Source organism: Bubalus kerabau, chromosome 22 (assembly GCF_029407905.1).
Source record: "Bubalus kerabau isolate K-KA32 ecotype Philippines breed swamp buffalo chromosome 22, PCC_UOA_SB_1v2, whole genome shotgun sequence".
Lineage (NCBI taxonomy): Eukaryota > Metazoa > Chordata > Mammalia > Artiodactyla > Bovidae > Bubalus > Bubalus kerabau.
Window position 1 is genome coordinate 21,966,263 of NC_073645.1, and position 576,716 is coordinate 22,542,978.

Consider the following 576,716-nt stretch of genomic DNA (forward strand, 5'->3'; position numbering starts at 1 on the left):
GAGAGAATAAATTTCTGCTGTTTTAAGGCCCCAAGTACATGGTAATTTGTTGTGGGACCCTTAGGAAACCAACACAGTGGGTACAGAAAGAAGTGGTGGAAACATTGGTTGAAGACTGGAACCTGTGAAGACTGTGGGTTCAAATAGGTAGGATCTTTTGAGGTAGTAGGACCAGGCAGGGTTGTTATAGGAAACAAGGGACTAGAGATGAAGAACCTCTTGTCCTCTTCCTCGGGCAGCACAAGCTCAGGCCAAAGGTGAGAGCTCCTGTATTACGTGGGTAGGGCCTCTCTGGGGCAACATGGGTGGTTAGATGGTGACTTACATTTGACTCCTGCTTTCTCCATCCTTCTACCTATATCTACCTGCCTTGTTGTGCTCATGAGGAAGAGATTTGCCCAACAGATTTAAGGATGCTGGAGAATATAGAGTAGCAGTGATGTCATCTCCGTGGGAGCTGACTCACGCCAGAATCTAGTGCTTCAACCAGATATGTCAGTACCTGTAGGGCTTCTGGACAGTGCTGGGGGCTGCCTGAGTTCCTGGAGACTGCTGAGATCAGAGCCCCATGTCTGGGCAGCTGGAAGGGGCTTTCTGACCTTCATGGCCCAGATTGCTGTTCACAAATGCTCAGTATTCTCATCCAGATTCTTGGTTTTTTTTTCCTTAAAGCTTTGGTACCTACTGCTCCTTGACTGCTGGGCAGCTTCAGGAGACAACAGCATGAATGAACAAGCAGCAAACAAATACAAAAGATAAATCACACACACAGCCAATCTCAGCTTGACAGCCTTTTTCTTCTTCTTCTAGGACACGTGTGTTTGTGGTTGCATATTATACTGCACAAATTAATATAGTCATATTTTCTGCTAGTAAAATTGCTGCTGGCTCATATAATGGGATTAAATATGTCAGTATTTCATGGTGTTCCGCAAAGAGCCCCATAACTTCCAGGTGCTCAGCCACAGGGACAAGTTTGAGAACCACTGATCTATAATAAAGGGTAAAATCATTGAACACACAAGCAAGCGGGTTGTTCGAAAGAAGCCATTTGTCACTAACCCATCAGCATTCTGGGAGGTGGAAACTGAATATGGGTACAGGAAAACTAATAAATTTAAATTATTTAAATATTTCAAAGAGTATTTGATTACACTTCTTGTCTAATAGAATTGATGTGAAACCCTCTCAAAGCCCTCTTTTGGCCTTCAGAGCTAAGCCAGAAATCAGTCTCATTATTTCACGAGCCAAGCATAGCCTCATGACTTCCTAGCCACACTCTGATGTGTCCTTGTCAGCCCGTCCATGCAAATATGCTGCATGTGTAAAATCTACACACAGATGCTGATCCCCAGCCCCACAGTCCATACACACGCCACTTCTCATCCTTGATTCAGGAAGCACCATCCAGAGAAGTGACTCTCCTGGGATTAGGGCTGTTGTCTCCTGGACCTGAGTTGTATTCTACTGAGCTATTATGACCAACCTAGACAGCATATTAAAAAGCAGAGACATTACTTTGTCAACAAAGGTCCATCTAGTCAAGGCTATGGTTTTTCCAGTGGTCATGTATGGATGTGAGAGTTGGACTATAAAGAAAGCTGAGTGCTGAAGAATTGATGCTTTTGAACTGTGGTGTTGGAGAAGACTCTTGTGAGTCCCTTGGACTGCAAGGAGATCCAACCAGTCCATCCTAAAGGAATCAGTCCTGGGTGTTCATTGGAAGGACTGATGTTGAAGCTGAAACTCCAATACTTTGGCCACCTGATGTGAAGCGCTGACTCCTTGGAAAAGACCCTGATGCTGGGAAAGATTGAAGGCAGGAGGAGAAGGGGATGACAGAGGATGAGATGGTTGGATGGCATCACCAACTCAATGGACATGGATTTGGGTGGACTCCGGGAGTTGGTGATGGACAGGGAGGCCTGGCGTGCTGCAGTTCATGGGGTCGCAAAGAGTTGGACACGATTGAGAGACTGAACTGAACTGAGCTATCAGATGAAACCCTGGAAAAGGACATAGAGGCCTTTCAGTTATTGTTAAGAAGACATTCTGTAAAGGCCAAGAAACCTGAACATTGATTGATCGTCTGCCAGAAAAACATTATTCTCCTTCTGAACCTAGCAGTGGACCAGCCACAGGGGAGTATGGCATGCAACTCGGTCATGGGACATCCCCACATCAGAGTCAGTTCAAACAGGAAGTTTCCAGAGGACAAATGGGGTGGTGATTTGGGATGCAAACGGCAGAAAAATCAATAGAATAATTAGACCATACAAATAATTAAATTCTTATTTGATTAATATCAGACGATGATGAGAAAGAAGAAGATGGTTTAGAAAAAGCAAGTAAGAGATCCACTTTTGACCTGGAAAGGATGACTTGAAATCAAACAAACAAAAAAGTACTCTTGCAACTTGGAGTAGATTACAAGAAAGCCTACACAGCAAACAGCTAAAGGAAAAAAAAGATTCAGCAAAACCCATCTTCAACGGATCCACAATCAGCTCTTAAAGAAAATTATGAGTTTGGGGCCTGTTGTTCATTCAGTAATGGTGTCGTCCATCCCTACCATGTGTCAGACCATGTGCTGGGTCCTGGGAAAGACAGACACGATCCTCCCTTTAAGAAACGAGCTCCTTGGTGGGCAGCCAGGAAGGAGGTGGTGATTATAGCATCAGGTGCATGGATGGGAAGGGTCCTGATGGGAAACCCAGCATCTGCACAAGGGAGGGGCCTCTCCCAGGCGGGGGGATAAGGTTAGAGGGGCACATCTCCATGGTCACATGGTGGCATACCTTGTACAGGGCCACGCCATGCCTCTCGGAGAGGAGCTACCAAGCACATATGGTTTTGAAAGCATTTTAATGACCGAGCCCATCATGCTGTAGCGGCCGCAGCCCCAGAGGCTGAGACAACGGGTAGTCATAATGGAGTCTACTCTATTATAAATATTTGATCTTCTAAAATGGTATTACCGTAAATATTCTTGGCTGCCCTGAAAAGCTTCAAGCTCACAGTTTTAATTTCCCACATTAGGAGTCTAATGAAGAGGATTTCAAAGTGCGCTCTTCAGGGATGAGGGTTTCCTGGCAGGTCCAGTCTAGTCCCTGGCAGGGAGGTTAAATTCAGATTGGATGGTGACTTCTTTAGGTGAGGGAGTGTGAAACCAGGGGACTGAGGAGACAGAGACCTGTCCTGGGGTCCTGGGAAGATGGGGGAGGCTGTATTTCATCCGGGCTCCCAGAGAGGCAGTAAATAAAGCATCTTGGCAGAGTCAGCACTGCTTCTGACTCACTGAGTGCCCTCAGGCAAAATACAAGGTCGCTTCATGGGCAAAACCCAGTTAATCACTACCCTCCCTTCCAGGTGAGTTTGCAGGGGAAGGTGAGCCTGTGGCACAGCATTGTGCAGAGTAAGTGCTCAGGAGGGAGCGCTGCAGCTCCCTCCTGGTGAGCACAAGATAGACTCCACAAGAACAGCTGCTGCAGCTGCTAATGGACACCTGTGACCTTCAGGTTAGACTCCAGCCCCCTCAGCGTGGCCCGCAAGGCCCTCTATGAGCTCGCCCTCTCCTCTCCCACCCTGACCTCCTCACTGCTGATGAGGTCCCAGCCACACAGCTTGCAGTTGCCCATCACGTCCCCATCAGCCATGCTGTCACCTCCCCTCTTTGTCCTTCCCCACTGCTCTCTCTGGGGGAATACTCGCCTCTGGGCTGACTTCCCCCTTTGGGTCATCACATTTGAACTGCTCTTGCCTCCCCTGTGAAGCCTCTCTGACACCCAGGCTCATCAGCTACCTCTCCTCCAGCTCCCCTAGACCCTGTGCCTGTGAGGAGCCTGGGGACTGCCTGTTTCCCCACATGGCTGTGAGCATCTGCTGGGAGGGAGGCTCACTCATCTTTCTATCCCTGGGGCCTGCCAGAGTGCTTGGTGCATAGTGTTCAGTAAGTTTGTTGACCAAATGAATAAATTACACAGAGATTTACAAGTGCTGAAGGGTTTTCATTCCTGATGCACTGTTTGGTCCACCAAAGCCCTAGGGAGCATTATGATACCTCTTAGAGGCTCAGAGAGGTTAAGCAATTAACCAGAGTTACCCAGCAATTCTGAGTGACAATATTCCAGAATTGGGGTCATCTAAATTTGGAGGAGAGCATCTCTTTCTGACTCTGGCTGATTAAGAGTTGACGGTTCCTATGGAAACATGAGTTCCAGGCCTCTCGTAGCTCCAAGTCATTGCAGGGTGAGCTGGGAGTGGAGGGGCTCTTCCTGAAGCTGGGAGCCACCAAGAGCCCTCAGAGTCATTGGATTCTGAAGTAGCATACTTGAACTTCAAGAAGCATTCTCTTTCAAGTGCTTACAGCCCCACTTATAGAAGAGGATATTGAGGCACAGAGATGTTCTGTCATTTGCTCAATATCACACAGCTGGTAAGCGGCAGAACTTGGCCAGGAACCCAAGCTCTTATCCACTGCTCCTTCCCCTTGGTCCTGGACACAGAGATCATGCCAGGGCCTAAAGCAAATCTAGCCCCCAGGATGGCTGGTGCTGATGATTTAAAGGGCCCAGCCGTGCTTAATCTTCCTGCCTGGCTCCCTCATTTTAGTAAATGTTGAGATTTAAGAGCTCATAAAACTGAGCTATAACAGTACGCTGCCAACAGCTCTGCACGGGGCTCTCCATCCTGTGCTGCACCCGACCTGGCGGTCCCAGCCTTGTCCCCAGTCACTCGGGGGGAGTTCTGTGGCCGATGAAAGCTGCCAAGCTTCTCGAGTCCTCAAGAGACCCATCAGGTTGTTTATATCCTCACTGGGGCTGGATTGACACGTGGCGTGGCAGGGTGCATAGTGACTGGCTGATTTCATAAGTTGTTCAGGATTCTGCCAGGAGCAGCAGCAGCAATGCTGGGCGGGTGTCGGAGTTCAGCCTGGTCACAGATGCAAATGCACACGGACTAGTCAGGTGCCCAGGGACCATCTTGCTGTGACCCCAACAGTATGGAGGCTACTCATGCTTGTTGGAAGCAATTCTGTGGCTACCAGTTGTCCTCCTCTTAATCTGAGACAGCGGTGGTTTTCTTCCAAAGTCTAGAGTTTGGAAGAAACATTCTCCAGCCACGCTTCCAAAACACGCATGGTCCTGTCCTGTAGTAGGTGTCCAGTCAGTGTGTATTTGATGGATGGAGAGAGGGAGGGAGGGGAAGAATGGATTGAAGCAGGGAAAGAAGTGAGGATGAGATTAACTGATGATTTAAATGCCCCCAGTTCTTCATACTCTTCTACATTCACTCTTTTTGCTGTGTGACTTTCAGCTCCTCATATGAGAGGTGGAGGCTTTTCTTCCTTCTTCCCTCAAACCTGGGCTGGTTTTGTTACTGGCTTTGGTCAATGGAATGCAGTGGAAGTAACAAGTCAAGACCTCAAGACATCTGGTGCATTTCTGCTTTTTCTCTTGGAACTCTGTTGAAACGCTGAGTGAATAAGCATGATATGGCTTTCTGGGTGATGCGAGACACATGGTCCAGTCACCCCATCACAGCCTACAGCCAACCACCCACCAGTATGTGTGTCAGGGGCCTCCGGCTGACCCACCAGCTGGTCACAGATGCAAGATTGAGCCCAGTCAAGGTCAGCTAAGCCTGGTTTAGATCTGCCCAGCTGACCCAAGGTCTCACAATCAGTTATAAATGCTTGTTGTTTTTAAGCCATTTGCCATGGAGTGGCTAGTTACGGAGGCATAGCTGATGTAGTGTAGATACCCAGGGAAATGATGCCCTTTAGGTTCAGCATAGCCCTCACTTCCCATCTTTCTTTCTCCTTTTGTGCCATGAAGTCATCTCTGGTTGCAGCCTAGCCAGAGCCTTCTATTCCACACTTGGTCTTTCTAAGTCGGTGTCTGAGATGCTGGGCCAACTCCTTCAATTCAGTTCAGCCAACAGCTTTTGTGGAGCACACACTGTATAAAAGAAATCGTCCCAGCTACTACGGAAATGGTGAAAAACAATCCATACCTCTTGCCTTCAATAAACTTCTAACAGCCATATGAATTAGAGTAGGAAATGGCAACCCACTCCAGTATTCCTGCGTGGAAAATTCCATGGACAGAGGAGCCTGGTGGGCTACAGTCCACTGGGTCCCAAAGAGTTGGACATGACAGCGACCAAGCACACAGACATATGAATAGCAATATTTACGATAAATGACATCTGCATAGTATCTGAGGATATTCAAAGCACTTTCACAGGCAGCACGTACGTGAGCTTATGCTGTGAGGCGTGACACAGCAGGATGGATGCTGATTCAACTGTTATTGAGTGCCTACTGTGTACATAGCACCACGAGAGACACTGGTGAAAGAGAAACAAATGGCCCAGGGTCACTGTAAAGATTCAAGCTTCTTGAAGTGCTAGAGTGGTTGAGTCCACCCGCTTTTTGCATGCAGTCCTGGTTGCTTGAAGAAATGGAGACGCTGAGCTAAAGATCACAAGGAAAAAATGTAAAGTTCCACTTTTACCGTCAGAAAAAAAATCAGTGTTGCAAGCACAGGTTAGGGGAGTCATGACTGGGTATCGGGTACCAGCAAGAAAGCTCTGAAGAGGCTTTAGTTGTCAAAGCTACAACTGAAAAGCCAACTCAAATGTTGGATTACAGAAGGATTCTAAATTCATGATGGTATCACGGGGGAGGGGAGCACCACTGGGCTGGTCAGACCACAAGTAGAAGAAGGCATCCCAGGCTGGTCTCTCCACTGTAAGGAGCATATTAATACACCAGGGTGTGGCCCGAGGAAAATGACCACGATGGAGAAGAGGCAGGAAGCCACACCTGGAATGTGTGAGGGACTGTGGGCTAAAGCCTGGAGAAAAGAAGGCTAAGGAAAGATGGGATGGCAGAGTCAAATGGTTGAAATGCCTGTTGTGCTTAAAAGGTCAGATATTTTCCATTGTTGTCCAAGAGGTGCAGGGTGAGGAATGGTGAAGGGACATTTCGGTTCAACTTGAAAAATAACTAACATCTTGACCTGCCCTCCCATCGATGGAACAGGCTCTTCCTCTGTAGATTTATAATATCACTTGACTAATGGTTGACTTGACTAACTGGAAAAGCGTTTCTAGGTGTGGTAGGAGTTTGGATTCAATGCCCACTCAGGTTTCTTTCACCTCTGAATGTCCATGAAGGGCTCTGCAAAAGTAGAGACTTCTAAGGCCCTCAAGGTTCTGCAAAGTGTTGAAAGTGAAAGTGTTAGTCAGTCAGTCGTGTCTGGCTCTTCATGACCGCATGGACCCTCCAGGCTCCTCTGTACATGGAATTCTCCAGGCAAGAATACTGGGGTGGGTAACCATTTCCTCCCTAGGGGAACTTCCAGACCCAGGGGTTGAACCAGGGTCTCCTGCATTGCAGGCAAATTCTTTACCCACTGCGTCACCAGGGAAGCCCAGCTTCTAAAAGCTCTTTGATAAAGAGGTAAGAGAAAGGTCAATGGGGAACAATGCTTTCATCTGCGCATTGGCCCCTGGTGACTGCTGAGAACATTTGAGAAATGGTCTATGTCAGGAGAAGGTATATTAACCTTTCTATAGGGACGCACATAAATATTTTATCTATATAAAGGTTCATATGTGTATGTTTTAAGAGCATTGCCTATAATTTACATAACTATATGGCATCTATAGAAATGTGATGTGTAATTTACAGTCCTGCTCTAAAGAGGTGGGAGTAAAAGCCTGGGCCCCTCTTTTTGTTATGATGAGTGACTTGCCTCTCCCAATTAAAGGGTGCAAAGAAATATGAAGAAACTGTGTTAACCAGAGGGAGGGGGAGAGAAAGACGGACAAGGGAGAGAAGTAACAAGCAACACCAAGCCAAAGGAGCAGTCAGAATAATAGTGCTGACACAGGGAGATGGATCAGCTGGGTGAAGGGCTGCAGAGGGTGCGGTGTTCACTGGCTTCACGCATGCTACTTTGGGATGATGATGTTGACGATGATCATTGTAAAAATAGTTAACATTTACTGAGCACGTAGTTTATGCCCGATCTCATTTAACCCTCACAACAATCCAGGTGCTCTTGTTACTTCTATTTTGTAGAATAGCAACTGAAGCACAGAGAGCTTAGGTAAATTCTCCAAGATCACACAGCCAGGAAGTGGGAGAGTTTGCATTTGAACCGAGATCGTCTGACTAGAACTTGCACTTTTCACCTCTTCTTTTTCACAATTTGCATCTTCCCTATCTGTCTTTGTAGTGCAAGAGGAGGACCATCTATCTGTCTTTCAGTTACCTGCAGTCCCCAGGGTGTGATGGGGTGGTGTCAAGAAACATTTTGAGTGCACTGAGTGATTCCACTACCTCAATATATTGATTCCTCCTCCAGAATGAGACAGGCAAGAAAGATGAGTTCTGCCTGGTGGCATAAATTAGCTCTGTGCCCTTGGGGCTTTGTCCACCGTGCAGACTCTGTGCTGTGCAGGTGGGGGACCTGCCGGCAGCAGAGCCGTTGCTTTAGAGCGATTCATGGCCAGCACACGGCAAATGCCAGGACCACGGCTTCCACGTCGAGTCTGGACGAATGGCAGCGCAGAGCAGAGGGCAACGCAATTTACAAGGAATCTTAGCAACCAGGCAATGGGCAATAAACCAGAAAATCGCCGAGGAAACTCAGTGGAGCATGAGCTAAAAGAATTGCAGGATTTGTGAACAAATTTACACCCATCAGAGGAGACTGAGAAAGGCAAGGGGCGACTCTGAAAGACAGAGGACCTCTGGGAGGCTGTCACCTCCTGAGACCTGTCAAAAGGCAATGAGGACACAGATTCCTGCTGAGGGACAGCTGGGCAGTGACCTCTGGGGACTTTCCTGAGCAGATTTCAGCCTTCCTCTCTGAGAGACCTGGAACTTTCTCAACCAGAAACAGAGCTTACCTTTGGTCTCCACTGTGGGAAGGAAGTCTCTTAGGCAGCGAACACCATCTCTCAGGTGAGACACCTCATCACCAGGTAGGCGGCAGACTTGTGAGGACGAGGGAAATGAAGAAAGAGGAGGAGCTCCTTCTCTTCGGGATGACATTGGCCCGTGTCTGCTAAGAAACACAGTCCCTGGGAGGAGCAGTCATCTGGGCCCCTGGTTTTCACAAAACACCAGCTCCATCAGAGCCTCTAAAGGAACACGTGCCGCCTTCAGTGGCCAGAGAGGGACTGACACACTCAGTCTCAGTTGGATGAATTAGTGCATTGACAGTAATGAGTGCTTCCTGGTGGCTCAGATGGTAAAGAATCTGTCTGCAATGAAGAAGACCTGGGTTCCATCCCTGGGTCGAGAAGATCCCCTGGAAAAGGGATTTGCTATCCACTCCAGTGTTTCTTGCCTGGAGAATTCCATGGACAGAGGAGCCTAGCAGGTCCATGGGGCTGCAAATAGTCAGATACGAACGAGCGACTAACACTTTCATTTTCAGTAAGGAGTGCACAAGATGCGGCATTAGGATTAAGGAATATAATCTCAAGTTAAAGACAAAGGCTGGTAAAAGCCTCAGTAAGGGGACCAGTGTGCTGCCTCAGCAGTGTAATTCTTCCTGACCTTGCTGAGAAGTGAAGCCTGGGACCCTGCATGTAGAGAAACGGGCTTCGGTTTCCCCATCTGCCACTGAAGTTCTCGAGGGCCATATCCAGTGGTGCCTTGCTGTTTTTCCGTGGGTTTTGGCAGTAGCGGGGGGCTCAGGCATTGCCCTGGAAGAGGAAGTATGATACAAACTTTCCATAAGCCACACGAAACTCCTCCCCGAAGCTTCTGGAAGGCCTTCCTGACTATCTATCATTCTTCACCTCCGATTCTTCAGTCTCCACTGGCCACAGGGTGGCTCCCCAAGGCCTCACTACTACTCAGCAGGATGCGGCACAGGGGGTGGGAGGGGGCTAGATGAGACCTATACAGGCTCCTGTCACAATTTGTGTCTAGGAGGCTGCCTGCAATTGGGGGGGTGGGGGGAGAGAAGGGGGATTGGAGTGGGGGAAGGAGCCACACAGGGACGGCCACTTATCAGACCCAGGACCTGGGCCCTCACCAGGCTTTCTGGCCCAGGGCACAGAGATGGGTAGAGAGCCCAGCATGACGGGGATTGCTTTGTCTGCCAATCTAGTTGCTGGGGCACAGAGTGAGACACACAGTCTAGGTAAATAAAAGGGCGGCAGCGTGGTGTTGGTGTGGACTCTGGAGCTAGACATCAGTGAGTTCAAGTCCTCCCTCCATATGACTGTGAGTCATGGGCCATTACTTACTTTTAAGTGCATCAGTCTCCTTGTGAGTACAGCAAAGATGTAATAAACCACAAAACTCTAGGGGAGTAACTAGAATAATATACCCAGGCCCTTAGTGCAGGGCTGGCATGTTACGGTATGTAATTGTATGTTCAGTAAGTGTTAACTGTCTGGTGGCAGGAGCCCAAATTCCAGAGATGAAGATGCACGCATTCTACTCCTGCTTGTAATTAGGATGTCTGAGAGGTTCCAGCCCCCAGGGGACAAGCAGAAGGCCCAGGACTCTGATCTGAGCTGGGGTCCTAGGGATAGGCTGGGACACTGCGCATAGGAGTGCTACAACATCTCAGTGGCATACAACAATAAGCATTTAATTTGCTCATGGATCTACAAGTCATCTGGGGAAGCTCTGCCCATGCTCATCTCATGGCACAGGGAGCTAGTGGAAACTCACCAGGCCTCTTAAGGCCTAGGCTTAAAACTGGTCCGCTGTTACTTCTGCCCCATTCTGCTGACTAAAGCAAATCATGGAGCCAAGCTTAAAGTCAAGGAGAGGGAAAAATCCACTCTGTTCTATGTTGAGACCATGGCAGGGGTTGCAGAGAGGGGTGAGGAACTGTGGTCTCTAATTTAATCTACCATGTAAACAGTGGGCCCTGATGGGGCTAGGGGAGTGGATATGAGAGCCAGAGAGATCATCGAAGTAGAGAGACACACACCAAAGATAGTCAAGGCTTTACGAGAGAGGAAATATAAATGACAGGTCAGGCTCAGGGAGAGACAATAGTGGTCCCTCTCATGGTTCCTGGGTACTGCCAAGAGGCCCCTCTCTCCATTCCACTTCATCAGTTGTCAAGTGGGCTGGCATGGAAGTCGTGTGGCTATCATCCTTGCAGGGAAGTAATCTACTGTTACATCAGTAAGAAGGGGCTTCCCTGGTGGCTCAGTGATAAAGAATCCAACTGCCAAGCAGGAGACACAGGTTTATCCCTAGGTCTGGAAGATCTCTTGAAGGAGGAAATGGCAACCTACTCCAGTACTCTTGCCTGGGAAATCCCATAGACAGAGGAGTCTGGGGTCTGTAGTTCATGACACAAAGAGTCGGACATGACTTAGCAATTAAACAACAACAGTATCAGTAAGAGGTGTTTTCCACCAGAGGGATTTACTAGGACTTTAGTTATATAGGAAAAAGACTAAGTGACACAAACATAGAGTAATTCATTCCTAAAAAATTCCACTCTTCTCATTCAGGCTTAACATGCTCAATTGCATCTTATAATAGCTCTCTGGGCACAGTTGCCTGGAAATGCCAGGAAAGGAACTTGGCAATTATTAGTTACTAATGAAGGCAATTATTAGTTACTAAGGCAGCTATGACTCTAAAGAGATGGCCTAGGGGTCAAGATTGCTGTTTATTTATTTCTAATTTGCATTGTCGCTAACTTCCAAACAAATTTGAGATGATTGACACCTAAAAATCGAGGCCCTAGGACAGTGAGATTAAAGATGAAATTTCCAAAGTCATCTGGATGAAGGGAAGAAATGATTAAACCAGAAACCCGGCAGAGGATAGTTACTGCAATTGTGCATTAAATTGAGCTAAAGCGAAAGGGGAAATGTGATGAGTTATTGGATAAAAGGAAGCATAGCCATTCATCAGGAGAGGCAAACTTTTCCCTGACATTCAACGTGAGCACAAATTTATCGTGAGAATCTCAATATAAGGACGGTGAGGCACATAATAGACGTTCCCTCCAGAGACTTCTGCAGAAGATGCAAAAATGTTCTTCGGCTGGTCGTTTATTATATCGGCCCTGGATAAAAGCTGAGGTCTTAGGGATGAACCCTTCTGGATTTAATATAGCCCCAGCTAATGGCTTATAGATTGTTGTAGAGGCAGGATCAGTTAGGAGTGTTTCAAAGGCTGGAGCCAGAGGTCAGAGGCTTGGAGAGAAGTGTGGCTTTCCTCTTGGAGGCCAGGCTAAGAATGCATTCCTCTTGCCCAGGGCCCCATCTTGCCCATGTCCCCCAAAGGCATTGGAGATAAGCAAGGCAGGGGAAGATCAAGAAAGCCCTTGGACAAAGCGATACAAATCAGGACAGAATGGAATGTATTAGTCATTTATACAAACAAAACATGTATGTAAAGAAAAAATGACTGAAAGGAAATCTGCCAAGATGTTCATAGTGCTAACCTTTGGGTTGTGGACCTTTGGAGGATGTTTAGTGGTTTTCTTTACTTTTCAAATCTTCTAGATTGACCTTGTGTAACTTAAAAAAAAAAAAAGATTTCTAAATGCTGGTTTTTGATATTTCTAAGTGGTGGAGAGCTATCACCAGCAACAGCCCATGTTTTCTTGTACAGATGCTTAAAGCACTCTCTCCTTTCTTTTTCTGCTTCTCCACAAGCGACGAAACCTAACCCACTTTTCCAAATTGTGTAAATAAGTCACATGTGTTAGTTTCACAGTGGGATAAAGAAAATAACGGAAGAACTTGGCAGCTGTGATCTCCTGAAAATAAGAACGTGTTATTTCATTGGGACAACTTCTCTGGCAGGAGAGCTGGCAGTATGTGGCAGGAGTCTCAAAAATGTGCATACTGTTGTTTACCTGTGGGTACTTAATTCTCAGCTTCCCTGGTGGCTCAGTGGTAAAGAATTCTCCTGCTAATGCAGGAGACATGGGTTCGATCTTTGGGTCAGGAAGATCTCCTGGAAAAGGAATGGCAACCCACCCCAGTATTCTTGTCTGAGAAATCTCATGGACAGAGAAAACAGGTGGGCTACAGCCCCTGGGGTTGCAGCGTCAGACACAACTTAACGACTAAACAACAAACAACTTAATTCTCAGGAAATAATCATGACCACATGTGAAGATTGTGCTGTAAAAATAACCCTTACAACATTATCACAATAGTAAAATATGGGGAACAACCTAAATCCTCACCATTAGAGATTTAATTAATTCAACTCTGGTCCTAAGGAACACAAAGAATAGCTTGGAAGGATTCTTAATGACAAGGAACAATACTCTGCAGTTCTTTGTTAAATGAAAACTAGTATGACTATGCATTTCTTTGGTAAGAAGAAAGAAGTGGAAGAAAGCTTCTTTTTTTTCCAAAGCAGCACTATTTCATAGTTCTGTCTTCTGAAAACCTAAGGAACATCTCTCGTGTTGAGATGCTCTGTAAGAAGCATATTTGGAACAGGCTTGCAGGCTTCAGGACAGGAAGTTGGAGCTGAATAGAATCAGAGGATCTTGGCCATTTATCTCCTCTGCTGTTTCCTTTTTGTCCTCCCTGGGCTTGAAGCAATTCGTATGAGAGCCTAAAAGCCCAGCAAATCCATCCTTCTCTCCTCCCTTCTCATTCCAATGGACATGATGGTAAAGGATTCGGTAGGAGTTGATTCTGAAGCTTGTCCTGAAACAGCAGCTTCTGGGTGACTGTGCATGAGAAATGATGGGAAGAAAGACCAAGAACAATTTCTGACCCTGACATCAGGCTGGCTTTTAAAAGATGACATGTTCTTCTCAGGATCAACTGGCTTCTAAGAGACGAGGACCCAAAGCAGTGCTCTGGTGTCTTGTGTATACACTCCTTGAGATTTACTTGACTTTTTGCTATTAAGTTCAGCCTTTCGAAAATTCGTCTCAGTCCAATTTCTTGCCGTGTGGCTCCTCTTTGCAGACCAGCTGAGACAGACAAACATTTTTCCTTTTGGTTTCCCTAGCTTATAAGCCATGAGGAGTGAAAGGAAATGTCGTCAAGGGAAAATAATAAATTTGGCCATGTCAAAAGTGTTGTCTGGAGTTGGGGCCATGAGATGAAGGGATGGGTTGGTTGAAATAAAGACAGGCAAGAAAAATGTCATTGGGGGAAAAGCAAGAAATCACAGACTACAGGAGTTTTGGGCTTGGCAAGACACAAATGAAGCCGGCCAAGTGCCTCATTGCTGAGATGGTTCTTAAAGTATGATCCAGGGATCCGTCTGGGCCTTAAAGCTTTCTCATGAAACAAGGAAACAGGTATTATTGAGAGTCTCCCAAATGCAGGATGTTTTGCATATGATATTTCATCAAGCCTCACCCCCAACCAGAGGAAGGAACTGTTATTACCCACACCTGATAGATGCAGCGATTAAAGTTCAGAATAGTTAAGTAACTTGCCTAAAGACACACAGCTAGAAAGCAGAGGAGTCAGAATTTTAACCCACATGTGTCTGACTCCCAAGCATGAGTCTTTATGCTCTGCCATGAAATCTCCTTCGGTGCCAGTATTTATAATATGACAAAAGTAGATGAAAATATTTAGGGCAATGCCTTTGTCTTGGCACTGATCAGCTCCAATTGTTTGCTAGAAGCACTTGTTTTTAAAACTTTAAAGGCTTTCTATTTCTGCAATGAATCAGTTGTTTGCTTTTGATATTGTAAACAAAGGGTCATTTCAGAGTATCTTACCAAAGCAGGACGAGTTTCTGATTTCTATTTACTCTCGTGAGAGATTTAAAATTTATTCTATTTTGCTTTGGCATTTTGCACTGGTCAGCAGAAGAGAGGGCTGGACTTGCTTCACTGGAGTGGATAATGGCTAGACCTTTTTAAGAGGCTCTGCTTCATCATGGTGAAGCCCTCCCTTCCCTTTATCAAAGGTTTGGGGGTGTGGATGGCAATCGCAGCTCTTGGTAATTTAATAAACAGATTTTTATAATTGATTTTGAAGTACATTCAGACAGACAGGGATATTGCAAGAACAGTACCAAGAATTCCCATCACCCTCTCACGCCGATTCCCCATTTGTTAACACGTTATTTCACTTGCTCCATTCTTTTCTCTCTGTGTGTGTGTATCTACCCATTATCATTATTCTTTTTTCGAGGTATTTGAGAACAAGTTACAGATGTGATCCCCCACACACTCAAATACTTCAGTGTGTGACTTCCCAAGTCAAGGCCACTCTCCTACATAACAGCCACAAGTCCTCCAAACCAGGAGATGATGTCGCTACGACAGGACCTTCCAATTCACATATCTCACTCAGAATTTGCCAAATGTCCCAGCAATGTTTCTTCTTCTTTTCTGGTTCAAGACCAGTCCAGAAGCACATGTTCCTTCTGGCTGTCACGTGTCTTCATTTCCTTTCCATATGAATCAGTTCCTCCATCTTTCCCTATTTTTCTTGACCATGGCAATTTATAAGGAGTACAGATCTCTCATTGGGTTTTTCCAGCATTTCCTCATGTGTAGACTCAGGCCATGCATTTTGACAGGAAAGACACAAAAATGAGGCTGAGCTCTTCTCGGTGCATTTCTTCAGGGGCTCATAATGTTGACCCTTTGCTCCACTGGGATGGACTCTCCATCGTCTGGTCAAGGTGGTGTCTGCCAGACTCCTCTGCTGTAAGCTCACCAATCCCCATTTGTGGTTGACATGTTTTTTGTAGGGAGACAGTCTAAGCCTATGCCATATCTTATTCCTCATCAAATGTCTACTCAGCCTTAGCACCTGCGGATGCCTGTACCAACGACCTCTAAGACGGTTGCCAAACCATTATCAAACCAAACCATTATCACTATCATTATAGTGATCATCAATTTCCATCATTCCTTCCACATTTACTTGTTGACATCTTATGGTAAAGAAGAATTAACTTTTCTGGTTTACTTGTCTATGCATGTCTATCATCTATCTATCTATCATCTATTGATTTATCTATCCATCCATCATCTATCTAATTATCTATCTATCTCTATCTATCTATAGCATAGCGTTAGTTGCTCAGTTGTGTCCAACTCTTTGCGACCCTGTAGGCTATAGCCTTGCCAGGCTCCTCTGTCCATGGGATTTCCAAGGCAAGAATACTGGAGTGCATTGCTGTTCTCTTCTCTGGGGGATCTTTCTGACTCAGGGATCAAACCAGGGTCTTCTGCATTGCAGGCAGATTCTTTACTGTCTGAGCCACTGGGGAAGCCCAATCTATCAATTCACTCATCTAATCACCTATCTATCTATCCATCTGTCTAATCATCTATCTGTCTACATCTACTACTATCCACCCATCTAGTCATCTATCCATCCAGTTGTTTATCTGACCACAAGTTTACATCATCACCTCCACTATAGCCTATCACCTTTTTCCTATCCTTCCCTTTGTCCATGTTTGTAAATCTCTTCTTCCACAGTGAAAAACTTGGTCCCAATTAGCCTCAAGATATTTGCTTCTTTACTCCCTCCCCCTTCTGTACCCTGCAGTCTCTGAGTTTCCATCCCAGCCACAACCATCTCAGCCCATGACAGCTCCTTGGGTCTAGGGCCTTACATCACCTCCTTGGCCCTGCTGCCTCTCAGCCCTCAGCTAGACTGCCACCTCCAAGGGAAGGAAAGAGAAAGGCAGATGAAGAAGAGGAGAAACAGGACTTTAAGAACTTGGTCATTTTCTTCAGGATCATTCTATCTTGCTTCCCTCTGTAGTTATCCAAATCTGAGGCCATGCTCTTTGGATATCACCCTCACTCCTAGACTGTGCTAAAGGGATGGGCTTATTTTTATACTAAAGGACTCCCACCCCCTCCACTTTTCCAAGTGATAGGTGGGGGGGGGGATGGGGGGAGTCAAGGCACTGGTTGGCCATCAACTGGTGGACATTGTTGAGTTCTTTCTATCAAAGAATTGAGCTGAAGGTGGTAGACTCTAGGCGACAAACCTGGGGCTTGTGCTGAATGACGTGGCAGCCACTACACATGGGTGGGTGGGCCAGCAGAGGAGGGCAGTCTGCAGAGAGAGCTGAAGAGCACAGGAATGGCTTGTGTGGAGCCTGAGGCTCTTACAACTTGGGAGTCCTCTTTAAGAAAAAGGATATGGATGTGAGTATATAAACTTGTGGCCTTTAGATATTCCTTGCTCTTTCCATTACTGTTTAAATTAAATTACCCAAATGGCTTTCTGCTTCTTGCACCCAGAAGCCAGAACCCTGAGTATGAAAGCATTGACAACGAGCAGACACAGTTTTTTTTTTTTTCCTTTCAATTTTGAAGGCCAACTCAGCTCACCACTTTTGTCCCTGAAAAATGTTCCTCTTCACTAGACCACTGAATTACCAGATAAGGTTTGGGATTTTGCGGCAGTAAATAAAGAAGAATCAGAAGTTATAGTTCTGGCATTACTACTCTCAATTTGTACTCTGCTTCATGAAGATGCCTTCTAAATCAAGGGTCTGAGTGTCCTTCGGGATTACTGTTGATTCAAGATTACCAGGGGTGCCTTACATCCAGTTCCAAATAACTTCAGAGTTCACATGAGAAAAAGTTTGCAAACTCACTAGCAGAAGATAATGTCAGAGGTAAAAATTAATCCCCTTTACAGGAAGCAGTGGACTCCAAGCAAGCAGAAGCCGACTGCTAACTAAGGAAACTCCTCAGGGTTAGCTGACTTGCCAACAGATGCCAGTGGGCCCCTGCTCACTCTCCTCTTCCTCCATCCCACCCTCTCCCATACCATCCAAGAACCGTTAGTTACTTGGGATACCACTTAGGAAGGATATCGCAAAGTTAACATCACTGATGTCAAAAAAAGAAGAAAAACCACCCAGCACTAGAGCAGGAGGGAACTTTCTCACTATCTAGGCAATTCCTGGCTCAAATTCTAACTGTACTCACTCACTAACTTTCCTGACCATTAGGGTCCCTTTTCTATAAAGTGGGTGTAAAATCAAGACTGAAAGCTCTCTGCAAAAGGCAAAGTAAACAGCATTTCAACCACGATGAACAGTTACGTGTTCTGCTCTGTTCTGAGCACTTCCATTATTTAATTTAATCTTTACAACAATCACATGTCTAACCATATGAGGGCAAATATTTTTATTCCCATTTACAGATGAGGAAAATAAGACACAAAGAGGTTAGAAGATTTTCCCAAGGTCATTTCCTTAGTTAGTTCTTATTTTTATTATATCTGAAGACACTGGTCCAGCATTAGTCTGAGGAAGGGATAGTTTTTTAGTTTTGAAGGAAAATTATCAGTAGGCTCTTTTCCCAATAAATGGAGAAAGCGGTGACTTGGAGAGCACTGGAGATTTATAAGTGTGGGCAAAACAAGTGTGAGACCCAATAGGAGAGAAAGAAAAGTTTTGAATCCCTTCTCCAACAGGTTGGAGCACTAGGGTGTAGAGAAGGGCCAAAGGGCTCTGAGATTCTTGTTCTTCCTCCCCTAGTGAGGAGGGGAGCAGCCCTTCCGTCTGTGGGGCTCCCCCAGAAACACGGCCCTCATGGACTCCCACTGGATGGCTGGGCTGCCCAGGCATGAGGAACCCACCATGCTTTAAAAGGATCGAACTGCATGTAAGATGCACTTTTACATTTCAAACGTATAGTGTCTCCTACATTCAGACGGCCACATTATAGTAAAATGGCATCAGCTAGTTTTTTACTTAAGACCTACAGGCTTTGACTAACTTGGAGGACAAGTGGGGACCCCACCAAGAAAGGAAAATCTTTATTATAAAGAGATATCTCTTGGAGGATGTTCAGGCCCCCCAAAGGATACTTGCCAGGGACCCTCTCAGCTCAGTCCCATGGCTGTTTATTGGCAGAGCCAGGACTAAGTACTTCTTTGGACTTTGGGGTTTGGGCTGTGGAATTGTTGGATGTGGGTCCAATCCCAACTCTATCACTCACTCACTGGGGGAGTTTGAGCAAACAACTCATTGTTTCTACACCTCCCTTTCCTCTTGGGTCTGTTATGAGGATTAAATGAGATAATGCATGTGAAGGCTTAGCACTGGTCTGGAGTGGTATTAGAGATGAAATGTTACTGTAGTCTAATGCACTTCCTATGGCTCAGGAAAAGCACTCCCAATCTCATTCTTTTGAAGCAGTCTTTTATTTTTCCTTCAATTTTTTGAAGTATAATTGCACATACTTGAACGTGTACAATTTGACAAGTTTTGACATATGTATATGTCCATGGAACCATCAACACAATCAAGACAATGAACATACCCGTCACCCCAAAAGTTTCCTTGTGCCCTTTTATAATCCACCCCTCCTCCTCCTTCCTTGTTGCCCAGCAAACGCTGATCACTGTCACTAGAGATGAGCTTGCATTTTCTAGAATTCTTATAAATGGAATCCTGTCATATGCACTTGCTTTTTTCGGTCTGGCTTCTTTTACTCAGCATAATTATTTTGAGATTCATCCATCCTGTTTATTATTGACTTGTTTGGGGTGTTTCATCCCTTTCTCCACACACGATGGACAAAGTATTTCCAGGTGAGAGATGTGGGCCAGTGGAGTGCCTCCTTGATGTCTGGGCTGGGTTTCTAAGTGTACACTCACAACTGCTGGGGTTTCTAACGCTTGCATTCTGAGCACTCAGATGCTCCCTGTGTCACAGTAGCGTACAAGTACAGATGGCTCAAAAGCAGCAGGATTTCAAGGGCACAAACCAGGCAGGCTTTTCACATGACAAGTACCTAGACCTCATTCCCAGGGGCTCATAGGTCTGAGGTGTGGTGTGGTTGAAGATCACTGTTCTCAAGGAATGCCATGATTTTCCAAAAGTCACCTGGGCAGTGAACACTAAAGCAAAATGGAAGGAATTCAGCAGAACTTGGTGGTGAGAATCATATTTCATACAAAAAAATGAGATGCTCTGCAGTGTCTGAACCACATTGTAAGACATCCATGGAGCATCACAAATGTGGTACCTACGTTATGACCACCCATGGAAATAAGTCTGCTCCCTGGGTTTATTTCAGCATTCTAAACATTCAAACCAGAGAGCCCCGGAGTGTTGTGTGGACCAGGAAATAAACAAGGGTGGTGCCATCACCTGCCTTCACATGCGATTCCAAAAAACCACACTGGAGAGGGCACGGAAATCAGTATCGAAAATGAGACACTCAAGTGACCACAAAGAGCTATTTTTGCTCATTCCAAATTGCTCTGTTTCTCTAAGCAGCTATTTTCATGGCTAAGCCAGCCTCTTCCTTAGCTATGTATAGGGACGACTCAGCAACTTGAAAACAAGTGGGAAGACAAAAAGAAATCTGCAAATAGGCTCATACGCCAGGGATAACCCTGGGGTGGGGGGTGGGGGTGGGGGGTGGGCGGGCAATTCGAAAGGTGGCGTGAGTTGGTTATTTCCCCAAATATCTGACCTCTTCAAATTCCGCTCTTGGGTCAGAAACTGTCATGAACCAAATATATGTGCACATTAGAGGGTCGCTTTCTAGTAAGCATTCAGTGTTTATAAAAATAGAGATTTAGACGGAAAGTTTCCTCCATGTCCAGCGGTGACAGTTCCCTGTGCTGTGTTTACCCCGCTATCCAGGGATCTGGTTTAGATGGCAGGTGAGGGGAAACTCAGGTCTATTTTTAAAGATCTCTGGTTTTTTGACTGTTGCCAGGGAGAAGGTGGACAAAAGAGGAGCACAGCAAAAGAAGGTCACCTCAAACATTTGTTCAGTGAGTCACTCAACAATTATTTACTGGTTCTAAAATACGTTGCATCTGCCCACTTGACTCCATCTCCTTTGCTGCCATATTTGTTTAGGAAGTCATTATTTTTCACCTCCTCTACGTGGACTTCCTGTTTCACTGGAGGCTCCTCCAGTTATCCGTTTTCCATCCTGCAGCCAGAGAGAGCTTTTCAAAAGTAGAAACTGGACCAAGTCACACTCTTGGTGAATAGAAACGCTAACAAAAGTCTGGAAGCATACCTATCAAACTGCTTATAGTGGGTATTTCTGGGGAAGGGGTACGGGGAGACCTGAATGTTTTTTACTGTGTGGTTGGAATTTTCTACAATGAGCTGTATTTCTTTCATGATTTTGAAAGGATCTCAAATGTTTAATTTGGTACCTACACACTAGGGGCCCTTCATCTTGTGTTAGAGTCCTAGACACTGAAAAGTTGAGCAATTATGCTTGTTCGTTATGGCCTTGAGGGGCAGAAGCTGTGATCACAGAGTGGAAGTGATTGAGGAAGTGAGTTGCAAGAGGGAGTTTGCATAAGCAGAGCTGACGGAGGATTGTCTGGTGGACCAGCAAGGGTGTTGTTGGCCAGGGCAGGTGTTTGGATTGAGGCTGGGGGCCCTCTTCTGGAAGTGATGTCAGGGACTTGAGTCACATGCCCTCGATGTCCCTGCAGTTCTGTGATTCCACGTGGTGCATCAGAAGGCAGGATTTTGTGGGGGTTTTTTGGTTGTTTTTTTTTTTTTTAAGGCTGACTGCTAAGAGGATATTCTCCAGGGGTCTTAGTCACCGTCTGCTTTCTTTTATTTCTACTTCCAATTTCTATTAGTCAAACACATTCCTAGAAGCCTTGAATTAATCTCTTAGTTTCATGTGCCAAGAAGTTTATGGATGATGATCCCTCTGCAAGGAAAAAAAGGATGTATAAGATGCACATAGAGCCAAATTGAGTACTAAATTGGAAAGAAGGGAAGATTCTGGAAAAGTGGCTAAAAAAAAAAAGTGGAAGTCGCTCAGCTGTGTCCAGCTTTTTGCAACACCATGGACTATAGTCTGCCAGGCTCCTCCATCCATGGAATTCTCCAGGCAAGAATTCTGAAGTGGGTAGCCATTCCCTTCTCCAGGGGATCTTCCCAACCCAGGGATCAAACCTGGGTCTCCTGTGCTGCAGGCAGATTCTTTACTCTCTGAGGCACCAGGGATGCTGGGAAAGTGGGTAAGGAGATGCAAACAGTACAACATTCCCTGTTAATATTTAATATTGCCTTCAACACTAGAAGCCACTTGGTTATAACTCCACTCCCTTTGCCTTCGGGCCCCTCGTGTTTTGAACCCCCACTCATCTCAGGCACAGAACACTCCCTGATGTAGCTCCTTGTTTGGTGTCTGGAACAGAAGTCATACTGCCAGCCAAAGGAATGACATATCCTTCAAGATGTCATTATTCGTATTCTGGAACAAATCGAGATATCAGCCTGATTGGACAAGCACTTTATAGAGCCACCCTTGCTCCCTGTATTGTCCCAGACATTTACAAATTAGTTGAACCCTGTTTTTATTTTTCCCACCACCTCAAGGCCATACCATTTTTCTTTTTAATATACAGACTGTGCCTTGCACAGAGTAAGTGCTCAATAAATATTTGTTGAATTGATTTTCTTGTTCAGAGATGTGGCAGAAAGACCCTCTTGCTTTATGCAGGTAACCAGGGTAAGCCTCAGGGTCTGAACTGAGGATTGCCTGGATCGACAACAACAAATGCACCCCAAGGACGGGAATGGACGGCAGGGAGCGGGCAGGAATATGAGCTGTAGGCAGGAGTCAGGGTAAGAATCTGAGAGTGTATAAGATGAAGAACAGATGACGGCATGGAGAGCAAAGTAGGATCATTTGATGGGTTCACTGAACAAGGGCGACCAAGTCAGACTCCCTGGGTTTGTGTGTGCACTGGTCTGTGACGCACGCTCCTTTGGGTAACTGAGTTACTTCCACCCACTGAGCGATCATCATCAGTGAAACAAGGAGGCCTCCAGTCAATGTGAGGATTTAATGAGGGAGTTAATATATGTGAAAACACTGTACACGGTGAAATGCGACGATGCAGAGAGAAGGCAAATTAGCAAGATTTGAATGCATCTGGTGTCCTTGAAGAATTCTTTATGAGTTTTCTTCTGCCCCCCTCATTTATCCTGCAGTTTTATTCCCAAGAATCCAGTATCTCTGAGATGGAGGGATCTTGGAGTTCCTCTGACTCCCTCCTGTACTGTTCTAGGCTAAGAAGTGGGCTCAAGAGACTCCCGCAGCTAATTAAACAACTTATCAAATGGCATCAAACTGATCAAAGGTTGTCAGCGCTAGACTCTCCTAAATTAACGGTTTGCTTTGTTCTTTACTCCCTTAGTTTACATTTTACTTTCATGCCACGTGTCAGTTTCGGGACATCCTGATTGCTTTAGAAAAGCAGGGTCTAACCATTTGCTGAATGCATGGCTGAAAGCTCACTCAGCAGCTTCCTAGCTCACTCCTATCTTCCTGCTGCTGCTGTGCATGCTCAGGTGTATCCAACTTTTTTGTGATCCCACGGACTGTAGCCTGCTACTCCTCTGTCCATGGGATTCCCCAGATGAGACTACTGAAGTGGGCAGCCATGCCCTTCTCCAAGTGATCTTCCCAATCCATGCTTTGCAGGCAGAGTCTTTACCACTAAGACACCAGGAGAGCCCTGCTGCTGCTGCTGCTAAGTCGCTTCAGTTGTGTCCGACTCTGTGCGACCCCATAGAGCTCTGCGGCAGCCCACCAGCCTCCCCCATCCCTGGGATTCTCCAGGCAAGAACACTGGAGTGGGTTGCCATTTCCTTCTCCAATGCATGAAAGTAAAAAGTGAAAGTGAAGTCGCTCAGTCGTGTCTGACTCTTAGTGACCCCATGGACTACAGCCTTCCAGGCTCCTCCGTCCATGGGATTTTCCAGGCAAGAGTACTGGAGTGGGGTGCCATTGCCTTAGTATAATGCTAATTACTGTAGCTCAGACACCTTGACTCTCTGATGCTCTGACCCGGCTACTTTGGCAAAGATGATCTTCTGCAGGGTCTGCATCCAACTGGCCAAGTCAGCAGGGAAAAAATGAAAAGTCTCTGTTCCCCCATTTCTGCAGCATCACCTTGCTCTCCCTTGCCCAAGGGCAAGTCTCTTTCCATTCTGTCTGGTTTCCTTCGTGGAGCATGCTTCCTGTCTTTGACAGAGCTTGGCCCCATCTTAATGGCAAATCTACCTAAGTTTCCCCATTGGGTACTGGCTCAGCTAACTGATCTGTACCTGCAAATACGAGGGACTGATAAATAGCTCTGTGTGTGTGTATGTCATGGAGAGGCTACATGGCAAAATGATTACAGAACCAATCTGAGAATGAATAAAACATGTCCTGTGTGTTGTTTTTTTTTTTCCAAATGAGAAAACCAAATAAAGATGGGCACATTGTTTTGGGTTGTCCTTTTTTGAGCAAGCAAAAGGAAGGAGGAAATGCTAGGTCCCAGAAAAGCCGAGCACTTAGAATGGGAGCCAGAGTGCTTTTTACCACCTCATTTAACAGACTTCCAAAGGCAGCCACCTCCTCAGTGTTGGGAGACGCTCATCCCCATGGCCCCAGCAATCTGCAGACCCAGTTCGTCTATTCCCCTGCAGCTCTGACCTGCCTGCCTGGGGCTCTCCACCTGCCCCAGAGTCCTGGCTATTGAACGAGTGGCTGCTTGACCTCCCCACATGTCTCAGGCTGCACTTCCTGACTCAGAAACCAGCCTCCTTGCTCTGTGGTGGTCTCTTGATCCTGGCAAGTCTGTTTCCAGCTCTCTACATCAGGGTCCTCCCTACAAAGGCTGATTATGACAGGGAGATGCAAGATACATTTTCAAACCATGAAAGGCACTACACAAGTATATGAATGCATACGTTTGTCAAGAACTGGCACACAATACTGCTAATGACTGAATCAGAGCTGGCTGGGGAAATCCAGGGAAGCTACCAGCAAACTTGTTACTTTGTGGCAGACAGACACCATGCAGAGAGGGCTAGTGTTGTTGCAGTGACAAGTAAAAGAGAGGAATGAGTTTTTCTTTCCTTTTTCCTGAGAACAAAGAAGATAAAGAGAACAGTGAGCAGGCCTGAACATTTCTAGTTTTTTTTTTTTTTTTTTTTTTCCACTTTAACTGCTCCTAACCCTTGAGAGTCCCTTGGACTGTAAGGAGATCCAATCAGTCCATTTTAAAGGAGATCAGTCCTGGGTGTTCTTTGGAAGGAATGATGCTAAAGCTGAAACTCCAGTACTTTGGCCACCTCATGCGAAGAGTTGACTCATTGGAAAAGACTCCGATGCTGGGGGAATTGGGGGCAGGAGGAGAAGGGGATGACAGAGGATGAGATGGCTGGATGGCATCACTGACTCGATGGACGTGAGTTTGAGTGAACTCTGGGAGTTGGTGATGGACAGGGAGGCCTGACGTGCTGTGATTCATGGGGTCGCAAAGAGTCGGACACGACTGACCGACTGAACTGAACTCTGCATGTCTGTTACTAAGTTTGCTTTTCTGCCCCCTAACTCTCCAGGAGCTACAGTTCACAATTTCTCCTTTGACTCTATGCTAAATATGACCCCATCTGGTGTTTTCCCTTACAACACCCTTCTGCTTGTAGTTACATATCTAACTAGGCTGCAGAGCCACCGCCACCGAACTGCCAGACTCAATTACTGGGTTACTGATGCCAGTTTATGATGATCTGAAACAATGCAAGAGGAAGAAATCAAGATCCTATCACCTTTGTTCCTCATCACCAACTCCTGACTTGGAGCCCTTGTGCATGTAAGTCCCTAGACTACTCATGGGAGAAGGCAATGGCACCCCAGTCCAGTACTCTTGCCTGGAGAATCCCATGGACAGAGGAGCCTGGTGGGCTGCAGTCCATGGGGCTGCTAAGAGTCGGACACGACTGAGCGACTTCACTTTCACTTTTCACTTTCCACTTTCATGCATTGGAGAAGGAAATGGCAACCCACTCCAGTGTTCTTGCTTGGAGAATCCCAGGGACAGGGGAGCCTGGTGGGCTGCTGTCTATGGGGTCGCACAGAGTCAGACACGACTGAAGCAACTTAGCAGCATCAGCAGCAACAGCAGACTACTCATGGAGGCGGGGAACAGTTCTTGAGGCATAAGCCTCCTGTGTTCCCCTCTCTGCCAGCTGAGAATTAAAGCCACCTTTCTATTTCCTCCAAACTCTGCTTCCATATTTTTTTTTTTTTTGCTTCTGTGGGCAGATAAGGCCAAGATTTTGGCCAGCAACAGTGTCAAGGCCTTCGAGTTTTCATGTACCCCACTGACTGAGTTGTTGCTGGAATAAGTCTGTTTCCTTGTCTGCAAAATTGCTTAATAATAAAAAACAATACCCATTCTACTTACCTTATGAGATTCTTGTGAGGATCGAAGAGTGTAAAATTCTATGAAGCTTATTTTTAAAAAATCCTTGCATACAAGATTATTAGCTCTATAATGAGCAAAGTACCTTGCTTAAAATAAGTGCTCACTAGACTTTAGAACTGCAGTTTGATTGCAAAAGGAAATGCTATTATTTCATGGCATTTTGTACCTGACATTCTTGTTTGCCTGTTTATTACCTCTTTCCTCCATTAGCCTCAAAGCTCAATGAAAGCAGGAATTCTGACCATTGTATCTCAGAGCTGTAGCTCTCACGCCTTGGGTGGTCTTGGTACATCGATAATGTCATTAAGTAGTCTTGGAGTGGCAGAATGACAGCTTTCTGGCTCAAGGGGACGCAGTGCAGGGAGTAGTTAAAATGGGCTTAATTCCTGTGAATGCATGCTGATCTAACTAGAGACTGCTGCTGGTGTAGAAGCAAAAATATATCTTAGAAAGTGACCAGATCATCTTAGAGACGGAAAAATGGGTGGACACACTGAGCCTGAGGAAAAGGTGAATTTTGAGACGGGAAAGATTTGTACTAAATGTCTCCTAGAGGACTGACCCTTTCTGGGGCACTCCAGAATGTAGATGGGGACCTGCAGAGAGATGGAGCATGTTTTAGTTAAGGTATTTGAAAATGGGCTGGCCCAGGAGGCATGAGTTTCTCGCCAGAGGAGATATTTAAGAAGCAGCTGGATGAATCTGTGGCACTAATGTTGTAGGTGGATTACTATGATACTGGATAGGATATAAAATGGCATCCATGGCCCTATTTAATTCTGCCTATAAGGCTCCAGAGGCAAAGCCCAATATAAATAATATAAAATCATAGGGAAAGAAAAGGGACTCAGGGGAAGAAGGGGAAGATATGGGGACCTCTGTGATTTTGCTTTATTGAGAATCATTTTTTATCCACAATCCTTGGTCCCCCTTGGGGAACCTCAGACACCACCCACACCCAACTCATAACTCCTTCTCCAGGCAGATCTGTGCCTCTCGCTGGGTCACACAGCCTAAGTCTAGTCTTCCACTCTGGTCATCCCAATCCTCAGTCACTCCCTCCCATCAGACCTTTCTAGGTGCAGCTCCCCACTTGGTCTCCTTTAGTATAAGCAAGAAAGCTGTTTACTTCATAAGAAGGCTTTTCGTGCATTTAACTTCAAAATATTCATACCAAGTGGGATATGGTATTCCTCATGGATTACATGTTTGTACTCCACCAAAATTCATGTGTTGAAACCTTAACTTCCAGTGTGGCTATATGTGGAGATGGGACCTCTTAAAAAACAGTGGTTAAGGTTAAATGAGGTCATTAGTGTGGAGCCCTGATCCAAGAGTATTAGTGTCCTTATGAGAAGAGACACTTAAGTTTGCTCTTTCTCTCTTCCATGTGAAGACACAGTAGCAAGAAGGCAGGTATCTGCAAGCCAGGAAGATAGCCCTCACTAGCAACTGAATCAGATAAGAACCTTGATCTTGCACTTCCCACCTTCTAGAATTCTGAGAAAGTTTGTGTTGTTTAAGCCACAGTGGTATTTTGCTACAGCAGACCAAGCAGATGAATACACCCTCTTAGAGGTAAAGTAACTTCAAGAATAAAGCATTGTTTGAACCTCAGTTCTGCCACTTGCTACTGGGAGGACCTTGGGCGCATTGTTTTTTTTCTCTCTGACTCTCAGTGATCTCAACACCTACCATGGAAATCTCTTGTGAGGAGGGAGAAGTCATACATAGGGTATGTGGGACACAGTAAAACTTTACCTTAGAAAATGTTAGATTTAAAGGAAAATACCTTCATCTTGAGGCAAGAGCATCTCTTGGTGAGATTACTTAGAAGAAAAAACAACAGCCGTGATATAAACCACCTGCCCCTATCAAGACCACTCCCTCTGGACATTGAACTTGAAGTTCCCACTTGTTTATCAGCTACCCTTTGGGTTGGAGGAAGAGTGTGCATTGTCTCCCAATGCCAGCCTCTCCTGACATCCACGTCCAAGAAGCCTTTGTGTGCACCTCTCCGTAGAATTTTGGAATCACAGCTAAGTCAATCAACCTGTCTGCCGAGAACGTTCACATTCTCCGGCCCTCCTGAGACCTGCAGACATAGGTCATGATTCCATGTGCACAATTTCCAGGTAATGCTCATGGCCCGGGGGCTATAATTCATTCCCTGAGGCCACCCCCTGAAGGACAGCTGGAGGTCCCCCACTGTGGAGCCAACCTACCCGCTCGACCCATAAGCATCAGCAGCTTGTTAGATCAAATCAGAGGCAGGGAGAGATTTACTGTTTATTTCAAAACATAATGAACGGCAATGTCAATTCCAGACAAACGGCAGGAGAGTGTGCCTGGTGCCAAATTGTAGACCTCGCTTCTGAAGAGCAGCTGCCTGGAGTGCTGGCCTTGAGCATTTCTCAGCAGGCTGTCTCATCAGAGTGTGCACATCTGGACGTGCTAGTAAGAGCGAGAGCTGTACATTTTTCTTGCTGTTGAAGTATGGCTCCCCAGGGACCCAGCAGGTCTGGCCAACACAGACACTTCCCGCATCCTGACCTCAAACAAGCCCACATTCTCCAAGATAACAGAGGGAAAGCGTCCAAGTCTACAAACTGCTGTCAACCAAGAATTCAGGCATCCTTGCTTCATGCTGAGAGGAAGCTTTTAAACAGATCACTGCCTGGGCTGAGCTTAGTGGAGAAGGAAGTAGAAAATGTGATTAACATGTAACTATAAAATGTTGCAGCCATAAAAAGAGAAGGGAAAAAAATTATGTGGAAGTAATGGCTGTGTGAACGGCCACATCGAGCCACTTCCACAAGCTCTGTCTCACCAAACAGCATCATCCTGTTTGTGCTGTGCTTAGTCGCTCAGTCATGTCCAACTCTTTGCTACCCCGTGGGCTGTAGCCTGCCAGACTCCTCTGTCCATGGGGATTCTCCAGGCAAGAATACTGAAGTGGGTTGCCATGCCCTCCTCCAGGGGATCTTCCTAACCCAGGAATTGAATCCATGTCCCCCACATTGCAGGCAGATTCTTTACCATCTGAGCCACCAGGGAAGCGTAAGGTAGAAACTGCCTTAAAGGCACCTCAAAATTAGTGATGTTCTGCCAGCAGCCACGCTAACTACACAGAGATTCTGATCATGGTCAGCGTAGTAGAGTCTCTGATACCCTTACATTTGATGTTAGAAAATAGTGACTCATACTGCAGGAAAAATAATGGAGGTTGGTTTGTTCTCAAACTGCATTGTCATAATTAGGTGTGACATGTTACAACTCATTTGTTTCAAAAGTAAAGAATTCATGCTGGGAAGAAAAAGAGAAAATATATCTGAGATTTCTCATCATTTCACTTATGTTTTGTACTGATTTCCTGGAGGGAGAGAGAAAGAAGTTATTAAAGGGGGAATGAAGGCCACAACAGGGATCAACTGAAATGAGAGAAAATCTGCTTGCCTTGTGAGGGAACTCACACAAGGGAGGAAGTTCATCAAATGGGTCTAGGATGGCTAATGGCCTGGGGATTTTATGTTCTAGAAAAAGGAGTTGCATTCTGGTTGTGCTAATTAAGGACTAAAGCTTATAACTTGGGTTGTGGTTATTGTTTTAGTTGCTAAGTCATGTCTGACTCTTTCCCAACCCCTGGACTGTAGCCCACCAAGCTCCTCTGTCCATGGGATTTCCCAGGCAAGAATACTGGAGTGGATTGCCATTTCCCTTTTCTAGGGGATCTTCCTGAGCCAGGATTGAACCCATGTCTCCTGCATTGCAGATGGATTCTTCACCCTGAGACACCTGGGAAGCCCTGCAGCTTGGGTAGGGTGGAATAAATCCATAAGTCCATATGAGTGAATCCATATCCATGTTATTATATGAACCCACGAGTATATACTATGAAATATATGATGAATCCATAAATCCATACAGGATGACTTAAATCCCACTTTTTACCATTCAGGAGAGTCTTCCTTTAGGCTGAGCACACTGGAATTGCTCACAGCTCCTGGTCCTTTGTCTGTTTCGCCTGGCTAGACCCAGTAGTGGTGAAATGTGGCATCAAGTGTTGATACCTCCAAGTCAGTTGATGATGCAAGTGGAAAAGTCCTTCTTTTACAAAATAAAGTTGTTGAGGCAGAAACTGGGGCAAGTACTCCAAGAGTCTGCTCTGAGCAGGACCACTGCTGCCATGGTAGGAAAGAGATTGAGATTTGCAGGAACTTGTGTGTCAATGGCTCCTGCCTGAACAAGCGTTATAGGAGCTCCAGCTCTCCTGTCCCGCCCCTAGAGACTTCTGGCAATGCCCCCTCCCAACCTCAATGCTGCTAGGCCCATCCTTCTCTCATTACAGCCTCTGGCTCACACCTCTTCCAATGCTTGCCCTTCCTTATTCTCCAGGAGAAATTCAGTCCCTTACAAATTCATTCTCTGATTTAGAGTTGATAGTACAGACTTCTTAAATTGTATAGTTCTTCCACTATCTTCCACCAGTCACGTTCCTCACTGAAGTTTTGTTAACGTGAACCAGAAGAACGTCAAGTTCTGGGGATGAATCGTAGACAAGGCAGACCCAGATGATGTTCTGCTTCGTCTCTGAGTTCCAAGTCAAGTCCAAGCTCACTCGACTCCCAGCTGACTTAGACTAAAGGGGCCTCGTGACCTGTGCCCAGAGATACGACCACATGGTTGGCCACATGATGGGGACACAGAGACCCCACTCGAGTTCTCTGTCTTTGCTGCTTGCTCCTGGGTGAGCAACCTGACCATCTTGAACCTCAGTCTTCTGATGTGAGAAATGGAGATAATTATTGTCCCTGTCTGGTAGGGTGGGTGTTATAGAAAGTAAAGGAGATGATACTTAGCACAGCATTTGGAACAAAAGAGAAGCTACATTCTTTGTAATGATGGGATAGTTTTGTATCTTGATTGCGGTGGTGGTTACATAAATCTACACATGTGAGAAAATGGCACAGACTGTAGACACTAATTGTCTCAGTGTCAGTTTCCTGATTTCAATATTGTCCTATAGTTGCACAGCCACTGGGGGAAACTGGGTGACATTTTGCACTATCTTTTGGTATGTAATCTACAAAATGAAGCTTGATACATCTTTGTACTATCTTTGAAACTTCCTCTGCATCTGTAGTTAATTCAAGATAAACAGCGCCAGACCAGAAAGGAAAAAAAAGGGGATAGGTGGGAAAAGCTATGAATAGGATGGCTATTGTTTGGAGATTTCATTTCCTTAACTGCCCTGCTTTTAAATCCAAAGCTGTCTGCTGACCCTTCTGGCAGTTCCCCTTTGCCCTTCACCACAGCCCTTTAAGACAGGTCACTACCTCTCAGACCCACAGCTTCAGCCTCCACCCCGGCTCTGTTGGAGACTGTCTTGGAGCCACATTCCCCTGGGCTACTTCCTGGGTGTGTCGCACTCTCCCAGTCCTGCCCTTCCCCCAACAAGACACATACTTCGTGTGTTCCAACAGCTCAGGCAAGTTCGAGGACAAGAGGACAGACTGTGCTGGGGGAATCTCGCTCCAGGGAGGGATAACTGGCTGTGGGAACTGGGCTCTCCCAGGTCTTACTAGTTTGACCCTGAAGGGTCGCCTCTTCCTACAGCTGTGCAACCTTCCATGGTCACTGAAGCTCAGTTTCCCTTCTGTGAAACAGTCATGGGGTTACAGGGAGGATTACCTGGGACAATGGCAGGTGGCATTGCTATTAGGACACATGAAGAAGCCGCGGTTTTGGAGTTTGGGGCCATTTTCCAGGGAGAAGGACCAGGTACAGAGGCTAGAAAGGTGGGCTCTGCTCCAGATGTTGGAATTGCTATAGAAGAGTTAAAATTGCAACAAAGGAAATCATAGAAAATACACACAGGACGAGCTCTGGGCGGAACAGGCTCAGGAGACTTGGGAAGTGACCATGAAAGTCTTCAAAGAGAAAAGAAAAAAAAAAAGGTAAGTATGCATGTCAAGCTACGGAGATCTATGATTAAAGAAAAAATGTGAGAATGAATAACGAGAATTAAAGTTCTGCAGACAAGAACAGGAGGGCAGGAAACGACCCCAGCCCTCCTCCTGAGTACATTCTTCATTACATCCTTTCTTGCGCCCTGGGAAGGAGGGCGGGGCGGTGCACAGCTTTGAAGGACAAAATGGGGCAAGTTGAGACCACATGGCTGATGAGATAATGAGAGATTAATAAGAGCAATTTCCAGATCTGTCAGAGAATGTGAGTGTGACTAAGACTGGAACACAATTTGGGTGTCCCTCCTAAGACGCTAGTGACAGAAGGGGAAGGGAGGGATTTGGGGATCAGAAACCTTACCTAGGGACTGAGAGGCCCTGGAGGGGAAGATCCACTTCTGGAACAGATATCAAAGAACTGCCTCCTAGCAATTCTCGCCTCATTGCTCAGAGAGAGCAAACCCTGGCCAAGCCTGTAGTGGTAAGCGTGACCCCACTCAGCTCCTGGGGTCAGCTTCCCTGTTGGCTCCTCTTTAGCTTGGATGGACAGTTCCCTATCCGTACTAAGCTACATTTGTGAGAATTGGTATTTAATACCAGCTGGTGTTTGAGCTACATTACTGTGGTGAAAGCTGAGGGAGTGATTCTCAAGGCATAGAAAGTTCCCTGAAGAAGGTTGGAGTCGCGTTGCCTGAAAGGCAAAAACCACATTTAGAAAATGATGGTGTGACTGGCCCTGGGTGTCTAAGCATGTCAGACCTGACTTCTGATCCTGGTGCCTCTACCTGCTAACCTTGTCTCCTTGGAAAGGGACTTAACTACTTAGTTTACTCGCTGAGATTCAGTATTCTCAGCCATAAAGGGAGAATGACATTGTGTCCCCCAGAGGATGATCAAGAAGATTTCCAAAGATAATAGGTGCAGCTCCCAGGGCTACGCCTCAGTACTGTGCTCAAGAAAACAGTTCCCTTTCCAGTGCATTCAGGGAAACCAAGGTTAAGGGAATCTTTGTTTGCAGTAGCCCAGACTGTACCTAACACTGTGAGTTAGCCATTGAGACAAGCTCAGAGAAGTCACCGTATTTTCCTTTGGCCCACTCCCATCTTTTTCAAGCCTAGATGTACCTTTGAAAATCAGAAAAGGTAAACTGTTTAAAAGAAATACCAAGTGCCAGGCAAATGCCATAATGGGTGGGTGGGGGATCTGAGCCCCTGAGATCCACCTTTAGGCCCTGTCATCGGCCGGGTCTCTTTCTGATGGAGCCCTGTGCTCACTTCCCTGGAGCCTGGTGGCTTCTTTCTGAGTTTCAGCCACTCTGTCTGCCCTAGATGAAACCTTCCTCAGTTCTCTGAACTCTTCTTTGACATCCTGCTTCTGCAGTCCCAGAAGCCTTGGGTCTCAAGCTGTCTCCTGAATGTGCATCATTCAGTCCTCCATCTCACCTCAGCCCAGTAAATTGCACTGATTTACACGGAGGGGCAAATGAGGCTGAGCTCATGCATGTATTTGTAGCTCAGGAGGACGGGAGGGGTGAGAGCTGTGGGAGTGGGTGTGCACGACTTGGTGTGTGCTCGCCAGGTTTGCAGGCCAGCACACACCTTAAGGAGCAGCGTGACTGCCCCCTGCCCAAGGACCCCTTCCTCATCCACAGACACATTCTCCCTGGACTCAAGGGGGAGAATGAAGCACCGGCCATGGGACTTGAATTGGCTCCCAGACTTAGACAGCCATCACCTTTTGGCTGGGTTGGGAAGATCCCCTGGAGAAGAGAATGGCAACCCACTCCAGTATTCTTGCCTGGAGAAATCCATGGACAGAGGAACCTGGCAGGCTATAGTCTGTGGAGTCACAAAGAGTTGTCCATGACTGAGTAAATCTCTTTCTGTCTTCACCTTTTGGCTGAGGTCAAGAGCAGAATCCCTGTAGGCTGAGGCCTTGCCGGTCCCCACCTCCACCCCTGCTACCCTGGGACACAGACTTCGCACTTGACAAATGCCACTGAGACTGGCTCACCAGCTCTCAGTGGGCTCAGCGTTTTATTCTCCTTCTCTGACAAGTAGTATTTGAGCTGTGAGATCTCATTAGCTCTCCCCTGACCCTGGGGCTTTACATTTTCCACTGAATTCATTTTAACCAACATTTATTGGCTCTGTGCAAAGCTCTGGGCTCAGCACAGAAAAGCAAACAGTGAATTGGCCCTGGGAGAGCTTGTGGGATAACAGGAACAAACCTGCTAGCCCAGGCTTCTAGTCCAGGGCTGGTGGGAAATAGGGAATGAGCCACCCACGGGAGGGCAGGGTGCTGGAGAATTCTGGGCACGTAGTGGGTGGCTGCTGGTGAAAGAGAACCACAGAAAGGAGGGCGATTTGACGAGGGCCTTCTTAGGAGAGTTTTCAGACAGAGGAAGTGTGCAGGAGCAGGTGTGGGTAGCCTGCGGCAGGTGGTGAAGAGAAGCTGGAGAAGTAGTTAGGACCACCGCAAAGAGCAGTGGTTAATACTCAAACTTGACATTCAGAGTAGGGGAAACAAGAATCTGATCTCCCAGATTGTATGGAAATAGCTGATTGTACACACATTGTTTTAAAGGGAGACTCCCTATATTTTAATCAGAGTCTCAGTGAGATCCCTCACTGCTGATCTAGACCAAAAGGGACACATCATGTCATTAAAAAATTTATTTATTATAGAGATTTTCCAAATATACCAAAAATAATGGACACAATGTAACAGACTCAAAATGCCGTCCTTCAGTGATGACCAACTCATGGCCAGTCTTATTTCAGCTCTTCCTCTATCCCTTCCCACTCTCCTGAGTTAATTTGACACAAATTCCAGACATTAAATTGTTTCAATTGTAAACATTCAGTATGTGTCTCTAAAAGATAAGGATTCTTGGGGAAAAAAAAAAACAAACTCACAAACTTAAGTCCTCTAAAATGTTTAACAATATTTCCTTAATATCAACTATACAGTTAAGTGCTCACATTTGCCTACATTTATTAACAGTTTGCTTCTTTGATTAGGGGTCTATATACAGTTCATAAATTGGTCTTTATAGTCTCTTTTAAATCATAGGCTCCCCTTTCATTTCTTTCTCTTTTTTCATTCTCTCCCAATTTTTGTTGAAGAAACCTGGTGTCAACTAAAAAATTAGCCACAATCTAAAATTAGAGAGTTATTTCATTTGGTGGGAATGTTAAGGACGCCAGGCCTGGGAGACAGCATCTCAGTAGCCCTGAGATACTGTTCCAAGGAGGTGGGAAAGGGAGTCAGGCTATAAACAAGGGAGCAGGCAGTCTGAACATCAAAGATTATTGCTAATTAAGGAAAACCAGATATCAAGTTAAAGAATTTAGTGTTCTTTTATGCACAGGAACATACAAGAGTCTGGGATTATTGAAGTTTTCCCTTTCATATGTATCTCAGCTCTTTGGGGCTAGCATCTTGCATATTTAAAGAGATAGTTTTCTCTTTCTTGAATTTCCTTAGAGCCTTCTGGCTCACACTGAAGGGCTGTAATTGCTGATGATTGTGACATCCTTAAGTTCCTCATGCAGGAAGCGGCCCTGCTTGCTGGCATGGCTCAGAAATTCACATTTGAAGGGCTAGAATCATGGTTAGCTGTGACATATTTTTGCCCACCAACATGGCAGGAAGTATTTCATTTCACACTGGTCATTTTCCCTATAGAGTTTCTACGGTCTGAATTTTGCGTGTCCCCGTGTCATTTAACGCGTGCTTCTATTTGTGTCTCCTGTAAACTAGGAGCTGGAGCTAGAATTGTCATCAGATTCGGGCTTGATTCCCCCCTGACCCGAAGACTACTTCAGGAGGGCCATAATGATAGGGACAGAATAAAGAGACTAAATAGGTGATTAAATAGTTAATCCCACTAGGGGATTTAAAGTAGAAATATATGAAAGACCCTTGTAAGTTAATAATTACTTGAGAAAGCAGGTTTGCTTAACCACAAAACCAAACAGGCTTTGCTTAACAACAAAACCATGCAACAGAAACACAGGCCATGCCCCAAAACAATAAAACAATGGTAACATGAGATAGACTGGTTCCAAATAGGAAAAGGAGTATGTCAAGGCTGTATATTGTCACCTTGCTTATTTAACTTATATGCAGAGTACATCATGAGAAACGCTGGAATGGATGAAGCACAAGCTGGAATCAAGATTGCCGGGAGAAATAGCAATAACCTCAGATATGCAGATGACACCACCCTTATGGCAGAAAGTGAAGAAGAACTAAAGAGCCTCTTGATGAAAGTGAAAGAAGAGAGTGTAAAAGTTGGCTTAAAGCTCAACATTCAGAAAACTAAGATCATGGCATCCAGCCCCATCACTTCATAGTAAATAGATGGGGAAACAATGGAAACAGTGGCTGACTTTATTTTTTTGGGCTTCAAAATCACTGCAGATGGTGACTGTAGCCATGAAATTAAAAGACGCTTACTCCTTGGAAGGAAAGTTATGACCAACCTAGACAGATTATTAAAAAGCAGAGACATTACTTTGCCAACAAATGTCTGTCTAGTCAAGGCTATGGTTTTTCCAGTGGTCATGTATGGATGTGAGAGTGGACTATAAAAAAAGCTGAGCGCCAAAGAATTGATGCTTTTGAACTGTAGTGTTGGAGAAGACTCTTGCAAGTCCCCTGGACTGTAAGGAGATCCAACCAGTCCATCCTAAAGGAGATCAGTCCTGGGTGTTTGTTGGAAGGACTGATATTGAAGCTGAAACTCCAATACTTTGGCCTCCTGATGCAAAGAGCTGACTCATTTGAAAAGACCCTGATTCTGGGAAAGATTTAGGGTAGGAGGAGAAGGGGATAACAGGATGAGATGGTTGGATGGATTCACCAACTCAATGGACATGAGTTTGGGTAAACTCTGGGAATTGGTGATGGACAGGAGGCCTGGCGTGCTGCAGTCTATGGGGTTGCAAAGAGTTGGACACGACTAAGTGACTGAACTGAACTGAACATGAGACCTACATCCCGCCCAGTGAGTTAGTAACCCCCAAAACATGTTGTTTATCCCCTAAGACATGTTCTTTGCACAATGCCCCCAAACAATAAAACAGTTGGAGAAAAGAATACAACCTGCCCAATGATGTCATCAGGGTAATGACCATCAAAACAGGCTCTGTGCACACAAAAAACAATCATTTATGGGAAGGTAACTTTTCAGAATTAAAGACTCTCATTGTACTGAGACTTAAAAATATTTTTCCAAAGTGTTACGACAGCCCTGGCCTGACCATATAGGGAGGGACAAATAAACTTCCCTGCTCTATATGGGGGAGGAACTGGTGATGGAAACACGACGTCTTCTCAAGAAAGACAAAGAAGGTCTTCTCCCCTTCCCCATTTTTCCTTTGATTATAAAAGTGTAGCCACTAAGTTCTTGGGGGTGCAACATTTCTCACTCGCTTGCTTGTAAACCTCCCAAGTGTCTTATTCTAATAAATCACTTCTTATCTACCACTTTGCTCTTGCTGAATTCTTCTCTGCATAAAGAACTATGGTGCCAGAGCTCTTCAGAGCCCTGGAAATGACACCAATCAGTTTCAGTAATGCTCGATTGTCTCCCTTCTTGGCATCAGTATGATTTTGTGCAGGGAAGAGAAACACTGGGGTTTTCCCAAAGGGCTCTCTGTAAAGTGGAATCTGGGCAGAGTTAGGGAGATTGGGAAGCAGGAAGGCCAGCTGGGAGGCTTCTGCAGTGATCTCAGCAAGCTGCTGCCCTCCAGCCTCATCGAGGATCTCTTGTAAAGGGGGCAGCAGAGGATGAGATGGTTGGATGGCATCACCAACTCAACGGACATGAGTCTGAGCAAGCTCTAGGAGATGGTGAAGGACAGGGAAGCCTGGCGTGCTGCAGTCCATGGGGTCACAAAGAGCAGGACACAACTGAGCGACTGAACAACAACAACAGGACAAACGAGGGGTGCCTTCGTTCAGAACGCCCTCTGCAGCTGCAGGCATCCCTCTGAAACCACAAGCTTGTTTTTGTGACCTGGAGGGACTTGACAGTCACCTGAGGGCCATGAAGCAACTAAATACAGCAAAATGAATGAGCCATTTTATGGCTATTAAAAAACCCACTTTTGTTTTTTTTCTGAAGTTTGTTGGGTGAATCAGATCTGCAATATGCTGCCCCTCCCTGGAAACATAAAATCCCCAGGGGTTAGAAGGTAAGCTGGGAAGGACTGGAGCACAACGAGAATCCCTGCCTGTGTGATTTGCTGTGTGTGTTTTAAAGGAGAGAAACATCAGCCAGTTTTTTTGTTTGTTTGTTTTTTATTGGCAAATACTTACAGTGAAAAAGATCCAGATTGCGATGTCTCATCTTTTCAAAAAGGTACAAGGAATTTAATGTTTGAAAATGGCTTTCAGTTTCTTTGGGAGTCAAAAATAGTCCTGTAGTCTGTATGTCCATCGGCTAGTCTCTGACCCTCCCAGAAATGAAGGAGAGAAAGCGGGGAGCATATCACACCCACTACACACAGAAATATCCAGTAATGTAATTTTTGAATGTGTAACTCAGCTTATTTTCCCATAGTCTTGAGTCATAAAATCAGACATTAGTTTTAGAAAACACTTTGATTCTAAGATGTAATAAAATTGTATTTGATGCTGTGAAACATTTTAAAGTGTGCTTTTAAAGGAAAATAATACACTTTGGATAACTATTAAGGAGCTTGGCTATTCAAAATAAACTATAAAATGCAAATAAAAATGTACTTGGATTCTGTTTGAGCTTTGGCACACACCTTAGAAATCTGCTGTGCCAACAAGAATGGCAGCTGAACTGAGCAGGCCCCCCGGGACCCAGCACCGGCACTGCACCCACTCTCCAGACCTTGCAGCTTGATCTAATGCAAACTAATGCCGAGGACCTCAGCATCTACGTCTGAGCATTTTGAGGATGCTGATTGTAAGAATGAGCAGCTTGAAGTGGCATGGAGGGAGCAGAGAAGCAGACAGAAGCAGACCTGATATGCCCTCAGAGGAACATTTTGGGCAGCAGCTGGGGAAGGTGGAAGGAAAGACTCTGAAGCCTCTTAAATCAAGGTTTTAGAACTTGACTACCACTTCCTGAATGGGTGGGTGATCTTGGACAAGTCATTTAATTCCTTCTTCATTTCCTTTCTCAATTAATGGATATAAAAGACATTCCTGGTGGTACAGTGGATAAGAATCCACCTGCTAATGCAGGGGACATGGGTTTGATCCCTGGTCTTGGAAGTTTCCACCTGCCACAGGGCAACGAAGCCTGTGCCACCACTCCTTAAGCCTGCGCTCTGCAATAAGAGAATTCACCACAATGAGAAGCCCTCACAACACAATTAGAGAGTAGCTCCTTTCTCTACAACTAGAGCAACCTGCATGCAGCAATGAAGACCCAGCACAGCCAAAAATAAGATTAATTATTTTAAAAGTCTGTTTTAAAAAATTCTTTACTTGTAGTAACCAGTAATAGGTGGGGACTAGAAATAATGATTAGGAATATTGACTGGAACTAAATAGTTGACCAAGAAATGATAAATGTTAATATTACCAGGATACACAAGAAAGTAAATCAATAATAAAGGAAGAGGTTAGCTATCATTTATAGCTGAGGGCTTCCCTGGTGGCTCAGACGGTAAAGTGTCTGCCTGCAATGCGGGAGACCCGGGTTCGATTCCTGGGTCGGGAAGATCCCCTGGAGAAGGAAATGGCAATCCACTCCAGCACTCTTGCCTGGAAAATCCCACGGACGGAGGAGCCTAATAGGCTACAGTCCATGGGATCGCAAAGAGTCGGACACGACTGAGCGACTTCACTTTCACTTTTCATAGCTGAGGGAGTATTCTGTAATCTCGTTTTTGTTATTCAGTAAAGGTAATATCAGTGGAGAAGGCAATGGTACCCCAATCCAGTACTCTTGCTTAGAAAATCCCGTGGTCGGAGGAGCCTGGTAGGCTGCAGTCCATGGGGTCAGGAAGAATCGGATACGACTGAGTGACTTCACTTTCACTTTCATGCATTGGAGAAGGAAATGGCAACCCACTCCAGTGTTCTTGCCTGGAGAATCCCAGGGACGGGGGAGCCTGGTGGGCTGCCGTCTATGGGGTCACACAGAGTCGGACACGACTGAAGTGACTTAGCAACAGCAGCAGCAACAAAAGTAATATCAAGGGATTTCTCTAATTTATGAATATTGAAAGTCTGTGGTATGGTAACCAGCTTCCAAGATTATGTCCTGTGACTCATAGTCTTCATGACTAGAGGGGGATGTGTAGTCTCTCCATATTGTAAGAGGACAGGCCTGTGTGGTTTATAGAACATGGCAGAAATAATGGAAGTCACTTTTGAGATTAGGTCATAAATACATTGTATTCATATGCAAATGAATGAGGTTGGATCTTTATCTCATACCATATGCAAAGAATTTAGTAAAAAATGGATCAAGTACCTGAGTGTAAGAACTAGAACTACAAAACTCTCAGGAAAAACACAGGAAAATCTTTATGAACTTGGATTAGGCAATGGTTTCTTAAAAACACACACACACACACACACAAAAAGTGGATAAACTGGATGCCATCAAAACCAAAAATTTTTGTGTTTCAAGACCAAAGTCTTGGGATTTCCCTGGTGGTCCGGTGGCTAAGACTCCAAGATTCCAATGCAGGGTGCCCAGGTTCAACCCCTGGTCAGGGAACTAGGTCCCGTATGCCACAACTTAAAAAAGAAAAAAGATCCCTCATGCCGCAATGAAGGTTGACAATCCCGTGTGCCTCAACTAAGACTCAGCGTATTCAAATAAATAAATAAATACATTTTTTTTTAAAAAAGACCAAAGTCTTGATCAAGAAATGGAAAAGAAAAAAATTTTCCCCCACAAAATGGGAGAAAAATTTTGCAAATTGTATTTGAAAAGGGTCTTGTATCTAGAATATATAAAGAACACATATAGCTCAATAATAAAAAGACAAAAAAATGTACAAAGGCTCTGAACAGGCCTTTCTCCAAAGAAGATACACACACAGCCACTAAACACATACAAAGATGATAAGTATCACTGGCCATGAGGGAAATGCAAATCAAAAACACAATGAAATACCACTCTATCCTGACTAGCATGGCTGTATTAAAAAAGACAATAACAAGTGTTGCCATGGATGTGAAGAAATACAACCCTTTATCCGTTGTTGTATACATTGAGAATGTAAAACAGTACAGTTACTTTGAGAAGCAGTTTAGCAGTTTCTCAAAATGTTAAACACTGACTTATCATATAATAGCAATTCCATTCCTAGGTATATGCCCAAGAGAAGTAAAAACACATGTGGACACAAATACTTGTACATGAATATTCATAGTGGTATTATTCATAACAGCCAGAAAGTGGAAACAACCCAAATGTCTATCAATTGATAAACAGATAAATAAAATGTGGTCTGTCCACATAATGGAATATTATTCAGCACTAGAAAGAAGTGAAGTACTAATATATGCTACCAAAAGGAGGATCTTTGAAAACGTGCTAAGAGAAAGAAGCCAACCATGAAATATCACACTGTATGACCACAGTTATATGAAAAGTTCAGAATAGGTAAATTCCTACAGAGAGAAAGTAGATTACTTGTTGTTTAGAGCTGGGAGGCTTAGAGAGAAATGGTTACGGGGTTTCTTCTGGGGGTGACGGAAATTTTCTAAAATTGATCGTGGTGATGGTTGCACAACTTTGTGAATATCCCCAAAATATGCACATACTACACACCCAAGTACTTAATAGCCAGCTTAAAAAAATAGAATATTACCAAGAATATTACTCACCCCAGTGGAATTGCCTTCTCTCCTCCCAAAGGAAACTGAATTTTATGTTAATCCTTCGTCCACTTTTCTTTCCATCTATTGTTTTCTAAGGTTTCTGGTTGTTTGCTTGTTTGGGCCATAGTGGCCAACATGTTTGCAGTGGGCAGGACTTTAGACCAGACTAACAAATTTTCAGTTTTCTGGGTGAAAAACCCAGACAAGAAAAATTTAATACCCATCTTCCTTCTCCCAAGACCACCCTAAGTAACTTGGACTCTGGGTGGCATGGCTGTGTCTTAAAACAAATGCCGTTAGTCATGGACCATTAAAAACCGAAGAGACTTTGTTATCTAGCCTGAAGATGGTGGGCTTCCTCGATGGCTCAGTGGTAAAGAATCCACCTGTCATGCAGGAGTCACAGGAGATGTGGGTTCGATTTCTGGGTTGGAAAGATTGCCTGGAGGAAGAAATGTCAACCCACTCCACTCTTCTTGCCTGGAAAAAATGGACAGAGGAGCCTGGCAGGCTGCAGTCCTTGGGGTCACTAAGAGTTGGACATGATTAAACACAGCACAGCAGCAGTAGCAGCCCAGAGATGATAAATACCTGCAGGAGGCTGCAACTCCAATACTCATGCAGACCTCACTAATCAATCAGGGTGTTCTTTCATACTGACCTGTCTTGACCCCAGGGAACAGATGGTGGCCATTACTACCATCAAGCAACCACAGAAAGGGAACTAACATTTACAGACCCTTACTATATGGCAGGGACTGTGCCAAATGCTTCCCACTTTATCTTATTTAATCACCACCGTTCTCTAAGCACTAGTATCTCCATTTAGGGATGAGGAAGCCTAGTTCCCATAGCCCTCATCTGATAGGAACCCCCAGGAGGTCCAAGGCGGGGGGGGGGGTGGGGGGGGGCCCACCCTGGAGCGCTTACTTGGGCATGATCGTCCAACAGGCACACACATCACTTGAGGGAACTGAACTGAATTCTGGCTCCGAACAAAGGAGGGGCCAGTGGGTAGCCCAGAGGGACTTTTGCTGTTCCTGCAGGAAATGCTTCAGCCTCCAGGGCTGGTGGAACCAAATTTAAACAAACACACACCCAAAAATGCTGCTTTTAAGTTGGACAGAAAGAGACTCAGAGTGATGAGTACAGAGCAGGAATGGCTCATGGCAACTAAAACGGGACGGACAGAAGCACAGTAGCCCTGGACTTTGCTCCACATTTCAAAGTCGTGAGTCAGACCCTGATGTTTTAGCTGTCTGTTGACTTCCTGAAGCCTAATTACAGCCTGGGGACCCACATGTTCCTCTGGGTAATGCACGCAGCCCCAGTGACACCCCCTCCCCACCCCACCTTGCCACATGTGGCATGAAACAGGAGACCAGGCACAACAGGAAAGGGTTGTCCAGGCCCCCAGACACGCCTCCTGAGCCGGTGCCAGCCTGACGTCGCCACACACAATTTCCGACTCTCACTGGCGCCATCCCCGGCTCAGTGCCCTCTTTATCCCAAGTGAAAGGGACAGTTGTGTCGCTTGGTGCCCTGGCTCCCCGGCATATTTACTCTTCTTTGTAGAGGATATTTCAAGCCTGTCCTCTTTCCCACAGTATCTAGGACAAAGCTCCCCTCACAGATGGAGAGAGACCTGTGGATACTGTTCTGGTTCCGTGCCTTGTCCCAGGATAAACAGCTCTCCCCTCAGCTTTATGAATTACTTCCTTAGTCTTACTTATCTTAGAAACTGTTTTGAATTGACCTGATGTCTCATGATCTATTGATAAAAGCACCACTAAAAGTGTCCCAGGCGCATGTAAATCACTTATATCTAGGCCTTGGCAGAGATTAGATTCAAACTCAGATTTTTACTTAGATTCTATGGCTCTTTCCTTTATGCTATTCTGCTTCCCCTAAGAGGGAGATAGAGGAGAAGAAGGATGTGGGGAAGGGAAGGGAGGTAGAGGTGGTCTCTGGTTGCAAGTGACAGAAACTGACATCCAAGGGAATTTTTTAGAGGGGCACCAGGTGGCTTTCAGAATCCAGTGACATGTCCAGGAACAGGGCTTTGAAAGGGACATGAACTAGAGTCTGTTTGGGGTCTGTGCAGGAGAAACTAATTAATAACTGCCTTGGGGCACTGCCCTGGGATAAATTTGCTCTATCAATTTCTGTCTCACTTTGAGGAATTGTCAAAGTCCCAGGATACAGCCTGACTGGTTGTATCAGGACCATTTGTGTGTCCTAAGCCAGGATTGAAGCAGAGGAACCAGAGATCAAATTGCCAACATCCCCTGGATCATGGAAAAAGCAAGAGAGTTCCAAAAAAACATCTATTTCTGCTTCATTGACTATGCCAAAGCCTTTGACTGTGTGGATCACAATAAACTGTGGAAAATTCTTTAAGAGATGGGCATACCAGACCACCTGACCTGCCTCTTGAGAAATGTGTATGTAGGTCAGGAAGCAACAGTTAGAACTGGACATGGAATAACAGACTGGTTCCAAATAGGAAAAGGAGTACATCAAGGCTGTATATTGTCACCCTGCTTATTTAACTTACATGCAGAGTACATCATGAGAAACGCTGGACTGGAAGAAACACAAGCTGGAATCAAGATTGCCGGGAGAAATATCAATAACCTCAGATATGCAGATGACACCACCCTTATGGCAGAAAGTGAAGAGGAACTAAAAAGCCTCTTGATGAAAGTGAAAGTGGAGAGTGAAAAAGTTGGCTTAAAGCTCAACATTCAGAAAACAAAGATCATGGCATCTGGTCCCATCACTTCATGGGAAATAGATGGGGAAACAGTGGAAACAGTGTCAGACTTTATCTTTCTGGGCTCCAAAATCACTGCAGATGGTGACTGCAGCCATGAAATTAAAAGACGCTTACTCCTTGGAAGGAAAGTTATGACCAACCTAGATAGCATATTCAAAAGCAGAGACATTACTTTACCAGCAAAGGTCCGTCTAGTCAAAGCTATGGTTTTTCCTGTGGTCATGTATGGATGTGAGAGTTGGACTGTGAAGAAGGCTGAGCACCGAAGAATTGATGCTTTTGAACTGTGGTGTTGGAGAAGACTCTTGAGAGTCCCTTGGACTGCAAGGAGATCCAACCAGTCCATTCTGAAGGAGATCAGCCCTGGGATCTCTTTGGAAGGAATGATGCTAAAGCTGAAACTCCAGTACTTTGGCCACCTCATGCAAAGAGTTGACTCATTGGAAAAGACTCTGATGCTGGGAGGGATTGGGGGCAGGAGGAGAAGGGGACGACAGAGGATGAGATGGCTGGATGGCATCACTGACTCGATGGACATGAGTCTGGGTGAACTCTGGGAGTTGGTGATGGACAGGGAGACCTGGCGTGCTTTGATTCATGGGGTTGCAAAGAGTCGGACACGACTGAGCAACTGAACTGAACTGAACTGAACTGAAGCCAGGATTGAGAAGAGCCCCAAGATGGTACGAGTGGAGGGGCTGTGGCGGGGCGGGGCACAGATAAACATCTAGCTCTCTATGTGCTGTTAGCAAATGAAGTCAAATGGATGCTGAGTGCCCAAACAACAAATAAACTACTATGCCAAAATTTCCAGGTGTTGGGGACTAAGATCCTGGCCACTCCAAACTGGATTAGGGCTGGGGCAGGGCCCTGCCCATTTAGTCTTACTCTTGCCATTGGGGTGGCCACCGTGATTACCACCATCTCCTTTCTATCCTCCAAACCTGGCTGCTGGGAGGGAGTGTTTCTTCTCTCAGGAATTAGTCCTCATTCGAAAACTTAAGATCCAGAGCTAAGACTGAAGACCAATCAGCTGCTCACAGTCGACGGTGTAGACACAACTGTCTTATAAATACCACTCAGTCACAATGCAGTGGTCTTTATCGTCAAACAACTTGAGTTGGACGTCTAACACCACTTACCAGCTATGATACTCTGAGAAAATACCCATCTACTCTCTGAGCCTCAGTTTGTTCAGCTGTAAAATGGGGAGATATAACATGTACTCTGCTTCAGTCTACATGTTGTTCTAGCAAATGAAGTAAAAACTGTTGGAATTTGTAAGCTGTGAGCTATATACAGATACAGAGGCATTTCTATAATTTTCATTATTATCAAGAGAAGCCAGGCCATTCGGATAAGTGGACAGAGGCAGGAAATGCAGCTAGAAACCACAATAACTGAGGGGAGGTTTTGAGGAGTGGAGGGTGGGAGCCTGGAAAGCAGTCCTCTAGACTGCCAGATTCTTCTCAAGGTCAAGTGCTGCAAATAGGTGAGGTTTCGCTAGACTCCATCACGCATCCCAAGGCCAAATGGCCTGAGGGCAGACTTACAAATTCCAACAGTCATTTTAGAAGCTCTGATTTAAGCTCTCTCTCCTTTGTTGAGAACCCAAGTGCTAAAGCCTTCACAGCAATTAAACTTCTTGAGGTTGAGCATTAACAAAGCTGGGTTGCCTCCAGACTCCCTTCCTTGCCTCTTATCATCCCTTCCTCCCCTTGGCATTGGGCAAGGCTGGAACCTGATAAAATGCTCCCTTTCCCATCGCCTGCCTGGATCTCGCTGGCCAGGCTTCCTGCAGCTGTGCTCCAAGATCAGCATTTCAGTCATCGCTCCCTAATCGCTTCAGCTCTCCCTACTCCAGGGGCACGTGAATTCCTCCCCTCGCTCACATGCCCCACTTCAAGCCATCTGCACACACTACAGGATACTTGCCACCTGACATCTTGATGTTCAAAGCTCTCCAAATCCTTCAAAATCTCACTGCTTGTGCTGTGTATGCCCTCAGAGCATGAGACAGAAAGCAGCCCTCTCATCTCATCTTAAATGTTCCATACAGATTCTAGGGACCTGGTCTGTCACAAGATTGGCTTGGTCAAACATCAGACTTTTTTTTTTTTTTTTTTTTTTTTTTTACTATTTTCTCATTGATTTCCAAATCCTTGTCCCTTAGTGAGTATTCCAGATCCCTTCTTAAAATCCTATTCTCATTCATGTCTTTATTGCTTACTTAATTCCCAGAGGCTTCCTGAGGTTTACGGACTGTTTTATTTTTGGCTGTATCCCTAACACCCAGCGCAGTACCTGCCCCATCAGAAGTGCTCAATACATGCTTGTGAAGTGAGGGCCCGCCTACATGGATAAGCCCTCTGACACTGCTGTGACAAGCAGTATCTCCGGTAGAAACTAAGCATCGTGAAAGCAGAATTCTGATAAGGGTTCTCTTGTTTGGACGTCACTGCTGCAGCTGCTGCTAAGTCGCTTCAGTCGTGTCCGACTCTGTGCGACCCCATAGATGGCAGCCCACCAGGCTCCCCCGTCCCTGGGATTCTCCAGGCAAGAACACTGGAGTGGGTTGCCATTTCCTTCTCCAGTGCAGGAAAGTGAAAAGTGAAGTCGCTCAGTCGCTCAGTCGTGTCCGACTCGCAGTGACCCCATGGACTGCAGCCCACCAGGCTCCTCTGTCCATGGGATTTTCCAGGCAAGAGTATTGGAGTGGGGTGCCATTGCCTTCTCCCTTGGATGTCACTAGGGGACCCTCTATTACAGATTTATAATTATAATGGCATCCAATAGCATTTTTACTGTAGAACTTCTAAAGAGGGCAAAGGAATTGAGACCATCTGAAACCTCACTCTGAAATGAGAATCACTGACAGGTCACTAAAGTAAACTTAAGCCTAATTACATATTGTGAGCCATACAGCGATACTGTGGGGTTCTGACGTTAATTTCCAATCACTCCTCACCAAGGACTGGGGGAAAACCGTTAAGGAAATGTCCCTGTTTTCAGCTGGTCTGGGTTTATTGTCTGTGTACCACTCACGGAGCCTCTCCCTTCAGCTTCCAGCCTGCTTCTGCCCCTCACTGTGTGGTCTAGGGAAGTTCCACTCCCTGCAGCAGGATCAGGACTTGTGTCACTGCAGAGACTTCTTATATTCTGCTTGAAATCCTACACAATCCAGATTTTAAATGAAAAAGGGGAAAGTGGAAAGATTTGGATAGAGGTTCACAGAATACCATCACTGAAAGAGACACGCAGCACCACTGAGTCCAAGGATCATACGGTTTTCTTCCTCAGGTGTCCTGCCAACTAGTGCTGTGTCCAGGCTTTGCCAGAAAGAACGCAGTGACCATTTGGTGATCTGACCACAGGCACAGGATGAGAGTGACATTGTCACATATCTGGCTCCTTGCAGAAAGTGAGGGGAGTCATGTGGGTGAAGGGAGGGCGGGATTCAAAAATAGCCCTGGTGTTTCAGGAAAGTGGAGACACGGTGGCAGAAATAGTATCCTTTTATTCAGTATCAATTGACATTCAAATCACTCTCATTCCAGCAAGACTAGTAGCACAGTGAAAAATAGTGGCATGAATGCCACCTGGCTGGTATGGAGCAAAACAGTCTCAAATCCAAACTTCCGTCAAACAGCTACAGCAGCAGCTCGGCTGGTTTTCAGCTCATGAGTGTTGGCGAGAGCATGAGGCAATGGCGGAGCAGCGAAGACCCTCGTCCCTTGGACCAGGTGCATCCAACTTCATGGAGCAGACATGTCAGGAGAATCTCAGCTCTAAACTGATTTCTGCAGGCCTTCTCTCAGCTTCAGGAGAAGGCAAGTTGCCATCCCATGAGGGAGAGCAAGTCAACTTGCATCTGGGGACACAAAATGCTGTGAAGTTGAAAAAAAAAGTTGTAATTTAAAGAAAAGGGGATAACACTTTGATGAGATAGTAACAAACACATGCATATGAGCCACAGAGAGTTATAAATGAGCCTGGTGGGCTGCAGTCCATGGAGTCGCTAAGAGTCGGACACGGCTGAGCGACTTCACTTTCACTTTTCACTTTCCTGCATTGGAGAAGGAAATGGCAACCCACTCCAGTACTCTTGCCTGGAAAATCCCATGGACGGAGGAGCCTGGTGGGCTGCAGTCCATGGGGTTGCTAAGAGTCAGGCACGACTGAGCAACTTCATTTTCACTTTTCACTTTCACACATTGGGGAAGGAAATGGCAACCCACTCCAGTGTTCTTGCCTGGAGAATCCCAGGGACGGGGAGCCTGGTGGGCTGCCATCTATGGGGTCGCACAGAGTCAGACACGACTGATGTGACTTAGCAGCAGCAGCAGCAGCAGCAGCAGTAAAAATAAACCAATGGGATTACAAAGGGGATACAAATGGGATTACAAATTGTCTGGTGGTCTGAATTTTTGATGCTAGAAGTGAAACACAAAATTCATAAGTTTAAAATTCCAAACCTAAAATTAGAATGTTCAACTATAGAGACTGGGTAAATGAAGGATTGTGTACTTAATGACTGTTAGGCACCTGTTAAATATCATGATTATTAAGAATGAAGAACCACAGGAAATGCTTGTGATGACTTCAAGTGAAACTACAAATTTTTAAACTTGGGAAATGTGTTTACAACTAGGAAGAAAAGTGCTTCACTGGAAAAAGTCCTCTTTATTCCTTTACAGAGTAGAAAGGGTTAATGTTACATATTATGTGTAGATGTATACATTATTATAGCTCTCTCCTGTTTTCATCTGTCCATCAAGCATCAAAATAATTACAATATTTGTGCTCAAGAGCTGTAACCATGGGAGGTTTTCCTTTTGTTAGTTTTATTACATCATTCCTCCTAGTTTATTGCAGCAATATTAGAAAAGTGATAAAAGTAAAATAAAAACATTTATAATTCTACCCTGGAGAGAGAACACTTTGGTGTTTCCTTTCTAGGCATTTTCATATACAGATAGATTCAAAAGTACATTTATTGTATAAAATTAGAGTCACACTCTACATCTGGTGAACATCTATAACCACTGACCTCACACTGGCTGGTACGCTTGTCGCAGTGGGGAAGCCTCCTCCCTCCTCTGGGTGGAAGTTCATGGGCAGTCAGATCACAGAGTAGTTTGTAACCCAATCAAGTCCTGCATGGTGCTTTGCAAAATGTTAAACCTGAAATTGAAATAATGTGTAATCTTCTCATTTTCCACAGACGTAGCCCCTCCCCTGATAATCTGATGTGCAATTTGCTTTGTCCTAGAAAAAAACAGCAAAGGGCAGAATGGCTCATCGAATCCCATGCCCTTGCCAAATGGTGTGTGGACAAGAAAATGTCAAGTGGTCCTGCTAGAGGCACCCGACCAAGAACGGCACCCCCGGGGAGGAGGAGAGGGTGCCTGCCAGGTCCCCCAACCTCCTGGTGCCCAGACATCATCCACCCTCTCCATGTCTGGGCTGTGCCCCTGCAGAGGGGAGGGAGGCTCCAAAGCTCTTGGATGCTGCTATCACAGAAACGGGAAAGACGCAGAGAAGACACTGGTGAGGAGCTGCCGCTCCCCCTGTGTTTGCAAGGCATCCAGTCTCTGGGGCCGTGAGCTACTAGAGGCCTCTTCCTGTTCATGTTGTTTACTTGCTAAATCAGGTCCTACTCTTTCGCGACACCATGAACTATAGCTCACCAGGCTCCTCTGTTCATGGGATTTCCCAGGCAAGACTACTGGAGTGGGTTGCCATTTCCTTCTCCAGAGGATCTTCCTGACTCAGGGATCGAACCCCTGTCTCTTGCATTGTAGGCAGATTCTTTTCCACTGAGCCACCTGGGAAGCCATTAGTTTCCTGGAGCAGCCGCAAGTTAAGTACCACAAACCAACAAAAACGGGAATTTCTTGTCTCACTCTTCTGGAGACTAGAAGTTGGAAATCCAGGTGTGAAGCTTCTAGGGGAGGATCCTTCCTTGCCTCCTGCTTCTGGAAGCCCCAGCTGTCCCTTGGCTTATGGCAGCATAACTCAGAGCTCTGCCTCTGTCTTCACGTGGCTGTCTTTCCTCTGTCTATGTCTTCACAGGATGTTCTCCAGAGTGTGCCTCTCAGTCTCTCTCTTGCTGTAAGGACATCTGTCATACTGCATCAGGACCCACCCTAATGACTGCATCTTAACCTATTTATGTCTGCACAGACCCTATTTCCCAATGTTAGAGTCCAAGCTCGCTCTACTTGCCGCAAGACACCGAGGGACGAGGCGTTGGTGCAAAGAATACGACCAAGGGCAGTCTAATGTCTCAAAATAACCGTATGATCAGGGTCTGGGTGCCAGGTTCTTTTATAGATCAGAGATGGGGGGAGGTGAGGAAACAATGTAAAAAGGCCATTAGTCTTGAATATATCTCCTAGAATGGTCAGTCTAAGGCAGGGGATGTTTTAACTTCTTCCTGTCAGCTACAGGTGGACAGGGTTCTGAACAAAGTCTCTTTAGTTTAACAGTCAGGCAGAGGGGCAAGATTCTCTGAGGCAGGCCATTATGTGCTGACAAAGGTCGTATTGTCAAAGGTATTGTTTTTTCGGTAGTTATGTACGGACGTAAAGAAGGCTGAGCGCCAAAGAATTGATGCTTTCAAACTGTGGTGCTGGAGAAGACTCTTGAGGGTCCCTTGGACTGCAAGGAGATCAAACCAGTCAATCCTAAAGGTTACCAAAACTGAATATTCATTAGAAGGTCTGATGCTGAAGCTAAAGTTCCAATACTTTGGCTACCTGATGTGAAGAGTTGATTCACTGGAAAAGACCCTGATGCTGGGAAAGATTGCAGGCAGAAGGAGAAGGAGGTGACAGGATGAGATGGTTGAATGGCATCGTTGACTCAATGGACATGAGTTTGAGCAAACTCCCAGAGATAGTGAAGGATAGGGAAGCCTGGTGTGCTGCAGTCCACGGGGTCACAAAGAGTCAGACATAACTGAGCAATTGAACAGTAGAACACCAACAATATAACAAAAGCCATAAAAAGTAAGTCAAAGAAACAGTTTCAACATGAAGTCAGAATTGACTTTTTCCTGCAACACCAATAAGGAGACTGGGGTTTAGAACCATGACATTTCTTTTTTAGGGACCACCGTCCTCTTTCACTTTTTAGGTATACCTGGAGTGAGTTATTAAATAAAGAGGACAGGTTGAGTAACTAACATTCCTACAACTCTGCTTCCTAACACACTTCTTACTCAAAATCTTTTTGGTGTCTTTATGGCAATTGTAGCTTTAGAAAGGTCATTCAACTTCTCTGGGCCTTGTGCTGTGCTTAGTCCCTCAGTCGTGTCTGATTCTTTGCGATCCCATGGACTGTAGCCCTCCAGGCTCCTCTGTCCCTGGGGATTCTCCGGGCAAGAATACTGGAGTGGGTAGCTTATCCCTTCTCCAGGGGAACTTCCCAACCCAGGAATTGAACTGGGGTCTCCTGCATTGCAGGCAGATTCTTTGCCAGCTGCTGCTGCTAAGTCACTTCAGTTGTGTCCGACTCTGCGCGACCCCATAGACCACAGCCCACCAGGCTCCCCTGTCTCTGGGATTCTCCAGACAAGAACACTGGAGTGGGTTGCCATTTCCTTCTCCAAAGCATGAAAGTGAAAAGTGAAAGTGAAGTCGCTCAGTCGTGTCCGACTCTTAGCGACCCCATGGTCTGCAGCCTACCAGGCCCCTCCATACATGGGATTTTCCAGGCAAGAGTACTGGAGTGGGGTGCCATTGCCTTCTCTGCTTTGCCAGCTGAGCTACCATTTAATGAGTCTTTGAAGGTGTCAGCCCTTGACACTGGTGGGAACTAAGTGTTGTTTTGATGACTATGAATGACCCAGGAATGCCAGTGTTTCTCCTAACTTCTGCAGGTGACTCACACGTGTTGCTTCTCAGGCACAGTTAAAGGGTACTTGCCAGGAATTCTAAAAAAATTTGGTATTCATAAGCCAAAATTAGTGTCCACAGGGTTCACCAAGGATTCATATTTGTTATTCCATGCTATATACAGGCAGAATTCCTCCAGATTTTGGAAGGAGACTTTTTAGTTAGTTGCTTGGCATTTGTTTTGAGTTGTTGTGGTTTCCAATAGCTGTTATTCATATGTTATATTTATAAATTGCTATTGGTTTTATGCCTTCATCATCCATTTTAGTCTGATAAAAGGCTTTGGGTTTGTCCTGTGGTGAGTATTTTGGTCCTATAAACTGTTCATCATTCAGATGTGGGTATAAATGAATGTAATAAAGGAAGTAATCCCATACAGATCCCAATTGCTTGAAGAGATGGACGTACAGTCCCTTACAGCTTGCTTGGATTGTAGAGTGATGAGCCATTCCAGTCAGCCCAGGACTGAAAGAGTTGCCAGGATGTGGAACTTCCAATGCTAACATTGGGAAAATCTGGGCAACCTGGCACCATTGGTCACACTCTCATGTAGGGACACTGGCTTAGTGGCTTGCTTGCCTGTGGTTTTATGCTACTCTAGTAACTTGCATCTCACAGTTGAGGTTAGTGGAATAAAATGAAGTGGGGTTATTTTTGAGACTGGAGAGCACTCACCATGTGAAGCCCAGTGTGCGCCAGGCTCTTCTCCTTTAACACAGATGGGAAGTGAGCCCAATGTCCCATGTTCAGCAAGTTCAGTGCAGCAAATTCAGTGGGCTCCTCTGACTCTCACTGCCCTCCCTAGAAGCTCATTGCCCCAATTATGCAAAAGAGGCATGGAACAAATAGGCGTGAACTGGGTGTTCTTTGGAGTCGCCCAAGGGCGTATAGTCAAAAAAGTTTAGGACCCCCTGGGTAAGGGACGCAGAGTAATGCTCCTCCTGCTGCCACTCCACCGCAGCCTTGGGTTGCAGATCCACCTTGACTTAGCTCAAGGTCAGTTCAGTTCAGTTCAGTCGCTCAGTCATGTCCGACTGTTTGTGACCCCATGAATTGCAGCATGCCAGGCCTCCCTGTCCATCACCAACTCCTGGAGTTCACTCAGACTCACGTCCATCGAGTCAGTGATGCCATCCAGCCATCTCATCCTCTGTCGTCCCCTTCTCCTCCTGCCCCCAATTCCTCCCAGCATCAGAGTCTTTTCCAATGAGTCAACTCTTCGCATGAGGTGGCCAAAGGACTGGAGTTTCAGCTTTAGCATCATTCCTTCCAAAGAGATCCCAGGGCTGATCTCCTTCAGAATGGACTGGTTGGATCTCCTTGCAGTCCAGGGGACTCTCAAGAGTCTTCTCCAACATCACAGTTCAAAAGCATCAATTCTTTGGCGCTCAGCCTTCTTCACAGTCCAACTCTCACATCCATACATGACCACAGGAAAAACCATAGCCTTGACTAGACGGACCTTTGTTGGCAAGGTAATGTCTCTGCTTTTGAAAATGCTATCTAGGACTTAGCTCAAGGTTCTCGACAGATGCAGAGGGAGGACCACGGCCTTGTGAAGCTTCCCTAAAGGTGTGACAGAGAATTACCCAAAGCAACGGTAATTCTTGCCACCTTAGGAAGATTTTAATGCTTAGCCTCCTTGGAGAGTATCCAGTACAGATCCTCTGTTTTATGGGAAGCGGGGCATGGGGAGAGAGCTGCTATTTATTGATAGGTCACCTTCAGCATGGCAGAGCTCAGATAAGGGGCTTTTTGCTTCTGACTTAATTTACGTTCATCCTCACAGCAGCTCTATGAAGTGTGATTGACCTGACTTTGTAGATGAGGAATCTACATTCTTGGCCCAATGTACCTCAAACCCTGGGGTCACAAAGAACCCAGGGATCCACTCGCTTGAGCAGAGATTGCTCTCAAACTGTGAAAGGAGCAGAAGACTTAAAAAGCCCTAACAAACAGGTTGACAATATGATATAAAACCAACACGTACTCTGCCTGGCATGAAAGCTGCTGAGGGGCCATTCTTATAACTCACTGCCTATGCTCGCTTCACCCCAAGCACTGGGCAGCTCCTCTCCTATTGTTTCGGTTGCATTTAGGGCTCCCTTGGCTCCTGGGGCATCGTGGCCACCATAAAAGGTGGCTGCTTCCCCACCCTGCAACATACATCTCTTCTCAGTTTGGAATGTCTTTTCAAATACAAATATTTCTCTGCCCTACATTTCTGGAGGACGTGTCCTTAAGTGTGGGTAGGTGACCGTGTTGTGACCTGATTCCTGCTCAGCTGTAAGGTTTTTCTGTCTCCTGCCAGGGGGCAGATATTCAGCATTCCAGACAGGGCTAGTGGTGGGACTGCTATTTATTTAACTGCTAATCCCACTTATGTGAAATTAATTTACTCTACCATTATAACTCACCTTGCTTCCTGCCTTGAAGGGCTCCTGTAATTTATACCTGACTGCTTCTCTGTGCCCTGCTTCCTGGGCTGAGGCTTTGGGAGCTGAGTCTTGGGGTGACTCATATTAGGAGGTGGTTTATACAGGAGAGAGGTTTTCTCATTATAGACTGAGGAGGGTTAGTGGTGTTGGTTTTTTTTTCTCCTAATAAATGGTTCCCCTTTAGGCCACCCCTTTCCAAGGAAGTTTGTTTACTATTATTAAACTTCCCAACTCCAAATACAGGCTGCTCCAGTTTAGACAGTGTGCCGATGACTCTCCACGTTCTCTAGGACAAACCCAGCCCCTGGGTTCTTACCCACCTCCATCCTTGAAATGCAAGTCGGTTGCACCGTCCCAAAACAGGTGCTCAACGACTGATGCATCTGGGCTGCTTCTGGAATAAAGGGCTTATGGGCCCACTACTTACCAGGTTTTACAAACATCTCTACAAAGTAGGGGATTCCCACAAAGGCCAGGGTCTCTCCCTTTTCTTGTGGCAGGGGTGAGCAAGGAAGCATTGGCATTGAGGCTGCTGGTGACAGGTCTCTTCTATTGAGACCAGAAGGATCCCTGCTGGCCTCCTGTGGACACCCCCACATTGAGCTCCTGCTCTGAGCAGACAGCGGGGGTAGTGGTCTGAAGATCTGATTCTAACCTTCTGGAGACACTCTCCTATTCCTAACTCACTTCCATTTCAGTTGGGTGGCTTTGAAGAAGCCAAGAGAAGGCAGCCTATAAGCTAGCCTTGGAGGGTTTCTGCCAACACTGTGAATGTGGTCCCTTAAACAAATGAAGAGACTGGTGAACTTCCAACTCGTATACAATCCCCAGTGTTCTCTTGGATAAACTCTATGTTGGCTGTGGAATGAAGCCAGCCTTCAGCCAGGTTTGAGCCTTTTGTCCTGCCTATTTGCCATCCTTGTGTGTACGTGTGTGTGTGGGTTCTCAGTTCCTCAGTTGTGTCCAACTTTTTGTGACCCCATGGACTGTAGCCCACCAGGCTCCCTCTGTCCATGGGATTTCCCAGGCAAGAATACAGGAGTGGGTTGCCATTTCCGATTCCAGGTGATTTTCCCAACCCAGGGATTGAACCCACGTCTCTTGCATCTCCTGCAAGCAGATTCTTTGCCGCTGAGCCATCAGGAAAGCCATATATTTTAATACACACACCAATTTAAAAGGACATACAAAATTATCCTGAGCTCTCTGCCCATTGCTAACTCCCTGCCTTTTGTAGCATGGTGCCCTGGAGGAACTAGAAAGCCCTCTTCATCCTTTTCACCCAGCAAGTCTGGAGTGATCTCACTCTAGCTCAGAGAGCCTCTGCTGGAAGAAATACTCTGTGACCCTATGTGCTCACAGGCAGTTCATCTCTCCATCAGGTTCCACGAGTATGCTCTGTACAGGTTCATCTGGCCCTGGAGGTGTTAATCCTGACATATGTGTTCTCTGCCTCCCCTAACTATCCTGTGGATGCTGTGAGACGAGGGACTTCACATTCATGCAGAACCCTTCAGAGCAGAAGGCCAGTAATGAGTGGGACTTGATGATAACACAACCAGTTATCTACTAGTTGGATCCAGAGTATAGCTTCTTGTTTTGAAAGTGAGTTTTGGTGTCTGAAAGACCTCGCTTCTAATCTTGAGTGTGTCAACTCTTGAGCTTTATGACCTTCGGCAAGCTATTTAACTTCATTGGGCTATTTCTCATCTGTGAAAACAGACACCCAGGGTAATTGGCTTCTTGGTTTGTTGTGAATTTAAACAAAGTAACACATGTGAACGGAGAAGGCAATGGCACCCTACTCCAGTACTTTTGCCTAGAAAATCCCATGGACGGAGGAGCTGGTAGGCTGCAGACCATGGGGTCGATAGAGTCGGATACGACTGAGCGACTTCACTTTCACTTTTCACTTTCATGCATTGGAGAAGGAAATGGCAACCCACTCCAGTGTTCTTGCCTGGAGAATCCCAGGGACAGGGGAGCCTGGTGGGCTGCCATCTCTGGGGTCGCACAGAGTTGGACATGACTGAAGTGACTTAGTAGCAGCAGCAACACATGTGAAAGGCATGGCAGGTGCATTGGCTGGCACCGAATCAGGTCTCAATAAACAGCAGCCATTATTATTACCTGATTCTTTTTTGGTCTGGTGCCCAGGTATCCCTGCTACAGTAAGACTCAACAAATAGTGAATTAATGGCGATCTTGGTTTTAGGGGAGGCATTGTAGAGGCAACATTGAAGTGAGGCTTGGAGATCCAATAAGGAGAGAAATTAGAGGTAAACCTATTTCTGAACTGCCTGCAGTCAGACTAGTTCTTAGCTGATTCTCCAGATATTGCAGTGTTTTTCCAGAGGCAGGTGAGGAGTGACTGTATGTGACTCTGAAGATCTGTATTTGTCACCTAACCTTGAAAGTAACAAACAGACCCTGAGGAAGGTAGCTCTGATTACAGTCATGGACTTGGAAGAGCTCTTTCAAGGCAGATTGATTCATTGGACCTGAAATACAGCTCAACAGCCCACACAGAGACTCCATCTTTGGCAAACTGCCCTGCCTACTTCTTTCTCTCTTGCCCTGATAAATCGATCTGTGTGTGTGAGTTGGTGCTTTATTGTTGAGGGGTGTGTGTGTGTGTGTGCACGCGCTGCTGTCCCAGGATGGAAGCTCCTGGCTTGGGGGCCCTCCGTCTGGGCGATTTTCAAACCTGACACTCGAAGTTCTCCTACTCCATTTCTTCATGTAGTGGCTTTAATTTCATTCCTCTTGTGGGCCCAGAATGTTCCAGAGTGCCTCTCAGTCTGTCTGAACCTTCTGAGTGCAGTAACATGTCATCTTGCAAGGCAGGAAGAAATCTAGTCGCTGCTGTGTGCCTTACACCAGGGAAAAGATCATTATCCCCATTAGTCAAAAGAAACTGAGACTCAGAGGAGTTGAGGAGTTTTCCCAAGGTCAACTGGTAGTAGAACCAGGGTCCGTAACCTGGTGTTTCTGAGAAATGACCTCAGTGACGGCAGACTCCAGGCTTAGCCCTGCGGCACACAGATGACCGGTTGTTAGTGCTTTAGTGTTGTGGCATGCGGCTCTAGATTGTTCATTCTCAGTGCTGAACAGGATTCCCTTGAATGAATATGCTATAACTTGCTTACATGTTGATGGGCACTGAGTTGCCACCAGTTTGCAGGTATCACAAATAGTGCTGCTATGAGCAGTGTATTACGTATCTTTCGGTGAACGCTTGTAAGCACTTTTGTCTGATGTATACTTGGGAGTGTCACTGTTGGGTTGTAGGGTGGGTGTGTTTCTATGGGCTGTGTTTATATATAGAATCTTCACATCCCCTCTGTGAGGAAGGCATTGTCAGTCCCTTTATGCATGCCAGCCTTTGAGCCAGACCTGCACTTCCTCCAGAGCTCCTGAGAGATCAGGCAGAAGCAAAGGCCCAGTGGAGGAAGTGTAGGTCTGGTTCTAATGCTTTTTCACTATTGACAACCCTCATTATTACTTTTTCTTAAGAGACTTGTTATTTTGGAAGATTTCTACACAGCAAGCTACCAAGTGAATGTCACTTGCTCACTATCTGATCTGGAACCAGAGGTCAAATTGCCAACATCCACTGGATCATCAAAAAAGCAAGAGAGTTCCAGAAAAACATCTGTTTCTGCTTTATTGACTATACCAAAGCCTTTGACTGTGTGGATTACAATAAACTGTGGAAAATTCTTTAAGAGATGGGAATACCAGACCACCTGACCTGCCTCTTGAGAAACCTGTATGCAGGTCAGGAAGCAACAGTTAGAACAGGACATGAAACAACAGACTGGTTCCAAATTGAGAAAGGAGTACATCAAGGCTGTATATTGTCACCCTGCTTATTTAACTTAGCAGAGTACATCATGAGAAAGGCTGGGCTCAAGGAAGCACAAGCTGGAATCAAGATTGCCAGGAGAACTATCAATAACCTCAGATATGCAGATGACACCGCCCTTATGGCAGAAAGTGAAGAACTAAAGAGCCTCTTGATGAAAGTGAAAGAGGAGAGTGAAAAAGTTGGGTTAAAGCTCAACATTCAGAAAACTAAGATCATGGCATCCAACCTCATCACTTCATGGCAAATAGATGGGGAAACAGTGGAAACAGTGTCAGACTTTATTTTTTTTGGGCACCAAAATCACTGCAGATGGTGACTGCAGCCATGAAATTAAAAGATGCTTACTCTTTGGAAGGAAAGTTATGACCAACCTAGACAGCATATTAAAAAGCACAGACATTACTTTGCCAAAAAGGGTCCATCTAGTCAAGGCTATGGTTTTTCCAGTAGTCAGGTATGGATGTGAGAGTTGGACTATAAAGAAAGCTGAGCGCCAAAGAACTGATGCTTTTGAACTGTGGTGTTGGAGAAGACTCTTGAGAGTCCCTTGGACTGCAAGGAGATCCAACCAGTCCATCCTAAAGGAGATCAGTCCTAGGTGTTCATTGGAAGCACTGATGTTGAAGCTGAAACTCCAATACTTTGGTCATCTGATGCAAAGAACTGGTTCATTTGAAGACCCTGATGCTGGGAAAGATTGAAGGCAGGAGGAGAAGGGGATGACAGAGGATGAGATGGTTGGATGGATTCACCGACTCAATGGACATGAGTTTGGGTAGACTCTGGGAGTTGGTGATGGACAGGGAGGCCTGGTGTGCTGCAGTCCATGGGGTCACAAAGAGTCGGACACGACTGAATGACTGAACTGAACTGAACTGAAGATAGGTCACGTGTAAGTAGAAAGGAACACTTTCTAAGCTGCTACCATGTGGCCAGAAAGACTTCAGGCTATTGCTGACATATGAGTGTCTCAGGTCTTTCCCCTTTGTCTGCTTCTGTTCTTCTCCATCTCTGTCTCTCTTTCTCTATCTCTCTATCTATATGTGTATGTATGATATACATATCATTCATACATCTCCCATATACATATATCTCATGGATAAATATATGGTGGCTTAGAATGTAAAGAATCTGCCTGCAATGCAGGAGACTCTGGTTTGATACCTGGGTGGGGAAGACCCCTTGGAGAAGGGATTGGCTACCCACTCCAGTATTCTTGCCTGAAGAATTCCATGGACAGAGTAGCCTGGTGGGCTATAGTGTGCAAAGAGTCGGATACAACTCAGCAACTAACACTTTCACTTTCCTATATATTAGAGAGTGACAGAAAGATGTCTATCTTTATATCTCTATAATATGAAAAAATTGGGATTCCACTGTATCTTACTTTTTAAAAAATTATTTTCATTTATTTGGCTGTGCTGGGTATTAGTTGCAGCATGTGGGATCTGGTTACCTGACCAGGGATTTAACCTAGGCCCCTGCACTGGGGGCACAGAGCCTTAGCCACTAGACCACCAGGGAAGTAGCATTTTTTCCATGTGATTAAAAAAGTTACTTCAAAAGCATGATTTTTAAAATATTACTGTTTGGGATTCCCTGGTGGTCAAGTGGTTAAGAATCTGCCTGCTAATGCAGGGAACATGGGTTTGATCCTTGGTCCAGGAAGACCCCATGTGCCACGAGGTTCAAAACCTGTGAGCCACAACTACTGAGGCCCATGTGCCCAAGAGCCCATGTTCTGGAACAAGAGAAGCCACTGCAACGCGAAGCCTGTGTAAAGCGACTAGAGAGTAGCCCATGAGCAGCAGTGAAGAACCAGTGCAGCCAAAAATAAACAAATAAATGAAAATATTGCACTTTGATGTTCCATCAATGCAGTTACCATGATTAATTTAATTAATTCTGCATTTCAGGATAGTTAAACTCTTCCCAATATTTTGCCATTTGTCAATAACACTGCATGAATATGATTGTACCTAACTCCTGGGGGGACATCTCCGATATTTTCGTCAGGCTAAATGACAAGATGCTGAATAACCTACCACATGGGTTGGCTTTTGAATGTTGGCTTTTGAATCTCATTATCAAAATCAAATTTATGCTGCTGCCAGTGCATAAAAGAGTGTCTTTTCTGAACACCCTGGTAATTTTCTATTATAAATGATCTTTCTCAATTTTATAGGTAAAACACAGTTGCTTGACTTTGATTCCTGGTGAGGTTATACATTTTGTCAGACTTGCTGTCCATTCACGTTTCTCACTCTTTTGCATTTTGGGCTCTGCCATGTGTCCCCCACTCTCTCAGAATGCCACTGTGTGCTCGGGCCAGCCTCTTCCCTGCTGTGCTCCTGCCTTGACCACGGGAGTCTCCTCAGTGTCCCACAGAACTCAGCACAGTCAAGCACTGTGCAAACAGAACGTGTGTCAGAAAAATGCACACTCACAAGGGCCGCAGGTGGCTTGGCCAGCCACATCTGTCATTCCTCCAGCTAGGATGCCCGGATCCCTCCCAGAGCTGCAAACCTTCCATCTCACTCAGACTCTGGATCATCACCCAGGGACCGTCAGAGCAGGAGGGGCCGCCCACGGCACCTGATGACTTAACCAGGTGAGGTTCACATGTGCTCGGCTGTGCCTCAGAGGAAGTGTTTCCTACTGCTTGGGGGAAATAGGCAACTGTAAATCAGGGAATAGCGTGGCACTGACTTATTTATCCTTATAAGAGTTTTATATTCTGAAGTCAGCAAGGGACCCATCGGCTGATCCATGGCCAATTTGCAGTCATTATCTTGGGAAAGCGCGATCCCCTTTGCTCAGCTGGCGGCATGCTGGGGCCTGCAGAAATCCAGGCACCCCACAGGGCCGGGCCCTGATCACATATCTCAGTGGAAACCAAATGTTATCTTCCAGAGATGTGAGACAGAGACAGGAAGTCACTGAACAGTGGGAAATTCTTCCTCTCTCTGCTAATACTGCTCTTTGGCTTACCCCGGCCCCTCCTCCAAGTTCTTTCTCCTTCAGATGAAATGTTTGCCAGGACAGCAGCAGCACCCTCTTAGGGGTGAGAGCGAGTCATGTAAGTCAGAGTGGACATGATAAAAGGGAGGTTAATTAGCAGTCAAGGCCAAGGCTACCCTCAATGTCCTAAAATAAGTCCTGCATAATCCTTACAAGAGAATATCAAGCAGCCATTAAAAATAATGTTTTCCAAAAATTTTTATGAGACTGAAAAATGCTCATGACATGAAGTAAAATGAAGGAAAGAACGGTGCAAAACCCACCTATAGAATATAAAATATGATCCCAGTTATGTAAAATTGCTGGAAATTACCATTGTAAAATGGTGACTGATGATTTCTGCAGGTAAGATTAGGTTTGAGTTTTATGTTCTTTCTTATTATATTTAAAAATTTTCCTACAATAAGCATCTGTAACTTTTATTTACAAGAAAATAGTATTTTGGAAGACCAAATCTGATGTGATCTGCCCCAGGCCCCTGGGATCTGACAAGTTCCTATTTGTTATTCAGTTCTGCTCTCTTTACCTAAGTGTTAATAGGAAGTGCTTACCCTGACCCCGAGGCCTCCCTCCCTCCCTTCCTTCTTTCTTTCTTCCTTCTCCCTCCCCCTTGCACCCTGGTAAGTCTTTTGAGGAAAGCAAATCTTGGAACCCAGGCTAAAACCAAATTTTTAACAAGCTCAAAATTGTAGCTATTCCGATACTGCATGGAGCAAGGGACAGGACAAGGTTGACAGCCCTTCTTGTGGGAAAAGCTCTGTGGACCCAAAGATTGCTCTGCTCTTCTCTGGTCACACTGCTTCTAGCAGGCTGGCTTCAATCTGGTGCCAGGTTTAAAAAGGATGTCAAAAAGACTGCCTTCTGCAGAATCTAGAAATGACAATAGTATCTCCAGCCACAATATTAGCAGCAAGAGCGCCACCGTGAACCAAATACTTATCCTATGACAGATAGTGATCTATTGTTTTATTTGATCTTTAAAATAACTCTTTACAGGTGAGAAATCTGGGTTTATTGAAGTTATGTAATAAGGCTTGTTGTTGTTCAGTTGCTAAGTTGTGTCTGACACTTTGCCACCCGTAGACTGCTGCATGACAGGCTTCTTTGTCCTCCACTGTATCCTGGAGTTTGCTTAAATTCATGTTCACTGAGTTGGTGATGCTATCTAACCATCTCATCCTCTGCCATGCTCTTCTTTTGCCTTCAATCTTTCCCAGCATCATGGTCTTTTCCAATGAGTTGGCTCTTCACATCACACGGTCAAAATACTGGCGCTTCAGCTTCAGGATCAGTCCTTTCAATGAATATTCAGGGTTGATTTCCTTTAGGATTGACTGGTTTGATCTCCTTGCAGTCCAGGGGACTCTCAAGAGTCTTCTCCAGCACCATGATTCAAAAGCATCAATTCTTTGGTGTTCAGCCTTTTTTATGGTCCAACTCTCGTGTATGTACACGGCTACTGGAAAAATCATAGCTTTGCTTATACGAACTTTTGCCAGCAAAGTGATGTCTCTGTTTTTTAATACACTGTCTAGGTTTGTCATAGCTTTCCTTCAATGGATCAGGCATTTTTAAAATTTCATGGCTGCAATCACCATCTGCAGTAATTTTGGAGCCCAAGAAAATAAAGTCTGTCCCTGCTTCCACTTTTCCCCTTATATTTGCCATGAAGTGATGGGACCAGATACCATGATCTTATTTTTTTTGAATGTTGAGTTTCAAGTCAGCTTTTTCACTCTCTTCTTCCATTCCCATCAAGAGGCTCTTTAGTTCCTCTTCCCTTTCTGCCATTTGAGTGGTATCATCTGCATATCTGAGGTTGTTGATATTTCTCCTGGTAGTAAGGCAGGTCTATGTTACTCTGTATAAATTTCATGGTGGGAAGCGATGCCCCAGGGAATCTTCCACCTGCTCTGCTCTGGGGCCTCTGCATCACGGCCTTGGCTGTTAGGTTGGAAGGGGCTGGCTAGGAGAGGTGCGTTTCTATGGGGACATCTGCGGGACTCTTTCAGACCAAGAGTGACAACCCAACTCACTTTAGAATAATGCAAGTTTGTAAGGAAAGATTTCAGTAATGTGACAGGCATGGTTTGCTCATGAAAAGTGAGAGGCTGAGTCTCTAGAGTGGGAGCGTGGGCCCCCAGATGACCCTCAGTTGCACCCACTTTGCACTCACCCCACCTGCTGTTTGCCTGATTCTGGAGGTTTTGATGGCCGGAGAGGCAGTGGCTCCTGTGTAACTTTGTGGGGCACTGGGGAATTGGGTCCTTTCTTATACAGTTCGCCAGAAGTGCGACAGCAGTAGACTGGGCCTCCCCAGGGCAGGCCTCTGATCAGCTGGTAGTGGGGCCCTGGCAGCGAGAAGAGGAGGCTTGTTGGTCAAATGGATTGTTTGGAGCTGATGCTGTGAGATTACTGAGTATCCCAGACAAGTCTACCCCATGTGGTTATTACATATTACCTATTCCACTAATACACAGAAAAAATGCAAGCTATCTATATAAAGCAAAACCAGTTTATTCATGAAGCTGTGGATGAGAGGTTAACCAGGACTCCGTGTGACTTGTACGCTTCTTCCAGAACAGTGGCCTGGGCCTTGAGGACTTGCTTGCCTCAGGCCATATCCTGGGAAACTGACATCTCAAGGGTGAATTCATCTTCCTGGGTCAGAGTTAGTTCGAGGTCACATGCTCCTGAGGTCCCTGAAGACCACGTGGGCTGCATTGCGTCCAGCGGCTCCCATGACACCTCCTCCTGGAAGGGAGCCTCCCATGAGCCAAAGCTATGCTCACCCCCCTCCCACCCCTCTATCCCCTCTGCGGGATTGCCAAGGCACCAGCCACAAAGCAGAACAGGGAGGACTGAAGGGTGGTATTGGGGTATGGGTAACAGAACCACCTGGGACAATTATCAAAACAGATCCTGGACGCCCCTCCAGGCTTCCTGAATCCATGCAGGAAGGGCCAGTGTCTGGTCCAAGCAAGTGTCCCCCTTGCCTTCCCAGCCTGAGAGCTGAGGGGCAAGACTCCCAGCACATGAAGTAGAATGTGGGACTAGGGGTTGAGGGGAAGACCTGGCGGAACAGGCCTGTCTGGGAGGTCGAGGCCCAGTAGCTCAGAGGAAGCACCCATATGAGATGAGCCTCCATGGGGTCAGTTAGGCCTGGGATGGGAGCAGGGAAGAATTTTAAAATTGAGAAACTGCACTGTGTCGATCCTTACTGGTCTCAAATATGGACACAGAATTTAGAGACATGGGTCCCTCACAACCCCCAGTGGGAACTGGAGAGATGCCTCCACTAGGATGTGTCCCCAGGCCTCACGAAGAGGGCTGAGCAAACCCGAGGGTTCTGGCTGGAGAATTCTCAATGCAGGGGAGGGCTTGTTCTCCTGGGAATTCCCCGCTCCCCTCCCCCTCATCTCCCGCCTTATTCACCCTGTCCCTCTGTCTGCGAGCTTCTGATGTCTAGCCAGCCCTCGCCAGCCACCAGGGGTAGTGGGACCGAGGCTCACTCACCAGGATGGGCCCCGCTTCCACAGAGATACAGGCCCCGGAGCGGGCTGCGGTAGCTGGAGTGGAGGGGCACAGGACGCGCGAAGTACAGCTGGTCCAGGCTCATGGCGCAGTGGAATATGTTCTGCAGAGGCAGGGCAGTAGTCATTAACATAGGAGTCTTACAGTCTCCACCGCCTTCCCCACCCCTGTTCTCCAAGGAAGGTTCTTCTCCTTCCAGGGTGTTTTTGGGCTCTCATGATGCAGAATGAGAAGAGGAAGAGAGGGAACAGGCACATGTCCCAGGGCTGGGGGTGAATTTTCCTAGAGGCATTTTTCAAGAAGGAGGAAGGGTTGGGTGCATCTTCAGAGGGTGAGGAAACTGAATGGGAGAGAAAAGGGAGACTTGAAAGATTGCGTTGTGGACTATGAACCCCCCTCACTCTGTTTGAAAAGTAGGGGAATTTGATTTATTTTGACTGCAGATGTGTGTTTCTTTGGCCAAGACACCCATCTGAGCCTGGGCCCTGGGGTCCAAGGTCACAGTGAGTGGCAGACAAGGGTGCTGGGACCAAGTGTGGTTCTACTCCAGTGGCCTGGGTCAGACCAGACGAGGAGGGGGGTGTGGGGCAGGGGAAGGTCACGCCCGAGGGGTAGGTCTGACAAGACCAACATCTGTTGGACATCATGGTGGGGGTGACCGTCACCTCCCCTTCAGTGTGTCCCCAGCTGAGCTCGTTCTCTTCCCTGGAGTTTCCTCCTCGACGGATGGATGGACGGCATCACCGCCCCCTCCTCGGCCTCCAGGTGGACCCTTTACGTCCCCTCCAGCCCCCTCTCTACACATGTGTTTATCAAGATGTCTCAATCCACCTGCACCAAGCCTTCCACCTCAACCCTTTCCCTTCCCTCTCCACTGCCTGGCCTCCTTCACTCTCTAGCCAGCCTATGCTGTCTGATAAAAATATAACTGGAGCTACACATGTACTTTTAGATTTTCCATTAGCCACATGAACACTTAAAAAGAAACTGGTGAAATTAATGTTAATAATACATTTAATTTAACCCAATTAAATAATACGTTTAATTTAACCCCACAGATCCAAAATATCATTTCAACATGTAGTCGATATTAAAATTATTGATGAGACTTGCTGCATTTTTTTTGTCTTTGCCATCTGGGGTGCATTTTATATTGAAACACATCTCACGTTGGCCTGGCCACGTCTACATACGCAATAGCCAATCGGAGCTAGTCGCTGCCATACTGGCCCTGGTGGCCTACCCACTCCCTGCCTCCAGGCTCAGTGAGTTGTTGGTAAATTGAAGAGAAGTGTGAGATCAAGCTGCCCGGGGGAGGGGAGGCCCCTCTGAAGAAAGGCAGATGGGAGATGCTGATGGACGTCTGGGCAGAAATCCCACAGTTCTGGTGATCTCTCCAGTGGGCACTGTCTCTCCCGTCTACATCTCTTCTCTCCTCCCCCACTGCCTGCAACTGACCCTGTCTCTGTCCTCTCTCTGCTGTGGTCTCTGCCCCTGTCCTCCCTTCCTGCCTAAGGCTGGGTGTGGAGGGCCAAGATAAAGCCAAGTGGGCATGTCAGGGAGTGGAGGTGCAAAGAGAGTGAAGGCAGAGTGTGATGAGAGCCTCCTGTCCTATACGAACTCACCCCTCCAGGAAGCCCAAAGACTCTCTCCAAGTCAGGGGGTGTGAGGATGTCTCTGCCCACCACGGAGCCCTTGAAGCCGGGTGCGTAGGCCTCGATGCAATCAAACACTAGGTGCCAAACACAGGGGAATGAGACAGTGTTACGGAAAAGAAGAGGCTTATGATTATACAATTTGGCAAACTTACTAAATTCGTTAAACGTTACACTTAAAATGAATATTTTCATATGCAAATTATACCTCAATAAGCAAAACAACAACAACAAAACAACAGAGTCCACCAGCAAATAAACAATTCTTTACGAAGGCCTGTGGGTCTCAGATCACCCCAGCCTCCCACTCCTTCCCACCTTTACACTCCAACCCTAAACTCTGTCTCCCCTTGAATATGCAAAGATTTCCTCACCTCATGGCTCCACTCAAGTTATTTCCTTTGCTTGGAATGCCCTTTGCTGCCTGGTCAACTCCTATTCACCCTTTAAAACCCAGCTCAAATGTCCCTTTCTCTGGAAGGCTTTCCTGTCACTCTGGCTCGTGGCTCCTCCTTTGGTTCACACAGTCTGTTGACTGTAAGGTTGGTTTATTATTCTCCCCCATTGGACTGCGAGCAACCTGAGGGCAAGAACCATGTCTTTTTGCCTTTCTTAGCCCACAGCCTGACCTCAGCAGGCACTCACTGTGTTGATTTTGGTTTCCCTGGGTATTCCTCTCTCCTTGGCACAGGCCTTGCAGGTGTTAATCTGGAGTGGGGCCATCAGGAGGAGAGGGGTCCATTCGGTCCACTGAGCCAGCTGTCACTGTGGAGACCTGATGGTCTAGCTCTCCTTACCTCTGTCTGCGTATGCGTTTCTCTGCTGCTCATCCCAGGCCTTGCCTCCAGCCAGTGTGTAGGGCGTGTACTGAGTGAAGAGGGAGATGACGTGGCAGCCGGGGGGAGCCAGGGTGGGGTCCAGCGAGGAAGGGATGCAGAGTTCAATCAGGGGTCTGTTTACGACAGGGGAGGAGAGAGGGCAGGGCCTGAAGAGCAACGCCTGCCTGAGGGAAGGGGCCGTGGAGCCATCCTGAGATGACGGGACAAAATGAAGACCTGAGCTGGGGATGCTGGGGCCGGATGGATCATCTCAGTAAGGTTATGGTGGTGTTTGTCTGCACAGGCTTGGTGACCAGTAGGACAGTCCAGACTATCCACGGGGAGCTCTCTCATCCCCAAATCCCTGACTCAGCCAGACCTCCAGGCTCCAGGCTCTCGGGTCCCAGCCGGCCCAGGGAGGTAAATGTGCAGGGGGCTCTGCCCACCCCCCTCCCCTGCCACACACACCCTGTGCCCTAACCAGGGGCTCAAGCATCTCCAGGTCCCCCACCTCTTGGAAGGCAGGCCATCCAGGGCATCTTCAAAGGCCTGGTGGACAAGGAGGGTGTCCTCACAGTTCAGGTGGATGGAGCACTGGTGATGGGGCAATGGCTGGCCCCTGGGAGTGTTGGGGGCTGCCAGGAAGTCAGGCAGCCTGTTGACAGCCACTGAGAGACCAAAGGGGAGGGTCAGGGCCCAGGGTCCTGGGTCCTCAGCCCCTCCAGGGCCCTCCTTCTCTACCCATCACCTGCTCCCCGACATGGTGGGCTGGAAACAAGAAGCATGAAAAAGTGTTTCACCTTCAAACAGGGGGCAGGCTGGGGGGCAGGGAATAGAGACAGGTCAGTCTTTCCCAGACATGGAAATTTCTCACTCAGAAAACCTCAGAAAAGACAGTTCTGCAGTCCACTGTGCCTCTTACCATTGATCTTGGTAACAGGCGACTTGGTGTCCAGCTGGGCGATTCTCGCCAAGAACTCCTCAGGAAGCCACTCCTGAAAAGAGAAGGTTCCACCCTAGGGGGGGCTGAGGCCCCAAGGGGGCTGCCTTCCTCCTTTACTCAGACTGGTGTCTCAACCTCTACTGCAGGAGATCCTCTCCCTCCCTCAGAGTTAGCCAAAATACCTCCTCTGTGAAGCCCTCCTGGACTCCTCCCACCCAGTGTTAACCACTTTTTCCTGTGTACTTTGCCAGCGTCCTGGCGGTAAGTGGCCCAGACCAGCTCCTGGTATGGATATGGCCCAAGAGCTGCAGCCTCTTTCTCCTCTGGCCTTTAAGCTCTTGGAAGTCTTGATGCTCTCAAAATTGTCTTAAGATGCTTTTGAAACTGGTGTTTGTTGAATTTTATTAGTGGAATCACTCAGAAAAATGATGCCTTGTCCCCAAGAATAAACCCCACGTTATTGGGAGCTCCATGTTCATACACATATTAGCACATCTTTGGGGGACAGGGCACATGTGGTCAATTGCAAAAGCTGTTCCAAGTCCCCACCCCTCCCTATACGGACACCCCTTTCTATTGCCCTCCACTATGATTCCAGTACTCTTGCCTGGAAAAGCCCATGGACGGAGGAGCCTGGTAGGTTGCAGTCCATGGGGTCGCTAAGAGTCGGACACGGCTGAGCGACTTCACTTTCACTTTTCACTTTCATGCATTGGAGAAGGAAATGGCAACCCACTCGTGTTCTTGCCTGGAGAGTCCCAGGGATGGGGGAGCCTCGTAGCCTGCCATCTCTGGGGTCGCACAGAGTCAGACACAACTGAAGCGACTTAGCAGCAGCAGCAGCATGACTCTGAGCTTGGTCCTGAGACAAGGCTAATGTTAAATAGAGAGCAAACAGAAGCACTTGCGTGATTGAGTTTGCTCCATTTTGCCTTGTGCCAGACCCTGAGGACATGTCTGGACTATTGCGCTAGGGGATAAGAAACACATGGAGCAGAGCTGAGTCATCCCGGACATTCTGACTGAGACCACTGGACTAGCCACAGCCGTCAGCAGGGCCCACGAGCGCCCCTCAGCTGCTGGAAGATGTGTGGGTGAGCCCAGATCAGCTGAACTCAGTCAATATCAACTGATTCCTCCTGCTCCGTGTACTAATCCGTAACTCTTGTGATACGCCCAGCAGTTGTGTGGTTGTTATGCAACGTTCATGTGATGATGGGTTATTGACATAAACAGTGGAATCAGAGCTGGTTAGAGGGGAAAAATCAGGACAGCAGGAAAGCTGTAGAAACAGCTCTGGGTTGAAAGTCAGACTTGGGTTCTAGCTGTGGCTCTGCCGATCGCCAAATGCCTGGGCTTGGTCACCTCACCTCCCTGGACCTTTCCCTCACCTGTGAGGCTTGCTGCTACCTGCCTGTTAGGTAAGCGGAGAAGGACGGGCTTCCCCAAATGTGGGGAGACTTGGCATTCACATCTCCCACCCTGATGCAGCCCCCTGAAGCCCCCAGGTTCCAACCCGCCTTCCCGTGCTGGGAGACGCCTCACCTCCCCAGCCTCACCTGTGGCGTTAACTTCAGGAAGGTGATCTGTGGCGACGCGTTGGACAGCACCACTTTGCTCCTCACCTCCGAGCCATCTTGCAGCACGACTCCTTGAACGCGCCCTCCACTGCTCACCTGTACTTTAGCCACCGTCTACGGCCACCAGTAGGAGCCCCGGGAGGAGAAACAAGGGTTGGCTTTTGGGGGATTTCCGCTGTTTGTGCTGCTCCTAGGCACCTACAGCTTTCTCATCCCCTGCCGATTTCCTGCAGATCCTGGTGAGGCGTCAGCCCACTCCCCAGTGCAAAGGCTCACCCCAAATGTGCGATGGTAGTACAAATTCAAAGCGGACAGGCCTGGGTCACAGCTGCTCAGCCAGCGATAGTCTGCAGAGCCCAAACCCAGCCTTGTCCACCAGTAAACTAAGGACCCTCCGAATCTGCGACTGTGTTCTATTCTAAGATACTTGCCAAAAATCGGGGTGGGCGTCAAGGGGCTGTTCACCTTTTCAGTGAAGATGCTGACTCCGTGAGCGGTGGCAGAGCTTGCGATGGCATCAGAGAGGGCACCCATGCCACCCTGGACATAGCCCCAGGCCCCCCGAATCCCCTCCAGACTCCCCATCACGTGATGGAGTAGCACATACCTGAGGACAGATAATCGGAATCAGCGGCTGGAGATGGGGTATAATCTCCCCAGAATTCTAGGTGCAATATTCTTTCTCTCTCAGTGCCTTGAATGGACCACATAATCCACTCACAGTTCTACATCTGCACATGCTGCTCTGGAATCTAGAACCCGCTTCCTCCCTCTTCTTTCGTTTGGCTAATTCCTCCTGTCCCTAGAGTTTCAGATGAAATATCTCTTCTTCATGGGGGCTTCTCTGAGCCTGGACCACATTGCCCCTCAGCCTCGTTTTCCCATCACAACGCCCACAGTAAATAGTCCTCCACTCCTCATTCTGTATCTGCCTCCCATGGGGATTTCAGCTCCATTCACTACGGTGTCCTCAGCACCTAGTGTAGGCAACTGCTCCATCCATATTTATTGAAAGAATTAATGGGAAAAAAAATGTCTTAAAGGCCTATTTCACAAACTGGGCAGTGGCGAAGCCTCCTGGACACCCACAGACAAAAGGACTTGCAGGCCCCAGCTGGAAAATCCTAATTGGCTGGTTGATCTTGGTCAAGGTGTTGCAAGCACTTGCCAACGCACACCCCCCTTTTCCATGGCCCTGGGAAATTTGGGGCTGGCTTAGTGTGTGTTGAAAAACCACCTCTGAGGGGTGCTCTTATCCCTTGAGAGATAAGCCACACTGACAGCTTCTAGCTCATCTTCTGGTGCCCTGGAAATGGCCCAAGACTTGGCAGCATCCTCTATCCCTACACACACACACACACACACACACACACACCCTCCATTCCTGCTCCTACAGGGCTCATTAAGGCATACCACAACTGCACACTTCATTGTGTCTGACTGCCCCCTCTCGGATGAGGCTGTCAGCACACCTCCCACTCACAAAGGGAAAGGCAGCTTCCCATCCATGTGAAGGTGTCTGTGTGTGTGCGCGTGCATCCTGGAACCCAGGGAAAGGGCCTGCGGGAGAGGGGCAGGCAACGGGGCTTCGTGGGAAAGGAAGAGAGACTAGATAGATATGTAGATGGATAGATGATGCATAGATAGACAGAGAAGATACTCATGTTGAGACATCACAGCAGGAGGCAGGACCAAGGCTCTTCTACTGCAGCAGTGGGGAGCAGTGGCTAAGAAGGAAGACTTGGCAGGGATGCGGGGTTCGGACAAGTTGGGCTGGGAACCAGCTCTGCCCTTACTAGCTGGGTGACTTTGGGAAGGTCATCTCCCTTCTCTGAACCACAGTTCCCCAGTGTTGCCTTGAGGGTTAAATGAATCCTGTGTGAAGTAGTTGGCACCTGCATGGTTCATCGGGTGAGTTCAAAGAGTGATAGTTTTCGCTCTTGGGGGGTATTTGCGCCCTTCCCGCTGCCCCACCTCACCTGCCACACTCACCCACTTCCTGGAATGTAGGGATTTGTCATGGCTCCAATCACTGCATCCGTTGCTAGAGTGGCTTTTAGAGGCTCAGACTCAAACCACTGATCCAGCACCTGGGAAAGCAGAGCGGCATGGAGAAAGGCTTACCTGGGGAGCAGAGGCCCTGTCATGGCGAGGTCCAGCCTGAGGCTGGGGCACCGCTCACCTTGGTGGCTGGAGCTGTGAGGACCTGGTAATACTGGGGCAGCTGGGCTCCCAGGATGCAACCTGAAGACGAGATTCATAAAATGCAAACCGAGACAGGCAAGAAGGGAACACTTTGATCCTAATGGCTCTGCACCTGCTTCTTTATCTATAAAATGGGAGTCATATTTTCTACCCTTAAAAGCTATTGTGAGGATTAAATGAGGTAGGTAAAGCATTTCTAAATCTATAAGCATTTCTAAATCTAATTAATACATTTTAACTGTTAGAATTATTTGGGGGCCATTTTTAATTCGTATCTTACTCTCTTTGAAGTCTCTAAGGCTGTACCCTGGGAGGCAGTGGTTTGGCTAACCCATTTCTCTGACACTGATTTAAACTAGCTCAGAGAGTAACTGGGCACTAGAACCTTGAAGGTAGAGGTCATGAACTCTAGGCATTTTGCCCCAGTGCTGAGCTTGCTGTCTGGCACAGAGCAGTTGCTCAATAAATGTTTACTACGTGAATGCTTAATGCATGTTTATTGCATGAGGTTCCTTGGACTGGTGATGTGGGAGGCAATGTCTGCTCTTGACATTTGTGATAGATTCTACCAGCTTGACTCCGTCACCCTCTCCGGGTCCACACACTTTGCCCTGTAACTGCACTGCCTCCCACCCTGCCTGAGTGGACCTGCCTTACTTCTTGATTCTGGGCTCACATGATTTGCTTGGCCGTTGGAGTGTTTGCCAACATGATGCAACCAGGGGCTTGGAACTGGCCTGCACATCGGGGCTTGCCCTCTGCACTTTTGTCATGGATATAAGAAGGTCATGCCTGGACGAGCCTGCATTTTCGAAGAAGAGGATGAGAGGCACCTGGAGCAGGGCTGCCCCAGCCACAGATGCACGCATGAGACCAGCTCAGACCAGCTCAGCCCAGTTGGGACCAGCTGAACCATGCAGACACGTGAGAAATAAATGTTCATTTTTACATGCCACTTGAAGGTTGTAGTTTGTTATGTGGCAACTTTGTGACCACAGCTAACTGGTTCAGTATTTTTGCAGAATGTAGACGCTTAACTGGTCTTTGTATCCTTGTTTGTTGTTCAGTTGCTCAGTCGTAGCCAACCCTTTGTGACCCCATGAACTGCAGCACGCCAGGCCTCCCTGTCTTTCACTATCTCCCAGAGTCTGCTCAAACTCATGTCCATTGAGTTGGTGATGCCATCCAACCATCTCATCCTCTGTCATCCCCTTCTCCTGCCTTCAATCTTTCCCAGCATCAGGGTCTTTTCCAGTGAGTCGGCTCTTCACATCAGGTGGCCAAAGTATTGGAGCTTTAGCTTCAGCATCAGTCTTTCCAATGAATATTCAGGGTTGATTTCCTTTAGGATTGACTCCTTTATCTCCTTGCTGTCCAAGGGACTCTCAAGAGTCTTCTCCAGCACCACAGTTTGGGTACACTTTGTACCCTAGAGGAGTGGTAGAAAATAATAGCAGGCTTGGTGAGACTTCCCTTCTCATACCCACGGCAGACATCACTAATTGGCCACAGATATTTTTCTTGCTGAGTCCTGTCATCCAGCATCCTTCTTGTATGGGGGCATCTCTTCAAACTCTTTTGACCCCATCTCTCTCAGCCTCCCCCAGTCATGGCTATGGTGCCGAGCTCCATGCAGGCTCCAGCCAGCTGCACGCAGTGCAACCTGACCGCATCTCACCTCAGGCCTGTAAGATGAGCTTCTTCTTCATGTCGTCCCTGGGGCCTCTCTGACACCAGGACAGGGTACCCATGGGGCTCACTTGGCACCCATGGATGCACAACCCAGAAGTTAGTGCCTCATGTGGGAGTTAATACCCATGGGGACAACCTCTGAACGCTGGGGAATAGAACCCAGTGGGCAAATGTTTCCCCTCTCTTCCCCTGGGCGCGTTGTCACGTGCATTCCCTAAGGCTCCTCAGTAGGTCCAGGCAGGACATTATCATGCACAGTTGTGGCCAGTTCTGTAACGCACCCTGGTGCTGACTCTCCCTCTTTCCCGTTCCTCCTCCTTTCCCTAGGATCCCCCTTCAAAATGAACTACTTGAACATAAGCCCTTGGTTCAGGATCCATTTTTAGAGCATGCCAGCCTAAGAAAAGACCGTCTCACTTACAGTGCTCCAGGCGGCCCCTATTAATTGACAGCAGTTGGCAGGCTGCCTCGGAGGTTCAGGCTTATGGCCAATCATGGAGAAACTGGGCTCAGCCACATGAAGGCATTCATCATGCCCTGATACCTGCCCTTGGACTTACCTGCCTGCCACAGGGGCTTGAGGGTGGACAGCGACTTGAGCCTTTGTAGCAGGGAACCCCTCTGGAAAGCCTCCAGGTCCACCGGGGCTGAGTCCAGCAGAGGGTCAATGGCTAATGCCAAGCGATCCATGAATGCCTCATATTTGGGAAAGGCCTGGAACAGAGCTCTGAGTCAAGGTCCCACTGCCTAGAATTCCACAGGACCCTGTCCCCATGGTCTGCCCTCCAGACCACCCGGCCTGTGCCTCCCAGCCAAGCCTTGACGATTCCTCAGGCCCCACGCCCTGCCAAGCATGACTCCGCTTGGCTGTGCAGTTACTCCCAGTTCTAGGTCTGCACACTGGTGTCAGCACCAGGGCAGGTGACAGAGGGTCTGCATAGTAATAGAAGGAGGTCACCAGGGGTGGCAAGCACAAGAGCCTAAGGCTGGCCAGCTGTTGGCCATGGAAAACTCAAGTACCCTAGGACATGGTCTCTGTGATAAACCAAAGACCACTTAAAAGTTTCTTCTCTCTCTCCTGTCTTTCTATAGCTTACTGGTAGAAGTAAGATCTCTTGCTCTGTACCCCAGCATGTTGACTATTCCTTCCTGGTCTGCAAACCCCACCCACCACATCCTTTCATCATCAGCAGGAACAGAACCCTGCCTCCCTTCACCCCGCAATCTCCTACAACAGAATGCATATGACAGCCTGGTTATGACCCCCCTTCCCTGGATGGGTGACAGGAGCAGGGATGGACATCTTTGCTACCCGAGGCCCTATCTTACTTCTTAGCCCAGAGCTTTTAATTTTTCATTCTAGAACTCTTGGATATACCCATGGAATTTTAACACCTGTTACATTAAGAAAAGCTCTGTGTTGAATTGCACTGGAGACTCTTGATTAAAATGAAGGTAAACAGCTTCCTCTGCAACAGGTCTTCAATCTGACAATGTGCAAAGACAAAACCAGAATTCTGCTCCTGACTTTCCACACTGAGATGTGGCCTCTGCCTCCTGTTCCTGTGGTCACCAGCCATGGCCACGGCCACTGTCCTCTAGCTCAGGGACCCAGTCTTGTCCTGAATCCTCTCCAGTGTATCTGAGATGGGTAGGACTTGGAGGAGAGTGTAGGGAGTGCAACCTACAGAGTGAAACTGTACAAAAGAATCATGTGCAAAGCACTTAAAAAAAAAAAAAAGCAAAGCTCCCTTAGTGCCCTGATTGCCTAGTGCCCTGATTGTCCACCAGGTTAGGAAACCACTGGTTAAAGAGGGAGGCTGGATCTGTGGTTTTCTTGGTTTTACCCGATAGTAGATTAACAGAACAAAAATCATTCCCCATGGATTGCTTAACCCAGGTTCTTCTTAGAAAAATGTCTCCACCAAGATATGAGTTAATGCTATGCTGTCAGCTTGTATCTAGGTTGGTACAACAAATGGCCACTCAGAGAATCTTTTTCTGTCTGTAAAACCAATCACACCAGGCCCATTACATTCAATGACTCATCTAGACAAAGCTACCCAACAAACTCCTCACAGTTCAGTCCCAAGGGAAAACTGTGCTTTCTCCATCAGACCTGCTCATTGTCATGGGCACATTCTTGCTTTCGGCTGCCAGGGAATGATGCCAAAATAGATGAATACTTATTATAACTCTCTTCTCCTAAATTCCTGATCCAGTTTGTTCTATCTTTAACTGTCTCTGATCCCCCCCTTTTCTTTTTGACCTTCATGTGCTTTAATATGGAAAACCACTTGGAATTCTGTCTGAAAGGAGAGATAGAAAGCACATACAATATAAGGACATATCAGTGGACTCCCTTTTGAAACTTGAACAGTGGCTTCACGCTGAACACACACGGGTTTAAGGGTCTCCCGTGTCCACTGGTCTTAGCCACTGTTCTCCACCCCTTCTCTTTGCAGTGCCCAAGATCAAAGGCTGGCACAGACTGGAGCCCTCGTAGGGCAGATGGGGTGGCCTGTCCACACCCCTGTGGCCTTGGACAACTTGCTCTGGGAGAATTTCAACTAGGCCCATTTCCTTTCATCAGCAGCCTCCAAAGGACTCCCCTGGGGGTCCAGTGGCTAAGTTTCTGCACTTCCAATGCAGGGGGCCCAGGTTCAATCCCTGGTCAGGGATCTAGTTTTCACATGTTGCAACTAAATATCCCACATACTACAACTATACGACCTGGGGCAGTCAAATAATTTTTTTTTTTTAAGAGCCCATCTCTCGGAAAATAATGTTTCAAAAGAAAAAAGAGCAGCCTCCAGGCTGAGATGGAGGAGAAGATCCATCGCTGGTCACTTTCCCTACCTGGGCATCCTTCTTTGAGAACTGGGCGATCTGCTTCTGATTTTCCACCATGTCTGTGCCCAGCAGAAGAGACCGGGGCACCTTGCCCCCTGCACCCTCTTCCAGCATGGGGGTGAAGGAGTAGGGGTTTCGAAGATGAAGCCTCAGCCCATGTTTCTGCAGAACACAGACAGCACAGGTAACATTTGAAGGGCTCTGCCCATGACCCTTCTCTGATTGTGCTTAGGTGACCTGTATTTTTTTGGGCTCCAAAATCACTGCAGATGGTGACTGTAGCCATGAAATTAAAAGACGCTTACTCCTTGGAAGGAAAGTTATGACCTAATGAGACAGCATATTGAAAATCAGAGACTTTGCCAACAAAAGTCTCGTCAAGGCTATGGTTTTTCCAGTAGTCATGTATGGATGTGAGAGTTGGACTATAAAGAAAGCTGAGTGCTGAAGAATCGATGCTTTTGAACTGTGGTGTTGGAGAAGACTCTTGAGAGTCCCTTGGACTGCAAGGAGATCCAACCAGTCCATTCTAAAGGAGATCAGCCCTGGGTGTTCTTTGGAAGGAATGATGCTAAAGCTGAAACTCCAGTACTTTGGCCACCTGATGCGAAGAGCTGACTCATTTGAAAAGACCCTGATGCTGGGAAAGACTGAAGGCAGGAGGAGAAGGTGATGACAGAAGATGAGATGGTTGGATGGCATCACCAACTCGATGGAGATGAGTTTGAGTAGACTCTGGGAGTTGGTGATGGACAGGGAAGCCTGGCATGCTGTGGTCCATGGGGTCACGAAGAGTCGGACTCGACTGAGCGACTGAACTGAACTGAACTGAACTGACCTGTATGTATTTAGGTACCTGTATGCAGGTTCCCAGGGGATTCCCAGGTGGCGCTAGTAGTAAAGAACCCGCCTGCCAATGCAGGAGAAATGAAACGCGGGTTCAATCCTTGGGTCAGGAAGATCCCCTGGAGAAGGGAATGGCAACCTATTCCATTATTCTTGCCTGGCGAATCCCATGTACCAAGGAGCCTGGCAGGCTACACAGTCCATGGGCTAACAGAGAGCTGGACATGACTGAAGCAACTTAGCACGATCATACACATGTAGTTTCCCAAGGCATGTGGCCCTGGTTCCTATCTTTGATATAAGTGTATAAAAATCCCTCTTGCCCAGGCACACTGTGGCAGACCATACCACACCATGCGATGCCACACGTACATGCCATACTATGCCCCATCACACCATGCCACACTACCCAGTGCCAGGGACTGTACCGGGGCTTACAATGGCTACAGAACCATCACGATGGTTCTGTAAGTATATCATCCTCATTGTAAAATGCAATAGCAGAGGCTCAGAGAAGTGAAAAACGTGTTCAAGGTCACACAGGGAGGTGGATCCAGGTTTCAACCCACATCCCTGTGATTCCAAAGCCCTGGCTCTCAGCAGTAGTCTTTAAATGCTCCCATTTCAGTAATAATTAAGACTGAGAAAGACACAATAAAGCCACAGTTATGTGAAAATCCATACTTACAAGGTAGATAAATTATTCACATAAAAAAACCCTTTTATTTACTTTGCAGACTCATTTACTCCATGGTCACTTTAAATGGAAGTTCCCTTGATGCATTTAAAATATTTGATTTACAAATATTTGATTAGCACACAGAACTTTCCAAGAGCACATTTACTTCTTCAAAGAAGGTGGAGATAAAACAAAAGGGGCCTGTGCGACCCCTACAAATAAAAGACATCCTGTTCCTTCTAGAGACTTTTTTCCTAAACCACTTTTTGGATGCGTGATTGACATACAAGGAGCTGTATGTATTTAAAGTATGCAACTTGATAGATTTGGCCTCTAGAGACTTCTTCCCCCAGATACACTTTGGTCTGCTCCCACCTCTTTAAGGTCTTTGCTCAGATGTTATTGGAGTAGCATGCTCAGCTCCCCCTGACTCTTTGGCTCTGATCACCATCTGGTCAATGACATGCTTAGTTTTCCTCTGTCTACACAGGTAGAATGTGAGCTCTCTGAACTCAGGGGCTGAGTCTCTTTTTCTCAGTGCCATATCTGCAGCATCTAGACACCATGTGATCAATACATAGTCTATTGACTAACTAAATGCACTGCTGCAGACAGGGCACCACCCGAGAGGACAGAAACGAGATCTGTGAGCAGAAGTTTTAGGAAAACACACAGAAACCCAAAGAGACCTTTCTAGTATTACAGCAGAAGTCTCCCCCCAACCACGGGCATTCCAGATGGCAGGATCTCCATGACTGAGCATTGTGGAGGTGCATCCAAGTGTTGGAAGGGGTGGGGCTGGGAGACCCACAGGATCCTTCCTAATGCTGAGATGGGAAATTTCTTTGATTACAAACTGGAGGAATTTCCAGCTTGGTTCCTCTTGATACAGTGAACCCTCTACCATGCAGGAGGCACCCTCAGTTCCTCTGAGTCTCTCACCCTTGGCCTCCCATCCATCACCAAGTCTCAGAGCTCAGCCTCCAGACCTCATCCACATCTCCCCAACTCCCTGCCCTGCCTCAGCCCAGCTGCCACCTTCTGAGCTGCCCTGCAACTGCTTCCACCACAATCCATGCCATCCACCAAGAGGACTGATCTTTCATAGAGTCATAAATCCCATCACCTCACTTCCCGATTCAGCACCTCTACTGTCTCCCTGCTGTGCTCAGATAAAATGCGGGCCCTTCGTCCCAGCCCACAAGGCCCAGTCTCCTCTGGCCCTGCCCACCTCCCATACTGTCTGCTGCCCCTCTGCCTGGCACTTCTGCTCTGGCCACTTGACCTTGCTTTCCCTTAGGCCTGTCCACTTCCACTTCCTTCTGCCTGGAATATCCTCCCCTCAGATGTCCACAGTGCTGGTGACTGCTTGGCGTTTGCATGTCAGCTCAGATGTTCCCCCCGCCTCCAAGGGAGGGTTTCCTGGTCACCAGTCCAGGCTGGGCCTCCAGGCCCTCGCTGTCATGCTGCCTTAGCTTCCTTTCTGTAGGTGTGCTTACCTCGACCTGAGGTTCTCTCACTAAGCGCTCAGCCTTGCCACCCTCCCTCACCACCTTCAGTCCACATGTCTCTCCCAGGGCCTGGCACAGGACAGATGCTCAGCAACATTTGCTGAATGAATGAATCAATAACCCCCCCAAAAGGGATCCAAGAAGAACCCAGAGTTTGCTTTAGGTCTAAGTAATTGAACATGATTCATTTATTTGTCTGATTCCAAGACTTTTTCCCATAAAGACAGTGACTGTCCTGTCCGACTCCTTGTGAACCCATGGACTGCAGCATGCCAAGCTTCCCTGTCCTTCACTATCTCCTGCTCAAACTCATGTCCATTGAGTCGATGATACCATCCAACCATCTCATCCTCTGCCGCCCTCTTCTCCTCCTGCCCTCACTCTTTCCCAGCATTAGGGTCTTTTCCAATGAGTCGGCTCTTCACATCAGGTGGCCAAAGTACTGGAGCCCCAGCCGGCTGCCCCAGACACTGTGCTAATGATGAGCAAACACCAACTACTACAAAAGCCTTCTGAGGCTGGTAAGATTACATCCCCATCTTACAGATAAGGAAGTCAAGGCACCGCAAGGCGAAGTCACACAGCTGCTAACGGCAGAGCAGAGATTCAAAATTGAGCAGTTAGGTTCCAGAGGCTGAAACCGCAGCCTTGTGCTCTACCCAGGACAGAGGTCCGTCCTGAGAGCTCACATCTGAGACCTGGCCCGTGGCCACCGGCAAAGTGCACGAGGCTGAGCAGGGTGGCCATCAAGACGCCCTTGGCGGTGGCACATCAGAGCTCAGAACAAAGGGGAAGAGTCGGTTAGACTTGGCTCCCCGGTCATTTCCTTGTGTGTGAGCTTAACCCCCTGAGTTCCCTCATAAAATGGGGACTCCTACCCATGCACTTGCCACCGTGCATAGCTAGTGTGTCTGAAAATTGCCTTCAGTGAGAGGCTGGTTTGTCTGGGGACAGAGACCCGTCCCCAGGCCTCGGCAGGATTCCACCTGATCCTGGCTGGCGACAGGTGTGCTAGCGGTCTCAGGGACTCAAAGAGTAATTCTCTCATGGTGACCATGGCTCGATGTCTTATTAATTTCAAACTCAGCGCAGAGCTGGTGCTGAAGTGCTGTCAGCAGCATATGCAGATGGCGCCAGGACCCGCTCTGCGTGGTGGGTGACAGAGGCACCAAGCAGCCAAGTGGCTCCAGGAATGCATGACCGTGTTTGTCAAAAAGGCAGCTAGGGGTAAAAGGAAACTGAAAGGGCGGGGGCAAGACTGTGGACTAAGGCAAGGCAAAGAGGAGTCTACAGGGGCAGACTGGGAGTTCCCAGGATGCCCTACAACGGCTCAGGAGCCTGAAGAGCTGAAAGTCTGATTGCTCAAGTTGCCGAGGATGGTGACTGGCTCTCAAGTGTAAGGAGGGCAGCAGGTGGGTCCAGGACCTAAGGCAGCTTTGCAAACTCAGGTGCCCGGGTGCCCAAGGGTTCCTATGGGGGCTGGACATGGCCCTGGGGAGTGATGGACAAAGCACAGCCAGGATGGCATTCACATAAGGGGTCAGCTGGTGTGGCATCTAGGTACATGGGCTTTGAGACGTTTGATTTGTGTATGAGGTTTCTCGATCTTTAAGACACCAGGTGGGCCAGACAAAGCCCATGTGTGGGCAGGCATCAAGGAGAGCATGGGAGATAGACGTACCCTCAGAGGGAAGAGTAGCAGCTGCCCACTTCCCCAGCCCCCAGGCCATGGAGCAGGTGGGTGGACACGCACATGTACACACACACACACTCTACCTTCAGCTCCAATTCGGAGTAAATCTGCGGTCGTAGCAGGCTGAGGAGGTAGGATGCTCGGGAGAACTTAAACCCTGAAGATGAATTGGATGAAGACAGTCACAGGGATCACCAGTGGTCACCCCCATGCCCCTCACCCACCTCTTTGGCTCACCTGGGACTATCTCCTCTGTGACAGCTGCACCCCCGATCACGTGGCGTCTCTCGAAGACCGCCGTGTTCACTCCAAATCTCTGCAGGTATGCCGCCTGGGACGAGGCACACAGGCCTTCCCTTTATTCCTGGGGTCCGCCCACAGTCTCAGGGACCTCACCATAGGGCTGGCTCGAGCTGTCCCTGCCTCTGAGATGCCCTTTCCCTGCCCTTCCATAAATGCCCACCTCCTCAGATGTCCTCTGAGGCCTGACATGACTGCTTGTGCCCCTCCACTTCCCAGCCCCAGGTGACCTTCCTTCCTGCAAGGTCTGGAGCCTCTGTGAGCTCCTGCCCATCTCCTGGGCAGGGTGGCGGCAAGCCTCGCCCTCCTCCCTAGCCTGCAGCAGGTAGCATGGGGGGCGTGTCGTGTGAGCACAGAGGACACCTTTCCACTCCGCTCTTTTCCTGCTGGGGCAACCTCAGTACCTGATCCATCTGGCCTCAATTTCCTCCTGTGCAAAAATGGGGCTGATGATAGGAACACCCACTTTTCCTGCTTCACAGGGCTGCTGTGAGAATTCTCTGACCTGGTCCCTAGAAGGAACTTAGACATGGGTCCCTGGCACATGGGGATGTGTTCGGTCAATGAAGCTATGATTATAATATGGCGTCATTTTGGGGAACAAATGTTTCAGGGGAGAGTATTCATCTTTCTCTAGCACTTGGTGGAAAATCAATAAATATTTGTTGAACCAAACTAGTCCTCCATCTACTGACCTCAAATGCTGGCCCTCCCACCATCACCACAACCAAGGTGACCACATGGATGGTGTAGCTCAGAAGGTAGACTTTTGGTGACTACTATGCCAGATGCTGTGTGAGCATCGTCTCATACGATCCATCTTAGAGGTAGGCACCGTGATTCTCCCGATTTCGCAGAGGAGGAAGTGAGGCTCAGTGAGGCTAACAGCTCAAGTTCACAGAACTGATGAGTAGAGGTGCGGAAACTGCACCCGGTCTGTACACAGAATCTACACTCCTGACATATCCTAACGAGAAAGGAGAAAGAGGAGCCTCGGTGTCACATCTGGAAACTGGCCTCAGAGGTGAGCCGTGTTTCTCTCGTTAGATGTCAACAGTCCCACAGTGATGACGGCAGACAGAGGTGGTCTGAGACCACAATACAGGTGACAGGGCAGGGCCACTTCACAGCCGTGTCTTAGCAAAGACGAGACGAGGTCTGTGGGTCACCTTAAGATCCCAATCACTGGCTCTCATGGCCAAGATGTGTGATGCTGTGTGTGTGTGGCGACCACTCTGCATGCTAGCCTCCCCTCCCTGCAGACACGGTTCGGAGATGCCCCTGCTCTCCAACAGTAATCAATCTAGGGCCAACTGCCTACTTTCTCAGGCTGGCCCCAAATCATCCAGCGAAGTGCATGACCTAGAGTTAAGTTCTTCCTATATCCTCTCATCCTGGGATGCCCCAAGGTTACCTTTTGAGCAAGGCTTCTTGAGCCAAGGCCTCAGGGCACACCATCTATTTCCCTTCCCCTCAATTCAGTGAGGGTGGGCATTTTAATTCTCATTTTATCATGGGTCAGAGAGATTAGCTGACTGGCCTTAACCTTCACAGGTGGAAAGTGGCTGAGCTGGGAGACAAACCCATGTTCATATTAATATAAAAATCAGTGTTTCAAATTACTGATCAGTTGAGTTAAATAGGGGGCTTCCCTGATAGCCCAGTTAGTAAAGAATCTGCCTGCAATGCAGGACTCCCTGGTTTGATTCCTGGGTCAGGAAGATAAGCTGGTGAAGGGATAGTCTACCTACTCCAGTATCCTTAGGCTTCCCTTGCAGCTCAGCTGGTAAAGAATCCACCTGCAATGTGGGAGACCTGGGTTTGATCCTGGGGTTGGGACAATCCCCTGGAGAAGGGAAAGGCTACCCACTCCAGTATTCTGGCCTGGAGAATTCCATGGACTATACAGTCCATGGGGTCACAAAGAGTTGGACACAACTGGGCGACTTTCACTTTCACTTGAGTTAAATAATGTCTGCTGCAACATGTTTGAATAAAACTGCTATACTGGGGAAAGTATTAAGACGTAACACAGGTCTCCTGGCTCCCCACATTGCTGACTCCCCTGCACTGATATTCTGGAGCAGACGCTGCTCAGAAGAATGCTCTGTGTGAATCTGGAGGCCTGAACCTCGATCACACACTATGGCCTCCTAGGGGTACACAGACTCTGGTTTGAGAAGCACAGCCTCAGGGTCACCCTGGCCTGCGGTCAGCCTGGGACCCAGAGGCCGGCTGTGCTGGGGCAGGGCCCTGCCTTCTCTGCTGGATTGGCTCCCTCACTGCCTCCAGGGTGGACCTTGGACCATGTGCAGCTGCATGTTCCTCAAGGTGGTGCCTGGCCTAGACCTAGCTGGGGAACACTGGCTCTGTATACAAGGACAGCCCACCATCTGGAGTCAAAGGGCCCCCAGCCCCAGTTACTTGCTCCCTAAAGTTCCAATCTGCCTCCTGTGTTACGTCCATTACACACTTTCCCAGCCGTTTATCACCTTGCTTTTGAAAGGTCAAGGGGGAAACCTATGAGCATTAAGGAGAGGCCAGCAATCCTATATCGTCTTTAAGGGCTGTGGATGTCCTCTTGAGCCAGTCACTGGTCAGCACCGGGGTGAGAGGACCAGCCGGCCTTTGCTTCCCCCCAGCGACCCTCATCCTGCTGGCTTCCTTACACTCCTGCTGGGAGCCACACACCCAGGGGCCAGTGAAGTGGGGCGGAGGGGGAGGGACTCACAGCCACCAGCCCGTTGTGTCCTGCAACGAGACAGAGGAGAGGGGAGCAAAGTGACAGTGGTCAGAGGGCAGATACATTCCTTGAGGAGTGTGGCCACCCACCCCTGTCCCCATGCCCATGAAGATCCTGGCGAGGTAGCAGAACTTGGGGGACCCCCTCACCTGAACCTGGATGTTGGAACAGCAATCTAGCTTGATACTGTAAGACACCTGGTCTTTGGGGAATCACAAAACCCTGGTTCTTGCCCCAAATTGAAAAAAGTCCTGTCACCTTGGCTTGGCCAATAGCTCATGCTGGAGTGGGGACAAGGGGAACCCGCAGGCATCAGATGAAAGTGACCCCACAAAGCCTTGCTGGGCTTCCAGCAAGGGAGGTTGAGCAGATGACTGTTGGAGGAAGTGTCAGAGTTGACTTAGAGGAAGAGAGGGAGGCATGATTGTGCTCTGATGCTGGTGTCCCTGGTCACCCAGGTGAGTGCTGGTCATGTGGACAGTTGCTGCCAAGCAGGGCTTGCTTTGCCCAAGCATGCCGCACAACAGTGCTCCAGAAGGGGAATCTTTGTCAGTTTCCAGTGTTCCTGAGATAGAACAGCTCAAAATGAACTCAACACATACAGCGTCAACGTTTGCTAGATTGCTGAGTGTGCTTCAGGGTGCTAGACGATTGGGCAGATTTGTCTGGTATAAAGTTTCTTTCCAAAAATTTTAGGCAGGCAGCCCCTGGGGTGCAAGCCCTGAACTTGGTTTGGGGTCCCATATCCCACACCAGGTCCATGGCTAGCAAGTGCTTCTCCAGCTCTGAGAAGCTTCAGGATCACTTAAGAACGTGCGTCATCACCGATTCCCGGAGCCCTCCCCAGAATCTACTGGGCAGGCTGGGGGCAGGGACTAGGATGGACTTCATAGAAGCTCCCTGGTCATTCAGATGCAGGTGGTCTCAGACCCACAGGCCTAGCGCGTGTTTCATGAACTAATATCGAATCATCATGTGATAAGCATGTCATGATCTATTTGATTATATTTCATTTAAAAATGCTAGTTGATAGAGTACTGTTTTTACCTGCTTTTGATAATTTTCTTAAGAAAGTTAAAAAAGTGTGATGGATGAGAATTATGAATGAATTGCAACCTGACGTCTGAAAAGCCGTGCTCTCAAACACATACAACAGATTAAAGGCAGACTGTCCTGGGCTCGCCCTGCTGTCTGGCGTCTTTTTCACGTGTAAACAGAGGGCCTGCTGGACTTGCAGTGTTGCAGGGAGGATGACCAGTAATATACCTAAAGCACTTGTGCCTTAGCAGACCCATAATTAGTGCTGATCATAAATCCTGGAAAACCAATAAAGGCTTCCAGGCAACAGGGTCCAGTTCAGTCATCACGTGTAAGCCCACAAATGCACAAACAGACCTCAAATGGCAAAGGGCAGGGATCCAAGAGCCCAAGTTCCTCCTCCCTCCACCACTCCCCCACTCTAGTTGTGGCTGAAACTTTGTCCTGCGGCTTCTGGTGACCTCTCCCTTCCCCTGGAAGGAGTCTTAAGCTGCGGGCTCAGCTAATCTCCGGGCCTGACTGCAGGGTTCCTTAGGCAGCAGGCACAGAGGGATGCGGGGGGAGGAGTGTGCTGAACGTGGGTTCCCGAATGTGTGGGCTGCAGGTGCCACATCAGATCCACTCCAAGAGCTGGTTAGGTGTGATGATCCCCTCAGAACCCTAATCACCAGGTAGGGAGCCCTTGAACTGCATTTTAACAAGCTCCTTGGGTCATCCTTTAGGCAAATTTGGTCAAATAACTGAATCAGGATGATGCCCAGGTTACTGGTGTGACTTCAGGGAGCAGAGATGATCTGTATCTCAGAAGATACCGCTGTGCTCCTCACTCAGGTTGGATAAGCCTTCAACCCAGGTTTCCTGCCTTGCTTGGCAATCAGAGAAGCAACGTTGAAGAAAAATTCACACCTGAGAAACACACTTGTGAGCCATTCACCCAGGTACCTGGGGACCTAGGATCAACCCTCTCTGCCAAGAGACAGCAGGGGTGGGGTGTCTCCAAGGGCAGAAAAGGTGGGAGGAACTTCCGTTTACTGAGCCCAGTGGGCGCTGGAGCTGGAGTCCCCCAGCCCTGGAAGTTGGTGAGACAGTTGTCAAACAGCCCCTGATAAAAATTATATAAACTTACAATGAAATAATGATATTAAAGACAAAGGTAGTAAATACTCAAAGCTTGTCACTTCCTAATCGTTTTACTATATTTTCCTGTTGTCTATGTCTTCACAGTTACTTACATCCATGGACACATACAGGGGCCATGCTGCCTGATGATGCCTGGCTGCATCTCTCTCCCAAATTCGCAGAGACATCACGTTGGTAACTTAGAAAAAGGCTGCAGTGGGTGTATTCACACCATGGAAATCACGAACACTACACACCAGGGCCTGGGTTATTATTTTGTTGGTTGTTAGTACTCTTGCCTGGGAAATCCCATGGACGGAGGAGCCTGGTGGGCTGCAGTCCATGGGGTCGCGAAGAGTCGGACACGACTGAGCGACTTCATTTTCACTTTTCACTTTCATGCACTAAGAAGGAAATGGCAACCCACTCCAGTATTCTTGCCTGGAGAATCCCAGGGACGGGAAGCCCGGTGGGCTGCCGTCTGTGGGGTCACACAAAGTCGGACACGACTGAAGTGACTTAGCAGCAGCAGCAGCAGCAGCCGCAGACTTAAGAAAGTGATGGAGAAAATGCTAATAATGCAAATTAAACTTAACTGGCAGTTGTGCCCACAGCAGTTACCTCGTGAAACAGAGCAAACAATTGAGGAACTGTTCTGTTCGCAAAATATTATTTGACTGAGCAAGATCATTCCAATTGTTGAAGGAGGAGAGAAGTTCTGACATAAATCTTTGTTGCACTATCTTTCTGCTCTTTAAAGAAAATAAAAATATCATACAATGTTTCCTTCGGAACTATTTTCATTTGTCAAATTGCAGCCGTAGGTTGGTTACTGAGTTCGGCAAAAGTCATGAGCACTTGCTGAGTGGACTGGCCACCTGGAATTTCGAGTATTGTATATTTCACCTGCAAAACTGTGCTACACTTCTTTGACTTCAGTATTTACAATAAACTTATGTATGGATATATATGCACACATTCTCCCCTGGAGAGGTTACTGGTAAGCACTCACCAGCACAGGACAGCTCTCCGTAGGGATGAAAATGAAGAAAGGCCCAAATAGGGATGCAGCTTTAAAGCCGTGTGATGAGCAGGTCTTTCCAGGCCTGTCATCCCCTTTCTGTATAAACCCAGCTGGAAATAATGTCAGAAGTAGAATTTGAGGCTGAGTGGAAGGCCCCGAGAAAAGGAGCCTGGTCCTGGCCTGGTGCCTCATAGGCTCAAGGTGGAACCAGTGCCCTGCACCCTGGGGCTCAGCAAAGCACAGCGGGGTCACCGCAGCAGGTCCTGTACAGCCCAGGCGGGCAAGGCAGTGGGGGCTGTCACTTCTGCAGACAGGCGGGAGGACCTCTGGGACTCGTGCCTATTTTCCTCTAACTCCCCTTGACGGAATGACTGTAGTGTCCTCAGGATGGTCTCAGTGGTCAGGTACTGGTGACCAGAACTCAGGTCACTTGTGTTAATTGCTCACACTAGTTAGTCGTGTCTGACTCTTTGTGACCCCGTGGACTGTAGCCTGCCAGGTTCCTCCATCCATGGGATTCTCTAGGCAAGAACACTGGACTGGGTTGCCATTTCCTTCTCCAGGGGATCTTCCCAACCCAGGGATTAAATCCAGGTCTGCACTGCAGGCAGATTCTTTACCATTTGAGCCACCAGGGAAGCCCCAGAACACTTGGGGCGGCAGGATTTCACAGGTCTGTTGTACCAGGGCTCCTTCCTTGCAACCCTTATCTACCATATGCTTTTCAAAGATGTGGCAGCAACTAGCTAATTTCACAGGAGATTCATGGAAACTCCTGAACTCACTTAGTCCTCCCTGGTCATTTTAGATGGGAAGACTCAAGCCCAGAGAGGGCAAAAATCTGCTCCAGGCCATACAGCAAGTCAACGGCAGAGCCAGCTCCAGAATCCTGGCATCTGCTCGCAGACGGGTAGAGTTTTCACCCTAGCAACTTGCTCTCACCCCAAATCCTGACCAGCCTGTGCCCAAGCAGTGAGAGGGCAGGGGCGTGGATGGGCACCCCCCCCCGCCCCCTCCACCCCAGGATTCTGGGCAGGCTGCCGTCTCGCCCCTCAACTCCAGCCCAGCCTACTTTACCTGCGCCTACCACCACTGCATCGTACTCAGGCTTCAGGCGTCCCCTGGTGTCCGAGAGAGCTCGTCTCCATGTGGGGCAGGGAGAGGCACCCATGGCCCTCCTGAGCCCTCGGCCACATGTGGTCATTTCTGCCCAGGACCAGGCTGGGAATTTGCTTGCAAGCAGCCTTTTGTGCCTCTCCAGGCAGGGGGAGGAGCAGGGAGAAGGAGGAAGAGGAGGAGCTGCAGCCCAGCTGCCGTACTTGGCCCTGGGCCACGACTAAATGGGGACACTGAGTTGCCCACAGCCCAGCCTTCCACCCGGGACAGAGTCATGGGCGGTCACCTGTTAACTTGGCAGAGGTCCTGCGCCTGCAGACCTCCAGAGTGGTCACTGTGCTGCTCATTCTCTAGGGCTCCGCTGTGCCAGGCGCTGTGCCGACCAGTCGTGCAACCCCTCATGTGGGCCCCAGACGGGGAGCACTGAGGCTCAGACAAATGTGTGTGTGAGTGCGTGTGTGTGCATGTGTGTTCCAAAGGGCTGTCCCCTCCCCTGTGCTGTCCTGCTTCTCATTAAGGAATTCAATGTCCAGGATGAGCTGGGGCTGGGAATCCAAGTAAAGAGAGGGACTCAGGTCCAACTTCCCGTCCTTGCGGCTTGTAACAGGGTAGCTGCTCTATGCCTGCGGCAGGCTCAGGGATCCGCTACCTGCAGGACCAGGGCCTCGGCGACACTGCAGGGGGAGGGGGCAATCTGCCCCGGGACATCCAGAGAGCCCCGCGTCCTTGCCCAAATGCTTTAACACCATCCGCTTCACAGGCTTTCACAAAGCTGGCAAGGTTTGGGGGGCTAGTTCAGTTCTCTGTGATTCTGGGGTTTGCCTTTTTCTTTTGAAGGTCTGAACATTTCTCTTGCGTGTTTTGGTACCTTTCTCATTTCCCAAGAATCCTCAAGGATTTAAAGAGCACATCTGTAAAAAGGTTCAGCTAAGTGCTCACTCTCCTGTGGCCTGTCCTGAATTAGGGGCCCCTCTGTTCCCTGCCCACTGGTTAGACCATTCCCCATGCAGGATAAAAGCACCCTAGGGGCTGGGAGTCTCTGTACACCTCTGACATCTGTCAGCCTTCCAGACACCCGCTATTAGAAGTGCATTTCACAATTAGGAGAAAATGTGGAAAGTTGCCTCTGGGTAAGAGGGACTTCTGGGGACATTTCTACTCTCAACTCAGACACCCCTCCACATGCCATGGAAAATTTACACTCTGTGTGTCTCTGCTAAAATACAAGTCAGGACCTTCTCCTCAGTGTTATTTATAATACCGAAAAACTAAGAAGACTGGTTAAACTGGACATGCCACATCACACAGCGGTTAAAAGGTAAGGGAAAACAGCAGGTGACAAGACGGAGGATCCTAAACAGCGGTGGGATCTAGGCTTTAGTCCTTCCCCTTTTGCTCTTGTATTGTCCACAATCACGTGGTAATCCCCATCGGTGAAGTCGGGACATTGAGGAGGAAGGCAGTCCCCGTCACCTCCTGACTGTCCCTCATGGCCACCTTCTGAGGCCTTTAGCCCAAGGTGCGGTTCCAGGTTTTCCAGTACCCATGACCCCGCACACTGCTCACTTACAGGGAAAGAACAGTCCTTGCATGAGTTTCAGCTCTCACGTCATTTCAGCTCTGGCGTCATACCTGAGCCCTCGGCTCAACCGCGTCATGCTCGCTTTTGGCTAGCTTCCCTCCGTCCCAGCTGTGGCCTCTCAGCCCGAGCAGCAGGCGCGCCCAGGTCCCAGGCTCTGCCGGCCCCTTGTCCTTGGGCCTGTTTTCTGGTGGGGGGCGGGGGGACTTTAGAGCAGGGGCTGTACCCAGGGCAGTGCTCTCAATCCAGGGCACACCAGGACCACCCCCGACCCGCCCGCCCCCTCCCCAGGAGGCTCTGAGAAACCTCACAGCCTGGGATCCGTGGGACTGAGTGACATGAACCTCTGGGGCAGGGCTGGGGCAGGAGCCTAGAACCAAGAAGGGAACAAAGAGGCCACCGAGAAGGGCCAGGGGCTGGAACCACAATAATCGTGACCAGGATTTATTCGTGCGGGCCGCCGACCTGCAGCCCCATGACTGTCCTGACGGGGGCGCAGTCACACTGACTGTGGGGAGACAGGCTCAGAGGTGGGGGAGAGGGCCACAGCGTCCAGAGCCACAGGGAGGACACGGCAGAGCCAGAGCTCAACCCAGCCAGGGGAGCACCTTTCACGCGGGGAGGAGACGGCTTCCTGAGGTGCTCTCCTCACTCCAAGAAGAGCTGGGCACTTCCTGTCGGTCTCCTGGGGTAAACGGAGAGGCAGTTCCCAAAGCGGGGTGGCCCTGGGTCTAAGGTCACATCCACAGCTGCTCTAGCTAAGGAGACTGGCCTTCTTCTTTCTCCAGAAGGAAGGGTTTGGGGGTTTGCTTGTTACCCGCAACGGAGGTGGCTCTAAAAGAGTTTCTTTAAGAAATCCTGGGGCTGCCCTGGAGACAGTGCCATCCCCAGGGCCACTGTGGACAAGAGGAGGCTCTTGCCGTGGTGGTGTCTGTGAGCCAGGTAGGCCTGGAGAACCAGGGGCACAGGCCGATGCACGGGGCAGCCTCCTGGTCCTAGAGCAGGTGGACCCGGGAAGCCTCGCCCAGGCGCTGGGCCAGCTCGCCGGCCTGCTGCACCAGCACGTCCGTGGGCACAACCGACAGGTGGAGGGCCAGCAGCTCGTGGCACCTGACAGCCTCGGCCGGGTGGCCCTTGCTGTAATACCGCAGGAGCTTCCTGGGGGAGAGGGGGAGGACAGGATTCACGAGGGAGACATGGGCAAGAGGTCACCTCACTGGACTCTAGCACCAGGCTGGAAAGGCCTTCCTTGCTCCTTGCTGACTCCCCATTTTTGAGGCTCAGCCCCAGGCCGTCAGGGCCCATCCTCTGGAATCTCAACCCTGGATGGCAAGGCCCCAGCTATGGGGCCACAGAGCCAGCTAGGGAAGGTCCCAGGAGCCCAGCAGAGACAGCTGCAAATGCTGTCTCAGTGTGCAACAGGAGGGGCGGAACCCCAAGAGCACCCCACTCTCTTCCTCTGAGTGCCCGGCCGTGAGGAGCTCTAACAAGGGGGGCTGGGCTCAGGGCGGGGGGCCAAGGAAACACTCCTGAAGGAGGGGCTGCTGCCTCTGCTGAGACGGGCACTTATCATCTGTCATCTGTCCCCCTCTGTTCCCAGTGGCCCTCTGGGTCAGCGTCACCTGTAGTAGTCTCCTCCCAGCATGCCGACGGGAGCTGAGTCATCAGACAGCACAGGCACCTCCATGATCTGGAGTTTGTGACCCTGGGGGAGGAGGAGAGCTTCTTGAGTGGGGAGGCGGTGGGCACGGCGGGAAGACCATGGGTCTGAGTCAGACACAGCGGGTCCGAGGCCCAGCTCAGCCCTGTTTAGCAAGTGCTTAGCGCTGGGAAAATGCACTGACCTCTTTCTACCCTGTCTTCTCACCTGTGAACTGGGGATAAGAATAAACTCCCAAGAACATTAGATGTGATGAACATAAAGTTCCTGGGGTCACGCCAGGCACCATGGTGGTAGCTCTCATTCCCACCAACCAGTGGACCTGGCTCAGTGTGAAGGATGGTGATTGGGGAGGTGTCAGTAAGAGCAAAGTGTGACCAAAGGCCAAGTCTCTCTCTGAAAGGACTGGGAATCCCAGGGAAGGACATGCCGGGGAAGCGACTCAGGCTCTGCTGGGCTCCCACCATGTGCCAGGTGTCGTCATGGGGTTCCTGCAGTCCTGTGCCCACTGGGATGGTGAGGCCCGCCCATTACCCCATGGAGCCAACCACACACACAGAGAGCCTGTCTCTCCCTAGAGGCTGAGGTGATGCTCAGCTCCACGTCCTGGGCACCTCTGAGGAGGGCACAGGGCAAAGATGGGAGCCTGCAGGCCAGGAAGCCAAGCCTGGGTTCTGACGTCATCATTTAGGACCTCGGTGCCCTGGCCGTGGTGTTTGATCTCAGGGCATCAGTTCCTCCACCTGCAAAATGGGATCAGTGACACTCGTCCCAACCAACACATGGGCTGTGCAGGTGTGTGAGGCTGTGAGAGCGGCGAGATCCCAACAGCCACACTGCACCAGGGAAAGGTTCGCCACGACCTCAGGCTGAGGGGAAGGAGGGCGTGCTGCCAGGAGCAGAGACAGGGCACGCAAGGTGCGAGCAGCTTTGCTCGGGGCAGGTTGGTTAACTGCTCTCAGCCTCCAATTATCTGTCTCAGCAATGGGAGCAGGAAGCGAGGCCTTGTATCACAGAAAGTGTGGGCTGAGCATCCTTGCTTGCGCGGGGCATGGCGGTCTGTTCATGTGTCACCAGGATGACTCTTGAACAACAGTGTGAGTTTTTCAGAGAACTGGGGGCAGGGGTCACAGAGCCTGAGCGCAAAGGCGGACCTGAGCTCTGGGTCCCAGCCAGCTGGGCTTCACTGTCAGTCCCACTGGTGACAAGAAGAGGTGGAGAGACAGACTGAACAGAATCCAGGAGAAAGGGAGAATTTCAGGACTGCCCTGCCCGGGCCAGCCACACCCACCATGTCGTTCTCGAACCACAGGAAGTAGGAGCAGCAGAAGTCCCCCTCGCGGAACAGCAGCGTGGTGTAGCCCTTCTGCAGGTATCTGCGCGCCAGCTGGATGAGAGACCAGACCTGGGGAGAGGGGACAGTGCTTGTCTCTGCAGCCCGAGGGTGGCCCTTACCCCACGGCGGGGGCTGGGCTCGGGCTCTCAAATCCCAGTGAAGAAAAGCACTCGGAGGAGGAGCTCCTGGAGGGCCAGGGGCCTCTCCTGCTTCTCTTCTTCTTTGGTGCCTGGGCCCAGCTTTGGCTCAGAGCAGGAGCTTAGTAATAAACAGATGATGGATGGATGGATGGACTACCTATCCCTCTCATTACTGCAAGGACAAAATATACATATCAACACTTTATGAATCTTCACTATATACACAAGCTATAAAGTAGCAAATTCATCTTTCAGGCCAGAACAGAGCCAGGGACACAAGCAGAGATGAGAGGGTGGCCACCTGGAACTCTCCTATTTCGAGGGCTCACACGGACCCCTCAGGGCTGAGGATCTCTGGCATGGCTCTATGCCAGGAAGGTGCTAGAAAAGTGTTTGAATGCACAGTGCCCTGGCCCTGACACATCCTCTGCTCTGAGGTGAAGTCTGAACGAGGGCTCACCAAGGGCACCGATGGGAACACAGTGACTGAGGGTCAACATGCCTCAGGTCCTCTCTGCGAGGCTCTCCTCCCTGATTCAAGGACTTCCGCCGCTGCCTGTGAGCTGCCCGAGGGGAGCTGGCAGCAAGGGGCACCTCTGCCCCCACCCCCCACCTCCCAGGGCTGGCAAAGGCCTTCTGCACTCCAACCAAGACACTTAGTGACAGGTGTACATGAGCCCCTCCCAACCTGATCACACACAGCATCTAATTAAATGCAAACAAATAACATGGACTTGCTCTGTTTTTCAGGAAAGCAATTAGACAACGTATATCGGTAACCTTAAAAACAATTCCTCCCACTTGACTTCATAATTCCATTTCTGGGAATCCATATTGAGAAAAAATCTGAGATGAGGACAAGGATAAATACCTAGAGGTGTGTGCACCAGCATTATTTATGACAGAGTCTGCGAACAGTCTCAGTGTTCAACACTGGGGAAACGGCTAAGTACATGGTGCTGCGTTCCCATGATGGACTGCCGTGGAGCCGGTGAGAATCATGTTGATAAAGAATTAATGACATGAGGAAATGCACCAGATACACAGTGAAGTAAAAATGCGGGAAACACATGCATATGCAGGATGACCTCAACTACAACAAACCGCACAGGAAAACGGCGGAGAGAAAGGCACCAAGACGAGCCCAACTACCCCGGACGGAGACAAAGATGCTGGTGTGGACGGTCCCAGGAAATGCTCGACCAGCCCCAGCTACATCCAGGGCCACTGCTGTGCGTCACCGTGTGTGTGCATCTGTAATCTACGCGGTAACTCCACGACGTTACTGGTGTTACCGTTCTCCTTTATAGACGAGGCAACTGACACTTAAGACTCCCTACCGCCCCAGGCCACACAACTAGTGAGGGGCAGAGCTGGGTCTCCAGCGGGCTGTCAGTGACCTTGTTTTCACCATTATGATACACTTTACTTAGATATATAAAATATACATATATAATAATGTAAAATACATGTAACATGTATAATATATAGTGACATAATATGTATAATATATGTATAAAATACAGTTTTTTATAAACTGGCAGAGGCCTCTCCACCAAAAATACTAGTTTGCCATGAAGATGAATCAAAGAAAATAAAAGGAGCCCTGGAGACTGTTTCCTCTGTAGAAACCTCCTACTTTTACATTCTGATACTCAAATCCATTAACCCGTGTGTCTCCTTTCTGTCTTAGTGAACTCAACAAACCCTTACTGGGCCCCGGCCATTCCCTCCCTGGCCTCACTAGCCAGTGCTGCTCCAGGAACTTTAACACAGCTGGGGAGGTGGTCCCACGTGCTGGCCGGGGCCCTAGGGCGACAAAGGCAGGACCGTTCTCTTGGAGCCTACAAAGCCGGGTGCGGAGGTAGGCAGAATGCAGTAAGAGTTCCCATGGGGGTGCTCGGAGTCTCCCGGGGCCCAAGCGCGGGGACTAGCCCTCCCAGGCAGGGTCCAGGCACGTCTTGTCTGACACGCAGGGAGCGTGCCCGGGCTGGGCCAGGTTACCTTGGTTTTGACGAAGGTGGCCAGGGGCCCCCGGCCCAGCTCCGATGAAGTCCTCTCACTGCTGCTGAGGGAAGGGGCCACCATCTGACCAGTGGTACGGTCCACGTAGATGAAATGCACCAGGCCTGGGAAGTCTTCCAGGAAGGTGAGGGGCTGAGTTAAGGTGCTTTTGAAGCCAGAACCAGGGAAGGAGGTCCTCCATCCACCGAGGCTTCCTTCAAGCGTCCCCCTCCCCCGCCCCCCGCCCCATAGGTTTCCTTTTCAGCCACCCTACCCTCCCAGGACATCCTCTTTCCCAGGTCTCGCTTTCCCTTTGAACTCCCAACCCCGAGAAGGTCTAAGGTGCAAGTACAATGGATCTCTGGCTCTGGCACATTTAACGCCGGGAGTTCTGCTCCCAAGGAACACAGTATGTTTATGTTTTACCATCTTCATGCAGGATGAGTTTAAATGACACACGTGGTGGGGCCAGGGTGGGAGCAGAGCTACGGAGCTGCGGAGTGAGCCTCACTGGCCGCCACCCACACGCCTCTCCATAATCCTCTTCATCTCTACGCCTCATCTTGGGCTGGAAGGTTCCATTTGAGAGGATGGGCAGCAGCAGGCGGCTGGCAAGGCCCTCTGTCACCCCTTCCACCTGCACGCTGAGGACTGAAGTCTCAGGAAATTTTAATACTGAAAAAACTGCTTCATATAAAGTTTCAGGGAAGATCAGTAATTGATAAAACTAGTTCTCTAATAAAACGATACGTCTTAGAGATGGCTTTTTAAACAGGGACCAATAAACACCCTTACCGCAGGCCTTCTCCAAGCCTTCATATTCCTCTGTACTGTAGCATCTAAGGAGGGGGACACGGCCCCTCAAACCTACCTGACCCCAGGCCCCTGCCCCTCCTGGAGACCCACAGCCACTTTGCTGGCTGGACATCTACACAGATGATCTCTATGAAGTAATCCTGGGACACCAGGGATTTCTCAAACTCCAGCCTCGGAGCACTCCTACAGATAGGACACCAACAGGACACTAAAGTCGCCTCACTTTCTTCAGCAAAAGGAAGCTGAGGTGCAAACTACGTGCTCTTCCCCTAAAGCCGCTGTCCTTCAAGTGAGGGGCAGAGGAGGCAGCAGCCCGAGGGGCCTTCACGGCTAGCCCAGGGCCGGGCATCAGGATATGACACCATGGTGACGTTCCTCCTGCTCTTCACCAGCAGGAAGTCCTTCCAGTCCGCCAGCTTTTCTCTGTCGAGGGAGCAGGGGAGCAGGAGGGTGAGGCGTGCCCGGCTCCCGCCCCGGCCGCCAAGGGGTCGCACCACCACTTACTGCATGAGTGTCTGGACTTGGTCCTGCAGGTGCTGGGGCAGGTGGGGGCCCCCCCGGCCCGGGGCCATGGTCAGGAAGCTGAACCGATAGATGGCGCATAGCTGCCGCTTTACCTTCCTGCATGCCTGGAGCAGCCTGGGGGCCAGAGATGAACTGTGACAGAGGGAAGGCTCCTGGAGGGCATACCCAGGATGGCACCCCATCCCTGTGGTCACCCTCCTCCTGGACTGATAGACGTGGCTGATGAACTACACCCTGGCCCTCACTGAGCTGGGAGTCAGCTTCCACGTTCCCCCGACATGGGGCTCTGAGAAACTCAAATCTCCTCCAACCTCCTGGTTTATTTTATGGAAAAACAAGGCGCAGTGACTTGCCCAAGGTCACGCTGGGTCTGTGTGGAAGCTGGGTCTCTGCTGGTGGTGTCCGGTCCTCAGGCCCTGCTCCTCAACCTCTGTCTTCTCTGTCCCCAGCCTCCCCTCAGCATTGTGGGGGTTGGACCCGCCCTCCCAGGACCCCCTCTGTCCTCAGAAGCGCCTCCCCGAGCATCTTCTCCTCCTGGGCCTGGAGGAAACCTGCCCCCTTGTCCAAACGATGCCCTCCTTGACCTCAGGGCCCACCACTCACTCCCAGGATGAGCCGGGCTCACTTTTGGAGAAGGCCTTGGTCTTGAACTCCAGCCAGGTTTTCTGTAAGCAGACAAGTGACAGGCGGCTTCCTGACAATGTTCCCACAGTGAGGTCCAGGGGGGCTCTGACGTCGGGCTCTAGAAGGCTCCCCATCTCCATGCACAGCACACAGCTGCTGTCCACAGCCAGGCTGGGTCTCTGGCAGGGCCCCCAGCACACTGTAGCCCACTGTATGCCATGGTCTAGTCACTCAGCAGGCTTTTACTTAAAAAGCAGCTTCTGGGTGTGAGCCCCAGGCTCTCGGCCTCGCTGGCAGACACGTAGACCAGTGCTGTCCGAGCGGCAGGTCAGTGCTTCGAGGGCGGGGTGGACGCAGGCAAGGGCGGGGGTGCTGATCCCCTTCAGGGATCTTTGCCTCCTGATACCTCACTGGGGCATGCCGGGCACCAAGAGACATGGGGCGCTGTGGACTAACTGGGCTTCAGTCACCTGCTCTGCCTCATCTGATCCCCTGCTTATTTTCAAACCAGTGCAAACTTCAGCCACAATGAATCTCAGTTCCTCAAACAGACCCAAGCCCTGCCAGCTTCCTGAACGGCCTCAGATCTCAGCCCAGGGTTCTCGTCTGGCGAGTTCCCTCCTAGGCTCCTGCGTGGATTGCGCCTGGTCTCCTCCTCTGTTCATGTACTGTCCCTGTGTCTGGGCCTCACGACCCTATCTGGGCTCTAAGCCCCCCGTGGGTGGGACGGCCTCCTTGTGTCCTGCAGCCTGTGAGACCAGCCACGTGGTGAGGGGCATAGTGGGCAGGCCACTGGCCATTCCTGAGCCCTCGAGTTGGGCTCTGCCTCCACTGCTCACCCATTCAGTAACTGGCCAAATCACCATCTATCTGAGTCCCGCTCTGGTTTCCTTATCTGAAACATGGGAGCTGGAACCTGTGTTCTGCCGAAGTCACACAAGAACGTTTAGGAAATATAAAGTGCACTGCCGAGCTGCGGGGGATCAGAGCACAGTCCTCTGGTGGGGTGGGGCAGAGGCTGGCCCCCTCCCCTTGAGCCTTGGCCCCTCAGCTGTGATGAGAACAGGCCTCCCCTCCCCAAGGTGGGGCGTCCAGGGCCTGCGTCTCACCTGAAGTTCTTGCCCACCTCGATTCTTGACAAACTTGTCCATCCTCTGGCGGAGGTCCACCATGATGGGGTGGGAACGCAAGGCACTCCCAGCCTCTTGCCCCTCCTTCAGCTTCTTCTCCAATTGAGAAAACCCATCCAGCAGCTGGTACAGGGCCAGGGCCAGGGCCGTGCTGGGGCACTGAGGGGAGAAGAGCAGGGCGGGGTGGACAGGGGTGGCCGGGGGGCAGGTGTCCAGGCCGGGATGGCCCCAGGGCAGGCGGGGGCGCTGATACCTTGGTCAGGAGCACCATGCTGATGCCCGGCCACAGGGGCAGGCAGTACATGGTGTGGGGCACCAGGGGGCAGTAGCTGTCTTTCACGCTGGCATCCAGGAAAATCCTTCTGGGGCCAGAGGGTCCTGGGGAGTGAGGGATCAGCGTCTGGAGGGTGTCTTCAGCCATCTGAGGAGGAAGAGGAGCTGTCAGGGGGAGGGGAGCGGCAGTTGTTGGGGGTCCTTCCCAGGCTGGGTTCCCCCGCAGCTGCCCACTTGCTGTCTCCCTCAGAACCTCGAGGGACAAACTCTTCTAGCCCCCAAAGTCCCAGTTCCTAAATGCTGGCCCTTTGCTGAGGCTCCCCTGGCAGCTCCCATCCTGCTGTCTGTCTCTCTCTCTCAGGATCCTCGGGGCCCTTCTGCACAGCATCAGGACTGGATGCCACACAGGGGTGGTGGGTAGTAAGAAAGGGGAAAAGGAAGAAAGGAAAGTGGGAAAAGCAGACGGGGTGGCATAAGCTGGGGGGAGGCTCCTCCCCAACTTCATGTACACAAAGGGTTTAAAGCCTGTTAACAATTGATCATTTGACCACCTTCCGGACCTCCAAAAGTCATTCTAAGGGTGCAAGTGAGGGCTTCCAGGACTAAATGAGAAAACTCCAGCCTCATGAGGGCTCTGGGTAAGAGTCTTCAGTGGGCAAAAGTGGAAAATTAAGGGAATCATTAGGGATGCCACAAAAGCTTCTTTGTAAGGAAGTCAGGGTAGTCTTATAACAACAGCAAAGGACTGGATGCAACACACTGGTTGTTCCAAGATCTTGCTAAATAAATAATAACATAATGCAGGCGATGCACTCTGAACAGTCTCGTTAAAAACCACATTGCCAAGGAGTGCCTCATCAATGGGAAAATGCTCAATACAAAAAATAATGAAGAGCATTAGGATTCAAATTGGGTAAAAGAAAAAATATATATGTTGTGTGTGTGTATATAAATACGTTTATAAAGTCATAGGAAAGCCTAGAAGGAAACACTCCAAATGTGTTTAACAGTAGCTAACATCTGGGGTTGGGACTGAGTGATTTTTATTCCTTTTCCATATTTTAATTCTGTTTTCCCCAATTTTTCTACAGTGAACATATTTACTCTCTTATTAAAAAAAAATTAAAAATTAAGTTAGACTTTCACTCCCAAGAACAGTGAGAGTGGGGATTTCTCAGGAGTGGAGGCTGTGTGTCTGGGGGAGGGGGAGGAGGGAGGGAGAAGGCCACCCTCACTCACCACGCCTCCCCTACCCCCGGCCCCCACCTCTGGGCTGAGCTCCGTTCCCTGCACTGGCCGGACAGCCGTGAGACAGCACCAGGAAGACCGGCATGGCTGGAGCGTCACCCCAGGGGAAGCCCTCAGAGTGCCCAGGGCCCACTGCAGCATCTCAGATCAGCTGGTACCCTGGCCAAGCACCCTAGGCCCCCAGGAAAAACTCACCTGAATGTGGGGCGAGTCAGTAGGTGGGGTGCCCCCATCCAGCCAGATGGTGCTACCTGCAGACAGACCGTAGGTAATAACAGGACGACAGAGACAGTGGGAAAATGTGAACACTGGCCCAACAGCCTGTCAGCAGGGGACGATGGAAAAGAGGCCCTTCCCCACTGGCAGCTCAAAGCACCTCGCTGGGCAGAGCACCTCAGTGTGAACTGGAGAGCCTTCCCCTTTTCATTCTACCCCAAGCTGGCGAGTGCAGGGCAAGCTCCCTCTGTGGTACCACAGCTAGGGCAGCCTGGGCTGGGGAAGAGAGGCACCCCTGCCCACTCCCCCCTGCCCAAGCTGGCTGCTAGGCACGAGTTCCCCTCCCTGTACCTCGCAGTGGGGGGGGCAGGTCCCTCAGACCCCTCCTCAGCCCCCCAATCCCCTCCTTGCTTTTGTCTTCTCTACCCCTTCGAGCCCCTCTCTGGCTATAACAGTGCCTTTTCACTCTTTGCTCGGAGGCAACACAAACTGTCAACAGTTCCCCGTTCATTTAGTCAATCAGCAAACTTTTACTGAAGCACCTACTGTGTGCTGGGAAATGAACTAGACTTCTTTTCCTAGGACAGCTCACAAAAACTACTGAACCAAGTGCATATTTGAAATATTATAGCTTTGTACTAACAATGTTCTCTTGTATATTTCACTGCAAATAACCATCATTTATAATCACGTTTCTTGGGGAAAGCTGTATCTATGTTTCAAAGACCTGTCTTAAAATGGATGAAAGCAACTCAAGCTGTTTGTAAGCTGTGAGTTCTGTGTGCTGTGGAACAGGAATTATTTACAGCTTTGAGGCATGAAAAAACTAACCACTGAGAGAAAGGGGTCAGGAGGAGGAACAAGGGGAGGAAGCAGTGAGAAGAAAACCACTTCAGCCGTCACCCCAAAGTAGCACTTTCTGATGTGCTTGGGCTCGTGGCAAGCTTACAGAACCTAGGAGAGCTGCGACCTTGGCCCTGGAGAAGTGGACAAGAGATGAGCTGCCACGTGGTCTCAGAAGTCCCAGGCTCCTTTTTTGTTTTGTTAATAATATTTCAAACATTTTGGTTTTTTTTTTAATTGTTTATCCACTTACTTTGGAAGTAAAGTATAAACTATACAGATTCAATATTGATATTTTAAACCACTGTGCTGGAAATAAACTTACTTAATTAGCTGATTACTTATTAACTACAAAAAAGAAACAGAAGGCAGAAGAGTACACACATGCGAGCTGAACTTTTAAATAAAATCAACTTTCATAAAAAGTTTTATGGATCACTGAAGTGGTCTCAATAGTCCTTGAATTCAAGCTGGAGCTGGCAAGACAGACAGAGGGGCTGCAGCAGACAGTGTCCTGGGCTCTAGGAATGTGGGTGTCTGTGCCTGGGCTCTTACAGGGCATTGGGATCCACTGACCCCTAAGACAGATTCCCAGGGCTACCAGTTGGCACCCAGCTCCTCCCCCTCACCATCCAGGGTCCCTCCTCCACTCTAGGTCTCACCTGAACTCTGCTCTCCGGGGGAAGGAGCTGGTGTGAAGTACTCTTCAGTCGGGGAGAAGCTGTCTGTCTCCTGGGAGGGAGAAGGGGCACCTGGGCTGAGGGCTCAGGGAGGTTCTCCTGGGGGCTCAGCCCTGGACCCTGCTCTCCCAGGAGAGGCAGACCTTCCCCTCCTCTTCCCTCCTGGCCCCTCCCCATGGTACAAAGCACATACGGTCCCCGCAGAATTCCTGGTTGGGTCTGCAGAACAGGAGCTCCAGGCCTGCTGCACGGGGATGCTCTGGCTGCGGTGGAGCCTCCGTGGGGAAGGCTGTGACAGGACAGGCCCGCGGATGCTGGTTAAAGCTGCTGACTGGCTTCTCTTCCTCCCAGCGCTTCATGGCACAGCCCTCGGGGGGCTTGCCGGCCCCTGCGCCCACTCCACTGCACAGCCCTGCGTGTGCGCCATTGCTTCCCAGGGATGTTTCAGTTCTAGTCTTTCTCCAGAACCACAGAAATTCTACAAAGTCCAACAAACTGGCATCCAAATCACTGCCACACTGCCACTGATGAGGAGGGTGGTGTGGTCAGGCTGGCCAGCACTTTCTAAGTGTTTCACTATGCCCCAGGCACCGCTGGGCTCCAAGTAACCCTGAGAAGTAGATGCCATGGTTGTCCCATTGAACAGATGAGGGAATTGAGGCTCCCATGGGGTGAGTACTTGCACAGCAAACAGCTAAGTGGCGGAGCTGGGACTACGTGACTCCAGAAACCTGTACTTTTAACCCACTAATCCACCTGCCTTCTAGAATTCCCCTTACACCTGAAAGCAGCTAGAAAAGTCATGCCTAACCACACATTCAGGACTGAGACTCAGAAGCCAGTCTCCCCAGCTGCCTGCCCAGCGCTCTTCAGACTGGCCATCCGAGTCACCTTTCTGGTGGCCTCCCACTGCCCAGAGAGCTGCCCCGAGAGAGACCTGGGGGTCGCTGTCCTCTGCTGTGCTCTCGCTGGGGTAGAGATCCTGCACCAGGAGGATGAGGGCCAGGAGGTCGGCTGGGCGCAGGGAGCTGGCGTTGTGGCTGTGGAGAGGACAGGAAGCCGGTCAGCATGTCTCCATTGCCCCTGCCCGCAGGTGGCAGTGGATGGGAGCAGGCAAGTAAGGGGGTCTGGAGCAGGGTCCCTGCCCTCCATAGTTTATAAAGGGGCCAGCTGACTTTATCTGCTTCTGAGAAAGACATGGAATATACAAAATTAATGAACTCATTCATTTTTAAAAATAAAACTTGGTTGTGCTAAAAAAAAAAAAAAAAAACAATGACCAGCGGAAAACCACCAGGGACCAGGAATGGCATATCAGGAAACCCTAAGTTCAGACTCTGAGACAGTATTCCAGGAAGGAATAATTCAGAGAAGGGAGTCAACCGAGGGGGATGAAGAACTGATAATCTAAGAATCAACACTTCCTGGAACTGATGGGTCTGGAAGGTTTCCCTGGCCCAGGAGGTGGTGCTTTTCAGGAAGGGGTCGCAAGAAAGGGTGAATGTGAGGGGTCCTGGGGCTCACCTGGAGTAGAAAGCCAGCAACTTGGAGTGCACGAGCAGGAAGGCGTGCAGGGCCTCCTCGCCAGCCCGCCCGGGGCTGGAGTTGACGGCCTGGACGACGTGCCGCTCCAGTGCCTCGATGCACAGCTCACAGAGCTGAGGGTGGATCAGCCGCTCCACAGCCTGGGCATGCGGGCAGGGGGATGGAAGCCATGTCACCCCAATTCCTCCCGTCCCAGCCAAAGTCTAGTGATACATTCACTCGGGCCACGGTGAGCGCACACCATGTGCCAGACGCTTGGGAGCAGGAAAGCTCAGACCAACACAGGCTGTGCTCTTGAGGGGCTCAGTCTGTACCGGTGTATCAAGCTCCTGCGGGGTGTACATCTGCCGGGGGCGGATTCCCCTGACACACTCACGGCTCACTCTCCTGTGCACCTGACTATTAATGGTGAGCTCATACTTGTTTGCTCTTCATTTGTCCTCTAACTCAGCGACTTTCAACTTGTAGTTCCCAAACCAGCATAACCAGCGTCACCTGGGAACTTGTTCAAAATGCAAATTATAGAGCCTCCCACCCTCAGTGCCTACAGTGACTGAGAAAAGTGAAGCCCAGGAACTCGAGATGATTCTGATGCATACAAAGAGGAGAACCACTGATCTACAGAGACTCTGTCTACAACAGGGAGCAAGGTGGGTGCTACCGACGACCAGCCTACCCCTCAGATCTGCGCTTAGGTAGGAGTTGAGGCTCAGCTCCCCTGACACTGCTGGCCGGAGACGTAGCTCACTGGTTGTAGCTGGTACCATCATTTGCACTCAGGCAATCTTTAGTGCTGCTCACTTTTTACTATTTTCTGCTCTAGTTTCTGCTCAGTATAATTTGGGGGAAGGGATCAGAGGCGAGGGAGCTAACTTCAGAAATTTCCATAATTTACTGAGAGCCCAAAAACTGCACTAAGAAGTCTGTTTTACCCAAAGTCTAGCTGCATTAGTATAGGGAGGCCCATCAGAGTGCCTAACGCACCACGAAGCCAGAAAGAGCAACCCTCTGAAATGCATGAGCTTGGGGGCTGCCGGTGCCCTCACTCACTGGGGTGGGGGACGGACGTCAAAGCGTGGTCTCAACGCTGCCCAGCCCCCGTGGCCTGACACTTCCGTGGCCCGAGGACTCCCGCACCCAGCGTCACCTCTACGGCGAAGCACTGCTCCTGGTCCCGCAGGCGGCTGTAGGTCCACAGCAGGCTCTGGAAGCGCTCCCACACCTGCACACGCTGCTCCAAGTCTGGGGGCCGCAGCCTGGGGCAGAGAAGGGAGACCCACAGAAAAGTGGCATCCCCAGCTTCAACCAAAGGAGCAGTCTGAGCTCACCGTCAGAGCTGGGCAAGCTCCTGTGGCAAACACCTGGGGGAAGCCCCACAACACAGCTGGGGGAGCCCCACAGCACACCTGGGGGGGCCACACAGCACACCTAGGGGGGCCACACAGCACCCCTGGGGGGCCACACAGAACACCTGGGGGAGTCACACAGCACACCCGGGGGAGTCACACTGCACACCTGGGGAGTCACACAGTACCCCTGGGGGGCCACACAGCACACCCGGGGGAGTCACACAGCACACCCGGGGGGGCCACACAGCACACCCGGGGGTAAGCCACACAGCACACCCAGGGGAGTCACACAGAACACCCGGGGGAGTCACACAGAACACCCGGGGGAGTCACACAGCACACCCGGGGGGAGTCACACAGCACACCCGGGGGAGTCACACAGCACACCCGGGGGGGGCCACACAGCACACCTGGGGGGGCCACACAGCACACCTGGGGGGGCACACAGCACACCTGGGGGGCCACACAGCACACCTGGGGGGGCCACACAGCACACCTGGGGGGGGCCACACAGCACCTGGGGGAGTCACACAGCACCCCTGGGGAGTCACACAGCACACCTGGGGGAGTCACACAGCACACCTGGGGGGGGGCCACACAGCACACCTGGGGGGGCCACACAGCACACCTGGGGGGGCCACACAGCACACCTGGGGGGGCCACACAGCACCTGGGGGAGTCACACAGCACACCTGGGGAGTCACACAGCACACCTGGGGGAGTCACACAGCACACCTGGGGGGAGCCACACAGCACACCTGGGGGGAGCCACACAGCACACCTGGGGGAGTCACACAGCACACCTGGGGGAGTCACACAGCACACCTGGGGGGGGCCACACAGCACACCTGGGGGGCCACACAGCACCTGGGGGAGTCACACAGCACACCTGGGGGAGTCACACAGCACCTGGGGGGCCACACAGCACACCTGGGGAGTCACACAGCACACTTGGGGAGCCACACAGCACACCTGGGGGGCCACACAGCACCTGGGGGAGTCACACAGCACACCTGGGGAGTCACACAGCACCCCTGGGGAGTCACACAGCACACATGGGGGAGCCACACCACAACCGGGGGACCCACACATAGTTGGGGTGCATCTGGCTGTGCTCTTGCCATGGAGCAGAGCGGGACGGGGGTGGAACCGGGAGGCAGGTGCCTGAGCAACTCACCTCACTTCTCAGCCTCTCGCTCACACATATATGACAAACGCCAGTGAGAGAGACCCAGGGAGGTGCCAGGAAGCAGCAGGGGCAGAGTGGGACCAGCAGCTTCACTGAGGCCTCGAGAGGGGTTCAGCACAGTACCCCAGGACTCACTCCTTTCGGATGAGCTGTCCATCCACAGTCACCAGCCCGAAGTGCACCTCGAACAGGTACTTGAGCACGCACAGCTTCTGCCGAAGGTCCCCTTCACCCTCTGTGTGGTCTCCGTTGATGGCGATGAATAGGCATTCTCCAAACTGCAGGCAAAGAAATCAGCTGATGTCAGCCAGCACCAGGGACAGAGGTGGGAGAGTGGGTGGGGGGCGGTCAGATCCCAGGGGATTTTGCTAAGATGCAGTATCTGCCTTCTAAAGGAGTCTGAGGTTCAAGATGAGGAAGAGGCATGTGGACCATCCGAGGAGCCAAGGGGTAGAGGAACATGGGCCCCAGGGAGGCACACTCACCAGGTGAAGGACATACAGGTAGCTGCCATTTTCCGTTGAGAAGCAGGTATATGTGTCTGAGAGCTTCTCCAGCATGGTCATAGAGGAGATGATGACAGGGGCCAGGAGGGTGCTAAGCTGGTCCTCCAGGGCGGGAGGCTGCAAGCGGGGGCAGAGAACAACACTGCTCAGGGGGTGGGCCGAAGAAACGGACAAGACCCAGAACTTGGCGTTAAGGGCTCCACAGTTCTAGGCACACCCAGGAGGCTGTCACTGTCCTGACAGGGAGACCCCAAATCTTGGGTCAGGAAGACTGGGAAAGGTCAGGCACCTAATTGCATTGTTCAGGCCTGAATTCTGGAAGGAAAGGTAAGGAATTAGGCCATGCCTCCACAGAGGAAGCTGACTCTAAGAAAATTTGACCAAAGTCCAGGCCCCTTGTTGCAGTAAGTCTCCTTTAGGGAAAGTATCCTAAGGAAAACAATCAGAAATGGGGCAGCGATACAGGCGCAAAAATGCTCCCCGCAGCATCATTTATAGCAGAAGAAACTGGAGAGAATGACAATGTCCAGTACCAGGTAAAGAGTTAAATATACAACAATACATCTAAACGAAGGGAAGATACAAAGCACTTAAGATATCAGAGCACTTCAGTGACGTGGAGAATTCCTATGATACAGTGTAATGTTTTTAAAAAAAGGTTGTGAATGCTTTGTACTTTCAACTGCACAGAAAAAACTAATTATTGAAAAACATTTAAAGATTCAACGTCATTAAAGTGATTGCTTCTGAACAGGAGGATCAGGAATGATTTCTCCCCCTAGTTTTTATATCTTTCTGTACTTTCCTAGTTTGGTGACAAGCATGCCTTTCCTTTTATAATCTCTTCCCTCATCCATTCTCCCTGCCTTCCAAATAAAGAACAGAACAAACAGACAAAACCAAAAAGAAACTGGACGAATGTGCTGAAGATCTGTGAGTGAAAATGGGATAAGGTCAGGGCGAATGGTAATAAGTCAAGTTCCTGACACAAGAATGAAGAGGTACAAGGGCACAGCTGACTTTCCCCATGCTGATCTCAGGAGCCTTGACTGAAACAGGGAGGAAGCAGAGTCCTAGTTTTAACTTGGATACAAGGAGCTGAGTAAGACCTGGCCTTGAAAAGAAAAACAGGCAAGCGGCCAGGGGTACTGTGCGGCACTTGAAATATGAGGGGGCTATGGCACGTGGGGCGTAATTCCTCCCACAGACTTGACATTCAGGAACCCAGGCCTGTGTCCACCATTGTAGGGGCTGCCAGTCACCTTCAGTAGGTCCCAGCTCAGGTGGCTCCTCTCCTGACCATCCCCAAGCCCACCCCACCCCAGCCTGCCCCATCCCACACTCTGGTTAAAAAAAAAACCCATGGTGTTTTTTTGCCATCTGGTTCATCTTTATCCTCTAAATTCTGCGAGTGCAGGGTCATGTTGCTACATTCACTGCTTTGGCCCTGAGAGGCTGGCAAATAGTGGATTTTCGATTAGTATTTGTTGAATAAATATCCCTTCACATAGGCAAATGCTGGTTGAATTATTCATGTACCATAATTTTCTGGAACTGTCATGAATCAATTACATTAATAGAAATGTGACTTAAAAACCTAGATGGTGTACAGAAACTCATTTTAAAAGCAGTAGCTTTCACTAGGTGTACAGGTGTGACAAGAATTCTTTTGTTTTGGTGGGGTGGCGGGGGGAATGATAATCTTTGGTGTAGCTCGAGTGTAAAGAGAATTCTCCTGTATTTTTGATATGTGGTGTGGTTATAAAGTGGTACAATATCTTTGAATGGCTTTTGAATCAATGATTCTTTTTTAGGAATTTATCCTAAGGAAATAATGAGATGTGGGATAAAATTCAAGCACAAATGTTCCCAACAGTAATAGCTATAGCAAACTAGAAGCAATATACATGTCAAGTACTGGGGAAATGGCTAAATAAATGATGCTATATTTACTCATATACTGAATATAATGTTTCCATTAAGATTTATGCTTTTGACAATATTTAACAAAATGGAATAATGCTTTTGCTATAATGGCAAGTGAAAAAAACCCAGGAATTAAAACTGTAACTGTGGTATGAGCTCAACTATTTGTAAAAGATAGAGACCCAAAGAAAATATATTGAAGAGCTAATAGCTAGAGGTAGAAGAATTATGGGTCATTTAAAAACTATTTCTCTGTTACTTCCCAAATTTCCTACAATTAAGTCACATTATTTACAGGACCAAGGGAAAAAGTGTTGTATCCAACAGAAATAAAACTCTGAAGACTTTTTTCTTTATGCCAGTCATTTAGGAACTGAAAAATCAGGAATCTGTTCCTTTCTGAGGTTTTTAATAAAGAGGAAGAGAAACACTATCAAATCGTTTGCCTCTTAAATTTTTCAGTTCAGTTCAGTTCAGTTGCTCAGTTGTGTCTGACTCTTTGTGACCCCGTGAGTCACAGCATGCCAGGCCTCCCTGTCCATCACCAACTCCCAGAGTTCACCCAAGCTCACGTCCATCGAGTCGGTGATGCCATTTTTAGACTATACTGATGCAATGGTTTAAGAACTAAAATACTTAAAAATTCTTAATTTAAAAATTATGTATATTGACTATTAAAAAATAAAGGAGCCTAACAGATATACCTGTTTTTAGCTTAAACAAAATCACTTAAATGTCTATGATCTCTGATACGCTGTATTATTCCTAAAGAGCATCAGTGATGTTGAGGCCAATTAACTTGCTGACATGGCACTAGTTCAGCTGATGACCAGGCCCACTGGACCAGGAAGGACACTGAGAGGCAACCAGCCTGTGTGGCTGCAGAAATGCAAGGACTCTCTACTGGATCCTCAACAAAAAAGTGTTCAATCCAAAATTAATCTGGAAAAAATTTTCAAAATAAATTATTCCTTTAGAATGTACAGTTGAACTTATCTAAGTGAAAAGGACACCTATCTTCAAGTCATCACATTAAAGTGTTAAACTAGATATCTATATGCAAAGAAATAAACTTCAATCTATACACTACATAGAAAAATTCAAAGTGCATCGTCAGACCTAATATAAAACCTAAAACTAAAAAAAAAAAAACAAACCTAAAACTAGAAAACTTCCAGGAGAAAATATGGGGAAAATTCTTTGTGATCTTGGGTCGGGCAAAGGCTTCTTAGATATGACACCAAAAGTATGATCCATAAAAGCAACAAGTGGATAACATGGAGTTATCATATTAAAAATATTTGTTTTCAAAGATATTGTGCAGTAGATATGAAGACAAGACACAGACTGGAAGAAAATATCTGCACAACGCGTATCTACTAAAGGACACATCCATAATACCTAGGGAACTTTCAAAACTTGGTAAGAATAATAAGAAACAATAAACGCAATAAAAAATAGGCCAAAGACCCGAGGAGACACTTCATTGATAAAGATATAAAGATGGAAAATAAGCACATGACAAGGTTCTAAAATCTCATGGGGTGAGGGTGGGGCACAGCCCTCCAGAGCACCCAGGGCTAACCTCTGAGGACGTGTGGGTGCGAGAGGTGCAGACACACGCAGCCTTGTTCGCCGCTCCGGCCGCCAGGGCGGGTGGGCAGGCTCCCCGCCTCCTGACAGTGCTGCGCTAGCCCCCCCGTCAGACCCTCCTGCCCTGCACTCACCTTCTCTCCCTCATTCTCTGTCTGTCCAAACTTCAGGCGCAGACTCTCTTCAAACTCCTCATCTGTCCAGTAGAAGAGGACCTCCGCACTCTCTGTGGCCACCAAGACGCACTTCATCTGCCAAGGAGAAGCGAGGTCAGTTACCTTCAGCCCCACACCCACAGACTCAGCCTGAGGAACGAAAAAAATTATAATCCCGGCAAATACCTACTGGACTTTACTGTGTGCAGGCACTACCACGAGGGCCTTCCTGGTGTTACTTCGCAGCACCCTCACAGCAAAGCAGGAATCTTCAGTTACTCCTATTTTTAACTCAGCAGTGGCCACAGGACTAGAAAAGGTCAGTTTTCATTCCAATTCCAAAGAAAGGCAATGCCAAAGAGTGCTCAAACTACTGCACAATTGCACTCATCTCACACGCTAGTAAAGTAATGCTCAAAATTCTCCAAGCTGGGCTTCAGCAATACGTGAACCATGAACTTCCAGATGTTCAAGCTGGTTTTAGAAAAGGCAGAGGAACCAGAGATCCAGGATCCAACATCCGCTGGATGATCAAAAAAGCAAGAGAGTTCCAGAAAAACATCTATTTCTGCTTTATTGACTATGCCAAAGCCTTTGACTGTGTGGATCACAATAAACTGTGGGAAATTCTGAAAGAGATGGGAATACCAGACTACCTGACCTGCCTCTTGAGAAACCTGTATGCAGGTCAGGAAGCAATGGTTAGAAATGGACATGGAACAACAGACTGGCTCCAAATAGGAAAAGGAGTACGTCAAGGCTGCATCTTGTCACCCTGCTTATTTAACTTATACGCAGAATACATCATGAGAAACGCTGGGCTGGAAGAAGCACAAGCTGGAATCAAGATTGCTAGAAGAAACATCAATAACCTCAGATATGCAGATGACACCACCCTTATGGCAGAAAGTGAAGAACTAAGGAGCCTCTTGATGAAAGTGAAAGAGGAGAGTGAAAAAGTTGGCTTAAAGCTCAACATTTAATCAGAAACTAAGATCATGGCATCTGGTCGCATCACTTCATGGCAAATAGATGGGGAAACAGTGGAAACAGTGGCTGACTTTATTTTTTGGGGCTCCAAATTCACTGCAGATGGTCAATGCAGCCATGAAATTAAAAGACGCTTACTCCTTGGAAGGAAAGTTATGACCAACCTAGACAGCATATTAAAAAGCAGAGACATTACTTTGTCAGCAAATCTCAGTCTAGTCAAGGCTATGGTTTTTCCAGTAGTCATGTATGGATGTGAGAACTGGACTATAAAGAAAGCTGAGTGCCAAAGAACTGATGCTTTTGAACTGTGGTGTTGGAGAAGACTCTTGAGAGTCCCTTGGACTGCAAGGAGATCCAACCGGTCCATCCTAAAGGAGATCAGTCCTGGGTGTTCATTGGAAGGACTGATGTTGAAGCTGAAACTCCAATACTTTGGCCACCTGATGCGAAGAGCTGACTCATTTGAAAAGACCCTGGTGCTGGGAAAGATTGAAGACAGGAGGAGAAGGGGACAACAGAGGATGAGATGGTTGGATGGCATCACCAACTCAATGGACATGAGTTTGGGTAGACTCTGGGAGTTGGTGATGGACAGGGAGGCCTGGCATACTGAGGTTGATGGGGTCACAAAGAGTGGGACACGACTGAGTGACTGAACTGAACTGAAAGCCAAGGCTGAGCTCTTTCCTGTGTTATCCCGCCTGTCTAAACACAGCATCAGACACACTACCAGCCTACTGGGATCAAGCGTAAAGAAGGACCCAGCTTGTGATCTGGACATGGGGTCGACTGCACGAGGGAGGCAGGCAGTCAAGGCCTGGTCTGGAACACTGGGCAGCTAGTGTACCTCGCTCTGGGCGGTCCAGTACTTCTACTCAAGTCAAGAACAGCTCCAGAGTACCAGCTCCAAAGCCCACAGACAGTGGGCTCAGCATTATGGGAGTTTCAGTCACAAGTTCCTCCTGCCCTGGGGGACACAGAGGCTGTGTGACCTTGGCCACAGTTCTTCTCACCCCTGCTTAGCTGCTGCTTCCTCAGCCACCTCCACCAGTATCCTCTGCCCTTTCAGACCTCCTTCCCCATCACCCACACATGTTCCCTCTCTGCAACACACAATGCTTGATTATGTAAAATGTGTTTTCTTATTCACCATGGTAGATTTTTAATCCACAGCTTCCTACTCTGGGCCTTGGCCCCCTGAGGTACAGCAAGACATTGACCTTCTCAACTCCTGGGGCAGCCTGACCACATCTGGTGAAGCCAGAGCTCTCCGGCCAGCTGCTTGCCCCAGGCAGGGGCTTCAGACCTTCTCCTGTACCTCAGCATGTCACACGGACACGAGCACATTACACATGTGGTAAGACATGACAGTGATGAGGAAGCCCCGCTCTTAACTCTTCCATGGGTGGACATCCCGTTTCCTCAGAAGGACCATTATATCTCGAGGTCTCAGACTCAGTTACACTCTTCAGGATCCCCTAGGTGACCAGCTTGGTGGTACTTGCTTCTGCTGCTGCTAAGTCACTTCAGTCATGTCCGACTCTGTGCGACTCCATAGACGGCAGCCCACCAGGCTCCCCTGTCCCTGGGATTCTCCAGGCAAGAACAATGGAGTGGGTTGCCATTTCCTTCTCCGATGCATGAAAGTGAAAAGTGAAAGTGAAGTCGTTCAGTCATGTCCGACTCTTAGTGACCACATGGACTGCAGCCTACCAGGCTCCTCCACCCATGGGATTTTCCAGGCAAGAGTATTGGAGTGGGTTGCCAATGCCTTTCTCCAGGTTCTTACTGAGTACCTCCCTAATCTCCAGTTGGATTATCAACTTTAACTCAGAGCACCTAGCTTTATAGTGTTTCTAGCACAGTGAAAAAAAAAGAATGTAGCCTACTCCCACGGAATTGCTACACACAAAGCAGAGACCAGGACAACAATGGAGCGTGAAAGGGAAGGTTGCTGCATGAGGGCAGGTGGGCCTGGAAGAGGCTGCCCTGGGGCTCCCAGGTGAGCCTGGCAAGGTTCAGGACTTGAGGGGCTGGCCTGGTGGGAAGGGAGTATGTGCGTTGGAGAACAGTGGGCTGTAGAATGAAGTCTATGAACAACAGAGAGTCCTTGTAGGCTGGTAAGGGTATGTGTCGTGGATGGGTGGGGCCAAGGTTATGGAGGCCAGTTGTCCTGGTGTGGGCTAATGTGGGTCCACTCTTTGCTGAAGGCCAAAGCAGGAAGCTGGGAGGGATTGGGGGCAGGAGGAGAAGGGGACAACAGAGGATGAGATGGCTGGATGGCATCACTGACTTGATGGACGTGAGTCTGAGTGAACTCCGGGAGTTGGTGATGGACAGGGAGGCCTGGTGTGCTTCGATTCATGGGGTCGCAAAGAGTCGGACACGACTGAGTGACTGAACTGAACTGAACTGAGAGGAGGAAGGGGCTGATTCAGGAGGTGTAGCTTAGAGGTTTGGTAGGCAGGGATGGGGTTTCCCAGGTGGAATAGTGGTAAAGAATCCACCTGCCAATGGAGGAGAGGTGGGTTCGATCCCTGGGTCAGGAAGATCCCCTGGAGATAGAAAAGGCAACCCATGCCAGTATTCTTGCCTGGGAAATCCCATGGACAGAGGAGCCTGGTGAGCTACAGTCCATGAGGTCGCAAAAGAGTTGGACATGACTTAGCAACTAAACAACAGCAACGGCCTGTGATGATCACCTAGATGCCAGGGAGGGAGAACAGAACAGGCAAAGGTGACATGAGGATGCAGGGCTGGGGCAGGCAGGGGGCGGGGCTGACAGCTCTGCAGAGCCTGAGAGAGCTCAGTCCTCTGCCTGCCTCACCCTGTCCACCTCCCATAGTCCGAGGAACCCCAGGGCGGGTGCCGCCTGCCTGCATCTCAGGCAGGATCACATACCGTGGCAAGGAGCACAGCAGAGCTTCCTGACAGCCGAAGGCTCAGAAAGGGCTGCAGGAGACAGCCTTGGTGACCAGCTCATGGAGAGCAGCACAGCATTCCACGACCTGGTTAAAACGGGTGGAGGGGGAGGGGAGCTAAGAGTAAGCAGAGGATCTCATTTCAACTGCTGCCCGTTCCGGGGAGTGGACAAGATGGTGGAGGGCTGAGTGGTCAAAGGTCTCTCTCTGGCTCTTGGGCAGTATGCTCAGAACACACTCCCCACTGCCAGGTGTTCCAGTGCTCCGCATACTGCTCACCCCTGCCTTCCCACAATGGAGAACATGGACCCAGCAAGCACAGTCCTTTGGACATAGCCGGTGGCCACAAACAGTAATTCTCACCTACTGTTTCTTCCTGAGCACTCTCACTTCCCTGTGGGTCACTCTGAACCATGGTATGGTCAGCAAGCCTACCCTGAGCATCCCCAGGGAGCCTGCTATGAGTGACTAATATTAGGCAATAGCACAGCACATCCCAGGGAGACAGATGCAGTCCTGGAAGACAGGAGATATCCCAGGATGATGCAGTGAATGGCAGTAAACCAACACAACAGGCACGGGAGACCTGGTTCTAGTTCTGGCTTTGCCAAGGCACTTACACCTCTCTGGGCTCAACCTCTGGCTCCATCTCCCTCCAGGGTTCTAGTGAGTCAGGGAGCAACCAGGCAGTCACATCCTTAGCAAACTACTTTCTTACAGAAGTGTGTGCTCAATCATGTCCTACTCTTTGCAACCCTATGGATTGTAGCCCACCAGGCTCCTCTGCCCATGGTATTTCCCATTCAGGAATACTGGAATGGGTTGCCATTTCCTTCTCCAAGGGATCTTTCCCACCCAGGGATTGAACCCACATCTCCTGTGTCTCCTGCACTGGCAGGCCGAGTCTTAACCACTGTGCCACCGGGAAAGCTCTTCTTACACAGAGGGTGAGGTGGGGGGTGTCACTATTCTTATTTCCCAGCTCCCCTCCTCAAAAACAGGGTGAACTAAACTAGTTCCAGAACCACTCATATTTTGATGATAAAAAGCAGGAACAATATAAAGCTTTAGCTTAATCAGGAAGCCAAACATTGTAAGCAAACAAAAGGCAAGAAAGGGCTGTTAAGGGCTCAGCATCTTGTGCAACTTGAGATTTCACTACTACGTCACTGGCATGACCGACCCTAACGCCATCTTCCCATTAACATGGAAATCCTCTTTAGTGGACATTAAGTTCTACTTTTATTTCAAAAGTTCTGTTGGAAAGAGAACCTCACTGGTGTTATTTTGTGGTTTCCCTGCTCTCTGCTCTAAGGAGGGAACACAGGACTCAGTGGAGCTTTAGATGGAGCCGGGGCAACTTGGGGAACCTCTCTGCCCCTTCTCTCCGCCCGCCCCCCGACTCATTTTCACCATTCTCCCCGTAAACTGCCCCTATGACCGCCGCCCCTGAAGGGCCGGAGGACGCAGGAGTAGGGTCTGCCCACTGGCAGCCTTCTTGTTTGCCCTGCACTTTACAGTTTATGCAGCAGTTTCACCCCCCATTCCCCGAACCTCAGAGTGGCAACCGCCCCACTTCGTAGCTGCAGAAACTTTGGCTACCAGAAGTGAAGCGACCCGCCACGTCCCCACGCCGGGTGGGTGAGGCTGGCGGTGGGGACCCCTCTACTTCCGGGAGGGCCGTGCCGGGGTCCCGGAGGAGGCCCCGCCGCCTACCGAGGCCCTCGGACTGTGCGTACCGAGCCTTAGCCAAACACCTACCAGTCTGCCTGGAGTCCGAGCCGCGCTTCCGGGTGTGGTCACGTGGTCGCCCACGTGACAGCCTGGGGCCGCATTGGCAGCTCGCTCCGCCTCTGCCTGGTTTAGGCTTCTGCCCGCCGCCGTGCAGTTTGCTCCGGCTAGGTAACAGGGACCGTCGAGCCCTGGCTGCGACCCTCACTTCCTGCGGGACAGTGGCTACGGCCCTCCGGTCAACGAGGAGGGCGCCGAGGCCCACAGTGTGCGGGCTTCCCCGGCAGCCGTCAGAGGCCCCTGCTGCATCGGCCACTGCGCTGGGCTCCGCCCCCTGCCTAAGCGCAGGCCACTCCCCACCTAGGTTCTGGGAACGTCCCTATTTTACAGAAGCGAAAACTGAGGCCCAGAGAGAAGAAATCACTTGTTGAGGACAGAGTTAGCATCAGAACGCAGGTCTCCTGGCTCCCCGTCTTTTCCTCACCCTCTGACTTTTTTTTTTTTTTTTTTTTGCTGAACCACAGTTCTAGGGTGAGAGCTGCTTTTCTGTGATTGCTTTCCTGGGTTCCTTGGAAAAGACACAATCTGCAGAAGGACCCAGTTATCCCCAGAGTTCCAACACTAGACTTTCTTTATAAGGGTTCTCAATTCATTTTGGGGGTGGGGTGCACATTAGGGTCTTTGTTTTGAACCTGTGTTTGCTAGAGTCTCTTACAATTGTGTATGTTTTTAATGGCTGAAGGTTGGGAAGAGTGATGAAGATCACGGCAGGGTCGAAATTCCCACCCAAATCACCTGTTAATGCCCCGGTGCCCCCTGGGAGCTTTAAGCACAGCCCAGCAAGCCATGAGTTGTGAGGACTGGCTGGGGTACAGCAGCTTGAGCACCACTTGGGACAAAGCCGGGGCCAAGAATTAATGCCTCCACCGCCTGCACGCAAAGGGAGTATCGCTCTCCACTCCACGGCGCCCGCCCCTCCCAGCCCACCGTAAGCCCCAGACCTTGCAGCTCTCCGTTTACAGCACGTAGCCCCGCTGCAGGCATCGCTCTCTGCAGCCCACAGTTGGGGTCGTTCTGGCTGCGCCCTCTATATCCTGCTCTTTTCACTCGTGTTTCTCTGTCAGACGTTTCCTGAGCATGAATTTCAATGGCTGAATAAATTCCATCAAATGAATGCGCTGCTGTTTACTTACTTCTGCTACGAGTAGTTTTCATTCCCCCCAGCCACATACAAGCATCCTAGTTTGTCCACATCTTCACCAACACCTGTTATTGTCTATTTTAATTTAGCCGTCTCTGGTAGCTCAGCTGGTAAAGAATCCGCCTGCAATGCAGGAGATCCCTGTTTGATTCCTGGGTTCGATCCCCTGGAGAAGGGAGCAGCTACCTGCTCCTGTATTCTGGCCTGGAGAATTCCATGGAGCCTGGCAGGCTACAGTCCATGGGGTCCCAAAGAGTCAGACACAGGACTGAGTGACTTTTGCTTTAACTTTTCAGTGGGTGTGAAGTTATAGCTCATTGTGATTGAGATTTGATGCTGAGACTAATGATGTTTAGCATATTTTCATTCGATTTTTGGCTATTTTCTTGGGGAAATGTTTATGCAAATTCTTTGCCTGTTTTGATATTGTTCTTCTATTATCTAGTCCTAATTGTCCTTTATATATTCTGCATTCAAGTACCTTTTTTTAGATATAAGATTTGCAAAAATGTCCTCTCGTTATGTGGTATGTCTTTTTCACTTTCTTAATGTTATCACTTGTGGCACAAAAGTTTTCAATTTTGTTGTAATTCAGTTTATCTACTAATATTTGTATTTTGTCGAGGTTTTGGTGTCAACATAAATTTCTATTCTACATGGGTAAATACCTAGGAGTGCGGCGGCTGGGCTATATAGTAAGTGTATATTATCCTGCTGAACTGTTTCCAAAAGTGCGTGCACCATTTTACATTCCCTCTAGCAAGACTAACATTTTAGTTGCTCTGTAGCCTCCTTAGCACTTGATATTGCCCATTTCTAACTTTAGTCATTCAAGTAGGTATACAGTGGTATCTCATTGCAGTTTTGATTTCCATTTTCCTAGAAAATGGACTAATGACATTGACCTTTTTGTGTGCTTATATGCCATCTGTATATCTTCTCTGGTGAAGCATTCAATCATTTGCTCATTTTTAAATTGGATTGTTTTTGTTATTATTTCTATGACTTCTATTTTTAGATACAAACTATCAGGTATCTGTTTTGCATTATCATTATTTATTTACTTGTTTTAGCCAATCTGTGACTTTGTCTTTTTGTTCTCTTTATGGTGACTTTTGAAGAACAGAAATCTGTGTGCTTTTTTGAGTCCTATTTAAAAAGTCTTCACCTAAGCTAGGGTCCAGAAAAGCATCTACTGCTTTATTAACTATGCCAAAGCCTTTGACTGTGTGGATCACAACAAACTGTGGAAAATTCTTAAAGAGATGGGCATACCAGACCACCTGACCTGCCTCCTGAGAAATCTGTATTCAGGTTAAGAAGCAACAGTTAGAACTGGACATGGAACAACAGACTGGTTCCAAATCGGGAAAGGAGTATGTCAAAGCTGTATATTGTCACCCTACTTATTCAACTTATATGCAGAATACATCATGAGAGATGCTGGATGGGATGAAGCACAAGCTGGAATCAAGATTGCCGGGAGAAATATCAATAACCTCAGATATGCAGATGACACCACCCTTATGGCAGAAAGTGAAGACAAACTGAAGAGCCTCTTGATGAAAGTGAAAGAAAAGAGTGGAAAAAGTTGGCTTAAAGCTCAACATTCAGAAAACTAAGATCATGGCATCTGGTTCCATCACTTCATGGCAAATAGATGGGGAAACAATGGAAACAGTGACAGATTTTATTTTGGGGGGCTCCAAAATCACTGCAGGTGGTGAACTTCAGCCATGATATTAAAAGACGCTAGATCCTTGGAAGAAAAATTATGACCAAGCTAGACAGACTATTAAAAAGCAGAGACATTACTTTGCCAACAAAGGTCCGTCTAGTCAAGGTTATGGTTTTTCCAGTAGTCATGTATGGATGTGAGAGTTGGACTATAAAGAAAGCTGAGCACCGACGAATTGATGCTTTTGAACTGTGGTGTTGGAGAAGACTCTTGAGAGTTCCTTGGACTGCAAGGAGATCCAAACAGTCCATCCTAAAGGAGATCAGTCCTGGGTGTTCATTGGAAGAACTGATGTTGAAGTTGAAACTCCAATCCTTTGGCCACCTGATGCGAAGAGCTGACTCATTGGAAAGACCCTGATGCTGGGAAAGATTGAAGGCAGGAGGAGAAGGGGACGACAGAGGATGAGATGGTTGGATGGCACCACTGACTCAATGGACATGAATTTGAGTAGACTCTGGGAGCTGGTGATGGACAGGGAGGCCTGGTGTGCTGCAATTCATGAGGTCGCAGAGTCGGACACGATTGAGTGACTGAACTGAAGCTAGGGTCACAGAGATTTTATCCTGTGTTTTCTTCCAGAAGTTTTTTAGTTTTAGGATTTGCATTTAGGTCAGTGATCCGTTTTGAATTGATTTTTGTAGGTGGTGTAAAGGAAGGGTTTGGTTTTTGTTTTTGCAAATGTGCAGTTTTTCTAGCATCATTTGCTGAAAAATATCTTTTCATCACTGAATTAACTTTGACACATTTGTCTCAAATCAGATGACCGTACATGTGTGGATATATTTGTGGACTCTACTCTGTTCAATAAATTTAGAAGGTTCAGGTCACACTAAGGATTTGACTGATTTTTCTCGAAGAAAACAGCTATTGGTTTCATCAGCTTTCATTGGTTGTCTGGTTTTATTTCACCAATTTCTGTGCTGATATTTACTCTTTCTTCTGTTTAATTTGGATTTAATTTGCTATTAAAAAAAATAGTTTCTTAAGGTAGAAACTGACCCAATGATCTGAGAAGTTTTATTTTTTATAAGTAAAGAGTTTACTGCTATAAATTTCCCCCGATGTACTGCTTTCTCAGCATCCACAACTTTTGATATGTTGTCTTTTCATTTCTCATTAGTTCAAAATGCTTTCTAATTTTTGTTTTGATTTTTTCACCCATGAGTTATTTAAAAGTGTTATTAATTTCCAAATATTGGGAGATTTTCCACGTAGCTTTCTGTTATTGGTTTCTATTTCATTTCCTTTTCGTCAAATAATATGCTCTGTGTGATTTGAATACTTTTATCAAGACATTTATTGTCACCCTGTTTATTTAACTTATATGCAGAGTACATCATGAGAAATGCTGGACTGGAAGAAACACAAACTGGAATCAAGATTGCCGGGAGAAATATCAATAACCTCAGATATGCAGATGACACCACCCTTATGGCAGAAAGTGAAGAGGAACTAAAAAAGCCTCTTGATGAAAGTGAAAGTGGAGAGTGAAAAAGTTGGCTTAAAGCTCAACATTCAGAAAACGAAGATCATGGCATCTGGTCCCACCACTTCATGGGAAATAGATGGGGAAACAGTGTCAGACTTTATTTTTCTGGGCTCCAAAATCACTGCAGATGGTGACTGCAGCCATGAAATTAAAAGACGCTTACTCCTTGGAAGGAAAGTTATGACCAACCTAGATAGCATATTCAAAAGCAGAGACATTACTTTGCCAACAAAGGTCCGTCTAGTCAAGGCTATGGTTTTTCCTGTGGTCATGTATGGATGTGAGAGTTGGACTGTGAAGAAGGCTGAGTGCCGAAGAATTGATGCTTTTGAACTGTGGTGTTGGAGAAGACTCTTGAGAGTCCCTTGGACTGCAAGGAGATCCAACCAGTCCATTCTGAAGGAGATCAGCCCTGGGATTTCTTTGGAAGGAATGATGCTAAAGCTGAAACTCCAGTCCTTTGGCCACCTCATGTGAAGAGTTGACTCATTGGAAAAGACTCTGATGCTGGGAGGGATTGGAGGCAGTAGGAGAAGGGGATGACAGAGGATGAGATGGCTGGATGGCATCACTGACTCGATGGACGTGAGTCTCAGTGAACTCCAGGAGTTGGTGATGGACAGGGAGGCCTGGCGTGCTGCGATTCATGGGGTAGCAAAGAGTCGGACACGACTGAGTGGCTGATCTGATTTGATCTGATCAAGATGTTTATTGATGGTCTAGCATATGGTCTGTCTTGGTGAATGTTCCATGTATACTTGAAAAGTGTATGGGTTTCTTGTTTTGCTGGGTTGAGGGATCTATAAATGTTAAATAGGTTAAGTTGACTGATAGCAGTATTTAAGGTTTCTATATCCTTGATGGTGTTCTGTGATCTTACTCTATCAAATATTGAGTGAGTTTTGAACTCTAATCGTAATTGTGGATTTGTCTATTTCTCCCTGTAGTCATGTCATTTTTGTTTCATATTGTTTTGAAACTCTGTTATTTGATGCATACGCATTTATGATTATTATTATTATATTTATGAGAGCATTATGATGGCTTAGTTGGTAAAGAATCCACCTGCAATGCAGGAGACCCTGGTTCAATTCCTGGGTCAGGAAGATCCACTGGAGAAGGGATAGGCTATCCACTCCAGTATTCTTGGGCTTCCCTTGTGGCTCAGCTGGTAAAGAATCTGCCTGAAAGGGAAAAGCTACCCATTCCAGTATTTTGGTCTAGAGAATTCCATGGACTGTACAGACCATGGGGTCACAAAGAGTCAGACACGACTGAACAACTTTCACTTTATAATTATTATGTTATAATAATTATAATAATTATGTTAGTACATTATTATCAATGTACTAACTCCTATAGTATTATGAAATTATCTTTTAATCTCTGGCAATATTTGTTGCACTAAATCTACTTTGTCTGAGAATAGTATAGCTATCACAGCTTTCTTTTGATTAGTGTTACCATGGCATGTGAAGAAGTTCAGGACATGTCACTTTGGTATATTGATTATTTTGAGCTAAAGGCACTCGAAAAAAACAGCAGATGCACTTCACTTTTCTTCCTGAAAGCAGGGCACGAAACTAAATTCCTGTGTGAAAGACACGCTCCTCATATCAGGAGAAAAGAGACATCCTTGTCTCCAGGAATGAGGAGTCCAGGCGGAGAGAAATCTGTACAAACAGACTTTGTTAAAAAAAATTCTTAGCTTTCTTTAGTCTCCCCAAATAGTTTAGTTACTTTTCCACAATTGCCACACTTTGTTGAACCCAGTATATAAGCACGTCGACCCTGCCTGAAGACTCTGGGTCTTCATTTTCCTTGTGGGAGCTTCCATGTGCGTGTGAAAAAATTACTAAATAAAAGCAGTATGCCTTTCTCCTGTTAATCTGCTTGTGTCAGTTCCAGCCAGAAATCTTCAGAGGGTTGAGGAGAAATTTCACCTCCCCTGTGCTCTGCTCAGTTGCTTCAGTTGCGACTCTGTGTGACCCTGTGGACTGCAGCCCATCAGGCTCTGTTCTTGGGATTCTCCAGGCGAGAATACTGGAGTGAGTTGCCATGCCCTCCTCCAGGGGATCTTCCCGATTCAGGGATCAAACCTGGGTCTCCTGCTTTGCAGGCAGATTTTTTACTGCTGAGCCACCAGGGAAGCCCCTTTACCTCTCCTACATATGTAATTTTGCATCCCTTCACATTTAACATACTTCTGTTTTCATATCTTAAGTGTGTATTTTGGTAGCCAGCATATAGTTAGATCTAATTTTTTATCCAGACTGACAATCTCTGCCAGACTAAATTGTCAGATTATATGTTAAGCCAATCTAGTTTGATTACTAACATGGTTTAAGTCTATGAGTCTGTTATCTTGTTATTTGTTTTCTACTTGTCCTGTCTGTTCTTTGTTTCTTCTTTCATCTTTTTATGCCTTTTTCAAGAAATCTATTGGTATTTTTATGGTTCTGTATTCTCTCCTTTGTTGGCTTCAGGACTAGGACTGAGGTGAGAATGTGATACTCATCATGAATGCAAAATTTAACGGGATGTCAAAAAATTGGTAATCAAGATACATACTATATGAATTAATGTTTTTAAAAGTCAAAATTAATAGAAAATACATGATGAATAAAATCTCAAAATTTCAAACATAAACATGATCATTATTTATGGTTTTTCCTGTTGCCTCAGTCTCCAATATAGCTCAACACAACACTATTACTGACTGTGAGTCACATATTCCTGCTTCTTTGTGTGTCTATTAATTTTTTCTTTTATACCAGACATTGTAAGGGATGCATTGAAAAGACTCTGAATTCTATCTTCCACTGAAGTGTTGAGTTTTGTTCTACGAGGCAGTTGAATTAATGGCAGTTCATTTTGAATGTACAGGCTTGATCTTAGGCTTTGTTAGAATGGTGTATTTCATTTTCTTCCTTAATCCTAAGAGGGTGTGATCCTTACTCTTAAGGTGTGGCCTTTTGGGGGTTTCAGTGGGAAGTCTGAAGTGTTTACCAAGCTCCTCTAACTTGGTAGGACTTGAACTCAAGCCCTCTCCCCAGCACTGAGCAGCAATTTCTGTCTCTGCTGCTCTCTCAGTCTTCTGGCTCTTTTTCTGCTAGAGTTTTGAGTCTCACTCTGCACATACACAGTTCAGAAGTCAGTCAAATATTTGAGGGCACTTGACACCAGCTTTTCTGGGCTTCTCCCATTGCTTCTCCAGGACTTCCCTGGTAGCTCAGCTGGTAAAGAATCCACCTGCAATGTAGGAGATCCTGGTTCGACTCCTGGTTTGGGAAGATCCACTGAAGAAGGGGTAGGCTACCCACTCCAGTATTCTTGGGCTTCCCTGGTGGCTCAGCTGGTAAAGAATCTGTCTGCAGTGTCAGACTGGGTTTGATCCCTGGGTTGGGAAGATCCCCTGGAGAAGGGAAAGGCTACCCACTCCAGTATTCTGGACTGGAGAATTCCTACAGTCCATGGGGTCGCAAAGAGTCAGACATGGCTGAGGGACTTTGATTTTCATTGTTTTTCCTTTTTCTACTCCCTTCCATTTTCAGCTGCTCAGTCATTCCTGAAAACCAGTTTCTTACTTCACAGTCTGATACACAGCTGCTTTCTGCTTAACCTCAATTCCCTTTTTGTTGTGAAGTGGGGGAATTCCTTTAGGGGAAAAGCCAGATGAATGCGGTTCTTACTCTGTGTGATTTCTGTCATTCAGGGGTCTTGGCTCCTGCAGTTTATGCCTGCTTTTAGACGTTCAGCTGTTCCCTATTGCCTTCAAAGAGCTGTGTGTGTGTGTGTGTGTGTGTGTGTGTGTGTGTGTGTGTGTGTGTTTGTGTGGTTTTCTGTTTTTTGTTTTTTTGTTTTTTGTTTTTTTTTTTTGTATCTTGTCAAGAATTTAGAATTGCTGTTGGCAAAAGGATCAGTCTGATAAAATGTTAATGTTAATACCAGAAGTTGGAACTTCTCGCAAAGTTCAATATGTAGTATTTTCCATTGAGTTTGAAATATTTTCTTTTTTATTGTGATTTCTGATTTTTTTTGATTCATGGATTATTTATAGATTTGCTTCTTAAATCACCAACAGAGGTAGGTATTCCAGTTATCTTTTAAAAAGTTTTCCACCTGTAATTCACTGTTATCAGAGAAATACTTTATATGTTACCATTCTCTGAATTTTTTTGAAACTTTATGTCACAGCATGTAGTTAAAGTTTTGTAAATGTTTCCATGTACTCTTAAAAAAATATTTTGTATTCATTTGTTAGCTCCACTGTTCTATATATATTACTTAGGTGAAATTTGTTCATTGTATTTTCTGAGAGGTATAATATGTAAAAGAATCTATCATAATTGTGGTTTTGTCTATTTCTCCTGTTATTTCTGTGAGGTTTTACTTTACATAGAGTACTTCACTGTGCTTAGTTGCTCGATTGTGTCTGACTCTTTGCAACCCTAATGGGCTGTAGCCCGTCAGCCTCCTCTGTCCATGGGATTTTCCAGGCAAGAATACTGGAGTGGGTTGCCATTTCCTTCTCCAGGGGGTTAGGTGCATGCAAATTTAGAATTTTTACTGTTAAATCAAATTTCTTTCTTTATAAAATGTCCCTTTCTATTATTAGCACTGCTTTTTGTTTTCCAAAAGCATTTGTTGCTTCATATTAATGTAGCCAATACCTTTCGTTGCATGATATAGCTTTTCCTTAATTCTTTTACCTTTTTATATTTTAGATTTTTCTTCAAACAGCATTTAGTTGAACTTCATTTCTTCTTATCTGAAAATTTTTGTCTTTTATTGGAGCATTTGTTCTATTGACAATAACAGTACAAATAATTTTGTGTTTAAATTAATCATTTTACAGCTTGCTTTCTATTAGTTCCACCAGTTCTTTGTTGTCTTTTTCTTCTTTCTTGATTTTAGATCAAGTATTTTTAATTATGATTCCACTTCCCCAACCATTCACTTAGAAGTAATTCCTCTTTTAATATTCTTTTAGTGGTTACCCTGGAGATTAAAATATGCATCCTTGACTTATCAAAGTTTAATATAAATTGGTACTTTTACCTCTTCCTCAAAAATGGAAAAAATATTAGAGTACTTTCCATTTACCTGCTTTCAATATGTACGCTACTACTGTAATGCATTTTTAATTCTCTACATTAAATCTCATGAGACATTGCTACTGTTTTATATTTAGATTTCCCCACATATTTGCCCTTTATGTTGCTCTTCATTCTTTCCTGCATCTCCCTTAGCATTTTTGTGATTATTCATTCTTTTGCTTCCCCGGAATCTTTCCTTTCATTGTCCCTCCAATTTCCCACCTCCTGCCTGCACCATCTGTAATTAGTTGAATTTCAGGACATGAGGCTCACACCATGATAAAAGTCTACTATACTACATTAGGTGTTGCTGTAGTAATTCCATGCGTGTGTCTTAAAGTTTAACTAATTTCTAAAAGTGGGGTCAATCTTTTTCTTTTAAAAACGAGTAACAAGGTGAGTGTACCTTGGGGCATGCTTCATCTACATTAAATTTGCAGTAAATCACTGCTTGGAAGAAACTGGTTGGAAGAAGTCACATAATTAACTCAAAGAAAAATCATGACAATATCTCCAGAAAAAAAGAAACCACCATCAAAATGTGTTGTGTTGAACTTCACATGCACTTTGCATATATGTAGAAATAGTGTCAAAAGTTTTAAGGCTAGTTTTGAAAACTCTCAAAGAGACATAGTTCATATATGAATTGAGTGTATATATATGTATGTATGTATATTTTACTGTTTTCTTCGCATATGCAGTATGTATGAAATTATACAGGAAGACAATAGCAGCTGGAACAGGGACCATCTGACATAGGCTTGGAAACGGGGAGTTTCAGGTGACCCTAGGGTTCACTTAATCCAAAGTCCTTATTTTACAGAGAAGGACACTTGAGTTCAGAGAGGCTGAGTCACTTGTCTGACATCCCACCGTCAGTTGCTAGAGAGCTGGGACTAGAATCAAGGTCTCTGTCGGAGCAGCCTTCTTCGAGTTCCTGCTCGCCTCAGATGGATTCAATCAGTGGGATCTCCAGGTATGGGTACCCATCTTGGCTACAGCTGAGGCCTCTATGACTTGCCAGTGAACCATTAACCACTTTGCTACTTGAGGCTTTAAAGGGTATTTTTGATGTGTCTAGTAAATACTGGCGGAGAAGGCAATGGCACCCCACTCCAGTACTTTTGCCTGGAGAATTCCATGGATAGAGGAGCCTGATAGGCTGCAGTCGATGGGGCCGCGAAGAGTTGGACACGACTGAGCAACTTCACTTTCACTTTTCACTTTCATGCATTGGAGAAGGAAATGGCAACCCACTCCAGTGTTCTTGCCTGGAGAATCCCAGGGACAGTGGAGCCTGTTGGGCTGCCATCTATGGAGTTGCACAGAGTTGGACACGACTGACGTGACTTAGCAGCAGCAGCAGCGGTAGTAGTAGATACTGGGCACAGTATCCAGTAGCCTAACTGGGTGGCAGTGGGACAACACAAGGCATTTTCTGCTAAAAATCAGCCAAATACTGATGTTGCTGCTGCTGCTGCTAAGTTGCTTCAGTCGTGTCCGACTCTGTGCAACCCCATAGACGGCAGCCCACCAGGTTCCTCTGTCCCTGGGAGTCTCCAGGCAAGAACACTGGAGTGGGTTGCCATTTCCTTCTCCAATGCATGAAAGTGAAAAGTGAAAGTGAAGTTGCTCAGTTGTGTCCGACTCTTCCCAATCCCGTGGACTGTAGCCTACCAGGCTCCTCCGTCCATGGGATTTTCCTGGCAAGAGTACTGGAGTGGGGTTCCATTTCCTTCTCCAAGCCAAATACTAGAAGAGGGATTTAAGGAATGGGGGAGATGGAAAAGAAAGCTCCTTGAGGTCATTATGAAGTATGTTAAAAAAAAGTCCTTTGAATTTAGATAGCACTGCACAGTGTATGACACTCACTCGATGGCAAATCACCTGGAAGGACCCAGTATCGTTGATTCATTCTCTGGCCGCCTAGCTGTCCATCAAAGTTTTGTGCTCTTTTTTCACGAATGTTTTAGTCCATTCAGAATGCTATGACAAAAATACCATAGGCTGGGTGGCTTGTAAACAACAAAAGTTTATTCCTCATAATTCTGGAGGCTGGGAAGTCCAAGCCCAAGGTTCTGGCAGATTCAGTGTCTGTGAGAGCCTACTTCCTGGTTCATAGGCTGTGTTCTTTGGATATGTCCTCACATGGTGGAAGGGGCAGAGGGGCCCTCTGGGGTCTCTTTTATTCATGAGGGCTCCATCCTTATGAGCTAATCACTTCCCAGAGGCCCTTCCTCCAAGTACTATCATGTTGGGGATTAGATTTCAGCCTGTGAATTCTAGAGGGACATAGACATTCAACCAGTCTATAGGAACAAAACGTAATTGTTGTGGGGAAGTGGCTGCCCAGCCAGGGACTTCATTTTCTAGACCCCCATTCAGTGGGACTATGTGACTGACTTATGACCTAAAGAACCGAGGGGGAGGAATTTATGCCAGGTGAGACCCCCCATAATGCTCTCATATGATCTGCATACTCTCTTTCCCTGACTTCCAACTGCATTACTGATGCCACAGTGAACTTGGAGGCCAAGTGCTGAAGATGACAGACAGCCTACATCGATCTGGATCCCTAAAGGACTACAGAGAAGAGAAACACTGTCCACTTTATCCATCACCACCAACTAAACTTTATGTGATCTATTAGCAAGAAATAAACTTTAATTGTGTTAGGCCTCTGACAGGTTAGGGTTTACCTGTGTGCAGCTAACAGTTACTTTAACATAGTCAATGACATCTAATTTGAATAATAAAATTGAATTTCCACTTGGAGTGCTTGAAGCAATACTTATAGGGAAGAAAGTAGAGGAAGAAGGTAGCACGCCATGAAACCAAAGATCCCCAGCATATCTGAGTTCATCAGCAATCAGTCTTCAGGTCAAGGTGTAGTGTGAACAATAGTGGCCTCCCTTTCCCCACGGAACACCCTGTGAAGAAAGTTAGAGTAGTCACATTTTATTACTTACAAACATTCCCTCAAAATATAAACTACCTTGTGGAATCAAGCTCTCTGCCATTACTAGGCTCATATAAACCTTAATATAATGTTCCCTGGAAGAAAATATTAACCCCTCTTCACACCCCCTGCACAGAGAACATTTCCTTGGGAGGTGTTCCTGCACTTATTTTGTTACTTCCAGATGAATAAAACTAAGACTTCTTTTTGCTTCTTCCAAAAGTATAATTTACTATATAACATTTACAAGTAGAAAAGCATCTGAGAATATTTTCAGGACTAGTAATTGGAAAATAACGAGCATGACATGGTCTGTACAGAAGGCCCTTTTCTCTGCTGGATGCGCAGGACAGTGGGACGTACTCTCGAGCCAGTCCTGTGGAACTTGGTCAGCTCCTCCCTAATGCTTCCTGGGCTCCTGGGGCTACTCTGATGTTTAGAAGAAAGTGGATGCCAAAGCAGCTGGTTTGGTGTATTTTGGCTTTTTTTTTTTGTTTTACAGTGATATTTGCAAATACTACCCCGAGGGCCATAGTTATTGGATTTATTATTTAGTCTGGGAAGGTGAAGAGATATTCCAAAGCTCTCGGTGGTAGGAGAGGAGGAGCAGTGCTCAGAGGCAGTACCTGTGTAGGTGCTGACTAGCTCTGCCACTTACCTCCACGACTTCAGAATACCAAGTCATCACCTGCCGTGGGTAGCAGTGGCAGAAGTGGCCCTTTAAATTGCTCTCCAGAAAAGACAGAGAGGAGCGCATCGGGAGGGCAAAGGTGAGCCTGGATTCAAAATTCTACATCCAAGGTTGGTCACACCTCAACTCACCACTCAGCAGAGCTGCTGGTCAGGTCCTCCAGGCCCCGAGATCGCCTCTCCTGGGTGAAGGCAGCACCAGTGTTCTGTGTGGACACACAAAGAACCTTAAGAGAGCTAGCTGTGGGCAGCAGAGAAAAAAAAAACAACTTCCTTTCGCGAGGAAGCTGGCCACAGCCAGTCCAGCAAGAGTAAGCAGAGTACTATGAGAGCAGAATTGGGGCTCTGACTGATCTGGGTTCAAGTCCTAGTTACGCCACTCTGGTCCTTCCAAACACCCTAACTAGTCACCACCACCAGGAGTGGGCATAGCAGTTACAGAAACTGCTAGTGGAACTCAGAGGAGGGGTTTTAACTCTCTTGGGCTTTATAATAACTGTCTCTCTTTGAGTATTCCTTACCATCTTGTAATTCTGGTACTTCTTAAGACTGTGTGAACTATTCTACAATCAAAATGTAATTCCCTTTCAGTACAATGGATTTCCCTGGGCTCTGGACAGGGGATAGAGTGGCTGGCAGAGGTGAGGCTGTGGAACTGGATAGAAGGTAGTGGGAAAAGAGCAGTGGGCAGTGGTGCTGAGGTTGGAGAAAGGGACGTGTTTATGCCTCTTCTTCCCTTACCTTCTCCAAGACACAGTTCTATTATTTTTGTTTGCTCTGTTGATGACTCAAAATTTTAGAGTCTTTCTGTGTCCCAATGTATCTATGGTCCGAGTGACCCACCTGGTTCGCCTTGGCTTTTGCGGAGATGAAACACTTTCCGTTTTGTTTTCAGATGTGAAGCTGCTCTCACTGTGTCTCCAAAGTGAATCCTGCAGAGGCATCCACCCCACATACAGGGGCCTTGGGTGCAGGTAGCAGGGTGACCGTGCAGGTGCAGGTGCTGGGCTGGCCCGGCCCCCGTGGCTGCTCAGCAGTTCACAGGCCTGCGGGGTCCTCCCCACTGCTGAGGGTCCTTACTATTGAGAGCCAGAGTGGGGGAGGCCTCTCAGGCAGAACCTGCTGACACCCTCTGCCATGTTGGAGGGTGCAGGGCTGGGGCTCATCTGCCCAGGGACTGCTTACACTGGGGAGGGGCTAGGGCTACAGATGGCGAGTGTGCCTCGGGAATGGCGGTTCTGGGGGTCCCAGGCACATGCTTACTGGAGCGCAGGTCTGGTGTTCTCCAGCTTGTCTCTAGCTGGAGATAACATTAATATCGCACACTTGCAGCTTTTTCAGGGCACTAGAAGAATTGAGACTTTCTCTTCAAGGAACAATGAGAATTTGTTCTGAGCCTTTGTGATAAGAAAGGAGAAAGAAAATCATTCCTAGAGGCACCGGAGAGGGGTGGAAAATCATCTCAGCAAAAGGCACAAACTTCTCATTATACATTATTATGCTTTCAAATAAGCATTTGTGCAAGCCCATTCTTTGGTTTAAAATAAAATGGGTCTTAAGTCTTAAAAGACTATCTTAGCCATGTCTTGTTTGGGGAGGAAAAAAATGATGGGAGGAAGCTGGTAGATGAGCTCTTTTGTCCTCGGGCCCAGCCTGGCAAGCTGGGTGCAAGCTGTCACGTGTAGGGTGATGCTGAGTTCTGCCACAATCCATCTTTTGCAGTGAGCGCAGTAGGAAAATCCCTTATTAGGAGGATCCCCAGTGATTTAGTAATTACCCCTTACTCCTAAATAAGAAAGCCAGGACAGATGCCCTGCACTAAAATCCCTATGGAATGTGATGTTATAGTGAGTTTCTTGGTATATTTTGAACTATGCAAATACTTCTTCCAGGAGGCAGTTGCAAAGTTAGAATTGCAGGACTCCAAAGATAAACTCTGTTGATTCCCTCCTCCCTTTTTATTAATTAAAAAAGAAGAAAAAAAACACCAAACCAAAATTTAGGAGCAATATTTAATATATAAAGACAAAAGAAGCAGAGACTGCCTATATCCTGCAACATTTAGAGTCTTAGTGAAAAGTCAACACTTATTTACAGAAAGTGTGTCTGAGTGGAGCTTCAGAGGTCCTGGCTGTACTGATTTAGTGGAACCTATGAAAAAGGAAAGAGGTAAGTCTGTGAATCAGGCAGCCACTGAGCTGGGTGCTTAAATGAACAGGCTCTGGACTGTTCTGAGCTCAGCAACCCATTCCCTGGGTGACCCTGGGCAGGTACAGGCCCACTCCAGGCCTCACAGGAAAAATGGAGATATGAATAGTATCTCCCTGAAGGGCTGCTATGTTAGGAAAGCAAACGAGCTCAGGGCTGGCCCGCAGGGACCTCTGGTCTCTGCTGTTATCATGAGGGCTTGCAGCTGCACCTGCGCAAGTATGTATTACAGAAAAGACTTTGATATTTGCACCGAGTTTTTTAAATTGGGGGAAACAACCTCTTTGTCTCTTACTCCTCTTTTCCTTTTTCTTCTTCGCTTTTCTTGGCTGCTTCTTCCCTGCCTTTCTACCCCCAGTGTTGGCACTTCTCTCTCTCCTGCTCCCACATCTGAAGCCTCAGTGGGCTGCACTGAGCCACAACTGACCGGGTACAGCCTGGCCCTCGGTCTCCCCTTTCCCACTTCACACCTCCGGGTGCTGTTGCTCCTTACCTAATAATAAGCTTGTTGAAACTGACTCCACTCCTTCTCCCAATTTCCAGCTCTCCATGCTGAGAGTCTGCTCCCTCCTTTCTTGTCTAATCTTCCTTATCATTCACTCTGAAGGCTTGGCCCTGCTCCTTAACTCTTCTTCAGGCAGTCTCTGCGGCCTCTGGCCTCAGCCACCTTGCCCCCTCCTTAATTTCTATCCTTCCACATCAGCAGAAGTTGTGTCTCTCTCTATTGGAATCCTATGACATTGTCTAATACCTCATCCTTAAAAACAAATCCTTTGTGTCATTTATCCTGCAAAAGAAAATCACATCCACAGAAAAGAAAGTCATTTCAGTTGTAACTTGTTTGCAAAGACCCACACAAACTTCTTGAATCATACAGAAGGTCTTCATTGTGAAATTTAAACCACTCCACTCCCCACTGCCCAACCCAGAGGGTCTTCCAACTCCTGTTTTTCCACAGTTTCCCCACGAGACCTCAGCGTCCAGATCTCCCTTCCCCAAAGTGGTGAACTGAAAGTATTTTTCTGTGCTCAAATAAGCTGGTCTGGGAGAGCATGGACCTGGTCATCTTTTATGAGCACATTAGTCTTCTACCTAATATAAGCTATTGAGAGCACTCAGCTACTTGGGAAGCAGCAGAAAGTTGTTAGATTCAGTTGTGTCTTACAGCTCTGATGACCTTTGATTTGTACCTTTTTTAAAGATGGTTTTGGTCAACCAAACCATTAAGGGCTTACCCTATCAAGCCCTTACTATTCTCTCAAAGTTGAGATAGGTCTATTTTCTTGGTTCAGTTGGGGTGTGTGTGTGTGTGTGTGTGTGTGTGTGTGTCTGCATCTGTGTGTCTGTGTTTGGTGGTTGGGTGTGCTTTCTCTAAAACTCTCCCTTGCAGCCACATGACAGATGATGATTGCTTTCTATGGTGCCTAATACATTGCTCTCCACTCAATGAATACTGTTACCTGACTCCCGTCCCAACCCTGGGGGAATCTGGATTCACAAAGGAATAGAACCTTCTTACAAAATCTGGAGTATGATTGCAATTTTACTTTAGAAGCACCCGCTTCCCAGAGGAATAGCTAGTGATTGATGCCACTGTCAGAAACCCAGATGCACACACTCATACATCAGCCAGGAAATTACATAAACAGCTCGCCCAGCAGGCCAGCACTGAGTCACCCACTTGCTCCCCTATGGGAGGAGAGGCGATATGAAACCCAAGGCAACAGCAGGGACAGACAAAGGAAAGGGGTTAGGTGGGGCTGGGCGCTCAGAGGCCCACAGGGTTTTTTCCTTCCTCATCTTCTGCCGAGGGCAGCAGCCACAGGCCAAGGTCTGTATTACTCCGCTACGTGAGCAGGACTGTGGGGAGTGGTTGTATCTGTCCTGGGCACGCACCGTCAGCTTGTTCTCATGGTGCGTGGACAAGGCTGCAGACAGCTTCACACACATGCGTTCGTGCTAACACAGGTACCGGGGATGTCCACCTCTTCCCTTGGGGTGGGAGTGACCTATTAGGCTAAGCTCATGCTAGGGTATTTGTCTCTTTGGAGAGCATGTCAGTGTTGATTCCAGCATGATGGGCTGGCAGAGACTGGTTGGTTGCTCAGAAGATGCCTGAAAAAATACTGATACCATTAGGGCGGAAGAGTGGAAAGTCGTCTGGCAGGCCTGCTGGCGACTCGTGAGTGTAAGGGGATTTATCGGTAGCGGCAGGCCAAAGCGTTGACGTTCTTGACCACATAAAAGCCCATGGTGACTGGAGGGATGACCAATGTCCGGCCGGCCCGCAGGGGGCGGGGCTTCAGTTCTGGGAGGGTCCCATCGTCCACCATCACTAGGGGCTGGCCGTTCAGCTGCACTGACCTACAGTGAGAAGAAACAGCATGGGACTTGTTATTGCCTTGAAAGGAAGCCATGGCAGCAGAGCCTGGGCAGCCTCAGCTTGCCCCTGTCCGCTGACCGTGCCCAGACAGTGACCACTCACTGACACCAGCTCTGCCCAGACTTTCAGCTGGTGCTTCACTCAAACCGCACGTGAACATCCCAGCAATGCTCTGAGGAAGAAATGGTCCTGGTCCCATTCTCCCTAGTGTGGTTAAGTGACTTGCCCAAGCCTATACATCTTGTAGTCCTGGGAGCCAGGATTTAAACATAGGTAAATGGTAACCCACTCCAGTGTTCTTGCCTGGAGAATCCCAGGGATGGGGGAGCCTGGTGGGCTGCAGTCCATGGGGTCGCTGAGGGTCAGACACGACTGAGCGACTTCACTTTCACTTTTCACTTTCATGCATTGGAGAAGGAAATGGCAACCCACTCCAGTGTTCTTGCCCGGAGAATCCCAGGGACGGGGGAGCCTGGTGGGCTGCTGTCTCTGGGGTTGCACAGAGTCGGACACGACTGAAGTGACTTAGCAGCAGCGGCAGCAGTCTAGTTCCAGAGATGCATCATTTATTCAGACAAATAAAAAGTCTCTGAGGCAGAAGCAGAAGTGTCTGATGTCTATTGTTTTAAAACCATAATAGCAGTCCAGTTGGTGGTGTTGAAGAAGACTCTTGAGAGTTCCTTGGACTGCAAGGAGATCCATCCAGTCTATCCTAAAAGAAATCAGTCCTGAATATTCATTGGAAGGACTGATGCTGAAGCTGAAACTCCAATACTTTGGCCACCTGATGCAAAGAGCTGACTCATTTGAAGTAACCCTGATGCTGGGAAAGATTGAAGGCGGGAGGAGAAGGGGACGACAGAGTATGAGATGGTTGGATGGCATCACCGACTCAATGGACATGAGTTTGAATAAACTCCGGGAGTTAGTGATGGACAGGGAAGCCTGGCGTGCTGCATGCAGTCCACGGGGTCATAAAGAGTCAGACACGACTGAGCAACTGAACTGAACTGAACTGGACTCTTGTACCTGAAGAGTGGAATAACACACAGGCTGAAGACGGCTCCAGAAGTTCCTATATAACTGCATCTTCATTAGTTTATTTGAGAGATGAGAGAACTGACATTGTGTCACTTGTCCCTGGCAGTTCTAAAGGAGGACAGTGACTACGTAACCACGTGCCTTCCTCTAATCTCAGCACGAGTTTCCACGTCTAATATTTGAAGGATGTTTCCATTTTAGGGACACCATGAAGTAAGTGATAAAGCAGGCACCTGTGACCCCAGTTCACCCATCCTGTTTGCTTTTATCCCTCCTGTGATCAGCCATCTTCAGCCCTGAGAAGGACTTAGAGAGCAAAGGGAAATGGCTCATCACCCGTCTGGGGTCTGTGGTACAGAATCCAGACAAGCTCCCAGCTGTTTCTGATGTGACTTGGGAAGCCATGCACCCAGACTGAAGCTCAGCTCTTTGGGTAAGTAGAAAAGGCCAGAACCAGGCCACTAGCTATAAATACGGCTGCAAGTGACTTTTGGAAAATCAGCATGACAGTGTCGACTGTCTTTGGGCCTCGCCCAGCCTCCAGTGGGGTGATACTGCAGTGGAAACCTCTGAGCTGCCAAGAGAATAAAACTGTTAGAAACTGACAAGAGGTCTTGGCTTCGCATTCCTTCTGTGCTCTGAATGACAGATGGGTTTAGAGATTCATGATTAGACCCCCTGCTCAGCAAGCCGTGAACTCCTTGAGGTACGTGAAATATAAATTGCTCCAGGGAGAGCGGGGCAGAGTGGCCACTCCAGGCCCAGCCCGACATGGACCAGTTCCGGCCTGGTCCAGACCTGAAGGGCCAGGGGCAGCCGCCTCTCTTGTTGGTCCAGACCTGAAGGGCCAGGGGCAGCCGCCTCTCTTGTTGGTCCAGACCTGAAGGGCCAGGGGCAGCCCCCTCTCTTGTTGGTATGACTGAGGAATGTATGAACAAGCAAGGGTCTCCTGCATGGAGAGCCAGGCCTGCCTCTGGAAGATGCAGAGGCATAGGAATCGGGATCTAAAGGGCAGTGTTGACCTCCTCAGAACGCGAGAACTTTTTATAACCATCTCTGGTGGAGACAGCATATTCTTCACTGTCTGAGCCACCAGGGATATTGGTCGGTTAAAAAGGTGACTCAGGTGTGAGCAGAACCAGGGAGCATGACCAAGATTCTGGACTGATCTCTAACTCCAGGAGCCGGCCACTGACTTCCTAGATGGCGGTGGTAAAGCTCTTCATCACACTTCCTGCGGTTTTGCATCTGTGAGAAGACAGGCGATATGGGCTGTAGAACGAATTGAAATGAAATATAAATGTCAAAGTGCTTTGAAAGCAGTGAGCCATTATGTGGGAGACAGTGTTTTCTGTTGTTATTCATGGTCATGCCGGGTAGGTGAACTTTTTGGTCCTTGTACTGTGACACGGCGAGTTTCACGGCTCCCCTCCTAAAACTCTCTTCCCTTTGGCTCTCATGGTAGCAGTCTGTCTGTCTGCGTGTCTCCCTCTTCTTGTTTCTCTCCCTCATTTTTGCATGTCATTTCCTTCTCAGGGGGACTGTTCCCTTACACCTGCCTCTCAGATGCTGGGACTCCTGGCGCTTGGTCCTGGGACCTCTCTGCTTTCCATACTATACACTCCCACTGGATGCTGTTACCCACACACAGGACTTGGATTACTATCTGCATGCGGATGCTCCCCAAATCCGTATCTGAAGCCTGCATCTTTCTTCTGATTTACATACCTCTGCTTAACTGTCCCAAAGGAACTTCAAAAGTCATTGTGTCCAAAATCAAGGTCTCTTCGAATCTCTGAGTTTTTAATCTCTGGGCTGGTTCTACCATCTATTGGATTACCTAAGCCAGAAAGCTGGGAGTCATCTGGGTCTTCTCCTCCAGGTCCCAGGTCTGGAGTTGCTGTATGCATGCTCAGTTGTTAAGTTGTGTTTGACTCTTTGCAGCCTTATGAACTATAACCCACCAGGTTCCTCTGTCCATGGAATTTTCCTGGCAAGAACACTGGAGCTGGTTGCCATCTCCTCCTCCAGGGGATCTTCCCAACCCAGGGATCAAACCCATGTCACCTGTGTCTCTAGCATTGCAGGAGGATTCTTTACCACTGAGCCACCTGGGAAGTTGCTAAATCCAACCAATTCTACCTTTTAATATTTTTCATATCTGCTTCTTTCTCTTTCTTCATTGCTATTATTTAGTTCAGAACGTCCCTGTGACCTGTCTCTGGCCCCTGGCCTCGCCTTCATCCCCCATGCCAGCCACATTGCTGAGAGAGCCATCTGTGGCTGTCCATGCTTCAAACTCTCCAACCGTCAAACTCACCATCCCTTCCCTTAATCTGGATGATGAAGCCAAGCTCTAGCCACCTCCCCAGTCTCAGATGCTGCCCCTGCTCCTTACTCCAGGGCTAATGGTAGATCACAGACCTCTGGGGGTGGGTTTGGGGTGAGCTGGCAGTTACTGTAAGGACATCATCAGTGTATGCATGAACTGACTGTTCCTGATGAAAAACAGTTAAGCTTTGTACATAAATGAGGTAGATCTTTCTCAAATGAAAATGTCAGTAGATCCTGTTGGGAATAAAATACATGAGTTCATTTAAAAGAACAGTAAATATTTTTCAAATGCAAATACCTGTAGACACTGCTGGGATAAGAGATGAAACTGTTGTAAAATTCCTAATAGGTATTTTGGGAAGAAGGGGGCACCGTGTGCTTTTATCAAGCTAGAGATTTTTAAAGGGACAATTACTATAATGTGGGAGGGCCATTGACATCTGTTGACATCACAAAGGATTCCCAGAACTCAAGGATGCCTTTTGCCCCTGCGTGATCCGGGTCATCGTGTGCGGTACTCCCTCCACCCAGAGAACCGTCAACCTTCCTCCTCCATGGGACAACTGTTCTGGGTCCCTGCCGAGCCTGCTCTTTTGTTGTCTCCTCTGGGGAACCTTCTCTGAGCCCTGGAGGCTCTTCTGTTGTCCCCTCTGGGGAACCTTCCCTGAGCCCTGGGTCAGCAGCCCCGACTATGGGCTCTCTTGTTCCCCAAACTTCCCTCTAACCACCTCACTAAATGGTAGGACTTGCCCCCGTGCCCCTCACTGGGCTGTGAGCTTGGTGAGGAAAGGAATGGTGCCTTTCACCCTGAATACTCAGGTTCTTGGCATAGAATTGGAGTGAAATATTTTCTGAACGAGTGAATGGACTTTTGAGGCCCTTTCACATTATTTCTGGTATTCCTGGGCTGAGTTTCTCCAACTCTAAGGAGGCTCCCTGGACGTTGGCTGAGTGTCTTTACAGATTTCATTAACGTACCAATTACTCTTGCTCTCAGTGGCCCTGGAGATGTTAGATAAGACCTGAATTATCGCTGATTTTCACAGTCACTCACTAGGTACCTTATCCCAATCAGACACAGACCATTAATCATCGCTAGAGTTTTTCATCTTAAAAAAGATCTATATGACCATCTCTTAGCTAAGCCAACATGAGCTGATTTTGTGAGACTTTAAGTCCTCACATGTCCTTATCTACAAAGTTCCTTCATTATAATGATGGACAGTATGCTATACCACCTCCATTCTATTTTTCCTGTTTATGTTTTTATTGTAATATTTATCCCATTACCCAATTAAGTCATATCACACTAAATATCACAATTATCTTTCACTTTTATGCACTGAACAATTTGCAAACATATCATGTAAATGATAAAAATCACTGATTATTGAGCACCGTCTATGCCAGAGGCGAGATGCTGTGATTTACTCTATTGCATGAAGTCCTCACAACTGCCAGCCGAGGCAGGTGTTAGCACCCCTGCAGATGAAGACATGGACGTTTAGAGGGATCTAAGATTCACCCGAGTCATGCAGCCATTCCGTGGTGGAGCTGAGATGTGCCTGAAGCCTTATACCACAGTCCTATCTGGCCTCCTTGCGACTGCTCAAGAGCCCAGTGAGGTACATAGGCAAGTATTATTATTATTATTTTAACTTCACTATTGAGATGAGGTCAGACAGGTTAGGTGGCCTGGGCAAGGTCACACAGCTAATAGGTGGCTAAGCTTAGTCTTGGGTTCAGGCCTCTTGACACCTGTTTCTATTATTTGTGTTGTTCCCCAATTCCACATGGCACTCACTAGGATCATGTTTCTTTCTTTTAAAACCTTTCTTATCATATTTTCATCACATTCTGGGACCTCTTTCCCGGCCTGTGACTTTTCAAACCAGATGCTAAATGATCCAGCCTACGTGGAGCTATTTTTCTTAATTCCCTAGCTGCTGAGGGCTTTTAAATTATCCAAATATTAGGACAACTGTGCTGTTTTTTTTTCTTAAATCACCATCTGTTTTTTCAAAGTCTGAGTTGCTTTGCAATTCCTAAACTTGTTTTCTTTACACTGCATGCTATTTGAAATGGGATTCCAGGTCTCAATTTGGAGTCAAGCCCTCTGCTCCCTGGGTCTCTGTGGGATCCCCCTGGCTGGGTCACCATCCACCCCCCACCACCTGTCTACAATCTCTGGTCTCATTAAGGTTCTTGCTAGCTGTGGACACTGAAGTAAGCTTTCAGCTCTTCTGATGTCTCAGGGAAGCAACTCTAGTGAGCATGCTCTTTGCCAGTCTTGAAGATAATTTGTTGGTCTGGCCCTGGGTGGATTTTTTGCGGGGACAGAGGCAAGGGAAGCCTGTATATTATTGGGAGCAGCCTGGGGAGCTAGTGACAGGTTTCTGCTGGCATATCTGGGGCCTTGAATGGGAGGTGAAAGGTCTCAGAGATAACTAGTTCCATCTCCACCACTTTGAGAAAGTGATCTGCCTTCTGTGAACTTAGGTTTCTCTGCCTGTAAGATAGACTAGGTGAACCCTAAGATTCTTTCTGGTTCCCATACTTTTCAGATGGGTTGCCCACAGTCTAATAGCTAGCTTGAAGCAGAGTTTAAAGCCAAATTCAGTGATCCTGCACAGGTAGAAATCTGATTATGATGTTCACCTGTCTAAATGTTCAGTAACTTCCTGCTGGTCTTAGAACATTCTCCAAGGGCCTTGGGAGACCCCATAAGCAAGGCCTTAGAGGCTCCCCGGAGCTCCTGCCCACTGAAGCTCCCCACTACCCACTACCTCCTTTCATTCTGTGTTAAGCTTCCTCCAGTCACAAACTCTCTACTCTCAGGGCTTTTGTACATGTCATTTTGCCTGGAACTTTCTCTGTACTCCCTCCCTGCTTCCGGCTTCCTTTTCTTTACTAAATCCTACTTGTCTTTCAGGTCAGGTGCCGGCAAAGTACTCCCGATCACCTAGCACTTCTCTGTCTCTGCGCTCATCACAGTATCCGGCTTGCTGACTGCCTGTCAGCCTCTCCCCTAGTTAGGAAGACCCTGTGTCAGTCCTGCTCATCCTGCGCTCTCCCGTCCATCAACTCACACAGCAGGTGCTCAGTAAAAGAAGGCCTGGATGTAAATATGTGGGTAGATAAATCACAATCTGGAAGGAAAAGACACTAGGGTGGGAGGACAGAGACTTGAGTTACAGTTCACACTCTGAGCATGACACTTGAAGGTCTAGCAATGTCACAGTTGGCTCTGGTTTGGGGTTTCTAGATTGTTCAGGGAGAGAAGGAGGGAAAAGATGGAGTAGGGAGCAGAAGAGAGGGAGGAAGGAGAAGAGAAAGCAGAAGGTGTAAGAATCTGAGTGGTGGTGGGGACACTGGAGGGCATAACCCTTACAACCTCCTAGTTCTAGCGCCAGCGGGCTCGCCCGCACGCCACTAGAGGGCACTCTTGCTCTTCACAACGGTGCCGAGAGCCCGCGCGGCGGCTCCCAGGCAGCGGAGCTCCTGCCTCTGCCCCCTCCAGCCCGCTTTCCAGTCCCGGGGAGCCCCGGAGACGGGCCCGGCGCTTGGCCATTTGGAGCTACAAACCTCAGGATCAGTCCAATCCCGGCAAAAACTTCGTTGCGGTCCATTAACCGCCTCCCACCCCCCAGCGCCGCCATGTGGCTAATATTAAGGAACCATGCGAAGTCCGCAGCGATTCCTGCCGGGGGAGCGGCTTCCTCGCCGGCGTGCAGGGAGGGGCCCGCGCTCGTGCGGGGCTCGCGGCGCCCCGCTCTCCAACCCCGGTCCTGGCGCCCCGCCCTCCCGCCGGCAGCACCTGTGTGCGCTTTACAGGCCCCCCGAGGTCCCGCTGCCCTTGGAGGCCCCCTCGCTGAGTTAGGAAGCTGGTGTGTGCAGCTGCCCTGCCCTTTTCCAGGTCAGGGGCAGGTTAGAGCCGGGAGGGAGCCCGGCCGGGTTTGAGGACAGAGGGGCCTTGCTCCGCTCCGTTCCCCTGCTTCTCCGGGAGAGGCTGTGCATCTGGAGTAGCTTAGACAGGAGGGAGGTTCCTTTGAAATGGCCGTGAGAGACTACCCGCTGAGGAGGACTGCTCACAAGTGGCTGCAGCAGCCTGGTGTTTCCTGGTCCCCACTTGCCCAGCTGGAGCAAAGGCGGTAGGATGCTCATGACCCTCTCAGAGAGCTGCTACTCCTCAGGGGTCACAGGGAAGATGATTTCCTGCCAAGGGTGACCTATGTGCTTTTTGCTCTGCCTGAAATCTGGTAGACTGTCAAAAAAGCCTGATGTGCCTTCCAGGCCCCTTTGGATGTGGCCTCCTCCACCCCAACCTTATCTGAGATCCCCAGCTGGAAAAGGGGCACGTTTTTGGCAGCTTCTTTTCAGCATGCGACATCTCAGATTTATTCTCTGTGCTGCGGTCATTTCACCTGCTAAACTAATTGTTCTCTTTTTAAAATTTTCAGTGGCACGTGGCTCAGTGCCTTCTTGCCCAGGATAGTAGTTTAAATGAATTCTTGTCGAGTTCCACTCAGTCAGTCTCTATTCTCATGTGGCTGCTTGGACACTCCAGTCCCTTCCTCTGATGTTGTTAAAGAGAGGAGACTGAAAAATGGGGGTGAATGCTTCCTGTTCCCCTTACCCCACAAAAAGCCCGCATCATATATGAAGTTCCTGGCCACTTGAACAGTTTAAGGTTGATACGATCACTTTCTCTATGTCCTACTCTTTGAGAGCATATTGAAATGAGGAGTGTTGATCTAACTTCTTATATCGCTGAACAGGGAAAATACTCGGATTCCTTTATGCAAGCAGAGCTGAGGATTTTATAGGCAGGTTGTCAGGGATATAACCCTTTCCTGTTGGCAGTTAGGTTTGGGAGTCATGATTTGAACTGTGTTCTATCCAAGTCTGTGTGATAATGGTCTAAACCATCATGGGATCCTACCATCTGCTTCTAGTGGTTCAAAATAACTTAGCACACTTGGCAGAGAAGATGAGAGCCTAGCTAAGGAATGTGGATTTATACTGATAGTGTTCATTTCCATCAGATGAGAGGGAGTCATCTGGGGGCACTTCGGGAAGAAAGTTGGATTTTGCGACCATCTTAGAGCTCCACGTCATAGGTATATCACACTCAAACCACGAGAGAAACCAGCTACAAAAACCATGGGGGCTTCCCAGGTGGCATAGGGGTAAAGAATCGGCTTTCCAAGCCAGAGAGTGAAAGTGAAGTTGCTCAGTCGTGTCCTGCGACCCTATGGACTGTAGCCCACCAGGCTTCTCTGTCCATGGAATTTTCCAGGAAAGAGTACTGGAGTGGGTTTCCATTTCCTTCTGCAGGGTATCTTCCTGACCCAGGGATTGAACCTGGGTCTCCTGCATTGCAGGCAGACGCTTTACCATCTGGGCCACAAACACTTGAAGGAGACGTGGGTTCAATCCCTGGGTTGGGAAGATCCCTGGAGAAGGAAATGGCAACCCACTCCAGTATTCTTGCCTGGGAAATCCCATGGACAGAGGAGCCTGGCAGGCTATAGCTCATGGAGTCACAGAGAGTCGGACACAACTTAGTGACTAAACAACAACAGAAACACTGTAAAGGCACGGCTTCCCGGATACCTATTCAAATGTATTAGTCCAAGGGGATAAATACCTCAGTTTTATCGGATTTTGACAGTGTTCCCTCAGTGCACATGAGGAGCACTGGCATATCCTCAAAAGGGAAAAATAAGATGTCTCAGGTGGCACAGGTTCTGCTCCAGGGCCCATGGACGTCAGCGTGCAAGGAGTGAGGTGATTCTGAGTCATTCTTGAGAAGGTCATTGGGGAAGATGTAGGCTGCCAAGTGTTTGCTGGGGTTTGGTAGCTGGTCCACAGCTTGGTGCTCCAGCCCCTTGTCTGGAATGCACCAGATCCTATTGTGGACTCCTGATGCTTGGCAGCCCTGGCTGACTCAATGCCCTTGGCTGACTCAACGCCCTGGCCCTGCTACAGGGATGAGGTAGCTTAGGGCTTCTCAGTTCCTTGAGGCTTATGTTTGTCTGTCACCTAAACCAGAGCCTCTGGAAGATGAGGAGAAAGGAGAAGACAAGGACCTTTACTTCTCTGCCCACCAGAACTGCCTATGTATTCAGCTTCCCTGCCCCTCGGTGTAGAACCAACTGCTCGGAAACATGTCAGCTTTGCTCTGAAGTGCTCCTTCACCAGGATTTCATCTGGGTCATCCGAACAGAGTGGAAATCTCTGCCTGCAACAAGGAGGGTGCCCACGTGAGTGGAGCTGGGGTGGGGACACCACAGTATTGATGCTCAGCTATGCGGAGAGATTCCAGCTGCTGGGAATGATCTGGAAGAAAATGTGTTCTGGAGCTGAGAACAAATGACATCTCTCAGAAAATAACAGTGAAGACGTTGGATTCCTAAGCATCTTGGTTTAAGATGTCAAGTCACTGTAAAATATAAAAGTGTTTTATAATCCTCGAATCTGTACAGTGATCTGTACACTACTAATCTGGGAGTTAAAACAAAACAAACAGTAAAACCTTTGGGAGCCGTACGCATCTTTCCACTTAGTCATAGAGAGAGCTCCCAGGGGCTCCTGGCATGTTCACACCTTTGGCAAAATGGCTTCCTGCCTGCATGAAGAATAGAATCTGAGTGAAATCAAAGATGCAAATCAGCTGGAATCTTGTTCCAGCATTTTCAAAGGGACAATAGTTCTCAACTTTGGCCACATATTTGAATTAACTTGGGAGCTTTAAAAAAATACTGGTGTCTGGGTCCCAGCCCAGAGACTTAGGTTTAATTGGTCTTGGGGACGGCTTGGGCACTGGGGTTTTTAAAACTCCCCAGGTAATTCAAAGTGCAGCCATGGCTGAGCAGCAGGAGCTGATGAAGAAACAGTGGGAATATGTTTGCAGCTGGGGCAGGGGTTGGCAGGGGGTAGGGAATCAAATAGCTTTCTAACCATTACATTCTGAATTTATTTTGAATAACGGATCTTTTCTTACTCTTCTGGAATACCATGTAAGAGGCCACATTTTAAAAACTAAAACAAAGATGTGAACTTTTCAAAGGCGAATTTATTGTTGAATAGTCGGAAGTGGGCACTTTTGCTATTTCTGCAGAACTGCCTCATTGCATGCCTTCCCTGTAGTGAGTTCTCTGGTGGGATGAACGTGCTCCTCAGCATGGACCAGGGACGTGTGTGTGTGACTTTACAGCAGGAATTCAGGACCAAAGCCGATGGAGCATTTGCATAGATAATAAACTCTGCATTTCTTCAGCACTGAAGAGAAAAACTGCTCTGCTTGAAGGACAAAGTCTCTAAAGTCATGTAGATTTCTCTCGGGTCTTGGGCTGTGTCACAGAGAGCTCCACACAGACCAAGAGTGGCTCAAGCTCTCTTCAGGCAGAAGGAACTAAGGGGTTAAATATTTCAGTCATTGCCCTCACTGTATTTTCCAGATATGTATATAATTATTTACTTAGGTAATTCTGTGTATGTTGGCTATAGTTACTAACTCTTTAGGAGCCACCATACACCCTCAAATGAGCAAAAGGGTGAAAAGAATCCAAACTCCTCTAAGTTTTGATGAGTAAGCTTTCACTAAGTAAAATTTGGAAGGCTTATTTCTCTATATATTTACTTCTCTTTATTTTTTCTACAGACTGACCCTGAGGCTTACATATATCATATGTATTTATATTTATACTTTCACAGCATCTATTTCAGACCTTCTGAACTGGAACACTGCTTGGACTTTGCTGGTTAGAAGTATTACCTTTCTGTTCACTCATAACCATTTCATGGATCTCCCCAGTCCCAGGCATCTGTCTTCCCACTCTGTGCTCCCAGTCTCTGAGTCTCCTCTGTTCTCCCGAGGGCCTCTGAGTGGCCTGTCAGAAGGGCTACAGGTAACATGGTTCCATCTGTAACAGCAGGGCCTTTTCCTCCAGGAAACAGCAGTCTCTATCCTCTTTTTTTGCCCCCTGACATTTTAAAACTGACACCGGAAGCCCTGCAGAGGTTAACAGGTTTCCTCACACACTCTCAGCTTCAACAGCACTATTGTTGTTCCTTACATCTTACAGAACATCAAAGCAAATTCCAAATGCATTAAAGAAATGAATATAACAAATGAAACAAAAAAGAAACTACAGAAAGTAAAGCTATGTATTTTTCTGATTTCAGGAATATAAATAAACATATAAATGGAACAGAAGGAACCACAAAGCAAAAGATAAATTTAACTATATAAAAAGGGAACACTTCTGCATGTCAAGATAATACCTTAAAAATGAAATAGTTGGAAAAATAACAAAACGCTGAAGAAAACATTTTAACACATGATAAACATGATTAGAAAAAATGTGCAAATCATTAATAAAATGGATAACAGCCCAATAGAAAAATAAACAAAGGGGATGTAGAAAATTCACAAGAGCAATAAAATACTAATAGACACAAAAATTTTAACTTCACTAATACTTAAAGAATACAACTTAAAATAGTAATACTATTCATTATGAAGTTAGAAAAGATTTTAGAATATTACTGTTCTGCATTGCTGAGGTAAATTGTAATAACTAAATATTCATATTTCCTACTTTTCAGACCTCTACAACTAAGCTTGTATGAGGTAAGAAAATTGGAACGGTTAATTATAAGAGATAAGGTTTTATGCTGCTGCTGCTGCTGCTAAGTCACTTCAGTCGTGTCCGACTCTGTGCAACCCCATAGACGGCAGCCCACCAGGCTCCCCCGTCCCTGGGATTCTCCAGGCAAGAACACTGGAGTGGGTTGCCATTTCCTCCTCCAATGCATGAAAGTGAAAAGTGAAAAGTGAAAGTGAAGTCGCTCAGTCGTGTCCAACTCTTAGCAAGCCCATGGACTGCAGCCTACCAGGCTCCTCTGTCCATGGGATTTTCCAGGCAAGAGTAGGAATGGTTAAAAAGCTGAGAGACTCGAAGTCTAAGGGCAGACATATTGGAAAATTGTTATAAGGATGACATAGATTTCTTAATTTTTCTAAAGCAAGGGTAGAAATGGAAAGAAAATGCGCTTTGGCCACAAGTAAGGAGGATCTTTCCTATAATCAGACTTGACTAGTTCTAAAGTGGGCCAACTCATTTTCAACTCAATTCATGAGATGAAGAGCCTCATCAAGCACAAACTGACAGGCTTTTTGTCAGGGATGCTACAGAAGTACTCTCAGTACTTTCAGAATTCCCCTTTCTAAAGTCATCTTTTAATAACAGCAGAACTTTCATAGAATGGTTTATTTCAAGAAGAGACTAAATGATCCCAGACAAATGAAGATAATGGAAACCTGCAGGGAGTACATTTGGTTGACCAGTGTTCAAAATTTCCACCAACTAATATCTGCAGTCTAGTACTGAAACACTTAGACATCATGAGTCTGCTGAGATGAGATGTATGGAGTAATGGCCCTTCAGTCCCAGAAAACAGGTCTTTATGTTTTGTTTCTGAGTGAGAATTCTAAAAGGTAAGGTTTTCCCCAAAGCTCCTTTTGCCATATCTGTCCACGTCCCAAAATAAATGTGATGCTTCCTGTTAACTGTGGTGGGTCCGGCGGTGGCCAGTTCAGCCCTTAGGACCTTTATTACTAGCCAAACTCTGAATTTGGAGATGAAGTATCTTAATGTGGTCTGTTTCAGCAGGGACATGAGGATATTTTTAACGTCTTAGCACCTGGGAGTTACTTCAGTATTTTCAGAACCACTCTGTTTGGCTAACATCAAATGACACCTCTCTAAAGGCATGCAGTTAGATGCCAATGTTTTCCTTTGATACAGGATTTAATGAGGGTGAAATCAAAGCAAAAGTTATATCCCAGAGAGATGAAAAAAATAGCAGTATGTAGAAAAAGGAAAAAAGTATGTTCATTTCTTTGCAGAATAGGCAAAAAGATTCTTGGTTCATAATAGGAGGCTTGAAATTCTTTCAGTTAAAAATTATGGCAGCTGAAGGAGAGGCTCATGCAGGTATGAAATTTGATCATTTAATATGAAACTTATTAGCCTCAAAGCAGAAATATTCTGCACCTCTCTCATGGCGCCACCCACAGTCTACTTCCTGTTAGTTTTTTGTTTCTAATAATAGAGCTGAACTTTAATCCCTTCCCCTCAAATGTCCCTCTTAAACAGCTCTTGAAGGTCAGGTGATGACGTGGCCTGGCATTAAGACAATCAAGAAATATCACATTAAACTTCACGTTGAGACTTTCCCTCTAATTTGTCTACTTGGGTTTCCTTAGTTCTTATTCGTTATGGGACCACATTCATTAAGAATTTAGCCAGATTAGTTGCCACTGCAAGTTGGAGTGCTGAAGAGAAACAGTTTTGTCTGGCACAAATAGGATCTCAATCAAGTTGATGAGTGGATGAGGATAGGTACCCTCATTTCCCTGGGAAGCCTCCTCTGACAGCTTCTTTCCCTCTGAGGAGGGGGTCCATTAGGTTTAGGGAGCTGGCAGTGTCTGTGTGCTCTGGGTCAGAATATAATATGCTGAGAGTGATTTTTAGAGACCTCAAATCAAACCAACTTACAGTCACTCCTGGTATTCAGTAATCTTTGTTTGAGAAGAGCATAGAAGAAACAGAAGGGAATTCTTCCATCTAGTTGAGAAAAAAGTGGTTTTCACTAAAATTTTGTGACTTGGAAATGGAATCTTAAAAACAGCTCAGAGAAGAACTTTTGATGAGGATCTGAAGTTAGGATTTTTGAAGAAAAGTTAATGGACCTGGGATGAGTTAGCCTAAAGAAGAGAAAACTGATGGCTCACCAAACACTTTTCCAATCAACTCATAAAGTATCATGAATACATAATATATTATATTCATAATTCTAAGATGGAATGACCTCAGTGTCATGACAGAGATTGGCTATCCAATGTATATGTATATATATTTGTATATTTATATACAAATATATATGTTTGTAAATAGTATATGTTTGTCAATATCATTATAATTTTATACTACCTGACTTTTGGGGTAGTGCAGTGTTGAAGAAAGTACAGTTGACACAGGAGAACTGGACGCTAGGTACTTTCTATCTATCAGTTACTAGCTGTGTCACTCTTCAATAATCACTTAGGGCCCTAAAATTCAGTTTCTTCAACTCTAAAATGCTTCTTGGTGCTGTTTATTATCTATAAAGTCCCAGTCACAGGCACAGCTGGCCCCAGTGTTCTTATAAAATTAAATGTTCAGACAGGATTGAAACTGTGGGCCCTCCTTTCCTAGGGGTCTTTAGACATAGGGCATCTTCTGGTCCAGATGTCCTAGTCACAGACTGGGGGCAGGGGAGTGAACCAGACCACCTCAAAATGTTAGCCCACCACAGGTTTCTTAGCATCAGTGTGGCAGGGTAAAAGAGCCAGCGTGATGAAAGTTGTTTCCTTCTTTTCTAGTTTTTGGATCATTCTCCCTCCAAATGGAACTGAATATGACATGGAGGGAAAAATGCTGGGATCTGACCAAACCTGCTCCTGGTTTGACTTTCCCCTACAAAGTGAGTCCTCCTGTGTTTTTGTTTTTGTTTTTTTAATTAATTTACTTTTTAATTGAAGGATAATTGCTTCACAGAATTGTGTTGGTTTCTGCCAAACATCAACATGAATCAGCCATAGGTATACATATGTCCCCTCCCTCTTGAAACTCCCTCCCACCTCCCACCCCATCCTACTTCCCCTAGGTTGTTACAGAGTCCTGGTTTGAGTCCTCCTGTTTTTTGATACAACTTGCCTTCTTTGGCCCAACTTTATGTTGCCTTCCTGTTTGTTGAAAGACATTAGAGATGTTTATGTCTTGGGAGACATGATTCCCTAAAGGATGGTGTTCATTGATTTGTGATCACATGAGGCATTGGGCAGATTCCCTAGTGGATGGTAGAGCTTCGCCAAAGGTGCTGTTAAACTCACCTAGAGGGGGAATTATTACTGTCTTAGGTGTGAATGGCTACTCCTTCTTTCAGAAAGATGAGAAAGCAGTGAAAATGGCAGGGGAAGGACCTGCAGCTAGAGATTTTTGGAAAAGAACTGGTCTGGTATTACCACCACTTTCTCTTATAGCATCGTTTCTTTGTGTGGCCTTTTGATGGCTTGAAGAAGCTACTCTCCTGGTGACCATAGAGACTACAGGCTCCAAAAGTGAAGTGGGAGTTGAGGGGAGGGGAATGGAAGAGAATAATAGAATCTTAGAGTTTGATGGGAAGCAGTAATCTTTCACCTCAACCTCCCACTGAGTAAGGAATCTTAAAGCACCCCTGAGATGGCCATGTTGCTTATTCTTTGATTAATAGTCTACCTCCTAAGGAAGCCTGTCCTGTCCCCAGTTAAACCAGGCAAGCCTTTGAAAAATGAGCTTATTTTGTGGTGAGCTCTTTCTCTTTTAAATCGTAGTCCCTGGTTTTCTGTCATTTTAGAGGATCCTAGGCCAAATCTGTTTCCTTTCACTTAGAAGTCCTTTGAATATCCAAAGAAAGTCCTCACAAGTTACCTTATTTTTCTTGTCTAAATCAAATCTCCCCATTTTCTTCAGCCATCCCTGAAGAATATATACTCCAGACACAGAACAGCCTTCTCTCATCCACACTGCAGTTTTCTAAGTTTCCCTGCTTCTATCCCATAGGGTACAGGGATAGGGTACACTTTTTGTCTGGTTCCTCGAGTGAGAACAATCTCTTACCTAAAGAGTTGAGATTTGAGTGGTGGGTCTCTTGACTAGTTTGCTCACCGAGATGAGAAACAGGAACCTTCGCTGAGGACCTGGATGCCTGGACTAGGCCTTTTGAGTGGCCTCAAGGCTGTTACCTATAGAATACCTGACGACCCAGTGCCCCAAGTTCACATGCCACTACCCTTTCAAAGACCTGAACTATTTCCAGCCTTGATGGCAATTCCAAGAGAAGGGGAATTACCCCATGTTCTCTACTAATTGAAAGAGTTTGCCAGTATCTCCCTGCTCCTAAAGCCCCAGGCCAAAAGGCCCCACTGGTAGCCTAACTGGCACGCTGATTTGCTTTATATCCTCTTCCTGGTTGCTACTGACAGGAGCAGCTACAGGTTCCCAGAGCTTTCCATCCCTGCTCTGAACTAACATGGCTTCAGGCGACAGCAGGTATTAGCAGGCCAAGAACACAGAATCTGGCCCCAGAGGCTTATAAAACAGAGAAGGAGACACCAAAGGCTGAAGTCACTTCCTAGCATTTCCTTTCATCCTTTCCTGCAGAGTTTGCTGCAGTGAAACGGCACCTTTCCTGTGAGACCCGCATCCCAGAACCACTGAGGGCTCCCGCTCTTACTAGCAGTTACTGAGCGGGACAGTGGGACGCGGGCACTGAGCAGGTACACGGCAGTCCCTGTCTGGCAGCCTGCAGTCAGAGATGGCGCAGCGTGTTCTCTCAAGAATGAGAGAGGCATTAAGTGAGCAGTAGCTCACAGGAGGAGAAACCTGCTTGGAGGAGTGAAGGGCCCAAACTTCCACAGTGAAGCAGTGGCAAGATTAGGGCTGGATTCCAGTTCTGTAGACTTTCAATTTCAAACTCTCTTTAATACAATATAGGTATAATCATATGTGAGTGTCTGTGGGTATATATGCATGGATGTGTGAAATTTTTATTTGTAGAAGGCTTCATTTCACCCATATGCTCTAACTTGATTCTCACAATAACCTCGTCTGACAGGTGAGCAAGCTGAGGTCACACAGGTAAATGGTAGCAGCTGGATTTATAGCCAGACTTCCTGGTTCCAGCTCCCTCTTCTTCTAATTGCGTGACATTGCTATTTAATTTCAGTTGGTGTTATCAAATTCCTCTTCAGGACCCTTGTGGAATGAAATTCTCTTTTTCCTGTCCCTCTCTGACAATCTAATAAAGCCATTACATAGCTCCTCAACAATATGATGGCAAGGTGAGGTACAAGATAGCATAACTGGGAATGCAGCATATCAGTAACCACTGAGAGTCATTTCAGTCACTTTAAAGACAGAAGCAGGACAGAAGCCAGGATGTGGGCAGTTCAAACATCAGAGCTGTAATCCTGGAGGCAGGAATGTAGAGTTGGGCAAACAGGGTTAGAGGTTTGTGCCCTTGGGTGATGGAGAAACAAGCTCATAAAATGATGCCGCCTGCCACCATTTCTGCATGTTTCATGGTTTTGCATTGATTCAAGTCTTATCGTTTCTTTTTATCATAATCTTAACAAATGTCTTATCCACATATTATCTTAAAAATCTAAGAAGATGCCACTTTTGAAGAACATCCTTAGAGCAGTTATTCTTCTCTTCATCCCCAACTGGCTAGAGGTCTGAGGTGAGGAAAAGGAAGGCAATGAGTATTTACTGAGCATTTACTATGTGTCACGAAATTTATATAGAAGAATTCATCTGCTCCTCTCCACAGAAAAAATTTTACAGCTCCAAAAACTGAGGCTCACAGAGATCAAGTAACTTGTCTCAGGACATACAGCTAGCAAGTGGTAGAGCAGGGATTGACACCTTAGCCTGTTAGACTAAGGCCTTTGGTTAGTTTCTTCCATGCGGTACACGTGGTCTTCTGGACACAGGGCAGGCTCAGCTGCCAATCATCTTGGGTTCTAAAGGACCTGAACGATCACAATCGCTGTTGTGCCGTCACCTCTCTGCCGGATGTGACTTTGCAGATCATGACTGAATGGCAGTGCAGGACTTAAGCACGCAGGCCTCAGAAGGTCAGACCAGGACGAGCATTTTAGAGCTGGAAGGGACTTTACCATATATATAATGAATTTTGCAGATGAGAAAACTGAGGCCTGAGGATTAGGACTAAAGGATTTGCCCAGGTTATTTAGTGAACCAGAACAGCGTCTTGGGCCTAGAATGAAGACCAGAAACTCAGCACACCAATCGTGAACTACTGGGAAATGGAGAGAGGGGATGAAATACTCGAGAGTTCTGCTGGGATAGGTAGGCTTGAGAGTAATGGACATGCAGCCAGAAAAAAAGAGCCAGTCTGTGAACCGAGACTGCAAATAACAAACGCAGGGTGGGCTAAAGAGACTCAGTAAGTGACTTCCCAGATTGTGTTTTGTTCCCATCGCATACAGTTGGAAACCAAATGCAAGCCACCAAGGTTGCAATGAAATGGCGAACAATTACAGCGAAATAGTTGTGGGCAGCTGTGGGAGTTCAAGCCACCTGCTCCAAGTTTACAGCTTTGTTAAACTTGGTAAACATTAAAAGTGGAATGGGAGCGCTCCCGGTCTGTACAGCACTCATGTCCTTCCTGGGAGGCCTCCCTCCAGGATGGGGTGGCCCAGAGCTGCCTTCTGTTGGTGGACGTCAGTGCTGCCAGAGTCTCTAGATGAGACTGAGGGCAGTAGCGAGTGTCACAGAATCATATAGTTACAGAGTCTGAAGAGACTACAGAGCTCCCAGAATAGATAAGGAAACAGTTCCAGAGAGGAGAAGTGCCCAAAGTTATAAAGTTGGGGCAGAACTGACTTTTATTTTTTCTTACAGTATTTTATTTCTTTCTCCAGGTTTTTATTCACATTTATTTTTTATTAAATTAAAAATTAATCCAAATGAATCCCAAATTAAATCTTTTAGTTAAATCCAAAATTTTGATTTATTAGAACTGACTCCTGATCTCTGAACTTCTGAGTTTTGTCCGGTGCTCTGTCCTTTAGAGGTGCTCTACCTCACAAGGTTTGTAGATGTTGACAAATTGTTACAGTAGTATAGAATGTTCCCTTGGAAGGGACGTGGTTCTTAACTACCACTGTTTCTGGTTGTTAGATGACTGGGGGCACTATTAGCATCTAGTGGGTAGGGACCAAGGATTCTAAATAGCTTGAAATGTGATCATCTGGCATAATGCAGAGTCCTCTAGTCCCGATATCAAGAATGCCCTTGTTGAGATATATTTAGTCCATCATTTGAGTTTATTGTTGGGGACCCCAAGCCTAGAGGGGCTGGGAAGAGCTTGTCTAGGGTGCTAAAGGGAGTAAGCAGTCCCTAAGTAAATGAGCAGCAACCTTGGTGCCCTCAGCAAAGTGGCCATCCAATTCCCTCTACACCCAGTTCCTACTGCACTCCCTCCTAAGCTGTTTCTGGGCTGGCACTTACTTGGACTTCAGGCCCTCCTGTCCATAGGGCTGCAGCAGATACTGGTGCACGAGCTTGTCCCTGAGAGTCCCAGCCAGTTTGATTTTCTTTCTTGATCGGTGCAAGTTGATGATAAAAAGTGTAATGGACCCTCGAACGTAGTTGTGGCTGATATCCAGAGAGAGAGAGGGAAAGATGGAAATAGTGGTCTGTTAGATGCTTCTAAATCATTTATGGGCTGCACAGAACAGGAGTACCCCAGGAAAGGGCATTTACTTCATGATTCTTGGCCATCCTGGACTTTGAAAGACAGAAAGGCCTTCTTACTGTGGTTTCCTGCAAAGAAGATACCCACTTCCCACCATGTGCCTTTTGTTTTTGCTTAAATATATTACAATGATTTTAGAAAACAAAGTATCTTTTTCTGAATATGGAAGGCTAACTGGGAAAAAAAGGCAAAATATAGAGAAACGCAGAGAAGGAAAAGAAAAGTCCCCCATAATCCAAGTGTTTTAAGATATGATAACATTTTGGTTGACAACCTTCCAGTATTTTTAGTTTAATAATTTGACAAATATTTACTGAGTTCTTTGACACATACATATATATTTCTCAGTTTTTACATAATTGGGATCACATTGTTAGCATGTTTTTTTTTTTTTAAGTTCATGAACATCTTCAACATGCTGCCATGTTATTGTATTATATAGTCGTCTACTTATAAAAGAATGCTAAGTTCTTCATTCGTTGAAATTTATTTAACTAGCCTCCTCCTTTGGGGACATAGTTGTTTTTAATTTTTTTGCTATTATAAATTATTGATGAAGGACTTTATTTACATAAACTTTTGGACATCATGATTATTTCAGATAAAGTACCGGAAGTTGTAAACACTAGGTCACAGGGGATGCAGTGCATGATTCCTCATCAAATCTGCTGCTTCATTCTCAGCGGGGCTCCTCCCTGTGGGAAGATTTTTTTGTCCCTGCTCTGTTGAGCCTGGCGTGATCACACGGCTGGTGTTGGTCAATGCAATGTGGGTGGATATGTTAAAACCTCTGGGCCGAGGCTTTAGTAAGCAGTCCATATTTTGCCACGTCTCTTTCCCCTCTGCCAGAAGTCTGACAGTGTTCTTGATTAAGGCTGCTCTATTGATCTGGAATGAGGATGATATGGAGCAGAGCCACAGATGAGCCGTGACAGATGAGTAGTGTGAAAGAGAAATACATTTTCTTAGTGAAAGCCATGGAGATTTGCAGTTCCTTCGTTATCACGGTATAACCTCGCCTATCCTGACTAAAACATTTTGATAATACTGATATTATCTAGAAAGCTTGCATCAATTTGCTCTGATCACCTATGCGTGAGAGCACCCATTTCCACATATCCCTAGGAACATCAGATATTAATAATAACCTTTTAAAAGGTTACAGTTTAAGGTTTAAACTATCACCTCTCAAACCCAAGAGGTGATAATGGGATTTCAATGTTGTATTAATTTGTATTTTAAAAAAATTCACACTGAGGCACAGTATTTTTCTTATTGGCCTCTTTGCCATTTCATTTCTTCCTTTGTGAACTGACTGTTCATGTCCTTTGCCTGTTTTTCTATTTATTTTTAAAAACTATTTATTTATTAAAGATAGTGATTCTTTGTTTTCAGATATATTGCAAAATTTCCCCCAGTTTTCTTTGACTAATTCATTTTGTTTACATTGTACTCTGATGTACAAAAATTAAAAGTGTTTAGGTAGTCAAATTTATTAACCTTTTTGATTGTTTTATCTACCTTTTATCTAACCTTTTGCTGTTTTATCTACTCCATGATTATAAAATTATTCACTGTTTTGGAATCCTTCTAAACCAGTACAGGACGTTCAGAAGCCTGAGAGAACTACATGCTTGTACGCAACAGCCTTTAGCATTATCAACAAGATTGCAATGATTTCCTTCTCTCTTGTAGGAAAAAGGACTTTGTTTCTAAGGGGTCCCTTAGGGCCCCCTCTAGATGGGTTAATGAGAGAAAGTAGAAAAAATGGCCTGGTCCTGCCTTCAAAGGAGGAGTTCCAAGAAACTCGAAGTCAACTGAGCCCAGAGGAAAATATCATTCTCTGCAGAAAGAGCACACCTCAGCCTCTGAGTCACTCATCTATGCCTCTAAAGGTGCTAATTAACAGTTGAGTGACCAACAGCAGGTTAACACAATAACTTAGATTTGAAAAAATATGGTTTCCAGGGCTCATTCCATTATTTAATCCATTTGTGATTGTATCTGAGAATCGATATTTAAAAAAAATCTCAGTATATTTGGCAGATGGGTTTGGTTTGGGAACTACTTGCCTAGAGTAATCTGTTAAGATTATGCGATTAATTCCCAATGTATATCATTTTGGCTGTGTGTCTGATGATTTTTCTTGCATCTGTAGGAGGGTACATTATTGCATTCAAGGCTTTTTGGATGCCTGCACTGATATTCTGAAAAATTATTAAGTGATAAATTATTAAATGACCCTTCTATTTAGTCCTCTGGTCCTTCTTCTCAATCCCATGAAGCATGTGAACCAACTTTTGGAGCCAAATGAGTTCAATCAGAAGAGAATGCCAATTTATTTTGAGTGGTCTTGTGTCATCAGAGACCTGAAGAAAGATGCTGCTAGCCGATGTCAGCATTTACCATTACTGAAAGTGAAAGTCACATTGTATCCAACTCTTTGCGACCCCATGGACTACACAGTCCATGGAATTCTCCAGGCCAGAATACTGGAGTGGGTAGCCTTTCCCTTCTCCAGGGGATCTTCCCAACCCAGGGATAGAACCCAGGTCTCCCACATTGCGGGTGGATTCTTTACCAGCTGAGCCACGAGTGAAGCCCAAGAATAGTGGAGCAGGTAGGCTATCCCTTCTCCAGTGGATCTTCCCGACCCAGGAATTGAACCAGGGTCTCCTGCATTGCAGGTGGATTCTTTACCAACTGAGCTATCAGGGAAGCCATTACCACCATCATTAAAAAAACACCAACTATTTCCATTGGTGGGCTTTAAGTTGTGTGCAAAACTGAAGAAGACACCATTAACTACAGGTACTCTAGGCTTCAAAGTGTGAGCAAAAATAGGCAAGCAAGGGTACCAATTTTCACAGACTGTGGTAAACTCTTCTGCTAACTATCATCAGACAATCTTCTCAAAGGCCAGCAGCCCAGGAGGAGAGAGCTGCGTGCTTGCGTTTATGAGTTTCTCCTCTGCAGAGTTAGGGCAGAATGAGCCTTTGGAGACCGCAGAGGAGAAGGGCAGGATGTGGGGAAGTGGTGGGTGGGAGGGAGACCTGAAATCACAGCATTGCTTCAGGGAAAGCTATCTTTTCAAGCTGCTTGGCAGTGGTCTGATTTCCATTTCCATAGTTCCCTGGGGGAGACAAACCAGCACTGAAAGCCAGCTCAGACACCAACTTGCAGAGGCTCCCATAGGGCTCATGGAGCCTCCTCAGGGAGGGCCTGACACTGAAGACCCCCCTGTCATTCCTTTTTGCTGCTTGGCTGGTGGGCAAGGACGTTAAGCAGAGGCCTTTTAGCTGTGAAGACACATTCTTGGCTGGGTAATGCAGCACCAACCTGAAAGTACTATGTTGAGAATCCAGATTCCTGAAGAATGTCCATTCTCTGCCGACAGAAAAATAATCTTGGAGGAGTGTCTGCTCGCTAAGAAAATGGGGTCTTATTGAAGGTGTGGCCTGGAGGCAACTGCTGACCTTCTGATGTCGTCAAGTCCAGGTGGCTTTTGGTTCTCCTAGTTAATGCCCTTTTCTATCTGGTAGAACATCTATCTTGCTCCATTGTCTCACTCACAGTGAGACTTTTTCACTAGCAGAAAAGGCCTGTATCTGGAGTTCATCTTTCCGGCTGTTCTTTTGCGGCCTGACATCTCTGTGTTGCCATGGGAGGAGGAGGAAGTGAGTCAGGATGGGGGCTGGAATTGGAATATCATGGATATAAGAGGTGAGGGGTGTCATATTGGGAGGTGCCTCTTGACTTAATAGATGAAAAACAGTCCTTATTCTAGAAATATTTCCAGTGAAGCTGGGAGACTAGGAAAGGGAAGGGAGGATGATGCTTTGAAATCCATGTCCATTTCCAGTGAAAGTCTACGTATTTGAAAACTGGGTTGGTCCATTTTCTCCAAATCTAATTCAAAGTTTTTGGGTTTGGTAACAGTCAGGCCATGTTTTGCCAAACATCTTTTCCCCAATTTCAAAGCCCCTGTGTATTTTAAGGGAAATTTAATCCACATGTTTTTGATTCATTTACACTTAACTCATCAAAATATTGTTTTGTAAGAGCCATTTGATGTCCAAGAAGCCTCAGCAACCTTTTTATGAGTCTTTAAAAAAACTTCTTCTGAAAAACAGGAAGTCGTGCTTTGCCAACAATAAACAAACTTGAACCCCAAAAGACTCAATTTTTCTTCAGTATCCACCAGGCTCCAATTGGTTCTAAACTTGGCTAAGGATCTCAGCTCCTCCCCAGATACATACATTGTGTTAGCAGAATGGTTTATAAAAAGACTGTTTCCTAGTCAAAACCTGTTTGTTCTCTGAGTAAGAAGCCTTAGGCTGAGAACTGCTGTGCTGCCAGGTCCTAATTTGTTGGCTCTAGAACAGAAAGCAGAAAAGCACCTGCTAGTGTTGTTATCCTAAATCAGTTATAAAAGACAATGCTTTACTAGGTCAGAAACAACCCACAAAGTAAGAGATGCCATGAGAAGCAGTGAGGTATTCAAGTAGAGGTTCATGACTATTAGGGAGACTATAAAGGGAATTTCTATGTTATACAGGACAACAGGCCAAAGATCTCTAAGGGTTCTTTCCAAATATAAAATTCTTTATATTATTAATGTTGCTATTTGTATATACATGTGATACTGTAGAACCTTTGGAATTTAATACGATTACACTAATGCAAATAATTGGCAAGAGGCTTGGCACATAGCAAATGTTCAACTTATACTTGAGTGCAGGAGCTATTTTAAAAGACCTTTTTTTGGATTATACTATCAATAAACTTATATTTTCTCATCAATCCCCTGTTTTGACCAAGGATATGTACTTTTTGACTGGTCAAGACTGAACAGCATGAAGCTAACATGCCCACTCTGGGACGTTTTTGTGACCTTGGTCTCTTTGGCTACAAATAAACCAAGTGGATCAGGAGTGCTTCCTGATAATGTTGTGGAGGGTGAGGGGGCTCAGACAGGGAATGCGGCTTCCTACAGAGAAAGGGCAGAGACACTTCTATCCTTGTGCGCATCTGTCTAAGGCACTGGACACCCACTGACATGGAGGAGATCTGCAGACTCAGCCAGCTTATCCTTAGCTAGCTCAGTGTGTCTACTGGGGGCTTTCTTCTCTAATAAGAACAAAAAGACCTTCACCCCAGTAATCTAAGGTCATTGGTGACATAGATTAGTAAAGTTGTTTCTTTTGTTTTTCTTTTTTAATAGGGAGGAGGGATGGAACTGGCAGAAGCACAGTTTCCCCGGAGAGGTTCTGGAATGACTTCCCATAGAAAGTACAGGAGATCTGATGATGGAGAAAGAATATTGAATACAATGAATGATTTTATGCTGGTGAATGCAAAATTCTTAAGCACTCCACCAAATCCCTTTCTTCTGGCCAATGTGGTGACCACAAAGGGAAAGAGAGCTAGAAGTATAAAGCATCAGTGATGCCCTGATGCCCTGTTTCTGCATTCATTCATAAAACATTCACTGACACCTTCTTCAGGCCAGTCACTCTGTGGGATGCCAATAATACAAAAATGCATGAAGCACTGGCCCTGAGTGCATGGTATATTCAGAATATCAGTGACAACTTCCCACAAGAATGTCAAAGAGCATCAGGATGAACACTGGGATGAAGCCAAGTGAGGAGACCTCTCTGAGGACCCCCGAAATTCTGCTAAGCCCATGGCTTGGCTACTGACATTTTCTCCTGGGTCCGCAGAGCCATAGTATAAAGGGCACCGACTGATATGCTTCCCAAAAGAGACAAAAGGTGCCAAGAGAACTTTTCCTCTCTTGAAGCTGGGAGTCCACTTTTTGGGTGGTTACCTCAAGGCCAGAGTGGAGACAAGGAACACAGTGTTCCCTTGTATGTTGATCAGATAACTCCAACCAAGGCCATAAAGCAGTCACTCTCTGTCAGCTATTGGATTGAGCTTCCTGTTGAGCAAAAGGGACGTTGAAAGCCTCTGGCCTCTGCCCAATTCAGCCTCCTCTCATCCACAATAGGCACTTGTATCTATAGACAAGACAACTGGCCCCTGGCCCCCTTGTGCTCAGAGTGATTCTTTGAAAAATCTTATCAGGATAAATTAATTGGCATGGCTCCTCTGTCATCAGGGAGGGGAAGGGGCATCTGTTGTAACCTGACCACGGGGACTCTTTGTGCTCTCCACTGCCGGTGATCAGCCCTGATAGGCTCGCTGGAATGAAGGTCTGGCTGGAGGCACTTGCTTCCTTCTTCCTCACTCCCAGTCCACACAAGGTTTCTCTGCCTTAAGAGAAAGGGTTCTTATTTCCAGGGCTGCCTACTCTGCTCCTTAAATTGGAAGCGATGTAAGAAAGCCATATTTGGTCAGGTGGGTTTTGCTTTAGGCTCTGTTTTAAGTTTTTATCTTATGATACTCATGTTTTAAAATATTTTATCTGCTAAACTTTATGTACTAATTATGTTTCCTGCTTCTTAAAAGACAACCCCAATAACCTCAGCTTCAGATGAAAAAGAGGATAACCATCCCCGTTACTGTGCTGATCGTTCAAGGTTTGGCCCCCTAAAAAAAGGAAGCCCAGATTTATTTTATTTAACCGTCTAACCTTTAAAATAGCTGAAATGGTTTTCAAAATACTGAAACGGCTGTAAAGCTGACATGCCTAGCTTTGGGCACTGCCAGCTTGGGATGCAGTGGTACATGGTTAGGTTTCTAGTTGTACAGCTCTCCAACACGCATCTTAGAAAAGTAGGCTTATTTCCTCTAGCTTTGCTGGTATATCTTAGGAACAGATTTTATATCTCTACTTTTGGTTCAGGCGTAGGCACACAAATAAGCCTCCTGGGCATTACATCAACCGGCTGAGAGAAAATGCTCAATAAAAATTTGTTGGATGAAGAAGTAAATAAAAATGACATGTATCTTTATGAACATTTTATGAATAATTCCTCTAAGTGTGAGAAAGGGGTTTTACTTGGAGAAAAAACTGTTTATCAGAAATCATTTGAAACTTGCAAAGAGTGGGTCTAGTGAATCCAGAAGCAGTTTTCAGTGTCCTGAAGGGGTCCAGTGCCGTATGAAGTTCTCAAACGGGCCTAAAAATTCTCAGGGGTGGTCTCTGTGCCGTCTCTCTGAACACTTACTTGTGGTGGTTAGTGCAGTGAGCATAAATCCTTAGTTTGTCCCGGATCACTCGGCCCGGCCGGGGCTTCCGCTGGAGCCCAGCCACATGCACGGCCAGGACTTTGGGGCCGATCAGGCGCTTGTAAAGGAGAGAGAGCCAGTAGTCCTGAAGGGAACAGAGAAAGAGAGTCAGAGAGCGATATATACTCAAGTGTTCTGAGTAAACATACAAACACAAAGGCCAGAAAGCATTTCATACCAGGAGTACAGGGAATCAGGACGGGAAGACTCTAACCCTGTAAGCAAGGTCAGCACAACGAAGCACTTGGCTTCAGTTCATATGAAATGGGCACTATCTAAAGAGGCCTTTGGAACCGACCAAATGAGGAAATGCCCATGGGGCAAACCCAGAGTGGCACACAAAGCAAATGAATCAGTTTTTCACATATAAAAGAACAACAAGCTAGGGCCTTGAATTTTCAACTTTCTTTCCCTATGACTTTTACCTTTGGCACAGACGGTAAAGAATCTGCCTGCCATGCAGGAGACCCGGGTTTGATCCTTGGATTAGGAAGATCCCCTAGAGAAGGGAATGACAACCCACTCCAGTATTCCTGCCTAGAGAATCCCATGGACAGAGGAGCCTGATGGGCTACAGTCTATGGGGTCACAAAGAGTCAGACAAGACTACTGAGCAACTAACACACAAATGTTACTTTCATACTGGTTTATGACTTCTGTTTAATTATAGAATGTAAGGTTTCCAATCTTTTAGGATTGTCACTAATATGAGAATCCAAAATGTCATCTTCCAAATATTGTCACTAAAGACGTTTCTGTGGTGGGAGGAGGATAAAGCTCCTTCAGACACGAGACCAGAGTCCTGAAGTGAAGCCATGTGAAAGTCGCTCAGTCATATCTGACTCTTTGCGATCCCATGGACTATACAGTCCATGGAGTTCTCCAGGCCAGAATACTGGAGTGGTTAGCCTTTCCCTTCTCCAGGGGATCTTCCCAATCCAGGGATTGAACCCAGGTCTCCCACACTGCAGGTGGATTCTTTACCAGCTGAGCCATGAGGGAAGCCCAAGAATACTGGAGTGGGTAGCCTATCCCTTCTCCAGCAGATCTTCCTGACCCAGGAATTGAACTGGGGTCTCATGCACTGCAGGTGGATTCTTTACCAACTGAGCTATCAGGGAAGCCCAGAGTCCTAATTCCAGAGTCAAAAATGCAAACAGTAGAATGCAAACCATGGTGCTAATTCTTGGTCATCCTCAATAAATCTAAACTAAAAAATTTAGTTCTTTTAACCACATCAGGGTCCACTTGTAACTGATTAATAAATACTGAATCTGTAATCCACACATGTATTTGAACTTACAAAGGCCTATTTACTGCCACCTTAATTTCTACTGTTGCTATTATCATGTTTTATTTTTATATTTGACACACAACATATTTTGTATTTGTTTTGTGTTTGCTTTTAAATCCTACTATGGGGTAATGACTTAAGTGTTTATAACTCATCACATAAACAGGGCCTCCTAGTTTGTTTAGGAGCTTCCTCCTTCCCCGCCAATTCTGGAATCCAGTGGACATCCTACTGAGTGCAGGCATGCTATTCAAGATCTTAAAGACATCAACTTTGTTTTCTGAGCCTTCATCTTTTCAGTCAGAAGCCTCTTAATAATCTGCCCCCCTCCAACTTTTTTTTTTTAATTTTATTTTATTTTTAAACTTTACATAATTGTATTAGTTTTGCCAAATATCAAAATGAATCCGCCACAGGTATACATGTGTTCCCCATCCTGAACCCTCCTCCCTCCTCCCTCCCCATACCATCCCTCTGGGTCGTTCCAGTGCACTAGCCCCAGGCATCCAGTATCGTGCATTGAACCTGGACTGGCAACTCATTTCATACATGATATTTTACATGTTTCAATGCCATTCTCCCAAATCTTCCCACCCTCTCCCTCTCCCTCTCCCACAGAGTCCATAAGACTGTTCTATACATCAGTGTCTCTTTTGCTGTCTTGTACACAGGGTTATTGTTACCATCTTTCTAAATTCCATATATATGCATTAGTATACTGTATTGGTGTTTTTCTTTCTGGCTTACTTCACTCTGTATAATAGGCTCCAGTTTCATCCACCTCATTAGAACTGATTCAAATGTATTCTTTTTAATGGCTGAATAATACTCCATTGTGTATATGTACCACAGCTTTCTTATCCATTCATCTGCTGATGGACATCTAGGTTGCTTCCGTGTCCTGGCTATTATAAACAGTGCTGCGATGAACATTGGGGTACACGTGTCTCTTTCCCTTCTGGTTTCTTCAGTGTGTATGCCCAGCAGTGGGATTGCTGGGTCATAAGGCGGTTTGGAATCTCCACACTCTTCTCCGTAGTGGCTGTACTAGTTTGCATTCCCACCAACAGTGTAAGAGGGTTCCCTTTTCTCCACACCCTCTCCAGCATTTATTACTTGTAGACTTTTGGATCACAGCCATTCTGACTGGTGTGAAATGGTACCTCATAGTGGTTTTGATTTGCATTTCTCTGATAATGAGTGATGTTGAGCATCTTTTCATGTGTTTGTTAGCCATCTGTATGTCTTCTTTGGAGAAATGTCTATTTAGTTCTTTGGCCCATTTTTTGATTGGGTCATTTATTTTTCTGGAGTTGAGCTGTAGGAGTTGCTTGTATATTTTTGAGATTAGTTGTTTGTCAGTTGCTTCATTTGCTATTATCTTCTCCCATTCTGAAGGCTATCTTTTCACCTTGCTAATAGTTTCCTTTGATGTGCAGAAGCTTTTAAGGTTAATTAGGTCCCATTTGTTTATTTTTGCTTTTATTTCCAATATTCTGGGAGGTGGGTCATAGAGGATCCTGCTGTGATGTATGTCAGAGAGTGTTTTGCCTATGTTCTCCTCTAGGAGTTTTATAGTTTCTAGTCTTACGTTTAGATCTTTAATCCATTTTGAGTTTATTTTTGTGTATGGTGTTAGAAAGTGTTCTAGTTTCATTCTTTTACAAGTGGTTGACCAGATTTCCCAGCACCACTTGTTAAAGAGATTGTCTTTAATCCATTGTATATTCTTGCCTCCTTTGTCAAAGATAAGGTGTCCATATGTGCGTGCATTTATCTCTGGGCTTTCTATTTTGTTCCATTGATCTATATTTCTGTCTTTGTGCCAGTACCATACTGTCTTGATAACTGTGGCTTTGTAGTAGAGCCTGAAGTCAGGTAGGTTGATTCCTCCAGTTCCATTCTTCTTTCTCAAGATCGCTTTGGCTATTCGAGGTTTTTTTGTATTTCCATACAAATTGTGAAATTATTTGTTCTAGCTCTGTGAAGAATACTGTTGGTAGCTTGATAGGGATTGCATTGAATCTATAAATTGCTTTGGGTAGTATACTCATTTTCACTATATTGATTCTTCCAATCCATGAACATGGTATATTTCTCCATCTATTAGTGTCCTCTTTGATTTCTTTCACCAGTGTTTTATAGTTTTCTATATATAGGTCTTTAGTTTCTTTAGGTAGATATATTCCTAAGTATTTTATTCTTTCCGTTGCAATGGTGAATGGAATTGTTTCTTTAATTTCTCTTTCTGTTTTCTCATTATTAGTGTATAGGAATGCAAGGGATTTCTGGGTGTTGATTTTATATCCTGCAACTTTACTATAGTCATTGATTAGTTCTAGTAATTTTCTGGTGGAGTCTTTAGGGTTTTCTATGTAGAGGATCATGTCATCTGCAAACAGTGAGAGTTTTACTTCTTCTTTTCCAATTTGGATTCTTTTTATTTCTTTTTCTGCTCTGATTGCTGTGGCCAGAACTTCCAAAACTATGTTGAATAGTAATGGTGAAAGTGGGCACCCTTGTCTTGTTCCTGACTTTAGAGGAAATGCTTTCAATTTTTCACCATTGAGGATAATGTTTGCTGTGGGTTTGTCATATATAGCTTTTATTATGTTGAGGTATGTTCCTTCTATTCCTGCTTTCTGGAGAGTTTTTATCATAAACGGATGCTGAATTTTGTCAAAGGCTTTCTCTGCATCTATTGAGATAATCATATGGTTTTTATTTTTCAATTTGTTAATGTGGTGTATTACATTGATTGATCTGCGGATATTGAAGAATCCTTGCATCCCTGGGATAAAGCCCACTTGGTCATGGTGTATGATCTTTTTAATGTGTTGTTGGATTCTGATTGCTAGAATTTTGTTAAGGATTTTTGCATCTATGTTCATCAGTGATATTGGCCTGTAGTTTTCTTTTTTTGTGGGATCTTTGTCAGGTTTTGGTATTAGGGTGATGGTGGCCTCATAGAATGAGTTAGGAAGTTTACCTTCCTCTGCAATTTTCTGGAAGAGTTTGAGCAGGATAGGTGTTAGCTCTTCTCTAAATTTTTGGTAGAATTCAGCTATGAAGCCGTCTGGACCTGGGCTTTTGTTTGCTGGAAGATTTTTGATTACAGTTTCAATTTCCGTGCTTGTGATGGGTCTGTTAAGATTTTCTATTTCTTCCTGGTCAAGTTTTGGAAAGTTGTACTTTTCTAAGAATTTGTCCATTTCTTCCATGTTGTCCATTTTATTGGCATATAATTGTTGATAGTAGTCTCTTATGATCCTTTGTATTTCTGTGTTGTCTGTTGTGATCTCTCCATTTTCATTTCTATTTTTATTGATTTGATTTTTTTCTCTTTGTTTCTTGATGAGTCTGGCTAATGGTTTGTCAATTTTATTTATCCTTTCAAAGAACCAGCTTTTGGTTTTGTTGATTTTTGCTATGGTCTCTTTTGTTTCTTTTGCATTTATTTATGCTCTAATTTTTAAGATTTCTTTCCTTCTACTAACCCTGGGGTTCTTCATTTCTTCCTTTTCTAGTTGCTTTAGGTGTAGGGTTAGGTTATTTATTTGACTTTTTTCTTGTTTCTTGAGGTATGCCTGTATTGCTATGAACTTTCCCCTTAGGACTGCTTTTACCATGTCCCACAGGTTTTGGGTTGTTGTGTTTCATTTTCATTCGTTTCTATGCAAATTTTGATTTCTTTTTTGATTTCTTCTGTGATTTGTTGGTTATTCAGCAGCGTGTTGTTCAGCCTCCATATGTTGGAATTTTTAATAGTTTTTCTCCTGTAATTGAGATCTAATCTTACTGCATTGTGGTCAGAAAAGATGCTTGGAATGATTTCTAGTTTTTTGAATTTACTAAGGCTAGCTTTATGGCCCAGGATGTGATCTATCCTGGAGAAGGTTCCATGTGCGCTTGAGAAAAAGGTGAAATTCATTGTTTTGGGATGAAATGTCCTATAGATATCAACTAGGTCTAACTGGTCTATTGTATCATTTAAAGTTTGTGTTTCCTTGTTAATGTTCTGTTTAGTTGATCTATCCATAGGTGTGAGTGGGGTATTAAAGTCTCCCACTATTATTGTGTTATTGTTAATTTCTCCTTTCATACTTGTTAGCATTTGTCTTACATACTGTGGTGCTCCCGTGTTGGGTGCATATATATTTATAATTGTTATATCTTCTTCTTGGATTGATCCTTTGATCATTATGTAGTGACCTTCTTTGTCTCTTTTCACAGCCTTTGTTTTAAAGTCTATTTTATCTGATATGAGTATTGCTACTCCTGCTTTCTTTTGGTCCCTATTTGCATGGAAAATCTTTTTCCAGCCCTTCACTTTCAGTCTGTATGTGTCCCCTGTTTTGAGGTGGGTCTCTTGTACACAACATATGTAGGGGTCTTCTTTTTGTATCCATTCAGCCAGTCTTTGTCTTTTGGTTGGGGCATTCAACCCATTTATGTTTAAGGTAATTACTGATAAGTATGATCCCGTTGCCATTTACTTTATTGTTTTGGGTTCGAATTTATACACCGTTTTTGTGTTTCCTGTCTAGAGAATATCCTTAAGTATTTGTTGGAGAGTTGGTTTGGTGGTGCAGAATTCTCTCAGCTTTTGCTTGTTTGAAAAGCTTTTGATTTCTCCTTCATACTTGAATGAGATCCTTGCTGGGTACAATAATCTGGGCTGTAGGTTATTTTCTTTCATCACTTTAAGTATGTCTTGCCATTCCCTCCTGGCTTGAAGAGTTTCTATTGAAAGATCAGCTGTTATCCTTATGGGAATTCCCTTGTGTGTTATTTGTTGTTTTTCCCTTGCTGCTTTTAATATTTGTTCTTTGTGTTTGATCTTTGTTAATTTGATTAATATGTGTCTTGGGGTGTTTCGCCTTGGGTTCATCCTGTTTGGGACTCTCTGGGTTTCTTGGACTTGAGTGATTATTTCCTTCCCTATTTTAGGGAAGTTTTCAACTATTATCTCCTCGAGTATTTTCTCATGGTCTTTCTTTTTGTATTCTTCTTCTGGGACCCCTATGATTCGAATGTTGTAGCGTTTAATATTGTCCTGGAGGTCTCTGAGATTGTCCTCATTTCTTTTAATTCATTTTTCTTTTATCCTTTCTGATTCATTTATTTCTACCATTCTATCTTCTAATTCACTAATCCTATCTTCTGCCTCTGTTATTCTACTATGTGTTGCCTCCAAAGTGTTTTTAATTTCATTTATTGCATTATTCATTATATATTGACTCTTTTTTATTTCTTCTAGATCCTTGTTAAACCTTTCTTGCATCTTCTCAATCCTTGCCTCCAGGCTATTTATCTGTGATTCCATTTTAATTTCAAGATTTTGGATCAATTTCACTATCATTATTCGGAATTCTTTATCAGGTAGATTCCCTATCTCTTCCTCTTTTGTTTGGTTTGGGGGGCATTTATCCTGTTCCTTTATCTGCTGGGTATTCCTCTGTCTCTTCATCTTGTTTAAATTGCTGAGTTTGGGGTGTCCTTTCTGTATTCTGGTAGTTTGTGGAGTTCTCTTTATTGTGGCGTTTCCTCACTGTGTGTGGGTTTGTACAGGTGGCTTGTCAAGGTTTCCTGGTTAGGGAAGCTTGTGTCGGTGTTCTGGTGGGTGGAGCTGTATTTCTTCTCTCTGGAGTGTAATGAAATGTCCAGTAATGAGTTATGAGATGTCTATGGTTTGGGGGTGACTTTGGGCAGCCTGTATCTTGAAGCTCAGGGCTATGTTCCTTTGTTGCTGGAGAATTTGCTTGGTATGTCTTGCCCTGGAACTTGTTGGCCCTTGTGTGGTGCTTGGTTTCAGTGTCGGTATGGAGGCATTTGATGATCTCCTGTCAATTAATGTTCCTTGGAGTCAGGAGTTCCCTGGAGTCAGGGTTTGGACTTAAGCCTCCTGCTTCCAGTTATCGGTCTTATTTTTACAGTAGTTTCAAAACTTCTCCTTCTATACAGCACCATTGATAAGACATCTACGTTAAAGATGAAAAGTTTCTCTACTGTGAGGGTCACTCAGAGAGGTTCACAGCGTTACATGGAGAAGAGAAGAGGGAGGAGGGAGTTAGAGGTGACCCAAATGAGATGAGGTGGAATCAATAGTGGAGAGAGTGGGTTAGCCAGTAGTCACTTCCTTATGCGCACTCCACAACTGGACCACTCAGAGATGTTCACGGAGTTATACAGAGAAGAGAAGGAGGAAGGAGACAGAGGTGGCCAGAAGGATAAAAGGGGGGAATGAAAAGGAGGGAGACAGATCCAGCCAGTAATCAGTTCCCTAAGTGTTCTTCACCGTCCAGAACACACAGAAATTCACAGAGTTGGGTAGAGTAGAGAGGGGTTAGGGAGGAGACACAGGCGACGTGGTGAAGAAAAAGGAGAGTCCAAAGGGAGAGAGAGCAGCCAAGCCAGTAATCTCGCTCCCTAGTGAAAAATGGGTCCTGAAGATTGGGTTCTTAAAGGTACAAAATTGGTAACAAATACATAAAAGAAAAAATTAAAAATCTAGAGTAGAGTTTGGAATTTCAAAAGTACGATGTTAAAGAAAAGAAGAAGGAAAAGAAAGAGAGAAAAAAACGAACAAAGAAAAACAAACAAGGTCGCGAAAATTATAAAGAAAATACAGGTACAAAATTGATATCTAATACCAAAAAGCAAAAATTAAAAATCTAGAGTAGAGTTTGGAATTTCAAAAATACAATGTTAAAAAAAAAAAAGAAGAAGAAAAATAAAGAGAGAAAACAAACAAACAAACAAACAAAAACAAACAATGTCACAAAAATTATAAAGAAAATACAGGTACAAAATTGATATCAAATACCAAAAAGCATAAATTAAAAATATAGAGTAGAGTTTGGAATTTCAGATATACGATGTTATATAAAAGAAGAGGAGAAAGAAGCAGAGAAAAAAAAAAGTCACAGAAATTATAAAAAAAACTATAGGTACAAAATTGATAACATATACCAAAAAGCTAAAATTAAAAATCTAGAGTAGAGTTTGGAATTTCAAAACTACAATGTTAAAGAAAAGAAAAAAAAAAAAAAGGTCAAAAAATTCTAAAATATATATATGAGAAGTTTGCTGAAGAAGAAAAAAATAGGGACTTTTTTTGTTTTTTGCAAAGTAATAGGTTATAAAAGTGAAAATTAAAGGAACAATAGAAGACTTAAAAAATTTTTTTTTAATTTAAAAAAAAAAGGAAGAAAGAATGATCGTAAAAATAGTAAAAATATATCTAGGACTTTCTCTGGTTTTGTTGTGAGTATTGTGTGCTCAGTTCATTTTTGGCTAGTTCCTTGGTCTGACGTATATTTCTCAAGATCTATAGGCCACTTCCTATGTAGTCTGTAGTAACCACAGGGTTTTAATCTATTGCCTGTAGCGTTTTAATCTATTGCCTGTAGCTTTCAAGGCGTTTCCCTCTGTTATAGCTTCTTCTGTTTGCTGGTCTCTTCAGTGTCTGGTTTCCGCCCTGGCACAAAGGGGACGGTGGAGGACACTTTTTTTTTTTTCTTTTATTAGGCTCACTTGTTCAGTCGCGCTGTGGGGAGGGAGGGAGGGATGCTGCAAACAAATAACACTGGCGTGCGCTCGCAGTGCCTCAGCACACTGGGTCTGCCCCTACTCATGGCGCGTGTAGCCTCCCTGCCCACACTGCTTGGGCTCTAGGTTGTTCTGCCGGGAACAATCAGAGGCCGGCCCAAGGAAGCGTGCACCTCCCAGGTCCAAGCTGCTCAGGTTCAGGCGCTCGGGTAGTCCTCAGAGGCGCAGTATCAGTTGGGCCCGCGTTTTGTGCTCTTCCCAGATCCGAGCAGCTCAGGTGATGTGTTTGGCGGGCGCCAATGCTGCGACTAATCGCCTCCCCGGCACTCGGTTATCTGGGTGTAAAACCGGCGCACCTTCTCAGGCAGATGCTGACCGTCCAGACCCTCAAGAAGTTTTAGTTAGCAAAGAAGCCTGCTTACAGTTTTATAGATAATGTCTCTCTGGGGCTGCGATTGCCCCCTTCCGGCTCTGGCTGCCTGTCACCGGAGGGGGAAGGTCTGCAGCCAGCTATCTCTGTTCAGTCCTTTGTTCCGTGCGCAGGCCTGGTGGTGTCTTAGGTTAGGGCTGGCTTTTCGCGTGGTGGATATCCCACAGTCTGGTTTACTAGCCCAAATTATTTCGCTCAGATAGCGCTCAGGGTATTTAGGCCAGATTCTTACTCTAAGTGATGCAGCCCGCGCCACGCCTCCCTGCCCAGCCCCCGCTTGCTAATGCCGTGTGCAGGCGTCTGTGCTGCTTCTCCTCTGGGGGAGTTACCGTAGGGCTCGCAATCTGCGAGTTTTAATTGTTTATTTATTTTTTCTCCCTGTTATGTTGCCCTTTGTGCTTCCAAAGCTCGGCACAGATTCGGCAGTGAGAAGGTTTCCTGGTGTTTGGAAACTTCTCTCTTTTTAAGACTCCCTTCCCGGGACAGAACTCCGTCCCTCCCTCTTTTGTCTCTTTTTTTGTCTTTTATATTTTTTCCTACCTCCTTTCGAAGAGTTGGGTTGCTTTTCTGGGTGTCTGATGTCCTCTGCCGGCATTCAGAAATTGTTTTGTGGAATTTACTCAATGTTTAAATGCTCTTTTGATGAATTTGTGGGGGAGAAAGTGTTCTCCTCGTCCTACTCCTCCACCATCTTGGCTCCTCCCCCCCTCCAACTTTTGTAGTCATTTATAACTTCAGGTGCTTAAAAAGTTCTGGTGAACTGTGTAAATCTGAATAAAGTCTCAAAGCTCCTTTGTCACCAGAATAGCTCCAGATTTTCCCTGAGCACTAATCCCTGACCAAATATTTACCTTATTTAACTTTAAGTGCCCTTAGGATGGCACTTAGATATGGTTTCCTTATATTTAAAATGGCAAATATGTCATCGTTGTCAATCATGCAGATGAAAAGAAAAACTCATTGGTTCAATTTGCTCTTACTTGATTATAATTTGGTTTGAAGCAACCTTTGTGAAGTTATTATCATAGTCACAATATTTCCAATGGGATGTCTATGTTTTTCTCATTGATTTGTAACACAACTTTAAATATTAGTGGAAGAATCCTTTGGAATATTTATAAAACAAATATTCTGTACAAGTTTGTAGTTTGCTTTTTATCACTTTTTATGATGTTTATGACATGGAGAATTAAAACAAATTATAGAAAAACATATCAATCTTTTCCTTTTGATTTTTTTCCTTTTCTTTTATTCTTAGAAAGTCCTTCCTCGCACAAGGATCAGGTCAATCTTCACTGACACTTTTTCTAGTTCTTTTTATATTACCATTTAAAAATTCAACCTTTTCACTCACTGAAAAAATACTTTGGTGCATGGTAATGACTCTATTGGGCTTCCCTGGTGGCTCAGAGGTTAAAGCGTCTGCCTGCGATGCAGGAGACCTGGGTTTGATTCCTGGGTTGGGAAGATCCCCTGGAGAAGGAAATGGCAACCCACTCCAGTATTCTTGCCTGGAGAATCCCATGGAAAGAGGAACCTGGTGGGCTATAGTCCACGGGGTTGCAAAGAGTTGGGCACGACTGAGTATTATTGACTAAATAATTTACTAGTTGTAGCATCATATAGTGGAGAAGGCAACGGCACCCCACTCCAGTGCTCTTGCCTGGAAAATCCCATGGACGGAGGAGCCTGGTGGGCTGCAGACCATGGGGTCGCGAAGAGTCGGACACGACTGAGCGACTTCACTTTCACTTTTCCCTTTCATGCATTGGAGAAGGAAATGGCAACCCACTCCAGTGTTCTTGCCTGGAGAATCCCAGGGACGGGGGAGCCTGGTGGGCTGCCGTCTCTGGGGTTGCACAGAGTTCGACACGACTGAAGTGACTTAGCAGCAGCAGCAGCAGCAGCAGCATATAGTAAATAATATATCCCTAAACTCACCTTTACCACAAACTAAATTTTATATGCATGAAATATGTATGTGTATTATATAATATACATTACCATATTTGTTATAATATGCCATATATACTATATTTTAATGTATATTATGATACATTATGCTATATAGTATTATACAATATACTATATAGTATAATGATTATTACACTGTTATAATATTGCATATCATAGTATATATATAGTATATACAGATATATATACTGATATATGATACACATACTAATAATATACAATACATTATGATATATAATATAAATGATGCATATATAATAATATGTGTATTATATAACACATGTATAAAATCTCCTGTTATATAGAATACATATATAAATATATATAAGGACTTCCCAGGTCTCAGGGGTAAAGAATCCACCTGCCAATGCAGGAGATGCAGGAGATGTGGTGTGATCCCTGGGTTGGGAGGATCCCTTGGGGGAAGAAATGGCAACTGACTTCAGTATTCTTGCCTGGAAAATCCCATGGGCAGAGGAGCCTGACTGGCTATAGTTCATGGGGTTGTAAAGAGTCAGACATGACTGAGCGACTGAGCACACACACACAAATATATATATATATATAAATACATGCAGATATAATATATTTTATGATATGTATATCATGATACATATATTGATGAGAACTATTATATATACTATATAATAAATCCATATTACATGGATTTTTCTATTTTTTCTTCCACTGAACTCTCCATTTAAAAAATATCAGTTTCATATCATTTTCATAATAATTAGCATTTTAATCTGCAGATTCAAGTTTACTGCATTTTAATTTTTCCTTTTCTTTCAAACGTTCCTTAAGTAAGTTCTGAAAGTCTTTTGTTTGTAGTGGTGGTTGTTGCAGAGGTTTGAAGTGAGCACAAATTTTATTCTGTGTTTGGTTAGTCTCCTTGTTTTCTATCTCTTGTGTCCCATCAGGATGCTTATAGGAGTCATGTTTTATTCTTGACATTGGAACTTTTACCAGGAATGTGCCAATGTGAGTTTCTGCATTAATTTGCCTGTATTTGGGGACTACTTTTAATCGGAAAGATAAGACCTTTCTTCAATCTGTGAGAATTTTCTTTAAATATAGCTTCAAATTCTTATGTATCTGCTTTCCATATACAAGAGCATATATGTAACTTAATGACAATGCTGAAGCACATGAGAACCCATCACCCTTCTTAAAAGCTACCAGAATACCCACACTCTTGCATCTAGTTATGTGAGTCTTCCTTTTCTCATTTTTGTTTTTTGCTGTCTTGCTTCATAGTTTAATCTCTCTATTTGTACCTAAGCAATATATTATTTAATTTGTTAGTTTTATAAAAATGGTATCACATGATATGTGATTTTCTGTGACTTACTTTTGTGATGTAACATTAGGCCCTGATTCATTCAGGTAGTACCCATACTAAGAGTTTGTGCATGCTACGTAGCTTCAGTGGTCCAACTCTTTGTGACCCTATGGACAATATCCCAACAGACTCCTCTGTCCATGGGATTCTCCAGGCAAGAATACTGGAGTGAGTTGCCATGCCCTCCTCCAGGGGATCTTGCCCACGCAGGGATCAGTCTTGTGTTTCTTATGTCCCTGCATTGGTAGGCAGGTTCTTCACCACTAGCGTCACCTGGGAAGCCCACTTGGTATTTCTTTTCAATATTGTATGATACTCCACTGTGTACAAATACTACAGTTTATTTATCCATTCTTCCAATAGATATTTGAGTTGTGTTCTGCCTTTTATATTTGAACATTCTTGTTCCTGTTTCCAAAGACCCAGGTAAAGAAATCTGGAGAAGCTTTACTTACTCCAACTGTGATTGTAAAGCAGCAGCAGCCTCATCACCTGGGTGCTTCTTAGAAATGAAATCCATGGACTTTATCATGGATGTACCGAATCAGAATGTCCAGGGGTGAGGCCCCCAAATTGTGTAGCTTTCTAGGTGATTCAGATGCTTGATAAGGTTAGAGAAGCACTGTTCTACAGTACAAACCGAAGAGAGGAATTGCTGGGTTACATGCAGGTATACAAATATTCAGGCTTACAGGATAATGCCAAGTTATTTTCCAAAGTGATTCCAATTATTCCAACTTACACGTCCTCCAGCAGTGTCTGTGTGAGTTCCCTGTGATCCACAGCCTTGCTAACACCTGTTATTTTCAGGCCTTTAATTTTTGCCAATCCAGTGGGCATAAAATATCCATTTCTTTTTGTATGTTGTTTAAGAAATCCTTATTCGTGTCTAGTTCATAAAGATATTTTACGCTTTCTTTTAAAACTTTTAGAGTTTTTTCTTTCATAGTTAAGTCTTTAATCAGTCTAGATTCCCGGGGGAATCTAGGATTTGGGCTGGTAAGTCAGTTGATAGTAGGTTAAAAGCCAAAGTGAACATCAAATTTGCACCTTTTCTTAGCTCTCTGCACTGTTTGCAGACTCCTTTATCACCCTTATTCTACTCTCAGGTCCCTATCTATCCAACCTTTTTTAAAAAAAACTTCACTTTCCCTCTCTCACTGTCCTTATTTCTCCCTCATGTAAACCAGCAGAATCAAATTATATTTCCTTCCTTCCTCCCCTTCTCTTCTTTATTTTATTTTGCTACAAATATGTGTCATTTATATAATCACAAATAAAATTAAACAAATGGAATAATTCCTGAATATCTCTAAAGGAAATGACATGAAAAGTGAAGAAAAAATCTTTATGCATAGGGCAGGTAGGAAAAAAATAAAGAATGCACACACACACACACACACACACACACACACACATATATATATAATAACAAAAACAACAAAAAGACATTGCATGAAAGATGGAATATAAACAGAACTTTTCAAACAATAAGAATCATAAAGAAGGAAAGCAAATATATTAGATTTTCACGTCAACAAGAAAAAAAATCCAAAGCAAGGACTGCATTGCAATTTTCAAGAGACAAAGAGAGACTGGACAGACATTCTTTAAGTGTATCAGGCATGAGGAGAGGTTGAAGAAAAATAGTGTCCATTTATTAGTTTGAGAGGGAAAACAAATAACAGATGACACTAGAACGACAGAGGTTTTAAATCTTTTCTTTTTCTTCAGTATTTGTCAAAAAGTCAATTGTGGTCTGAGAGCTAGAAAATGCAGTATATAGAGTAAGTTGAACCAAAATAAATGGGAAAAGAGAAAGAAACTGACGGAAGGCTGCAGAAGTTACTGGATTAATCACTGAACCACGTGTTCCTTTAGGTCTAAGACTACTTACCCATTCCTAAAGCCCATGCCTGGTAGAATGCCTGACTTACAGGAGGTGCTAGAATTCATTTATGGACTGGGTACTATGTTTAAGGCTCCACACTAGGCAGTAGGAATATAGTGGTGGATAAGACAAATTCAGTTCCTGCTAACATGAAGTTTATAATCTTAGCAAGAAAAATAGTCCTTAAGCCGGTAAGTTAGGTGGTGAATTTCATTAGAGCTAATGGCAATGAGAAATCTAAGAGACCATGTCGTATCATAGAAGATGTGGCCCCAGTATGGGGTGGAGGGGTACAGCCAGGGAAGAAGCTTTGTTGCCAGAACCAGCCTGGACTTCAACCTGGGCTCTGGCTTCCTGGGAGCAGACTGGAGCTTTGGAGTGTGCACCACTCTGCTGGAAAGGTGGCAAGGGGCAGCTGCTGATGGAGATGTGATCAGGGTTTGGGCTTGTAGCCTGGCTTGTCTACAATGCATGGCCATAAGACCCTTAGTGACTAGAAATTAGACTAGTCACTAGAAATTCTATTTTAGAAGAATATTTAACAACATCAAAAGATGTTCAGTATAGCATGCAGAAAAAGGACAGACTCTAAAATAGAGTGATTCTATTTTTGAGGGGTAATAAAGTGTCTCTGCAATTAAACTTGAAGGATATACACTCGAATGAAAACAGTTGTCTCTGAGCAGTTCTCCTTTCCTTCTTCCAGTTCCTTGAAAGGCCTATCCTCCCACACTTCTGGGTCTTCAGAAATGCCATTCCCTTAGTCTAGAGTACTTCTTTCCCCCATGCCCTACCTAGCTAACTCCTTCTTATTTTGGGGGTTTCTGCCTAAGTGGAATTTCCTCTAGCGGCCTCTCTGAAGCCTATGTCTAGGTTTGGGCTTCTCTTGTATGTGATCCTGGGAAGCCAGACATTTCCCCCTCATAGCGATTTTCATAGTGCTTGTTAATTGCCCATTTACTAGTGTATTCTCCACTAGACCCTCAGTGACACCAGGGTCCATATTTGTTTTAACAATGTCAACAAACATTTCTTGAGTGATTAATATGTGCTTCACATGTATTATCTCATTGACTTCACCAGTAAATCCTGAGGAAGCACTGTTATTTTTCTTTTTACAGGTGAGGATATTGAGGCTTAGACATAGACATAAAGCAAGGTACTGAGGTGGCAGAATTGTAGCTCTAACCTCAGTGTTGAATAAATATTTTTTAATTAATGGATGAAAATACTAAAATTACATAGATAAATTTCACCACTGCAGTTCTCTGAATTTATGATTAAAAAGTGTTGCTAGAATTAAATATACTGGCCTGATCAAATGGGTAAGATGTCAGTATGCAGCCAAACATCTTGTCTCACTGATTAGTGAATTCAGTCCGCTGCTGCTGCTAAGTCGCTTCAGTCGTGTCCGACTCTGTGTGACCCCATAGATGGCAGCCCACCAGGCTCCCCCATCCCTGGGATTCTCCAGGCAAGAACACTGGAGTGGGTTGCCATTTCCTTCTCCAATGCATGAAAGTGAAAAGTGAAAGTGAAGTCACTCAGTTGTGTCTAACTCTTCGAGACCCTATGGACTGCAGCCTACCAGGCTCCTCCGTCCATGGGGTTTTCCAGGCAAGAGTACTGGAGTTGGGTGCCATTGCCTTCTCCGGAATTCAGTCTGAAGCTCCCTTAAAAATTCAGAGCAAGTGCTGCCAGGAGATAAAAATCAGTCCCATCCTCACTCCCCCTTCCAAATGCTATGAATTAGTAAAATAGAGGCAGGCCATAGTTCACTGGCTGAATTAGATACAGGGAAAAGCAAGAGGTAAACACCCTCCTCCTTGCTGATCTACCCCCTAAGATGCCCTGTAACCCTGTTGGCTGCACTCTGAAGACACGAGCAGAGCCCAGAATAGGCCTGGGCTATGAAGAATATGAAGAATTCATAGTTCTTCAAAATATGAAGAACTGACCTGGGACAAAAGTGATAATCAACTGAGCACTGCAGGGAAGATAAAGAGTGCAGGCTGCCAGAATCTCAATTTAAGTTGGGGTTCAGCAAACAGAAAAGTCAGTGATAATAATAAATCTGCTTTTCACAGGGATTGTCAAATTTCCAAAATTCATTGGGTTCTTCTTGATTCTCTGAGGGATTCTCTGAAGTAATAAGTTATACATTATTATTATCTACCCTCAGTTCCTGGTTCTTTGAACCTGTCTTCTGACACACAGCTCATAAATACCTTAAATTTCCTAGGTGATAGGAACTCCAGTACTCTTGCCTGGAGAATCCCATGGACGGAGGAGCCTGGTAGGCTATAGTCCATGGGGTTGCTAAGAGTTGGACACGACTGAGTGACTTCACTTTCACTTTTCACTTTCATGCATTGGAGAAGGAAATGGCAACCCACTCCAGTGTTCTTGCCTGGAGAATCCCAGGGACAGAGAAGCCTGTTGGGCTGTCGTCTGTGGGGTCGCACAGAGTCGGACACGACTGACGCGACTTAGCAGCAGCAACAGCAGGAACATCTTTTGTTCTAATGAGGTTACTCTTACTGGGCTCCTGGATGGGGCTGGTCACTGGAAAGACCAAGTATATTTAGAAGTTTGTAACTTTCAGCTCTACTCCCCCATTCTCTGGAGAGGGGAGAGGAACTATAAATGGAGTTAATAATGGATAATATCTACATGATGTAGCCCTTATAAAATCCCTAAAATATGAGGGTTGGCGAGCTTCTGGTTTGGTGAACACATCCATGTGTTGGAGGCTCCTATGTACAAGACTCATCTGGACCTCACCCTATGTATGTCTTCAACTGGCTATTCATCTATATCCTTCATCATATAATACTCTGATTAAGTGTTTCCCTGAGTTCTGTGAGCTGATCTAGCAAGTTATCAAATCTGAGGAAGAAAGTCAAAGGAATGCTGATTGAGAGATGGTGTTGGTCAAAAGTACCAGGGACAACCTGGGACTTGCAATTGGCATCTGAATTTGGGGCAGTCTTGTAAGACAGTGTCCTTAAGTTGTGGGACGTGACACTAACGCCAGAGAGATGGTGCCAGAACTGCACTGAATTGTAGGGCACCCAGCTGGTGTCAGATAATTGGTTGGTACAAAAAAAAAAAAATCCACATGCTGTGCTAGAATTGCTATGAGTACGGCAGCAGTGTGAGAGTAAATGAAAAAATAGTGAGTTTCCCCTAAACAGATTCCTGGTTCCAGGCAGGGTGCACGGGAATATGCTAGGAATAATCCCTTCTCTAGAATGCCAGGACCCTGGGAGAAAGGTATCATTTCCTTGATCTTAAAACATAGAGCTCGGTCTTTCAGCCTCAACACTCTTGGTAGCTTGGGTCTGATGATTCTCTGTTGTGGCAGGTTGTCCTGCACACTGCAGGATGTTTAGCAGCATCCCCAGCCTACAACTTCTAGATGCCGGTAGCATACCCTTCCTCTAGTTGTGACAACCAAAAGTGTCTTCAGATACTGCCGAGTCTCCCCTGGGGGTCCTTATTTGGCAAACCTCTGAGCTAGAAAGCGGAAAGTAGAAAATACTGGTGCATCCCACACTTCATAGAGTATCTCATAAATATACGTGGACGCACTCATACTTGTTTGTTTATGGAGTGCATAGCCTTTCCCTTCTCCAGGAGATCTTCCCAACCCAGACATCAAACCCAGGTCTCCCACATCACAGGCGGATTCTTTACCAGCAGTGTGCAGTGGAAGTAAATAGTATCCCGTTAAACCTAACATTTTATGTTTGATGAATGTCTAAGTTCTTAAGAATGATTTAGGACTATTCCTCCTAATCACCTCAGTTAACTATTTTCAAGCATGGAAAACTTGTACTATGCTCTTTGCTTTTGCAGTGGAGTTAGTTCCCTGGACCTCTTTGGATTTCCAGACACTTGTGTATGATCCTAGCAGAGGCAGAGAAGCAGGAGCTTTGGAGTTAAGCACATTGGGATGGAAATTCCAGTTATATAAATTTCATTTATCTGTGATCATTGCAAGTAACTCAGCTGCTTTAAGCCACAAGTTCCTCAACCATGAGGACCTTTCTTGCTTGATCATGACGAACTTTAAATGAGACAAGGTTTGGGAAAATGTTTGGCCCAGTTCTGGAAGGCAGAAGCAGTTCCTATTGATTAATGTTTTCTTTCTTTTGGTGCTTTTCACTCAGGAAGCAGGAGTAAGGGGAAGCTCTCATCCCAGTGGCTAGTGCCCCAGAATATTCTTTCAGCTTCTTGAAACAGATAGGGCAGGTGGCAACGTCATGCTGGGAAAATCAAGGAGGCCTCTTGAGTGTGACTAACAGCTTTCACCTCAAGTGGGTAAGAAGTTGAGAGGTGGTAAGTGAAGACTGGGCTTGAGTGGGTAGGGCTTTGACAAGGAGAATGTCCTCACAAAGTGAGAGGGCAGCTGGTACAGAGGTTTCGTTTCATTCAGGAGACCTCTTTGACGTTATTTTTGTGATCTATAATGGAACAGAACTAACTGAAGTCAGACTTGGATTTTAGTCCAACTTCAGTACTTCCTGGGTGTGACTACTACCTTGGGCAGGTTACTCTCCCCTCTAAGCCTCAGGGCTGTCATCTGTAAAACAGGATAACACTTGTGCCTACCTCTGAAGATGTTGTGAAGGTTAACATAAAAATGCAAGCAAAGGCCCAGGGCCTAGTGAGTAACAGACACTGAGAAATACCAGCTGATATTACTATTAATAATCATCTTCTATAAATGCTGTGCTACAGAATGGGAAAGACTAGAGATCTCTTCAAGAAAATTAGAGATACCAAGGGAACATTTCATGCAAAGATGGGCTTGATAAAGGACAGAAATTGTATGGACCTAACAGAAGCAGAAGATATTAAGAAGAGGTGGCAAGAATACACAGAATAACTGTACAAAAAAGATCTTCATGACCAAGATAATCATGATGGTATGATCACTCACCTAGAGCCAGACATCCTGGAATGTGAAGTCAAGTGGGCCTTAGAAAGCATCACTACGAACAAAGCTAGTGGAGGTGATGGAATTCCAGTTGAGCTATTCCAAATCCTGGAAGATGATGCTGTGAAAGTGCTGCACTCAATATGCCAGCAAATTTGGAAAACTCAGCAGTGGCCACAGGACTGGAAAAGGTCAGTTTTCATTCCAATCCCAAAGAAAGGCAATGCCAAAGAATGCTCAAACTACCACACAATTGCACTCATCTCACACGCTAGTAAAGTAATGCTCAAAATTCTCCAAGCCAGGCTTCAGCAATATGTGAACTGTGAACTTCCAGATGTTCAAGCTGGTTTTAGAAAAGGCAGAGGAACCAGAGATCAAATTGCCAACATCCGCTGGATCATTGAAAAAGCAAAAGAGTTCCAGAAAAACATCTATTTCTGCTTTATTGACTATGCCAAAGCCTTTGACTATGTGGATCACAATAAACTGTGGAAAATTCTTCAAGAGATGGGAATACCAAACCTGACTCTTGACTCTTGAGAAACCTATATGCAGATCAGGAAACAACAGTTAGAACTGGACATGGAACAACAGACTGGTTCCAAATAGGAAAAGGAGTACATCAAGGCTGTATATTGTCACCCTGCTGATTTAACTTATATAGCAGAGTATATCATGAGAAATGCCGGGCTAGAAGAAGCACAAGCTGAAATCAAGATTGCCAGGAGAAATATCAATAACCTCAGATATGCAGATGACACCGCCCTTATGGCAGAAAGTGAAGATGAACTCAAAAGCCTCTTGATGAAAGTGAAAGAGGAGAGTGAAAAAGTTGGCTTAAAGCTCAACATTCAGAAAATGAAGATCATGGCATCCGGTCCCATCACTTCATGGGAAATAGATCGGGAAACAGTGGAAACAGTGTCAGACTTTATTTTTTTGGGCTCCAAAATCACTGCAGATGGTGATTGCAGCCATGAAATTAAAAGACGCTTACTCCTTGGAAGGAAAGTTATGACCAACCTAGACAGCATATTAAAAAGCAGAAATACTACTTTGCCAACAAAAGTCCATCTAGTCAAGGCTATAGTTTTTCCAGTGGTCATGTATGGATGTGAGAGTTGGGCTGTGAAGAAAGCTGAGCGCCGAAAAATTGATGCTTTTAAACTGTGGTGCTGGAGAAGACTCTTGAGAGTCCCTTGGACTGCAAGGAGATCCAACCAGTCCATCCTAAAGGAGATCAGTCCTGGGTGTTCTTTGGAAGGAATGATGCTAAAGCTGAAACTCCAGTACTTTGGCCACCTCATGCAAAAAGTTGACTCATTGGAAAAGACCCTGATGCTGGGAGGGATTGGGGGCAGGAGGAGAAAGGGACAACAGAGGATGAGATGGCTGGATGGCATCACCGACTCGATGCACATGAGTTTGGGTGAACTCTGGGAGCTGGTGATGGACAGGGAGGCCTGACGTGCTGCGATTCATGTGGTCACAAAGAGTCGGACACAACTGTGCGAGTGAACTGAACTGAACTGAGGCTTCCCTAGTGGCTCAGTGGTAAAGAATCTGCCTGCAGTATGAGAGACGTGAGTTCAATCCCTGGGCTGGGAAAATCCTTGGATAAAGAAATGGAAACAACTCTTCAGTATTCTTGCCTGGGAAATCCCATGGATTTCCTGGGAGGCTGTAGTCCGTGGTGTTGCAAAAGAGTTGGACATGACTTAGCAACTAAATAACAATATGTATTGTATTTGAATATATTTTAGAAAGGATGAGTGATGGGAAAAGTAAGGTCCAGGGTAGACAAAATATAATTCAAGTAACTAGCCAATCAAAAGAAAACAGAGGATTAAGTATATATGGGAGAAAAACACAGGAACAAGATAGAAAGAAAAAGTGGGCCATAAAAGATAAAGGTTAAAAGTGAATAGTGCCACTTTTAAGAAAAAGTTGGGGGCCAGTTACTTGTGTGATCAAACTCTTGGAGAATCAGGTCAGGGACAAGTTTTTACTAGAAATGAATAAATAGGTAGTAGATGGTTTTGGTCTATATATCATCATCATTATCATCAGTCACTAGAAATGGAGAAGGGGGAGACAGAGGATGAGATGATTGGATCATCTACTCATTGAACATTAGTTTGAACAAACTCCAGGAAATAGTGAAGGACAGGGAAGCCTGATGTGCTGCAGTCCGTGAGGTTGCTGCAGTCCATGGGGTCACAAAGAGTTGGACCCAACTGAGCGACTGAACAACAACAGAAATGAAGAAATAGGTAGTAGATTTTTTTGGCCTAGATATCATCATCATTCTACATTTGCTGGGCACCTGTGATACACTGTACAAACAGAAATAACTAGGACACAGTTTCACACCTTGAAGAGCTCAAGAATTTAACTTGGTGAAAGCCAGCAATGTCTTTAAGAAGATTCTGAGTAAACTCTGAGGTCCCATCTCTCTCTAACTGATTATCCTTTGGGTGTTGGTAGACAGAGGGTACAAGCGTGTGACCTTGAGAAGATCTCCTCTTTTATACCAAACCTTTTTTGTCCCCAAAGTATTTGAACAAATCAGGGAAGTGCATGTGAGGTGCTTAGAGAAGAGGCTTCATAATAACAGGCTGCCTTCTGGACAGGCTACAGAAGACAGAGATTCCTGGAAGCGTCTAGAGAGGAGCTGGTTCACTCCTTTGTTCAGGGAAGCAGAATGCTAGCACCTTTCTGAATAATAAAGAGTCGAGTTAAGCCGGTTGAAGTCAGCCACAGACTTACCACAGCTCCAATAGGCCAAAGTCAGGGTCGACCAATCCCAGAGGAGATATTTTCTTGACAAATCTGATGAGCTCAGGGGATTCAGAACCCCAAAGTGAAGGTGGTCTCCACCCAGACAGCTCTAGGAAAGCCCTTGGAACATTCCCTTGTCCACAAGCTATTTTGCAGCTGTTTCAATTAAAGAATTAAACTGTATCTGAGTAGCAGCAACATCCCCCAGAGCCAAATTGGATTTCTCCTTGGAAAACAAGCTACAGACCACATCTTTATTGTGCAGACACTCATTAACAACAACAACAACAAAAAAACCCAGTTGGAGAAAGATGTTTTCCTGCTTTGGAGACTTTAAAAAGCATTTAATTCAATTTGGCATGCATGGCTGAAGCTAAAATGGCTACAATGTGTAACTGGTGGGAAAGCATGACCAACTTGCAGCTCTGTCTATCAATCCGTCCTCCACAGGACAAATACACCTCACTCTCAGCTGGGGTTAGCAGAAGGGGTTAGCTCCCTTTACTTTTTCTGAACACTGGAAAGGGGCTTTCAATGCTTCAGTCACTTCTAAGGTCAAGATCTTTCCTGGGGAAAAGAAATGCTGGCTGCAGATAACTAGATTAGTCTCCCCACCTCTCCCCTTGCTCCTGGGCAGGAGTTAAATTGCTGGGGAAGGCCACAACTGATAGACCCTAGGATCATCTGAAGAGAGATTTAAAAACCAGTTGTCAGGAAATTGTCCCAAATAACTTCACATTTTACTGTTTTAGGTGTAGGATATGCTGTCTGTGCTTGAATGGGGTTCATTAAGGTTGTCTCGATTCCAGACTCGGCTCTACAAGGCCCATCTCGAGTGGATCCAGGCCTCGCAGTATATCAGACTTCAAGGTGCAAGGTAAGATCTGTCATTTAAGGAGACACTGAGTATCTAATGGCTTTTAGGATATTTTCATTGTTATCAGACATTCTGTGATTTTAAAATAATAATTAACTTTTCAGTCACCAAAGTATATTTACTACTCCAAAGCCAGGGCATGTGTGTAGAAATATGGAAAAGATGAAGAATCAAGCTGGGAATGGACAGAGAACCTTTGTTCCCCTTCATTTCCTATAATAGATGCTGGTAGGTACTTTGTTCCTTTTTATGAAAACCAAAGAAATGTGTGGGGTTTCGAGGTAGTTCCGGGATGGGAGTAAGTAGGTCTTGTGGGAAAAAGCCACCTCCATTAGGGAATCTTGAGAGGAGGAGGCAGAGGCAACAGAGACTGCGTCTATCCTGTGCCTTGAGTCTAGGCATGGTGACCACTTTTGCCAACATCAAGTGAAGAGAAGGACTGGTAGCTAACTGGCAAAGCCATGTTGCCAACCTGGATCATCCCCAGCAGAAAATACACTAGAAATGAGATTAACCAAAGTAGTCCTTTGGCAATTTTTTTCTGGATTGGGGCTTGATTTTTTTCTTTAATGATGCTGCCCTCTGACCAGAGACAATAACCTGTCCTCCTGGTTGGACATAGCACAGAACCATTGGAAGAGGTTTTTATTTCCAGCCATTACCTCATCCTTACTATTCAGGGAGGGATTGAAGGTTAGTGACAGGAACACTTTGGAACAAGTACTTTGCCAATATATATTATTATTCTTAATAAGTACAAATGGGAAGCCAAAGTACGAACTCAGTAATTACCTTTAATATTTCCCCACATATTGGAAATCAATCATTACAAACCGTAAGAGCTTCATTTACAGGGCTTTACAGACTTTGTGCAAAGAAATATTAGTTGATGGGGAAGCTGGAAAGAACAGCAACCTTGGCACAGAAACCCAGTATGAAATAAAATATGGACTCTTTGAAATGTGCAAAATTTTCAAAGTTCAAAAGAAAGTCCAGTTCCAGGAAACTGCCAGCTGGAGAACAGCTTATTGAACCCTGATGAAGACATTATTATAAACCTCATTACATAATTTGATAATTCTGACATTTGCAAAAGCACTGACATAAGTCTTGAATTGCACAAGTCAAATTCTCCCTACAAAAGAAGCTGGATGGAAAATTTTATTCTAATTTTTCTCTGATCACCATTTCTTAGTTTTAAGTGACAGCAGTTGTTTTAAAAGTATAAGTGGGACACTGAAAATGCATTTAAAATTTCCCTTATAATTAAGAAGTAAAGTCTGTGTTATATAGGTTCACTACCTGGTCTCTCACTTGGACCTCCGTGAAGTTTCCTTGTAAATTGGAATGAAAAAATTGGCAGAGTTCCCGCCTATCTTCTCTACTTCCTTAGCTGAAGATATAAACAAAATTTTCAGATGTTCTTGATAGAAACTGGAGCAGAAAGTCCAATAGGTTAGGGGATTTTCATAATGAGATTTCCTTTGGCGAAGTCAAGGTTCTGTTCCACCTATTTTCCCAACTCCCCAATCCTATAAGAGTTCGTCCTCATACTCAGAAGGGCCCTGTGCTCGAAAGAGCCCTGCATTTGGCTTAATGCTCTCCTGTTGCTGTCTTGAAATTCTTGATAACTTTGTCTTTCATTTTGTGTTTTGTAAATGAAATCTAATGAGACACGGAAGCATGCATGTGAGCAGAGCTGATGCACCAATATGTGTGTTTATAGTTCTCTGCTCTCCAATTAACATAGAGTGTTTGTGATGAGCTCCACAAGGACAGAATTCTGGTGAATCCATAACCTGTGGGAGTGCAAGACGAGTGTGTGCAAGTGAGAAGCAGAGGGGCTGAGAGCCTCAAGAGGCCACACTTTCTGGTCACACCAGAACTCATTTCAAACACAGGAAGAAGGCAGTAGCTTTCTATGAAACATAAAAGAATCCTATCAAGTCCTTTCTTACTCATATTACTTCTCTGTATTAGCCGATCACTTTGCTGAAGATGAAAACAGAAGTAAAGGGAAAGTTAGAGCAACCCACAGTTCCTATTTCTATCAGTCCTTTCTTACTTATCAGTAATCTGAAGGTAGGGAACATTGGTAGAATGTCCACACATCAAGAAGTGAAGTAAAAATAGTTGAGTTAATTTTGCGTGGTGATCCCATTGTTATGGTAAGAACAAAATACATACGCATATATATAGGCTATAAAATATAAATTGTATAAATTTGGTAATTCACATACAACCTAAATGCTCTATTAACAATTAAGTCTCACGTGCACAATATCAAGATGAAAGGCAAAATTCATGCTAATTATTTAAAATTTTATTTCTTTACGTAGAACAACATTAAATAGCAAGTGAAAGATGTCCGAGTCAAGAGAGAGACTGGCAGAAAGCAAAAAAGCTTTGCATTCTAGTGCCTTTAATGGCATTTTTAAAAGTTGAGGTCCCACATCTTCATTTTGCATGGGGTCCTGTAGATTATGTAGGTGGCCTGATCAGTCTTCACTTTTCTTAACAAGGCTATGGCATGGTAATAGCTCTTCTTCTTGTATGTTTCATAGGCGGATACCGTAAAATAGGGTGGGAGTCCAAAAAACACAAGAAAGAATGATGGGCTGCTTTCTGGGAAGACAGGCCTAAGGGCGATCCTAAGTGGGTTTTTGACTATAAAAGGAAAAGCCATGGTAGTAGAAGAAAAGATAGCAGCTGCTAATAAGGGAAATAGAAGGATTCTTCTCTGGTGAAACTTGGGTCTGATAAGTGAAGCCCACAAGTTTCAGAGAAAGCAAAGCAGACCCATGGGCTGCTATAGTGACATACATCTACTTCTGTGGCCTTCAGGTTTCAGAAGAACAGGAAGTGAAAAATTAGGAGTAGGGTGGGCTGAGGAGTATGTGAGCTCAGCAGGGCATGTGTGTGCATGCGTGCTAAGTCGCTTTAGTTGTGTCTGACTCTTTGTGATCCTTTAAACTGCAGCATACCAGGCTCCGCTGTCCATGGGATTCTCTAGACAAGAATACTGGAGTGGGTTGCCATGCTCTCCTCCAGGGGATCTTCCCAACCCAGGGATCGAACCTGTGTCTTTTATGTCTGCTGCATTGGCAGGCTGTTTCTTTACCACTATTGTCATCTGGGAAACCCCAGAAGGGCGAGACTGGTAGAAAAATTCTTCAATATTTCACTTCCATAAAGGAATTTGAGAATTTGGCAGCATGAGGGAAGTAGCATTTGGCAGCTTTTAACATCCATATAAATAAGGTTTCAACCTAAAATTTTTAATATAACTCTCCAGCAAGAATACCTGTCTTGTAGGTTAGATGCTCCCACAGTAACAAGGCAAGATTATATCAAGGGTTGTCTAAGAATGTATTGTCTAAGATGTAATTTCCCAACATTATAAACTCCTTAGTCATGCCACAGAACAGGGATATTATGACTGTTTCAGGCAAAAAGTCCACAGCCTCAGAAGCTGGAGTTTCTGCTATTTCTGTCTTTCCAGTGTGGTTAGATGTAGAAGCGTGCTCCTTAAGGATCTGGAAGTGTGCTCTTTAAGTAGCGTGCTACTTGAGGACCTGGTGTAGGGGGAAGGTATAGGAGAGGACTGGGTACAGCAAGGGAACCGCATCCCTGTAACTACAGGGATTACAATTGTCTTTTACGATGAGCTGTGTTCAGGTGGGTGATAGAGACAATAACTGACAATTCTTATGAGAAAACTATACAACTTTATAGCTTTGGTATAACTGTGGAATAGAAATGTATATAAGTCATTCACACAAGCATCATTTCTCGTGGCATTATGACAATCACATTATTAGATGTTTCAGATCAACTCTGATGTAAGTTTTATTTTGGTTATAACACTAACTCCAATATTAAATTAAACTCCATAGTATAAAGTTTAGCACTAGTCATGGGGAACGAGTCTCATTCCTTGATTCAGATTTCAGTGTCTGTGTTCATATAGCACAGCCGTCTGCTCATGACTTCAAAAATAAATACAGAGAACATTGTTTCTAAACGACCTGGAGGCTAAAATACAGAATGTGGTCATCATTAAGTTTACAGATGACACTAATGGGAAGAAGGGTGGGTTAGGAATTCACATAGAAATAAATGCAGGGTAGAGGCCTGGAGAGCAAATCTCAACCATAAAAGTGAATGATGGTAAAGGACTGCCTTTGTGTGGTCATGACTAGGTTAGGATCAGGGCTCACTGGGCTTGAGGGAGATGACGGTGGTATAAATTTCTGGGGCCTACCACTCTGCAACAGGGGCCAGTGTCCAACTGTGCTAACACCAACTCAAGTCCCTTGCAAGAATTTTCAGCCTTGCTTGGGAAGGGTGGAAATATTTTCAGGAGACTCAAACCCATTCTGGGGTTTGTACAGCACTGTTGTGATTTAAGATGATACTATTCAGGGGTTTGCATAAAAGGAGGCAGAATATAAAAAATGTTTCTTTTCTTATCCTTACTAATTCCCATCCAGTTCATTTCTACCTCCTCCTCCAACTCTCATCTACCCACTTCAGCCCTTTTCATTTCCATTACCCTAGTCCGAGTCATCAGTTTCCATCAGTTTCCATCTGGTCTGCAACAGCCTTCTCTCTAGACTTCTTTGCCTCTACTCTTGACTGTTTACAATCCATTCTCCACAGAGCAGCTAAAGTAATCCTCCTCAAACTTAGATCAGATGGGTTCCTTGTTAAATCCCGTCAGAGGCTGCTAATCGCTCAGACTAGAATCCAAGCTCTTCAGTTCAGTTCAGTTCAGTTCAGTCGCTCAGTCATATCCGACCCTTTGCGACCCCATGGACTGCAGCACGCCAGGCCTCCCTGTCCATCACCAACTCCAGGAGTTTACTCAGACTCATGTCCATTGTGTCAGTGATGCCATCCAATCATCTCATCCTCTGTCATCCCCTTCTCCTCCTGCCTTCAGTCTTTTCCAGCACCAGGGTCTTTTCCAATAAGTCAGTTCTTCACATCAGATGGCCAAAGCATTGGAGTTTCAGCTTTAATATCAGTCCTTCCAATGAATATCCAGGATTGATTTCCTTTAAGATGGATTGGTGGGATCTCCTTTCAGTCCAAGGAACTCTCAAGAGTCTTCTCCAACACCACAGTTCAAAAGCATTAATTCTTCAGTGCTCAGCTTTCTTTATAGTCCAACTCTCACATCCATACGTGACTACTGGAAAAACCATAGCCTTGAGTAGACGGACCTTTGTTGGCAAAGTGATGTCTCTGCTTTTTAATATGCTGTCTAGGTTGTCATAACTTTTCTTTCAAGGAGTAAGCGTCTTTTAATTTCATGGCTGCAGTCACCATCTGCAGTGATTTTGGAGCCCAGAAAAATAAAGTCTGTCACTGTTTCCACTGTTTCCCCATCTATTTGCTGTGACGTGATGGGGCTGGATGCCGTGATCTTAGTTTTCTGAATGTTGAGCTTTAAGCCAACTTTTTCACTCTCCTCTTTCACTTTCATCAAGAGGCTCTTTAGTTTTTCACTTTCTGCCGTAAGGGTGGTGTCATCTGCATATCTGAGGCTATTGATATTTCTCCTGGCAATCTTGATTCCAGCTTGTGCTTCTTCCAGCCCAGCGTTTCTCATGATATACTCTGCATATAAATAAGCAGGGTGACAATATACAGCCTTGACGTACTCCTTTTCCTATTTGGAACCAGTCTGTCGTTCCATGTCCAGTTCTAACTGTTGCTTCCTGATCTGCATACAGCTTTCTCAAGAGGCAGGTCAGGTGGTCTGGTATTCCCATCTCTTTCAGAATTTTCTACAGTTTATTGTGATCCACACTGTCAAAGACTTTGGCATAGTCAATAAAGCAGAAATAGATGTTTTTCTGGAACTCTCTTGCTTTTTTGATGATCCAGCGGATGTTGGCAATTTGATCTGTGGTTCCTCTGCCTTTTCTAAAATCAGCTTGAACATCTGGAAGTTCACAGTTCATGTATTGCTGAAGCCTGGCTTGGAGAATTTTGAGCATTATTTTACTAGCGTGTGAGATGAGTGCAATTGTGAGGCAGTTTGAGCATTGTTTGACATTGCCTTTATTTGGGATTGGAATGAAAACTGACCTTTTCCAGTCCTGTGGCCACTGCTGAGTTTTCCAAATTTGCTGGCATATTGAGTACAGCACTTTCACAGCATCATCTTTCAGGATTTGAAATAGCTAAAAGATGAGGCTGTGCTCTCTTCATGGTGATCTTTCTCCCTTTACCAGCTGGTTCCTGCTTAGCTGTCCAACCCCATGTCTTGTCACTCTTCTCCTGCTTCGCTACATCTTGCTTCCTCTCTGTTCTATGAATCCTCTGGACTTCCTCTCTTATAAGGCCCCAGCACAAAAGTGCTTCCTTTAGCTCTTATTGAAACTACCTCATTCTCATCCTTCAGGTCTCTGCTTAAGTGTCCATCTTCAGGGATCTATCTTTCATCACTTTATCCAAAATAGCCCCTTCACTAGATTTCTCTAAACCTTTATTGCATTTCTCATTATCTGTAGTAATTATTTTATTTATCTGGTCACTTATTTATTATGTCTCTTCCCTAGATAGACTCTGAGCTTGAGAGCAAGAGTTCATGTCTGTTTCTTTCATAGCTATAGTCCCAGAAAGTAGCACAGTGTTAGCACAAGGCTTGTTGGTACTCAGTAAGTATGTGTTGAATAGCTAAGTTCAGTTCAGTTGCTCATTTGTGTCTGACTCTTTGCGACCCCATGAATCGCAGCACGCCAGGCCTCCCTGTCCATCACCAACTCCCGGAGTTCACTCAAACTCACGTCCATTGAGTCAGTGATGCCATCCAGCCATCTCATCCTCTGTCGTCCCTTCTCCTCCTGCCCCCAATCCCTCCCAGCATCAGAGTCTTTTCCAATGAGTCAGCTCTTCACATGAGGTGACCAAAGTATTGGAGTTTCAGCTTTAGCATCATTCCTTCCAATGAACACCCAGGACTGATCTCCTTTAGAATGGACTGGTTGGATCTCCTTGCAGTCCAAGGGACTTGCAAGAGTCTTCTCTAGCACCACAGTTCAAAAGCATCAATTCTTCAGCACTCAGTTTTCTTCACGGTCCAACTCTCAAATTCATACATGACCACTGGAAAAACCATAGCCTTGACTAGATGGACCTTTGTTGGCAAAGTAATGTCTCTGCTTTTGAATATGCTATCTAGGTTGGTCATAACTTTCCTTCCAAGGAGTAAGTGTCTTTTAATTTCATGGCTGCAATCACCATCTGCAGTGATTTTGGAGCCCAAAAAAATAAAGTCAGCTACTGTTTCCACTGTTTCCCCATCTATTTCCCATGAAGTGATGGGATCAGATGCCATGATCTTAGTTTTCTGAATGTTGAGCTTTAAGCCAACTTTTTAACTCTCTTTCACTTTCATCAAGAGGCTTTTTAGTTCCTCTTCACTTTCTGCCATAAGGGTGGTGTCATCTGCATATCTGATGTTATTGATATTTCTCCTGGCAATCTTGATTCCAGCTTGTGCTTCTTCCAGCCCAGTGTTTCTCATGATGTACTCTGCATATAAGTTAAATCAGCAGGGTTACAATATACAGCCTTGACATACTCCTTTTCCCATTTGGAACCAGTCTGTTGTTCCATGTCCAATTCTAACTGTGCTTCCTGACCTGCATATAGGTTTCTCAAGAGGCAGGTCAGGTGGTCTGGTATTCCCATCTCTTTCAGAATTTTCTACAGTTTATTGTGATCCACACAGTCAAAGTCTTTGGCATAATCAATAAAGCAGAAATAGATGTTTTTCTGGAACTCTCTTGCTTTTTCAATGATCCAGCGGATGTTGGCAATTTGATCTCTGGTTCCTCTGCCTTTTCTAAAACCAGCTTGAACATCTGCAAGTTCACGGTTCCCGTATTGCTGAAGCCTGGCTTGGAGAATTTTGAGCATTAATTTAAACTCAGTTCCTATCACAAGGCCACTGCAGTGCCCACCATATTTTAAAAATAGATCTCTGTATCCTGTGGTCTACAGACAAAGAGTTGATGAATGCACGTGGACAGTAAAATTAACCCTGTTTTCAAGCTCCCAATTTGCTTATCTGAGGCCCTTCAGATCTGGGACAGGTATATATCATGCATGGTCAGATAACCTCTGAACCTTTTATTACAGCAGTGAGCACTTTGGAGAAAATATCCTTTTCTTTTGTGAACTTTCCACCAACGTGTTCTATGCCTTGGAGAATGCCTCTAAATTCAGTGTCACCTACATTCTCATGAAGGTGACTTTAACATCTGCCTTCTAGATTATGAATGATGATGAGAGAGACAACAATTAAATGGTTCCTCATCCCTGACAGCCTCACAGCAGGCATCCCTCTGTTCAGCCCAAAGTCACTCATCACTCTTCTTTGTTTGTCTTCCTCCAGCCAGCTTGTAGTTCATTTGACTGGCTTCAATTCAACACACTTAAGTTTTGAAAGCTGAGCTTTATGAGATACAATTCTAGATGCTTATATTCTCTGAGTCATGTCATTTTATCGAAAAACATGTGATGTGAGTTTTAAGAGGGCATTTCCGGAGGCAGAGCTGGAATTATTTTTTAAAAGAGTTGGAGAACAAGAGGATCATCACTTTAGCCCACATGGTGATTCCATCAGTGGAGCTAAGTGTGTGCAAATCAAACTGTGAGAGCCAGTGGAGGACAGACACCCAATTAGTTACAATAACCTCTGACTGGTAAGTGACAGGAGAGACCTATGAAATTGTGGACCCCCGGAAAGAAATTTGGAGAAGAAACCACTCTGAGTTTCTGGTCTGGTGTGTCAGCCGGAAGTGTAGCCCCTCTGAGAATTGTATTGTAATTCATTAGAACATGGGGAGCCAAGTGATTGGGAAGCAGCAGCCCCAAATGAGCTTCACAGTTACTGCGAATGAAAGAGGAAGGCCATATATTTTTAACAGAAAAATCCATATAAATCTGACAGCTCCACCCCACTCATAGCAAATCCCAATCATATCTAGCCAAACCACTCTATTTTGCTGACACAGACATGCACAGTGGGAAAGCACTGTGAAAAATCAGTGGTAATAACCGCAAACCACTTTGAGTACACTCTGGGCTCAATCAGGGTATCTTTGGATCTGTTCAGGGCAAGGTAGGTCACCTTGCATTTTCAACCACACACACACACACACACACACACCCCAAACCCTTACTCAATCAACTAACCTGCAGTAAAAACTTCATATACACTGGATAAATTATACAAGGAAGTTGCTTTTCTCCTTAAATCATATTAAGCTTTTCTGTTTTGAAATTTCTAAGTCATTGGTCTTAGATAATACTGTTATCCAGTTGAAAGTGAAAGTCTCTCAGTCGTGTCCAACTCTTTGTGACTCTTTGCAACTCTGTATGCTAAGTCACTTCAGTCGTGTCTGACTCTGTGCGACCCCATAGATGGCAGTCCACCAGGCTCCCCCGTCCCTGGGATTCTCCAGGCAAGAACACTGGAGTGGGTTGCCATTTCCTTCTCCAATGCAGGAAAGTGAAAAGTAAAAGTGAAGTCACTCAGTCGTGTCCGACTCTTAGTGAACCCATGGACTGCAGCCTACCAGGCTCCTCCATCCATGGGATTTTCCAGGCAAGAGTACTGGAGTAGGGTGCCATTGCAACTCCGTATAGTCCATGGAATTCTCCAGGCCAGAATACTGGAGTGGGTAGCCTTTCCCATCTCCAGGGGATCTTCCCAACTCAGGGATCAAACCCAGATCTCCCACATTGCAGGTGGATTCTTTACCAGCTGAGTCACCAGGGAAGCCCAAGAATACTGGAGCGGGTAGCCTATCCCTTCTCCAGCGGATCTTCCCAACCCAGCAATTGAACTAGGGTCTCCTGCAGGCAGACTCTTTACCAGCTGAGCTACTGTTTTGTTTTTGTTGCATTGAAAGAGACAGAGATGAAAATAATATATTTTTTTAAAACTTTCCACTTAAATCTGCAAATGTATTGATGCAGATGATTCCCTGATGACTCAGCATAAAGAATCTGCCTGCAATGCATGAGACATAGGAGACCCAAGATTCAATCACTGGGTTGGGAAGATCCCCTGGAGGAAGAAATGGCAACCCACTCCAGTACTCTTGCCTGGAGAATCCCATGGACAGAGGAGCCTGGTGGACTATAGTCCATGGAGTTGCAAAGAGTTGGACACAACTTAGTGACTTAGCACACACCCTTTGGTTAAGTAATTTTATTTCCAAGTATTTTTACTACAGACCTATTGCAATACACGAAGACATCCTTAACCACCTGTCTTCCCCATTTTTGTACCCAGGCAGCTGAATGTAGCTGGAGAAAAGCATATAATCAGGCAGACAGGTTTCACCTTAAATATGGTCATATGATTCCACACCTCATATGTGTTCTTGGTGCTATCAGTAATCCTACGATATTTCTCTAGCTTCTTTATCAGGTTGACATTTCCTTCTCCAGGGGATCTTCCTGACTCAGGGATCAGGAACCCAGGTCTCCTGTATTTCAGGCAGACTCTTTACTATCTGAGCCACCAGGGAAGTCCAAGATTTTGTACATTTCCCCTCTATTAAAATCCTCTTCTCTACTCACTTCCCTTCCTCTCAGTCCACGACCTCGCCCTATACTTTAAGCAATATAAGAAATCATGATTTGAGAGCTCCTTTCCTGCCATCTCTCAATTCATGTACGATCGTCTCTGGATCCTATTCTTCCGATACAAGTCAGAGCACTGTCTCTCCTAAAGAAGGTTAGTCTGCATCTCTCATCCTGTTTCTCGCCTGTGTCATCAGTCCTCATGCTTTCACCTGACTTTAAATACACTGATAAATTTATATCTTCAGTCCAAACATCTCCTTTGAGCTCCAAACTTGTGATTAATCTGCATACTCAATGCTACATTTGGATGTCTCCCAAGCATCTCAGACTTAACATGCTCAAAATGGACCCTTGATTCATCCATCCTTCCCCCAAAACGGATTCTCTCCTAATCTTCCCCATGCAGTGAATATCTCCACTACTCCTTAATTGTCTAGGTTTATCTTCTTTAATCCCCTCATGCCTTCCTGTTATTCATGTCAATTCTGCCTTTTAAATAGATCTTAAATATGTCTATCTCTATTGCCACTAGCCTGGCCCAAACCAGGCTATCTTGCCTCTAGTACTGGAATTGGTTCCTTCTTGGCTTCACCTTTGTCTCATTATAATTTGTTCTCCACAGAGTATCTGAGTAGTCTTTTATACACCTATATCTGTATTCATATCTGTATTTTTTAATATATTTGATCATATTACTGTCCTGAATGAATTTCTTCACTGGCTTCCCATAACACTTCAGGTAAAACCCAAACTTCAAACCAAGGCTTACAAGATACTTTACAATTGGTCTCTGCCTACCTTTCCAATGTTATTTCATGCCACACTCTCTCATCCACCATTTTTTAGCCACACTGGACTCTTTTCCATTCCTGGAAAATGTTAAGTTCCTTTGCGCCTTGGGCTTTACAAATGGTGTTCCTTATGACTGGAATGCTGTACCACTTTTGGGCCCTAATTTAAATGTCAGCTTCTCAAAAAGTCCTTCTCTGGCTCTGTATTCAGGTAAGTGTTCCTAGCTAACTCTACATTAGTACACTTCATTTCTCTCATAGCACTTTCCCTAATTTGTAATTATATTATCTTCATTTATTCTACATATTTCTGCTACTAGATTGTAAGTTCCACAAGGCAAGGAATATTATTCGGATACATATACCTAGTCCTTCCCACTTTATGTCACACATAAAGAGACCAATAACTATTGATGAATATTTGAGTAAATGAATACAAGAGTGTTAATTATAACATTATGATAATAGCAAAAATGTAAACAATTTAAATGTCTCTTAACATTCAGAAAACTAAGATCATGGCATCTGGTCCCAGCATTTCATGGCAAATAGATGGGGAGACAATGGAAACAGTGACAGACTTTATTTTTGGGGGCTCCAAAATCACTGCAGATGGTGACTGCAGTCATGAAATTAAAAGACGCTTACTCCTTGGAAGAAAAGTTATGACCAACCTAGACAGCATATTAAAAAGCAGAGACATTACTTTGCCAACAAAGGTCCGTCTAGTCAAGGCTATGGTTTTTCCAATAGTCATGTATGGATGTGAAAGTTGGACTATGAAGAAAGCTAAGCACCAAAGAATTAATGCTTTTGAACTGTGGTGTTGGAGAAGAGAGAGTCCCTTGGACTGCAAGGAGATCCAACTCAGTCCATCCTAAAGGAAATCATCCCCTGGAGAAGGAAATGGCAACCCACTTCAGTATTCTTGTTTGGAGAATCCCATGGACAGAGAAGCCTGGTGGGCTACAGTCTATGGGGTCAAAGAGTCAGACACGACTGAGCACTCAGGCAAAGGAAATCAGTGCTCAATATTCATTGGAAGGACTGATGCTGAAGCCGAAATTCCAATACTTTGGCTACCTGATGCAAAGAGCTGACTCATTTGAAAAGACCGTGATGCTGGGAAAGATTGAGGGCAAGAAGAGAAGGGGACGACAGAGGATGAGATGGTTGGATGGCATCACCAATTCAATGGACATGAGTTTGAGTAAACTCTGGGAGTTGGTTATGGACAAGGAGGCCTGGCGTGCTGCAGTCCATGGGGTCACAGAGTCGGACATGACTGAATGACTGAACTGAATAATAGTTATATAAATGGTGGCATATCTTTATAATGGTAAGAGGTGGAACTATTTGTTGAGGTAGAAAGCCATCCAGGATAAATTAAGTGAAAAGAGTGAACTGTAGAACATGGTATTTAAAAAGGCTTACACTACAACAAATATATTATTGCATATACGTGCAAAGTTTCTGAAACCAAAATGAGAAACTATTAACAGCTGATACTTCTGTTTAAAGGAATCATTTGTGTCCTCACATACAACTTGAATATCCTATCATGATTATGTGTTACTTTTATAATTTGAAAAACCTCTTAAAATTAAAATATAAACATGTATTAATTAACAAAAACTTAGCTATGTATTGTGTTCCTTCTCCAAGGGGGTACTAATTCCTATTTGATAGAAACTACAGGGGTAAAGGACACATGTGTAAGTAATCATTTTCATTAATTAATGGAGACCTGCTCTGCCTTGTTCCAGAATATTCACTTGATGTGACTACAAATAACTGTGTTCTGTGTGACGGGTAGGAAAGGTGGCATTGTAACCAGGTCAGGGAGGACCCTGTATGCAGAGCAAGTGGTGTGCATTAACTGGATGGGAGCTCGAGGATCACAGAAGACTTTGAGCTTTAAAAAATTTAATCTGGGCAGCCAGGAAGATTATCAGAGCAAATTTAACCTCTTTGTAACATTTTATGATTTAAAAACCACAAACCAGGTAACTCTCCCATTGTTCCTCTGCTAACAGTGATAACATGGAGGTGCCTTTAGTTGTAAGTTGCTGAAATGATTAGAATCAGCCCTGATGCCTCTGGGCCAGGTCTTGTGATCTTCACCAATTGCCTGGGCTTTGTCTCGTTCGAAAACTTGCAGACCACATTTGTGCCCATTGGCTTCTTTCCTTCTGGCTGCTTCACTTGTATTTATAGACAGACATAATGGAGGGGCGTATGTATGATAGATGGGGATAGGGAGGGGTGAGCTATGTGGTACTCAAAGGTACTAAGCCCAGCCAGCTGTCTGTAGTTCACTTGTGCTCCATCACCTGTCCACTTGCACGGCTTTAAATCCTCTTGTGCAGGAGTCCCCCATCCCTGGACTGTGGACTGGCTCTGGTCCATGGCCTGTTAGGAACTGGGCTGCACAGCTGGAGGTGAGCAGTGGCCGAGCGAGCGGGGCTTCATTTGCCCCTCCCATCACTCCCCAACACCTGCATTACTGCCTGAATCATACATCCCCCATCCTGTCCTTGGAAAAATTGTCTTCCATGATACTGGCCCCTGGTGCCAAAAAGGTTGGGGACTGGTGCTCTAGTAGCTCTCAAATTTTAGGGTGCATAATGAATTACCTGGGTTGCTAAAACGCAGATTCCTGGGCCCATCCCCAGAGATTCTGATTCAGTGAGACTGGGGTGGGCCCAAGAAACTGCATTTCCCATAAGCTCCCAGGTGATACTGATGTTCTGGTCCCCACCCTCTAATAGTTTATACCCCAGTGGAGGAAACAGACATCTAAGTCGTTAACCACAGACGATCAAAAGCAGTAACTGCTAAAATGTAAACCTATGGCAGAACAGGGAGATGGAAGTAGGAACAATCATTTCTAACTGGAGATATAAGTAAGACTTCAAAAAGAGGTTGCCATTTCAGCAGGCCACAGGAGGCGTATGGGAGAAGCATGGAGCCTGCTTTGGCAAACAGAAGATGGGAAACAGTGTGTTTCTGAGCTTTTCCTTAGTGTCATCAAAGCATCAGATCTTTCCAGCTGCAGCTCTGCCCTCCAGGGGTATTTGTCAGTTTCCTAAGTTTGCAGCTGCTGTCGAGATCGGTTTTACTTTGGGCCTAACAATTTTAGCACGTACATACGCTAAAAATGTGTGTGGGGGGAACTCATGACCAATATTCATAGTTTAAAACCTCAAAGGGGGTCTTCCTAGGGAAAGATGACCGGTTCTCCAAATGTAGGACAGCAAGTTGTCTTACACATCACACTTTCAAACATGTACCCACACTTCAGATGTGGCTTTACTAGGTATGTGGGCTTTCTTTACCTAGATCCCATGACATAGGAAATGGAACAGTTATTTTTATGAATATTTAACTGAAATACAACACAGAAAACCATCTAGTGAATTCTGAACTTCCAATGTTATCTAATTCCTAATTGTCTAACCTTTAGCAAGTTGCTTTCTCTCTCTGTACCTCAATTTTCCTCATCCATAAGTGGGGATCACAATAATACCTAAACTCATAGGGATGTTGTGAGAATTAAATGAATTAATAAGTGTAAGCACTCAGTAACTATTAGTTGTTTTTCTTTTCTTTTTCTATTAACACTTGACCTAAGCAAATTAGCCTTCTAGGGCTAATATCTACTCCCCGCCCCCATATTTTTAATTCAGAACTCTATCTGGATTTCATAAGGGCCCTTCCTAGACACACCATGGACAATGTTTGCCTTTTCAACTTGAGGGCCCTAATTACGTTCTATTGCTGAGCAGTTCTTTAGATATTTGAGAGCTCGGGGGAAGAAAACTCTCCTCTTCCTGATACGTTGTCTCTAGTATATCTTTAACACTTCCCCCAAATGGTTTATAAGGTACAAAGTTAGAAAAAATAGAGAAGATACATCAGGTCCTAAGGGATGATTTACAACACAATGATGAGCACAGAAGTCTTGAAAGGCCTCTTCCTCCATAGGGAATATGGAATGGCAAGGTCTCTGACTCTTGAGTCAGTGTGGGTCTGGATCCTGCCTCTGTTTTGTGATCCTGGACACGTACCTTAACCTCTCTTTGTCCAACTTTACTTAGCTGAAAAAATGGAGATGATAAAAGTACTGACCATCAAGAGGTTGTCAGGAAGATTAAATAATATATTTTGGGTCAAGCAATATTAGTATATGCTTGGCACATGGCAAGCACTCAGTAGGATTGTGTTGTAGCATAATGGAAAGATTACACTGGAAGCTGAAGTAATAGATTTTTAGTCCAGGTGTGCCACTAATCATCTTTATATTAGACAACCTCTTGGGGCCTTGGTTTCCTCTTTTAAAATAAAATAAAAGATTAGGAGAGGATGATCTCAAAAGATTCTTCCCACATCTGAATCAGCTGATTTTAGCCTATCATCTTACCTTTCAGAGGGTGGAAAAATAGCCTTCTCTCTCTCTGGTGTTTAGAGAATAGACTGCAGACCCTGGAAAAGTTTCCTTTTGTTTGTCTAATTTGACCTTTATTGCTTCTGGCCTTACTGATTCTCAGGGCCAAAGGCTAACCTGGTTTCTTTCCCTTCCTGGCTCTGGGTCTGTTTTCATTTTTTCAGGTGCTCTGAATTTACTCTGATCCCTTGGTATCTTGATATTTATTGATGACCTAGGACCAGATATTCCCCTTCTTGCATCCTCAGCAGTCTCAGTTTTAGGGATTGGATGATCTCTAAGGTCTCCTCTAATTTCATTGTTTTGTAAGTTTGCAAGTCTCCACCGGTACCCTTTTCCAGTGGATATTTAGCTATGACTGCCACAAAGCCAGATGGTTCAAAGGCAGTGTGGGCAAAAAAGATTTCAGCCAATGGGCTAGACTCTAAATGAAGTAGCTGTGATGTCAAGAAGCATCACTAAAATTTGAGGCTCAAACAGTATAAAGTAGAATTTTACAGAATAAGGTATATTTGAGGGAGATATTTATGGGAGTCACATGGGACATTCTGAAGATATAAAAACACCATAATACAAAATTTCCTGGCTTTCTTTTGAATCACTGGGACACAGTGTTTATGTTTCATAATGTTAATCACATGCAATTCTTCTAAATCTGGGATCTAATGAATGCAAAAATTGGTCCAAATGTCAATTTTAAACATATGTTTTTTATATTGAATAGACCTGGATGGTTCCAAACAGCAGTTAACTCTTCGATGAAGTTAGGGGCTGATTTTTCAGAGGTGGTTCTGATTGGTATTCAAGATGGGGAGAACTCCTCAGATCACTCCAGCAACAGGGTCAGCATTGGAACTGCAAAAGGTGCCTCCGGAAGCAAAGCATGAAGGCCTGGGATAGCTCAGTGAAGACTACTCACTCTGAGGATGGAGGGAGTTAGGAAGCTATCCGGCAGACTTTGGTAGGTTCTGGAAATTTCAAAATTGGACAGAACAATGAAAGCCAATGTGTGAATCCTTTCATGGGGACTTTAACTGCAGATGGAGAGCATACTGATTTTGTTGGTCTTTAATAGTCATTCTGAATTTCAAAATGACCATTTTCATTTTTTTCTAATGATGTGAAACAGTTTCACTCAGTCCTCAGAGAGCAATTAACCAGATTTTTCGTTGCTGTCCAACAACTGTGCTTGTTGTTTTGTCTAAAGAAAAGGAGGCTGGGAGATGACTTAGCTTTTCAGGAGAAGAAGAAATTTATGGTTTAAAAAGTAACAGATAAGGGTCAGACATAAAGCTTTAAATGCCAGGACATCACAATTAGAAGAACTGACAAAAACCATGATCCTGAAGGATTGATGGTATCTGCTCTGAAGATCTGACAACTCCCACCTGCTTTTGTCCTACCAAGAGATTGAGGACAATTCGATTCTTAAAGTTGGACACCAACTTGGTCACTTTGTGCTTCAAATAACACTGCCGTGACTCACAACCATTTGGATATTTAAATTTTAATTGCCTTTTCAGCCAGTAAAAGTCATGGAAGAAATCCACTTCATAGTCATAACCTGGGATTTTTTTCACCCCAAGTGGAATTTCTCAGCTAAATTATTGACTCTACTCATTAGACTTGGCTCCAAAAAACATTTAAGTATTTCAAATAATCCAGCCCACATTTGCAGGATGAAGATTATCCATAGATAAGTTGCAAAATAATATGCTATAAACCCAAGAAGCAATTCCTAAAGAGATGTTTAAGACATATCTTGAGCAAAGGCAGTATTAGTAAAAGAACTGCAGAACCTTCTGAAGTGAATCCTCTTGAAGAGAACTCCATTTGGGTATATTAGTTCTGGCATGTTTGATAAAAAGTTAGCACACTATCTACTAATCTTACTTCATACGCCCTTTTTTCCTGCCCCATTAGAAACTAGGAGTACTAGAGTAATAGTTTACTGAAAGGGCTCCACTTGGTGGGATACCCACAGCAAACAACTTCATGCTTTTTTTAACCACTGTCTTTCAAAGCCAGTTTCCTATCCCTGAATCTCCTCTTGAAGCTTAGTTCTTAGATTTTGGATGTTAATCTCAGTTTGCAGGTAATAAAAATACCAGCTCAAAATTGTATCAAAACTTTAGTTTTTCATCCAGTTCTATTCATATCCTGACCAGTACAGGCTTGACATAAATCAGAAATGGTAATGGAGCGGGGGGTACATACTTTTGTCTGTTTGTTCTTAACCCGCTTCTCCAGCAGTTCCTGAAGGAGTAGAGGTATGGAAGAAAGGTTGATGGGGCAAAAATGCCCTCCTGACTAGTGCCATAGTACTCTGGCTTTGCTGTACCCTCTGAGGGAGATGTCCAAGTAATGGATCCTTCTCTTGGGGAACACTTTAGTAGGTTCTTCCAGTGTTTTCCTGCTGAGACCCTTCATATTGTACTGCTTGCTTACACAGGCAATAGGCCTTATGACTGACCCTCTAAAACTCTCTGAGCTTCTACCCTTATGATGTATCTCTCACAAACTTTTTCTGCTGCATGTGATTTTTTAAAGACAACTGGTGTGATTGCCTTCCATAGTGTCCACTCTAGGCCAAGCTGTCTCACCTCATTCAGCTGTCAAGGATAGCTCTAGCCAGTCTCTTCATTAGACCTTTCCAGGTGAGGACATGGCACTGGACTCTGTGTGAACCAAGCTTCTGAGAACACACATCAAGTCCTTCTAGAACTTATCTGCGGCTGAGAAGTCCTTTCACTTGGCTTGCGGTTGAGAGGAAGAACTTTCTTTCTGTCCCTACTTCTAATGAGGTGGATGAAACTGGAACCTATTATACAGAGTGAAGTAAGCCAGAAAGAAAAACACCAATACAGTATACTAATGCATATATATGGAATTTAGAAAGATGGTAACAATAACCCTGTGTACGAGAGAGCAAAAGAGACACTGATGTATAGAACAGTCTTATGGACTCTGTGAGAGAGGGAGAGGGTGGGAAGATTTGGGAGAATGGCATTGAAACATGTAAAATATCATGTATGAAACGAGTTGCCAGTCCAGGTTTGATGCACGATACTGGATGCTTGGGGCTAGTGCACTGGAACGACCCAGAGGGATGGTATGGGGATGGAGGAGGGAGGAGGGTTCAGGATGGGGAACACATGTATACCTGTGGCGGATTCATTTTGATATTTGGCAAAACTAATACAATTTTGTAAAGTTTAAAAATAAAATTAAATTAAAAAAAAAAAAAGAAGACGACCTCAGCGTTGGGGCTGGGGCCTCAGTTGACATGGACAACAAAACAGTCCCTTTGTTTCAAAAGCAAAGGTACAATGAGAATCAGAACCAAGGCATAACTGAAACAATAGTCTCAGTTTATGATTAGGAAAATTATTTCAGACATAGCTGAGATGCGTTATTTTGCATTAATAGAGAACCCGGCCAAAACTACTAAAAACATAGTTCTGATAGGGAACTTTGAGGTGATCCTAGAAAGAGATAGAGTGTTTCTGATGTGAACAGTGGATATTAATGTCCTTCCTTCTAAACTATTAAGGCAGAATTAAGCAGTGATGGACCTGGTTGTCAGAGATGGGGAAGAAAGAAAAAGATCAGGGTTGGTGGTAAACCATCAAGAAATGAGGTCAATAGGATAAGAGGCCAGAGTGAGGTTTGCTAAGCCAAGGTTAAAAAAAAAACAGAATCAAGTAGGGTAAGAGGAGTATTATTATTCTGAATCAGTAGATTCAGTTCAGTCGCTCAGTCATGTCCGACTATTTGTGACCCCATGGACTGCAGCACGCCAGGCCTCCCTGTCCATCACCAACTCCAGGAGTTTACTCAAACTCATGTCCATTGACTTGGTGATGCCATCCAACCATCTCATCCTCTGTCATCCTCTTCTCCTCCTGCCTTCAACCTTTCCCAGCATCAGGGTCTTTTCAAATGAGTCAGTTCTTTGCATCAGGTGGCCAAAGAATTGGAGTTTCAGCTTCAACATCAGTCCTTCCAATGAATATTCAGGATTGATTTCCTTTAGGATGGACTAATTGGATCTCCTTGCAGTCCAAAGGACTTTCAAGAGTCTTTTCCAACACCACAGTTCAAAAGCATTAATTCTTCGGTGCTCAGCTTTCTTCATAGTCCAACTCTCACATCCATACATGACTACTGGAAAAACCATAGCCTTGACTAGACGGACCTTTGTTGGCAAAGTAATGTCTCTGCTTTTTAATATGCTGTCTAGGTTGGTCATAACTTTTCTTCCAAGGAGTAAGCGTCTTTTAATTTCCTGGCTGCAATCACCATCTGCAGTGATTTTGGAGCCCCCAAAATAAAGTGTGTCACTGTTTCCCCATCTACTTGCCATGAAGTGATGGGACCAGATGCCATGATCTTAGTTTTCTGAATGTTGAGTTTTAAGTCAACTTTTTCACTCTCCTCTTTCACTTTCACCAAGAGGCTCTTTACTTCTTTGCTTTCTGCCATAAGGGTCAGAAAGCGAATCAATAGATTAGTGCTAGTGAATTAGCACATTGTCAGGAAGGAGAATATTCTAAGGCTTCAGTTTCTCATGCACACATACACACAAGCCACAAGTGCTCCTTGGTGATTACTTTGTACCAAGTACTGTGGGAGGCACTGGAATTGCCACAATGAACATAACAGAGTTTATCCAGAGATGAGAAAGAAATATCACATTCAAGGAACTAAAAGAAATTCAATTTAGTTGGAGCACAGAGTGTAAGAAAAAGAGTAGCAGGAATGGGATTAGAGGTGTGAGTAGACACCACCTCATGTGAGTCCCTGGTCACCATTTTAATGAATCTGAATTTTATTCAAGAGGCAATGAATTAAAGGGCTTTTAAGCAAGTGTTAATAGACATTGGGTTTTAGATAATACCTTTGATTGCAGTATAGAAAATAGACTAAAGAGAGGTATAGCAGAAAGATAGAGACAAATTAAGAAGACGTGGGGAGTGAGATGAAGGGAGAAGTCAAGATTTCTAACTCAGGCAATTGGGTGAGTTTGGCTGTTGGTGCCATTCCTTTAGATGTAGCACAGGAGGACTTTCAAACTTAGGGCAAGGGAGTAGAGAGGTAGGGATATTGAGATGTTGAGTTTATATACAGACATACCTGTGAAGTATCCAATCAGATGTATTCAGTAGGAAGCTCAAAGACAGAAGAGAGAAACGGGCTAGACAAATGCACTTATGGATGATGTCAATAACTGGAGCTATGTGAATGGATGAGCTTATATAAGGTATGTGTAGAATAAGAAAAAAGAAAGACTAAGAAAGAACCCTAAAGGCTATTAACATTTATGGGATGAATAGAGGACGAAGAGCTTGTAAAGGGAAATGAAATGTTGCCAGAGAGACAGGCAAGGAGCCAGGAAAGAAGGGTGTCTCAAAGTCAAGCATCTACCATCAGTCTCCTCCTCCATGGGGCTTTCTTCATCTTCCTGTGGGTCCTGATAGTCATGAAACTTCCTGAAACTTGATTGGCCTAATATCACTAGTAGATTTGGGAATGTATTTATTATAATTTTACATTTATTTCTTGGGGCAGCTGGGAGTAAACAAGGCAGATTGTTCATTCTTTAGGTCTCTGTAATGTCGTCCAGTATATATCATTAAGAAGGCCCAGATTCTGAACCCTGGCTGTACACTAGCATCATCTGGGGAGTTTAAAAAAATACTGATAAATGGGTCTTACCTCTTGCCTAGGAATGTTGCATAGCAATTGGAATTTTTAAAAGCTCCCCAGGTGATCCTAAATGTGTAGCCAAGACTAAGAACAATTGACCTTAATTAAGATGGGTTCTGATCTTGCATCAGTTTCCCAATAAAGGACATGCATTCATCTCTAGATAACTGCTTAGTTTAGCTTAATGGAAGAAATGAAACGTCTGAGCAGGCTTTTGAGGAATGCAAGTGAATGAAGGGAGCATACCCATTTGTTGGGGTAGCGAAGATGTTGGTGGGACCACAGGAGATGGTTTCTCATGTACTGCCAAGTATTCTGACATGTGTTGTCTTAACTGTCCATTGTTGGATGTAGGGTGGTTCTCTAGTAGCAGCACCAAATAGAAAATTATTGATAAGAGTATCATTCTCTAGAATTACTGACTCATCTCATAGGGAAAGCAATAGATGATTGCTTAATATTAGGCTCAGGGAATTGATGGCCCTCTCTTGTTGAATCATTTTATTAACAAATCAATTCCATGACATGTAACACTGCAAGGCATGATGCTTATCCATCCTTGAAAGGCATTTTAAGAAGGCTGTTTGTGTGATGCTATTTTTAACATTTTTTTTCATATTATTAGAGAAGTGTGGGTGTCATTCTACCTCAGCAATGTTTCCACCTTTTCCTTGTCATGTCTGCTTCTCTTTCTTTCTTTGATCCTGGCTCTCACTGTTCCATACCTCCCTTCTTCACTCTTTCCCTCCACTTCCTTCTCTTTTCTTCTCTGTCTCCCACACATATGCTTCTTTCAGTTACTTGGTACTTTGCCCTAAGCTCTTTGCCTCTTCTTTTAATTTCCATATTCACTCCTGGTTTTACACACTATTAAGTACATATTTCTTAGCTCTGTCATCCACAATTCTCGCTGAACCTTGAAGTCTCACTTCAACTTTAAGAGGAGGCATTATGGCAGCAAAGTCCTTGATTGGAGGAGTATGAAATCTGGAATTCAAGCTCCACCCTGACAGTTGTATTAACTGGAATAAGCCACTTTAACACTGATAAGCTTCAGTTTCCTTATCTGTTCGTAATCTTGACTGCATATGGTAGAATCATCTGGAAAGCTTTTTAAAAAATTCCAATGTCAGGGTCACATTCCAGATCAGTGAAATCAGAATATGTGCTGATGAAACCGCTGCCAGTTCCACTTTCCTCTGCCTAAAGAGATAGAAGAAGATTGCTCTCGGAACCCCCAAATTCTGTCCCATCTTCTTTTGCCTATATCACTTCCGGCTCTGCTTTGGAGAAGCTTTCCAATTTCATAGTTCCAAGGTTCTAGGTTTTCAAGGCTGAGAGAAGACAAATAGGGATGAGCGAATAGCACTAAGGATGTAATTAAAAAGGAGTCTGGAAGGACAGGCCAGAAGGCATATTTACTTCAACCACGTCAGTAATGACTTGTATGAAGCAAATGTTACACAAATGAGTAAAAGATCCATTCATGTAATAAGGAGCATGGAAAAGGAATAAGATGAGTTCATGGAAAACTTCAGTGAGAGGGTAAAGCCCTAATTTAAGTGCCAATCAGAAATGTTAACATGAATAAAAAGTTTAAAATGTTGAGGAAAAAAATCAGTTTTATAGAACTACTGATACTGAGACACTAGAAGAACTGTTAGGGATGGTCTAATTCAGCAGGTTTCAAAGGCTGGTCTGCAAACTCCAGGGGATCCGAGACTTTCATGGGGTCTGTGAAGTCAAAACTATTTCTCCAATACTAAGTCATCATTTGCCTCATTCCCAGGTAGCGCTAGTGGTAAAGCACCTGCCTGCCAATGCAGGAGACATAAGAGACATGAAGTTCGATCCTTGGGTCAGGAAGATGCCCTGGAAGAGGGCATGGAAACCTGCTCCAGTTTTCTTGCCTAGAGAATCCCATGGACAGAGGAGTCTGGAGAGATACAGTCCATAGGGTCACAAAGAGTTGGACACAGCTGAAGAGACTTGGCATGCATGCGTGCACATTAGCCTCATTACTATGTTGCATTTAGCCTGATGGTGGAAAAGCAACAGAGGGTAAAAATAGAGCCTTGGCACACATCAAGGCAGTGCCACCAAACCGTACTAGCAGTTGTATTCACCAACACACACTTGCAGTGAACAATAGCAACAAAATCAGTTTCACTTAAGGATGTTCTTGATGAAACAGTAGAAAAAATATTTATTAATTCTTGATCCTTGAATTCTTTTAGAAATATTCCCTGTGATAAAATAAGTATGCAAAATGGACTCCTGCTGTGCAACAAAGCACAAGAAGAGCTCAAGAAGAGCTTATGTGACTGACTTCTAACTAAACTAACTGCTTTTTTTTCCATGGAATATAATTTTTGCTTGAATGAATGATTAACAGACAAACTATGAATATTCAGCCTTGGGCATTTTAACAAACATTTTCTTCAAAATCAATGAAGTGAGTTTCTCACTTCAAGGAAAATGACTTTCAAATGAAGATTAGAATTTTAGAAAACTTTGAGCTACCTCTGTGAGTATGATAGTTTCCCACTAATTAAAAACTTCTTGATGAGATTGGTAGAGATGTCAACAAAGAGATTTTTTCATATTATGTAATTCAATAATAAAATATTTGGAGGATCCATATAGCCCAGTGAACCAATATTTTCCAAATGACCAATGAATGATGTTAAATACACAATCATGCATGATTAAAAGATCCATTCAAATAACAAGACAGACGGATGGATTTTAATGCAACAAAGTATAAAAAGTTCATTGGTAGAGGTCTGGATTCCACATTTCAATTACCCTTTGAAAAATCACTGCTAATTGACATAGTATCAAATAACAATATCTGAATCATCTGAAAAGCCTATTGAATAACTCCCTTTTACAACTACATGTCTGTAAAAGTACAAATTTTCTTCATATGGTTCAACAGAAACAATATATTGCGGAAAACTGAATGCAGAAGCAGATGAAAATTCAGCTATCTTCTATTAAACCAGACATGAAACAGATTTGAAAAACAATGTAGAACAATGCCACGCCTCTCATTAATTAATTTTTTATTTTTGAAAATACAGCTGTTTTATTTATGTGTGTGTGTGTTAGTCACTGAGTCATGTCCGACTTTTTGCAAGCCCATGGACTGTAGCCTGCTTGGCTCCTCTGTCCATGGAACTCTCCAGCAAAAATACTGGAGTGGGTAACCATTCCCCTTTCCAGGGGATCCTCCTGACCCAGGGATTGAACCCTGGTCTCCTGCATTTCAGGCAGATTCTTCAGCCATCTGAACTACCCGGGAAGCCCAGTGTTACTTATCTTAACATATAATGGAATTTATTATTATTTTTGAAAGAATTAATACATAAATACTTAAATTTTTCTCAGTTTTAATTTCTATAAAGTAAATATTGGTAGATTTAATCCACATATCTTTGGGTTCTTCAGTTATTTTTAAGAGTGTACAGGGAGCTTGAGATTAAGAAGTTTGAGACCTGCTGTTTAATATGACAAGCTATTGGAGGACAGGAAATGTATGTGTTTAGCTTCATGCATCACACTTGGCCTTATGGCCCTAGCACAGCGTTATGTATGAGCTTTATGATAGAATGGAAAAGAAAACAACACTGACAAACCAATAAGGCCATTCATTTGTTCTTTAATTCAATGAGATATTTATTACTGTTCTAGGTACTGTTCTAGGAATGTAGCAGTGAAAAAAACAGATGAGAATCCTTTTTCTATGGAGTTTCCTCAGAAATTTGGGTTTTAGTCCTAATCCTGATCCTAATTCCTTGTATCAGTTCAGTTCAGTTCAGTCGATCAGTCATGTCTGACTCTTTGCAACCCCATAGACTGCAGCATGCCAGGCCTCCCTGTCCATCACCAACTCCAGGAGTTTACTCAAACTCATGTCCATTGAGTCGGTGATGCCATCCAACCATCTCGTCCTCTGTCGTCCCCTTCTCTTCCTGCCCTCAGTCTTTCCCAGCATCAGGGTCTTTTCAGATGAGTCAGTTCTTCGCATCAGGTGGCCAAAGGATTGGAGTTTCAACTTCAGCATCAGTACTTCCAATGAACACCCAGGACTGATCTCCTTTAGGATGGACTGGTTGGATCTCCATGCTGTCCAAGGGACTTTCAAGAGTCTTTTCCAACACCACAGTTCAAAAGCATTAATTCTTTGGTGTTTAGCTTTCTTCATAGTCCAACTCTCACATCCATACATGACTACTGGAAAAACCATAGCCTTGACTAGACGGACCTTTGTTGGCAAAGTAATGTCTCTGCTAACTAATATGCTGTCTAGGTTGGTCATAACTTTTCTTCCAAGGAGTAAGCGTCTTTTAATTTCATGGGTGCAGTCACCATCTGTAGTGATTTTGGAACCCCAAAAAATAAACTCCTTGTATAACTCGGGTAAATAACTGGATCTTCTGGGGGTTTAGTTTTCCCATACATGAAATGAAGAATTTGGAGAGAGTATATCTAAAGGCCCCCTGAATTCTATGATTCTAGAACTTTAACTGGGCATTTCAGAGTGACCATACTGATTTACCTGGAATGTTGTTCTTCATTATCACATAGCTAAGCCTTCATCCAATAGGTCTCTTTTTAAATATCATTTCTTTAAGTAAATTTCCCCTGAATCCTAGGTTGGCATCCCTTATATTAATAGTTATACTCTCCCTAGTTATACTCTCCCCTTTTAGGCCACTTATCAGACTGTAATTTTCTGTTCAATATCTGTTGATTCTATTGGACTGTTAGCTCCCTGAAGGCAGGAACTGTGTCTGCCTCTTCACCAAACGCATGGAACAGAGCAGGTGCCCGAAAGATATTCACAGAGATCTCACTCTATGTAAAATTTCACTTTTCTCACTAATACTTTCTAACCATCTCTCTTACTATTTTTAAGAAATTATTCTCATTTATCTTTATGTTACATGCTATATATCTTACTTAGTTATCATGTTTATTATATATTGTGAGGGTGGGGGCTATAAAACTTCCATGAGAACTAGAGTAGTTTCTTTTGTTTCCTGTATATCCAGTAGCTAAAAGAGTACATGCAGTATAGGAAGAAGTTCATAACTTTTGTTGAATAAATGAATAACTTTGTTGCTTGAATAAGCCATCAATGGTAGAGCACATAATTGAATCATTTTTAAGCCATGGGTTGGATTCGGATTTATTCATACATATGTTTTACTCTAGTTTCTCTTGTGCTTAAAAATATACATTTGTCTGAATTTTGAACAAGGTCATGAGCAAGGACTGTGATCTGTAAATGGTGTGACATAAACTGGCCCATGTGGTAAAGAGTGTGTGACCTTGACCATTGCTGGACCATGAAGAAGATGGAGTGGGCCAAAAGCAATTATGGTTGGCTTGACCATTCCCTAAAACCATTTATAAGTGTGTCTTAAACACATTTTTGAGGAAATCAAGAGCATATGAAGAAAGCAAAAGAATCTTTCTAGACTACATGCATAGAGAAGAGAGTCCAAAGGATCTTGTAGCAGTAAACCAATGATATAAAACATAAACTCCCTCAAAAGCATGTAAATAACTTAAATGGATAATGTTTGCTGTCTGAAAATATAGTTTGCAAGATGAAGCACAAGTTAAACAGTAAGAAAATTAAGTAAACAAAAGCAACTAAACCATAGCACATTAAGACTTATAATCCAGTTAGGAAACAGCAAGTTTAAAGTGCATAGTTTCAAATGTATCCACCATGATATAATTGGATTCTAGATATAGAAAGGAAATATCAGGATAATTAAATTTAAGATTGTATAGACTTAAGGACTGTCATATAAACTGTATCAAATTATAAAGGCAAAGCAAGAACAATGTGAAGAAGAATAATAGCTATTCTTTAGAAATAATCCTTATTTAGTATCAGATGACTACTTAAAGAACTTTTTATTAATTCTCTTCATATAATTTAAAAAATGGGGTTTCAGTGTGATACTTTAGTGTGGCATAAATGTTTATAGTCACTAAAGTTGGAAAATAGTTTTCTACTTTTCATAATTTTAAAGACTTTAACACTAGAATATCCTTATACTGCTGAAGTGTTGAAAGTTAAAGTGTTAATCTCTCGGTCATGTCGGACTCTTTGTGACCCCACCAGGCTTTATAGCCCACCAGGCTCCTTTGTCCATGGAATTCTCCAGATATGAATACTTGGTAGGTAGCCATTTCCTTCTTTAGGAGATCTTCTTGACCCAGGGGTTGAACCCAAGTCTCCTGCATTGCTGGCAGATGTTTTACCACTGAGTCACCAGGGAAGTCCTAAACTGCTAAGTCAGGGTTTAATCGCTAAAATTTAATTTTTCAAAGTTGAACTTTACTCCCCTGAAATATGCTGCATATGTCAAGTTCTGAACCATAGAGAAGCATATTTATTGAAACATTGCAACTGTCTCTGCAGATTACTTAAATAATATCTAAAGTGACAGTATTGAAACTGACATGTCCATGTCCAAGAATTCATTTAAGTTCAGGATTATTTGAACTAGACATAATTTCCAAGAAGTAGGGTAAGAAGTCTTTCTCCTCTATAGTAACTCAATTTAAAGACTTACTATGCACTTATGAGAATCTAGGCATTGGAAATACAGATATGGACACTACATAACCCCTGCTTTCCAAAGCAGATGGTCTCATAGGAGGACAAAAAATTCCCACAAAAAGCATAATATAATGAAAGTTATATATTCCATAAAAGGCCAAAGCACTAAGGCCACAGAGAAGGATATATTCAGTTCAGTTCAGTCCAGTCGCTCAGTCGTGTCCGACTCTTTGCGACCCCATGAATCGCAGCACGCCAGGCCTCCCTGTCCATCACCAACTCCCGGAGTTCACCCAGACTCATGTCCATCGAGTCAGTGATGCCATCCAGCCATCTCATCCTCTGTCGTCCCTTTCTCCTCCTGCCCCCAATCCCTCCCAGCATCAGAGTCTTTTCCAATGAGTCAACTCTTCACATGAGGTGGCCAAAGTACTGGAGTTTCAGCTTTAGCATCATTCCTTCCAAAGAAATCCCAGGGCTGATCTCCTTCAGAATGGACTGGTTGGATCTCCTTGCAGTCCAAGGGACTCTCAAGAGTCTTCTCCAACACCACAGTTCAAAACCATCAATTCTTCAGCACTCAGCCTTCACAGTCCAACTCTCACATCCACACATGACCACAGGAAAAACCATAGCCTGGACTAGACGAAGCTTTGTTGGCAAAGTAATGTCTCTGCTTTTGAATATGCTATCTAGGTTGGTCATAACTTTCCTTCCAAGGAGTAAGCGTCTTTTAATTTCATGGCTGCAGTCACCATCTGCAGTGATTTTGGAGCCCAGAAAAATAAAGTCTGACACTGTTTCCACTGTTTCCCCATCTATTTGCCATGAAGTGGTGGGACCAGATGCCATGATCTTCGTTTTCTGAATGTTGAGCTTTAAGCCAACTTTTTCACTCTCCTCTTTCACTTTCATCAAGAGGCTTTTGAGTTCCTCTTCACTTTCTGCCATAAGGGTGGTGTCATCTGCATATCTGAGGTTATTGATATTTCTCCTGGCAATCTTGATTCCAGCTTGTGTTTCTTCCAGTCCAGCATTTCTCATGATGTACTCTGCATATAAGTTAAATAAGCAGGGTGACAATATACAGCCTTGACGTACTCCTTTTCCTATTTGGGACCAGTCTGTTGTTCCATGTCCAGTTCTAACTGTTGCTTCCTGACCTGCATCCAAATTTCTCAAGAGGCAGATCAGGTGGTCTGGTATTCCCATCTCTTTCAGAATTTTCCACAGTTTCTTGTGATCCACACAGTCATAGGATTTGACATAGTCAATAAAGCAGAAATAGATGTTTTTCTGGAACTCTCTTGCTTTTTCGATGATCCAGTGGATGTTGGCAATTTGATCTCTGGTTCCTCTGCCTTTTCTAAAACCACCTTGAACATCTGGAAGTTCACGGTTCACATATTGCTGAAGCCTGGCTTGGAGAATTTTGAGCATTACTTTACTAGTGTGTGAGATGAGTGCAATTGTGCGGTAGTTTGAGCATTCTTTGGCATTGCCTTTCTTTGGGATTGGAATGAAAACTGACCTTTTCCAGTGCTGTGGCCACTGTTGAGTTTTCCAAATTTGCTGGCATATTGAGTGCAGCACTTTCACAGCATCATCTTTCAGGATTTGAAATAGCTCAACTGGAATTCCATCACCTCCACTAGCTTTGTTGGTAGTGATGCTTTCTAAGGCCCACTTGACTTCACATTCCAGGATGTCTGGCTCTAGGTCAGTGATCACACCATTGTAATTATCTGGGTCATGAAGATCTTTTTTGTACAGTTCTTCTGTGTATTCTTGCCATCTCTTCTTAATATCTTCTGCTTCTGTTAGGTCCATACCATTTCTGTCCTTTATTGAGCCCATCTTTGCATGAAATGTTCCCTTGGTATCTCTAATTTTCTTGAAGAGATCTCTAGTCTTTCCCATTCTGTTGTTTTCCTCTATTTCTTTGCATTGATCGCTGAAGAAGGCTTTCTTATCTCTTCTTGCTATTCTTTGGAACTCTGCATTCAGATGTTTATATCTTTCCTTTTCTCCTTTGCTTTTTGCTTCTCTTCTTTTCACAGCTATTTGTAAGGCCTCCCCAGACAGCCATTTTGCTTTTTTGCATTTCTTTTCCATGCTGATGGTCTTGATTCCTGTCTCCTGTACAATGTCACGAACCTCATTCCACAGTTCATCAGGCACTCTATCTATCAGATCTAGGCCCTTAAATCTATTTCTCACTTCCACTGTATAATCATAAGGGATTTGATTTAGGTCATACCTGAATGGTCTAGTGGTTTTCCCTACTTTCTTCAGTTTAAGTCTGAATTTGGCAATAAGGAGTTCATGATCTGAGCCATAGTCCATTCCTGGTCTTGATTTTGCTGACTGTATAGAGGAGCTTCTCCATCTTTGGCTGGAAAGAATATAATCAATCTGATTTTGGTGTTGACCATCTGGTGATGTCCATGTGTAGAGTCTTCTCTTGTGTTGTTGGAAGAGGGTGTTTGTTATGACCAGTGCATTTTCTTGGCAAAACTCTGTTAGTCTTTGCCCTGCTTCATTCCGTATTCCAAGGCCAAATTTGCCTGTTACTCCAGGTGTTTCTTGACTTCCTACTTTTGCATTCCAGTCCCCTATAATGAGAAGGACATCTTTTTTGGGTGTTAGTTCTAAAAGGTCTTGTAGGTCTTCATAGAACTGTTCAACTTCAGCTTCTTCAGCATTACTGGTTGGGGCACAGACTTGGATTACTGTGATATTGAATGGTTTGCCTTGGAAACAAACAGAGATCATTCTGCTGTTTTTGAGATTGCATCCAAGTACTGCATTTCGGACTCTCTTGTTGACCATGATGGCTACTCCATTTCTTCTGAGGGATTCCTGCCCGCAGTAGTAGATATAATGGTCATGTCTAATAGCTCTTATAAAACTTTTGCCATCATCTTGATTTTCTGATTTCGTGAAGAATGTCAGTAAACAATATACTGTTAACATTGGGTGGGCAAACTCCCTTCCCCTCTATCTTCCTGCAGAAATTCAGACATTCAGAGATGGATACAATTTTTAACCTTTACTTAAAAAGTAAAGAGGTGCAAGAGCTCCTTTGCACACTGATATGGGCCTACCATTGTCAGAATCCTATTTAGCACATTGAGAAGCTGAGACAACAGGCCCATTCCCCCACCCTTAATTCTACTATCAAGTACTCTAGCATCTGGATACATCTTAGAAGTATCAAGAAAAACAAACACATTAATCATCCTGTAACAATCATTTTTCTCACTATGGTAGGTAAGAAGGACATGAATCTTTTGATTCACCTCGTGACAGCTCTCTATTGAATTCCTTACAGTAGATTCCCAATTTTCCCTGTTCCCACAGAGGCCTCCAATCTTACCTTTGCCCACGTGCCACAAATGGCCTCAAATTCTCTTTTACTGCATATGTGTATGCTAAGCTGTTTCAGTTGGACTGTTCGCGACTCTATAGCCCAGCAGGGTCCTCTGTCTATGGGATTCTCCAGGCAAGAATACTGGAGTGGGTTGCCATGCCCTCCTCCAGGGGATATTCCTGACCCAGAGATTGAACACACGTCTCTTACATCTCCTGCATTGGCTGGTGGGTCCTTTACCACTAGCACCACCTGGGAAGCCCCATTTTACTGCATAGTTTTAGGCTATCTGACACAAGTATCCTAAACTTCCATTCTGAAAGTGAAAGTCACTCAGTTGTGTCCAACTCTGTGACCCCATGGACTACATAGTCCATGGAATTCTCCAGGCCAGAATAATAGAATACTGGAGAGGGTTGCCATTTCCTTCTCCAGGGGATCTTCCCAACCCAGGGTTCAAACCCAGGTCTCCTGCATTCCAGGCATATTCTTTATCAGCTGAGCCACCAGGGAAGCCCAAGAATACTAGAGTGGGTAACCTATCCCTTCTCCAGCAGACCTTCCCAATCCAGGAATCAAACCAGAGTCGCCTGCATTGCAGACAGATTCTTTACCAGCTGAGCCACCAGGGAAACCCCCCAAAAGCCAAGTCAAAATCTTTATTATCTTACAGTGTGCTGGTCTAGACTGGAGATTCTAGAATCAAGTTACTGAGAATGAAATCTTTTGTATAATACTTGAAACCTCAGAAAAGTTGTTTAAAACTCTAAGCCTCAAATTTTTCATCTGTAAAATGAGGAAAACGATAGTGTTTACTCTATAGGATTTTAGATAAGATTACACACATAAACTAATTAGAATAATTCTTGATACTTAGAAAAGTTCAAAATAATAAGACTGTTATTATTATCCCTCCATTGCAGAGAATGAAGTTTCCTACTTGTTAAGATGCCCCTTTATTCCAGCCTCCTTCAGAAGTCAACTCCTCTAATTATCTGCATCTTATATTTTGACATTTCCATTAAGCCAATTCCCTCACCACATCAAAATTCCATTTTAAGAACCTGTTTCCTCACTTGTACTATAGTATAGTACTGTGACTCTTCCTCACAGCATAGACAAACTTCTTGAAAAAATATCTGCAACTCCTGCTTTCTTTTAAAATCACCTACCCTCTGGTTCCCATCAAATCAGTCTGATGCAAGAGTTCTTTCTCATCACCAGTGAGATTCTCATCACCTTACATTAGGGTTTTACTGAGTCATTCTTCTCCACCTCTGCATTTAACGTTGGTCAAACTGCCTCCTTATTCAAACTCTCTTCTTTGCCTTCTGAAACCTTCCACGGTTCCTACTTCAGAGTGAGCCTCTCTTCTATCTCTCTTAGATGTAGAGTTTCCTCAAGTTGTCCTTAGCTCGTTTCTACCAGCAGTATCATCTGTTCCCAAAGTTCAGCTCTGCATCTGACTCCCAAATCAATGTCCCAGCCCAATATCTGCCAAAATCTACACATTTGTGTTTCCACCTGAGTAGAGGATATTTGTACCTGCATTTCTTGTAGCACTAAGAACTGGACTTGTCCAGTTTAAATCTTTTCCTTCCAAAGGAAATTTTCTTATTTTACCTCCTTATCCCTATTGATGATTGTTGTGAACTAAATGTTTATGTCCTACTTGGATGAATATGTTGAAGTCCTAACCCCGCTGTGTGATGGTATTTGGAGATAGGGCCAATGGAAGGTAATTAGATTTAGATGAAGTCATGAGTGTGTGGCCCCATGATGCAATTAATGTCCTTAAAAGAAGAGGAAGAGAGAGCAGAGCTCGTTCTCTCTGCATCCTGTGAGAACATAGCGAGAGGGCAGCCATCTACAGGTCAAGAAAAGGGCTCTCACCAGGAACTGACTCTACTGGTATCTTGGTATTGGACTTCTCAGGCTCTGGATCCCTGAGAGACAAATTTAGGTTGTTTAAGCCACCTAGTGTATGGCATTTTGTTACAGCAGCTTGCATTGACTAAAGCCATGATTTTTCCGGTTAACCGCCTTTTTAAAACTGTCCTTTCTCAGCTTCCATCCCCACTCAGTTGACAAGTATTTTAGATTTGAATCCTGTGGATTTGCAATGTCTCTCAGATCCATTTTTTTCTAGTTCTGCCACTTACTAGCTGTACGACTTTAGGCAAGTTACTTAATCTCTATAATGGGAATAATAATAACTCTTATTCAGAGGCTTTTATGACACAATATAAAACAGTTAGAATGCTGCTTGGTGCATGATAGGCACTACTACATGAGTGCTAAATGAAAGAAATGAAATTAGATATAAGGATATGCATTTAAGGGGAGAAATTCTGGCAGGAAATGAAGATTTGTGAGTTACGATCCTAGAGGGAGTGATTGAAGTCATGTGAATGATCAAAGAAAGTATGTAGTATATAAAAAACAGAAGAGCCCCTGCTTGGTGGGCCTTCTCTCTTATTTCAAACTGTCAAAATTCTTCAATTACCACATTTCATCAATTCTAAAGTGATTTAACATCTCCTGAAAAGGAATGCCTCTTAAACTCAATGATATGTCATAATTTAATTATCAGAATTCTTTTTTTCTGAGTGGGGAATAAAATAGTGGTGTATCTCTCAATTGACAGTAGCTAGATTTTATGAGCTATAGAAGTGTGATCTCTCTTCTTTGAACCTTCAAGACACACTAGATGAGCTTCCCCTATCACGTTTATTCCAGTCTTCCTATATTAGAGATGTCTGTCAACTACTAGACTGTGAGGCCCCCAAAGATCATGAAAGCCCCTGATTCTCCTTTTAGTTTCTCCAAGGACACATTAAATGACTCTGCCTGTAGAAGGAAAACAATAAAAACTGCTTGAATTAAATTGGATTAAAAAGCAGGATACCAATTATTTGTAGAATTTCTGATATTTTGCAATTAGCCTCATCACTATTCCCACCCCTTAGTTAATCTGACATGTATAAACACACTTATTTGCAGATTACTAACATTATACATGATTCAAAGCATCTGTCACATGAATTCCACAGATAGCTGATTATCTGAACTACTTCAAGAAACCATATTCCTGTCATTCCTAGGAATTTAAAAGATAGGACCAGAAATCTTACCATAAAGTTATACTGAGAACAGAGAACAATATTCACACATATATTAATGATTAATTATGCAAATTGTGGTAGATGCTTATTCTTCCTGAGTGATCTCAATTTGCATTGTCTGTTCTTTCTGCCTGTTTTGGAAGCTGTATTCCTTTCTTTTTGACATGTGTGACTTTGGGTCGCTTATCTGTGTGTTCAGTCTTCCAGGATCCCCAGGGGTCAATTACATTCCCAGACATGCTTCCTTAAGTGAAGTAAAGGGCTTATCTCTCCCCTAAGCCTACTCTTTGCACAGAGCAGACTTCATATTTGGCAATGGCTGGGTGAATTCTCATGGTCTGTTCCAGCTCACTTTTCTTACCAGCCTCCTCTCTACCACTTCAAGCCCTGCCATCCCACTGGACAAGCCCTGATTTCACCTCTTTCCTTTTGGATCCTCAGATCACACGCAGTCATTAGCCTTCCTTCTTTTCCGAGGCCTTAGGCTGCTGAGGCCTCTCTAGTGTCACAACAGAAAAGAGAATGTACTTGTCCTCACAATGACTGCTATTGTGTTTTTCTCTGTGGCTCTTCCTGTGCTGGTTGAAGAGTTGCTTTCCCATCCCTCTGGAACTCTTTTTGTCCAGGTGGACAGCCAACCGTGTCTCTGCCTGATAAGTCCTCTAGCCCCTGTTTCTTTTTATAATATGATCTGGCTTCATGACCTTGGTCATTAGTACTCTGTCCTCCTCAGAACTCACCAAAGATTCACACCAAAGAGTACTTCGGGTACTCTTAGTGTTAAGTAAGTGGGGATATAGGCATGTAATTGTCACTATGTGACTCCTCAGTCCCATTTATGTTGTCTCATCATCTACAGTTCAGTTCAGTTCAGTTCGGTCGCTCAGTCGTGTCCGACTCTTTGTGACCCCATGAATCGCAGCACGCCAGGCCTCCCTGTCCATTACCAACTCCCGTAATTCACTCAGACTCACCAAAACTCAGACGCATCCTGTCCTCCTATTCTTATATCTCAGAACATTACACACTGACTCCTCTACTTAGGCCTCCAGCTGATCAGACTAGTCACTATTTCCCAAACTCACCATATACTCAGGCACCTCTCAATCTTTGTTCCTGTTGTTTACTTAAATCTGGGATTTTCTTCCTTCCTTCCTTTTTTACCTCTAATTCTTTTTTATATTGTGGTAATATGCCTATAACACAAAACTTACTATCTTAACTACTTTCAAATGTGTGATTCAGTGGTACTACGTACATTCAAATGGGGCAGTCATCACCACTGTCTACCTGTAGAATACTTTTTATTTTGTAAAATGGAAATATTATACCCTTACACCCAACTCCCCATTTGCCTCCTACCCCAGCTCCTGGCAACCACCATCTACTTTCTACCTCTATGATTTTGACTTCTTAAAGTACTTCTTCATGAGTGGATTAATACAGTGTTTGTCTTTTTTGTGACTGGCTTATTTCACTTAGAATCATATCCTCAACATCAATGATGTAGTATGTGTCAGAATTTCCTTCCTTTTGAAGGCTGAAACATAACGCGTAGCATGCATACACCACATTTTGTTTATCCATTCATTCGTCAGTGCACACTTGGGTTGCCTCCACATTTTAGCTGTTGCAAACAATGTGGCTATGAACATGAATGGCTGTACAAACATTTATTTAAATCCTCTCCCTCCTTTTTGCCCATTGAAATCCTATTCATTCACCCAAGCCTAATTTAAGCAGCACCTACTTCATGAAGTCTCTCAGTTTCCACCTGGAAAGAACTGCCTCTTCCTCTGTCCTTCTACTCTTGTATTGCTATATCTACATTTATTTTAGTGTGTCCTGAATAATTATTTTCACTTAACCATCTAACGCCCCATAAAATTACATTCTTTGTGATCAGGAACTCCATGATCTTACCTTAGTATTCCTTATATTTCTCCCTACAATGCTTTGTAATGTTTATTCAATGAATGACTACACAAAGGCAGAGAGTTTGTTTATAGCTAAACAAGTATTACAAGGCTAAATCAACAGAAGGGTAAGTTGAATATCTAGAAACTCTTTCAATTTTGATTTATCTTACATTAACTAGGAAATCTGCTGCTGCTGCTGCTGCTAAGTCGCTTCAGTCGTGTCCGACTCTGTGCGACCCCATAGACGGCAGCCCACCAGGCTCCCCCGTCCCTGGGATTCTCCAGGCAAGAACACTGGAGTGGGTTGCCATTTCCTCCTCCAATGCATGAAAGTGAAAAGGGAAAGTGAAGTCGCTCAGTCGTGTCCGACTCCTAGCGACCCCATGGACTGCAGCCTACCAGGCTCCTCCATCCATGGGATTTTCCAGGCAAGAGTACTGGAGTGGGGTGCCATTGCCTTCTCCGACTAGGAAATCTAGTCAGTTACAAAAGAAAGCACACTGGTTTGGGAATTAAGAAACATGAGTGTTTGTCTTGGTTCTGCTTTGTCTCTTCTCTGGCTTAGTTTCCTCATAGCTGGATGACGGGTTGCTCTAGTTCAGTATTTCCCAAAGCGTCTTGATTTTTGCAATGTTTGCACAATACCTGTGCTTTATTTGCTTAACAGTTTTTTTTTTAATTTTTCAATCAACCCAGGCCTAACATGACTAACAACTTCAGCCTCATCCTAAATAAGGCTATCTGTGAAACTGTGGTTTCATTGTGTTAGCTATAATTTTTTTCTAACATAAACTAAAATAAATAGAACTGTGAAAGTAAAAAAAAAACAAAAACCTGTGTACCATTAAAAGAACTCCTTATGCCAGCAGTGGCACATGGAGCATGATTTACGAGGTTTTGGCCTCGGTCCTCCTTGAGGCCCCTCCCAGCAACAACAGTTCTGTCTTCTCGGGGGACATCATGCCCCCCTTAAGCCATTTAGCAAAGTGCGTTAAATGCTTCTTTGGAAAGAAGTGAGCGTTAGCCCCGGGGAACAGAATGTAACTTAATAAGCCTTCCAGCACCTCTAACGCCTGGGATTCCACCCTCTTTATGCCTCCCCTCTGAGCGGGCTGTTTGCACATTCTGCCTTTTCTGCAACCTCCCCTTTCCTGCAGGGCCCTCTGTGTTTGCCTGCCCAGATCTCCCCTTCGAGGGCTGTTTATGTTTGCACACCCAGCTTGTCCTGTGGACTTATCTAACTAAACTCCCCTTTGAGGGCTGTATATTTTGGCACTGTCTGGCTCTCTAAGGGATTCTTTTGTCCATTAACACCTCTTGTCTTGTAGTTATACCGAAGTCTTTGCTGCTCTCTCCTCAGGCAAATAAGTCCTTATTATTCCGTTCTTAACGATTCTTCTGTGCATCTCCATTTATTTTCTATACTTTCCACAATGAGTTTGTATAAAGCTTATAATAAAAAACTATAAATTTTATTTTTCAGAAATGTGAACAGGGAAAAAGTGAAGGGGACATCTGGTTACAGATGATGTAATAAAGGAATTTAAACTTCATTCCCCTCCTTCAAAACCCGCTGACAAAAACAGAAAGAGTGAAAAACAGCATTAAGAAGAAGGGCCATAATCCACGAAACCAGGAAACAACCCCAGTATGCCATCATTAGCACCATACACCATAATTACCATCTTTACAAGCATTAAGCTGGTTCACTTGAGGTAGAATAAAGCCAGTCTTGAAACTATATTCTTGTTAGCACTGAGAAACCTAAAGGCACAGGTAGGCCACCAGAGAAGTGGAGACTGTCCCTACCAGAGACTTAGCTCCCTATCCAGAAAAGACTGAGTGAATAATAAATCATGCTGACTTCTCACTTTTATTGTTTACCACATGTGCCTCTAGCCAAAAGAGACTGGTGATAATAATGCAGAGGGTGAGCTTATTAGATTTTAAAAGAGTCTAGATCTAAAGGGATTTACTGTGAGCTACACTGACCCCTGGGATACAGAGAACAGAGGAAGGAGCATACTTTCAGAGCAAAGGAAATATGAATTTGGTGGAAGGAGGTATGAGCAAAGACTCTCAATAGCAATTATAGATCACCCCCATAAGCATACTTCTTCAGCAAAGAGAAGGCCCTGATCAAAGATGAGTAATAATCAGAAAAGGAGAAATAAAACTCTCATTATTTGCTAATAATATTATCATGTATGTAGAAAATCCAAAAGAATCTACAAACTACTAGAATTAAGTGAATTTAGCAAGATCACTAGATATAAGGCCACCATATAAAAATCAATTTGATTGCTATATATTAGCAACAACTACATAGAAAATAAAACAATAAAAGCTATAACATAAACAAATATCAAATACCTAGGAATATATCTAATGAAAAGTAGGTATGGCCTCTACCCTGAAAAACTATAAAATATTATTGAGAGAAACTAAGAAATCTAGATAAATGAAAAGATTTACCAGAGAGATGGTATGGAAAACATACCATGAAAAAATGCTGCTGCTGCTGCTAAGTCGCATCAGTCATGTCTGACTCTGTGCAACCCCATAGACGGCAGCCCAGCAGGCTCCCCCGTCCCTGGGATTCTCCAGGCAAGAACACTGGAGTGGGTTGCCATTCCCTCCTCCAGAGAATCTACTTCTAAGTCCTTAAGTTCAGCATTACTCTCTGCATTTCTGAGCACATGCAGTATAAATTCAGCACTCTTTTGGGCCACCTGTCCTGCGTCCAGTCCCAGTGTTTGGCCTGTGCTCACCTACCAACTTGATCACTGTAATGACGGAATGGCACGCATTGTTTCTTTAGGTGACATCCTTCAGATACTTGATGGCTTTTTGGATATGCATATCCGTAAAGGCCTGGGTGGTTTCACTAGTGTTCTTAAAATGAACATAAAGATTCGAACCTCTTGATTTGCATGATTTTGTGGGGGTTTTCTGGGTCCAGTGAATAGCGCATCATTTTTAGAGGTCATTGCAGGATGCTTACTGGAAAAAGAAAGCAACAATCTGGTTTTAAAGTTCACATGCAAAAATCAAATGCCAAGGGCCGAAAATATCCAAAGCAACCTTGAAGAAGAAAAACAAAGTTGAGAGACTTACCATTAGCTATGAAGGCTTACTACAAAGTTATAGTAATTAAGACACTGAGGTTTTCGGGCAAGAATAGACCAAGTAACAAATGAAAGGTGATTCAGAGTCCAGAAACAGATCCTCCCATAAACAATAACCTGATTTACTACAAAGGCAACATTGCAGAGTATTGGGGAAAGGATGATTTTTCTCAGTAAATGGTGTTGAGACAATCCAACATCCATCTGGAAAAATATTTACTGACCCTACCTTATATCATACAATAAAACAATTCCAGATGGATTGCAGAGCTAAATATGAAGGGTAAAACAATAAAGCTTTTAGAGGGAACATAGGATAACATCTTTGCGACAGTGAAGTTTGCAAATATTTCTTAAACAAGACACAAATGATTCTGATCATAAAAAGGAAGTTGACAAATGGGATAATGTTAAAGTTAAGAGCTTGTGTTTATCAAAAGGTACACTCAAGGAGTGAAAAGGCATGTGACTGAGTGGGAGAAGATACACAGAGTACATTTATCTCTCAAAGGAATTCACATCCAGAATATAGAAAACAAAGGATAGACAATTCAGTAGAAAAATGAGAGAATAACTTGAACCTCATAAAATAGGCTAAATAGCCAATGAATATAGGAAAAGGTTTTCAACTTCAATATTCATCAGGGTGATATACATCAAAACCATAATGTTAATACCACTACACATTCATGAGAATGGCTAAAATGAAAAATAAAAATCATGGTTGACAAGGTTGTGGAAAAACTGAAATATTCATACATTGCTGGTGGGAATATAAATCTGTACACTCTAGACGTTTCTATTAAAGCTGAGCATATACCTATTTTATGACTGCTACTTCATTCCTAGATATATACTCAGTAGAAAGTGTGCACATATGTTCACCAAAAGACATCTACTAGATGTTCCTAGTAGCACTATTTGTGTAACAGTTAAAAAACTGAAACTAAATATCTTAACGCAGTAGAATAGACATAAATTGTGCTACATTCACATGGTGGGATATTATACAGCTGAGAAGGAGCAATCCACAACCACATCCTCAAACATAATGTTGAATGAAAGAACCTAGACACACACAAAGCAAAATACTACATGATTCCATTTATATAGTGTATAGAAGTGGCAAAATTATTCTGTGATATTAGAAGTCAAGATAGTGGTTACTACTGAGACAGTAAGGACTGGAAGGGAGCATTTGAGTAATGCTCCTGAATTGCTGATAATATTCTGATACTTGATCAGAGTACTACTAGTTACATGGATGTGTTTGGTTTGTGAAAATTAATTGAAAATTTGCTTAGATATGTGTACATTTTTGTATATATATATGTTTCAATAAAAAGCTTTTAAAGAATCCTACTCAGTTTCTAATATTTCACAAATGGGAGATTTCACTAAAATATATATTTCTGATTTCTCTTGAAAACGTTTTAAGATTTATCCATGGTGGCTCACCTGAGGAACCCTCTGTGGCTGTGCAGAGGCAATGCCCATCAGAGAAGGCTCACATTGTTACCCTCACCTTACTCATCCATGTTCCCTGTTCAGTCTCTGTAGGCATCTGAGTTCATCCCTGAGATGAAAGCCAATCTGTGAATTGGTTCTTTAGCTCAGGTCTGAGTCCCAGGATAGATCCCCCTCTTTCCCTGAATGCTCCTTTCTCCTCTGTCCAATTGTGCACCCCACCACCAATCTCCACTCCCAGGTGACTGAAGTTCAGCATGCCTCCATGTCTCACACCTTGAAGCCTCCTCTCATGGCCTGCACTGGCATTTATCTGCTTATGATCAACCTTCCATTCCCCAACCCCCTTCTCGCTCCCCTTATCCGTATCTCTATTTCACTGTCATCCATCCACTGATTCAACAAACATTTACTGAATAGCTATTACATGCCAGACTCTTATCAGGGACAGGTGAATTAAGGGACAGTCTTTGCCCCTGAGAGACCTACACTCTGATAAGAAATAAAGACAAGCTGTGAGTATCACTATTCAGAGAAAGCATTATATGTTTCCTGGAAAGTTTGAGACTAATTTGAGACAAAGCCTAGATTCTGTCCTTATTTGGGAGAGAGTAAATACTTCAGTGTGGCTGGAGGTACTAAAGGGGAGCAAGGGGAAGTAAGGCTGGAAAATAAAGTTGGGTCAGATCTTGAAGGGTCATTGTGCCACTAAGGACTTATTTTGTTTTATAGGTAGTACAGACTTTTGGAAGGTTTTGAAAAGAGTGCAGAGCTGGGGCTATAAAGATTCTGTTTCATCCATGATCTCTTTTCTCACTCTCTAAATCCCGAGGTCACCTTGGAAGCTCTACCTATCACTACTACTGATTGCATCCCTAAATCTCCTTGAAAATCTTCTCCCCCAGACAGACAGCAGTCCTAGGAACTGGGAATGATGGTCACAACTGGCTTCTTTCTCCCTAGTCCTTTGTTAATAAAATTGCAATCTCCTGAAGTATCAGGCGATGTGTGCCTTCTTCTCCCAACCAGTTTTTAGTGGGATAAAGAGTAGGCAGGGGAAGGGATGAAGCCACACAGGCCTGTCTCTGCCCTGAGATGCACTTCATGGGTGGTCCTGGGCCTGGATCCTTTCTCTGGGGCCTCGTCATAATCCCTGAGCAGCCTGAGACCAAAGCCTAGTCCTGTTCCCATGTAGGGCCCATCTTCTCTTTGCCTCTCAAGCCTTCTCTTCTCCATTGAGTGTATTTTCTTGTTCTACCTCAGGAAAACTTCACCTTCCTGAGAACACTCCTACTATAACCCCTTCACAGCTGAACAGCCATGTACAGTATACTAAGCACTCAGTCTTACCGGAGCCTCACAGACACCTTTCAAGAGGCCCCAGAAAGGCAACGATTAGATCTTTTGACTTCAAATCCATTGGTCTTTTCTGGTATATAATAGATATTTGGTATATAATAGATACCAAAAATATTTGTAACATGAACAGACAAATGATTTGATGTACATTTCAATCTCTGTTGAGGATGAGTTTCTTATTTTTTATTCATTTTTCTCTTTGTTATTTGATTTTATATGAGGCTTGACATGGAACATCTGATTTTAAGATGATCTTCTGTGCTCCAACTATCATATAAGTGGCTCTGAGGGTCCTGGCTTTTTTTTTTTTTTTAATATTGCTTTCAAAAGGATACATGTGTTCCTCAAAAATTTACATAGAGAATTACCATATGGCCCAATAATTCCAATTCCTACCTATATGCCTAAGAGAAACATAAAAACATAGGGGATACAAAAACTTGTACATAAATGTTCATAACAGGCAAAAATTGGACATAAACATTCAACTGATGAGTAGATGAGTAAAATGTGATACCTCCATTTAATGCATGATTATTTAGCAATAAAAAGAAATAAAGTACAACTATATGTTAGAAATTGATGAACCTTGAAAATATCATGCTAAGTGAAAGCATAAATTAATAAAGGCCATGTATTAAATGATTAAATCTATAGAAATGTCCATATTAGGCACTTCAATAGAGATAGAAAGCAGATTATTGGTTATTTGGGGCTGGAAGGTTGGGAGACAAATAGGGAGTGACTGCTAATGATTATGAGGTTTCCTACTGGAGTAAAAAAGTTGGCTTAAAGCTCAACATTCAGAAAACTAAGATCATGGCATCCAGCCTCATCACTTCATGGCAAATAAATGGGGAAACAGTGGAAACAGTGGCTGACTTTATTTTGGGGGGCTCCAAAATCACTGCAGATGGTGACTGCAGCCATGAAATTAAAAGATGCTTACTCCTTGGAAGGATAGTTATGACCAACCTAGACAGCATATTCAAAAGCAGAGATGTTACTTTGTCAACAAAGGTCTGTCTAGTCAAGGCTATGGATGTGGTCATGTATGGATGTGAGAGTTGGACTGTGAAGAAAGCTGAGCGCCAAAGAATTGATGTTTTTGAACTGTGGTGTTGGAGAAGACTCTTGAGAGTCCCCTGGACTGCAAGGAGATCCAACCAGTCCATCCTAAACGAGATCAGTCATGGGTGTTCATTGGAAGGACTGACGTTGAAGCTGAAACTCCAATACTTTGGCCACCTGATGCGAAGAGCTGACTCATTTGAAAAGACCCTGATTCTGGGAAAGATTGAAGGCAGGAGGAGAAGGGGACGACAGAGGATGAGATGGTTGGATGGCATCATCGACTCGATGGACATGGGTTTGGGTGGACTCTGGGAGTTGGTGATGGACAGGGAGGCCTGGCGTGCTGCGGTTCATGGGGTTGCAAAGAGTCGGACACAACTGAGCAACTAAACTGAACTGGGGTGACAAAAATGTTTTAAAAGTGGTTGTGGTGATGGTTGTGCAATCCTATGATGATACTAAAATCACTGAATTGTACATTTTATTTTATTACTATTTTTGACTGCATTTTTATTTATTATTATTTTAAAATATAAATTTATTTATTTTAATTGGAGGCTAATTACTTTACAATATTGTATTGGTTTTGCCATACATCAACATGAATCCGCCATGGGTATACATGTGTTCCTCATCCTGAACACCCCTCCCACCTCCCTCCCCATACCATCCCTCTGGGTCGTCTCAGTGCACCAGCCCCAAGCATCCAGTATCATGCATTGAAACTGGACTGGTGATTCGTTATATATGATATTATACATGTTTCAATGCCATTCTCCCAAATCATCCCACCCTCACCCTCTCCCACAGAGTCCAAAAGACTGTTCTATACATCTGTGTCTCTTTTGCTGTCTTGTACACAGGGTTATTGTTACCATCTTTCTAAATTCCATATATATGCATTAGTATACTGTATTGGTGTTTTTCTTTCTGGCTTACTTCACTCTGTATAATAGGCTCCAGTTTCATCCACCTCATTAGAACTGATTCAAATGTATTCTTTTTAATGGCTGAGTATATGTACCACAGCTTTCTTATCCATTCATCTGCTGATGGACATCTAAATTGCTTCCATGTCCTGGCTATTATAAACAGTGCTGCGATGAACATTGGGGTACACGTGTCACTTTCAATTCTGGTTTCCTCGGTGTGTATGCCCAGTAGTGGGATTGCTGGGTAGTATGGCAGTTCTATTTCCAGTTTTTTAAGGAATCTCCACATTATTCTCCATAGTGGCTGTACTAGTTTGCATTCCCACCAACAGTGTAAGAGGGTTCCCTTTTCTCCACATCCTCTCCAGCATTTATTGCTTGTAGACTTTTGGGTCGCAGCCATTCTGACTGGCGTGAAATGGTACCTCATTGTGGTTTTGATTGGCATTTCTCTGATAATGAGTGATGTTGAGTATCTTTTCATGTGTTTGTTAGCCATCTGTATGTCTTCTTTGGAGAAATGTCTGTTTAGTTCTTTGGCCCATTTTTTGATTGGGTCATTTATTTTTCTGGAATTGAGCTGCAGGAGTTGCTTGTATATTTTTGAGATTAGTTGTTTGTCAGTTGCTTCATTTGCTATTATTTTCTCCCATTCTGAAGGCTGTCTTTTCACCTTGCTTATAGTTTCCTTTGTTGTGCAGAAGCTTTTAATTTTCACAATTTGTATGGAAATACAAAAAACCTCGAATAGCCAAAGCAATCTTGAGAAAGAAGAATGGAACTGGAGGAATCAACCTGCCTGACTTCAGGCTCTACTACACAGTCATCAAGACAGTATGGTACTGGCACAAAGACAGAAACATAGATCAATGCAACAAAATAGAAAGCCCAGAGATAAATCCATGCACCTATGGACACCTTATCTTTGACAAAGGGGGCAAGAATATACAATGGAGAAAAGACAATCTCTTTAACAAGTGGTGCTGGGAAAACTGGTCAACCACTTGTAAAAGAATGAAACTAGAACACTTTCTAACACCATACACAAAAATAAACTCAAAATGGATTAAAGATCTCAACGTAAGACCAGAAACTATAAAACTCCTAGAGGAGAACATAGGTGAATTGTACATTTTAAATGAGTGAAGTATATGGCATGTAAATTGTCAAGCTATTATATAAAATACATGTTCATTAAGCAAAACTTAGAAAATATATACAAAAGAAACAAATTACCCATCATTCTACTATCCACAGATAAACCACCATGGACATTATTGTTGTACTTCCTTCTTACCTCTTTTATGTGTGTATACACACACACACCCAAACACACACATGCATGGTTAGGGTAATTTTCTAAGTTCAAGTTTGCAGGCTGTGTGTTTGGAGTGATAGTGATCAAAGGCACTTTCTATAGATGCTAAAAGCAGGGGTTCTGGACTCAGGTAGGCTTCCTGAGTCAAGAATCTTGCTTCTGTCTCTAACTTGCTAAGGGGCCTGGGGAAACTCCTTAACCTCTTCAAGCCCTCACTTTCCTTAACTGTGACATGTAAATGCTGATACCTACTTTCCATGGATGCCATGAGGATTAAATAGAATTTTTCTTCAATTATACCTCAGTGAAGACCAATTTGTTTCCCTCAGCTGCAAGGCAGTCTGCTGTCACCAGTACCAGTTCAGATACACTAGAAGCTAACAGGTACTCTGTCCCTACTTCATTTAAACAGAACAGTTCTGTCTCCAGGAAACTTGCAGTGAGTATAGTGGTGAAGAGCACAAGCTCTAGATCCAAACCTCCTGGGACAAATTGTGCCTCTGTTGTTAACTTGAGCAACTTACTTATCTCTCTGTGACTCAATTTTCTTATATATAACTATGCATAATAGTAGGACTAAATTTATGGGTTTTTTGAGCATGAAGGAGAAGGCAATGGCATCCCACTCCAGTATTCTTGCCTGGAAAATCCCATGGATGGAGGAGCCTGGTGGGCTGCAGTCCATGGAGTCACACAGAGTTGGACACAACTGAGCGACTTCACTTTCACTTTTCACTTTCATGCATTGGAGAAGGAAATGGCAACCCACTCCAGTGTTCTCGCCTGGAGAATCCCAGGGACAGGGGAGCCTGGTGGGCTGCCGTCTATGGGGTCTCACAGAGTCGGACACGACTGAAGCGACTTAGCAGCAGCAGCAGTTTGAGCACGAAATGTATTAATATCTATACAGTACCTGGCCCATTGTTAATTATCCTTACAATATTCTTACCCAAGTTGTTGTCTGCCTTCTTATTTCAAATGTTTAGTTGTCTAAGAATTTGTTAAAACCTACAGCATTTCTTTTCCACAATCTGGGGCAGAGTGTCATTGGCTCTAAACTCAAAATGGTTGCTCCTTCACATCCACCAGCCCACAGCACAAAGCAATTTTTGTTTGGCAAATTGAGTAGTTAAGAATGTTGTTTCCATTAATTTTACTACCTACATACCTCCTGGAGGCAGGGCAAGGCAGTTTAGTTAAACCAAACCAAACAAAGCATTTTAGGGGTTTATAAATGAGTACTTATTTGCAGTTATTCTAAATCATCCCAGCCAGATGGTCATGTTTTAAATATTTCCAAGGAAGAGATTCCACAAGCTTTCTTAGTAACCTGTCTTAATGCTTCCAGTCCACACTGAATGTCTTTTGAAAATCTAATGTCTGGGGTGACTTGACAATTATCATCTAAACTGAGACATTTTAAAGGTATTAATAGTTACAACAGAAACAAAGTGAGGCAATTCTGGGCAAACTGCTGGGACATCCAGTCACCCCACTAATGGCAGTCCCTCCCGTGTTGAATGCTGCCTATGACATTTTACTTGATACTCACTGGAGAAGAACAACTCGTTCTCATGGTCCATGTAACAACCTTTTATTCTTAAACTTTTCCTTTTTTGTCAATTTGTGGAATCGGAAAATAGCAAGCAGAAAGCCTAAGTAGGCAAAGCTTGAAGAAGTTTTTTCCTTGTCTACACACTCAATGATGACGACGATGATGATACTTATAGAGCACTTAATATATGCCACACATTCTCGTGAGAGCTTTATAAGTATTATTTTATTTAGTCTTCACAAAATTTATAATATCATTATCATCATCCTTGTTTTTGCAGGTGAAGAAACGAGTCACAGAGAGTGGGAACATCTTGCCTAAGGGTATGCATACAGGATCTGCCAGTAACAGAAATCCAGAGGGTGGGCTTTAAACAAAGACACTCAGCTCCAGGCCTCTGCAAGACCCCAGATGGTCAACGCTTTTTGCTTCAGTGCTGTGCCCTGACTGGCTATACCAGTCCTGTGAGTGAATTCAGTTCTCTCTTTCTTGAGTTGGGACTCAGAAGGGTCTAAGCTAGATGCTCTCCAATGGAAGTGAGGTGACAGTCCCTCTGGCTCCAGAGGGAAGAGGAAACAGGAATAAAAGCCCAATGAAAGAGGTCTTTCCCCTCGTTACAATTATCTTAGACTAGACAGGGGCCCAAGGAAGTAGTGACAACGCACACTGAAACAGGGGTAGATGTGTGTGGAGTCACAAAGGAAGAAAGCTTGTGAAATACAGCTTCCTAGGCCATGCCCCCAGAATACTGATTCCCAGGAATCTGCATCTTTAACAAGTTTCCTCGCTGATTCTGACACAAGTAACCAAGCAACATTACTGTAAAGGGATTCCTGTTTGGAGTGTGAGAGGAGATGAGGTGGAAGGCAGGGGTGAGGGGAGAGAGTAGGGCTGACACACATCCCTTCTGAGCTGCACCATATGGTTTGGGTGAACTTTACTCTTTTAGTCTCTCTAATATTAATCTTCTTTTTGGATGTTTATTCCTTGGTTTCCTGACAGAGAATGCTTGAGTGACATATGAGGTGAGAGATCTGGGGTGTAATAATACCATGTCATGGAAACACTCATAAAGCCATGACCCTATGGCATATGAATTCTATGTGGGGTTTGCACAGGTATTAAATGTTCTGTGGTTGGCTTTTGGAAGGCTGCTCTATCCTGACACCAGGATTTCTAAGCTGGCCTGGAGGGAAGCAGGCCTGCAGCTTCCTGGTGTTTGGAGCAGATGGGGAAAGAGTCTGAAATATTCCTTGTCATCACCTCCAGCTGACAGACCACAGGCAAAGGAGGCAACAGGGAGAAGTCAGACCAGTTGATCTGGGAGAAAAGAGAAATCAATGGTGATGCCTTGTGAATGTTTTCTTCTTCATGTTCCTCTCCAAATGGATGGAGTATGTGTGTGTGTGAGCGTGTGTGGGTTGGTGTATGAGCATGCACACATGTGTGTGTGTGTACAAAATCATGTAGCACTTGTCTCTGCTTGGAGACAGTAATAAATCAGGGGCTACAAAACCACCACTAGCCACCTCCTGCAGGCCCTGTCAAAGAAACAGGCCTTCTTGAGCACAGCTGAACCGGCAGGATCCCCAGTGCTGTGGCCCCACCACATGGGATGAAAATCACACATCTGGGATCTAGCATGCCAGATGTGCAAAGGGCTAACAGAAAAGACACTGCTGGGAAGATCACATCACTCTCAAAAGCATTAGTGAGGGGTTCAAAGATTTTTCTAACCTTAGTCACCACAATGCTTTTATCAGGCTTGGGTAGTAGACTTTTTCTTATGCCTTGGTTCTCTGTCCTGGGGAGTCAAGAGGGTTGCGTAAGGACACTGACCCCCATGGAAGTAGTGACAGTAAACACCCAGAAGCTAGATGAGTCTTTGTTGGAGTCCTGGGTTTGAAATACATGCTGGCACTTATCTAGTGTATGATTCTGAGCAAATTTCTTTAACTCTATGAGCTTTAGTTTGTTAATCTCTCAAAAAGTGGGATAGCCATCTCAGCTTCATAAGGTTGTTGTAGGGATTAATTACCTCTGGGAGATAACTCAGAGATAGTTCCTGGCTCAGGCCTGGTACCAAGGCAGAAAGGGAGAGATGAGCATGCCCAACTGCTCCAGGATGGAGGTACAGAAATAGGGAAATGACTTCCTGTTCAGGAGAGCCCCGGAAGGTCTGTGGGGCAAGAGCAGTTGTGCGATTGTCCTGTCAGATCCCTGCATTACTGGGGCTGCTGTGGAAGTGCTGCCTTGCTCTCTGCTCCACAACTTTAACCATAGTTGGCTTCTCCTTCTCCTTCCCTCAGGGTCCACGAAGTTTCTCACCTGTCCCTCCTTTCCAGGCTCCAGTGTTCCAGGCCCTTTCCTCTCCCTGCTTGCAATCTGCTCACATCAGAATGTTTCTCCCTAGAGAAGCAGTGACATGGGACTTAAAGATCAAGGAGAGTCATTTAAAGTTTCTATCCATCTAAGAAAGACAGATGCTGAAGCTGAAGCTCCAAGGAGAAGTTGCAAGAATACATAGAACTATACAAAAAATCCTAATGACCCACATAACCATGATGGTGTGATCACTCACCTAGAGCCAGAGCTCCTGGAGTGTGAAGTCAAGTGGGCCTTAGGAAGCATCACAACAAAAAAGCTAGTGGAAGTGATGGAATTCCAGATGAGCTATTTCAAATCCTAAAAGATGATGCTGTGAAAGTGCTGGACTCAATATGCCAACAAATTTGGAAAACTAGACAGTGGCCATAGGACTGGAAAAGGTCAGTTTTCATTCCAATCCCAAAGAAAGGCAATGCCAAACAATGCTCAAACTACTGCACAATTGTACTCATCTTACATGCTAGCAAAGTAATGCTCAAAATTCTCCAAGCGAGGCTTCAGCAGTACTTGAACCGTGAACTTCCAGATGTTCAAGTTTGATTTAGAAAAGGCAGAGGAACCAGAGATCAAATTGCCAAAATCTGTTGGATCGTAGAAAAAGCAAGAGAATTCCAGAAAAGCATCTACTTCCGCTTTATTGACTATGCTAAAGCCTTTGACTGTGTGGATCACAACAAACTGTGGAAAATTCTTAAGGAGATGGGAATACCAGACCACCTGACCTGCCTCCTGAGAAATCTGTTTGCAGGTCAAGACGCAACAGTTAGACTGGACATGGAAGAACAGACTAGTTGCAAATCGGGAAAGGAGTATGTCAAACCTGTATATTGTCACCTTGCTTATTTAACATCTATGCAGAGTATATCATGCAAAATGCTGGGCTGGATGAATCACAAGCTGGAATAAAGATTGCCCAGAGAAATATTAATAATCTCAGATATGCATATGACATCACCCTTATGGCAGAAAGCAAAGAGGAACTTAAGAGTCTCTTGATGAAAGTGAAAGAGGAGAGTGAAAAAGCTGGCTTAACACTCAACATTCAAAAAACGAAGATCATGGCATTCAGTACCATCACTTCATGGCAAATAGATGGGGAAACAATGGAAACAGTAAGAGACTTTATTTTGGGGGGCTCCAAAATCACTGCAGATGGTGACCGCAGCCATGAAATTAAAAGACACTTGTTCCTTGGAAGAAAAGTTATGACCCACCTAGACAGAATATTAAAAAACAGAGACATTACTTTGCCAACAAAGGTCCATCTAGTCAGGGCTATGGTTTTTCCAGTAGTCATGTATGTATGTAAGATTTGGACCATAAAGAAAGCTGAGCACCGAAGAATCAATGCTTTTGAACTGTGGTGCTGGAGAAGACTCTTGAGAATCCCTTGGACTGCAAGGAGATCCAACCAGTCCATCCTAAAGGAGATCAGTTCTGAGTGTTCATTGGAAGGACTGATGCTAAAGCTGAAACTCCAGTCCTTTGGCCACCTGATGTGAAGAACTGACTCACTGGGAAAAAAACCCTGTTGCTGGGAAAGACTGAAGGCAGGAGGAGAAGGGGATGACAGAAGATGAGATGATTGGTTGGCATCACTGACTCAAAGGACATGAGTTTGAGCAAGCTCTGGGAGTTGGTGATGGACAGGGAAGCCTGGTGTGCTACAGTCAATGGGGAAGCAGAGTCGGACTCAACTTAGTGATTGAACAACAACAATAAAGGAAGAAAGAGAATTCCTAGCAATTGAAGCCTCTACTCTCATTGTTTGTGAGTTAAAATAAAATAGTTCAGTTTACTGCTCATAGGTGTGGGGTTTCTTTTTAGGGTAATGAAATGTTCTACAATTGGAGAGTTGCACGGTTGCACAACTCTATGGATATACTAAAAACCACTGAACTGTACACTTTAAAGTGAATTTCGTGTTATATGAGTTATATCTCAATAAAGCTGTTATAAAATAGTTGAGATTATCAAGTTAGCTTTCCATTCTTCTTTCTCTAATTTTAATTGAAATATAAATTATAATCTAATTATAAAATTAAATTAAAAATATAAATTTAATTAAATTATAAAGGGCCATAACATACCATATAGCATTTTGAACCAAGATTAAATATCATCTCTATCTTGAAAATCTATATCCCTTCTCACTCTCTCTCTCCTCCTCATCAAGTATCATTGTACCTGTCAAAATTCAATTCATCATTCCAGATTTATCTCACAAAGCCTTTCCTGGTCTCCACCAGCAAATATCCTCTCTCTAATCATGTATAAAACCAGTGCTTAGTTACTTCTGTCTATTCTGCATGGGACCAGGCTTCAGGGTGTAGAGATGAGGAGGTGAAGGAGGATATTAATAGGACTACTACTGGGGACTCCTCCACCCAGAAGTCTCTCCCATTCACCTCTTCCAGGAAAGCTCCAATCTCAGAATTAGACCAGGGCTGATGCCCAAAAGACTGTCCTGCCTCCTAGACTCTCCTACCCCACTGACTCCCAGACCCTGGAGAGTCCCTGTAACCATTTCTCAATGTGCAAAATAAGCTTTGTCAAACACCACTTCCATTGACGTTCCTCTTGGAATTGAGAATCCAACATAGTCCCACTTGCTAACTGAGTCCATCTAAGAGAACTTCCCTGGACCAGCTGTTTTATATCTCACTGGCATCTCTGGCCACTTCCCAATATACCCACTTGTTGTCTCAAAGGGTTTTTCCTGGCAGCTGGAATCCTCTCTCCAAGCTGCCCCTTCCTTGACCCTCACTTCTTTCCAAAGCCAGGTCTGAAAGTTCTTTCTCCTTGCAGGAAGTCTTCCCCTAAGGAGCCTTATTCCACACTTACCTGATCTGTCTTCATTCGTCATGGCCCCTTATGTTGCCCTCACTGGTAATATCTATGTGGCACGGCTTCCTTTGCTTTTGTGCCCTCACCACATAGTATGATATGCTGTACCCAGTAGGTGTTCAAATGAATGTTTGCCGACTTGACTTTTCTTCTTTAAGAAATATGCCCTGGTTACTTCAGAGCTCTCCCTCTGAACTATGAGAAAGCTTGTTTTGCTTTTTAAAATAAGCTGTTAATTAACTGTCCATGTGCTAAGAACTGGAAACCAGCAGTTAGTGGTAGCCTCGTAGTTAAATTCACTGTTTTGTCTGCTCAGCCCCAATCTACCCACTCCCTTAATGTTTTCATTAAACAGAGCCATCTGATGGTCACCACAGAAGTGGCCCTTTGTGTAATGTGACCATGTGGCCAGAGACAAGGGGCTCAGGGATAAGACAACCAACAAGTATAGGTCAACTGGATGGTGAGCAAACTACACCTTGGATTTTCTGACTCGAAGTTTGAGGCTCAAAATAATCCATCCTGCACAATTTTTAAAATACTATTCCTTCCTAGATTCTGTTTCCAATTGTATAGTGTTAATTACTGAATGTTTAAAGTTCTTGGTACTGTACAGTGTAAAATCTAAGTGTATAAATCTAATGAAATATGCGTACTGTGGCCTCATTGAGGGCAGCAGGACTATATAACTCTTTTTAGAATATAATTCAGGCAAATAAAGGTATTAAGTTATCCTAGTGCAATGGAAGATTTATTATCTAAACTTGGAAAACTCAGGAAATACCAGAGGCGGATTCCAGGAGAGATATTTCTAGAACAGAAAGTAGAAGAGACCTAACGCATGTCAGTGCTTGGTCCACTTGCTGCCTGGTACAATAATCCTGTGGATTAAGCATGGGATCATGTTGCAGAGACTCTAGCCCTATACCTTGCACAAAGGAGACCCATATTTAATGAATCATTGTTGAATGGGTTTCAAAGGAGTAAAATAATTTTACATTTTTAAAAGCATTTATCCTGAGGTCACTGACCAGTAAAACTACATTATCTCTGTTACAAAAGGAGACATTGAGAAAAAATTGAGGAACTGACTAGTGTCTCATAATGTGTCCATAGCAGATCTAGGACTGAATTCAAGATTTACTTACTCCAGAGATCAGACTCCAATTTTGAAGTCACAATGTTCATGGACCACTGGCTTATTTCATGAGATGAAGAAATTACAAGCAGAATAGAGGGCATCCAAAAATCCCTTTTTAAAAAAGTCACATTAAAAAAAAACTCACACAAAATAATTGGTAGGCAAGGAAGGGTCCTCAAGTCCAGCCCTGACAGTTAGGCCAGGCTCATTTTCAAAGCTGTCTCTCTCAGGAGGACTTTTATCTATTCTGGGCTCCAAGTCCTGAAGCTCTAATCCAGAGGAAGAGGATTCCTTTAATCCTTTTCTGTTCTTATCTGGCCTTACTTCTAATTTCAGAACAAAACTACTTTCCAAATAGAGTAGTCTCTACCTTCCATCAAGGCAAGATGCTATAGTTGATGATTTGGTTTTTGTCTGGATATAGAATCTGTGTGTTTCAGAGGTCAGTTTTATTGGTTTCTATGAACATGTAACCATTTTTCAATGAGCATCATTCTGCTTTGGCCATCCTTTAATTTTCTCTCCTTCCTAGTCTGATACACACACGCTCATGTGCACTAGGGATGACTGTGGTTGGGTTTCTTCCTTCTGAAGATTCTTTGTTAACTCCTATACCTGTCATTTGCATCCTAGCAAACAGCATATTAAAAAGCAGAGACATCACTTTGCCAACAAAGGTCCATCTAGTCAAGGCTATGGTTTTTCCAGTAGTCATGTATGTATGTGAGAGTTGGACCATAAAGAAAGCACCGAAGAATCGATGCTGTTTTGAAGTTGGAGAAGACTCTTGAGAGTCCCTTGGACTGCAGGAGACCAAATCAGTCAGTCCTAAAGGAAAGCACTCCTGAATATTCATTGGAAGGACTGATGCTGAAGCTGAAACTCAAATCCTTTGGTCACCTGATGTGAAGAACTGACTCATTTGAAAAGACCCTGATGCTGGGAAAGATTGAAGGTAGGAGGAGAAGGGGACGACAGAGGATGAGATGGTTGGACAGCATCACCGACTCAACGGACATGAATTTGGGTAAACTCCAGTTGTTGGTGATGGACAAGAAGGACTGGCATGCTGCAGTCCATGGGGTCACAAAGAGTCGGACATGACTGAACGACTGAACTGACTGAACTGAATTGAATCCTCCCCATCTCTCCACTTTTCTGCTTTCTTCAGAGTGAATTTACCTTCCATGACTAATGCAATCCATAAGCAGCCTTCATGCTGATTCCACAGATTTTAATTTTCTAACATTTCCTTTTAGACTCTTCTTAACATACTCTTTTTAAAAAGAAAATCCCTTTCTCGGAGTTAGTCAAAGGCTCCACCTGGCCTCCTGTGTGAGCCCAATAGGGAACTCGTGCCTCAAGTAGTACATGGCCACGCTCAGACGTGGTCTGAACAGATGAAGTAAGGCAGAAGGTTCTAAGAGTACATTTCCACTGACATGTACCAGGAACAACTGTGTGCTGAGCAGCTTGCAAGAGGTGGTGAATGAGACAGGGATTAGTTGCGTAAGGCCTCTGACCTCTTGTCCTCAAGTCCTTAGCATGATTTTCAAGGCTAAAATACACGGAAGACAGCATAATGTAGCCAAAGGGGTGTAGGCTTTGGGGCACTAGATATATAAGACTTCAGATCAGCTACTTAACCTCATTTTTTCCCAGTTGTGAAAGGAGATGATACCTTTGTCATAGGGGTTCTTATGAAAATTTACTAGTATGAGTGGTATACACTAGGCATTCAACATATGGTGATTGATTATTTATTGTTTCCTAATATAATAGCAGTGTTTACTATTAGGACCTCAGAGTCAGCAATACAAAATCTGAAACCACTTCTGTTGTAGAAAAGCCTTCACAGAGAGGCCTCTAGTTCAAAGGAGACAGAAACTGCTCCAGCCTCTTTGGTAAGCCTGACTTCTGGGCCAGGCATATAGAACATCTTTGTACTCCTAAGGAAAGGGCCCATTTTTACCAGGAGGTGATGAAGAACTCTTTGGAGAGCTCATTCTGGGAAGTGTAGTCTGTTGTTCAGGCCCACAGGGATAAAAGGGGGACATTGAGTTTGCTGCCTTCCATTCTAGAGTCACAAGTGAAGTGGGGTGAGAGCAAGTTTCCCGCTTGACTCCAGCTCTTAGGATAGATGATGGAAACCACAAGGGGTCTACACCGCTCAGCCCCTGTCTACCCCTTTCCTCACTTCTTTACAAAGGTTATGGTCACGTAGCTCATGGCCTAAACTTAAAATAACTTTAACTGCTAAAGAGACTAGGCTTATCACAGAACATGCTGCCTGTATAGATGAGGAGCTGAGGGTAAAAACCACCAGCATCAGTAGACAGACCTTGGAGATAGTCTGATTTAATCAACCCTGAAGAAGCATATCTAATGAGATTATTAATATATTTTTTTCTTTTATACAGCATTATAGAGATATAACGGAGAAGGCAATGGCACCTCACTCCAGTACTCTTGCCTGGAAAATCCCATGGATGGAGGAGCCTGGTAAGCTGCAGGCCATGGGGTCGCTAAGAGTCCGACACGACTGAGCGACTTCACTTTCACTTTTCACTTTCATGCATTGGAGAAGGAAATGGCAACCCACTCCAGTATTCTCGCCTGGAGAATCCCAGGGACGGGGGAGCCTGGTGGGCTGCCGTCTATGGGGTCGCTAAGAGTTGGACACAACTGAAGCAACTTAGCAGCAGCAGCAGCATAGAGATATAATGCACATACCATACAAGTCATTGATAATGTGTACAGTTCAATGGCTTTTAGTATATTCACAGAATCATGTGTCCATCAACACCATCAATTTTAGAATATTTTCACTACCCTAAAAAGAAATCTTGTACCCCTCACTCCCAACACTGCTCTCCCTCTCACCCCAGCCCGGGAAACCACTAATGTACTTTCTGTCTCTACAGGTTTGTCTATTCTGGATATTTCATATAAACAGAGTCATACAATTTATGGTCCTTTGTGATTGGCTTCTTTCATTGGGCACTAGTTTATTTCTTGAAGTCAGAGATACTGTCAAAGTTTGTCAAAGGGGAAATTGCTAAATAAAGCAGAGTGCAGCCATACTGTAGATGACTTCAGCGCTTTAAAGCATTAGACAGGTCTATCATATTAATGTTTTGTGCTTGTGTGCTCAGTTGTCTCTCGCTCTTTGCGACCCCATGGTCTCCACAGACTGTAGCCCACCAGGTTCTTTTGTCTATGGGACTTTTCAGACAAGAATACCGGAATGGGTTGCCATTTCCTTTTCCAGGGGATCTTCCTGACCCAGGGATCGAACCTGCGTCTCCCGTGTCTCTTGCATTGCAGGTGGATTCTTTACCATCTGAGCCATTGAGGAAGCCCCCCATTATATTATAAAGGTCTCCAAATATGAACATACATATGAAATTTGTAAAAATACACAACCAAATGGTAGAAGTGGAAACCTCTAAGGAGAAGGACATGGGAATAAGACTGGGGATGCAATAAAAAGAAAGCTCCTCTTATCTGGAAGATATTTTTTTCAAGAATAGCTTATTCATGCATTACTTTCATAATTAAGAGTTAATTAAAAAAGAGAACATTAGATTTTTAGTTTCTGGTACCACATGTAAGGAGCTGGGAAATTGCCATCCCATCCTAACAATAAGTAAAAAGCTGAGCAGGCTGAGAAATCAACAATTCTTCTTGGGTCCATAAGGGAGGGATGGACACAGGGCACACTGCTGCTTCCAAGACTAGAGAGTCAGATGGCAAATACATGTCATTACCATTAACCAGAGAGGAGACCTGGGAGTGGAAACCATCTTGGGAACCAGAGGCCAGGCAGGGAAACCAGAACTGTCATTGACTCTGAGTTAAAAACTCCAGAGGGACCCAATCGGGCTCACTGGCTCCAATACTGAGATATACCCACCAGGATCTCAACCAGGTTCCCACAGTAAATGCTAGAGAAAAATCCCTCAGGTTTTCAGCAGGAAGTGGAGAAAAGGAAGCATATTGAAATACAGCAGAGTGCTCTTGTTCTTAACAAGGTCTACCCTCAGGGGAAACTAGTTAACCAGAGCCTTATCTACTGAGGTATTATCAGAGCCTAAATGACCTAAAGGTTGGGAAGGGAAATACCCAACCTCAAAACATTCTGGACATCCTGTTCCACCTAAGGGGAGGGGGAAAAAATTGAGAAATACCTTGAAGTTTGCAGTCCAGAAGCATACACTCACTGAAAGGGTGAGACCTAATCATGAGACTATAGAACATTTCCCCTCCCCGACATCTCCCACCACATTGCTAAAGGCCTATATATAGCAGTTCCTTTCACTCGGTACACCATGTCCAGCTATCAGTAAAAAATTACAAGGCATACCAAAAAGCAAAAAACACAATTTGAAGAGACTGAGTAAGCATGAGAATAAGACCTGGCAGGGATGCTGGAAATTATTAGACCAGGAATTTCAAACAACTATGATCAATGGATAAAGTAAGGAGGGCTCTAATGGATAAAGAAGACAGCATGCAAGAATAGACAGCAATGTAAGTAGAGAGATTTTCTAAGAAGTCCTAAAAAAGAACCAGAAAGAAATGATAAGGATCAAAAATACTGTAACAAGAAATGAAGAATGCCACTGATGTGCTTGCTGATAGACTGGACCCAGCTGAGGAAAGAATCTCTGAGCTAGAGAATATCTCAATGTAACAAAAAATGAAGAATGCCACTGATGGGCTTGCTGATAGACTGGACCCATCCGAGGAAAGAATCTCTGAGCTAGAGGATATGTCAATAGAATCCTCAAAAATAGAAAAGCAAAGAGAATAAAAACTGAAAAACAGAATGTTAGAAATGAGAGAGAGACAGAAAGAGAAGTGGAAGTTTTCTTTGGACAGACCTAGAAGGAATCTGAACAGGAAGTCATAGGTGCCCTGATGCATCCTGAAGGACTTGGAACCATTCTGACATCACAGACTTGCTCAATTGACCCAATGTATGGATAAGATTCAGACCCAGAGGAAAGCCCAGAAAGAGATGCTCTCCTCTGAGCATGGGAGTAAGGAACAAGATCTACTTCAACTTCAGGACATTCCCAAGTTGTCCTCAGTTTTCTATAATTTAAATGGAAGTGGTAGTCTGGGGACTGTGAGCATTGAGAGAAATTACCAGGAAATGAAAGGGCGGCAGGAACTCATTGCCCAGGGTGATTACACAGAAACCAGGATCCAATTTCTAGAACCTTGGGAACTACCTCGATCTCAGAAGTCTCCAGAGATTAGTGGAATAACTCTCAAAACCAAAAGAGAAAAGGAACTTTTTCTTTTAAACTATTTTCTGGGATAGGGAAGAAAGAATCTGGGTGAGTTAGATCTGCAGCTAGTTGTAGGGGAGGACCCCTAAGAAAACAGGCTGAGCAGCCTTGACAAGGAAAAGACATCAGATAGAACCCTGGGCTTAGGCAAATAATTATAGATCATGAAAAGAATTTAGGTTCATTGTCAGTAAACTCTCCTGTTGCTTAAGGCCTAAGTATCACTGAATTTGCTTATGTAATAACCTTAGAAAGAAAAGAATGTCCGCTACCGCCCTATGTGTGGACAGAACACAGACCACTACATAACTGGGGCGGTCCACGGTAAGTCTTAAGCAAAAGAGAGCCGAGTTGGAGTGTCACATTAAAACAGAGATGCGAGAACTCATATTCTAACAGACACCCAAATAGGTCAAATCATTTACCTGAAGCGAAATGGTGAATTTGCAGCAGCAGCAGCCATAGTAACATTGATGGCAAATTATTAATTATCCTTATAGAACAATTTTAGTATTTCAATAAAATATTATAGTATATTAAATATAGTATACAATCAGTTGACCTCTGAACAATGCAGGGGTTGGGGCACCAACCCTTCATGCAGTCAGAAATGCACGTCTCACAACATGGCTGGCCTGCCTTACATGCGGTTTGTCCATGTGTGATTCTGCATCTGCAGATTTAACCAACTTTGTATCATGCGTGTAGTACTGTTGTACTTGGGCTTCCCTGATGGCTCAGTGGAAAAGAATCCACCTGCCAATGTAGGAGATGTCGGTTCGATCCTTGGGTCAGGTCGGGAAGATACCCTGGAGAAGGAGATGGCAACCCCACTCCAGTACTGCTTGGGAAATTCTATGGACAGAGGAGCCTGGCGGGCTACAGTCCATGGGCTCACAAGACAGACATGACTTAGTGACTAAACAACAGCTGTCGTACTTATCATTGAAAAACCATATATAATGGATCCACATGGTTCAAACCTATGTTGCTCAAAGGTTGTTATGTATATATAATATATATATTACACACAACAAGTCATAAATATTATAAATATATAATATATAAATGAAAGTTAATATTTTTTAAATATTTACTATGCGCCAAGCACTATGTCAAGCATTTCATACTCATTATTTCAATTAGTTCTCACAATTGCTTTATGATATAGATGCTATTATTATCCCCATTTCATGGATAAAGAAATAGATTCTCAGAGAGATTAAGTAATTTGATAGCTAGTAAGGTCGCAGAGCGAGTAAGAGGCTAGAACTACACCTCATGTCTTCTGATTCCAGTCTAATATTCCTACCATGCTATGGCCATGATGCCAATTCTTGACTTTTCTTGCCCTAGGCTTCCTACACTGGAGCCTTTAACTCCTAATAAGTTTTCAAACTGAATACAGGTAACTTACTCTTTTCTTATCATTTCTAACTGTATATTTGAGCTAAATTTATATGATAAAGACAAAAGGTTATTTTAATAAATAATATTCTGCTAGAATTCTGCTCAAACTTTGTAAACTTCCCGTTGGTATTTTTATATGCTGACACTTATAATCTAGGTGTTTGTTTTCACTATTTAACTAAAACTTGAAATTTACTCTTGATTTACTAAGTGGAATAAAACTCCTGCTTCACTTTTCTACTGGAAAAATATAGGTAAAGGTGAAAAATGAGTTTAGAAATAATTTGAATATTATATACTAAGCTACAAAGTGACCAACTTATGACCTCATAGATAAACTTAGAGTTGGTTAAAATAATGAAAAGTGTCATAAAAGAGCACAAATCACCAGGGAAACAATAAAATTCTGGCATATGAGAAGGCAGATTACATTTACCAAAAGAAATAGTGTAGGTTGGGGGGTGGGGGGGTTAAGTCTTTGAAGACTACTCACCCACAGAAGGAAGTCAACTGAAGACCACAGAGAAATAAAAAGCAACTCAATTTAGTTTAGTATTTTTTGTGTGTGAGAAACAGAAAACGTTTAACTCATCTGCTTTTTCAATTATGAACAGGAAACATAAAACTATAGTCAATAAGTACACCAAAAATTGTAATAAAATCTATTTCAGGCCCATGGTACAGCCAGTGAAAGAGGAAAATGAGAAGCAAAGAGGGAGGGTGTGCAGGGGCAGAAAGCGGACTCTCAGTTGGTCCGGCCACCTCTGCGTCTGTCACCAGCAGACCTTCCCCCGAGTGCCCTCCTCAGACTGTCCTAGTGCTCTGTTTCCTTGCTGCCTAACTGCTCACGCTGTCACTTTGCTTCCCCTTCTTCCCTTTCCCCATGCTCTCCTTAACCCTCCCCCTCACTAAACTTGGAGAAGATATTCAACAACTCTTTGTCTAACCAAAGCCCTTACTGTCTAGAGTCTTTCTACTGAACAATCAATCACTAATTCAGTTCAGTTCAGTTTAGTCGCTCAGTCGTGTCTGACCCTTTGTGACCCCATGAACCGCAGCATGCCAGGCCTCCCTGTCCATCACCAACTGCCAGAGTTTACCCAAACTCCTGTCCATCGAGTCGGTGATGCCATCCAACCATCTCATCCTCTGTTGTCCTCTTCTCCTCCCACCTTCAATCTTTCCCAGCTTCAGGGTCTTTTCAAATGAGTCAACTCTTCACATCAAGTGGCCAAAATATTGGAGTTTCAGCTTCAACATCAGACCTTCCAATGAACACCTAGAACTGATCTCCTTTAGGATGGACTGGTTGGATCTCCTTGCAGTCCAAGGGACTCTCAAGAGTCTTCTCCAACACCATAGTCCAGAAGCATCAATTCTTTGGCATTCAGCTTTCTTTATAGTCCAACTCTCACATACATACATGACTACTGGAAAAACCATAGCCTTGACTAGACGGACCTTTCTTGACAAAGTAATGTCTCTGCTTTTTAATATTCTGTCTAGGTTGGTCATAACTTTCCTTCCAAGGAGTAAGCGTCTTTTAATTTCATGGCTGCAGTCACAATCTGCAGTGATTAGCCCTTCTTTTATTATTATTGGGGCTTCTCTGGTGGCTCAGATGGTAAAGAATCTGCCTGCAATGCAGGAGACCTGGGTTCAATCTCCAGGTCAGGAAGCTCTCCTGGAGAAGGGATTGGCTACTCACTCTAGTATTCTTGCCTGGAGAATCCCGTGGACATAGGAGCCTGGCAAGCTATGGTTCATAGGGTCGCAAAGAGTCAGACATGACCAAGCAACTAACACTTATTATTATTTTTTAATTATTAGAGTAACATACATTCACAAAGTTATTTAAAAAAATGTTCATAATGTAGAGTACTGTCTCACTTGCCAAATATACTACCATTTTTAAATTATCAAATTTGAAAATTATCCCTGATTTTCTTGTATAAGTGTTTAGTTCTTTAAAGCCCCACCCTCTTTTCCCTTTTTCCTTCTCCTGATAGGGTTAAATTGTGTTTTCACTTCCTCTACTGTTCATCTCTGTAATTTCCAACAGGACATTTAAACAGATAAATTCTTTAGTTAGCAGCCATGCACCAAAGAATTGATGGTTTCAAACTGTGGTGTTGGAGAAGACTCTTGAGTGTCCCTTGGACTGCAAGGAGATCAAACCAGTCAATCCGAAAGGAAATCAGTCCTGGATATTCATTGGAAGGACTGATGCTGAAGCTGAAGCTCCAATACTTTGGCCACATGATTCGAAGAGCTGACTCATTGGAAAAGATCCTGATGCTGGGAAAGATTAGGGCAGGAGGAAAAGAGGGGACAGCAACTGAGCAAGAACAACAACAGTGCTTCCCAGGTGGTGCTAGAGGTAAAGAAGCTGCCTGCCAGTGCATGAGAAATAAGAGGCACGGTCGATCCCTGCATGGGGAAAATCCTCTGGAGGAGGGCATGGCAACTCACTCCAGTATTTTTGCCTGGAGAATCCCATGGATAGAGGAGGCTGGTGGGCTATAGTCTATAGGGTCACAAAGAGTTGGACATGACTGAATTGACTTACCATGCACACACACACATACACAGTTACCTGTTGATACCCCACTGTCTTCATTATTTCACTGTATTCATCAACATGACTTTACTATTTCAAGCTCTTGACCGGGAAGATACAACTTGAAAATAAGTTTATTGTTTGTTTCAGTATCTTTATGAAAACCCATTAAAGGAACATCAGACTGCTCAAAATTTCAATGTGTGCATATTCAGTTGTGTCTCACTCTTTGCGACCCCATGGACTGTAGCCCACCAGACTCCTCCGTCCTTGGGATTATCCTGGCAAGAATACTGGAGTGGGTTGCCATTTCCTCCTCCAGGGGATCTTCCTGACCCAAAGATCGTACAAGTGTCTCCTGTGGCTCCTGCTTTGGCAGGTGGATTCTTTACCACTGAGCCACCCGGGGAAAGTATCAATTGATTGTTTACTCTCCAAGACACTATGAAACACTCCCCTCAAAACCCTTGCTTTGCTGTATCCACTAGTGCTAAACTATTATGTCATGATACTTACCCAAACCTCAGTGAGCCCACACATCAAAAGACCTATTTTAAATCAGACTTCAACATCTTCATAAACATCCTGACTTTGTTCTCACCCCCTGAGATGCTGCTGAGACTTTGTAAAGGTATTTCTCTCATCACAATAAACTCAGTTTTGCCTTACCAATAGGTTGGTTGGTATTTTGGAGTCAGCATTCATTAATTTTGGTACTCCCACTGAAATCCAATTGAGAATTCTTCACCATTAGGACTCAAGGCTCTCAATTCAAAAACAGTGCTTCCCAGACACCCTCAGCCTCCTGCTGGGATCTCTTTGATACTAACACTTAAGTTTAAAAGTCCTGCATTTGGCCTGACTCTGATTCCTTTTTTATTTCACTTCTTTGAGCCCCTCAAATGTTGAGTTTACTTTGTGTCCCAAGAATATGAAAGCCATTTTAAGAATCCTTTGACTATCTGATCAGATTGGAAAAATTTTTATCCTTGATGAAAATTTGCCTTATTACTAAAAACACTACTATTTGTTTCTGAATGCCCTTCCCATTTTTTTACTGTGCATCTTTAAGATGAAAGTTCAAAGAGAACAGGAGAAAGACTCAGAGTCTGTTCCTCAAACTGGCCCCAAGGACTAAGAAGTTCAGGAGGTTTTGTTAGGAAAAATTTTCAACCCTCTTAGGGTCCCTGGCTGAATCTGAAAGTTAAACTGACAAATACAGAACAATAGGAAAAAAGCAAATGAATATGTTAATGTAAGTTTTTGCATGACACAGGAGCCTTCATAAAGAAATGAAGACCCAAGGAAATGTTTAAAACATGAGTATTTTTATGTGAGGTTTGATGACTGAGAAATGTGATTGGTCAAAGAGTATGAGATAAGTGTAGTAAAGAGGGGAAGTTTAGCAAGGCTTGTGTGTTGAATTTTTCTTGGCTTCCCTGCCAAGAAGAGTGGGAAAGAGGTCAGCGTGACCTTTATGCTTCTGCTGTTGTCTCCAACTCCTTCACCTTATAATATTCAATATACCTAGGGGCCATATTTGGGGATAGTGTATCCTGAACCCCAACTATTTCTTCTTGACCAGTATGCTTTGGGTAAACTATGCTTCCTGTAAGTTTTCAAAACCTTGTAAGAAAATTTCCCTTGCTATTTGGTCTGTGAGATTTTGATTCTGGGAGAGATCTTGTCTTCAAACTTTCTGTTCCATGGGAACTGGAAATCCATCAAGTTTTCCAATGGCAATGGCCCAGCCATTTGGATGGGGACCCAGGTCATGAGGAGCACGATGACACTTAACAACCGTTTCCAACCTCTCATGAGTTTGTCTCAGTCTAAACGTAATGATTCAACCTTACGGGCTATACTCCTGCTTCTTGAGCTTATTTTGTAAATGGCATAATTTCACCAGAATTTCTTCCATTTTACTCTGCTTCTGTCTCTTCTTCACCCACTCTACTATTCTCCTGGCCAGCCAGAAATCCTCAAAGCTCCTTAACATTAAAGCCCTTTCAGAACAGGGAAAATCCCTGGCTTTTAGTTTCTGCTAAAAGAAACTTGTAGTTTCCCTAGCTGAGCACCAAGTGAAAAAACACTTTTCAAAGTCTAGATAAGATATAGTGAAATTTGCAGAGGAATTTATAGAGTAGTTTTGGTTGTACATAATACAGGGTTCCCAAATCCACATCCACTATTTGTCAGTGGAGACCTCAGTTGCAAACAATCAGATGGAGAAGGCAGAATGGGAAGACCCTGAGGGTGACTTAAAAGATCTAGAACTGCATTGGAAGCTCAGATTCAGTCCTATAAGTAAAGAAAGGATGAGTCCATCTGAAACTTCCAGGATAAACTTTCCCACACCTTTAGACAGCATTCAGAGGTTGATCCTGAAGCAGAGGGTGACTCTAGCTCTCTTTTCACTTTTGTGAATGGCCTTAAGCCAGAAATAGGGGATTTAATATATACATAAGCAAAATCTAGAATGGGAAAGAGTCCTGTTGCCAGATCATTAATACTTCACTGTGTTTAAGAGTCTGAGAACAAAAATAGAGTAAGATTTGCCAAGGTAATATACTCTATTATCTCCATTACTACAGTAAGCAATTCACTCATCTTTGCCACATTAACAGGTTATTTGGGTGGTATTTGCAGGACACTCAACTCTACTTTGTAAGAGAAGGTCATTAGTTCTCTCATCTTTCTCTCCATCTCTCCTCTCACCTTCCACTTTCCAACTTTTATTAGTCATGCCTTTGTTTTACACATTTTTCCAAGGCTGACAATATTAATGGTCTTTTCTATAACCATGAATATCTTTTTATATTATTAAAAATTTGAAAATCACCTTCTGAAAGTTATATCAACTTTTAGTTTGCTCATATTTGAATATGACTTTCTCATATGGTTTTCTCCTTATCCTCACTCTTCCTCTCTAACTCTAGAGTTTCTAAAAGGCCTTTCTTCAGTTTTTCCAAAAATCTCCAACATACTGCCTGTTTCATCAAATTGCCATTTTCTCCCCTGAAACCCTCCTCTTGGAGTCTTCCATCTTCCAATGGCTCCAATCTGGACCATCTGCTCTGTAAATTTGCTACACAGCTGGTGCTTTTTGGATTTTCATGTCTCAAAAAGCTTTTGACAAAAGTCAACACCAAAACTTCAACAAACTGAGTATAGAAGGAACATACCTCAACATAATAAAGGCTGTAGGTATATGACAAACCCAAGCTAACATCATGCTCAACGTGAAAACCTGAAAGCTTTTCCTCTAAAATCAAGAATAAGACAAGGATGCCCACTCTCACCATTGTACTGAAAGTCCTAGCCACAGCAATCAGACAAAAGAAATAAAAGACATCCAAATCAGATGGGAAAAAGTAAAACCATCACTCTTGGCAGATGACAAGATACTATATATAGAGTCCTAAAGATATCACTAAAAAACCTCATTCGTGATTAGAACTAATATATCCAGTTAAGTTTCAGGTACAAAATTAATATATAGATTCTGTTGCATTTCTATATACTAATAAACTATCAGAAAGAAAAATGAAGATAATAATCACATTTACAATTACATCAAAAAGAATAAAATATCTCAGAATAAATTTAACCAAGGAGGCAAAAGACTTGCACTGAAAAAACTATAAGACACTGAAGAAAGAAAATGAAGATGACACAAATAAATGCTTCATGAACTGGAAGAACTAATATTGTCAAAGTGTTCACACTACCCAAAGCAATCTACAGATATAGTGCACTCCCTATCAAAATACCCATAGCATGTTTCACCGAAGTATAACAAATAATCCTAAATTTCGTATGAAGTTATGAGAGCCCCTTGGACTGCAAGGAGATCCAACCAGTCCATTCTAAAGGAGATCAGCCCTGGGTGTTCTTTGGAAGGAATGATGCTAAAGCTGAAACTCCAGTACTTTGGCCACCTCATGCAAAGAGTTGACTCATTGGAAAAGACTCTGATGCTGGGTGGGATTGGGGACAGGAGGAAAAGGGGATGACAGAGGATGAGATGGCTGGATGGCATCACCAACTCAATGGACGTGAGTTTGAATGAACTCCAGGAGTTGGTGATGGACAGGGAAGCCTGGCGTGCTGCAATTCATGGGCTCGCAAAGAGTCGGACACAACTGAGCAACTGAACTGAACTGAACTAAACTGATACACATTTTGGATTAGCAGCTTTATATTCTTTTTTCAGCTGTAAAAATACTGAAACTACAAAAACGATAAAAAAAAAAATGTACTTCGACCTGCCATTCTGCAGGCAGAAACCTCCAAATATCTTGAGACTTTCAATTTTTTAGGCCCTAAAGCTCCAAATATTGTATAGATTTTTAAAAAAGATCTTGAACTCAAGCTTAGCACTCAAATAGATAATTCATGCTCTTTTGGTTATATAACATTTACAGTAATACAAATAAGGGATTAATTTTACAGACATACAAATGGCTATTTCATAAAATGATACACTATCTAATAAATTCAGATAGTTAAAACTTTCAATTGAATACACCATGAAAAGTTCACCTAATTTAGCATTTGTGAAGAACAGAAACCTTAAGCTTCTTATCCTCAGAGCTAAGTTAAGCTAAGCTAAGCTACTAAAACCTGAATGAAAGAACACTGGAACTGGAATCAGAGACCCAGTTCCAGAATCATCTTAGCCATGTGGCTTTAGGAAAGTCAAAACCTTTCTGAGACTCAGTTTCTTCATTTTTAAACAGAGATAAAGATCAAATGCCTACATGTCTGAAAGGATTTTAAGAGAGTGAGACAAAAACCCAGTTCAAATAACTGAGTTCAAACTCAGTTCAAATTTATTTTGAAATTATCAGAAAGTAAAGAGGAACTAAAAAGCCTCTTGATGAGGATGAAAGAAAAGAGTGAAAAAACTGGCTTAAACTCAACATTTATAAAACTGAGATGATGGCTTCCAGTCCCATCACTTCATGGCAAATAGATGGGGAAACAGTGGAAACAGTGACAGAGTTTATTTTCTTAGGCTCCACAATCTCCGCAGATGGTGGTTGTAGCCGTGAAATTAACAGACGCTTGCTACTTGGAAGAAAAGCTATGACAAACCTAGACAGCATATTAAAAAGCAGAGACATCACTTTACTGACGAAGGTTTGTATAGTCAAAGCTATGGTTTTCCAGTAGTGGTGTATGGATGTGAGACTTGGACCATACAGAAGGCTCGGTGCAGAAGAACTGATGGTTTTGAACTGCGGTGCTGGAGAAGACTTTTTGGAGAGTCCCTTGGACTGCAAAGAGATCAAACCAGTTAATCCTGAAGGAAATTAACCCTGAATATTCGTGGAAGGACAGATGCTAAAGCTGAAGCTCCAATACTTTGGCCACCTGATGCAAAGAACTGACTCATTGGAAAAGACCCTGATGCTGGGAAAGATTGAGGGCAAGAGAAGAAGAGGGTGACAGAGAATGAGATGGTTGGATGGCATCATTGACTCAATGGACATGAGCTTGGGCAACTCCAAAAGACAGTGAAGGACAGGGAAGCCTGGAGTGCTGCAGTCCATGAGACTGCAAAGAGTTGGATATGACTTAGTGACTGAAAAAAGATCTTAGGAAGTTGCAGAGATAGTATGCAGACTGGTCTCACATTGTTGTTGCTGTTCATTTGCCTACTTGTTTCTGACTCTTTGCAACCCCATGGATTGCAGCACGCCAGGCCTCCCTCTCCTCCACCATCTCTTGGAGTTTGCTTGGTCTCATGTTGCTGTTGTTCAGTCTCATGTAACTTTCATCAAATTTCCCTTAATGGTTACATCTTAATGTAATGATAATACAACATCAAAACCAAGAATTTGACATAATGTAAAGTGTATGGTTATATGTCATTCTATCCCAGTGTACACTGGTGCAACCACTACCAAAATCAAGAGATAGAATTATTCCACCATAAAGATCTCCCTCACGCCACCCCTTCATATTCACACACACTCCACAACCCCCACCATCTCTGATCCCCAGCAGCTATGAAACTCTTCTCCATCTCTATAATTTTGTTATTTTAAGAACGTTATATAAACAGAATTACAAATAAGGGACTAGATCTGACAGACAGAGTGCCTGATGAACTATGGATGGAGGTTCGTGACATTGTATGGGAGACAGGAATCAAGACCATCTCCAAGAAAAAGAAATGCAAAAAAGCAAAATGGCTGTCTGAGGAGGCCTTACAAATAGCTGTGAAAAGAAGGGAAGCAAAAAACAAAGGAGAAAAGGAAAGATATAAGCATCTGAATGCAGAGTTCCAAAGAACAGCAAGGAGAGATAAGAAAGCCTTCCTCAGTGATCAATTCAAAGAACTGGAGGAAAACAATTGAACAGGAAAGACTAGAGATCTCTTCAAGAAAATCAGAGACAGCAAGGGAACATTTCATGCAAAGATGGGCTCAATAAAGGACAGAAATGGTATGGACCTAGCAGAAGCAGAAGATATTAAGAAGAGGTGGCAAGAATACACAGAAGAACTGTACAAAAAAGAGCTTCATGACCAAGATAATCATGATGGTGTGATCACTGACCTAGAGCCAGACATCCTGGAATGTGAAGTCAAGTGGGCCGTAGAAAGCATCACTACGAACAAAGCTAGTGGAGGTGATGGAATTCCAGTTGAGCTATTTCAAATCCTGAAAGATTATGCTGTGAAAGTGCTACACTCAATATGCCAGCAAATTTGGAAAATTCAGCAGTGGCCACAGGACTGGAAAAGGTCAGTTTTCATTCCAATCCCAAATAAAGGCAATGCCAGAGAATGCTCAAACTACCGCACAATTGCACTCATCTCACACGCTAGTAAAGTAATGCTCAAAATTCTCCAAGCTAGGCTTCAGCAATACATGAACTGTGAACTTTCAGATGTTCAAGCTGGTTTTAGAAAAGGCAGAGGAACAAGAGATGAAATTTCCAACATCCATTGGATCATGGAAAAAGCAAAAGAGTTCCAGAAAAACATCTATTTCTGCTTTATTGACTATGCCAAAGCCTTTGACTGTGTGGATCACAACAAACTGTGGAAAATTCTTCAAGAGATGGGAATACCAGATCACCTGACCTGCATCTTGAGAAAGCTGTATGCAGGTCAGGAAGCAAGAGTTAGAACTGGACATGGAACCACAGACTGGTTCCAAATAGGAAAAGGAGTACATCAAGGCTGTATATTGTCACCCTGTTTATTTAACTTATATTCAGAATACATCATGAGAAACGCTGGCTGGAGGAAGCACAAGCTGGAATCAAGATTGCCGGGAGAAATATCAATAATATCAGATATGTAGATGACACCACCCTTATGGCAGAAAGTGAAGAACTTAAGAGTCTCTTGATGAAAGTGAAAGAGGAGAGTGAAAAAGTTGACTTAAAGCTCAACATTCAGAAACTAAGATCATGGCATCCGGTCCCATCACTTCATGGCAAATAGATAGGGAAACACTGGAAACAGTGGATGACTTTATTTTTCTGGGCTCCAAAATCACTGCAGATGGTGACTGCAGCCATGAAATTAAAAGACGCTTATTCCTTGGAAGGAAAGTTATGACCAACCTAGATAGCATATTGAAAAGCAGAGACATTACTTTGTCAACAAAGGTCCATCTAATCAAGGCTATGGTTTTTCCAGTGGTCACATATGGATGTGAGAGTTGGACTATAAAGAAAGCTGGGCGCCGAAGAATTGATGCTTTTGAACTGTGGTGTTGGAGAAGACTCTTGTGAGTCCCTTGGACTGCGAGGAGATCCAACCAGTCCATCCTAAAGGAAATCAATCCTGAATATTCATGGAAGGACTGATGCTAAAGCTGAAACTCCAATGCTTTGGCCAGCTGATGCGAAGAACTGACTCATTGGAAAAGACCCTGGTGCTGGAAAAGATTGAGGGCAGGAGGAGAAGGGGACGACAGAGGATGAGATGGCTGGATGGCATCACTGACTCAATGGACATGGGTTTGGGTGGACTCTGGGAGTTGGTGATGGGCAGGGAGGCCTGGCATGCTGCGGTTCATGGGGTTGCCAAGAGTCGGACACGGCTGAGCGACTGAACTGAACTGAACTGAAGTGACAGATAATATGTGATTTGACCTCTTGACACTGGCTTTTCTCACTCAGCATATCACCTTTGAAATCCATCCAAGTTGTTGGATGCATTTCTTTTTACTTATGAGTAGTATTCCACGGCATGACTGTATCACAGTTTAACCATTCACCTATTGGGAGACATTGTGGTTAACAGATTCTTAACTATTACTAATGAACTTGCTATGAACAACAGTATATAAGTTTTTTTGTGGACATAAGTTTTCATTTTTCTGAGATAGATGCTTAGGAGTATTATTGCATGGGTTGCATGGGAAATGCATATTCAGTTTTCAGGAAATTAGCAAGTCTTTTTCAAGTGGCTATACTAATTCACAGCAAGGTGAGAGAGATTCAGTTTCTCTGAACCCTCAGCAGCAGTATAAAGCACTTAAAACTGTAAAAGTCAGACAACTCTAAGGGAGGTTGTTACTAGTCATAGAACTGCAGAAATGCCCATTTTCTCCCACTTCTAAGCCTCTTGAAAATCTAGGTATTGGACCATTCTCTTAGACTGACCAACAGGAAAAACAGAATGACAGGAGAATGTGCGGTTGTGTGGAAGCCAGGCAGATCATGTCCAGATTCAAAGTGAGGGAAATGCAGTGTCCTCTAGTCTATAGGTGGAATGCCAACATCACAGTATAAGAAGAACATGTGGGATGAATGATATTGTGGTAGTTTAGAAAATAATAAGGCACAAGCATACATCTAGGGTTTAGTTGAGTGAATTTTCATTGATCTAAATCCACGTGGGAGAAGCTCTATTTCTGAGAAGAAGCAGCTCTCCTTTTCTCGACGGTTTGGTTTTGCTGTGGCTGGGAGCTTCAAGGGTTGGAGAAAGCAGCCCTTTGATGGAATTGATGGCATTACTTCTAATAATGGCTGAGTAGACCCTTCAGCCTAAAACAGCTTTCTGAAGAAAGGAATTCTCAGGGCAGGGTGTATTAGCTTCCAAGAAGCACAAGCTGGAATCAAGATTGCTGGGAGAAATATCAATAACCTCAGACATGCAGACGACACCACCCTTACGGTAGAAAGTGAAGAGGAACTAAAAAGCCTCTTGATGAAAGTGAAAAAGGAGAGTGAAAAAGTTGGCTTAAAGCGCAACATTCAGAAAACTAAGATCATGGCATCTGGTCCCATCACTTCATGGGAAATAGATGGGGAAACAGTGGATACAGTATCAGACTTTATTTTGCGGGCTCCAAAATCACTGAAGATGGTGACTGCAGCCATGAAATTAAAAGACACTTACTCCTTGGAAGGAAAGTTATGACCAACCTAAATAGCATATTCAAAAGCAGAGATATCCCTGGTGGCTCAGATGGTAAAGCGTCTGCCTGCAGTGAGGGAGACCTGGGTTCGATCCCTGGATTGGGAAGATCCCCTGGAGAAGGAAATGGCAACCCACTCCAGTACTCTTGCCTGGAAAATTCCATGGAATAAGGAGCCTGGTAGGCTACAGTCCATGGGGTCCCAAAGAGTCAGACACAACTGATCGACTTCACTTCACTTCACTTCAGATAGCATATTCAACAGCAGAGATATTACTTTGCCAACAAAGGTCTGTCTAGTCAAGGCTATGGTTTTTCCAGTAGTCATGTATGGATGTGAGAGTTGAACTGTGAAGAAAGCTGAGTGCCAAAGAATTGATGCTTTTGAAATGTGGTGTTGGAGAAGACTCTTTTGAGAGTCCCTTGGACTGCAAGGAGATCCAACCAGTCCATTCTAAAGGAAATCAATCCTGAATATTCATTGGAAGGACTGATACTGAAGCTGAAACTGCAGTACTTTGGCCACCTCATGCGAAGAGTTGACTCATTGGAAAAGACTCTGATGCTGGGAGGGATTGGGGGCAGGAGGAGAAGGGGACGACAGAGGATGAGATGGCTGGATGGCATTACTGACTTGATGGACGTGAGTTTGAGTGAACTCCGGGAGTTGGTGAGGGACAGGGAGGCCTGGCGTGCTGCAATTCATGGGGTCGCAAAGAGCTGGACACGACTGAGTGACCAAAGTGAACTGAACCCTGTTCTCAAAGGAATTAAGCAGTGTAAAAAGTTTTCTGTGTCAAGTTATAGACAATTAGAATTAATAGGACCCCTTAAACCTGAAAGATGGAGATGGGGAAAAATTATAAAGTACCACCACCCAAATCATTCTTGTGTATAGGGCTGAGCAGAAAGAAAATATTTGAGTAAGAATTCAAGTTTGTGAAGGTCCTACTTAAGTGAGCTTGACAACCTGTTCTACAAAATCTTGGGGGACACATGTACACCCATGGTTGATTCATGTGAATGTATGGCAAAAACCACTAAAATATTGTAAAGCAATTAGCTTCCAATTAAAATAAATAAATTAATTTACCAAAAAAATACAAAATCAATTAATGTAAGCTGTCAATAATCCAGGGATTTCCCATTAACTAAATGTTGCCCATTTGAGGTACTCAGTAAAACACTGAAGATAAATTAGTTTTAAAATTACTTCAATATCAAATTGAAGAACACAAGAAGAAAGCAAAACAGGTCTTGAACTCTCATGGGAGAATATCTTCTTTCTGCTCATCTACCACCTCCCACCCCACATGTGTACTTCGCCACCTGTGAAGTTCCCAACCACAGTTTGATGTCACCTCCTATTGAGTTCCTCTCTGCCCATAAAAGGCTAGTCACCCCTTCCCTGATGCTCCTGCAGCTCTCTGTACATTCTTACATTGCAGCACTAACCATACTGAATTATAATAAGTTGTCTGTGTGTCTGTCTTTGCCACAAGACTGAGAGATTTTTGTGGGAAGAAATGATAACATTTATCTTTGTGATCTACTACTTAGCACAGTGCCTGGAATATAAGGGGAACTGAATGAATGAAGAATTTTTTAAACAAGAAAAGTAGAAAGGGCAGAAAGGTAGGCAGGTAAGAAAGGAATGGATGGATAGGTTGATGGGATATTTTAGTTGTTCAAACAAACTTTAGATCTCTAACATATGAGTACATTATAAGACATCTCTAGAATTCTTAATGTTCAGGGTCTTGGGTCAATTGGTTTTGCTTTTCCTTGTATATATTTATCTTATATTTCATACACCTTTCCAATGAAAAATAGGTAAACCCAGACAATATGCCTTTACTATGTCAAATGCTGTTATACAGAATTGTTATAATTGTTTGTTTATTATTTTCTCCTTTCATGTTCTAGCTATTTTTTTATACTAAAATATTTTCAACATTTAAAAATAAAATGTGTGTCAGGTGCCCAAAGAGCCCAACACCTGGTTCTAAGTAGTTTGTGAGAGTTTGTCTCTTGTCACACAGATGGCCAGTAGGCATATGAAAAGATATTCAACATCACTAATTATTGTGGTGGTGGTGATTTAGTTACTAAGCAGTGTCCAACTCTTGTGACCTCATGGACTGTAGCCTGCCAGACTCCTCTGTCCATGGGATTTCCCAGACAAGAATACTGGAGTGGGCTGCCATTTCCTTCTCCAGGGGATCTTCTTCACCCAGGGATATAGCTGTGTCTCCTGCATTGCAGGTGAATTCACTGCTGAGCCACAGGAAAGCTCTCACTAACTATTAAGAAATGCAAAATAAAATTACAGTGAGGTATCATCTCACAGGGCTTCCCTGGTAGCTCAGCTGATAAAGAATCCACCTGTAATACAGGAGACCTGGTTCGATTCCTGGGTCAGGAAGATCCCCTGGAGAAGGGATAGGCTGTCCACTCCAGTATTCTTGGGCTTCCTTGGTGGCTCAGTTGGTAAAGAATCTTCCTGCAATGTGGGAAACCTGGGTTTGATCCCTGGGTTGGGAAGATCCTCTGGAGGACAGCATGGCAACCCACTCCAGTATTCTTGCCCAGAGAATTCCCAAGGACCGAAGAGCCTGGCTGGCTGCAGTCCATAGAGTCACAAAGAGGTGGACACAACTGAGCGACTAAGCACAGCACAAACACAGCAACATCTCACACTGATCAGAATGACCATCACTAAAAAGTCTAAAAATAATAGATGATGGAGAGGACCTGGAGAAAAAAGAACTCTCCTACAGTGTTGGTGTGAATGTAAGTTGGTACAGTCACTATGGAAAACAGTATGGGGGTTCCTCAGGGTACTAAAAATAGAATTACCATATAATCCAGCATCCAGTCCTATCACTTCATGGCAAAGAGATGGGAAAAAGTGGAAACAGTGACAGATTTTGTTTTTTTTGGGCTCCAAAATCACTGCAGACAGTGACTGCAGCCATGAAATTAAAAGATACTTGCTCCTTGGAAGAAAAGCTATGACAAACCTAGACAGCATATTAAAAAGCAGAGATATCACTTTGCCAACAAAGGTCTGTATAATCAAAGCTATGGTTTTTCCAATAGTCATGTACGGATGTGAGAGCTGGACCAGAAAGAAGGCTGAGTGCTGAAGAACTGATGCTTTTGAACTGTGGTGTTGGAGAAGACTCTTGTCCCTTGGATAGCAAGAAGATCAAACCAGTCAATCCTAAAGGAAATCAACTTTGAATATTCATTGGAAGGACTGATGCTGAAGCTCCAATACTTTGGCCACCTGATGCGAAGAGCCAATTCATTGGAAAAGACCCTGATCCTGGGAAAGACTGAGGGCAAGAAGAGAAGGGGGTGACAGAGGATGAGATGGTTGGATGGCATCACTAACTCAATGGACATGAGTTAGAGCAAACTCAGGGAGATGGTGAAGGACAAGGAAGCCTGACATGCTGCAGTTCATGGGGTCACAAATAGTCTGATACGACTTAGCAACTAAACAACAACAATAATCCAGCAATATCACTCCTGAGAATATACTCAGACAAAACTATAATTCAAAAAGATACACGCACCCCTATGTTCATACCGGCACGGTTCACAACAGCCAAAACATGGAAATGTCCATTCACAGATGAATGGAAAAAGATGGGATACATATATACAATGAAATGTCACTCAGCCATAGGAAAGAATGAAATACATGAATGCAACTAGATTATCATACTAAGTGAAGTCAGAAAGAGAAAGACAGATACCATATGATGTCACTTATACATGGAATCTAAAATATGACACAAATGAACCTATCTATGAAATAGAAACAGACTCACGCATAGAGGACAGACTTACGGTTGCCAAGGGGGAGTGAGATGAGGGAGGGAAGGACTGGGAGTTTGTGATTAGCGATGTAAACTATTATATATAGGATGGATAAACAAGGTCCTATCATATAGCACATGGAACTATATTCAATATCTTGTGATAAAACATAATAGAAAAGAATATTCAAAGTGTCTATATGTGCTTACATGAGTTATTCTGCTATACAACAGAAACTGGCACAACACTATAAATCAACTACACTTTGATAAAAACTAAAATTTAAAAAGTCAGTCTTTTCTTCTTAATGAACAAAACCAATTTTTACCTTGGAAAACCCATTTTAACTCTTACAACTTAATGTGGGCTTTAGAAGTTAACTGTTTAATTTCAGTGCTAGGCTTATTTAACACATTTACAGCACATTTAGACTTAAGGGATACAATTTTTTACTCTCAGATTTACATATTTTATTCACAGTAACTATAGTTGTTATTAATAGAATACATAAGCCATCACTTACCATGAATACAATTACATCTGCTCAGACTTAGGCAGCAACATCAGGGGCATTCCAGTGTAGGGTAGAGGGAGCAGTCTGCCCTGGTACAGGCACGGAGCGGGGTACATTATGTGTAGAGATCTCAAACACAGTAATAAAACCGACTAAAGGTTGGTCTGCTTTTTATTATCACCATGTGCCAACAATTCTAAACACTGCCAATGATAAAGTACTCCTTCCTGAAAAAGTCTTTTGTTGGCCTAACTTTGAGACAACCACAATGGTTGTCTCAAAGTTACCCCTGAGTTTTAATAATGTATGTGTAAGCTTCAAGTTAGCACAATTTAATAATTTAACTGTTAGTAAACATTGTATTCTACATGGAAGTTATTCTGAGGGCTCTCAGTTATTCAGTGGGTCTCCTACACACATGCAGTTGGCTACACAAGTTCCTTTTGAGAATGAGCTCGGAACAGTGTGAGCTGTTCGGAATTGTGTTAACTCTCTTTCAGCCAGCACTTCACATCTCCAACCCTGTGAGGCTACATATTCCTACACTTAAACTGGGGATTCTAAATAAACAGTGATTGCACAGTGATCTTAAAGATGAGAAAACAGAGCTAGGGTTATTTCAGTACTGTTATTTTATATGACCACTTGGAGATTTTTGTTTAAAATTTAAACAGTAAAACAGAATACAAGCTGTAAGGTGTACTCTCCCTGTTTGATAAATGCAAATTTTAATTTACACTAAAATCTTTTCTGAATTTGAAAAATCTATATAAATAGAAGTGTCTTTAAAATAAAAGCATATTCACTCGTCTACAGGGTCAGCTGTTTTAATACTAAAAAAAGCATCAAGAAAATAATGCTATTACTGATTATCACTACAAATAGCTGTCATATTGAGCAATGAGTATTCTGAAAAATGGTCCTCCTCTAGGAGTCAAAGCATAGAGAGCGCACCCCTGTGTGATCTGGCCGCTGCAAGCGCAAGCCCAGACAGTGTTTGAACCAAGAGAGGTCGGTGGTTCCAGTTCACTAGCTCCACAGGCATGTCCTTTTCCAGACTCTGTTCCTTCCCACTCCTTGTCCCAATTTTTACCAAATCCAAGATTCCTTTCCTTAAATTTCACTCTCAGCACTCAGTTAACATATTCTTTTACAGCATGACTCTCTCTAATGAACACTTACATTTTATGGGAACACTTAAATAGCTTTATTGAGATGTAATTCACACATGACAAAATTCACCCACTGAAAACATACCATCCGAGTTTTAGTACATTCACAGAGTATTGCAATCATCACTACAATTTTAGAACATTTTCATCACCCCAAATAAGAAACCCCATGACCATTGGTAGTCAGTCCTCATTCCTCCCAATTCATCTTCTTCTTCTCACCTGCTAGCCCCAGGCAATCACTACTTTCTGTGTCTATAAATTTACCTATTCTGGACATTTCATGGAAGTGCAATGATAAAATATGTGGTCTTTTGTGACTGGCTTCTTTTACTCAGCATAATGTTTTCAAGTTTCATCCATGTTGCAGCATATACAATAATTAATTCCTTTTATTGCCAAATAATACTCCACTGCATGGACACATCACATTTTATTTATCCATTCAAATGCTGATGGGCATTGGAGTTGTTTCTACTTGTTAGCTATTGTGAATAACACTGCTATGGACATCCATGCACAAGCTTTTGTTTGGACACATGTCTTTAATTTTCTTGGGTAGATTCCTAGGAGTAGATTTGTTGGATTGTACTGTAAGTTTATGTTTATCTTTTTTTTTTAATTTTTTTAAATTTTATTTTATTTTTAAACTTTACATAATTGTATTAGTTTTGCCAAATATCAAAATGTTTATCTTTTAAATAAACTGCAAAACTGTTTTCCAAGGTCGCTGCACCATTTTTCATTTTCATGAGCAACATATGAGAGCATTCCAGTTGCTCCACATCTTAACAGAAGCCTTTGAAAGCAGAGGAAATGAACACTTGCTGAGCACTGGGCTATACAAAATATATTAACTCCTGATCCTAATCACAATTCTCAGTGTGCTACCATGAGGACCAAAAAACCTGAATGAATCTTCAGCAGTGTAAGGGCAGAAATGGGGAGTTGGGTGGCATGAATTGAAACTATATCTACACAGCTTACCATCCACAGTAACCTGACTTAACCATTCCACTTCACCAGTTATAACATTACTACAGCAGGAAATTCTTGTCCAAGAATAAATGATAGAAGTTGGAAATCATTTAATTGTGCACTCCAGGAACTTCCTGGAAGACTCATCAAACCCTCAACAGAAAGTAGCAAACAACAGTTTATTCCTCAAGACTGCTTTGAATTCCTCAAGTCAAAATCTTCACCTGGCTCTCCACCAATACTGAACTAACACATCATGATCCTTGCCCAGTCCTAAGCTCCCACAATGAAGCACCCATCCTAAGCCAGACTTCCAAAGTCTCATAAATACCCTAATTTTGCCCTTCCTGCTCTGAGATGCTACCAAGACTGTTAAGATAATGCTTTCCTTACTGTTATACCAAGGTCCAGTTTAGGTAATGTCTTCCTTACCAGCTAAAACAAACTTACCAAGAGAATGCTTTGGAGAAATTCTGGAAAGCTAGCATTCAACAGTGGATATTTGTGAAAAGAAGCCAACAAACCCAAGTACTGGGTTGGCCAAAAAGTTCATTGGATTCTTCCGTAACATCCTATGGAAAAACCAGAAGGAACTTTTTGATCAACTCAATACATATGGAGACAGTGTCTTGTTTTCCTATCTGAAAGGCCAGACCTGCTTAGGAATGAAGGTTCCTTAGTAAAAGCTTCCTGTATTAATATGGATAAAATTTTAAAAGTCATAAAATACTGTGATAGTAAAAAAAAACAGTGTGAAATGATAAAAGCAAACATAGAAAACAAAATTTAAACTATATTAAATCTACAAGTTCTGTTAGAGATTTCCAATAATTTAATAATTTAATTAATCATTGCCCCCCCCAACACCCCTCAGTTCAGTCTGTTACTGCAGGTGGTGGTAGTAAGCCTTGACCAGAATGCCTTAGGTAATATAGTTTGCCCTGAATCTTGGGTTAGTTGCTACATGATAAGTTATTATAAGTAAAAAAGGTGCCAAATTATACCATAAGTATTTCTTTGCTTTAAAAGTTGCTCTTAAGTTAGTGTCTTTTAAAAGAAATGATTGCCTGATGTTAATCTGAGGCTTCATGTTTTATATTAAAGAGGCATATTGGATGAACCTAGAACCTATCATACAAAGTGAAGTAAGTTAGAAAGAGAAAGATAAATATCATATTCTAACATATCTACAGAATCTAGAAAAATGGTACTGAAGAATTTATTTATAGGGCAACAATGGAGAAACAGAGAATAGACTTATGGACATGGGGAGAGGGGAGGAGAGGGTGAGATGTATGGAAGGAGTAACATGGGAACTTCCATTACCATATGCAAAATAGATAGCCAATGGGAATTTGCTGTATGGCTCAGGAAACTCAAACAGGGGCTCTGTATCATCCTAGAGGGGTGGATGGGGAGGGAGATGGGAGGGAGGTTCAAAAGGGAGGGGATATATGTATACCTACGGCTGATTCATGTTGAGGTTTGACAGAAAACAACAAAATTCTGTAAAGCAGTTATCCTTCAATAAAAAATAAATTTAAAACAGAGGCATATTTTTGGTAAGTGACAATGATTAAATGAGAAGGATAAAAGTTGCCACCACCCTGGGATAAAGACATGCTTATGCCTTAAGCTTGACTTGTCCTTTCTGTCTTCATCTTTAGGACCAGTATCACAGCACATAGAGATACTGTTATTTATGGCTTTTACTGTATTTCTTTATTTATCTCACCTAAGGGGTTCGAATTAAATCATAAGAAAGCTTTAATTCTCTTTCCCACCTCCTCTCTGTCAAAGGTACTCCTTTTCCTCTGTACAAGTCACAGAAGAGAGAAGAGACAAAGAGAAAGAGGGCCGTATACTCCAGCGAGCCTAATGGTTTCTCAGTCTTTGCTTTCTACATAAGAATATTTAACTGTGACCAAACCACTTGTTTTTGGCCTTTCTCAGAAAATTAACTTATTTATAATTGGTTGGAAATGAATATAACCTACCTTGTGTATAAGTTACCACATACTTCTTTTACTATTAATTTACCTGAAGCAACTGGAGGTAGAGGATTGGAAAATATGAATTGTCCTAAAACACATTTCTTCAAGGAGACAGGTATACCTCACTCTGGGGGCATATTTTTCAAACTAAAAACAGCCTAATTATTCCCCCAGCATTCCTTTCTGAGAAGTTTGTGATATGGCTTATTTTTTAAAAGGGCTTTATATATGAGGAAAAAAATTTTTTTTTCCTCTACCCTGTTAGGTTCTGCATCTGGGGCCTGTGAATTAGACTGACAATGCTAGATTAATAGGAGAAAAGGCATACAGATTTTATTTAATGTTAATATTTTAATTTTTACATGTGATAGAAGTCTTCATAGAAATGAAGTGAAAAGCCACAGAAGCAGTTAGTCTCAGAGGTTATATACCATTTTAGCAAAAACTGCTGGATTTATAGAGAAGGGGTAAGACTAAGGAAAAGATATTGGGATTCTAGTGTTCTTGCCTGGAGAATCCCAGGGATGGGGGAGCCCGGTGGGCTGCCATCTATGGGGTTGCACAGGGTCCGACACGACTGAAGCGACTTAGCAGCAGCAGCAGCAGGAGTGGTAGACTGTGGGAAGGTAAATATATGGGGGAAACTATGTATAACAGAAGATAATGGTCATTTTAGTAAGGTTTATTTGTGCTGGTGTTCTGTCTTCAGTGATAGTCACTGCTTTTCTTCCTTCTGGTATGGGAGATAGAAGGGGGAAGACCTTCATAATAGGCCAATAAAGGGAATCAGATAGTACTTCCTGCATTCGCTGCTTTCCAACTGCCTATAGCCTAAAACAATCCTTTTGCTAAAGTGGTATATATTGGGATGGTATATTTTGATTCCTTTCATCTTCACCTCTTACCTGCTTATACAGAATGAAGCTTTTCAAGTTTTTAATCAAGGTTATGGCAGCTTCTTACAAAAAAGGAAAGGAAATTTCACAGTAGAAAGCCAGAAACACAAAGATGGTATTTAATATCAATCACATTTTTATTGTGAAATTATTACCCAACAGTAACATTGCCAGTTTCATGCCTCAACCCGCACCATATATATTTTAGCTTCCCAAACTGTTCACCATTTACAAATACATCGTATCTTAATATGCTTCTCATTTTATGAATCATTATCTCGACTTGGGGTGCTCTTTTCCCTTTACCACTGGCAGCCACTCCCCACAATCACTGCTTATCTAATAAAGTCTCACTGAGTAAGGCTCAGTGCCTCAGTGTCCCCAGTGTCATTCACACGGGCCACTAGCACAATTTCAACATCCATCTCCACTAGCAATTTCTCAATATTTAAAAAACTACTTACTTCTTACTTAAGTGTATAAATTGGAAACTTCACATAGAGTTATGTAAATTTTTAAAAAGCATCATTTTCTATAATTAGAAGCTAACCAAAAAATAAGTACTCTGAAAAAACACATTATTAAATTCTAGCCAGAAAGTTACCAAATGCTGTGAGCCCGAGGCTCTTTGTAAAATGAGAGGTTGGCAGGAATAAAGAGCTATAAGGACATAGTCCATCAAACTGAAACTTCCTCCCAGATGTTAACAGAACAATTAAATGGGAACAGTTCCCCCCCACTATGGAATTCAGTGTTATGTAATGCTATGCCTTGTTTCTCTTAAGCTTGTTCACAGCACGTCTGTCCCCCACTTTGCAAACACTGGTACATTGATAACAATGGTAGGCTTTGGAGCCAGATGGTTCTGGGCTGGAATCTGAGCTCTGTCATTAATATATTTAGCTTTAGGCAAAACACTTAACCTCTGCGAGCTGTACTTTTTACTTCTTCTTAAGTACCGTATAAGATCTACCTCAACTGGGGCCTATAGACTGAATGAGCTCCTCGTCTCAAAATTCATGTGTTGAAATCCTAATCCCCAAATGTGATGATATTTGGCGGTGGGGCCTTTGGGAGGTTCCACCCTCATGATTGGGGTCAGTTCAGTTCAGTTCAGTTCAGTTGCTCAGTCATCTCGACTCTCTGTGACCCCATGGACAGCAGCACACCAAGCTTCCCTGTCCATCACCAACTCCAGGAGCTTGCTCAAACTCATGTCCATTGAGTCAAGGATGCCATCCAACCATCTCATCCTCTGTTGTCCTCTTCTCCTCTTGCCTTCAATCTTTCCCAGAATCAGGGTCTTTTCAAATGAGTCAGTTCTTTGTATCAGGTGGCCAAAGAATCGGAGTTTCAGCTTCAGCATCAGTCTGTCCCATGAATATTCAGGACTGATTTCCTTTAGGATTGACTGATTTGGTTTCCTTGCAGTCCAAGGGACTCTCAAGAGTCTTCTCTAACACCACAGTTCAAAAGCATCAATTCTTCAGCACTCAGCTTTCTTTATAGTCCAACTTTCATATCCATACATGACTACTGGAAAAACCATAGCTTTGATTAGATGGACTTTTGTTGGCAAAGTAATGTCTCTGCTTTTTATTTTTTTTTTTAATTATTATTTTTTTTTACTCTGATTGTTCTTGCCTGTAACTTATTTTTTTTTTAATTTTATTTTATTTTTAAACTTTACATAATTGTATTAGTTTTGCCAAATATCAAAATGAATCCGCCACAGGTATACATGTGTTCCCCATCCTGAACCCTCCTCCCCCCTCCCTCCCCATACCATCCTTCTGGGTCGTCCCAGTGCACCAGCTCCAAGCATCCAGTATTGTGCATCGAACCTGGACTGGCAACTCGTTTCATACATGATATTTTACATGTTTCAATGCCATTCTCCCAAATCTTCCCACCCTCTCCCTCTCCCACAGAGTCCATAAGACTGTTCTATACATCAGCGTCTCCTCTGCTGTCTCGTACACAGGGTTATTGTTACCATCTTTCTAAATTCCATATATATGCGTTAGTATACTGTATTGGTGTTTTTCTTTCTGGCTTACTTCACTCTGTATAATAGGCTCCAGTTTCATCCACCTCATTAGAACTGATTCAAATGTATTCTTTTTAATGGCTGAGTAATACTTCATTGTGTATATGTACCACAGCTTTCTTATCCATTCATCTGCTGATGGACATCTAGGTTGCTTCCATGTCCTGGCTATTATAAACAGTGCTGCGATGAACATTGGGGTACACGTGTCTCTTTGCCTTCTGGTTTCCTCAGTGTGCTTTTTAATATGCAGTCTCAGTTGGTCATAGCTTTTCTTCCAAGGAGCAAGTGTCTTTTAATTTCATGGCTGCAGTCACCATCTGCAGTGATTTTGGAGACCAAGAATATAAAGTCTGTCACTGTTTCCATTGTTTCCCCATCTATTTGCCATGAAGTGATGGGACCAGATGTCATGATCTTCATTTTTTGAGTGCTGAGTTTTAAGCCAGCTTTTTCATTCTCTTCTTTCACTTTCATCATGAGGTTCTTTAGTTCTCCACTTTCTGCCTCATCTGCATATCTGAGGTTATTGATATTTCTCCCTGCAATCTTGACTCCAGCTTGTGCTTCATTCAGCCTGGAATTTTACATCATGTACTCTGTATAGAAGTTAAATAAACAGAGTGAAAATATACAGCCTTGATATACTTTTTTCCCAATTTGGAACCAGTCCATTGTTCCACATCTAGTTCTAACTGATGCTTCTTGATCTGAATATAGATTTCTCAGGAGGCAGGTAAGGTGGTCTGGTATTTCCATCTCTGTAAGAATTTTCCAGTTTGTTGTGATCTATACAGTCAAAGGCTTTGGTGTAGTCAATAAACGAGAAGTAGATGTTTTTCTGGAATTCTTTTGCTTTTTCCATGATCCAGTGAATGTTGACAACTTGATCTCTGGCTCCTCTGCCTTTTCTAAATCCAGCTTGAACATCTGAAAGTTCTTGGTTCACATACACTTGAAGCCTAGCTTGGAGAATTTCGAGCATTGCTTTGCTAGTGTGTGAAATGAATGCAATTGTGTAGTAGTTTGGACATTCTTTGGCATTGCCTTTCTTTGGAATTGGGAAAAAAAACTGACCTTTTCCAGTCCTGTGGCCACTGCTGAGTTTCCAAATTTGCTGGCATATTGAGTGCAGCACTTTAATTGGGATCAGGGTCCTTATAAAAGTGACCCTTGGGACATCCCTCTCCTCTTCCTCTATGAGATGACACAGAGAAAATGCAGCCATCTATGAACCAGAAAGCAGGCCTCACCAGATATGGAATCAGTTGGTACCTTGATCTTGTACTTCTGACCCTCCAGAACTGTGAAAAATTAACTTATATTGTTCATAAGCTAGCCAGTTTATGGGATTTTTGTTATAGCAGTGAAAATGGATGAAGAGAGCGGAATATTTTGAAGATTTGAGATCATGTGTACATAGAATGACTAGCACATGATTGGTTTGAATGAACAGGAGTTTATATTAATATTATTGTCTTTATCATCACCATTATCATCCTTTAAGGTATAAATCAAATGTCATTCCCTTGGCAAACATGCCAATTTCTTTCTTGAAATCACAAAACTCTGAATATTCTTTCATTTTGATAGAATAATTTGTTTCTATCTGTGTCATTTGTTGTTTGGTGAGTTCTTCAAAGGTAGGGCCTTTTCTTAGACAAAGCAGACACTGAAAAGGGAGGGGATATATGTATACCTATGGCTGATTCATGTTGAGGTTTCACAGAAAACAAAGTTCTGTAAAACAATTATCTTTCATTTAAAAATATTAATTAACTAATACAATTATGTAAAGTTTAAAAATAAAAAAATAAAAATATTAATTAATTTTTTTAAAAAGGGGACATTGATTGAAAACCTACTGTGTTCAAAGCTTTTTGAACCATACCATTATTTGAAAAAAAGTTTGCAAATTTGGTTATGGAAAGACAGAGGACTCACAGTAGGTTAGGGTAACATCATTAGAAAACAGCCTTTTATATGCTGAACAGACAACTGGTATATTTGTCCATTTTGTAAATTAAGAGACACTTAAGTCCAGACGATTTTCCACAATGGCCCCAGCGTGTCCTTGTCTTCCACCAGCTGTTCCTCTCTACTCTTAATAAAATTCAAATTGCCCAAACAATGGCTGCTAACTCACAAGTGCAATTCTCTGCTCTTCTGAGAACTGTCTTGATCCAACTGTTCCCGAAACTAGCTGAACTTCAGCTAACCCCTCTTGCTAAAGCCCTATTGAAAACTTCTGCCTGGCTTCCTTAAGTCAGAAAGCTCCTTTGGAACCTTTTCTGTCCTGGCACTTTGGAAAAAGACATGTTAACAGGCTGTTGGGTTGATTTTCTTTACTACAGAAGGCAGTAAAGTATAATGAGAATGATATTTTAAGATTAAACCAATGTATTTAAAATTTTTATTACAAAATATTTCTTGAAACAAAGAATACATAAAATAACCAATTTAGTTTTCATTCTCTATAACCAATTTAAGCTTTTATTCCCTGTAAATCTTTATATATTGATTCAGCTCTTTATATATTGAATCAAAGACATTCACGGTTCTTTAGAAGTTCAGAAACCACTTAGAACAACAGGGGCGGTACTCAGCTCCAAGTTTCAAATTAGCCTAAGAAAGCTTCATGAGGCAAAGTTTTGGAAAACAGATTCTGTTAATTTCTTTCCCCGCTAAATTTTTAAAACTAGTCTTAACATAGCAAAATTCAGAAGTCTGAATATAAAAAGTTTCATGGGCGCTCTTACTGTAGAGAGGACTGAGAATATGATAGGGAAGGTTTGGTGGCAAAGAGACCTGTATTAGGAAGTTGCTTAGATCACAGAAAAGAGACCCTGTATTCATCCCCTAGTTCTCAGGCCAGAAAGGAGTTTGGGATTAACATATAGACACTGCTGCTGCTGCTGCTGCTACGTCGCTTTAGTCGTGTCCGACTCTGTGTGACCCCATAGACAGCAGCCCACCAGGCTCCGCCGTCCCTGGGATTCTTCAGGCAAGAACACTGGAGTGGGTTGCCATTTCCTTCTCCAATGCATGAAAGTGAAAAGTGAAAGTGAAGTTGCTCAGTCATGTCCAACTCTAGTGACCCCATGGACTGCAGCCTACCAGGCTCCTCCGTCCATGGGATATAGACACTACTGTATATAACATAATCAACAAGGACCTACTGTATAGCACAGGGAATGCTACTCAGTATCCTGTAATAGACTAAATGGGAAAAGAATCTGAAAAAGAATAGATACATGTGTATGTGTAACTGAATCACTTTCCTGTACACCTGTAACAAACACAACATTGTGAATCAACTATTGCTGTTGTTTAGTTGCCTAGTGTGTCTGACTCTTTGCTCCAAGACAAAATAAAAATTAAGTAAGAGAAATAGTGATGTGCTCTGGGGTCAGACTTGGGCTTCAGATCCTGGTTCATCATTTCTGGCAGGAGTTGAAATCCTCCTTTTAGTTTCCACACAGGGGTGCAGTTCTGTGCATTGCAGGAAATCTATGTCTTATAGAAGAAATCTAAACTCTCCTACATGACACCCTTTCAAATGTCAGAAGACAGTCAGCATATCACCTGTAAGTGCCCTTCTTTCACGTACTTTCCTCAAGACTTTCAACCGACACTCATATCATATGACTTGGAGTCATCCAGATAAGTCTGCCTACAAGCTGCTGCAAGTTGTCTATATTCCCTTCACACTCATTCCACACTGCTGCACGTCACTGCTTGATAATACTACACTTTTATTCTCAGTCTTGATTGGAATGGGTCTTCTCATTCCCTTTGAATCCTCATCTTGGACTTGAACCCCTTATAGAATTACTGCAGACTTTAGTCAGCTTGTTAGGAAAACGCCTCCTGGCAGCTGTGAGTCAGCTATCCAGATGTTCGTGATTTTCCTTGCCTTGTCTCCATTAAGCTGGCATATTTAAACAAAGAGGAGCTGAATTAGTGGGTCAGCCATTGGGTTAAAGTCCCCTGGTCACTACTTCTCTATAGAACAAGAAAAGAAAAATAAGAGAGTAAGGCAAGGGTATTTGTGCATCCCAACATCAAACCCCAAAGCCTGTCCCCTTTTCTCCTAATCACAAAAGGGAACTCCATTCTCTCTGCTCCCCACCAAGAAGGAAAAAGCACTATCCTGCCGATGGGAATCTCTGATTATACTTCCAGGGTCATATCATTTAAATATTGTACTACTTAAATGTCATTCCTTATTGTTATACTGTGGAATTCTCTCTCTGCTAGGATTTAGCAGTTACAATAGTAGCTGAGACTAGAGTTACATGTCTGGCTGGGGTCACAATGTCATCCACTGATAGACACATCACATTAGCTTTTCTCCAGTACAGAACCATGCAGTTAATTGAAATCTGTACTTCAGGATTGATATACCCAGAGTTAGACGCTGACTTCATTTTGTTATGGATTTCTCCTCACCAGGGAAAATGAGAATGGTAAGAGAGTAAGTCCTTGTGTCAGACGGTCTAGATTTGAATTTCAGCTGCTCCACTTACTAAACAGTGGACAAGTTGCTTAATTTCTCTGCACCTGTTTCTCTATCTTTAAAATAAGGGTAATAATAGGGACTACCTCAAAGTATAAGAGTATTAAATGAGTTAGTACAGTAAAACACTTAGACTATCTAATCAATTCCACCAAGAAATTTAAACTATGTCAAGAAACTTTCAACAAGCCGTAGTAATCTTCCATATAGAGTTATACTGATAACAGTAAGGAATTACCTAGGTACAGAAAGAATACTGGATTAAGGCTGAGAAGAACCAGTCTTGAGTCCCTGACACTGCCTTTAGCTAACCAATTGTCATTTCTGTGCTTCAGTTTCTTATCTGTAAAAATGAAATAGTCATATTGTCTGGTGGTTATTGAGAAGATTATGGGACAATGTATAAGAAACATGAGGTAAATAGCAACACATGGTACAAATGTAGATTATAATTATCATTGATCAGAGACTTTTATAAGATCAAGATATCCTGCCTCCTGGAAAGCAACAAATTATTCAACTCTCTTTTCCAAACTTGAAGAAAACCTCTTTGTATTTCCTTGTCATTAGAGCATTTGGTTTTCACTTCGGTGTTCCTATATAAAACTGCATGGCCCAGTTTCCAAGGTCAGAACTTGCCTATAATGACTGGACTTTAGTATGGCCTATTTAGATGTCTACTCTCTTCAAAAGTGTTTTCAAATGATAAGGATAAACACTTCTAGGAAGGTCTCCTGTTGATGGTCCATAAAGTGTTCATGGCATCAAACAAAGATTACATCTTATCCTTGTGAAGATATCTCACTTGAACTTGAGCTTCAGTTTCTATTGCTTTGGATCTCAGACTCCATCTTGCCTCTGGACTCTATGCTCAAAAGATTAGTTTTGATTTTGATCATTTATTTCCTTATTTGTAAAAGTTAGTCCAATTATAGCCAAACCTTTCTTCTTCCAGGTAAATCTTGATGTAACCAAAAGCAAAGACTTCTTTACATTCTGTGGGCAATGAGTGTTGTTTCATATCCCATAGTCCAGGGCCTTTTGTCTTACATCTTCAGGAATAAGAATGACCTACTTTCTATCACATGGGTCATGCCAAGTAGAAATTATCCTGAATGTCTGGTAGTCTCTATAACTTTATTGGGTTCTCCCTCAAACAAAATCTCTCTGTTTCTGATTATTTTGCCCCAGATGTACCTGGAGCATACTTTCAAGCTGAATCTCATTTTCTTATTTCCTGTGCATATTTCTAGCTTCCCCAGACCCCCTGGATAATTTATCTATTGCACTAATATTCATAGTTAAAAAGGATAATAGACCTGCGCTCTCTTCATTTTTGGGCTCAGGAAATATCTCCAATCATTTTTCAATCATTTGTGGTCCACGGAGAGCCAAATCATGCCTTTTCTGGGGAAATTTAATCCACATGTTTATGATTAATTTATATGTAAGTCATTAAATTGGTGTTTCTAAGACATTTCATTTGGCAAGCTACCTCTCTCTCACCCTCCAAATCCCCTCCCAAGTCTTAGTTGAGTTAATATGGCACCATGGCACCCATTCTTTTCAGAACTAGCAAAAGAAAGTAGTCCTAAATATATCAGATCCATTCTGTCCATATTGTAGTTGATACACAACTGCCTGAATGGTTGGCATCTTACAGTATAGAGATGATTAGAGAATTTATAATCAGTTCCCTTTAGGCAACAGTTGCACCTGTTCCTCGAAATGGGGTATGGGTTCTAATGGTTTAGTCACCCAAAATTCAACCTCATTTCAATTTAATTCAGGCAATTTAAAGATCTTTCCTTATGCACTATTATGTGGTAAGCACAATAAGTCATAATATTCTCTGCCTTAAATTTGTTAATTGTCTAAAAGGAGAGACTGACCTATATTTATAACTATGATAGACAGTATTGAAGAACCAGATACAACATAATTAAGGTGCTACTAGAGAACCAGAATGAGGGATTCCTACTGGGGATATTAATCTGGGAGTAACTGGTTCAAAAATAGGACTAGAAGCTGAGGGCAAGTCCAGATCACAAGAATCCTTCAGGGCGAAGGGCAATGGGAATCTAAGAAAGGTTTTTGAAGAAGGTGACATGACTATGTCCCCAATACTGGAAGACACAATGAAGATTAGGTCAGCTCTGAGTGACCTCTGGAAAGTTACCTAAAGTCCTTAAGTCTCCGTTTTCTCAATAGCAGATGAAAGACAGTATTTCTAGTTCTCTGGTGGCAAGCACGCTGCATGGCATACAGAAGTAGAAATATAACGGAGTACACATGAAACATAAAATGTTATAAACCAATGTTACTTTGATAAAAATAAATCTAAAATTAAAAAGTAACAAAGAAAATTCCAGTTGTTTTAAAGATTAAAAAACATGGTATGAAATGACCTAGTTCTTGGCATACAGCAGATTCTCATTTCATGGTAGATTAGAAGATGAAGATGATAGTGAGACACATGAACTAGGATTTCTGGAAAAATTCAACACCCATGCTATCGAGTCTCTGAACCTTTTGAGTATTCTCTTCACAGGTCTTTCACATGTATGATCTCTATAAACATCTAGTTAGTGGCTCATTTTAAAAGCAACCAGTCATTACAGAGATGTGTGGTAGTTAAAGCGATCATTAGCGAAAGGGCCATGTTTCCGAAAGGGAAACTGAATTGCTGACTAGTAATCAGAAACACCTTTAACACCAGATGTGGATGAGCAGCATATTTGCAACAGTGATTCCCTATTCTGGTTTGAGACAGCCCAAATCGGCAGACAATTTTTGACTGTTTCAGTTCAGTTCAGTTCAGTCGCTCAGTTGTGTCTGACTCTTTGCGACCCCATGAATCGCAGCACACCAGGCCTCCCTGCCCATCACCAACTCCCGGAGTTCACCCAAACTCAAGTCCATCGAGTCGGTGATGCCATCCAGCCATCTCATCCTCTGTCATCCCCTTTTCCTCCTGCCCCCAATCCCTCCCAGCATCAGAGTCTTTTCCAATGAGTCAGCTCTTCGCATGAGGTGGCCAAAGTATTGGAGTTTCAGCTTTAGCATCATTCCTTCCAAAGAACAGCCAGGACTGATCTCCTTTAGAATGGACTGGTTGGATCTTCTTGCAGTCCAAGGGACTCCCAAGAGTCTTCTTCAACACCACAGTTCAAAAATATCAATTCTTCGGCACTCAGCTTTCTTCATATTTTGACTGTTTATTAGATACCAATTGTATCTAGCTCCTCTAGGTGCTAGAGGAGATGTAGGAATCAGTATATCAGTATACTTCTCTCAAGGAATTTATATTCTGGGAAGGGAAATATGACAAGATTTCAAATGACTATGAATATTTCTAGACAATATGATACCTATAAAATGCATAAAGGGAATACAGATAAAATGTTAATGAAATTTAGAAGCAAGAGAGAAAACATTCACCTAGAAGAATTCAAGAAAAGCTTTGTGAAACTTTATCTGTGATACAAAGCTTGAAAGATAGCTAGGCATTTTCGCTGGATGGAGATGTTTAGGAAGGCAACCATAGGCAATAGAAGAATGCCAATCATGTACTGACACACCCAGTCCCTCTCACTCAACAAACCTCTATTGAGTGTGTACTGTGTTTGAGGAACAGAGAGATTACTAAAATAAAGTCTCTGTCCCCAAAGTTTCACAATCTCTTTCAACTCAAATGTTTCTCCCTCTTCTGGGAGAGGAAAATGAAAAAAGATGAATGAGTGAATTGTAATACAATACTGTCAGTATTTTACTGATACAAAGTTTCCTCTGATAGTAACTAGTTAAATGCTATATGTGTAATATGAGTGAATTGTAATACAATACTGTCAGTATTTTACTGATACAAAGGTTCCTCTGATAGTAACTAGTTAAATGTTATATGTGTAATAGTTCTCTAGAGCAACAGAACCAATAACCATTATGATGTTATGTGTGTATCTTTCTCTCTGTGTTTATCTATCTATTTGAAAGACTGATTTTAAGTAACTGACTCATGACTATGGGAGCTGGCAAGTCTAAAATCTGTTGGATAGGCCAGCAGACTGAAGACCGAGAGAAGAGTCATGCTGTGGTTAGTCTGAAGGCAGTCTGTTGGCAGATTCCTTCTTACTCAGGAGAAGTCAGTTTTATTTCTATTAAGGCCTTCAACTGATTGGATACGGCCCACCCACATTATGGAGGGTAATCTGCTTTACTTAAAGTTTACTGATTTAAATGTTAATCTCATCTAAAAATACCTTCACTGAAATATCTAGAATAATGTTTGACTAAATAATTGGGTACCACTGCCTAACCAACTTGACACATAAAATTAACCATCATATTATATGAGATAAATTGAACAAATCTGGTCTCAGGCTTCTGTCAGTCAGATTAACCAGAGTGACTCTCAGAATGTCACACTTGGATGTAAATTTGGAGTTCATCCAAAAACATACAGGGCCAAGGGGTGGACTGTTGGGAGAGGCCACCAACCTGGTGGCCACCAGTTCTGACTCTTCCTGCATGATCTCGGTGAGTGTGCTAGTCTATAAGGCTTATCTGTATTCAAATAAAGAGCAGTTTATGCAGTTACTCACACAAGCAACAAATTGGGTCAACATGACCACAGAATATAACTACCACACATGCTTTGGTGCGGAGGAAGATTGGCTTATGTACTGCTTGCTACAATATTTTCTGCTTGTTCAAAAAGTGCTTGGTCCTTGGTCCTGAATTCCTCAGCTGCAACTCAAACCCACCACATGGGGAGCATACATTTGAGCCCATTGCATTGCCCCTGTGGGGCCTAGTGGCCAGGAGAATCAATACAAATATACTAATGTCATGATGTTTGCTGTGTATGAGTATATAATCTTTTGTTGCTGACCTGGGAGTCTTGTGTCTTCTGCCTACATTTATGAAGCAGCAAAAGTGGACATACTAGGTTGCAAGTAGGTAAAAATCTCAGGCCCTTCACAGTTCTTGACAGCTACAGCGATAAGGATGGGATGTAGACAGTGGCATGATTTTATGTAAGGGGAGGGACAAAGGCTTTTCAGACTAGGTTCAGGGATATAAGAAGTTTTCCTAGGGTCTGGTGGTGAATGCTCTCACCCAAATAGTGGGTGAGGTTGGGAAGTAAGGGTCCCTTAGTGTCCTGCCTATTAATAAACAAAAGTTAATTTCATATTTAGAAGCTGAGCAGTGAGAGGTAGGATTGAGATAAGCCACCAAAACTGTAGCTTGACTATTTTTCATTCCTTCACTCTCCCCAGGAAGGTGAGGAAGGGGATATTATCATGACAATGGGGACAGTGAGCCCTGTGACTCCAACCTAAAGACAATGTGGCTAAGGTTACTGAGCCAAGGATTCCCTAAAGCTGAAATAGGTGATGTCGGTAATGATGACCTTGCCACCCAATAGGGGGCTTTGGGTGAACCACTCAAGTTCACTTGGTTGAGCTGCGAGCAGCTGACACAATGCTCAAGACTGAAAGTAGTTGCTAAGATAATTTTGAAACTGAAAAACGTCTTCTTTATGGAACTCGTACTTCTCAATTTCAAAATTTACTACAAAGCTGCAGTAATCAAGATAGTGCGGTACTGGCATAAAGACAGACATTTACATTAATTGAACAGAATTGAAAGTACAGGGGAAAAAAAGCCCTTACATTCATGGTCAACTAATTTTCAACAAGCGTCCCAAGACAATTCAATGTGCATGTGCAAAAGAATGAAACTGAATCACTATCTCACATCATATAAAAAAATTAACTCAAAATGGATCAGAGATCTATATGTAAAAGCTAACTATAAAACTCTTAGAATAAAACACAAAATTAAAATTTGATCAGACACCAAAAGCACAGATGAGAAAAAGAAAAACAAATAAGTTGGATTTTATCAGAATTCGAAACTTCTGTGCTTAAAAGACACTGTCCAGAGAATGAAACGGTAACACACAGAATTGGAGAATATGTTTGCAAATCACATATCCAATAAGGGGTCTGTATTATTAGAACACTTACAACTCAACAGTGAAAGACAAATAGTTTTATTAAGTCCCATTTGCTTATTTTTATTTCTTTTGCCTTAGGAGACTGACCTAAGAAAATATTTCTGTAATTTGTGTCCAAGAAATCATTTTCATATATTTAGAATAGGTAATAATGGTCACATTTTTACACACTTACTGTCAGGTGCTATCTTATGCACTCACAAGAACCCTGAGATATATGAACCATTGGTATCCTCATTATACAGATGATGGAAGATGAAGGAATCTTCCCAATGGGACATAGCAAGTAGACAGTGGAATTGGATTAACATCCAGATCTGGCTCCAGAGCCCAAACTCTTAAGGACCAAGCTGACGATCTCCCTGTACACAGGGTGCGTGTAACACCTGACAACAAATGCCTGCTTCCGAATTTCCATTACTGAGCAGTGCACTGAGGGCCCCAGATTCCCCAGTCACTTAGCATCTTTAGAATTCAGTAAGGACTGACTATGAGCAGGGCGCTGTGGGAGATTTAAAGATATGAGACATGGCTTATGTTTTCAAGGAGCTTTCAGTCAGAGAGAGGAAATCAGATGTACCCAAACAATTCTAATAACAAAAGTGATAATGGGGTTACAAGAGCCTTAAAAACAGAGGACTCACTCCTTGTATGATTTCAAAGTAAAACAGTGTGGTTTAGCTTTATTTTAAAAGGCTTTATTAGTATCAGTTCAGCTGGGAGGAACGTCTGAAGATCCTGGTATAGAAATCTTGACAATGAATCAGAAAACATCAGAGCTGAAGGGGACCTCAAATGGTCGAGTTCAACACCCACATTTGCAGTGAACCTAGAGTGCCCAGCACCCTGGGATGAATGAGCTGGTGGCAGAATCTGAGATCAGATCTGGAACACCTGGTCTTCCATCCATTCTAAGGCACTCCTTCCTTCTCACTGTCTCAGCAGAGGGTGCCCTATGGGCAAGAAGCTTTGCTTGAAACATGTATCTGCTGGATACTAATCTTACAAATGTCCACTAATGACATCTTGTTGTACAAGCCTTCCCTGATTCTCCCCTCTAGCGCTTTCTTTCCAGCCAACAGTAATATCTCCTACATGGAGGTCTGGCTCTGGAGATACTGAGCGAGCAAGAGCTTAGTGCGTCATCTATTAGCTCTCTCTCAAAGGCTCTCTGTTTTGTCATCCCAAAGAGACTGTAAACATGGAGAGTAAGAGTCTGACTTTATTTTTTATGTCCCAGAGCAATTAAAGCAGTGCTTTACTGTATTGTTTTTCACAACACCCTAGCATGAAGACATCTAAAATATCATTGAAATTTCTAAACACACACACAAAAGTGGAATTATATGACAAACTCCCAAATGTTCACCACCAGCTTCCACAAGTACTATTATTCTGTCATTCTTATTTCAAATCCTGCTGAGAGGTGGCAGAGGGTGCAGCTGAAAATGGCCAGGTTGGTGACAGGGAAATGCAGTAGGCAACAGGCTAGGTCGAGGACCCTGGACATAGCGGCAGGTGATGGGATACCACTATTCACAGGAAGAGACAGGAAGCAAAGCGGTTTGCCCAGTGGTGATGACACAGGTAGTGTTGGGAATCAGGCGTGGGGGCTTGAGATAAATTGTGCCCAGCTGCCTGGCCACAGTGTGATGGAGCCTCTCCCTTCCTCAGCCTTTGCAGATGCTGCTCCCTCTGCGAGAACACTGCTCTTCTACCAGCTTCTCCAATGGCTGCTTCCTCAGTGCACACTTCCTCGGTCACACTTTCTTAAGAGGTATCCTGTCCTCATTATTCTTCAACTTCACAGCCTGTCTGCTTCCTACACACCATTCTGAACACTGTATTAATTATTTTAGTGTTAGTTTACTTGTTTATTTTTAGTCTCCCCTGCTAGACTGTAAACTCCAATGAGGGCAGGGATCTTATCTTTCTCCTTTACCTCTATCTCCTCAGAAACTAGAAAACTGTCTGACACATAATAGACATTCAATAAATACTTGGCAAGTGAATTAAAAATTCTGCTACTATTTGAGGCTTCCCTCATGGCTCACTGGTAGAGAATCCACCTGCCAGTGCAGAAAACATGGATTTGATCCCTGATCCGGGAAGATCCCACATGCCACGGGGCAACTAAGCCTGTGTGCCACAACTCCTGAGCCTGTGCTCTGGAGCCCAGGAGCTGCAACTCCTGAAGCCCCAGCACTCTAGAGCCCGTGCTCTCCAACAAGAGAAGCCACTGCAGTGAGAAGCCTGTGCGCTGCAACTAGAGAGTAGCCCCTGCTCGTTGCAACTAGAGAAAAGCCTGCACAGCAAGGAAGACCCGTACAGTCAAATAAATCAATAACATTATAAAAAGGATTTTTGTTGTTTTGATTGTTGAAGCGCAAGTTGGGTACACAAGAGTACAAGAAAAGGAAAGCATAATTTCTAATTTAATCAGGGTAAATGGCACACTCAGTGGTTCTCAATTCTCACTGCATATTAGAATCAGGGGGTGCTTGATACAAACATCTGCCCTCCTCTATAGACCAACTGAATCAGAATCCCTGGGGGTGGCTTAGGTATTTTTTTTTTAAGCCCTATGGCTTCCCAGGTGGCATGGTGGTAAAGAATCCGCCTGTCAATGCAGGAGACCGGGGATGCGGGTTTGATTCCTGGGTCAGAAAGATCCCCTAGCTGAGGAAATGGCAACCCACTTCAGTATTCTTGCCTGGAAAACCCCATGGACAGAGGAGCCTGGTGGACTATAGTCCATGGGGTTGCAAAGAGTCGGACATGCCTGAGCATGCACTCATGCATGCACACAGGTTACTATAATGAGCATAGGCTTAAGAATCACTATTCTAATGAAGAAAAGCTGCAAAGATCTTGAGGTTAAGATAAAGGCAGTGAATTTGGAGTAGAAGATAGGTCTGCTCAAGTCAGGTTCAGAGTCAGTGAAAATGATATGTTCTATTCAGTCTTTTCAGTGCTTAAAACCAGAGCAGAGATGAAATGAACAGATTGGTAATAGTTGAAAGTTAGTGAGTGAGATACCTAATGACCGATAGATTTTGGCTTCCCTGGTGGCTCAGAAGGTGAAGAATCTGCCTGCAATGTGGGAGACCTGGCTTTGAACTCTGGGTTGGGAAGATCCCCTGGAGAAGGAAATGGCTACCCACTCCAGTATTCTTGCCTGGAGAATTCCATGGACAGAGGAGCCTGGTGGGTTATAGTTTGTGGGGTTACACAGAGTCGGAAATGACTGAGCGACTAACACACACATACATAAATAGAGTAGTGTATTCAAATAAGAATTAAAAACAATATTCTATTTCTATTTTTAAACATTTCAGCTTTTATTTAAACAAACAAAAATAGAATCCCATTAACTGAGTTAGAAAAACAATGTATTATGTTCGGCTGTCATGGTGACTTCTATCGGATCCCTATTCCTAATGTCATAACCAGACATCACTGTGCCCTTGATGTCTGCAAATATCATGAAAAAACCTCAAGTTTGTCATGGTGTGCCACTGGCAAAAGACATTTACAACCTACCAGAAGACATTCCAGTTTTCCGTTCCTATCTTTGTTTTTCTTCCTCCCTCTCTCCCTTCCTAGCTTTCTAGTCAGATTATTTTTAGGTAACATTGCAGCATTTCAGGTGAACTGATGAAGCCGGGTGAGGTGCAACTTTTCTCATTTCCAGCGCTGGTCATGCTCCTCCATCTTCTGAAGGTTGCTTTGGGGGTGGCGCGCTCTGCTGCTAAGCTCAAGCACAGTGGGGCTGTCATTGCTTCTTCTCCCTCTCCCTCATTTATTTAGGTTGTGGCACAACTTGCTGTATCTGTAATCCCTCAGTATTGCAATCTGGGAGCAATATAAATGGTTGATGGCAGAGTGAGATTTTCAATTGTTGCTCCTCACTGCTTCACATAATGTGCTGTCATTAGTGCTTTGATGTGACATATCACGGCTTCCAGGGCTTATTGGGCCATTTATAAAACCAGATGAAGGTGTTAGACCTAGTGTTGCAGGGAGGCTACTGTCTCAATTGCCTTCATTGGGTAAGGTTGGCAGCATCTTCTCTGGAGGAAAATAAAATGTAATTTTTAGTTTGTCTTTAACCATCTGCAATCAATTCCTTTCAAGTGCAGGAATCAGAGCTTTCCTCTTCTGTTCTAATTTTCTCATCACTTAATTTTTACCAAAAAAAATCTACTTTTCATACTTTGCTATTGTTACTTGATTGATTTTCAGATATTTGTATGAATATTCAACTGTATATTATCTTGGCACAGTTATATTCAAGTGATTAATGATGATTATTACCAACTTACAGAATTTTACATTTTACAAAATTACTTTATAAAATATTAATAGCAGCTGACATTTGTTGAGTACTTTCTAGGTGGTGAAAGATACTTATGCCTTGGTTCATTCAACCCTTTCCAACAGTGCCCTGAGATAGATTATTCATTGTCTCCCTTTTATGAAGGGAAATGGATGATTGTTGAGGCTGAGTAATCCGCCCAGGGACACAGTAGTAAATGGTAGATCTGGGTTTGAAACTCAGGTCAGTCTGTTTCCAAAGTCAATATTTTTAAGCACTACATTCAGATACTCCCCACTTTGTGACTTCAGCACATTAGCCCCATCTTACAAAGCAGGAAATACACACTCAAGCAACTGGAACACCGTGGTGACACCGTGGAGCTTGCATCTTTTGATTCCAGGTAGCAGAGCTCTTTCTTCTTCCTAGGGCAGCTTCCACCAGGGTGAGCTGTTCAACTGCTGATATGGGTTGCTGACATCCCATTCACACCATTTGGATTAATAAATGAGCAACGGATGAGGACTGGTAGTTAAAAATGAGATGGGCTTCTCCTTAAAGTATCAGGGGCAAAAGAGAGCTGCATGCCTGGTCACGTGGTGCAGGCTCAGGCTCTGGTCTGAGAGGCCAGAGTTCAGAGGCACAGAAGGGGAAAGAAGCAAGTCATGCCCACTGGGCATGCAGCCCAGGCACTTCAGCCACTGACGTGGAACCAGCCCAAGTCCCAGTGATTGATCCTGCAGCTGAGGGTGCCCTTCTCTCAGCAGCCGCAGGTTCCCACAAAGGGAGGTTGCACATGGAGAACTCTTTGTCAGGGCCTCTGATGAGAGGATTGGGTTTCACATCACAGCTACCCCTAAACAGGTACTCTGCTTCTTTCATCTTCCTGATGGCTCCCACGGGAAAGAAAAGAAAGAGAAACGAAGCTACGCCAAGAAATAGGTCACAGGCCGGTTTGGCAAGGTTTTTTAACACCTTTGCCCCACCACCTCCAGATTCGTAACTTTAAATTCCTTAATTTTTACACACCCTGTGTGGCCAATGGACACTGATGGGAAAAGCTTTCCTAAGAAATTTTTCATAAACCATTGACCATGACTCTCTGGAAAACTAATGCCTCTGACCCTTTGTACATATTATTGCCTCTGGAAGATTCTCCCCAGACCTCAAACTTCTCTTCCTAGGGTTAACTTGCTCCTCTCCTTCAAGATCCAGCTCAGGCATTGTCTCCTCCAGGAAGTCTTCCTTGATGCCCCATGCCTGCCCTTTATCCAGGCAGGCTTCTATCTTTCTCCTGTCCTGCTAAAGCACTTCAGCCACTGTCCCTGCGGACCGATCTCCTATCCACACTGTAAGCTCCTTGAGGGCAGGCATACTCTCCAGCGTCTAGCACTGTATCAAGCACACAGCACAAGTGTAATAAAGCACCTAATTATTTTGCTCTAGTTTTTCTTTTTAAAATAGCCTTTATTTTGCTCAGGTTATGAAAGCAATAATGCTAATTGCAGCAATTTTCATAAAAATCCACAAAGAAGAAAATGTAAACTATCTGTAACCCCATGGCCCAAATAAAACCACTTTGACATTTAGATGTAGTCCCTGCAGTAATTTTCTATGTGTATATGTATATATGAAATTGGAATCCTATTGTTCTATCTAGTTCTCACAAGGATTATAACAATGTCTTTTGGAGGCTGATAGAGGAGACATTTTTATTACAATTTGAGTGATAAAGAAAACTAAAATCCAGAGATACACATCTAATGGATGGCAGAGCTAGGACTAGAACCTGTGAATCTTGTCAGAGTACTGGGCCCCTTCCTGCTGCTTCCCGAGGCCTCCTCACTAGGCAGTGCTGCACAACATCCGGCATCAGTGGGACGTGGGTCTATAACTGGATGTTCTTCCTCAGGGAAGAGACAGATTTAAGCTGATCCTGTGTCCACATCATGGTTGTGTAGTGCATAAAGAACAGTGTCTTAATGTTTCAAAGGGAAACAAGGATAGAGCAGCAAGTTTCTCATCCCTTATAGAGCTATGCAGATAACATTAAGATGCAGAGTTTCTTTCCAATAGCCATGTTGCTATGGGAACCACAGCTACAGGTTCAATCCCACCATAGACTAGCGAGTTATAAACTAAACTAATCCATGACTACTGACTGTATTCTAGAACATACACAGCGAGTGTTCAATTCAATAAGTGTGTACTGGGCTGAAGTGAATGCTTATTGTTGTTCATAAGGGACAGTCAGCAAAAAAGAGTGCTGTCAGTAAATGTAAATATCCCTACCACTACACTCAGTATAGAAAAGGCTATCTGATGGGAACTTGTTTTCTATTTCATTCTAAGGACTAAACTATAATCCCTCAAGTACAAACACACACCAGATTGTTAGCTCTACAGATGAGGGAACTGAATCTTATTTATCTGCATGTCCCCAGAATACCTAGCCTAGAGCCAGACACATCTCAAGTGTCAATGCTTTTTTGAATTGAATTATATCTGCTAGGTCAGCGTGAGAGTTAAGAAGATGTTGACTAGTAATTCACCATTCCTTTCCCTGAAAGCTCTGTAAATCAAGCTCTTAAAAAAAGCAGCAAGCTAAATTCCAAAACCCTCGCTTAGGAGAAATGCCCACGGCTGGTGGGGTCTGGACTATGTCCACTGAATGTGCAGATCTCTTCTGCACAAACATCCCTTATTCCCAAGGGAGCCCATGACTAGTCGACAGGCTGTGGAGACTCACACGTTCCCTCTTTCCCAACGGCAAGGGGGTCAGGGGAAAGGGGTGGGAGTCGAGTGATGAAGCACTGCTGGACTAAATGTTCTTCTCTTCCCAGGAGAAGGAAAATCTCACAACAGGAGGAGAGTTGGCACTTCTCTAGAGGAACAGCCAGAAAGAACATGGGCTGTAGTGGAAAATGACCTTTTCTCAAAATAAGTTGTTTTTTTTAAAGAGCTACCTTCAATATTCTCTCTTCCCTTAGATTGGAATGGCTTTGCCACTGGATTGGAATCCTACATACTCAGCTGACTGGGTCATATGGTATATAAGTTGGGAAGCCATTAGGCTAAGATCCTATAACAACAACAACAGGAAAAAGTAGTATTTGCTAATAAGAGCTTTTCCTGAAATGTTGAATTTGAAGGAACTGGAATAGAAAATACTGATTTTTCTGGGAGCCAACCAAAAAACAACTTACTGAGGCCCTAAACCCTTAACTCTGGAGAAGGGAATGGCAATCCACTCTAGTATTCTTGCCTGGAGAACTCCATGGACAGAGAAGCCTGGCAGGCTATAGTTCGTGGGGTCACAAAGAGTAGGACACGACTGAGCAACTAACACACACAAACTCTTAATACTCTTGAAGATTTAATCACAATGTAAAATCCAAAGTTTTTATCAGCAGTGTTTGGACCTCAACTGTACAAATCTCTGAAATGGCAACCAGTATGATTCCTAGGTGTGTCCATTACACATCCCAGGGGCCGGCTGGCAAGGTCTGTCAGATTGGTGCCCTGGTCTAGCCTAGTAAATTATTTCCAGGAGACTTAGGACACACTCTCCCAGCTGCCAAGTTCTCTGCTTATAAGGTGCAGAATTTATTAGCCCAAAGAAAGATAAAAAGAAAGGCTGCTACCTTTTAAAGTGCTTTTACATACAGTTTCTTTATTAGAGCTTGGTGTTTCCATAAATACAGCTGCTCAGATCACTTGAGCCTTTGTGCTAAATCAATAGGACTTGTTTTAGCTTCCAAAGAACCTCTGTGCTGTTCAGTTCAGTTCATTTCAGTTGCTCAGTCATGTCTGACTCTTTGCAACCCCATGAATCGCAGCACGCCAGGCCTCCCTGCGCATCACCAACTCCCGGAATTCACTCAGACTCACGTCCATCGAGTCAGTGATGCCATCCAGCCATCTCATCCTCTGTCATCCCCTTCTCCTCCTGCCCCCAATCCCTCCCAGCATCAGAATCTTTTCCAATGAGTCAACTCTTCTCATGAGGTGGCCAAAGTACTGGAGTTTCAGCTTTAGCATCATTCCTTCCAAAGAAATCCCAGGGCTGATCTCCTTCAGAATGGACTGGTTGGATCTGCTTGCAGTCCAAGGGACTCTCAAGAGTCTTCTCCAACACCACAGTTCAAAAGCATCAATTCTTCGGCGCTCAGCTTTCTTTACAGTCCAACTCTCACATCCATACATGACCACTGGAAAAACCATAGCCTTGACTAGATGGACCTTTGTTGGCAAAGTAATGTCTCTGCTTTTCAATATGCTATCTAGGTTGGTCATAATCTGTGCTGTTACTACCTATCAATCAAGGTGTCTCATGGTAAGCTTTTAAAGAAAGTCACCTGCATTATCTCCCATTTGTGGAGAATAAAATCATGAGATCTTGCATCTTTAACCTACAGCTGGCCATGAAAAGGTACAGAGAGATTTGATACACAATCCAGGTTTGTCCAGCTCTGAAACTCAAGACTGTCTAGTCACCCAAAGACCATAGGTTTTCTTCTAGCCTAGGTTTTCTTCTCTCCAGTTCCTCGAGATGCCTTTTCCCAACTCTAAACCCAATTCTGAGACAAACAGTGGCCTCAGACCACATCACAGACACCAAAGAGAGTACTGCTAGAAATAGTGTGGCATGTTGAAAAGTAAATAACATTTTGAACTGCAAAATTCCTTGTTCCAGCTCTCACTACTTGTCTGACCTTGGATAAGTTGCTGAACAACTTCAAAGAACCCTAGTGTCTCTTCAGCAAAATAAAGGCACACTTATGTCACCGGCTCACTTTAGAGCAATTATGTCCAAGAGCAGTTATTTATGTGTTTATATACTTTACTCTTCTTAGTATGCTTCACTAGACTATAAGCTCCAGTAATTCAAGGACCTTGTCTTTTTGGTTCATCATCGTGGCTCATTCAGAAATAGTGTTCAGCATGTAGTACATGATCAAGAGGAGTGAATGAGATTTGAATGTATGAAGGAAGGAATAAAGGAAAGAAGGAAATACAGGAAAAAAAGATGAACAGAGGGAAAGAAAGAATGTTTGTAGTGTTACTGATGTGCTGTATGTGAAAGTGAAAGTCGCTCATTTGTTTCCGACTCTTTGCAACCCCATGGAATAAAGACCACGAAATTCTCCAGGCCAGAATACTGGAGTAGGTAGCCTTTCCCTTCGCCAGGGCATCTTCCCAACCCAGTGATCGAACACAGGTCTCCCACATTGTAGGCAGATTCTTTACCAGCTGAGCCACAAGGGAAGCCCGAGAACACTGGAGTGGGTAGCCTATTCCTTCTCTAGCAGATCTTTCTGACCCAGGGATCGAACTGGGGTCTCCTGCACTGCAGGTAGATTCTTTACCAACTGAGCTATCAGGGAAGCCTGCTGTATATGAAAGTGCCTTATAAATTTTTAAGTATTATCCACATTATTGGGCTTCCCTGTTGGCTCAGTGGTAAAGAATCTGCCTGCATTTCGGGAGGCACAGGAGACACAGGTTTGATTCCTGGGTCAGGAAGATCTTCTGGAGGAGGGCATAGCAACCCACTCCAGTATTCTTGCCTGGAGAATCCCATGGACAGAGGAGCCTGGTGGGTTATGGTCCATAGGGTCACAAAGAGTTGGACATGACTGAAGCAACTTAGCCCTCAGGCAAACATCCACATTTTTAAACATATAACTAACATTTGATGCATTAATTATACCAAGGTGATCTTTTAAGAATGTAAGTTAGATCATGTTACTTCCCTGCAGAAAACCCTCCAGTGGCTTTTCATACTACTTACAATAAAAGTCAAACTCCCTTTAGCTTTCAAAGCCCTGTGTGATCTGACCCAAGCTGGCCCCATGTCCAACCAGTCCCCCTGTTCCCTGCCAGGCCCCCAGCACTCTAGCACAGTTATATCTCCTCAAACATGCCAACTCTGTTCCTGCCTTGGAATCTTTGTGCTAGCCCCTTCCCCTGCCCAAAAGCCCTTCTGCAAAAATCTGCGTGTCTGGCTCCTTCTCGTAGGTGGACTCTTGGCCTCAGTGTCACCTTCTCAGAGAAGACTTCCTTGTACACACTCTAAAGGAGCCCTCACTGACCCCCTCTTACTATTTATTCAGTTATCTACTACTAGTCTCCTCCCCAGTGCCTGATGGGCAATAAATATTTACATTTGTGTGACATTATATTTGTTCTGTGTTTACATTTCATAGATGCTTTTCTAATCATTATTTTGTTTTATTACCACAAGTTTATGAGCTCAAAACAAACAATGAACAAACAGAACCCCCTATGGTTCCAAACTGAAAACTTCCTCTCCGTCCCTCCATACCCCAGCCCCTCACATGCTGAAAGAGAGAGGTATCCTGGCCTTGTGCATAAAAGCAACTGTGCCAGTCAGCTTTGGTATTTGTGACTTAATTGGAGTCATGTACAATCAGGGATATAATAATTCCTTAGTACACTAACTAGAGGGATTCTTTCCAGACATAGAAATGGTGCTGTTGGGTGCCAAGCTGTTCTTTGTTCTGGACTTGGAGGCTTCCTGGTTAAGGGCTGGGGTGAGGGTGATGAGATGAACACAGAGGGTGGAAATGGGCAGAGGGAAGCAAAGGGCAGGAATGCTCACTGGGTTCCAGCTGGGTTTGTTTGCTGTGGACCCCAGGGCAGCAGTAATTCTGTAGGAAGAATACTGGGCCAGGGCACAGGAGTGGGCACTAGGGCTGGCACTATACACCCCTCCCCCAACCCAGGCTACCAGTCCCTCTGTTACATGAGGTGGAACTGGATCATCTCCAAGGGGAATCCCAGCTCTGACGTTCTATGGGCTAATGAGAGGACTCACCTTTTATCATGACCAAGATGTCTGTAAGCAGGATAACTCACATAATATTTTTGATAAGCACAGCTTTTCTGGACTAAGTGGGATTTCTTTGATGAGTCAATAAAGTCACTGGACATACCCAGCTCTCTGCTCTTGCCATTCTTCTTTAGCCTCCCCTTTCTCTGCTCTCCTAGAGTAGGTGACACCCTGGGCAAATCCCCTCATCACACAGGGATCAACATCCAGTGTGAGTGCACTTAAGCCACTCTCCAAGGGATGGGTTTCTACTATATCTGATCTTGGACAACACTCTCCCATCTGCTTTCAACATGTTGCATCTGACATTAACTAATGTCTCCTATTAGCATTAAAAGAAAACAATCTGGAAAAATTCACTCTCAAGCAGAGTTCAAACAGGCCACAAGTAGATTTGGAATCTCAACTGCACAAGGTTTGTTAAAATAATAGTGGTAAATATATATAAATGCATAAATGTGTATATGCGTAAACCCATATGTACACACATGTGAGTATATATTGGGGTATGTCTGGGAGGTAAAGCTAAAAGTCTGTAAAATGGGTCAAAAATATTTCTGTCCAATTTGTGAAATTAATGAGTAACAGAAGGAGAAAAATTCTCCCAGTGGGGATCAGAGCACGATCAAAAGAACTGAAGGACATGGGAAAGGAGTTGGGAATCTTGATCTTACACTTACTGGTAATGGGTTAAAATTCTGGTCCACAAGGTGATTGTATCCGTGGTCAAAAAATGAGTGCCGAATCACAACATCAATGCCCTGATTGGCCAGCATTCCTAAAGTGTTCAACCATCTGAAAAGCAAGGGGGAAAAAAACCATATCGATACATTTAAAATCAATACATTTAAAAACTCTTATTCATACCCTCTGCTGGCCCACTTAATGATAATTACTTAGTTCTCTGTCTTTCCCCAGATGGTATGAGCTCATCAAGAATAGACACGTTTTAGCTTTGTACCCCAAACAAGCATCACAGTTTCTGGAACACTATAGGTGCTCAACAGTCTAAGTTGAAACTGATCTGGATAAAATTAGATTCTAGGATTTTGAGAATCACCATTTACATACTAGGGACAAATCATGCATAGTTATGATTCCCCAAATCTGAAATAATATGGAGCTCCAAACCAGTGACCTTTCTGACACTAAAGACCACTGCTAATTTTTACATTATGAATGAATATTATTAAAATATTTTCAAATCTTTTTCACATTGACAATTATATTTTATTCTGATAAAACTAACAAATACCTACTGATAATGAATCACATACAACACACACACAAACACAGTAAAATGCAAAGACAAAAGTTATAAATCCAAAAAGAAATCTGACAAAAATATAGTAGAACCATTTTGTTGCTGTTGTTCAGATTGGGACATTGTAACCCAGGGAAGTGAAAATGCGTTTGGAATATCACATGGCTAAGCTACTTGTCTTTCTTATTTTTGTTCATTTGGCAACACTGTGAGATCAGGAGAACAGGTTTAGCTTTGCTTTGGCCTCTGAGACACAGTTTTAGCTGACCTGTGGTAGAACTGTAACATGAATTCTGGGCTGACGCCTCCTAAGTCCGTGTTCTCTCCACTGAAATAGCACAAATACAGTAGGTTCTAACAAACAACAAGTATTTCTATGTCCAAACAAGTTTGTCTTTCTCACCCTTCTATCCCCAGTCTTACTGAATGAATGAAGAGACAAAATGACAAGTAAATACATAATCACATATATATGAATCCCTATCTCTAGTGGCATCTAGATGTCAATATTTGTATTTGTACATGTGATAAGATCCCATTTGTTCATTCATTTATTATTCATCCAACAATATGAATTCATCAACTGTAAATGCTAGATCTTGTTCTTAGCATTAAGAATAGATTAAAAAAAAATGCCTGTGAGACCACATAAGTCTTTTGTAAAGGACTGGGTATGTAGCTGTACCTACACATTTACAAGAATGTTATCAAATTCCTATTTGTGACCTCTACAGAGCCTAGCACAGTGAAATATAAAGAATATATATTCAACAAATAAACACTAACTTGTAAATCTGAGTTTTTTGGATTTTCTCCTGAGAATATATGGGTAGTTTTTGAAGGAACTTTAAAGAGAGAGGAAAGAATATTCATTCTCCTCTTTAAACCCACATCCTATTTGCACATCCCAGGTCTAGGGCATTAACAAATGACTATGGCCAGAGCCCCTGCTTCTCCATAGCTTTTCAGAATAGAATGGTTAGTTCTGGAATTGTCTTCATCTTCCTCTGTAATAATAAGTCTCCTGAGAAGGAGAAATAAATGGTGTTCCATGTCTCCTTTTTATGCTTAATTAGTGAAAAGTGGCAAGATAATTGACACATCTCACCAAGGATACTTCTGTGGCTATTATTTTCTATCCACAAAACACTATTGAGTATCTATTACATGACAGACATGTAGGTGCTGCAGACACAGCCAAGGGTAGGGCATCAAAGAATCTCAAAGTCCTGATTGGGAAAACTACCCTTGCGTATTGGCAGCAGAGAATTCTAATTTATGCATGCATATGAATGTGTCCTGGTAAGCTTATATTAATGCCATATATTGAAAAGGGGCTGTAAAATGCCTTCTTTCCAACTCCTTGCTAGCCTTCTGGAGCTTCCTAGAATGCTGTACATTTTTTTTCTCCTGGAAGCAATTTATACCCCTTGGAAAATTGGACTCAAGGAGCATGTTTCTGGGTACTGCCAGTAGAGCTTACAGCCAGTGGATGATGAAAAGGTAAGAGAGAAGACCAGGAGCAGAATGAGCTGCTTTTCATTTGATCTGTCAACCAAGCACGGAACATCTGAACTACACCAAAATCTAAACAACGATGTTAATCTGTGTTCACAAAAGTGACTGTGGAGATCTATGGATATTTAGCTGATGCTAGTGAAAAGGCAAGTCTCTCTCTAGCTCTCTCCATGATGGTCTGTGTTATTTCTCATTTCACATCACTCTCTAAAGGGAAGAATCTTCATGAAAACACTCAGTACAAACAGACTACTTGCTAGGCCCTGCAGCTGAGTTCTTCTGAGACCACTAAGCAAAGGCCATATTCTTCTCTGATTCAAGGGGCCTCCAGCAGCCAACCCGACTGTCACAGTGAAACCTGCTGAGCAGAGTATTTTTGAAAGAAAACCCTCAGCAACACTGAACAACCTCTCTGTGCCGCTCCATGTGAGGACACGGGGCTGGAAGACCCCAGGCATATCATGTAGCCACTGACTCATTATCTTCATCTGCATCTGCCAGGATTCCATCTTAAAAGATATTTGCTTGACCAGCCTGATTTGCCCTTCACAAATGTAATAAAGAAGCTGCCTTAATGGAGAGGAACTATAGCTGTATAATTAGAAGTGGCTGTTCGTAGTGAAATGCGTAGTTGAGGGCAGAGCTGCAGTTCTTAGGAGAACCTTGTTCAGACAAAAAACCAGGACCCCAGACTAGATTGGACCAGAAACAGGTCACCTGGTCAGTCTGTGGTCCCGAGTGGTTTGTCTCTGTCTCTTGACAACGGGAGGCCAGGCAGAGGCCCTTGTGCTTCTGGCTTAAGTTGCTCTCCAGATGAGTGCAGCAGCCTTCAAATTCACTCTCCTGTCTCTTGCCTCTCCAAACTGGTGCAAACTATCAAACCCAGTGTTTTCAGTACAGGTCAGATCTCTGTAGGACCTCTTTCCTCCTCTGTAATCTTCAATGGCTTGCCACTGAGTATAGAATAAGGCCTCATATTACATCCTTGGTTTTCAAGGTCTTCTATGATTTGGTGGTAAAACTCTGTCCCTAATCATACCTGGGCTTCCCAAGTGGCATTAGTGGTGAAGAACCTGCCTGCCAATGCAGGAGACATTTCAGACTCGAGTTTGATCCCTGAATCAGGAAGCTCTCCTGGAGGAGGGCATGGCAATCTACTCCAGTAGTCTCGCCTGAAGAATCCCATGGACAGAGGAGCCTGGTGGGCTAAGGTCCATAAGGTCACAAAGAGTCAGACACAAATGAAGTGGCTTAGCACAATCATACCTTCACTAACCCCTGCAGATACTGAGGCTTTCTCACACTAATCATTTCTCCTCATAATGTTCCTTCAGTTTAGAGTGCTCCCCACTACCCTCAGCAACAACCTTCGCCTACAGAAATTAGAGAAATTTCTTAATGTTCCACTCAATTGCCTCTTCCTCCACAAAGTCCTTCCTGATACTCCCAGTCAGAAATTCTTAATTCCTCTGCATGTCTACCCCTTGTGTGGACAGACCATGTAAGGAAGGAAGAGAGATGGTATAATTTAATGGCAAAAAGGTAGGCCTCTGGAGCAGACTGCTATAACTTGAGTCCAAGCTCTGCCATTAATTAATAATTGCATCTATCTCACTGGGTTCTTATAAAATAAGGGCATCTACTACACTGGTTGTTAAATCATTAAATATGCACAAAGCACTATTAAATATGCCCTCAGCACATGGTAAGCACTATGCAGTTAAAATTATGATGATGAAACTTATCTCCGATAGCTTTTCTTACCCTCCATCTCTATTCCTCCAGTTGTCTAAGTTTCTAAAGGGCAAAACCTCCCTCTTATTCTTACCTATCTCCCAGGACTCTGGTGAAAATTACAAGAAAAAAATGTATGCTATCTGTACTGTATTTTGCACTGTAGACATAAAATAAAACTCTATTACTATCTACTTATTACTAATTATTTATTACTAATAACTACCACTATTATTCTTGCTCTAATGCCTGTACCTGAGATCTTATTCTTTAGACAAGTCCCTAATCACTGTTTGTTGAGTGTTTAAACACATTTATAAAGAAATGGATGAAGAATTTTCAGTAGGAAACGAACCACCACCCCATCCAAAGGGCAGAATAATAAGCAATTTCACTGTCCTTTCCTTAGTGCCCTTGGGAGTGAAATTGCAAGTTCTACTCACAAGAATCCTGCAGCATAGGAATCTGAGAGATTGTTTGTGCCTCCAGCTGAGGTGGTCACCACACCTTCAAGCCAAATCTTCTTTCCTGGGGTGTATGTGTTAACCACCTGTTCACACAACAAAAGCAGAAGGAGATAATGAAATATTTAAAAACTGTTCCTAAATGAGAAGGACCATACATTCTCTTAAAGTTCCTCTGATCCTCTGCTCCCAGGTGGTCATGAGCTGTGTTTTTTCCATGTTGATACAGTCCATACAGCTGGCACACAAATACACACACACACACACACACACACACACACACATTAATATTGATACATGTCCACTCAAAGAAATGATCATTTTTTTCTCCTAAGTGAACAAAAGTGACATTGTGACAGGAGAACAAGTGCATATTCTAGGACATAAGTTGACTGCAACACCCTTCAGTGAAAATTAATAGTGGCGGTCAAACTGGAATGCTGTTAAAGATTAAAGAAGAATTTCCCCTTGCACCTAGAAGAAGGTGGTCCTCTCCCTCTTCTTGAAACTGCTCAGAGTGCCCAACCCAAGGAGAGCTGGAAATACTATAAATAAGAAAGCAAGAAAAATACCTTAAATGATTAGAAAACAGAGTCATATTGTGAAAGTAAAGGTCTACAGTAATGATTCCCCTTAAAACATTCATGCTTTTGATAAACTTTGTGTTTCCTTTAAGATTAACTGGAACTGAGTAATATATTTCTGTTTTTCTTTTTTGCCTTTGGCTTCTAGGATATTCAAAGTTTAATTTTTGTTTGGAGACAGATATAGAGATTATTAAGGCAGTCAGAGAAAAGTGGTTTTGTTAAAAAAACAAAATAAAAAGGTAAATAGTATAAGATGATGAACCTTGAAATCATTAAGCTAAGTGAAAGAAACCAGACACAAAAGGCCACATATTATATTCATTTATATGAAATGTCCAGAACAGTCAAATCCATAGAGACAGAAAGTAGATTAATGGATTTCTAGGGTTGGAAAAAGGGAAAGAGAATGAGGGGGGAAGATGGGGAGTGACTACAAATAGGTATGGGGTTTTTCTGGAGGATATGAACATGTTCTAAAATTAAATAGTGACAGTTTCACAATTTTGTGAATATACCTAAAACCGATTCATTTTGATATTTGGCAAAACTAATACAATTATGTAAAGTTTAAAAAAAAAAAAAAACTTTTAAAGGGTGAATCTCATGGTTTGTGAATTGTATCTCAATAGAGCTGAGTGTGTAATATGTATCATTAACAATAGGAGAGGTAGACCCTAATAGGTAGATAACTGATGTGGAAAGGGGAATAAATTCTGAAAATCTGGGGTTCTACCACATAGAAGCCATGAGACGTTTGGAGAATCATTATCTCGGACTTCAATTTCTTCACCAACATATAAAGTAACGTATTTGGAGGAGATGAAATGTAAGTCCTTTCTAAATACAAAATGTATCAGTATTTTGTAATGCTTGTGCAGGTCCCCTTGGCTCCTATTCCCCAAAGGTCAAGAGTAAATTTGATTATGGAAATTAAAATAACATAAACAATAAATACAGGAGACAAAAAAGCCAGATTTGGTCATCTCAAAAATAAAGATCTTGGCTAGAGGTAATTATTGGGAATGGTAGAAAAAAGCCACAGGAGTAGGTGAAATTAGTTAAGGGGAATATTTAAAATTATACTGGGCTTCCCTGGTGGTTTGGTTGATAAAGAATCTGCCTGCACTGTAGGAGACCGCCTGCAGTAAAGAATCTGCTTAAAATGTAGGAGACCCAGGCTTGATCCCTGGGTCGGGAAGACACCCTGAAAAATGAAATGACAACTCACTCCAGTATTCTTAACTGAGAAATCCCATGGACAGAGGAGCCTCACGGGCTGCAGTCCATGGGGTTGCAAGAGTTGGACACAACTTAGCAACTAGACCACCATCACTACCAAAGAAGGGCTAAGGCTGTCTATGCAAAAACATGAACGCATTATCAAATGGATTTATTCATTCATTCAGTAAATATTTATTGAGCACCTACTATATGCCAAGCAGAATTCTAGGGGCAAACAGTGAATGAAACACAAGTCTCTGCTCTCATCAGCTCATATTTTAGTCAAGGGGAAGAGACTGACAATAGACACACAAACATAAATTTAGAAATAGGAAGTGCTAGGAGGAAAATAAAATCGATTAATCTGACAGAAAGTGCCTTGGAAGGAGAGGAAGGTTGATGTTTTAGATGAAGGTCAGGAAAGATCCCTCTAGCACCTTTATATAAGGACTTTAGTTAAGCTCCATTAAATGAGGACTTGATTCCAGAAAATGGATGGATTTATAAATTGCTGTGTACACAGGACTCATCAAGGACACAGACACTGTGTAAATAAAGTTCATTTGAATTCTCTTCTGACTTGCAGGAAGATTTGGAAGGAGACAATCTAACACTTCTTATAATTAGTGAGGTAGAATTGATTACCAGTTTGTGGTCTGCACACACATTGCCTGGGTGTGAATCCTGGTTTCATCATTGATGCACTGTTGACCTTGCTGTGCCTTAATTTCCTTAGCTGTAAAATTAGAATAATAAATGTGCATTTTTTAAAATATTTAAGTGACCTAATATTTGTAAAGCACTTGGAAAGGTGTCTGGCAAATGATAGGCTCTTAAAGTAAAGCAAATGTTACCTAGATCACTCTCTTTGTCCAAAGTACTTGAGATTGTGATTGGCAATCTAACATTAGAATTGGTTGCTTTTATTTGGATATGTTTGTGGTGGTAGGTAATAGACCAGATGTGTGCTAAATAGCAGGGAAAGGTCTATTTAGAATTTAAAATCTACATGGGTAGCTCACGTTAATGTAATTAGCATTCAGAGTAGTTTGTTTATCCACTTAGCACAGGAGCAAGTCTTGTCATTTTCTAGAGAAGCTATTAATACATGAACAACAACAAAAAAAACACAGGGAGAGAGTGCTTTGATACAAGACCAAGCCAGTTATATGAAATGTTATATGGAAGAGAAATTCCTAGAAAGTATCTGTGTTAGAGGTTCTGGGAGTGGTTGGTATGAGTCAGCAAGGATTTTCTGAACATTTACTGTTTGGGACATGGTGAGAGGCTTAATGAATATTGTGTCTACCGTGAGACAAGAAGAGGTTATCATAGTCATGTGTGGGGGAGGTACTGAGGTTGGGTGCTGGTTGGGCCTAGAGAGGAAATTAGTATGGGCAGAAGAGGAGAGGGAAAAAATCAGGAAAAACAGATGGAACCAGCTGCAAAATTCCCTTAGAAAGTGAAACTCTAAGAAACTGAGGGCTGTAGTTCAACACTGCGGTTTTCTGAGTAAATATGATTCCCCCTGTGCTAGAAGAGAGAAAATTGCAGGACTGCAAAGAACAAGGGTACAGTTCCTGGTGAAAAATGATGTGCCAATGAAGGTTATTTTAAGAAACACATTGTCTGGGGAGGGAGAATTACAAATGCCCAAATGCCGAGATTATTGAAGTGAAGGGAGAGGGGAGTTGAATGGTTGGCTCCCTTTCAGCAGTTTTTTTAATCCCCCACAGACTTCAGCTCTTAGGCCCATGTGGACAAGGGAGCTTTGAAGCACCCACAGAACAGCTCAGCAGGTTGCCAATGGCTGCTCAGAATCCTTCAGCCTGCTGGGGGCAGGGTGGTGTGAAGGGAAACCCTCCAGCTCCTTCCCTCTCATTTCAGGGGTTGAGGACATCAGGACTGTTTCGTGTGGCTATATTGAAAAAGGAGAGGTGAGAGAGAAAAATAGCTTTGACTTTTTAAAAAGTTTTATTTTCCCACCACTTTGATTTTTTTTTTTTTTAAAGAAAACAGTTAAAAATAGGAAAATAACCGTTTCTGTGGCACATTTTCAAACCTGGGCTTCCCTTTCCTGTCTCTCCAAAACTGTGATTTGTCTTTAAAAAAGACTCCTGAGAGCCTGGTTTCAGCCACTGGCTATGCAAGTGATGGTAGCCTTGTAGCAGCAGACATGTTGTTTATGGTTATCCAAACCCAACACCTTCCTTAATGAGAAAGGAAGCAATAAAACAGGAATAGTGGACAGGCCAGCTGGGCTAATCAGGCCTGGCAAGAGGCCCACCCTCCAAAGGAAGCTGGAGTCCATTAATTCCAGCATCTCATATAGTTGGAAATCAACCTTCCCTAGGACTTTAGGAAAAGCAGTGGTTCTTTAAGCAACCAGGTCCCCTATGTCACTGGTTAGAAGGAGCTGAATAGCTTTAGGGAACTTCTTAAACTTTCCTTACCCATGGACAGGGCTCTGCTTGGAGGTGCTCCTGTCTCTTTGTTCCTTATTGTATTCATAAAGCGTCCAGGTGAGAGCTCAATAATGTTCCAATTTTTCTTTCCATCCTTCTTGTGTGTTTTTGACTCTAAGCTACCTACTATGTTAGATGAGGACAAAATCATTCCATTCTGCCCTCTCCTTTCTTGCTGTCCCCTTCTGAGTTCCGGATCTTATCCTTTCTCCCTTGGTCTTCCTGCAAGGAAGACCTCCTTCTCAAGACTTTCCTCTACACTGCTTCTGTCTTTTAACCAGCTTCATCCTAGCTTCATAATCTATATGACTTCTCATTACCAGCAGCAGAACTCAATCATGTGCTCATGGAGTGGTCTGTGTGACTAGTTGGCAGACATGTTATGAGTGACTTGCTTCAGACAATATTTAAAACAGTGATTTGGGGAATGACTTACTTAAAAGTATTGATAAAATAAAGTAGGTTCAAAGTTATCATAATAACATTCCTTTCATTCGCCAGAATTATGAAATGCTTCCTTAACATGGAAAGAAAGCAAAGGAGCCAGTAAACTACACACAGCTCGTAGTTGATTTTGTTCATTTGTCCATGAAAGCATGTTCAGTTCAGTTCAGTCGCTCAGTTGTGTCCGACTCCTTGCAACCCCATGAACCACAGCACGCCAGGCCTCCCTGTCCATCACCAACTCCTGGCGTCCACCCAAATCCATGTCCATTGAGTCGGTGATGCCATCCAACCATCTCAACCTCTGTCGTCCCCTTATCCTCCTGCCCTCAATCTTTCCCAGCATCAGGGTCTTTTCAAATGAGTCAGCTCTTCGCATCAGGTGGCCAAAGTATTGGAGTTTCAGCTTCAACATCAGTCCTTCCAGTGAACACCCAGGACTGATTTCCTTTAGGGTGGACTGGTTGGATCTCCTCACAGCCCAAGGGACTCTCAAGAGTCTTCTCCAACACCACAGTTCAAAAGCATCAATTCGTCAGTGCTCAGCTTTCTTTATAGTCCAACTCTCACATCCATACATGACCACTGGAAAAACCATAGCCTTGACTATATGGACCTTTGTTGACAAAGTAATGTCTCTGCTTTTTAATATGCTGTCTAGGTTGGTCATTACTTTCCTTCCAAGGAGTAAGCATCTTTTAATTTCATGGCTGCAGTCACCATCTGCAGTGATTTTGGAGCCCAGAAAAATAAACTCTGACACTGTTTCCAGTGTTCCCCATCTATTTGCCATGAAGTGATGGGACCAGATGCCATGATCTTAGTTTTCTGAATGTTGAGCTTTAAGTCAACTTTTTCACTCTCCTCTTTCACTTTCATCAAGAGGCTCTTTAGTTCTTCTTCACTTTCTGCCATAAGGGTGGTGTCATCTGCATATCTGAGGTTATTGATATTTCTCCTGGCAATCTTGATTCCAGCTTGTGCTTCTTTCAGCCCAGCGTTTCTCATGATGTACTCTGCATGCTGCTGCTGCTGCTGCTGCTGCTAAGTCGCTTCAGTCGTGTCCGACTCTGTGCGACCCCATTGATGGCAGCCCACCAGGCTCCCCTGTCCCTGGGATTCTCCAGGCAAGAACACTGGAGTGGGTTGCCATTTCCTTCTCCAATGCATGAAAGTGAAAAGTGAAAGGGAAGTCACTCAGTCGTGTCCGACTCTTAGCGACCCCATGGACTACAGCCTACCAGGCCCCTCCATCCATGGGATTTTCCAGGCAAGAGTACTGGAGTGGGGTGCCATTGCCTTCTCTGGTACTCTGCATATAAGTTAGATAAGCAGGGTGACAATATACAGCCTTGACGTACTCCTTTTCCTATTTGGAACCAGTCTGTTGTTCCATGTCCAGTTCTAACTGTTGCTTCCTGACCTGCATACAGGTTTCTCAAGAGGCAGGTCAGATGGCCTGAAAGCATGTTAAATATGGTGAAATGGTGATGGGAACCACTGATCTATGGGATATGATGCCAACTGCTTTAACTTGGTATCTAAGACCCTTCATAACCACCCCTTAGCTGCCTCCTCCTCTCTCTCCCCACAAGACCTGAGGTTCACCACACAATGGACTCACTGTTTTTCAACTACATGATCTTCTTTTAGGATTTCACTGGTCACTTTCTCCCTTACTCATTCCTCACCCATGTTGTCTGAGACATTGTTTTTTTCATGGCTTATTTCTAATGTGATCTCATTTGTGAAATTTCTCTCAAAACTTCAAGATATTAATTCTCTCCTCTGACCTCCAAAGTTCTTTGAATCTATCACTATTCTTGACCTTATTATACTGAGTTGTACATTTCTGTTCGCCTAGCCTCCTACACTATAAGCAGCTTAAGAAAGCCATATTTTTTTCCCATTTTGCATGCCTTATAGAATGTTTGTCAGTCATTTTTCTTATTAAATACTTGTTAAATAATGAGACAATGAAGTAGTTTACTTGTTAATAAATGAGAGAGTAATATTTTACCAATGGAAAGGCTGAGTATCAAAAAATATAACTAATAATTTCAGAATCATAAGAACAAACATTAAATTTTCACAGTTTCAGCTCAGAACTCTGTTCACTTTCTAATTGAATTTTGTTGTTTGAGGAGACCTAGAAGCTTCTGGTTCACTAAACTGCCTCCATATTTAATATGTTCTTCTCAGGTAAGACAAGCTGAGCTATTCTGAGCTCAGTGATTCCAATATCTCATTACATTCTTTCTGATTTATTTCTTCTGCCTAATGTACTTCCTGTCAGTTTCATTAATTTTTTTCTGTATAATTCTTTTTATCATCTCCCTGTTCCAGAGTGCCATATTTGCCCATTTTCTTTCGGTATCAGATCAATTTTTAATTTGTGGCTTCTGTTTCTGTGTCATTTTTAGGATTTAAAATTGCATTCTCTGCTCTTGTTATCTCAAACTGCAGAAAAGCAATTGAGTGTAATTGCAACTAAACATAAAATTAAAATAAGAAAATACACAAAAAGGAAAGTCACAGAGGAGACAAGGAAATTATGAGCATAGGCAAGAAAATGAGGAAGAAAGTTTCACAGTACCAAAGCAATGACTGTGTTCAAGAATAAGCGCTTGGTGGAAGGAAAGACTGGACAGCAGCTACCTGCACATAAATTACTCTTCTTCCCATCTCCAGTCCTTTTCTGTGACTAACCAACCCCTCAGGCTTACTGGACTGTCTACCTACTGACAAGTCCTAAGTTGCAGTGACCTCAGAGGTAAGTTCCTCTTGCTCAGGACAAACCCTGTAATCTCCCCACTTCCATGTGGAAATGTTAGACGGTCACCCCAAGCTGCCTTTTCCTCATGAAGAAGATTTTTGTTTCAAGGAGCAATTTGTTCTGAGGGCTAGTCCCCCAATATGTCCTTAATATACTCGTTGCCTTCCACATAACAGGACCTCACTATACGCAGGACAAAAACCGTGTACCTGAAACATGAATGGAGTCCAGTGAATGAATGCAAATCGCTCCCTGAAAATCCTTGTCCTCGTCCACTCTCTAATATCGTGATAATATTATATATCACGTAATAGTGTAGCACCCAACTTTCATTCAGCCCTCACTTCTAGAACACCCACCTCAGATTATATCAACTGACTGAGGTCAATTTGATATTCTCTCACCAAGAACATTCAGTATTCTTTTTAAAAAGGTTTACTAATCCTGGGTGGTCAGGAATATAAATATTACATGGGTTACAAAATTAATGGTCAACATGCATGGGAGATTCAGAATGGTGTATTTGATACAGTGTGGGCCTTGGAATTAGGAGTTCTAATTTTACTACTTAGCAAGTGTGGCCTTCAAAAAACTTACTGGTTTCTTCAATGGATTGGTAATATTTGATGCACTCAGTGGATGGAATTTGTAACCTAAAAGGTAATACAATTACTATAGTTCTGTAAGCTGATGCATTTTAAAATGCATCAAATGGTTTTGAAATAAGAATGTTTTCCATCAAAAGAAACTAGCCAGCTGTTTACTCTCTCCCTCCAGCTATTATTAAATTTAAGGTTGCTGTTATTGTTCAGTCACTAAGTCATGTCCAACTCTTTGCAACCCCATGGATGGCAGGACGCCAGGCTTCCCTGTCCTTCACTACCTTCTGGAGTTTGCTTAAACTCATATCATTGAGTCAGTGATGCCATCCAACTGTCTCATCCTCTGTTGTCCCCTTCTCTTCTTGTCCTCAGTCTTTCCCAGCACCAGGGTTTTTCCCAATGGGTTGGCTCTTCGCATCAGGTGGCCAAAGTATTGAAGCTTCAACTTCAGCATCAGTCCTTCCAAAGAATATTCAGGGTTGATTTCCTTTCGGATTGACTGGTTTGATCTCCTTGCAGTCTAAGGGACTCTCCAGAGTCTCCTCCAGCATCACAATTTGAAAGCATCAATTCTTTGGCACTCAGCCTTCTTTATGGTACAACTCTCACATCCATACATGACACTGGAAAAACCACAGCTTTGACTATAGGGACTTTTGTTGGCAAATTGATATCTCTGTCTTTTAATGTGCTATCTAGGTTTGTCATAGCTTTTCTTCCAAGGAGCAAGTGCCTTTTAATTTCATGGCTGCAGTCACTGTCTGCAGTGATTTTGGAGCCCAAGAAAATAAAGTCTGTCACTGTTTCCACTTTTCCCCATCTATTTGCCATGAAGTGATGGTACTGGTTGCCATGATGTTAGTTTTTTGAATATTGAGTTTTAAGCCAGCTTTTTCACTCTTCTTTTCCACTCTCATCAAGAAGCTCTTTAGTTCGTCTTTGCTTTCTGCCATTAGAATGGTATCATCTGCATATTTGAGGTTGTTGATATTTCTCCCAGAAATCTTGATTCCAGCTTGTGATTCATTCAGCCCACTATTTCACATGATGTACTGTGCATAGAAGCCAAATAAACAGGGTGACATATACAGCCTTGTCATACTCCTTTCCCAGTTTTGAATCAGTCTGTTGTTCTATGTCTGGTTCTAACTGTTGCTTCTTGACCTGCACACAGGTTTCTCAGGAGTTAGGTAACGTGGTCTGGTAGTCCCATTTCTTTAAGAATTTTCTACAGTTTGTTGTGTTCCACACAGTCAAAGGCTTTCACATAATCAATGAAGTAGATGTTTATTTTTTAAATTCTCTTGCTTTTTCTATGATCCAACTTTAGTTATTCAGTCATGTCCAACTCATTGTAACCCCATGGACTGTAGCCCGACAGGCTCCTCTGTCCATGGAATTCTCCAGGCAAGAATACTGGAGTGGGTTGTCATTCCCTTCTCCAGGGGATCTTCCTGACCAAGAGATTGAACTTGGGTCTTCCGCATGCAGGTAGATTCTTTACCATCTGAGCCACCAGGAAAGCCTATGGATGCTGGCAATTTGTTCTCTTGTTCCTCTACCTTTTCTAAACCCAGCTTTTACATTTGGCAGTTCTTGGTTCAGATACTGTTGAAGTGTAGCTTGAAGGATTTTGAGCATTACTTTGCTAGCATGTGAAATAAATGCTATTGTACTGCAGTTTGAACATTCTTTGGCATTGCCTTTCTTTGAAAACTGACCTTTTTCAGTCCTATGGCTACTGCTGAGTTTTCCAAATTTGCTGGCATATTGAGTATAGCACTTTAACAGCATCATGTTTTCGGATTTTAAATAGCTTAGCTGGAATTCTATCATTGTTTGAGTTTAAGAATCAAGGAAATATAGTTCACAGAATGACACTGAACAAAACTTTGGAGCTTTTTTTGTGGTAAACATATCTTTCCAGCTAGATTCCCCTATTTATCATCAGTGTCTTATATCTGAAAGAGAAGAGCCAAAAGTTCCACTGGGTCATATTCTCCCATTTTCAGATGCATAGTCAAGTGGAGTCACAGACAACAATTTACTGCAAAGCTCATCAACTTTAGCTCCCCATTTCCCCAGGCCTCTGTTAATGTCTTGGGAAGGGCCCTAGTAATTTGTTCATATGGTCAGATATATTTCTAAAACATGCAAATTTGTTTTGTTTTCTTTTTCTTAAAGTGGTCCCCATTGTATAAGTTGCCAGCCCCATAAAACTTAGAACCACACCTGGATGTCACCTAAGGTATCAGCGGGGCACAGTTTGTGTTTAGGGTCCTCTGTCTCTTGAGTTCTCCCTTGGCCTGTGTTTCTCTTCCCCTCTATCCAAACCTGGTCTTGGGAAGGACAAATACCATATGATATCACTTATAGGTGGAATCTAAAACATGACACAGATGAACCGCAGCCCACCAGGCTCGCCCATCCCTGGGATTCTCCAGGCAAGAACACTGGAGTGGGTTGCCATTTCCTTCTCCAATGCATGAAAGTGAAAAGGGAAAGTGAAGTCGCTTCTCCCGCTAAAGTAGAATCAAAAAATATTTTTCTAAAGTAAAGTATCTGGCATTAGCAAACTGACTAAAATGTTACTCAGAGCCACAGAGACCTTTCTTTCACCCTTAAAGACATACCCAGAGGAAACTCTCCTACCATGCCTACAGATAGGCATAGCCCATTTGTGTGCTGTGTGTGTTAAGTCACTTCATTCATGTCCAGCTCTTTGTGACCCTATAGACTGTAGCCCACCAGGCTCCTCTGTCCGTGGGATTCTCCGAGCAAGAATAGTGGAATGGGTTGCCATGCCCTCCTCCAGAGAATCTTCCTGATCCAGGAATCAAACCCATGTCTCTTGCATTTCCTGCATTGGCAGGCGGGTTCTTTACCACTGGCACCACCTGGGAAGCCTCATAGTCCACTTATGGTTGCCTAAATCAATTTCTATCTATTTAACACTATGCTACAAAATTAGTAGTGAATTAGATTCTTTTGGATTTGAATGGCAGAGATAGCACATCCGAATGAGATGAGAAAAAGATTTACTTTGCTTCTTCCACACTTCTATCACTATTTTACTCTGTTGATTCACCTTCCCTTCCGAGTCTCCCTCTAATACTGACTGAGAGCCTGCTAAGTGATAGGCACTGTAGTAGGCACTGGCACATTGAAGTAAGCATTTAGCATCGGCTTTCCTGGTGGCTCAGACAGGAAAGAATCTGCTTGCTATGCGGGAGACTCAGGTTGGATCCCTGAGTTGAGAAGATGCCCTGGAGATGGAAATGGTCATGACTGTGCAAATTAAAAGACACTTACTCCTTGGAAGGAAAGTTATGACAAACCTAGACAGCATATTAAAAAGCATAGATATTACTTTGCCAACAAAAATCCATCTAGTCAAGGCTATGGTTTTTCCAGTAGTCATGTATGGATGTGAGAGTTGGACTATAAAGGAAGCTGAGCACCAAAGAATTGATGCTTTTGAATTGTGGTGTTGGAAAAGACTCTCCAGCGTCCCTTGGACTGCAAGGAGATCGAACCAGTCCATCCTAAAGGAAATCAGTTCTGAATATTCATTGGAAGGACTGATGTGAAGCTGAAACTCCAATTCTTTGGCCACCTGATGTGAAGAACTGACTCATTTGAAAAGACCCTGATGCTGGGAAAGATTGAAGGTGGGAGAAGGGGACAACAGAGGATGAGATGGTTGGATGGCATCACCAACTCAATGGGTATTAGTTTGAGTAAACTCTGGGACTTGGTGATAGACAGGGAGGCCTGGCATGCTGCAGTCCATAGGGTTGCAAAGAGTTGGACATGACTGAGCAATTGAACTGAACTGAACTGAGCAAATATATATAAATTATTGAATGAATTAGTCAACACATTAATCAATCAAACACTGATTTTTTTTCCAGTGGTAATACCACTGTTCTTAACCAACTAGTGTGTTTTCATTTTCAGTTTTCTTCATTAGAGAAGGTTAACATTGTCATTGTCCTCATTTTCCTTTAATTGTGCATCAGTTATTCTATGACCCTTAAGAGTAACTGTTATTCTTCTACTCTCTTCTCCTTTGATATACTTTGATATAACTAGTAGGTAAACCAGAGATTGATTGAGAAAAAAGTTTCCTTTTTAATCTGTTCATTACTTCCAAAGGATTCAATACTTCTCTGCCTTACCTACATCCATGATCCTGCCACTAAGATATATTGGAAAAAGTGCTATAATGTTACTGCATCTATTAAGATTTCAAAAGAATTACTCTTTATTATTATAAGCAATCATAAATAATGATGATATTAACAAAAAATATTGGCTTCCCTAATATCTGAAATTTCCCTTCCTTTACAAACTACAGTAGATACATCCCACCATGGGCTCCTGTAGCACCCTAAATTCCACTGTTACGTGAGTCATTGCATCTTACTATCATTGTTTGTTTCATTAACTATTTTCCCACTAGACCATAAAGTCTGTGAGTATAACCACCATATCCTTCTTGCTCATTGTTTTATCCTCAGGAATTTGGAATACACAAGAATATTATAGTTTGTAAATGAAGGAAGAAAGAAGGAAGAGAGGAGGGAAGGAAATTTTCAAATAGTAGGGAAGCCAATTGTTCGGTTTATTTAGTATTCAAAATACAATCATAAGGACAGTATTTTTGAAAATACTTCCCTTATGACTGGGATTTCACCAACTCCTTCCTGTGCTTATTGAATTGCTGAAAATAATATCAAAAAGTGTTATTTCCTCCTCTGATTCCTCTAGGAAATGAAGATACAAATCATAGAGTCCAAGTGACTTGAGCCAAAATGGTTCATCTTGGTTCTTATGTTATTGTTTTGGAGTCTGCCCAGCTATCCACACTATACCATCTGCACTGTATCCTAAACATCTCTCACTTTCCCATCGGACTATTGGCTGCATTGTGAGATTCTCAACTCTTTCCCTCATCTCTCAAAGTACAGACAATTATTCTCATTCTAATCGAAAGGAGCGAGTGCGTGAATCACCCAAATGAGTGGGTTGTCCAAACACTGTCTCTGTTTGGTTTTCAAATGCATCATGTAGATTTTCATATAACCAGAATTCACCCACTGCTCAGAAAACTAAACATTCTTAAGTGGCAGTCCAAATTTGGAAACCACAGCTGTTTTTAGCAATTGAGTCACTGTCTTTCAGGTGCCAAAAATATCACCTATCATATTCTCCAGGGTTCAAAGAAAGAGGAAAGAGGAAGAAAGCAAAGAACAAGTTGAGAATAAAGGTAACATGAAGCTTCTCCAGTAAAATGAATTGTTATTAAAAAACAACCATAATAACTGAAACAACAATAATTATGGCAATAAGAGCTACTATTCACTAGCAATGAACAAATCAGGGTCTCATGTGATCTTCCTAACCTCCTTAAGAGGGAAGGAGGATAGTACAATGGTTACTACCAAGTACTAGTACCAGGAACTGTTGTGGATATCAAAGTCTGCAGTTGCTTAAGGCCCGTATACAAAATGGTGTAGTGTTTATAATATAACCTAGGCACATTCTTCCATGTATTGTACTTTAAATCATCTCTAGATTACTTATAATACCTAATACAATGAAAATGCTAGGTAAATAGTTGCCAGTACCTGGCAAATTCAAGTTTTGCTTTTTGTAACCTTCTAAAATGCTTTTTTCTGGAATATTTTCAATCAGTGTTTGGTTGAATCCATAGATGCAGAACACACGGATACAGATAGAGAGAGCTGTGTTCTTAGCAATCTCATTTTACAGGTGGAGAAAGAAAATCAGAAAGGTTAAGTGAATGGCTGAGGGTCATACAACCCAAGCCACTAGACTTCAAATCCTGTCTCCTATCTCTTCTTCAAACAGCCTCACCACTGTCTTATATAAACCAACCTTGCATGAATTTGTTTGGGTAGGAAATCTACCCTTTTTCCACTACTAGGACCTAAGGAGAGATCATTAAGATTTCTCTGAACTTCTCAAAATAAAAAAGAAACAGAGATTGCATTTCTAGCTTTTGGATGAGAGTTCCATGTATATACCTAATAAAATGTTTACTTGGTCCATCTCCAAGCTGATTGGGGGGGCTCACAGCAAAGAACTTTGATCACTCTGCCCCAGACTGTACCCTAGTATCAAATTTCCCAAACCCCCATTCCACCCACAGGGGATTTCAGGAACAGCCAAAGTAACTTTTCAACTGACAAATCTTGATGACTCTTCTCTGGTCTCCTAGCCTTCATCTCCCCAAATCAGGCCACTACCTAGTATATCCTTTGCTGTGGTGAGAGACTCCCCTTCTCAAGGCCCTAACAACTGGGTCCAGGTTACTGTAGCCAGTAGAAGGTCTATCCTATGAGTCAAACCTCAATGAATCTGTGATCTAGCAGCAACACTAGCAGATACCCATTTAAGACAATCTCTGGCAAGAGCTTTATAAAAGAGATTTGGAAAAAGAAAACCAGTCAGAGAGAGAACTGAATGGGCTACTAAATAAAACAAGGAGGATGAAACTTTGACAGACAGTATTTTCCCAAAGTGACTGAAAAAATGTTTCTGGTCTTATATGCCCTTCCAGAACCTCGTCACTCCCTTATCAAGAAGGTTTACTTCCTCTTCTCTTAAATCCCTAAGGGTCTTGGTGACTGTCTTAATGAGTCGACTACGGTTGAAGCAATGCCCTGTGACTTCTGAGGATAGGTAGAAAAGTTAATAGAGCTTCCACCTGACTCGCTCTCTTGGGCATCTGACTTTAAAACCTCAAGAGGAAGTCCAAGGCTACAAGGAGAGGTATTCTGGTTATCAGCCCCACAAAGGTGATAGTTGACAACTGACATCAACTTTCAGAGTGAATGAGCCTTCTGATGATTCCAGTCACTGGCCTTTGAATTAGCCTAGCCTTCATGTTTTCCAGCTGAAACTAATGGAGCAAAGAAAAGCCGTCCTATGGGAATTCCTGGCCCATAGAATTCATGGTCATAATAAATGATCGTTTTAAGTCACTAAGTTTTGGGATAATTTATTGCACAGCAAGACATAACCAGAACAGAAACGTAAGCCTGAGGGGACCGCTGAGCATTTTGTATTTGCCAGAGCCAAAAGGTGGTTCCAGGCCCTAGTGCTAATTCTATCTACCCCCTGCCAGGTGCCTTCTGTATATGTAGGTCATTTCTCTTCAAGGCTCCACTGCTCCTTTCTGCAATCACACTTGGCTCTCCTTTTCTGTGTCCATCAGACGTGTTTTTAAAGATCTGAATTTCAATTGTGCCCAGAATTTGAGACCTTTTCCTTAAGTTTCTTCAGCCTTGCCTGGACAAATCAGGAAGTGAGTTTAGCCTCTTATTTCAGTCTCTGGACATTCTGTGATGGTGAAGGAATATTCAGTGGTGGAGAGTACTAAGTTGTGGGGAGAAAGACGAGAATCTAACTCCTAACTCATTTGTCTTGGTTTTGACCTAGTTATACTTAAAGAATTACATGAACACAGTTAGAACCTTCACTCACAGTGCCATGACACCACTGAATCATTTTACTTCCAGTGATAATCCTTGGATCAGGTTGCTAGACTCAAAGCTGGAAAAACCAAAAATATAGCGACTTGTTATGTTGAACACTATTGTAATACAAAAACTTAGAATAGTACCTGGAACACAGTAAACAGTAAATATCCATTGAATGAAAGAAGGAACAAGTGAATAAATGAAAGAAATTTCCTCCCCTCTTTTTAGAGACTAATATTGGATTAGCATAATGTTGTTAGAAAACTCTAGAGTTTAAAAGGTTGACATTCTACTCCATTAGGTAATATGTTTTTCAGCTTGCTCAAAGTAAGTATTAAACCCTGAAACTGTAAAGTTCCTCAAGGGCAAAGACCATGTCTCATTCGATTTTGTATCCGCAGCAGCTGGCACTATGCCTGCTACTTGTTAAAAGCACAGTAAATAGTAGTTAAATATTAAAAACTAAGTGAATGTCAAGCAGAGACTGACAGACATTTCAAATCATTTAGTTCTCCTAGGCATTGCCTAGTAGGAGACAGTGACAAATAAGGGTGCTGGTCAATGCACCTGATCCCCAGAGGGATCAGACTGGGATGTAGAAATTCAGAAGTCCTGAGGCCTCACAGCTTCTAAAGACTCAATGGGTTATTTATAATCTGAGTATGACATTAAGTGCTTTTCTATGATTGCTCCAAATAGTATTTTCTTACACAACTAATTTTATAATGAGCCATTTATTTATTTACCCATTCATTTATTCATTCATCCCGTATATATATATATATATATTTTGGCCATGCCATGGCTTGCAGGATCTTAGTTCTTGGACTGGGGATTGAACTCAAAACCTTGGTACTGAAAGCATGGATTCCTAGCCACCGGACTACCAGGGAACTTCGCCCATTCATCTCATATTAGTGGGGGCCTACCTGGTTTTTTTTTTTTTTTTTTGCAAAGATGTATTTAATTTGCCCAAGAGGAAGTTGAATGTTTAAAAGGTCTCCATTCCCTGGAAAGGGCTTCCCTTGTGGCTCAACTGGTACAGAATCCACCTGCAATGCAGGAGACCAGGTTTCGATCTTTGGGTTGGGAAGATCCCCTGGAGAAGGGAAAGGCTACCCACTCCAGTATTTTCGCCTGGAGAATTTCATGGACTATATAGTCCTTGAGGTTGCAAAGAGTCGGACATGACTGAGCGACTTTCACTTTCACTTTTCCCTGGAAAAGTACCTGACTAGGAAACTAAAGAAAGATGAGATACTATTTTATAGAGGCAGATGGAAATTGTAGACATAAGATCCTCACAATTCAGACTTAACTAATCTAGTGTATTGCAAAATGTGATCTGCATTGGGTAGAATTACTTGACAGATGACTATTAAAAGGCAGAGATGTCTGGGATCCATTCCAGACACACTAAGTCAAAACATCAGAAGTGAGAGTGGAAAATTTACAAGCAGCCTCTAGTGATTTTCATTTTACTCAAGTTTGAGAACTACTGACCACAGGTTTCTTGCTAATATGACCTACATGTAATTGCTTAATCTATGTCTACAAAAGTAAGATGTTACTTGGCTGATTCTAAGATGCCTAGGAGTACTGTACAGGTGGCTGAAAATTGCCAATACCCTAGACCACAATTCCATTAAATGAATGTAATCATCCTCTTCTTAAACTAATCCAAAATAAACTCTTAAAAAAAGAAAGTAAACCTATCCTTCCCTTAAGAAACTCACAATTTAGGAGCAAACTATTACAAAGTATTTGTTATTAAATATAGGAGTGTTTAAACCTGGATATGGCGCATTCAAACCCTTCTCAATCTAAAAACAATAAATAACAATCATCAACTGTGAGCGGTAGCTCATGGCCATGCAAGTCTAGACTGTACTATCCACAGTGCTACCATCCAGCTGGAACCCTGTGACCTTTCCTTGCCTTACTCCCAAACTCTCTCCTCTTCTTCCCCAGAGATTTTTACTCACTTTCTGAATTTTCCTAATCTGGTCAGAGAGTGTGTCTAACAGGCGAGTTTTCAGGAAGTCCATCACCTTGACCACCCGGCCATCAATGTAGCAACTGGAATAAAAATAAAATAAGAATCAGGTAAAATCTCAAGCAGGAGATTACAAATATATTTCTCTAGCCAGAGGTCTCTGTTGCCTGAGAAACAGCAACCCAGGGTTCACTTGAGCTTTTACATTCAAAAAAGTTTGGATCCTGCATACTTTTCAAACAAAAATAAACATCTTATCCTCTTTATTTTTACGTCCATTTGTGGGCTAATACTGTGATTTTTTTCAGCCTTTGTCCATTGAAACTGCATTTATTGCTCTATAGGAACTGATAGGAATCCATAACACGAATTGGTTAATGGGGAAAAGCTTACTTTGTTGCCTCCATAGGGAAAGTAATTTAACATCCCTTCCATACCATCCTTACTCCCACTTTAAAATAATAAAGGTATGTGAGAGGTTTGCAAGACTATTCAAACATTTTGAAAGGTTTCCACATCTTTAAATAAGAGAACACCAACCACAAAAAATCAGACTTAGTGCAGTGCTCCTAAGTCACTTCAGTCGTGTCCGACCCTGTGCGACCCATAGACGGCAGCCCACCAGGCTCCCCCGTCCCTGGGATTCTCCAGGCAAGAACACTGGAGTGGGTTGCCATTTCCTTCTTCAATGGGTGAAAGTGAAAAGTGAAAGTGAAGTTGCTCAACCGTGTTCTACTCTTTGCGACCCCATGGACTGCAGCCTACCAGGCTCCTCTGTCCCTGGGATTCTCCAGGCAAGAACACTGGAGTGGGTTGCCATTTCCTTCTCCAATGCATGAAAGTGAAAAGTGAAAGTGAAGTCGCTCAGTCGTGTCTGACCCTCAGCGACCCCATAGATGGCAGCCCACCAGGCTCCTCCGTCCATGGGATTTTCCAGGCAAGAGCACTGGAGTGGGTGCCATTGCCTTCTGCAGTGAGTGTGCCACAAAAATTTCATCTCCAGTTCACTTCCCTGGCAAAAACCTTGTAGTCAACCTCCTTCTACCTCTACAGTAAATGAATAAACAAATAAGAAAGACAGACTAAAGTCCAGGTGCCCTATCCTAAAGTAGCAACATTTGGTACTCCTCAGGGTGGCAGTGTCCCTGGTTCTGCTAGATGGCTTAAGTGAAACATCAAGTTGTGTTGACGCTACACTGTTAACATTCAACCAAAACAAGTCCATCCGGCTTTGTGTGGACTCTCTGAGAATTCTTACTCTGAAGACTAAGCCCAGGGTTAAGTGACCTTCATTATCTTAAACATCCCAATACTTATCTTTGCAAAAAAAATTTCAAATTAAATCAATTTAATTTAAGTCAAAACTTATGACTCCTGGATGCATTTTCCAATCTACTTAGGTCTCCTTGGTTGATGAATAATGATAGACTATGTCATTTTTAGTTAGTCACCGGCCTCTCAGTACATGTTATAGAACCATGTGAAAATCCTTTGTAATGTTAAATTGCCATTCCAATACTTGATGTAGTGGAATGGTTAAAATTCCTTGTAATCACACTTTGAACCAGGTGCTCTGGTTGCAGTGTGGGTGGTAGCTGAGTGCCTCCCATTCAGCCTTCCCCTTGGCCTCCCTCACCACATCACACATTTCCACAGACTCTAATGTTTAAATCATTGGTATATTGGAAAGAGTCCAAGTTTTGGAGCCAGAGATATCTGAATTCAAATTCCATATCAGATATTTACTATCTATATGATCTTGGACAACATGCCTGGCCTTTATGGGCCTCAGTTTTCTTATTCTTAAAAGAGAGGTAGCCTATTTGCCTCCCAGGATTATTTGAAGATTAAACAGATAAACCTAAAGTATCTGGCATACAGTAAGCATTCAACAACTTTAAGTTCTTTCTGATTTCTCTAAATTTTCAGCTCACAAAGATGGGGTCATAAACAATAGGAGATTGACTAAATTACATGTGTATAGAATTCTAAAAGTGAAATTGTTGTGGCAAAGGGTACATGCTTTTGAAAATTTGGGTGGTTACTTATATTAGGGAATAAAATAAACCAATGACAGGACCTTTCACCTCATTCCTGGTACTAGATGCTAGACTCAGATCCAATAAACATTTACTATGTGTAACACACGGAGCTAGTAATGTCCATATCCATCACCTCACAACTCTATTAGTACTCCACTGTCAGCACCTCCAATTGTTTTTAAGTTGTGATTAGACAGCTTACTACCTGAAAGCTAGGCATATGAAAACACTGCAGTGTTTAAATAAAAAAATAATTCGTGCAATGTTAATATAACACATAATGAAGGACATAAATATTTGTATTATATTACATAATGACTATGTGTATGTTAAAAATGTACTGTAATTAGTGTTCTTTTATGTTTTGATCAAGTACATTATAGTTTCCTCTTTTTTCTTTGTTAGCTCCCAGTAACTATTTTAAACATCAGAAATATAAGTTTTGCTGGCAGCACGTATAGTTTAATGCTCCTTGAGATAAAAGTGCCAGATGTACTCTTTCAATATGTAGGATTCCCTGTGAACATGCATCCTATCCCACATAGTCCATGACCCAGGGTTGAGGGGCCTCACTCTTTCCCTCCTTCCTCTGGTCACTTTTCTCAAGTACACAAAACTTGGAGTTTGAAAGCCTTGGTTTAAGCTCAGCTTTGCCATATACTACCTATATGATACTAGGCTTCCCCTTCTTTAAAATTGGTTTAAAAAGAACCCAAACATATATTTTCACAGGGTTACTGTACTCTGTGAATAAAAATCAAGAGAAATGCTGAGAACAGAATATGGCACATAGAAGGTATTCAATAACCAAATCTGTCCTCCAGGTTCCTTAAATATCCAAGGTGGTAGCAACCCAAACTAAAAAGCCATGGGACGGGGTGAGCAGGGAAACACCTATCTGGAGAAAGACACTGTTCATCCACTGTAGGATCTGGAATGAGGGTATTATGGAGGAGCAAAAACAAACTCTGGATTTCCTGTAGGTGGGCAGGAAGAGAGAAAGAGAGAGATGGAGAGAGAGAGAGAGAATGAAATGGGGAGGGCTGTGATTATGCTACAAAAGTCTGGAGTCTAAAGATCTTAGTGGTCATGTGGTCTAAAGTAGGTAAGCCAGTGACAGCATCCCTGAGAGTGATTATGTGGGACAGGGAATCAACTCTCATACCCTTCTAGTACGGATCCACTGTAGCACAGCTCGAACCCAGGAAAGGTCTAACATTGGCTTCCTCTTACTGTTCACTCAACAGCTGTTTTCTTGGACCCAGCAATAGTCCAGCTCCTCCTTCATGTGACATGTGGGGGAGGAATTCCAGTAAAAACTTTAGCTTAAGCATTTTAGAGCCTATTCTTGGCCCCACTCTTAACCTAACAAGCTGGATTCAATCATTCTCAGTTGGTCTCAGGCTATCCCGAGGGCCATGAATTAGACGAGAGCCTAGAGAACTCTAGGCAGGAAACCAGTGTGACGAGGTTATCTTATCTCAACAGTGCAGGCAAGAAGGAATCTGAGTCTAAGTACGGGAGGTCACAGAAAAAGTAGAAGTGAGAGCCTGTGAAGAAAGAACTAATAAAATAAAGCTGTAGAGTGTAGGAGAGATGGGAAGGGAGTCAGTGACGATCATGAGCTTATGAGAGAGAATGTCTTAGAGGACACTGGTGCCAAGGACATGTCGGCCATTCAGACTAGGTTTTAGGCTTGTCAAAGGAGAGAAATTATTCTGCCTGAGATACCAAAGACACAGAGCATATCAAGAGAAAACAGGTCCTTGGAGATGTGAGAAGTCAGCTTAGAGAAAAGTTGAGAGAGAAAATGCTGACCTCGCTGTTTTCTTTTCTTCAGTTTGTAAATAATGAATGAAGTCATGGCCATAGATGAGCTCTCTCAGGGAATCAGAGAAGTTAACAGAAATGGGAGATCCTCTAAAAGCTTCTCAGTTGTGGCCCTGAACATTGCCTCTGTCTTTGGCCTGAATAAGAGTCCCTTCCCCAGCCTGACCATCACAGTGTCTTTTTAATAATTGCAGTCTGAGTCAGATACACATTTGGATGCCAAAGGAACCCCATATTACCATGAAGTTTCACCAACTTTCATTTGCAAACATAAATCCACATTTATATTGTACTAGGGAAATAAGAACTTTCAGTTCAATTCAGTCACTGAGCTGTGTCCAACTCTTTGCAACCCCAAGAACTGCAGCACGCCAGTCCTCCCTGTCCATCACCAACTCCAAGAGTTTACTCAAACTCATGCCCATTGAGTCAGTGATGCCATCCAACCATCTCATCCTCTGTTGTCCCCTTCTCCTCCTGCCCCCAATCCCTCCCAGCATCAGAGTCTTTTCAAATGAGTCAGCTCTTTGGATCAGGTGGCCAAAGAATTGGAGTTTCAGCTTCAACATCAGTCCTTCCAGTGAACACCCAGGACTGATTTCCTTTAGGATGGATTGGTTGGATCTCCTTGCAGTCCAAGGGTCTCTCAAGAGTCTTCTCCAACACCACAGTTCAAAAGCATCAATTCGTCGGTGCTCAGCTTTCTTTATAGTCCAACTTTCACATCCATATGTGACTACTGGAAAAACTGTAGCCTTGACTAGATGGACCTTTGTTGACAAAGTAATGTCTCTGCTTTTTAATATGCTGTCTAGGTTGGTCATAACTTTCCTTCCAAGGAGTAAGCATCTTTTAATATCATGGTTGCAATCACCATCTGCAGTGATTTTGGAGCCCAGAAAAATAAACTCTGACTCTGTTTCCACTGTTTCCCCATATATTTGCCAATAAGAACTTTGGTCCTACAGAATTTAGTATTCCCTTTTAAGAGAGGAGACAATTGAACCATAGGTAAGAGTTGATAAATACCTGAGCCTTTTTCTTGGGTACCCTGGGACTTTATATATGTGAAGCTTCTTAGAAAACATTCAGTGTCAGCAGTTTGTAGTTATTTGAAAAATGTTGCCTATTTCAGAGATTTGGCTCTCTGATAGTGGCTGCCTATGGTAAAGGGCTCAATATATCAGTTAGATTTGGACATAAGAGCCTATGATAACCACTTGGAAAGAATAAATTGTTAAAAATGAAAAGATGGTGATTTCTAACCAAGGCTGGGTAAGTGGAAGTGGGACTGGATTCCAGCTGACTGTCCAGTGACGGGCAAATCTCTGTGCTTTCCTCTGTCTTCCTAACTGGGAGGGTAAAGACGATTCTGAGCTGCCAAGGTTTCTTCTCAAGAGTTAACTAGCTTAGCGACGGCTACAAAGGCACCAGAGGACCAAAAAAATCAGAGAGGAAAGGAAGGGAAAGACAGAGGAAGGGAATTTGCCAGTAAGATGTGCTTTGGCATCTTCCACATAAACCTGGCAGAAAGGTAGGTTCTAGAAATGCTTAGATGGATAAATTTAGGTCCTCCTCTAAATCATAGTCCTCCTCTAAGCTCTCTTGAAATCTCAGCATCTCTTAGGATCACACCACAAATGGCTGAGATATTCAACTAAAAGCTGAAGCAAGGAGAGGCTGTGCAGAAATACCCTTTGTGTGAACTACTACTACAAACACAATGGGCTTGAGACCATTGTGTGTGGACAATGGTGTGGACATGTGTGTGGACAAAGAGCCTGTCTGGCTCAGTACCAGTGACCATCATCCCTTCCTCTGCTGGCCTCCAGATTGGCAGCTCATGCCAAGCACACACCTGGGAAGGCAGCAAAGAGGACAGAGTATACAAAGTAAATGGAACTACTTACCAATTCATTCACCAACTTTCTTGCTCTCTTTTGTTCTAAATTTTTTTTGTTTAATGTTTTTCATCTTATTTAAAAGTCTGCCCTTTATCTGTTTATTATAAAAGGAACAAGTGCTCATTATATACAAAATAGGAAATGCACATAAAATTAAAATATGAAAATGATAAATCACTGGTAAGTCCATCACCTAGAGAAACTCATTGTTAACATTTGACTTGTACCCTTTCAGACTTTTCATAGTAAATACACATAATTAGTTATTTTAAAATTAAAATATATTATTAAAATATTAAATTATATTAGTTCATTCCCATAATTAGTTATTTTAAAAACGTACTCCAGATCCTATTCCACTAGCATATAAACATAAAATTGTCCCAGCTGATTCTCAAGAAGCCATCACAGAGATCCAAACAAATATTAGAGACTCCAGATGAAATCATCTTATTCTTATTTCCATTCCATTCTGGCCAGATAGGGATCCTCTGCCAGGAGCAGGTCTGGTCTCCTTTCTTCTTTGCTTAACCCTGAGTCCCCTTCCCCCTTCTCTAGGCCCCTAGATTTAGTCTTCAGGATTGTACTCCAATTAGCCACTTATGCCCATTAGCCTCTTAAAACATTTAATGAGGAGAGCTTGTTGGCTCCAGGGGCAGCTGGTTTTGTTTACCTGGCTCTTTGCTTTAAAAGGAAAAACCTTTGCCCCTTATTGTCTGACCTCTTCTTTTATTTCAGGTAATTGCATTGGTGCTGGCTTTCCAAAGCTCAGGAATTTCCGGACCTATTTTGCTGCCTGCTGCTTTCAGGAGGAGGGGCTGTCTACTCAGAGCTCTAACACCCTGCCTCCTGCCTGGGCAGGTAATGCCATAAAACTGGGGCCTTCCCCACTGGATTGGAGAGAAGTTTGGATAATCACTAGAACAACCCTATTGACCTATAAAGGCTATTCTGACACCTTGAAGTCAAACACTGGAGAGGCTGATGCTAGTCTCTCCAAAGCTTTATAAATTGTTATCTTCCCCTCCTCCAAGGGCCTCCCTCTGGGTTCCCACTGAGCACATTTTCATATTTACCTTTGGTTTGCTTTCTGAGGCTGCACTATTCTTGATCGTCTTTGCTATGGGTCAACATTATTATCTTGTGTTCAGAACTACTTTGAGAAGTAGAGCTTAGATGAAATAAATGCTGTTAGGGAAAAAAAAAGGTCCTATGAAATGTAGATATCTTTTGGCTTTCTTCAACCAGTTCTTATATTATCTATAAAGGAGTCACCCAAATGACTGAAGGGTTGTGGTACAGGAATTTCAGAGTTTGGTAAAATGTTATCATTGAAAAATTATACAAGTAACAGTCAAGGTGGTAGGCAATCCATCAGGCACATAATGGGTACTCAAAAGATATATTTAATGAAAGCATGGGTGTCTGTATAATCTAACCCACAATTCACCAAAAGAGTGGGCCTGAATCTTGAGTACAGTCACAAGGGCCTAATTTTCTTGAACTTTTCTCTCTCCTAATTCCTTGCACACTTTGGGTCCTGAGCTTCGAGCCCTAATCATTCTCCCCAGTGGACACAATGCATGTGGAGAGACATTGTCTTGGCAGGGACTCAAACAGCTGGCCCTTGATCCTAGCAGTGCTAAGAAGAGCTCCAGGGGAGCAGGGAAGGAGAGGGATAGGAAAGCCATCTGCAGAATGCTCTGAGGGGGGCAACTCTGGGAATTTTCAGAGTAGTAGCACGTGATGGCACCAAAAGTGTGAGCAGGGGTGTATCTGTGTGTTTTGAGTCTGAAATGTAAACAATTTGTGGGACCCTCTTTAAGAAAAGGAAATCAGAAGTATGAAACACAAAATTAGGTACAAAAGTAAATATTTATTTAGAATGACAAAATAAATCACAACAAACTCCCAGAAACTTCTTTCAAATCCCTCTTTTTCTGAGTGATCTTTACGCAATTTACCAGAAATGTTTACACAGCAGTGCTTCCCCCTCACCACCTAGAACATCCTACAATTCTGAGCAACTCCCAGCATTCCTAGGAATCAATGCAAGGGAAGGGCTTGAAGCTTAAGTCATTAGTTTCCTGGTCAGTTTAACTGTGGGTCATCAATAATAGGATTGGTAGGATCTAAGTTACTAGAATCTAACCATCTATGTGCAGTATTTATTTTCATTCAGTGTTTGTAAACTGGGAGCTTATACAGTTACCACAATCTTTCCCTGACCTCTTTTCATATAATTGCCATTGTAGCTGAATAGCACAACTAACTTAACTATAATTAGTGCATTACTAACTAGGAAAACAGAGAAAGGAGAATAAGGAAGGGAGGAGCCATATATGTATTAAATTCTTCTTCTTCTTTTTTTTTTTTGCTAGCTGTTTTACATATGGTGTCTCATTTAACCTCCTGAACACTCACTGTTTTGCAGATTATCACCTGTGGCTCAAAGAGATGTAGAAGGGACTTCTCTGGTGGTACAGTGGACAAGAATCTGCCTGCCAATGAAGGGGACATGAGTTTGATCACTGGTCCAGGAAGATTCCGCATGCCTTGGAACAACTAATCTTGTGTGCCACAACTATTGAAGCCTTTGTGCCCCAGAGCACGTGCTCTGCAACAAGAGAAGCCACCTAAATGAGAAGCCCACGCACCACAATCAAAAGTGGCCCCCACTTGCCCATAACTAGAGAAAGCCCCAGCAGAGCAATGAAGATCCAGTGCAACAAAAAAAGACAAGAAACATGGTAACTAGGAAACCAGAGACCAAGTAGGTACTAGGCAACAGATACCAAAAACGTCCCCCTCTACTCTGCTCTGCCAAGTGTGAGGGCTATGAAGACTACTATGCTTACTTCATTTGTCTGTAATCAAGTTGCTGCTTTTCAACGTCCTTTAGTCTTACCTATTTCAACATCCTGAACACCTAAACAATACTGAGCTAAAGAAAATGAAACAATTACAACAAATAAAAGCACAAGCAAAACAATAACAAAAGCAAAAACCTGGGGAGATAAGTAAAGGAATGGAGATGCTATAACTTTACTCTTTTTCTTGCAAGTGTTTTTCAAAATATTTTTTATCAGTAATTGTTATATGAAGAAAAGGGGCTCTATTGTCAAAAATAAGTTTAAGAAATGCTGGGTTAAAACCAAATTAAGTAGTATTTCCTGTTCCAGCCAGCATGAATTAGATTAGAATTACCCTCCAGCCACAGACAACTCAAAATTGAACACAAAATACATAACAACTCTTTGGTCAGACAGCAGCCAACTCAAGCTGTGATCCTTGAGAAAGGCATGGTACCTAAGGTGAGCCCCACATTTACCTGGGCTTTCTCCTCTGGAGTGGAGAAGGCAATGACACCCCACTCCAGTACCCTTGCCTGGAAAATCCCATGGACGGAAGAGCCTGGTAGGCTGCAGTCCATGGGGTCGCTAAGAGTCGGACACGACTGAGCGACTTCACTTTCACTTTTCACTTTCATGCATTGGAGAAGGAAATGGCAACCCACTCCAGTGTTCTTGCCTGGAGAATCCCAGAGATGGGGGAGTCTGGTGGGCTGCCGTCTATGGGGTCGCACAGAGTTGGACATGACTGAAGTGACTTAGCAGCAGTAGCAGCAGCAGCTCCTCTGGAGAGGGTGGAGATAATTTATTGACCACCCAAATTTTGTGCTCCCCTTCCACAGTGCAGAGCTGTGTACAAGAAGCAGCAGCCTAGCCAGAACCTGTTATACCTCTGCCTAGATCACAAAAGGGGTGCCCATCAGACTAATAGGTCAAAGCATTGTGAGCAGAAGTGATGTGCCACCTTAGGCTAGAGTAGCTGGAGATGTGTATCACTTCTGAGCAGAAATTAAAAAGCCATGTCCTTCCTTATATATTCTTTCCTCCATTGCCAGATGAATGGAAGAGTCTCCAAGGAGAAGTCACATGATGGACAAAATCAGGATCCTGAAAAATCACATAAAAGGCCATCCACCAGATACCTCAGCATTGAATGTGACATTATTGAGAAACAAATGTCTAATTGTTAAGCCTCTGAGATTTGGGGGTTTATTTATAAGAAAACAATGTTGTTATATTTCCTAGTACATACGTATTCATTACTACAAAGCTCCATTACACCAATCTGTTTGATCAACAGTGTATAATAAAAAGGTTGTCCTTTGAGAGAAAATGGTCCCTGTTATGAAAATAAAAAGATTAACCCAGAGAACTCTAGTTTGAATTGACTAGGTAACTGTCAACAATGGGCTGAATTCTAATATCATGCAAGGACAGTTGAGGAGGGGAGAGATGATTCTTATTCTTCTATATCTAGGCAAACTGAGTTCAGGGTGAAATAATGACTAAGGTGATTACTAATGACCAGAGGGGGCATGGAATCTAAAATATTGGAAGGGAGGTCAGTTAATGGAAGCTACATATCAGTGGGTGGCAGCCTTTTGACTTACATCCAGTATCCTCCACTAGGCTGCTGGTGAAAACCTGAGTTTTCCTTTGAAGGCCAGCCATAGTTTGAGGTAGATTTATTTCAGCATCAATATTGTCAATGAAATCGCACATCCTAACTTGCATGTATCACACAAGCAGGAAAAGCAGAGGTTCAGCTCTCCTTTGTATGATGATATTGCTTATTTCTAGACACCCAGCACTCATAATTGTACATGCGTGCGCACACACACACACACACACACAAACTGCTACTCTAGCTGTATTCACCAATACTCTGTATATTTTAGTTCCCTCCCTGGTGGCTCAGTGGTAAAGAAACTGCCCACCAATGCAGGAGACGTGGGCTTGATCCCTAGGTCAGGAAGATCTCCTGAAGAAGGAAATGGCAACCCTCCACAGTATTCTTGCCTAGGAAATCCCATGGACAGAGGAGCCTGGTTGGACTACAATCCATGAGATCTCAAAAGAGTCGAACATCACTTGCTGCTGCTGCTAAGTTGCTTTAGTCGCGTCCGACTCTGTGCGACCCCAAAGACGGCAGCCCACCAGGCTCCCCCATCCCTGGGATTCTCCAGGCAAGAACACTGGAGTGGGTTGCCATTTCTTTCTCCAATGCATGAAAGTGAAAAGTGAAAGTGAAGTCGCTCGGTCGTGCCCGACTCTTAGCAACCCCATGGACTGCAGCCTTCCAGGCTCCTCCGTCCAGGCAAGAGTACTGGAGTGGGGTGCCATTGCCTTCTCCGGGACATCACTTAGCGACTAGAAAACAACATTTAACATTTATTCCCAGCAAACTCAATGTCATAGAGCTACACCTTGAAGTATAGACACTGTGTAGAATATTGCACCTAGAGAAAAACCTTACACCAGTATAATTCTTTTCACAACAATAGCCATGTCTTCATTTTAAAAGAAAGGCTGGCTCTCCCCATGTAAGGCCTTAAAAGAAACTATTTATGATGAACATGATAACATTTATCATGAACAAACATGCATGTGTGTGTATATGTGTTTATTTGTGTTAAGAGGGACAGACTGAGGGGGAGAGAGGTATCCGTCTATTAATTAGACTTCAAGATTTGGATAAATATAAGGTTGGTTTTTGTGTTGTATGGAATGTGAATTGAGCCCCCAAAGAAACTATTTTAAATTTCAGTATTTGCATTTTTGTACAATTAAATTTGAGTATCATTAATATTTTATAATTTTCCTTTAAATTATTTTTATTCTTTTGATTCATGATTTTTAAATATAATAAAAATAATTCTGTTAAAAAAATACACACATTTTAAAACTTAAACATGACAACGAAAAGTATAAAGAATTTGGTGATTAAACCAAATCTCAGTGCACCAACTTTATCAACATTCAGAGAAAATCATGCCCGTCAGTTCTGTATGTCTGTATACATGCACCTGTATATACATACAAATACATGTATAAATACATATAGGAATAATAAAAATACTAATATCAATAATTTTAGAGTGACATTATATATTATGTTATATATCAGACACTAGTTCCTTAAAATGTTTTATTTTTTTTTTTAATTTTATTTTATTTTTAAACTTTACAATATTGTATTGGTTTTGCCAAATATTGAAATGAATCCACCACAGGTACACATGTGTTCCCCATCCTGAACCCTCCTCCCTCCTCCCTCCCCATACCCTCCCTCTGGGTCGTCCCAGTGCACCAGCTCCAAGCATCCAGTATTGTGCATCGAACCTGGACTGGCGAGTCATTTCATACATGATATTATACATGTTTCAATGTCATTCTCCCAAATCTTCCCACCCTCTCCCTCTCCCACAGAGTCCATAAGACTGTTCTATACATCAGTGTCTCTTTTGCTGTCTCGTATACAGGGTTATTGTTACCATCTTTCTAAATTCCATATATATGCATTAGTATACTGTATTGGTGTTTTTCTTTCTGGCTTACTTCACTCTGTATAATAGGCTCCAGTTTCATCCACCTCATTAGAACTGATTCAAATGTATTCTTTTTAATGGCTGAGTAATACTCCATTGTGTATATGTACCACTGCTTTCTTATCCATTCATCTGCTGATGGACATCTAGGTTCATCGCAGCACTGTTTATGATAGCCAGGACATGGAAGCAACCTAGATGTCCATCAGCAGATGAATGGATAAAATGTTTTTTATAAATTTTTTTTAATGGATTCATGCTTTTGCTTTTACTATGTCCAACTTTTTTAGATAGTATATATCAATTGCCTCTGTGAAAGGTAAGGGTATTATTCCTATATTTTTACAACACTGACAATCACAATAGACTGTTATTTTTGTCTCAACCATCAAACATAGTTTAGAAAACTCAAGATCAGATCAGATCAGTTGCTCAGTTGTGTCCGACTCCTTGCGACCCCATGAATCGCAGCACGCCAGGCCTCCCTGTCCATCACCAACTCCTGGAGTTCACTCAGACTCACATCCATCGAGTCAGTGATGCCATCAAGCCATCTCATCCTCTGTTGTCCCCTTGTCCTACTGCCCCCAATCCCTCCCAGCATCAGAGTCTTTTCCAATGAGTCAACTCTTCACATGAGGTGGCCAAAGTACTGGAGTTTCAGCTTGAGCATCATTCCCTCCAAAGAAATCCCAGGGCTGATCTCCTTCAGAATGGACTGGTTGGATCTGCTTGCAGTCCAAGGGACTCTCAAGAGTCTTCTCTAACACCACAGTTCAAAAGCATCAATTCTTTGGGGCTCAGCCTTCTTCACAGTCCAACTCTCACATCCATACATGACCACAGGAAAAACCATAGCCTTGACTAGAAAACTCAAGAGGAGAAATAAAATCTATTGCATTTATTCACTCTTTGCCTTTTTAGTTTTCTTCCTACTTGATGCTCCAAGTTTCCATCTTTTATCATTCCTTTTTTTTAAAGAAAACTTATCTTAACCATTCTTTTAGGTAGGTCTTTGTCAACAAACTCTTAGTCTCCCATCATTTGAAAAAGTCTTGATTCCCCTTTCATTCTCCAAAGGTATTTTTGCTGGATACAGACTAGGTAGACAATTCTTTCCTTCATTCCTTAAAAACTGCCACTTTCTTCTGGCCTCATTATTTCTGATTTAAAAAAATCTGCCGTTATTTAAATTTTTTTCTTTCTTTTTTTTTTTACCTATAAGTAAAGTGCCAGACTTCCCAGGTGATGCTAGTGGTAAGCAACCCACCTGCCAATGCAGGAGACACAGAGACACAGGTTTGCTCCCTGGGTTGGGAAGATCCCCTGGAGGAGGGCATGGCAGTTCATTTCAGTACTACCTGGAGAATCCCTTAGACAGATGAACCTGGGGGCTACAGTCCATAGGGTCACAAAGAGCTGGACATGACTGAAGCAACTGAGTAACCCATGCAAGGTGCCACTTTTCTCACTGGCTTCAAGATTTCTCAGTCTTTAGCTTTCAGCAGTTTGAGTATGGTGTATCTTGGTATGGATTTCTTTGACTGTATCTGGGGTTTACACAGCTTGTTAAATTTAAAGGTTTGTGTCTTTTGCCCAGTTATAGTGAGTTTTAGCCATTATTTCTTTAGGTATTTTTTTAGTCTCACCAGCTTTCATTCTGGGGCTTCAACAACATAAATGTTAAATCTTTTGGTCCGACAGATCTCTGAGACTCCTGTTCATTTTTATTTTTTAACCCAGTCTATGTTTTTTTTCTGTTGTTAAGATTGGGTAATTTCTGTTATTGTATCTTCAAATTCACTGATTGTTTTTCATCTTTTCCCTTCATTCTGTTGTTGAGCCTATCCACTGAGTTTTTTATTTCATTTTTTGTACTTTCAATTCTAAAATTTCAATTTGGTTCTTCTTCATTTATTTATTTGTTGAGACTTCCTACTTATTTTCTATCTTTCTATTTTTTTAATATTTGTTTCAAGAATACTTGTAATTGTTTATTGAAATATTTTTATGACAGCTGCTTTAACAGCCTTGTATTTTGAACATCTCTTGTTATCTCGATGTTGGCATCTATTGATTGCTTTTTCTCATTCAAGTTGATATTCCTCTAGTTCTTGGTATAACAAGTGATTTTCACATGATATCTAGTCATTTTGGGTATTGCATCATAGGACTCTGGGTCTTAAATCTTTTATTTTGGTTGGCCTCCTAGGACACCACTCAGAAAGGATAAGGAAGGAATACTGCCTTGTTACTGCCTGGTATGGGTAGAGAAGTCTAGGCTCCCCACTTGTCCTCCATTAACACTCAGGGATTAGGGAACTTCCTTATTGGAGTGTGGGTGTAAGAGTTCCAGCTCCCCATTAGGCTTCCATTGATATACTAGCCTGACTTCAAGGGTAGGAGTGCCTTGTTACTTCTTCCCACATGGCACCCACTCACAAGAGTGGAGAGTAGTCGCATTACTGCTGGGTGGTGGTGAAAGTCCTAACTCTCCACTAGGTATCCTCTGATTGCACCCCAGGGAAGGGGAAGAGGCACCTCATTTCTAACAGCCGAGTGTGGGAATCCCAGCTCTCCATTTGGTCTCCAGTAACAATGAGTGGGGATGGTGAGGAGGATCTTTATTACAACCTAGCAGTAATGAAAAGCCCTGGCATTCTTCACTAGGCGTTCACTGATGGAGGCACAGACATACTGTATTATAGCCCCTCCGGGGTAAGAGTCCTGGCTTCCTGATTGGCTTTTGCAGGCAAGAGTAGGGGTGGGGATGGTACTGCACTTTTCTCCCGCTGTGGTTGTGTGACTAGAGTAGAGTGGTTACTGTCTAAAAGTTTTCTGTTTTGCTAGCTTGTTCCTTTCTTGGTCCTTTGGCTAGAGAGAGCAGGCTTTTGTTGGCACATTTTTTGTTTGATCTGTAGGTGCTTCTGGGTTGCCAGCTTTTCTAGAACCAAGTCTGGGCTATAAGAGGAAAACAAAAAACAAAAAACCCTAAACCAATAAGCTCACCACTATACTGTTCCCTGGTTCCCAGCCTATTTTACTCTCTTCACTTTTCAGAATTTTTTCATGATTGTTTTATAAATAATACCTAAGTTTTTTCCCTCTGTACTTAATCAGAGGAATAAGGAAAAGTGTGTATACTCCATCATTCTATTTTTTTATTGAAGGATAATTGCTTTACAGAATTTTGTTGTTTTCTGTCAAACCTCAACATGAATCAGCCATAAGTATACATATATTCCCCTCCCTTTTGAACCTTCCTCCCAACCCCACCCCTCTAGGTTGATACAGAGCCCCTGAATTAGCCATACAGCAAATTCCTGTTGGTTATCTATTTTACATATGGTAATGTAAGTTTCGATGTTACTATTTCCATACATCTCATCCTCCCTTCCCCTCTCCCCATGTCCATAAGTCTATTCTCCATGTCTATTTCTCCATTGCTGTCCTGTAAATAAATTCTTCAGTACCATTTTTCCAGATTCCATATATATGCATTACAATATGATATTTATCTTCTTTCTGACTTACTTCACTTGGTATGATAGTTTCTAGGTTCATCCACCTCATTAGAATTGACTCAAAGGCATTCCTTTTTATGGCTGAGTAATATGTCATTGTGTATATGTACCACCACTTCCTTATCCATTCATCTGTTGATGGACATCTAGGTTGCTTCCATGTTCTAACTATTGTAAATTGTGCTACAATGAACAATGGGATACATGTGTATTTTTCAATTTTGGTTTCCTCAGGGTACATGTCTAGGAGTAGGATTGCTGGGTCATATGCTAGTTTTATTCCTATTCTTTTAGGGAATCTCCATACCGTCTTCCATAGTGGCTGTATCAATTTACATTCCCACCAACAGTGCAAGAGCATTCCCTTTTCTTCACCCTCTCCAGCATTTATTTTTTGTAGACTTTTTGATGACGGCCATTATAACTGGTGTGAGGTGATATTTCATTGTAGTTTTGATTTGCGTTTCTCTAATAATGAGTGATGTTAAGCATCTTTTCATGTGTTTGTTAGCCATGTGTATGTCTTCTTTGGAGAAATGTCTGTTTAGGTCTTTTCCCCACTTTTTGATTGGGTTGTTTGTTTTTCTGGCATTGAGTTGTATGAGCTGCTTGTATATTTTGGAAATGAATCCTTTGTCAGTTGTTTCATTTGCTATTATTTTCTCCCATTCTGAGTGCTGTCTCTTCACCTTGCTTATAGTTTCCTTTGCTGTGCAAAAGCTTCTAAGTTTAATCAGGTCCCACTTGTTTACTTTTGTTTTTAATTCCGTTACTCTAGGTGGTGGGTCATAGATGATCTTGCTTTGATTTATGTCATCAAGCATTCTGCCTAAGTTTTCCTCTAAGAGTTTTACAATTTCTGGTCTTACATTTAGGTCTTTAATCCATTTTGAGTTTATCTTTGTGTATGGTGTTAGGAAGTGTTCTAATTTCACTCTTTTATATGTAGCTGTCCAGTTTTCCCAGCACCATTTATTGAAGAGGCTCTTTGCCTCATTGTATATTTTTTGCATCCTTTGTCAAAAATAAGGTATCCATAGGTGCATGGGTTTATTTCTGGGCTTTCTATCTTGTTCCATTGGTCTATATTTCTGTTTTTGTGCCAGTACCATGCAGTCTTGATGACTGCGGCTTTGTAGTATTATCTGAAGTCAGGAAGGTTGATTCCTCCAGCTCCATTCTTCTCTTCAAGACTGCTTTGGCTATTCAGGGTTTTTTGTGTTTCCATATGAATTGTGAAACTTTTTGTTCTAGTTCTGTGAAAAATGTCATTGGTAATTTGATAAGGATTGCACTGAATCTGTAGGTTGCATTTGGTAGTAGAGTCATATTCAAAATATTGATTCTTCCTAACCAGGAACATGGAATATCTCCCCATCTGTTTATGTCATCTTTGATTTCTTTGCCGAAGAATTGATGCTTTTGAACTGTGGTGTTGGAGAAGACTCTTGAGAGTCCCTTGGACTGCAAGGAGATCCAACCAGTCCATTCTGAAGGAGATCAGCCCTGGGATTTCTTTGGAAGGAATGATGCTCAAGCTGAAACTCCAGTACTTTGGCCACTTCATGCGAACAGTTGACTCATTGGAAAAGACTCTGATGCTGGGAGGGATTGGGGGCAGGAGGAGAAGGGGATGACAGAGGATGAGATGGCTGGATGGCATCACTGACTTGATGGACGTGAGTCTGAGTGAACTCTGGGAGTTGGTGATGGACAGGGAGGCCTGGCGTGCTGCGATTCATGGGGTTGCAAAGAGTCGGACACGACTGAGCGACTGATCTGATCTGATCTGATCTGATTTTCTGTGTACAGTTCTTTTGTCTTCTTATGTAAGTTTATTCCTAGATTTTTAATTCCTTTTGTTGCAATGGTGAATGGGATTGATTTCTTAATTTCTCTTTCTGATTTTTCATTGTTAGTATATAGAAATGCAAGTGATTTGTACCCTGCAACTTTGCTAAATTCACTGATTAGCTCTACTAATTTTCTGGTACTATCTTTAGGGTTTTCTATGTACAGTATCTGGAAAAGGCAATGACACTCCACTCCAGTACTCTTGCCTGGAAAATCCCATGGATGGAGGAACCTGGTGGGCTGCAGTCCATGGGGTTGCTAAGAGTTGGACATGACTGAGTGGCTTCACTTTCACTTTTCACTTTCATGCATTGGAGAAAGAAATGGCAACCCACTCCAGTGTTCTTGACTAGAGAATCCCAGGGACGAGGGAGCCTGGTGGGCTGCTGTCTATGGGGTCACACAGAGTCGTACATGACTGAAGTGACTTAGCAGCAGCAGCAGCATGTATGGTATCATGTCATCTGCTAACAGTGAGAGCTTTACTTCTTTTCTGATCTGGATTCCTTTTATTTCTTTTTCTTCTCTGATTGCTGTAGCTAGGACTTCCAGAACTATGTTGAATACTAGTGGTGAAAGCGGACACCCTTGTCTTGTTTCTGATCTTAGGGGTAATGCTTTCAGTTTTTCACCCTTGAGAATAATGTTTGCTGTGGCCTTATCATATATGGCCTTTACTATGTCAAGGTAGGTTCCTTCTATGCCCATTTTTTGAAGCGTTTTAATCATAAGTGGGTGCTAAATTTTGTCAAAGGCTTTTTCTGCATCTATTGAGATTATCATATGGTTTTTATCTTTCAATTTGTTAATATGGTGTATCCCATTGATTTATTTGCATATATTGAAGAACTCTTGTTAATATGGTGTATCACATTGATTTGCATATACTGAAGAATCCTTGCATCTCTGGAATAAGCCCAACTTGATCATGGTATATGAGATTTTTGATGTGTTGCTGAATTCTGTTTGCTAAAATTTTGTTGAGGAATTTTGCATGTATGTTCATCAGTGATATTGGCCTGTAGTTTTCTTTTTTGTGTTTTCTTTGTCTGGTTTGGTATCAAGGTGATGGTGGTTTCATAGAATGAGTTTGGAAGTATTTTCCTTCCTTTGCAATTTCTTTAAAGAGTTTTAGAAGGCTAGGCATTAGCTTTTCGCTAAATGTTTGACAGAATTCTCCTGTGAAGTGATCTGGTCCTGGGCTTTTGTTTTTTTGATCACAGCTTCAATTTCAGTGCTTGTAATTGGGTTGTTCATAATTTCTACTTCTTCCTGGTTCAGTTTTAGAAGATTGAACTTTTCTAATAATCTGTCCATTTCTTCTTTTACTGCTGCTGCTAAGTCGCTTCAGTCGTGTCCGACTCTGTGCGACCCCATAGGTGGCGGCCCAACAGGCTCCCCTGTCCCTGGGATTCTCAAGGCAAGAACAGTGGAGTGGGTTGCCATTTCCTTCTCCAATGGGTGAAAGTGAAAAGTGAAAGTGAAGTCAGTCAGTCGTGTCCGACTCTTCGCGACCCCATGGACTGCAGCCCACCAGGCTCCTCCGCCCATTGTTGTTCATAACAGTCTCTTAAAATCCTTGGTATTTCTGCATTCTGTTGTAACCTCTCCTTTTTCATTTCTAATTTTGTTGATTTGATTCTTCTCTCTTTTTTTCTTGATGAGTCTGGCTAAAATTTGTCAATTTTGTTTATCTTCTCAAAGAACCAGCTTTTAGTTTTATTAATCTTTACTATTGCTTCTTTCATTTCTTTTTCATTTACTTGCGCTCAGATCTTTATGATTTCTTTCCTTCCACTAATTTTGGATTTTCTTTGTTCTTCTTTTTCCAGCTGTTTTAGGTATAAAGTTAGGCTGTCTATTTGATGTTTTTCTTGTTTCTTGAGGTAGTATTTTATTGCTATATACTTACTTCCCTCTTAGAACTGCTTTTGCTGCATTCCATAAGTTTTAAGTTGTGTTTTCTTTATCATTTGTTTCTAGAATTTTTTTGATTTTCCTTTTGATTTCTTCAGTAACCTGTTGGTTATTTAATCTCTATATGTTTATGTTTCTTACAGTTTTTTTCTTGTAATTGATATCTAGTCTCATAGCATTGTGGTTGGAGAAGATGCTTGTTATGAGTTCAGTTTTCTTAAATTTATTGAAGATTGATTTGTGACCCAAGATGTGGTCTATCCTGGAGAATGTTCCATATACACTTGAGAAGAAGGTGTATCCTTCTGCATTTGGATGGAATGTCCTGAAGATATCAATGAGATCCATCTCATCTAATGTATCATTTAAGACTTGTGATTCCTTGACTGCAGCCATGAAATTAAAAGATGCTTACTCCTTGGAAGGAAAGTTATGACCAACCTAGATAGCATATTCAAAAGCAGAGACATTACTTTGCCAACAAAGGTTCGTCTAGTCAAGGCTATGGTTTTTCCTGTGGTCATGTATGGATGTGAGAGTTGGACTGTGAAGAAGGCTGAGAGCCGAAGAATTGATGCCTTTGAACCGTGGTGTTGGAGAAGACTCTTGAGAGTCCCTCGGACTGCAAGGAGATCCAACCAGTCCATTCTGAAGGAGATCAGCCCTGGGATTTCTTTGGAAGGAATGATGCTCAAGCTGAAACTCCAGTACTTTGGCCACCTCATGTGAAGAGTTGACTCATTGGAAAAGACTCTGATGCTGGGAGGGATTGGGGGCAGGAGGAGAAGAGGATGGCAGAGGATGAGATGGCTGGATGGCATCACTGACTTGATGGACGTGAGTCTGGGTGAATTCCAGGAGTTGGTGATGGACAGGGAGGCCTGGCGTGCTGCGATTCATGGGGTCGCAGAGAGTCAGACACGACTGAGAGACTGAACTTAACTGAACTAATTCCTTATAATTTTCTGTTTTGATGATCTGCCTATTGGTGTGAGTGGGGTGTTAAAGTCTATTACTGTTACTGTGTTACTGTCAGTTTCTCCATTTGTGTCTATTAGTGCTTGTCTTATGTATTGAGGTGCTCTTATGTTGGGTGCATAGATATTTATAATTGCTATGTCTTCCTCTTGGATTGACCCCTTGATCATTATGTAGTGTCCTTCCTTATCTCTTGTAATCTTCTTTATTTTAAAGTTTATTTTGCCTGATATGAGGATTGCTACTCCAGCTTTCTTTTGCTTCACATTTGCGTGGAATATATTTTTCCATCCTCTCACTTTTAGTCTATATGTGTCTTTAGGTCTGAAGTGGGTTTCTTGTAGACAGATATATACGGGTCTTGATTCTATATCCATTCAGCCAGTCTGTGTCTTTTGGTTGGAGCATTTGATCCATTTACATTTAAAGTAATTATTGATATATATGTTCCTATTGCCATTTTCTTAATTGTTTGAGGTTGATTTTATAGATCTTTTTTCTTCTCTTTCATATCTTGACTATATAAGTCCCTTTAACATTTGTTGTAAAGCTGGTTTGGTGGTACTGAATTCTCTTAACTTTTGCTTGTCTGAAAAGCTGTTTATTTCTCCATCAATTTTGAATGAGATCCTCGCCGGGTACAGTAATCTTGACTGTATATTTTTCCCTTTCAGTACTTAAACATATCCTGCCATTACCTTCTGGCCTGCAGAGTTGCTGCTGAAAGATCAGCTGTTAAGTATATGGGGCTTCCCTTGTATGTTACTTGTTGCTTCTCCCTTGCTGCTTTTAATATTCTTTCTTTGTTTTTAGTCTTTGTGAGTTTGATTAGTATGTGTCTTGGTGTGTTTCTCCTTGGGTTTATCCTGTATGGGACTCTTTGTGCCTTTTGGACTTGGTTGGCTATTTTCTTTTCCATGTTGAGGAAATTTTCAACTATAATCTCCTAAAAAATTTTCTCATACCCTTTCTTTTTCTCTTCTTCTTCTGGGATCCCTATATTTAAAATGTTGGTGCATTTGATATTGTACCAGAGGTCTCTGAGACTGTCCTCAGTTCTTTTCATTCTTTTTACTTTATTCTGCTCTTCAGAAGTTATTTCCACCATTTCATCTTCCAGCTCACTGATTTGTTCTTCTGCTTCAGATATTCTACTATTGACTCCATTTAGACTATTTTTAATTTTACTAATTATGTTGTTTGTCTCTGTATGTTTATTCTTTAATTCTTCTAGGTCTTTGTTAATTGATTCTTGCATTTTCTTCATTTTGTCTTCAAGGTTTTTGATCATCTTTACTATTATTATTCTGAATTCTTTTTCAGGTAGTTTGTCTATTTCCTCTTCATTTATTTGGACTTCTGTGTTTCTAGTTTGTTCCTTCATTTGTGTATTTCTCTGCCTTTTCATTATTATTATTTTTTTAACTTACTGTGTTTGAGGTATCCTTTCCCCAGGCTTCAAGGTTGAATTCTTTCTTCCTTTTGGTTTCTGCCTGCCTAAGGTTGGTCCAGTGGTTTGTGAAAGCTTCATATAGGGTGAAATTTGTACTGAGGTTTTTTTTGTTGTTGTCTAGTTATTTGTTTTTCCTCTGATGGGCAAGGCTGAGTGAGGTGGTAATCCTGTCTGCTGATGATTGGGTTTGTATTTTTGTTTTGTTTGTTGTTTGTTGTTTAAATGAGGCGTCCTGCACAGGGTACTACTGGTGGTTGGGTGATGCCAGGTCTTGTATTCAAATGGTTTCCATTGTGTGAGTTCTATTTAATACTCCCTAGAGTTAATTCTCTGATAGTCTAGGGTCTTGGAGTCAGTGCTCCCACTCCAAAGGCTCAGGGCTCGATTTCTCCCTGTGAGATTTTGATAGTGCTGTCAGTGGCAATTTAGAATCATTGCATAGTGACGTAGCATCAGCAAAATTTGTTGTATCATTCAAGCACATCTATTAGAATGGCCAATATCTTGAAACACTGACAACATCAAATGCTGGCTCAGATGTGGAGCAACAGGAACTCTCATACACTCCTTTCCCCCCACCCCCACCTTTGTGCTTCCTGTAGTTTCACTTGCCCACAGGATACTGCATGAAGAGGCCTCACTCCAGGTACTTCAAACCAGAGTTCCCAAGGCCAAAGGGCTGTGCCTGCTTCTTAGCTTGGGGCCATGTCCATCATTCTTAAAGTAAAAGTTTTTATGTTTGTCTTTAACTATAATTCCAACGATTTGAATTGTAATTTTAATCTGAATGTTTAAATACAGAAAATTCATTTGATACTTACAATCAATTCTTTTACCATAATTTCTCCATCATGATTCCTTTTGTTTGGCTGCTTCATCTTCAAGTAGACTTTTCTTCAAAGCCTTGTGCATAGCTAAATTTTCCCTAAATTCCTGTATGCTTAAAAACTGCTTTCTGCTCCCTCTATTTTTGAAAGACAAATCAGGCACATATAACCAGATGATATAAGAGTCCTCCATAAAAATGAGGGAGCTTAAATATTAGATTTTTGATTTTAAGTATCTTTGACTACATTAAAGCTTATTACCAGAAGATAGCTAGATAGACCGCTTAGGAGAAATGCTTAGGCATCACTCTCCTATAAACAATAAAATTCCCTCCACCATTTTAGCAGAACATCCCCTTTCAAATACAGAAACTAATGTACAGTAGCAGTTCAACAGCTGGCATACAGGAGCTGGTATCATTGAATGAACAGGCAAGAAGGGTTATTGACTGGAGGAGGAGAAGAGGTGGGAGATGATAGAGCTAAAGGATCATCAGCAATATGAGATGGAGGACAAGCTACAGTTTCAATGCCTGACGTTGATGGCACAGGTTTTGGTTCTTTGTTGGATTCAGTTCTATCCACCCCCTCTTAAATAAAAGATCCAGTGATGTCCGGGTAGCATCCTATGGGTGTCCCCCTTGGCTCAGTGGCAAAGAACCCACTTGCAAAGCAGGAGACACAGGAGACTCAAGTTTGATCCCTGTGTTGGGAAAATCCTCTGGAGAAGGAAATGCCAACCCATTCCAATATTCTTGCCTGGGAAATCCAATGGAAGAGGAGCCTGGTTGGCTACAGTCCATGGGGTCGCAAAAGAGTCAGACATGACTTATGACTAAACAACAACAATAACAATTTTCTGTTCTAGGTAAGCAAATTTTGGTGATGATTCTCTGGATTCACGTCTATATCCAGATTTCTTGGTGGTGGTTTGCCCTGCAATCTTAATTCTCTGATGGATCTAAGAAAATTCATTCATTGTCAAATTGTTCAGTTTCTTTTAGTTCAGTGAGTGAGAGTAACAACTTCCAAGCTCTTTACATGTTGGACTAAAACCAGAAATCCATTGAAAGCCTTCTTATTCTTACAAGGCATGCCAGCACTGATTTTTTAAAATTTATTTTTCACTGTGCTAGGTCTTGGTTGCTGCATACAGGCTTTCTGTAGTTGCAGCAAGTGGGACTACTCTCCAGTTGTGGTGCATGGTCTTCTCATTGTGGTGCCTTCTCTTATTGAAGAACACAGGCTCTAGAACATGGGTTCAGTAATTGTGGTGGACAGGCTTAGTTGCTTGAGGAATCTTCCTAGACCAGGGATTGAACCCATGTCTTCTGCACTGGCAGTCTGATTCTTAACCACTTGACCACCATGGAAGTCCAACCAGCACTGATCTTTTGATAGTACTTGTATTAAGGGTTTTGTTGAGAAATGGCCTTATTGCCACTTTATATTATCCACCTGTGTATTAATGTGGTCAATTAGTAATGTCTGCCATGGTACTGGCAATGGCACCCCACTCCAGTACTCTTGCCTGGAAAATCCATGGATGGAGGAGCCTGGTAGGCTGCAGTCCATGGGGTCGCTAAGAGTCGGACACGACTGAGCGACTTCACTTTCACTTTTCACTTTCATGCACTGGAGAAGGAAATGGCAACCCACTCCAGTATTCTTGCCTAGAGAATCCCAGGGATGGGGAAGCCTGGTGGGCTGCCGTCTATGGGGTTGCACAGAGTCGGACACGACTGAAGTGACTTAGCAGCAGCAGCAGCAGCAGCCATGGTACTGAGAATAAAGAACATAGGCACATATGTCACACATTTGCCATTTTTGACTAAGATGATTTCTAAGGCCTTTTCAATATCCAAAGCTCAAGGTCTCCTCATTGACACAGAGTGAAATTATACCATGTGCTATCCCCTCAATATGTGTGAGACTACTACATTTCAATTGGTATTAATGAAGTTGTGTTTGTGTATGGCTTCCCTGGTGGCTCAGACAGTAAAGCATCTGCCTGCAATGCAAGAGACCTGGGTTCAATCCCTGAGTTGGGAAGATCCCCTGGAGAATAAAATGGCAACCCACTCCAGTATTCTTGCCTGGCAAATTCTGTGGACAGAGGTGGAGTATAGTTTGTGGGGTTGCAAAGAGTCAGACACAACTGAGAAAATAACACTTTCACATGGTGTTGTCCAACAGATGCACACAGGAATATATTCAACACATGAAGAAAGCAAAACAAAATAACTTGCCCAAACATCTCATGTAAGTTTCCTACTTGAGTTTGATCTTCCACACCTTCATTTATTTATGAGATCAAGAAATTACTATTTTGTACTGCCTCAGACCCTATACCATGCCTTTACCTTAATGTAGGTTTTGTATCCATGTTTTTGAAAGAATAGGATAGACAGAAAGCATCTATATTATATATGTATGTGTATGTGTGTGTGCATGCATAAAAGAGCATCCATGTCATCACACAGTAAGAGTTTTTATGAGGACCTACCAGGAACATTTATCTCAAGGTTTAGTATCAGGAAAACGATATTTTTTTTTTTTTAAGAAAAATTAGTTTAGGTTTTGACTCATGGACACTAAATTATAGTTTCTGCTTTTTTTTTGGCTATTTGAAAGCAGAAAATCAAATCTGTGGCATATCTCTAACAAGAAAATAAAGCCATTGATATACATTAGAGTGTTAATCTTTTCCATTGCTTTATTATTCTTCTAACTCTGTTTTTTGTTTACTCTTACTTTCTCATTTAATTATTTGTATCATTTTGCTATTGGACAGAAAAGTAACCAGAAAGAAGGTTGAGAGAAGCTGTGAAAAAAGAGGCACTCAATAATTCTTAGATTATCTGGCCCTCTATATACATAAAACAAAGCAAAGCCCCTTAGTTTTCTTTTCTGTTTTATTTTCTCCAAAATCTATCTTTAATCTTATTAAATATTTGGGAAAGCTTCAGGAAGCCCTCTTCTCTTATCAACTTTAAAAACACTCTTTTCTTTGTGGTATCAGATGATTTATTTGATACAATACAATTTGAGGTTGAATAATGAATCCATTAACCTTTAGCTTGTCGTAAATGGATTTCCCCTTTTAAGACTTTTTAGACATTTTTATGTTTTCCTGGGGCTAAAATCAGTTCTTCTAAGTGGCACCAAGTGTTGGTAAGGGTTGAATTAATATAATGAGAGTTACTGATATTTCCAGAACAGATTTCCCAAAGATCACAGAATACTTCACAGGTAAACTTACAGAATATTTCTGAGTGAGAACTCAGTTTTGCTTTCTTCTTTCACAATGAACAAGACAGTCCAGGGCTTTACTGATGGACATTCAGTCAGGGTGTACGTGTGTGTGAGTGAGAGAGAGAGAATGTATGTGTGTGTGTCTCTTTCTGTGTGTAGGGGGGTTGCTGGGGGAGGTAGAGAAGTGGAAACAGCCTTGGGGTTATCAGGAGATTGATTGGCCTGCACAGTATGGTGAAAGCCTATAGCCTTGCCCAGGCATCTACAGACTTTTTCTTGAAAGACACAGATCAGTAATTTAGTAATCAGTAATTTTGGCCTTGGGGGCTATGTGATCTCTGCTGTAACACTGTAACTCTGCTATCATAATGCAGAAGCAGCCATAGACAATTCATAAATTGATAAGCATAGCTGTATTCCAATAAAACTATTTATGGACACTAAAATTTAAATTTCATAGAATTTTGACATGTGACAAGTATTTTTCTTCTTTGATTTTTTCCAGCCATTTACAAATACAAATAACATTTTGTAAAACTGGGTGGCCAAACAAAAACCCATGATGGGCTGGATTTGGCCTATAGTCTATAGGTTGAAAATCCCTGATGCTCTAAGCAATTAAAATTCTCCACAGCTAAAAATCCATCAGTTATTCTCTTGGATTAAAGCATTATCTGTCATATTTCCCACTGCTGCTGCTGCTAAGTCGCTTCAGTCGTGTCCGACTCTGTGCGACCCCATAGACAGCAGCCCACCAGGCTCTGCCGTCCCTGGGATGCTCCAGGCAAGAACACTGGAGTGGGTTGCCATTGCCTTCTCCATTGTGTGAAAGTGAAAAGTGAAAGTGAAGTCGCTCAGTTGTGTCCGACTCGTAGCGACCCCATGGACTGCAGCCTACCAGGCTCCTCCATCCATGGGATTTTCTAGGCAAGAGTACTGGAGTGGCTTGCCATTGCCTTCTCCCATATTTCCCACAGTTGATATACAATCACCACTTGTAGGGTTAATTAACATACATATCTCTGGTACCTATCCGTAATGATATTCACACTCCAATATACAAACCTCCATTGTAGAAAGCATGCTAAATGTATATTCCCCCGTTCTGGGTGGAGCTCTTGAACCTACATTTTTTTTTTAGCATCCCAGGTGATATAATTTGTGACTAGCTGATATACAATCACCACTTGTAGGGTTAATTAACATACACATCTCTGGTATCTATCCGTAATGATATTCACACTCCAATATACAAACCTCCATTGTAGAAAGCATGCTAAATGTAGATTCCCCCACTCTGGGTGGAGCTCTTGAACCTACATTTTTAATCAGCTTCCCAGGTGATATAATTTGTGACTAGATTCGAATCCTTGAGGAATCACTGGATCACTGTAAATTATTAGGTACTTTGCTTATACAAAACACATAAACAAAACCCCACTAGGTCCTTAGTGACAAAAATCAAGCACTCAAAATATGGTCAACCAGCAAAGAAAGTTGGCACTGGCTTGCCAACACTGGTTTCCAATGGTTGCATAAACCTCTAGATAGGTCCCTCTATTTCTCTCTTCCTATTCTAAATAGCTTCCTTCTTTGTGAACTTTTAACTGACTGTGCCCACAATGATTTACAGTAATATAGTTATGAATCCAGAAACAGTCCAAGCTGTATCACCAACTCTAATTTAAACTGACTTCATAAAAATGGAATTTGGACTTCTAAGTAAACACACATGACTGAGTGGATTCTAGGAATCCCCCTTCCAATCTTAAATATATAGAAATGCTGCACATATAAAGCAAAGAATATAAGCTAAACTTTTCTGAAATGAAGAAAAATCTCTAAATAGAAATAAATAGGGATTCAAAATCAGAATGGTGAATAGAATCAAGAGAACCTGAATTAAGCATAGGCCTCAAGAACAGGGACTGGGGGCTATAACTTACATAGAAAACTCAGAGGAATGTTTCATACATGAAACAGGACATTTTGTGAAGACCCTGTTTGTATCTTTTGCTCTTTCTAAGATCTAATCTCTTGTCTTTTCTTATTGACTAGCTGGGATATTTTACATATCCTGTATGCAAACCTTCTGTTGTAACTATATGGCCAATACCGTCTCTCAGTTTGTGAGTTGCCTTTCCACTGGCGTGCTGCAGCCCATGGGGTTGCAAAGATTTGGACATGACTGACTGAGTGAACTGACTGAACTGAATGGTGTCTTTTAAAAAATTTAATGAAAAGAGATTGTTCATTGAAACGAAGTTCAGTTAATCAATCTTTTTATCAGAGTTAGTGATTTTTATATCTTAAGAAAACTTTGTCTACTTAAAGGTCATGAGAATACACTGTTTTCTTCTAAAGCTTTGTTTTATCTTTCTGTAATCTATTTAATGAACATTTCTGGTGTGAGATATGAATCAAGAAAAAAATTTAAAAGCAGCCAAAAAAAAAAAAAGACTTCACCTTCAAAAGAGTGATCATATTACTTACATTTGACTTCTCAGCACAAACTATAGAAGATAGAAGATAATGAAATGAGAGCTCTTTCAATGGCTAATTTTGTTTTTTCTCAGTACAACTATGATTTATCTAGGTGTGGTTTTCTTTGTATGTATCCTTATAACAATTTGCTGAGCTTCTTCTATAAATGCTTTTCAATTGAGCCAAAATTGTGTAACATAAAATTAACCACTTTAAAGTTTATAATTCAGTGGCATTTAGCCCAGTCATAATGTTGTACAACCATCATCAGTATCTAGTTCCAAAACATTTTCACCTGAAAACGAAACCCCATATCCATTAGGCAGTCAATCCTCATTCTCCTCTCCCACCATCCCCTGCTGCTGCTGCTAAGTCGCTTCAGTCGTGTCCGACTCTGTGCAACCTCATAGACCCCCATCCCTGGGATTCTCCAGGCAAGAACACTGGAATGGGTTGCCATTTCCTTCTCCAATGCGTGAAAGTGAAGTCGCTCAGTCGTGTCCGACTCTTCACAACCCTATGGGCTGCAGCCTACCAGAGTCCTCCGTCCATGGGATTTTCCAGGCAAGAGTACTGGAGTGGGGTGCCAGCGCCTTCTCCGCCCACCACCCACTAGGAACCACTAATCTTTCTGTTCCTAAGGATATACATATTCTGGGGATGCCATATAAATGGAACCACTTGATATGTGGTCCTTTGTGATTGGCTTCTTTCACTTAGCATAAGTTTTCAAAGTTTATCCATGTCGTGTCATGTACCAGTATTTATCCCATTGAATAGATATACCACATTTTGTTTATATATTCAAAAGGTAGACTTCTTTTACCTTTTGTAAATATTGCTGTTATGAACATTCATGGAAGAGTACTTGCTTTTAAGAATACCTGCTTGCAGTTTTAAAAATACCTATTATCAGTTTTTTGGAATATATAACTCTAAGAAGAAGAGCTGAGTCAGATATTAATTCTAACTTTTTAAACATGTGAGCTTCTTCAATTTGTGGCATTTTCTTGGTCATTATGTTTTCAAAAATTGCTTCTGTTGCATTCTCTCCTCTTATTTTGGCACTCCAGAAAAAAAAGTCAACAGTAGAAGTTGACTGTATCCCACATATTCCATATACTCACTTTCAGCATTCTTTTTATTTTTTCCTGTGCTTCATTTTGGATATTTCCTATTAACTTGTCTGTAAGTTAATTAATCCTTTTTTTTTTTTTTGCTATATCTTTTCTGTTGTTATGCACACCTAAAGAGTTGTTAATTTCAGATATCTTTGCACTTGCAGATTGTCCATTTGATTTTTGTAAAATGGGTTCCAATTTTTTTTTAAATCCTGTCTTTAACCTTTATTCATATTTTCTACACTTTCCTGAACATGTTGATCAGAATTATTTCAAGTTCCATCTGACAACACAAATGCCAGAATCACATGAGTGCACACATGCGCATGTCTGTGAGTGTGTTTCTTCTCTCTTAGCTTCTCTCTTAGCTTTTTTGGCTGGCTTCATAATTTTCAAGTGGATATTGGACATTGCAAATTAAAAGCTGTAAAGGCTATGGACAATTTGCCATTTTTCAAAGACAGTTATGTTCACTTCTAGAAAGAACAGAGAATACTAGCCGATCATCTTGATCCTATTAAAGTTTAGTTTAAGGCTTTGGTAGGTTTGGTCTTTTGGGATTAACCCTTACCCCTAAGATACTGTTCTTACTTCCAGGGCGTGGTCATTACTCCCAGGGTATAAGCCATTGGAAAAGACCCTGATGCTGGGAAAGACTGAAAGCATGAGGAGAAGGGGATGACAGAGAATGAGATGGTTGGATGGCATCACCGACTCAATGGACATGAGTTTGACCAAGCTCTGGGAGTTGGTGATGGACAGGGAAGCCTGCAGTCCATGCAGCTGCGAAGAGTCATTCACGACTGAGCGACTGAACTGAACTGATAAGGCTTTCAGAGTCTGAGACTCTCAACCAGGCATATCTCCTGCCTATTGACAGGACTTGAGCTCTAATCTGTTTCTCTACTATTTTATGTGGCTGCTGAAATTTTTGTGTAGTTGTCCAGCCTCTCAACTATGGTTTTTTGCTTCATTTGTAGGGATCTCAACACTTATACATATAGCTGAGGAGTTGGCCAGTCACTTGTGGAGAATTTGTATCATATTTTGGGATTCCTTCTTTGTGGTTTGCTTTTCTCCGGGATTTTGCCCATTAATACCACAACCACTTTGGCAGGCCCATATTCTATTTCCCCAGCCCCAAAGAATGCTGTTTCTGTTTAAACTCTATTCCTCTAGGTAATAATCTGGAAAATTCCTTAGGGAGAAATTTAAGGATGATGGTGATAGGGAGTTCACTTCATAGATTTCCCTTTTTTCAAGTGCTAGCCTCTCTAATGGAGAAGGAAATGGCAACCCACTCCAGTACTCTTGCCTGGAAAATCCCATGGACGGAGGAGCCTGGTAGGCTGCAGTCCATGGGGTCGTGAAGAGTCGGACATGACTGAGTGACTTCACTTTTACTTTCATGCATTGGAGAAGAAAATGGCAACCCACTCCAGTGTTCTTGCCTGGAGAATCCCAAGGATGGGGGGGCCTGGTGGGCTGCCGTCTATGGGGTCGCACAGAGTTGGACACGACTGAAGTGACTTAGCAGCAGCAGCAGCAGCAGCCTCTCTAAGTCTCTGTGTTGACTATACTTCAATGCCTTTGAGAGATTATTTTATTATTTGACCACATTTTTGATTTGTTTTTGATGGGAGGGTCAGTCCAATACAAACTATTCTCTCATGACCAGACCAGAAGCTCTCTACAAACCGGTTTAACAAAACCTTTAAAGAACAAATAATCCGTACATTAAATTGTGGTAAAAGAATATATTGTTTCAAAGAATAAAGAACAAAAACTACTCAAATCATTTTTTGATGGTAGAACTCTGATTCTAAATGTGGTAAAGAATAGAACAAGAAAATAAAATCATAGAATCATTTCCTTTATGAATATACAAACAAAAATCTTGATGTATTAGCAAATAGAAGCTAGCAACGTATTAAAAAAAATTCCCATCTAGATAGAGTTTATCCTATAAATAGAAAGATGATTCAATGTCAAAAAAGTTGTTCATGTAATACACAATCTTAAGGTGCTAAAGGAGAGAAATCACATAATCATCTCAGTGGATACAAAAAAGAGTTAGATAAAATTTGACACTTTCCATTACTTAAAAAGTAATATTCAAAAATAATAATCAATTATACTCCAATAAAAATCTTTTCTAAAAAAGAAAAACAACTCAAGAGGAATACAAAAGCAAGCTTAAAAGACCAAAAAGAAAGAATACTCCATACACAGGCTAAATTACTGGTGATTTTTCATACATACATTTTATTAAAGAAATATGAACTTTATACTTGTCTCATATTTACACAAAGGGAAAATAATTTAAAAAATAAAGTAACGCTAATTTACTTATGTGAAAACCTAGTCGTATAAAATTACATGTCTGACTAAATGCAAATGCTGAAAGGATATGGCACCAAAAATAAGTAGATTAAAGTTCATCAAAAGGCATTTCCTCAACATTTAAAAATAAATATCTTAAATATTCCTATATTTAGTAGAAAGTTTTGTCATTTCAACCTTTTCCAAATGAATCCCCCAAAAGATAATCACTCATTATCCTTTGATCCTGGCAAAGGTTCTTTTGATCTGTCTTATTTATTCAAAGACATTAAACTCTACTCCTTGATAAGCCAAATAAAAAAACAGAAATAATTTTAAAATAATAAAACAATTCTTTAACAGAGATAAGAAGATCTTCTTAAACTGATAAAGGCTATCTACCAAAAACCCAGAAAATATATCATACTGTATGGTGAAAATTAAGTTATTCCCACTCAAGTCAAGAAAAAACAAGGATACGTTCTATTGCCCTCACTATTTAACAGCATACTGAAGATCCTAACTAGTAAAAAAATATAGACAAAACCCACAAAGAAAATCAAAACAAAAGTACATAGCTATTAGAAAGAAAGAAAGCAATTGATCATAATTTGTAAGCAAAACAATGATCTATAGAAAAGCTCAATGGCTCAGTGGGTAAAGAATCTGCCTGCAGTGCAGGAGACACATGGGTTCAATCCTTGGGTCAGGAAGGTCCCCTGGAAAAGGAAATGGCAACCTACTCCAGTATTCTTGTCTGGAAAATCCTATGGACATAGGAGCCTGGTGGGCTATAGTCCATGGTGTCACGAAGAGTTGGACACCAACTCTTTAGTCACATCACTTAGTGACTAAAACAAACAAACAAAAATAAACTATAGAAAATAACTGAAAACCAGAGAGGAAATTTAACATGATAATAACTTTAAAAATTAACATATGAAACCTATAGCATTCCCAAATACTGCTGCTGCGTCGCTTCAGTCGTGTCCGACTCTGTGCGACCCCATAGACGGCAGCCCACCAGGCTCCCCCGTCCCTGGGATTCTCCAGGCAAGAACACTGGAGTGGGTTGCCATTTCCTTCTCCAATGCATGAAAGTGAAAAGTGAAAGTGAAGTCGCTCAGTCGTGTCCAACTCTTAGCGACGCCGTGGACTGCAGCCTACCAGGCTCCTCCACCCATGAGATTTTCCAGGCAAGAGTATTGGAGTCGGGTGCCATTGCCTTCTCCGTCCCAAATACTAAAAACAACTAATTAAAAGACATAGTGAAAATAATGACATTCACAACTGTAGCAAACCTGTAAGATCCTTAGGAACAAATTTATCCCAATGTGTAGGAACTATATGAAGAAAATTGTAAGATCAGAGTTTTAGCTTACATCTAAAAATAAAAGTATATTCCAGATGGAATTAGGCCTAAGTATCAAAAAAAAAAAAAGTTTTAAAACTGGAGCTTCCCAGATAGTACAGTAGTAAAGAATTCACCTGCCAGTGCAGGATATGCAAGAGTTTTTTTGATCCCTGGGTCAGGAAGATTAGCCTGGAGGAGAAAAGGCCAACCCACTCCAGTATTCTTGCCTGGAAAATTCCATGGAAATTGAAGCCTGGTGGACAACAATCCATGGTCTTGCAAATGACTGAGCATGTATGTCACGTCATTAAAAACATTTTTTTTTTAACTCTAAAAAATAAATGGAGAATATCTTTATGATTTTATAATAGGAAATGTTTTTTATTATACTGTATAGGAGAGAAAATAAATGAAATAAATTTATATTTAACAATATACACAGATCTTAAAAACATGTTGAACAAAGAAATTTATTGAACATGTAGTGTTATCACCCTATACTTATGTAATTCTATATAATTTTCAATTATATAATTCACATAAATGTTTAAAGTATATAAAGCAATACAATAGATAAAGATTCCCATGGCTTTAGTAAAACTATAAAACCTATTGACAGAATGCATGCAATCTAAAGTTATGTATTTCTAGGAAGTAATGGGACAAGGTAGAGGAATAGGTAAACCTCAATTTTATATCTATAATATTTTGTTTTATATAAAAATGTCATAAGCAAAACCTAAAAATACTAAAACTTATTAATTACGAGTGTGGAGAAATGAATGTTTTTACATAATTCTTTCTGCAATCAGAAAGAAGATTCTACAAATGGTTCTTTTGAAATCACCCTCTCACTTCAGGAAGAGAGGCAGTAAAGAGCTTCCTCTGAAAAAAAATTTCAACACAAATTTTTTCTTAAAGATAAAGAAAACACACAAAACCCAGGCCAAAGAGAAATTGAAACTTTCCAGGGAAATGAGTTCATTTCTAGAGATGGAAAGGACAGCTGACAAAGGATGTCAAGAATATTAGCATTTTCCTCCCTGGGACTTAGGTGTGCCAACTTCACTGAGTACTTGTGAGGCTCTAATGGGCTAAAAACAGGAAAGTTATGAGTCTTTGTTCAATTAAAATTTGGTTGCAGCATCATTAAAACTAAGCTGTTCCACCTGCTACTAATTTCATTCTTGGCTACTAGGCTGGTTATTTATTTGTTTGTCTGAATGAAGAGAGGGAAGTGCTGCTGGTAAGGCAGATCAAACTGAAGTATACAGGAGAGAAAAGAATACTCTCTTGTTAATGAAATAGAACTGATCCTGGAGCGGTTCTCAGCACAATCAACTCACTGCAAACTTACTTTCTAAATCTGATGACAGTTTGAGCACAGAATTGCACAAATAACTGGGATTTCTGTTTTCCTTTTTCCATTTGTGCTGGGTAGTTTTCTTACTTTAGAACTGGAAGGGTCTACACGGTTGTAAGGACTGTCTCATTTGCAGACTTGGAAACTGAGACCCAGAGAGGTGAAATCATTGGTCTAGGATCATACAACTCATTACAGGGTCTCCTTCCAACGCCTCTGAAAATAATTCCATGTTCTACTTCTAAAATTATTCCATCCCTATTAAAAAGGCAGCTTTTAAAAAGCTCCCTTGACACATAATAGCCTTTCTTGGCCACAGAAAAGACCTTGGCAAAGGGCTGACATGTGAGCCCATTTGAACAGGGGAGGTAATTCCTGGCATCAGCTGGATGTCTGGACTTCAGCTCCCCCATAATGTCCCTTATAAACTCAGGGTGAGAGTCCAGAGATTGAAGAAGATACGGCTGCTCTCTGCTTCCTTTATGTGGGACGGTGGTGCAGTGCCAGGAGCAAAACGGCTTCATCGTCTGTTAGTGGATGCACATGAAGCAATTTACCCTCCACAACAAATCCATCTCTTCCATATATGTGGAACCCCTTGTGTTTGCCAAATACATTTTCATCTATAATTTCATTGGAGCCTCAAACCTTGCCCGACACAAGTAAGTCAAATCTTGTTATTCTAATTTTCCAGAGGAGAAAGTTGAAACACAAAAAGGGAGTACACTAAATTGGTAAACAGGTCAAGGCTCATAGCCCCAAGCCCCCCTTGAATCTGAGCTACTAGTCATTCCTTGGCCCCTCTTTGCCCTGCCACACACAGCCTTCCTTCCAGGTTGTATCAAGCCTGGCAGATACAGAATAACCAGCACTGGTGCTCCCCCAGAGAATCACAAGCCTTCCTGAGGGCTGAGAAGTTGGGGATTCAGGAGAAGGGAGCAGGGCATGATAATTTTTTTTCAAAAAGAATGCATAAGCAAAGTCCCCAGAGGCAGCATTATAAACCTTGAACTATTGGTCTCAAAGGATTCTAATCTAGGAGGACAACATGTAGTCTGGTGGTTTCCAAATCTCTATTTCATTAGAATCACCTGAGCTTGCTTTTTATTTAATTTTTGTTTTTGAATATGCAATAGATTCACAGGTTTAAAAAATCAATAGGAAAAAAGAGTATATAAGAACGTAATGAAAAGTCTCCTTTTCATCTCTATGTCCTAGTGACTCTATTCTTCTTGGAGGCAAAAAATGTTATCAATGATTTTAAGCATGTATAAATAAAGCATATATTTCCTCCCATGCTGCTGCTGCTAAGTTGCGTCAGTCGTGTCTGACTCTGTGCGACCACATAGACGGCAGCCCAACAGGCTCCTCTGTCCCTGGGATTCTCCAGGCAAGAGGACTGGAGTGGGTTGCCATTTCCTTCTCCAATGCATGAAAGTGAAAAGTGAAAGTACCCCCTATCTATACTGACATTTTGACACAAAAGGTAATATTCTATACATATCATTCTTGACTTTTCCTTTTTCAACTAGATGACATATTTTAGAGACTGCATCATATTAGTACACAAAGAGCTTCTTCTTTAAGCTGCATGTATGCATGCTAAGTCGCTTCAGTTGTGTCTAATTCTTTGTGACCCTATGGATTGTAGCCTGCCAGGCTTCTCTGTCCAAGGGATTCTCCAGGTAAGAATACTGGAGTGAGTTGCCATGCCCTCCTCCAGGGGATCTTCCTGACCCAGGGACCGAACCTGCATTTCCTGCATTGCAGCCAGATTCTTTACTGCTGAGCCACTAGGGAAGTCACTTAAGCTGCATAGTATCTTTTTATGAGCATATAAAATGATTTTTATTTAACCACTTCCCTCTTTATAAAGCATTATGTTGTTTTCAATCTTTTGCTATTACAAAATTACAGTAAATAATCTTATGCATGTCTAAAAGAACTGAGTTGTAGTCTAAATTTTAATGCTGTGTAGCCTTATGGCCTTGGGCAATTCAGTTAGGATTTTGACCTTTTAGAAGGAAAATAATCTTAATGACCATTTGCTCTAGCATTTCCCCAAAGCATGTGCATGCAACACTAGTCCCAAAGGATGCACACCCTGAAAATTAGTAGCACACATTAGAATCTGAGACCACAGTGAATACACATTAATTAATCCAGGGTTTCACAAATTTATTTCATAATGGGGTCATTTCTTCAGAGTCTGTGATGGTTAATTTTATGTATCTACTTGGAGAGTAATCCTGGATGAAATTAACATTTAAATCAATGAACTTTCAGTAAGCAAATTGCCCTCCATAAAGTGAGTGGGCCTCATCCAGTCAGTTGAAGAGCTAATAGACCAAAAAGACTGGCTTCCCTGAATGAGGGAGCAAAAGGCAGTCCAGCAGATGCCTTTGGAGTTCACCATCAGCTCTCCTGAGTCTTGACCTTGGCAGCCAACTCTGCAGTTTTGAACTTGCCAATCTCCATAATCACAAGCCAATTCCTTACAATAAATCTCTTTTTGTATCTATACACAGGTCCTGTTGGTTCTGTTTCTCTGGAAAGCCTGATTAATACAGGAACCAACCATTGACGTTCCTTAAAATACACTTTGGAAAAAGAGAGTCTAGTCTAACCTCTTCTTGTTTTAGAGCTATGGAATCGGAAAGGCTCAAGGTTGTATGTTCAGCATCTAACACATGCTTAAATACTACAGCACAATAAATACTATTTGATTTGTTTTAAATAGTGATCTGGTGAGGAAGATAATACAAAGTTCTAAAATAAATTTCAAAATATCTAAAGAAAGTAAAGATGAACTTGAAGTAACTAAAACAGGGTATGATGAGTTGTCAAAAAATTGTCCCATGTTGAATATGAGAGTTTAGAGATAGATAAAAGTCACTTAAAATTTATAGAGGAGGTGAAATCTAATATGGGTCACAAAGAATGAACAGATTCAATGGCAGAGGTGTGAGAGTTAGACATTCCAAGAGTCAAGAAAACAGAAGGCATGGTGTGGGCACACTGATTAGGACTTCAGTCCTCAGCAAGATTCCTTCAGTTCTCTCATTCAACAATGCATTATGGAGGATCTACTACTTGGTACTAATACCAAGCAGTATTCTAGGTACTGGGAATATAGCATTAAATACGATATAGCATTAAATATAGCATTAAATATGATAGACAATGCCTCTACTCTCATGGAATTTGCATTCTAGAAGAGGGATAAAAAATAAAAATAAACTAATAAATGTATTAGACTGGGAATAAATGCTATGAAGAAAAAGATAAAGCAGGAAAAAGGTGATACATGAAGTATTGGACTGAGGGAAATCGTGCCTTTTTACAAAAGGTGGCCAGGGAAGGCCTCTTTCATTAGGGGTCATTGGAACAGAATACTGAAATGAGAGAGTCATGCAGATTTTGGAGGAAGAGGATTGTAGGCAAAGGGAAAAGCAAATGAAAAGATCAAAGGTGGGAGCATGGCTGTCCTGTTCAAGAAAGCCGAGTTGACAGCAGGCAGGAGGATGGCAGCAGGAGATGAATTCAGGGATGCAGTTAATGAAGGTCCTTATAGTCCAACCTCAAGACTTTGGTTATTTTTCTAAGACAGATGAAGAGATATTGCAGGATTCTGAGCAGAGGAATGATAGTATCACTCTAGATGCTTGTTGAAATAGGCTATATATGGGAGCAAAGAGATCAGTTAGGAGGCTATTGCAATAATCTGGTTAAGAAATGAAAGCTGTTTTAAATATTTATGGTAGTAGTTAAAATGGTTAGAAGTGTTTTGACTCTGGATACATTTTGAAGGTAGAACTAGTAGAACTTGTTGATGAATTGTCTGATGATAATATAGAGCCAAGAGGGAGGAGGGAAACTCTACACAAGGAGGGAAACATACTGGGTTCTGTTTCCTCTTCGACTCTTATTTGTCCCACTTATGGAATGGGGTCATTAAGTTCTTTCTTGGAAAGAAAGTCAAATGATCTCATGAAGTGCCTTCAGTTGTAAAATCTATAAATTTGGCTAATCTGGGTCTCAAAATTAGTGTACATAATTATCTACTCTTGTATTACTCATTTAATTTGATGTAAAGAACTATATTGTAAGTATCTTGAAGGCAGAGGCCTTGTCTAATACCCTTACATATCATCCAGTGTTTATCGACTGATTGAAAATAACTAATCCTCAAATAATAAGCCGAGATGAATTGTACGCTGCATTGTTTGTTAATGAATTCTGTAATTCTTCATCCTCCACTACTTTTTCTTACTTTTCTTATGAATCTTTAAATTTAGTGCATAATAACAAGCCCCAGTTTCAAAGATCAAGAAAAGAAGGGCAAAAAAGAAGGAAACTCCAATTTAATGGTTGCTATTTTGAGGTAGGAGATTACTTAAGAAAGACTTAGAAGTCTGACATGGGAGCTCAACTCCAAAGGAGAGGTAAGCTTTTGTAAGAGAGAGAAGGGAAAGAAAGGCATTCCAGGAGGAAGAAATAGCACTAGCATGGAAGTGCATACTATGGAAAAAGAACCATCATCTCAACTGGAAAATAGCATGCCCGGGGGTGAGGGAGGCAGAAGAATGGAGGATAAAACTGGAAGGATAAATCACATCCAGATTATGATAAACCCAACATGTCATTCTAAAATGTTGAGATTACCAAGGAGAAAATGGGAAGTTACAGGGAGACCAGTTAGTTAGCTGAATATTGACAGTCTAGGTGAGACAAAGTAGGGAATGGCAAGCCACTACAGTATTCTTGCCTGGAAAATTCAATGGACAGAGGAGCCTGGTGGGCTACAGTCCATGGAGTTGCAAAGCTGGACGTGACTGAGCAACTAACACACACAATGGTCTTTATTATAATCAAAAGGAACTTTGTTGAATAGAATTTAAATAACTGAATGCTAATAACAACTCTATTTTCTTTAAAAATACTGACATGCCAGGGTATTTAATTTGTAAAATTAAGGTAGAAAGGCATTAATTAATTCAACAGTATCTGATCTACATTGTTTGCTGAGAAATCAATCAATATGCACTGATAATGATAGCAAAATTGCTGTAACCGACCACTTTACCTGGAGAAGAATATTTTCCATGATTTATGCAAAATAGTTACTGCTTTCCTACAGTGATGGTTGGTTTACATAAATTTTGTTTACAAGATGATATCAAAGTCATAAAATGTAAAAGGCAGCCAAAGTGGTTATTTGTGAAAAGCTTAGAGATATGTAGGAATTTCTTTACAGTGAAAGAGAATTTGCATTGACTAGAGAATGAGAGAGAAAGGGGAGTCTAGGTCTAGAAGGAGTAAGAACCAAGGGAAAAAAAGAATGAGAATATGGAGAAGTCATGAGATGAGACAAAGAAAATGAAAGGGGTCAGGATTGAGAGATAATTAGAAAGGACTCAATAGAAATTAAACATTGGTCTTACATAAAGAAGGATCTCTGTGTAACTGGGGAACAGATGCTGGTTATGCAAACACCCAACCAACCAAAAATTAGACTGAGCTTTAAATCCTGAGCAAATTAAGCGAAGCCCTCTGAGCCTTGCGTTCCTCATCATTATACCTCAGGGTATAATACTACCAACCATCCATGGTTGTTATGAGGATTAAATTAGATGAAACATATAAAGTACAAGGCATATAATCAGTATGTGACACATATAGCTATTTCATCAGGGAGAAGGCATGGACTAGTTTTGTAGTAAAAACGACTTGGGAAAGATTAATCTGAGAACGGGGAATTTTAGTATTTGACATTTTGGAAGCAGAGAAGAATCACACTGAATCACACTGTTCATTTCTTAGTCCTTCATGCCCCTTACTGTATCAAGTTAGATAGATAATTTGATAATCTTCCCAACAAAATTTAGCATTTTCATGAAAATTTTTAAACAGAGCAAGAAAAGTCTAAAAATGATTATAAGGAGACAGGACTGGCTACATAATTTGTGGGATCCAGTACAAAATGAAAATTCAAGACCCCTTGTTAAAAACAAAGAATTTCAGGACATTCACGATAAAACATTAATCTAAGTACAGAGCCCTTCTAAGCATGGAGCCGTATGTGAAACTGTACAGGTCACATAGCCACATAGCCAGCCCTGCATGTCATAAACCATGCTTATGGCTTAAAATTTATAAGGAATAAAATTCATGTATCAAGGTTCTTAAAAGTACAAGCACAGCGTTTTGCAGTGAGTGTCCTAGGAACATGTCAATTAACTGAGAAGTTTCTTGGGTCTTGGGAAACGTAGAGAGAGGAGCCATTCACAGTGCTAACTGGCCCTGAAGAGCTAGCTGGTGGCCAATGGGCATGAGAAGGGTAGGTGCTAGTTTTCTGCCTCCTTGATGTTTCACATTTTAATTAAATTACCACTTAAAGAAAGTAACCCACTGATTTTATTTTTAATGCCCTTCTAGGACATGTAAAACTATTATTCTGGACCACCTGTAACTGGAGGTGTGTGCATTTACAACTGATTTGAGGTATTAATCTCTCCCCAAACCCAACATCTTCTAATGTGCATACTAAAGGCGGGCTCAGCCCTGAGAAAACAGATCATTTTTAAGGAATAAGTCTGTTTTCAGCACTTTCAGTTTTCATCTCCCTTCAAATGTCCTCCTGGTGAGTGTTGAAAAAAGAAAAGCATCTTCTAAAAAGAAGCATCATAAATGATCATTTTCCTCTCTTTGTTCCTGTTCCTCTGTACCTTTATCTTCTTCTATTTCTATGTTAATACCCAAATTAAATATAACACCTAATCATAAAGTACCATATTATATCACCACAACATGGATTAGACCAATTTTGTTTCCAATCTATTATTAGATGCTCAATTTATCTCTTTGGGCAAAATGTTAAAAAGCAGCATTGGTATCATTCTTACAGAAACTGTCGGAAATCCTGACAGTTATTTGTCTTGTTTCTATTAAGAAGAGAACTGTATCTAGAACGAAAATGGAACTTGGAGATGACTCCACTTAAGCATCAGTTCCAGCCAATGAACCACAACATGGGACTGACCAGAAGCAGCACAGAGCCTGTTATATAGCAGGTACTCAATAAATATGTGCCAGATGAGTAAAGAAATGAAGAAAACATGAGATTCTAGAAACCTAGGTTCTGGTAAAGGCTTTGCTATTAACGAAATATATTAATTGGTGAATTATTATATTGTAACAAAGATAAATTTATTATATTATATAACTTTTCTCAACCTCTTTTTCATCATCTGCAAAGTTGAATAATAATATTATTTTGACCAAAACAAAGTTCTGAGTACTCTTTAATACATGTGCTATAACATAATTTTATTAATTAAATACCAATATAACTTTGGCAAGAAGGTTGAAAAATTTAGAAGTGCAGTGTTTAAGGCTATTCTTTTCTAGAGGGCCTGAAATCCCTTCTGTTATCTAATACTGTGATCCTGAAACTTTCCTATTTTATCCTCAGGGGAAAGTTGGGATATATTGCAGAATAGACCTTAAGTGTCTTCCCACAGCACTGTGAAGGGTATTCTTCAGGAATCTTCATACCTGTTTTTCAGTGTGATCAGGGAAGATATCTAAGAAGCAACCTTGTAATCATTGTTCCACTACCCCTAATTGAAACAGATTCAGATCCAACATTTGTTGACTATTTCCAATTTACAATGGTCTGTGCTTGACCCAGATAATCACAATGGTGTGATCACTCACCTAGAGCCAGACATCCTGGAATGTGAAGTCAAGTGGGCCTTAGAAAGTATCACTACCAACAAAGCTAGTGGAGGTGATGGAATTCCAGTTGAGCTATTCCAAATCCTGAAAGACGATGCTGTGAAAGTGCTGCACTCAATATGCCAGCAAATTTGGAAAACTCAGCAGTGGCCACAGGACTGGAAAAGGTCAGTTTGCATTCCAATCCCAAAGAAAGGCAATGCCAAAGAATGCTCAAACTACCGCACAATTGCACTCATCTCACACGCTAGTAAAGTAATGCTCAAAATTCTCCAAGCCAGGCTCCAGCAATACGTGAACCGTGAACTTCCAGATGTTCATGCTGGTTTTAAAAAAGGCAGAGGTATCAGAGATCAAATTGCCAACATCCACTGGATCATGGAAAAAGCAAGAGAGTTCCAGAAAAACATCTATTTCTGCTTTATTGACTATGCCAAAACCTTTGACTGTGTGGATCACAATAAACTGTGGAAAATTTTTCAAGAGATGGGAATACAAGACCACCTGACCTGCCTCTTGAGAAACCTACATGCAGGTCAGGAAGCAACAGTTAGAACTGGACATGGAACAACAGACTGGTTCCAAATAGGAAAAGGAGTACGTCAAGGCTGTATATTGTCATTCTGCTTATTTAACTTATATGCAGAGTACATCATGAGAAACGCTGGGCTGGAAGAAGCACAAGCTGGAATCAAGATTGCCGGGAGCAATATCAATAATCTCAGATATGCAGATGACACCACCCTTATGGCAGAAAGTGAAGAGGAACTAAAAAGCCTCTTGTTGAAAGTGAAAGAGGAGAGTGAAAAAGTTGGCTTAAAGCTCAACATTCAGAAAACTAAGATCCTGGCATCTGGTCCCATCACTTCCTGGCAAATAGATGGGGAAACAGTGGAAACAGCAACAGACTTTATTTTTTGGGTTCCAAAATCACTGCAGATGGTGATTGCAGCCATAAAATTAAAAGACGCTTACTCCTTGGAAGGAATGTTATGACCTAGATAGTATATTGGAAAGCAGAGATATTACTTTGCCAACAAAATTCCATCTAGTCAAGGCTATGGTTTTTCCTGCGGTCATGTATGGATGTGAGAATTGGACTGTGAAGAAAGCTGAGCGCCAAAGTATTGATGCTTTTGAACTGTGGTGTTGGAGAAGACTCTTGAGAGTCCCTTGGACTGCAAGGAGATCCAACTAGTCCATCCTAAAGGAGATCAGTCCTGGGTGTTCATTGGAAGGATTGATGCTAAAGCTGAAACTCAAATACTTTGGCCACATCATGCAAAGTGTTGACTCATTGGAAAAGACTCTGATGCTGGTAGGGATTGGGGGCAGGAGGAGAAGGGGACGACAGAGGATGAGATGGCTGGATAGCATCACCAACTCTATGGACATGAGTTTGAGTGAACTCCAGGAGTTGGTGATGGACAGGGAGGCTTGGCGTGCTGTGATTCATGGGGTCACAAAGAGTCAGACACGACTGAGCGACTGAACTGAACTGAACTGTGCTTGATATTAGTTGAACCACATGAAATTGCCTTTCTTGTGGGCCAAAAATTGTTGAATATTGTCAATTTTATTTGGTTCAAGCTTATACTTTAACATATGTCACTTCTTTTTCTTGCACAATAATTCTATGAGGAAGATATTACCTTCATTTTATGAAGAAATCAAGACTCAGAAAATGAACTGATTTCCCTAAGGCCCTACAACTTGTGAATAGCAGGTTATAGATAGAAGGCTAAGATCTCTGTTTTCCAAGTTGAATGGAATTTCTTCCATACTACAAAACCATATATAAATTAAAATGATAGTGTTTAGTAATAAAAGTGGGCGGGGGCTGGGAAGACAAGAGACTCCAAAGACATTAACAAGTAGCAAAGATGAAATAAAATTACAATTACATATAAAAAGATATCAGTTTCCTTCCTCCTGGAGACACTAGAGTTATAGCTACAATTATGTATGTGCCTTGGGCAGAGAGCAAGGAGGCAAGCAACAGAGACCATGTGAACTGAGGGTTCCCAGGAAACAGAAAGTGATCATAATCTGAGTAAATGGAGGTAGACAGAGCACTGAACAGAGAGGAAAGAAAGGGATGAGACTAGGGTAGATGGCATCCAGAGGATTTTCCTGTCTCTCTGCTAAACTTGCACACAGCATATCTCTAGAAGTGCAGAAGCTCAATCACAGAAGCAAGACAGCAGAAAGCAATCGCTAATTATAGATACTGCAAAATGATGCTGTGCCAGAATAATCAGCAGCTTTTTGCAGTCTGTTCACTAAATATCTGTTATATATGGGTTGTGCATTATTTTATGTTAATTAAAACTCTTACTACGATTGCAAAATGTTTGTCCTTATAGATGTTCCCAGAAGTTCTGGGCAGGAATACATGCCTACCAGCAACATTTCATGAATCTATAAGGGAGGAATTAATAGAAATTGTATGGATCATGAGATTATACAAACATTTTACTGCCTGTTTTTCTCTCACATCCAAATTCTGGCAAATATATGTCCAGGAAAAATAAAGTAAGATAAAAATAAAATGTCTCAGGCATTCACATGTCTTTTTTGCATATCATGTCCATTTCTCTGTATAGTGCTTTAATAAACACTGCTGCTGCAGCGTCGCTTCAGTCGTGTCCGACTCTGTGTGACCCCATAGATGGCAGCCCACCGGGCTTCCCATCCCCGGGATTCTCCAGGCAAGAACACTGGAGTGGGTTGCCATTTCCTTCTCCAATGCATGAAAGTGAAAGTGAAGTCGCTCAGTCGTGTCCAACTCTTAGCGACCCCATAGACTGCAGCCTACCAAGCTCCTCTGTCCATGGGATTTTCCAGGCAAGAGTTCTGGAGTGGGGTGCCATTAATAAACACTAATCATAAACAAAACATGGAGTGAAGTGATGGAGGGGAGACTAAGATTTTTTTCTTCTGGTTCCCACAACCCCTTTCTGCCTCTTGTTATACAATAATAATTTATATTGAGATTGTTAGGACTTTATGTGTTCTACTTCAAAGACATTTTAAAAGAAGACTTGAGGGTATGAGTGTTAGTAGTATGATGGGAAGAAGGCTGCTGCTGCTGCTGCTGCTGCTAAGTCGCTTTAGTCGTGTCCGACTCTATGCGACCCCATAGACGGCAGCCCACCAGGCTCCATCGTCCCTGGGATTCTCCAAGCAAGAATACTGGAGTGGGTTGCTATTTCCTTCTCCAATGCATGCAAGTGAAAAGTGAAAGGGAAGTCTCTCAGTCGTGTCCGACTCTTAGTGACCCCATGGACTGCAGCCTACCAGGCTCCTCCGTCCATGGGATTTTCCAGGCAAGAGTACTGGAGTGGGGTGCCATTGCCTTCTCTGAGGAAGAAGGCTGCTCAAACCTAGTTCTTAACACAGGGTATTTGAATTCCTTTAGGTCCATCAATGGGCTTCAGGGGATCCATAAACACCTTGAAATCACACGTAAAATTGTATGTGCGTGGGTGTGTTTTTGCATACACATACATTTTTCTAAGAAAACCAACAACTTTCACTACAATTTAAAAGGATTGATTACCTTAAAAGTGCCTTAAACTCAAAGAAACAGCATATAGTTCTGGCTTCTGTGGTTAACTGTGTAAGAATCTGGGGGTCTCTCCTGGGGTTTTGACCTGAAGGTCTTTCCTGGGTTTTGAGTCCTTCCAGTCCATTGTCTGCTCACTCAGTAAGTTGGTTTTCTCAAGCACTGAAAGAACGCTGCCGTTGGTGACACTGATGATACTGCTGCTGGAGCAGAGGCTTTTTATGCTCCTTATGGTAAAACCTGGCTCTTCACGAGATAACGTCCCCCATGCTGCAGGGAAATCACCAGCCCTTCACTTAGGGCATGCCAAATACTCAATAAGGAAGGGCATTTTCCAAACAAGCTGGCCAACTTCCTCTTTGCCCCCCTCCCAGTCTGTTAGGCTAACCCCAAATTTACAAAATTACCCACACAGAACAGGAAATGCAAATGTCAAAGTGCTCATAATACTTGACCACATTTTTCATGTGATTCACATTAAAGCGTCTTATGTAAAAGTTGAACAAGCATTGAAAATCTATGTTAATTACACACACTATAAATGAATTTTTTCAAATGATAGAAAATTTGAATTCCTTGAATTTTAGGCCAAGTTTAGAACTTTAACAGAAATGTTTGTTGGTGGTGGTTCTTTTGTTACTCTTTTGATTCCTTTTATTTATACAAAATGAAGTGGGAAGAGAGAAAAAAGGGAGGGGGAGGTGGAAATTACAGGAAACAGCTATCCACCTCCGCACTAAAATACCAGCAGAAAACCACAGTTATGCTGCCATCTAACAACAATATATTCTGTTCAGGAAACTCCCTGATTCCAGAAACAGCCATGTAACTCTAGACAATAATGAAATTACATCCTGCACATGCTCAAAATCATCCTCCCTAGCTTCTAATGACATAATTTTTTTTTCTCTTTGCTTACTTGAATTCTCTGAGGTTTTGTTCCTTAGAAAGAAGCCCAACTATGACATTCAGAGAATGTTGTGGTGGAGGGCACTGGCCTGGTAATATAAATTTATCCTTCAGTTTCAGCTGCCATAAATTTGGGAGCTGGGATCATTTCTTATCAGAAAAGAGAAAACAGCCAATTTTCTTAAGGAGAACAAATGTCTGTTGGGGTAAATGATTCATGCAGAACCCTCAGCCTTTCCTCTTGTGACAGTAGCTGGGCTCACTTTCAATTTATCAAGAGACCAGTCATTTCTAAACTTTTTTGGAGGAAAGATTTAAGCAGCTCTTGAAATCACACAAATGCATTCAATTTACTTTGCAAATCTTCAAATTGGGTCTTGCCTAACTTGTCCAAGAAAAAGGAAAAAGGTAAATACTAAATAATAGTAACAACCATCACTTTTGTGCTGAGATCAAGTTTTCAAGGTGTTGCTCACAAAAATCATCGGAGAGGAGAAACTGAAATTTGGAGATGACTTTGAATATCTGTATGATTTTCCCAGATACCATCAGGTGTGATTTATTCTTGGAAATCAGAGTTCTGATCATGGTAAATACAACAGTGGTTCTGTGGGAGCCTCGGATCCAGTCACCTGTGAGATTGCCATGTCCTGTAATCCTAGAACCCAAACTCCCAAAAGATACAATCAACACTCCATGTAATCCGAGGAACGCAATCAAACAGACGTGCTCACTGCACGAAGTAAGCCTGAAAGTCAAACATCCACACTGAGGTAATAACAGCATTCAAAGTGATCAAATGACACCAGAGACAAATGTATCAAGTTGTTGTGGCAACTGATCCAAAGTGTGGTCCAGCTGTTCCCAGTCTGTTTTCCCAACATCAGAGGCGACTGACTCAAGGCAAACCATATAAATACCTCCTTGCTCATAAAAAAAGACATTCCCTGACTCGTTCGCCAGATTGTTCATCTCCTCAGGCTATGGTCTGCCTTTCTCCATTTGCTCTTGTCTTCTGCTCATCAGAACAGGATTTGGGGAGAATCCTGCCAACAATTACACTTGGGTTCCCTAATTCAACAGAGAGGCAGCTTACCTCTTAAGAGCCGGGGAGCGTGTGACTCATCCGCCCACAGCCACGCACAAACTCAATTATCATCTTCTAGGCTTGCTTCTTTGGACCAGTTGTTTATCTCAGACTGTCTAGGCAGAGGCTTTCAAAGTAGGTTCAAATAGAAGCTAATCTACTTTTTTCTCTATAAAATAGACTATGAAATATACCTATTAAAAAGAACTCGTGAGGGAAAGAATGTAGTAAAGAGTTTGGACTCTATGGAGAGACTTCAGTTAAATCCTGCATCACCCTTTACTTGTGGTGTTTAGACAAATTACCTGCTCTCTCTGAAGCTTGCTCTCCTCATCTGAGAAAGATGGTGCTAATGGTATGTGTCCCATCAGGGCAGTAATTCTCAGACTTCAGTGTGGCTGTGCAACACTTGGGGTTCTTATTACAATGCAGATCTTACTCAGTGGGCTTCCCAGGTGGCGCAGTGCTGAAGAATCCTCCTGCCACTGCAGGAGACATGAGATGGGCATTCAGTCCCTGGGTGTGAATGATCCCCTGGAGTAGGAAGTGGTATTCTTGGCTAGAAAATTCCAGTGACAGAGGAGCTTGGCGGGCTACAGTCCATGGGGACACAAAGAGTCAGACACGACTGAGTGATAGAGCGTGCAAGTTTTCTGAGTCAGTAACTGGTCTGGGGTGGGGCCCAAGAGCCTGCATTTCTAACATCTCCCAGGTGGTGCTGATGCTGCCGGTTTGGACCACAGTTTGAACAAAAAGGTAGTCAGGGTTTTCAAGGATTTAATACAACAATATCTGGTGTAGTAAACATTGGCAGATGGAAGGTTTTCAGTTAGTGCTCATCTGTTCAATTTTCATCATCCTTACCCCACACAATATATTATATAAAACACTATGTATAGAGAGCTCTGATTCCTCTGAGGATTTGAGAGTTTGAGTCAGCCAAAATCAAATTCTAATAACATTAACATCTCACATTCTTTTCTTCTAAAAAAGAAAAGAGATATGGAAAGGAAAAATGGTTAGATTGGTTGGGAATACTGGAAAGTCCTCCCTAGAAAATGGTTATGCTTTTCACCATAGGGCCCTTTCACACAGTAACCACTGAGAGACTGATAAAGCAACTGAATACTTGGGGAAAATTGTTACAGCTACCATTTGGCTTCAGTTTACACCTTTTGCATGACTTTTGCCAAGGAAGGAAATTGTTCAAAGACAATAAATACATTTTTTCATCTCATAGTAGTATGTATAAAAGTCAAGACTATGTAGGGAGGAATACAGCAGTTTCAAAGAGGCACCATTCCATTCATGTACTATGCCGATCAGTCTGAAACATTCTACAAGATATTGATATTTAGAAATCTGACTTCCATAAAAATGATAAATAATAATTATAACCAAAACATATTAAACACTCATGATTTTAAGTGTTGAAGGCTTTATACATGCATTATTTCACTTATCCTCACAATAATTCTACATGGTGGGAATGAATATGATACCTAAGATCCATTCCCATCTTGGAACCTTTGATCTAGTTTCTCCTTTGCCTACAACACACTTCCTCAGGGTATTAGCTTGGCTAATTTCCTCAACTTTTTTACATCTTTGGTCAAATCTCACCTTCTCATAGATCACTCTGTTTAATACTGCAGTTGGCCTCCTCCCTACAGTACTTCCTTTATTTCAACTTTTGACTTTTTATAATATAAATTTTGTTATATTTATTGTTTATTGCCTTTCTACCTACCCATCTTTTCTACCTTCCAACCAATCCCTATTTCCCTGCCAGAATCTAAGCTCCATAAGGACAGGGATTTTTGTATGTTTTGTTTACTGATTTACCTCAAGAACCTAAACAGTGTTTGGCACAGAGTAAAAAAAATTTTTAATGAATACTTATTTTACAGAAAAACTGAGACAGTGCCGTCAAATGACTTGTACAAGATAATTAAGCATTAGAGTCAGGACCTGGCACAACAATAGAGGGGTGATCTTAGAATTTCAAGCTTAATAAGTCCCCATATGCAGCCATTTAACATCCATACAGGTAGCAGTTACCCTTGATATAATGTACATCATGTGTTTGAGCAGCTTTAATGAATGGCAGATGTTATTATCTATGTGTAAGCCCTAGATTGGCATTTCTCAAACTTTCCCTCCTTAGGCAGAGGAGACCCCTGTGAGAACCTGGAGATAATGCCACATTTAGCCTTCTTTGTGGTTTTATGTATATGTATGTGCTCTGATCAAGGAGATCAAATAGTCAATCCTAAAGGAAATCAATCCTGAATATTCATTGGAAGGACTGCTGCTGAAGCTGAAGCTCCAATACCTTGGCCACCTGATGCAAAGAGCCAACTCATTAGAAAAGACCCTGATGCTGAGAAAGATTGAAGGCAGGAGAAGAGGGTGACAGAAGATGAGATGGTTGAATGGCATCACTGACTCAATGGCCATGAGTTTGAGCAAACTCCAGGAGATAGTGGAGGACAGGGAAGCCTGGCGTGCTGCAGTCTACGGGGTCACAGTCGGACACAACTGAGTGACTGAACTGAACTTACAAATGAAGACACTGAGGCTCAGTGAGGTACTGAGCAACTTGCCCAAGGTCACACAGACAGTAGGTGCTAAGGACCTGAACTCAGTCTGTCAGGCAGCAAACCCATGCTCTGAAACACTTCTGTAAAGAACTTAACACAGAGTTTGACACCAGAAAAGGCCCAGTTAAATAAAATACATCCTTACAGGTGTGTGTGTGTATAATCACTTTTTTCCCCCCTTAGTCATATTGTATGACTTGCAGGATCCCTGAGCAGGGATTGAACCCCAGGCTAGGCAGTGAAAGTGTGGACTCGAAACCACTGGACCACTGGGAATTTCCAATCTTCACTTTCTTAAAATGGAGCTTCTTTGATTCTTCAACACTATTTTAGAAAGATCTTTTTTTCTCTCTTTCTTTTTCTCTAATTCTTTTGCAGTCAAGCTCCATGTTACTCATGGCTCCCTTTCCTCCTTATCCTTTCCTTTTTAAATGCTCTGCAGCAGACATTTACCTAGGCATAGCTCTCTCTGGGGCCCACAAAGATTTGCTTCCTATTGTCATTCTTATTTCCTCTACCAGGAGCACCTCTCCCTTTCTATCTTTTCTTCCAGAAGAATAGGCATGGCTTATAGAAGTGATCACTGGAGGGATAAACTCTTTGCTAACTAGAAGACCACTAAGCTTCTCATGGGGAAGGCTCTTGTCTCATTTTTTCTCCCGAGTCTATCTTTAAGATCTAGTGCAATGCCTAATATAATACATGCTCGATAAATATCTCTTGAATGAATTAATAAACAAAACACAACAGGTTTACCTCACAGAACCACTCAGTTTCTTCCTTTGATTGAAAAGACTATAAGCAAAAGACTTGGAGCATCCACACAGTGCTATTGGGGTTGGCCAAAAAGTTCGTCAGGGTTCTCTGTAAGATGTTAAAAAAAAAACCCAAGCTAACATTTTGACCAATCCAATATAAAAATGTTCAGTAATAGAATAGGTGCTAAACATCTGTATATTATATAGCAAGACACTTCCAGAAACAGAGAGATTAGGAAGGGTCACAGAAAGACAGAAGGGGAAAGGAAAAGGGAACTCAACATTTCATGAGGGCTCAATATGTTGTTGTGTGCACTGTACAAAGTGCTTTCCATGCATTACCTCATTTAATTTTAATAACAGTTTTGTGAAGTAGACATTAGCCCTACTTTATAGATGGGAAACAGCTCTGAAAGATTGTTTCTTCCCAAGGCCACAACCTACTAAGAATCAGAGGGATTCTGTCCAAGCCTATTTGACTTCAGAGTTCTTGTTCTTTCTACCAAACTATAAGATGCAGCACTAGAAGTTCTTTACTTCCAAAATAGTGTTTTAAATAAGTTTTAACACTCCTGTGAATCACATTGCTTTTTTCTCCATTTTTTTGGTAAATAAAGTTTGCTTTTCATTAGCACTCTTTTCTCTAAAACAGATTACCTATGTGATGGATTCTTTTAGCTTTTTCCTTTAAGCAGAATTGTTGCTTACCAAGTCACTCTAATGTCCAATCACCTCTGGAAATGTTCATGATTTTTCAAATAGATGCTATTCTCAGGGTCATTTTGCTCACATTTACTTACATTGTGTGCAAACCCATAGTTGCTCTTGCGATGACTTTTTTAAATGTTCATTTTTATGCCTTTAAATATAGCCAAAAGTCTAAATTATACACTTGATCTCTTAAAATTGATCTATTTAAGCCTACAGCTATATTATATGTATCGTATTTCATTTTCTTACAACAGCAGAAGTGAGGTATATAAGTGCAGACCAAGACCAAAAAGAGAAAACTTTCCTTTCTCTTTCTTATAGGAAAGAAAGACTTTAATATAGGACTTTCTTATAAGAGAGAAAAACTTCTTGAAAATTAGATAATCTGAAGCTCTGTCTTTGATTACAAGAGGCAGGAATTTTCTAAAGGCTAACTCCCAAGAAAATTTTTCTTGCTTCTTTTATCCCATTGCCATGTCAGAAGAGAAGCTACTGAATACAGTTTTATGCCAAAAAATTCAGTGATGAATGCATTCTTAGAGAGCAGGCAGTCATCTCTGTGGTTCTCAAGGTCAGAGAGCATCAGAATTATGTGGAGGGTGTGCTAGAACAGATTGTTGGGTCTTGATTCAGTCAGTCTGGAATGGGACTTGAGAATGTGCATTTCTGCTAGTGGTGGTCTAGAAGCTGTATGCTGAGTGTGCTCTCTACAGTTCAAGTGCTCACGGGCTACCTGCTCAATCAGAAGAATCCAGGGCAGTAGTTCTCAGTCCTCACTAAATGTCAGAATCATGTAATAAATTTCAAAATACTGATATCTGGGCTACATAGCTATAATTTTTTATTCTCTTTGTCTCTGATGAGGCCTAAGCATAGAGAATATTTGGGTTTGCCTAACTTGATAAATGGGGCTTCTCAGGTGGTGCAAGTGGTAAAGAATGTGCTTGCCAATGCAGGAGATGCAAGAGACATGGGTTCTCTCCCTGGGTCGGGAAGATCCCCTGGAGTAGGAAATGGCAACCCACTCCAGTATTCTTGCCTGAAAAACTCCATGGACAGAGGAGCCTGGTGGGCTACAGTCCATGGGGTTGCAAAAGAGTCAGACAGAACTGAGCACACATGTGTTCATATATAACTGGCTAAATATTAACATTAACTTCATATTTTTAAATTAATCTTTAAATTTTCTGTTATTAAAAATAATCCTAGAAGATCAAAAAAGCAGATAGCAGAATTTCAAGTCAAATATGGTGTTTAAAAACAGGGATTTCCTAAGCTCACTCCCAAAATCCCATTGAAATAACGGCAATGGGACCAAAAAAAAGAGAGAGAGAGAGAGAGAAAGGTATTAACCCAGAAGGTCTAAGAGAACAGGACAGGAAAATACCACAGTAAAAATGTTGATATTAGAAAACAGAAGGAAGAGTGGTAACTGACTTAGCTAACCAGAGGAGGCTGAATTTTACACCTGTGAATCCTTTCAGGGAAACCCAAAAGCAGGCTGCTTCTTGCTGTGGAACCCTATAAAGTTTCAGAAGCTGGAAGCACCAGGTGCCTTTGAGAATAGGGGAGAAAAGGGGCTAGAAGCAAGAATATTGAAAAACAACCAGACTCTCTGATGCCTACCCTCACTCTACATCTGTGGTTATTAGAGTATGGTCCAGGGACACCTGGGAGTCCCCAAGATCCTGGAAGTCCATGAGATCAAAGGTATTTTCATAATAACATGATGACAATTATTTGCCATTTTCACTCTCACTTTCTTACAAGAATCTATATAACATGTGACAATGTCATTGCCCTGACATAATGGAATATGTACTTATTTATTCTTGTTTCTAGATTTTTCTATGATATTTTGGGGTATAAATATGTATGTTTTCACAGGTTAACTCACCTTGTTCTCAATATTTCTACTGTGTTATTACAAGCTATTTTTATTTTACCTGCTATCATCTGTGTAACCTTCAAATCATCCAATAAGTTATTTTGAAATTCTAATGTTTTTCTTAGGCATATATGAAAGTAAGAACATTTTTGTCTTATTTTGCAAATAGCATTTCAAAATTATTTAAGACTTATCTAAATTTAAAATCTAGAGAAGTCTTCAAAATAACTTTATTTTTTAAGCTTTTTATTTTATATTAGAGTATAGCTGATTAACAATGTTGTGATAGTTTCAGGTAGGCAGCAAAGGGACTCAGCCATACATATATAGGTATCCATTCTCCCCCAAACTCCCCTCCCATCCAAGCTGCCATGTAACACTGAGCAGAGTTCCCTGTGCTATATAGTAGGTCCTTGCTGGTTATCTATTTAAAATACAGAAGTGTATACATAAATTTAGAAAAGCATCTTAAAGAATAGGTTTTCATACTGCACCAACTAGAAAGATACACAAGGTAGCTAAATGACTCATAGAGGCTGACATTGCTGAATACCTGCTAGATGAAAAGTCATTAAAGTTAGTAAAAGAAAGCAGCCCAGGCTATTTCTTAACAACACACATTAAATTAAAAGTTTAACTGCAATCATGAAGACAAAGTTAACATCTCTGGATATTAATATCTCATATCTACAGACATAGCTTTTTCTTGTATCTATCCAACATCAGCACCAACTAATCATTGACAAATAAATTCTTTCATGTGACTGGCAGTAAAATACGCCTGGTGTATTGGCAGTAAACACAAATGCTTGGCACTAAATACAAAGGGTGATTAAATACAGTGTTAAATAATTTATTTGACTCTCATGGTTTGTACTGGGAAAACACTTGACACTTGGACTGATGGTACAAAAGCAACAATGAGCCCAAGAGCTTAATACAAATCAAGGCAGGAACATCAAATCATGCTGGTGGTCAAGTCACATACTTACAATAAAACCAAATGTCAGTTTTACTTAATAATTCCCTTGATAGAGTAATAAAAATTATACATTTTATGAAATTTTAACCTCTGAGTATATGTTTTAGAAATATTCTATATGACTAAATGAGAAATATTCATAAAAGATGTCACTTTCACAGCTAATTATGATAATGGTTGTCTCAAGGATAAACAGTTAATGATTGTTTGGGTTGCAAATTGAATTGGTCATGTTTTTCATGAAGCAAAATTTTTACTTGAAAGAGTGACTGACAGACAAATTATGGTTATTCAGATGGGTATTTAGAAGACATTTTTCTCAAAATGAAAAAAAATAAGTCTGTCACCTCAAGGTAAACAAGATAGAACTTGTTGGTGATTATAAAGTTTGAACTGTTAAGTGAAAATTAGAATTTTAGAATATTTGTGTCTGCCACCATGAGGTTGTCAGCTTCCCAAAACTTAAAGGCTTTTTCTGATTAGGTCAGGGGTGATATTAATAAATGTGCTTTTTGATATTTCATAATAAAATGTGTCAACATGTGTCACAACCTAACAAAACAGTATTTTCCAAATGATTAATGCATAATGTTAAAATCATTCTTGGGTAAAAGATACATTCAAAATGCAAAACCAGAAAATTTATGCATCGGAGTATGAGAAGTTCATAGATATGGCTTCATAATCCATCCACATTGCAACTAACTTTAAGAAGCTATCACTTACTCAATTTTGGTATAGTATCTGAGAACAGCCACAAGAATTTGAAAAAGGCTATTTAAATACTCCTCCCTTTTTAAGCTACATACCTCTGTGAGGGCAAATTGTGTGCATAATCTTAAGCCAAACAATATATTGCCACAAAACATGGAAGATATAAGAATCCACATATCTTCAATCAAGTGAAGTCGCTCAGTCGTGTCCGACTCTGTGACCCCATGGACTGTAGCCTACCAGGCTCCTCCGTCCATGTAACTTTCCAGGCAAGAATACTAGAGTGAGTTGTCATTTCCTTCTCCAGAGGATCTTCCCAACCCAGGGATCGAACCCAGGTCTCCCACATTGCAGGCTGACGCTTTACCATCTGAGCCACCAGCTAGGCATTAAAGAGATTTTCAAGAATATAAAATAATGCCACTCTTCTCACTAACTTTTTTGGAAAATGTAGTTATTTTATTTTATTATATATATATTTACTTTTTTAATATAAATTTATTTAATTGGAGGCTAATTACTTTACAATATTGTAGTGGTTTTGCCATACATTGACATGATTCCTTCACGGGTGTGCATGTGTTCCCCATCCTGAATCCCCCTCCCACCACCCTCCCCATCCCATCCCTCTGGGTCATCCCAGTGCACCAGCCCTGAGCACCCTGTCTCATACATTGAACCTGGACTGGCGATTTATTTCACATATGATAATATACATGTTTCAGTGCCAGTCTCCCAAATCATCCCACTCTCACCCTCTCCCACAGAGTCCAAAAGACTGTTTTTGCTGTCTCGCATGCAGGGTTATTGTTACCATCTTTCTAAATTCCATATATATATGTGTTAGTATACTGTATTGGTGTTTTTCTTTCTGGCTTACTTCACTCTGTGTAATAGGCTCCAGTTTCATCCATCTCATTAGAACTGATTCAAATGTATTCTTTTTAATGGCTGAGTAATACTCCATTGTGTATATGTACCACAGCTTTCTTATCCATTCATCTGCTGATGGACATCTAGGTTGCTTCCATGTCCTGGCTATTATAAACAGTGCTGTGATGAAATTGGGGTACACGTGTCTCTTTCAATTCTGGTTTCCTCAGTGCATATGCCCAGCAGTGGGATTGCTGGGAAAATATAGTTATTTTATAAAAAATACATAATTTGTGGTAAATAGTAATGAATTTATTTTAAAATAAATATTTTTAAAGTTTCTATTTTAATTATAATACAGTGGTATCTATGAATATGATCCACTGTGCTACATAGTTGAGAAACTGTCCCATTTCCAAGACAGCAGAGCATTGGAGGCTGAGCTAGAGTTAAGACCATCAAACAGAGTTGAGGTGAAACAAGAGGACTGAATGAAAGGCTACACACTAAACAATGAGATATCCAGCTCCTTTCTTAGATGTGAGGGTGCTAGCAGATTTATACTTCCAAGTTCTCAGAAGAGAGAATTCTTCTCTGGAAAATTAAATTGCACATGAGAAAGGACCAAAAGATTAGAACATTTAGGAGTCCCATAAAGTAATAACTCAGGCAGATCACCCTAAATAGACATCCAACTAGCTAAGAAGAAATGTTCATGAGCAAAAATGATCCAATCAGTTTTCATGCCTCCCTCTTAAATAGAAATAGAGATTTAAGGATCATTTTACATTCAAGGAAAATCTTTAATGTGAGAGACAAAAACAGAGAAATGAGGAAAGGAGGGAAGAATACAGAGGTAAAAAGTTAAATGAAGAAATGATAAGAAAAACTATCAGAGAAGAAAGGAAAGGAAGGAAGGGAGGGAGAGAGGGATAAAGAAATGGAGAAAGATAGAAAGAGAAGGAAAGAGAGTGGGAAGAAGGAAGGAAAGGGGGAAGAAAAAGGGAGGGAGGGAGGAAGAAAAGAGAAAGTAAGAAAAGAAACAAAACAAACAAACACAACTAAAATTGATAGAAGCATTCAGAAACAAGGAAAGAAGCTATAAGAAGCCATAAAAAGGAAGCTTTGATGTAGTACATATACACAATGGAATATTACTCAGCCATAAAAAGGAACACATTTGAGTCAGTTCTGATGAAGTGGATGAACCTAGAACCTGTTATATAGAGTGAAATGAGTCAGAAAGAGAAAGATAAACACCACATTCTAACACACATGTATGGAATCTAGAAAAATGGTACTGAAGAATTTATCTACAGGGTAGCAATGGAGAAACAGACATAGAGAATAGACTTCTAGACATGGGGACAGTAGGGGACAGGTATAGAAAGAGTAACATGGAAACTTACATTACATGTAAAATAGACAGCCAACAGGAATTTGCTGTATGGCTCAGGAAACTCAAACAGAGGGTCTGTATCAACCTAGAGGGGTGGGATGGGGAGGGAGATGGGAGGGAGGTTCAAAAGGGAGAGGATATATGTATACCTACGGCTGATTCATGTTGAGGTTTGACAGAAAACAACAAAATTGTGTAAAGCAATTATCCTTCAATAAAAAGTAAATTAAAAAGAAAAAAAAAGGAAGCTTTGAGGAATAAAAAGTGTTTTTGAAAATCAGAAATATGATAACAGAAATGAAAATTTCAACAGAAAATTTAGATGATTAAGGAGATTTAACAGAAAACAGAAGAAAAAACAAGAGAAAAATATATAAAAATTAGACTACTGTTTGTATGATCAAACCAGTCAGTCTGTAAATCAATCCTGAATATTCATTGGAAGGACTGATGCAGAAGCTGAAGCTCCAATACTTTGGCCATCTGATGCAAAAAGCTGACTCATTGGAAAAGACCCTGATGTTGGGAAAGACTGAGGGCAAGAGGAGAAGCGGGTGGTAGAGGATGAGATGGTTGGATGGCATCACTGATTCAATGAACATAAGTTTGAGCAAACTCAGGGAGATAGTGAAAGACAGAGAAGCCTGACTTGCTGCAGTCCATGGGGTCACAAAGAGTTGGACACAAGTTAGAGACTGAACAACAACAAGACTACTGCTTGAGGAGTTCTGATATCTGACTAGTGGAAATTGCAGACAGAGAGAGAGAGCACACACAAAAAATAATAATGAAAAAGAAAATCATCAAAGAGAAAATTCAGAAAAATTTCCCTAAACTGAAGGGCATGAGTTTCAGATTGATAGGGCCCACCACATACCTATTAACAGAATAAAAAGAGAGTCACACAGAGGATCACTGAGGACAAAAAGATTTTAGTAGTACCAACAGAGAAAAAACAGGGCAAATAAAAGGACTGGAAATTTAAAAAGCATCCGATTTCTTAAAAGTTACAAGAAAAGCTAGAAGAAGATGGAGCCAAAGCATCAAAATCCAAGGGAAATCATATTCATCCAAAATATAAATCAAACTTTAATACAAGGTCTCAACATGTTTACCTCTCATTTATCTTTTCTCAGGAAGTTCTTGGGAAAAAAATGTTCCACCAAAATGGGGAGTGAACTTCATAAAAAGGCATGGATCCAACAAATAAGAGAGCCAAAAGGAATCCCTAGGATGATGGTAAAGGGAGATCCCAGGACAACAGCTGTGCAGGAAGCACGGAGATCAACTAGTCCAGATGGGACCAGAGGAGAGAATGCTCCAGGAGAACATCTCCAAGGACGAGATGAAACTGATGGCTACCTGGAGTGTTTGCACAAAGAGCAAGATTTACCCCTCTGGTACAGAGTTTAGGGATGAGTTGGGGAAAGACTAAGGGAAATTAAGTAAATGAAAAAGAGTTATTAACTGCAGGAAAACAAAAAGTTGTGGAAGAAAGAAAATGTAATCATTGCACAAACATTCTCTTCTGCAAGTCATATTTACATGGCAATAAAACTGTGATCACTGAATTCTGATCTACCCAATACTTAAGATATAAAATATTAGAGGACAGGGAAATGTAAGTACATTTCAGTGTGTAAGGAGTAAGGGAGATGTGACAGCTAAACTCTCATCCTTTGTAGTAGGAAATTGATAATATTTAACTTGCAAAAAATATAAAATACCATTAGATTGTTATTTAGAAATATGGAAACAAATATCAGAAATGACTAAAATTGTGATGATTGCTTCTGGGGAGGGGGAGTTGGGGTTGTGAAGGGTAGAGCTGGGTACTGCTGGTCTTTATTATAAACAAAACTGAAATACACAACCCTATTACAGAAAAATTGGAAACTACAGAAAAGTAAGATGACCATAAGTGTTCCTATGCTCTCTATGTCTAAAGGTTAATACTGCTAACCCATCAGTGCCTTTCTTTGAATTCTGTGCATTTTTACATTATTGAGGTATGAATTGTATATTTTATATCTTATTTTAGTCACTTAAAAGCATTTTACCATTTTTCATAATTATTTTCACAATATATTATTTAATAATATATAATATTATTTATTTAGGTATAACAATTTAGGCTTTTTTCCAATATCTTATTATGAAAGATTTCAAATAGAAACAGATAGAAAGAATTGTAGTGAAAACAATAGACACACTACCTAGGTTCTATAACATTTTGCTACATTTGCTTCATCACACACTTATCAATCTATCCTTCTATCCATCCACTGATTTATTTTATATTTTGAGGCATTTCAAACTAAGTTGTAGACTTTAGTACACTTTATCCTACACACTTCATCAGTCATTCTATTAACTGAAGTTCAATATCTGTATGGTTCTTTTTCTTAAGTAAATTTCACATACTAACGATCTGCACAAAACTTAAATGTTTATCGTCTGATGAAGTCTGACTAAATCATACATAGTCCTGTGTAACTCAAATCCCTATCAGAGCACAGAACATTACAATTACCCAAGGAAAGTCCCTCTTGTGCCTTTCCTTCTCAATCCATGTCTCTACCACCTACAACCACAGAGGCAGTTAATTTTCTAATTTTCAAAATCTATTCCAGAACGTCATATAATTGGAATAACACACATGTGCTGCTTTTTTTTTTTTAGTTTTAGAAATTAATTTTATTTTATACAAAAAAACTGAACTCCAAGTGAAACTGTTTTTATAGGCCAACATCTCTGAACACCTTGCAATAAAATTTGAAACCAATATAAGATGATTAACAAATATTAAATAATAGAGAAACTAAGGAAAGCTTCTCATAAATAAATTCTACATCCAAGAATAAATCAAAATTCTAATCATAGACAATAATAATGATAATAACAACAGCACACATCAGAACATAATGGGATGTGTTCAAAGTTGCTCTCAGGAAAACTCAGAACTTTAAATGCTTTTATCATTGAAAAAAAAATGAAGCACACAGATAAAGATATAGGAACAACAAAAACAGAGAAATTAACTAGTTAGAAAAAAACAAAATGAAATGAAATAAAAAATAGAAATTAAAAAGGAAATGAATGTAAAAATCTAATAGCTAAATTGATGGCAAAGCTAATTAGAAAAAGAAGACCCAAAGCAAATGACCTGATTGTACAGACTATGACCAGAGAAAAAAATATTGGGGGAAAAAACTTCAAAATATTAAAAATGGTAAAATATATAAATTATGATAAAAATAATTTCCTAGGAGAATATAGATGACTAAAATTGACTCAAGAAGAAGTAGAACCCTAAGAAATCAAATAAAGATATAAAAAGTTAAGAAAATTCTAAAAGAAACTCTCCTTAAAAACATTAGGTCTAAATATTTTCATGGGACATACACTTTAATATTCACCTAAACATTCAAGGAACACATTATCCCTAGGCTACCTAAATTCTCCCATGTTTTTTTTTTTTCCTTTTTGGTGATCTTAATTTTATTGCTCTGAACATAAACATTTATATGGTGAAGGAACATAAAATCTCATTTTTTCTTTTTTGTGTGTGTGTCATATATGATATTATACATGTTTCAATGCCATTCTACCAAATCATCCCACCCTCTTCCTCTTCCACAGAGTCCAAAAGACTGTTCTATACATCTGTGTCTCTTTTGCTATCTCATATACAGGGTTATTGCTACCATCTTTCTAAATTACATATATATATATATGTGTGTTAGTATACTGTATTGGTGTATTCTTTCTGGCTTACTTCACTCTGTATAATAGGCTCCAGTTTCATCCACCTCTTTAGAACTGATTCAAATGTATTCTTTTTAATGGCTGAGTAATACTCATTGTGTATATGTACCACAGCTTTCTTATCCATTCATCTGCTGATGGACATCTAGGCTGCTTCCATGTCCTGGCTATTATAAACAGTGCTGCGATGAACATTGGGGTACACTGTTTAGCATGATTTTGAGATTCATTCATGTTAAAAAGTGTATCATTACTTTGTTTTTTGATCTTGCTGAGTACCATTCCTTTATATGAATATACAACAATTTGTTAAATCTACTCTATGCTGATGGACACCTGTTTCTAGTTTTTGTCTAACATTAATAAAACCACTATGAATGTTCATATAAAAGTTTCTGTGTGGCATATTTTCACTTCCTTTGGGTAAATACCTAACAATGGAATTGCTTTTTCATAGGATAGGTATATTTTAGAAATTGCCAGATATTCCAAAATGAACCAGATATACTTTAATGATATTAAGAATTTTAATGTGTCATTTTTGATAAGTTGTATTTTTCAAGGAATTTGTCCATTTCAGTTATCAAATTTGTTGGCATAAAGTTCTTCATAATATTATTCTCTTATTATACTTTTAATATCTATGTGGTCTACAGTGAGAATCCTTCCTTTATTGTGATACTGGAAATTTCTGTTCTATCTTTCCCATTCTCTCGCTCTCTCCCTGCCCCCCAATCTCTCTCTCTCAGTTTTCAAATTTGTTCACCTATTCAAAGAAACACTTCCAGTTTATAAATTTTCTTTTCTATTTGTCTATTTTATATTTTATTGTTTTCTGCTTTTACTTTTGTAATTTTCTTTATTTTACTTAGTTTGGATTTAGTTTGTTCTTTTTCTACTGTCTCAAGATAGAAACTAAGGTCATTGATATCAATGCTTATTCTTCTCTAATATAAGCATATTAGAATATAAATTTCCCTCTAAGCTCTGCTTTTACTAAATTTCACAAATTTTGATAAAATATACCTTCATATTTATTTTGAAATATTTCCTACTTTCTCTCATGATTTTTTTTGATCCATAGATTATTTTAAAGTGTGTTATTTAATTTCAAAATAAAAATACACCTTCATATTCATATTCATTTCAAAGTATTTCCTACTTTGTCTCATGATTTTTCCTTTGATCCATAGATTATTTTAAAGTGTGTTATTTAATTTCAAAGTATTTTGGTGTTTTATAGATATTTTTATTACTGATATCTAACTTAATTTCTTTGTCATCAAAACAGGCACATGAGAAGATGATCAACATTGCTAATTATTAGAGAAATGCAAATCAAAACTACAATGAGGCATGACCTCACAATGGTCAGAACAGCCATCATCAAAAAAGTCTGTAAATAATAAATGCCAGAAAGGGTGTGGAGAAAAGGGAACACTCCTACATTGTTGGTGGGAATGTAAATTGGTACAATCACTATGGAAAACAGTAGGCAGTCTCCTTAAAAAACTAAAAATAGAGTTACCATATGATTCCGCAATCCCAGTCCTGGGCATGTATCCAGAAAGGATGAACATTCTAATATGAAGAGATACATGAACCCCAATGTCCATAGTTGTACTATTTACAATAGACAAGACATGGAAGCAACCTAAAGGTCCATCAACAGGTGACTGGATAAAGAGGATGTGTGTGTGTATCACACACGCACACCATGAAATATCACTCAGCCATGAAAAGGATGAAGTGTTGTGAAATATTGTCATTTGAAGCAACATGAGTAGACTTATAGATTATCATACTGGGTAAAGTCAGGCAGAGAAAAACAAATATTATATGATATATCATATGTGGAATCTAAAAAATAATACAAATGAATTTACAAAACAGAAACAGTCTCACAGACATACATAGAAAACAAATTTATGGTTACCAGAGAGGAAAGTGGGGGAGGGATAAATTAGGAATATAGGATTCACAGATACACACCATTATATATAAAATAGATAAGCAACAAAAATATACTATATAATACAGGGAACTGTATTTAGCATTCTGTAATAATCCATAATAAAAAATAATTAGAAAAAAATATATAACTGAATCACTTTGCTGTATAACTGAAATTAATATATATTATAAATCAATTATATTTCAATTAAAAACTTGTGCATGATTTCAATCCTTTCAAATTTATTGAGACTTGTTTTTACAGATGAGCATATATGATCTATTTTGTTGAATGTTCCATGTGCACTGGAAAAATATGTACATTCAAATGCAGCCCACAACTGTCAGTTCAGATCAGATCAGATCAGATCAGATCAGTTGCTCTGTCGTGTCTGACTCTTTGCGACCCCATGAATCGCAGCATGTCAGGCCTCCCTGTCCATCACCAACTCCCGGAGTTCACTCAGACTCACGTCCATCGAGTCAGTGATGCCATCCAGCCATCTCATCCTCTGTCATCCCCTTCTCCTCCTGCCCCCAATCCCTCCCAGCATCAGAGTCTTTTCCAGTGAGTCAACTCACTGGAAATTTTGCACCTTTGGCATGAGGTGGCCAAAGTACTGGAGTTTCAGCTTGAGCATCATTCCTTCCAAAGAAATCCCAGGGCTGATCTCCTTCAGAATGGACTGGTTGGATCTCCTTGCAGTCCAAGGGACTCTCAAGAGTCTTCTCCAACACCACAGTTCAAAAGCATCAATTCTTCGGCGCTCAGCCTTTTTCACAGTCCAACTCTCACATCCATACATGACCACAGGAAAAACCACAGCCTTGACTAGACGAACCTTTGTTGGCAAAGTAATGTCTCTGCTTTTGAACATGCTATCTAGGTTGGTCATAACTTTCCTTCCAAGGAGTAAGTGTCTTTTAATTTCATGGCTGCAGTCACCATCTGCAGTGATTTTGGAGCCCAGAAAAATAAAGCCTGACACTGTTTCCACTGTTTCCTCATCTATTTCCCATGAAGTGGTGGGACCAGATGCCATGATCTTCGTTTTCTGAACGTTGAGCTTTAAGCCAACTTTTTCACTCTCCTCTTTCACTTTCATCAAGAGGCTTTTTAGTTCTTCTTCACTTTCTGCCATAAGGGTGGTGTCATCTGCTTATCTGAGATTATTGATATTTCTCCCGGCAATCTTGATTCCAGCTTGTGCTTCTTCCAGTCCAGTGTTTCTCATGATGTACTCTGCATATAAGTTAAATAAACAGGGTGACAATATACAGCCTTGATGTACTCCTTTTCCTATTTGGAACCAGTCTGTGGTTCCATGTCCAGTTCTAACTGTTGCTTCCTGACCTGCATACAAATTTCTCAAGAGGCAGATCAGGTGGTCTGGTATGCCCATCTCTTTCAGAATTTTCCACAATTTATTGTGATCCACACAGTCAAAGGCTTTGGCATAGTCAATAAAGCAGAAATAGATGTTTTTCTGGAACTCTCTTGCTTTTTCTATGATCCAGTGGATGTTGGCAATTTGATCTCTGGTTCCTCTGCCTTTTCTAAAACCAGCTTGAACATCTAGAAGTTCACCGTTCACATATTGCTGAAGCCTGGCTTGGAGAATTTTGGGCATTACTTTACTAGCGTGTGAGATGAGTGCAATTGTGCGGTAGTTTGAGCATTCTTTGGCATTGCCTTTCTTTGGGATGGGAATGAAAACTGACCTTTTCCAGTGCTGTGGCCACTGCTGAGTTTTCCAAATTTGCTGGCATATTGAGTGCAGCACTTTCACAGCATCATCTTTCAGGATTTGGAATAGCTCAACTGGAATTCCATCACCTCCACTAGCTTTGTTCGTAGTGATGCTTTCTAAGGCCCACTTGACTTCACATTCCAGGATGTCTGGCTCTAGGTCAGTTATCATACCATAGTGATTATCTGGGTGGTGAAGATCTTTTTTGTACAGTTCTTCTGTGTATTCTTGCCATCTCTTCTTAATATCTTCTGCTTCTGTTAGGTCCATACCATTTCTGTCCTTTATCAAGCTCATCTTTGCATGAAATGTTCCTTTGGTATCTCTGATTTTCTTGAAGAGATCCCTAGTCTTTCCCATTCTGTTGTTTTCCTCTATTCCTTTGCATTGATCGCTGAAGAAGGCTTTCTTATTTCTTCTTGCTATTCTTTGGAACTCTGCATTCAGATGCTTATAACTTTCCTTTTCTCCTTTGCTTTTTGCTTCTCTTCTTTTCACAGCTATTTGTAAGGCCTCCCCAGACAGCCATTTTGCTTTTTTGCATTTCTTTTCTATGGGAATGGTCTTGATCCCTGTCTCCTGTACAATGTCATGAACCTCATTCCATAGTTCATCAGGCACTCTATCTATTAGATCTGTTGCTGCTGCTGCTACTGCTAAGTCGCTTCAGTCGTGTCTGACTCTGTGCGACCCCATAGACAGCAGCCCACCAGGCTCTGCCGTACCTGGGATTCTCCAGGCAAGAACACTGGAGTAGGTTGCCATTTCCTTCTCCTTTACATGAAAGTGAAAAGTGAAAGTGAAGTCGCTCAGACGCGACCGACTGGTGGCGACCCCATGGACTGTAGCCCACCAGGCTCCTCCATCCATGGGATTTTCTAGGCAAGAGTACTGGAGTGGCTTGCCATTGCCTTCTCCAATCTATCAGATCTAGGCCCTTAAATCTATTTCTCACTTCCACTGTATAATCATAAGGGATTTGATTTAGGTCATACCTGAATGGTCTAGTGGTTTTCCCTACTTTCTTCAATTAAGTCTGAATTTGGCAATAAGGAGTTCATGGTCTGAGCCACTGTCAGCTCCTGGTCTTGTTTTTGCTGACTGTATAGAGCTTCTCCATCTTTGGCTGCAAAGAATATAATCAATCTGATTTCGGTGTTGACCATCTGGTGATGTCCATGTGTAGAGTCTTCTCTTGTGTTGTTGGAAGAGGGTGTTTGTTATGACCAGTGCATTTTCTTGGCAAAACTCTATTAGTCTTTGCCCGGCTTCATTCCGTATTCCAAGGCCAAATTTGCCTGTTACTCCAGGTGTTTCTTGACTTCCTACTTTTGCATTCCAGTCCCCTATAATGAAAAGGACATCTGTTTTGGGTGTTAGTTCTAAAAGGTCTTGTAGGTCTTCATAGAACTGTTCAACTTCAGCTTCTTCAGCCTTACTGGTTGGGGCACAGACTTGGATTACTGTGATATTGAATGGTTTGCCTTGGAAATGAACAGAGATCATTCTGTCGTTTTTGAGATTGCATCCAAGTACTGCATTTCAGACTCTTTTGTTGACCATGATGGCCACTCCATTTCTTCTGAGGGGTTCCTGCTGCAGTAGTAGATATAATGGTCATCTGAGTTAAATTCACCCATTCCAGTCCATTTCAGTTCACTGATTCCTAGAATGTCGATATTCACTCTTGCCATCTCTTGTTTGACCACTTCCAATTTGCCTTGATTCATGGACCTGACATTCCAGGTTCCCATGCAATATTGCTCTTTACAGCATCGGAACTTGCTTCTATCACCAGTCACATCCTCAGCTGGGTATTGTTTTTGCTTTGGCTCCACCCCCTCATTCTTTCTGGAGTTATTTCTCCACTCATCTCCAGTAGCGTATTGGGCACCTAGGTCAAGCTTAATGATGATGTTACTCAATCTTCTTTATCCTTCCTGTTTTTATTTTAATCTAGTTGTCCTATTAATTACTGAAAGAGATGCTTTTAAATCCCCAACTGTAACAAGAGATTTATCAATTTCTCTCCTTTTGTTCTTTTAGTTTTTTCATGGGATATTTTGAAACTCTGTTATTAGGTATTGTGTTAGTTTTCCATTGCTGTTCTAAACAAATTATCACAAGCAATGGCTTAAAACAATTCAAATTTATTATCTTACAGTTCTGTAGGTTGGGCTTGCCTGGTGGCTCAGCTGGTACAGAATCCGCCTACAACATGGGATACCTGGGTTCCATCCCTGGGCTGAGAAGATCCCCCAGAGAAAGGAACGGCTACCCACTCGAGTATTCTAGCCTGGAGAATTCCAAAGAGTCAGACACGACTAAGCGACTTTCACTTTCCTTTCTGTAGGTTAGAAACTAACATGGATCTCACTGGGTTAAAATCCAAGTGTTGGGAAGGTTGCATTCCTTCTGGAAGTGCTAGGGAAGAATCCATTTCCTTGACTTTTCCAACTTCCAGAGGCTGCCCACATTCCTTAGCTCATGACCCACTTCTTCCATCTTCAAAAGCAACAATAGCAATCAAATAATTCTCACATCATATCACTCTGACTTTCTTTTCTGTGGTTAAATCTTCCTATGCCTCCTCTTTTCTTACTGCCTCTTTCATTCTAATAGTCATTCTTGGGTCCATCTGGACAATCCAAGATAACCTCCATAGTTTAGGTCAGCAACTTTAATTCTATCTGAAACTTTAATTCTAGAAATAAAATTTCACAGTCTTCTTAAACACTGTATTACTTCACATTAAAAAAATCTGCAACAGTATAACTCCATTTACAGCCTCTGGAAATGGCAACCCACTCCAGTGTTCTTGCCTGGAGAATCCCAGGGACAGAGGAGCCTAGTGGGCTGCCATCTATGGGGTCGCACAGAGTCGGACACGACTGAAGCGACTTAGCAGCAGCAGCGTTCATCATCTTTTGTGGTATTATTGCCATTGCCAACAAAGGTCTGTCTAGTCAAGGCTATGGTTTTTCCTGTGGTCATGTATGGATGTGAGAGTTGGACTGTGAAGAAGGCTGAGTGCCGAAGAATTGATGCTTTTGAACTGTGGTGTTGGAGAAGACTCTTGAGAGTCCCTTGGACTGCAAGGAGATCCAACCAGTCCATCCTAAAGGAGATCAGTCCTGGGTGTTCTTTGGAAGGACTGATGCTGAAGCTGAAACTCCAATACTTTGGCCACCTCATGCAAAGAGTTGACTCATTGGAAAAGACTCTGATGCTGGGAGGGATTGGGGGCAGGAGGAGAATGGGATGACAGAGAATGAGATGGCTGGATGGCATCACTGACTCGATGGATGTGAGTCTGAGTGAACTCCGGGAGTTGGTGATGGACAGGGAGGCCTGGAGTGCTGCGGTTCATAGGGCGCAGAGTCAGACAGGACTGAGCGACTGAACTGACTGACTGACTGATTTTCACATCTATGTATGTTATAATCCCCATACTACAATGTTATATTTTGCATGAGTCAGGCTTTTTAAATAAATTAAGAGAAAAAATATGTATCTATAAATTTATACATTCCAAGGCATTTCACTATTTTTTGAGATCCAACTTTCATGTTGATGCTGTCTGAAGAACTTCCTTTATTATAGTATTTCTTGTAGCACAGGTCTGGTTGACTTTTGTTTGCCAAAAACATCTTTGTTTCATCTTCATTTTAAAAGAATATTTTTTCAGGCAGAGAATTCTAGCTTGACCTTTTCTTTGGCACTTTTTAAAAGATGTAGTTCCGCAGTTTTCTGTCCTCCATTGTTTCTGATGTCAAGTTAGCCATCATTTGTGTCTTTGTTCTCTATGCTGTCATTTTTGTCTGAATACTTTGGAGATTTTCTCCATCCTTTTGTTCTCAACAATTTAATTATTATGTCCAAGTGTGATTTTCCTTGTATTTATCCTTCTTAGGGCTTGCCTAGCTTCTTGGTTCTATAAGTTAATGTTTTTCACCAAATTTGAGAGAAGTTCAGCTTTGGCTTCTTAAAGGTTTTATGCCCCACTCTCTCTCTCTTGTCCTCTGGATTCTAACTGCATAGTTGTTACTTGATATTGGCAATGAGCCTGCTGAAACTTTGATAATTTTCTTCCAATATTTTCTCTGTTCTTAAATTATATAATTTCAAATGATCTATACACAAGTTCACTAACCCTTTCTTCTGTATTTTCTCATCTTTTAGCAAACCCACCCAGAGAGTCTTTCATTTCAGTTATATTGGCCACGCTGCATGGCTTGTAGGAACTTAGTTCCCTGACCAAGGATCAAACCCATGCCCCTTGCATTGGAAACGTGGAGTCCTAACCACTGGACCATCAGGGAATTCCCATCATTTCAGTTATTATTCTGTTTTTCTTTAATAATTTCATTTGGTACTTTTACATATATACTGTTTCCATGTTACTTCCAATATTTCCCTTTGTGTTTACTCAAGATGGACGTTTTCTCTTAATTATTTGAATATATTTGCAATTGCTTCTTTAAAATCCTTGTCAGCTAATTCTATTATCTGGGTCATCTCAGGGTTTCTAGTTACTGTTCATTCTTGGCCATGGGCCACATTTTTCTGTTTCTTTGCATTCCTAGTAATTTTTAAATTGTAAATTGTATATTGGAAAGTGTGGATGATATGCTGTAGAGATAGAAGAGTGTTAGTTTGGGATCTGGGTAGGCAGTTGGATGAATAGCTGGTCTTGTGGCAGCTGCAGTTTAGAATTTGTTAGGGTGACTCTAACAATTTATATTACACATGTTGGTTACACATTAGACTTAAGGCAAATCCTTAGACCTGGGACACAGACTTTACTCCTGGGCATAAGTCTTTTAGTTTTCACTGGAAAGCACGAGCTGTTTATCAGGCCCCTCTAAACTTGTGAGATTCAAATTTTAATCTCTGTCCCTCATGTGACAGACAGCAGCTGAAATTTCTGTTCAACATTTTCAGACTTCCAGCTGTTGTTTTCTACCAAGCTCCTTGGAGTCTCCCTTATATATGTACAGTTCAGAGATTAGGCAAAGATTTGAAATGAAGTTGATATGCATATTTGGTATGTTGCCCCATAGCTTCTTCCTTATGAGATTTCTACCTTTTGACTCCTTTTTCCAACATCTCAAGCCAATATGACCATGTATTTATTTTGAGTTTAAAGCCGTCTCATACTGTATGGATTCTTAAGTAACCACAGATCTCACCAGTGTCATTCACTTCTTTCAGGGATTGAATAACTTCCCCTAGCTCTTTGATCTCTCTTCTGGGTGTGTGTGTATTTATTTATTTATTGATATTTGTTGTCCAGATTTATCATTGATATTTGATATAAGCTATTCCACCATTCCTGTAATCCGAACTTCATCTCACTAACCTTTTATGGGTTTTCGGCATGGGTTGGTGGGCAGAACAAATCATCAAGTTGTGTAAATTCAAGAGCAGGAAAGTCCAAATCAAAATAGTCTAACTATATAGACTTATTTATTTATGACTTCAGACTCAGAGTTCTGGTTGTTCAGGCTCCAAGCTCAATATCTCAGTACCTTTGGCTACCGATAGACAGATGTATATCAACAAATTCTATGCTCCTATTTTTCCTGACGATGACTCTGGATTTACTTTACATTATTAAGAAATTTTCACCTCAGCATACTCAGAGTTAGAGAAACATGACATTTGGCTTTAATTTTCACTGAGTCCTTCTAGCCAGAATTTCTTAGAATTGTTCTGTAACTATCCCAAGTCTTGACTGAAGATTATGGCTGTAAGGAATAAATGGCAGAGACAAAGTAATACTTGTTGTCCCCAAATGAGTGTTGATCCTAGAGCCAAAAGAAATGCAATCCCATGCCTTCTTTGGGGGTATATTTAGAGTAGCTACAAATACACGACATTTATCTTGAGAGATGGCCAATATTTTTTTTAAATAGCTAATAAACTGTATTTTCAAAAAAATTATTTTTCCTTTAAAAAAATACTTTGCTCACTTCACTGCATTTGTACTTGGAAAGTACTTGAGTAGGGGAGAAAAAATATCTCTGATCCCTCCCTGTCAGCCATGATAATTGAACAAGCCCTACATTCTTATCCACTAACTTTTGTACACTGATCTCATTACTTCTTAAATACTATAAAGTCTTCATTCTTTAGTCTTTATGCTACATTATCCAGATAGCTTTTGGTGAAGACCCTGAAGAGGATTTTAATTCCCTGCCCCCTCACCCCCCACCCTAGAATGTAATGGGCTTCCCTGCTGGCTCAGTGGTAAAGAACCTGCTTGCCAATGTAGCAGACTCAGGTTCAACCCCTGGGTTGGGAAGATCCCCTAGAGCAGGAAATGGCAACCCACTCCAGTATTCTTGCCTGGGAAATTCCATGGACAGAGGAGTCTTGCAGGCTACAGTCCATGGGGTCACAACAGTTGGCCATGACTAAGCAACTAAACAGCTATAGCAACTAGAATTCCAGTAAAGGATCACTGAGTGGTTACTAAAGCAGTAACAGTTAAGAGAAGCCCACGGAGTGAGACAGACCCAGCTTTGAATCCAAAATCTGCCACTTCTTTGTGATCTTTGGATTTTATACACCTTTCTCTAAGTTGTAGAAAATTAGGGATAAAAACAGTCCTGATCTCATTTACTTGTTTCGAGGATCAGATGTAGTAATATACATTAAAATTTCTACCACATTGTTATTATTATTATCCTTGTTGTTATTTTCTCCCATAGTAAATGCCCAATTAACAATTGTCCAAATAAGCACTTGTTGAACTGAATAAGCATTATTTTGGTAAAAGATAAAACACATAAATTACAAAAACCAGTATGAAAAAAAAACAGTAATTGTAAGTTATGGTAAGTACTATAGAAAAACAAAGAAAGAGAATTAAATAGGAGTTCTATTTTAGATAGAATCATCAGGAAAGGCCTCTTGAAGGAGGTGACACATAAGCTGAATCTTAAGAGATGTGAAGGAGTCAGCTACACAAAAAATAAAGAAAACAACATTCCAGGCAGAGGGAATGATACATACAAGGTTCTTGAGGCAGACATTCATGTGAACCCTCTACAAACTGAAAGACCTCACCAGTGCTGTGACAGAATGAGTACGGGCAGGGTGGGATCAGAAGAGAGCACTGACCAAACATAAAGGGCCTTAAAGGCCGGAGTAGAGAGTCTAAGAGTCTGGCTTGTGGTCTACCTGCAAAGGGAAGGAACTTGAGGGAATTTAAGCAAAGGAATAACAAGATCCTCAAACCCACTCAATCCAAGGCTCACAAAGACAAGCTGAAGGAGAATAAGAATTTCTGGAAATATTTGGAACTTCTTGTTTACAGAAACTAAGAATATAAATGTAGAATAAAATATTTTTCATTATGATCAAAGTTATTGATTGCCAACAACCAAAAATTCTTTTAGGATACTTAATAAAATTGCATTCACTTTTCTTTGTTTCATAACTGTCATGAATCCTAAGGGATTCTGTCACCCACTTAAAATGAAGGACAGACAGAAGGAGTAAACATGCTAAGCAGGCAGGATGAGAGTAACTGAGAAAGATGGCCATGGCTGACAGCTCTGAGGGCCCAGAATGGGAGTGCGTGTCTGAGCTGTGAGGACCACATTAGTTGAGAGATGATTTGAAAGATGCTGTGTGACAGATCTCTTACAGAAACGAAGGGCAGGGTTCCAGTATAAAATTGGTGAGACACTATGAGATGCTGGACATTTCAGCACAAATTTTGTAAGGGGACTTAAAGAAAATTTAAATTTATATATCAGATAATTATCTTTACCAGTCAAGCTACCCTCGAGTAACAGGTAAGCTTATTCCCTGGAACATTGATCCTTTCTCCCCAGAACATTGAGTAAGCCATTGTAAGCTTATTCCCTAGAACACTGATCTTTTCTCAAAACTGCTCTCTCTCTCTTTATATATATATATATATATATATATATATATATATATATGTGTGTGTGTGTGTGTGTGTGTATTACTTGCTTCATATTAGTGACTCTCTTGGTACTAAATAAGACTACTGCCATTAATATAATAAAGTGTTTCTATTTTCTTATGATATATTAGATAATTAAAACTATTTACTCTCTTAAGGAAATTTATTCCCCCCAAAAAAGCTTAGGATGGCATGCTTAGACTCACATAACCTGTACACTAATGAAAGGTTAGTTTAAGAGTGTACACAATAGCTGAGCTTTCCAAAATGTTACCCTGTTTTTGTTTTTGGAAATAATACAATTATATTACTATGATAGCCTATGTATCATAATAATAACTTTGGAGTTAATTTTAACTATTTTTCTTGGAGGATGAAAGATAGTTTATTAAATGTCAGTTATAACTTCATGACAACTACTTATCTTTCATTTCACAGCATTTGAAAATAAGTAAGAGCAAAAAAGGTGAATACCTACTGTTGCCAGGTAACTGCATCCACTGTGCTTCCTGCCACCTTCATGAATCTGTAAGAAACAGAAAAAACAAAGATGTTACAACTTAAAGTAAGCCATATCCCCAGGGATGAAATAAGCTGAGACATAGATCAGGCCAATTCTTGGGCAACTGTGCTTTCTGAGAGGGTCCACCCTCATGGTCTATCCATAGCCTTCGAAGGTTAAAAGGTACAGAAGGTGAAAGCAATCACAATTCCAGCTCTCCATACATTCTTTACCATCTGGAAATCAAGACTCCAAGATAGCATTATATCTTTGCCTGTTTTCCCAATCTCATGCCTGATGGCTCCCACATTGCTTTCCCTGTGATCACCACCTATCTTTTCCATCTTCTATTTTCTGAGGACTTTGAGATCTACTAAGAAATAAACAATAACATTTTCCAAGGAAGACAGCCTTTGAAAACCCTCTCTTCCTATAGAGAAATTTAACCATTTCTGGAACAGTTAAATAGAGAACTGAGTTTCCCAATCAGCATGCTCAGCTGTTTTCCTGAAAGGCACGCAGCAAAGTCTTGCTAGCACTCGCCACCCTCCTGTGCCCTTTGAGGTTCCATCAGAAACACTGGGCCAGAAGAAAGCACTCAAGGCCACACAGATTCCATGTTGTCATTGTTGTTGTTTAATCCTTCAGTCGTGTTTGACTCTTTCGCAATCCCATGGACTGTAGCTAGCCAGGCTCCTCTGTATATGGAATTTTCCAGGCAAGAATATGTTTCCTACTCCAGGGCATCTTCCTGATCCAGGGATCGAATCCATGTCTCTTTAGTCTCCTGCATTGGCAGGAAGATTCTTAACCACTTGCCACCTGGGAAGCCCAACTGGCTAGAGAAGTAGTATTTCTAGACACCCTAAACAGCTCTTTTTTATGGACCCATGCCACCCCTTCTAGGAGTACTTCCTTTGGAAGCAGGACACAGGTAGTCTCTGCTTTTGGAGCCCATGGATTTCTCTTTCTCTTCTCCTCTCCTTTCTCCAGCCCAGAAAAATCGCTTGAATCTGGGAGAATAGCTCCACTCTCCTCACTATTTCAAGTTCTATGCCCAGAATTCTTTCTTTAAAATTCAAAAGCCAGAAAGGCTTGTACATTCTCTTCTCCGTCTTTTCATGTCCCACCCCTGAGCCAATAAGTACACAATCAGCTATCTGCTTGAATAGAGAGGAGGAAAATGGAAAAGTCCAGGGAGAGGGGAAAACAGATTAGGATCCAAAATACTATTCCTGTCACATATGCACTCTAAGCTGCAGAGACCAAGTAGGAAAACCCAAAAATTATGAAGGGGAAATGAAATTGAGTACCCCCTTCCCAGGATATTTCAGAAATTAGAAAGCCTAGACAAACTTAGACACAAGTGTCATTAAGTATCGGGTTGGCAAAAATGTTTGTTTGGGTTTTTCCATAAGGTGTTATGGAAAAGCTAAATAAACCCTTTGGCCAACCCTGCGTGTGTGTGTGTTTGTGTGTGTGCGTTTACATGGGCTTTACTCTTACAAAATTATTTCTAAAATCTCTGAAAAGTAAAATCATCTCTATTTACATACAAAAATGACCATAATGAAAATTATACTGACATTTATAGTGCTTTCTCATTAAATTTTTTTTCAGCTTTCTATGCATATAATTTCACATAACTCTCAAAACAGCCCTGGTAGGCAGATATTTTTAATAATATAGTGGAGGTGGCTAAGTCACATAGAGGTCATGTGACTTGTTCAAATTCATATAGTAATGCAAGCTAAATTCAATTTTTCTGATTCTGAATGCTATGTTGTTTTCAAGCTGTTTTCACTGGGGCCAAGAAGTACATACAACTCTAAAATGCAAAAAAATAAGTTGAATTTTTGCCTTAAGAAAGCACTACCCTATATTTTTCAAAAAAGTAAACGGCTTCAGCACCTCATTTGCTTGTTGACATCCTCTCACAGACTTGAGCATTTCAGTGTTATCTGTAAGGCAAGGAATGTACTGGAGCAAAAGTGTCGAAAGGTGACTGAGTCAGAGCCTCTGCTATGCAACAACCACAGTAAAGCTGAGAAGACAGACGATGAGACAAATAAGCTACAGTGCCTTTGTGCTGACTCCTGCTGTGAACTAACTGCTGGGGGGAGCAGTCAAGGGAGTAGCTAGCTCTACCTTCTACGGCGTTAAAAGAGGGATACGCACCGAGTAAAGCTTCGTATCTCGCAAGACGTTGAATCTCATATTGAAAGAAGGGTAGGATTTTGCCCTGAAGAGCAGGTCAGGCATAGGAACAGCTTGAGTAAAGCCAGATAGAGTCAAGGTGAATTTTTTCTCAGGAGTCCAGGATATGTGGATGTCAGGGGACAGGTAGGAAGTTATCTGGCAGACTGGTCAGATAACTGGTCCATGACACTGACACATCTGGCCTTTATTCATTCCTTAACATCTTGGTACAAGTTGACGTCTTGTTTATCTCTGCGTGATCAGCACCCAACACAATATTATAAAATACAGCTAGCTCCTCCTGCCTGTTGGATTTATCCTCTGCTTAAGCAAGTGAGGGAGTGTCAGGTTCGAACATGAGTTTTAAGAAGATCACTTTGGCTACAGTAAAGGTGAAAAGTAGTGGTGTGGACAAATTGGTGGGAGATGACTGCAGAGTTATGGGAGGCTTTGAAATGTGGGAATGAAAAAAGACACAATTGAAAAAACACTGTTGGTGCATCCAAGGGGGTTTGGCAAGGGTGAGTTCAAGTGAGGAAAGGGTGTAAGACAGAGTGTGAGAGAGAATCCTGAAGTTTTAATGGCAGTAATGCCATTGCCTAAGAGGGGCAATACAGGGATAGACTTTAATGCTGGCGTTGCTGAAGTATTCCAATTCTTCTGAAAATGCCACAAAGAACTTGAAGCAAATGGTCACTGATGATAACAGTTATGCATTCACAAGAAAATTAGGAGTAAAATGCCCTTTCTGGCTAAAAGGTTCTGGACAGGCAATTAAGAACACATCAAATTTGGTGTCTTAGAAACTGGAAACTTGTCTTTCATGATACTATGATCTGGAGTTCCTCACATGCTTTGGATTGTTTGTTCTGCTAAAGGTTGATAATTAAGTCTTTAAATAACCTTCCACTATCAAAAGTTACATTACAAAAAGAACAGGAAAACTAGCATTAGCATCAGGAGCATTTAAAGTAATGCAAAAGTTTTCTCCCCACACTCCTACCTCATACTCAAAGAAAATCTATAATTAAATACAAAATACACTGGATCCATATATGTAATACTATATAGTTTACAGAGAAATATTTTTAAATTGAGTGTAGGAAAAGACCTACCATGACCTGGACTGGGAAAATCAATTATTCTTCCTAACCTAATTTATGGGTTTGATGAAATTCTAATTAAAAAAAATCCCACCAGATATTTTTGAAACTTTGCAAAATCATTCTAACATTAATCTGAAAGAAGCCAAGAATGTTCTGAAGAAAAATTGGAATACCAAAGGGATATTTATTTGATCTACCACATATTAAAATACCCCACAAAACCTGCAATTATTAAAACATTCCTAGGAGTTAGTCAGGAGATCTTAGGAATTAGTAAAGAGATCAGGAATTAGTAAGGATATCTATGGAACAAAAGGGGATTTTTAAAAAAATTTTATATAAGAATTTATTACATGGAAAAGAATTTAGTATGTGAAAAATTGAAGCATATTTTTAATGGTGTCATGTGATTTGTGACTATTCGGAAAAAAAGTAATGTTAGATTCTTACCTAAAGTCTTATTTTGTAAAATAAATCAAAATATTAAAATATAGTTTCATTTCAATAAATATTTAAAAAATATGACAATCACAATTTAATATGTTTAGACCAATATTATTATTTTAACTTTGGTAGCATATTTAAGCAGTAGGAAAGTTGAGGGAAAAACATTATTAAATATTTGTTCACATGAAAATTTTTGTAATGAGAACAACTTCAAAAACATGGGAACATTTCTACTCTTATTCTGAGGAAGAAGAATCTAATTCAGAAATAATGTCAAACAAAATTTGCATTTCCAAATACTACTACCAGGATGACTTTTTTCTTGGGGATGGTTTTGGTCACCACCTCCTGTACAATGTTAGAAACGTCTGTCCATAGTTGTTCAGGCACTCTGTCTAGAGATCTAATCCCTTGAATCTATTCGTCACATGACAGATTTTATTTTCTTGGGCTCCAAAATTGCTGCAGATGGTTACTGCAGCCATGAAATTAAAAGACACTTGCTCCTTGGAAGAAAAGCTATAACAAACCTAGACAGCATATTAAAAAGCAGAGACATCACTTTGCTGACAAGGGTCCCTGTATTCAAAGCTGTGGTTTTCCGGTAGTCATATACAAATATGAGAGTTGGACTATAAAGAAGGCTGAGCACCAAAGAATTGATGCTTTCAAATTGTGATGCTGGAGAAGACTCTTGAGAGTCCCTTCTACAGAAAGGAGATCAAACCAGTTAATCCTAAAGGAAATCAAGCATAATGTTCATTTGAAGGACTGATCTAAAGCTGAAGATCCAATACTTTGGCCACCTGATGCAAAGCGCCAACTCATTGGAAAAGACCTTGATGCTAGGAAAGAATGAAGGCAGAAGAAGAAGGGGGTGACAGAGGATGAGACTATTGGGTGGCATCACTGACTCAATGGACATGAATTTGAGCAAACTCCAGGAGATAGTGAAGGGCAGGGAAGCCTGGTGTGTTGCAATCCATGGGTCACAAAGAGTTGGACATGACTTAGCGACCGAACAACAGCAACCAGGATCACTAAACACACTTTTGTTTTTTGAGAAGTATAGAAAATTCACCTAAAATTGAGCAAATTTTCTGCTTTCAGAACCCTTTGAATGATTTTTTTAAAATCTAGAAAAACAAAAACCAAGCACAGAAATAATACTTAAAAGGAAACTGATTAGATAAAACTCCACAGAATAGACACTAAAGCCACTAACTTTGGTGACTTCTTCTTAGTCCATGTTCCCCCTCTGAAAATTAGGATTTTTCTATATGTATTGTGTATCTGTATCATTTCCATACTCTGTTTTTATATCTATCCTGGCAATAAGCAAGACAACAAGTCCAAAAAGATTATAAATTTCTTTGTTTAAATCTAACATTGATGGATTCCTCTGCTCCCTAGTTTTGCCTGTTTCTCAGAAACTGGCCCAAACCACATAAATGAATAACTTCAACACAGCTGCAGAATGCTCAGCAATAGTAATATTAGAGGTGGAATAACATGCACACAGACCAGTGCTGTCAGGAGTGAAATACCACTGGGAAAGTGAAATTCCATTTAGGGTCCAGTATTATCCAAGGATTTTCAACCATCCACTTCCATTCTAATCCCTAGATTTAGGTCTATGAATGAACAAGTAAAAGATGACTTAGGATGTGAATAATGACAAAAAGGGAAGATCTTGGGTTTTCCAAAGTTGGATGTCTCCATACCTGAATCATGAAAGCAGGAATCCTGGATGATTATTTCAGAGAACAGAAGATGTCTGCCCTCATGCTGACATCCAGTCATGCAAAAAGGGACAAGAGAAGCAAGGGGCAGGGACCTCTACCTAAGGAAATTGGCTAATGCCAGGTAGACCTTTCAGGCAGGTTGAAGGGATCTTTCCCACTGGAGCAAATATGCTGCTATGGAAAAGAACAAAATATCCCCTTACATTGTGAGAGTTCCTTTCCTCCCCCAAGGGACCCCAAATCTGGGAGAGTTTCTTTCCTTTGTTATCCACCTGCACATATGACGTATCTAAAATATTGAGAGCCTTCTCTCCCAGGGCATATCACAGCTCCCTCTTATAATAAGGCACATCTTTATTCATGGTCTTTGGGGTTTGAATTCTACTTTTGGACCACAGAGTGTAACCCTAAAAACTAGTTTCCGAATTTTGCTCCCAGGAAAGAGGATAAATCCTTCATGAGGAACTGGATGTCTAAATGACTATAAACTTCAATAAGAGTGTAGGAGCCTGATCCTTCTTTTCCTTGCTCACAAAGAGAATCTTTGGTTATGTAACTAACATGAATAACATGTGACAGCCATTCTACACAAAAGCTAGGAAAAGCTTGTGAGGAAATTATTCATTTTGAGTTATAGCAAACCACGCATCTTCCATTTAGTCCAAAGCCATTTACATTTCCATGGCTAATTATATATTAAGCTATACTAGGTTAATTATATATTAAGCTCTAGAACAAATAAAATGCTGATTTATTTTTCCCCTGGATCTCCTGTTCAAATGCCAACATCTAGGTCCTATCCCCACATATTCCGGTTTGGTAGGTCTGGGCTGGAGACTAAGAATCATGTTGCATTTTTAAACAAAGATACTCATAGCAGCTCTGTTCATAATAAACAACAATAGAACTAAATGTCCTTCAGTGAGTGAATGGTTAAACAAAATGTAGTCCACCCACATCATGGAATACTAACCAGCAATGAAAAGGAACCAATTACTGACACGCACAACAACCTGGTTGAATATCGAGGGAATTATGCTGAGTGGCAATCCAGTCCTAAAAGGTTGTATTTACATTATTCCATTTACATAACATTTTTGAAATTGCAAAATTATAAAAATAGAGAACAAGTAAGTGTTGGCAGAAGTTTTAAGAAACAGGAAGAATGAGCAGGGTAAAAGAGCTACATGAAAAAAAAGAGCTACATGAGCTATTCCTGTGGTGATGGAAATTGTCTGTTTCTTTACTGTATCAATGCCAGTGTCCTAGGGGTGATACTATCCTATAGTTTCACAAGAGGTCACTATTGGGAGAAACTGGGTAAAGGGCACTCGGGATTTCTCGGGACTAAATATCATGCTGCGTTTTAAAGAAGCTCTACAGGTACTTCCAATGCAGGACGACTATTGGCCACACCTTTTACAAAATGATCTTACCAACACCTATTAGGATAGGCCATTCATAGAGAAAAAAATAAGGTTCTAAGGGAAAGTAGAATGGGAAAGTGAGGAAAGAAATGCAAAAAAGAAAGTGAAGAAGAATATTTCCCAAGACCATACGTGTTAAATTTTAATCTATGACCCAGGACTCCAGTCTCCTTCTACAATATTCTTTCTATTCCCTATCTGACTTCTCTGACAACAGAAGATGAGAGAAACATCCTTCATCATAACAGTAATAACTGTTAACCTTCAGCTTGAGTCAGGAATTAGGCTGTTTCTCTAATCAAGAAAGAAGTTTTGTCCAGGAAAAACAGAAAAAGAAAAGAAAGTAAGTTTAGAAGTAGGTATTAGCATAATATTAGCATAATTAGCATATGTTATTAGCATAATTCTCAGCTAGGGAGCAGACCTTTGCAGTAGCCAGTGCTTCCTTGTTAATTAGCACTGAACAGCTGCTGGGAGGCCTTGCCTCTCTCTAGAGGCAGAGATGGAAACTCTCTTCTTATGAACTAAGAGGAATAAATTGTTTTCTCCTCTTATAGTTTAAGTCATATAACTCTTTCACAGTTGAAATAAAACAGAAAGGTTATTAGGAATAACTGTTAATAATAATTTCTCTGTGCACCAAACTGTCCCCAGCTGTGCAACTTCCCACTTCAAACAAGAATTTGGTATAAGTAGGTTTGCAGGCAGGAGCTGTGATCACCCTCATTATGCTGCTGCTGCTGCTGCTAAGTCACTTCAGTCGTATCCGACTCTGTGCCACCCCATAGACGGCAGCCCACCAGGCTCCCCCGTCCCTGGGATTCTCCAGGCAAGAACACTGGAGTGGATTGCCATTTCCTTCTCCAAAGCGTGGAAGTGAAGTCATTCAGTCGTGTCCGACTCTTAGCGACCCCATGGACCGTAGCCCACCAGGCTCCTCCATCCATGGGATTTTCCAGGCAAGAGTGCTGGAGTTGGGTGCCATTGCCTTCTCCAGGAACCACACTAAGCACTTTAAATTCATTATCTCATTTAACTTCACAACATGCCTAAGAAATAGGTAATTTCATTTGCCTCATTTTACCAGTGAGGAGACTGAGGTTTTAAAGAGACTAAAGATTTCCTCAAGGTGACCTTGAGTTGGACCATAAAGAAGGCCAAACACCAAATAATTAATGCTTTTGAACTGTGATTTTGGAGAAGATGCTTGAGAGTCCCTTGGACTGTAAGGAGATCAAACCAATCAATCCTAAAGAAAATCAATCCTGAATATTAATTGGAAGGGCTATGCTGCAGCTGAAGCTCCAATACTTTGACCACATGATGTGAAGAGCTGATTCATTAGAAAAGACCCTGGTGCTGGGAAACATTGAAGGCAGGGGGCAAAGCGGATGACAGAGGACAAGATGGTTGGATGGCATCACTAACTCAATGGACATGAGTTTGAGCAAGCTCCAGGAGATGGTGAAGGACAGGGAAGCCTGGCATGCTGCAGTCCATGGGGTCACAAAGAGCAGGACACGACTCAGCAACTGAACAACAACAACAAGGTAACCTAACTAGATGCTGATCTGGGCCTCATCTAGTTCTAAAGTGTATGCACTTTACCATCCTGCTATTTCCACCCTCGTCTTCAGTCCTGCTACACTGGCTCACTACAGAAAAACAGAAAGCTGCTGTTAATGTTTTTCTGGAGGAAGGGACCCATGAGGTCAGAAATGCCCAGGGCCCACAAAAGTCATGAGAGCTTGTGTATAGGAACATAGTGAACTTTCCATCCTTACCCACCCATACTGCTTTCACTATTGTCTATTTGCCACTTTGAGTACAAGTGGAGCCTATAAATAAGCATTAGGCACTTCATAGAAGTTTTGGTAATTAGATGCAACTAAAGATAGAAATTCTGGATAGAAAAAGGCAATTTTCCTATTTCTGGTTTGCAGATTATTGAGTTTATAGCATATATCATGTGGTCTACTGTGATGGAAAAGACCATTATTTGCTTCCTAATTCTCTTCTGCTTTTATCATCTTTGCCCAAATTAGAATACTTTCCATAGCTTTCTGGGCCTCCATGGGAGCTAAAGGCCCTGTCTAGCTTTCTGTTCTAACCCAGGTTCAAGTTAGAATATGCTACCAGCAACTCTATAGAATGTTAGGATAACTTCCATTCTTCATTCAACAAATTTGAGCACCCACAAAGTATTATACTAGGCTTTTTGCCAGTACTGAATATACATTAGTAAATACAACAGACAACTTCCTGCTCTCATGAAGTTTATAATCTCTATGAAACAAATAATAAATATGCAGTTTTGTGATGAATGCCATAATGAGAACTAACAGTGTGCTGATAGAGAATCACTTAGCAAGGCTATTCAAGAAAGGACTGTGATGGATGAGGTAAAATCAGTAATGTGGCAAGCTGAGAGAATAATTTAGGCAGAAAGAAGAGTGTACGTTGTGCAACCCCATCCTATCCACCCTGCTGAAAAAAAAAAGAGGGAGAGAGAGAAGCTTAGCACATGCCAGGTCAGTGAGGCTTGAGTGTAGTAAGAAAAAGGGAAATATGGAGAAGAAAAGAATGAAGAGCTGAGAAGCAGCCAGATCATTTGTCATAGAGCCTTGTTGGTATGGCAAGGAGATTCAATTTTATTCTAAGAGCAATGAATAGTCATTAAAGAGTCTTTATCAAATGACTGACAGCATGGGAATTATGTTTTTAAAAGATTTTCTGGCAATTGTGTGGTGAATAGATTGGAGAGAACAGTGGGTTAGTCACTCAGTCATGTCCGACTCTTTGTGACCCCATGGACTGTGCCTGCCAGGCTCTTCTGTCCATGAAATTCTCCAGGCAAGAATACTGGAGTGGGTTGCCATTCCATTCTTTAGGGGCTCTTTCTGACCCAGGGACTGAACCCAGGAGTCCTGCATTGCAGGCAGATTCTTTACCATCTGAGCCACCAGGGAATGTTAGAGAGGACAGGAATGGAAGCAAATAGACCAGTCATGGGGCTATCGAAGTGGTCCAAGTTCTGAGTTCTCCAAATTATAACTCTTCTGTTATTGTTTTCTCTATGGCCATCTCTCACCTAAAGCAGGGCTCACATTCCAAGTCAGCGTTGTCCAAACACATTAGTGGAATACTAGTCTCTCAAGATATTCACTGAAAACAAGACTAAGGTCAAATAAATTTTTAAAATTCTGCATGCTAAATACCCTTCTTGGAGATTCACAATGTAAACTAATGTAATAAAGATGCTAGGAAGTGTTTCAGTACATTTTTGTATTTCAGTATTTCTCAAACTTACTTGACTAGGGAAATTTTACTTCCCCCTCCCTCCACATAATGCTATTATTTTGCAGGACTGGTATTTTCCAGAGCATATTTAAGGAAATGCTGCCATAAGTCATTCTAACCAAAGGTTAACTCCATGTGCATGGTTTACTGGGCCTCCTCTTCTCCACATCTGTCTGTCCCTCTGCAGACAGATTTTCATATTAAGCCCTTGGCTTGGTCACCCTTTCTTACCTCACCCTCTCTTGACTCTGAGCCTATCTGCAAGGCAAATTCTCATCTTTTCTGAGAGTCCATGTTCTCTGGGTTGCCACTTCCTCACTCTGATTATTCTGTCAATAAGCTTTCATCTGTTTATTGTCTTAGAGAAATCTGTCAAAAGCTTCTTACCTGCAGATGATCCCTCTTTCGTGTGTTTGTTATTAAGTGTTGTTCTTTATCAGTTTTTAAAAGGAGTTGGGATGGTTTTACCAGAAGAAAGTGGACCTTGTGATCAGATCACTGTCTTCAACTTGAAGCACACCCAATATAGTTTAAAATCATTTTTTGTTGCTACAGAGATATTATTTCCTGAGTATGAATATGTGTTCATTTTGGTGTATCTTTCTTTTGAAAATGTCCCTTTTCTTCACATGATGGCTCTTGAATGATGTATGCTAACTGTTCAAAAGGTGGGAATCATCCTCTATTAATTTCTCCTATTCTCTCACCTCCACCTTACTGAGATATCCATGTCTATCTTAATGTCTCTCCATTTCTTCTGCCATTACCTTAATCTAATTAAACATACCTCATAGTGAAAACCTCCTTACTGAGCTCTTTTGATTTCTTACTTTTGCACATTAAAATCTATTTGGCACACAAAATGTAGTAGATTCTGGTACATGCTACTGCCCTTATAAAAACTCCATAATAGCTTTCCATTGCTCAGAGGATAAAATACACAACCTCTTTACCATAGTATACATGATTCAGTAATAATATGATCTTTGCTTGTCTATGCAGTCTCATCTCTTACTACTCTCCTTTTGGTCACTATAATGCCCATCTTTCTGTTGCTCAAATGCCTTAATTTTGTTTCTGACTCAGGACATTGACAAACATGACCGACCACCTCTAACTAAAACTTTCTTCACTTTACACTTTGAACAATGGGTTCCTTCTCATTTTTTCATTCTTGGCTTAAATATATTGTTCCTCAGATAAATTGTCTGTAATTAACCTTGTCCAAATAAGTCTTTCAACTCACAATTTGGGATAATTTGTTTTCTTATTTACTGTGGTTCGGTTTTTTAGGACTTCCCTGGTGGTTTAGACAGTAAAGAATCTACCTGCAATGCAAGAGACCCGGTTTGATCCCTGCATTGAACCAGGGTCAGGAAGATTCCCCGGAGAAGGATATGGCTACCTACTCCAGGATTCTTGCCCAGAAAATTTCATGGACAGAGGAGCCTGGAGGGCTACAACCCATGGAGTTGCAAAGACTCCATGACTGTGTGACTGTCACTATTTTTATTGTCTTGCTAAGCTCCAAGAGAGTAAGAGTTACTTTGGCTTTATTCATCAATATAAACCTAACACTTAAGCCAGGATCAAACACAAAATAGGTGTTCAATAAATGTTTATTGAGAGATAATTTAGTACTAATTTCACTATAGCTTAAAAGCCCCCAAAGAAGACTTAGTGAACCTGTTTTCAATGAATAACTGCTTTTCTTGACATTGCTACATCACCAAAAATAGATTCCGTCCTCATTCTATAGTAGATCCAACAATAAACTCCAAATAAGTTGAAAGAGCCTAACCTTGAAAATTAAAACATTTGTAAAAGGCTAGATAAAAGTGAAAGCTTTATCCTAATTGTATAAGGAAGAAACAGAGAAGACAATCAATAAGAAAATAGACAAGAACAGCTATCATAAAAAGTAACTTCTGAAACAATAAAAACATATTTCAAAGTAATAAGAAAAGTGATACATTAAGATAAAATTGTCGTTACATACATGATGCATAAAAGTTTGAAAAAGAAAAGCAGAGAAAAATGATAAAACCCTAAAGAACACTACTTCATGCCTTTAGATAAAAATCAATAATTGGGAAGAGCCACTTCCTGAACGAGGAAATGAAAATAATAAAATGTGCATTTTATTAAGTACTTCCCATATTCCAGGCAACATGGTAGTCCCTGAAGACACAAACATGAAGATTCTATCTCTGCTTTTTCATATCCTAACTGGGGGAAATAGTCCTGTATAGTCCAGTAAATACCTAAGTAGTTTTAAACTTTTTTAAACTTAAAAATTAGTTTGGTTCTAAAAAACTAAAGCTGTTCCTACATCCTGAAGGCTGCAGAATCAATAAAACATAGACTGAGTCCTGATCCTAGTCTACAGTCTGTTGTGGGAGGCAGATATGTAAATAAAAAGGTATCATCAATTTGGTAAGTACTATAGCAGAAAAGTAAAGTACCATATAAGGACAGAAGGAGGTGACAAGAAATCCTGCCCCAAGTTGTCAGAGAAGATCTATTGGAAAATGAGGGAAGAGAGTGGTATTCTAAAGAAAATGATACAAAATCAAAAGGTGCAAAGGTAAAAAAGTATGGCCTCTTCTAAGATGGACATATATATTTTTCATGTACTGAGGGCAGGTTGTGCAAGGGTATGTAGCTGCTGACTAGCTGCAAAGAAGGCAGGCACTGGACCCTAAAAGGCCAGGGGTGCATGTGAAAGGGTTTGAATTTCAAGCAAGAGTGACTTGACCACATGTTGCATTTTTAAAAATCTAGGTAAGGAGAAATCTGTTCAACAAGAAAAATGATAAGGTTTAAAATAAAAATGAAAAGATGGGATATGAGTGATACTAACAAGTCAGAAAAAACAAAACTTAATAACTAACTAATGATACTTTCTCCTTGGAAGGAAAGCTATGACAAACCTGCACAGCATATTAAAAAAGCAGAGATATCACTTTGCTGACAAAGGTACCTATAGTCAATGTTATGGTTTTTCCAGTAGTCATGTGCAGACATGAGAGTTAGGCCATACAAAAGGTTGAGAGCTGAAGAATTGATGCTTTCGAATTGTGGTGCTGAAGACTCTTGACAGTCCCTTAGACAGCAAGGATATCAAACCAGTCAATACTAAAGGAAATCAACCCTGAATATTCATCAGGACTGTTGCTAGAGCTCCAATACATTGGCCACCTATGCAGAGCAGGCTTATTGGAAAAGATGCTGATACTGGGAAAGATTGAAAGCAAAAGGAGAAGGGGGTGGCAGAGAATGAGGTGGTTAGATAGCATCATCAACTCAATGGACATGAATCTGAGCAAACTCTAGGAGATAATGGAGCACAGAGGAGCCTGGCATGCTGCAGTCCATGAGGTCGCAAAAAGTCAGACATGACTTAGTGACTGGACAGCAACAACACATGGAGTCTGTGAGCAAAGGAGAGGAATGCATCTAAAATGACCACCTGGTCTGTGCCTCCGGCAAAACAGGTATTGTGTCATTAGGCAAATGTGGGATAAGGGGAAAGGAGACTCCGTTAAGTTTTGGAAAATGTTTGGTTCTTTTCACAGTTAACAGGATTCAAATTTAAACAACCATGACATATAATCTTTCATTAATTAAAATATAGTACATTAATAAAAATAATACTCATTGCTGTGGGGTATTGGGGGAAAAGATACACTAATACATTACTGCCCTGCAACCTGGTGAAACTGTCCTGAAAAGAAATCTGGCAACAAATACAAGAGCCATAAAAAATTATCATATACTCTGACCCAAAAACTCAGCTTTTTGGAAGACAGCCCAAGGATGTAATTCAAAAGAAATAAAAAAACTATTTGTATAAAGATGTTTACAACTGTGGTATATATTCCAGACAAAAATTGGAAACAGCCCAAGTGCCCAACAGCGAGGGCTTGTTTAGGCAGACTCAGTGCATCAGTGCACGGGAATATTTGATTGGTATTAAGAATGACAAATACGAGAACTATGTAGAAATAAGGAAAGGGCAATATAAAACAATGAGCAAAAAATGCAGAATTTAAAATGATGCGTATACAATGATCACAACTATGTAAAATTTTATCTGTATAACCAGGAGGACTGGAAAAACTACAGAGCTGGTAATTTAGAGTGCTGACATTTTTGTTATTGTTAGTTGAGTCACTGGGAATATTTATGCATTTAAAGTTGTATTGCACTGTGTATTTAGTACATCTACATTAAGAAAGGTAAATCTCCATTTTTTCAGGAACGTAAGAAAAAAAGTATTCATCAGTACCTTTCCTTCTTGCCTTGTGTAATTTTTTCTAGCCTCTTGAGTCCTATTAGTCTTTAGATGTATGGAAAACTAGGCCTTTCCACTTGTCACCATACCACCTGGTCATATGCTCATTCTTTAAACTGTCTCTTACGATTGTGTCCAAGTTCTTATTCACAACAAGCTAACATCTATATGCTCACAGTTACACCATGTACTAGGATGCCTTAACTATACATTATATACTGTGCAGAAGTGTCTCCTCAGTATGATTTTTTAATCTTTGACATAGAGAAATATTTGTTTCTTACCTTCTGTTACCCTGGTGTAACTATCTCCCTTAAATGGGCCTTTATTAAATGTAAAGTCCAATTCCTCTGGATTCTATTTCTTCTAGCCTTAAAAGACTTCTCATTTGGTTATATCCTTTATCTCTTATACCATCTAGCTCTTCTCTCCTATTTAAGTCTAAACATACAAACCTGTTCTGCTATCTTCCACATTAAATTAAATGGAAAAATGCCATTATCTCCCTTGACCCCAAGTCTCCCTTCATTTTTCTACTCTCTTTCACGGTACAAATTTTCCTAAGAGCTGTCCACATTATTGTTTCCAATTTCTCACCCCTCATTCACTCTACAAACTATTGTGATCTGACTTCAGTTCCACCACTCCACTGAATTATATTTTTCAAGGTCACCAACAACCTGCATGTTCCCAGATTCAACCGCACTTTTCTGTCTTCCTATTACTTGTCTTCTTGGCCTTCCAGCAGCATCTCCTCTGTTTTCTTGGTTCCTATACCTCTCTCTCTCCCTTTCCTCTTACATATGAGGCCATCCCTCTTTTCTCACATCTCTGAATATGATAGTTCCTTTGAGCTCTCTCCTAAGCCTTTGGCTCATTTCTTTATATATTCTAACTAATCTCCTCTATTTCCATTGTTGTTGTTTTTCAGTCGCTAAGTCATGTATGACTCTTTGCAGTCTGGTATTCCCATCTTTTTAAAATTTTCCACAGTTTGTTGAGATCCACACAGTCAAAGCTTTTAGCGTAGTCAATGAAGCAGAATCCGATGTTTTTTGGAATTGCCTTGCTTTTTCTATGATCCAACGAATGTTGGCAGTTTTATCTCTGATTCATCTGCCTTTTCTAAAACCAGCTTGCACATCTGGGAGTCCTCGGGTAAGTACTGCTGAAGCCTAGCTTGAAGGATTTTGAGCATTACCTTACTAGCATGTAAAATGAGTGCAGTTGTAAGGTAGGTTGAACATTCTCTGGCATTGCCTTTCTTAGGGATTGGAATGAAAACTGACCTTTCCAGTGCTGTGGCCACTGCTGAGTTTTCCAAATTTGCAGACATATTGAATGCAGCATGTTAATAGCATCATCTTTTAGGATTTTAAATAGTTCAGCTGGAATTCTATCACCTCCACTAGCTTTGTTTGAAGTAATGCTTCTTAAGGCCCACTTGACTTCACACTCTAGGATGTTGGCTCTAGGTGAGTGACCACACCATCATGGTTATCTGGGTCATTAAGATTTTTTTATATGGTTCTTCTGTGTATTCTTGCCACCTCTTCTTAATCTCTTCTGCTTCTGTTAGGTCCTTGTCATTTCTGTCCTTTATAAAGCCTGTACTGCATGAAATGTTTCCTTGGTATCTTCAATTTTCTTGAAAAGGTCTCTAGCTTTTCCCATTCTATTGTTTTCCTCTATTTCTTTGAATTGTTCACTTAAGAAGGCCTTCTTATCTCTCCTTGCTATTCTTTGGAAATCTGCATTCAGTTGGGAATATCCTTCCCTTTCTCCCTGCCTTTCACTTCTCTTCTTGCCTCAGCAATTTGTAGCCTCCTCAGACAAACACTTTGCCTTTGTGCATTTCTTTTTCTTTGAGATGGTTTTGGTCACTGCCTCCTGTTCAATGTTAAGAACCTCTTTCCATAATTCTTCAGGCACTCTGTCTACAAGATCTAATTCCTTGAATCTATTCATCATCTCTACCATACAATCATAAATGATTTGATTTTGGTCATACCTGAATGGTCTAGTGGTCTTCCCTACTTTCTTAAATTTAAGTCTGAATTCTGCAAAAAAGAGCTCATGATCTGAGCCATAGTCAGCTCCAGGTCTTGTTTTTGCTGACTGTATAGAGCTTCTCCAATTTTAGCTGCAAAGAATATAATCAATCTGATTTTGATATTGACCATTTCCATGACGGAGAAGGCAATGGCAACCCACTCCAGTACTCTTGCCTGGAAAATCCCATGGATAGAGGGGCCTGGTGGGCTGCAGTCCATGGGGTCGCTAGGAGTCAGACACGAATGAGGGACTTCACTTTTCACTTTCATGCATTGGAGAAGGAAATGGCAACCCAATCCAGTGTTCTTGCCTGGAGAATCCCAGGGACGGGGGAGCCTGGTGGGCTACCATCTATGGGGTGGCACAGAGTCAGACATGACTGAAGCGACTTAGCTGCAGTAGCAGCATTTCCATGATGCCCATGTATAGAGTCATCTCTTGTGTTGTTGGAAGAGAATGTTTGCTATGATCAGTGTGTTCTCTTGACAAAACTCGATTAGTCTTTGCATTGCTTTATTTTGAGCTCCAAGACCAAATTGCCTGCTTCTCCAGGTATCTCTTGACCTCCTACTTTTGCATTCCAAACCCTGTGATGAAAAGGACATTCTTTTTTTTTTTTTTTAGTGTTCTAGATAGTTTCATAGGTCTTCATAGAACTTACGGTCAACTTCAACTTTTTTGGCATTAGTGTTTGGGGCATCAGATCAGATCAGATCAGTTCAGATCAGTCGCTCAGTCGTGTCCGACTCTTTGCAACCCCATGAATCGCAGCACGCCAGGCCTCCCTGTCCATCACCAACTCCCGGAGTTCACATAGACTCATGTCCATTGAGTCAGTGATGCCATCCAGCCATCTCATCCTCTGTCGTCCCCTTCTCCTCTTGCCCCCAATCCCTCCCAGCATCAGAGTCTTTTCCAATGAGTCAACTCTTCGCATGAGGTGGCCAAAGTACTGGAATTTCAGCTTTAGCATCATTCCTTCCAAAGAAATCCCAGGGCTGATCTCCTTTAGCATGGACTGGTTGGATCTCTTTGCAGTCCAAGGGACTCTCAAGAGTCTTCTCCAACACCACGGTTCAAAAGCATCAATTCTTTGGGGCTCAGCCTTCTTCACAGTCCAACTCTCACATCCATACATGACTACTGGAAAAACCATAGCCTTGACTAGATGAACCTTTGTTGGCAAACTAATGTCTCTGCTTTTGAATATGCTATCTAGGTTGGTCATAACTTTCCTTCCAAGGAGTAAGCGTCTTTTAATTTCATGGCTGCAGTCACCATCTGCAGTGATTTTGGAGCCCAGAAAAGTAAAGTCTGACACTGTTTCCACTGTTTCCCCATCTATTTCCCATGAAGTGGTGGGACCGGATGCCATGATCTTCGTTTTTTGAATGTTGAGCTTTAAGCCAACTTTTCACTCTCCACTTTCACTTTCATCAAGAGGCTTTTGAGTTCCTCTTCACTTTCTGCCATAAGGATGGTGTCATCTGCATATCTGAGGTTATTGATATTTCTCCCAGCAATCTTGATTCCAGCCTGTGTTTCTTCCAGTCCAGTGTTTCTCATGATGTACTCTGCATATAAGTTAAATAAATAGGGTGACAATATACAGCCTTGACATACTCCTTTTCCTATTTGGAACCAGTCTGTTGTTCCATGTCCAGTTCTAACTGTTGCTTCCTGACCTGCATACAGATTTCTCAAGAGGCAGATCAGGTGATCTGGTATTCCCATCTGTTTCAGAATTTTCCACAGTTGATTGTGATCCACACAGTCAAAGGCTTTGGCATAGTCAATAAAGCAGAAACAGGTGCTTTTCTGGAACTCTCTTGCTTTTTCCATGGTTCAGCGGATGTTAGCAATTTGATCTCTGGTTCCTCTGCCTTTTCTAAAACCAGCTTGAACATCTAGAAGTTCACCGTTCACATATTGCTGAAGCCTGGCTTGGAGAATTTTGAGCATTACTTTACTAGCGTGTGAGATGAGTGCAATTGTGCGGTAGTTTGAGCATTCTTTGGCATTGCCTTTCTTTGAGATTGGAATGAAAACTGACCTTTTCCAGTGCTGTGGCCACTGCTGAGTTTTCCAAATTTTCTGGCATATTGAGTGCAGCACTTTCACAGCATCATCTTTCAGGATTTGGAATAGCTCAACTGGAATTCTATCACCTCCACTAGCTTTGTTCATAGTGATGCTTTCTAAGGCCCACTTGACTTCACATTCCAGGATGTCTGGCTCTAGGTGAGTGATCACACCATCGTGATTATCTGGGTCATGAAGATCTTTTTTGTATAGTTCTTCTGTGTATTCTTGCCATCTCTTCTTAATATCTTCTGCTTCTGTTAGGTCCATACCATTTCTGTCCTTTATCGAGCCCATCTTTGCATGAAATGTTCCTTTGGTATCTCTGATTTTCTTGAAGAGATCTCTAGTCATAGACTTGGACTATTGTGATGTTAAATGGTTTGCCTTGGAAATGAACTGAGATCATTCTGTCATTTTAGAGACTGCACCCAAGTACTGCAGACTTTTTTGTTGATTATGAGGGCTACTTCATTTCTTCTAAGGGATTCTTGCACAGTAGTAGATACAGTGGTCATCTGAGTGAAATTTGCCTGTTCCTGTCCATCTTAGTTCACTGATTTCTAAGATGTTGATGTTTACTCTTCCATCTTCTGCTTGACCACATCCAATTTAACGTGGTTCATGGACCTAACATTCCAGGTTTCAAAGCAATATTGTTCTTTACAGCATCAGACTTTACTTTCACTGCTAGAGATATCCACAACTGAGCGTCATTTCTGCTCTGACACAGCCACTTCATTCTTTCTGAAGCCATTTGTAAACTGCCTTCCACTTTTCACTGGTATCACATTGGACACCTTCTGATCTGGGGGACTCATCTTCCAATTTCATATCTTTTTGTCTTTTTATACTGTTCATGGTGTTCCTGTAGCAAGAATACTGGAGTGGTTTTTCTATTCCCTTCCGCAGTGGACATATTTTGACAGAATTCTCACTATGACCCATCCGTCTTGGGTGGCCCTGCAGGGCACAGCTCATAGCTTCATTGAGTTACACAAGAGTCCCTTCACCACAACAAGGCTGTGATCCATGAAGGAACACATCACCATACCCTTATCCAACATATCAAGTCCTGTGGCTTCCACTGCCAATGATACATTCCATTTCCACAACCCATTTCAGGTTCCTATCATTATGTGTACCACTACAACAGCTTTTCTCACTGATTTCCCTGCCTCCTCTCCAATCTATTTGTCACAGAGGAGACATAGAATACGTTCTGTATAATAAATCAAATTTTTTCACTCCCCAGGTTAGAAACATTCAGTATCTTTCTCACTGTGCTCAGAAGAAATTCTAAGCCCTTCATTATGCCTATAAGTCTCTATATAAGTCTTTTTTGTTTAGTTTTTTAAATTTATTTATTTTTATTGAAGGATAATTGCTTTACAGAAATTTGCTGTTTTCTGTCAAACCTCAACATGAATCAACCATAGATATACATAATTACTTCTCTAAATATACCTTTCTTTTGTCAATCTGGCCCCTTTCTCATCCTTAGGATCTTTGACATGCTTTTCATTTTTTCAACAACACTGACACTGTTCATTTCTCATTTTGTCTAGTTAACACTCATTCAAGTTCAAATTACACTTTAATGAATTTTTAAAAATTATAGTTGATTTACAATATTATATTATTTCTGGTGTATGACATACTAATTCAATATTTTTATAGATCATACTCCATTTAAAGTTACTGTAAAACATTGACTATATTTGTCATGCTGTACCATATATATTTGTTAGCTTATTTATTTTATACATAAGCTTGTGTTTGTATCTCCTAATCTCCTACCCTTGTCTTGTCCCTTCCCCTTCCCTTCTCTCCACTGGTAACCACTGGTTTGTTCTCTATATATGTGACTGTTTCTGTTTTTTTATATTTATTAATTTGCTTATTTTTTAGTTTCCACATAGAAGTAATAACACAAAGTATTTATCTTTCTCTGGTTTTTTCACTAAGCATAGTACCCTTCAGGTCTATTCATGTTGTTGAAAATGGCAAAATTCATTCCTTTCTATGGATGAGTAATATTCCATTCCAAATTTTTATCCATTCATTAGGTTGCTTCCATATCTTAAATAATGTTGCTATGAATACTGGGGTACATTTATCTTTTTGAATTAGTGTTTTCATTTTCTTCGGATATATACCCGTAAGTGGGATTGCTGGATCATATGGTAGTTCTATTTTTAGTTTTTTGAGGAACCTCCATACTGTTTTCCAATGAGGCTGCACCAATTTACATTCCAACCAACAGTCTACTAGGGTTCCTTTACGCTATATCCTCAGCAACATTTGTTAATTGTGGTCTTTTTGACGATAGCCATTCTGACAGGCGAGAGGTGCTATCTCATTGTGGTTTTGATTTGCATTTCTCTGATGATTAGCAACGTTAAGCATCTTTTCATGTGGTTGTTCCTCTTACATGTTAATCCTTTAGAGAACACTTCCAACCACCTAACTTGGTCAAATCTCAGCATTTACAGTCATTCATAGAACCTTGTTCCTCTCCTTGTTATTGTTTCAGTCTTAAGATAAGTTGATTATTGCCTACGTCTCCCTTACCATAGTACATACTCCATGAATGTAGAGAAAGTATTTGTTTTTGTTTATTATAACACTCCTGTTTTCAAACACAGTTCCTGGAACATAGCAATTACTCAAGAAGTAGTTGCAGAATGAATGAATTACTGATACAAAGTCATGCTACTGAGAAGACACTATCAGTCCCATTAAACTATATTAATCAAATCATTAAAGAAAAGGTATAATCTAAAAGAATAACTATGTGGACTTAGTTATTGGCTTTGCTTATGTATTATGAACTATGAGAATGTTCTAAATATGTGATTCTTATCCCCTAATTACAACACGTAAAATAAGGCCTTCATCACCATACCCCCTCTCCACCACATACATGGGATAATTTAAAAGTTCAGCAAAAGTATGCAAAAGGAAGCCCAGAGTTGTACTTGTAGGTAGGAGTAAAAGTCAGAAAAATTGTTCTTCAAGAAAAAAGGGAACTTTCTACTGAGAGAGAAGGAGAGGGGGTAAAAAAAGGGTGAAGGAAGGACAGAAGTTAATATAAAGGCTTGGGGATTCTTTGTAAAGAGGAAAATACCTAAAATTAAATTTCAGGCCATTAATGTTACAGTGTAAATCCTTCCACCTTCCCAAGCCTTCAATAACATCTGCTATGTTAATTAGCTTAGATCAAGACTAGGCTACCACAAAAGGGAAGAGAGAGAGTCATAAGAGCCATCAAGCCAGAAGGACCATTAAGGAGGTTAGCCATAGGTTTCTTCGTACTGGGATATATCTGTTTATACTTGTATACCATTTATCTAACCTCACTTGGGCTGTACAATTCACTGGAAAACATCTTACTTGCTTTTGAATTTATAGGAATAACCATAACTATCCCGGAATATGACAGGATGCTGCATAAAACGTATGCCAGATGAACTCCTGCCTCTCCCACCTTCCTCGTTCCCGCCCTTCCAGGTATAGTCACATCTCCACTTTGGGTCTTGGATTCAACATCTAACTTCAGTCTTCCTCATGCTATTCCCTCTGACATTCCCTCCAACCCTGCATAATTAGACTCAACATGCATGAATATTCCACTTATTTTATCTGGGCCTGGCCCATCAGCAGCACTGGGGAAGACAGCATTTAACATAGTGACCATCCACAACCAATGCTTAATAAATGATTGTTCGATTCAGTCAAAATTAAATAAATCACACGATAGTAATTCTCTAGAATACCTAACAAATTTGTTAAGATATGCTTTAATGTACAGATGTTTGTAGTGTTTCTCAACTTTTTAACATAGTTCCACTGTCCAGGATTTTGTCAAATTTTACTTTCTATAAGAGTTCCCAAGAGTATAGCAGATAATATTTTGCCTTCTAAAAAATATTAAGTTATATTATGCGATGTTATAGTATTAAATGTGCTTTTTAAAACAACACATCCTTTCCAACCTGTTTTGGAGTTTGCGATATTCCTCCCAATCCCACCCACTTCTGCTGACTGTGGAAGGCCTGGAGAGAGAAGTTCTTGCACTGTTTGTAGAGAATCCTTGGTTTATGGTGGGAGTTTTCACTTTGAAAGAGTCTCTCTGTCCTTCTTAAGACCAGAAATAACCAGGAAGAGTACAAATACATTAACTCATTACATGTAATGAACAACGTTTTAAAAACTGCTAAATAATCTGACCTACCCATCTAGAAGGGCGATGACGTTTTTCCTGGGCCGCCCAATATTAGGGCCATACAAGCTGGCTCTGGAGTAAATCCGGATGGGTTGCAACAGGCTCTTCAGCTGGATGTAATCCTTTCCCAACTGGCTGCCATTTACTGCCCGGCCATGCATGGTCCGATAGTTATTTGGTTCTAGATTAAAAGCAGACATGCAAGTCAGAGTTGGGAAGAGTGAGGTTCTGCCAACCTTTTCCTAGCCACAGATCTCTCTCCCTTTTTTCTTAACAATGTAAATAAAATAACCAAAGGAGGGTGCAAGTTAGCTTAACTTGAGAAACTGTCCCAGCAAAAAAGCCAAGTGCCATTTTATCATTCTATTTATTTTCAAACTAATCTTCACAAAAGCTCATCTAATCCACAACAGAGAGACCATACTGATTTTCAAATGATAGTTTATAATAAACGGCATATTGAGTTGAACAGTATCCCCCCGAATTAATGTCAATCTAAAACTTTAGAATGTAATCTTATTTGGAAATAGGGTCTTTGAAGAAGTAATTACTCAAGATGAGGTCATATGGGATTAGGATGTGCCCTAAATCCAAAGACTGGTGTTTTTATAGAGAAAGGAGAGGAAGATTCAGGTACACAGACATACAGGGAGGAAGCCCATGTGTCAATGGAGGCAAGAATTCAAGTAATACTGTTATTCCAAGGCTTGCTGGTAGCTATTAGAAGCTAGAGAGAGGCACTGAATAGATTCTCTCTTAAAGTCTCCAGAAGGAATTAACCTTGGCAATGCTTTGATCTCAGACTTCCTAAACTGTGATAGAACAAATATCTCTTGTTTTACAGCACTAAGCTTGTCATGACAGGCCTAGAAAACTAATACAAATGGTAAGAAGGGAACGCTTCATAAAAATGATCCTTGTGTCAAAAAGACAGAAAAAATTTAATGTTCAATTAAACACAATTAACACAAAGTGGCTGAGTGTAGTCCTCTCGCCCAGTTCCTATTAACTTGTCAGTCCTAAAAAGACAAGGAAAGTCCTAAAATCCAACAGTTCCACTGCTGGAAGAGCTAACTTGATTTGCAATGAAGGACATATCCCAGAGAAGGCCAACATTTTGGTTAACTTGAGGTTTTGACACTGGTAGGGGCAAGAAATAGATCAGCAGACTCACAAGAAATGTAACAGGGAGATTTGGGGAGCGAGGAAATCACTGAGGATTTTGGTAAACCCACAAATACCCCTCATAGTCTGGAAAGTTGTTCTCAGGAGGGACTGGAGAGGGCACTAGCTATCTACACATTCCCAGATGAATGTGAAACATAATATACTCATAAAGGACACATGAAAAGGCAGGTCAGAAATTAAAAGCCAGTCAGACTTGCAAAATGCCTGAATTTTGAATGTGTTCACAAACCTATACACAAATCTAATGGTAAAGATGAAGCCATAACAGCTCAAAGCAAGCGTAACCTCTGATCATTCATCACCTCACCACTAAGCTATGCTGACGCAGAGGCAACCCCTGGGAAGCTGGCTTTACAATTAAAAAATAATTGAAAAATTAAAAAAAAAGAACGAATAGATATTAGTAGCTACATGATGCAAGCGAGATGAACTCTATGGAACTAGTCCAGGAAGTGAGTAAACAAACAAAAGAAACAACAAAAAACCTCTGGAAAGGAGGATTTGGAATCCAGAGTTAACCCACCATATTATCTAAAATGTATAGTTTTAAACCACAAAAAATGACAGCATGTAAAAAAATAGGAAAGTATTACCCATAAGCAAGCAAAAAAGAGAAAAGAAACTATTTCTTAGGGAACTCAGATGTAGGACTTAGCAGACAAGGACTTCAAAACTGCTATTATAAATATGCTTAAAGAACTAATGGAAGAATAAAAAATTAAGGTATGATTTTACTGACTAATTACATATAAATATAGAGATATTAAAAATAAATACAGATAGAAATTACCAAAAATTATCAAATGGAAATCTTGGAGCTGAAACAACTCTTCACATTTAGAACACAATGGAATTAGTAGCTGAATTTTTATCAGAAATAAGGCCAGAAGACAGTGAGATGATACATCCAAAATTCTGGGAAAAACATCAATCAACAATTCTGTATGCAGCAATTTATGCTTCAAAGCTGAAAGCAAAATGTAGATCTTCCCAGAAAAACAAAGGACAGAACTTGTTGTGAGAAAATTTGTCTTACAAGAAATAAGAAAGGATTTCTTTTAGGTTGAAAGAAAATGACAGCAGATAGTGATCCAAAAGCACACAGAGAAATAAAGAACACCAGTGTATGTTAATATATGTGTGCCCTGACCATAATAGAATTAAACTGGGATTCAACAATGGAAAGAAATTTGAGAATCTATAAATATTTGGAAATCAGACAAATAATCCATGAGTCAAAGAGGAAATCGCAAGAATTAGAAAATATTTTAATGAAATGAAAATGAATATATAATACATAAAAATGTATAGGATGACACCAAAGGCACAATCCATGAAAGCAATAATTAAGAAACTGGACTTCATTAAAAAAACTTTTGCTCTGCAAAAGGCAATGTTGAGAGAATAGAAGACTAGCTAAAGACTGGGAGAAAATACTTACAAAAGACATACCTAATAAATGACTTATTAAAAATATAGAAAGAGCTTAAGACTTACTAAGAAAACAAACAACCTGATTTAAAAATATGCTAAAGGTTTTAACAGATACTCACCAAAAAAGACATACAGATGGCAAACAAGTACATGAAAAAAAGATGTTCTACTTTATATGTCATCAGGGAAGTGCAAATTAAAACAACAATGAAGTTCCACTATATACCTATTAAGAATGGCCAAAATTTGTAACACTAACACCACCAAATACTAGCTAGAATATGGAGGAATTAGAGGAACAGAACTCTCATTTATTGCTGATGGGAATGCAAAATGATATGGTTACTCTGGAAGTTTGGTGGTTTCTTACAAACAAAACATACTCTGAGCATATAATCCAGCAATCATGTGCCTTGCTTTTACACTGCTGCTGCTGCTGCTAAGTCGCTTCAGTCGTGTCCGACTCTGTGCGACCCCATAGACGGAAGCCCGCCAGGCTTCCTTGTCCCTAGGATTCTCCAGGCAAGAACACTGGAGTGGGTTACCATTTCCTTCTCCAATGCATGGAAGTGAAAAGTGAAAGTGAAGTCACTCAGTCGTGTCCGACTCTAGCGACCCCATGGACTGCAGCCTACCAGGCTCCTCCGTCCATGGAATTCTCCAGGCAAAAGTACTGGAGTGGGGTGCCATTGCCTTCTCCGTGCTTTTACACAAAGGAGATGAAAGCTTATGTCCTCACTTTGTCTGCACATGGATGTATGGCATCTGTATTCACAAGTGCCAAAAGTTGGAGGCAAACAAGATGTTCTTCAGTAGATGAATGGATAAATAAGCTGTAGTACATTCACACAATGGAATATTATTCAGCACTAAAAAGAAATGAGCCATCAAGCCATGAAAGGGTCCATGGAGGAACCTTAAATGTATATCATTAAGTGAAAGAAAGTGTTAGTCACTTAGTAGTGTGGATTCTTCACAACCCCATGGACTGTAGCCCACCAGGCTTCTCCATCCTTGGGATTTTCCAGGCAAGACTACTGGAATGGGTTGCCATTTGCTTCTCCAAGGGATTTTCTTGACTCAGGGATTGAACCTGGGTCTCCTGCATTGCAGGCAGACTCTTTACTGTCTGAGCCACCAGGGAAGCTGGCATTAAGTGAAAGAAACCGATCTTAAAAGGCTGTAATACTGTATGAATCCAACTATATGATATTCTTATATCATAAGAATAAAAGGAAAAACTTTGCAGATTGTAAAAGGACCAGTGGTTGCCAGGGGCTGAGGAGAGGTGGGAGGGATGAATAGGTGGAGCACAGAGGAATTTTATAGCAGTAAATACTCTACATGATACTATAATGATGGATACATGTCATTATACATCTCAAACCCATACTATGTACTCATCAAAAGTGAACCATAATGTAAACTATGAATTTTGGGCGATTATGATGTATAATGTAGGTTCATCAATTGTAACAAATGTACCACTCTGGTGAGGGATATTGATAGTGGGGGAGGCTACCCAAGTATGGGGGCAAGGAATATATGGGAAATCTCAGTACCTTCTCAGTTTTGCTGTGAACCTAAAACCGTTCTTTTAAAAAGTTTTTTAAAAAGTTAATTTGAGCAATAAGAGACACTAGGGATACACACGCAAAGGCCATGTGAGGACATAGTGAGAAGGTGGCCATCTGTAAGCCAAGAAACAGATCTCAGTGAGGGGAAAGCTCTGGTGATACGTATATGTTAGACTTCTAACATTTTTTATTGGTTAGGGAAAAAACAGTGCTTACAGCCTTACAGACTCCTATATTAGAAAATAAGAAAGATCTCGAGTCAATAATCTAAGTTTTTCTCTTAAAGAAAAAGAGAAAAAGAAGAGGGAAATAAAATCAAAGCAAGAAGAAAGAAAATAATAAAAATTAGAGTAGAAATCAATGATATAATAAAGGAGAAAAATCCACTGAAGTAAAAGTTGGTTCTTTAAAAAGATCAACAAAATTGATACAACCTTTGGCTAGACTGGCCAAAAAATAAAGAGAGAAGAAACAGATGACCAAATTTAGGAATGAAAGGGGAAATACTATTAAGGACCTCACATTAATTAAAAGGATAAGGGACTACTGACACTTGCTCCTTGGAAGGAAAGCTATGACAAACCAAGACAGCATATCAAAAATCAGAGACAACACTTTGTCAACAAAAGTCTATATAGTCAAAGCTATGGCTTTTCCAGTAGTCATGTATGGATGTGAGAGTTCGACCATAAAGAAGGCTGTGAAAAGTGAAAGTGAAAGTCACTCAGTCGTGTCTGACTCTTTGTGACCCCATGGACTATACTGTCAATGGAATTCTTCAGGCCAGAATCCTGGAGTGGGTAGCTGTAAGAATTGTAAGAATCTATAGGAATGTAAGGCTGAATGCTGAAGAATTGATGCTTTTAAACTGTGGTCCCAGAGAAGACTCTTTAGGGTCCCTTGAACTGCAAGGAGATCAAACCAGTCAATTCTAAAGGAAATCAACCCTGAATATTCACTGGAAGAACAGATGCTGAAGCTGAAGCTGAAGCTCCAATACCTTGGCCATCTGATGTGAAGAGTTGATTCATTGGAAAAGACCCCGATGCTGGGATAGATTGAAGGCAAAAGGAGAAGGGGGTAGTGGAGGATGAGATGGTTAGATAGCATCACCGACTCAATGGACATGAATCTGAGCAAACTCAGAAATAGTTAAGGACAGAGGAGCCTAGTGTGCTGCAGTCCATGGGGTCACTAAGAGTTGGACACAAGTCAGCAAGTGAACACCACCACCAAGAAATGAACAACTTTGTGCCAATAATTTACACAACTTAGACGAAATGAAAAAATTTTTAGAAAAGACACAAACTACGAAACCCAAATTAAAAAAAAAATAGAAAATCTGAATAGGTCTATAACTACAAAAAACATTTAATCAGTCATTAAAATTATGTCCACAAAGGAAGCCCAGACTCAGATGGATTAATTGGTGAATTCTATAATGTATTTAAGGAAGAAATAATTCACAATCCTTCACAAACTTTTTCAGAAAATTGAGAAAGAAGGAACAATTCCCAACTTATTTTATGAGGCCAATATTTCCCTGATACCAAAGCCAAAAGCATCATAAGAAAACTACGGATGAGTATCTCTCATAAATACAGATTCAAAAATACACAACAAAATATCTCCAAATGAAACCAGCAATGTATAAAAAGTATTATAGTATCATGACCAAGTGAGATTTATACCAGGAATGCAAAGTTGATTTAATAGCAACACCCAACTAATGTAAAATACTGTATTAACAGAATAAAAGGAGGGTTCAGGATGGGGAACACATGTATACCTGTGGCAGATTCATTTTGATATTTGGCAAAACTAATACAATTATGTAAAGTTTAAAAATAAAATAAAATTTAAAAAAGGCATCTGAATTAGAAAGGAAGAAGCAAAACCATCTTTATTCTCACAATATATCTTGTATACAGAAAATCATAAAGAATTCACACATGTAGGAAGTGGTGACCCACTCCAGTATTCTTGCCCGAAGAATCCCATGGACAGAGGAGGCTGGCGGGCTATAGTCCATGGGGTCGCAGAGTTGGACATGACTGAATAACTAAGCACATGATTATTATACCAGAGAGGCAGGCGTGAGGGTGGCAAAATGGGTGAGGATGATCAAAAGGTACAAACTTACTTTATAAAGTAAATAAGTCATGTGGATATAATATACATCCTGGTGACTATAGTTACGATACTGTATTATATATTTGAAATTTGATAAGAGAATAGATCCTAAAAGTTCTTAGCACAAGATAAAAGTATTTGTAACTATGTGAGGTGATGGATGTCAGCTGAACTTATCATGGTGATCATTTTGTAATAAATACATATATCAAAAAAACAATGTAGTCCAAGAACAGACATACAGATCAGTGGGAGAGAACTGAGCCCAGAAATAAACCTATTTATGGTCAACTGATTTCTGACAAAAATGTCAAGAGAATTCAATAAGGAAAGGAAAATCTTTTAAATAAACAATGCTGAGACAATTTAATAGCCATGTGCAAAAAGATGAATTTAGATTCTTATTTCACATCATACTCAAAATTTAACTCCTACTGGATCTTATTCCCAGAAGCAAAAGCAAAAACTACAAAGCTTTTAAAAGAAAAAATAGAAAAAACTCTTTGTGACCTTGGGTTAAAAAATCTTTGTGATCTTGGATTAGGCAAAGATATAATATCCAAAGCATACCACATCAAAAAAAGTTGATAAGCTGAACTTTATCAAAATTCAGAACATCTGAACTTCAAAAGATCCCACAAAGAAAATAATTAAATAAGCTACAGACTGGGAGAAAATACTTGCAGATCATGTGTTTGATAAAGATCTTGCATTCAGAATATATTTAAAACTCTTACAACTAAATAATAGGATGACCTAATTTAAAAGACAAAAGATTTGAGTAGACATTTCACCTAAGAAAATGTAAGAATGGTTGATAAGCATGTGAAAAGATGCTCAATATCACTTGTCATTAGAAAAGTGCAAATTAAAGGCATATTAATATACTACTTCAAACCCATTAAAATGGCTTTAATCAGATAGACAATAAAAAGTGTTTGCAAAGATGTAGAAAAACTGTAATCCTCATGCATTATTGAGGAAAATGCAAAATGGTACCACTACTTTGGAAAGTAGTGTGGTTAATTTGTTCAAAAACCAACATAAATTTACCATACAAACTAGCAACTCCACTCCCCTCTGAGGTATCTTCCTACAAGAGATGAAAGTATACAACCACACACAGACTTGTAAATGAATATTTCAACACTATTGCTGATCATAATAAAAAATAGAACAATCTAAATGCTTGTAATCTGGTGAATGGAAAAACAAAATGTGATATATATATATACATGTATATATGTATGAATATATGTGTATATTCATGCATTGGAATAGCATTCAGCAATTAAAAGGAATGAACTACTTTTACATGCTACAACACGGATACACCTCAAAAACTTGCTAAGTGAAAGAAGTCTACAGATGCAAAAGTCTACATACTGTACGATTCCAGTTACATGAAATGTCCACAAAAGACCAAAAGCAGATTAATGTCTCCTGGGACTGGGAATGGTTACAGAGACTGGCTGAAAACCAGCATGAGGGATCTTTTTGGAGTTATGGAAATGTTCTAAAATTGGACTGTGGAAATAGTTGTATAGGTCTATGAACTTATTGAGAGTATATATGTAGATGGGAGTATGTGGAAAAAGAATAGAGAAGATAGTTGATGAAGGTGAGAAGCAAGCAGAGAGAGGGAAAGGAAAAAAGTAAGCAGGTAAAGTGGTGACTTGGAGTAGGAAATGACAACCCACTCCAGTATCTTTGGTTGGAAAATTCCATGGAAAGAGGAGCCTGGCGGGCTATAGTTCAAGGGGTTGCAAACAGTCAGACATGACATGCAAGGAAACATTTCATATCTACAAAACATAGTTGTTAAAAATCTTGTATCAAGGAAATCATTCTTTCATAGACTTTGACATCCTAAGCTTACTAAATTTTCACCTTTTGAAATTAAGTATGTTTTTGTTTTCATGGTCTGTAGCCACACTATTTACCAATTTTAAAGAAGAAAAAAAGTAAGTCACTTGAAGTTTAGCTACTCTAGGAGAAACAACCAAAGAAATATCTACTTCAGTTTTTCCAACGCCAGATTTACTCTAGAGTACTTGTTAACAGGATGTAGGTATATGGGAGGCTGAGTGATAAGAGAACTGACCAGTTCTATTGTCTCTCCCTAAATGTGGATATAATTGTTAAACTATTACATCTGTCCAAAAAGATAAGGTTACAGAGAAGAAAATGGGTAAAAGATTGGAGAGACAATCCGGGCCAGGAAGATGACCAGATAATTTTTGAGGGGCAAGGACCTGAATATACAACATAGAATAGTTGTGAGCAGAATACACTGGATATCTTTAGGGATATGGTGCTAGCATAAGAAAAACTATCAGTAGTTTAAAATGAATTAGAAAAAGCTACAAGATAAATCTTCAAACCCTAAAAGGTGTGTTTAGTTGGGAAGACTACTTATGTGTCATATCAAAAAAATAGAAATGCAACTTTTAAAATAAAAGGAAGAAGGGGTAAACCAACCAACTCCAGTCTTCTTGATTAGAAACTCAAAAAAACTATATCTACCTTGATGGAAATTCTCACAAGAAACTTTACCAGATACTTTCTACCTTGTTGAATTTTTAAATTCATAGCCTTGGTTATTTTTCTATCTATTCCTGTCTATATCCCTATTTTCTTATCCATGACCATGCCTTTTCTCCTCCTCAAAACTGATTCTTTGTTTTTGTTCATCCTTGAAGAGACACCAAAAAGATGATGATGAGAATCAAGTGTGGCTAAGGTGACTGAACATTTTTAAAATGCAATTAGCTCCATCTCCAAACTGTTCAATGTAATTTGGGGAAAGGATGGAAAGAGGCAGACTCTCAGTTATTTGGAACAGATAGAAATATACAGAAAGATGCATATACTCTCCCCACCCATCTCCTGCCACCAAATCACTTCAGTTATATCAATTAAAGATTTACTTAGTTTAATAAGCTCCCAAATTCAGAGATGCCAAAAACCCTGGAGGAATTACTCCCACCAGTCACTGGTAAGTAAGTTTTAATTGCTTTGTGCTTATCTACAACCAGCTGAGATTCTTTTTATTTATTTTAATTGGAGGATAATTACTTAACAATACACCTGAGATTCTTTTACAAACAAATTTTATTTAGAAATAATTTAGAAAGAAAACAAATAGTTTAGGCAGAGCATGTATTCTGTAGCTCACCAGAGGCCTTACCACTCCTTACTGTCTTTCACTCACTCGTTTTAAACATTGTCCCTCATGAGAGCTCTAATGTTCTGTTTGGAGAATGCATTGTTTGAACAGTATTCTGTTGTGTTTGGAGAAAAGAGCTAAGCTGGGTAGAGTCTAGTATAGGAACAGGGTAAGGTTAGGTTCGGTAATCATGAGTAGACAACACGAAATACCAAAGAATGTCAAGATATTCTGACATGAAATAGAAGATAGGATGGGAAGGGATCAGTAAATATCTTTGCTGTGTAATAATTTTGCCTCATTCTAAGCTGACCACATCATGCTTGCTTTTGTCCTAGAATGTATGATACCTAGACTGGTTGGGAAGATGAAAAATCTCAGGCTACTCTAGTTTTGCTCCCTGTATCCAAATTAGCTTCAGTTCAGCTCAAGTCTCCATTTGGTAGCTAACTATCTCCCAATTTCCCTGACTCCAGGGAAGGAAGAGAGCTACATTCCAGTAAATGGTTACTGATAGGAAAAAAAAGACACTTGTTCTGAAAAAATCCTCATCTCCTGCTTCCGTATGAGAATTTCAAATTCTAGAGTGCATAAAAACACACATGTGCATGTGTACACACACACACACACAGTGCTCCGAACAAATATGAGTTAGCTATATATATATACGAGGTCATGGACCAAAATGTTAATATCAACTTGTAACAGTAATTTTAAAAGAATTCTTGGTTTATTAGACTCAATTGTTTTGTTCTAAGATTTACCAAAATATGTTTTAATTAGGGAATCAGAATATTTTCCAATTTAAATTATCCATAATTTTAACTATAATCCATATTAGTTGACTCAATAATATTAGACAGTCATGGAATTTATAGAATATCATATATATAACAAATCATACATTCATACCACTAGGAAAAATAGTGTGACTTAGGCAGTATTTCTCCCAAGTGTGTTCCATGGAACATTGTTCCATGAGATGATAATAGGTCTGTCTCACACACACAAACACACAGACTGCAATGATTAAACATGACTGGCTACATAATTTTCAGGGCCCCATGCAAAATGAAAATGTAGATCCCTTTATTTTAAAAATAAGATGGCACATATACACAATGGAGTATTATTCAGCCATTAAAAAGAATACATTTGAATCAGTTCTAATGAGGTGGATGAAACTGGAGCCTATTATACAGAGTGAAGTAAGCCAGAAAGAAAAACACCAATACAGTATACTAACGCATATATATGGAATTTAGAAAGATGGTAACAATAACCCTGTGTACGAGACAGCAAAACAGACACTGATGTATAGAACAGTCTTATGGACTCTGTGGGAGAGGGAGAGGGTGGGAAGATTTGGGAGAATGGCATTGAAACATGTAAAATATCCTGTATGAAATGAGTTGCCAGTCCAGGTTCGATGCACGATACTGGATGCTTGGGGCTGGTGCACTGGGACGACCCAGAGGGATGGAATGGGGAGGGAGGAGGGAAGAGGGTTCAGGATGGGGAACACATGTATACCTGTGGCGGATTCATTTTGATATTTGGCAAATCTAATACAGTTATGTAAAGTTTAAAAATAAAATAAAATTAAAAAAAAAATAAAAAAATAAAAATAAAAATAAGATGGCAATAGAAGAGCATTAAATCAAGCATGATTCTCTTCTAAGCATGGGATCATATGTGACTACACAAGATGCATTCCCCTGAAACCAACCAAAACCTATTTTTAAAATGATTTTTAAAATGCTGGGCTGAAACTTTCCTGGTGGTCTAGTGGTTAAGACTCCGTGTTCCCAATGCAGGGAGCACCAGTTCAATCCCTGGTCAGGGGAATTAAGATTCTGCATGCTGCACAGCTTGGTCAAAATAAATAAATTAAAAAAAAAAAGAGGTGCTGTGTTGAAATAAAAAATTTTTAATGCTGGATTAAAAATGTTACACAGATTTCATTGCAGGAGGACTTCACAGAGTCTCTTATATGCTAATGTGCATTGTGAACCTTCAAGACATACATGTACTGAAGATCAGTTCCCAAATATACTTCATCAAACTCTTTTGAATTATTATAAGGTCATCTTACAGGACCAGTGTTCCAGAGAGACCCATTGTAAAATGCAGCTTAGGCTGTGCAGATAGGCTATATCTGATTTAACATCAATTTGTTAATTATAAGTCACATATGGCTGCTAAGTCGCTTCAGTCATGTCCGACTCTGTGTGACCCCATAGACGGCCTCCTACCAGGCTCCTCTTTTCCTGGGATTCTCCAGGCCAAGAACACTGGAGTGGGTTGCCATTTCCCTCTCCAATGCATGAAAGTGAAAAATGAAAGTGAAGTCACTCAGTCATGTCTGACTCTTAGCAACCTCATGGACTGCAGCCTACCAGGCTCCTCCATCCATGGGATTTTCCAGGCAAGAGTACTGGAGTGGGGTGCCATTGCCTTCTCCATCACATATGGCATTTCCCCTACATTTGGAATAAGGCAACTAGAGATAACTGTAGATGCAAAAGTGGGATTCACTAAATCTACTCTCCAATTGTTTGGTCTTTTACTATTTGGAAGGTCAACTCAGTGGTAAACAACCCCAGTGCTTTCTGGGATGGACTAGACATGGTCTGAGACTATATCCCAAGCCAATTTATTTTTCACCTTTTATCTTGTCAATTCAGAGGAAATAACATCCTTACTTACCATTACCCAGTTCCCAAGAAATGTTGTACTTTTTGCTGGCACTGTACTTCAACAGACTCAGGGCACTAGAGCTGTTCCAGGAGTTATTGGGATTGCGACGCAGAGCATTTAGAGCGAATATCAGATGGAGTCCAGAGCAATCAGCAAAGTTATACAGTTTGTCTAGAGACCTGGCTGGGAAGAAGCAGAGAAAGGCTTGTAACTTTCAAATCAACATCCCAACAAAACGAAACTATTAACTACTAAAAAAAAAAATGTTTTTATGAACTTCCTGCTAATAAGAATTATACAGAGGCTTCCAAAAGGGACTATTACCATTTGGTTCAGGGTTCACTTCAAGGTGATTTCTGAAAGCAGCATACACAACTCCAGATAAAGGTCACAAATTGGCAACCAAGTCTAGTACATAGGATATAGTATATTTTATTTGTTAAAAAATTGAATTGCTAACATTTAGAAATGGGAAGATATCACAAACTAGCTAGATTTACAGTTCTTCTCGAAAAATCTGGCACTGTGGGATCTGTACTCTCTAATGAAACGAAATGAGAGGAACAGTGTCAGGAGACAAGGCCAGGAAAGATGACTGGCTGGGGAGTCTCAGAAAACAGCTCAGCCTAGAAACACTTCCCAAAAATTTCACTCAATTTCACATTTTTAATATTTCTGAAAACAGATATATTAATACCATAACCACAAATAGAAATATGTTCATTGTCAGGTTGACCCCAGTTATCATGAAAGCTATTCACCATATGTTCCATACCCATCCCATTCCTTCATATCTATTGCCACCATTCTGGTTCTGGCTATTATTTCCACTTGCATGAATTATCACAAGAATGTACTTGCCTGTCTACTTCTAGATTCTTCCCACACTGCCAGATTCATCTTTTCCCAATTGATTTTATAAGTTTCACTTACTCTTCAAAATCTTAGTAGATTTTCAAGACCTTTGGTTTTTTCAATTCAAAGCCTCTACAACTCAACCATAATTTTTCCCCAACTTCAGGCCCCTCTACTTTTGTTAAAAAGTTCTTTGTGGGTGTTATCCAGTTCTATTTATTATAGAATCCCTGCCCTACTGGCCTTTGTCCTGATTCTCATTTGTCATGGCTTTTCCCCCTCTTTTAAACATATCCAGATTTTACTTGCCCTTTTATACATTGTTTCACAAAATATGGATGACACAATGTTCAGTGGTATACAGACTGAAAAAAAATTTTTAGGTTAATAATTAATTACAGGGGTTCACATTATCCTTGTATGTATTATCCAAGTCCCTAGAGCAGAGTTTCTCAAATGGAATTCTGTGCAACACCATGTGGGGCTCCATAAGATGTCATTAGGGAGTTCTGCAAAAGATGACAGTGACCACAGTGCTCCATTAGCATCTGCTATAGATTTTTTAGGGCTTCCCACATGGTACTAGTGGTAAAGAACCCACCTGCCAATGCAAGAGACATAAGAGATGCAGGTTCAATCCCAGGCATGGCAACCCACTTCAGTATTTTTTCCTGGAGAATCCTATGGACAGAAGAGCCTGGTGGGCTGCAGTCCAGTGGGTCCTAAAGAGTCAGACATGACTGAAGCAACTTAGCATGGACACATAGGTTTTTTAGTCTTATAAAGCAGGACCATGATCATTTGGTTATATCCAAAAGCAGAGACATTACTTTGCCAACAAAGGTCTGTCTAGTCAAGGCTATGGTTTTTCCAGTGGTCATGTATGGATGTGAGAGTTGGACTGTGAAGAAAGCTGAGCACCAAAGAATTGATGCTTTTAAACTGTGGTGTTGGAGAAGACTCTTGAGAGTCCCTTGGACTGCAAGGAGATCCAACCAGTCCATGCTAAAGGAGATCAGCCCTGGGATTTCTTTGGAAGGAATGATGCTAAAGCTGAAACTCCAGTCCTTTGGCCACCTCATGCGAAGAGTTGACTCATTAGAAAAGATTCTGATGCTGGGAGGGATTGGGGCAGGAGGAGAAGGGGACGAGAGAGGATGAGATGGCTGGATGGCGTCACCAACTCGATGAATGTGAGTTTGAGTGAACTCCGGGAGTTGGTGATGGACAGGGAGGCCTGGCATGCTGTGATTCATGGGGTCGCAAAGAGTCGGACACGACTGAGCGATTGAACTGAACTGAACTGATTATCAGTTTTTGAAGCAGGTTTCAGGGCTTGCTGCCGTCTTTATCTCTGTATATATGTATGAGAATTCTCACATACATGAATTTGAACAAGCTCTGGGAGATAGTGGAGGACAGAGGAAGCTGACATGTGCAGTCCATGGTGCTGCAGAGTTGAACACAGCTTAGTGACTGAACAACAACAGCAACAATGTATGAGAAAATATTTTTTAAGAAACATCAAAAAAAGGACAGAAATTGTCTCATTTTAGCTGAAAATAAAATCCATGGGAACTTACCTCACATTAAGCCCAGAATCAAGTAAATAAGCAACAACAAAAAATGGCATAAGTGTCACATTAAAGAAATAAACATAATCATTCTTTAAAAAAAATTTAATCATTTATTTTTAGTTCCAAATAGCAATTAAAATTAAAGTGCATTTTTAGGCCTATTAAAATGATCATGAAACCAACACATGTGTATATCAATCTTAGAATTATCTACATACTCCTGACATTGCCACTCAGTAAGAAGATGTTTTCTTTCAAAGTCTCTTAGAAAATGTCTTAGACTATAATTTTACTCATATTGCTTTGACATATAGTTTTAGTAACTTTGTTATTCAACTGTTAATTTATTTTCCTATTGAAAACAATATTAATGTAAGTTCATAAATGTTGTTTAAATAAACCTAACAAACCTACCTTTAGAAATATTATATCCCATTTTGACTTAAACCAGTTACTTAACAAAAACATATTCAGTTCAGTTCAGTTCAGTCACTCAGTTGTGTCCGACTCTTTGCAACCCCATGAATCGCAGCACGCCAGGCCTCCCTGTCCATCACCAACTCCTGGAGTTCACTCAGACTCATGTCCATCGAGTCTGTGATACCATCCAGCCATCTCATCCTCTGTCGTCCCCTTTTCCTCCTGCCCCCAATTCCTCCCAGCATCAGAATCTTTTCCAGTGAGTCAACTCTTCACATGAGGTGGCCAAAGTACTGGAGTTTCAGCTTGAGCATCATTCTTTCCAAAGAACACCCAGGACTGATCTTCTTTAGGATGGACTGGTTGGATCTCTGTGCAGTCCAAGGGACTCTCAAGAGTCTTCTCCAACACCACAGTTCAAAGGCATCAATTCTTCAGCGCTCAGCATTCTTCCAACCCTCACATCCGTACATGACCACTGGAAAAACCATAGCCATGACTAGACGGACCTTTGTTGGCAAAGTAATGTCTCTGCTTTTCAATATGCTATCTAGGTTGGTCATAACTTTCCTTCCAAGGAGTAAGCGTCTTTTAATTTCATGGCTGTAGTCACCATCTGCAGTGATTTTGGAGCCCCCAAAAATAAAGTCTGACACTGTTTCCACTGTTTCCCTATCTATATTTGCCTTAAAATTTTTCAAATTCATAAAAAGGAAAAAAGGGATTAATTTCAAGAAACAAAGTTAACTACTTGGCTTTTTTCCCTCTTCTAAAAAGGCTGTATAAAAAATCATTTTCAGTTTTAAATAGGAAGGAAAAATCCTAAGCTTGCAACTTACCATATATCACATACTATATTTCAATAGCATTTATATGACAGAAAGTTTTGATAATGCTTTTAATCTTACTTGGGTAAGGTACCAAAAAGTCAAGGAGGACATTTTAAAAGGGAAAAACTGAAGTCTCTTCTACATATACCACTGAAATATTCAAGGAGAGGGGACCAACAAAAGAATAGGCTAAAATGTCAGCCAAACTAAACAGATTTTTCAGGAAAACACTGCTCTGTTTAAAAGAGCACTAGCAGTTATTATTGAATTATAGTATCTACAACTAAGTGATTACACTTTTTATCTAGGAGTCCCCTGATCCTTGAGAATATTTCAAATGTATCTGATATAAAACGTTTGAGAAGGCTGCACTAGTGCTAAAGAATACATAGCAAAAAAGTAATCCTAACACTAAAGTAGTCATTGCTGAGCTGAGAATTGACTTAAACATTCCTTCCACTTGGCAACATCCTCACTAATATCCTCACGAATACTATCAATGATGCTTTTAATTTCTCCAATATACAGTAAACCCAGTATATTTCCAAAGCTGTAGGAAAGTCAAATTGCAAATCTGAGCAAAAGACACAGGATTTTGTGAGATCAATGAAAATAATGATTGATAAATGTTTAAGTTACATGCCAATCCACTAAAAAAGATCCAGAAGAATTATATCAGTTAACTAAACAAGAGAAAACTTACAAGAGTGATAACAAAATAAATTACTCAAAAAATAATTTGAATATTAAAATCTCTAGTTCTACTTTGATGGTTTTAATATTTTAAATTGTGCCACAAAAGTTAAATTATTTTATCAGAAAGATACTCAATATATGATTAAGTATTGACATAATGAGGATTTTCTGTGTTTGTTTCATGTGTAATAGAAAAACACATATCAAACACAAAAGCACATCAAACGTGATTTCATGAAATGAAATTTCATGAAAATGGTGTAGTAAGAAACTGAAAGTTACTGATAAAAGATATGTCTAATAATTATTCTTACTAGTTCAACAAATATACCCTGGAGTTTATTTTTAAATGACATATATTTGAATACAGTACATTTAGTAGATGCTCAACAAATGGAATCTTCTTGGAGCATTTGTTGTCAGTTCCATCCGAGCAGATATTTAAAGATGACTTCTACTTTTTCTACTAGAGGTTACCAATACCTCTATGTCCGATAGTCAGATTGCCTTGGCATCTCATAGGAACAGAGCTTTAAGGAGCCTTGTCTAGCACGCAGCTAGATGAGGAGCTGGAATCTGAGAGAGATGGAAGAGAGGGGCTTGGGAGTCTATACAGTGCTAAGATAGTTGATGCTGTGAAAGTTCTTGAGACTTTTGTAGGACAAGATGTCAGGATAAAACCTTAAGAAATGTCCAAATATAAAGATCAGGAAGCGCAGAGTAATGAAAATTAAAACAAAAATAAATGGGATCAAATTAAATTTAAAAGCTTTTGCACAGCAAAGGAAACCATTAATAAAACAAAAATGAAGAAACAGACAAAGGATTAGTATCCAAAATATACAAACACAAATAATTCATAGAACTGCATATCCAAAAATGAGCACAATCAAAATTTAGGGGAAGGATCTACACAGACATTTCTCCAAAGAAGACATATAGATGGCCAAGAAACACATGAAAAGATGCTCAACATCACTAATTATTCAGTTCAGTTCAGTCACTCAGTCATGCCCGACTCTTTGCGACCCCATAGACTGCAGCATGCCAAGCCTTCCTGTCCATCACCAACTCCTGGAGTTTACCCAAACTAAAGGGGGCAGGAGGAGAAGGGGATGACAGAGGATGAGATGGCTGGATGGCATCACCGACTCGATGGACGTGAGTTTGGGTAAACTCTGGGAGTTGGTGATGGACAGGGAGGCCTGGTGTGCTAAGATTCATGGGGTCACAAAGAGTCAGACACGACTGAGGGACTGAAATGAACTGAACTAAACTAAATATCCATTGAGTAACTGATGGCATCCAACCATTTCATCCTCTGTCATCCCCCTGTCCCTGCCCTCAATCTTTCCCAACATCAGGGTCTTTTCAATTGAGTCAGCTCTTTGCATCAGGTGGCCAAAATATTGGAGTTTCAACTTCAACATCAGTCCTTCCAATGAACACTCAGGACTGATCTCCTTTAGGATGGACTGGTTGGACCTCCTTGCAGTCCAAGGGACTCTCAGAAGGCTTCACCAACACCACAGTTCAAAAGCATCAATTCTTCTGTGCTCAGCTTTCTTTATAGTCCAACTCTCACATCCATACCTGACTCCTGGAAAAACCATAGCCTTGACTAGATGGACCTTTGTTGACAAAGTAATGTCTCTGCTTTTTAATATGCTGTCCAAAGTGAAGTCACTCAGTTGTGTCCAACTTTTAGTGACTACATGGACTGCAGCCTACCAGGCTGCTCCATCCATGGGATTCTCCAGGCAAGAGTACTGGAGTGGGGTGCCATTGCCTTCTCCAATATGCTGTCCAGGTTAGGCATAACTTTCCTTCCAAGGAGTAAGCGTCTTTTAATTTCATGGCTGCAGTTACCATCTGCAGTGATTTTGGAGCCCAGAAAAATCAAGTCAGCCACTGTTTCCACAGTTTCCCCATCTATTGCCATGAAGTGATGGGACTGGATGCATGATCTTAGTTTTCTAAATGTTGAGCTTTAAGCCAATTTTCCCACCCTCCTCTTTCACTTTCATCAAGAGGCTCTTTAGTTCTTCTTCACTTTCTGCCATAAGGGTGATGTCATCTGCATATCTGAGGTTATTGATATTTCTCCCAGCAATGTTGATTCCAGTTTGTGCTTCATCCAGCCCAGTGTTTCTCATGATGTACTCTGCATATAAGTTAAATAAGTAGAGTGACAATATACAGCCTGGACATACTCCTTTTTCTATTTGGAACCAGTCTGTTGTTCCATGTCCAATTCTAACTGTTGCTTCCTGACCTGCATACAGATTTCTCAGGAGGCAGGTGACGTAGTCTGGTATTCCCATCTCTTGAAGAATTTTCCACAGTTTGTTGTGATTCACACAGTCAAGGTCTTTGGCATAGTCAATAAAGCAGAAATAGATGTTTTTCTGGAATGCTCTTGATTTTTCGATGATCCAGCGGATGTTGGCAATTTGATCTCTGGATCCTCTGCCTTTTCTAAATCCAGCTTGAACATCTGGAAGTTCACAGTTCACATATTGTTGAAGCCTGGCTCAGAGAATTTTGAGCATTACTTTACTAGCGTGTGAGATGAGTGCAATTGTGTGGTAGTTTGAGCATTCTTTGGCATTGCCTTTCTTTGGGATTGGAATGCAAACTGACCTTTTCCAGTCCTGTGGCCACTGCTGAGTTTTCCAAATTTGCTGGCATATTGAGTGCAGCACTTTCACAGCATCATCTTTTAGAATTTGAAATATCTCAACTGGAATTCCATCACCTTCACTAGCTTTGTTCGTAATGATACTTTCTAAGGCCCACTTGACTTCGCTTTCCATGATGTCTGGCTCTAGGTGAGTGATCATACCATTGTGATTATCTGGGTCATGAAGATCTTTTTAAAAATAATTCTTCTGTGTATTCTTGCCACCTCTTCTTAATATCTTCTGCTTCTGTTAGGTCCCTACCATTTCTGTCCTTTATTGAGCCCATCTTTGCATGAAATATTCCCTTGGTATCTCTAATTTTCTTAAAGAGATCTCTAGTCTTTCCCATTCTATTGTTTCCCTCTATTTCTTTGCACTGATCACTGAGGAAGGCTTTCTTATCTCTCCTTGCTATTCTTTGGAACTCTGCATTCAAATGGGTATATCTTTCCTTTTCTCCTTTGCTTTTCAGTTTTCTTCTTTTCATAGCTATTTGTAAGGCCTCCTCAGACAGCCATTTTGCCTTTTTGCATTTTTTTCCCCCCTTGGGGATGGTCTTGATCCCTGCCTCCTGTATAATGTCATGAACCTGTCCAGAGTTCTTCAGGCACTCTGTCTATCAGTTCTAATCCCTTGAGTCTATTTGTCACTTCCACTGTATAATCCTAAGGGACTTGATTTAGGTCATACCTGAATGGTCTAGTGGTTTTCCCTACTTTCTTCATTTTAAGTCTGAATTTGGTAATAAGTAGTTCATGATCTGAGCCACAGTCAGGTTCTGATCTTGTTTTTGCTGACTGTATAGAGCTTCTCCATCTTTGGCTGCAAAGATTATAATCAATCTAATTTCAATATTGGCCATCTGGTGATGTTCATGTGTAGAGTCTTCTCTTGTGCTGTTGGAAGAGGGTGTTTGCCATGACCTGTAAATCTTCTTGGCAAAACTCTATTAGCCTTTGCCTTGCTTCATTCTGTACTCCAAGGCCAAATTTGCCTATTAATCCAGGTGTTTCTTGACTTCCTATTTTTGCATTCCAGTCCCCTATAATGAAAAGGACATCATTCTTGGGTGTTAGTTCTAGAAGGTCTTGTAGATCTTCATAGAACGATTCAGCTTCAGCTTCTTCAGTGTTACTGGTTGGGGCATAGACTTGGATTACTGTGATATTGAATGGTTTGCCTTGGAAATGAACAGAGATCATTCTATCGTTTTTGAGATTGCATCCAAGTACTGCATTTCGGACTCTTTTGTTGACTGTGATGGCTACTCCATTTCTTCTAAGGGATTCTTGTCCACATTAGTAGATATAATGGTCATCTGAGTTATATTCATCATATCAGTCCATTTTAGTTCGCTGATTCCTAAAATGTCAACGTTCACTCTTGCCATCTCCTGTTTGACCACTTCCAATTTGCCTTGATTCATGGACCTAACATTCCAGGTTCCTGTGCAATATTGCTCTTTACAGCTTTGGACCTTGCTTCTATCACCAGTCACATCCACTACTGGGTGTTGTTTTTGCTTTGGCTCCCACTCGTCATTCTTTCTAGAGTTATTTCTCCACTGATCTCCAGTAGCATATTGGGCACCTACCGACCTGGGGAGTTCATCTTTCAGTGTCCAATCTTTTTACCTTTTCATACTGTTCATGGGGTTCTCATGGCAAGAATACTGAAGTGGTTTGCTATTCTCTTCTCCAGTGGGCCACATTTTGTCAGAACTCTCTATATGTTATGTAAATTGCTACATGAACAAAACTTATATATTTGCCTTCATCCTTTTCCTTCCTGATGTTGTTGTTCAGTCACCAAGTCATATTTGACTCTTCGCAACCCCATGGTCCGGTCATCACTGATGGTCCCATCAGTGATTGAAAGTGTCCTTCCTGATAGCCACTTTTAAATCCTCTTCTATAGAAATTATGGAGGCATAAATGTCACCTGGGAATCAAACAGTGATTTTCTAAGTAATTTGTGCTTCCCCAGAATTCTGTCAAGATCAGGCATTAAAGTCTCTTCATAATTCAATATATAGGAAGTCATGCCAGTATTAACCCTACCCCAAACATGCCCCTTTCCACTAAGTGCAACTTTTTCTTTGAAGGGGTTGGGTGGGGCAGGGAGTAGTTGCTTCAGAGGATATCAGAGTATCAACTGAGCTCTGTTCAAGTATGTTCCATTTGTACATTGTGCTTTTCACGTGATTTGATATTCTATTCATATTCTCATGTGCTCATAATTAGAATAAGCTGACACTACTTGTTGAGTGGGCTTCCCTGGTGGCTCAGTAGTAAAGAATCTCCCTGCAATGCAGGAAATGCAGGAGACATGGGTTTGATCCCTGGGTCAGGCAGATTCCCTGGAGCAGGAAATGACAATCCACTCTAGTATTATTGCCTGGGAAATCCCATGGATAGAGGAGCCTGGTGGGCTACAATCCATGGGGTCATAAAAGAGTCAGACACAACTTAGCAACTAAACAACAACAACAACAACTCTGTTGAACTCAGCACCAGTTTCCCTTTTTGAAGTTCAGTACTGTCCTCTAAGAGCTAACAGTAAGAAACACATGTTTAAATCCTTAGCCACACAGAAAAAGCACTCTTCTTTCACAAGAAGTTTTCAAAAGAAGAAAATAGTCACTAACAAAACTGGATATTTTTGTTCGATTCAGAAATGGGTAAGACTGGATTGAGCCTTTAAAACAAACAAACTATGTTTTCTGCATGATACTTGCTTAGACTTGGCCAAAGAATTCCTCAAATACTAGTCTGATTAACTTTATGCCATGTTAGAACTCCTCATCATTTCTTGACAAACCACATTATTCCTTGGCTGTCACTATTCTAAGCTTTTTATCTCTGCCTAGAATATCCTTTCTCATCTTTTCCTCATTCTTCATAGCTTAGGTCTATAGCCTTCTCTGTGAGGTCTTTTCCTTATTCCCCAAGATACAGACATTGGGGCTCCATCCTTTCATCTCTCTCCGCTCTTTGTTGGCTCCTGATACAGCCATAGCCAATCTTTGTATCATTGTTCAGTTCTGTGTTCCTCTCTCAAGGCAGATTGGAACATTTACAAAAAAAAAAAAAGTACCATGTCTGCTTTTTTAGCATCTATTTCAGTATATAATACACAATAAGCCTTAATAAATGTGTGACTCATACAGGTATTATTTAGGCCCCTTCAATACCACTTGCAGACTGTCCTCACCCAATACATAATCCAACCTGAATTATCATTGTTCATGGTAGCAAATTCCGTCTAGATTATGGTCTATTACTACATGCTGTTAAATGCAGTTAAATTATATACTCAATTTACCTTAAGTGTTCAGTTTGGAATGAATAATATTGAGGAGGCACAGGTGACTATTCAATAGAAACTGGAAGAACAGAGGAATTTCTGGTGGAAGTCAGGGGGAAAAAATTGAGAGTAAAAACAGAGTGAGGCGAACTCTGAACTACCTCTGCTTTTTGTAATTCAGAGAGACATCATCAGTTAGCGGGGAACCATTAGAATTAGTGAGTACAACCAATAAGAAGTAGGGCATTTTAATCATAGCTATTAAGAGAGAACAGGTTGAGAATTGCCTGGGAGGAAAACACAGACATTTCACAGAGTGAAGCTATCTCTAAGCTGAGAGCTAATTTTATTACAAAGAAGAATATCTCCAGTTTAGTCAGGGGAATGAAACCTTAACTAGGTTATAAAGAAATCAGCATAAATGCCTATAATTTGACTGAAGCTGTTGAAGGTGAATGAGACTTGGAAAACGTTGTGAATAAAAAGTACAATATTATATTAATACAAGGCTCTGGGCTAGAGACTAATTACTGCATTAATCAAGTTAACTAGATTAAAGGGAAAACTAAATGGCAGTGAGTATAGTAAGATCTCTGGATCTCATCAGAATTCTGTCTAAATGATGATAGAAAAAGAGTAAAAGAGACACTGACATTATTAAAATGGCTAGGACCGCTTTTAAGAAATGTACTCTTAAGAAAGTGATTTATACATATATATATGTATATATATATACATATACACATATATAAACAAAGTATACATGTATTCTTTTTAATATTCATTTCCATTATGGCTTATTATAGGATACTGAATATAATTTCCTGTGCTATACAGTATGACCTTGTTGTTTATCTATTTTATATATAGTAGTTTGTATCTACTAATCCCAAACTCTTACTTTATCCTTCCCCCACACTCTTTCCCCTTTGGTCACCATAAGTTGGTTTTCTATGTCTGTGAGTTTATCTCTGTTTCATAAATAAGGTCATTTGTGTCACACTTTAGATTCCAAACATAAGTGAAAACATATGGTATTTGCTTTCCCTTTCTTACTTCACTTAGTGTGATAATTTTTAGGTCCATTCATGTTGCTGAAAATGGCATTTTATTCATTTCTTTGGCTGCATAGTATTCCACTGTGTATATATATCACATCTTCTTTATCCATTCATCTGTTGATGGACATTTACTTTTCTTCCATATCTTAGCCACTATAAACAGTCAGCACTCTTTTTGGTAATCAATAACTGAAAACAATCCAAATGCCTATCAAGTGGGGCCTGGTTAATCAAATAATAAATCTATGTTACAGGAAGAGGTTCTAAATAAGGAAATGGGGAAGGCTACAAGAAGCCTTGTGGAGATGGATTGGAAATGGAGGTATTAGTATAACTCATGGTTTTAATATATGTATAGATGAATAGATACAAAAATATGTGTATATATGGGTGTGTTTAATATTTATACACATTTCCTATCCATTGAACAGGCCTGGAAGCAATGACACTCCAGTATCAATGAACACACCCAGCACCAAGAGCTTGGTTTTTAAATATAATTCTGTAATAAAAGGAACCAGGTTTCCTTGGAAAAACAGCTGATGCCAGAGCTAGGTCAGAGAAAACATGAGAAGAGACTAGGCCAGCTTGTGGTACCAGAAAATAAGGAATGCTCAAAAATGATGAAGGGATGTTAAAAGGACATAGGAGTCAACTTGAAGGATCCCTACCTTGGCCAAAGATGAGACAATGTGAACAACAAAATAAATAATGGTAGCACTGGATTATAACCCACAGAATGAAATAAATATCTGAAAGTCATTTTGTATAAATATATAATTCACTAAATAAATAAAAGGAAAAGGAGGAACAGCTCTTCTTCACAGAATATATATTAATAAATGTAGAAGAATGGACATATAAAATTGACATCAGGCAACACCAGGAAGACCTACAGATGGTAATAAAGCACATGAAAAGATGCTCAACGTTGCTAATTATTAGAGAAATGAAAGTCAACACTACAATGAGGTATCACTAAACATCAGCCAGAATGATCATCATAAAAAGTCTACAAACAATAAATGATGGAGAGGATGTGGGGGGAAAAAAAGAATTCTCTTACACTTGTTGAGAAATGTAAACTGGTGCAGCCACTATGGAGAACAGTACGGCATTTTGTTGAAAAACTAAAAATAGAGCTACCATATGACCCAGCAATCTTACTTCTGGGTGTACAGCCAGAGAAAACTCTAATTCAAAAATATACATGCACCCCAAAGATTACAGAAGCACCTAAATGAGTATCAGCAGATGACATATAACTGAATCACTTTTCTGTATCCTTGAAACTAACACAACACTGTAAACTAACTATACTTCAATTAAAAAAAAGAAAATGAAATAAATAAGTTCTGGAGATCTACTGTACAACATAGAGCCTCTAATTAACAATACTGATGTGTACTTAAACTTTTGCTTAGAGAACAGAACTTATATTAAATGCCCTTATCACAAAAGAATGAACCCAAACAAAAATATAAGGAGTGGGAGGAAACTTTTGGAGATGACGAAAGATGATGGCATTGATAGTAATGATGGTTTTATGGGAGTATACTTATCTCCAAACACATCCAGTTGGTACATTAAATAACTACAGCTTTCATATTTCAATCATACCTCAGTATAGAGTTAAAGAGAATCTAGAGCCAATGCCATACTAAATGTAAAAACTGAAAGCTTCCTCCTTCCAGAGAGGATTTTTCACAAGTGAATAAGGATTAAGATCAAGAATTTTGACAGAAATGTTGTTTGCATTAACAATAAATTAGAAACAACTTAAATGTCCATCAATGAGAATTGACAAGTAGTTTAAAGAGAATGAACCAGAGCTACAAGTACTGGAAGAGAAACATCTCAAAAATAAACCTTGGGTAAAAAAGAGTGAGTTGCAGAATGATACATGTGTTATGATATTATTTACATGAATTGCAAAAACATAAAAAATACTATACATTCATTATGAAAATACATTATACATGTACCCTCATAGTCAATGAAAGAGTTGGAAATGCAGTACTTGGATGTGATCTCAAAAACGACAGAATGATCTCTGTTCGTTTCCAAGGCAAATCATTCAATATCACGGTAATCCAAGTCTATGCCCCAACCAGTAACACTGAAGATGCTGAAGTTGAATCATTCTATGAAGACCTACAAGACCTTCTAGAACCAACACCCAAGAATGATGTCATTTTCATTATAGGGGACTGGAATGCAAAAATAGGAAGTCAAGAAACACCTGGATTAATGGAAAATTTGGCCTTGGAGTACAGAATGAAGCAAGGCAAAGGCTAATAGAGTTTGGCCAAGAGAATGTACTGGTCATGGCAAATACCCTCTTCCAACAACCCAAGAGAAGACCCTACACATGGACATCACCAGATGGCCAACACTGATATCAAATTGATTATATTCTTTGCAGCCAAAGATGGAGAAGCTCTGTACAGTCAGCAAAAACAAGATCAGAACCTGACTGTGGCTCAGGTCATGAACTCATTGCCAAATTCAGACTTAAATTGAAGAAAGTAGGGAAAACCACCAGACCATTCAGGTGTGACCTAAATCAAATCCCTTAGGATTATACAGTGGAAGTGACAAATAGATGCAAGGGATTAGAACTGATAGAGTGCCTGATGAACTAGGGACAGAGGTTCGTGACATTATACAGGAGGCAGGGATCAAGACCGCCCCCAAGAAAAAGAAATGCAAAAAGGCAAAATGGCTGTCTGAGGAGGCCTTACAAATAGCTATGAAAAGAAGAAAAGCAAAAAGCAAAGGAGAAAAAGAAAGGTATGCCCATTCGAATGTAGAGTTCCAAAGAATAGCATGGAGAGATAAGAAAGCCTTCCTAAGTGATCAGTGCAAAGAAATAGAGGAAAACAATAGAATGGGAAAGACTAGAGATCTCTTCAAGAAAATTAGAGATACCAAGGGAAGATTTCATGCAAAGATGAGTTCAATAGAGGACAGAAATGGTATGGATCTAACAGAAGCAGAAGATATTAAGAAGAGGCGGCAAGCATACACGGAAGAATTATTTTTAAAAAGATCTTCATGACCCAGATAATCATGATGGTATGATCACTCACCTAGAGCCAGACATCATGGAAAGCGAAGTCAAGTGGGCCTTAGGAAGTATCACTATGAACAGAGATAGTGGAGGTGATGGAATTCCAGTTGAGATATTTCAAATTCTAAAAGATGATGCTGTGAAAGTGCTGCACTCAATATGCCAGCAAATTTGGAAAACTCAGCAGTGGCCACAGGACTGGAAAAGGTCAGTTTACATTCCAATCCCAAAGAAAGGCAATGCCAAAGAATGCTCAAACTACCACACAATTGCACTCATCTCACATGCTAGTAAAGTAATGCTCAAAATTATCCAAGCCGCAGGCTTTAGCAGTATGTGAACCATGAACTTCCAGGTGTTCAAGCCAGATTTAGAAAAGGCAGAGGAACCAGAGATCAAATTGCCAACATTCACTGGGTCATCAAAAAACGAAGAGCATTCCAGAAAAACATCTACTTCTGCTTTACTGACTATGCTGAAGACCTTGACTGTGTGGATCACAACAAACTGGAAAATTCTTCAAGAGATGGGAATACCAGACCACCTGACCTGCCTCCTGAGAAATCTGTATGCAGGTCAGGAAGCAACAGTTAGATCAGAACATGGAACAACCGACTGGTTCCAAATCGGGAAAAGAGAATGTCAAGGCTGTATATCGTCACCCCGCCTATTTAACTTATATGCAGAGTACATCATGAGAAATGCTGGGCTGGATGAAGCACAAGCTGGAATGAAGATTGCAAGGAGAAATATCAATAACCTCAGATATGCAAATGACACCACCCGTATGGCAAAAAGTGAAGAAGAACTAAAGAGCCTCTTGAAAGTGAAAGAGGAGAGTGAAAAAGCTGGCTTAAAACTCAACATTCATAAAACTAAGATTATGGTATTTGGTTCCATCACTTCATGGCAAATAGATGGTGAATAATGAGAGACTTTATGTTTTTTAGGCTCCAAAATCACTGCAGATGGTGACTGCAGCCATGAAATTAAAAGACGCTTGCTCCTTCGAAGACTAGTTATGACCCATCTAGACAGCATATTAAAAAGCAGAGACATTACTTTGCCAACGAATGCCCATCTAGTCAAGGCTATGGTTTTTCCAGTGGTCATGTATGGATGTGAGAGTTGGACTAAAAGAAAGCTGAGCACCGAAGAATTGATGCTTTTGAACTGTGGTGTTGGAGAAGACTCTTGAGAGTCCCTCGGACTGCAAGGAAATCCAACCAGTCAATTATAAGGGAAATCAGGCCTGAATATTCATTGGAAGGACTAATGCTAAAGTTGAAACTGCAATCCTTGGCCATCTGATGCAAAGAACTGACTCATTTGAAGAGACCCTGATGCTGAGAAAGATTGAAGGCTGAGGAGAAGGGGAAGACAGAGGATGAAATGGTTGGATGGTATCACCGACTCAATGGACAAGAGTTTGAGTAAACTCTGGGAGTTGGTGACAGACAGGGAGGCCTGGCGTGCTGCGGTCCATGGGGTCACAAAAAGTAGGACACGACTGAGTGACTGAACCAAACTGACAGTATACTACATATGCACCTATATGTTTATCATGCAAATATAAAGTAAAAAGTGAGGAGAAATCATTAGTGGTTACCTCTATGCTGAAATGGAAAGTAATGGGATTAGAGAGGAATACTCAAATTTGCTTTACCTATATCTGTAACATTTTCTTTCTTTAAAAAGATAGGATTTGAAGTATGTACATATAAAAAGATATCAGTCTTAACAAAGTTAGTTAATGGTGGGTAGATGAATATTTATTTCTTTATTTTCTATACCATTTGCAGAGTTTTCTATTCTTCCTGAGTTTTTAGTGTTTTTATCAGGAAGAAAAAAAATTGTTTAACATATTATAATGAAGATGGTTGCCCTCGAGAGGGCCTAAGATAGGTGGTAGTTGGAGAAGGAGCAGAAATTTGTGGTAGAGCCTCTGAATATGGCTTGTTCTGATGGGGTGGATAGTAGAGGTGGCAGTTGTGATATTTTTGTTTAGGGACAATATGAAAACTGCTTCTTTAGTCATAAAGCCATTTTCTTAGGGATAAATTTCTTAAGATGCCACAGTGACATACTAACCAGGTTTTGGCATAGATCTCCCTGAAGCAGTGATAAATCTTACTGGCAGTAAGAAGTACACTTCTTACCTAGCCTAAAATCATTTTAGCTCTGGGATAGACCCAGCTCTCCCATGAGTGAAGGGGTTGGGAGCTAAATCATGCAGGGAAAAGAAATGTTTATAGAGAAATATGGGGTGTCTCTCCAATGACTGTGATTCTAATAGGGAACAATAAAGAGCTGATACAGGGAAGGAGGGAGATAGTTAAGAAAAGAGGTCACCAAACAGTTACTGACACTGAATTAGTCATTTGGATATTGAGTGTAATCAAAGATGAGACATGGTCCTTGCTTTCAAGGAATTTATAGGCTGACATATAGTAAATTGTATATAACCAGCAGATTATCAGTGCAGTACAGAATAATGAGACAAAAACACATACGCTAGTCTCAGTAGTCACATACAAAAGCTACACTTATATCAGATCAGATCATATCAGTCCCTCAGTCGTGTCTGACTCCTTGCAACCCCATGAATCGCAGCACGCCAGGCCTCTCTGTCCATCACCAACTCCCAGAGTTCACTCAGACTCACGTCCATCGAGTCAGTGATGCCATCCAGCAATCTCATCCTCTGTCGTCCCCTTCTCCTCCTGCCCCCAATCCCTCCCAGCATCAGAGTCTTTTCCAATGAGTCAACTCTTCACATGAGGTGGTCAAAGTACTGGAGTTTCAGCTTCAGCATCATGCTAACTTTGAAGAGTCTTTGTGCAGAAAACGCGTGTGTAGAGAAGCCCCTTTGCTTAAGCCACTAAAATAGTGATTAGAAGACACACTTCATCATTTACATTATCAAACGCTCACAAATCCAAGTGACGTTTCATGACCACAGGAGTTCTCCATTTGTAATTTTCTAATGTTCCAAAGATGCACTTATCAGTAAGCTGTAGGAAACTTGGTACAGATTTTAACATACAAACACAAGTCACAAATGGGAGTCAATTTCTTTGGAATGGCCAAGAAATGCTATACAAATCCATTCTGAATTTAAAAATAATTATAATACTAATGGTATGATAGAGTGATTCCTAGGTGTACTGTGTGTGTATATGTGCGTGTTCTGAATTTGAATTGTGGATGCTAGAATCCCCTTTCTTGGATATAGCCCTTCAGATGCTCTCATCTGCTAGTATTGAACATGAAGATTCACTGATATTAAGCAATGATTCTGTTTGTGAACTAAGAAAAAGGTCATTCAAAATCCTGCTACAGGAGGTATAACTGGTTATCGGCTCCAGTTGTTTCCCTTCTACATTCACCACTGTGTTCATTCTGAGGCTACACTTCCTCTGAGCTATTCCCAGTCAGTGACTGAAAATGGTGGCCAAAGGACTCCTGCAGACAAATCTGGCTAGAGGAGTTTCTATTGCCCTAACCGAACCTTTCTTGGAATCATGCTATAACTCAATATTCCTACTCTATTGTTCCTTTCCTCTCTCCACAGACATTAGACTAGTCTGAAGATTTTCTTCACTTTGGCCAACTTCCTCCCCGTGCCTACTGCCAGCTAATCTCTGGCAATCTAATTCTATCTTTGTGTCTGCTTCTTGGCATACTCAAACTACCACAAATAATAGTAAGAATAGTCATAGAAAGCAGGCAGTAGATGGAGATTTGGGACTGGCTCATCCACTACACATTTTGAGTGAGATAGATAGTGCCAAAGATTTCAGTAGTGGTGAGTTGAGAGAACAGCCAAGTAGCGGGATGCAGCTGCAATAATTTAAAAGATATGGGCGGGGGGGTGCGGTGTGTGGATGGGATGTCTATAAAGACAGAATATTTGCAGATTACTACAAACTTGTATTGAAGCTCTGAATAAAAATAATGAGAAATTGAGGGCTGTCAACAAGTAACTAATAGGTAAGTGTGAGAGCCAGAAAACTTCTCTGGTCATTTATAAAGGTCTCCTTATATCCTGTAGTAGAGGAACAGATATACCTAAGCAGAAGACTGAAGATCTGACAGAGTTACAGGGCTTCAGAGACATTTGAAAGCTCAGTCAAGACGGGTCTGAAATGGTAATATCAGGGCCCTGGTTGGAAAAGCCAAGTACCATGAAATATGAAACAGAGACATGTGGATGGATGCTCCAGATGTTGGGGCTGAACACCCATCCAAACTTCATTTGCAAAGTGGCCTATACATCCCTAGTAATAGGTAGCACTTGCCCTGGGTTGGAAAACACTTCAAAAGCCTCTCCCTGTGAAACAGCAGGTGACACCTCTCAGGACCTGCCCTACTTCTTTTTATGGCTACAAGGCTGAGGACTAGAACTAAAGTCCAGCATTAGGAAAAGCAGAAAATGAAGACTGTGAAGTCAAGGAGTTATGAGAATTAGCTAGTATGTATCAATAGGAGCTGAGGATGTACCCCTGGGATTGGATTTTAAAGATGCCTGATAATATACCTTATTCACATAAGACCAGATAATCAAGAATTCATTGACTTGTGGATATCTTCCTAGGACATGGGATTTAACACCCTGGCAAGGATACCAGGAGATGGGGCAAACTTGCTACCAGACTGACTTTAGAAGCCTAGAAAAAGCAATGGCCGTGTTGAGCAAAGTAGAAATGTTGGAGTTACCCTGACTGGTGGTAGCTGCTGCTGCTGCTAAGGTGCTTCAGTCGTGCCCGACTCTGTGCAACCCCATAGACGGCAGCCCACCAGGCTCCCCTGTCCCTGGGATTCTCCAGTCAAGAACACTGAGTGGGTTGCCAGACTGGTGGTAGAGGGAGAAATAGAAGAGACAGAGGGAAGTGACCATGTTATAATAGATAAATTAATAAAGCCGGAAGGCCCACCAGAGGATTATGGTCCAGGGAAGAACCCAAAGGACACCATTCCACCAAGGCCATTAGGAATGTGCTGGTGAGAGGGGTACAGCATCACTAAGAAATTCAGTGATTGCTCTTATATGAAAGCCATGTTTGAGCTTGTCAATAACCATGATGATAGAGTGGTGGGGGGTAGGGGGGGGTTGGAGTCAGGGAAAGCAAAAGAGCTCAGGCAGTGGTTCTTAACTATAAGAAGCCAAAAGTTGCAACTACCATAATAGCCAATAAAGTTAAAGGAACAGCCAAGGGGGCTGACTAACAAGGAGCTATGGAAATGGTTAATAGAGCATGACCTCTCTAGTGGCAAACAGATGGGCAGCCAACAGGAGTGTTACTTAATATCTATAACCACAAAAGGACAAATACAGAAAGCAGGAGGCTGAGGATGGTTGCCTCAACAAAAAGTCCTCCTCCTTTGCTAGTTCTTGGTCCTGAGCCAATTTTCAGATCATCCAGAACCCACTGAGTGAAGATACAGCTAGGTTTTTATGTCCGCAGCATCATAAACTACAATGATTCTCCTCCCTTAAAGTGTCTTATAGTCATTTACTCAGGTGACTGTACACTAAGGAAAAAGGAATACCCAGATATTCTGAGGAATATTTAGCACACGATCTGAATGGACAGTGATACCTGGAGACTCAAAGTGTCAACATGACCCTCATAACAGAATGCAAATTGTAAAGGTTAGGTAATAAAATTGAGTCCAAGAATTGTACTTAATGCAAATTAGATGCTTACTATAATATTTGATTGATTTGATTTACTACAAGAATGGGTATGAAAAATAAAGAGAGAGTGTCCATCCTTGGACAAAACTACAGAAAGTAACCTTCCATGTACAAATTCTAGAGACAAAAATAGCATTAACAAAATGTGTTGAGTATGAGAATTACTGCTGGGAGGTTGGAACTCTGAATAAAAATTTATTAGACACCAGAAGTTTTTAGAAAAGATGAGAATTGCAAGGATGATTCTTCCACTGTTATTGCTGTTCAGTTGCTCAGTCATGTCTGACTCTCTACAACCCCATGGACTTCAGCATGCCAGGCTTCCCTGTTCATCACCAACTCTGAGAGCTTGCTCAAACTCATGTCCATTGAGTTGGTGATGCCATCCAACCATCTCATCCTCTGTTGTCTCCTCCTCCTCCTGCCTTCAATCTTTCCCAGCATCAGGGTCTTTTCCAGTGAGTTGGCTCTTCACATCAGGTGGCCAAAGAAGAGTTTCAGCATAAGTTCTTCCAATGAATATTCAGGGTTAATTTCCTTTAGGATTGACTGGTTTGATCTCCTTGCTGTCCAAGGGACTCTCAAGACTCTTCTCCAGCACCACAGTTTTACGGCATAAATTCTTCCATTCAGTTCAGTTCAGTTCAGTTCAGTTGCTCAGTTGTGTCCGACTCTTTGCGACCCCATGAATCGCAGCACGCCAGGCCTCCCTGTCCATCACCAACTCCTAGAGTTCACTCAAAGTCACATCCATCGAGTCAGTGATGCCATCCAGCCATCTCATCCTGTCGTCCCCTTCTCCTCCTGCCCCCAATCCCTCCCAGCATCAGAGTCTTTTCCAATGAGTCAACTCTTAGCATGAGGTGGCCAAAGTATTGGAGTTTCAGCTTTAGCATCAGTCCTTCCAATGAACACCCAGGACTGATCTCCTTTAGGATGGACTGGTTGGATCTCCGTGCAGTCCAAGGGACTCTCAAGAGTCTTCTCCAACACCACAGTTCAAAAACATCAATTCTTCAGTGCTCAGCTTTCTTCACAGTCCGACTCTCACATCCATACATGACCACTGTAAAAACCACAGCCTTGACTAGACGGACCTTTGTTGGCAAAGTAATGTATCTGCTTTTCATTAGGTCACAGTAAACTAACAAGGCCAGCAAATAATTATGATTGATTAGGAAAGATTTATTTACTTTTCTCACAGAGACCCTTAACTTCTACTTTATCTGCTCTCCATTTAAAAGCTTCATTATGGTAGTCTGTTTTCAAGATCCTGGACAGAGGTATATGAACCTTCATCCAGCAGTCAAGGTTATTCTGTATATCAGAAGTATTTAATCCAGTGGGCATTGCAGGAATCTATTTTTTGGTAGTTTAATTATTTCCTTACTATACTATCTCCTTATATTTTCTTAGATTACTTAAAAAAAAGAATCTTGGCTGTAATATTCTGCATCTCAGACCCAGTGGGTTCATTTAGTACTAATTGTGCTTCAATAAGTACATCACCAATAATGAATCAGAGGCCCAATTCTCAGATTAGATCTTTTTCTTTGCTCCAGTCCAGAAAGGTAAATAGGATGTATTCTTGCATAGTCTTCGATGACAACTGTCCTGTTTATTCTGATCTAGATACTTTTAGTATATACAGTAATAAACTCCCTTGTATTTTGTAATCTTTTGCTCTAAATTTCAATTTATTTATAAAAATTTCAGATCAGGTAATCATCAAAAGATTTTAAAATCTCCTTTGTAAAGAAACACTTTGGCAATGTGTATCAAAGGTTTTTAAAAAGCATATACCCTTTAAATAAAAATTGACTTCTAAAAATTGTCTCTGAGGAAATATATAGAACTGCATGAAAACTACATAAGAATGTTCATTACAGACATATTTAATGGCACAGAAAGAAAGAGAGAGAGAAAGAGAGAGACACTGTGACTGGCTCCAACAATAGGAGAGTGACTAACCACAAGACAGAATTCAATAAATGCACTATAGAAAAGCGAATATTTTTGGCATGAAAAAATTAACATATAGCTAAATGAAAAACAACAGGCTGCAGAACAAAAAATATAATACTTCTGTTGTTAAAAAATTCACAACAAATATTTCTGAGCTTTAAAAATTTTCTGCATTGCTGCAATTTTGGGCTTTTGTCTTATTAAAGCCTCAATGGACATCTTTTAGATTAAAATTGACATCAGGAAATTTGGGTCATATTTTGAGTAAATGTATATGTATTATATATATATGTATATATTTTGTATATATATAAAGTATATGTTATATATTAATATATATTATATTTTAAATATTTTTACATTTGTATATACATAATTGGGGCTTCTCTGGTAGCTCAGTGGGTAAAGAATCTGCCACCAATACATTAGATGTAGGAGAATTGGGTTCGATCCCTGGGTTGGGAAGATCCCCTTGGAGAAGGAAATGGCAACCCACTCCAGTATTCTTGCCTGGAGAATCCCATGAACAGAGGAGCCTGAGGGTCTACAGTCCACAGGATCACAAAGAGTTGGACACAATTGATGCAACTAAGTATGCGCGCATCCATATACATAAACACCTATATTCTATTCTGGTCTTTAAGGTCTTCTCAGCCTTCAGTGTATATATTGGTGTACACAAGGCCGAGAAGATCTTAAAGATCAGAATAGAAAACAAAATAATTGAACATTAGTGCCCTGATCAACTTTTACAGCTCTCCTTGGCAAGGCTAATATAATATTTAAGAAAAAATTACAAACTGATCCATATATAAAGCAATGTTGGTAATTCAAGAAAGCAGAAGCTAGAGAACTATTTAACAAATCCCACCACCACCAAAAGAAAATATATAGCACTACGTATAAATGGTTGTGTTAGCTATCTTTCTCACTTTTTAGCACTTGACTATGTTGGTAGTGTGTGGGAGAAACCTCCTGCGTCAACTGCACTATCAGATCACAATTCCAATGGAGGCTCTCAAGAGGTTCCCACTCATCCCAACGCCCACTCACCAATAATTGCATCCTGCTTTAGTCTAGCCCCCAAGGTTCTGACTGGTGAGGCATGGGCCTGGTCAGGGAAAGCAGCAGAGCAGATGCTGCAGTTTTAAGTGAAATCAGGTGTTGCCTTCCCTGAAGTAAGATCTGGAAAATGTCAGTCCTTAAGTAACAAGTATTGGCAGCTGAACACTCAGCCCTCCCCAATGGGCTCAGCCTTCCCTTTCCCTGTACAAAATATTTAGGCTTTCCCTTTTCTACTTACATTGCCTAGATCTCCTTCATCTCCTCTTTAGAGATCACTGAATAAGAATTTCCATTTTGCTGATATTCACCTGACAATTCTAAATGTGTTGGGAATAGGAAGGATTTTGTTAACAGAACACACAACACTCTCTGGTGACGTTGGTGACCTAGGCTTCCTGTGCAGGAAGAATAAAAGATATCTTGGAGGAGTAGGGAGGGAATGAAGTCAAATAATCAAATGGAGCTGAGAGAACATTCTTTTTCTTTCTCTTCTGCTAGGTCAGTCTGGAACTATTCCATAGCAGAGCTGCAATCCAGATTGCAGAAGCATGTGCACATGCACAGCTGACATGATCATCTTTATCTTGTTTGGTTGATCTGCATAATGTGCCTCAGCACTTTCTGGGATTGAACCCACTAACAGTGGGGGAGGTCTGCTACTCTCATCTTAACTAGAATGTGGCTCATTTGGGGAAGATGGTCCCACACTTAATCAGAGTACCTGGATTAAACATGAATTATTATGCATATGGGGTCAGTACTGGTGATTGTCCTAGTTGTGTGTGTGTGGGCTTAGTAGTTCAGTCATGTTCTACTCTTTGTTACCTCATGGACTATCGTTTGCCAGGCTCCTCTGTCCATGGAGATTCTTCAAAAAAGAATACTGGACAGACAAATGCAGTTTGTGATGAGGCTCAACAATTCTGAGTTTACTGGGTGAATTAAGACCAAATCAGTGAAACAACCTTGAAACTTAAATTCTGAAAAACTAAGCAACAACTATACACTCAGCAAAAATGACACCATGAGCTGACTGTGGCTCAGATCATAAGCTCATGATTGTCACATTCAGACTTAAACTGAAGTAAGTGGGGAAAACCACTAGACCATTCAGGTATGACCTAAATCAAATCCCTTATGATTATACAGTGGAAGTGACAAATAGATTCAAGGGATTAGATCTGATAGGGTGCCTGAAGAACTATGGATGGAGGTTCGTGACATTGTACAGGAGGCAGGGATAAAGACCATCCCCAAGTAAAGAAATGCAAAAGGCAAAATGGTTGTCTGAGGAGGCTTTACAAATAGCTATGAAAAGAAGAAAAGTGAAAGGCAAAGGAGAAAAGGAAAGATATACCCATTTGAATGCAGAGTTCCAAAGAATAGCAAGGAGAGGTAAGAAAGCTTTCCTCAGAGATCAGTGCAAAGAAATAGAGGAAAACAATAAAATGGGAAAGACTAGAGATCTCTTCAAGAAAATTAGAGATACCAAGGGAACATTTCATGCAAAGATGGGCACAATAAAGGACAGAAATGGTATGGACCTAACAGAAGCAGAAGATATTAAGAAGAGGTGGCAAGAATATACAGAAGAACTATACAAGAAAGATCTTCATGACCCAGATAATCATGACGGTCTGATCACTCACCTAGAGCCAGACATCATGGAATGAGAAGTCGAGTGGGCCTTAGGAAGTATCACTACAAACAAAACTAGTGGAGGTGATAGAATTCCAGTTCAGATATTTCAAATCCTAAAAGATGATGTTGTGAAAGTGCTGCACTCAATATGCCAGCAAATTTGGAAAACTCAGCAGTGGCCACAGGACTGGAAAAGGTCAGTTTGCATTCCAATCCCAAAGATAATGCCAAAGAATGCTCAAATTATTGCACAATTGCACTCATCTCACACGCTAGTAAAGTAATGCTCAAAATTCTCCAAGCCAGGCCTTAGCAGTATGTGAACCATGAACTTCCAGATGTTCAAGCCAGATTTAGAAAAGGCAGAGGAATCAGAGATCAAATTGCCAACGTCCATTGGATCACTGAAAAAAACAAGAGAATTCCAGAAAAAATCTACTTCTGCTTTATTGACTACACCAAAGCCTTTGATCATGTAGATCACAACAAACTGTGGAAAATTTTTCAAGAGATGGGAATACCACACCACCTTATCTGCCTCCTGAGAAATCTGCATGCAGGTCAAGAAGTTAGAACAACAGTTAGAACTGGACATGAACAACAGACTAGTTCCAAGTTGGGAAAGGAGTACGTCAAGTATATTGTCACCCCACTTATTTAACTTATATGCAATGTACTATCATGTGAAATGGTGGGCTGGATGAAGCACAAGCTGGAATCAAGATTGCAGGGAGAAATATTAATAACTTCAGATATGCAGATGACACCACCCTTATGGCAGAAAGTGAAGAAGAGCTAAAGAGCCTCCTGATAAACTTGAAAGAGGAGAGTGAAAAAGTTGGCTTAAAACTCAACATTCATAAAACTAAGATCATGGCATCTGGTCCCATCACTTCATGGCAAATAGATGGGGAAACAATCCAAAGAGTGAAAGACTTTAATTTCACAGGCTTCAAGATCACTGCAGATAGTGACTGCAGCCATGAAATTGAAAGATTCTTGCTCCTTGGAAGAAAAGCTATGACAAAGCTAGACAGCATATTAAAAAGCAGAGACATTTTGACTAATACAATTATGTAAAGTTTAAAAATAAAATAAAATAAAAAAAAAGAATAAGCAGATGATAACATAACAGAAAACTCTCAAGAAAATGGGGTCTCACATAAGACCAACTTCACAAGTTACATTTTAAAATGTTTTATTACCTCTTAAAAAAAAAAAAAAAGCAGAGACATTACTTTCCAACAAAGCTCCATCTAGTCAAAGGTATGGTTTCTCCAGTAGTTATATGTGGATGTGACAGCTGAAGTATAAAGAAAGCTGAGTGCTGAAGAATTGATGCTTTTGAAATGTGGTGTTGGAGAATACTCTTTGAGAGTCTCTTGGACTGCAAGGAGATCCAACCAGTCAATCCTAAAGGAAATCAGTCTTGAATGTTCATTGGAAGGACTGAAGCTGAACCTGAAACTCCAATACTTTGGCCACCTGATGCAAAGAACTGACTCATTGGAAAGGATCCTGATGCTGGGCAAGATTGAAGGCAGGAGGAGAAGGGGACAACTGAGGATAGATGGTTGGATGGCATCACCGACTTAATGGACATGAATTTGAGCAAGCTCTGGGAGTTGATGATGGACAGGGAAGCCTGGCATGCTGCAGCCCATGAGGTTGCAAAGAGTCAGACATGACTGAGCGACCAACTGAATTGAAGCAAAAACTCTACAGAAAGAGTCCTGAACTAATAGCTATAGTTAAATGTTAATTAAGAAAGCTTTATCACCCCATCTCTCTTCACATAATACTCTTTCCAGGTGATCTAAACCATCCCTATGGCTTTACACCCTGCCTGTATGCTAATATTTTAGGCCCAAATTTAAATTCCAGTCCAGCGTTCATCTCCTGAACTCCAGACTCTTCATATCAGTCATCTCTATCTGAATGATCCATAGGCATTTCAAATAGTACATAAAGTCATCAGATATTCTAATAAACATTTCTCTTTTTTATATTCTCTGAAATGGTGAATAACAAAGTCACTTATCAACAACCCTGGAAATTATACTAGGTTCTTTCTTCTCTACGATCAACATAATGAAGTTCATCTTCTAAACTTTTCCAAGATTTTCCCTACCTCAGTCCCTACCATCTTTCCCCTAATATAGGCCACTATATCATTCACACAAATAACTACCACAGTTTCCCCATTTAGCATCCTTCAATCCTTTTTCTATACTGCAGCCCACAGAGTTTTCCAAAAAGGAGATATATACATCACCTATGTAGTATTCTTGCCAAACACATTCAAACAGAATCTAACCATAAGGAAACAATCAGATAAATTCAGATTTAAGTTCACTCTACAAGAAAACTGGGCTGGAGTCTTAAAAAATGTCAGTGTCACAAAAGACAAAATGTAATTGGTGAATAGTTCTAGATTAAAGAAGATCAAGGGAACTAAATATAAACATCATCCTTGTTTGGATGCAGATAGAGGGAAAGCAGGTGTGAATACCTACCAGAGACATTATTGGGATGATTAGTGGAAATTAGGATATGAAACTATATATTAGATAATAGTGAATCAATGAAATCGAGTTTCTTTGGTATTTTAATGATGCTGTGGTTGTGCAGAAGACAGTTCTTGGTCCTAGGAGATATATATTAAGGTATTTAGGGGTGAATGTCATGATGTTTGCAATTCACTCTCAAACAATTCATCAAAAAATTACATAGACAGGTGAAGAGGTGACAGAAAGAAATTAAATGTGGCAAATGTAAATAATTGGTGAATCAATGGCACCCCACTCCAGTACTCTTGCTTGGAAAATCCCATTGATGGAGGAGCCTGGTAGGCTGCAGTCCATGGGGTGGCGAAGAGTCGGACACGACTGAGCGACTTCACTTTCACTTTTCACTTTCATGCATTGAAGAAGGAAATGGCAACCCACTCCAGTGTTCTTGCCTGGAGAATCCCCGGGACGGGGGAGCCTGGTGGGCTGCCGTCTATGGGGTTGCACAGAGTCGGACATGACTGAAGCGACTTAGCAGCAGCAGCAGTCTTTCACTCTTCAAGTTTAAAATGTTTTCAAAATAGAAAGTTGTGGAGGCAAGAAGAGAGAGAGAACATCCAGTCACCACTGCTAAACTATTTTTCCAGTAGATATCTTCTATGTCCACAAAGTCCTTAAATTTCTTGGAGATTTTAGAAAGAAAAAAAAAGGTAGAGAGGTCAATAAGGTTGACTTATCAAAGCCATTTCCTCTCATCCCCAGTACCACTGCTGCTGCTGCTAAGTCGCTTCAGTCATGTCCAACTCTGTGCAACCCCACAGACGGCAGCCCACCAGGCTTCCCTGTCCCTGGGATTCTCCAGGCAAGAACACTGGAGTGGGTTGCCATTTCCTTCTCCAATGCATGCAAGTGACAAGTGAAAGTGAAGTCGCTCAGTCGTGTCCGACTCTTCGCCACCCCATGGACTGCAGCCTACCAGGCTCCTCCGTCCGTGGGATTTTCTAGGCAAAAGTACTGGAGTGGGATGCCATTGCCTTCTCCGCCCCAGTACCACAGGCAGGCTTAATTCCCAAGTAAGCACAATAATGTAAATTAATAATACTAGACTTAGAAGATGTTATATAAAAGTGGTTAGGTAGTTCAGGGCTTCCCAGGTGGTGCTAGTGGTAAAGAACACACCTGCCAATGCAGGAGATATTGAGAGATGTGGTTCAATCCCTGGGTTGAGAAGATCCCCTGAAGAAGGGCATGGCAGCCCACTCCAGTATCCTTGCCTGGAGAATCCCTATGGACAGAGGAGCTTGGCAACCTACCATCCACAAGGTCACAAAGAGCCTGACACGACTGAAGCAATTTAGCAAGCAGGTAGTTCAACAAAGTGAGTTCAAGCTAGCCATCTTTTTCACAATCGAGAATACAAGCAATACAAACAGTTACAAGCAAACTCTCATCAAATCTCCATAACCAAATGAGACATTTAGTTTCATTTTAGAGATGAGAAAACCAAGGAAAAATCAAACTGAATTATTTCCTAGAGTTTTTATAACTGTTAAACAAATAAGTACATTATTAGGTGATACTAGATGTTTTCTAGTATCTAGCTATTTCATTCCTGAAAGATGATGCTGTGAAAGTGCTGCACTCAATATGCCAGCAAATCTGGAAAACTCAGCAGTGGCCACAGGACTGGAAAAGGTCGGTTTTCATTCCCATCCCAAAGAAAGGCAATGCCAAAGAATGCTCAAACTACCACACAACTGCACTCATCTCACATGCTAGTAAAGTAATGCTCAAAATTCTCCAAGCCGGGCTTCAGCAATATGTGAACCGTGAACTTCCTGATGTTCAAGGTGGTTTTAGAAAAGGCAGAGGAACCAGAGATCAAATTGCCAACATCCGCTGGATCATGGAAAAAGCAAGACAGTTCCAGAAAAACATCTATTTCTGCTTTATTGACTATGCCAAAGCCTTTGACTTTGTGGATCACAATCAACTGTGGAAAATTCTTCAAGAGATGGGAATACCAGACCACCTGACCTGCCTCTTGAGAAATTTGGATGCAGGTCAGGAAGCAACAGTTAGAACTGGACATGGAACAACAGACTAGTTCCAAATAGGAAAAGGAGTTCGTCAAGGCTGTATATTGTCACCCTGCTTATTTAACTTATATGCAGATTACATCTTGAGAAACGCTGGACTGGAAGAAACATAAGCTGGCATCAAGATTGCCGGGAGAAATATCAATAACCTCAGATATGCAGATGACACCACCCTTATGGCAGAAAGTGAAGAGGAACTCAAAAGCCTCTTGATGAAAGTGAAAGAGGAGAGTGAGACAGTTGGCTTAAAGCTCAACATTCAGAAAATGAAGATTATGGCATCCGGTCCCATCACTTCATGGGAAATGGGTGGGGAAACAGTGGAAACAGTGTCAGACTTTATTTTTCTGGGCTTCAAAATCACTGCAGATGGTGACTGCAGCCATGAAATTAAAAGACACTTACTCCTTGGAAGGATAGTGATAACCAACCTAGATAGCATATTCAAAACCAGAGACATTACTTTGCCAACAAAGGTTCGTCTAGTCAAGGCTATGGTTTTTCCTGTGGTCATGTATGGATATGAGAGTTGGACTGTGAAGAAGGCTGAGCACTGAAGAATTGATGCTTTTGAACTGTGGTGTTGGAGAAGATGCTTGAGAGTCCCTTGGACTGCACGGAGATCCAACCAGTCCATTCTGAAGGAGATCAGCCCTGGGATTTCTTTGGAAGGAATGAGGCTAAAGCTGAAACTCCAGTACTTTGGCCACCTCATGCGAAGAGTTGACTCATTGGAAAAGACTCTGATGTTGGGAGGGATTGGGGGCAGGAGGAGAAGGGGACGACAGAGGATGAGATGGTTGGATGGCATCACTGACTCTATGGACGTGAGTCTGAGTGAACTCCGGGAGTTGGTGATGGACAGGGAGGCCTGGCGTGCTGCGATTCATGGGGTCGAAAAGAGTTGGACACGACTGAGTGACTGAACTGAACTGAACTGAGATGTTTTCTAAAGGTAAACATGTTAACCTTTTAAAAGCAGGATGCTTGAATCCGTTTTTCTTTTATAGCATTATTAATTTGCTATTTGTCCTTTATATTATAGCTTTACTCTGCCTCACAACAACAAAGGTTTTCTAAAAAAAAACAAAAAACTACATTAAGGCTTGATACAATCTTTGTTGCACTTAGGATAGGAACCTGAAGTTTCCTTATGATGGAGTTTTTGTCTCCTTGTAATTCTTTTTCCTTTGTCACATCCCCTTTTTACTCCCTATGTTGTAGCCATACTTAACTACTTGTACTTCCTTCAAACATAGTTTCTCTCATGCCACCAGCATTTACTGGTGATAGTTTGTTGTTATTGCTCAGTTGCTAAGTTGTGTCTGAATTTTTGTGACCCCATGGGCTGCAGCACACCAGGTTCTCCTGTCCTTCACTGTCTCCTGGAATTTGCTCATATTCATGCCCATTGAGGTGGTGATGCTATTTAACCATCTCACCCTCTGCCACCCCCTTCTCCTCTTGCCTACAATCTTTCTCAGCATCGGGGTCTTTTCCAATGAGTTACCTCTTCACATCAGGTGGCCAAAGGTTTGGAGCTTCAGCATCAGCCCTTGCAGTGAATATTCAGGGCTGATTTCCTTTAGGACTGACTGATTTGATCTTCCAGGCCAAGGGGCTCTCAAGAGTCTTCTCCAGTACCACAATTTGAAATCATCAGGATCAATGGAGAGGCAGTCCTAAGATGGCGGAGGATTAGGATGGGGAGACCACTTTCTCCCCCACAAATTCATTGAAAGAACATTTGAACGCTGAGCAAATTCCACAAAACAACTTCTTAACATTGGCAGAGGACATCAGGCACCCAGAAAAGCAGCCCATTGTCTTTGAAAGGAGGTAGGACAAAATATAAAAGATAAAAAGAGAAACAAAACAGGGATGGAGATCCATCCCAGGAAGGGAGTCTAAAGAGGAGAAGTTTCCAAACACCAGGAAGCCCTCTCACCGGCGGGTCTGTGGGGAGTTTTGGAATCTCATAGGGCAACATAACCGGGAGGAAAAATAAATAAATAAAACTCACAGATTACATGCTTAAAGGCAACTCCCAGCAGAAAAGTATCCTAGACACTCGCATCCGCCACCAGCAAGTGGGGGCTGAACAGGGAGGAGAGGGCTGCGTTGTTTAGTGTAAGGACCGGGCCTGAATGCCCTGAGGGCAACCTGAGGGAGCTAATGTGAGACAGCAACCTAAACTGTGGGATAGCCAGAGAGAGAGACAGAGGGAGGAAAAAAAAAAAAGAGAGAGAGAGAGAACTCCCGTGAAAAGCCCTACCCTAAGGCACTGCTGGCCGGCTCACAGAACAAAGGACTGAGTGAATACCAGAAGAGAGCTAGCAGGCTGCGGACGGGCCCATCCCCCGCCAGAGGCAGGGGGCAGGAGGGGGCCAGCCAGAGCCAGAAAGGGGCAAAGTTGGCCCCAGAGACAGCATCCCCTACCAAACTGCAAACAAGCTTCCAGTTTCTAACCAAGACTTCCTGGGATTCTGGACGGTTGACATCCGCCAGGAGGGTTGCAGCCAGAGATTAGCTCCCCAGAAGAGACACACGGCACACCAGAGATGGGCACTCCCGCTGCCACCCAGAAAACCAAGGGCTGGGACCAGGGAGGTGATAAGACTCATTCACCGCCTGGTTAGAGTGCGCTCGCCAAGCACCTGTTCGCCTGAGCTGCTCAGACCGGGGAAGGGCACAAAACACAGGCCCAACCAAGTCTGTACCTTTGTGGAGTACCTGTGAACCTGAACTTGAGCGGCTTAGACCTGGGCAGTGCACGCAACCCAGGGCCCGCTCCCTGCAGAGCACCCTGGAGCCTGACCAGTGTAGACTGGGAAAGCACACATGCCATGAGCGGGGGCAAACCCAGTGTGGCCAAGACACTGCAAGCACTCCCCACAAGTGCCAGTGATATTGTTTGCAGTGTTCCTCCCTTCCCACAGCAAGACTGAACAAGTGAGCCTAAACAAGAGATCACTTGCACTCCCTTGTGTCAGGGCAGAAATTAGACACTGAAGAGACCTGCAAACAGAAGAAGCCAAATAAACACAGGGAACCACTTTGGAAGTGACAGGTGCAACAGATTAAAATCCCTGTAGTTAACACCGACTACATCAGAAGGGGCCTATAGATCTTGAGAAGTATAAGCTGGAACAAGGAACTATCTGAAACTGAACTGAGCCCACATTGCCTGCAACAGCTCAAGAGCAATTTCTGGATATATTTTTATGATTATAATTTTTTTTAATTTTTTTCTTTTTTTAAAGTCCTCTATTACTTCTTTAATTTTCATTTTTATAACCTACTATTACCTTGCAAAACAACAACAACAACAAAAAGACCCTATTTTTAAATATTGTATTTTTGAGCATCTAACCTCTACTCTATATTTTTAATCCTTGCTTTTTGGTATTTGGGAGAGATAAGAAAGCTTTCCTCAACAATCAATGCAAAGAAATAGAGGAAAACAACAGAATGGGAAAGACTAGGGATCTCTTCAAGAAAATCAGAGATACCAAAGGAACATTTCATGCAAAGATGAGCTCGATAAAGGACAGAAATGGTATGGACCTAAAAGAAGCAGAAGATATTAAGAAGAGATGGCAAGAATATACAGAAGAACTGTACAAAAAAGATCTTCACGACCCAGATAATCACGATGGTGTGATCACTCACCTAGAGACAGACATCCTGGAATGTGAAGTCAAGTGGGCCTTAGAAAGCATCACTACGAACAAAGCTAGTGGAGGTGATAGAATACCAGTTGAGCTATTCCAAATCCTGGAAGATGATGCTGTGAAAGTGCTGCACTCAATATGCCAGCACATTTGGAAAACTCAGCAGTGGCCACAGCACTGGAAAAGGTCAGTTTTCATTCCCATCCCAAAGAAAGGCAATGCCAAAGAATGCTCAAACTACCACACAACTGCACTCATCTCACATGCTAGTAAAGTAATGCTCAAAATTCTCCAAGCCAGGCTTCAGCAATATGTGAACCGTGAACTTCCTGATGTTCAAGGTGGTTTTAGAAAAGGCAGAGGAACCAGAGATCAAATTGCCAACATCCGCTGGATCATGGAAAAAGCAAGAGAGTTCCAGAAAAGCATCTATTTCTGCTTTATTGACTATGCCAAAGCCTTTGACTTTGTGGATCACAATCAACTGTGGAAAATTCTTCAAGAGATGGGAATACCAGACCACCTGACCTGCCTCTTGAGAAATTTGGATGCAGGTCAGGAAGCAACAGTTAGAACTGGACATGGAACAACAGACTAGTTCCAAATAGGAAAAGGAGTTCGTCAAGGCTGTATATTGTCACCCTGCTTATTTAACTTATATGCAGATTACATCTTGAGAAACGCTGGACTGGAAGAAACATAAGCTGGCATCAAGATTGCCGGGAGAAATATCAATAACCTCAGATATGCAGATGACACCACCCTTATGGCAGAAAGTGAAGAGGAACTAAAGAGCCTCTTGATGAAAGTGAAAGAGGAGAGTGAAAAAGTTGGCTTAAAGCTCAACATTCAGAAAACAAAGATCGTGGCATCCGGTCCCATCACTTCATGGGAAATAGATGGGGAAACAGTGGAAACAGCGTCAGACTTTATTTTTCTGGGCTCCAAAATCACTGCAGATGTTGACTGCAGCCATGAAATTAAAAGATGCTTACTCCTTGGAAGGAAAGTTATGACCAACCTAGATAGCATATTCAAAAGCAGAGACATTACTTTGCCAACAAAGGTTCGTCTAGTCAAGGCTATGGTTTTTCCTGTGGTCATGTATGGATATGAGAGTTGGACTGTGAAGAAGGCTGAGCGCCGAAGAACTGATGCTTTTGAACTGTGGTGTTGGAGAAGACTCTTGAGAGTCCCTTGGACTGCAAGGAGATCCAACCAGTCCATTCTGAAGGAGATCAGCCCTGGGATTTCTTTGGAAGGAATGAGGCTAAAGCTGAAACTCCAGTACTTTGGCCACCTCATGCAAAGAGTTGACTCATTGGAAAAGACTCTGATGCTGGGAGGGATTGGGGGTAGGAGGAGAAGGGGACGACAGAGGATGAGATGGCTGGATGGCATCACTGACTCTATGGACGTGAGTCTGAGTGAACTCCGGGAGCTGGTGATGGACAGGGAGGCCTGGCGTGCTGCGATTCATGGGGTCGTGAAGAGTCGGACACGACTGAGCGACTGATCTGATCTGATCAATTTTGTACATTTAAGAATCCAATCTTCAGTACCCATTTTTACTTAGGAGTGTGATTACTGGCTCGATTACTCTCTCCCCCTTTTGATTCTCCTTTTTCTCCCTCAGTTCACTTCTATCTCCTCCATCCCCCTTCTCTTCTCTACCCAACTCTGTGAATCTCTGTGTGTGTTCCAGGCTGTGGAGAACACTTAGGGAACAGAGTACTGCCTAGATCTCTCTCTCTCCTTTTGATTCCCCCTTTTCTTCACCTGCTTACCTCTCTCTCCTTCCTCCCTCTTTTCTATGTAACTCCGTAAACCTCTCTGAGGGTTCCAGACTGTGGAGACCACATAGGGAATTATTTACTGGCTAGATTGCTCTCTCCCCTTTTGATTCCCTCCTTCTCCTCCCAGTCACCCCTATCTCCCTCCTCCCTCTTCTCTTCTCCATTTAACTCTGTGAACCTCGCTGGGTGTCCCTCACTGTGAGAATCTTTTCACCATTTACCTAGAAGTTTTATCATCAGTGCTGTATGGATGGAGAAGTCTTGAGGCTACTGTAAGAATAAGACTGAAAACCAGAGGCAGGAGACTTAAGCCCAAAACCTAAGAACGCTAGAGAACTCCTGAAACCAGGGAACATTAATCAATAAGAGGTTATCCAAAAGCCTCCATACCTACACTGAAACCAAGCACCAACCAAGAGCCAACAAGTTCCAGAGCAAGACATACCACACAAATTCTCCGGAAACACAGAAACATAGCCCTGAGCTTCAATATATAGGCTTCTCAAAGTCACACCAAACCCATAGACATCTCAAAACTCACTACTGGACACTTCATTGCACTTCAGGGAGAAGAAATCCAGCTCCATCCACCAGAACACCGACACAAGCTTCCCTAACCAGGAAACCTTGACAAGCCACTTATCCAACCCAACCCACAGGGAAAAACCTCCACAATAAAGAGGAACCACAAACTGCCAGAATACAGAAAGGCCACCCCAAACACAGCAATCTAAACAAGATGAGAAGACAGAGAAATACTCAGCAGGTAAAGGAACATGATAAATGCCCACAAACCAAACAAAAGAGGAGGAGATAGGGAGCCTACCTGAAAAATAACTCAGAATAATGATAGTAAAAATATCCAAAATCTTGAAAACAAAATGGAGTTACAGATAAATAGCCTGGAGACAAGGATTGAGAAGATGCAAGGAATGTTTAACAAGGACCTGGAAGAAATAAAAAAGAGTCAATCAATAATTAATAATGCAACAAATGAGATAAAAAACACTCTGGAGGGAACCAACAGTAGAATAACGGAGGCAGAAGATAGGATAAGTGAGGTAGAAGGCAGAATGGTAGAAATAAATGAAACATAGAGGAAAAAAGAATTAAAGGAAATGAGGACAACCTCAGAGACCTCTGGGACAGTGTCAAATGCCCCAGTATTTGAATCATAGGAGTCCCAGAAGAAGAAGACAAAAAGAAAGGCCATGACAAAATACTCAAGGAGATAATAGTTGAAAACGTCCCTAACATGGGGAAGGAAATAGTCACCCAAGTCCAAGAAACCCAGAGAGTCCCAAACAGGATAAACCCAAGGCAAAATACCCCAAGACACATATTAATCAAATTAACAAAGAGCAAACACAAAGAACAAATATTAAAAGCAGCAAGGGAAAAAGAACAAATAACACACAAGGGGATTCCCATAAAGATAACAGCTGATCTTTCAATAGAAACTCTTCAGGCCAGAAGGGAATGGCAGGAAATACTTAAAGTGATGAAAAAGAAAAACTTACAGCCCAGATTACTGTACCCAGCAAGGATCTCATTCAAATATGAAGGACAAATCAAAACCTTTACAGACAAGCAAAAGTTCAGAGAATTAAGCTCCACCAAATCAGCTCTTCAACAAGTGTTAAAGGATCTTCTCTAGACAGGAAACACAGAAAGGGTGTATAAACTCGAACCCAAAACAACAAAGTAAATGGCAATGGGATCATACTTCTCAATAATTACCTTAAATGTAAATGGGTTGAATGCCCCAACCAAAAGACAAAGACTGGCTGAATGGATACAAAAACAAGACCCCTATATATGCTGTCTACAAGAGACCCACCTCAAAACAAGGGACACATATAGATGGAAAGTGAAGGGCTGGAAAAAGATATTCCATTCAAATGGAGACCAAAACAAAGCAGGAGTAGCAATACTCATATCAGATAAAATAGACTTTAAAATAAAGACTGTGAAAAGAGACAAAGAAGAACACTAAATAATGATCAAAGGGTAAATCCAAGCAGAAGATATAACAATTATAAATGTATATGCACCCAACATAGGAGCACTGCAATATGTAAGGCAATGCTAACAAGTATGAAAGGGGAAAATAATGATAACACAATAATAGTGGGAGACTTTAATACCCCACTCACACCTATGGATAAATCAACTAAACAGAAAATTAACAAGGAAACACAAACTTTAAATGACACAATGGACCAGTTAGACCTAATTAATATCTATAGGACACTTCACCCCAAAACAATGAATTTCACTTTTTTCTCAAGTGCACACTTCTATCTTCTCCAGGATAGATCACATCCTGGGCCATATATCTAGCCTTGGTAAATTTTTAAAAAATGAAATCATTCCAATCATCTTTTCTGACCACAATGCAGTAAGATTAGATGTCAGTTACAGGGAAAAAACTATTAAAAAATCCAATATATGGAGACTAAACAACACACTGCTAAATAACCAACAAATCACAGAAGAGATCAAAAAAGAAGTCAAAATATGCATAGAAACAAATGAAAATGAAAATACAACAACCCAAAACCTATGTGACACTGTAAAAGCAGTGCTAAGGGGAAGGTTCACAGAAATACAGGCTTAACAAAATTAGAAATGAAAATGGACAAATCACAACAGACAACACAGAAATACAAAGGATCATAAGAGACTACTATCAGCAGCTATATGCCAATAAAATGGACAACTTGGAAGAAATGGACAAATTCTTAGAAAAGTACAACTTTCCAAAGCTGAACCAGGAAGAAATAGAAAATCTTAACAGACCCATCACAAGCACAGAAATTGAAACTGCAATCAGAAATCTTCCAGCAAACAAAAGCCCAGGACCAGACAGCTTCACAGATGAATTCTACCAAAAATTTAGAGAAGAGCTAACCAAAGAATTGATGCTTTTGAACTGTGGTGTTGGAAAAGACTCTTGAGAGTCCCTTGGACTGCAAGGAGATCCAACCAGTCCATCCTAAAGGAGATTGGTCCTGGGTGTTCATTGGAAGGACTGATGTTGAAGCTGAAACTCCAATACTTTGGCCAACTCATGCAAAAAGTTGACTCACTGGAAAAGACCCTGATGCTGGGAGGGCTTGGGGGCAGGAGAAGGGGACAACAGAGGATGAGATGGCTGGGTGGCATCACCAATTCGATGGACATGAGTTTGGGTAAACTCTGGGAGTTGGTGATGGACAGGGAGGCCTGGTGTGCTGCGATCATGGGGTCTCAAAGAGTCGGACACATCTGAGAGACTGAACTGAACTGAACACCTATCTTACTCAAACTCTTGCAGAAAATTGCAGAGGAAGGTAAACTTCAACTCATTCTATGAGGCCACCATCACACTAATACCAAACCAGACAAATATGCCACAAAAAGAGAAAATTATAGGCCAATGATCACTGATGAACATAGATGCAAAAATCCTTAACAAAATTCTAGCAAACAGGATCCAACAACTTATTAAAAAGATCATACATCATGACCAAGTGGGATTTATCCCAGGGATGCAAGGATTCTTTAATATCTTCAAATCAATAAATGTAATACAGCATATTAACAAATTGAAAGATAAAAACCATATGACTGTCTCAATAGATGCAGAGAAAGCCTTTGACAAAATTCAACATCGATTTATGATTAAAAGCCCTCCAGAAAGTAGGAATAGAAGGAACATACCTCAACATAATAAAAGCTGTATATGATAAACACACAGCAAACATCCTCAATGGTGAAAAATTGAAAGCATTTTCCCTAAAGTCAGGAAGAAGGAAAGGGTGCCCACTCTCACCACTACTATTCAACATAGTTTTGGAAGTTTTGGCCACAGCAGTCAGAGCAGAAAAAGAAATAAAAGGAATCCAGATTGGAAAAGAAGTAAAACTCTCACTGTTTGCAGATGACATGATCCTCTACATAGAAAACCCTAAAGACTCCACCAGAAAATTACTAGAGCTAATCAATGAATATAGTAAAGTTGCAGGATATAAAATTAACACACAGAAATCCCTTGTATTCCTATACACTAACAATGAGAAAACAGAGAAATTAAGGAAACAATTCCATTCACCATTGCAACCAAAAGAATAAAATACTTAGTCATATATCTACCTAAAGAAACAAAAGACCTATATATAGAAAACTATAAAACACTGGTGAAAGAAGTTAAAGAGGACACAAATAGATGGAGAAAGATACCATGTTAATGGATTGGCAGAATCAATATAGTGAAAATGAGTATACTACCCAAAGCAATCTATAGAGTCAATGCAATCCCTATCAAGCTACCAATGGTATTTTTCACAGAACTAGAATAAATAATTTCACAATTTGTATAGAAATACAAAAAATCTCCACTAGCCAAAGCAAACTTGAGTAAGAAGAATAGAACTGGAGGAATCAACCTGCCTGACTTCAGGCTCTACTACAAAGCCACAGTCATCAAGACAGTATGGTACTGGCACAAAGACAGAAACATAGATCAATGGAACAAAATAGAAAGCCCAGAGATAAATCCACACACCTATGGACACCTAATCTTTGACAAAGGAGGTAAGAATATACAATGGAGAAGAGACAATCTCTTTAACAAGTGGCACTGGGAAAACTGGTCAACCACTTGTAAAAGGATGAAACTAGAACACTTTCTACCACCATACACAAAAATAAACTCAAAATGGATTAAAGATCTAAACGTAAGACCAGAAACTGTAAAACTCCTAGAGAAAAACATAGGCAAAACACTCTCTGACATAAATCACAGCAGGATCCCCTATGGCCCACCTCCCAGAGTAATGGAAATAGAAGCAAAAATAAACAAATGGGACCTAATTAAACTTAAAAGCTTTTGCACAACGAAGGAAACTATAAACAAATTGAAAAGACAGCCTTCAAGATGGGAGAAAATAATAGCAAACGAAGCTACTGACAAAGAATTAATCTCAAAAATATACAAGTAACTCCTGCAGCTCAATTACAGAAAAATAAATGACCCAATCAAAAAGTGGGCCGAAGAACTAAACAGACATTTCTCCAAAGAAGACATACAGATGGCTAACAAACACATGAAAAGATGCTCAACACCACTCATTATCAGAGAAATGCAAATCAAAACCACAATGAAGTACCATCTCACGTGGGTCAGAATGGCTGCTATCCAAAAGTCGACAAGCAATAAATGCTGGAGAGGGTGTGGAGAAAAGGGAACCCTCTTACACTGTTGGTGGGAATGCAAACTAGTACAGCCACTATGGAGAACAGTGTGGAGATTCCTTAAAAAATTGGAAATAAAACTGCCATATGACCTAGTAATCCCACTGCTGGGCATACACACTGAGGAAACCAGAAATGAAAGAGACACGTGTACCCCAATGTTCATCGCGGCACTGTTTATAATAGCCAGGACATGGAAGCAATGTCCATCAGCAGATGAATGGATAAGAAAGCTGTGGTACATATACACAATGGAATATTATTCAGCCATTAAAGGTAATACATTTGAATCAATTCTAATGAGGTGGATGAAACTGGAGCCTATTATACAGAGTGAAGTAAGCCAGAAAGAAAAACACCAATGCAGTATACTAACGCATATATATGGAATTTACAAAGATGGTAATGATAACCCTATATGCGAGACAGCAAAAGAGACAGAGATGTATAGAACAGTCTTTTGGACTCTGTGGGAGAAGGCGAGGATGGGATGATCTGAGAGAATAGCATTGAAACATGTATATTATCATATGTGAAACAGATCGCCAGTCCAGGTTCGGTGCATGAGACAGGCTACTCAGGGCTGGTGCACTGAGATGACCCAGAGGGATGGGATGGGGAGGGAGGCGGACAGGGGATTCAGGATGGGGAGCACATGTAAACCCATGGCTGATTCATGTCAATGTATGGCAAAAACCACTACAATATTGTAAAGTAATTAGCCTCTTATTAAAATAAATACTTTTTTTTAATGAAATCATCAGTTCTTCGGTGCTCAGCCTTCCTTACTGTCCAACTCTCACATCTGTACGTGACTACCAGAAAAACCATAGCTTTGACTAGATGGACGTTTGTCAGGAAACTGATGTCTCTGCTTTTTAATATACTGTCTAGGTTTGTCATAGCTTTCCTTCCAAGAAGCAAATTTCTTTTAATTTTTGTGGCTGCAGTCACTGCCTTCAATGATTTTGGAGCCCAAGAAAATAAAATTTGTCACTTCTTCCACTTTTTCTCCAGCTATATGCCATGAAGTGATGGAACCAGATGCCATGATCTTTGTTTTTTGAATGTTGAGCTTTAAGCCAGCTTTTTCACTCTCTTCTTTTACCCTTATCAAGAAACTCTCATAATTCTTCACTTTCTGCCATTAGAGTGGTATCATCTGCATCTATGAGGTTGTTGATATTTCTCCCATAAACCTTGATTCCAGCTTGTGATTCACCCAGCCCAACATTTTGCATGATGTACTCTACCTATAGTTTAAATAAGCAGGGTGACAATATACAACCTTGACGTATTCCTTTACTAGTCTTGAACCAGTCAGTTGTTCCATGCCTGGTAACGTTTAAATCAGGGGGAACATGATGTGGCTCCTCATGCCATGGCTTTGGCTAATGTAAGCATATCAAATACAAAAACACTCAAGACCAAATCTATACATAGGAGTGAGAAGACCAAGATTCTGCCTCTAGGATGGTTATTAGGGCAACTCCCTTGTCCTCACAGAGCTTCAATTTGCTCACCTATAAAAGGAGGTGATTAAATCAGATAATCTCACATGTCCATCTCCTCACTTCTCTCAATGTCCATGGATCTATGAAGTTGCTCTAGAGGAAGCACAAGAGATTTGTGTGATAAATTCTGGTATAAAAGAGATTTTCCTCCTCTTAAGAGAAATCATCTCAAATAAGTTGTGAAAGTCAAATGAAGGATAAAGTTCCAATTCACAATCAAGTTTAATGGACTTCACTGATGATACAACATAAATCCAAAATGTGTTTATCTTTGGAGATTACATCAAATTACATATGAAAATCTAAATAATATTGTGAAACATGTGAAATGAGAGATTAGTTTTAAGTTGTAGTATGAAATCTAGCTCCACTTTGGCTATCAGGCAGAAAATGGGCTCAGGGGGCAGTGCGTCTACATAGTAAATGTGCTGATATGATTGTAGCCCATGAAGGAGAAAACTTAGTGTTTCATTTTCCCTCATCTGTTAGACACAGAAATAAATCATTAAAAGCTCTGGAGAAGATTAGCTCCTGAGGTCACTAACACAGAAACACCTTGGAATTATTCAATCTCTCCCTCTCTCTTCCTTCCAAAAGTCTCAGAGCTCCTTCCACACATTGAAACTGACACCTGGGTGGTGAGGAATCAATTGTAATAAAGCTAGAGGAAGAAGCATTCCCATATTATTTGACTCACTCACTGTGGGAAGTGGTAACACAAATGAGGGAAACTATTTTCCAGTTTCACTCTTCTATTCAGGGAAGATTTCAAGCAAGTAATAATTCTAGGAAATGCTGATGTGTTTATACATACCACAGGTTCAATGCTTAGGAAATTACCTTGAGAATCAGAAAATTAATTAATATGTATTGTTGTTCAAAAACTTTAATTTTGAAATATGTTTTTAGATGTTCAGAAGCAAAACTAGCTGGAGAATTCATTCATTATTTAGCATTTATTGAAAGCCTAGTAATGGAATACATTGAGTGAGATAAAGGGAATACAAGAATGAATGACACAATCCCTAATCCCACAAACTAGAAACCAGTCTGAATACTGCTAATGTCATTAAGGATATCTAGTTGCAAAGCCACATCACTGAAGCTCACTTAGATAGTTTTATCAAAAAGCTGACGTCAAAGAGTAGAGGGCTTCTTGATTTCAAAAAGACTTACTAGAGAGCCACATATTGGTTCCAAAAATGCAGGTCTCACATAATACATGCTTTTTGTCTCCTTCGAGCTGAAATTCTCTTTTTTTAGTTAAATTTTTAAGTTACAGGGCATTAAAATTATTTCATCTATAAGAACATATTTGGGGAAGAGTGAGAGAGAGAAAGAGGGAGAAACAGTATATGCAGGAAGGAAGAATTAAGTGGTTCTGAGAACTATTTACAAAGTGTCAGAAAACAGGTGATATGTTCTTTATGATAAATTACTGGCAGATAGCGTAAGAGTGAAGAGAAGGTTACAAGGTGCAGACACAAATGAAACCATAGTGAAGATCCAAATAGAAAACCATTAATTCTTAGGGAAAAAACTGTTTTATCAATTAATGTTTGCAACAATTAATAAATCACTAAACTTTTACTAGAAAGTTAATTCACTTTTACTTAAGTGCTTATATATTTTTAAAATATTGCTCTTTGTTGTAACTTTTGTGATGTATACATGAGTTGGAGACGACATGCCAGACTAGAAGAACTTGAAAGTGAAAGTGAAAGCTGCTCAGTCATGTCTGACTCTTTGCGACCCCATGGACTAGTCCATGGAATTCTCCAGGCCAGAATACTGGAGTGGGTAGCCTTTCCCTTCTCTAGGGGATCTTCCCAACCCAGGGATTGAACCCAGGTCTCCAGTATTGCAGGCAGATTCTTTACCAGCTGAGCCACAAGGGAAGCCTGAGAATACTGGAGTGAGTAGCCTATTCCTTCTCCAGCAGATCTTCCCGAAACAGGAATCAAACCAGGGTCTCCTACATTGCAGGTAGATTCTTTACCAACTGAGCTCTCAGGGAAGCCCTTGAGCTCACCTCTTCTCATGAAAACACCAAAATCACAATTAACTGCTGAACTACTATTGACAAAAAAGACTGGAACCTGCCAAAAGAGATATTCCACATCCAAAGACAAGATTCAAAGACTATCAATGATGGTAGGAAGAGTGCCTTTGTGATACAATCAAACCCCAATCGACTGGGTGGGTAACACACAAATTGAAACATATATGCCACAGAGGTTCTCCCACAAAAGTGACAGTTCTGAGTCCCACATCAGGCTCTCTGGTCTGGGAATTTGGTAACAGGAGGAGGAACCTCCATATCATTTGGTTTTGAAGGACAGTGAGGCTTGATCCCAGAAACTCCACAGGACAGAGGGACATAGAAATGCCACTCTTGGAGGGTACCCAAGGGTACACCAGGACCCAGGGGAGAAGGCATAACTTCATAGGAGCCTAGGCCAGACATATCTGCTGGTCATGGAGGGTCTCTTGGGGAGGCAGGGGGCAGCTATGGCTTACTGTGAGGACAAGGACACTGGTGACTAAGGTACTGGGGAATACTCATGAGTGTGAGTTCTCCTGGAGGCTGCCACTTTGACACCAAGATTTGGCCCCACCCAACAGCCTATAGGCTTCAGTGCTGGGATTGTTGTTGCTCAGTTGCTAAGTCATGTCCGACTCTTTGCAACCCATGGACTGCAACATGCCAGGCTTCCCTGTCCATCACTATCCCCCAGAGTTGGCTCAAACTCATGTTCATCAAGTCAGTGATGCCATCCACCCATCTCATTCTCTGTTCCCCTCTTCTCCTCCTGCCCTGAGTCTTTCCCAGCATCAAGGTCTTTTCCAATGAGTAGGCTCTTCACATCAGGTGGCCAAAGGATTGGAGCTTCAGCTTCAGCATTAGTCCTTCCAGTGAATATGCAGGGTTGATTTCCATTAGAAATGACTGGTTTGATCTCCTTGCAGTCCAAAGGACTTTCAAGAGTCTTCTCCAGTATCACAATTTAAAAGCATCAGTCCTTCACTCTGTATAATAGGCTCCAGTTTCATCCACCTCACTAGAACTGATTCAAATGTATTCTTTTTAATGGCTGAGTAATACTCCATTGTGTATACAGAGTGAAGTAAGCCAGAAAGAATAACACCAATACAGTATACTAACGCATATATATGGAATTTAGAAAGATGGTAACAATAACCCTGTGTACGAGACAGCAAAACAGACACTGATGTATAGAACAGTCTTTTGGACTCTGTGGGAGAGGGAGAGGGTGGGATGATTTGGGAGAATGGCATTGAAATACGTATAATATCATATATGGAATGAGTCACCAGTCCAGGTTCGATGCACGATACTGGATGCTTGGGGCTGGTGCACTGGGACGACCCAGAGAGATGGTATGGGGAGGGAGGAGGGAGGAGGGTTCAGGATGGGGAATACATGTATACCTGTGGCGGATTCATTTTGATATTTGGCAAAACCAATACAATATTGTAAAGTTTAAAAATAAAATAAAATTAAAAAAATAAAAATTAAATTAAATTAAAAAAATAAGCAGGGTGACAAAAAAAAAAAAAGAATACATTTGAAATAAATAAATAAATAAATATAAGCATCAGTCCTTTGACACTCATCCTTCTTTATGGTCCAACTGTCACATTCATACATGCTGCTGCTGCTGCTGCTGCTGGTGCTGCTAAGTCGCTTCAGTCGTGTCCGACTCTGTGCGACCCCATAGACGGCAGCCCACCAGGCTACCCCATCCCTGGGATTCTCCAGGAAAGAACACTGGAGTGGGGGGAAAAACCATAGTTTTGACTATATGGATATTTGTTGGCAAAGTGATGTCTCTGCTTTTTAATATACTGTCTAGGTTTTTAGCTTTTCTTTTTTTCTTTTAACTTTATGGCTACAGTCATCATCTGCCATGATTTTGGAGTGCAAGGAAATTCATTTTGATATTTGGCAAAACTAATACAGTTATGTAAAGTTTAAAAATAAAATAAAAATTAAAAAAAAATCGATCACTGCTTCTACTTTTTCCCGTTCTATTTGCGCTGAAGTGATGGAACCAGATGCCATGATCTTAGTTTTTTGAATCTTGAGTTTTAAGCCAGCTTCACTCTCCTCTTTCACCCTCATCTAGAGGCTGTTTAGTTCTTCTTCACTTTCTGCCATTAGAGTAGTATCATCTGCATATCTGAAGTTATTGATATTTCTCCTGGCATCTTGATTCCAGCTTGTGATTCATCCAGCCCTGCATTTTGTATGATGTATTCTGTATATAAGTTAAATAGGCAGGATAACAAAATAGTCTTTGCCCAGTTTTGACAAAGTACTCTTTCCCAATTTTGAACCAGTCCATTGTTCCATTTCTGGTTCTGCCTCAGGCCAAAACAACCAACAGGATGGGAACACAGCCCCACCCAGCAGTCCATAGGCTGCCTAAAGTCTTGCTGAAAGTAGAGCTGCCTCTAAGCACACCCCTTGGCATGGCCCTGATCACCAGAGGGACAAATCCAGCTCTAGCCACCAGTGGGCAGGCACCAGTCCCTCCCACCATAAAGCCTCCACAAGCCTCTAGACTATCCTCACCCACCAGAGTGCAGACACCAGAAGCAAGAGGAATTACAGTCCTACAGCCTGTGGAATGGAGACCATAAGCACAAAAAGTAGACAAAATGAGAGAGCAGAGGAAAATGTTGCAGATGAAAGAACAAGATAAAATCCCAGAAGAACAACTAAGTGAACTGGAGATAGGCAATCTACCTGAAAAAGAACTCAGAATAATAATAGTAAAGAGTACCCAAGACCTCGGAAGAAGAATGGAGGCACAGACTGAGAAGATAAAAGAAATGTTTAGCAAAGAGCTAAAAAATATAAGGCACAAGCAAACAGAGTTGAATAATACAATAACTGAAATGAAAAATATACTAAAAGGAATCAATTGCAGGATAACTAAGGCAGAAAAACAGGTGAGCTGGAAGACAGAAAGGGGACAATCACTTCTGCAGAATACAATAAAGAAAAAAGAGTGAAGAGATATTAGGACAGTCTAGGAGACCACTAGGATGACAGTAAACACACCAACATTCATAATATAGGGGTCCCAGAAGAGTAAAAAGAAAAGAAACAGCCTGAGAAAATATTTGAAGAAATAATAGCTGAAAATTTTCCTAACATGGGAAATGAAGCAGTCACCCAAATCCATGAAGTACAGGGAGTCCCATAAAGGACAAACCTAAACAGAAACATACTGAAACACATTGTAATCAAATTGACAGAAATTAAAGACAAAGAAAATATTACCAATAACAAGGGTAAAGCAATAAATAGCATACAAGGAAATCCCCATAGGGTTATCAGCCAATTTTTCAGCAGAAACTCTGTAGGCAGAAGGGTGTGGCATGATATGTTTAAAGTGATGAAAGGGGAAAACCTGAAACAGAGAAGATTCTACCCATCAAGGCTCTTTTCAGACTCAAGGGAGAAATTAAGAGCTTTAATGACAAGAAAAAGCTAAGAGAATTCAGCACTATCACCAGCTTTACAACAAATGTTAAAGGATCTTTCTAGGCAGAAAAGAAAAGGCTACAACTAGAAACAAGAAACTAACAAATAGGAAAACTCACTGGTAAAGTCAGACAGTAAAGATAGAAATTCATCCACACACAAATATGATATCAAAACCAGCAATCATGAGAAAAGGAGAGTACAAATGCGGAATATTGGAAATACACTTGAAATTAAGAGATGAAAAACATAAAACAGTATTGTATATAAATATTAACTGCTTTATCAAAACCTCATGATAACCACACCCCCAAAATCTAAATGTAAAATGTAAACAGATTAAATGATCCAATCAAAAGGCAGGGGCTGAATGGATATGAAAATAAGACCCATATATATGCTGTCTACAAAAGACCCAGTTCAGACCTAGGGACACATGAAGACTGACAGTGAGAGGATGGAAAAAATTATTTCAAGCAAATACAAATTAAAAGGAAAGTGGAGTAATAATACTCATAGCAGACAAAATAGATTTTAAAATTAAGATTATTACAAGAGACAAAGAAGGACACTACATAATGATCAAGGTATCAGTCCAAAGCAAAGATGTAATGAAGATAAATATATATGCACCCACATAGGAGCACCTCAATATAAAACACAAATGCTAATAACCATAAAAGGACAAATCAGTGGCAACACAATAACAGTGGGGGACTTTAACACTTCATTTTCATCAATGTCAGATCATCCAAACACAGCACAGGTCTTACATAACACATTAGACCAGAGGGTCTTAACTGATATTTAGCATTTCATCCAAAAGCAGAAGAATATATATTCTTTTTCCTAAGTGCACATGGAATATTCTCCAGGATAGATCACATGCTGTACCATAAAGCAAGACTCAGTAAATTCAAGAAAATTGAAATCACATCAAGCAAATTTTCTGACCCCAATGCTACAAGGCTAGAAATAAACCACAAGGAAAAAAAAAAAAAACATAAAACACACACACACACACACACAAAAAGTGGAGGCTAAACAATATGCTTCTAGACAACCAAAGGATCCTGAAGAAATTTAAAAGGAAATACAAAAATACCTAGAGACAAATGAAAAAAAAAAAAAAATCCAAAACCAGTGGGATGCAGCAGGAGCAAATGCAAGAGGAAAGTTTATAGGAATACAGTCTTACACTGGAAAAAAAGAAAAGTCTCAAACAACCTAAACTTACACCTTAGACAAGTAGGAAAGAAGACCAAACAAAACCCAAAGTTAATAGAAGGAAAGAAATCAAAATGATCAGAGTAGAAATAGAGAAAAAACAATAGGAAAGATAAATGAAACTAAGAATCAGATCTTTGAAAAGATAAAACAAAATTCATAAACCTTTAGCCAGGCTCACCAAAGAAAAAAAGGGAGAGGGCCCGGAGAGAGTAACATGAAAACAAACATTACTATATGTAAAATAGACAGCCAATGGGAATGTATGACTCAGGGGACTGACTCAAACTTGGACTCTGTAACAATCTAGAGAGGTGGGATAGGGAGAGAGGTGGGAGGTTGTTCAAGTGGGAGGGGACATAGGTAAACCTATGGCTGATTCATGGTGATGTTTGGTAGAAAGCAAAACAAAACTGTAAATCAATTATCCTTCAATTAAAAATAAGTAAATCTAAAAAAATCAGGCGTGAAAAAGAAGTTAAAATCCACACCACAGAAATACAAAGTATCATAAGAGAGTACTACAAACAACTACATGCCAATGAAATGAACAATCTAGAAGAAATGGACATATTTCTGGAAAGGTACAATCTCCTAAAACTGAACCAGGAATAGAAAATATGAACAGACTAATCACAAGTACTGAAATTGAAACTATGATTTTAAAACTCCCAACAAACAAAATTCAGGGCTAGCTGGCTTCACAAGCAAATTCTATCAAACGTTTAGACAAGAGTTAACACTTAACATTCTGAAATTATTTCAAAAAATTGCAAAAGAAATAACACTCTCAAACTCATTCTATGAGGCCACTGACACCCTGATAGCAAAACCAGACAAAGATAACACAGAAAAGAGAATTACAGGGCAATACCACTGTTAAAGATAGATGCAAAAATCCTCAACAAAATACTAGCAAAGCAAATCCAACAATATATTAAAAGGATCTTATATCATGATCAAGTGGACTCTATCCCAGGGATGTAAGGATTTTTCAATATTTGCAAATCAATTAGTGTGATACACCACATTAACAAATTGAAGAATAAAAACCATATGATCATCTCAATAAATGCAGAAAAATCTTTGGACAAGATACAACATCCATTTATGATAAAAACTCCGCAGAAGGTGAGTTTGGAGGGAACCTATTTCAACATAATAAAGGCCAAATATGAGAAATATATGTGGCCTAGTTAACATGGTTCTCAATGGTGAAACACTGAAGACATTTCCTCTATGATCAGGAACAAAACAATGATGTCCACTCTTTCTACTATTATTCAAAGTAATTTTGGAAGTCCTAACCATGGCAATTATAGTAGAAAAAGAAATAAAAGGAATCCAATATGGAAAAGAAAAAGTAAAACTATCACTGTTTGCAGATGACATGATACTGTACATAGAATATCCTAAATATATTACCAGAAAAATAGTAGACCTCATCAATGAATTTGATAAAGTTGCAGAATACTATAATAATATACAAAAATCTGTTGCATTTCTATACATAAACAATGAAAGATCAGAAAGAGAAATTAGGAAAACAATCCCTCTCACCATTACACCAAAAATAATAAGATACCTAGGAATAAACCATTCAGGTATGACCTAAATCAAATCCCTTATGATTGTACAGTGGAAGTGAGAAATAGATTTAAGGTACTAGATCTGATAGAGAGAGTGCCTGATGAACTATGGAAGGAGGTTTGTGACATTGCACAGGAGAGATGGATCAAGACCATCCCCAAGAAAAGGAAATGCAAAAAAGCAAAATGGCTCTCTGAGGAGGCCTTACAAATAGCTGTGAAAAGAAGAGAAGCAAAAAGCAAAGGAGAATGCAGAGTTCCAAAGGATAGCAAGGAGAGATAAGAAAGCTTTCCTCAGCAATTAATGCAAAGTAATAGAGGAAAAAAAATAGAACAGGAAAGACTAGAGATTTCTTCAAGAAAACTAGAGATACCAAGGGAACATTTCATGCAAAGATGGGCTCGATAAAGGACAGAAATGGTATGGACCTAACAGAAGCAGAAGATATTCAGAAGAGGTGGCAAGAATATACAGAAGAACTATACAAAAAAGATCTTCACAACCCAGATAATCACGATGGTGTGATCACTCACTTAGAGCCAGACATTTTGGAATGTGAAGTCAAGTGGGCCTTAGGAAGCATCACTACAAACAAAGCTAATGGAAGTGATGGAATTCCAGTTGAGCTATTTCAAATCCTGAAAGATGATGCTGTGAAAGTGCTGCACTCAATATGCCAGCAAATTTGAAAAACTCAGCAGTGGCCACAGCACTGGAAAAGGTCAGTTTTCATTCCAATCCCAAAGAAAGGCAATGACAAAGAATGCTCAAACTACCACACAATTGCACTCATCTCACATGCTAGTCAAGTAATGGTCAAAATTCTCCAAGCCAGGCTTCAGCAATACATGAACTTTGAATTTCCATGAACTTGTGAACTTACATGAACTGTGAATTTACATGAACTTGTGACATTCAAGCTGGATTTAGAAAGGCAGAGGAACCAGAGATCAAATTGCCAACATCCTCTGGATCACAGAAAAAGAAAGAGAATTTCAGAAAAACATCTATTTCTGCTTTATTGACTATGTATGCCAAAGCCTTTGACTGTGTGGATAACAATAAACTGTGGAAAATTCTGAAAGAGATGGGAATACCAGACCACCTGACTTGCCTCCTGAGAAACCTGTATGCAGGTCAGAAAGCAACAGTTAGAACTGGACATGGAACAACAGACTTTTTCCAAATAGGAAAAAGAGTATGTCAAGGCTGTATATTGTCACCCTGCTTATTTAACTGTTATGCATAGTACATCATGAGAAACCTGGGCTGGATGAAGCACATGCTGGAATCAAGACTGGCAGGAGAAATATCAATAACCTCAGATATGCAGATGACACCACCCTTATGGCAGAAAGTGAAGAAGAACTAAAAAGCCTCTTGATGAAAGTGAAAGAGGAGAGCGAAAAAGTTGGCTTAAAGCTCAACATTCAGAAAACAAAGATCATGGCATCACTTCATGGCAAATAGATGGGGAAACAATGGCTGACTTCATTTTTGGGGGCTCCAAAATCACTGAAGATGGTGATTGCAGCCATGAAATTAAAAGACTCTTACTCCTTGGAAGGAAAGTTATGACTATCCTAGACAGCATATTAAAAAGCAGAGACATTCCTTTGTCAACAAAGGTCTGTCTAGTCAAGGCTATGGTTTTTCCAGTAGTCATGTATGGATGTGAGAGTTGAACTATAAAGAAAACTGAGTGCAGAAGAATTGATGCTTTTGAACTGTGGCGTTGGAGAAGACTCGTGAGAGTCCCTTGGACTGCAAGGTGATTCCACCAGTCCATCCTAAAGGAAATCAGTCCTGGGTGTTCATTGGAAGGAATGATGTTGAATCTGAAACTCCAGTACTTGGGCCACCTGATCCAAAGAGCTGACTCATTTGAAAAGACCCTGATGTTGGGAAAGATTGAAGGCAGGAGGAGAAGGGGATGATGGAGGATGAGGTGGTTAGATGGCATCACCGGATCAATGGACATGAGTTTGGGTAAACTCCGGGAGTTGGTGATGGACAGGGAGGCCTGGCGTGCTGCGATTCAGGGGGTCACAAAGAGTCAGGCACGACTGAGCAACTGAACTGAACTGAAACCAACCTAAGACTTGTACTCTGAAAATTGTAAGATGCTAATGAAAGAAATCAAAGATAACAGGAACAGATGGAAAGATACAAATTCTTGAATTAAAAGAATCAATGTTGCTAAAATGACTGTACTACCTAAGGCAATCTACACATTCAATGTAATACCCATCAAATTACAAATGGCATTTTTTGCAGGTGTAGAACAAAAAATCTTAAAATTTGTATGAAAACACAAAAAAATGCCAAACAGTCAAAGCCATCTTGAGAAAGAAAAATGGAGCTGGAGGAATTTGGCCCCCTGACCTCAAGCTATATTATAAAGCAAATGTAATCAAAAAGCTTCCCAGGTTGTTCAGTGCAAAGAGATATGGAGAAACAGGCTTGATCCCTGGGTTGGGAAGATCCCCTGCAGGGGGAAATGGCAAGCCACTCCAGTACTGTTGACTGGAGAATCCTATGGACAGAGGAGCCTGGCAGGCTATGATCCATAGGGTCGCAAAGAGTTGGACATGACTGAAGCACATAGCATGCATGCATGCATAGGATCAGTCAGTTCAGTTCAGTCACTCAGTCATGTCCAGCTCTTTGCAACTCCATGGCCTGCAGCACTCCAGGCTTCCCTGTCCATCACCAACTCCTGGAGATTGTTGGAACTCATGTCCATCGAGTTGGTGATGCCATCCAACCATCTCATGCTCTGTTGTCCCCTTCTCCTCCTGCCTCCAATCATTCCCAGCATCAGGCTCTTTTCAAATGAGTCAGTTCTTTGCATCAGGTGGCTAAAGTATTGGAGTTTCAGCTTCAGCATCAGTCCTTTCAATGAATATTTGGGACTGATTTCCTTTAGGGTTGACTGGTTGGATCTCCTTGCAGTCCAAGGGACTCTCAAAGTCTTCTCCAACACCACAGTTCAAAAACATCAATTCTTCAGCACTCACCTTTCTTCGTGGTCCAACTCTCACATTCATACGTGACTACTGGAAAAACCATGGATTTGTCTATAGGGACCTTTGTTAACAAAGTAATGTCTCTGCTTTTTAATATGCTGTCTAGGTTGGTTGTAGCTTTTCTTCCAAGGAGCAAGTGTCTTTTAATTTCATGGCTGCAGTCACCATCTGCAGTGATTTTAGAATCCAAGAAAATAAAGTCTCTCATTGTTTCCATTGTTTCACCATCTATTTGCCATGATCTACCTCAGTTAGAAAACCCAGAAATAAACCCATGCACCTCTAGGTCAATTAATCTATGACAAAGGAGATAAGAATATCCAGTGGAAAAAAGACAGTCTCTTCAATAAGTGGTGCTGGCTACTATGGATAAAATATATAACTAACGAGAACCTTCTGTGTAGCACAGGGACCTCTACTCAGTGCTCTGTGGTGACCTAACTGGAAAGAAAATCCAAAAAAGAGAACACATATGTATATGTACAGCTGGGTCACTTTACTGTACTGCAGAAACTGATACAGCAGTGTAAAGTATCTATACTCCAAAAAAATTATTTTAAAGAATGAAATTAGAACATTTTATAACAGCATACACAAAAATAAACACAAAATGGATTAAAGACCTAAATGCAAGACTGGATACTACAGAACTCCTAGAGGAAAAGATAGGCAGAACACTCTTTGACATAAATCACAGAAATATCTTTTTGGATCCACTTTCTAGAGTAATGAAAATAAATAAATAAGTAAGGGACCTAATTAAATTTAAAAGCTTAGGAAGCCAAGCAAAGGAAAACCATAAACAAAACGAAAAGGCAATGCACAGAATGGGACAAAGTATTTGCAAACAATGTGACTGACAAGGGATTAATCTCCAAAATGTACAAACTATACAAATTTAAATATATACACTGCTATACTTAAAATAAATAATCAATAAGGACATCCTGTGTAGCACAGAAAACTCTTAATATAATAACCTAAATAGGAAAATAGTTTGAAAAAGAATAGATAGAAGTATATGTTTAACTCATTTTGCTGTATACCTGAAACTAACACAAAATTTTTAATTAAATACTCTAATATAAAACTGAAAAGATGTGGTACACATATACAATGGAATATTAACAGCCATAAAAAATTTAAAAATGTATTACTAATAGTGGGGAAATCACAAATGCATGGTTACAATTGGTGCCCTTATACCAATTTTTTTTAATTTTATTTTATTTTTAAACTTTACAAACACTTATACCAATTTTAAAAAGTTTAAGGAAAAGCAACATCAACAGGACTTTTTCCTTAAAACTTTCACTCCAAGTGTGGCATGGAAGATGCATTTGGGGCTGGGAAACAGAGAAGGTCTAGAGATAGATATAGAATATAGGAGATTATTGCAACACTATAGACAAGAGTTAGACTTTTTATTGGTTAAATAGAGAAGAAGAAAAAGAATACAATATAACTTGAAGCTTTCAATGAGAAACAGGTTGTGAGTAATAACATATTTGAAACAGAAAACTCTTGAGAGTCCCTTAGACTGCAAGGAGATCCAACCAGTCCATCCTAAAGGAAATCAGTCCTGAATATTCATTCGAAAAACTGATGCTGAAGCTGAAACTCCAATACTTTGGTCACACGATGTGAAGAACTGACTCCCATCAACTTATACCTTGCATAAGATAAAATGGATTGGTCTTTACATCAGCAACTCCAGTCACTAATGTGAGCTGCTTTGAGAAAGGCTGACCTTGGGTGAGGCAGATCCTAAAGGAACTAACAGCTGGAGGCTGTTGTCTGCGAACTTTACTCCCAACCGCTGGACAGCAAGCACTTCTTTAAAGGGAAATCTGAGCATTACATCTCTATATCTATCACAAATGAGAAAAGACGAGAAAGCTAAAGGCTAGGATTGCCAGACTTCACAAATACAAATAATGCTAATGCATTAATACTAGCATGTCCCATTAATATTTGGGACATATTTATGCTAAAAATTATTCACTGTTAATTTGAAATTCAAATTTAACTGGAGATCCCGGGTTTTTATTTTTATTTTTTTATTGAAGGATAATTGCTTTATATAATTTTGCTGTTTTAGGTCAAACCTCAACCATGAATCAGTCATAGGTATACATATATCCCCTCCTGTTTGAATCTCCCTCCCATTTCCAACCCCATCCCACCCCTCCCACTCAACACAACCCCTGTTTGAGTTTTCTGAGCCATACAGAAAATTCCCATTGGCTATCTATTTTACATATGGTAATGCAAGTATCCATGTTACTCTTTCAATATATCTTACCTTCTCCTCCCTTTTCCCCATGTCCATAAGTCTATTCTCTATGTCTGTTTCTCGATTGCTGCCCTGTAAATAAATTCTTCAATACCATTTTTCTAGATTCTGTATATACATGTTAGAATATGATATTTATATTTCTCTTTGTGACTCACTTCACTCTGTATAATAGGTTCTAGGTTCATCCACCTCATCAGAACTGACTCAAATGCATTCTTTTTTATGATTGAGTAATATTCCATTGTGTATATGTACCACAACTTCTTTATTCATTCATCTGTTGATGGACATCTAGGCTGCTTCCACATTCTAGCTATTGTAAATAGTGCTGCAATGAATAATTGGATACATGTGTCTCTTTCAATTTTGGTTTCCTCAGGGTATATGTCTAGGAGTGGTATCGCTGTGTCATATGGTAGTTTTATCCTAGTTTTCTAAGGAATCTCCATACCGTCTTCCATAGTGGCTGTATCAATTTACATTCCCATCAACAGTGCAAAAGCATTCCCTTTTCTCCACACATCTCCAGCATTTATTGTTTGTAGACATTTCAATGATGGCCATTCTGACTAGTATGAGGTGATAGAGGAGGTACTCCACATTCAAGGACAGGAGGGGTGGCCGTGAGGAGATACCCCTTGTCCAAGGTAAGGAGCAGCAGCTGGACTTTGCTGGAGCAGCCATGAAGAGATACCCCATGTCCAAGGTAAGAGAAACCAAAGTAAGATGGTAGGTGCTGCAAGAGGGCATCAGAGGGTGGACACACTGAGACCATAATCACAGAAAACTAGCAAATCTGATCACATGGACCACAGCCTTGTCTAACTCAATGAAACTAAGCCATGCCGTGTGGGGCCACCCAAGACAGATGGGTCACAGTGGAGAGGTCTGACAGAATGTTGTCTACTGGAGAAGGGAATGGCAAACCACTTCAGTATTCTTGCCTTCAGAACCCCATGAACAGTATGAAAAGGCAAAATGATAGGATACTGAAAGAGGAACTCCCCAGGTCGGTAGGTGCCCAATATGCTACCAGAGATTAGTGGAGAAATAACTCCAGAAAGAATGAAGAGATGGAGCCAAAGCAAAAACAATTCCTAGTTGTGAATGTGACTGGTGATAGAAGCAAGGTCTGATGCTGTAAAGAGCAATATTGCATAGGAACCTGGAATGTCAGGTCCATGAATCAAGGCAAATTGGAAGTGATCAAACAGGAGATGGCAAGAGTGAATGTCAACATTCTGGGAATCAGTGAACTAAAATGGACTGGAATGGGTGAATTTAACTCAGATGACCATTATATCTACTACTGTGGGGAAGAATCCCTTAGAAGAAATGGATTAGCCATCACGGTCAACAAAAGAGTCAGAAATGCAGTACTTGGATGCAATCTCAAAAATGACACAATAATCTCTGTTCGTTTCCAAGGCAAACCATTCAATATCACGGTAATCCAAGCCTATGCCCCAACCAGTAATGCTGAAGAAGCTGAAGTTGAGCAGTTCTATGAAGACCTACAAAACTTTTTAGAACTAACACCCAAAAAATATGTCCTTTCCATTATAGGGGACTGGAATGCAAAAGTAGGAAGTTAAGAAACACCTGGATTAACAGGCAAATTTGGCCTTGGAATACAGAATGAAGCAGGGAAAAGACTAATAGAGTTTTGCCAAGAAAATGCACTGGTCATAGCAAACACCTTCTTCCAACAACACAAGAGAAGACTCTACACATGGACATCACCAGATGGTCAACACCGAAATCAGATTGATATTCTTTCCAGCCAAAGATGGAGAGGCTCTATACAATCAGCAAAAACAAGACCAGGAGCTGACTGTGGCTCAGACCATGAACTCCTTATTGCCAAATTCAGACTGAAATTGAAGAAAGTAGGGAAAACCACTAGACCATTCAGGTATGACCTAAATCAAAACCCTTATGGTTATACTGTGGAAGTGAGAAATAGACTTAAGGGACTAGATCTGATAGACAGTATGCCTGATGAATTATGGACAGAGGTCCAAGACATTGTACAGGAGCCAGGGATCAAGACCACCCCCATGGAAAAGAAATGCAAAAAAGCAAAATGGCTGTCTGGGGAGGCCTTACAAATAGCTGTGAAAAGAAGAGAAGCGAAAAGCAAAGGATAAAAGGAAAGATATTCCCATTTGAATGCAGAGTTCCAAAGAATAGTAAGGAGAGATAAGAAAGCCCTCCTCAGTGATCAATACAAAGAAATAGAGGGAAAAAACAGAATGGGAAAGACTAGAGATCTCTTCAAGAAAATTAGAGATACCAAGGGAACATTTCATGCAAAGATGGGCTCTATAAAGGACAGAAATGGTATGGAGCTAACAGAAGCAGAAGATATTAAGAAGAGGTGGCAAGAATATACAGAAGAACTACACAAAAAAGATCTTCACAACCCAGATAATCGCGATGGTGTGATCACTCACCTAGAGCCAGACATCCTGGAATGTGAAGTCAAGTGGGCCTTAGAAAGCATCACTACGAACAAAGCTGGTGGAAGTGATGGAATTCCAGTTGAGCTATTTCAAATCCTGAAAGATGATGCTGCAAAAGTGCTGCACTGAATATGCCAGCAAATTTGGAAAACTTAGCAGTGGCCACAGGACTGGAAAAGGTCAGTTTTCATTCCAATCCCAAAGAATGCTCGAACTACCGCACAATTGCATTCATCTCACACGCTAGTAAAGTAATGCTCAAAATTCTCCAAGCCAGGCTTCAGCAATACGTGAACCATGTGCTTTCAGATGTTCAAGCTGGTTTTAGAAAAGACAGAGGAACCACAGATCAAATTGCCAACATCCGCTGGATCATCGAAAAGGCAAGAGAGTTCCAGAAAAACATTTATTTCTGCTTTATTGACTATGCCAAAGCCTTTGACTGTGTGGATCACAACAAACTGTGGAAAATTCTGAAAGAGATGGGAATACCAGACCACCTGACTTGCCTCCTGAGAAACCTGTATGCAGGTCAGGAAGCAACAGTTAGAACTGGACATGGAACAACAGACTTTTTCCAAATAGGAAAAAGAGTATGTCAAGGCTGTATATTGTCACTCTACTTATTTAACTTATATGCAGAGTACATCATGAGAAATGCTGGGCTGGAAGAAGCACAAGCTGGAATCAAGATTGCCAGCAGAAATATCAATAACCTCAGATATGCAGATGACAACACCCTTATGGCAGAAAGTGAAGAGGAACCAAAAAGCCTCTTGAGGAAAGTGAAAGAGGAGAGTGAAAAAGTTGGCTTAAAGCTCAACATTCAGAAAACGAAGATCATGGCATCTGGTCCCATCACTTCATTGGAAATAGATGGAGAAACAGTGGAAACAGTGTCAGACTTCAGTTTTTTGGGCCCCAAAATCACGGCAGATGGTGACTGCAGCCATGAAATTAAAAGATGCTTACTCCTTGGAAGGAAAGTTATGACCAACCTAGATAGCATATTGAAAAGCAGAGACATTCCTTTGTCAACAAAGGTCAGTCTAGTCAAGGCTATGGTTTTTCCAGTGGTCATGTATGGATGTGAGAGTTGGACTGTAAAGAAAGCTGAGCTCCAAAGAATTGATGGTTTTGAACTGTGGTGTTGGAGAAGACTCTTGAGAGTCCCTTGGACTGCAAGGAGGTCCAACCAGTCCATCCTAAAGGAGATCAGTCCTGGGTGTTCATTGGAAGGACTGATGCTAAAGCTGAAACTCCAGTACTTTGGTCACCTCATGTGAAGAGTTGACTCATTGGAAAAGACCCTGATGCTGGGAGGGATTGGGGGCAGGAGGAGAAGGGGATGACAGAGGATGAGATGGCTGGATGGCATCACCAACTTGATGGACATGTGTTTGAGTAAACTCTGGGAGTTGGTGATGGACAGGGAGGCCTGGCATGCCACGATTCGTGGGGTCGCAAAGAGTCCAACACGACTGGGTGACTGAACTGAATAATGAGTAGAGTTGACTCATTGGAAAAGACCCTGATGCTGGGAGGGATTGGGGACAGGAGGAGAAGGGGACAACAGAGGATGAGATGCTGGATGGCATCACCGACTCGATGGACATAAATTTGAGAGAACTCTGGGAGTTGGTGATGGACAGGGAGGCCTGGCATGCTGTGATTCATGGGGTCACAAAGGGTCGGACACAACTGAGCAACTGAACTGAACTGAACTGAATAATGAGTGATGTTGAGCATCTTTTCATGTGTTTGTTAGCCATGTGTATGTCTTCTTTGAAGAAATGTCTGTTTAGGTCTTTTTCCCACTTTTTGATTGGATTGTTTTTCTGGCATTGAGTTGTATGAGCTACTGGTTATTTTGGAAATTAATCCTTTTCAGTTGTTTCATTTGCTATTATTTTCTCCCATCCTGAGGGTGGTCTTTTCACCTTGCTTATAATTTCCTTTGCTGTACAAAAGCTTTTAAGTTTAATCAGGTCCCACTTGTTTACTTTTGTTTTTATTTCCGTTACTCTAGGAGGTGGGTCATAGATGATCTTGCTTTGATTTATGTCATCGAGTGTTCTGCCTAAGAGTTTTATAGTATCTGGTCTTACATTTAGGTCTTTAATCCATTTTGAGTTTATTTTTGTGTATGGTGTTAGGAAGTGTTCTAATTTCATTCTTTTACATGTAGCTGTCCAGTTTCCCCAGCCCCATTTATTGAAGAGGCTGTCTTTGTCCCAGTGTATATTCTTGCCTTGTTTGTCAAAAATAGGTACCCACAGGTGCATGGGTTTATTTCTGGGCTTTCTATCTTGTTCCATTGGTCTATATTTCTGTTTTTGTGCCAGTACCATACTGTCTTGATGATTGTAGCTTTGTAGTATAATCTGAAGTTAGGAAGGTTGATTCCTCCAGCTCCATTCTTCTTTCTCAAGACTGCTTTGGCTATTCAGGGTCTTTTGTGTTTCCACATAAATTGTGAAATTTTTTGTTCTAGTTCTATGAAAAATGTCATTGGTAATTTGATAGGAATAGCATTGAATCTGAAGACCGCCCTTGGTAGTATAGTCATTTTCACAATATTGATTCTTTCCACCCAGGAACATGGAATATCTCTCCATCTGTTTATGTTGTCTTTGATTTCTTTCATTAGTGTATTATAATTTTCTGTGTACAGTTATTTTGTCTCCTTGGGTAAGTTTATTCCTAGTTATTTAATTCCTTTTGTTGCAATGGTGAATGGTATTGATTCCTTAATTTCTCTCTGATTTTTCATTGTTAGTATATAGAAATGCAAATGATTTCTGAGTATTGATTTTGTATCCTGCAACTTTGTTAAATTCACTGATTAGCTCTAGTAATTTTCTGATACTATCTTTAGGGTTTTCTATGTACAGCATCATGTCATCGGCAAACAGTGAGAGCTTTACTTCTTTTCCAATCTGGATTCCTTTTATTTCTCTTTCTTCTCTGATTGCTGTAGCCAGGACTTCTGGAACTATATTGAATACTAGTGGTAAAGTGGACCTTGTCTTGTTCCTGATCTTAGGGGGAATGCTTTCAGCTTTTCATTATTATTGAGAATAATATTTGCTGTAGGCTTATTATATATGGCCTTTACTATAGTGAAGTAAGTTCCTTTCTATGCCCATTTTTGAAGAGTTTTAATCATAAATCGTTGCTGAACTTTGTCAAAAGCTTTTTCTGCATCTACTGAGATAATCATATGGCTTTATCCTTCAATTTCTTATATGGTGTATCACATTGATTGATTTGTGTACATTGAAGAATCCTTGCATCCCTGGAATAAACCCAACCTGATCATGAAGTATGAGCTTTTTGACATGTTGCTGAATTCCGTTTGCTAAAATTGTTGAGGAATTTTGCAACTATGTTCATCAGTGATGTTGGCCTATAGTTTTCTTTTTTTGTGTTCTCTTTGTCTGGTTTTGGTATCAGGGTGATGGTGGCCTTGTAGAATGAGTTTGGAAGTGTTCCTTCCTCAGTAGTTTTTTGAAAGAGTTTTAGAAGGCTAGGCCTTAATTCGTCTCTAAATATTTGATAGAATTCTCCTGTGAAGCCATCTGGTCCTGGGCTTTTGATTTTTTTTGGAGATTCTTGATCACAGCTTCAATTTCAATGCTTGTAATTGGGTTGTTCATAATTTCTATTTCTTCCTGGTTCAGTCGTGGAAGATTGAACTTTTCTAAGAATCTGTCCATTTCTTCCTGGTTATCCACTTTATTGCCATATAGTTGTTCATAATAGTCTCTTATAATCCTTTGTATTTCTGCACTGTCTGTTGTAACCTCTCCTTTTTCATTTCTAATTTTGTTGATTTGATTCTTCTCTATTTTTTTCTTGATGAGTCTGGCTAAAGGTTTGTCAATTTTGTTTACCTTCTTAAGGAACCAGCTTTTAGTTTTATTAATCTTTACTATTGTTTCTTTCATTTCTTTTTCATTTATTTGTGCTCAGATCATTATGATTTCTTTCCTTCTACTAATTTTGGGGTTTTTTTGTTCTTCTTTTTCCAGCTGTTTTAGGTGTAAAGTTAGGTTGTCTATTCAATGTTTTTCTTGTTTCTTAAGGTAGGACTGTACTGCTAGAAACTTCCCTTTTAGAACTGCTTTTGCTACATCCTGTAGGTTTTGAGTTGTGCTTTCATTGTCATTTATTTCCAGAAATTTTTTTATATCCCTTCAGTAACCTGTTGGTTATTTAGAAATGAGTTGTTTAATCTCCATGTCTTTGTGTTTCTTACAGTTTTTTTTCTTGTAATTGATATCTAGTCTCATAGCATTATGGTCAGACAAGATGCTTGTTATGATTTCCATTTTCTTAAATTTACTGATGTTTGATTTGTGACCCAAGATGTGGTCTATCCTGGAGAATGTTCCATGTGCACTTGAGAAGAAGGTATATTCTCCTGCATTTGGATGGAATGTCCTGAAGATATCAATGAGATCCATCTCATCTAATGTATCATTTGAGACTTGTGTTTCCTTATTAATTTTCTGTTTTATGATGCATCCATTGATGTGAGTGGGTGTTAAAGTCTGCTACTATTATTGTGTCACTGCCGATTTCTCCTTTTATGTCTGTTAGTGTTTGTCTTACGTATTGAGGTGCTCCTATGTTGGTTGCATAGATATTTACAATTGTTATGTCTTCCTCTTGGATTGATCCCTTGATCACTATGTAGTGTCCTTCCTTATCTCTTGTAATCTTTTTTATTTTAAGGCCTATTTTGTCTGATATGAGGATTGCTACTCCAGCTTTCTTTTCTTCCCATTTGCATGGAATGTATTTTTCCATCCTCTCATTTATAGTCTATATGTGTCTTTAGGTCTGAAGTGGGTTTCTTGTAGACAGATATATACGGGTCTTGATTCTATATCCATTCAGCCAGTCTGTGTCTTTTGGTTGGAGCATTTGATCCATTTACATTTAAAGTAATTATTGATATATATGTTCCTATTGCCATTTTCTTAATTGTTTGAGGTTGATTTTATAGATCTTTTTTCTTCTCTTTCATATCTTGACTATATAAGTCCCTTTAACATTTGTTGTAAAGCTGGTTTGGTGGTACTGAATTCTCTTAACTTTTGCTTGTCTGAAAAGCTGTTTATTTCTCCATCAATTTTGAATGAGATCCTCGCCGGGTACAGTAATCTTGACTGTATATTTTTCCCTTTCAGTACTTAAACATATCCTGCCATTACCTTCTGGCCTGCAGAGTTGCTGCTGAAAGATCAGCTGTTAAGTATATGGGGCTTCCCTTGTATGTTACTTGTTGCTTCTCCCTTGCTGCTTTTATTTATTTTTTTTTTTTTTAACTGATCTGATCTATCTTTATTTTTTTTTTTTTTTATTTTATTTTTAAACTTTACATAACTGTATTAGTTTTGCCAAATATCAAAATGAATCCGCCACAGGTATACATGTGTTCCCCATCCTGAACCCTCCTCCCTCCTCCCTCCCCATTCCATCCCTCTGGGTCGTCCCAGTGCACCAGCCCCAAGCATCCAGTATCGTGCATCGAACCTGGACTGGCAACTCATTTCATACATGATATTTTACATGTTTCAATGCCATTCTTGAATGAGATCCTCGCCGGGTACAGTAATCTTGACTGTATATTTTTCCCTTTCAGTACTTAAACATATCCTGCCATTACCTTCTGGCCTGCAGAGTTGCTGCTGAAAGATCAGCTGTTAAGTATATGGGGCTTCCCTTGTATGTTACTTGTTGCTTCTCCCTTGCTGCTTTTAATATTCTTTCTTTGTTTTTAGTCTTTGTGAGTTTGATTAGTATGTGTCTTGGTGTGTTTCTCCTTGGGTTTATCCTGTATGGGACTCTTTGTGCCTTTTGGACTTGATTGGCTATTTTCTTTTCCATGTTGAGGAAATTTTCAACTATAATCTCTTAAAAAATTTTCTCATACCCTTTCTTTTTCTCTTCTTCTTCTGGGATCCCTATATTTAAAATGTTGGTGCATTTGATATTGTACCAGAGGTCTCTGAGACTATCCTCAGTTCTTTTCATTCTTTTTACTTTATTCTGCTCTTCAGAAGTTATTTCCACCATTTCATCTTCCAGCTCACTGATTTGTTCTTCTGCTTCAGATATTTTGCTATTGATTTTATTTAGACTATTTTTAATTTCAGTAATTGTCTTGTTTGTCTCTGTATGTTTATTCTTTAATTCTTCTAGGTCTTTGTTAATTGATTCTTGCATTTTCTGCATTTTTTCTTCAAGGTTTTGATCATCTTTACTATCATTATTCTGAATTCTTTTTCATAGTTTGCCTATTTTCTCTTCGTTTATTTGGACTTCTGTGTTTCTAGTTTGTTCCTTCATTTATGTAGTATTTCTCTGCCTTTCCTTTTTTTTTTTTTTAACTTATTGTGTTTGAAGTCTCCTTTTCCCAGGCTTCAAGGCTGAAATCTTTCTTTTTTGGTTTCTTTCCTCCTAAGGTTGGTCCAGTGGTTTGTGTAAGGTTGGTATAGGGTGATATTTGTACTGACTTTTGTTGTTGTTGTTGTTTGTTTGTTTGTCTTTCCTCTGATGAGCAAGGCCGAGTGAGGTGGTAATCCTGTCTGCTGATGATTTGGCTTGTATTTTTGTTTTGTTTGTTGTTTAGACAAGGCATCCTGCACAGGTTGCTACTGGTGGTTGGGTGATTCCGGGTCTTGTATTCAAGTGGTTTCCTTTGTGTGAGTCCTCAGTATTTGATACTCCCTAGAGTTAATTCTCTGATATCCTAGGGTCTTGGAGTCAGTGCTCCTATTCCAAAGGCTCAGGCTTGATCTTTGGTCAGGAACAAAGATTCAACAAGTGATTTGTTATGGCATTAAGTGAGATCAAAACAAATATCCAAAAATGAGAAACCAAAGATGAACCCCAGACAAATTGCAGTTAGAAAATCAGGCAAATAATAACTAAAATAATGGCACATACACATATACATATAAATCCATGAGCAAAGTCAAAACAGTCCAACAAAAGTAAAATGCAGTAGATTGACCTGGTGAACATAGGAAATCAAAAGTTATATTTGCCAGTTAAGAACAAAACTAACTAAAGCACAAACCAGAAAATAAAACTAAAGCAAGTGGGGAATAAAACAATGAAAACAAAAGTAACAAATATGTTTAGAGGAAAGGAAAGAAATAAAAGAACAAAGAATAGATATGGAAAGTCAAATAGAGGTAGATGAAGATTTATACACATTAAAGATTAACTGCAAGGGGAAAAGAACAGTAGGAAATAAATGAATAAATGTGGGACTTTGTCCAAACAAAGGAATAAATGTAGAAAAAATATAACAGGCTTTAAAAATTAAAATTATAAAAAAGAGAAAAGAAAAAAAATGGAAGAAAGAAAAAAAGGAAAACTCCTGAGAACTGCAAAAGCCCAACGTAGAGGCAGAGGTTTATAACAACAATAAAAACTGTGACTGAATATACATATATAGATATATACCCATAAGCAAAATGAAAACTGTCCAAAAAAACTAAAGTACAATAGACTGACCTGAGAACAAAGGAAATCAAAAATTGTATCCACTAGAGCAAAACTAACTAAAGCACAAACTGGGAAATGAAACTAAAGCAGGGTACCAATTGGGAAATAAAGCAATGAAAATAAAACTAACAAAATGTTGAGAGGAAAGGAAAGAAAGTAAAGAAAGAAAGAATAGCTATGCATAGTTAAATAGTGGTAGGTGTAGAAGATTTATATACATTAAAGATTAACTGAAAGGGGAAAAGAACAGTAGGAAAAGCAAACAAAGGAATAAGTGTAGAAAAAAATATAATAGGTTTAAAAAATTTTTAATGAAATTATAAAAAAAGAGAAAAGAAAAAAAAAGAAGAAGAAGAAGAAAGAAAAAAGGGGGGAAAAAAGGAAACTCCAGAGAAGTGCAAAAACCCAACGTAGAGACAAAGGTTTACAACAACAATAAAAAATGTGACTGAGGAAAAAAAAAGCTCAAAAGCTTAATTAGATTTCATAGTGCCAATAAAATTGACAACTACAACAGCAGGGGAAAGGGAAAAAAATAAAACAAATCCAAAAGAATCTACAGAACAAGTCAAGAAGAATAAAAAACGTTTTTCTTGAGTCATTGCTGTCAGAATCCTTGCCCTTGCTGGGAGTCACAGTCCACTTTACCTCCCTAGGATGCCCTCCAACACTGTGCTGATCTCTGGACCCGCTGTGGTGGCAATTCAGATTCTAATCTGGTCCTACTCCTGTGTGTTCTTGCCTCCAATGTCCACAGCTAACAGAACTAGTGCTTTTCTTTTGTGAGGGCTCTCAATGCCCTTTTAAGTATTCCATAGACACACAGTCTGCATCGTGTGGATTTAATCTGCAGCTTGTACAGCTGGTGGGAAGGTTTTGTGTCTTCTTCCTTAGCCACACTGCCCCTGGGTTTCAACTGTGGTTTTATTTCCACCTCTGTACGTGGGTTGCCCACTGGGATTTGCTCCTGAGGTTGTCCTGGAGGACTTGGGTTTGACTCTGTGAGGGCCAGGTGTGGAGTGGTGCAGCTGCTTGGGTCGCAGGGATTCTTGGCAGCATTAGGTACTCAGGGGAGTTGGCAGCCAGGGCAGCAGGAAATATAGTGCTTTAGAAGGGTATGGCAACCAGTGTTGGCCAATAAGCTCCAGTATTCTTGCCTGGAGAACCCCTCTCCCTGCCAGAGAAGCCTGGCAAGCCACAGTCTACAGGGTCACAATGAGTCAGACACTACTGAAGCAACCCTGCACTCATAGATGCAAGACTTTTTTTGCCTGTGGCAGCTCTGCTTCAGTGAGAGTTGAGCGTGAAGGTGGCATGGCTGCTTGGCTTATGGGGACCCTGGTGGTGCCAAGTGTGCAGGGACATGGACTTCCTCCACCGCAGGCATTATGGCCCTATCAGAGTCTTTTTTTGAGCCTCTTGTAGCTGGCGATCAGAAGGCCTCTTTGGCCAGTCTTTCTCTGTAGCTCCGCTCATTCAGGAACCTAGAGGGCTCCCTTGCCTGGACTCCTCTGTTGTTCGGTGAGTAGAGGGGCACCCCTGGCTGGGGTCCTGCTCTGTAGTTCAGCACATCAGTCACTGAAAGGAGCACTCTGGGTGGGGTCCTGCTCTGTAGTTCAGTGTGTCGGCCGTTTGATGGGCCAGCCTCCCTATTGTTCAGCTGCGGATGCTGGCTCGTGGGGAGAGAGAGGCTGTGGTGATGGCTCCACCCCTACACGTGACTCAACAGTATCATCTTGCTTCCATGGCTGCCCGGCTTTCCTCCACAGGCGTTTCCCACCACAATCTCCTCCCTCACATCCCCCTGATCAGTCTCTCCATAGTCAACAGCAGCCCTCACCCTGGATTGCTCCACAAACCCTAAACTCCAGCTCCCAGCCACTGCATCTTCCAGGGGACCTGCGTCCCTATCTGGGGTATGTATGGCTGCGGCAAGGACTGTGATTCTCATTTCATTTAGGCTGCCCCAGATCAACTGTTTCACTCTCGGCCTTAAATGTTTCTCCTCTGACTCAGACCATTGCCCCGATGTTGAGGCTGGACCCCTGCTTCAGTTCCCCCACCCACTAAGGGCAGGTCCAGTCCTACTAACACTTCTATTATTCCTACTAGTTCCTTCATCCTACCAAGTTCTGAGTGGTTCTATACATTCTTTTCCTCTGGTCAGGTATTCCTGTCCATGCTCAGCTGCTGTTCTGAATGCACTTCTGTATCTGAAGGTGTATTCTTGATGTATCCGTGGAGAGAGATGTACTCCACATCCACCTACTCCTCCCCCATCTTGTTCTCCCTCCTGTTCCAATTACTCATCTCTAAATTTTTATCAATATTATCCCTCAGGTTTCTTATTTTCTTACAAGACTTGCATCCTGCCCTCAAAGGCATCAGCAATCACCTGGAATGGTCCACACATGCTCAGCCCTACTCAGACATAGTAGTCTGTGCACAAACTGGAGGCTGGAACCTGAAAAAAATGTTTTAACATTTATCATATATTTGTCTGTGTTGGGTTGTGGCACATGGGCTCCAGAGCACCTGGGCTCAGTAGTTGCAGCATGTCGGCTTAATTGCTCCAAGGCATGTGGGAACTTAGTTTCCCAATCAGGGATCAAGCTCAGGTCCCTTGCATTGCAAGGCAGATTCTTAAACACTGGACCAGGGGAGGTCCTGTTGTCTATCTGACAGCTCTACTATGGGCTGAGTCTTAGTGTAGAGCTAGAGTTGTCAGGAGAGAAGTAAGTGGAATTGTCAAGAAGAGATAAGAGAAAGTCATAGAATGATTCAAGAACCAAGATGAAAGAATAGCAATGAGATCCAAAGAAGAAGGTGATTTTCAATATAATAAGGTGGATATAATAGAAAATCTTGAAAATTAAAGAAGATACATAAAAGAAGATAAAGACTGAGAACTACTGCAGTGACAAATAGACTACAGATTTTTTTAAAAGCTTCAAAAAGGAATAGTATCAGTATTAAATGACACATACAGGCAGAACACATACCGCTATACAATATTTGGGCAGGGGAAGAGCAGTGGGTGAAGTATGTCAAATTAGCTGTGGTAGGGCATGCCTTGCCACAAGATGGCACTCATAGTTCCTCTTTTTCTGAGTTTCTATCTATAAACATTTTACAAAAATGTTATTGTCACGGAACAAAGAGGATATCTTATGTTTCACAACTTACATATAACCTTGTGTCTCATTTTCTATCATTCCCCCACAGCTTATCATTGTTTTTCCCTTTACAATATGAATACATAATGTTAGAAATGAGTGGGGAAGTGGGGGAGGTACTAGAATCTGGAGGAGGGAACAAATGCAATGCTATAGCAGATAGTACCGAAGTCTTAACAAAAGGCTTTGGGACCAGCCATCAAATGAAGACCAATGAGCTTCAAGAAAATTAATACAGATGGAAATGGAAGCCAGATGGCTTAGTGTTGAGGACCAATAACATCTGAAAAAGCAGACAGACTATGTGTTTAGCACATCTGCTGGGAAAGACAGGATGGAAGACAGGTAGACTTTTTCCTTGAAAGTGATTACTTCCCAAATGAAACTTTGTTTGCCTTATTCGTAAGTTTCAAATACTTAACCAAACTACCTGTTAAATGGCACTTGATCTCATACAACAGTATCTCTACAAAGTAAATGCATTTCTGCTGCAGAAATACGTGTGTTTAACTAAATAACCCTTTTGGTTCCCCAGTTTTATAGCACTTCTTTCTTTTCAAAATAAATTCGTATTTATTCATCATATTATATTGCCCATACAGTGAGTGTTTGAATGAAAGCCTACAGACCTCAAAATTTGTCTAACATTGCATAGAAACAGAACTGTGGGCCAGATGCATAATTCAACACCCCTTCTCTAGAATTATTCTTCCTGTCACTCAATTTCTATTTCAAGTTTCTACTTATCTAATTTTATTTTTATAGCATGCCCAAAACGAAAATGGCTCCTTGAAATTACCCTGTTTTGTATATTTTCCAAACTATATGAGATATGTAACAGTTAAACATTACCTGTGTCTGGAATAATATGGAAAAATACGTTCATTATCATTTCTGATTTTTATAAAACCTAATATAACCTTGAAAGTGAAAGTGAAAGTCACTCACCGTGCCCAACTCTTTGTGAGCCCATGGACTATACAATCCATGAAATTCTCCAGGCCAGAATACTGGAGTGGGATAGCCTTTCCCTTCTCCAGGGGATCTTCCCAACTCAGGGTTCGAACCCAGGTCTCCCACATTGCAGGCGGATTCTTTACCAGCTGAGCTACAAAGGAAGCCCTTGAGCTGAACTTAAAAGAAGAACTGACAAATTCAGTTCAGTTCACTTCAGTTCAGTTGCTCAATCGTGTCCAACTCTTTGCAAACCCATGGACTGCAGCATGCCAGGCTTCCCTGTCCATCAACAACTCCCAGAGCTTGCTCAAACTCAAGTCTTTTGAGTCGGTGATGAAAACCAATCATCTCATCCTCTGTCATCCCCTTCTCCTGCCTTCAATCTTTCCCAGCAACAGGGTTTTTTTTTCCAATGAGTCAGTTCTTCACATCATGTGGCCAAAGTATTGGAGCTTCAGCTTCAGCATTAGTACCTCCAGTGAATACTCAGGACTGATTTCCTTTAGGATTGACTGATTGGATCTCCCTGCTGTCTAAGGGACTCTCAAGAGTCTTCTTCAACACCACAGTTCAAAGGCATCAATTCTTCAGCACTCAGCTTTCTTTACAGTCCAACTTTCACATCCATACATGACTACTGGAAAAACCATAGCTTTGACTAGACAGATCTTTGTTGGCAAAGTAATGTCTCTGCTTTTTAATATGCTGTCTAGGATGGTTGTAGCTTTTCTTCCAAGGAGCAAGTGTCTTTTAATTTCATGGCTGCAGTCACCATCTGCAGTGATTTTGGAACCCCTAAAAATAAAATCTGTCACTGTTTCCCTATCTATTCGCCATGAAGTGATGGTACCAGATGCCATGATCTTAGTTCTCTGAATGTTGAGTTTAAGCTAACATTTTCACTCTCTTCTTTCAATTTCATCAAGAGGTTCTTTTGCTCTTCTTCACTTTCTGCCATAAGGGTGGTGTCATCTGCATATTGGAGATTATTGATATTTCTCTCAGCAATCTTGATTCCACCTTGTGCTTTATCGAGCCCAGCATTTCTCTTGATGTACTCTGCATATAAGTTAAATAAGCAGAGTGACAATATATATATAGCCTTGACGTACTCCTTTCCCCATTCGGAACCAGTCTGTTGCTTTGTGTCCAGTTCTAACTGTTCCTTCTTAACCTGCATACAGATTTCTCAGGAGGCAGGTCAGGTGGTCCCATCTCTTTCAGAATTTTCCACAGTTTGTTGTGATCCACACACTCAAAGGCTTTGGAGTAGTCAATAAAGCAAAAGTAGATGTTTTTCTGGAACTCTATTGCTTTTTTGATGATCGAACGGAGGTTGGCAATTTGATCTCTGGTTCCTCTGCCTTTTCTAAATCCAGCTTGAACATCTGGTTCAAGTTCTCGTTTCACATCCTGTTGAAGCCTGGCTTGGATAATTTTGAGCATTACTTTGCTGGCATGTGAGATGAGTGCAATTGTGCAGTAGTTTGAACATTCTTTGGCATTGCCTTTCTTTGGGATTGGAATTAAAACTGACTTTTTCCAGTCCTGTGGTCACTGCTGAGTTTTCCAAATTTGCTGGCATATTGAGTGCAGCACTTTCACAGCATCATCTTTTAGGATTTGAAATAGCTCAACTGCAATTCTATCACCTCCACTAGCTTTGTTCATAGTGATGATTCCTAACGCCTACTTGACTTCGCATTACAGGATGTCTGGCTCTAGGTGAGTGATCACAATCGTGGGTATCTGGGTCATGAAGGTCTTTTTTGTATAGTTCTTCTGTGTATTCTTGCCACCTCTTCTTAATATCTTCTGCTTCTGATAGGTCCACACCATTCCTGTCCTTTATTGTGCCCATCTTTGCATGAAATATTCCCTTGGTATCTGTAATTTTGAAGAGATCTCTAGTCTTTCCCATTCTATTGTTTCCCTCTATTTCTTTGCATTGATCACTAAGGAAGGCTTTCTTATTTCTCCTTGCTACTGTTTGAAACTCTGCATTCAAATGGATATATCTTTCCTTTTCTCCTTTGCCTTTAGTTTCTCTTCTTTTCTCCACTATATATAAGGCTTCCTCAGACAACCATTTTGACTTTTTGCATTTCTTTTCCATGGGGATGGTCTTGATCTCTGTCTCCTGTACAATGTTACAAACCTCCATCCATAGTTCTTCAGTCACTCTGTCTATAAGATCTAATCCCTTGAATCTATTTATCACTTCCACTGTATAATCATAAGAGATTTAATTTATGTCACACCTGAATCGTCTTGTGGTTTTCCCTACTTTCTTCAATTTAAGTCTGAATTTGGCAATAAGGAGTTCATGATCTGAGCCACAGTCAGCTCCCAGTCTTGTTTTTGCTGACTGTATAGAGCTTTTCCATCTTTGGCTGCAAAGAATATAATCAATCTGATTTTGGTATTGACTATCTGGTGATGTCCGTGTGTAGAGTCTTCTCTTGTGTTGTTGGTAGAAGGTGTTTGCTATGACCCATGCGTTCTCTTGGCAAAACTCTATTAGTCTTTGATCTGCTTCATTGTGTACTCCAAGGTCAAATTTGCCTGTTACTCCAGGTATCTCTTGACTTCTTACTTTGCATTCCAGTCCCCGATAATGAAAAGGACATCATTCCTGGGTGTTAGTTCTAGAAGGTCTTGTAGGTCTTTATAGAACTGTTCAGCTTCTTCAGCATTACTGGTCTGGTCATAGATTTGGATTACTGTGATATTGAATGGTTTGCCTTGGAACTGAACAGAGATTATTCTATCAATTTTGAGACTGCATCCAAGTACTGCATTTCAGACTCTTTTGTTGACTATAATGGCTACTCCACTTCTTCTAAAGGATTCTTGCCCACAATAGTCTATATAATGGTCATATGTGTTAAATTCACCCATTGCAGTCCATTTTAGTTTGCTGATTTCTAAAATGTTGATGTTTGCTCTTGCCATCTCCTGTTTGACTACTCCCAATTTGTCTTGATTCATGGACCTAACATTCCAAGTTCCTGTACAATATTACTCTTTATAGCATCAGACTTTACTTCCATCACCAGTCACATCCACAACTGGGTATTGTTTTGCTTTGCCTCTGTCTCTTCATTCTTTCTGGAGTTATTTCTCCACTAATCTCCAGTAGCATATTGGGCACCTACCGACTTGGGCAGTTCATCTTTCAGTGTCCTATCTTTTTGCCTTTTCATACTGTTCATGGGGTTCTCATCGGAGAAAGCAATGGCACCCCACTCCAGTACTCTTGCCTGGAAAATCCCATGGATGGAGGAGCCTGGTAGGCTGCAGTCCATGGGGTCGCTAAGAGTCGGATACAACTGAGCGACTTCACTTTCACTTTTCACTTTCATGCATTGGAGAAGGAAATGGCAACCCACTCTCCAGTGTTCTTGCCTGGAGAATCCCAGGGACCGGGGAGCCTGGCGGGCTGCCGTCTATGGGGTCGCACAGAGTCGGACACGACTGAAGTGACTTAGCAGCAGTAGCAGCATGGGGTTCTCAAGGCAAGAATACTGAAGTGGTTTGCCATTCCCTTCTCCAAAAGAAGAACTGATAAATTAATGTATCATTAAAGAGGTAAAATCCTATGCCTGTTGATTAGATATGTAGATACTTCTGCCAGAATACAGTCCTACCAAATGATCCAAAACAGTTTTCCTTTCAGCCAATAAATCCAATCATTAGCTACTTGTTTTTATCTTTTATTGATCATCAAGGTGAAAACATTATTGGTATCTACATTCATGTAAAAATATATTTGATCCTGTTAGACATAAAGAAGAATGAAATGAAGACAACTTTAGCTTTGTTTCTACCATTCACCTCTTCCACCTCAAACATAAAAAAGGGTGTGGCAGCAGGGTGTGGGGGGAGCACTTCTAGCTAGTTCATCAATAATTCCATATAAGGCAAACGAAAAAAAATTTCAAGCTTGCTTTGTCGCTAGGCCTCCCTGGGGGAACAGCCTTCTTACTGCATTGGAAAGAATAAAGGGTATTTTTGAAGTCACAAGTGTCTGAAAACGTCATGTCTGCAAAATGTGGTTGGCATTTTTATGCATTTAAGAGTCTAATGAAGTCCAGCTCCTTAAAAATTCCTTCAAAAATTGAAGACTGGAAAATGGTTCCTGCTACTCAGGGGTCAGAGTGGTGGTACTGCTCCAACCAGCTGTACAAGGGAGACCTGTCATTTATAGATAGCTCCAAAGTCTTGCATTAGCAAAACACCATGAAGACTGATCCTTACCCAAAGAATTTACTCAGAGAGACATTTAATATGGGGTAAATATAGCCTCAGAGAACAGCTTTGAAGAAGAGCTTTGAAAAGGTCAGAAGAAGATGAAATGAGGAATGTTGTTACTTAATGCCTATATTAAACAAATGCTTGCCTTAGCTCTTCTCTAGCATGCCTCAAAATGTGGCAAAGTAATAAAGACATGCCCACTTAACAGACAAAAAAGTAACTTGGAATGTGAAATTTTTCATTAGGATGGGCCCTCAGGCCAATGAGCTGTTTTCAAAATGCATGAATGCTCTGTTTCATCAGCCTGGAGACCCTTTCTCTCTCAGGGGCATATCTAGTGCTCCAGGAACAGTCCAGGATAGTTTGGACTTCAGGCCTTCTTCCCTAACTGTTACACCAGTTAAGTTTGGAAATCCAATTTTCCCCAATCCTTATGCCATGTCCTATCTCCTTAGGCTTTTGCTTTATAAAGAAAGTAACCAATCATTGCTACCATTATAGCAGATCGCATTCCAAGTGTTAATTATTTTGGAGTCATGGGCATTTTCAATTACAAAATCAACTGGCTAGTGGTATTTGATAAATTTTTTAGTTATCCATAACATCAATTCCTACAACCAATGTTTTTCTGCTGCTATTCATCTCATCTTTGTATATATAAATGCATTCATCCATTTGACAAATACTGCTAAGTACCTGTTATGTGCTAGATATTGTTCTAGACAATCGGTCTATGGAAATTAGTAAGACAGACTAGGTCCCAACTTTCAGTGACCTATACTCTAAATAGGGAGGAAAGGAAGATTGGGAGTGAGGGAGATGATAGGCAATAAGAAGATAAATTTGGATGGCAGTAGTCCTATGAAGGAGATGGCAACCCACTCCAGTGTTCTTGCCTGGAGAATCCCAGGGACCGGGGAACCTGGTGGGCTGCCGTCCATGGGGTCACACAGAGTCGGACACAACTAAAGTGACTTAGCAGCAGCAGCAGCAGCAGTCCTATGAAGACAAGAAATCAGGTAAATTTGATGGAGACTGGGTGGAAAGCTGCTTTTGTTTGAGTGTCAAAGACTGCTATCCTGAGGTGAGATGCTCACACAGCTAAATCATGAAGAAGTTATATGTGAGGGATCTCAAGAATTGTGACTTTTTTTTAACTCCTAAAAATTTTTGTGTGTTTTTCCTAAGATCAATGGCAAGTATGAAGGTATAATTATCAAAGTTAGGAAATTTTCACTAAAATAATCAATCAAAATCAAAAAATAACATTAACAAAAATTATATAACAACATTATTATCTAATTTATAGACCTAAATGTCCTTCACAGAAATTTTATTGATCCAACCCAGGAACACATATTTCCTTTAATTTTCATGCCTTTTAAGTTTCCTTGTGACTATTTTTAATTCCTATGACTTAAGTTTAATTGTGACTATGATGATCTCATAGTAACAATATGGTTAAAAAGATACATGTTTTTCAAGTAAGTAGATGGTTATGGGGATGTTGTATAACAGACAGTTTGAATACTAATCCCCATGCTTCAGCAAAGATGTTGCATGATTTAAATCCGACTTCAAAGAATCTTTTAAACTTTTGATTATGGAAAATTTCAAATATATACACAGGGAATCAAATATAATGAATCTCCATGTATCTTTCACACAACATCAGTATCTTTCACACAACATCAGTATCTTCAAAATTCTGCCACTCTTTTATTTTTTTTACTGTGGTAATAGATACATAATATAAAATTGACCATTTTAAGTGTACAGTTAAGTGGCAATAAGCATGTTCAGATGTTGTGTCTGCCATTCTTATGTTACCTAAATCTCCTGACATGGAATCCATGCATTCAGTCATACCATATGAAGGGTGCGGGCAAGTGACCTAAGTTACTGAATGCCTACTATGTAATAGCAGAGCTATTAGATTCTCATATCATGGAGGAAATAGGAGGGGAGCAGGTAGATACATAGTATTCTTGCTTGGAGAATCCCATGGACAGAGGAGACTGGCGGGCTATGGTCCATGAGGTCTCAAAGAGTCAGGCACAACTGAGTGATTAAGCATGCACCAAACCTCCACCTACTCTCCACCTATTGGCTCCATAATCTGAAAATTTCATGGTTTAAATCAGACATCTAACACTTCAATTTCCATCCAAATTCACATGCAACTTTTTGCTCTAACCCTCAGTTCTTCTTCATGAGTATCATAACACCTCTCTCTCAAAGTTGCTGTTAAGTTTAAAGAATGCATTCTGTTACTACATAGCAGGCACTCAATAACTTAGTTCACTTGCTTGCACCCTTCATATGGTATGACTGATGCCAGCAATGCTGCGTTGATAACACAATGGATTCCATGTCACTAATGTGACAACTCTCAAGTTTTACTTGAAATATTTTCTTGACATTTCTTCATTGTTCCTTTGTATCCTATCTGGGTGGGACATATATTCCTAATTAAGTTTCCAATACGATAACTGTCTGGCCCAGATGGTAAAGAATCAGCCTGCAATGCAGGAGACCTGGGTTCGATCCCTGGGTTGGGAAGATCCCCTGGAGAAGGAAATGGCAACCCACTCCAGTATTCTTGCCTGGAAAATCCTATAGACAGAGGAGCCTGGAGGGCTACAGTCCAAGGGATCAGAAAGACTCAGATACGACTGACCAACACACACACACAGAAAAGTGATGAAGAAGTTCTTTATGTCTTGGTGACAGTGCTTAATCATAAAAGTAATAAAATAAGTTCTGGTAGCCTAAGTGAGGAGTTTCTCAACTCTATACAATAGCTTATTCAACTTTGTCAATGAGAAAATAAGAAACACTTTTGATTTTCCTTTAATAACTAAGCCACTGTGGAAGACACAGGAAAGGGTTGACTCCCCTCTTCTGGGTCACTGCTCTGTCTAGGCTCTCTCATCTCTGACAGGTTTTCCTCAGCTTCATTTTAACTTTCTGCATACTAAATGGGAAGATATTCTAAGAACTACTCCTCAACCTTAAGTTCTTTTACAAGTTCCAGTAGATGACTTATTTAAATGACTTCAGTCAAAGCTCTATATATGAGCCATTCTAAAACCAACATCCACAGTCCACAATTCTCTGACTCCAAGAATCTTCTGAACTCATCACTATACCTTGAAAACTCCCTTTTCCCTCCCAGAAATCCTCTTTCTGTTGATGGTACCATCACTCTCCTGGTCATTGTGTCCTAAAAGCCTCATCATTCCGTTTTTTAAATCCCTAACTCCTATGTTCAATTCAATTCCAAGGAAGAGTGATTCCTCCTTAGAAATAATTCTTTCATTTGCTCCACACTTTACCCAACTCCATTAACTGGAAACATTACAACTTACAACCTAGTTAATGCAATAGCTCATGTGGTCAATCACATATGATTTCTAGCATATATATATCACTAAACTATATATACGCTAGAAATAAATATATATGTGATATAAACTATCACATATATATCACTATCTAGTGATAGTTTTATTATACAATTATCTTTGCTTTTTTAGCATATTCTGAATTAAGAAATCAGAATTCTGAACTCTTCTAGAAGTCAATCATGCCTCAACAGTCCTTCAACTAACACTTAGGAGAATTTAAAAAGATATAGATCCTTTTTCTGAGTCAGATAAAACAGAGTTCTCTTTATTGGTAAAGCATGTTATTTTATAACTAGGTCTGAATAATGCAAACATCTGATAATCTTCAGAGAAATCACACTAACAAAATCTGAGTGCAATATGGACCCTCTCAAATATAGCTCACATTTCCCTAATTTTACGGTCTCTACATAAAAACTTATATTCCCATTATTACATTTAGAGAGCCCTTCAAAGTTGCCATAAAGTTCCAGTCTTGATAATCTCCAATTAGTGTCCTAGTTACATAGCTCTGAAGTCCTAGTTTACTAGCTTAACATGCAAGCTAGAGCTTATCTTAACTGAAAACATTTATCTCTAATGACTGGTTTCCATTCCAAGCCCCCAGCTATGCAAAACAGCTAACTTCCAGATTTTAGTTTTCTGCTTAGTTTTTCTCAGGCAACTGAGTACAGTCTAAACATTTACCTTCCCAGGTGACTCTTCCATCAGAGAATACCCCAATTGACATTCACTCACTCCAGTGCTCTGGGGCTCAAAGTTCTGATAATATGCATGCATAGATACAATTACAAATATATACATTATAGTCTCATTTATTTAGTAAAATCTTAGATACAACAATGTCAGTTCATAAGTGGGTAGGAGAGTGGGTAAGTACATGCTGCTGCTGCTCAGTTGCTTCAGCTATGTCCGACTCTGTGTAACCCTGTGCACTACAGCCTGCCAGGCTCCTTTGTCCATGGGATTTTCCAGGAAAGAATACTGGAGTGGGCTGCCATGCCCTCCTCCAGGGGATCTTCCCAACACAGGGATCAAAGCCAGGTCTCCTGCATTGCAGGCCAGATTCTTTACCACTGAGTCACCAGGGAAGCCTGGGTGAGTATACAGATGCAACAAAATTGCCATGAGCTGTTCCTTGTTGAAATTGAGCAATAGTTTTATTATACAATTATCTTTGCTTTTCTGTGTATGTTTGCATTTTTCCATAAAAATTTTTCAAATTAAGGGATAAACCTACTATGAATATAATGTAACACGAGAAACAATTAATTGGTTGATCTATACTCAGAAATAGAGCTATGATACACTGTCAAGGGCAAATAATAATAAATAAATAAACAATGAGTTTATTTATCTCCTCCTAGGGATTTTTAAAGCTCTCCATATGTTTATGAGTATATATTTTTGCATTACCACAGATAAAGGTCTGAACAGAGGTCCACGAAACTGACAGATAACCCCCAGAATTAGGAGGAATAAGAGTGGACGAGCACATCTTGCTCAATATACTGCAATAAGGTTTGAACTTTTACTAGCATCTGTTAAGTTTGAAAATTAAAGAAAATAATTATATTAATAACTAATATCTTCCATGCTATAGGGACCTAGAGGCTTATATTCTTGGGAATATTAAATACTGAGGAATACTAAAGATATATATCTATACTTCAAAGCATGCTACATAATAAAGGTAAAATCCAATCTGTTTATCTGACCTATTCTCTCAAGGCATTGACTTTAATTAACTGCTTTCCCTACCAACTTTATCTGGGACTGCCTTCTGTTACTTCCTGGCAAGGTTTTACTTAATTCTTTGATCTTTCCTTGTTATAGGCAGAACAGATGGAGGAAAGCCGTAAAAGATTTTTTTTGCCCCTTTCGTCTGGTCCAAATTCATAATTTTCTTCAAAATCATGATCACAGTCGATTTCCATGGCAACCTGTAGCTGCTAACTTTCTGCTTGGCCCAAAGACACTGGGACTTCACTGTTTGTACTCAGGGATCTGTACCTCTCCTTGTTTTGGTATCTACTGATTCTTATACCTTTCAGGTCCTAGTATCCCTGCTTTTCACTATCTCCCATCCATGTCTGGGTCTAGTACTTTCTTCTATCAAATTAGCTGTCATATTATGCACGTTCCCTGTAAGACTGCAAGAAAGCAGCAACCAGGAAAGGTCCAAATTTTGTGGATTCTGAATCTAATACAACTTAGGGAGCCTTCTTTAAGAGAAGGATATAAATTATAAGCACAAAATATGCAGAATTATGTATAAACGTGTATTATTTAGAATGAGAAGAGAAATCACAACAGATTATTGAGGCTTTAGAGTTTATGATCCCTCTCATTTGAGACTTCTTTAGACAATTTACTAGAGATGCTTACATAGAAATGCATCCTTATTGCAACCTAGCTTTCCTTTCCCATTACTGGTGGTGATGGACCCATTACTAGTAGGTGATGGATCTTAAAGTCTAAGCTTTAGTAGCTTCACCATAAATTTATGTCTGACTTCTTCACTGCTGAATTCTTGTTGTTCTTCAGTCACCAAGTTGTATCCAACTATTTTGTGACCCCCATGGACTGCAGCCTGCCTGGGTCCTCTGTCCATGGGATTTCTCAGGCAAGAATGCTGGAATGGGTTGCCATCTCCATCTCCAGCTAAATTCTTAGCAATCAGCTTAATGCTGATATATGTATGTACAAAATATATCTACTTAAATAATTTGTAAAGTGTAAAACATATATGTATATAATTAGATGTGGTATATAATAAATTATATAAAGATTATTTACTGATTAAATTATTTATGATAAGATTTAGCAAATTATTCATATACTTATATAAATTATATATATTTGGGGGGTTTCCCTGGTGGCTCAGATGGTATGTTATCTGCCTGCAATGAGGGAGACCTGGGTTTGATCCCTGGGTTGGGAAGATCCCCTGGAGAAAGGAATGACAACCTACTCCAGTATTCTTGCCTGAAGAATTCTATGGATAGAAGAGCCTGGTGAGCTACAGCCCATGGGGATTGCAAAGAGACAAGATTGAGCAACTAACACAGGCATGCGCACACACACACACACACACACACACACACGCACACATATATATATTGCTGTTGTTGTTGTTCGGTCACTAAGTTGTATCCAACTCTTTGCAACCCCATGGACTGTAGCATGCCAACCTCCTCTGTCCTCCAGTATCGTCCGGAGTTTGCTCAAATTCATGTCCATTGAGTCAGTCATGCTATCCAACCATCTCATCCTCTGCTGCCCACTTCTCCTTTTGCCTTCAAACTTTCCCAGCATCAGGGTCTTTCCAATGAGTCAGCTCTTCACATCAGGTGGCTAAATTATTAGAGCATGAGCTTCAGCATCAGTCCTTCCAATATATAAAGTTTGATTTCCTTTAGGATTGATTAATTGAACTTCTTGTAGTCCAAGGGACTCACAGGAGTCTTCTCCAGTACCACAGTTTGAAAGCATCAATACTTCGGTGCTCAGCCTTCTCATATCTGTACACGACTACTGGAAAAAACCATAGCTTTGATAATTGGGATCTTTGTTGGCAAAGTGATGCCTCTGCTTTTTAATATCCTGTCTCAGTTTGTCATAGCTTTCCTTCCAAGAAGCAAGTGTCTTTTTATATATATACACATATAAACTAAATACATATATTTTGTGTTTTAAAGCTCTCATGTAGTCACTATAAAAGAAGCCAGATGGTCTACTGGATGCAACGACCTTTTATAGTCTATCGTATATCTGCTCCTGTCCTCATACTGAATTTCACAATCAGCTTCCCTGGAAATCGACTGCTAACTAAAAATATTTTAGGTAATTTGGAACATAATGCTACAAAAATATACCTGTGAATTGAGCTTATGCTCTATGGGTCTGATAGAGTTAAAGGTTATAGAAAAAAATATTATTTCTTTGAAGGAGTAATAGATATCCCTAAGATAATTAAATGATTTTATTAGATATTGTTATTACAATAGAACATGCTTTACTTTATCCTATGGGTTCCAAATTACTGTCTCTCCATAAATAGCCTTCTTTGTCACTGCATGTATGCTCAGATGCTTCAGTTGTGTCCGACCCTTTGCAACTCTATGGACTGTAGCCCACCAGGTTTCTTTGTTCATGGGATTCTCCAGGCAGTAATACTGGAGTGGGTTGCCACTATCAGTATTTATAAAGCAGTATTTTCCATATGACAATTCTCTGGCCTTTGCTTTATGAATTAATTGATATCAGTTCAATTCAGTTCATTCGCTCAGTTGTGTCTGACTCTTTATGACCCCATGGACTGCAAAATGCCAGGCTTCCCTGTCTATCACCAACTCCCAGAGCTTACTCAAACTCATGTCCATAGAGTCAGTGATGTCAACCAATCATCTCATCCTCTGTCTTCCCCTTTTCCTCCTGCCTTCAATCTTGCCCAGCATCAAGGTCTTTCCCAATGAGTCAGTTCTTTGCATCAGGTGGCCAAAAGTATTGGAGTTTCAGCTTCGGCATCAGTCCTTCCAACGAATATTCAAGACTGATTTCCTTTAGGATGGACTGGTTGGATCTCCCTGCAGTCCAAGGGACTCTCAAAGCATCTTCTGCACCACCATAGTTCAAAAGCATCAGTTCTTCAGCACTCAGCTTTCTTTATAGCCCAACTCTTACATCAATACATGACTACTGGAAAAACCATACCTTTGACTAGACAGACCTTTGTTGGCAAAGTAATGTCTCTGCTTTTTAATATGCTATCTAGGTTGTTCATAGCTTTTCTTTCAAGGAGCAAGCATCTTTAAAATTTAATGGCTGCAGTCTCCATCTGCGGTGATTTTGGAGTCCAAAAAATAAAGTCAGCCACTGTTTCCATTGTTTCCCCATCTATTTGCCATGAAGTGATGGGACCAGATGTCATGATCTTAGTTTTCTGAATGTTGAGCTTTAAGCCAACTTTTTCACTCTCTTCTTTAACTTTCATCAAAACGCTCTTTAGTTCTTTGCTTTCTGCCCTTAGGGTGCTGTAATCTGCATATCTGAGATTATTGATATTTCTCCTGGCAATCTTGATTCCAGCTTGTACTTCATCCAGCCGGCATTTTGCATGATGTACTCTGCACATAAATTAAATAAGCAGGGTGACAATATACAGCCTTGACATACTCCTTTCCCAATTAGTAACCAGTCTGTTTTCCCATGTCCAGTTCTAACTGTTACATCTTGACCTGCATACAGATTTCTCGGGAGGCAGGTCAGGTGGTCTGGTATTCCCATCTCTTTAAGAATTTTCCACAGTTTGTTGTGATCCAGACTTAAATTCAAAATCAGGCTTAAATTGAAGAAAGTAGGGAAAAAACTAGACCATTCAGGTATGACTTAAATTAAATCCCTTACGATTATACAGTGGAAGTGACAAATAGATTCAAGAGATTAGATCTGATAGACAGAGTGCCTGAAGAACTATAGATGGAGGTTCATGACATTGTACAGGAGGAAATGATTAAGACCATTCCCAAGAAAAAGAAATGCAAACAGGCAAAACAGTTGTCTGAGGAGGCCTTAAAAATAGCTGAGAAAAGAAGAGAAGCTAAAGGCAAAGGAGAAAAGGAAAGATGAGTTATTATATTTTCTAATGGTATTCTTTCTTTCATTATGTTTTATTTTAGTAAATCAACTGATATCTAAAAAGGTTAAGATAGCCAATTTGGCCATATTTTAAATAAAATATTTTAAATTCAAAAGTAGAGCATATCCCTATATTATTATTCAGAGAAGAGAGGAATCACTAATATTTACTAAGAACTTGCTGTGTGCCATATACGTTGACACATTTCAACCTTCTGAGGTAATTTTTACTACCTTAATTTCACAAAAAGGAAAACCTAATTCTAGGAAGGCTGAATACCTACCTAATGTTATCCTGCTAGTAATCAGTTAAGAGGCACGGTTTGAATTTTTTAACCCCAAAAGCTTGTACAAGTTAATGGAATTGTATTATGTAAATTTTCACAGATCCAATTTATCAAATTTGTTACTATGTATATTTTCTTTTGCTGCTATTGAAAATGGTATTTTAAAATTTTATATTCCAGTCGTCTGTGGCTAGTATGTAAAAATATAATTGATTTTTGTATACTGAACACATAGCCTACAATCTTGCCAAATTCACTGATTAGTCCTGCTAGCATTTTTGTAGATTATACAGACCCAGTGTACAGAAACATAATTGTCTGTTTATTTCTCTGTGCCATGTTAAGTAAAAATGACTTTATGGATTTTCACGAACTTTGAGGCTGAGACTTGTGATTAGACTAATAATCTATCCAAAAATGACCAAAGGGAAAGGACACACTTATTAAAATACCAGGGACAGAGAAAACAATCAATTAAGGAGCACATTAAGGGCAGACATACTAAACTGCAATTTATGACCTGCTTTTCATTTGGGAAAATATATGTATTATGATGCTCCATACTTAGAGGCAGCAGAGATTTATTTATTTATTGTATATAAACAATTATATTTGGCAATAGAGAAGTCATCCAGTAAAATAACCATTATTTATTGTTTCTTAGTGTTATCTCTGCCCCTTCCCATTTATCACTCAATATAACCTGCTATTACGTTATACCCTTGTGGCCAATAAATTTAAAAATAACTCTGAGACTTCCATTCTTGATTATGAAGAGTCATGCTGTATCAGACTATTCTTCCTCTTGCTAGAAAAACTGGATTTAAAAAATAAGTTTGATATTTGGCAAAACTAATACAGTTATGTAAAGTTTAAAAATAAAATAAAATTAAAAAAAAATAAGTTTGAAGGCATTGGAGTGTCATCAAAAAAAGTCAGGACCTGAGAGGTAGATTTATGAAAGAAGGGTGTCTTACTGAGGTTAGCTGAATATTCTTTCATGGTCTTCCACTCAGAGTATTTGCTGATTCATGTGTGTGCAGAAATAAGCTGCAGAGTTAAGGAGAAAGGAGCAGCTAAAGGGCTGAGAACGTGAGCACAGTCTCACCATACTAAAATATAACACTTATCCTAAGCTTTCTGTTGGAGTCTTGAAAAGATGTATTGAATCCCAGGGACAGCAGAGCCTGCTGGGCTGCCGTCTATGGGGTCGCACAGAGTCGGACACGACTGAAGCGACTTAGCAGCAGCAGCAGCAGTTGAAAGAATTAATGAGAAAGAAGTCCTCACAAAGACTGAAACAAGTTTCAAGTCAGCTCCATTCCAAAATGGATTAAGGTAATTGGTTCCTACTTTGTTTAATAACAAAAAATAAGAAAGCTGTGGTACATATACACAATGGAGTATTACTCAGCCATTAAAAAGAATACATTTGAATCAGTTCTAATGAGGTGGATGAAACTGGAGCCTATTATACAGAGTGAAGTAAGCCAGAAAGAAAAACACCAATACAGTATACTAACATATATATATGGAATTTAGAAAGATGGTAACGATAACCCTGTATGCGAGACAGCAAAAGAGACACAGATGTATAGAACAGTCTTTTGGACTCTGTGGCAGAGGGAGAGGGTGGGATGATTTGGGAGAATGGCATTGAAACATGTATAATATCATACAAGAAATGAATCGCCAGTCCAGGTTCGATGCAGGATATTGGATGCTTGGGGCTGGTGCACTAGGATGACCCAGAGGGATGGTACAGGGAGGGAGGTGGGAGGGAGGTTCAGGATGGGGAACACGTGTATGCCTGTGGCAATTCATGTTGACATGTGGCAAAACCAATACAATATTGTAAAGTAATTAGCCTTCAATTAAAATAAATAAATTTAAATTTAAAAAATAAAATAAAATTAGAAAAAAAAAAGTAAATACTTTCTGGAGGAAAATGACAATCTGAGTGTGATGTTTGCTTTGTGCTAACTTGATTAAGTTGGAAACATTCCCCCATGTCTCCTTCCCCATATTGTTCTGGGTTAGAGTTGGCCAAAAAGGAATTAATGGAAAATTTGGAAGCAGAAGATAAGCAGCAGCCACTATACCCTAAAGGAATTTTTTCATGGTGAAAAGGAAAGTACCAATTTACATCATAAGTCAAAATCTAGATTTAGACTCTGTGATCTAGGCTCTGGATCTAGACTCTGTAATACTCCAGAAGTGACAATAAGACAACATTTAACCTCTTAAAAAGCCAGGAGCTTCCTATTTCTATCTTTTATAATGCTTGCTCTTGGTACCCAGACATCATTTTATGAGAAAGACAGGCAGCCCACGGAGAGATCCATGTGGAAAGGAATGAGGGCCCTAGCCATCAACCCCAGCAGGTATTTTGCCAACTCCACCTTACTGGCCACATGAGTCAGCCACATTGGAGGCAGATCATCAGTTCCCAGGTTAAGATGTGCAGCTGGCTGTGTTAAGATGTGAGCTAAATAATTATTACTGTAAACCACTAGGTTTGGGAGTGTTTTGCTATGCAGCAATAGATAACTGTAACAGCCTTCAACAGAAAAGGGTAGAAAAATGCTTACTAAAAAGCAGCTAAAATTTAGTTACAAATTAGTAAAAGACTGGGAAATGAAAGAGTGAATGAATTGTATATTTTATCATGTGGTGAAAGGAGTTTGTCAAGGCTGTATAGTGTCGTCTTGCCTATTTAACTTATATGCAGAGTACATCATGCAAAATGCCGGCTGATGAAGCACAAGCCGGAATCAAGATTGCCAGGAGAAATATCAATAACCTCACATATGCAGATGACACTACCCTTATGGCAGAAAGTGAAGAGGAACTAAAGAATCTCTTGATGAAAGTGAAAGAGGAGAGTGAAAAAGCTGGTCTAAAACTCAACATTCAAAAAACTAAGATTATGGCATCCGGTCCCATCACTTCATGGCAAATAGATGGGGAAACAGTGGAAACAGTGAGAGACTTTATTTTCTTGAGCTCCAAAATCACTGCAGATGGTGACTGCAGCCATGAAATTAAAAGATGCTTGCTCTTTGGAAGAAAAGCTATGACAAACCTAGACAGTGTATTAAAAAGCAGAGACATCATTTTGCCAACACAGTCCACATAGTCAAAGCTATGGTTTTTCCAGTTGTCATGTATGGAAGTGAGGGTTGGATAAAGGTTGAGTGCTGAATAATTGATGCTTTTGAACTATGATGTTGGAGAAGACTCTTGAGCATCTCTTGGACTACAAGGAGATCAAACCAGTCAATCCTAAAGGAAATCAACCCTGAATAATCATTGGAAGGAGTGATGCTGGAGCTGAAGCTCCAATACTTTGGCCACCTGATGTGAAAAATTGACTCTTTGGAAAAGATCTTGATACTGGGGAAGATTGAGGGCTGGAGGAGGAGAGGGTGACAGAGAATGGGATGGTTGGATGGCATCACTGATTCAATGAACATGAGTTTGAGCAAACTCTGGGAAATTGTGAAGGACAGGGTAGCCTGGTGTGCTGCAGTCCATGGGGTTGTAGAAAGTCGGGCATGACTTAACGACTGAACAACAACAATTCATATGTATTTTCTTATTGGATGCCCATAATCTTGAAAGGCAGCAGAGTGAAATTTTCAAGGATGTTCAAGTTAAAGAATTCTTCCAGTGTCACAAGGTTGCTAAGTGGCAGAGCCTGGCTTACAAGTCATAATCATCTGATTCTTGGTACAGATTATTGCTGCTATGTCATCCTACCTTCTGTATGAATGAGGTGTTATTGTTTAATTGCTATGGAGCTTCAACTTTGCAAATGAAAATTTTTTCAGTTTTACATTTTGTGGATGGATGATTGTAATGGTTGTGCAACAATGTGAATGTCTTTTTTATTTTTCTTAATTTTTTATTATTTTTAAAAAAATTTTATTTTATTTTTAAACTTTACAATATTGTATTGGTTTTGCCAAATATCGAAATGAATCTGCCACAGGTATACATGTGTTCCCCATCCTGAACCCTCCTCCCTCCTCCCTCCCCATACCATCCCTCTGGATCGTCCCATTGCACCAGCCCCAAGCATCCAGTATCGTGCATCGAACCTGGACTGGCGACTCATTTCATACATGATATTATACATAATGCACTTGTTTTCTTTCTTCCTCACTAGAATGTAATTTCCATTAGCACTATTCACTTATGGGACTGTGCACTTAAAACTGACTACAAAGATAAATTTTATGTATATTTACCACAATCAAAAATAAAATTTAAAAAGTGAATATCCAAAACCCTCAAAACAAACAAACAAACAAAGACCCTTGAAAATCCCATCCAGCATTTATCATAAGGGCTTGGATTGTATTTTCAAAGTGATTTTTCAATGCCATCTTGATTTAGGAAATTTTTATCTTTAATTATTCTCCCAAATCACTGGGGATTTTTTAAGTAACTTGTTTCTTTTCTGGATGTTCTCATCCATTCATTTATTTAATCAGGCAGTCTTTCAGTCAGTCAATAAATATTATTCTGTGCCAGGCACAATGAAACTGTAGTGAATGAGGCAGATTCAGTCCCTGTTTTAATGAAGATTATATTCTAGCGGGGAAGACAGAAAAAAAAATAAATATAATGAAGAAGTAAGAAGAGGAAGAAGATGAGTGGAAGGTAAAAAAGAAACCAGGATAAGGAATAGGACTTAACGGAAAGGAAGGGACTATTTTAGATTAGCATCATTCCTTCCTCTGTTTCAAAGTTGTGTCTGATTCTTTGTGACCCCATGGACTGTAGCCTACCAGGATCCTTTGTCCAGGGAATTCTCCAGGCACGAATACTGGAGTGGGTAGCTATTCCCTTCTCCAGGGGCTCTTCCAAACCAGGGATTGAACCCAGGTCTCCCACACTGTAGGCGGACTCTTTACCATCTGAGCCACCCAGGAAGCCCTTCACTTCCTCTATTTCATGGGCAAAAGACACCATGCAATTCAGAAATGAAAGGCTGCAGTCTGAAAACAGTAGGTTCAATGACAGAACCCTGAGTTTCAGTAGTTATAACCTCCTGGGAAGAAGGAGAAGAATTTACAAGAATTATGCTTGATTCTTGCTGAAGCAGAAGAGGGCAACGGACGATGAGATGGTTGGATGGCATCACCAGTTCAATGGACATGAACTTGGACAAACTTCAAGAGATAGTGAAGGACAAGGAGGCCTGGCTTGCTGCAATGGGGTCACAAAGAGTCGGATTCAACTTACCAATTGAACAACTTACGGAATCTAACTCCATGGTAAAAGTGTTTGTATAGAAACAAGAAAGGCTTATTAACAAAATTTCAAACGAGAATTTTGCTTCACTTTAACAAAGAAACTTAAAAATAAACATCCATCTTGTGTGTGGGAAAAAGACTTGATGGTTTAAAATAGTCTTTAACTTAACATCTCTTGGTTAAAAACAAACACACACATGTCGGCTCTAGAGAGCATGATTCTCCCCTCAGAATCAATGGGAAAGTAAGGCCATGCATTTTCAATAGTGGACATGAAATTCAATTTGATTCACAATAGTCCATGCAGATTTTTCCCAAGTTATTTTTATATTAAGACATGCTTGAAAAATTTCAACCCAGATTTAGGTTTAAGTTTCCCAGACTTAGTAAGTAATTGCTACAATAATGAGTTCTTATGTCTTAATTTGGTCTGCTCCAGATGCTAACATCTAGATTTGTTTGTTTTTCATTCTCCGCCCCTCTGCATTTCCTTACAGAACAGTACATTTGTAAATGTTCTGATTTTTTTTATACTGGGGGATTGCAGGAAAGAGGGAAGAAGTAGGATAGGAAAGAACTAGGGTCTCACCCAGTATGCCAATTTTTTTTTTAATTATTTTAAATTTTATTTTTGACCAGCTTGTTTGCTGGAGTGAAACTGGGGGAGGGCCAGTTTTACCTTCATGAAAGTTATACTGGCCTTTCTATATTTATAGGATGGTGGGGTCCTAAGAAAATGCATTCAGGGTTGCTGATATGCTTCCCCCAAGGCAGGACACTGTATTGGTGGTGGTCCTTTCTGAGTGGGAAATGAAATCCCTGTAGCAGCGTTGACTGTGCTGTCCACAACGCAGCTTACTCCCATCCCCATATTTATTGAACAAGGGGAATGAGTCCCATCCTATAAACCAGCACAACTGAATAATGGTTAGGAAAAACTTGGCTTCTACATCGAAGTTAGTAATGTACTGATACAGTATGTTCATAAGAATCTGCATTTTAGACCCAGCTGGTGAGCAGCTGGATGGCAGCTGGGAGATCTGAGATTGCCCTTCAACAGATAAAGGGAGACCTTATTCAAGCGCAATGGTTCTCAAATTTTAGTGTGCCTGGAATCAGCTAGAGTGCTTGCAAAAATGCAGATTCCACAGTCACAGGTCTAAGAATTCTGAGCCAGAAGAACTGGGAAGGAACCCAGAAATCTGCCTTTTAATAAGCAGCCTCAGGTGATTCTGATGCAGGTGGTAGAAAACCAGATTTTTAGAAGTTCTGCTCCTCAGAGTTACTAATATCATCATTCAAAAATTTTAGCAGCTTAAAAAAAAAATAATTTAGCAGCTGAAAACGATAAACAGGCTTTCAACCAATCTTTCTGCTTGGTTTTTGACAGCCAAGTCCAATCCACAGCTGGTAAAGAGGTTGGATAATGACCACAGATAGGTTTTATCCCTCGAGATAGAATGCTTAATATGGTTTTGGGACCTCTGTTTCTCCCTCATCAATAAGGGAGTTGGAAGACAACCACAGGCTAGGCTCAAAATCCAGCTGGCACAAAACTTGGAAGACAAACTTCAATGAGGTCTGGGTTCAATATCTAACTGCTAAAGAGCTTGGCTGTCTGCCTTCTGTTATGCAGTCACTCTCCCTTCAATTGATACAACACTTTGATAACATATGAACATCATGGGTTAAATCCAGAAACTGTAAAGGATACAGATATAAGTCCTAAGACCTAAAGTTTGGTCCTCAGATGGCATGGAATTTGGACAATACTTGAGAATGAATTTAATCCTCAAATGGCAAGAGTTTTGGATGTCAGGAATGAGGTCTGGGTTCAATCGCTTGTCATTAAAAAGCTTGGAAGACCAGCTTGGGGGTCTGGTTTCAATCGTCAGATGGTAAAGAGTTCAAATGACAGCAATAGTTTCTAGGTTCAAGTGAAAGCTGACAAACAGCTTGAAATAAACTGCAAGATCTGGGTTCAATCTCAAAATGTTAAGGGTTTAGATAATTGTCATGAGAAATGAGTTCAGCTTGGAGGATTCTACAGTCTAGGTGAAGTAGCTAAGAATCTGCACCAGATGATTAGAGACAACTTGTGGTCATGATACACATGGGGAAAGGATTTAGATAGTGGCTACTCTTTTCAGATTATGAGACAGAGAAGGTGTCCACATACCAGTGACCTAGGACTACTTAGCTGATGTAGAAAGAAGCTTGAATTCCAACCATGGAATAAGAAAATGTATATACAAGTACTAGGTCATGGGCTAGTTTTGCAAAAGAATATTGTGGGACTTCTCCGTATCCATAACTATGAAGATACAGGCACCAGGCCTGGAAATGTGATTCCTGAAATAATGGAGCTCTTGTGCCAGGACTTTGCTGACAGAATGACTGTTTTATATGGCTAAGAAAGCAGATGTCTGAAAAGCATTGAAATCTATGATGTGTATTCCTAAGTGGGATGACAGCTGGCACCACTGCATAAAATCTTGTTCCTACTTTTACAGTTTCACTAATACTCTTCTTTCTGATTATTCCAATTTATCAACAAACATCAGTTTCTGGAAACTTTTTAAAGCATACTCAAATAGTCAAGAGGCAGACAGCTCTCCAAACACCTAACAATCCATGAGGCTGTCAGAGAGACAAAAATGGAACCAGATCCTATAGGGAAGAAGCAAAAATCAATCCATGACTACCAACTAGTCTTATTCCTAGAGATCTTTTTTCTTTGACCTGACAATTTAAGGTGAATTCAAAAAAGATGGCTTCATTAGGGGATTAGTTTAGAGCATCCATATAGCTGCCAAAACCTTCTGTGCTTATTAAATCTGAGCATGCTCCAAAGAATGCCTTTTAAGGATTAATCATGCTCAGACTTCTGGAACATATTAAGCATTTAAGACATTGCTATTGAAATAATATTATTAATATGTAACATTTACTGAGCACTTACACTGAATGAAATATTTTTTTCAGTAACTTATTCAAGTCTTAATATTACCCTGTAAAGTAAGTCTTGTTATTGTCCTTATTTTATATATAAGAAAACTGAGATACAGATGATATAAGTTACCTAATGTTACAGAGGCACTGGTGTATTCATCATACCACTTTTTCCCAGGCACAGTGGAAGACTATACTTCCCAGCATCCCTCACAATTAAGTAGCAAAAGTGATTAAATTCAGCCAATGAGGAATGTGGCTGTAAGTTATATATACCACTTTGGGGCCTGGACTTTTAAAGCATCTGGTACAATACTCAAAATTTTTTTATAATTTTGTCATAGTAAACTTACAGGCTGATGCTTCAGATGATATAACAAAATCGACATGCACTGCTTGTTGTTGATCATCGTTCAGTTGCTAAGTTATGTCCAAATCTTTGCGACCTCCATAGAAAGGCTTCTCTGTCCTTCATCATCTCCTGCAGCTTGCTCAAACTCATATCTGCTGAGTCAGTGATGCCATCCAACCATCTCATCCTCTGTCATCCCCTTCTCTGCCTGCCCTCAATCTTTCCCAGCATCAGGGTCTTTTCCAATGAGTCGGCTCTTCACAAAAGATGGCCAAAGTATTGGAGCTTCAGCTTCAGCATTTGTCCTTCCAATCAATATTCAGGGTTGATTTACTTTAGGGTTGACTGGTTTGATCTCTTTGCAGTCCAAGGGACCCTCAAGAGTCTTCTCCAGCACCACAGTACAATAGCATCAATTTTTGGCGCTCAGCCTTCTTTATGGTTTTTCCAGTAGTCATGTATGGATATGAAAGTTGGATCATAAAGAAGGCTGAGCACCAAAGAACTGATGCTTTTGAACTGTGGTGTTGGAGAAGGACTCTTGAGGGTCCCTTGGACTGCAAGGAGATCAAACCATTCAACCCTAAAGGAAATCAGTCTTGAGTATTCATTGGAAGGACTGATGCTGATGCTGAAGCTCCAATCATTTGGCCACCTAATGTGAAGAACTAACTCATTGGAAAAGACCTGGATGCTGGGGAACATTGAGGACAGGAGGAGAAGGGGATGAAAGAGGGCAAGATGTTGGATGGCATCACCAACTCGATGGATATGAGTTTGAGCCAACTCTGGGAGATGATGAAGGACAAGGAAGCCTGGCGTGCTGCAGTCCATGGAGTTGCAAAGAGTCGGACACAAATGAAAAACAACAACTCACATCCATACATGGCTACTGAAAAAACCATAGCTCTGTCTATGCACTGCTTAACATTCCTCAGTCAGATTTTAAGCAAAATATAAACTTAATTGTGTTATAGTACTTTAACAAATCTATGATGCTAGTGATTGTATTACTCACTATTATTTTATACCTCAAAGAAAGAAAAAAATATTTCCAAATAAACAATGACACCCAACTAATTGTAAGATACACACTTATTTCAGAGATGTTGATAGTGAAAACAATGGCAGCACTTAGCTTCCTCACTATCAGAACTTGGGAGGCAATTTCAAGAGGCTCCAACTAGTTAAGACAGCAATATAAACTTCAAAAAAGAATAATAACTGCAATTTATTGGAACATATGAAATATATTTAAGTCCATTAATCTATAGTGATATTTTAAAAACCAACTGACCACCTTTGGGAGATGGTAGAAAAACCAATTAACTATCTTGAAAATTGGCAACTAAGGGAAAAGAATCATTTATTCTATCTTTTCTGTATCAATTGTATCACTAAATACACAATAGATGTGGGAAACAGAATTCTAACCAATAAATTTAAAATAAATGACAGAATATCACCAATTTACAACATCCAATGACTTAACACATTTGGGCACTGAGCATCAATAGCTGCTATCACCATAAAAAGATGTGCATTGTGTCCCTCTTGATGGAAAAAAAAACCAAAAAAAACAATCTACAGATCTACAGACTTGCCCAGAGATTCTCTAAAGACCCTGAAACCAAAAAAAAAAAAAAAAAAGACCCTGGAACCCTTTCATCAGGGGGTCTGTGAGGTCCTTACATTTCCTACAGTATCTGTGTTGGAAATAATCAGGTTTTCTTCATACACTTCAAATAAAATGATACAATGCAACAGATTGAATGCAAAAGCAGATGTGATAATCTAACCACCTTCCATTAAGTGACACATTAAAGAGATTTGGAGAAATGATAAAAAAAAATGTTATTCTTCTCACTAGACATTTTCTAATTTGGTAAAATATAGCTATTTATGATTTTTAAATGCTATTTATGTTAAACATGCAATTATTATTTTAAATGAAATATTACATAAATATTTTTAAATGTTTTAATTCTAATATAGCAAATATTGATAAACATGACTTACACAAACAAAAGCTTTTGGGTGGCCCTTCAAAAATTTTAAAAAATAAAGTAATCCTGAAATTAAAATGTTTGAGAACTATTGGTCTTACCAAAGAGATCAAACCTGAGTCTGATCAAGCCTTTGGATCCAGTTGCCAATTTTCAGGTAATACAGAGAAGAAAGGAACATGTTGAATAGAAACAGAAATATGTAATTAGCACAAATCAGACTATTAGAAACTCTATGGGTCAAATACCCTGGATTCTTTCATAGACAAATGTAAGGAACAGAAAAGGATGAAAGGAAAGCCTTCAAAAACATGAATTTTTTTAATGGACAAGGCTAAGCTATAGTATTTAAGGATACACATTCGGATGACAAAACTATTAAAAAAATACAAGAAGTGATTGCTATAGTGATTGCTTTGGAGGGAAGAGACGAGGTTAATTGTGATGGGGCACACAGAAGGGATTCAGCATGACTAAAAAAGTTTCACTTATTGACCTCAGTGGTGGTTTTATAAAGGTGTTCACTATACAATAACTCATCAAACGCTAAAGAGCCCATCTTAGAATCAATAAGAGATGGCAAGCTCCTGAGCCACTCAGTCCTCTCCAGTGCAGGAAGGAGTATAAAGTCTGTCAGCTTAACCGTTACACTACACTGATGGATGTGTTACAACTTCAAAGACTACTCTTCAACTATATATTTAAAAGAAAATGGGATGCTAGCTATATGCCTCTTGAGTTCTTTTGCCTGTAACTCTCTAATTGTGGGTTTGCACACCTTCTCTTTGGAATCTAAACCACCTTTGAAATGAAATAATGTTTCACATGTTTAGTGAATAAACTGCCTCCTTGAGACCCTTGAAGTACCCCATGCAAATCTCAAGTTGGACCCTGGCATGCTTTGCTATCTTTATACATTTATAATCTATCTGTCTCCTTGCACTTGACTGGCACAAAGCAGGTTCTCAGGAAACCAATTACACAGTTATCTGACACTTTTGGAGAAGGAAATGGCAACCCACTCCAGTACTCTTGCCTGGAAAATTCCACGGACAGAGGAGACTTGTAGGCTACATCCATGGGGTCGCAAAGAATTGGACACGGCTGAGTGACTTCACTTCACTTCTGACACTTTAAAGCACCCTCTGATAAGAATTCACAGATTTCTGAGCCAGATGTATGGAAATCTATGCTTTTTATTTTTGTTCCTCCAAGCTACAGCCTATCTATTCTTTCTTCATGCTCTTTTCTTAAATACTTTCTTCACTGGTTTATAAGATTATAGGATGTTGTTGATGGTTGATGTTAAGTCACTCAGTTGTTTCTGACTCTTTGCGATCCCATGGACTGTAGCTTGGCATGCTCCTCTGCCATGGAATTCTCCAGGCAAGAATCCTGGAGAGGGTAGCCATTCCCTTCTCTGGGGGATCTTCCTGACCCAGGGGTCAAACCTGAGTCTCTTGCATTTCAGGCAGATTCTTTACTGTCTGAGCCACCAGGGAAGTCCCTTATAGGATGTTAGAACTGACAAATTAGAAACAGAGAGGGATGGCTATAGGCTGTCAACTCAGCAAATATGTATTGTATAGCTATTATGTGCAATACACTGTTCAATGATTGGAGATAAAAATAACAGCCTCAAAGAGAGAGAGGAGACAGAGAAACAACTCAATAAATTTTGAATGATGGAACAATAATAACAACATACCTAATATTTAAAAAGAAAGGGAAGGAGGAAGGTGAAAAGGAAGGGAAGAGGGAACAAAGAGAGGGACATAAGTAAAGGAGAGGGAGGAAGAAAGGGCAAAGAAAGAAAGAAATAGATATTCTATCAGAATTTTTTTCAATAAAGTGTATGTATCAGTTATAGTTCAATCAGTAAGAGATATATATATATATATCATATAGATATAAAAAGAGAGGAGAGAGGTTTATTACAAGGTTTATGCTATTGTGGATTGCGGGGTCTGACTAGCAAATTTGAAATGTATAAGGGAAGCCATCAGGAAAGACAGGCACTGACAGAGCTGATTTCTGTAAGCAGAATTTCTTCTTTCCTCAGGAAGTCCCAATTTTATTTTAAGGCCTTTCAACCAATTGAATCAGGCCCATCCAGATTATCTAAGATAGTATCCCTTAAATAAAGCAAACTGATTATGAACTTTAATCATGTCTATAAAGTACCTTCAGAGAAGTATCTAGATTAACATTTGATTGAAGATCCGGAAACTTCAGCCTTGCCTAATTGACATATCAAATACCACCACAGTGTAAGAGAGTATTTTCATTAATACTCATAATTTAATTCAGCAACATGAGAAATGTCTATCTTATTTTAAGTCAGTGATGACAAGAATTTTTGTGTTGGAGAGGCTTAGAGGCAGTAATCTGGTTAGAATGGAAGCTTAAACAACATTTGCACTGTACTTTACTTAAGGTAGATAAATGACAATTGTCCATTTCAAAGAATGGACCAGGTACCAGAAATGATGAGGGATGCCAAAGCTGTCATTCAATGCGACTCCTTGGCCTTACTACTATTTTTTATTTTCTATGCATAATAATAAAAAGATCAAATTCAAAACAAATACAAAAATCAAGATAGTCATTAAATCATGACAGAGAAGAAATTGGATCTAGGAAGCATACACAGACCTCTAAATATATGTAAGGTTTTTATTGGAAAAAAAAAAGATTTGAAGAAAATCTGATAAAATACTAGTATATGACAAATCTAGGTAGCAGATACACGGATAGTCATTGTATTACTCTCTACATTATTCCATATGCTTGAACTATTTCACAATTTTTAAAAAGACATCAGGAAAGTATATTACATATTCTGATCAAATTCCTACCAAAAGTAGTTAAAATTGTCCCTAAAGCTGCAAGTTAGAAGTATTTTTTCTCTCTAATCTTCCATAGTAGTTTATGGTTGAACTCCTGCTATAATTGACTTTCAAGTCACATAAACATGGATTTAAATCCCAGCTTCATAGCTTACTAGTTTAGTGACCATAGACAAATTATCTTATCCCTTTGAACCTTAGTTTTCTACTCTAAATTTGAGACAATAGTGTGTATCCAATCCTTTCATTAAAAGATAAAATAATGCACATACAGTCTGACACATAAGAGTTAAATGTATTATATTATTCCTATCTTATAATATAATTATCTTTTTACATTTTCATCTTCTCTTTTATGGAAGGACACAGACATCATTCATTTTTATATTCCTCACAGCACCTACTACAATGCCAGGTGTTCAAATGATTATAAAAGAATGTAGGAAAGTGTCCATTTCCCTATTTTATCCATGGTTCTGGCCTCCTAACCCCTTATAGCTGACCTATTAAGCAGAGCTCTCATGACAATATACAACAGGGGCACATACATTGTCTTCAGCTGCTGACAGGGGTTTAGAAATTTATGATCTAGTCTATATTTAAAATTCATAAACCATCTAGAGAAGTTAGTATGAAACTATAATAGACCAGTTCTAGAAATAGATCAGTGAAAAAAAGGTGATTCACACTAATACAGTGTCTTTACTAATGTAGGTAATGAGTCATATAAAAAATATTCACTTCATTCATTTAGATATAAATAAAATGCAGAAACTGTATACATTAAAAAGGCCAAACTCAAAACCATTAAGTCTAAAAATTTGAATGCAGAATTTAGGAGAAGGAATTTTCTCTTGTTACTGCTGCTGCTGCTGCTGCTAAGTCGCTTCAGTCGTGTCCGACTCTGTGCGACCCCATAGACGGCAACCCACCAGGCTCCCCCGTCCCTGGGATTCTCCAGGCAAGAACACTGGAATGGGTTGCCATTTCCTTCTCCAATGCATGAAAGTGAAAAGTGAAAGTGAAGTCGCTCAGTCGTGTCCGACTCGTAGCGACCCCATGGATTGCAGCCCACCAGGCTCCTCCATCCATGGGATTTTCCAGGCAAGAGTACTGGAGTAGGGTGCCATTGCCTTCTTCGTCTCTTGTTACTAACATCTGGTAATTCAACTCACACAGTTGTTGCATTTGATAATAGTTATGAAGCTCTGAAGGCTTCCCAGGTGCTGCTAGCGGCAAACCACTTGCCAATGCAAGAGACATAGATTTTTCCCGGGTTGAGAAGATCTCCTAGAGGACGGCATGGAAACCCACTCCACTATCCTTGTCTAGAGAATCTCATGGACAGAGGAGCCTGGGGGGCTACAGTCCATAGAGTCACGAAGAGAAGAGTAGTACATGACTGAAGTGACTTAGCACATATGCATGCACATGAAGCTCTAAAGTCTTATCAGATTCAAACTGTTCCCAAACCTCTCCAGTATTCTGTTCTTGAAAGATAAGATGGAGTTGTTTTTTTTTAAAGAAATATTACAAAAAGGTGAATAACACTTTTATAAACATAAATTCAAATTTATCATTCATCTATTAAGTGTAAGGGAACACTCAGATTGTTCAAGACACTATACTAAGTTCTAGGAGGTAGAAACAAAGATGAACTATAATTTGGAACCCAGTTCTCCAGATCCTTACAATTTATTAGGAGAGCTAGAACATAAACATACATCTTTAATGAAAGGTATGCTGGTTGTTACCCAAGTAAAGTGTAGTGAAAAGGCTACTGGGGTTCAAAGAAAGAAGGGCTTACATTCAGTTGGAGGAATAGGTGATGATGGTAAAAAGAAAATTTCCAAGAAAGGCATTCAAGATCATCTTTGAGAAGCAAAAATCAGAGTACCTAATTACATTTTGGGGCTTCCCTCGTGGCTCAATCAGTAAAGAATCTGCCTGCAATGCAGGAGACCTAGGTTTGATCCCTGGGTTGGGAAGATCTCCTGGAGGAGGGCATGGCAACCTACTCTAGTATTCTTGCCTGGAGAATCATCATGGACAGAGGAGTCTAGCGGGTTGCAGTCCACGGGGCTGCAAAGAGTTGAATGTGACTGAGCAACTAAGCACATGATTACAGTTTTAAATACTTTACAAAGCATTTAAAAAATACACATTTACAGTTTAAAATACATTCTTATTTAAACCTATGAAAATCTTCAGTTGGATTTTATTTTTTGCAGATAAGGACATTGAGGTTTGGCAAAATTCAGTGACTTGTACAGCTGGTGAACTTAATCTCAAGTTTTCTTACTTCATGTTCATTGTTCATTCTAGTAGACAAATTATCCTTAATTAAGAAAATGTCTTCTCAGGATAGGGCAGGAAATCTTTTATAAGGAAAAATGAGTTAATAGTTCAGCTGTTTTATATAATGGATAAAAAGAGAACAGTAGAAAATATGGTTGAAAATATGCAGGGGTAGATGGCAGGTTGGGAAGAGCAAGCTATTGAGTTTTGACTTTATCCTTAAGTGTTAAAAAGCTCTGAGTAGAAGCATGCCATGAAGTCTGAAAGTATAAAGGGAGAATAAGTCTGACAGCACCTATGGTTGGGAGAGGTGGCAGGCAAAAGTCAGAGATAGTAGTTGTATTGTAAGAGAGATAGTAGAGCTTCGGCAAAGATTATGGCAATGAGAGTAGAGAAGAGGGGGCCAGGAAAGACTGTACAGGGCTTTAAAACTGGATTCTGGAGGAGACAAAAGAAAAAAGTAGGCTTCAGAGAAATGACTCCAAATTTTCAAGTCTGAGTGGCTCAGAGGAAGATAGTGTCATCTACCTAAACAAGAAATACAGAAGAAAAAAATGGGAAGATAATAAGTTGACTTTTAGTCATACCGAGATAAATGAGAGTGGTTAAAGAAATCAGCTCATCTATCCTAGAACTAAGAAATGACAGGAACACAGGATAGCCATGCTTATTTAAAGGTCAGTCACTTAACTTTAAGAAGGAATAAAATTTTTAATCTAATGTACATAGTATTGAATTAACCACAATTCTTGGTTCATGACGCACTCTATTATTTAGTCAACTAATTAACACTTAAGAACTCAACACTCAACACAAGCAGTGTAATAATGATGATAACATTTACCTACATGCTCCTTCCCTATCACTTCTCTCTGCCTTTCTGATAGAATCTCTGAGTAGTTACTACAAGGTAACTATTATCTCAATCTGTTTATGATTGCCATAGCCTTTTTAAAATATATAGGTTAATAACACATATATTCCTAAAAAGTGTATTTCTTAGTTTCAGTTGTAATTTAGCATCATTTAAAAAAGACATAATAACTTTTTAAACTCATACTTTATGTAATCTTCTGGAACTTACTTTTTTCACTCATGTTGCTAAGCTTTAGCCTCACTTCTATGTAGCTATAGTACATTGTGGAATCCTATTTAATGTCTTGCTCCCAGAATTGTAGCTGTGAGTGAAATAGGGGGAACAGTTACTCCCTTGAGAATTTTCTCCATAAGGATTCCTTTTCCAATAATTCTCATGTAATATGCTAACATGGCTTCCCAGGTGGTGCCAGTGGTACAGAACCCACCTGCCAATGCAGAAGACATAAGAGACACAAGTTTGGTCCCTGGGTCAGGAAGATCCTCTGGAAGAGGGCATGGCAACCGACTCCAGTATTCTTGCCTGGAGAATCCCAAGACAGAGAAGTCTGGGCTACAGTCCATGGAGTCTCAAAGAATCAGACACGACTGAAGTGACTTAGCAGCAGCAGCTGTCTTTCTTATTCCATGCTGTGTCTCCTTGCCTCATTCACAATAGATAGCCAAAAAATATTTACTTACATACACTGAAGCAATGGGAACTAGTAATACAGAAACATTAGTGATCCAAAGACAGAGACGCTCATCAGAAGATCAGAAGATACTCTCCTCTTATGTGCTTACCTAGGAGCAACAACCCACTCATGGCTACGCTCTTTGACTCCACAAGTACACTTTTATAAGCCACAGTGGTGTCTAGTTGGATGAACTGGTTGTGGCTGAGTTTGCCAAAAATTTGCCCCATATTTTACAGTCATGTCAATGATGTGATATTGGATTCATTGAGATTTAAATCCTTCCTAACTTAAAATTCTGTATTGGGATATAAAGGAAATGGCTGAAAACAGAAAGAATAACCCAATATAGGATACAATACATACATTCTCAGTTATAACAAAACTGGAGTGAAACTGGAGTGTTACAGCTAATTCAAAAGATACTTGTATTTGGCTTATGTTTGAATATGGATAGGTTTTTTAATTATATCACATTTCAATAATTAAATTAAACCATAACATAAAGAAATGTAGTGAAAGGCTCTTCAAATTTCCCATTTCCTACTACAGCTATGCCCATCCCCATTCTCACTGTTGAAAGTAAACATAACATTACCTCTCATGAGAAAACTTGCATTCTACATAAATCTACAAGTGATAAATTTTGTCTTCTCTCTAGATATTTATATTTGTACATGACTCTTTTCCCAGGTTGGGGAAAGGGTATTCAAATGCTTTTGTTCTAAAGCCTCCAACTGGATGAGTTTACTGTCCGGTGATCAAAGGTAAATAAAATCCTGAGTCTTCTGACTTAATTTTAGATATACATTTCTTATATTTTTAGAAAGTATTATTATCACAATTTTAATTCCAATTAAAGTATTATCTTTCACTCCTAGGATGATAGTTTCATCGGAAGACAGAAATTTCTTGGTGCTTCTTAGGAGTTACCGATGGCAAGTGCTCTTTTAAATCAGTCATTAATTGATGTGGCTCTATTTCTTACTTATATGACCTTACTTATGTGACCAAATCACTTTCCCTTTCTGGGCTTAAGTTCCCTCATCTATAAACTGAGGAAATAGGCTAGATGATTTCTGAGGTCTTTTCCAGCTCTGATATTCTCTGAATTGAGAAGTATAAAAAGGAGCAGACTTTCCTAAGAAGGCATGTGCAAAATTAAAGCTTTTAGTAAGAACAACTCAGTGTGTATGGAATCATCAATCCTTTGACTTCATTTAGAACTGCTTACGTTTTTGGGTTGTGGGCTATGCTTGAGTTTATGATATTAAGCTATCCATAGTCTTATGTAATGTGGTAATTATTTAAATGATAGCTGTATGTCTAAAAGTAATTTCCTTAGAATTAGACAGAAGATTGAAGAACTTAGACCTTTATCTATTTTTGACCTGTGCTTCAGAGACAAAGACAGACAAACATTAATGAAATGAAAAAGTCAACACCTAGTTTAGCAGTAATCAGAGGTACAACACACTTGAATCCAAGTCTATGCAGGATACTAATCAGTCATGTTACCTTGGGAAACTCAGCCTCTGAGAACGTAAGCATTTACTTCTAATAACAGCTACTACATACTAACTCTGGAGAAGGAAATGGCAATCCACTCCAGTACTACTGCCTGGAAAATCCCATGGACAGAGGAGCCTGGTAGGCTATAATCCATGGGGTTGCAAAGAGTCAGACACGACTTAGTGACTTCACTTTACTTTACATATTAAATACATACTATGTCCTAGGCATTATGTAGGTTTACATTACAAATATATTCCTAATACTTAATCTTTACAACAGATCTGAAAAGTTGGTTTAATTATTCTCATGAGGAGTCTGAAACTCAGAGTGGTAACATTACTTAAGAATAACAAGATTCTAACCCTTACCTTCTGACTAAAAACCCTAACTTATTTACAAATTACATCAAGGATATCTTTTTCTATTATGTGCAAGGTAAGGCAGTTGTTAAAGTCCATTAAGATTTTTAATTTCCTGGCTGAACAGATTGCCAAGTGCGACCCAAATGAAATGGAGGTTAACTCCTAAAGTTGCAACTGGGAGGAGAAAGGTGCTAAGGGATGGCTAATAACAAGGGAGTTTCTTCAGTTAGTCAGGGATGAGGAAGAATTCAGAAAAAGGGAAATAAAAAGTAATTTGCCCAACTAAATTAGGAGCATGGGGTTAGGGCAGAAGGGCTCAATACTTCATTCCTCTCAAATGAATGTTTCAGTGATGGCAACTGGGTGAGTAGCCTAAAGATGACTTTCAACATCGGTTTCTCATCTCCTTTTGTTGTTTCTAACAGGTAGTCTGTGGCAATGAAGGCATCTCTGGTGGTATATATCTCCTGTGTGGACCTCCTATCTGAGCATCAGGTCTATATATATCACAAAGTTTTTGGTTAAAAGACTGACAGCTGAGTATTAAAGAAATGAACAAATTTTCTAGAGCTCATAATCTCTAAAGGTCACTCCCAAGAAGACACTCTAAAAGTGCTATGAGCAATGACAGCATTTTATGTTTTCCATGGCCATCACCTTGAGAAACAATCTTCAATTGAATGCATAAATCCTATTTTTGGTCCAGTTGTCTTGCTTCAATTCTGATTGAACCTCATTACTTTCCAGTGACACCTGGTGTATGTCTCTGATGTGGCTGCTAGCAGCCTGGACAAGGGACTTCCCGTCTACTCTCCAGTGTCTCCTGGCCAGTGCACAGGTGTGACATGCACTAACATCAGGTTGAGAACTGGGTCATCTGTAGCCTAAAGGCAGCTGGAGTCTTTAGAGCACAAGCTTCTGCTGATTGCCTTGGGACTGCTCAGTAAAGGAATCAGAATTTTTAATTACCAGTAGTTGTGTTTCCCAACCAATAGGAATTCTTTCCCATTCCAAGTATTTCCCTCTTGAACAGATGTAGAATAAGGGAACTGGAGTCTGGCATGTGGTGTGGGATTTCTGTTTCCTATCAAGCAAGATAACTTCACAGATTTTCTTTACAGCTAGAGTTTATTCACCATTAGATGGAAGTTTGTCATAGCTGATTCTGTAGAGAAATATATTATCACAAACTTACTGATAGAAAATTTTTGTTTTTTAATATATAGCTTAACAAGAAAAGAAGCCAGGCTAAAAAGCCTACACCAGTTTTTGAGAGTTTTAAAACAGAAGCAGGTCAAAGCTAAAGTTTTTGATAGCTATATAATGCCCTGCCTGCCTACCTCCTGGGATCACCAAACAGATTCACTTGTAAGTGCTTTGAAAGTCAAAATGTTCTGTTTAGATTTAACATACAATTACTTGATATCATATACATACATACACACTATAAAGAAAATGAAGCCTAATGACTTTATTGACCATGATGATATATTAATTATTTTAAGTTCTCTTTTGATAGCTATATTAATAAATACTGAGTGAAGACTTTTCACCCCTTTTAAGTAGAACATTCTTTAACATTAGTTAGAAATTTAAAAGTATAACTGTTATCTTATGTTCTGATTTCATGTTTTGGGTTTTTGAAATCGAAAACACAGAGTACTTTTTAATGGATGCTTTTGGGAAAGAAGGCTTCCCTGGTGGCTCAAACAGTAAACTGTCTGCCTACAATGTGGGAGACCCGGGTTCGATCCCTGGGTCGGGAAGATACCCTGGAGAAGGAAATGGCAACCCACTCCAGTACTCTTGCCTGGAAAATCCCATGGATGGAGGAGCATAGTAGGCTACAGCCCATGGGGTCGCAAAGAGTCGGACATGACTGAGCAGCTTCATTTTCACTTTGGGGGAAAAAAAGAAAAAAAAAGCTTTAAAATGGCAGTTGTTATATTACCTACAAATGATGACTTAAAATTAATAAGAAATAATAAATTTTTTTAAGAGTTCAAGGAGCAGAGACTGGAAAGTAAGGGTAGAACAGTACTAATATTACCTGTGGTGGATTCATTTTGATATTTGGCAAAACTAATAGGGTTCAGGATGGGGAACACATGTATACCTGTGGCGGATTCATTTTGATATTTGGCAAAACTAATACAGTTATGTAAAGTTTAAAAATAAAATAAAATTAAAAAAATAAAATAAAATAATTAACTAGCTCCTAGCTAGTTTAGATGATAGAAATTTTGTTGTACTCACATTTGAACCCACCAATTCAAACAAACCCTGGCATCTCTAACATGGCAAATAAATGTAGCAGAGGGCAGAGATACCTGCAAAGTTTTGTTGCTTAATTTTTTTAACACATGTCCTACCAACCAAGAAGAGACTTTTTAAGTTTTAGTTTCTGTTTCTTTATGGGAATGATATATTTTTTGCTTTTCAATTATAACATAACAATATTGAATATACCTTTTCAGACTACTCATATGACATGGCATTCTAAAATGCCCCAGAGGCACTACCAAGAATCCGTACCGTGGGCCTATATGTTCACATAGGAGATAAAGATACTAAGGCCCAGGGTAATTAAGAGATTTAAGCAAGAAAGGTCAGACAACTAGGACAGATCTGGGACTAGAATCCAAGGCTCCTAGATCTTTCTGTTATGCTATGCTACTTCCTACATTTGGTTATATTTCTTTTTTTTTTTTTTTTTTTCATGATCCAGGTATTGAAGTTCATTATTAAAGAAGAATCTTAAAATACAGCACAAGTCTATATGTCAGTATGCTGAGCATGGAGACAGGCCTTGATACACAGCTGTGTACATTTTTTCCCCTGTTATCCAGGAAACCTAGGAATAGTGTAGGATCTTTTGGAGAGATTGCTGGAATAACTGATGTACAATTTAAACATTTTAATCTTTAAGGAAAAAACTTTCAATAAATCTGGAAAATCAAAAAGTTACTGAAACTCAAGCCATGCAAATAAATAGATTAAAATTAACAAATAAATGAGCAAATGCAGCTGCAAACTGCTGTAATGGCACATTGTTTTCACTGACAGGGTTTACACTGATGAGTGCAGGAACTGAATTCCACAATATTCTGGGCAAGTTTAGAGAGTGTGTATCTGCAGATACAACACAACTTCAGAGAAGTTCCAAGCAAGTATAAACTACAGAAGAAGAATACCAATGCCTAAAGTTAGCCCAAGCATATCCTTGACAGTCTGGCACATTCATCTCTTCAATTCACCATCCACTTTCAGATTCAATGAAAACACTTAACAAGAGACACAAAGTCCAAATTTAAAAGGTTTCCCAGAGTTATGCAGATGCTGTATAACTCTATATAACTCTAGATAGTTATAAATGCTGTATAACTGTATGTGCTCTTAAGAATGTAATCTACGTCCCATTGCCTTTCAGTCAGGGATGGTTCATACTGTCTCCCAAAATGCATTTAGTAACTCTTTTAATCCTAATCATAATAGCAGCTACCACTTACTGAATACTTGTTATGTGTCAGGTATTTGTTGAGTACTTCATTTATATCATTTGATAATTAAAACAATCCTAGGAGACATTTACTATTATCTCCATATAATAACTAAGGGAATTAAGGCTAAGAGAATTTACACATCTAATAAGTGATTGGGCTGGGATTGAACCCAAATTTGCCTAAACACTAAAGCTAATGGTTTTAACCACTACTCCAGGCATGGCTGTTGGATTTCATTTTATATGCCAACTTACTTGGATTAGGGATACATTCCTGGATTCTAAGGCAAAGCTACACAAAAGCTCTGAGTGATCAAGCCTCATCTCTGGCCCCGGATTGAATTCTTCTCCTCCGGAAGCCAAGAATCCCAGCGTCTTTGTGTGATTCAGCAACAACCTGTCATCTTGAGGGTTGATCCAGGATTCTTCAGGACAAGACGGGAGCTAACAAGTCCAGCCTCACTTCTTTGAACTGTATCCTGAAAAACTGGGATAGATCTGATCCTCAGGGTTTAAAGAAGACACACCTGATCTTCCTATGTGATACTGCATGCCATGGTATCCATTGGAGGATGGCAAACGGTGGCCGGTTGGAGGGTCTCTTAAGTATAATGCTGCTGCTAAGTCGCTTCAGTCATGTCCGACTCTGTGCGACCTCAGAGACGGCAGCCCACCAGGCTCCCCCATTCCTGGGATTCTCCAGGCAAGAACACTGGAGTGGGTTGCCATTTCCTTCTCCAATGCATGAAAGTGAAAAGTGAAAGTGAAGTTGCTCAGTCATGTCTGACTCCCGGCGACCCCATGGACTGCAGCCTACCAGGCTCCTCCATCCATGGGATTTTCCAGGCAAGAGTACTGGAGTGGGCTGCCATTGCCTTCTCTGCTTAAGTATAATACTGTTTTACAATTAGACTGGTTCTGTAGAAAACAAGGGAAATGGGTAGAAGTAGCATATGTGTTGCCCTTTTTCTCTCTGTGAAATATGCCAGACTTATGTCCTAAGGGTATAGATTTGGGTGTGACTCCTTTAGCTCCCTCCTGTCCTCCTACTTTGCTAGATGAGATGCAGGACAGGAGACAAAGAGATAAAGAAAATCCGGTTTCTCCAATCTATCCCTGGGATCATATGTACAGAGCAGTCAGAGAGACTGAGGACCAGCCACACAAGCTATTGCCTTTCATGAAGCACCCACCGGGAGAAAAAATCCATCTATGAGAGTTAATATGCCTTTTTCTTATCAATAAATACAAAGAATCAGGCAGGATCTGGGGTACTATTTCAGCTCAATTCAGTTCAGTCAATCAGTTGTGTCTGACTCTTTGCGACCCCATGAATCGCAGCATGCCAGGCCTCCCTGTCCATCACCAACTCCCAGAGTTCACTCAAACTCACATCCATCGAGTCGGTGATGCCATCCAGCCATCTCATCCTCTCTCGTCCCCTATTCCCCATGCCCTCAATCCCTCTCAGCATCAGAGTCTTTTCCAATGAGTCAACTCTTCGCATGAGGTGGCCAAAGTACTGGAGTTTCAGCTTTAGCATCATTCCTTCCAAAGAACACTCAGGGCTGATCTCCTTTAGAATGGACTGGTTGGATCTCCTTGCAGTCCAAGGGACTCTCAAGAGTCTTCTCCAACACCACACTTCAAAAGCATCAATTCTTCGGCACTCAGCTTTCTTCACAGTCCAACTCTCACATCCATACATGACCACTGGAAAAAACATAGCCTTGACTAGACGAGCCTTTTTTGGCAATGTCATGTCTCTGCTTTTCAATATGCTCTCTAGGTTGGTCATAACTTTCCTTCCAAGGAGTAAGCGTCTTTTAATTTAATGGCTGCAGTCACCATCTGCAGTGATTTTGGAGCCCCCCAAAATAAAGTCTAACACTGTTTCCACTGTTTCCCCATCTATTTCCCATGAAGTGATGGGATATTATTTAGAGGACCCAGAAAAATATATTAGAGCTTTTAAAGGTGTTACACTGCATTATGACCTTACTTGCTTGGAAGGATGTGATGTATATCTTGGGAAAAGCGGTTGCTTATGGAGATTAATTGGAGAAGGCAATGGCACCCCACTCCAGTACTCTTGCCTGGAGAATCCCATGGACGGAGGAGCCTGGTAGGCTGCAGTCCATGGGGTCGCTAAGAGTTGGACAGACTGAGAGACTTCACTTTCACTTTTCACTTTCATGCACTGGAGAAGGAAATGGCAACCCACTCCAGTACTCTTGCCTGGAGAATCCCAGGGATGGGGGAGCCTGGTGGGCTGCTGTCTATGGGGTCGCACAGAGTCAGACACGACTGAAGCGACTTAGCAGCAAGGCAAAGTATAACCTCAGTGGGGAAAAACTGTGGTCATTTATTGATGTCTTATATGAATGAAGGGGTGAAAGTGGTAGCAGTGACAAATGTATCAAGTATTTGCGTCCTAGGTAATGCATCATTCAGTTCAGTTCAGTTCAGTCGCTCAGTCGTGTCTGACTCTTTGCGACCCCATGAATCGCAGCACGCCAGGCCTCCCTGTCCATCACCAACTCTCAGAGTTCACTCAGACTCACGTCCATCGAGTCAGTGATGCCATCCAGCCATCTCATCCTCTGTCGTCCCCTTCTCCTCCTGCCCCCAATCCCTCCCAGCATCAGTGTCTTTTCCAATGAGTCAACTCTTCGCATGAGGTGGCCAAAGTACTGGAGTTTCAGCTTTAGCATCATTCCTTCCAAAGAAATCCCAGGGCTGATCTCCTTTAGAATGGACTGGTTGGATCTCCTTGCAGTCCAAGGGACTCTCAAAAGTTTTCTCCAACACCACAGTTCAAAAGCATCAATGCTTCAGTGCTCAGCTTTCTTCACAGTCCAACTCTCACAACCATACATGACCACAGGAAAAACCGTAGCCTTGACTAGACAGACCTTTTTTGGCAAAGTAATGTCTCTGCTTTTCAATATGCTATCTAGTTTGGTCATATCTTTTCTTCCAAGGAGTAAGTGTCTTTTAATTTCATGGCTGCAGTCACCATCTGCAGTGATTTTGGAGCCCCAAAAAATAAAGTCTGACACTGTTTCCACTATTTCCCCGTCTATTTCCCATGAAATGATGGGACCAGATTTTATGAAGTATTAATCTCTCTACATATGATATGTGACCTACTCTGTAGACCAGCTTGTGTCATGTCTGTCTTACCGTATTTTGCCAGACTTATAAGAGAACAAGTTGTCAACTTTACAGAATTTCTTCCTTTACTTTGCCTTCTAAGAGACTTGGGGAACATAGATGCTCTACTTGGGAGATAAACCAGAAAGAGACTAAAAATGACTCCAAAAATGTAAGGTTTATCATGAATTCACCATGTTAGCAAGACTGTCCAGCTATGGTAGCCCCTATTTTCATTTACACTCAAAAAACTAATTCTCTTTAGCGAAGATTTGACAAACCTCATAGTTCTTCATCTTTTCTAACAACCTACAAACCGAAGGAAGAAAGTGAAGAAACTGGAAAAAGCTAGATGAGCTTTTCTACTCGCCTGCAACTAGAGAGCTGCTGACTTCCTTGAACAAGAGCTGAAAAGTTTCCTATATGTACATAACATTCATTGGATCATTTATTTGTTTTCACAGCTTCAAAGCCCTCTACAGGGCTATATATTGTCTGGATGAGCTCCAACACAAAAGTTTCAGAATGTAAATTAAACACAAATGGCAAAAACCACATATCTGAATAGTTACAAATGAAAATCACACAGACATTTTCAAAAATATCTGTGCAATTAATCTTCTTTGAAAAATTCTTACAAAATAGGCTATTTATAGAAGGCAGAACTATTTTATTCTCACAGCTAAATGAAGGAGGAACAGAAAAACTTCCCCCGAAAGTTCTGAGCACTTGTGGAGAGCTTGCAAAGAAAACACAGACAAAGGGAGATGCTTTTCCTCTTATGTCTGTCAAAAAGCCAAATGAGGTATAGGGGCAATTTTTCTATTCCTCTCCTGAGAAGCAAGGTGCTTCAATGAAAAAGGCTCCTGAAGAATTAAGTTCTAATCCAAGTTCTTTTAGGCAATGTTACTGCCTCTGATACTGATAGTAGACAGAAAAAAACAAGCTTCCTATCTTTATCTTTTTCTCAGTCTCTTTTTTCGCCTCATCTCCTATCACCTCTCCTTTCTTTTCATCCCCTTTCCTTTCCAGAAATATGATTAGGAAAAATGTTTTGGCATAATGCAGTAACATCGTTTATAGTAAAATGGTCAAGAAAAACTAGAAGTGCCATCTCCCCTAAGAACCTCGCCTGCCCATAGTAATCTCTTCCTTAGTACCAACTATTCAATTGGTAACGTCAACATAGATATAAAATAATCGTAACAAAAGATAGGGAAGTTATAAAGAGATAATTTCTGTTGCTAAGCCAGAGGAGATGGTTCAGTTCCACTGCTTACTACATCACTTTAGTCCACTCATATATCTACATTGAGCTTCAGTTGCTTCATCTGTAAAATGAAACTAAAGGCCCTGCCTCACATATGAGGTATGTGAAATTGTTTTGTATACTGTCAAGTGATAAACAAGTGAAAGGGAATATTATTATCTTCTTCATCTTCTAAGTACGTTCATCAGAAAAATCAACATAATAAGCAAGACTTGTATCTCAGCAATTTAAAATTATATTAAGAAAAACAAGCTAGAATAATATAACAAGAAAAAGTTGCCTTCTTTCCTCTGGGAACTGGTGATGTTATAGGCAAGAATGAAAATTTAAAAGTGAAGTTTTCTTGAACGTCCTCTGCTCTTTCTCTTAATTTTCTCTACACTGCTTTCCTCATATTGCACATTTCATGCACACTTTGCATCATAATGACTATTTTATGAGTTGATGATTCTTTTATGAAAAATGGTTTACCGTGTAACCCCCGTAGAGAGGGAATTGTCTCAAGGTTCACTTACAAGAAATTCAATTATGAATTGCTAAATGTTCTACTCACACAGAGAAGACTGAAACCTGTGTCTTGTTTTGTTTTCTTTTTAATGTATCATTAAGCATTAATGATAGCATATCTTTGCTTGTCAAGGCCAACTCATGATATTTCAACTTTCCATTCAGGGAGTGAAATGTCTCTAAAGACCCAGTAGTCTCAGTTCAGTCACTCAGTCTTGTCCGACTCTTTGTGACCCCACAGACTGCAGCAGGCCAGGCTTCCCTGTCCATCACCAACTCATGGAGTTGCTCGAACTCATGTCTATCGAGTCAGTGATGCCCAGCAGTCTAATGATATATAATTAAGAAAAAAAAATTTTTAATTGGAATTTAGCAAAAATGTATGAACCTACTGCTATACATAGGCAGCATGCTGGGGGATTGGGAAGAATAAATATGAAAAGTAAATATAACTGCTGCCCTAAAGGAGCAGAAACTCTAGTAGGGAGAGAAGAGAAGGATATATAACATATAAGAAGCATACTGAGAAATATATGTAAACCAGGGCACTAAAATGAAAGAGATACTACTAGTAAGGGGCAAGAAAACCAAGTTTTTGGTACTTGTAGGTTTAGGGTCTTTTTGTTTTGTTTTGTTCTATGCCATGCAAGATCTTAGTTTCCCAACCGGGGATGGAACCCATGCCTCCTGCAGTGGAAATGTGGAATCTTAACCACCAGGGAAGTCCCTGAGGTTTAGCTTTATACAAAAGTATTAAAAGTGAAAGTGTTAGTTGCTCAGTCATGTTTGATTCTTTGGGGTCCCTGGACTGTAGCCCACCAGGCTCCTCTGCCCAAGGAATCCTCCAGGCAAGAATACTGGAGTGGGTAGTCATTCCCTTCTCCAAGGGATCTTTCCAATCCAGAGATCAAACCCGGGTCTCCCACACTGCAGGCAGATTCTTTACCGTTGGAGTCACCTAGTTTTATAAAGAGCTATTCTAAACCACTGAGGTTCCTTATATATAACATTCAGTTCAGTTCAGTCACTCAGTCATGTCCGACTCTTTGTGACCCCATGAACTGCAGCATGCCAGGCCTCCCTATCCATCACCAACTCCCAGAGTCCACCCAAACCCATGTCCATCGAGTCGGTGATGCCATCCAACCATCTCATCCTCTGTCGTCCCCTTCTCCTCCTGCCCTCAATCTTTCCCAGCATCAGGGTCTTTTTCAATGAGTCAGCTCTTTGCATCAGGTGGCCAAAGTATTGGAGTTTCAGCCTCAACATCAGTGCTTCCAATGAACACACTGATCTCCTTTAGGATGGACTGGTTGGATCTCCTTGCAGTCCAAGGGACTCTCAAGAGTCTTCTCCAACACCACAGTTCAAAAGCATCAATTCTTCAGTGCTCAGCTTTCTTTGTAGTCCAACTCTCACATCCATATGTGACCACTGGAAAAACCATAGCCTTGACTAGATGGACCTTTGTTGGCAAAGTAATGTCTCTGCTTTTGAGTATGCTGTCTAGGTTGGTCATAACTTTCCTTCCAAGAAGTAAGCGTCTTTTAATTTCATGGCTGCAATCACCATGTGCAGTGATTTTGGAGCCCAGAAAAATAAAGTCTGACACTGTTTCCACTGTTTCCCCATCTATCTGCCATGAAGTGATGGGACCGGATGCCATGATCTTAGTTTTCTGAATGTTGAGCTTTAAGCCAACTTTTTCACTCTCCTCTTTCACTTTCATCAAGAGGCTCTTTAGTTCTTCTTCACTTTCTGCCATAAGGGTGGTGTCATCTGCATATCTGAGGTTATTGATATTTCTCCTGGCAATCTTGATTCCAGCTTGTGCTTCCTCTAGCCCAGTGTTTCTCATGATGTACTCTGCATATAAGTTAAATAAGCAGGGTGACAATATACAGCCTTGACATACTCCTTTTCCTATTTGGAACCAGTCTGTTGTTCCATGTCCAGTTCTAACTGTTGCTTCCTGACCTGGATACAGGTTTCTCAAGAGACAGGTCAGGTGGTCTGGTATTCCCCTATCTTTCAGAATTTTCCACAGTTTATTGTGATCCACACAGTCAAAGGCTTTGGCATAGTCAATAAAGCAGAAATATATAACATTCACCTATAATAATCAATGAAGCTAACAAAAGGAGATAAATTAATCTATTTCACCTCTTTAAAAGTTCTAGTGGCAACTCATTGGACTTTTTGATAACTTCTTAGAATACAGGAAACTTCACTCCCACTCTAAGGACAAGAAAAAGTTAGATAATCTAGAAAATCATTTCTTGCACCAATTAGAGGGATGACTTAGCAACTAAACAACAATGTGAAGGCAATTCAGTTTTGCAATTACTAGTTGGAGTGGAAGAGTATATTTTTGGAGCAAAAAAAATCTCTTTATTGGTTGAGAACACTGAACACTATAAAATTTTAGATCACTCCCCAAAGTATATTAATACAAGTACAACATTTACAACATAAAAATTAAACTTCAAAATACAGACTAGTAAACACACACATGCACATGGACCCCAAATCTAGTTCCAAAGACATAAAAAATGTACAGTATGGATCTCAACGGAGTTGTGTCTTTCAGTAGAAAGAGAATTATACTAATGATCAGAAGCAAAGATGAAAGTTAAATGTGTATGGCTTTTAGCAAAGAAGTATTACTAATGGGGTTATCTAAGGATCTGATCTAAGACAGTTTTATTTAGTATTTTTATGCATTATTTGAAACAGGGAATGCAGAGTGGAAACTGTAGAGTACAGAAACTTTCCTATTTTATACAATGTCAAAGAGATGAGAAAATGTAACATGATCTCACAAAACAGTGTACATAGAAAAAAAACGTGGAGGTTGAACTATTTGAGAAACAGTTTTATAAAAGGAAAACAGTGTCTTAGAGGCAAATAATAATAATAGCTACCAAATAAAAATCATAGCTATCAATATGTATCAGATATCACATACCATTTCATTCAATCCATAACAATTCTTCAAAATAACTATTCTTCCTATTTTAAAAGTGAAAGTGTTAGTCATTCAGTTGTGTTTGACTCTTCATGAGCCCATGGACTGTAACCCACTAGGCTCCTCTGTCCATGGAATTCTCCAGGCAAGAATACTGGAGTGGGTACCCATTCCCTTCTCCAGGGAGTGGAACTTGCATCTCTTACATCTGCTGCATTGGCAGGCAGATTCTTTACCATTTACAGACAAGCTAGCTGAAATTCAAAAAGCCTAAGTAGTGTGCCCAATGCTATAGTAATGATTGTTGAATGCTTATGTAAATGAATCTGTCTTAATCATTAGCATCCCTACCTCTGAAGGCTGACATTTAGTTTGAATAGGGTTGACTCAGAAACTATAAATTCTGCCAATCTTGACTTGGATTGTCTGACATAGAGTAAGCACTGGTAATTAGCAGTCTGTTAAGAACAAAAAAAACAAACAGGCAACAACAAAATCCTGAAATATAATAAACTTTGATTTTTGGCAACTTTAAAATTGACTTTAAATTTGAAAAGTGATTTTTTAGGGCAACTAACAGAAAACCAAATTTGACAATAAGAATTTCATTCTTGTTCTTTGTAGGTTGACTTCTATGGCCTTAGAATAAAACCTTCACTAAGAAATCAATAAGAAGTTATACAAAAGTAAGTTTGGAGAAGGACAAGGAGTCCATATCAGAGACTACGAACTAGATGAAAAGATTCTTTGGAATTGTGCAAAAGGATGCCATAATCCTTTTTTATATTTACTAATCCTTTTTTACATTTACTAATAATTTTTTTAATTTTATTTTATTTTTAAACTTTACATAATTGTATTAGTTTTGCCAAACATCAAAATGAATCCGCTACAGGTATACATGTGTTCCCCATCCTGAACCCTCCTCCCTCCTCCCTTCCCATTCCATCCCTCTGGGTCATCCCAGTGCACCAGCCCCAATACATTTACTAATAATTAATAAAAATTAATTATTAGTAAATGTGAGCTGATATTACATTATTTGTAAGCAGAATGAATTCCTGAGAATCTGTTCATGATGTTGTTATTGTTGTTCAGTCACTAAGTCGTGTCCAACTTTTTGTGATCCCAGAGGCTGCAGCACACCAGGCTCCCCTGTCCTCACTATCTCCCAGAGTTTGCTCAAATTCACGTCCATTGAGTTGGTGACACTATCCATCTAATCCTCTGCTATACTGGAGTTTGTATTGGAGCTTCAGCTTCAGCATCAGTCCTACCAAGAATACTCAGGGTTGATTTCCTTTAGGATTGACTGGTTTGATCTCCTTGTACTCCAGTTTTCTTGCCTCAAGAACAGCATGAACAGTACGAAAAGGCAAAAAGATATGACATCACAAGATGAGCCCCCAGGTTGGAAGGTGTCCGATATGCTACTGATGAAGAATGGAAAGCAATTATTAATAGCTCCAGATAGAATGAAGTGGCAGGGCCAAAGCAAAAATGACACTCAATTGTGGATTTGTCTGGCAGCGAAAGTAAAGTCTGATGCTGTAAAGAACGATATTGTATAGAAACCTGGAATGTTAGGTCCATGAACCAAGGTAAACTGGACATGATCAAGCAGGAGATGGCAAGAGTAAACATCAACATCATAGGAATAAGTGAACTAAAATGGACAAGAATGGGTGGGTTTAATTCAGATGACCATTATATCTATTAATACTACGTGGGAGAGAAGCCCTTAGAAGAAATGAAGTGGACCCTCAAACCAAAGAGTCTGAAATGCAGTACTTGGGTACAATCTCCAAATCAACAGAATGATCTTGGTTTGTTCACGATGACGTTTGTGAATAACAATCAGCAAAGGGGACTTCTAGAAAACATAGAGGTTACAAAGACACTACCTTACCAAAAAGTTGTATTACAAAAATTGGTTTCAAGGTAACTTGTTTAAAATGCAGAATTAATTTCACCAGGGGAACAATGTTCCAAATCCAGGATCAACACTGTAGTCTGCAGGCCAAATCCAGACAACCACCTATTTTTATTTTATTTTATTTTTTTAATTTTATTTTATTTTTTAACTTTACAATATTGTATTGGTTTTGCCATACATCAACATGAATCTGCCTCTGGTATACACGTATTCCCCATCTTGAACCCTCCTCCCTCCTCCCTCCCCATACCATCCTTCTGGGTCGCCCCAGCGCACCAGCCCCAAGCATCCAGTATCGTGCATCAAACCTGGACCTGTTTTTATATGGCTCACAAGCTAAGAATGAATTTTACATTTTTTTTAATTGTTGAAAAAAAGTCAAATTTGACTACTGTTTCATGACACATGAAAATTACATGAAATTAAAATTTGAGTGTCCCTGAAGTTTTATTGGAATACAGCAACACTCATGTGTTCATGTATTTCTATGGCTGCTTTCACATATAATAACAGAGTTGTGACAGAGACGTTATGGGTTACAAAATTATGAACTCACATGCTATCTGACCCTTTACAGTAAAAATTTCATTTATCCAATTTCATTACAAATAATTTAATTTGCTGATTTCATTACAAATGATTAGTATATTTCCAGATTATCTGGCAAAAAAGTGATATCATTCAAAATGTGTTTGTGCTGTGGTGTTAATATCACCCCCAAGTCTATGCTTTGAGCTCTTTTGAGAACTCTGGTGGCAGTCCACCAGTGGAGGCACTGAATACTGGAAAAATCTTTCAGAGTTGAAGGGAGATAAGATGGCAGAGTAGAATGATTTGAGCTAACCTCCTCCCACAAAAACACCAAAATCACAACTAACTCCTGAACAACCATCAACAAAAAAGACTGGAACCTTTCAAAAGAGATATTCTGCACCCAAAGACAGAGAAGAAGCCACAATAAGATGGCAGTAGGGGTGCTTCCAATATAATCATATTGCATACCCACAAGGTGGGCGACCCACAAACTGGAAAATAACTATATTGCAGAGGTTCTCTCACAAGAGTGAGAGTTCTGAGCCCCAACTCAGGCTTCTCAGGCTGGGGGTCTGGCTTTGGGAGGAGGAGCCCCCAGAGCACTTGGCTTTGAGGACAGCAGAGCTTCTGTGCAGGAACTCCACAGAACTGGTGGAAAAGGAGCTCCACTCTTGAAGGGCACAAACAAGATTCATGTGCAATGGGACCAAAAGCACAAGTGTGATTTCATAGGACCTTTGGTCAAACCTAGCTGTGGGTTTTGGAGGATATCTTGGGGAGGTGGGGGTTGGCTCTGGCTCACCACAGGGGAAAGAACACTAGTGGCAGAGGCCCAAGGGAATTCCTTGGTAGGAGTTTTCTTGGCAAGTTAGACAAAATGAGATAGCAGAGAAATACGTCCCAGATAAAAGAACAAAATTAAACCCTAGAAGAACTAGGTGAAGTGGAGATAGACAATCTACTTGAAAAATAATTTAGAGTAGCAATAGTAAAAATGATCTAAGATCTTGGAAAAAGAATGGAGGCACAGATCAAGAAGATACAAGAAATGTTAAGAGAAGAGGATTTAAAGAAAAAACAACAGAGATGAACAATATAATAACTGAAATGAAAAATACACTAGAAGGAATTGATAACAGAATAATGATGCAAAAGAATGAATAAATGAGCTGGAAGACACAATGGTGGAAATCACTGCTGCAGAACAGAACAAAGAAAAAAGAAGAAAAACAAATTAGGACAGTTTCAGGAACTGAGCATCGTAATCAAACTGACAAAAATTAGGGATAAAGAGAAAATATTGAAAGCAATAAGGAAAAAGTAACAAATAATATACACAGGAACTCCCACAAGGCTATCAGCTGATTTTTCAGCAGGAACTCTACAGGCCATAAGGGAGTGGCATGATATTTTTAAAGTGATGAAAGGAAAAAAAATCTACAACCAAGAATACTCTACCCAGCAAGGCTCTCCTTCAAATTCAAAAGAGAAATCAAAAGTTTTATAGACAAGCAAAAGCTAAGGGAATTCAGAACCGCCAGATCACCTTTACAACAAATGTTAAAGGAACTTCTCGAGGCAGAAAAGAAAAGATCATCACTAAAAGCAAGAATATATGGGAAAGCTCACTGCTAAAAGTGAAAAAACAGTAAAAGTAGGAAATCATCCACATACAAATATGATATCAAAGCCAGCAATTGTGAGAAGAAAAGAGTACAAATGCAGAATATAGGAGGTACATTTGAATAAGAGACAAGCATTTTAAAACAACCTAGTTTATATATAGACTGCTGTATCAAAACCTCATGGTAACTGCAAACCAAAAATCTACAATAGATACACACATGAAAAGATAGAAAATTTTAAGAGTCATATTTCAGACCTTTTCTTATGCTGTTCAGTCAACTTGGAATACTCTTCCCCCTGAAATAAAAAAGCTAAAACATCTAGTCAAGGCTATGGTTTTCCCTGTGGTCATGTATGGATGTGAGAGTTGGACTGTGAAGAAGGCTGAGCACCGAAGAATTGATGCTTTTGAACTGTGGTGTTGGAGAAGACTCTTGAGAGTCCCTTGAACTGCAAGGAGATCCAACCAGTCCATTCTGAAGGAGATCAGCCCTGGGATTTCTTTGGAAGGAATGATGCTGAAGCTGAAACTCCAGTACTTTGGCCACCTCATGCGAAGAGTTGACTCATTGGAAAAGACTCTGATGCTGGGAGGGATTGGGGGCAGGAGGAGAAGGGGACGACAGAGGATGAGATGGCTGGATGGCATCACTGACTCGATGGACGTGAGTGAGTCTGAGTGAACTCCGGGCGTTGGTGATGGATAGGGAGGCCTGGCCTGCTGCGATTCATGGGGTCGCAAAGAGTCGGACACGACTGAGGGACTGAACTGAACTGAACTGAACACGAATTCACAAAATCGAGTATATTTCTATGTTTTGAAAATTTTACAGGTATTTTTTAAATTAATTGTCACAAAAAATCAATGAAGTAGCTACTATTAATTTGCCCATCTACAGGTTGGGAAATTGAGACCAAGAGAAGTTTTTGAGGTCAAGAGAGGATAGACATGAGAGGGTATCCATATCACATGGCCACTGGACAGCTTAAAGATAATGATTCTGGCACTAACAAGATGGGGGATGCAGAAGAAAGGACTCAGAGGGCAATGTCTCAACACTGTGGCAGGCTAACCCTAGTGCCACGAATGGTAAAGAATGTTGTCATTGTTACTCATGACTCCAAGATGCCTCATGATTTAAATATCTCTTGGAGGAGTTGAATCTTTGAAATACAAGCTCTCTAGTGTTAGCAGGAATGAGTTGTCTAGTATGATATTAAGGTGAAAATTGACACCTCAACTGAAATAATTATGTGCTCCTAATGAAATATTGGTTAACAGACATAGCAATAAATGAATTCATAACAGAAGTATTGGCTGGACTGGAGCCAAGGCTCAGAGAGATATCCATTGTGTGGAACTAGGATCTTTAGTATTCTGGAACCAGAGCCCCAAGAGTACTAAATATGAGCCCCATAGCATGTGAGTGTATACATGCTGAGACATGTCCAACTCTTTGCAACCCCATGGACTGTAGCCTGCCAGGCTCCTCTGTGCAAGAATGCTGGAATAGGTTGCCATTTCCATAGCATGAGAGCACAAGAAAATAGGCAGGAAGCTGACTTCCAGAGAGAGATAGAGACTTGACATAATTTCTGGGAGATCTTGTTGGTAATTCTAATGGCTAAGAAACAGGAATATTGAAAGATCCATTGTTATCCTTATGGCAATCCCCTTGTGTGTTATTTGTTGTTTTTCCCTTGCTGCTTTTAATATTTGTTCTTTGTGTTTGATCTTTGTTAATTTGATTAATATGTGTCTTGGAGTGTTTTGCCTTGGGTTTATCCTGTTTGGGACTCTCTGGGTTTCTTGGACTTGGGTGACTATTTTTTCCCCCATTTTAGGGAAGTTTTCAACTATTATCTCCTCAAGTATTTTCTCATGGTCTTTCTTTTTGTCTTCTTTTTCTGGGACTCCTATGATAGAAATGTTGGGGCATTTAACATTGTCCCAGAGGTCTCTGAGGCTGTCCTCATTTCTTTTAATTCTTTTTTCCTCTCTGTTTCATTTATTTCTACCATTCTATCTTCTACCTCACGTATCCTATCTTCTACCTCCGTTATTCTACTGTTGGTTCCCTTCAGAGTGTTTTTTATCTCATTTATTGCATTATTCATTATTGATTGACTCTTTTTTATTTCTTCTAGGTCCTTGTTAAACATTTCTTATATCTTCTCCATCGTCGTCTCCAGCTATTTATCTGTAACTCCATTTTGTTTTCAAGATTTTGGATTATTTTCACTATCATTATTCAGAATTCTTTATCAGATAGATTCCCTATCTCTTCCTCTTTTGCTTGGTTTGGTGGACGTTTATTCTGTTCCTTTACCTGCTGAGTATTTCTCTGCCTTTTCATCCTGTTTATATTGCTGTCTTTGGGGTGGCCTTTCCATATTTGGCAGTTTGTGGTTCCTCTTTATTGTGGAGGTTCCTCACTGTGGGTGGGGTTGGACGGGTGGCTTGTCAAGGTTTCCTGGTTAGGGAAGCTTGTGTCGGTGTTCTAGTGGGTGGAGCTGGATTTCTTTTCTCTGGAGTGCAATCAAGTGTCCAGTAGTGAGTTTTGAGATGTCAATGAATTTGGTGTGACTTTGGGCAGCCTATATATCAAAGCTCAGGGCTATGTTCCTGTATTGCTGGAGAATCTGTGTGGTATGTCTTGCTCTGGAACTTGTTGGCTCTTGGTTGGTGCTTGGTTTCAGTGTAGGCATGGAGGCTTTTGATGAGCTCTTATTGATTAATGTTCTCTGGAGTCAGGAGTTCTCTGGTGTCCCATAAGGATAACAGCTGATCTTTCAATAGAAACTCTTCAGGCCAGAAGGGAATGGCAGGACATACTTAAAGTGATGAAAAAGAAAAACCTACAGCCCAGATTACTGTACCCAGCAAGGATCTCATTCAAATATGAAGGACAAATCAAAACCTTTACAGACAAGCAAAAGCTGAGACAATTCAGCACCACCAAACCAGCTCTCCAGCAAATGCCAAAGGATCTTCTCTAGACAGGAAACACAGAAAGGGTGTATAAACTCGAACCAAAAACAATAAAGTAAATGGCAATGGGATCATACTTATCAATAATTACCTTAAATGTAAATGGGTTGAATGCTCCAACCAAAAGACAAAGACTGGCTGAATGGATACAAAAACAAGACCCCTATATATGTTGTCTACAAGAGACCTACCTCAAAACAAGGGACACATACAGACTGAAAGTGAAGGGCTAGAAAAAGATACTCCACGCAAATAGAGACTAAAAGAAAGCAGGAGTAGCAATACTCATGTCAGATAAAATAGACTTTAAAATAAAGGCTGTGAAAAGAGACAAAGAAGAACACTACATAATGATCAAAGGATCAATGCAAGAAGATACAACAATTACAAATATATATGCACCCAACATAGGAGCACCACTATATGTGAGACAAATGCTAACACGTATGAAAGGGGAAATTAATGATAACACAATAATAGTGGGAGACTTTAATACCCCACTCACACCTATGGATAGATCAACTAAACAGAAAATTAACAAGGAAACACAAACTTTAAATGATACAATAGACCAGTTAGACCTAATTGATATCTATAGGGCATTTCACCCCAAAACAATGAATTTCACCTTTTTCTCAAGTGCACATGGAACCTTCTCCAGGACAGATCACATCCTGGGCCATAAATCTAGCCTTTGTAAATTCAAAAAAATGGAAATCATTCCAAGCATCTTTTCTGACCACAATGCAGTAAGGTTAGACGTCAATTACAGGAGAAAAACTATTAAAAATTCCAACATATGGAGACTGAACAACACGTTGCTGAATAACCAACAAATCACAGAAGAAATCGAAATATGCATCAGTTCAGTTCAGTTGCTCAGTCATGTCCGACTCTGCGACCATTAATCGCAGCACTCCAGGCCTCCCTGTCCACCACCAACTCCCGGAGTTCACTCAAACTCATGTCTATCGAGTCGGTAATACCATCCAGCCATCTCATCCTCTGTCGTCCTCTTCTCCTCATATGCATAGAAATGAATGAAAATGAAAACACAACAACCCAAAACCTATGGGACACTGTAAAAGCAGTGCTAAGGAGAAGGTTCATAGCAATACAGGTATACCTCAAGAAACAAGAAAAAAGTCAAATAAATAACCTAACTCTACAACTAAAGCAACTAGAAAAAGAAGAAATGAAGAACCCCAGGGTTAGTAGAAGGAAAGAAATCTTAAAAATTAGGGAATAAATAAATGCAAAGAACAAAAGAGACCATAGCAAAAATCAACAAAGCCAAAAGCTGGTGTTTTGAGAAGATAAATGAAATTGACAAACCATTAGCCAGATTCATCAAGAAAGAAAGAGAGAAGAATCAAATCAACAAAATTAGAAATGAAAATGGAGAGATCACAACAGACAACACAGAAATACAAAGTATCATAAGAGATTACTATCAGCAACTATATGCCAATAAAATGGACAACTTGGAAGAACTGGACAAATTCTTAGAAAAGTACAACTTTCCAAAACTGAACCAGGAAGAAATAGAAAATCTTAACAGACCCATCACAATCATGGAGATCGAAACTGTAATCAGAAATCTTCCAGCAAACAAAAGCCCAGGACCAGACAGCTTCACAGCTGAATTCTACCAAAAATTTAGAGAAGGGCTAACACCTATCCTACTCAAACTCTTCCAGAAAATTGCAGAGGAAGGTAAACTTCCAAACTCATTCTATGAGGCCACCATCACCCTAATACAAAAACCAGACAAAGATGCCACAAAAAAAGAAAACTACAGGCCAATATCACTCATGAATATAGATGCAAAAATCCTTAACAAAATTCTAGCAAACAGAATCCAACAACATATTAAAAAGATCATACATCATGACCAAGTGGGCTTTATCCCAGGGATGCAAGGATTTTTTAATATCCACAAATCAATCAACATAATACACCACATTAACAAATTGAAAGATAAAAACCATATGACTGTCTCAATAGATGCAGAGAAAATTCAGCATCCACTTATGATAAAAAAACCCTCCAGAAAGTAGGAATAGAAGGAACATACCTCAACATAATAAAAGCTCTATATGACAAACACACAGCAAGCATTATCCTCAATGGTGAAAAATTGAAAGCATTTCCCCTAAAGTCAGGAACAAGACAAGGGTTCCCACTCTCATCATTACTATTCAACGTAGTTTTGAAAATTTTGGCCACAGTAATCAGAGCAGAAAAAGAAATAAAAGGAATCCAGATTGGAAAAGAAGAAGTAAAACTCTCACTGATTGCAGATGGCATGATCTTCTACATAGAAAACCCTAAAGACTCCACCAGAAAATTACTAGAGCTAACCAATGAATATAATAAAGTTTCAGGATACAAAATTAACACACAGAAATCCCTTGCATTCCTATACACTAACAATGAGAAAACAGAGAAATTAGGGAAACATTTCCATTCACCATTGCAACAAAATGAATAAAATACTTAGGAATATATCTACCTAAAGGAACAAAAGACCTATATATAGAAAACTATAAAACACTGGTGAAAGAAATCAAAGAGGACACTAATAGATGGAGAAATATACCATGTTCATGGACTGGAAGAATCAATATAGTGAAAATGAGTATACTACCCAAAGCAAACTATAGAGTCAATGCAATCTCTATCAAGCTACCAATGGTATTTTTCATAGAACTATAACAAATAGTTTCACAATTTGTATGGAAATACAAAAAACCTTGAATAGCCAAAGCGATCTTGAGAAAGAAGAAAGGAACTGGAGGAAATCAACCTGCCTGACTTCAGGCTATACTACAAAGCTACAGTCATCGAGACAGTATGGTACTGGCACAAAGACAGAAACATAGATCAATGCAACAAAATAGAAAGCCCAGAGATAAATCCATGCACCTATGGACACCTTATCTTTGACAAAGTAGGCAAGAATATACAATGGAGAAAAAACAATCTCTTTAACAAGTGGTGCTGGGAAAACTGGTCAACTGCTTGTAAAAGGATGAAACTAGAACACTTTCTAACACCATACACAAAAATAAACTCAAAATGGATTAAAGATCTCAACGTAAGACCAGAAACTATAAAACTCCTAGAGGAGAACATAGGCAAAACACCCTCTGACATACATCACAGCAGGATCCTCTATGACGCACCTCCCAGAATACTGGAAATAAAAGCAAATATAAACAAATGGGACCTAATTAAACTTAAAAGCTTTTGCACAATGAAGGAAACTATAAGCAAGGTGAAAATACAGCCTTCAGGATGGGAGAAAATAATAGCAAACGAAGCAACTGACAAAGGATTAATCTCAAAAATATACAAGCAACTCCTGCAGCTCAACTCCAGAAAAATAAATGACCCATTCAAAAAATGGGCCAAAGAACTAAACGGACATTTCTCCAAAGTAGACACACAGATGGCTAACAAACACATGAAAAGATGCTCAACATCACTCATTATCAGAGAAATGCAAATCAAAACCACAATGTGGTACCATCTCACGCGGGTCAGAATGGCTGCTATCCAAAAGTTGACAAGCAATAAATGCTGGAGAAGGAGTGGAGAAAAGGGAACCCTCTTACACTGTTGGTGGGAACGCAAACTAGTACAGCCACTATGGAGAACAGTGTGGAGATTTCTTAAAAAACTGGAAATAGAACTGCCATATCACCTAGCAATCCCACTGCTGGGCATACACACTGAGGAAACCAGAATTGAAAGAGACACGTGTACCCCAGTGTTCATCGCAGCACTGTTTATAATAGCCAGGACATGGAAGCAACCTAGATGTCCATCAACAGACGAATGGATAAGAAAGCTGTGGTACATATACACAATGGAATATTACTGGACCATTAAAAATAATACATTTGAATCAGTTCTAATGAGGTGGATGAAACTGGAGCCTATTATACAGAGTGAAGTAAGCCAGAAAGAAAAACACCAATACAGTATACTAACGCCTATATATGGACTTTAGAAAGATGGTAACGATAACCCTGTATGCGAGACAGCAAAAGAGACACAGTTGTATAGAACAGTCTTTTGGACTCTGCGGGAGAGGGTGAGAGTGAGATGATTTGGGAGAATGGCATTGAAACATGTATACTATCATATATGAAACGAATCACCAGTCCAGGTTTGATGCATGAGACAGGGTACTCGGGGCTGGGGCACTGGGATGACCCAGAGGGATGGGATGGGGAGGAAGGTCAGAGGGGAGTTCAGGATGGGGAACACATGTACACCTGTGGCGGATTCATGTCAATATGGCAAAACCACTACAATATTGTAAAGTAATTAGCCTCCAATTAAAACAAATAAATTTATGTTGAAAAAAAGAAACAGGAATAGACCTGACAAAAATAAAAGGAATAAATATATATTATCAAGACACATTTTTTCCAATTTAGGAACAACTCAGCTACCTATATGTACACAGTTCTGTTTCGTGACTACTCCTACTCACCCTGTCCAGTACTACTAAAAGGTAGTCAGTAGAGGAAAACTACAGCTAGTCTCCATTTCTTCCTGCTTCAAGTTTAGAAAATGTTCATCTCAGGGTACTCAAGTACACAATCAACATTGTCGTTCAGCTATCCTATAGGTTAAATAGTTCTTTAATGCTGGTCTAAAAAACTCTCTTATTTATAAGTGTGTTTACCAAACTTATACCAAGTATAAGGAGCTAAAACTTATATGTACTATACAAAATTTAAAATTTATTTAGCCTATAAGGTAATAATTAGTATATAAATGGATTCAAAGACCCCTTATAACTCTAAGGCTCCCAGAAAACTCTACCCCATGTTAGGAACCACTGATTTATAACACTAAACTCACATATACACAAAAAATGCATTCTAACTGATCAAGCAAACTACTAATTATATTGGCTAAATACTGGATTAAGGCAGTGAGTCTCAGCCTTTTTTATTGTCCTTTCTCCCAAGAGCCTTTTAGATATTTATTTTTCTTAATTACCCTCCCTCCCCCATGAAATTTTAATGCTATGTATATACTGTGTATCTGTTTTATTACTATAGCCCTATGGATGGGAATAAACCACTGTAATATCAAAGGTGTCTTTTTTTTTCACACATTTCCCTAAGAACCAATTTTTTTTTAACCAAGTTGAGGCTATACTGTCCTTACTGAGAATGCATGGACTAAGGAAGAATCTTATTTTTTCCTTATACTAAGATGGGTATTACTATTATTCCCATTTTTATACATGAAGACAATGAGGCTGAGAGAGACTAAACTAACCCAGTTTGTCAGACTTTATATGCTCACATGAGGACTATATTAAAACACTATGCATAGCACATTTCCCAGACCAGTCAATAGGATACCCACAATTTTGCCCCTAATGAATAATAGTGTCAAAGCCACACATTCTGCATCAGTAGAAGTTGCTGTATAAATGGCTAGGTTTCTTCCCTCTGACATTCATGATTTGATTAAGCCTAGAAAGTCTTTGCCAACTTGGTATTAGAAAAATTTTGAGTTCTACTGATCAAATGTGCACTATTTAAAACCATTTTTAAATGTTTTGAAATTTTCATTTCCTAATAATTGAAAGAATTTAAAGAATTATAACTCTCAGGTCATCTCCTTCTTCAATATCTTAGAGGAGATATGATAGCAGGTTTTACCACTGGGTAATTTTAGCAGGCAGTAATGATACCTAATTAGGTCAAATTAAATTTTTTATTTGGTTATCAAAACAGTTTGCAATTATTGTCACATGAAAACAGATGCACAAAATGTTGGTGTTTAAAAGTTTTATAGAATATAATCTCAACAGAGGCCCAACAATAATAACCCTAAGTTAGAAGAATAATTAAAACTTGAGTTATAGTTGAGAACTTTCTCTTAAGAAGTAATTTAATCTAAGTGGCCATAAAAAGAAAAATTCCAGATTTAAGAAATAGAGGGTATATTGACAGATTCCTAAGATATTTTCATATTGGTAAGTTACTAAATGCAGTTTAAAGGAAAATGTGGGAGTCTTCTGCTTACAGCCAAGATGGAATAACAAGGACCAGACTCAATATATGAAATAATGAATTTCAAAACATTGGCTATCAGACAGCAAAAGACAATGCACTCTAAGAAATGAGAAATAAATAAGGTGATGCTATAAATATCCATCTTTCTGTCTTGAAAGGGCTTATAGGCCACAACACAGGAAGGAAGTGAGAGGGAGCCTGGTAGACTCCTTGATTAGAGGAGATGAAGATAAAGGTCTAGGAGACCAAGTCACCTAGTTCAGAGTACCAGAGAGGAGAGAAATGCATGGAAACATGACCCTGGTATCTGTAGAAAGTTCTCAGAGACTTTCAACAGAGTCTAACGGATCAGCACATGGGTATGAAGAAACACCTGAGGCCATGGAAAGAATCAACCAAAAGAATACGGAACAGTATCTAATGCTCACTAACACTGAGAATAGTATTAATTCCCACCAGCCAGACTGGGAATAGTAATAATTTGCTGCATATTGGATAAAGTACTGAGGAAGGCCTGAGTTGTCTCAGTTTTAGAGAATATTACCCTTAAACTGAAAACTGCTCCAAAGCTATCTTCCAAATCATAAAAGCAAGCCAAAAAAGCATCAAACTGTTTTCAAATAACTTAACTCTATCTTCAAACAGAGTTCAAAAAAATATATGAGAATGCAAAAACTGATTCTGACCAGGTAACTTTCATAATATTGGGCATTCAGTCAACCTGGCATGCAAAGAGGTAAGAAAACATGACCCACACCAAGGAAAACAGCCAGTTAATCAAAACCAAACCAAACTGGCAGGTGTGCTAGAACTGGAAAAGAAGGACTTTAAAATATTTCCTGTAACTGTATTTCATTTGTCCAGGAAGTTAACTAAAGACACGGAAGATATTAAAAAAAAAAACCAAATCAAATTTCTAGAGACAAAATATACAATGTGTGAGTTGAAAAATACAGGAGATGGGGCTAACCACTGATTAGACAATGTAAAAAATAATATTAGTGCTTCTTTGCATTAATTAAGTTTTCAATTCTTTTGAGTAAATATCAAGGAGTGCAATTGCTGAATTGTATGTTATTAAGAAATGTTTAATTTCATTTCCAAATATTTAAGCTTTTTCTAAAGGTCTTTCTGTTATTGATTTTAACTTAATTCCACACAAATCTGCAATGGATAGTTACAGCCGCTTTACTAATAATTGCCCAAACTTGGATGCAATCAAGATGTCCTTCAATAGGTGAATGGACAAATAACTGTATACATCCAGACAATGGAATATTATTCAGCACAAAAAAGAAATGTGCCATCAAGCCAAAAAAGACATGGAGGAACATTAAATACATATTACTAAGTGAAAGAAAATTACTAAGTGAAAGAAGGTAATCTGAAAATGTACTGTATTATTCCAACAATGTGACTAACATTCTGGAAAAGGCAAAACTATGGAGACAATAGAAAAAATCAGTGGTTGACAGGGGTTGGTGGGAGTGATGATGAACAGATAGAACACAGCAGATATTTAGGGCAGGGAAATAATTCTGTATGATACTATAACAGAGGATACATGTCATTACGCATGCATGCTTAGTCATGTCCAACACTTTGTGATCCCATGGAAGGTAGCCCAACAGGATCCTCTGTCCATGGAATTTTCCAGGCAAGAATACTGCAGTGGGTTGCCATCCCTTCTCCAGAGGATCTTCCTGACCCAGGAATCGAATCCACAGCTCCTGCAAGGCAGGCAGACTCTTTACTGCTGAGCCACTGGGCCATGTCATTATATATTTGTCAAAACTCACAGGACTACAATACTAAGAGTGAACCATAATGTAAACAATTAATTTTGGTTTGATAATGATGTGTCAATGTTGATTTATTTATTATAACAAATGTACCACTCTGATGAGGGAGAGTACCACTTTGATGATGGGGGAGCCTATGCCTGTTGGGGAGGGAGGTATGTGGGAACTCCGTATTTCCACTAAATTTTGCTGTGAACCTAAAACTTCTCTGAAAAATGAAGCATATATACAACTGAAGTAACTTAGAATGCATGCAAGCATGGAGAAAGAGAGAAAGAAAATTAGAACGTTTATTTAACCAGAATACAATTACAACATAAATCAGAATTTATGGAATACCACTAAAGAGGTACTTAGGAAGAAATTTATAGCATTAAATACCTATATTAGATCTCATCTTCTCCCTTAGGAAACTAGAAAAAGCAAAGCAAGTTAAAGACAAAGTAACTACAAGAAAGGGAATAATAAAGATCAAAGTAGAAATCAATGAAACAGAAAAATAACAGAAAAATCTATGAAACTAAATGCTTGTTCTTTGAGAAGATCAATAAAACTGATAAATCACAAGCCAGATTAATCAGGAGAAAAAGAAACAAAGACACAAATTGCTAGTAATAGGAAGGAGAAAGATGTCATTGCAAATTTTACAGATAACAGAAGTAGATAACCCAAATAGCCCTATATCTATTAAAGAAATTAAGACTAGTTAAGAAAAAAAAAAAACTTCCCCATAGAAAATTGGTCTAGATAGCTTCAGCTTCATTAGCAATTCTACCCACATTTAAAGAAGTTGTTGTTCAGCCTCTAAGTCATGTCTGACTCTTTGTAACCCCGTGGACTGCAGTATGCCAGGCTTCCTTGTCCTTCACTATCTCCCCAAGTTTGCTCAAACTCCACTGAGTTGGTGATGCCATCTAACCATCTCATCCTCTGTCACCCACTACTCCTGTATTCAATCTTTCCCAGCATCAGGGTCTTTTCCAATGAGTCAGCTCTTTGCATCATGTGGCCTAAGTATTGGAGCTTCAACCTCAGCAGCAGTCCTTCCAAGGAATATTCAGGGTTGATTTCCTCTAGGACTCACTGGTTTGATCTTGCTGTCCAAGCGATGCTCAAGAGTCTTCTCAAGCACCACAGTTCAAACTCATTAATTCTTTGGAATCCACCTGCAATGTGGGAGACCTGGGTTCAATCCCTGGGTTTGGAAGAGCTCCTGGAGAAGGGAATGGCTACCCACTCCAGTATTCTGGCCTGGAGAATTCCATGGACTGTATAGTCCATGGGGTTCAAAAAGTTGGACACAAATGAACAGCTTTCACTTCACTTCACAGCCTTCTTTATGGTCCAGCTCTCACATTTGCACATGACTACTGGAAAAACCACAGCTTTGACTATACAGACCTTTGTCAGCAAAGTGATGTCTCTGCTTTTTAATAGGCTGTCTAGGTTGGTCCGAAGAATTGATGCTTTTGAGCTGTGATGCTGGAGAAGACTCTTGAGAGTCCCTTGGACTGCAAGGAGATCCAACCAGTCCATTCTAAAGGAGATCAGCCCTGGGATTTCTTTGGAAGGAATGATGCTAAAGCTGAAACTCCGGTACTTTGGCCACCTCATGTGAAGAGTTGACTCACTGGAAAAGACTCTGATGCTGGGAGGGATTGGGGGCAGGAGGAGAAAGGGACGACAGAGGATGAGATGGCTGGATGGCATCACTGACTCGATGGGCATGAGTCTGAGTGAACTCCGGGAGTTGGTGATGGTGAGGCCTGGCGTGCTGCGGTTCATGGGGTCACAAAGAGTCAGACACAACTGAACTGAACTGAACTGAACTAGGTTGGTCATAGCTTTTCTTCCAAGGAGCAAGTGTCTTTTAATTTCTTGGCTGCAGTCACCATCTGCAGTGATTTTGGAGCTAACAAATAAGACACTTTAGATATGTACAGTTCACTGCATATCAATTATACCTCAATAAAGCTATTTTTTAAAAGATGTGAATAAACTGAACTTAATCTGAGTAAGAATAAAACATAAATAATTTAAGAAACAAATATAATGGGAGTATTAAAGTAGTTTAGTATTTCCTATGTTAAGAAAGTTTGCTCACTTTGAGAATATTAATAGATATTTGTTAAATATGAATGTTTTGTTTATTGTATGTTATTCTAGTGAAAGCAATAAAAGGAAATTTGAAAAACAAAACAGAAAACAGTTTAATAATATTTAAATGGAAACTGTCTTAAGTATCTAGAACAAAAAGTATGGCATCCAATAAATTTATTTTCTATAAATTAACAGATATTGAGGACCACTGATCCTTCAAGATGAGATGGTTTTTTTCTTCTAAAAATTTAGTTTTCATATAAAGAATTGCCATTTGCGGGAAAGTTTTTGTTTGCTTGTTTTTAATTTTCTAACTGGTTTGTGTTCTAGAAAATGGGTCCCAAAAGGAGTCAATTCTAGATAGTATTTTAGAAGGCTGAATGATTTGTCAGACCTCACCCTGTTTTAAGTGGGATTCTATATAAATTAAATTTTGTGTATTAAAGTTTAACCAACTGGGATTTTAATTTGAAAAGCACCAGAAGAATAAATGTAGAAAACGTTGCTAATTATACTTGTTCTTTGTGCCACACTGTGATATTTTGTTTAAAAGCAGGTCAAAGTTTTATAAAAATAAGTACATAAAGGAAAAGAATTTTTTTTCCTAAGTAGCTAAAGCGACACTGCAGAACATTCTTAGTGAACTACTGTGGGGTCACTACAAAGGTCAAAATGGATTAAACACTTAAGTGTAAGACCAGATACTATAAAACTACTAGAGGAAAACACAGGCAGAACACTCTCTGACATAAGATGGAGGCAATATTTTTCTTGGATCCATCTCTTAAAGTGATGAAAAAAAAAAAAAAACAAATAGGACCTAATTAACTTTTGCACAACAAAGGAAACTATCAGTTCAGTTCAGGCACTCAGTCATGTCCGACTCTTTGCAACCTTATGGACTGGAGCATACCAGGCTTCCCTGCCCATCAGCAACTCACAGAGCTTGCTCAAACTCATGTCCATTGAGTCAGTGATTCCATCCAACCATCTCATCCTCTGTCGTCCCCTTCTCTTCTTGCCTTCAATCTTTCCCAGCATCAGAGTCTTTCCAATGAGTCAGTTCTTCGTATCAGGTGGCCAAAGTATTGGAACTTCAGCTTCAGTATCAGTCCTTCCAATGAATATTCAGGACTGATTTCCTTTAGGATTGACTAGTTTGATCTCCTTGGAAATCAATGCCAAAGAATGCTCAAACTACCACACAATTGCACTCATCTCACACGCTAGTAAAGTAATGCTCAAAATTCTCCAAGCCAGGCTGCAGCAATATGTGAACCGTGAACTTCCTGATGTTCAAGCTGGTTTTAGAAAAGGCAGAGGAACCAGAGATCAAATTGCCAACATCCGCTGGATCATAAAAAAAGAAAGAGAGTTCCAGAAAAACATCGATTTCTGCTTTATTGACTATGCCAAAGCCTTTGACTGTGTGGATCACAATAAACTGTGGGAAATTCTGAAAGAGATGGGAATACCAGACCACCTGACCTACCTCTTGAGAAATTTGTATGCAGGTCAGGAAGCAACAGTTGGAACTGGACATGGAACAACAGACTGTTTCCAAATAGGAAAAGGAGTTCGTCAAGGCTGTATATTGTCACCCTGTTTATTTAACCTATATGCCGAGTACATCATGAGAAACGCTGGACTGGAAGAAACACAAGCTGGAATCAAGATTGCCAGGAGAAATATCAATAACCTCAGATATGCAGATGACACCACCCTTATGGCAGAAAGTGAAGAGGAACTCAAAAGCCTCTTGATGAAAGTGAAACTGGAGAAAAAGTTGGCTTAACGCTCAACATTCAGAAAACTAAGATTATGGCATCCGGTCCCATCACTTCATGGGAAATAGATGGGGAAACAGTGGAAACAGTGTCAGACTTTATTTTTCTGGGCTCCAAAATCACTACAGATGGTGACTGCAGCCATGAAATTAAAAGCCGCTTACTCCTTGGAAGGAAAGTTATGACCAACCTAGATATCATATTCAAAAGCAGAGACATTACTTTGCCAACAAAGGTTCATCTAGTCAAGGCTATGGTTTTTCCTGTGGTCATGTATGGATGTGAGAGTTGGACTGTGAAGAAGGCTGAGCGCTGAAGAATTGATGCTTTTGAACTGTGGTATTGGAGAAGACTGTTGAGAGTCCCTTGGACTGCAAGGAGATCCAACCAGTCCATTCTGAAGGAGATCAGCCCTGGGATTTCTTTGGAAGGAATGAGGCTAAAGCTGAAACTCCAGTACTTTGGCCACCTCATGCGAAGAGTTGACTCATTGGAAAAGACTCTGATGCTGGAAGGGATTGGGGGCAGGAGAAGGGGACGACAGAGGATGAAATGGCTGGATGGCATCACTGACTCGATGGACGTGAGTCTGAGTGAACTCTGGGAGTTGGTGATGGACAGGGAGGCCTGGCGTGCTGCGATTCATGGGGTCGCAAAGAGTCGGACACGACTGAGTGACTGATCTGATCTGATCTGATAAACAAAATGAAAAGACTACCTACTGACCAGGAGAAAATATCTGTAAATGATTCTACTGACAAGGGATTAATTTCCAAAGTAAACAAACAGGCCATACAGCTTTATATAAAAAACACAAACAGTCCAATCAAAAAATTGGAAGAAGACCTAAATAGACATTTCTCCAAAGAAGACATACAGAGGGCCAACAGGCACATAAAAATATGCTCAACAACACTAATTACTAGAGAAATGTAAATCAATGCTACAGTGAGGTCTTTTCTCACATCAGTCAGAAGGGCTGTCAAATAATAAATAATAAATGCTGCAAAGTGTGTGGACAAAAAGCAGCCCTCCTACTTTGCTGGTAGCAATGTAAATTGATGCATCTACTATGGAGAACAGTCTGGAGGGTCCTAAGAAGCTAAAAATAGAGTTACCATATGATCTTTCAATCCCACTCCTGGGCATATATCTGGAGAAAACTCTAACTGGAAATGATGCTTGCACCCTACTGTCCATTGCAGTACTATTTACAATATCCAAGACAAGGAAGCAACCTAAACATCCATGGACAGAGGAATGGATTAAGAAGATATGGTACAGATATACAATGAATATTACTCAGTCACTAAAAAGAGTGAAACAATGCCATTTGCAGCAACATGGATGGACCTTGAGATTATCATACTAAGTTAAGAAAATCAAAGAAAGACAGATATCATATGATATTGCTTATATGTAGAATCTTTTTTAAGAATGATACAAACGAACTTATTTACAAAAGAGAAACAGACTCATAAAGAATGTACTTAAGGTTCTAGGGGGATCGATAGGGGAGGAGGAATAGATTTGGCTTGACATGTACATACTGCTATAATTAAAATAGATAACCAACAAGGACCTCCTGCATAGCTCAGGGAATTTTGCTAAATATTCTGTACTAACTTAAATAGGAAACAAATTTGAAAAAGAATAGATATATGTAACATATAACTGAATCACTTTGCTATACACCTGAATTAATACAATATTTTTAGTCAACCATGCTTCAATATAAAATAAAAAACTTTTAAAATTTTCTAGCCATTTTAAACATCAGAAATTCTGCTTTATTATATTTTCAGTTTTTATTGGCTGCAAATGAATACTTCTAAGACAATTAACATTTTAATAGAATTACAGAATGTTTTGGCTAGAAGGGCTGAAGTTTCAATCCTCTCTCAAGTTAACCTGATTAATCATAGGAACCTTCTCTATAACATCTATACCTAGTAGTCATCTAGATATCTGCTTGGATGCATTCTATCTTTGAGAACATTTGACTCTTATATAGGTTTTCTTTAATTGTGCCAAAATTTATATCCCTTTGATTTCTCTACCTGCTACCAATACCAAGGGCACTACATTTTGAAGATACATAAAAAGTATTTTATCTCTCTCTTCCATATGATAGCCCTTCAGAGGTAGGAGGATGGATGGGAACACATGGCCTCTCCTCTCCAAACAAAACAGCTCTAATTCCTTTACACATTGCTCATATGCCAAGTTTGGGAAGAGGTGAATCATAGGTGGTAAAAAGTACAGTCTTTGGCATCATATTCCAAAGGTTCAAATTCTATAACAACCTATGACTGCATGATACTTGGATACTTAATACCCTATATCTTAGGTTACCCCATTTGTTACAGAGAAATAGTAATGGTATTGATTCCATAGTGTTGTTGTAAAGATTAAATTAAGTGCATATCACTGGAGTAGATTGGACAATCATTGTCAACTTTTCATACCTCTCTGTGTTAGAAGTAAACATTCATCTTCTTTGCGATGTATGCAGGGCCTACACTGTGGGTGAAGCATACTTACCTGTATCATTGATGTTGGGTTTAGCCAAATGACTTGCTTTCACCAATGTAACACTAGCAGAAGTGACTTAGTCAGAAACTTTTGGTTTGCTTGCTCTCATGTGCTGTGATGATCTTTGATAAGAACATGGGACCAGGAAGTCACTAATACAAGGAAAGTAAGAAAACACACAAAGCATACTTGAACCCAACTGGAACTATAATGCCAAACCTACCCTACTAGCTCAGCCAAATCCAGTAGAACCACAACTGATTCATGGTGGTGGTGGTGGTTTAGTCACTAAGTTGTGTTCAACTCTTGTGACCCCATGGACTGTAGCCTGTCAGGCTTCTCTGCCCATGCAATTCTCCAGGCAAGAATACTGGAGTAGGTTGCCATTTCCTTCTCCAAGGGGATCTTCCTGACCCAGGGATAGACCCCATGTCTCCTGGATTGTAGGCAGATTCTCTACCAACTGAGCTATGAGGGAAGCCCACAACTGATTTATAAACTTTTGAGAAAAATAGTTTCTTGTTGTAAGCAATGAAGACTTTTTGGTTGTCTGTTACAAAACTGATCAACTATTGCCACAGTAATATTGCATAACAAAACACCCCAAAACTCAATAGCAAAAACAATAAGCATTTATTCTAGCTTTCTCATCTATAGGTTGACTGGGGCTGAGCTATACACTAGTCTTAGCTGTGATTTTCTCCAAAAGCTGCTGATTGGGTCTGGGTCTGCTCCAGATATGTCCTATTTTCCTCAAATGAGCAGCTACCAAGACAAGTTCATGTCACGATGAAAAGCAGGAGTGTAAGGGGGGAAACCAAACTAAGAAAACACACACATACACACACAAAGCTAGGCTTCTACAAACAGATTTTGTTTGTAGATAGCAGATAAACACGTGAAAAGATGTTCAATAACACTCATTATTAGAAAAATGCAATTGAAAACTACAATGAGGAAGATTAGGGAGAATGGCATTGAAACATGTAAAATATCATGTATGAAATGAGTTGCCAGTCCAGGTTCGATGCACGATACTGGATGCTTGGGGCTGGTGCACTGGGACGACCCAGAGGGATGGAATGGGGAGGGAGGAGGGAGGAGGGTTCAGGATGGGGAACACATGTATACCTGTGGCGGATTCATTTTGATATTTGGCAAAACTAATACAGTTATGTAAAGTTTAAAAATAAAATAAAATTAAAAAAAAAAAGAAAACTACAATGAGGTATCAACCCACTGGTCAGAATGGCCGTCATCAAAAAATCTACAAACTATAAATGCTGGAGAGGATGTAGAGAAAAGGGAACCCTCTTGCACTGTTGGTGGGAATGTAAATTAATATAGCCACTATGGTGTCTCCTTCAAAAACTAGAAATAAAACTATCATATGACCTAGCAATCTCACTACTGGGCATACACCTGAGAAAACCATACTCCGCAAAGACATATTTTACCCCAATGTTCACTGCAGCGCTATTTACAATAGCCAGGACATGAAGGCAAGCTAAATGGATTAAAAAAAAAAAAAAGATATGGCACATATATACAATGAAATATTACTCAGTCATACAGAGGAACAAATTTGAGTCAGTTGAACTTAGGTGGATGAACCTTGAGCCTTTTATACAGAATGAAGTCAGTCAGAAAGAGAAAAACATATTTTGTATATTAATGCATATAGATGGAATCTAGAAAAATGGTATTCATGAGCCTATTTGCAGGGCAGGAATACAGACACAGACATAGAGGACAGACTTGTGGACACAGTGGGGGAAGGAGGGGATGAGACAAACTGAGAGAGTAGCACTGAAACATATACTTTACCATACGTAAAACAGACAGCTAGTGGGAATTTGCTATATAACAGAGAGAGCTTCAACCTGGTGCGCCATAGCAATCTAGAAGGGTGGAATAGGGCAGTGGGTGGGAGGGAGGTTCCAGAGGAAGGGGACATATGTATACTGATAGCTGAATCATGTTGTTGTATGCCAGAAACCAACACAACACTGTAAAGCAATTATCTTTCAATTAAAAATAAATTTTAAAAAAGAGCTGGGCTTCTGCCTATCACATCTACTAACTTACCATTGGTCAAAGAAAGTCATATGCCCAAGCCCAAAGTCAAGAGGAGAGGAAATAAACTCTGCAGACCATGAGTCCAAAGCAAGTCACACAGCTCTGCTCAACATTAATGGGGTGGGAAAGTTTACTCTCCTAATGGATTTGGGGTGATGGAGGAGCAAATATTTACTAAACAATAATCTAATCTACCATGGTTATGCAATACAAATTAATACAAGCACTTAAAAGAATGTTTGATGCACAGCAACTGGAAAACAAGTACTAGCTATCATAATTAAACATCATCAAAATGATTCAGGCTATTCTCCATTTTTATTACTCTCCTATAAACACAATTTGTTACTACCTCCTCAAAAATAAGATGCTGCTACAGAAAATAACAGCTTATTTATTATCTGACAGGATGGGATTATTATAGTTCTCATTCTAGGTATTCTTATTTTAAAAGAACCTAAGCATTTACATTTTTGGTAGCCCATCACTTTCACCTAAAATCCTAGTTCTCTTTCATATGCTAATGCTCAAACATCTCTTTCCTTAAGTGATAGATCACTTGGCTATATGTATATTTAAGTCTATCTTGGGATACTTAATTTAGTTGCAGCCTACTCAGATATTTTTGGATCCTGATTTTATCACCTTCATTTCATACAGGTACTCTATCTTCATCCAAGTCAGCAAGAGAAATGTTATACTAACAACATAGGATGGAAGGACTCAATTGGACCACATCTATCCAGGGAAGTTGTGGAATCCCCATCCACAAAATAGGAGCCAATAGCTTTCTGCAAGAGATCTCCTGAAAACACTGGCAATTCTATGAGTTCATCATTCTTTCTGAGTTCTTCCTTAGCAGCTGCCTGCAGACTGTGCTAAAGCCATGAGACTGTGGAGGAGAAAAGAGTAGAGGTTCAAAACTATAAGCAAACACAGCAATGCTTCTGGGCAGGAACTAGTGGGTCCTACAAGCTGTCCTCAAATACAGGAGAACACTATGAGATAGAGAGAGCAGCAACAGCAACAAGAATTAATACAAATCCTTTGTTGGCATAGCAGAATTTCCATTGAAAATAAAGAGGATTGACCACTTAGGACTGGGAGGGTAATCTGAGGAATATCTGAAAAAAAACAAATTCCAAGAAGAGAAAATAATCCTCACAATTCAAAAGATAGAGGCTTCTATTCATAGCGATTTTGCTTTGCTGCTTTTTAAAAATACTTAAACATGGGGGGGTGGAATTCAGTGGTATAAAAGGATATACATACGGTGAGAAATAAGTCTCCCTCTTACCTCTAGTCAATTGCTGGAGGCAACAACTGTTATTCAGATTCTGTAATAGCTCTGCAGAGTTATTTCAGTGTAATTTTACAAGAGTATCTAGACAGAGAGATGGTGATAGATAGGTAGGTAGATAGATGGATTTAATAACCAAGAGGAAGCAGAGCACATAGAGTTATTTAATTTTGAGTATTCATTTTGTGGCTGGTAAGAGCAAAACACCTGAGTTACACATATGCATCTCCTGAGGTTCATGAAGGCTAACTTACTTGTCAAGGTCATGAGCCTAAGAAAGGAAAAGCTAGTGTGGGATATGAAAAGCCAGACCTGGAATAAGACCTAAGCCTTACAGGCATGAGTTTACATAAAGGAATGTTCACCATATTATTTAGGGAAGATTTTCCAAGTCTGCAAATAGCTTGTAGTCATTTAAAGGGCCAAAGAAGAGTTATTTAGCTGTGACTGTGACCTAAATCCATGCACTATAACCTTAGCCACACCATGGCAATTTAAAGGAGTGACTGATGATTTTTTTTTTTTTTTTTTGCATTTTATGTGTTAGGGTCTGGTATTTCTCAAAACTCTAAAATATTCTAACTAAAAACTGTCCTAAGGAAAAGGAAATGTTTCAATTTGAAATCCTTAATTAAAACCACATTCATAATTCTAAGTATTTAAAGAGAAAGTTAAAGAAGAAATTTACTTCTGCACATCACAGAGATTATAATAAACACAGACCCTTGCCAAAAGACATGCCTCCAGCTGCACTGAAGAAACGTCGGAATAGACCAGCACTGCAGCTTCAACAGGCAAAAGACTGAAGGCAAAGTCATGTACAGAAAGGGAAACAATCATAATGTAAAACTCATGTTCCTCATTGGAACAGAATTCTGAAGAAATGCATCTTACATGCACACACACACACACACACAGCCACAGTTGTTCCCCAGTATTAACTCAAAAATTTTAAGTTGTAAGCCTATTTTCTTGAGGTCCACCAAAGCCACAGATGTTTGCTCCATAAAACCTTTGCCAGTTTGGGGACAAGCTCAATCAATTTGTGCTTGAAAATGATTCACATGGGTCTTCACACCGCAGAGCTCATTACTTTAGGGATTTCCCTGAACTCTACATTCCTGGCTGCCTGATCCAATAAGGGAATGAACATTTATTTTGCCAGAATACACGTTATGGCAAAAGACAAAAAAAAAAAAAAATCCATCAAAATTTCTGTAATGCCTAAGATAACTATTGCCTCAAATGTGGAATGATAAACCTGTTAGAGAGAAAAGTGAATCCTTGCCAGTCATCAGTTGGAACAGGAATAATTCTTCCTGGTTTCTCTATCAAAAGTGTTTATGGTACTTGCACTAAGTATAGAAGTTTATACAAGAAGCTAGGAAGAAGTAGGAAGTACTCTAAAAGAAACCAAAGACTAAAAGCATCGCTTACAGAATACAGATGTGGGTGGAATACCTTAAAACAACCACTAAGCATACAGAGAAGCAAAATCAAAACAATAGATGCTTAGACATATTATTGGGGACAGAGTTCCTTTTATCAACACCCATGACTTCTATTACTGTCTACATGCTTAAGTCTCCCATATCTTGATGGCACTCTCACCCGAGCCCTAGACATATGTGTTCATTACCTTGACAACTCCAAGTGGGTATTCACAGGCATCTCAAATGCAGTTTTGTAAAAGTTAAACTTATTCTCCCTCAAATATATGCTTTCTTCAGAGTTGTCTCTTCAGAAAAAAAAATTGTTCTCCCAATTGCTAAAGACAGAAACAGGGACGCCATCCCTCATATCCCTCTGTTTCATCCTTCCCCAGACAGTTGATCTAGCATTCAATCTATCTCACTCATTTGCTTCTTTTCATACTACTGTCATACAGTCTCTGTAGCCTCTCACTGGGGCATCTGCATTAACCTGCTAACTGATCTCCCTGCTTCTTGTCCATTCCAATGCATTCTTGACTAGGCTTTTTTAATAATATGTGATTGAGTCAGGAGATCAAACCAGTTGACTCTAAAGAAATCAACCCTGAATATACATTGGAAGGACTGATGCTGAAGCTGAAGCTCCAATACTTTGACCACCTGACACAAAGAACCAACTCATTAGAAAAGACCTTGATACTGAGAAAGATTGAAGACAAAAGGAGAAGGGGGAAACAGAGGATGAGATCATTGGATGGCATCACCGACTCAATGGACATGAGTTTGAGCACGATCCAGGAGATGAAGAACAGGGAAGCCTGGCATGCTGCAGTCCATGGGGATGCAAACAATTGGACACAACTTAGCAACTAAACAGCAACTGAATCAATCTCTTCTTTGCTTCAAAAACAGGTTTCCTATTACCACTGGGATAAAGTACCATATTCTCAGCATGGCCTACAACCCTCTGCATGCTCTGACCCCTGCATCATCCTCCAGCTTCATTGCAGTTCTTCACCTGTCCTCTGTATTTCCATTTTAATCAAACTAAATGTTTAATTGCTTGGACTTACTAGGATCCCTCTCACTTCTAGGTGATTGAAGCTTCTATTTTTTCAGTATAAAATATTAAGTGGTTATGCCATCCCTAACCTCCATCAACAGGAAGTAAGTCCATGACAGCAAGTTACCTACCTTGTCATCTTGTTCAGTTCTGCCACCCTAGCACCTAGCTGCTGCTGCTGCTGCTGAGTTGCTTCAGTCGTGTCCGACTCTGTGCGACCCCACAGACAGCAGCCCACCAGACTCCGCCGTCCCTGGGATTCTCCAGGTAAGAACACTGGAGTGGGTTGCCATTGCCTTCTCCAGTACATGAAAGTGAAAAGTAAAAATGAAGTTGCTCAGTCGTGTCTGACTCTTTGCGACTCCATGGACTGCAGCCTACCAGGCTCCTCCATCCATGGGATTTTCCAGGCAAGAGTACTGGAGTGGGTTGCCATTGCCTTCTCTGCTAGCACCTAGAACAATGCATAAATGTGTTGTTGCTGAGTCACCAAGTCGTGTCTGACTTTTTCCAACCCCATAGACTGTAATCCTCCAGGCTCCTCTGTTCATGGAATTTCCCAGGCAAGAACACTAGAGTGGGTTGCCATTTCCTTCTTAGGGAATCTTTCCAACCTAGGGATCAAACCTGCATCTCCTGCTTGGCAGGTGGGTTCTTTACCACACACTGAGCCACTTGAGAAGCCCTTGCATGAATATGACAGATGCTCAATAAATATTTGTTGAATGAATAAATGAAAGTTTTAGGTTTAAGCATAAATTTCACTTCCTCAAGGAAGCCTCTTTTCAGGAAAATAATTATATCCCTTTATTATACATCCGGATAGCATTCTATGGGCTTCTCCAGTGGCTTAGAAGTAAAAAATCCACTTGCAATGCAGGAGACACAGGAGACATACATTCAATCCTTGGGTCAGAAAGATCTCCTGGAGAAGGGAATGGCAACCCACTCCAGTATTCTTTACTTGAGAATCCTATGGACAGAGGAGGCTGGCGGACTACAGTCCACAGTGTCGCAAAGAGTTGGACATGACTGAAGTGACTTAGCATGCATAGCATCCTATGGGCTTCCCTGGTAGCTCAGTGGTAAATAATCTACCTGCCAATGCAGGAGACACAAGTTCCATCCCTGGGCTGAGAAGATGCCCTGGAGAAAAAAATGGCAACCTACTCTAGTATTCTTGCCTGGGAAGTCCCATGGACAGAGGAGCCTAGCGGGCTACAGCCCATGGAGTCGAAAAAGAATCAAACACAGCTTAACAACTAAACAACAACAACAAAAATAGCATCCTATATATCCTACACATGACCTAGAAACTACTTGCAGGCAATAAGTTGGAGACACTTCTCTCTGTTTTCTCAGTGATAGTCCTGTGCTGTCTGTTGTCCAGAATCTGAAACCTACCTATACTGTGTCCAACTTTTTACTTATTTAAGTCAAGAGCATAATTCTGGTTCCTATTATTCCATCTTGGCTGGAAATGGACATTCCAGTTTAGTTTTAAAGACTAGATCTCACATATTTTCCTTTGTAATTACTATATATTAACATTCTCTGTGGTTTAGATCCTTTTTCCACCCCCCAGAAGCTATCCTTCTTCCCCTGATATACTCAAGCTTAATGCACATTTCCATTAGGCTAAGATTTTTTTTTGTTGTTCATTTCTGAATCCCTAGATCCCAGAGCAACACAGGGAACATGGTAGACGCTGAATAAATTAAAAGTTGAATGTAAACTGCCCCCAAATATCCTCACTCACTGCATATCTGCTACTCAACCTAAAGTAGGACACAGGCCTTGGCAAATCACAGTTCTACAAATAACTGGCACATTGGTTTAGAAGTTAAAAAAATGGCACAGTTGATTTTTAACTATTTAAATTCTTTATCAGTTTACTCTTCATCAAGATTAAATCCTACTTATTATTTAATTTGGGCTTCTCTGGTAACTCAGACAGTAAAGAATCTGCCTGCAATGCAGAAGTGTCACATTTATTACTTTTGAAAAACAACTAGCATTTATTTTCAGTTATGATTTGCCAGGTACCATAGTGAGCATTAACTGATTTAATCCTCTCAACAAACTTATGAGATGGTATCTGTTATTATTCCCGTTCAAGTGACGAGAAACCAAGACCAGACTGGTTAAGTAAAATGTCAAGATAATAGAGCTGGGACACAATGGAGCCAGAATCTGGACACAGTTTGAGCATGTGTATTCACTATATTGCTACCTAAATTGCCTCCTAGTACTCTGTACCTGCAAACAGAATTGTAGATGGCTTACAGTAAAAGATTTCTAAAAATATTTAATTAAAATATAAATTTAAGAGATTTCACTGGTGGTCCAGTGGTTAAGAACCCAACTGCCAATGCCAAGGACATGGGTTCAATCCCTGGTCTGGGAAGATCCCGCATGCCATGGAGCAACTAAGCCTGTGCACTGCAATTACTGAAGCCTGCACTCTAGTGCCATGCTCCCCAACAAGAGTAGCCACAATGAAATATAATGCAGCCATTAAAAGAATGAAATAATGCCATTTGCAACAACACGGATGGACCTAGAGATTATCATACTAAATGAAGTAAGTAAGAAAGACATATATCATATGATACCTCTTATATGTGAAATCTTAGAAAATAATACAAACTTATTTATAAAACAGAAACAGACTCACACACTTAGAAAACAAATTTATGATTACCAAAAGGGAAAGGCAAGGGAAGGGATAAACTAGATGTTAGGGTTTAACATTTACACATTACTGTATATAAAATAGATAATCAACATGGACCTACTGTATAGCACAGGGGTCTCTACTAATATTCTGTAATAACCTAAATGTGAAAATAATATGAAAATGGATAGATATGTTAATATGTATAACCAAATCACTCTGCTGTACACCTGAAAGCAACATTGTAAATCAACTATACTCCAACACAAAGTAAAAGTTAAAAAATAAAAATATTTTAAAGGTTATACTCCATTTATAGCTATTATGGTACAACACAAAGACTATAGGAACTATTTCATAATAATTATAAGTGAAGTATCAGATTGAAAAGACTACTTTGGTAAATTCAGTTGTTATCATTTTAGGAAATGTGGTAAGATGAAAAGGCATATTCTATTATTGTAAGTAAAAGTTCTCAAAGTTTTTTTTTTTTTTTTTTGATGGTTTATTGGCTTGGATGTAGGTCAATTCAGGTTTTAATCCACTACCTTGGGCAAATTATTTAATCTCTTTGATACTTATTTTTCTCATCTATAAAACAGGCATAATGAAATATTTACAACATATAGATACACCCAAGGCATATAAGGTAAAAATACATTTGCTTGGACTAAATAAAAGGCATGCCAATCTAATTTAGTAGAATATGTTGAATAAAGATATATTATTTTCACATATGCCTAATTCCCAATAAATTTATAGAGCATCTACTGAGTATAATGCTTTAATAAGGAGTTAAAGATCTATAAAACGACAGAAGAAATGCACGCTAATGAATCAAACACAAAGCCTAGGAAGAGAGATAAAAGGATTCATTAGAAGGGATAGTGATGTTCATCCATACATAGAATGGAGAGCTGAAATGACTTAACATGTGCCAGGCTTGGTGCTAAATAGTAGAATAGCCTGATGAGTAACTTAATAAGATTGGAGATTCGGGAAGAGAAAAGGATTGAAAGATTGATATATTTAATGCAAAGCCACCCAAGCATAAGAAAAGATTGATATATTTAATGCAGAGCCAGCCACATATGGTTCCTAGAGTACTTCCTTAATTCAACAGAGAATGGGAAGCCAGAATGTTATTTCTAAGGAGGCAAGTTTTAGGATGAATCATGAATTTGGAAGCTATAATAGAAATAAAAAGTGACGTGAAAGTGTTACTCCCAGTTGTGTATGACTCTTTGTGACCCCGTGGACTGTAGCCCACCAGACTCCTCTGTCCATGGCATTCTCCAGGCAAGAACACTGGAGTGGGTAGCCATTTCTTTCTTGGGGGGGATCTACCTGATCCAGGGATCGAGCCCAGGCCTCCTGCATTGCAGGCAGATTCTTACCATCTGAGCCACCAGGGAAGCTGAACTAACTGTCAAAAAATAGTTCCCAGTTTTAATGAGTCTCATTTGCAATTAGTTATATACATACAGAGACAAACAATATGGTCAGACCCTTCTCAATCTTGTTTTCTAAAGAACGTAAAGCAGACTTAACGGTTTTGGTTCCTTTGTAAATAACACAAAGTAATACCTCAGTGGTAATTGTTTAAAAAGTCACAAATTTCCAATGATTAAGATACTAAACAATGAGTTTTCCTGTATCACAAAAGCTGTATCACCTCTGATTCATTCTCTATAGAATACAATCATACAATATGCATTTTTTTCAAATCAAAGTTAGGACTCATAATGTTAGCTGCAACACTTCATGAATTCCAGGGTTGGATCTCAATTTAGCTCAGTTTCTTCAAGTCATTAGGCCCTCTGTTTCTGCAGTGGGGAAAAAAAAATGATACTGCCAACTCACTCTGCTGTTGTGTAAAAGAATTAAGTAACATTAGTAAAGAGGTCTAAGACACAGGAAAGTGCTAAATTTAATTATTTATTATTAGCATCTCCTCCCCATGCAGATGTTTCTGGTTTAAAAAATGTGAACCATGTGGGACAACACAGGATCAATGACTCTAGTAAATGGGAAGCAAGAAGGATGGACAGAGAGGCATTGTGAAGCCATGTGGTCAGGAAAGAAAGAGGATCTAAATATTCACAGGGATGGCCTTTGAAGGAAAACAATTCAGCAACCAGGAACAAACAGAAAAAGCAAAAAGGGAGGAGGGACAGAAATGATGAATCTTGAAGATGTAAAGAAAAAACTTACAGAGAGGAAAATAAGAGAAGCAGCATGGGGGAGGAGACAAAAAACAAGCATTTGCCAAACTTGGCACAAATGTATCCTTTAGAAAACAGGAAATGTAAGCCTCAGTGAAAACAATATGGCAAAAGGAAATACAAGGAAAGTAATTTTAAAATGAAAGTTCAACACACAAAAAGACCAGTTGCAGAAATCAATGAATACAGAGAAAGACCTTTAAATATGCATGTACTTGTATACATGCACACACACACACACACACACACATCAGGGTAAGTTCTAAAGAAAGCCCAGCAGTACATGGTAATTAGCCCTGAAGGAAATTTAGCAAACAGATTTTTCTTTCCATTCTCTCTACATCTATTTTCCATTGAAATCTGTCCATGGAATCTCATCACTCACATTCCCATATTTAAGGAAATTACTTCAGCATACTTTCTAAAGTCAGGAAAAGATAAATATTTTTGTCTACTTATTAAAAATGACAATTATAAGGAAGAAGGCTGAAGATGGTGGAGTAGAAGGATGTGTACTCATCTCCTGCGAGAGCACTGAAATCATAACTAGCTGTTGAACAACCATCAACAGGACGATACTGGAACCCACCAAGAAAAGATACCCCATGTCCAAAGACAAAGGAGAAACGGCAACAAAATGGTAGGAGGGGTGCTATCATGATAAAACCAAATCCCATACCAGGTGGGCAAGCCAAACTGAAGAATAATAATACCAAAGTTCTCCCACTGTTGTGAAAGTTCTGAGCCCCATGTCAGGCTTTCCCACCTGGTGATCTGGCAAAAGGACTAGGGATCCCCAGGGAATCTGACTTTGAAGGCCAGTGGGATTTGATTACAGGACATCCACAGCAATGGGGGAAACAGACTCCTCTCTTGGAGGTCACAAACAAAATCTTGCATACACCAGAACCCAGGGGAAAGGAGCAGTGATCCCACAGGAGACTGAACCAGACCTATCAGCTAGTGTTGGAGGGTCTTCTATGAAGGCAGGAGTCAGCAGTTGTGGGGTTGGGACCCCTGACAGCAACAGTCTTGGGAGGTACTCCTGGGCATAAGCCTTCTTGGAGGTTGCCATGAACCCTACCATAGATCCTGTAGACTTCAGGACTGGGTTGCCTCAGGCCAAACAACAAACAGGGAGGGAGCACAGTCCCACCCATCAGCAGACAGTTGAATTAAAGTTTTACTGCGCATGGCCCTGCCCACCAGAGCAAGACCCAGTTTTTGCCACTGCCAGCTCCTCCCATCAGGAAGCTTACACAAGATTCATGGTCTCATCCACCAGAGGGCAGAGCCACTAGAATGAAGATGACACCACAGAAAATTAATCCAATGAAAAGGCAGAGGACTTTGTTCTAGATAAAGGGACAAGATAAAACCCCAGAGAAACAAATAAATGAAGTGGAGATAGGCAACCTTCCAGAAAAATAATTCAGGATAATGATAGTAAAGATGGTCCAAGATCTCAGAAAAAGAATGGAGAAGATGCAAGAAATGTTTACCAAAAACCTAGAACAACAAAAGAACAAACAGAGATGAACAATACACTGGAAGGAATCAATAGAATAATTGAGGCAGAAGAACAGATAAGTGACCTGGAAGACAGAATGGTGGAAATCACTGTCACAGAACAGAATATAGAAAAAAGAATGAAAAAAGAAAGACAGTCTAAGAGACCTCTGCTGCTGCTGCTGCTGCTTCTAAGTCACTTCAGTTGTGTCAGACTCTGTGTGACCCCATAGCCGGCAGCCCACCAGGCTTTGCCATCCCTGGGATTCTCCAGGCAAGAACACTGGAGTGGGTTGCCATTTCCTTCTCCAATGCGTGAAAGTGAAAACTGAAAGTGAAGTTGCTCAGTTGTGTCTGACTCTTTGCTACCCCATGACTACAGCCTACCAGGCTCCTCTGTCCATGGGATTTTCCAGGCAAGAGTACTGGAGTGGGTTGCCAGTGCCTTCTCGGGACAATATTAAATGCACCAACATTCACCTTATAGACATCCCAGAAGGAGAAGACAGACAGAAAGGAGCCAAGAAAATATTTGAAGAGATAATGGCTGAAACTTCCCTTACATGGGAAAGGAAATAGTCAACCAAGTCCAGGAAGTTCAGAGAATCCAAGGCAGGATTAGCCCTAAGAGGAACACACTAAGAAACATAGTAATCAAACTGACAAAAATTAAAGACAAAGATAAAATATTAAAAGCAACAAGGGAAAACAACAAATAACATACAAGGGAACTTCCATAAGGTTCTAAGCTGATTTCTCAAAAGAAACTGTACAAGCCAGACAGGAATATTATGATAGATTTAAAGTGATGAAAGGGAAGCAATTACAACCAAGAATACTCTACCAGGCAAGACTCTGGTTCAGATTTGACAGAGAAATCAAACTGATAAACTGATAAAATAAGAATTCGATATCAAAAAAACTACCATTTAATAGAAAAACCTGTAAACACTTTTTTAAATCCAGATGCACATTAGAATTGTCTTGGAATTTTTTGAAAAATACAAATGCCCAGGTATTGTTTTCTTCTCCAAAGTTCCACATGTGATTCTAATGAGCAGCCATGTTTAAAACCAACTGGACTATGATACTCTTTTACTTTCATCTAGTTTGTTTCACTTTTTCTATTTTGTATTCAGTGCTCACATTTCATTTAGTTTATGTTTTCCAATTTCTGTCTCTTTTTTGTTGTTGTTGTTTCTCAAGCCTTTATCAAATGTAGTAGAAAAGCTTTTCTTTGTGTGTATTATACATATAATATAAAGCTTTTGTTTTTGCATGTGTACTATACATATAATTGTATGTATAATATATATATTTTAGCAAACGTTAAGGTTTTGCTTAGCTAAAGAATTTATGACATTTTCGTTATACTTGTTTGATTAAGCATGACTAGAATGGTAGATTTCAAATTTATATTCACTCAGAACTTTGAAACATCTAATACTACTGCTAAAAGTCTAGAAAGCTTATTATTTTAGGGTTAAAAAAATTTTTTTTGAGACAGGGCTGAATTCTCTAATTCAGTTCTGAGAATACAAAGAAATACTGTGCTGAAAAAAAAAAAAAAAAAAACACAGAAAATTAACATGTGATGCAGTATTAACAACTAAAGTACAGATTTTGTTCAAATTTCACAAAATTTCATGGGTCCACTCTTTGTTTCCATATCTTATTCAAGATTCTACATTGTGTTTAGTTGCACTGAGCAGCTTCAGCTGCATGCAACAAATTCTGATAAATTCTCTTTTTCATTTTTATTCTGTTACAAATATTTTCTAATTTTCCTTGTTAAGGCTTCTTAGATACACCTATCATTTAAAAATGGACATTTAATTTCCAAATACATGGGATTTTTAAAATATTCTTGATATGAATTTCTCATTTTGATAGTAATTTCTCATTTAAATGCTTTCTTCTCTGCAATCACCCTCTGTGTTTTTTTAGTCTCTTAAACTTTATTGAGGCTTTCAATGGCTAAGTCAAAGATCTCTCTTGGTAAATGTCACATTGCACTTAAATACCTGTGGGTTATTTTCAAATATCTTTTCATACTGATTTCTAACATAATTCCACAGTGATAAAAGAACAGACTCTGAATGATTTCAATACCTTTATATCTATATTACATTACATTAAGTCGCTCAATCATGTCCGACTCTTTGCGACCCCATGTACTGCAGCCCACCAGGCTCCTCTGTCCATGGGATTCTCCAGGCAAGAATACTGGAGTGGGTTGCCATTTCCTTCTCCAGGGGATCTTCCCAACCCAGGAATCAAACCCAGGACTCCCGCATTGCAGGCAGACACAGGCAGACGCTTTAACCTCTGAGCCACCAGGAAGCCCAATTCAATACCTTTAGATGATGAAATTTTTGCACCTTGTTTTATGTCCCTGGATATGTTCCAGTGTCTCCTGGTTTATAGTCTATGGGAACTGGAATAGAATTTGTATCCTGCTACAGTGTGAAAATTGTATAAATATTAATTATGTTGAATTGGTTCATAGTGCTTTTCTACTATATCCTTTTACTTTTCTATCTATTCATTCTATTAACTTTTGAGAACTTGAAATTGAAACTCCAGCTAAAAATCTTGACTTATCCATTTAAAATGATAGTCATAATTGACTATACCAATTTTTGTACTAGAAAATTAGGCAAAAATGTCATTGAGTGTCAATGAGAGAAGAAACCATAAGGAAATCAGAGAGATACCATCTCACCTTTTAATTATCTTTTGTGACACTAAGTCAATTAACTTTTCTAAGCTTTGGTTTTCTCATCTGTAAAATGGGAATGATAATATCCGTTGTTAACCACAAATATGGCACTTATTAATTTCTCTATTATCCTCTCCTTTTCTCCTCCTCAAACTTAGTGGCATAAACACACTGAAACACACATAATTCATTTGGATATCAAAAGGTATTTCTCTATAATCCATAACGCTTTAATAAATCTCTTGTTAACTATGAACAAGGCATTCCTCTGCCAAAAACAAGGAACTGCAGGAAGTCAATTAAATTTCATATGCCTTTCAATTTGAAATTGATGAAAAGATAGATGAAAACTAGTCATTTCGAGTCACATCTCCAGAATTAGCCATCTCACCAGTGATATCAGTGGGATATCTATCACTTTCTTTTCTAAAACAATATGGACTTAGGTTTTAGATTTTTTTCTCTTGCTCCTCCTCCAATAAAAATGAACTGAAAATGAGCTTGATTCAGTCATACAGACTGGATTTATTCTTGTTTTTACACTTTCATTCTTGACCTTACTCTGCAACATTTATAGTTGGTATCTGTGGGCATGGACCAAGTGAGAACAAGAAACAGAACACAGAAGGGAGACATGAACAGCTGGATGGCAGCAAAGTACACTGCAAAGGGCACTAACCCAGGGAATCAAGGATCTCAGACTGGTTTCAGAAAACCTGAACTTTGAACTTCAATTTATTAATCAATAAGATGCTATTCTAGGAGTTGTCTTCCAGCTCCAATATTCTCGATTAACTATGGGGTATCTTTTGCTTTTAATAAATTAACAAGACTGAGTAGAGTGTGACAGAGGGGAGGGGGGTGCCGTTAATGCTTTATAAGCTTCATAGTTTGGGTGGACAGGACAGGGTGGAGAACTGCTACAAATTAATGGAATTCTTTAGAAGAGAAATTTAGTAAAATATATCTAGAACATAAGACTCAGATAGATGGTGGTTGCAAGCTGCAGTTTCGCTGTTTTCAAAGTGGCAGGATTTCAATGCCTATTTAGTTAAGTTGTTTAACATAGTTATCATAGCCATAAATTAAAGACAATAATATAGCTATCTGAAGGTTATTGTGAAGATTAAATTTGGGTAGAGATTTGCTCCACTCATAAATCAGCATATGGAAAGTGCTCAAGATATATGCCAAAGTTTTTTTATTATGTTTTGGCCCAGTGACCTCACTCTTGGGGATTTATTCTTAAGAAATAATTATAAAGAACAAATGAAGCATTTAATGAGATAATTTGTGGTATTACTGAATGCAGCAGGAAAAAAACTGCAAAATATTTAAATGTTTGACAATTAAAAAGTGGTTATAGACTTGATAGAGAAATAAGCCACTGAAATTATTATTATAAGGGGTAGATGATATCATGAGAAAAAGTGTATGATATAATGCTAAGTAAAGAAAGCATGACCCAAATGCTTCTATATTATGATTTCAACTATATAATAATGTACATACATGTATATAAGGACTAGAAAAGAACACAGAAAATGAAATCAGTTGATTATTTGGATAAATTGAGTTATCCTGGTTTTTTCTTTAAAAAAAGTTTTTTTCAATATAAGTGTGGTATTGTTATATAATGCACATAAAAATTCAGTACATAAAAACAAATGAAAGAAACAAAAGAAAAAAAACCTCCAGGTAAAGGATGTGTGTGTGTGTGTGTGTGTGTGTGTGTTAGTCGCTCAGTTGTGTCACACTCTTTGTGACCCCGTGGACTATAGCCCACCAGGCTCCTCTGTTCATGGAATTCTCCAGGCAAGAATACCGGAGTAGGTTGCCATTTCCTCCCCCAGATGATCTTCCCAACCTAGGGATCAAACCCAAGTCTCCTGCATTGCAGGCAGATTCTTTACTGTCTGAGCCACCAAGGAAGCCCTCAGGTAAAGGATAACATTAATACATGACAGTTTGGGTTCATCTGGGATTATAAAGGGGGCATTAAGCCCAGGACATCCTAACAGTTTGCACATTTCTACACTGTATGCACAGGGACATTAGAAGGTATGCTTTTGTCGTGATTATTTTACTGACAGAGCTAGATTTTAAACTCTTCTGGCACTCCATTTACTCTAATAGCAACTCAATATCCACTGAACTTAGAAACAAACAAAAAAGAGAATCATATCCAAATGAGCAACAATAGCCAAAGAAAACCATTTGAGTAGCAGGTCATCAAAATTTCAAAGTGATCCCATAAGCACAGAAGGGTTAAGAATAAACTGAATAAATAATTCAAACCATGCAGAATCAGTGTAGATGAAAGCCCATGGATGTGGAACATTCATTTCTAACTGACTCATGGAATGTAAGTAAAGGGTTTAACAGTTGTTACATTCTTAAATGTGTGCTGCTGCTGCTGCTAAGTCGCTTCAGTCTTGTCCAACTCTGTGCAACCCCATAGACGGCAGCCCACCAGGCTCCCCCGTCCCTGGGATTCTCCAGACAAGAACACTGGAGTGGGTTGCCATTTCCTTCTCCAATGCATGAAAGTGAAAAGTAAAAGTGAAGTTGCTCAGTCGTGTCCGACTCCTAGCGACCCCATGGACTGCAGCCCACCAGGCTCCTCCGTCCATGGGATTTTCCAGGCAAGAGTACTGGAGTGGGGTGCCATTGCCAATTATCTTATACTTCTAGTATTTTGCCACAAATCTTTCAGACATAAAACTAGAGATGGAAAACATTTAAAAAAAATGAGCAAAAAGTCGAAAAATTCTTTTCAAAAGAGAAAAGCATTTATTTAAATTAAATAAATGCTATCAGAAAATAATAGGGCCCTTGGGATTAGGCGTACTATATCCCAGTTGCATTATCCAAATCCTCGGTCGTCCAAGGTCACAACCTAATATGATAACCAAAGCATCATCACAATCCCAGCAATCTTAAATGAGTTTTGAAATAAATTTAGAATAAAAATTCTTCAATATATCCTGACATCGCTTAGTCAATCTTCTACTTAATTCAATAACACATGACAATGTGCAAGGCATGGGAGTAAATACAGCAAATATACCAGAAACGAAAAAATATGAACCCTTCTCTCCGGATCTCCCAGTTTATGAACTCTCAGGTCTTTGTTGAACAGAAGAACCCTCTACTATCCTTTACAGATCAATATAGGAAAAATCAGGATATTCAAAGCTGTGCCAGTGTCTTTTCTGCTGAGTTCAGTTACAGACCCAACTTCCAGAAACCACAAACTAATTCATCAACCAGTTAATTGTCTGACATTGAAAATAAATTGCCTTATGACAAGTCTCATTTCCCCTGAATGATTTTAATTATCTCTGTAGCCAAGAATTGTGACTAACTTCTGTGACAGAAGTGAGAAGTACAGTGTTGAAAAAGCAATTAACACTTTTATTTTTTGGTGTTAAACCTTTGTAGAATCGCCCCCTCTCTTGGAACAGGGAGGAAGAGGGTAGCTAATGAGTACTTACCAAGTGCCATAACTGGTCCAACTATTTCATGTACATTATCTCATATAATTCTTGCAAACAATATTATGAAATAGGTATTATCACCCTCATTTTTAGGATGAGGCTTATGAGAACATAAGATGGTGCATCCACTTCAGAAACAGGCAGTTTCTTACATTTGCCATATGTGTGTGTGTGTGTGTGCACGCACACATGCATAGTCGCTCAGTCATGTCCAACTCTTTGAGACCCCATGGACTGAAGCCCACCAGGCTCCTCTGTCCATGGGGATTCTCCAGGCAAGAATACTGGAGTGGGTTGCCATGCCTTTCTCCAGGGAATCTTTCAACCCAGGGATTGAACCTAGATCTCCTACATTGCAGGCAGATTCTTTACCGTCTGAGGGGAACTTCCCATCCCAGGAATCGAACTGGGGTCTCACGCATCGCATGAGGATTTTTCACTAGCTGAGCTTCCAGAGAAACCCCTACATTTACCATACAACCCATGAATTCCACTCCTGGCTATCTACTGAAGAGAAATGAAAACAAATTCCCATGCAAAAATGTGTATATAATCTTCATGGTGGTTTTATTAATAGTAGCCAAAAACTGGAAATAAATCAACAGGTGAATGAATTGAGAAATTGTGGTATACCCATATAAAAGACTACTACTTAGCAATAAAAAGTAATGAGATACTGACACATGCAACATGAATGAATCTCAGAATTATGCTGAGTGGGAATAGCCAAACCCAACATACACTAAGATACTATTCATATGAAACTCTAGAAAAGACTAAGCTAACCTATGGTAAGAGAAACATATTAATGTTTGCTTGAGGATGGGAATGGAGGGGGCATTCACTGGGGAGAAACATAAGGGCACTTTGAAGACACTGAAATGTTTTACATCTTGATTTTTCCAGTAGTCATGTATGGATATGAGAGTTGGACTATAAAGAAAGTTGAGTACTGAAGAATTGATGCTTTTGAGCTGTGGTGTTGGAGAATACTCTTGAGAGTCCCTTGGACTGCAAGGAGATCCAACCAGTCCATCCTAAAGGAAATCAGTCCTGAATATTCATTGGAAGGACTGATGCTAAAGCTGAAACTCCAATCCTTTGGCCACCTGATGCAAAGAACTGACTCATTGGAAAAGACCGTGAAGCTGGGAAAGATTGAAGGCAGGAGGAGAAGGGGACGACAGAGGATGAGATTGGATGGCATCACCTACTCAATGGACACAAGTTTGAGCAAGCTCCGGGAATTGGTGATGAACAGGGAAGCCTGGCGTGCTGTAGTCCATGGGGTCGCAGAGTCAGACATAACTGAGTGACTGAAATGACTGACTGACTGACTGACATCTTAATTATAGTAGTGGTTACATGATTGTACAAATTTATACAAAATGTACAATTAAAACAGGTACATTTATTGTATGTTAATTTTACCTCAATAAAGTTGGTTTGGAAAAAAAAAAATTTCCTCCAAGTGATTCCAGCATTGGGGAAGAAATCTCTGAATAAACCTAACCTCCAGTTGTATGCAAATATCTTCTCTACAATAATCACCTACCCCTGTCTGAATATTTCTCACTCTGAAGCTTGCAGCTACACAGGCTACCCTGTCCACTTTATGACAGCTCTGTCAGAAAAACTTCTCATGCTGAGTCTAAACATATTTCCCTCTAATGGTGTAAGTTCTCCACTCAGCAGCTACCTTAATATAATCTTATTGACAATAGTAGAATACTCAAAGATACCTGTCTTGGAGTATAGCAGAGCTGTTTTAACATGGGCTCTGAGATCTGACAGGTCTGAATTTGATTCTGGTCATACCACTTATTAGTGAACTTGAGCAAGTTACTTAAGCTTGCTAGACCTCAGTTTCCTCAGCTGTAAAATATTCATAATAATAGCTCTATGAGGGTTATGAGAATTAAGGAGATGATGCATGTAAAGCTCTTCATATAATGCCTGGCATATTAACCAGGCTAATCAACACAGGTACCTCAATCATTAAGATTTTAATTCCAGAGCATT

At 41.4% G+C, this 576,716-nt stretch overlaps 3 protein-coding genes and 1 long non-coding RNA gene across 8 annotated transcripts; 1 reads left to right on the forward strand and 3 right to left on the reverse strand.

The window, feature by feature from the left end:
- Positions 1 to 64,521: 64,521 nt before the first annotated feature.
- PYROXD2 (pyridine nucleotide-disulphide oxidoreductase domain 2) lies at positions 64,522 to 90,466 on the reverse strand. 2 transcript variants are annotated; one of them, XM_055559982.1, is made up of 16 exons: positions 89,317 to 90,466; positions 85,047 to 85,066; positions 82,253 to 82,346; positions 82,099 to 82,172; positions 77,293 to 77,448; positions 74,994 to 75,147; positions 72,719 to 72,780; positions 72,529 to 72,626; positions 71,002 to 71,143; positions 70,516 to 70,650; positions 68,936 to 69,008; positions 68,525 to 68,681; positions 67,993 to 68,147; positions 67,166 to 67,272; positions 65,523 to 65,643; positions 64,522 to 64,760 (listed from the first exon to the last, which is right to left on the reverse strand). In XM_055559982.1, exons 1-16 carry the CDS (start codon positions 89,441 to 89,443, stop codon positions 64,690 to 64,692), a joined length of 1,746 nt encoding a protein of 581 aa, XP_055415957.1. In that variant the 5' UTR covers positions 89,444 to 90,466; the 3' UTR covers positions 64,522 to 64,689. The 2 variants fall into 2 exon arrangements, with proteins under 2 accessions (XP_055415957.1, XP_055415958.1); XM_055559983.1 differs by lacking the exon at positions 77,293 to 77,448.
- A 125-nt stretch (positions 90,467 to 90,591) lies between these two features.
- On the reverse strand, positions 90,592 to 116,598 carry HPS1 (HPS1 biogenesis of lysosomal organelles complex 3 subunit 1). 4 transcript variants are annotated; one of them, XM_055559978.1, is made up of 20 exons: positions 116,368 to 116,549; positions 114,587 to 114,693; positions 110,672 to 110,788; positions 106,998 to 107,135; positions 106,648 to 106,790; positions 105,122 to 105,230; positions 103,954 to 104,114; positions 103,367 to 103,469; positions 102,623 to 102,718; positions 102,412 to 102,481; positions 100,886 to 100,941; positions 99,423 to 99,590; positions 99,149 to 99,328; positions 98,019 to 98,080; positions 97,395 to 97,529; positions 97,248 to 97,313; positions 96,075 to 96,219; positions 93,886 to 93,999; positions 92,557 to 92,639; positions 90,592 to 92,092 (listed from the first exon to the last, which is right to left on the reverse strand). In XM_055559978.1, the coding sequence occupies exons 3-20, from the start codon at positions 110,786 to 110,788 to the stop codon at positions 91,930 to 91,932; spliced, it is 2,109 nt and encodes a 702-aa protein (XP_055415953.1). In that variant the 5' UTR covers positions 114,587 to 114,693; positions 116,368 to 116,549; the 3' UTR covers positions 90,592 to 91,929. The 4 variants fall into 4 exon arrangements, with proteins under 4 accessions (XP_055415953.1, XP_055415954.1, XP_055415955.1 ...); XM_055559979.1 differs by lacking the exon at positions 116,368 to 116,549 and adding an exon at positions 116,161 to 116,313; XM_055559980.1 differs by lacking the exon at positions 114,587 to 114,693 and having other exon boundaries at positions 116,368 to 116,598.
- Positions 116,599 to 117,218: 620 nt separating this feature from the next.
- Positions 117,219 to 128,751, forward strand: LOC129636539 (uncharacterized). Its single transcript, XR_008706987.1, has 3 exons — positions 117,219 to 117,325; positions 126,691 to 126,843; positions 128,388 to 128,751. It is a non-coding gene; the product is annotated as an uncharacterized LOC129636539 (long non-coding RNA).
- A 4,592-nt stretch (positions 128,752 to 133,343) lies between these two features.
- HPSE2 (heparanase 2 (inactive)) lies at positions 133,344 to 444,469 on the reverse strand. Its single transcript, XM_055559882.1, has 10 exons — positions 444,405 to 444,469; positions 421,193 to 421,366; positions 408,992 to 409,163; positions 386,073 to 386,120; positions 312,310 to 312,403; positions 294,698 to 294,804; positions 290,419 to 290,533; positions 160,996 to 161,141; positions 153,613 to 153,759; positions 133,344 to 134,088 (listed from the first exon to the last, which is right to left on the reverse strand). The coding sequence occupies exons 3-10, from the start codon at positions 409,141 to 409,143 to the stop codon at positions 133,923 to 133,925; spliced, it is 975 nt and encodes a 324-aa protein (XP_055415857.1). The 5' UTR covers positions 409,144 to 409,163; positions 421,193 to 421,366; positions 444,405 to 444,469; the 3' UTR covers positions 133,344 to 133,922.
- Positions 444,470 to 576,716: the final 132,247 nt, after the last annotated feature.

Excerpts from the sequence above, each read along its gene's own strand:
- PYROXD2 (XM_055559982.1), bottom strand. The coding sequence starts at position 89,443 with ATGACCACATGTGGCCGAGGGCTCAGGAGGGCCATGGGTGCCTCTCCC. Across the intron at positions 68,682-68,935 it reads GCCTGTTACCAAGATCAATG|TGGCTGTCAACAGGCTGCCT; the intron begins GTAAGAGGCACA and ends TTGGTCTCTCAG. Across the intron at positions 68,148-68,524 it reads GATGGCCTGCCTTCCAAGAG|ACCCCTGATTGAACTCTGCA; the intron begins GTGGGGGACCTG and ends TGTCGTAAACAG.
- HPS1 (XM_055559980.1), bottom strand. The coding sequence starts at position 110,788 with ATGAAGTGCGTCTTGGTGGCCACAGAGAGTGCGGAGGTCCTCTTCTAC. Across the intron at positions 102,482-102,622 it reads CCAGGAATTCTGCGGGGACC|GAGACAGACAGCTTCTCCCC; the intron begins GTATGTGCTTTG and ends TCTCCCTCCCAG. Across the intron at positions 99,591-100,885 it reads CTGACTCGCCCCACATTCAG|ATGGCTGAAGACACCCTCCA; the intron begins GTGAGTTTTTCC and ends CTTCCTCCTCAG.
- HPSE2 (XM_055559882.1), bottom strand. The coding sequence starts at position 409,143 with ATGCATGGCCGGGCAGTAAATGGCAGCCAGTTGGGAAAGGATTACATC. Across the intron at positions 386,121-408,991 it reads GTCATCGCCCTTCTAGATGG|ATTCATGAAGGTGGCAGGAA; the intron begins GTAGGTCAGATT and ends TGTTTCTTACAG. Across the intron at positions 161,142-290,418 it reads AGAATTTTAACCCATTACCA|GACTACTGGCTCTCTCTCCT; the intron begins GTAAGTGTAAGA and ends TGTTCCCTTCAG.